Source organism: Lutra lutra, chromosome 7 (genome assembly GCF_902655055.1).
Source record: "Lutra lutra chromosome 7, mLutLut1.2, whole genome shotgun sequence".
NCBI lineage: Eukaryota > Metazoa > Chordata > Mammalia > Carnivora > Mustelidae > Lutra > Lutra lutra.
Genome location: NC_062284.1, coordinates 90,302,748 through 90,879,463, shown reverse-complemented (window position 1 = coordinate 90,879,463; position 576,716 = coordinate 90,302,748). Strand labels below are relative to the sequence as shown.

The window sequence follows — 576,716 nt, the reverse complement described above, 5'->3', positions numbered from 1 at the left end:
TGGGTTGAAAGATACTAGTAAGTTCATATAACATAGTCATGTAATTGATCACGTGCCAAAAAACCAAATTCATATAGGTTAGACATATAGGTTAGTCTGTCTCTTAAACAAAGCTCCTCTAGCAATGGGACAAAGCTCCAGCACTGCAGAATATGCCATTCCAGAGGAGCCCCCCAAAATCACTAATGTCCCAGATAATATTAGGCAGGAAGGTAAAAATGAGAAAATCTCACAATTAGGGTTGGCATTTTTGATAAGTAGGTAGAAAATGGGTGTTTGAAGGATATAAGTTGAGACCTCTTCCATTTCCTTTGAGTAGGGTCTGGCTTTCAATGTCAGAATTCCTGTACCCCATTAATGCTCATTCAGTGAATGCATGAATGGTAAGAGCAGAGCAGAAAGCAGTTCAGAAAGAATTACGGAATTTGGGGACCTAGAAAGTATGATACCATTAATATATTTGAAATCGATAACATTTTCTTATTTCTTGTTTTAGATCTTATCATGTATCATAATTAATTGCATAACACTTATCTTAGCATGTATAAAATGTAAAAGGTAATTAATAAACCTAAGTGTTCTAGTTTTATTACTAAAACTAGGATAAGGCTCAGGGGTTTGTTCCCAAGAAATGAGGCCGTAGTCTAACTACAAACGTGAGAATCATATTTGAAAGCAAATCTGAAGAAATCACTGAGCCCGAAGCCAAGGGCCTCTTTAATTTTGTCTGAATAAGAGAAACATTAATCCCTAAAATTCAGTTGACATTAAGTCTTTAAGAAGGAGGATCTGTTTTGTCCCCAGTGTTCAATAATGAAAAGTGGATGCTAGACAGGGTTATATTTTTTGGTAGCAGAAAAAGAACTGGACTTTGAATAGAACTCCTGGGCTATGATCTATCATTTCCTTGCTGTTTTGCCTAAGAGGGAAAAAGTTATTTGATTGCTGTGAATATCAGTTTATCTATCTGCAAAACGGGGGTTATAATGACTTTAATTTTCATTAAATTGGACAAGAAGTGGTTAACACTTACACCTTGATATGCTACTGCTAAAGAGAAGCTTAATGCCAAGAAAGGAGATGGCACAAAACAAGCAATCTGATTTCAACTCAGATTCCAAACAAGAAATGATGTATCTCCCCAAGGGAGAGTTTGAAATGCCACTCTCATTGCCCGAGCACATGGAACGCTAATTGTAGCAGAGAATGGAATTGGCAGAAGCACACTCATGAGGACAGGAAATATTTAGGTTAGAAGGAGAGAAACCAATTTCCAATGTGATCAAGGAAATCATATTACCAGAAATTAAATTTTTCTTTACTTTTTTTTTTAATGCGTTCTCATGTGAAAGTCACAAAGTATTTAAGGACTTGAATTTTGTCTGTATGTCTTAGAATTAGGCCAAGCCAGCTTTTACCACATGTGCCAAGGCAAAATTACATAAAATTTAAGCATTCCAGCATACACTGGATGGGAACAGAGCCTACAGACAATGTGTATTTTATATCATTTTAACCATTTCCAAATGTAAAGGCTGAGTTCAGTAATCAAGGGCAAGTAGTAAGTGAGCATCCGAGTAGATTGTGTGGATCACAAAAAGGGGTTTAAGCAGCATAGAGAATACTCTATAAATCCCACTGATATAAACATTACCAGTGACTCCTTGAAATGCTGAGGAATGGATACTGAGATCTGAACTCAGTGTGTATCATGTGTACAATATTCAGCATGCATGCGGATGTGAAATGTTCTTATTTCAGAATGGCCTCAAAGATCTGCAGAAAGTATTCTTGCTCTAGTGACATATCTAAAATTCCAACTTATTTGTTTGAAATAAAGCACACAAAATTCTTTGTCCCAGCACATACTAAGCACACAGTAAAGTGAAACTGAGTTATAATATGAACATACATCAGTTTTTTTTTATTTAATGGTATTATCTCAAGTCTGAATTTTATTTAGTAGGCAATGGAAAACTAGTTAAAACATGTATTTAAATGTGCACATGTGTTAATTTTGGAAAAGAGGTAGTGGGAGAAGAGAGTGAGGCTTGACCACTTGGTTATTATCTAAATATAGGTAACGGTATTAGCCATTCTCATCTAAGAGAATCCTATACTATGTCAGCAAAATGAAGTTGCAGATTAATATTTATCTTGAAAATATTTTTGTGATATGCCACTAGAGGTTTAAAGTACTTGGTTACAAACAGTATAGTTTGTCCTTTGGTAAAAATATATGTTAGTGCATGCATGTATACTGTGCATATTACATGCACATACTACATGCAATAATTTTATAATAGATGTCTTATAAGATATAAACAAGTTTAATTTTAGCTTTTCTGTTTTTCATAATTATCATGCTCTTTATGAAACATCTTTTTGAGGGGGGGGAGGGGCAGAGAGGGAGAAAGAATCCCAAGCAGGCTCCACAACTAGCATGGAGCCCATTGTGGGGCTCGATCTCACGACTCAGACCATGACCTGAGCTGAAGTAAAAACTCAGATGCTTACCCAAACTGAGTCACCTAGGTGCCCCAAAACACACTTTCTAAAAGTTATCTGAAGCTGCAAATAAGAACACAATATAAATTGATATTTGCATATTTTAGCGCTTATATCTTTTTCTCAAATGTCTGGAAAGCTTTATTAGAATGAAATATGCAGTATCATTCAAAAGACAACCTGTTTATGTCTCTACTGCAAGAGGATACTAAACTTTGGAAATTTTTCCTGTGTATTTAAGACTGCTTGCACTTGAGAATAAGAAGTAATAATCATATATTCAAGTAAGCAAAAATTAAACATTTTATTGTGTATTATAAATGTTATTTTCTACTTCCTAGTTATATTAAATTTTTCCCTATTTATAAATCTCAAATTATCTATTCATATATATCAAGCAGTATTAGTGACAAGACAAAGCACATTTAATACATTGTAATAGATCATTTAAAAATAATAAAAAAGCCCAAATATATGTTGCTATATATATGTGCATGTGTCTGTATGCATGACATTTCTTGCATGTAAGAAAATACAGGAAAAGTAAATGTAAATATGCCACCATTACAAGAGCATGTTAAAAATCTAAAAGGCTCACAAAATAGAATTTCTTACTCTAATAGAAAATCATTACCTATGTTATCTGAATTACAAAAACCTACTTGGTATAAAACTATATTTCCTTCGTACTACGTTACTTTTAAATTTGTAACAGAAAGGTTTGAAAAATACCAGTAAAAGTTTACAATTTACTTGTTTCAGAGAAGCAGAATTGACTTTTATAGAATAACTTTCCCTTCTATGCTGTATCGCATTGCCCTTTTAGAGTCCTAATCTTTATAAACTTGTCAGAAATAGGTAAACTTTCTATCCTATCTATATTTTCTCTAAGAAAATAAAATCTAACTTGTGAGGAAAATATGATGTTTAACAGAATGCTATCAGAAGATTTTAAATTATAGCACCCTTTTGATACAACTTCAACAAAATTAGAGATTCTATAAAATAAAGTTTTACAAAGCAGCCAATATTATCCATAACTGAATTAGGTTTGCTCCTCATTGATATCAGCTTGAAATCCAAACCCCGTCCCTTAATAAAATACTTAACCAGATGGATTTATTCTCATTCATCTTATACCATTTCTTTTCTTCTTTCTTGATTCTGAAAACTGAGCGCTCATAGTTCAGCACATATCTAGATGCTCTGCTGACATCCAAATCTCTACATGTGCCATTTCCTTAGCCTGGAGCTTGAGGCACACATTAAAACAAACCTCAGTTTTATTTGGCTAACACCTTTCTCTTATTTCTTTTTTTTTTTTTTTTTTTTTAGCCTTTCCCGAAAATTTCATTTATTTATTTGACACAGAGAAAGGGAATACAAGCAGGGGATGTGGGAGAGGGAGAAATACGCTTCCTGCTAAGCAGGGAGCCTGATGCAGGGCTTGATCCCAGGGTCCTGGAATCATGACCCGAGCCAAAGGCAGAGGCTTAACAACTGAGCCACCAAGGCGCCCCTCTCTTCTTATATCTTATGAGTTTGGTTCCACTTAGAGACTGTATTTTCTTTGCAGAATGTGTGTCAACCCACGAACACTAAAGAAGGTATTCTCTCCACCTGTTCTCAGAACACAATCTTTTGGGATTACCTACATTCTTTCTTACTCTCCTTCATAGAGTAACAGATCCTGGCTTGCAGGAACTCTGACCAGCATCCCCAGGGCCTGGTGTAGTACCTTATATTAGGCACTCAATCCATCTTTGATGAATGAATGGTGGATATTAATTCCGGCATATGGCTCAAAAGCATTTACTGCCAATCAAATTGACGAGTTAAACTTTCCATTCATACTCTTGTTATGACAGTTTATCTTTTGATAGCTTAAATTAAACTAAATGGGTTGTTTATAAGTATAAACATATGAAATTATTTATTAAACCAAATGTCTTTCGTGGCAAAGAAAATATGGTGGATTCAGTAAATCTCTTAGTTGATTCTGACACATAGGAAATTAAATTTTCTAGCCTCCCTCGCAGTGGGTAGTAGTAATATACGTTATGCTAGCCTCTAAAACGTTCCTCCTGGTCCTTCACAACCTCTCCACACTTATCTCCATGCCAAATGGAAGCAAAGAGTCTATTAAGAACCAAGTAGAATTCCCGATCACCAACACCAGCTTGCTTCAAATGATTCAACAAGGTGATTCAAATGAGGGGTAAAGAGTTTTACCAGTTACTAGACAGTTACAAACCAGCATAGTTGGTTAGAGGAATTAGTCTGATCTGGCTCAAACAGCAGTTTGCAAAATTTTTTTCTAAAACAATAGGGTGTGCTTACAATACTTGTGGGGAAAACTTGATAATTTTAAGGGGGATGCTATCAAGAGAGTTTAAACTACAAGGCCCCTTTAAATAACAACTTCAACAAAAGTTAGACATGAGGTGAAATTTAAATTTTAGAAAAAGAGTATTTTATTCCAGCTTGCCTCTTTATAATGTTTTGTCTGTGCTGTTTATCAGTGTATACAAAGTAAAAGGTTATATAATGAACCCAGGTACATATTAGCCAGATTTAACAATTATTAACAATTTCATATGTAATTATCCCTTGTTCCTTTAAGGTTGAGTCCTCTCAGCAAATCCAACATAGGAGGCTATTTCACCCATAAACCTGAAGTATGTATCGTGTTGACAATTATTGTATAAACCATACCTTTTTCATATTTAAAAGCTTTTTAGTTAAAATCTCTTAATACCACCTAATATATGGTCTATACCCACATTTCCCTAATTATCACACAATTCTTTTTAGTTGAGTATCCACCCACTCTTTGAGTTATAACTCTAGTTTCTTTTATTCTAGAGCCTTCAATTTTTACTTTCCTGGTCATTAATTTGCTGGAGAAGCAAATACTGGCCTGTGGATGGTCATATGACAAGTTTGTTTCTGTGTACTTATACAATTTGATTTATAACTGAGTTTATTTGGCTGGCTGATACAGTCACCTCTGAGCTAAAACATGATGTTTTAGAGAGTGTTGTGGAAAATTCTAGACTGGAATCAACTGCTGCTGCTAAATACACACACACACACACACACACACACACACACACACACACACACACACACACACATATATATATATATCAGGCCTGGAGAGGTGAAGAGAATTGGTAAGAGAACGTGGTTAGGTAAAGTAAAGGAAGGAAACATGAAAAAGTATCTCTTCCATCTTTTCTGAACTTCCAGCCTCCAGTACATGTCCCGAATGGCATCTCCACTATGCCTATTTATACTCTTGAGTTTTTCTGGTTATAGCCTTCTTCTTCTTTTTTTTTTTTTTTTTTTCACTTTTCATCCCTAGATAGGTTTTATTAAACAACAGACTCATGAATGTTATGCTTTCCAATTTTGGAATGTGTGTGTGTCTACACACACACACACACACACACACACACACTCTCTCTCTCTCTCCATACCTACATCCTTATATAGAATAAAACTTTTCAGGGATGCAGTATAGTTATTTGGAATCTGATCATTTTAAGACTTTGTTTAGAACCCACACTAACAGATTAAAACTATCTGTCCTAGGACTAATTTGGCTTCGCCACTGAGCCAAGCCCATTCTAAGGATTCTACTCAATTTCCTGTGTATACATAAGTCTGTTCACTATAGTTCTTTGAAAAGTTGACTATTCAAGCTTTACATGATCTCTAGAAAATGCCTGACTTACTCCTTTTCAATATTTATTTCCCTGTTTTTCTGGCATATTATTACTCACATATTTGATCAAAGACTTGAGAGACTCCCTGCCAATCCCGCTAGTCTCTAGATCTCTGCACACCCCCCTCTCCAGTGCTCACCCTGGCATCCCTGAAATCAGAACTCTAGATCCTTAATGGGGTGGTATCAAGCAGCTCCGTATATAGCCCTATTGTCTGCCTTACAGCAATGAGAGCAGTCAGAGAGGAGGGAAAATCATAGGATTTACCTCATTTTGTTCCTTTCTGTCAGATTCATTGTCCTACTTTGCCTGTGTTCCAGTGCCTGAAAACTGTTATTTCCTGTATTTGGTCTAGTTTTTATTTCCTATATATATCCTAGTTATTTACAGAAGGACAGGAAGTATATTCCTGTTATTCTATCGTATCTGGGAATGAAAGCCACTTTCAGCTTTTTTTTTTCTTTTTTTTTTTTAAGATTTATTTGAGAAAGAAAGCGTGCACATATGGGTGCTTGAGTGGGGGAAGGGACAGAGGGAGAGAATCTTCAAGCAGTACCTGGTGGATGGCACAGCCCCACATGAGGCTCCATTTCACAATCCAAGAGATTACTGCCTGAGCTGAAACCAAGAGTCAGACATTGAGGCTACTGAGCCAACCAGGCAAACCCCAGGTTTCTTTTAATTAGCATTTACATAAGAATGTAATTTTCATTCTTTTCACCTTATTATTTTCATTATTTCACTTTAATCTGTATCTCTATATTGAAAGCTAATTTCTTTTAAAGAGAATAGGAATTTGCATTTTATTATAGTCTGACAATCTCTAAAATTACCATTTTTGAACCATATATTTAATAAGATTATTGAGGCAGTTCTGCTAAAATATTGCTTCTTGTGCCAATTGTTCTTCCTTTCTCCTTTTAATTTTTTGAGTATAGTTGACACACAAGTTTACATTCATTTCAAGGGTACAAGATAGCGATTCAACTTTTTGATACATTAGGCTATGCTCACCACAAAAAGGTGGAGGTACCATCTGTCACCATACGACACTATTAGAATGTCATTGACCATATTCCTCATGCTGTACCTTTTATCCCTATGACTTATTTGTTCAATAACTGGAAGTCTAAATCCCTCACTGCCCTTTCTCTGTTTTGCCCATCCCTGTTTTCCTTTTTTTTTTTTTAATCTGCATTATTTTGGATTAACAATATAATCTTTTCTATTCTCACTGTTGGTTTATTAGCTACAACTTTTTACTTAATGTGGTGTTTACGGCTCACAATAAGACTTTTCAACAGTATACTTTGTGTTTTTTTAATATTGTCATACTTTTTATTTCCACCTATTTGCTCAACAGCCATTGCTTTCATTATTTTTCATATTTTGAAAAAGATCTGTGTGTCACAATTACATTTATGCTCCTGTGTTTGTCATTTGTGATACTCATTATTTAGGTTGAAAGTTTTTACATTTTCTGTAAAAAGCCAGACAATAAATTGTTTAGGCTTTACTGGTTATATATAGTTTCTGTTCAAAATGCTTTTTCTTTTTTTAAAAAAGTAACACTTTAACAATGTAAAACATTCTGAACTCTCAGGCTGTTCAAGAAAGAGAGACAGATAGACACATCCCAGGTCAAATACAGCTGAATTCTACCAAATCCTCATTTAGATGCAAAATTTTATCAAGTGTCATTTTCATTTTTCACCAGTGCTTCCTTTCATACTTATCACAAAGGTCTGATAACAGCGAAACTTGTAAGCTTTTGTTTGCCTAAAAAGTCTATCCATTTTTGAAGCATATTTTTTGCTTGATATTCAATTCCAGGTTTGCAGTTTTTTTTCTTTCAGCACTTTAATGAGCTTGTTTCTCATTGTCTTCTGGCAAGTTTAACTTATGTCAAATCTACAATCATTCAGCTTTATTCTTCTATGCAGAAGTGTCATTTTTCCCCTGGTTACCATTTAGATATTTTTTCTCAATTACTGGTTCTTAGTTTTTTTTATTAACATATGCTCTGCTTTATTCATTCAGCATGGTTTTCCTAATTTTTTATTTTCCCATAAATTAAATTGACTATTATCTCTTCAAATACTATCTAGGCCCTTCTGTATGCTCTCCAATGTTAGTCTACTCAATATTGTCTCACTAGACATGATAACCAATTTATTTACAGTCTCTTTCTCCAGGATTTTTCCTCTATTTTATTGCTGTATCAAGGTCACAAATCTTTCTCTTCCATGTCTCTTATTACTCCCATTTGGTGTTTTATTTTACTTTTACATTTCAGATATTGAATTTACATCAAGTAGTTTCATCTGAGTCTTTTGTAACCTTAACTACTCTTCCCTTCATGTTCAGGCTTTATTTTAAATCCTTGAACATATTAGATGTGTAATTATTCCTTTAAACTCCTTGTCTACTGATTCTAGCTTTGATTTTTCTGCATTTGTTTTTAATGATGGATCTGTCTCCTGATAATAGTTTCTATTTATCTACTACTTTGCATGCCTAGTAATCTTGACTGTAATTTGCAGTTCTGCAAATCATTTTTTTAATGCTGAATTTTCTTGTATTTTTAAAAGATTATTAAAATTTGTTCTAGTTCACAATTTATCCACATTCCTTCACTTTATTCCTTTTGATGCTTGATTTCAATTTGGACAGGTTCACAGCAGATTTACCTCTGGATTTGTTTAGTCTTATAATTAAGGTGGGACCATCCTGGCCACTGTATGATGCCCTGTGTATTAAGAGGTATTTTTATTTGCGATGATGAGAATGCCAATTCTTCTCAACCCTGTGGGATCTTCATGAATTGTTTTACCTACTGCTTCGCAGCAGTTCCATCCCTGGCCTCCCTGGAAGGTGGGTCAATACTCAACCAAATACTTGAGAGGATCCTTCTGCAGGTCTCCACAGCACACCCTCTTCTCTCCTCCCCTCCTCCCTACAGTTTCCTCTCATATCTACCCACCTACCAATCAACAATCTCCTCTATTTCTGGTATTTTGCCCTTAAAGTTATAGTCACTTTGGTTTTTACAAGTAACAGTCTATCTTTCCAACTCAACTGGGTTATGGCTGGATCCCCCCACACCTCGACATTTTCTATGACATGAATAGAAACTTTCTCTAGGTAATATACTAGGAGTCAAGGGGATCATATTTCCTTTCTCTCATGAGATTTCCTCAAGTGATCCATGATCATAGACCTATGCTGCCTACATTCAATGTCTGAAAACAGTTATTTCTCCAACCACCCCCCAACATTATTATAGTTTACATTTGTAACAGGGTGATTCTTATTGCAATTAACCCTCAAAGGGTGGCCATAAAACTGAAAAAGCACCTTTCAATAATACATAGTTCAATGTACACATTTTTGTGTTAGCCTAAACTAACTACAGCCCCAGTCATGATCATAGCCTTTTATTAGTTCCTCATCTTGATCACAAACAAAACCTGGAATTTGCTTCTAATCAAAAGAATATGGCATAAGTGAAGGATCTGGCAGGCAGTTAAAAACCCTAATGAATTTACTTTAAGTCAATCGAAAGGGAGAGTATTCTGCTGGCTCTAATCTATTCAGGAGAGTCATCTGAAAGATATTCTAGAAGTCAGAGATTTGGAGTAGAGACTATTACTGACCTTAAAAAAACAATTTATTTATTTATTTAAAGATTTTATTCATTTCATTTGACAGACAGAGATCACAAGTAGGCAGAGAGAGAGAGGAGGAAGCAGGCTCCCTGCCAAGCAGAGAGCCCGATGCGGGGCTCAATCCCAGGACCCTGGGATCATGACCTGAGCCTAAAGCAGAGGCTTTAACCCACTGAGCCACCCAGGCGCCCCTTAAAAAAACAATTTAAAAAGCAGCTGAGAAATCTTCACCACAATGACTTGTAATCAGTCAACAACCTGAGAGCAGTTGCCAACTGGATCCTTGCCTATTGAGCCTTCGGATGAGAATGCCGCCAACCAACCATGATTTCAGGCCTGTGAGACGCTAAGCACAGAGCTCAGCTATGCAAGTCTCAGCCTTCTGACTTAACAGAAATGGTTACAGAAAATGATTGCCGTTTTAAGTCATTTAGTTTGTGGTAATTTGTAAGGCAGCATAGGACACTAATTAAACTAAACATAATGAACTATTCAAATGATTCTAACTATTCATTTCACTGCATTAAATGCAGCAGCTACAAATAGAGACATACTATTTACTAAATTGCCACAAGTTAGTACTGTGGTCTAATTTTCCAAGTGGTAACACTCTTTGATCACCACCTCATTTATTCTCAAACCTCTTCTTTAGAGGACCTAGACTCCAGGAATCTCTTGGCCCTAACAGGACTTCTATTTCATTTTATTTTCCCTTGTCACCTTTACATCTTTCCTCTACTCTTACACAACTTAAAATATAAGGCTAATTATTAATGTCATTCCCTCCTAAATATTCTGCTTTCACATGCCTCTTTCCTTGCTTTGCCATACTATAGGAGAAAAACCTCAAAGCTAGAAAAAGCAACTCATCATTCCCAGTTTTTTGTTTCACTCATCAAAAGTGTCTAGCAAAAAAAAACAAAAACAAAAAAACTTTAAAACCAGAATGGCTGCTCCAAGGGTAAAATTATGACAAAATTACCCTGAATTACTATTACATATTTTCTTTTACTCTCTACTTTGCCAGGCTGGCTTAGAGTTTATGACCTTTACTTCTAGTTTGCTGAAAGAAAGCAAAGCTCACAAGAGAACTTCCACATACTTCCATCCCACATAAGAACCCCAACTATTATCTATACCTGACTGTTCCCTATGTATTTTCATAGAAAGTTAAGCAATCCCTCCATTTTTACCCTTGCTTCCATCCTCTCTAGCATGCTTAGGGACATTACTGAAGCAATTTCTTCTGCTTTCTTCTACAACATCAATACATCCCTCTATTGGATTATTCATCTTATTGTCAAACTGTATTATTTCACTCATCTTTTTCCATCAGTTACTGTTTCCTCTTTGTTGACTTCTGAAAACTAATACTCCTCAGAAGAACTGCCTGGAATCTCTGTTGTAGGCTGTGTTGTGTCTGTTCCCCAAACCTCCAGTACCTAACAATGTTACTGTAATTGAAGATAAGGTATTTAGAGTGCTAAAACAGTGAGCAAATTAAAATGAGGAGAAAGAGTCACCACACAGATGGGCATATAAGTTAGAGCCATGACCCTGTAGCCCTAACTAGAACCTGTGGCCCTACCTAAACCCTGTGGCCCTAAATAAAAAAAATAAATTTTAAGGCTTAAAATCATATGAAATTTACCCTGCTCATTTTCAGACTTGCTTGGGACATGTGATCCTTCCCCCTTTCCCCTAATTTCTCCCTTTGGAAATGGTAATGTCTGTCTTATACCTGTGCTACAACTGTATTTTGTAAACAGATAACTTCTCTGGTTTCACAGGTTCACAGCTAATGAACTTTGCTTCAGGATGAATTATACCTTGATTCTCAATCATAGCTGATTTAGAGGACATTTGGGTGAGACAATGAATTTAGAGTTAATGTTGGCATAGGTGGAGACCTTTGGGGCTGCTGGGATAGGGTGAATATATTTTGCACCAAGGCCATGAAGTTTGGGGGACCAGAGGGCAGAGTGCTATGGGCTGAATTATTTCTCACCAGAATTCATGCTGAAGTCCTAATCCCAAATATCTCAAATGTGACTATATTTGAAGGCACAGTCTTCAAAGAGGTAATTAAGTTAAAATGAGTTGAGTACAGTTAGCCCTAACCCAGTATCCCTGGTGTACTTACAAAAGGAAGATATTAGGAAACAGATACAGGGAGGAAAGATCACATGAAAGCCAAGAGAAGAGATAGTCATCTACCAACCAAGGGAAGATGCCTAAGAATGAGGGCAACCCTGCTGACATTTCGATCTTGGGTATATAGCGTCTCAGACTGTGAGGAAATGAATTTCTGTTTTTTAAGTCAACCAGTCTGGGCACTTTGTATGGCAGCCATAGCAAACATTCTCCTTTTTCTCACTTAGCCAAACTCTAACTAGGCTTTTGTCCTCATTTTGTAATTATCATTGTTAACACCATCAATAAACTTCACGTTGTGAAATTCAATTTTCTCTCTCATATTACACATCCCGTTTGACCAAAAATCAACATTCAACACAAATGATCAGTATCACCTCTTTGATAACTCTTTTTTTTTCACCTGGTTTTCAGACCTTTACACACTCTGGGCATACCTGCTATTCCACTGTTTTTCAACCCTACTTTTTAAGGTAAGAGTGCCTCAATCCTCTGTCTCTTTACTATGACTATACAACTAATTCCACATTTTAATTTCTGTCTCTAGTAAGATTCTTTAAAATACACACACCTGTTCGATAACTTCACTTGTCTGTTTAGTAACCTGTCAAATTCAACATGTCCAAAATTGACTCCTGCTTCCTCCAAACCTATTCCCTTTAGTATCTCTATACAGATTTTACCATATATTTGCTGGATTAATTTGGGTTCTCAGGAGAAGCAGAACCAGTAAGTACTGTGAGACAATGAAAAATACTTTTAATCTCAATCCACTAATCCCATCAATTCTTTTTTTTAAGATTTTATTTATTTGACAGATATCACAAGTAGGCAGAGAGGCAGGCAGTAGGGGGAAGCAGGCTTCCTGCCAAGCAGAGAGCCTGATGCGGGGCTCGATCCCAGGACCCTGAGATCATGACCTGAGCCGAAGGCAGAGGCTTAACCCACTGAGCCACCCAAGAGCCCCTAGATTTTTAACTTCTGGATAGCAATAATTATTACTATAATATTTTTTCCTAAAATTAAGTTTTAGAAACTGGAATAATGAAGTCACTAATATTAATGTGTATCAATGGCCTTTTGTACTTGCTGGATATCTTACATACGTGTTTGCTCAATAGATCAAGGTAAGGCTCCCAGAAAAACCTTAAAATATGAATTTCCTTCCTGAAATATATTTCCCTTATGTTCCACTGCAGTCATATTTTTTTTCCTTGTCTTTTGGTGATGCTGTCTCCAATGAGGTTAACTGGATTTTAGAGTATAGCATGCTGCTATCAATCTTACAAGCATTATTTTGAGTGTGCTACAGTGGGATACCATTTACCAGAAGTAACTGAAAAACCTCACTGAGAAGATGGTCCTACAAAGGACAAAATATCAAAATAATGATGTCCAAACAATCACAAATTCACGCTGAAATGCCAGGCAGAACACTTTTGAACCAAGTGACAGAATAAAAGAATAATTTACTAAGGTATTTCTTATCTATTGTACCTCACCCCTAAAAACTCATTGAAGCTATGTTGAAAACTACATTACAAGCTATTGCTGCCCTGAGCTTCAATAACGTGTAAAATGCCAGCAATGCACCTACTATAAACACATTGAAAAAGCATCTTAATACATTACTGCCTCCAGGAGTGGAGACCATGTTTATGGAATTGGGAAGTTATGACCCCATCTGTTATGTATGTCGAACAGCTTACCCACGGTAAAAAGGCTGCCATGCCACTTCACACATATCAGACAGGGACTGTGGCACTTGGCAAGGTGAATAAAACAACTACAACGTTTGTTTCTTAGCTCGTTTCTCTTACCTACTCCAAGATTTGCTAATATATTGCTGTTAAAATAATCTCTCCCACAAAGTATTAACCATGTTACTGTCCTTAGAGAGCTTTCTTAAGCCATGTTCAAAGACAGTATTAAAAATTCACTCAAGGTGCGCCTGGGTGGCTCAGTGGGTTGGGCCACTGCCTTCGGCTCAGGTCATGATCTCAGGGTCCTGGGATCAAGCCCCACATCGGGCTCTCTGCTCAGCCGGGAGCCTGCTTTCCCCTCTCTCTCTGCCTGCCTCTCTGCCTACTTGTGATCTCTCTCTCTGTCACATAAAAAAATAAAATAAAAAAAAATTAAAAATTCACTCAAATGTAAAGCACCAATGAATGGATCACACTAAAAACATAAAGGGGGAAAACTTCCTTTTATGCACTGAAAAGGTCATTCAAATTAGTGCTTCCTACATTTCCCTATGATCAAAACAACTCCGTGTGAATTACATCTTGTCTTCTAATGGGAGAACTCACTGGTCAGCCACTCACAGACAGAACCTGGGAGCTAATTAGAAATTCAGAATCTTGGGCTCCACTCCAGACCTACGGAGTCAGAATCAGCAATTCAACAAGATCCTCAGGCGATCAACAGGCAAATTAAAATTTGAGGAGCACTTGCTAGGATCAAAGCAAATAGAAAAATTAACCTAGAACGAGGTGTTGCAATCTGTGTCTGCAGAAATTTAAGTTAGTATTGCTTCCTTTTTTTTTTTTTTAAGATTTTATTTATTTATTTGACAGAGAGAGATCACAAGTAGGCAGAGAGGCAGGCAGAGAAAGAGAGGGGGAAGCAGGCTCCCCACTGAGCAGAGAGCCTGATGTGGGGCTCGATCTCAGGACCCTGAGATCATGACCTGGGCCAAAGGCAGAGGCTTTAGCAACTGAGCCACCCAGGTGCCCCTAGGTTAGTATTTCTTGAGAGATGTATGTTCAAGTTAGTTTGTGAAATGTTAGACTAAGTGAAATAAGCATCTATCTTTACTGCTAGACTGACAGTTCACAGTCAGTTCATGTGCACTGTCACTCTCCCAGAGAGGTTAATGGTATGCAGGGTCTCTTCCTTAAAGAATGGAGAAACACCCAGCCACTCAAATGGATTACTGCATGCCAAATATATACTAGGCCTGAACTGATAAAAGAATATACTTTCTTTCTTTCTTTCTTTTTGTTTTAAAGGAATGATACAGGGCCACCTGGAGGCACAGAGGGCTGAGCATCCAACTCTAAGTCTCGGCTCAGGTTGTGATCTCGGGTCATGGGATTGAGCCCCACTTGGGGCTCTGCATGCTCAGTGTGGAGTCTGCTTGAGTTTCTCTCTCTCCCTCTCTTTCTCCCCCTCCCTCACTCCCTATCCCCTGCACTCTCTAAAATAAATCTTTTAAAATAAAAAGAAGAAATGATATAGCTTAATGCATTTCTATTATTTCAGTAGTATCTAGATATCCACCTTATTAAAAAGGAACAACAGCTGCCAGTATTCTCGACTTAAGATGGGTTTAAGTAAAAAAATGCAGCTAATACTCAAAGCCTACTGAACATTGTAACTCAGTCTAGCCTACCATAAACATGCTCAGAACATTTACATTAACCTACAGTTGGGCAAATCATCTAATATAAAGCCTGTTCTATAACAGAAGGTTGAATATTTCCTATAATGTATTGAATACTGAACTAAAAGCGGAAAACAAAATAGTTGTATGGATACGGCGTGGTTCCGTGTCAGCTGTCCACCCTGATGACCATGCAGCCAACAGGGAGCTGTGGCGGCCAACACCCAGCATCGCAAGAGAATATTGTACCGCATGGTATTGTACCATCCCAAGAAATGATCAAAATTCAAAATTTCAAGTATTGTCCCTACTGAATGCATATTGCTTTCACAACATTGTAAAGTTAAAAAATTCTAAGTTGAACTCTCCTAAGTCAGGGACTGTAGATATTTATGTTCTCATGTGGAAAGATGTTCATCATATATGAAGTGAGAAAATATAAAAAAGTACACATCATATGTGTCATTTGTTATAAAGCATATACACCATATATTGTATAATATATATGACACCTTTATGGTGCAAACACACACATAAACAAGTATGGGAAGAGAAAACATACGATTCTTTGTTATTCTGTGTGCTCCAATGAGATACTTGGAATAGGAACTCTTCTTTCTTAAAATTTCTTAGCAATAGTTTTAGGATTAATATTTACTCTGTGGAATTCCAAGAATTTTCTAGTAAAAAAAAATGCTTTCTTTGCCCAAATGCCGCTATCTCTATTGTTAAGTAGCTAATTTTACTATTTGTCTCTGACCTTTTTAAGAGGTCTTTTGGCCTTTCTCCTAGGAATCATTTCCATTAGAAAAAGAATAGTAGGCAGAAAACAAATATTTTCTTGATAATGACTCAGACATATTTGGCAGAAGAATATTGTAATAGACAAAATAAAGTTTTAGAACTCTCTGTATAAATAATTTATCCTTCCTTAAATTAAAACTAACACCTGAGACTCTCGTAAAGCTTTGGTTGATCACAAATTGTGCCATTAGGGCCCATCTATTACCCCATCTCCAGGGTTGAGTCATTATTGAGGGGAAAATTAGTTCTTTTTACTTGGGAATCCCTGTGCCGTCACTGTTGCTCTGGCGCCCCCTGGTGGAGAAAAATCCTGCAGCTTAGCAAAATCAAGGAGCAACCCACTAGGAATCTCTTGTCTGGAAGATAAAATGTGTTGCATCTTTCAGGTAACTCCTAAGATTGGAGTACTTTAGGATGAAAGTACATTTCAGTTACATTGATTTAGTGCTATGGCCTTCTGACAAAGGCACTATCAGGCCCTCTGTGGTGCAAGCTTCTCTGTGCTTCCTGTGGGTTTTTAATATTTAGTATATAGCAGCTGTGCACAGTCAAGTTCAATATCCAGAGATGAGCGAGATAAGGTCACAGAGCAAACCCGACTGGCCAAACTCTTAGGATTTAACACATATGTGTGTGTGTTTCCTATCTGAAAATTTGGCCCTGTATTTTGCAGGGTAATCCTACAGTGCCCAGAAGAGGTAGTGAAGGCAGAATTATCGAGTTGCTTGAGGCAGTCTTTGAGGTCAGATAGATATAGGCTGTATTTAACAGTCATATTTACATTGGTGCTCTTATCTATGAAGTACACAGGATTGAATCAACATGTATTTAAGAGAATTATGAGGTTCAAAAGGCAATGCATGTAGAGCATAATACTTAGTACATATTAAGCACTTAAGTCAGTCATACGCAACAGCTTTCTTTGGAATGCAAATAAAAGTAGTTTTTCATTTTCTTTAGTTTTAATACTAGAAAACTGCAGATGTCTCTCTTCCATTATCTGAAAATCAAACTGTACCAATAGTGAAATACATAAATAGAGGTTTTTTGCACAACATATGGTGATCATCCGGCAGACTTCAGTTACCCCCAGTTATTGATGGCCTAGAACATGCTATATATTCTGATAAAACACTGATAATCCCCTTACCATCTCTCAAAAGGGAATGCCTCACACCCCCACTATTTCACTTTGGCCTAACCTGTGGGAGATAGAAATACTCTTCAAATCTCTCTCAGACTGAGAGATCTTTCCTATTGTCATTTCTAGGTGGTCATTCAAATAGGCGAGGGGAGAGAAACTCCCCTCTCCCAGGAGTCAGGCATGTTTGCTGTTGCAAAGGAGTCACAAAAGTACTGATTCAGCCCAAGCGGTAGACAAGGAGTCATGGATGGCCACCTGTTGCAATTATACTGACAGCTGCAACCTCTTCACTGAACAACAACACCTGAAAGGTCAATCCTGAGTGGACCAGCTGCATCAGGTTCCCACAGCCGCATCTTCTGTTTATCCAGGCTTCTCAAGTGCAGTTTTTACTTCCCCGGGGCCACAAGTCAAGGAGCCTTTTACTGTTCAAGCACCCTGGTGAATACTAATACTTTTGGGGTTTTCTCTAAAATTAAATTGGGTGTCTCCCAACTAAAGTTCTGTCATCTGAACTGAAAGCACTGTTATGGGGAAGGCTTTTTCCTCCTCAGCATTTAACCAAAGGCAACCATTTTGCTCACAGCATTCTAAGAATACTAGCCTCACATCATTAAAGCAACTACACACAGCATCTACTTCATATCCCTACCCTTTTGTCATTACACGGATATGCCGAAGCCTCAGCAGCTTTCCGTTACGATGTATATTACACATAATATAGATACATACAATTTTTTAATGTCTGTGTAGTTTCCTTTAAGGTACATTACAACTTAAGAATAGGGACAACTCTTTATATATATTGTCTGCCGACATGCATGTGAAGTATTTGTAGGAGGCAGCTGATACTTCTCAATGCTTATTTCTTTAGGTACATCCCTAAATATTGTACAAAGGCACACACGTATCGTGCTTATAATAAGATACTTCTCTAGCTGCTTCACCAGTATGAACTTTAAAAATTCTCCTGACTCACGGAAATCCCAAAAATGTGTAGGTGTGGGGAAACCTGAGATAAGGGGACAAACTGGACCACCCTACCCTAGGCATGTGGGGTGGGTGTCTTTATGATAATCACCTGTGACCAACAAAAAATAATCAGCCCCTAAAAAGGAAGTAAGCCATTGAATGTGTTACCAGTAGAGATGTTAAAAGCCTTTACGTTCCCGGGTTAGCTTTCTATGAAAGACCAACCCTAAAGGCCCTCACTGAAAACCCTGTCGGGATCCCTCCCGCTGTTGAGAAATTTTTCTATACCTTCACTTAATAAACTTGTATCACTTAAAAAAAAAAAAATTCTCCTGGAAGCCCTACTACATCCTATTGCTGCTATAACCAATTATTATAAACTTAGTGACTTTAACAAATTTATTATCCTAGTTCTGGAGGTCAGAATTCTAAAATGGATCTCACAGAGCTAAAATCAATTTGTCAACAAGACCAGTTTTTTCTGGAGGCTCAAGAGGAGAATCCATTTCCTTGACTTTTCTAGCTTGGAAAACCTGCATTCCTGGTTCATGGCTCAATTCCACTCTCTGCAAAGCCATCAGTGGCTAGTCATACCTTTATCATGCTGCATTACCCCTGCTCTACTTTCATCACATTTCCTAACTCTGAATTCCCATTGCGTTTTTAAGGATTATTTCTCCATCTCAAGATCACATTTGCAAAATCCCATCTCCCGGGGATGTAAACGTGTAAGGCACCATATTGAAGAACATGGACATTTCAACAGGTCATCATTCTGCAACACCTACTAAAATCACCCTCATCTTACACAGGAGGAAACAAACTCAGTTGAGGAATTTTTTTAAAACATTGAGGAATTTGTCCAAGGTCGCACAATTAATTAGTGGCTGAATTTGGATTTGAACACAGGCAAGTTGGCTTTAGTGTCTCAGCCTCTAACAATAACAGTTTAATATTTGTAGATTGAACAAGCAAAGAATGAAGGAAGAAAGGGGCCAGGGATCTATTCTTTATCTGTACAATCCCATACAATGCCAGCTGGCATTTAACGAATTAAACTATTACTTTTAGTGAAATAATTACAGGGAAAAAAACACCATTGAAAAGAGAACTTAAGGACAAAAGAAACAATGCCCTAAAATAGTAACTATGGGTGAGAGACTGATCATGTTTGCTGAACCAACTGCCAGAGGAAGGCTGAAAAATATGAAAACACAAAGAATCACCGTAAAGGATAGATTTATGTTAAAATAACACACAACTTTGAAAAGAAGAAAGTGAGGAGGCTCTGAAGAGGTGATCAAAAAAACCCTAAAACAACAGAAACCATAAAATTAGTATTTTAATTGGTCATCCAGGAATGCATCTAAAATGGGAATCCCTTCACGCACCATTTCTACTCTCAAACTACACAAAATAATCAAAGTCATTCAAAGTATTGCATCTTCTGTGTTGTGTTATAACATGTTGGAACCCCAAGCTGAATGCTAATAAAGGATCCTTAACCAATTCAGAGATGATGAACTGAAACCAGGAAACAGAGAAAAGCAGAACACACTCACTGACACTAATAACTTTGAAATTAACCTCACTGAAGTCAGGATTCAAATTCATGATCTCCAGTTACATGAAGGTTAAGCCATGGTGTATGCCTCCCAACAGGGACTGCATTCTGGGTAACACTGGGTAGATGGTGTGTGTCACAATCTCCGATTACATACTCCTTTTCAGGAAAAACAAGAAAACAAAAACAAACAAACAAAAAACTGTTCTTTTCCCAAATATATTTGCATTTATTCACATTTAGGAACTCTTTTACGGTAAGCATTGTGTTAAGAGGCATAAAGGATGTCAAGTTCTCAGTCACACACATGTGTTTAAGACAACACATGAGAGGACTATTTTAAATATAAACATTTATAACACTGATTTATCTTATTTCCAGAGAAATTTGTATTCACTGGAGACAGCTTAGAAAACATACATAACTAAAAATAATGTTCATCTATTATAGAGTTTCTAAAGTTTAGTCAACTTTTTTTTTAAACAATGTGTTTTGAACAAAATGCTTATGGACATTTTGCCCTATTACATACCGTCTTGTCTAAAGGCTACAAACTATTCTGTTGTACATGCAAACCATAATGCATTTAGCTAAACTGATTTTATTTGCAATTTAGTGAATTTAGTCACGGAACTGTAAATTTCTCTAAAATGTTTGCTACACAATCCCTGCAATAACACTGTTCCAAGATATTTATCGCTACTTTCCGTCCAACTGCATCATAGCATTTCCGGTATCTCGAAATTTCATTGCAACGGATAATATCTTTTCATTAAATATAGAACTCAGGAAGAGTTTTTAAAGCCCTATTTAACATTTTAGGCCTAGAAATATAATCAATAATGGTCACTTCAGAAAAGGTTGCTACGATATGATTTTTCATGGTTCCTTGTTGTATTTGCATGATTTCTCTAAGATTACAGACTATAAAATATTCTACAGCATCTTTCTCTGCACCACCACTGCAGTTTCCTCAAACTAGTGAAAAATACCAGGGGGAAAAAATGCATCTTATTATCAACAAAACAGGTAATTTCCCATGAAAATACTTGTAGAGTACCAAAGAATTATTCTCAGGGGTAGTCAGAAATGGAATAGATCATGTGATAAAAACTAAGCATCACTAACTATTGATACTGTTGTCACTATTTAATGTTGGGTGATATGAGACAATGAAAATCCAGAAAGAGAATCAACAAGTGAAAATATTCTTTTCAAGTGAATTCCTTGTTTGTTACCTTGTTGCCTTATAACCACAAAGCAAATTGGACCCATAAGGAAACACTGCCCTGCCCTTGTCTCATTTACATAGCAAAAATAATGTTCACACAAAAAAGCCCGAGTGTATGGATTTAAGTTTGTGTGGTGAAACCTAATTGGTACACACTAGATTATTTTTTCCTTAAAAAGTACATGCATTTCACATACTTTTTTTAGACGAACATTAATTTTTCAGGAAAATCACACAAGAGCCATAAGTACTCAAATTTAAGACTGGATTCAACAATACAGAGAATCTGATTAAGATTACTCTATTTTCACAGATCATTTATATACATGAGAGTAAAATACATAGTACTATAATCTCTCATGGAAAAATACTTCAACTCTTAAAACTGGTATTTCAGATATCAAAGTACTTCATGGTAAGATACCTCAAAGTCAAATTAAGGTACATAAAAATACCAATGAACTGTGATTTTAAAATATTCCTGATTCAATTACTAATGAAACCTGCAGATGACATTTCACCATTAACGAATGAGGATGATGGAAGGGTACTGGCTATGATTTTCAACCACTTCTACTAGCTCTTTATAGAAGGACAATCCTAGGGTAAGCCCAGGCTACGAATTGGTTTTACGTGAATGGAGAGATGTTTCTCGAGTCCCTGTCTTCTAATAAATGCATACGTCACAAAAGACCAGAAAAGAATTGGTCCCTATTATCTCAGAGGCTTCATGTTTGCAGTTTGGGGTCTTACCCACTCTAAAAATTACTGAGGAGATTTTTCAATTCCTAAAGAAAACCCATTCTTCCCCTAAGAGCAGTGCCTAAACCTTTAGTGAATGATTCCCTGGAGCTGACCGCAGTCCCATTTCACTCAAGCCGGAACTCCATGCTCAAGGATCTCAGCCTCTGAGCCCTTTTTGTAAACAATAGGTCTCCACAGCATAAATGGTGGCCATTATCTAGATTCCCCTCAGTCACTGGAAGATCTACATCACCTACAAATGGTTGGGGGCAGATGTGACCCTTCCACAGTGATAGGTTATAATAAACTTTAAAACCAGGACTTATATGCCTTTTAAAACTAAATTAAGCACACTTCCCAGTACAGAGAAATTTCATCATTATTTGTTTTTTAAGATTTTATTTATTTATTTGACAGACAGAGATCACAAGTAGGCAGAGAGGCAGGCAGAGAGAGAGGAAGAAAAGCAGGCTCCCTTCTGAGCAGAGAGCCCAATGTGGGGCTCGATCCCAGGACCCTGGGATCATGACCTGAGCCAAAGGCAGAGGCTTAACCCACTGACCCACCCAGGTGCCCCTCATTATTTGCTAATACTCCAACCACTTTAAAAAAAAATACACACACACACACACACACACACACACACACACACACATATTTTATATACACATATATGTATATATGTACGTACATCTGTATATATATATATACATATATATATATATACACACACACACACACATATGTGTGCATATATATAAAATTCTGAATATCCTGAGTTTATCTTTCTTTCTAGTATCAGGCAGGCATAGAATGACTTGACTAATGAATTAATTCCAGGATACCAAATAAAATCACTCTGCCAGGACAGCCACCTTTACTGATATCACTAATACTCAGACTATGGTGAATAACCTACATTTTGGGTTACCTCTAATATGACAGATGCTGTGCTCGGCACTTAACACACACATGGCCTTGGATATATCTTGTAACACCAATGAAAATTTTAGGTACATTGAAAATGAAGTCTTATAGCATAGTTGACTCTGACTCTGCCTCTTTCCAAGGCCTACCACTTCCCTAAGATGCATCATCTCTGTCCATTTATACAAACCATGTATTGTGTTCATTTTAAGGAAATGTGCCTGTCCTCTATTTATAAAAATAAATCATCTAGCTTGGGGAAACTGGCTGGATCCTCAAGGCAGGCCCTCAGCTCCAACCATACTGTTCCTTCTATGCATCAGTTACAGTGTAACTCCAGAGTCTGACCTTGCACGCCACTCAGCAAATCCCCCTCAGGCAGCCTTACATCCCAATTTTTCCAACTTCAGCAGTACCTTACCGAAGCTTTCGTTCTAACTATGCGGCTTCATGTTGTAATCATTTATATCCCTCTCTTTATATTAAAAAGCAAAGTGCCTGAAGATATGATCCATGCCTGTAATCCTGGCATTCCCAGTTCTTAATACATTGACTGGGAAAGAAGAGGCATTAAATAAATAATTGTTGAATGAATTACTGTGTCTCAAGAATGATGGTTTACTGTGGAGGGAGGCAAGCTTCCCCCTGGCAGGCCTGGTCTAGAAAGAATGTCTGACACCGCAAATCGTAGCTTGAGCAATCTTACTTCTGTGTAATTGTTTCAGCATTTCCCACTTAATCAAGATCATCTTATATGTATATTACCTCATTCAATCTAGCCATCCCACAATTTACTTCCTCTGATAGAACTCTTTTAAAATACCACATCTACAATTTGGTGCAGAAAGATAGGATTTGATCCTTGTAGATCAGGATCTGTGATGGTCAGAATTAGTTAATAAGAGTCCAAGAGAACAAAAAATGATCAATTATCTAAAGGTTTTACGGTATTTTTTTATGTGCAGTGCTAGGGTATACGTGTGTGTGTGCACGTGTGTGTGGGAGAGTGAGCGAGTGAGCATGGGGATGGGGGGCAGTGCATACACACATAGTAAAGCAGCAATTTGAGTGGTGGAATCAGCCACAAATAGCCCCGAGAATTGAGAAGTCTTATCCTGGTGGGAAGGCAGAAAAGGTAGTCTCCAATAAAGGACAGTATCACGAAAAGATGCGTAATCAAGTTATAAAGTTAAGGCTGAACTAAACTTCTGGAGTGATTAGCAGATCAAAGATGTTTATCTGAATGCAACCGGAATGCAAGGACCTCTCCATTTCCTTTATTATGAAGTATATCAAAATTTCTAAAGATTCTTCTATTTTTAAGACATCTATATGCTTACAGTATAACTAGATGTCCTCAACTGGAAAGGATATAGCAGTGTATTTTTTGTTGTATTAAATAACGCTTAGGGATTTGGGAAGACAGAGAACTAGAACAATCAAGCCGTTCAGTGATGTACAAACATGTCACCTCAACAGCTTTACTGAAACCTCTACTTCTATTCATTTTATCTATTAGAATTCTTGGCGAGCCTTTGGGGAATAAGATACTGTTGTTGCCAAAATGAACGAACAAGCAGCAAATCAGATTGAAAAAGTGAAGGTATCCATGTTCTAACAGAAAAAAATGGGGAGGGAGAGGAGATAAGGAACAAAACTGAGCATTTAAAGCAGAGAGAACAGGTATCATGCCAGCGATGGAAGAACCCGAAGAATCAAACCAGTCTCGGGGAAGCAATGGAGAGCACTGCAGGAAGCCTCCACCACCACGCATGGGCTGCAAGGATGAAATGAAGACACGAGCTACAAAACCCAGAATGGGGTCACCCGACTCTCTCCTATCCATTTTGTGGCCTCACCTTCTCTGCAAATCACATTTTCAGACAGACCATTAAAGCATCTTACAGCTCTGTAAAAAGTTCTTGTGAAGATGCCAATAAATTCAGAAAAGCTCCCCCACTTGTTTTGGAAAAAATAATGTGGCAGAGTGGGACATCCTAAAGATTAATGCTTGGGTCATAGGTCATGTGCTCTCAAGTCTAGGAGGAGATTATGTTAAAGACAGGGATATGGAGTAAACTCAAAAACAAAACAAAACAACAACAACAACAACAACAAAAAAAAAAACCACTAGATCTAAGATTATCATGGAATAGAAGTGGGAGGGCAGTAATTCTTCTCCAAAAGATTTATTGCCACCAGAAATATTCACATGAGCTGCACAAAGCTTAGCTTACCTGAGAGTTATATTCTGTTCATAACACACAAACTTCACTCATTCAAAAAGCATATTAGAAAACACATGAGATACTGAACTAGGGATTACCTTGGGTTTCCCATATATGTAATGTTTGTAAAGGACATTATAAACCTTTGCTATTTAAGTATTACTCTAGCTCTGTGACATTTGTACATGACACATACTTGCATATGGAGACCACAATTGAAACATGATGTTGTACAGAGGCACAGGAGCAACTCCAAGTCTTTTCCCAGCAATATCAGCATAAATCAATGTTTTCATTGCGTGATGAAGTGTCCCGAACTTCATGTGGAGGGAGGACAGGGAGAAGCAGACTCCCTGGCGTATTGCTGGATTCAACAAGCAGCAGCACCAACTGCCAATTCAGAAAAAGGGAAGGAAGATCAAAAAGTCAGAAGGAGGGAGAGTCTTCCCAGGTGTCAGCAGTTCTTCTGAAGGGGCCATTGTAATGGCCTTGGTATAAGACAAGGAAGAAGAATTTCCCTGGATGCATCAAAAGCTGGGTTTTCACCCACATGGGCAGTTATAGTTGTGTGAGAGAGGTTTACAACTCAGGCAACACATACTGTAAAGTATCAGCTGAATTAAAGCTTTAGCTCTGAAAAACATACCCTGTATCCAGTGTTATGAAATTATGGCTTATTCTCCTGCATTGCAGAATTTATATTCAATAATATTAGGATGAAAAACTGAAATCTTCAAAAAGTGATTAGAAATCAACACTACATTACAGGAAAGGGAGCATAAAATTTGCTAACAGCTTTTCATCACCTACATCACACATAAATATCGCAATAATAATACACATGACAGAGTTATCACAGAGTTAGTTATCACAATATTGCAATTCTCAGAATTTTTTATTCCAAATTTCATTTTGAAGTAATATAAAAATGCAGCAGTAAAATTAAATAGCAACAGAAAATAAAGAGAGAAGGAAAAGGCCTTAGTTATATAAGTAGGAAAGAATTCTTTTAAGCAAGATTAGATCTGCAATACATAATAGGTCAAAGAAGCAAACAAAGAAGTTGTATTAAAAGGCAAGATTGCAGTATTATACATAGTGTAATAGGTGGACAGAATGAAATCTACAACCAAAGGGGAGCTAGGAAGAGGAAGTGATTATATCTGAAAGTATAGGCTGATGTGTTCACTATGATCTAAAAAATAAAAGATCTCCAAAAATGAAATCATTATTAGTTACCTACCTATAGTATAAAATGCTTTCAAATTAACATTTCTCTATATTGTCTAAACCATGGCCTGAAGACATTTCACCCAGAATCATGCTGTAAAAAAACAGGACTAAATTTGTAATGGATCATCAGCTTTGAGCTTTCACAGTATACTATTCTCCGACTCTACATCTAAACATTGAAAGACTAAATTCTTAATACTTATTTGAATTGATACTCTTTTCGGAAGTTATTTCAGAGGAAGAGAATTTCTTTCACACTTAGGAAAATAGGTAGCTGATACCAAATTAAAGAGACACTGGTAAATGAAGATCCTTTCTTCATAAAATTTGATACCTGACTTGGAAAATAAAATATAGAGATCCTAGTAAACCATTTTGAATCATATTTGAGTTTGCTCTCTTTACTTAACTGATAATACACTGTAGAAGTAATACAGATCTTTAAGATAAAGGTCCAAATATAATGAACAACGACACCATTCCTGTATGCTTTAAGATACAGTTGTGGGCTTAATTTTATCCTTGACCTTACATTCAAATCCATATTTGTCCCTCTCAGTAATCCTCCACAAGCCAGAATTCAATTTTTGATGAAATAATATAATAGTATTTGCCAATTTCACTGTCACCAGAGTCTCTTCTTTAAGGAAAACACCAACCCAAGTTGGAAAATAACCATGTATTTCTATTTTTTTCCACTTTGAATTTGTTCTTGCACCACTACTATTATAAATGAAGTCCTTAGTCTCCCTGATTAAATGTTTATACTTCAAATTTAATCCCTCAGAATAAAAATTTCCCCCAGACATTTGTCACAGTAAGAAAAAACAAATATAGAAAATAAAATATGCAAAAGTACAAGATATATAAAAGATATAAAAAGATTTACTGTGAAGAGAATTTTAGTAGAACACAGAAGTCTAATATTTACTAAAAAAGTCAAATGCAACAAGATTAAGCTGTTACTAAATAGATTTATGTTCCTCTGATGTGAGATTTTGAGGAATTCCATATAGATAAATAACTTTTCTGATGGTCCACATTTGATATTTCAAGGAATAATGAAACCCGTTCTTAAAAGAGTGAGCTACTAGAAATGACTATTTACCATAAACATATATTCTTAACAAATATATGGATAACACTAAATTCTTTGGGAGAGAATTTAAAAATCTGAATTTCAAAAAAAAAGGATATGTAATTAATAAAATTTATTATTTTGAGATAGAAAGATTGTGCATTGCCCATAGAGCTAATATGTCTTTCTATATCCATATGATTCTGTTAATTTTCAATTGCCAGATACTTAATCTTTAGTGGTCTATAAAAGGCAGATGATGACATTAATCTAAGTCAGAAGAACAGAACAGACACCTGCTGGTATTAGTGATTCTCTAAGCAGTCATTTTAAGAATTATTTAGTGAGGGGTTCCTGGGTGGCTCAGTGGGTTAAGCCACTGCCTTTGGCTCAGGTCATGATCTCAGGGTCCTGGGATCGAGCCCTGCATCGGGCTCTCTGCTCAGCAGGGAGCCTGCTTCCTCCTCTCTCTGCCTGCCTCTCTGCCTGCTTGTGATCTCTCTCTCTGTCAAATAAATAAAATCTTAAAAAAAATTGTTTAGTGAATTGATACAAATAATTTATACAAAACCTATTAATTTCATATAGAGATACTTGTCATGCCAGGTGGATGCTCTCAAAAGTTACAGGTTTGATTTTGTTTTAGTTTATTCAACATCTATGTTGTACTCAGGCATTGCTTTCGGTGTTAGAAATAGAGTAAACAAAATTAGTAAGTATTTGCCATCATGGGGCTATTAGGTGTGTGAATCAGAAAACAGAGTAAACATATAGACAGATAGTGACAGATTATCCAGAAAAAACAATTTTGATAATTGAATGTTGAGTGCCAGAGTGACCAACAGTGACCTATTTAGGTGACCTTTGAAGAAAAGAAGACATGAGAGAGTAAACATACCTTGAGTAAAACCTGATCCACGGTCCTGAAATACTCATTCTCTCATAGAAAAGGCTGCTGTATATTTAGTTGGTTATCTAAGGTAAATGTGGTTAAATGACATGGAAAGGTAAGCTAGCCTCAGAAGAGATATATAGGGTAAAATAATTTTCACCTTGAGGTCTGCAGAATTTTTTTTGGAGAGCATGGCATTGGCAAAATGTACGGTAGAATATGTGGATGTGATCAGAGGAGTTTTAGGTGGAAAAAGCCGTATGATCAGAAATATGGATACAGAAAATAAAATCTAGAGTGTCACCAGTAGTAGCAAGCCTGTATTGTTGAATATTGATTTTATTTTTTAGAGTGATCAATTTGAAGTAAAGCTAGAATTCTAGCTGAGAACTTTAGTCAAAATTAAATGTGGCAAACGTGGAAATGAGATTTCTCACGTAGTCTCTAAATGAATAAAAATACATTCTCTAATCACGCACTTGTTCTTCTTTCCCCTAGAGTAGACATAATAAGAAAAGATGTCACATGGAGAAAGAAAAAAAAGTGGGAACGAGATATTTTTGTGGTAAGACAGTTACAGAAATAACCACAACTATGAGTAAAGATACATCCTTAAGGTTTGCTTTGATGGCAAAAAGCATAATCGTTAAGGGAATAATACTCGAAATCATGTTTACTTACTTCTAATTAAAAATGGATGTATACATCTATACTCATGCTTTCTAAAGACTATGGTCAAAATAAGTGGCAGGAGTCCTAGGACTCTTTCAACTGTACCCATAGTTTTGTTTTGATAAAGCGCTCCTAATTCCAGAGTTCCTCTCCTATGCCCCAGCCCAATGCATGTGCAGACATCTATCTGAACCCATCAGCATCAATCTGTGGGACTTAGGGGGAGGGAAACTGCTGCAGATCAATGATCATTCTACCTTCTGTGCCATGAGGAACAAAGTCCCTAGTCTCTGACCCAGGAATCTTTCATCTTTTGCCAATATATGTGAAATTGTGGCAGGCTAATTTGTTAGCTAGCAAGTAAGGTAAAATATCAGCCCCTTGACATGGGTTAAAAGGATAAGTGAATCAGTTCAAAAGAGTTACCGGATATATCACTCCATACCCCGTGATTGGAATCTCTGGGAGTAAAGCCTGGAGATTTGAATTACTGTCAACCTCCCCCAAAGAATTCCTACTAACACACTCTTTAAGAACCACAATTTTAGTACATTATTCATTCTATCAATGATTCAAACAAGTTAAATGTCTATTTTTGTCCCGAGTGTAGAAAATCAGTGAATGCAGAATGCACAGAGGTTGGCATGCTATGGACAACAGCACAGCAAATGAGGTCTTCTCTGTTCCAGAGTTTAAAAATTAAGTGAGATTTCTCCAACTAAGAATTTTCCCTTAGCCTCTTGTCTGCAGAAGGACCTTTCTTCTGGTTTATATGGGTATAGTTCCTAGATGGATGTTGAAAATGTTCACTTGGCAGTTCTTAGATATGACAAGCTGATTGCTCTCATTTACTTTGACTCAGTGGCCAGATGATATCAATTTCATAGACTCAAAGGTTTTCTGATTTAATTCACTGTTCTTTTTGCCTTATTTCTTTCTCTCTCCATTACTTTCTTTCACATACTCCTGCTTCTCTGGAGTTCAATCACCCTTTATTTTTTTTATTTCCTCTTTCTGCCCTGTCACTATTCAGTACTTTGCACATCAATTTTTATCCATTATGCATATTTTGTTCTTGTTTACACAGAAAATGGGAAACACACATATATGCTAGTCCACATAACCTGTTCATCAAAAGCAGGAATAGGAGTTCCCCTTATCTATCAAACTTATCTGGAGAAGGTACAATTGGTGTTGTGGAACTGTGTGCAAAGTTATTGTTCCCAAAGGAAGACCTAGGAGGGGAATACTGGCTATCGCCTTAATAGAAACCAATCTATTCAGTGCCTTGGATATTCAAATTGCTTATTCTAGCAACCTGGGCTGCCACCCCCAACACTGTTCTCCTATAGCTCTTTTTTGGCTTCAGTGATTTCAAAATTAATAGACTGTTAACAAATACATTCACAGTCTGCAGTGGATAAAAAGGGATAATTTAAACATGCTATTTTAGAGAAGAACACATTTTATCTAATATAGTGTGGTAAAGCAGCACTAATGCTATCTCTCAAGGGTTCTTGCTAATTAAGTTGATAATAAGGGTCACAGTGGTCAATTTTGAGATCTAAGGAATTTTAAAACCATGGAGGGCATTATCCAGTATGATCAACCTTCACAAAAACAGTATCTATGACTAAAAGTGGGGGAAAAAATTCTGGGATAAATATAAAATACATTTAAGACAACTGTTTCTGTACAGTTATGTATTCTGTATAATTATGTGTTTTTTTACCACCTACCATGTTCTGAAGTTCAAGGCCTGATTTTTTATTTTTTTCAGATGAAATGCCTCATGATGAATGAGAGTGTATCATTAAAAGTAACAGACTTTTTGTTATCTTATCTTCTTTATAAAGATTACTAGACCTTCTTTAATCATTCATGAACCATTCTGTATTTTACCTTTTGGTAGAGGTAACAGTATCATTTGAATTTAAAATCAACTTGTTAGAAATAATCTTTAGCCATCTTTACATTCTATCTAGACAGGTGAAATGGTAAAGAACAGCTATCAATTTGTGATATCATATTTATAGCTTTTTAACCTGGTATAGTCTTCAAACAGAATGACGGACCATGGGATATTTTTAATTCATCCTGGAGTTCTTATGATAGCTTAATCATGTATTCTCAACTAGGAAAGTAAGGTAATGGAGTAAGTCTCACCCCAAAGATTTTAGCAAGTTGTGTTTTATTCTTGTTGTGTAGTTGATGTCGTTTTCTCTCATATAAAACAGGTGCCAGAAATACAAATTTATTTCCTCCATCACCATGCAGAAAACATTTTCCATTTACTTTATATGATTCTAACATAGGTCTATCATGTCTTCTAAGAAAGTAATGGTTAGAATACAATCCAATTTTGATTCAATAGCTCTCTTTCATGATTTAATTGCCCACAAATCTCATTATGCTTTTATACATAAGATCCTGTAGAAACTAGAAAGCATTTGAACTGGTATCCACATATCACAACATTGTTAAATCCTGGCTTTTAATCTATTGGCACTTACATAATGAGTCAGCTGATTTTTGGACTTGCTATAACTCAACTGCGTTAAGAAAAAATCAATTTAGGTAATGTGAGATAATTATTTTTAAGAGGCATTCATTAAAAATACATGTCCTCTATTAATATATACTTATTCATTCTAACTTAGTTTTATGAAATCTGCTAATATTTGTGAAATATACTAAATGGAATTAAGAATCTGTGCTGTGATGTCAGAGGTTGTCTGAAACAGCCACTCTAACTAGCAGTTGAGAAACCTCACACACGTCACTTCAACTCTGAGTGTCAGTTCCCTTATTGGTAAAGATCATGTAAGGGGAAAGTGTTTACCTCCAAAAGTTGTTTTAAGAATGGTGCTTGTGTAGGGTACCTGGGTGGTGCAGTCAGTTAAACTTCTTCTGCCTTTGGCTCAGGTCATGATCCCAGAGTCCTGGGATTGAATCCTGCATCAGCCTTCCTGCTCAGCAGTTGAGCCAGCTTCTCCCACTCCCTCCTCTTCCCCCTGTTCTCTCTCTCTTAATTAAACAGAATCTTTAAAATAATAATAATAATTAAAAAAGGTGCCTGTGTTCAGTGGAGGCTGTGAGGGGGTTGACCACAGTACCTACCACTTGCTTAGAGTTAAAACTATCAAGAGTTATTTTTAACCACTTTTTAAGATCTAAGAGTTTTCTGTTCAAGGAGAGGTTTTAAGTTTGTGCTTTATATCCATGAAACTATGAAGTTTAATATAATGCATTTTTAATTTAATAAATGGGATAGAAAATTCTTAATATTTCATTGAAATTGAAACCACAAATAGAACTTAAATTTACAAGATTACCATTTGGTAGGTTGTGAGGATTTTTTTTTTTTTTTTTTTTTAGGACATTTTCTTTGAGCTTAGTGTGGCCAAATTTTGAAATAAAGAATTCTGGAACATGTTGTAAAGACTTTACCTCCTAGGCAAGATTAGTATTCCCTTCCTCTTAGTTTCCATTCTGTGTTCTGCACTGCCTTTATCACATGCTTTAGCACAAGCCTTATCTTAAGTACTGTTTTATGTTTATGGATTTTATCACATTGTGAATAATCTAAGGGAAAAAATCTTTGTATTAACTCACATTTAACACTACCTTCAATATTATAGATATTCAATCAGTTTTGTGGTACCAACTACATAATTTGGACTCATGATATAGAAATTAAAATTTTAAAATTTCAATTCACTTCACCGCTTTATTCTAAGGTCATTATTACTATCATTAGCCAAACACTTTAAGGCATATGGCAGGTTTGTACTTGCTGTCTCTCTGGTGACTGAATCGACCCTTCTAGTGTTAATAAAAAGACATGATACATGTCTCTGCTGAGCATTTAATTGTTAATAGAGGACCTTTCAGAGTTCTCACTTCTTTGTCCTGGCAATCAGCAACATTGTATATGGCTCTTCCTTGTCTGCTTGAGACCCGAAGGACCTGAAATGGAAAGAGCTCTTGCTGACACTGTGTGACCATGCAATAGTTGAGAGAAAAATATTTTTGTATTAAGCTGATATTTTTAGATTTTCCCCCGACTTTTAGACTATCCTGTATTCTGATACAGTGCTCTACACCATGTTAGAAAAAAATTTGAAAAAAAAAAAATCAACAGGACTTAAAATTTTCCCCCAAAATATGGAAGACAAACATGTACAAGTACTCAAACTCCTATTCTATGAAAGTTGTATGTTTTCTTCATTCAAGGAAGCAAGATCTTTCTTAGGATGTGACTTTGATCTTAGTGTCTTTCTTAGGAAGTGATTTTGAGTAATAGTCTAAGCAGATAAAAATACAAATAAATATATGTTGCCAGAGTATGCATTTTCTAAAATAATAATTATATAGAAATAGGTTAAAAATTCACATGTGTGGGCCTATTAGAAGGTAATCTATAAAAATGAAAACAGATGCATTAAGGTAATGATGCTGAGTGATTTATCAACTGTCATAATCTTAGGTGATTTCCTTTAATAATTAAAATAAAAAATTTCAGATCCCTCTTCTCTGGTCCCCTAATGTTTGCAAAAGATCTTTCAGATCTTAGATCTGAAACATTCTACATTCTACATTCAATCCTTAGAAAGGATGAATCTAAGATGGAGAAGGCCCTATTCTTTAACACTGAGTTTTAGCTACATTAAAGAGAACTTAATAGAACCCACATAAATCCATATTTGCTTTAATGAAATGAATTAATGTCCATGCATCCCACATTCAACAATAAGAGATTCGCAAAATACCTGCCAAGCTGCATTCTATTTTATATTCCTTGAAGATATTTTATATCATAATTGTGCTTCTTGGGCATCTTCAATTCAATTAATTGCATTTGGGCTTAACATATAAAGTTATATACAAGAGAAACAGTCCGAAATCATGTATGGTAATATTTTCATATAATGTGGGAAAACCCTTTATTAAAAAGAAATGAATTAAATGTGTTCAGGTAACTACACATTTTTAGTCTATATATCTACTAAAAAGTATACAGTGAAACATTCCCAGTTTCCTATGTATAAAAATGCACTCCAGGGGGCGCCTGGGTGGCTCAGAGGGATAAGCCTCTGCCTTCAGCTCAGGTCATGATCTCCAGGTCTGGGATCAAGACCCGCATGGGGCTCTCTGCTCAGCAGGGAGCCTGCTTCCCCCCCCCCTCTCTCTACCTGCCTCTCTGCCTACTTGTGATCTTTCCCTCTGTCAAATAAATAAAAAAACTTAAAAAAAAAATGCACTCCAAATCAATGGCTTAAAACAACAGCAATCACTTATTTTGTTCATGATTCTGTGGGTTGACTGGGCTCAGAGAGGCCTTCGTCCCTCTGGATGGCTCATGCAGTTGCAATCTGAAGGTGGTTGAAGTTGAGGGCATCTTAAAAATTTTTCCACTCATGTTTCCGGCACTTGACTTGGGAAGATCAAATGGCAGGAGGTACTGCTGGGGCTTCCCAGCAGTTTTATCTCTATTTGATCTTACTCTACAGTCTCTTCATGCAGCTTCACAGTAGCTAAACTTCCTACATGGTGGTGAGGCTCCCAGAGCAAGTGTCCCAAGAGAGATCAGCAGAAACCGCCTAGAAGACCTTCTCTAACCTGCTCTTGGAAGTCACCCAGCATTACTTCCAGTGTATGCCATTTGCTGACACTGTCAAAAAGGCTCCCTTTTTCAAGGGTAAGGGATACGGTTTCTGCCTTGTCAAAGAATTTGCAAACGTGTTTTTAAACTACTTCTGAGATACCAAGCAACATTATAAGATTAGACAGCCCATACAATGAAAATGTGAGTTTTGGAAATCCACAGTCCATACTTTAGGAATTGTCTCATCTGAATCATGTCACTAAAAGCACTGTTCAATTTACTGAAGCAGAATTTTTCCAGTGAGATCAAGAAATGGTTGAATTCCTCAGCATGCAGCAATTTTACTGAGCAAGCAACTTTGTATCACCTGATGCTTCCTCTGCTTCCTCAGCAGCTGAGGCATCAATTGTCTTGAATTTCACTTCCATTCAAAGCAATAATGTGTTATTGACGGTGAGACACGCATGCTTCGCATTTAGAAGTCCTGCAAGGCAGCTGTTTCGTTTCTTCCAAACATTAAAGTGATTACAGAAGATTAAATATAATATTTGTTTGAGACCAAATAACACAGGACTTGGCAGATTGTACAATTATAGTTTCAAAACAAGTGATTAAAAGAATGATATTATCCTTTGTCGAATGGCAACCTGATTTACAAAGTAGATTTTTTATAATTCCACCAACATCTGAGCAAAGCAACTATTGATTTTTTTAAAGTTGGCTGCCATTTAAATGGGGCAATTAGTTAAAGACTGAGAATAAGCAAAATCTTGCAATGCTACTGCTGTTGGTGCCCTGTGACTAATTTAAATCTTTAAAAAGACACAGATACTAGGTCTCTAGAGAAAAAGCTCAGAGGAAATTTTTTCAGGGCTGGTGTGCCTAAAGTTACAGGAGAAAACAAGCTCTCTCCAGATCTGCCTTTTAAGGCTAATAACATTCTAATTATAGAGGATATGGTTGCCACTACCAGCTGAAAGCATTTTGTGGATTTAAAAAGCAGAATGAAGTGAAGAAACACAGCTAATGTAACTGTAGCATCTGTGGTTCTCATAGGTTTACTCAGCCAAAACCAATATATCTGTCAAGGTGACTCAAAGTCTGAGGAGGTTATGTTATCTCAGGTATGTTAATAAATCATTTCACAAATGACTATGAAACATCTACTCTTTGTGTCCTCGATAATATCAAAAACTCTGAATCACTTTAAAGAGTTTTAAAAATACCTTATTACTATCCCTCCCAACAAACTTAAATTTTTAAAGATTTATTTAGAGAGAATACATGTGGGCACAAAGAGAGCACAAGGGGGGAGGAGGAGGGGCAGAGGCAGAAACAGACTGCCTGCTGAGTGGGGAACCAGATGCAGGGCTTGAACCCAGGACCCTGGGATCACAACTTGAGCTGAAGGCAGACGCTTAACCGCTTAACCGACTGGGTCACCCAGGTGCATCCCAACAAACTTAATTTTTTTTTTTTTATAGTACCGCCTCCTTTTCTCCATTTGCTACATTTGACAAGTTGAGGCAATTACTTGACTAGCATATTCATCTCTTAAGCTATGAAATTATTTTTTAAATGGAATTTTTATGACTAGAAACCATGCTGCACTCAAAAGTTCTGCATTTTAAACCTTACTGGGCAGTCTAGGACTAGCACTTGACCTTCTAACCTTTGTTTACCTCATAATCTGTATGGAAAGGATAGTTACAATATTCATGATTGGCTTAAATTTTCATCATTTTGAAATGAAAATAGAAATGAAATAGATTAAATATCGTAAATGCTTCTTCCCTCTAAATGAGAAATTGCAATATGAAGGTCTAGATTATATAGACCAAGAAGAAAGGATTTGGAAGCCAATGAGTAATTTTTCAAAGAAAAATTTACATGTATTGCTTGTGAGAGTTAAAGGGAAACCTCACTGAGTGGAGTCAGGAACACAGAAGAGGAAGCTACACCCCTCAACATCAAACAAGGAATTTTCAGTTAAAGACTCCAACAGACATATAAATTACAGACCCCAACAAACCATCACCAACAGGAAAGAATCAATTACAGCTCCCAAAAGGTTAAGACAACAATGCCATCTCCAAGAAATTGGCTATTCCTGAAAGTCAACCTATGTAAAACCATCATTACCTTGAACTTTTTTCCCCATATCATATGCTTTTATTCTTATTTTTTAGTTTTGGGGTACTTAGAATTATTTTTTATTGTGTTATGTTAGTCATCCTACAGTACTTCATTAGTTTTTGATGTAGTGTTTCATGATTCATTGTTTGCGTATAACAGCCAGTGCTCCATGCAATCTGTGCCCTCCTTAATACCCAGCATCAGGCTCATCCTTCCCCCCGAACCCCCCTCCCTTCTAAAACCGTCTGTTTTCCAGAGTCCTTAGCCTCTCATGGTTTGTCTCTCACCCTGATTTCTCCCCCTTCATTTTTGCCTTCTCCTAATGCCCTCCATGCTATTCCTTGGGTTCCACAAATAAGTGAAACCATATGATAACTTTCTCTGTTGACTCAGTTCACTTAGCATAATCTCCTCCAGTCCCATCCATGTTGATGCAAAAGTTGGGTATTCATCCCTTCTGATGGCTGAGTAATATTCCACTGTGTATATGGACCACATCTTCTTTATCCATTCATCTAACCTCAGTGAACTTTTATTCAAAACAACCCCTCTCCAACTTCCTCCTCCTCCTCCATAAAGTAATTTCCGTCTCCCTTGTTGGACTTGCCTATGGTTTTGCCATCATTTGCACATCCTGAATTACAATCCTGAACCAAAGTCATTTTTACTGGTAAAATAACTTATTTTTAAGGGTCATATAGCTTTTACCTTTTAAAATGAATTTTTTGGGGCTATGAAAAAGAGTGGCACTGACAACAGAAATGAGGACATAGCATCTTTCCTGGGGCAGCTGCAAGGCAACATGGCAGAAAAGATTCTGGTAAAATTCTGACACTTCTGACTTCCTTCTGTTCAGAGTTCAACCCTTCAAGGATAAATAGATTCTTTAGAGATTTTTATCTGACACATTTCAAACTTCTCCACCAAGACAGTATAATTCGATTTTTTTTGAATGATTAGAGAATATATCCAGGTTGTTGAGGGAAATTAAATGTTTTAAAAAATCTTGCAACCCTAAAAACCCCTCCATGATGATAGAAAAGAAAGTGTCGTCACTGAATAAGCCCAGAATGTGGGGCCCATCACAGGCAGTCCACCACAAAGATTGCAAAGAAAGAAAGGAATCTCACCCTTTTATATAGCCACCCAGGTACCACCCATTACATGTATGTTTGCAAGATAAACAACTGGTCCTCCTGTTAGAGCGTTCATAGCACCATTTCTCACATACAGTTCATCCCAAAATCACTTGGTAGTTTAGGTGACCATCTTTTCCCCCCTTTGGTTAAAGCCAGTTAGATAACAAAATTCCCATATCTTTATAACAGGAAGCAGTTATACAACTTAGGGTAAGGTGTCTGCCAAGGTTAGTCTCCTACAGTTCTCTAGAGACTGGGAGATAGAGGCACTATCTTCCTTGATGGTCTCCTTTCTTTAAAAAAAAAAAAAAAAAAAAATTTCCAGGTCCTTAAGGAAGACATTTCTAAATCCTAAAGTCAGGGGCATATTTAGCTTTTAAGAAGATTTGTGTACACTTACAAAGACTGGGAAAGAGCTTACAAGTTTTCAAAAGTAAATGCTCTACAAAGAGAACATTTACTTATTTTAAATGGAGAATTAAGCCTCTTAATTTATATTTGCTCCTACTTGGAAAGTGTACTCTTACAGCAGAGAGAGAAATGACTTGTGTACAGCAGAGAGAGAAATAATTTGTATAGTACAAATTAATCACTGATGGATAAAAGGTCTAAGAACCAGAGTATAAAATGATTTTTTTATGAAGATAGCCCTTGACCCCCACTCCAGTGTGCTTTCCATTCACTATGATTGCCTCTAAAAACAGATTTCTGAACCAAGGAAGAAGGAATACACCTGCAGTGAGCTATGCGCTCTTAATTCATCCCTTTTCTTCCTCCTCTATGACCTTCTTCATACAGGAGCTCCCCAATGTCCAATGCTCACATCTAATGCTCATGGTGACAGTAACCAACAGAGAGACATTTGTAGGCTAGGTCCATTCTTCCATGGGAGACAGCAGTAAGATTTCACATACTTATAACTTTATAGGAGAGCTTTGCAATGTGGGAAAGTAATGAAACAGGAAATCATACAAGATCTTCTAATGTATCTAGACTTATTTTCCCCCAGAAAATTATTTCACACAAATTGTTCAAATCCATCCTACCCAAAGTAGAAAAGTTTGTGTTCTAATTGTGACTGCCTCACAGACAACTGTGAGTTGTCATCTACCTGTACAAATGTTAAAACCTTTACATGTCCTTAACATTTGGTAAATAAGAGGCAGAAGGCATACATTTAGAGAATTACACTCTGACTTTTGAAAGTCCTATTTCATCTTGGCTAAGTATGTTAAAAAGCCGTAATTTTCTTTGGCTTGAAGGGGTTACAGAAACTGTTCTCTCCATCCAGCTACGGGGCTATGTGACATATAATGCCAACAAAGCCACTAATGTGGAACAAATTTACCTTAATTTCTCAAGTGTGTATCAAGTCATTTAAGCCATCTGCCAAAAGAATTATAGCTCAGACAAGGGCCATAAAAATCCACTGATTATATTTAAAGTGAAAAACCATTTCCATTGCCAAATAGTCATAAAAACAAGAGCCAAAAGTAGTATCGGATGACAAACCTCATAGGTAAGAGTTGGAGGGACTGTTACAAAGGGCTATGAGCCAAGGAATACAGGAAATCTCTGGAAACTGGAAAAAGCAAGGGAATGGATTTTCCCCTAGAGCCTCCATAGGAAATGCAGCCCTGTTGACACTTTCATTATTAGACCTGTGAGATCCATCACCTCAGACTTCAGAACTCTAGAACCATAAGATAATAGATTTATTTGTGTTTCAAACCAGTCAATTTGTGGTGACTTGTTACAGCAGCAATAGAAAGCGAAAACAGTAATGTATCCCACATCACTCACTCTTAAATTATCAAGCTAGTTGCCACCATAAGCAACTGGCTGTCGATGCCACTCAGAATTCTAGAACCAAGACAGAACATGTATGTTAGCATTGTGCCACCCAAGTAAGAGTGATAGGTGCTAGGATATTTATCTATCAACTTCTAAAAATCTCTGGTTGAGGGTTGCTCCTGGGCAAGTGGGGAGAGTACGGTAAAGATCCCCTTGTTGACTGACCTGTGATTTACAGACTAAATTCCCAAAGTCAGAAAAAGCTCTGAGATAAAGCAAGGCAAGGGCTGACTTTGGAAGAAGGGCCAATATGTATGAAAATAATGAAGGCACATGTAGCATTTAGAGCCACTCATGCCCAACATTTTATCCTATCCTGTCATTGATTATTCAAGGTAGTGGCTAACCACAATTTCTTTAAAAAAAAAAAAAAGAGCTTTGGACAGTTTATATGACAAACTATACTCCCCCAGTTCTGTGATTGTTACCAAGGTCACAAATGATATCATCTGTCTCCTCCAGTATCAGTTCTAGATTCTCTTTACCCTTGATCAGCACTTCTGCCACTCTAGATTGCTTTTCTAGTGGGGAAACCCAGGTCAACACCCCTCAGGAATCTGAACTTCTGTTCACCCTGCCACTGTCTGGCCATGATTGCTACAATTCTCATTTACAGTTATAACCAGGCATGTAAGCACCCAGAGTATTCCTGGTGAATCCCCTAATTCCCAGATATAGTCATTCTCGATCCCATTAGGGATCAGGTCGGGCCAGTTGTTGAGTCAGCAATTCAATTTTATCTCACAAAAATCAGGGTTATTTATCCAAGGTAGTATAATAACTCCTTTGTCTGCTAATCTACAGTCCTATAGTGTCCAAAATGGCCAGGCAAAAGACATAATTGGGATTAGTGAGAATCTTGCTGTGCTACATGATAGAAGAAACCCTTATTCTGCTTCAGCAACTAGACCTCTGTTCAGCAGAACTGAAATGTAAAGGGATGGGAGACACAATCTCAAGTGAGTGACTAGTGATTTCCAATACAGTCTGGTCCTCCACTGCAAGGGAAGAAAGTTTCTTTATATGTGGTCATTGAGACCACCTGATTTTACACCAGACCCTAAGCTATCAATTCCTTTTATCCATGGATACATCAATGACACTAAACAACAAACGAATTGCTCAGTCTTATACTCACTATTGTCTTCATATCTCTAAAATGCTAGACATATTGCATAAGCCAACACATTTTATTAATAGCCACAAGTGGGAGTCATTTTAATTCTGTTATAACACTGTGCCAGGGCATATCATGCGATCATGTTTTTACAGCCTCTGACCAGCCAGGGAGTGATGTGATCCAATTCCAGAATTCTATCCTGAGACTCTCTTTCCTATGTCCAGTTCCAATAAAAATTATCTTAGTTTGGGTTCTCCAGAAGAAGATTCCATGACAAACATCCAGAGGCAAGTTGTTTATTTGGCAAGTGATCTCTGGAAACACGCAGTGTAAGAGTCAGGAAGTGAGATAGGGAGTGAGATGGGAAAGCGAAAGGAAGACATGAAAGAATGCACTGACACACAAGTTACCTCTGTGGGCAGGAGCTTAATCCAACTGAGAGCCTGTATAGAACATGTAATTCAGGTTATCCCACCCAGGGGCAGCTGCTTGAATGCTGTTTCAGGCATCATTAATTCTCTTGCACTCTGAGCAGACTAAACTTGGGGGAAAAGTTCTAGCATCCGGGCAGGGAGCGGGGGACTTTAAGCAAATAGAAGTTAGTGCTGGAAGTCAGAAGTTGGGTCAGTGTGCAAGAAATTAAATATGAGGGAAGGACACTGACCAGCTTTGCTATAGCCAATAATATTGTTTCTTAAAACCTAACAGTATAACCATTTCCTTCCCTTGGTGATTTTTCTTACTCCAAACAACAGAAGACATGGAAGGGAGGGGAAGAGGGAGAGAAGGAGAGAGAAAGGGAGGGAGGGAAGGAAAGAGGGAGGGATGGAAGGAAGGGAGGGAGAACAGAAGAAAGAAAAAACAATAGGCCATCCTCTCTGCTTATGAACACAGATATATTTATGGCTTTATTTTTCTTGAAATTCCAAACTCCAAACAAACATGTCCTGAGTCCATCTAGAACTAGAGACCACCATTTCCAGCCCATTTCTGTATTAGGTTATCAGGATTGCTATGTAAGTATAGATATGAGAATCACAAATTGCTTGTGTTTGCCCTGGAATCCCAGGTTAAATTGGCACCTGAATTTATCTTTACCAAATTTCTTTGCATTCCTTTGCCAAGAGTTGCAGTCATCTTAAACATTATCCTTCTACTTTCCCAAGAGATTTATGGTTACAGAGTTTATATTGGCTGGGATCTATTCTATATCAAAAGCATAGCTTAAGTAGCTGTTCCTGAGAAGATCCAGATTTTACCACTTTTTTTTTAGTTTAACATTTGGTATAATAGCAGCAGACTTCCTGCAGTGCTATTCATCATGGTGGCCAGTGATTCTAGCCCTTTTTCAAAAGCACAAAAAGATACATTCACTGGTTGTCGAAATTTCTTCTTTTTCAAATATTTTCCCAACCTTCTGAAACCTCAAAGCAAATATCAATAACCTACAAATATAGAGATGACCTTTGGAGAACTCAAAAATTAGATATTTATTCTTCATGAAGGACTCTCAACCCGTTTCCTAAGGCTGTTATTCTGAAAAATGGTATTATCCTTTTAATATGTTCTTTAATGTGGAGGTAAACTGTTCCTCTGTATTTACATTTTAAATATGCTGTCACATACATATGCAAAAGACACTAGAAAAAACACTTAATTCGGAGATGACAAATAACTTTTTTAAAAATAACTTCTGTCTATCTCAACTCAAATCACATTTTGGATTGGGAGAGTAGTCTTTCTTCCTGATAAAATTTTCTTATATACTGAAATATTTAAATACAATAAAATCTATAGGACAATGTAGATTTGTGAAGTTTGTATATGAAAAGATAATTTTTCCAGTTCCGTTAATGTTCAAATAAACATACATGTGTGACAATACTTTTAGGCTAACACGTAATAAACATTTGAAGTACAAATTTTAAAACGTAATTACTAATAGCATATGTAGTAAGTTAAATAATCGCCCTCTAAAATATCAAGGTCCTAATTCCTTGAACCTCTAAATGTCAATTTAAATGGTCAGTAAGGTCTCTGCAAACATGGTTTAATTTAGAATCTGGAGATGTTGAGATTATCCTGTATTACCTAAATGTAATCACAAGTGTCCTTTTAAAAGGGAGGCAGAGGGAGGTTTAATTGCAGAAAAAATGTAATGCAACAAAGGTGCCATGAGCAAAGAAATGCAGGTACTCCCCGAAGTTAGAAGAGGAAACAGATTTCCCTATAACCCTCCAGAAAACCAGCCCTCTGACACCTTTCTTTCAGCACCCTAAGACTCAGTTTGGACTTCTGGCCTCCAGAACTGTAAGATAATAAACATGTGTTCTAAACCATTAAATCTAGTAATGTGTTATAGCAACCATTAAGAAACTAATACAGCACACAAAGACATTCTGAAAGAATAAAAACAAAACCACCACTGGGGTGGGAAGCAGGAAACTGGATTTTAGTTGCCAAAATTTTATTACAAAAGGTAGGAGATGAAATTTCCAGCATTTATATGAGTAAAATGACTAAAACTCTGAGGATACCTTCAGATATAGAAAGCTTTCATATCTACCACATCTCTCTAACGCCTCATGAATGAAACATTAACACCCTAAATGTTAACTAATGCCCTAAAACTGATTTTTGGCAAAATAGTAAAAATTGATTACATATGCCTTCTACAACTTTTAAGGTATCTTCTCTATAAAAGCTATATGGTCTCCATTCACTCTTATTGTCCTCCTGTTCAGAAAGAATGCAATACATTTATTTTCCATAGCATGCAAGTTAATGATGGCTAGCTTTTATTTTAATATAGGTCGTAACGTTCGTGCAGAATGGTAGAATACTTTCCATTTGATTGTAAAGAAGAGGCAAACATCCCTGATTAGAGTGTTTTCCAAGGTCTCTAAAATCACAGTTTTTTTTTAAAGATTTTATTTATCAGAGAAAGAGAGAGCGCGCACAGGAGAACACAAGCAGGTAGAGGCAGAGAGAGAAGCAGGCTCCCCACTGAGCAAGGAGCCCAATGCGGGACTCGATCCCAGGACCCTGGGATCATGACCTGAGCCGAAGGCAGCGGCTTAACCCACTGAGCCACCCAGGCGTCCCTCTAAAATCACATTTAAAAATAAACTGCCAGGGCGCCTGGGTGGCTCAGTGGGTTAAGCCGCTGCCTTCGGCTCAGGTCATGATCCCAGAGTCCTGGGATCGAGTCCCGCATCGGGCTCGCTGCTCAGCAGGAAGCCTGCTTCCCTTCCTCTCTCTCTGCCTGCCTCTCTGCCTACTTGTGATCTCTCTCTGTCAAATAAATAAATAAAATCTTTAAAAAAAAAATAAAAAATAAAAAATAAAAATAAACTGCCAAATATGCATCAATTCAAGACCACCTATGGCCAAGTGACGTAGTATCAGCTCACAGGAACCTGGGTGATTTAGAGTACTAAAGATGTCCTACAGAAACAAAAAGAATAGGGGCGCCTGGGTGGCTCAGTGGGTTAAGCCTCTGCCTTCGGCTCAGGTCATGATCCCAGGGTCCTGGGATCAAGCCCCCCAGTCTTTCCTTTTTCCCAAATATACGACCCAAAGGAATTAATTCTGGACTAGTTTTGATGTCCCAACAGGAAAAGACAACAGGTATATTGCGAAGGATAAGGTTGAGGACAGCTGGTTCCCAGGGTTAAACTACAGATGACACTGTCCCCACCAATGAGGCATAAAAGCATTCCAGATCAAACACAAGTGTTGGGGCGCATAGGTGGCTCAGCCAGTTAAGCTGCCAACTCTTGGTTTCTGCTCAGATCATGAACTCACTTTCTTGGGATCAAGCCCCACTTTGGCCTCCATCCTTAGCAGGGAGTCTGTTTGTGGTTTCTCTCTCCTTCTTTCTCTACCCCTCCCCCTCCTCATGCTCTCTCTCAGAAATAAAACAAACAAAAACAAACAAACAAAAAAAACCCACAAGTGTTTATGATGGACTGCACTAACAGTTTCACTTCCTTCTTAGTACACAGTGAGTTGAACTGAAAAGTAAAAATCGAATTGGAGAATTCAGTATGGGAAGGTCAAGAAAGAGAGTAGATGACAAAATAAATTCTAAGTAGGCTCTACATTTTGTGCCTTTTGTGATAAGAAATAGACCATGAATCAGTGAGTCTATCAGCTTTTACACAGGACTTTAAGTAGAATCATAAGAAAAATAATTATGGAAAATTAACACCAAATATGGAATTTCTAATCAACCTGAGCCTGAGGAAAAGAGATTTATATGACATTTTCTAGGTTCTAAGAGACAAACAAAAAAAGACTCTTAAATATAGACAACTGGTGGTTATCAGACAAGTGGATGAGGGATTGGGTGAAATTGGTGAGGGGGATTAAGAGCACTCCTATGTATACATACAGAATTGTTGGGTCACTATACTGTATACCAGAAACAAATACAACACTGCCATCATACTGGAATTAAAAAATAATATTAAACAAGAATATAAGAAACAAAACACAAAAGATAAATTTAACTTCAGATATATGAATAGGATGAATAAAAATGAGTGGATTGGGGTTACTACAGGTTGAAAGCAGAGTAAGTTGTTTTAAAGGCACGGTTTTGAGCATAGGGATTCAGGAATTTTCTGAAGGCAGTGTTCTAAGAAAAAATGTGCTTTCATTTGGAAAGTGGAAACTAAAGAATTTCAGAAACTATAGACCAGTTAGGGATTTTGTGATCAGGAATCCACATGGATCTTGTATCATATAATCCTGGGTTACACTTCACAGTTTCAGTCTGGTTTGCTAGATTCTTTCCTTTGGTTCCCAGAGATTATTGTCTGGATATGACTAATGGAGAGGTAGAATGGAATAAAAATAAAGGATCAAGTACTAGGAAAAGAACAGTGTCAAGGTGAAGCCTTAGTTCTAAATAAAATGAAAGAACTACTTAGTCACTCATCGATCTCTGCTTGGTAGTGGTTCTCCCTGCAAGAGAGGTTTATTCCCCTTCAGAATCCATGGGGAATTATGAGCTTGAACCAGTAGGTATAGTGATAGATGCCTCCATACACATGAAATATACGCTCAATGCTATCCATTCCCAGCACTGAGACTGTCATTATTTGTTCCCTAGTCATAGATGGGACATTAGAATTTTTAGGAAAGACCGCTGTAAGAAGTTCCAAACAAAAAATAAGTCAAATTATGAAGTGCTATAAATCAGGATGGAGGACAGGAATTAAACCCAAAACAACTAAAGCAAGAGCCTAAAAGCTTAATTGTAATTCAAAGAGTTGAAGGAAGAAGAGCCCTGGATAGAATATTTTCCAAATTTCTACCAACATCTGTATGAAGATACACAGGAAAAAATTTTAAATGATATTAAAACCAAAACCTTTTACTTCCATGCCACCAATGTCTGAACTAACAGAGTTTATGAAAATAACTAGTGTTATAATCGACTTAAAGACATTTAATCTTCCCATTTCTGTTCCCCTCCCCCAACCACTGAATACTACTAAACTTTCTGAAGATCAAATGAATTAGCAGTCATACATGTATTATGTATTAGTTTATTGTGAGGGTACATGCATGTTATTCACACCCCTTGTTCCCTAACTTCCTCCAGAAGTTCCACTTCCAAATGTTCAATTTTCAGAAGCAAAAAGTGGGTTTAAAAAGCTGAAAGGAATGGTTTTATTGCATTTTGGGAATAAAATTATTATGTGTGCATAAGGAGAAAAATCTTTCCATCAATCCTTGCTGAGGATGGTAGATTTCATTAGCAACAGTTGGAATCTCGAACTGGAGCTGTGTATATCAATTCATACTTGAAATATACACAAGTAGCTGCACTTGAACCACGAGAACACACACACACACACACACACAGACTACTGGCAAACATTGCTGTGGGGTAATGTCTTCTCATTAAGAAATAAACAATGTGTTCCATAAACTAGTATGTATAGAGCCAGAGGGGAAAAAAAAATCAGCGTCATACAAAAGAAGCAGGCACAGACTACCTCAAAAGGCCAAACTCTGCTGTATATCTGTAAGATTAAGAAGTGCAAAGGGAATTCTACCAAATCAGCATCCATCCCCCTCGAGCCCAATTCTTCCCAACTCAGTGGTGCACATCAAGTTCCTAAGCATCCAGTAGCGTTGCTCAGGGTAGTTTTGACAATCTAAGAGGGACTATTCTACTTATTCCACGTTTATACCACACAAAGAGAAGATTTAAACGGTCTGGTTCTGCTCATAAAGATCCATATTAAACACAGTTTGACACATTTGTGAAGGACACTAAAGTAGCTTATTTTGGAGTACCCAGATTACTGAGTACCTTAACTCTTAAGAGGTCACCTACTATTTAAATAGTTTCCCCGAGGAGTGAGGAAGAGGGAACACCCACGCAAACGCATGCTCTTTCTTACTAAAATGGCTTTGCCTAAACTCAACCCTACTTTACTGCTGAGTCAATTGTACCCAGAGACTTTAAGGACTCCTTATGCCTAACCTAATTTTGGCCAAATGTCTAAAGCACTATGTACTTTATAGTGGCTGACTTTCCCTGCTTAAGCTAGACCCCCAAATTTTGCTCTACCTATCACTGCAAAAGAAAGTATGCTTGAACAATGCAGGGGGAGGGGCTTAGGCCCACTGACCCTCCACACAGTCAGAAATCCACATATAACTTGACTCTCCAAAAACTTAATACCCTACTGTTCAATAGAAGCCTTGCTGACAACAGCCAATTATCGCATTTTGTTTACATACTGTATTCCATATTCTTACAACAAAGCAAACTAAAGAAAATGTTAAGAAAATCCTAGGAGAGTGGTGCCTGGGTGGCTCAGTGAGTTAAAGCCTCTGCCTTCGGCTCAGGTCATGATCTCAGGGTCCAGGGATCGAGCCCCGCATCAGGCTCTCTGCTCAACAGGGGGCCTGCTTCCCTTCCTCTCTCTCTACCTGCCTCTCTGCCTACTTGTGATCTCTGTCAAATAAATAAAATCTTTAAAAAAAAAAAAAGAAAATCCTAAGAGAAAATACCTTTGTAGAGCTGTACTTTAGTTATCAAAAATCTGCATATAAGTGGACTCACACAGTTCAACTGTAAATCCAAACAAGCAGAGATGACCTATTTGTTCCAGGCATTCTGTAGCCCTTTAGTGTATCGCTTTAGGTCCTGAGGAGAAGCCGGCAGAGAGCATCTTCTTGCAAACAGGGCAGGACTGGCTTTCCTTCAGCTGCCACACCCACATTTGGTCATTACCACTACATTCCCATCTAATCCCCTTATCTTCAAATGAAAGATAGACTTTATTCCTCTAGCTCAATAAACGTTCCTGGATTTTACTAAATCTTTCAGACACAGGCTTGGAAAAGCATAGGAAATTTGAAGTGCAATGGGTAACACACAGGTCAGATTCAATATGGGGTGGTGGTGTGCTCTTTTCGGAGTACAGGATACAAACTGGTGGGGAGAGGACACTCAGCAGAAAAACAGAAATACCACGAACCTCCCTAAGGCTACTTCCTCTGGGCCGTTGTGTCCAGGGGAGACTAATGAGATGAACCATTTACTCCCTCAAGGTATTTTGATAGTATCTTAGAGTTTTCCCCTACCCAGAAACCTTTAAAATGGATTTGAGCAGGATAGTTTTTTCCTTTTAGTTTACCTCAAGGCCACAGCATACAACCAGCTAAGTTGCACACTTTTGTTTTTCATTTCAAATTATATCAGATAAGTAGTACAACAAACTTACAAGGTAGCACAAGGAGCCCTAGACTGCCACACAACTAAAACACTCTACCTGTATGTACCTTGTATCAAGTGTGAAATGCCTCCAATTCAGTAAGATTTTTCTAAAAAACGTTAACAGGAACATTTTCACTCTTTGATTCTCATGTAAATCATTTTCTTGGTGATTTCATCTACTTAATATGCCAAAAATTCTAGAAATTTTATGTCTAAGCTAGACTATCCTACTGAAACTTCCACTCCTATGTCCCACTATCTCCTTGACATCTATACTTAGATGCCTAATAGACCTCTCATATCTTATGTGCCTGTGGCATTTAGCCTCCAAACCTCCAAAATGGCCCTAGTGAATTACACACACATTACTCATGCCTTTGGAGACTGCTGCCACATTGATTCTGGATAGGGTTATGTGATTTGCTTAATCCAATAAATGCTAAGGAAGTAGGTGGTACAAATTCAAGTTCTTATGAAGGCCTACCAAGTTCTGCTTTTGTGCTTTTGGTGCCCTATACCATCATTTAGGCAGTCCAGCTACTGGGCTAGGGAGACCAAGTAGAGATACCGCATGAAAAAGCCCCAGAAAGAGAGAGAAGCCCATCTGGTCTCCATGTCCTAGATTTCCAGCCATCCATATCAAATTGCTAGACATTTGTATAAAGCCATATTGGGCAATTCAGCCAGGTCAGTTTCTGCCTACCTCCCAACGAGACTCCAAACATGACATTGAACATCATTCCTCAGAATTATGAAGGCATAAAATGGCTGCTGTTGTACACCAGCAGCCATTTTACATGATTTGGGGTGTTATTTAAATAGCAATTGATAACCTCATCTGGATGCCTAAGGTACATTCTCATTTGGATGCTTAAGGGACCTCTTACCCTGACATCTTTCTTTTTTTTTAAGATTTTATTTATTTATTTGACAGACAGAGATCACAAGTAGGCAGAGAGGCAGGCAGAGAGAGAAGGAGGGAAGCAGGCTCACTGCTGAGCAGAGAGCCCAATGCGGGGCCTGATCCCAGGACTCTGGGATCATGACCTGAGCCCAAGGCAGAGGCTTAACCCACTGAGCCACCCAGGCGCCCCCTTGACATCTTCTTCCCACATAAACATTCCACCCCCAGGCTTTCTCATTTTCAATTGCTGGCAACTTTGTGTTTTTTCTGTGGCCTTTTATTTCTCATTCTGTACAGTCATCTGTTACATCATTCTTCAGTCTCTATTTTCAATATGTACCCAAATTCCAACCACTTTTTACTACATTCAGACCTAACACTCTTCCCTAACCCATCATCATCGCTACCCGGATTACTCTAATAGCCTTGTAACAAATTGCCCTATTTATCCTTGCCCTGCTACAGTCTATTCACGACACACAGTAGTTAAAGAAAGTACTATCATTACTTTTTTCCCAAATGTCTCATTTCAAAATCCAAAGTGTTCATACATGCTTTAAAGCTCACATAACTTGGGGGCACCTGGGTGGCTCAGTCAGTTAAGCATCTGCCTTCAGCTCAGGTCATGATCCCAGGATCCTGGGATCGAGCCCCGCATCAGGCCCCTTGTTGAGTGGGGAGGCCTGCTTCTCCCTCTCCCTCTAACTCTCCCTGCTTGTTCTGTCAAAAAATAAATAAAATCTTTAAAAAAAAAAAGAAAGAAAAGCTCATATAACCTGTTCTCCTTCTCCAAACTTCCTGATCATTTTTCTTATTTTCCCATGTTCACTACACTGCAGGCCTTCTGACTCCCCTGATGTTCTTCAAACCTGTCTGGCACATTCCCAGCTTGGAGCCTTTTCACCAGTTCTTCCCCAGAATGCTCTGCCCCTACATATCTGCAAGAGTCACTCATTCTTATCCTTCAAGCAATGGTCCAAAAGCCTCCTTCATGAGGCCTATCCTGAACATGCTATTAAAATTCCAACTTTTTTCCCCAAATACTACAGAGTCCTTTACTACCTTTTTCTCCCCCCCACCCCCCCTCCACCCCCATAGCACTCATCCAATACCCTAAGCAATGTACTTGCCACAGTGGTAGTTTTTGAGTATTCCTTGCTGGAATATAAGCCACCTAAGGGCAGGAATGTCTACTGGCTCAATAATATATCCCCTCACACATTCTATGCTACATAGTGGGGAATCAAATATTTGTTCAATTAAGTAGGACTCAATGCCAATGCTTATGAAATTGTTTAAATGAAATCACATGTATTTGAAATCAGAGTAAGATTGGTATATCAGGTCTATTATCACTTCATGACTACCTTTGGCTCTAAATTGTCTTTGTAGGTGTCACTCATACTGTGTTTATAGTTCTAGATTATTATTCCTCATAGCTACATAGTATTTCATTGCATGATTATAGCACAGTCTATTTATTCTACTCCTGACAGGGATCCTGTCATTTTCAGTGTGGGTATTGGGTTAGTTTTGTAGGACTTGTAACAAAATATAGGAAGGTGACTTAAACAACAAATTTGCTTCCTCACCGTTCTGGAGGTTAGAAGTCTAAGATCAAGGTGTCAGCAGGTCTCATTTTTCCTGAGGCCTCTCTCCCTGGTTTGAGGATGGCCATTTTCCAGCTGTGTCTTCACACGGCCTTTTCGTGGCACACACATCCCCTGTGTCTCTACCTTTTCTTATAAGGACACCAGTCATATTGAACTTGGCAGTACCCTTATGACCCCCTTTAACTTTACCTCTTCAAAGGTCCTATTTCCAAATACAGGGAGATTTGGGAGAGAAGACACTTCTGTCCATAACAAGAGGTATATTACATACCATGATACAAATGTATGGTGAGGAATATTCTGTTATGTTTTTTGATAATCCTATATCCTTATGTTTTAGTTATTCCTAAAAAAGAAATGTCTGGATAATATACCAGTTTTCAGATTTAATTGCTCTTCTCTATTTTTTCAAAATATCTGTGGCAATATTCTCTCCCATCAGATGCACTTGAGAGTTCTGATTGTTCCATCTTTAGTCTACACCCTTGCTGTACGTGTGTGTATGTGTAATATTACATATAAAATATTCTTGGGGCACCTGGGTGGCTCAGTTGGTTGAGGAACTGCCTTCAGCTCAGGTCATGATCCCGGAATACTGGGATCAAGTCCCACATTGGGTTCCCAGCTCCATGGAGAGTCTACTTCTCCCTCTGACCTCCCCTGTCATGATCTCTCTCACTCTCTCTCACGCTCTCTCTCTCAAATATTTTTTTAAAAATATTCTCTCCTCAGATTCCCCTCATACTTGTTTTAGGTTTTTTAACTGTATTCCTATGGTAAACAGACTTCTGAGAAGGCCTCATGATTCTTGCTGCCCTTTATCGACATCTATGTAAAATCCTTTCCTTTTGAATGGAAGCAGAAAGACTTCCTTCTAGCCAAAAAACATGTCAAAGGTGAAAGAGTAGTCACTTCCAAAATTATGTGACATAACAGTCTATCTTAGCAGACAAGAGAAACTTCTACTAGCCTTCACAAGTTAAACGTTCAGATTCTGAGTGAGAGGCACACTGGTGAGGGCCATGGGAAGGAATTGCAGAAGATCTTTAAAACCTGAGAGCAATCCCTAGCTAACGTTCAGTAAGAAAATAGAGACTTGGGTTCTTTAGACACAGAATTTTTCCAGTCACTACATGAGCTTGGAAGAGGACCCCAAGCTTCATAAAAGAATACGACTCACAACTTGAACACAACCTTATGAAGAGGACTCAGTGTGATGCTCATGACTCCTGACCAATGACAACCGCAACATAATAAGCACATGTTTTTGTAAGGGCCTGCCCCTCCCAGAGGAACTGGCTTGTGGACCCCAGACGTAGGGGCAGGGCAGGCCGGGTGGAGATGTCCAATCAGTGGGGCGCGCATATATCCACTGGGGTGAATTGGGATTCAATTGGCTGCCTGTGTAGGGGCGGGGCTCAACCACCCCCATAAAGGTTGGTCTGGGAGGCTGTCCAAGGCAGAAGAAGGAGAGCTGTCCCAGGAAGAAGAAGGAAGAAGCAGCAGCAGCAGGAGAAGAGTTGGAGGGAGCAGCAGAGAGAAGAGTCGGCAGGAGCAGAAGAAGAGCTGTAACAGCTCTTGTAAGAGCTATAAGCGCTGCCTGCAGTCCTGCCACCGGTGGCCCTGAGCCGCTGGCGGTCCAGACGCCTGTGGCCCTGAGCTCCCAGTGGTCGAGATACCAGTGGTCACGGCGGTCCCATGCCGCCAGCGGCCCAGATGCCGGCGGCCCAAATGCTAGCAGTCCCAGGCCGCCTGCGGCTCCGAGCCACCAGCAGCTGCGCGCCTCCAGCAGTCCTGCCGCCAGCGGTCCGGCGCCGCCAGTGGCCCCAAACTGCCATTGGTCAAGACGCCTGAGGCCCCGAGCCACCGGCAGTTGCGCTGCCAGCGGCCCCGAGCCACCAGCGGTCCAGATGCCAGTGGTCCAGACGCCAGCGGTCCCGCACCGCCAGCGCCCCGATGCCTGAGGCCCCAAGACACCTGCAGCACTGAGACACCAGCGGCCCCACCCACACAACGCGACCCTGGGCAGCGGTGCCACGGGGAACGGCCTAGACAGCAGCAACCTCGCCGGAATCCTGAGCCTCTGCCTAGCTGGAGCTGTGTCATTCCGGGGAGCGGCTTCATCTGGGAAGAGACCTCCTCAGTGAGCGGCCCTGCGGGAGCAGCATCATCAAGGAAGAGGCTTCCTCCAGAGTGGCCTCGCTGGAGCAGCCTTGTCTGGGGAACGGCCTCGCCAGAGCAGCCTTGTCAGAGTGGCGTCATGGGGAGCAGAGCTGTGTCATCGGTGTTGTCCTCCTTGTCATCATCACTGTCGTCATTGCCTCTTTGTCATTGGGAGCGGCTTCCTCCAGAGTGGCCTCTTCTTGGGAGCGGCCCTGTCCGGGGGGTGACCTCACCAGCAGCGGCCTTCCTGGAAGTGGCCTCTTCTTGGGAGCGGCTCCAACCAGGGAGTGGCCTCATCTGCGGAGCAGCCTCGTCCAGAGCGGCCTTCTTGGGAGTGACCTTGTCGGGATCATCGTCATCTTTTTGTAAGAGACAGCCCTGACGGGTCAGTTTGATTTTTGATGCTTGGCGTGAAATAAAGCTTTGTTTGATTTTCGCTTTATATCAGTCTCGTTCCTCTGATAACAGACCCTAACAATTTTAAGACACTAAGTTTGTGGTAATTTGTTGTACAGAAATAGAATTCTGTGTACCTCTTTTTAAAAAACATTTTCTAATTCACTATTTTATGCTTCATAATATCTAATATCTGTTAATTTTTGAGCTATTTGTATTTAGTTTCTTGGATTAAGGATATATTAATGGGTTATAGCATTTTGACTTGCCATCTATTTTCCTTCAGCACATTATATTAATCTTAGTCTGGTCTCCATGGTTTAAGGTATCAGTCCCATCTTATTTTTGTACCTGCAAAATACATCATTTTGGGGTTTTTTCCTGCTTTTAAGATTTACTGCTATTGGGGCACCTGGGTGGCTCAGTGGGTTAAAGCCTCTGCCTTCGGCTCAGGTCATGATCCCAGGGTTCTGGGATCGAGCCCCACATCAGGTTCTCTGCTCCGTGGGGAGCCTGTTTCCTCCTCTCTCTCTCTCTGCCTGCCTCTCTGCCTACTTGTGATCTCTGTCTGTCAAATAGATAAATAAAATCTTAAAAAGATTTACTGCTATTTGGTTTTCCTAAGTCTTGATACTTAATAGTTTGAAATTTTTTCTTCCCATTTACTCTTTATATTACTTCTATCCTCTTTCTCTTCTCCTTCTAGGTCTCCAAGTGCATATATTAGACTTTTCCACTGCATCCCATATGTCTTTTATACAATTTCCTATGTTTTTTATCCTTTTTCTCTGGATATTTTCTTCTGAAGTCTTATAGTGTACTCACTTGCTTTTTAACTATAGTTAATCTTCTATAACATAACTTATTGAGTTATAAATGCCAATTATTGTAGTTTTAAAGATTTTTTTTTATTTTATTTATTATTTATTTGACAGAGAGAGATCACAAGTAGGCAGGCAGAGAGAGAGAGAGGGAAGCAGGCTCCCTGCTGAGCAGAGAGCCCGATGCGGGGCTCGATCCCAGGACCCTGAGATCATGACCTGAGCTGAAGGCAGCGGCTTAACCCACTGAGCCACCCAGGTGCCCCCAATTATTGTAGTTTTTAGTTCTACACTTTCCATTTGGTTCTTCTCAGTAGATTTCAGTTCTTGACTTAAATTCTCGATTTGCCTTACTTCCTTAACCATCACAAACATTTTTATCCTAAAGTCCACATCTGGATTCACAAGGGTTTTTGGTTTGTTTGCTTTTTTACTGTCTATAGTTTCTCTTGGTTTGCCCACTGAAGTTCATGTTTCTACATATGAAGTTACCATCCCATGTGGGGGCAAGCAGCTAGAGTAGGAGTTTAACGATGATAGAATACATTAAGCCTGGTAGGTAACAAGCCCTGCTCCACTTTGGTGGGCACTGAATTCCAAATTCTTCCCCAGTGCTTGAATCCTCAGATACTAATCAGTCTCTCAACTTCTCATCCATAATTACAGAACTGGAAGAAACCCTGAACTAGAAGTAATTCTAAGTGCCAGAGTTCCTTCCCTCTTTCTTTCACATTGTTTCCAAAGTTTCTCACTGATTTGTTAGCTCTTCCAATACCTTTAAGAAAAATCTTTAAAAATTAATTTCTTCCAACTTCCTTAGCTATTCTCCAGAGGAGAGTTGGTTGCAACCACACTCATTGTCAGGAGAAGAATCTTAATGTAAGTATTTTACTAACTCAGTGGCCAAGTAATTATTCTTAGGAAAAGCAACATGTTCCAGGATAGGTAAAATAATTGACACAGGTAAATAGGTAGCTAAAGCACAGTTCAAAGAAGAGAGAAACAAGTTAAAGCCTTGGGCAAGACCTTCAGGTCTTATAATAAAAATACACTTTTTAAGTAAGAAATTTGAAGCAACAGAATTATCCAGTACAGTTGTATAAAGGAAGAACATTCATCTAGACTACATTTCATCTGTTTGCCTTCCAAAGGTTCTATACATTTAGTCTGGGCTAATTTATAAATGCTTCAAGAAAGAAAGTTCTCCAGTATAGATTCCCCCCCTTTCAAAACACTATTTATGAATAGAGTATTTTATATTGATACTTATATATCCAACAGATTGTTACTAGCATCAGACCTTATCATCATGTGGAAAACACATCCAAACTGATTTTTCTCTCTTAACCTTGTACACATATCAAAGCAACATGATACAAATAGAAAAAGAGGCAAATAAAGTATTGATCATTTTAGGGCTTGAAGGATTCTAAATTCAACATTTGATTGAATAATTCCCTAAGGCATGACAAAAAATAAGTGAAGTGGCTGCAGGATTTAGCTGTGTTCTTTCTTTCTTTGATAAGTGGCCTATTCTTTTGTAACAGTAACACTTTGAACTGTTTCAGAGCAATTTAATAGCTATTAGCTCTTTTTTATCCTCAAGGTAAGAAGAACAAGTGTTATTATCCAGAGAAGTTAGGTGAACTGAGAAGATCACAGAGCAAATTAGTACAGAGCAGAGACAAGAAATTCTTCTGGCTTTGTTTTTTTCCATTATACCACATTTCCCCCTTGTGATGTTATATGATACATGACACAAATGTATATGTATTACGGTGAGAAAATGAACTTCCCCTTTACAAACTGTTAAAACTACTTTAATGCGTGTAAAAAAAAAAATCTTAAGAGATGCAGTCGATTAAAACTGCAATAAGTGTTGTTCTCGACACAAACAGCTGCTCAAACAGTATTCCAAAGGGACAGGCAATATTAAAAAGAGACACTCTAGAGTAACATGAAAGGAGAGATGAGGGAGGCAAATGAGGGAGCCGCTGAAGCATACCAGCAAAGCAGGAAAACTTCAGGAGCCAATAGGAAGGCTGAAAAGTCGATTTCTCAGGTCTGTAACATGCTGAATTCCAAGGATCCCAGCTTTGGCTGTTCAAATTCTCACAATAAAGACCTTTATTGGTATATTCACATTTATCAAGATATTTATCATTCTCTTGAGCCATTCAAAGATACTAGAATGATTTTTTTAAAGGTACCCCTCTTTTTATCAATGTCATTGCTCTAGCATGTGGGACATATAAGCTAATATTTTTCAATATTCTTTTAGAACATCACAAATTGGCCATCATTATGATTTTGTAAAGTCAATATTTGCCTTAGTCACGTAATTGCTAATATTTTGCTATTTTTCCTTGCATCTTATACTTCCAAATGTAATTTATATGAACATTTAAGTTTTTAATCAAATTCCAGTTAGTTAACATACAGTGTAATATGAGTTTCAGGTGTATAAAAGTGTTGAATTGGTATATTGTACAATACCCAAGGCTCACTACAAGTGCATTTTTTTTTTAAGATTTCATTTATTTGACAGAGAGGAGGAGAAGCAGGCAGAGAGAGAGAGGGGAGGAAGCAGGCTCCCCACTGAGAAGAGATCCCAAATGTGAGGCTTGATCCCAGGACCCTGAGATCATGATCTGAACAGAAGGCAGAGGCTTTAACCCACTGAGCCACCCAGGCGCCCCTACAAGCGCATTTTATTTTCCATCATCTATTTGACCCATCTCCCTACCCACCTCCCTTCTGGTAACCATCAGTTTTCTATAGTTACGAGTCTGTTTCTTGGTTTGCCCTCCTTTTTCCTTCCCTTTTGCTCATTTGGTTTTTAAATTCCACATGCAGTATTTATTACATTTAGAAGGGCTTCTATTGAGAATTTGGTTAGCCTAAAAATAGTTTCCATTATAATATTAAAAGTTTCCTCAATACATAGTTTAAATGAGTTTTTTTCTTATATTTGAATGGTGGGTAGGTCTTCCTCCTTCTATGATTGCTACTGAAAAATTAAACATTAGTCTAGTTTTCAGTCTTTATAGGCTGTTTTTAAAATCTTCTCTTTACCTCTGATGCTCTTTAGCTTGATTGGTTATCAATCCATTTGGGTTATTTTCTAATTCTATTTTAGTTGTAGAAATTAGTTCTTTTTCAAATGTTTGACTGTAAGTTGCTACTTACTTCATGTTTAAGCTATTTTATTAATATATGAAATGCATTTATAAGTGAATTCTATACTATGTACATGATAATATACCTACCATTTTTTTATGCCTGATTGTGCAGTTGGTTATTTCTCTGGACTCAGGGTGATTGGTTTTCCCATGTGATTTTTGTCTGGTTTTATTGTGAGCTATCTCCCTTAAACCTTTATCCACGGAGTTCTTTAAAGCCTGAATATGAAATAACTCCACTGAGGATTTGCTTTGCTTTGGTAACTGAAGCCAATTTAAATTTTTGGCAGTGCATTGTTCAGGACACAAAATATAAATTCCAGAGGGTTCTGGTTCAAGATGGTGATATAGGAAGATCCTGAACAGACCTTCACCCACAGACCCACAGAGTCTATAGCTACATATGGAAAACTCCCTTTTGGTTGGGGGGGAGAGTGCAAAGGCTAAGTGACAACTACACGTTGGGCAAATGGAAGAAAACCACCAAGTGGATTGAGAGTCTGAGAAAGAATCTCACCATAACCCCCACTCCTGGTGCAAAGGCCCATAACCTAGGGGGAGCTCAAAACTGGGAACAGCTCCCTGAGGAACCGAGGATTCAAACCCCATGCCCGTCATCTGAACATTTAAGACATATGCTTGAGAGACAAGCTCTAAACACATGTAACTCTGAAAACCAACAAGGCTCGTTGCAAAACCCACAAGACTGTAGCATCAAGAGAACTGCTCTTAAAAGGCTCAGACATTCAAACTCACCCCCCTCTAGAGCCCACTTCAGAGGCAGCTGCTTATGGCCAGACTTAAAGGGAAGGAAGTTTACCTGCTTATATTAAAGCTTTGGCCTGAGGGGCAAGGAACTAATTTAACACACAAATCTAGGAGCCTGCCTTAATATTCTCTGGGGATAGAGAGCAGCAGTCACCATCTTCTCACTCTTCCTTTGCCATGCTCCAGAGGACAAGTATCTTCCAGAAGGGAGCTTTTACACACATCTGGTGCCCTGATTTTTAAGGGTTCTCACTTATGGGATGCTTCTTTATCACCCGGCTCCAAAGACCAGGGGAGTTAGCATCCCTGATCCAGTAGACTTTAGTAACTGGTGTCACTCAGAAAAACTCCCACCTTTGTGTGGGGTCCTGATTTTTGTCACTACTGTCAAGGAACACCTCCACATTGCCTGGTTCTCATGTTCAATAAGACTTATGCTCATGGGCCCCAAAGGACTGTAACCAACACTTCCATCATCACTATAGCATTATTTAGAATAGCCAAGATATGGAAACAACCTAAGTATCCATCAATGGATGAATGGATAAAGAAATTTGGGGGTGTGTGTGTATACAATGGAATATTGTTCAGACATAACAGAATGGCATGCCATTTATGACAACTTAGATGGACCCTCAAGGGCATTATGCCAAGTAAAGTAAGTCAGAAAGACAAATAGCATATGCTCTCTCTTCTATCTAATCTAAAAATTTCAAAAACCCCTCAGATAGGAAGAACAGACCTTTGGTTGCCAATTTCCCTTTTATCTGAAACCAAAGGAGGTGGTCTGTTTCCAGTTCACTCACTGGTATTCTTGCCTTTGTAACTCGCTTTTTTTAATGTGGGGTATTTGATCCAACTTTATTTCTTGGGACCTGGGCTTTGTCTCCTTTTCTCTCATCTCTAGACCTTTTAAAAATCCATATGCTATACTACCAGACAGTAGCAGAATTTTCCAGAATAAGCAATAGCATAGTAGATGGAATTGGGATTTCTTGTCATTTCTGGGATCTGAGTATTACATTACTTTCCTCTAGCTGTGAACTATATTTTACTTTTTTTTAAATCATTTTTTAATTTATTTTCAGCATAACAGTATTCATTGTTTTTGTACCACACCCAGTGCTCCATGCAATCTGTGCCCTCTCTAATACCCACCACCTGGTTCCCCCAACCTCCCACCCCGCCACCTCTTCAAACCCTTCAGATTGTTTTTCAGAGTCCATAGTCTCTCATTGTTCACCTCCCCTTCCAATTTCCCCCAACTCCCTTCTCATAACTCCCCATGTCCTCCATGCTATTTGTTATGCTCCACAAATAAGTGAAACCATATGATAATTGACTCTCTCTGCTTGACTTATTTCACTCAGCATAATCTCTTCCAGTCCCGTCCATGTTGCTACAAAAGTTGGGTACTCATCCTTTCTGATGGAGGCATAATACTCCATAGTGTATATGGACCACATCTTCCTTATCCATTCGTCCGTTGAAGGGCTGACTTTGAATTTTAGCCCAAGTGAGATCTCTGAAAATAGAAATGCCATTTTCATAATTTTATTGTCTCTGTGTCCCCTTCCAGAAAGTCTTGTCCTTTTCAACTTGAAGTAACTCAGGAGTGAGGGAAATTAAGTAATAAAGAAATTGACCAACCACATTTGAAAATATGAATATAGGATAGTCTTTACTCTGCTTCTATTTAAGAACAAGCTATTTCAAAATTAACCCAAGTAGAAGTTCTAAATGATTATTTCTAAATGAAAATCACAAATTGCCTAGAGAATTCATTTGTTTATAATCAGAACAGCTTAGTTTAGACTGGAAATATTTTACCCAAGAAATAAAAGTACAGAACTTTCTTTTGGTTTTTAAATCCTGTATGCTTTGTCCTGTCACAGGGAGTATGTTTATCAATATTACTAAGTTCTGAGAAATGACCACGGGGATACAGGTTTTCCCCACTTTACAGAAATTCACATTATACCACCTTGCTTTTTTTTACCAGAGATCTACATTTCTCATACAAGCCAAAATTCTCATCAGATTTGTTAGTGAAATCAAGTACTAATGTAGGTCTTTCATATGCTAAGTAATTTAATGCAAATTTAATGCAAATTTTCAGAACATTCAGAACAAAGAATGTGGGAAACATTCTTTGCTTTACTCCATTTCAGCTTATGAAAAGTTCCATAGGAACATTCCACTCTCAGATAGTGGGGTGGGGGGAGAGACTTGTACTTATGGAAATATGTGATAAATTCTGGCTCAAATCTCTTAAATCCTGAAAGACAAGGTAGAGTTAGCTTAAGCTGAAAGTTTTCACAAATATAAAGTTATATTTAGAAGTCCAGCATACACATTTTGCACTCTGGAAGTTGATGACAAATCGGAAAGTTCTGGGAAGGCCAGTCTGTGAGTTGAGTCTCAGAATATGATCCTGCTCAAAGCAGATAAACTACAGTATTGCAATGACAGGACTTATTTCAAGACACTTCGGTGAATAAAACCTCACTTGGACCGTAGGATTCCATTTACATTATGAACCAGGGAAAGTAAAGGCAATGTATGCTTAAATAATCTGTATGTTATACTAGATCTTATTCACAGCACACTAATACATGGAATAAATTCTTAATAGGCCATGCCTATGTTCATGCATTCTTCATGGTAGAACAGAGATACTGGTGAAAATGCATGGATGTGAAATATTAACTTATGGTTCTGCTTTATCAGCGTGGTCTATATGACCTATTGGTCTTGTGATACTTATAATCTTATAGTTATCAGTAGGCTGACAGTCTGTTAGGCCTCTCCAAACTCCAAGTGTATATACTGAAATATTTCTTAAAGTGTGTATAGATCCCTAAATTTCATAACAGTAATTTTTTGTTCTGTATTTATAGTTAAGGGGATGAAATTTTAATTTTTTTTAAATTTTTTTAAAGATTTTATTTGAGACAGTGAGAAAATGCCTGTGAACACATGAGGTTGGGTGAGGATGGGGAGGGAGGAAGCAGGCTCCTGCAGTGAACAGGGAGCCCGATGCAGGGCTCGATCCCAGGATTCTGGGATCGTGACCTGAGCCAAAAACAGTCACTTAAACAACTGAGCCACCCAGGTGCCACAAGAGGATGAATTATTCATTCAAAAAATACTTATTGGGCAATAACTCCATCAGACCCTGGAGACCAGGAAAACTCAACAGTTAACAGAGAAGAAAGGTCTGATCCAGAAGAGCTTTCATCCCAGTGAGGTGGCAAGGAAATAGATCTGTAACTCATCAGATGTGCGTAAGTGCTAAGAAAAATCAGTTATAGGCTAGAAGGTGATAGGTTCTATTTTAGACAGATTGTTAGAGATTGCATTCAACATCAAGTGAAAAATAGTAATAGCAAGATGAATTTTCTTTCAACTGTCTTTTAAAGCATTGCAGTTTTTGTGCAGTGATTTGATGCATGTGAACTGTTTTCAAGTAAGTTAACATTTACTTTGTAATAATAGAATTTGAACTTATCCAATTACCTCTATCTTTTGACTCCAATTATAATAAATGACACGTTCAGACCCAAGGTTTTATCTAGGGCAAGAGACATGATTTTTGACATAGGACATAAAACATTTACTTGGCTTATATAAATTAGTTCATTAGCACTATGCTTAACCAATTTGTTTAAAATATACTTTGTAGTTTCACAACAAAATGTAGATGTAGTTCACTATATCTTTCATATAAAAAATGTGTAATCATGATTAAGGTGTTATGTTATGAATGAGTAAACTAAAGCAACATTACGTTGTTTCTAGAGATGACTGGATTATGCTTGTTTTTAACTGGCAACTCAAGAGCCAACAATAAGAACACAGACATCTATTGAGGTGGTATCTTCTGTGGTTATTCCAAAAATGTTTCATTATTAGAGGTCTTAATTTTCTCAAATTATTTTCTTTTACCCAGCTGAGTTAATACACTTACATCTGGGACCTGAGCTGTAAGAGGGATGAGGAATTCTTTATGTAAAATATAATGTAGGTAAGATGACTGTCATCTTGTTGATTGCTATGACTTCATTTCTGCTTTAAAAGACCAACAGAGGTTATGCTTATATACATATTTTTCCGTGTAATCCTTCTGTTGCTTGATTTTTAATAAAATCGTTTCCAGAATAGATAGGTATGTAGTACAACAGAATGAAATTTACTCAAGATTTAAATGAAGTTGTCAGTAATTCAGTTTATATTATCAACTATCCTTTTTCCAGATAAAACCTAAAAGATTTGAAAAAACAAGATGAGTATATCAATAAACACTTATGTAATCCAATATGCTAAATCTTGACTAAATTCCTTCTTGTTCCATTTTGCAAACTCTTTATATAGTAAATAAAATTAGTTTCCCAAAAATTCAAACTACACAGTTTGTACATGTTTTTCATAGAAATCACTGATTTTTAAAATATACCATTGCAAAAATAGCATTTTTAAAAGTTACATTAGGTATAGCTCATGTTTATCAAAATTATGAAAGGTCTATGGACATCTTGAGCTTTCAAAGAATATCTAAAGATTAGAAAATATTTTTGCTTCAATTTTTTATATTATTGTAAGTTGCTATTTGGGAAATATTTTATTGTCACCAGTCTTTTTTAACCCTAATTTTTATCTTTATGTCTTTGTGTCTTTTTTCTAATTAGGAACATAAACAACTTCTGTGAGGAAAGTTGAGAAAATACAGCAAATATACAAGAAATAAGAGTTCCAATAACAAAGATTCATTATCTTCACCTCAGCTGAAAACTGTAAGTGGGGGGATCAAAGCCCTTCTTGTCCAATACTGTATATTCAGTTACTAATAGTGTGCCTAGAACATAGCTGGACTAAGTGTTCACCCAAAGAATCGATTGTAAGTTATATACATTCTTCCTTTTAGTTTCCTGTCTTTATACATACACACACATACACACACAAAACACATGAGTGTTTTCTCTAAATGTTCTATACCATGCTTCTCAATTAAACTCTCTTCTATCCTGTCTACACTGTACCATCACCCCTTCCTTTCTTAACTAAAAATCTTAAGAACGCTCACCTTTCAGCTACTCAACTGATAATCAATAGACAAGTTATCCTTTCTTTTTCCACCCAGCATGAGTTCAGTCAGTCCTTTTCTTTCCTAATGTTTTGGGTTGTTTTTTTTGTTGTTGTTGTTTTTACCTTTTGCTGCATTCAGTCTCAAGACCTCCCCCATTTAATTGGCTCTACTGAGGAGAAACCCCTCTTCTGGAATTTACCATCCTACAAGCTAATAACCTTAAGGTCCAATTTGCTAAAACAAAAACAAAAGATAAACACCCCACTAACTCCATTTCCCTTTCTAGCTACAGCTCTCTTACTTGTTAGGTCACCGTAAAGCTTCTTAGAATTTAATCCCTTCTTTGGTTTTATGTTTCCTCATTTCCTAGTTAATCCTCAATCACTGCAATTTTCTTTCTGTTCTCATATTGCTCTTTCCTGCTTTCAAAAACATCAATAGGTGTCCATTGGCAAATTTACCCTACATTTCTCGCTGTTATGACAATGACAAGTGCATCTTCCTTTAAAATCATCATAAATAACCATGGTTACTCTTCACGTTAAACTTAATTATAACAGTGCTTATTAGAAAAGTCACCATTTATAATTAATCATATTGCTTAGCCTCCATTCCCTTTTTCTGAAGAAACAAGTATTTCCAATTTATGTATTCTTCTAGATCTAGTTTACATATACACACACATATAAAAAAGTAGGTATTTTAGCTCTTAACACAGGACATGAGACTTCTGAAAAACTACTATTGTTTAAGATGATTGTAAACTCATCCTTAACACCAGAAGGATGTCAAATTCCTGAAAATGATTTTATGAAAGAAATATATCAACTATTTGGAAGAAATCTATTTGATGTTTTCAAGAATATGTAAGAGAACATGACATCTATAAAGATAAGCAAGCAGCGATAATGAGAAATGCGTAGGATGGCAGAAATACAAAGCATAGAAAATAAAAATGAAAATCAACCAACTTCTATTAGTGCAATTAATACTGTAAAGAAAGTAAACACTGCCAAAAATTTAATTGCATATACTCTATTGTTCATAGGGGCTTCCAGTATATTGGATGGAGGAGGAGATCGCATTTAGCAGAAATAAAATGTGTTAAGTTTAGAAGAGAGTTCAGAGGTGTGACATTTATAAAGTTAGGTAATAGGATTCTAGGAAACACTTTTTGCATTTCTTTACCCATAGGAGCAAGGGGGATTTGACCCAAGAGTAACGATCTACATTTTGCTCCAGGGGATTCATAATATAGGATCTCACTCCACCTTTGCTGCCCATCTGGTGGAAAGGTTCATAAGGCAGAGATGAGATTACAGGTAATATTTTAATATACAATTCAAATATTTCAATATTTAGAAGGACTAATGCAACTTGCATCCCTAGAAACTCTTCAAATGTAGCAGACCTGCAATAACTCCTGAGTTTCATCACTATCAGTATGAAGAATAAACTGAAAATATGTTGATTCCTGCCTGGTGCCTTATATCAGCATGATGAAGCACTAAATGGTAACTGTATTTAATCATTGATCAGGAGCAAATCTGAAGAATATATAGGAATATCAACGACTAAAAAGCTGTTTTTTTTTAAATTGCACATGTGGAAAGAAGTTTGACAATCACCAGTGAACAAATGAAGGAAAAAGCAATTAGAAATAACTTAAGAGGGCGCCTGGGTGGCTCAGTGGGTTAAGCCGCTGCCTTTGGCTCAGGTCATGATCTCAGGGTCCTGGGATCGAGTCCCACATCGGGCTCTCTGCTCAGCGGGAAGCCTGCTTCCCTCTCTCTCTCTCTCTGCCTGCCTCTCCGTCTACTTGTGATCTCTGTCAAATAAATAAATAAAATCTTTAAAAAAAAAAAAAAAAGAAATAACTTAAGAAAACATTCTATAAGAAACATAGGTTTATAAATCAAGAATCTTTAAATCACAAAGACTAAGTTCTAAAATATATATAGGAAAATGGTCTACATTTAAATATATCCCAGGAAATAAAGAAAAAAGCAACTCAACAATTGGCAGGGAAAAACATGTTATCTCTTCAAGCTGGCCTCAAAATTTTCTTCTTCAAAACCATGGGCTCAGATGCTCTTACCATGTATTTTCACCAGGAGGGATATAAGAAACTTAGCAAAGACTTAAGATCCAACTTATTATAATGGGGAGTCATAAATCTGCTTATTCAAAGATTTCAAATATCATTTTAAAGGAATATATTTTACTTGAGTTTATACAGATATTTTATTTCACAATTTACAGAAGAGAGTGATTTCCTATTGATTGCTTTCTCATTTTCTTTCTGTCTTCCATAGAATATAGCACAGCTTAGCTATAGACTGATGGAATCTGGAACCAAATCATTCTCTATCTGTGAAGACATGAACTTATATAAGACATCTATAAAAGAAGAGATCAGCTGACCCGGTATGAGCCATGAAAACATACACACATAAAGAATCAAGAGACAAATGCATCCAGACAATCACAGCTTATAACTGCTTATTTAGAGAAGCTGAAGCCATAAACTCGAAGAAACACTGAAATAGTAATTTTGAAAAGTTGCTGGAAATGGAGGAGAAACTCATGGGCCTAGAGTCTTAGGAGCTCCCACATGTCCATGCTTCTTAAAATCAGGAAAACCAACATGTTCTAGAAAAAGATTTCATACCAATTCCCTGCTGGCCTATTAGGGCACAGAAAAAGTTTTCATTGTGAAATACACCTGGAGAGTTCTCCATAGCAAATGCCTACTTCACAGGGGGATACTTTGCCAGAGTTTTCTCTCAGCAGATGTAAGGTAATTCCTCTGACTCCATTACCTTCTAGCCTTTTTGTATTACCTTAGAGTATAATAGTTAATGGACAAGAGCTTTGAAGAAACAGACTCGGAAACTGGACAGGGAATGGAGTAAGGACCCAGAAGTAGAGCTATTATACCACTGGACAAATACTTGCAAACGTCATAGCCTCAAGACACAATCTCCCTGAAGTAATGATAATAACTGGAGATTACTGAACATGCCATCTTGCTGGCACCTTACCACCATATTAACAAATATAGGGCTCAATTATAGCAACGGTGGACTATGGCTGAATTAGATAAGAGATACAGAATCTGAGTATTTAGGTATGACAAAAATCAGGAGGGATAAAAATATATATACATAAAATTCAGGGACACTAGAAAAATCTGAAGCCCCTGGCACCTATAGCTTGAGCAGATATTAAGCACAGGTCAATTCCTAATTAGATCACCATAAATTCTAATGCTAAAAGCCTGTTTACCTCAGTTATTTTGCAATACAACTCATCTCTCAGTTAAATTACAGTGCAGGCCAAAATATAAAGAAAATCACAGCCTAAGGGACAAAAAAAATCATCAGAACCAGACTCAAGCAGGACCTGTACTAGAATTACCTGAGAATTTAAATGAACACTACTATATTAAGGGCTCTAATGGGAAAAAAAAAATAGACTATAGGCAATAACAGATGAGTAATTATGAGCAGAGATAAAAATTAAGAATGAAAAAGAAATATTAAAAATAAAAAACCCAACAGAAATTAGGAATTCTTTAATGACATCAGTAGACTAGATATCAGCAAGGAAATGGTCAGTGACACTGAATATAAACAATAAGAACTACCCAAACTGCACTTCAGAAAATTCAAGAACTGTGGGACAATTTTAAGTTGTAATGTACAAATAGAATACCAGAAGGAAAAGATTGACGGACCAGGAATATTTGAATACTGGCCTAGATCTTTCCAAAACTGTCACAAAACCACAGAACTAGAAAGTACACAAAGCAAGTACCAAAACAAGTAAACAAAACCCAACACTGAGGGATCTTCCTTTAACTATAGAAAACCAAAGGCAAAGAAAATCTTGAAAAGAGCCAGAGTAGGATAAACATATTTTACCCATACATGGATTTATTAAAGTTTTTTGTGGCCCAGTATATAATTTTAGTGTGTGTACAGCATTCCAAGGATATAGAAAAAACATTTTAAGATAACATTCTTTATAAATCTCTTAAATTATGCTCGATTATATTACTCAAATATTTTAATTTTGCCCACATGGATTTTTATTATAAAACAATACAATAAAACTTAAATAAACAAGTTACCCTGTTTCTATAATTCTAAATCAATGTTTTACATTTTGCTGCAGTGCTGTGTGCTGTATAAGGATGCAAGCTTCTTTTGTTTATCTCCTATGGATGGTCATAAATTGTTGTATAAGGTCTTATTCTGGTTAGTACATATAGCCTTAACTTTCCTTTGTCCTGATACAAATATAATGAAGTGTTAAATATTAATATTGGTCTCATTAAAAAATTTTAGTGGACTTCTCAAAATCATATAAGAAAAAAGAAAGTAAGTGAATTTTTTTAAATATTAAAAGAGGAAAACTTCCAACTTATTATTCTATACCCAGGGGAATACCCTATACCCAGGGAAATACCCTTTTTCTTTTTTAAGACTTTATTTTTCTATTTGTGCAAGAGAAAGGGGCAGAAAGAGCACAAGAAGTGGGAGGGGCAGAGGGAGACACACACTCCCTGATGAGCAGCAAGTCTAATGTGGGATTCGATTCCAAGACCCTGGGATCGAGACCTGAGCTAAAGGCAGACACTTAACTGACTGAGCCACCCAGGTGCCACCCAGGGAAATATCCTTAAAACAGGAAATTGAAATAAAGATTTTTCTCTTCAACATTCATGATAAAATTTTCCAAAATGGGTATATAGGAAATGAGCATACCACAATATACAAAGACCATATTTACCAAACCCACAGCTGACATCATCCTCAGTGAAAGCTGAGAACTTTTCTCCTAGGATCAGGAACCAGTCAAGGCTGCCCACTTTTGCCCCTTTTATTCAATTCAGTAGAGGAAGTCCTAGCCAGAGCAATCAGGCAAGAAATACTAGTTAAAATCATCCAAATTTTAAAGGAAATAATAAAACTATCACTATCTGTAGATGGTATATTATATATAGAAAAAGCCCAAGACACTACCCAAAAAAGTGTTAACACTAAATATTTTTTTTCAGTGAAGTTACAAGATATAAAATTCAATATATAAAAATGTCTTGCATTTCTATATAGCAATATACTATCAGAGTTATTAAGGAAACTATCCCATTAACAGTTGCATCAGAGGGACACCTGGGTGGCTCAGGCAGTTATGTGGCTGCCTTTGGCTCAGGTCATGATCCCAGGGTCCTGGGATTGAGTCCCACATCAGGCTCCTTGCTCGGCGGGGAGCCTGCTTCTCTCTCTCCCTCTGCCTGCCAATCTGCCTGCTGTGTGCTCGCTCGCTCTCTCGAGCTCTGTGTCAAATAAATATAATCTTAAAAAAAAAAAAAACTGCATCAGAAAGAATAAAATACCAAGGAATAAATTTAACAAAGGAGAGGCCTGTACACTGAAAGCTGTAAGATATTAAAGAAATTGAAGACAACACAAATTGAGAAGATATCCTGTATTCAAAGATTAGAGAAATAATTTTAAGTCCACAGTATCCAGAACAATCTACAGGTTCAAGGCAATCACTATCAAAATTCCAATGGCATTTTCACAGAAAATGAACTACCCTAAAATTTGTATATACCCACAAAAGACCCTAAATAAATCAAAGCAATCCTAAGAAAGAACAAAGCCAGAGGTTTCATGAGCCCTGATTTCAAAATATATTACAAAACTATGGTAATCCAACAGTACAGTGTTCACTTGAGAGCAGACACATAGATCAATGGAATGGAATAGTGTGCCCAAAAATAAAGTCAGGCTTATATAATCAATTACATTATGACAACAGAGCCAAGATACGCAATGGGGGAAAGTCCTTCTCTTCAATATTATGAAAAGGAGTAAGTGCAGAAAATTAAAGGAGTACATTTCTACACTTACATGGACAAGTCTTAACACCTAGATCTGTGGTGATGAAACAGTTCTGTATCTTGACTGCAGTGGTTATATTTATCAAAACATGTGAAAAAATGGCATCTATAAATACAACTATGCACATTACAGCAGTTTTACTAGTGCCAATACTGTAATATATTAATGTAAGCCATAACCACTACTGGATATTGGGTGAAGAGTACAGGAAAACTCTCTGCAAGAAAAATCCCACATAAACAACATAACCTTATACCTGAAGGAGCTAGAAAAAGGATAAAACTCAAAACCAGCAAAAGGAAGGAAATAATAAAGATTAGAATAGAAATAAATGAAATAGAAACTAAAAAAATCAATGGAATAGATTGATGAAACCAAGAGCTGGTTCTTTCAAAAGATCAACAAAATTGATAAACCTTTAGCCTTGAGAGACAGGCAGGTGGAGAGGGTTCAAACAAAATCAGAAATGAAAGGAGAAATAACCAATAACATAACAGAAATAAAGATTATAAGAGAATACTATGAAAAATTATGTGCCCACAAATTGGGCAACCCAGAAGAAATGGATAAATTCCTAGAAAGAGAACTTTCCAAAACTCAATCAGGAAGACATAGAAAATTTGTATAGACCAATTATCAGCAAAGAAATTGAATTGGTGGGCGCCTGGGTGGCTCAGTGGGTTAAGCCGCTGCCTTCAGCTCAGGTCATGATCTCAGGGTCCTGGGATCGAGCCCCGCATCGGGCTCTCTGCTCAGCAGGGAGCCTGCTTCCCTCTCTCTCTCTCTGCCTGCCTGTCTACTTGTGATCTCTGTCAAATAAACAAATAAAAATATTTATAAAAAAAAAAAAAAGAAATTGAATTGGTAATTAAAAAAGGAAAGAAAGAAAAAAAAAACAAAATCACCCAAGAAACAAAAAAGTACAAGAGCAGGTGGGTTCACAGATAATTTCTACCAAACATTTAAAGAACTATACCTATTCTTCTCATACTATTCCCCAACATAGAAGAGGAAGGAAAACTTCCAAATTCATTCTAGGAGGCCAGCATTACCTTAATACCAAAACCAGATAAAGACACCACACATAAAAAAGGAACAGGGCAAGATCTCTGATCAACACAGATGCAAAAACCCTCAACAAAATACTGGCAAACCACCTTCAACAATACCTTAAAAAAAAATCATTCACCACATTCAAGTGGGATTTACTCCCAGGACTCAAGGGTGGTTCAATATTCACAAAAGTGAGTGTTAAATCAACTTGAGAAATGATAAGAACCACGTGATCTTTTCTTTAATTTTATTTTTTTTAAAGATTTTGTTTATTTATTTGACAGAGAGAGAGAGAGAGAGAGAGAGAGATCACAAGTAGGCAGAGAGAGAGAGGAAGGGAAGCAGGCTCCCCGCCTAGCAGAGAGCCTGATGTGGGGCTCGATCCCAGGACCCTGGGATCATGACCTGAGCCGAAGGCAGAGGCTTCAACCCACTGAGCCACCCAGGCGCCCCACGTGATCTTTTCAATAGATGCAGAACAAGCATTTGACAAAGTACAACACCCATGCAAGATAAAAATCCTCAACAAAGTAGTTTTAGAGGGAATATACCTCAACCTAATGAAGTCCTTTATGAAAAACTCACAGCTAACATCATACTCAATGATGAGAACTTAGAGCTTCCCCCCTAAGATCAAGAACAAGACAAGGATATCTACTCTCACCATTTTTATTCAACATACTATTTGAAGTTCAACCACAGCAAGCAGTCAACAAAAGGACATAAAAGGCATCCAAACTGGGAAGGGAGAAATATAACTTTCAGTACTTCAGATGATACTATATATAGAAAACTCTAAACATGCCACCAAAAACTGTTACTGATAAATGAATTCAGTAAGGTCACATAATACAAAGTCACATAATACAGTAAGGTCACATAATACAAAGTCACATAATACAAAGTCAATGTACATAAATCCATTGTCTTTCTATACACTAATAATGAGGCACCAAAAAAAATTTAGACAGCAGTCCCATTAACAATTGCACCAAAAAATAAATACCTAGGAGTAACCTTAAGAGGTGAAAGACCTATTAAAAAAACTACAAAACTATAAAAAAAAAAAAACTACAAAACATTGATGAAAAAAACGGAGGATGACACAAATGGAAAGATATTCCATGCTCATGGATTAGAAAATGAGTATTGTCAAAATGTCCATATTGTCCAAATCACACCATGGATTTAATGCAATCTCTATCAAAATACCAAAAGCATTTTTCACAGAACCAGAACAAACAAACAAACAAACAAAATCCTAAAATTTGTTTGGAACTACAGAACACCCCAAACAAATAAAGCAATATTGAAAAAGAACAAAACTGGAGGTATCACAATCCCAGATTAAGGTATACTACAAAGCTATGGTAATAAAAGACAGTGCGTGCTGCTCAAAAATAACACACAAGGGGCACCTGGGTGGCTCAGTGGGTTAAAGCCTCTGCCTTCGGCTCAGGTCATGATCCCAGGGTCATGGGATCGAGCCCTGCATCAGGCTCTCTGTTCAAGCAGGGGGCCTGCTCCCCCCAACCCGACTACTTGTGATCTCTGTCTGTCAAATAAATAAATAAAATCTTAAAAAAAAATACACACATAAATCAATAGAAGAGAATAGAGAACCCAGAAATAAATCCACAATTATATAAGCAATTAATCTTCAACAAAGCAGGAAAGAATATCCAATGAGAAAAAGTCTCTTCAAAAAATGGTGTTGGGAAAACTGGACAGCTACATGCTAAAGCATAAAAGTGGACCCCTTCTTACACTACACACAAAAAATAAACTCAAAACAGATTGAAGACCTGAAAACATAAAAATCCTTGAAGAGAGCATAAGTAGTGGTTTCTCTGACATCAGCCATGACAACATTTTTCTAGAAAAGTGTCCTGAGACATGGAAAACGAAAGCAAAATAAACTATTGGGATGGCATCAAAATAAAAAGCTTCTGCAGGGTGCATGGGTGGCTCAGTCATTTAGCATTGGCTTTCGGCTCAGGTCATGATCCCAGGGTCATGGGATCGAGCCCTGCATAGGGCTCCCTGCTCAGCAAGAGGTACCTGCTTCTTCCTCAACAGCTCCCCCATGCTTGTGCTCGCTCTCTGTCATAAATAAAATCTTTAAAAAAACAAACAAACAAAAAAACTTCTGTACAGTGAAGGAATCAACCAACAGAAACAAAAGGCAAACTGCATGACAGAAGATAGTTACAAAACTCAACACCCAAAAAACGTATAATCCAATTAAAAAAATGGGAGAAGACAGCAGACATTTTTCCAAAGAAGACATACATAGGGCCAACAGAAACCTGAAAAGATGCCCAACATCACTCATCAGGGAGATGTAAATCAAAACTATAATGAGATATCACCTCATACCTGCAAAATGGGTAAAATCAACAACATAAGAAACAACTATTGGCAAGGATGTGGAGAAAAAGAACTCGCATGCATTGTTGCTATAAATGCAACCTGGTGAAGCCACTGTGGAAAACAATATGAGGACTCTTAAAAAGTTAAAAATAGAACTACTCTAAGATCCAGTAATTGCGATACTGGGTTTTTACCCAAATTAGCAAAAACACTAATTTGAGAAGATATATGCACCCCTATATTTATTGCAATATTATTATTTTTAAAGATCTTATCTATTTATTTGACAGAGAGAGAGATCAAAGTAGACAGAGAGGCAGGCAGAGAGAGGGGGAAGCAGGCTCCCTGCTGAGCAGAGAGCCCAATGCGGGGCTTGATCCCAGGACCCTGAGATCATGATCTAAGTCAAGGACAGAGGCTTAACCACTGAGCCACCCAGGCGCCTCTATTGCAATATTAGTTATAACACCTAAGCTATGGTAGCAGCCCAAGGGTCCATCCATAGATGAATGGATAAAGAAGAGGTGGTGTGTACACACACACACACACACACACACACACACACACACACACACACAATATTATTCTGCCATAAAAAAGAATGAAATCTTGCTATTTGCAACATGGATGGAACTAAAAGGTATACTGCTAAGTGAAGTAAGTCAAAGAAAAATATTATATGATTTTACTCGTGAAATTTAAGAAACAAAACAAATGAAGAAAAAAAAAAAAGACAAACCAAGAAACAGACCCTTAACTATAGAGAAGAGGAGGAGAGGTCAGTGGGGGTCAGAGGAGAGGTCGGTGGTGGAATGAGTAGGGATTAATAGAATATTTATTGTGATGAGCACTGAGGAATGTACAGAATTGTTGAACCACTGTATTGTACACCTGAAACATAACATTGTATGTTAACTCTACTGGAATTAAAACAAAAAAACTTGGGCACCTGAATGTCTCAATTGGTTAAGCCACTGCCTTCGGCTCAGGTCATGATCCCAGAGACCTGAGATTGAGTCCCACACTGGCTCCCAGCTCCATGGGAAGTCTGCTTCTCCCTCTGACCTTCTTCCCTTTCATGCGCTTTCTCTCTCTCTCAAATAAGTAAATAAAATCTTAAAAATAATAAATAAAGAAAGAACAAAACAAAGAACCTTATACTGGATACTAATAGTAAAATGTCATCTTACTATTACTACCCAGACCAAAAGGGGTTGCCATTAGTTGCCTAAGATAGTAAGATTTCAAGTCCTGGATTATTGCAGTAATGGTCATTAAAAACTTATGCAAGGGCATCTGGGTGGCTCAGTGGGTTAAAGTCTCTGCCTTCAGCTTAGGTCATGATCCCAGGGTCCTGGGATAGAGCTCCAATTCTGGCTCTCTGCTCCGCAGGGAGCCTGCTTCCTCCTCTCTCTGCCTGCCTCTCTGCCTACTTGTGATCTCTTGTCTGTCAAATAAATAAATAAAACCTTTAAAAAAAAAAAAAAAAACTTATGTGATAGGAGCGCCTGGATGGCTCAGTCAGCTAAGCCTCTAACTCTTGATCTGAGCTCAGGTCTCCATCTCACAGTTGTGAGTTTAAGCCCCATGCTAGCCTCCCAACAAGGCATGGAACCTCATTAAAAAATAATAATAATAAATAAAAAACAAAACAAAACCTTACGAGATAAATTAGATGTCCAGCAATCAGGAGAAATTGAAGTTGAAGCAGGTGGCAGGAAGGACATTAGAATCAGAGTTGTTATGATGTTCAAAGCTCCTGAAAGGAAGTCAGCCCCTTTGTTAGGTTCATCAGATCAAGCTTTAAGTGTCTAAGCACCCTGAATCATAAGCCACTAGATGGGATAGATTTTTAAATATTTAGTTATCACTACCTTTTGAATATCTTGAAAGCTTCCAACTCAATAATAATAGTATTGATTATAGTAATAAATCACCTTGTGTTCCTCTCAGCAAATAATGTCTCCAAATTAACTATATCAGCCACATCTAAGTTTCAAATTGAGTATCTGTGATAGTAAGTTATGTTATTCTCTCACATAATGGGAACAATAACATAATTCAACTCAAAACCATTATCAAGAATTAAGTTTTAATGTTAAGTGTTAACATTAATGTTAAATGTTACAGGTTTCGGAGTGATCTATACCTTAAACTTGCATAGGACTTACACATTCATATTTTTAAATATACACAAAATATAAAATATGTATTACATTCTATAAACATAAAGCATTTTAAAGTAATTATGTAACATTACCAGGCACTTGGCTATTTATAAAGAAGCACTTTCACTTCTTTTGTCTCATTGGTCAGAACAAACTTTTGAGGGAGGCATAATTAAGCCCATTTTAGAAATGAAAAATGACTGACTCATGAAGCGGCTTGCCCACAGACATAGAGCTAGAAAATGGTAATTCTGACCCAGGGTTGTCATTCTTATGCCTAGAATTCTCACCTTCCTTTTAGTCTACCGAGATATGTAATTTATTGTTAAAAATGAAAATCAGTAAGAACGTAATATAAATGAACTACAGCTTTACCTAATAATTTTTCAATGTTAGTATAAAAATCAAATAAATTTCTTTAATGAAGACAACATGAAAATTTTCAAATTGATCAGAGTAAGTCTGGGTAACAGGGAAAAAAGTGTGCACATCAATGTTGATTTCTGGGGACTCCTGGGTGGCTCAGTTGGTTAAGCGGCTGCCTTCAGCTCAGGTCATGATCCCAGTGTCCTGGGATGGAGTCCCACATCGGGCTCCTTGCTAGGCAGGGAACCTGCTTCTCCCTCTGCCTCTGCCTGCCTCTCTGTCTGCTGTGCTCGCTCGCTCTCTCTCCCTCTGTCCCTGACAAATAAATAAATAAAATAAAAAAAAATGTTGATTTCTGTGTATTAATGAACCACAGGGTCAAAAGTAGTTGAATTCTGCTTTCAAACGGACGAGGATATAAAACCGCAGTGACAGAAAAAAAGAAAAAGAAAAAACAGACTGTGTTACTTAGCCAGTACTTGCCTGCTTAGCAAGCTTGTTTTTTGTTGTTGTTAGCAGGAACTTTAAGTGTTCCTGGTCTGAGACTTAAGAAGAGAAATTAATACTAATGGAGGAAAAAGTAAACACGTAAGAAGGGCCAGTGCACCTTAAGGATCACAAATCTTGAGCTTTTTTAGCTCAAACAAATCACAATATAAAGTATTGGTTTATCTATAGCTGCATGTTTTACACACCTTTTCTTGGTTTGACAATTACAAAAACTTACCTTTATTTTCCTGGTCTTACAACATTGTTCTAAGTCATAGATCTTCCTACCCTAAAACTTGTAATTTACATACTGCATTAAAGAATGGAAGGCACAGTAATACCATGAGAGGAAGGTACAGAGAACAGGGATCCATAGTGATATTTTAAGAAAGGAAGAAAGTGGGTTAAATTCCACTTTCATATTTTACCAGACTGAACACAGACAGAATTAAACTTCATCCTTACTGAATGGGAGATGCTCGCAAACCTAGGATTTCAGCAATTACATGCTCACTGTACAGGGAACATGGCTAAAAGAACAAGATTGGGAACATCAAGAGTTTTAAAATCCGTCGTGATTAGTGATTTCAAGTGATCATCCCCACATTTCTCCTCACCCAGCAAAAGCGATACAGTGTGATGGTAATAAATACAGGAGGATCAAATTACATGGGCTTGGATCATAATTAGAATAGCGAATAGCTAGGTGAAACTTATCTTTAGTTCTGTTTCCACTTTTGTAAATGTCCATTAGTTATACTTATGGAAATAGTGCACTTAGCAGCTGCTGGCCCAAAGGAAGTGCTTGATGACTTCTCTAGCTGTAATTATTATTAGGAATGCATCTTTGTCAAATATGAGAACTTCTGGAAGAGAAAACTAAAAAGCTAAATATAGCTACTCTTGCTATCTAAGAGGGATGCTATAATAGGTTTAATGATAAAAAAAAAATCTGGAGTGCCTGGGTGACTCAGTTGGTTGAGCTACTGCCTTCAGCTCAGGTCATGATCCTGGAGTCCCAGGATGGAGTCCTGCATTGGGTTCCCTGCTCAGCAGGCAGTCTGCTTCTCCCTGTGACCTTCCCCCTCTTGTGCTTTCTCTCTCTCTCTCAAATAAAAATCTTTAAGAAGAAATGACTAAAAAAAAATCTGTTTATTCCTTTTCCCTCAGGCATATTGGTAATGGAAAAATAAATTTTTGTTATTTTGGTCCTGTAGTCCATGATCCATTAACAGTACACTACATTGGTGAGTTCAGGAAAACACAATAGTAAGCAACCATACTGAGTAGGTGTGGAGAGTTACACTGCTATGTAAAATGAAGACTGTGGCGTTTGAGAAATCTTCAAAAAGATCAGGTTCCAGAAAATATGTGAAGGTTGTAGTCACAGGAAGAAAAGAAGTCCAGCAATATACTAATGGATAGGTCTGTAGGTGCCCCAACCTCAGACAATTCTACCCTTACACACACATGCATGTGGAAACGGATACTTTCAAAGGGAAATCAGGGGAAAGATTTGGGTCTTACCTGGAACCATCAGCAGCAGAATGGGTACACACAGGGGGAATCGGATGCTCTCTTCACGGATACAATTTTATAGAGGCAGAGATTTAGAACTGTAAAGAGGCTTAAAATATTTTTCATTGTCCTCCCTACTCTAATCTGCAGGGTGAATGGAAGATATCCAGGCACCAAATAACATGCAACAGGATTCAAGAGGATTTAATCGGACACTGAGGAAAGCTTTCTAACTGGCATCTTAATTTTTGGATTGAACATTTAAAATAGCTCATTCTGTAGTTCTCTAGCAGATCAAACGGTCATCTACACTCCTCTTTGAAAACTCCCAGCCTTGGTGGATGTGGTTGATTTTTTATCTCCATTCTTGTTTTTGTATTTGTCCAATATTTGCTGAGAAATGTTGGAGATTTCTCCCTGTTTCTAGGTCTCATTTATTGGTTTTACAACCTTTTTAAATTGTCATGTCTTACTTTAGTACTATCAGAACATATGCTCTTATCAATATGAATGTTTATTTTCCTTCAACATGAAAAATAAGTTATAAATTGCTATAGTATTCTTTGAATCATTCCTGATTCACACAAGGGAAGGAAGTTTATTTCTGTCTCCCTCTGAATTCATCACCCAACAACCTAATCCCCTTTATTGTTTATACTACCTCTTTAACTTTCCTAACCCGTTGTTCTTACCATTAAGAAAAGAAGTTAACACTTTAATAGCCGCAAGTAATACTGTTAGAACAGGAACCCAAAGTTTTGTTCTTAGCCCAGCCATCCAGAGAGAGAGAGAGAGAGAGAGAGGAATGGAGTGTAGAGTAGCCTAGCCATGGTAAAGGAAGAAAAGCTGGCAAGAGCAGGTAAGTGAAGAGGTTAGCCAGGCAGAAGGAACACCAAATCTAGGCTATCAGGAATCATGGTTGGTATAAGGAAATTATAGAGCAGATCCTCAGCTTTAAGAAACCCAATCTCTAGGGAAACTCATTAATAGTAATATAAAACTGCCTTGGGTTAATATTTCACGAAATATTGTCAAGAAAGATGGAGGTACAGAAGAACCAATATAACTTGATAAGCTTAAGAATGAAGGTACAAATTTTAACATTCATATTTACTCCTTCAAAAGAGGCTAACTGAGCACATAGTATGTGCTAGGAACTGCTGTAGAATCTTAAGTACAGCAGTGAACAAAACTGGTTGGAACAGATAAAGATGCCTTCCTTTATGGGAATTATAGTGCAGGGATATAGGAAAGGTGAGAAGAGTAAAATCCAGAGTATATTAGATGCTGTGAAGTAAAGGGAAAAAAGGAAGAAAGATCAAGAACTCTGGGGGTTCATGCAATGATGTATTGTGATTGAGGGGATTCTCAGACTGAATACTAAGCCGACTCTTAAGTGCAGATGCCTGATTGTTACTCATCTTCCATTAGAACACATAAAATAAAAATGTTTACATGAGGAAATTTATGGTCGCTGTTAGGATTTATAAATAGGAAGCCAAAACAATAAAATTTTTATTTTATAAAAATTTTTAGACTTGCAACATTGAGGATTAGAAAGGGGCCATACTAAAGATGAGGAATGAGCACACAGAAGACAAGTGCAAATGATAACCAACATTTGACAACAGAAATGAAAAATGAAATCCTCAGGACAGAGACAGTAATGGCCAGAGCATTAGAAAAATACCAGCACCAGACAGGTAGGAATCACCCAGGGGAGGAAAGCTTCAAAAATGAGCATTGGAGAGACTCAAACCCTGAAGCATGTTCAAGTAAGAAAATATGGCTATAAAACTAATAGAAATTAATTCATCAAAAAAAAAGTAAATGGAATCATTGGATTCGGCAATGTCTGATTGGAGATCCTAGGGAGAAAATCATCACGCACATTGTGGGACCGAAAGGCAGACTGTTTTTGTGTCAAATAATGAAAGAGAGGCTAAGAGCATAAAGTATCAGTTCACATAACAGATGTATGGCAACAATCTTCACCAGAGGAGTTTTTATAAAATCTCTATATATCATTGAGGTATTGCCTAATGGTACTTATTTAGATTTAACTCACAAAATCGTTGAGCATCTACTACATGCTATATGCAGTTCAGGACACAAACATACAGAAATAAATGAGATATAGCCTCTGCCTCCTGGGTACTAACCATAGAGCTAGCCATTGATGGAAAGATGAGCAACGAACAGTTTATTAGTGTGAAGTATTAGCTGCCCAGAGAACACTCTAAGAGCATTGACAAATGTGCTTAATATTTGTGTGTGGTATGGAAAAGGCCATTTTTAAATTGCACTGTGAAAAATGTGGAAGGTGTTTGCCAGGCTTAGACTAGAACATGTTAAAGGAAAAAAAAAATTTATTTGTACACAAATAAAAATTCATCAAGTGTTTGAAAATGGCAAAGAGTGTAACTAGACCTTCTCTTAAGTATACAAATGGGTGTACATATGTGCACATATGCCTATATGCATGTGTACTAGGGTTAGGGTTAAAAGAAATAAGTAAAAGCAAAATGAAGTCCATTTTTTGAAAGTTCAAGTGACATGGTGAAGTGTCTGATCTTTTAAGAAATGGAAAGCTGTAAGGTCTTTTGTTTTTTTAATCAGGAAAACGACATGATCAGAATTGTGTTGTAGAAAGATCCTTCTGGCAGTGGCTAGGAAGAGGAATTGAAGGAGAGGCAGGAGGTAGAGCTGGACTGGAACAAAGGAAACCAGTTGGGCGGCTATTTTAACATTCCTACAGAAAACCAAGAATATACTGAACCAAAGCAATAGCAGTGGGAGTAGAAAGCAGGGAGCACAGAATTTAAAAGGTATTTAGAGCTTGAATTAAAGTGTCCTGGCAACTGACTGCACGATGGGGTTGAGCAGCAAGAAAGATTAAAAGATACCTGAGGTTTCCCACTTAGTCCCATTAACAGAGGAAAAAATCTAAAAGCATGCTTGCCAAAAAAAAAATCAAAACGAGATTATGAAATTGCTTTTAGATAAGCTTCTGATTATAAAAATAGTTTGTCCAACATTGAATATATACAGTATAAAAGTAAAATAAGAATCATAACCTGATCCAAAAAAGCCACAAGGGTTACCATATTTAATCCACCTCTTCTGTAGTATATAACTTTTTTTTTTAATATTTTAATTATTTGACAGAACAGGGGAGAACACAAGAAGGAAGAGCAGCAGGCAGTGGGAGACTCAGGCTTCCTGAGATCATGATCTGAGCTGAAGGCAGACGCTTAACCGACTGAACCACCCAGGCACCCTGTAGTATATAACTTTTTTAAAATATAAAGTCACATAGCATTATGTATCATGTTCATTTACTCATTTAAGCATTGCCACAATAAGTCTTTGTAACCATGCCTCTTATTTCTACATAATGCAGTTCAATAAACCATGCTCCCATTCTAACATTAACAGTGATGAGAATTTTGCACATAAAGATTTACATTCAAGATTAAGCATCAAGATTAAAGATAAATTCCTAGAAGTCAAACGATCTAGGCAAACAAACACAAATGAAGCTTGTGACATATACAGCTCAGTATTTTTCCTTCAAGTGACTTTCTCTCACATCAACGCAGGAGTTCTTTCTGACCACATTATTTTTTTTTTCCTTTAGAGATTAGAACTTATAAGTCATCAGTTCAGAATGTGGACATACTTGTTTTAATTAATGATTTGATGGTAAACTTATTCACATTTACTCAGTTTTTCCAATTAGCTTTTTGTTTTGTTTTTCTATTTACTTGAATGAGTACTTTGTTATATCACTATATCCTATTTATTCTTTGGCTTTTTATTTTTGTATATTTAGAAGGATAAATTTTGAGGTTAATTCCATTGTGTCTTCCTTTAGTTTTAATAGAATGGGAAGAACAAAATTCTACCTCAAGTTTCAATTTTGGTTTTATCAATTCATATTTCTCCTTGGAGTAGTATATTAATTCACAGAAGTCATGTGTATTAAGATTTTAGTTTTAGCATAACTGAGAAAAGCCTTTTATGTCCATGCATTTTTTATTCAATTTTATAGGAGCATATTTAATATTTTGGGGGATTATGGATTCATTAAGCATAGAATTATAGCTCACATCTGTTTATTTTCATATTAAATATTTAGTATGTATTAGACTCCAGTTAACAGGGAAAGGGGGGAGAGAGATGTAGAAAAAGATTCCTAGTTTATAGTTCTTGAGCAAATTAAAAAATTTTGCTTTCATGCATTTCAATCCATCTACAGATTATAGATATGGATACAGACAATAGATTAAGTCAAATAATACACAGTTCCTGTTTAACTCAAATGAAAGAGGATATAGCATAGGTAGAAAATGTTTTTGGGGGCGCCTGGGTGGCTCAGTATCATGATCCCAGGGTCCTGGGATCGAGTCCCACATGGGGCTCTCTGCTCTGCAGGGAGCCTGCTTCCTCCTCTCTCTCTCTCTCTGCCTGCCTCTCTGCCTACTTGTGATCTCTGTCTGTCAAATAAATAAATAAAATCTTTAAAAAAAATGTTTTTGGAATTCAACAGTTTATCAAATTCTGACTGCTGCTTACTAGCCTCAGGTATTTATATAAATGATTTAAATTTCCATGTCTCCATCATTAAAATGATAATAGCCATCTTAGAGGGTTTTTTTTTTTTTTCTTGAGGATATGAAGCTTATTATGTATGGTAACCTGAGACACAGCAGGTATTCAAAACTTTGCCCTTCTTTATTTCCTCCCTTCTCTTTCCCTGCAACATTTCTGGCAAGGGATGATAAGCATGAATTTAACAGTAAGCGATTATAAGAGGAATGTAAGCTGATCAACAATTGCATAATTTTTTTAACTGTAAATTACTACAGTATTAAGGAATGTGGGCACCTATTTCACGTTTGATTTGGGATTTATCAGTATTCAGAGATATTGAATTTTAAAGTAGAATTTAAACAGATCAATAGTTCAATGAAGAAAAACTAAGCATTGTCTTTTTTTTTTTTTTTTTCCATTCCTTCCTCCCACCCCCTCACAATCCACAGAATGACTGGTTCCTTATCCTATTATCTCAGGAATCCAATGGGTCCTTAAATTCCTTTTTCTGACAGTTGATACTACACACAATTCCTGTTTGATTTACCTTTGCTTGTTTTAAAACCACTGTACACATGACTACAGACAGTCCGTTAATTTTCCTGGAGTCAGTAACTGAAGTCCAGTGGGAACAGTTTTAGGATTTCTTCTGTAGGTGGTAATACATCAACTTTTCAAATGTGGCCATAACACGTTTCATTTATCTGATCCTTTTTCTGCCATATTTTTCCAACTTTACAAAGAGTAGATTTGCCTTAAAAAATAAAAGTGATAGTCCTGCACTGCCTAGTGTTCACTGGTCCATCCCAAAAACCTTTGGTAGAAAATGAAGCAGGCTCAAATCAAAGCCTACTGTAAGCAATGCAGTAAATTTAGTCCCGTATGTGTTTGTTGGCTTTACTTCACCCCTCCCTTTCAGAATGTCTATTAAAGCAACAGTAAGCTAAGTTACATTAGTTTCTTCCTAACAAGAATACCAAGTATTTAACTGCTTTTGGCAGTCCAAAAAGTCAAAGTCAGATTTGGAAGTTGTATGTTCAAATGAAAGAAGCTGAATAATGTGAATGTTATCAGATGAGGTATACCTGACTAGAAGTTCAAGCCAAAAATGATTTATCACCCTGAAAGGGAAATGCAAAACATTTGGAACTTTTCTAGATACGGAAACAACTTCTGAAAACAGCACGTCATTTCTCATTACATGATCTTTCTGAACACAGAATTTATTCAGCTTCCTTTAAGATGGTGCATAAAGGACGAAATATTTCTATGACTAACAATTTATTTGGGTAAATTTGTTTTTATTGTTGATTTTTTATTTTGTTTTCAACTGATTTTTATTTTTTTTTTATTTTTTTTTTTAAAGATTTTATTTATTTATTTGACAGAGAGATCACAAGTAGGCAGAGAGGCAGGCAGAGAGAGAGGAGGAAGCAGGCTCCCCGCCGAGCAGAGAGCCCGATGTGGGGCTCGATCCCAGGACTCTGAGATCATGACCTGAGCCGAAGGCAGCGGCTTAACCCACTGAGCCACCCAGGCGCCCTGTTTCCAACTGATTTTTAATCAAACAAACATACGAAGTATATTTTACATAAAAATTCAGCAATTTTAACGGTCTGTTTTAGTTTGCCAAGTATAGTTGAGTAACCATCACAATAATCACAATACTAAACATTCCCTACAACATCCAAACTTCCTTTCCCCCTCTTCAGTCAATTTTCTCTTGGCTCCCAACAACCAGTGAGGTACTTCCTGTCATTGTAGTTTTGATTCTTCTAGCATTTTGTATCAACCGAATCATACTGAATTCAGTCTTTCACATCTACCTACTTTCATTTAGCATAGCATGCTTTTGTGATCCAGTCACGTGATCAAGTATAGAAATAATCTGTTCCTTTTCATTGAATTGTATTGTATAGCTATACCAAAACTTGTCAATGCACTCATCTACTGATGAGTACTGGGTTGCTTTTAGGCTGTAATGATTATGAAGAAATGTTTGGAGTATTTGAGTACAAGGTGTTGGCTTTCATTTCTGAGGTAAATACCTTAAGAGCAGCATTGTCAGGTCAGGTGGTAGGTTCTATTAAACTTTAAAACTAGTTCATGTGAGCTTACAAAGCATGTATCTTCTCTACACTGAGTGGGGCAGTTTACAGCGTACTATAAATAGCAGATCAAACTTGTGAATTGTGTTGTTCCAAATCTTTACATTTGTTATGATTTAGTACTACTAATCTCTTATCATATGTGTCAATTTTAAATTTGCTTAGTCATTTATGATTTGGCTCAATAGATTCTATTCATAGGCTCAATTTTTTGATGCATAAAACTTTATGATTGTGATTATTTATGGTAGATTTATTTTATCATGTAGTTTTTCTCATGACTAACGGTTTTCCTCTAATTTTACATAAACTTAACAGCAAAAGTCCTGGCCTCATAGAGTTTAAGTATAACTATGTTATGATGAAGACACTAAAAAAAAAAAAAAAAAAAGAAAAAAAAAAGACAGTATATTGGATGCTGGGCAGAATGCTGGATTAAGGAAAAGGTACAATAGGAAAGAAAGGAAGAGAATTCTGGAGGGGTTAATACAATGCAATTTAAACAAGGCTGCTGGGAAAGGCATCACCGAGAATTGGTATTTGAGTAAAGATCTCAGTGAAGGGATGAAAACTTCAAATGAGGGAAAAGCAGTTAAAAGTTCCTATGGTTTGATAAATTAATAGAAGTCCAAGCAAGTGAGGTGAGCCTGGCATAAATGAAGGGACAGAACATAGGAGATAGTGAGTAAAAAGACTCATAAGAGATTCATCAGAAGTGTGAAAGTTGTATGTGGAGCCTTGAGAAGCCTTTGGCTTGAAGTGGGAATAACATGAGAAGTCATTAGAAATATTACAGTAGAGAAATGGGAGGTGATGATTATACCTTTAATAGTTTGGGGGGGCTATTATCTGGAGAATATGCTGAAGCAGGCTACTGTAATAATCCGAGTGAGTACTGCTGATATCTTGGACCAGAGTGTAGGGCTAAACGTGGTTAAAGAGAAGTGACTGGGAGCGCCTGGGTGGCTCAGTGGGTTAAAGCCTCTGCCTTCGGCTCAGGTATGATCCCAGAGTCCTGGGATTGAGCCTCGCATCGGGCTCTCTTCTCAGCAGGGAGCCTGCTTCCTCCTCTCTCTCTGCCTCTCTGTCTCCTTGTGATCTCGGTCTGTCAAATAAATAAATAAAATCTTTAAAAAAAAAAAAAAAAAGGGGAGAGAGAAGTGACTGTAAAGTCTAGCCAGGATCTGCTGATAGATTGTATGTGAGTATGAGAAAAAAATGACCCCAAGTTTTGATTTAATATGAAGTTGCCATTGACTTAGGGTAGATAGTTGGAGGAACAACTTTGGACCAGGGAGAAGATTAGGAGCCTAATAATAGCCCTATCACAGTACATACAAAAAATAAAATACATATTAGGAGCCTAATATTAGCTTATTACAGTACATATCAGACATATAAAAGTTTGGGTTTTGTTTTGCATTCAGTAGAAAAATCATGGTATTGGACATCAAAACAGCCAGACTATCATTAGTTAACACTAATTTCATGACCACAAATGAAACTTAAAACCTCTGGCCCTCATTTAACTGATCTGGCAAAAAGAACCTAATAAAAACATAGGTTTTTGTATATAGTAACAACATTTAGCAATATTTATTCAGCTTTTACAGTGAATCTGCACTAAGTGCTATATGTACACATATGTAGCATATATCTGTATGATAGCCAGATGCAAAAATGATCCCCAATTTCTCCCCTAACATTCACACTCTTCTGTAGTTCCCTCAGACTGCACCAGGATTGGTCTATGTAATCAACTGTATACCACAAAAGTGATGTATGTTCACTTTGGAGATAAGGTTATAAAGACTTTGGTTTTTGTCTTGGCCTCTTGGCCACTTCTTTCTCTATCTCTGTGTTATTTCAACTCAAAAAAAGAGCAAGTGACATCCCAAAATTGAAAAGTAAATACTAAAAAAAATACTAGTTGAAATAACATTTCAAAATGTCACTAAAGAAAGCATGAAGAAAACTCCCAAATGCAATTATTGCTATACATGTTTTTGTTTGGTTTTGCCTTATTTTTTAAAAATATACTCTGATTGTACTTCAAGCTCTTTCACAACGTTGCTGCTCTCACTTAGCCATCTCTATCCTCCCAGCCTGTGCTACTAAGCTGTAGTCAGCACTGTTTCTGGACAAGATTATTGCATAATTTGAGAGTTACTGATGATAGCTCATAATAATTTAAGGTAAGAAGTAAAAATTTCCAACAACAAAAGTCCAGAACCAGAGTTGGCATTCTATGTAATATTTAAAAGTTAATACAAAACTTCTCAAACTTTTCAAATTTTAAAGGTACCATTCATCCCCATGATTTGGTGATCGGGTCCAACTGGTTGACTCTGCTACACCATTGCCTCAGGAAAATGAGGCAAATCAAAAGAGAAAGGCACAGTCCATTTTCACGTCATGTAATTTGAGAAGTTAAAACCATATGTTATGTAATTAAGACATAAAAAGTGAGTCCTATTCTGGTCCATAGATGCCTAAAAATCATCCTTGCCATTTCATTGTGGCTGCTTTTGCTTTATATATTTTATGATGGGATAAGTAAGGAATAAAGTAATGGAAATAAATATTGGAAACATGGGATATCAGAATCTTTAAAACCTTTCAGTTAACACAAATTAAATACTTGTCTTGAGTCACAACCACTTACAATTCATTCCCTAACCTGGATTTTGTTGATAAATGTTAACTTTTTTGATACCATCCCTTAACTATTATGGATCTCTAGGCAATACATATTTCTAAGTTTACTCAACTGCAGAATAACTCATTTCAGCTTTATATAAACATGCATGTCTATAACTACATGTGTTTTGTGCATGCACATACATATATGTATGTTTCATGCATGTTTAAGTATATTTCACACCTTCTAGCTTTAAAATACTAGCTAATATAAAAAAAATAAAGCATGTGATAAAGAGGGAAAATACTGTAACATGTGTAACAAAGTTAGCATTCAGAATTTTTTGAATTTCCACAAGCCAGTAAGAAAGACAGACTACAAGGGAAAAGGCTATGAATAAGTAATCTATAGCAAGTAAATGTGAAGGACTAAAAAAAATAAGGAAAACATATGCAATTTCATTGATTTGGGTGAAATGTTAACAACTGTTATGAGCCCTCACCCAGCCTCATGGAATCTAATACAAGCCTGAATCTACCCTCCCTAAACACTGTTCTCCAAAATATCACAATTGAAAGTAAATGTGGGAGCGCCTGGGTGACTTGGTTAAGTGTCCAACCCTTGACTTTGGCTCAGGTCATGATATCAGAGTCTGCTCACTGGGGAGTCTTGCTTGTATCCCCTTCCTCCTGCTCATACTCTCTCAAAGAAATTAACTAACTAACTAAATAACTAAATAAAGTAAGTGTGCAATATTGAGTTGAAAGGATGGTTTGCTGTGAAATTCTTGGCAAAATTTTCCTCCATATTGGCAGTGGTGAGAGTTGGCAGCACTTACTTGGTTAAGTGCCAAGTATAAAAGATTAATCAGGAATGTAAGGGAACTTCCCACTTCATGTTTTATAGCTAAGGTATCCTGAAATAAGGTAGAAATGCCTTACAACTACACTTGAGATGCTGCAAGATGTCTTGGTGTAACTGGTGTCTGGCTAAGCACTAAATTGCCATTCTGTGTCCTTTGAAGCTAATAAAACTGGTGTGGGTTCATATTGATAGTATTTCTGTATCATAAAACAGAGACAAAATTATACTGAATCAATGGCCATGGAGCAATGAGCTTGGAATCAGAACATACTAAAAAATGGAATAAACTTTTGAGGAAGAAATCTGTCACTTTCAAGTGTTAAGGATTTCAGGGTAACTAAATTCACATATAGTGATGGTACAACCACTTTTAACAGAGAGATCTAATATAGTTAAAAGAAATACTACACAAGTCTATTTCTACACATATGTAAGAATAATAGTTTTATTGCTTTCTATACATTGGAGCTCTTGGGAGTTATAAAGAGATACACAACCATATACACAGGATATACAGGATCTGCCACTTCGGGAAGAATCTGGAGTCCAACCCAGGCAATGAGATTTTTGTTTTGTTTTTTAACTACCCAGGGGATTCTAACATACAGCTACAGTTGAAAAGTTACTTCTCTATAATGATTTTCTCCAAATGACAAAAGAAATGTAGAAGTCTATTCACTAAGTGATATTTGTAATGGCCTCAAAATGAAAAGCAACCCAAAGTCTATTAGTAATTAAAGGGGAGAAAATGTCATTCAAAATATAAAACACAGCAAAACATGGCAAAGTTAATAATCTATTGACACAAATATGGACATATTTGTGGTAATGGTAAAGAATAAAAAGATTAGGGGTGCCTGCATGGCTCAGTGGGTTAAGCCTCTGCCTTCAGCTCAGGTCATGATCTCAGGGTCCTGGGATTAAGCCCTACATCAGGCTGTCTGCTCGGCTGGGAGCCTGCCTCTCCCTCTCTCTCTCTCTGCCTGCCTCTCCCTCTCTCTCTCTCTGCCTGCCTCTCCCTCTCTCTCTCTCTGCCTAGTTGTGATCACTCACTGTGTCAAATAAATAAAATCCTAAAAAAAAAAAAAAATTGTTACAAGATTAAAGAAAAATGTAAAAGTTTGCCTGAAAAAACATATGTGATTCTTTAAGGACTACATGTAGAAATAAAACCATGGAATATTATATGTATGGCCACTTCCTTAAGGTGACAGACTCAAATATAGTAGGGAGGAGAAATTTTGAAAATATAAACATAGGGGAAATTCAACATTATTTTATGGTTTTATATTTTGACAAAAGACAATATAATCATGAAAAATATGTTAATATTCATTATTTGTAATACAGGAATCCTCAGAATGAAATTTGTATTTGAGTTGTTTTAAAAACTGTGTAATCTGTTTTACAAAAGAATTCCAAATAAATGTAGTAGAGGATAATCTAGGCTTTATATCAAAGAACAGAGTAGATGTAAGGAACATTGTTAATACTTTTTAGAGGAGAAACCTGGCAACACATTATCCAAGTGATGAAGCTTAACATCACCAATTACGGTATATGGATACCACGTCCATCTGATATAAATTAAGCAGTAGGGCATTTCAACTCCAATATTATTTCCAAAAATCCGTAACTTTAATTATGAGAAAAACATCACCAGGAGCCCAAGTTAGAGGACATTCCACAAAATATTTGGCCATTACTCTTCAAGCCTACCAAGGTCATGGAAAATAAAGGCAGAGAAACTGTCATAGTGAATCAGATCCTTGAACAGAAAGAGGAACTTGATGAAAACATTGCTAAACTCCAAATAAAGTCTGGAGTTACCTAATGATAGCATACTAGTAGAAGTTTTAATTTTGACAAATGCACCGTGAAGGGTAAAAATGTTAAAAAGAAGTTACAGGAAGGTCAATACCCCCTGTATTACCTTTATAACTTTTCAATAAATCAAAATATATTCTAAAAATGTTAATTCAAAAATATTTGAGAGCGGAATTCTAAAGGAAAAAAAAAATAACCCTAGTTCTTCCCACCAAAGAACAGTTCCTGTTCAGTTTTCCAAAGTGATATAAAGGTTTATGTGTTCTATGTATATTGTTTTTAGAATATAATCATAAACTTCAGTATGGTGACTTCTGCAGGTGGTCTACTATTCCTGATACACTTGTCAGTGACCAGAAGGAACTGCAGACAGAGCCAAGTATGTATCTGATTTCCACCAAACACATTTGGATAATATGTTGCCAGGTTTCTCCACTAAAAAGTATAATAATGTTCTTTAAATAAATTATCTTCATTTCAGTTTAAATCTCGCTATCTAAAATTAATGATTCTTCTTTCAATTTTTTTGCCTAATTTCCTAAATTAACCAGATGTTTATATCCAAATGTTTAAAAAAGATGTTAACATAAGAAGTCTTCCCTGATGTTCTAGGAGTACAGAAGCTTGTCTATTTCCCACTGTTACTGAGGCAAACAAGCTTAGTTATGTGTATAGAATTGGCTTGCATTTATTAGTCTGGAAAATTACTAGTATTGGCCTCTTAATTTCCTTGGATTTTCAGCTCTTTTTCCCCATAAGAGCGATCTCTAAATTTCTCCAGAAAGGATAACAATCCTAAAAAGATGGACTAAAATTATTATTTGTTAAATTATAAAGAGCATAACCATTTTCAAAAACATAACAAATGTGTTGATTAAACCATTGATATTCAGTTACTTATAGACAAACTATTTTGCTATGTCAGCAGATCTGATTCTTCTGTATGGGAACATTCTATACCTTGTGCAATCTTACTCTTGTTGAAATCATGAGACAGTTTTCATGGTTTTTATCTTAAAAGTTTTGGAGAATCTGAGCACTTAATGAAGGCAGTAAAGCTTTGGGATTATTGGGAAGTATTGGTTTTAATTCATCTCTAGCATTTACTTCTTATATGTGCAAAGCATATAAGCATAGAGTTCCCTGTCAACAAATGGATCTCATTATTCAAGTTCTTGTTTCAATAGTGTCAGTCCTATTAAAATTTTCCTTTTGCAAGCATAGCAATCAGTCATCTTTTACCCTTTTAAAGCAAGATTTTGACTTTCTAGGTCCTTAACTCTCAACATGCTAACCAAGTCCTGGGCTTCAAGCACCTTCTATTTCTATTTTCCCATTGTCCTTTCTTCATCTACCATGGTCTATGTGTTAATCTCTTTATGCTTCTCCAAACCATCCTGTGTACCCTGTCACACTAGTTTCCTTATGGTAATTTAAAAGTTCTATTATAGATTTAAGATCAATGATGAAAAAAAACAGTCTAAAGTCCAAGGATCCAAACTGGTGGTAGGAGTCTTATAAGCAAATAATTCTCCATTTTTTTCAAATAATGTCATCGAACAAATCATTTAACCCATTCCCACAATTGTAGAGGGAGAAGGTTGAGCCAGAAAATATGATATCCAAATTTTTTTCCTGCTCTGAAAACCAAAGTAGAACTAAAACAATTTACAGATTTTTTCCCTAACCAGATGTTTCTCACTTTTCATATAAGAGATTAAAGCTCAACTATGAAGTCTGGTTGCACCCTAGGAAAACCTGTGTGTGTGTGTGTGTGTGTGTGAGTGAGAGAGAGAGAGAGAATGTGTGGGTGAGAGTGTGTGGGTGAGAGTGTGTGGGTGAGAGTGTGTGGGTGAGAGTGTGTGGGTGAGAGTGTGTGGGTGAGAGTGTGTGGGTGAGAGTGTGTGGGTGAGAGTGTGTGGGTGAGAGTGTGTGGGTGAGAGTGTGTGGGTGAGAGTGTGTGGGTGTGAGACAGTTGAGCTCAACCTCCCATGTGGCAATTCCTCTTTGCCAAATAAGGTATAAATGCTTACTTTAATTAAGTTCACTAAATATTATATAACTGGATGGTGTTATGATTTATGCATTTTTTTCTTATTGTACAAAAGAACAGACCTCGGATAATTACCAATACTTGTTTAAGCAAGCAATTGCTCCATTGTCTGTACTGAAATCTACTTTCTGGGGGAAGGATTTTTAATAGAACAGAACATAATTTGAATTTTGTACTTTATAAACCATGCATAAATAAGTGAAATCCTATCAGGTTTTGTTTTGTTTTTGGTGTTAAAGGAAAGAGCTAAATAATGTTTAAATGACACAATTATTTAACTAGTCATCTGGAAAATTCAAAGCAGATAACATATCATGGACATGGAGAATGGATAGTAACTGGATACTTTTATGTCTATACATTAATGAAATCCACTGGCAAATTACTCAAATCCAGTGTCTTTTTCTCTGCAAAATTATAGTTTCAATACCTGTTTGGCATAGTAGTAAAAGAAATTGGCCTAATCATTTTGTTTATTTTGACAGAGGACATAATACATTTGCATTACTTTTCAGCTCCCTTTCATTAAACTATTGAACTGATTTTAATTCACCACAGATTTCAGAGTAAAATATGGATCTTTGGAAATCAAATCCTTTAATTACTCAATTTGAATAGGTACACAACTGAGTTATCATTCTATAATTGCTCTTTACTTTGTATTAAATGGAAAATGCATAATGTTGAGGACATAGCAGGTAATACAGAAATAAAGTGGTAAAATAGAAAAAATAAGTGAGGCCTTGCACAGAACCATGAGGATAATGTGCCATGAATAGAATAATTAAGCCAATCCTCTGCACCTGAGGTCCAGTCAAAAACAAAAGGGAAAACAAAAATACTCAGCCAGATGAGGCCTAGGAAATTGAGCTTAGTGTTGCTAGTCTCTACATTACATGGTGTGAGGCAAAATACAACCTACTAGAGAGTACATAGCCCAAAGGCTAATGATGTTGTTCTCGACTTTAAGTGAATATACCATGTATCTACTATACTATCAATTTCACATTTTTTTTTTTTTTTGGATTCTAAGTAAAAGCATGACTTGGTGAGAAACATGAAAAAGTGCAAACATACAAAAAACATAAAACCCAATAAGTCCAATATTTTGACAGTCTTATGTTATTAAAATGCTTAATGCATCTAGATCTTATTTCCAAATACAGGGTTCTGCTTGTTATCTAGCTTATGTAACTTAACAAAATACAAAAAGTGAAAAATTTAAAGCAAATTTCCTGTTCTCTCAATGGGATTGATCAATAAAATTTCTAAAAATATAGACTTTACCAGATCCTATCAGGTAAACACTAAGTTTTCTCTCTGAACCCATCTTTTACTACTTTCCCATCTCTGCACTCAATTTTGCCAAAACTACTTCCTTCCTTTTCGCAAATATTCCAGACAATTGTATTGGTTATTCCCCATGCCAGAATACTGCATGTCTAATTTAACATCTACTTACAATCTCACTCTATCATAGCTCCTTCAATAAGACCTACTCTTCCCTCCATATTCAAAATTTCAAGTTTTCAAAGCTACATTATCCTTCCACAATGATTTTTTCTTTAGTATTCTTCACATTTTTATTTAGCATATGCTTACTTATTCACTGTTTATTGTTAATTATCTGTGTCTTCCTACTAGATTAAAAACTCAAAGACCAGGACCCTTCCATGCTAGTCACAATTCTAAGTTCTAAATTCTTATCAGTATCTGGGATGTCAGTAGACACTTGTTGAATAAAAGATTTAGATTAGCAAGAAACTAAACTGGTTTGAAATATATTCCTAGAAGTTTAATAGATTTTGTTCATGTAAATTTCTTACAAAATTAATCCTTGACAGATATGTATTTTGTTATTTGAAAGCATTAAAGTGTAGATCACTTAAAAGCACTAAGGAAGGGGTGCCTCATTGGCTCAGTCATTAAGCATCGGTCTTCAGCTCAGGTCATGATCCCAGCGTCCTGGGATCAAGCCCCACATCAGGCTCCCTGTTCACCGCGGAGCCTGCTTCTCCCTCTCTCACTCCCCCTGCTTGTGTTCCCTCTTAGTTTCTCTCTGTCAATTAAATAAAATCTTCAAAAAAAAAAGTACTAAGGAAAAAGAATCAAGCATATTAATGTTTAAAATGTTTAAAATACTTTTTCTTTTTCAGCACTTAATATGCTGTAACAGTACACAAATCCATATGATTTATCCTGTTTAAATATTCAATCTGAAATCAGAGATGCTTATTAAACATTATCCCTAATATATAAATGTAGGCATTCATTAATGTCATAATAATTGATTTGCCAGCTTCATTTCTTATCTTCTGAAACATTAGAAAGGACTATCCTACCAATCTTCAACCTGAACACATAGAAGTTGTTATTTCCACAAGATATTCAGGGCCTTTAATGAAGAAATACATCTATTATCATTGTATTGAAGTTTATCACACCTTGCAGAGTAACCAGATCTAAAGCTATGAAAATAGGTATGGGGTAAAAATAAATTACTCAGAAGGGGCAATGTTATGATTGAATTGTATACCGCCAAATTAATAAGCTGAATCACTGTTCCTATGTCTGAAGATGGGGCCTTTAAAGAGGTAACTAAAGTTAAACAAGGTTATGAGGGTAGATCCTGCCAACAGGACTACTGACCCCATAAAAAGAGGCACTAGGAGGGACCCAAACAGAGAAAAGTTCATATGAAGACACAGCAAGATGGTTATCTTCTACAAAGCAAGGAAAGAGGTCTCTGGAGAAACCAACCCTGCAGACACCTTCATCTTGGACTTACATCCTCTAAAGAGTGAAAAAATTATTTTCTGTTCTTTAACTCACCTAGACTGGGGTATTCTGTTAGCTCTAGCAAGCTATATAGGGAGAATGAAAAGGTTATATCATCTGACATTTGTTTTATATAGGACGGTTATCACATTCATACTTTTTTTTTTTTAAACAAAGACTATATTCCTATCCATCCATTATTTAGAAACTACAACAGTTGTTTTGTTTTGTTTTTTTCCCTACACATTCTCAGGAAAATCCATATTATAAGGTCTTAAATTTTGACTATAGGAATAAAATAAGTACCTGCCTTTCTGTGTTCAATACTTTCTGATACTGAATTGTCTAGAATAATGAGCAACAGATTAAAATGTATTATTTAAATCTGGTAATAATTCTAATGATGAGATACTTTAGTTTTAAATATTTAGAGTATTCTCATTGTAATGGCTTTTGATCATCAATTAAGTTAAATGTACAAGGGATTATAGCTTATCAGAAGCAGTGTTTTCAGGTAACTGAGGCAATTCTCATCCTGGATTACTAGGTTATTTTACCTGTTTGTCACAATAGTATCATTCTGCATCAAGTACCTTCTGCAAAGAGATATAGCCAACAACTTATGCATTCACAAGCTTTTCTACTGAACACACACAAGCATACATACCAAATTTATATACCATTATTGATAGAAATGACTTGTACAGTTGGAGCTATGATTCAAGACTGACCTTCTGTGGAACATGGAAAATGGACACCAAGGAAGCAGACTGCTGTGATCTATCAAATTTAGGCAACACACAAAATGCTTTTACTTGGAGAGCTATTACTATTTATTATTAGGAATCTATATATATTACAATAATGTAATTATTATAACAAGTTCGTGAAGGAAAAGACCCAATTAAAAGGAAGGCCAACAGAATCTGATAGACAGTAGTAAATAAAATCCACTGAATAATTATATTAATAAAATAATTATACTGTGCTACCGTGTTGGATTACAGGGAGAACACGGTTGGAAACCAGTCATTTTTCAATTATATGAGTAAAGACATTTTACTGACATTTTCAGAGCAGGGAGATCACCTTTTATTCCGAAAGCAGTACTTGCTAAAGAGTAAATTTTTTCCTTTCTCTGAGGTTTTTTTTTTTTTTTTTAAGATTTTATTTATTTATTTGTCAGAGAGAGAGAGAGGGAGAGAGAGCTAGCACAGGCAGACAGAATGGCAGGCAGAGCAGAGGGAGAAGCAGGTTCCCTGATGAGCAAGGAGCCTGATGTGGGACTCGATCCCAGGACGCTGGGATCATGACCTGAGCCGAAGGCAGCTGCTTAACCAACTGAGCCACCCAGGCATCCCTGAGGTTTTAATTGAATATAAACTTATTTTAGACACAGCCTCATTTTCTTTCACTCAAATAACCACCTGTCTGCTGAGTTATAAGAGTGAATTTTTGTGAAGAGATTTCTCAGATGTTCATAAACTCAGTCATTCTTGTTATTAGTGCACTCACTCATGTAAGCTTGAATGTGGCTATTAGAGTTGCACTAAAGAGATAGAAACCAGAAAAAAAAAAAAAGAGAGAGAGAGAGAGAGAGAAATGAAACCTGTATTCAAGGAACAGCAGAGAAGATAAATGGCTGGCAAGAAAGTAAAACTCAGAACTCAGTTCTTTTCCAAAATATTTTTAGAACTATTACACTAAGATCCCCAAAACACTAATTAAGTTTCTTTTAGTTATTATGTTTCCAGAGAAGATTCTTTCATCTATGTCTGATTTTGTACATGCCAATTCTTCTGGTACTAATATTAAGCTTTCCAGATTCGATGGTATTCATTCAATTTTTCTAGGATCAACTTAATAACTGCGTGAAAACCTCTCAAGGTGAATTATTTGTTTTATGCACTCACATCCATTTGTACATAATTTAAAGTATAGATTATGTATTCAACATTAGATTTCAGCATTTATCTCATGAAACTGCATTCCTTCAAAACAGGGTCGGTATGGGGCACCTGGGTGGCTCAATCAGTTAAGCCTCTATCTCTGGCTCAGGTCATGATCCTGGGGTCTTGGGATCAAGCCCTACATCGGGCTCCCTGCTCAGTGGGGATCCTGCTTCTCCCTCTCCCTGCCAGCCACTCCCCTCTGCTTGTGCTCTCTCAAAGAAATAAAATCTTAAAAAAAAAAAAAAAAGGAAATGAAAAAGAAATGAGAAAAGAATAGGCTCAGTATCTTATACAACAAAAGCATTGTCACATGAATAAGTGTGCTCTTAAGAATCAAATATGAAATATTGTTTGGTAATTCAAATGAAATAATGAGGAAATCCATTCCCAATGAATTCACATATCCTCTTAAACTGCAGATATATACATTAGTTTTAGATTTAACCAGAAGTAACATGGTATATTGAGGAAGAACAAAAAGCTATACTCCTGTCCACCTCCAGAAGGATGGAACCAGAAGTAAACAAAATGAGATTTTAAAAGAATATAGAATCTTATAAAAATTCATTTAGGGAGTTCATTATAATTTTAGGAAAAAGATATACGAATTTTCTGTAGATTAAAAGTTTTGGATTCTGATCAACAGAGGTGGATTGGGGGTGGGGGGTAAGCAAATGATAATAGCTAAGGGAGAAAATAGAAAATTGCCTGCCCTCCAATGATTCTTAAGTTCCCCTCATCCTAAACTTTGGAAACAGAGACCCACCTGGAGATTCTGAATCAAGAATGAAATCATGCAGAGATAAGAATCAATTTAAAACCCATATACTTAATATTGTATTTCCCTCTACTCTCCCAAGCTAGTCACCACATATCTATATCCTGCCTTTCACTTATTAAACTTTAACTGCACTCCTACCAATTGTGGCTTTCTGTAGAGTAGCTTAATATTTTTTATTGCATTTTGGTAGGGGTACTGGTAGACAAAGGAGATAAATATATGGGAATCCAACTATGATTTAACTCTCCAGTATTTGAACCTTCTGTCCTAATTATATCACTTAAGTATGTTCTATTACAGTCGAAACTCATTGTAGGATTTAAATAATATTACAAGTGGACTTAAATATTTTACTTAAACCCCCAATATTAGAAATTTTATACAGTTTCTATCATCTTTTGTTAAATTAGACAGAATTAAATTAGTTGTGGAAGAGGACACTATAAAACTCCAGTGAAGCCATTCCCACTATAGTCTGCATCAATGGCATCCCCTGGAGATTGGTCAGATGAAGAATTCTATGAGACTTTTCAATTTGTGAGATGAACACCAAAATGAAGGATTCTTCTCTAAATAGATAATCAGATATCACAATCATTTACTGAATGTTTTTCTTGCTTAATAGAAATTGGTCTATTTTATATTTAACTTATAGGAAAAAAGTAGGATCTTTCCTAGGTGGGCAAGCAGAGTGATCGCCAAAGATGTCTGAATCCTTCGAACCCAGGAATAGGTTACTTTACGTGGAAAAGGATTTTGCTGATTCAGTTAAAAATCTGGAGATGAGGAGAGCACCAATAGACTGTTCAGGTAGGCCTAGTGTAATCACCAAAGGCCTAATAAGAGAGAGCTCAGTCATAAAGAAAACTATAAATAGGAAGGGTAGGGATTAGAAGAGGTTACACCCCTGGCTTTAGAGGTAGAAGCCATAAGTCCAGGATTACAGGCAGCCTTTAGAAAACAGGAGGCAAGATGAAGATTCTCTCCTAGTTCCTCCAGAAGAAATACAATCCAGCAACCCATTCTAGACTTACCTTCAGAGCTATAAAAAAAAAAAAAAAAAAGTGTTTGTTTTAAGCCACTAAATTGGTGACAACTTGTTACAGCCACAATAGGAAACAAATACAGTATATTACTAATTCTATTAACTGGTACTGCCTAAGGGCTCTGAAAGCACAGTATACTTCTCCCATCACATGCAATTAGTATAACAAATATTCATTTCCATTTGCTTTTCAATGTGTCCAATACCAAGCAAAATGTAAACATTTTTCCTTTGTTTCAATTTTTTATTTAAATTCCAGTTAGTTACCATATAGTATAATATTAGTTTAAGGAATAGGATTTAGTAATTCATCACTTACATGATAACACCCAGTGTTCATCACAAGTGCCCTCCTTAATGCCCATCACTCTTTTAACCCATCTTTCCCCTACGTCTCCCACCATGCCCCCTCCCCCCGACCCCGGCTGCAGCAAGCCTTAGCCTGTTCCCTATAGTTAGGAATCTGTTATGTGGTAATAAGCCTTTTGAAGCAAGATCTTCTCCATTAAATAGTTTATTTTTAGTGTCTAATAAAATATACATTGTAGCAATAACTATTATGTGAATTGATAGAATTTTTTTTTTTAAAGATTTATTTATTTATTTATTTGACAGAGAGAGAGAGCACAAGCAGGCAGAGAGGCAGGCAGAGAGAGAGGAGGAAGCAGGCTCCCTGCTGAGCAGAGAGCCCGATGCAGGGCTCGATCCCAGGACCCTGAGATCATGACCTGAGCCGAAGGCAGCGGCTTAACCCACTGAGCCACCCAGGCGCCCCTTGATAGAATTTTTTATTGATGCTATAAAGTTATAATTTTATTTCAAATTTTTATTATTTTGAAGTATTGAGGGTTTGTACCATTTGAAACCTTTTCTGAAGAAGTGATCACTACAGAAAGTTTATAGGCAAACATTTCAAAGATTTTGTATATACCCTAAGTTTTATCATTAGGGCAAATGAGACCATCATAAAGGTCTGTAATTTATACAGTACATTTGTGGCCTTCCCAATGTTTTCACTGATTTTTGTTTTAAGGGAGGGAGACTAAAAAATGAACTCATGTGAACTTTTCCTGCATGTACTACAGGAACAATCGCTCTTGCTCTTTCATTACTAAGAATATTTTGTTCTCCCTTGGCAGTGTTACTATGTTCTGCTTTGTTGTGTTTTGCTTGGGGTTTTCTCTTGCACAGAAGAAATCTCCAAGTGATCATATTTCCATTTCACTTTACCCACCATGAAAGATTTTACCCATTCTACAACTCAGCCACAGTAACTATGTAGGACCTAATCATTTGTAGGATTACAAATGTAGGATCGCATTTTCCTGAACCTACATTTTACATTAAACTACATATGTTACAGTCAAGGGAAGTCATTTGTTGTCCAAAACAAATTACAAAACAAATTTCAAATTGATTACTGATTAAAAAAAAATCAAAGCTTGTGATATTTACAGTTTGGCTTTTATCTAACTACTTTACCAGAGTCCTTATTTTGATGGATTAACATGTTCTTGATATACCTTTTTACTCACAGAACAGAATCATCTGTCTGAATGTTTTAAATATTTATACACCTTGACGTTTTATTTCACTGTTTTTGAATTTTTGTATTTTTAAACTAATATAATGAAAGCAACGGTATTATTTATAGCAATTATAGATAAACTCCTTTATGGAAATTCTTTCCTACCATAAAATGTTTATAGATTTGGAATTTTCAATTTTAAATGCTGTCCTATTTCAGATATGAGCTCAGAGGAAAAATGACTTTTATTCAACAAACATTTACTGAGCTCAGATCATATACCAATGACTGTCCACAAATTAATCAGATAAAATAACTGTCACTTTCAGGAAATTCACAGGGTACTTGACAATTGCAGTACAGATTGCTGTGATCAAGGTCACTGATAAAGCATCTCAGAATATGGATCTAACCCAGGATCAACAGTAGGGCAAGTTTATAGGAAATGTTTCCTTGAGTCTACCCTGTTCTCATTTGTATCTGTCATCTGTACGCTCTCCAGTAAAAGGGTTAACCGATAGTGATGTTGAATACTTAAAAATCATTCTATTCTTTGTTTTATACAGAATGATGTGCCAGTATCAGTCTTGATATTTTTTAACATGCTCATTTTTTGGAATTAAACCAGAGACAAGAGATCATAGAAGCTTTACAAATGAGGTAATTGTGGAACAGGGAACTGGGATATAATGACCAAGGTTACATAAAAATTAGAGTTATTTATGGACTCTATATTGAACCATTAGCACCATTCTTAGTGCTAGTTTTTTCTCTGCTTTATTTTGTTTACAATTCCCAAATATAGAGCTGTAACTAAGGAGTTATTCCTTGAGGAACAGATATAGGTTACATATCCATCTAACATATTAAATACTGCATATACATGTAATATACTATCGATACACACACACATATTATCGATATAAAGCTCTCTAGTTGAAAATAAGTGTCAAAAACCTGTACAAAACTGAATTCTTCTATTTTCTCCCTCAGATCTGGGTCATCTAGAATCTTTGTTGTCTCAGGCCAAAATTTGTGAGTCAACATTGACATCTATCTCACACCTTGACTTCTTTCTACCAGGAAATCGTGGAGACTATTTTCAAAGTGTATTAATCCAAACACATCTCACAAACCTGGCTCCCCTCACCGCCACTGCCACCACCACCATCGCTTATCCTCAATACCACAGCCTTGGGATCCTAAATAAATAAATAAATCCATTTGGGACTCTCCTCTGCATAGAACCCACCCCAACTCCCTAATTCAGTCAAAATAAAAGTCACTTCAGGCCCTGATATTTCCTCCCACTACCTCTGATAGCATTTCCTACCACTCTTCCAATGGTTCACTGCTGTAGCCATAATGGTTTTTTTGCATTTCCTGGGACTGATCAAACATGCTCCCACCTTGGGTCTTTGTATCCATTCTATCTCTGCTTGTACCCCTCTCTTCACTGATATTTTAGATGCCAATTTCCTTACCTCCTTCAAGTCCTGGCTCAAATATCTTGTTTTAATCTTATGTAACATTTCATTTACTCTCCCATTCTAAGCCCCCATCTTTTTAGCACTTTATTATGTACTATAAAATGTCTAATTTACTTACTGTATTTATTGTATATCTCCTCAAGGAGAATGTAAGCTTCATAAGGGCAAGGATTCTTGTTTGTTCCTTCGACATAGCCCAGCATCCTGATTACACCTGGCATAATTAGGTTTTCTATCAGTATTGGATGAATTTTAAAAGGTGGGATATTGAAATGTTGTAATATATTGGAATCACTTCTGAAATAGTAAACATCTTAATAAAAATAGGATAAAGAATGGTTTTAAGAAAGTTTCACTGGGAAAGTTCATTTGAATCAAGTATAATTTTTTTAATCTTAAATATACCAATTATACTTGTCTGAGGATTCAAAAATTTAACTTTTTATACTCCAATAAGTTCACTTTGCACATATTATAACTGGTTTTCCCACTTTAATAGAAAATTACAATTGTGTCATTTCTAGTTTAGGTCATAAATATATTGTTTTATTTTTCTGTCCTGTGACAGAGTTTCTCCTTTGCAAACTTCAGGATCCAAATACCAGACTGAAAAAAAACCTCACATCCTGCCTCAGAGGGGGGAAAAAAAAGAAAAAACAAAACAAAGATTCCACTTTAGTCCTTTGGATGATATGATCCTTGACCCTGTAGTTTCATGTAGTTTCAATAGCCATGTCTGCCAAACTGAAGATAGAAAACCAATTCTACCTCCTGCTGTTGCTGCTCAGGACTGTATCACTGAGCATTTGAAAAGACACCTTCTCAAACACAGCATGGAGTAAACGGCTTTCTAATATGAGAAAAAAACCTTGACTCTGAACATCACTTGGGGGTGAATCTCAGGCTCTGAGCTCTTGGCTTCATTTTGAAGTTTTTCCAGACAACGCTCTAGATATAATCAAACGCTCTTACTCGCATACATACAAACACACCAAATAATTTTCTGTAACATTGCCTATAACTTTGCATTTTCAATCCAAGTTCATGAGTCTTAAAATTGGGCACAAATCATCTTTCTCCTCCCCCCGCCCCCGCCCATTCTGCAACCTGAAGTAAATGGATTTAAAGACCTTAAATTTATTCATGAATGCAACATCTAATTTACATTTTGAAGTATATATTGGTCCTGATTGCCAGGATAGCTGAAACTCTGACTCTGTACTGGTTTTTGTTGTGGTTGCTTCCTCTCCAAACTCCATCATAATCATGCAGCTATTTGCGTCTTCTACTGTTAACACATACTGCTTTTCATTTGGATCATTTTATAAGGAATTATTTGCCACCATAGAGTTGTCAGAGGACCAGGTTTGTCAAATTTTCAAAGGCAGTGCTGTCCAGTTGTTTTTAGTTTTGAAAAATAATTTTGGTATATTTAGCATCAGTAGAGGATTAAAAGCCATTTGATAAAATTCAACACCCAAAGAAAAATATGTAATATACAAATAAACTAATTCACTAAATTTAACAAAAAGTATCTTAAATGAAAAAACAGCGATAACCTCAACATTAATAAAAAAATTTTAATCAAGTGTCTGCCTTCATGATAAAGTTTAAAAAAAACAAACTTTTTTTTTAAACATTCTAGTCAAAAAAAATACCAAAAATATGGCAATGGAAACTATTCCATTTGTAATAGCAAACACAGTTAAAATATTCAGGTATTAATTTAACAGATATAATCGGAACCTATATGAAGGAAAATAATTAGAGACACAACAGAGTATCTGAATAAATGGAAAGGTACATTGTGTTTTTGGATGGGAAAAAAATCTAAATTTAAGAACATCAGGTTTGTATGCAATGTTAATAAAAATTTCATTTGAATTACAATAGTTTCTTAGAATTAAATAAAGTGTTTGGTGAATTCAAGATTATAACCCAAACAGCTTAAACATTATAGTAAATGTAACAGTGAGAGTAAGTTTGTCAACACAGCATACAGTCACTTTAATCTCTTGATAATGGCAAAAGCATAGTAAATGAAACAATAGGAAAAGGACAATATTTCTTCATGATACTGTTACCCAATAACTACAGGAAAAAAAATGAGTATTTTTATCTTACATCACATAGAAAAATGTATTCCAATCTAATTAACAAAGGAGATGACAAAAATTAAATAAAAATCTTGAACAGCAATTTAAAAGACTAAATTTAATAAAGAAGGATGAATACCTTACTTCAAGAGGACAAGGTTATAAGCCACAAAATGAATATATGTAAATGTTCTTTTTAAATGTTTAGGTGTGGAAAACAAAAATGTGAATATACAACTTCTGCATCAGGAAAATATTTTAATACAGAGAAGAGAAAAAAAAGCTGTGATTTCTATAGCATTTGAGTATAGCAAAAGCCTTCAATAGATTAAAAAAAAAAATACTATGAATAGAAGAACTAAATTCAAATGGCCAAAATGTATGAATACGTTCAACCTAATAGGGACATACAAACTGAAAGTGAATTATCAGTTTATGTCTATCAGACTGGCAAAAATTTTAAATAGCTATGCAACCAGTTGTTTGAAATGCAGATGAATTTTGTACATCACTGATAAAAATATATAAAGTGTCAAAGTCTCTTTAAGACTATCAGAAAATACCTATTAAAATTTAAAATTCTTGGGGCGCCTGGGTGGCTCAGAGGGTTAAAGCCTCTGCCTTCAGCTCAGGTCATGATCCCAGGGTCCTGGGATCGAGCCCCACATCGGGCTCTTTCCTTGGTGGGGAGCCTGCCTCCTCCTCTCTCTCTCTGCCTGCCTCTCTGCCTACTTGTGATCTCTCTCTGTCCAATAAACAAATAAAATCTAAAAAAAAAAAAAAAAAATTTAAAATTCTTAAGCCATAATACCCAGCCATTCCACGTCTGAGTAGTGACAGCACAAGAATAAAGTGTCAATTCCTAAAGACATAGATATAATGTTTATTATGGCACTAATCTTAGAGGACAAGAACAGGAAATAATGACTGGCTGTGTTTTGATCTATCCACTGACTGAACTACTGTATGTTTAAGTAAAAGAATCCATTGAGAAGCTCCTGGATAGCTCAGACTATTAAGCATCTGCCTTTGGCTCAGGTTATAATCCCACTGTCCTGGGACTGAGCCCCACACTGGGCTTCCTGCTGAGCAATGAGCCTGTTTTTCCCTCTGCCCACTGCTCCCCTGCTTGTACTCTCTGTCAAGTAAATAAAATCTTCAGTCAAATAAATAAAATCTTCAGTCAAATAAATAAAATCTTCAGTCAAATAAATATCTATTGAATTTACCAATGTAGTATGTCCAATATTATGTTGATAAAAGATGCACAAATTATGCTTAAATTATGCTTCCTTTACCCCATTTTTTAAAACAATGAGGGAATGTATGCAGTATATCTAAACATAGAATAAGGGAGAGACATACAGAAGTAGGATTTAGTAGACTGTTAAACAAGTCATAATGAATAAAAACATTATGTGGTCCTATGTATGTAACATTAAATTATTATATGTAACATTAAATAAATTATATTACTATACTTTAATATGCATAGTAAGTATAAGTTTATATATAATAAGTATTATAAGTATAAGAAGTCTGACAAATACCACATGATTTCACTCATCTGTGGAATTTAAGAAACAAAACAGATGAACACAGGGGAAGAGGAAAAAAAAAAGAGATGGAGGATAACCATAGAAGGCTCAGAACCAAGGGCTGCTGGAGAGAAGGTAGGTGAGGGATGGGCTAAATGGGGTGATAGGCATTATGGAGGGTACTTGTGATGAGCACTGGGTGTTATATATAAGTGATGAATCACTAAATTCTATTCCTGAGAACAGTATTACACTATATATTAAATAGAATTTAAATAAAATTTAGCAATATAAAAAAAAAAATCTTCTTTAGCTACTCTGGCTTTCTTTTGATGTCCAAGAGGATGGAGATAGCATGATAGGTGGTTCTCCATCCTCTCACTTTCAATCTGCACCTATCTTTAGGTCTAAAAGGAGTCTCTTGTAAGCAGCATATAAATGGGCCTTTCTTTTTTTAATCCATTCAGACACTCTTTTGATTGGAGCACTTAGTCCATTTACATTCAGATTATTGATAGATATGAATTTAGTTGCATTTGTATTACCTGTAAAGTTGGTGTTTTTGGAGATTTTCTCCATTCCTTTCTAGCCTTTGCTGCTTTTGGTCTTTCTTTCACACTCAAAGAGTCCCCTTTAATATTTCCTGCAGGGCTGGTGTAATGGTCACCAACTCCTTTCATTTGTGTTTGCCTGGGAAACTCTTCATAGCTCTTCTGTTTGAATGAAAGCCTTGCTGAATAAAGTATTCTTAGCTACATCTTTTTCCCACTCAGTGTGTTGAATATATTATGAACTCACCTGACTAACCCAGTTGCCTATTGTACTAATGATTAGCTTAAAAAGGCATAGAACTACCAAGGGTCACATTTAAACTCAGCAGCAAGTAACTTAAACTTTAAAGAGGGGACGCCTGGGTGGCTCAGTTGGTTAAGCAGCTGCCTTCGGCTCAGGTCATGATCCCAGCGTCCTGGGATCGAATCCCACATCGGGCTCCTTGCTTGGCAGCGAGCCTGCTTCTCCCTCTGCCTCTGCCTGCCACTCTGTCTGCCTGTGCTCACTCTCGCTTCTCTCTCTATGACAAATAAATAAATAAAAAATCTTAAAAAAAAAAATAAATAAACTTTAAAGAGACTGGAACTCTCCCTCCCCATATTTCTCCTATATTGCAACTAACATAATGTTGACATTGAAAAAACCTAACTTACCCGCTAACACAACTTCAATGACTATCCATTGTGCGTTCCTTTGAGTAAACTACAACCAAATATTCACTGCTATACACAGTACAAGGTGGTGTTGCAAGCTTATCCCCACGGTTAGATTTCATGTATTTGTTATTTACTGGTCACACCCCATTCAACTTTTTCACCTTCATACCTGGAATTACTTAATGGGATTACTACCCTCTGTACCTAACCCTACTTATCTCTGCAGCTGCACCTAATATATAGTTCTTCCAAAAGCTGTGGTCTTTTGCCCCATCGCTACCTAGTGATAAGCCCTACTTTTTATTCCAGTGTTTACTTTTGTCTCTTTTAAAGCATAGCTCATATTCTGTTCTTCTGTCAATATAATTGCATTAGCCCATCCCAACTAGACTCTAAGCTCTAAGACATAAACAAGTTATCATGTCTTACATAGGGTTATCTTTCATCAGACCTAATACAGTGCTCTGCATCTATTCAAAAAGCAGTAAATGTCTGTCAGCCCTAATAGAAGCTTATATTCTAAAGATTTATTTGAGAGAGAGCACGGGTGGGGGGTGGGGAGCAGAGGGAGAGGGAGAGAATCCTCAAGCAGACTCCCCACTAAGTGTGGAGCCAGACATGGGCTCAATCCTAGGACCCTGAGATCGTTACCTGAGCGGAAACCAAGAACTGGCTGCTTAACCAACTGAATCACCCAGGAGCCCCAGAAGTTATATTCTAGAATGCCACCAATTACCTGGTCATGAGCAGATGAATGGAAATTGAATAAGTGTTCTGAGTTCCTTAGTATTAAGTCTTTTTCTCTATTACTAAATTTTGTATACCATTTTATTGTAGACAAAAGAACATTTACATCAACTCCTATAAATTGGTAGATACCGTGTTAGTGTAACTTTGTTAATTTATACAGTCTCCACATAAATGTTTTTCTGCGAATTTAGGTCAAAAACTAAAACAAATTTGAAGTTATTACTGTGCCAAAAGTAAAATAAAAAATAATGCAGGCTAACCAAAATGGTTATTTTCTCAGGCTGTATTCCTCCCTGAACTGACCAGAGTTAACAGAGGAGGACTGAGAACTGAAGCAAACTTAAAATCATTACCAAATTATGCATATATTAAATTTGAATAGGTATGAATATATACAAACTGCGTTATGTAGAACAGGGGTACGGGAAAGAGAGGTGTTAAGTATCATGCCAGATACTAGAATAAGCCTGATTTTGTCTTATAGGATCTCCACAAAAATTCTATGCAATGAGTATTTTCCCTCCTTTTGCATATATGGAAAAAGACAACTATATCCAAGTCACACAACTAATGACTAGCAGAGCCAGGACGAGCTCCCTCATCGAAATCACGTCAAACCTCTTTTGTACAGTTCTTAATATGCCTGGCCTTTTATCTTTCAGACTTTTAAGAAAACTGCCACCTCATCAGAGAGACCCTCTCTGGCCATGCTGTTTAACAGAACACCCTACTACCACACCACTTCATCTCTACCTGTGACCATGATTCCTTTCATAGTATTCATGACATCTTACTCTGTTTGGTCGCTTATAACAAAATACTTCCAACTGAGTACTTTAAAACCAACAGAAATGTATTACTCACAGTTCCGGAGGCTGTAAGTCTGTGAGATCAGCGTGCCAGCGGAGTTAGGTAAAGGCCCTCTTCTGAGTCAGACTTCCCTTACTCTCACCTGGAGGAAGATGTGAGGAACTGCACTCATCTCTCTTTTATAAGGATATTAATCATATGCTCCACCCTGATGACCTTATCACCTTCCAGAAGCCCCCCTACTAATACCATCACATTGGGCGTTTGGACTTACACATGGGAATTTGAGGAAGACATACATATTCAGACTACAGCAATGACCATCAGTATCTTCCTGACTTAGTTATTTGTTGTATCTCCCAAAGTAACATAATATCCACAAGGGTAAACATTCTTTATTGATTACAGCTATACCTGCAATGCCTCGTCCAGTGATTCTTGTGACCAGCAGCATTAGCATCACCTGGAACTTGTTAAAAATGCAAAATCTTGAGCATCACCCTAGCTCTACTAAATCAGAACCTCTAGGGCAGTGACTGAGTAATCAACATGTCCTGTGCCAAGCCTTCTAGGTTATTCTAATGCATGCTGAGATTTAAGAAACACTAGCTTGAAACAATGCCTGTAATAATTATGTATGAACAATAAAAGCATAAGAATGATTTTAAGTAGTAAGGATTTAAAACATATGTAACATAATAATATAAATGAGTTAGGAAGATAATACAGGAAAAAATATAAAACAAAATCAGTTCTATTTAATCAAGATGAATGATAACAACATGGGTTTATTTTGCTTATTTGTTTCTCTCTCTTTTTTGAAAGATTTTATTTATTTATTTAAGAGGGAGAGCGAGAGGGAGATAGAGAGAACTCAAGCAGGTAGGAGTAGCAGAGGGAGAGGGACCAGCAGACTCCATGACGAGTGCGGAGCCTGACACGGGGGCTTGATCCTGAGATCACAACCTGAGCCAAAATCAAGAGTTCGACATTTAATGTACTGAACCACCTGGGTACTCCTGCTTCTCTCTCTTCTGAGAAAAAATATTGTACCCTTACAGGTGATTAGCCCCAACTTGAACTGATAAGATTAAACAATTAGTTTCTGCCTCAAGCTCTTGCTTTTGGTTTTCTTCCAAGAAGTGTGAAAGTTAATGTGCATCAACACTAAGTATGAAGAACTAGCAAAGACCTGTTTACAGCCCTTATCATAAGCTGACGTTTGAGAAGCCATCTTTAGTGAGAATGTTGAAGAAGTGGAAAGGAAGACCTGCATAAGCATTCTGGAAACCTAAATTCTGATTTAGAGGGAAATCAAATATCCAGATTTAACAAGTCTTACATAATTTACGTGGCTCTCCCTAACGCACCAGATTTCCATAATGATAAAATTAGTTGAACCTCAAGTTAATCAAGCAGATCAATTACAAGATTATAGGACCAAGTGATCTGATCCATCCTTGGGAAGTAGAATGAACTTTGCTTTTTGGGTTTTTTTTTTGTGTGTGTGTGTGTTTTTTTTTTTTTTTTTAATTTGACACAGAGATACAGCAAGAGAGGGAACACAGGCTGGGGCAGTGGAAGAGGGAGAAGCAGGCCTCCCACTGAGCACAGAGCCCCATATGTGGGATTCGATCCCAAGACCCTAAGATCATGACCTGACCTGAAGGCAGAGGCTTAACCAGAGCTACCCAGGACAAGGAAAATGATAAAATGTTTCAGTTCTGACACACAGCCCCATGGAGTTTAGTGCTTCTCTTAAACAATATGTCTTCACTAAATGATGTAATAGCATGTAATTAATTTTCTCTTAATGTTAGAATGAACTTACACATCACATATATGGTATAGAATTGTATAAGATAAGATAAAGTTAAGATAGTCCTTGAATATAAAAAAGTTTAAACAAGAATCAATGTGCCAGAATATGAGCCTATGTTTGTTGATCTCTTCGTAACAAGCAGGTCCTGTAAATTGTAAACAAAAGGACAGATCATTGTCATCTTGAGTCTAAAAATAACTATAAATGATAATAACATATAATTAATTTAAAAATATCTTAATGAAACATTTTTATCATTCTTTGCAAAATACTGAAAAAAAATCCAAAACATCCAGTTTAGTTAATAACAGAAATCCGCAGCATCTATGTATTTGAATTTGTAAGGATTTTCCATCCACTTACATCTGCAATAATATTTTGAATGTTTCCCATTTCGCTGTTTTGTGGGCTCTCTATCTGATCCCACCAACCAGCGCTCCTTCAATATGTCACATCTCTAACAAAAAATAACCTCCACATCCCAAAGGCACACACTCCATTTCAGTCAGAGTAACAAGATCTGGAAATATTTGAGAAAATTGTTTTCTTGTGAGTAGCATCACAAGCTTTTCTCCTCTATTTCTAGTGGGAAATATATTTTAAAATGTTTTTATAAAGACTATTTTTACTACCATCTAACATTTATTTCTCACAAATCCCTTTTCTTCTTCACCACACATATAATTTCTGCATGTCCACCCATTCAGTGACCAATTTTCATACTCCCTACACCTTTAGCCAGGAGGAATTGGCTGCTATGGAAGACAAGGAGGCCCTCAGGAAATTGCAGGATAACACAAAGGTACTGATTTTATTTCTTTCCAAAAGGCTTTACTGCCAATTTGGATAGACTGAATATTATAGGGTGCCAGGCCTTGCCAGATTATTTGAAAGTTGATATCTGTCACAGAATGTATTCGTTTTCAGTTTTTCTCATTAAATAAATTTAATTGAACAACTCGCCATCAATTTTAATACTAAGAGAAGTGCAATACAAATCATTTGCCATCTATTCAAGTTTTGAAATGAGTTGTCAACAAAACCTACACACTTATCTTAAATAGATTATATCCATTCCCAAAAGTTAATATAGTCACAGTACTTCTGAAAAATAACAGTAGATATACCAGCTGTGAAATATTTGAACTCACTGGTGGGAGATTACTTCATCTGTCTCAGCACCAACATGGAAAAGTTACACATCTTGTTGCTGCATGGACTACACACACACACACACACACACACACATACACACACAATTAATGTTACACAAATGACCACCCCATACCACCGTAACCCAAAGACAAACTAGATGCATTGTTTTAAGCCACTTGTAGGAAGGATGCTGCCTAAATCAGTTAAATAAATCTCTCCAAATATGGGCTAAAAGTGTGTTTGCTTCCTAAATAATAAGAAAGAATTGACAATAAAATCCAAAATAAAAATATTGTACTTTAAAATTGATTTTTCAAAAAAAGATCTAACTTGTTAGATATAATTTTAAATATAAAAATTTTAAAAATAAATAAATACAAAGAAGTGAGTGAAGGACAAAATGTGTAACATAATTGGCAAGCATCTGACTACGTCAAAAGAGACAATGTTTTTGTAGCTTTTAGCTTTAGCAAACATCTATTTCACACTTCTGTTAAGTGCCTATGCCTGGGGATACCCTGATAATCAAGATTCACAGGTTTCCTGCCTTCATTAATCTTACAGTCTAGTAGGAAAGGGAGAACAACAAAAAAGTTTCCTAAATATCCCTTTAGGAGAAGTAGATGGTGCAACTAAAAGGAAAAGAAAAGGAATTAAAACAAAAAAACCAACCATGTTTATGCAATCTAAAAAAATAAATTTGGCCTGAAGCCATAAAAATGCTAGAAGAAAACATAAGCAGTAAGCTCCTTGCCATCAGTCTTTGCAATGAGATTTTGGATTTGAAACCAAAAGCAAAGATCATAAAAGCAAATAAATAAGTGGGACTACATCAAACTAAAATCTTCTGCATACCAAAGGAAACCTTAACAAAATGAAAAGGCAACCTATTGAATGGAAGAAAATCATATATCTGGTAAGGGGTTAATATCCAAAATAGATAAAGAACTCATACAATTCAATAACAAAAACCAAACAAACAACATTAAACAATGGGAAGAGGATCTGAATAGACATTTTTCCAAAGAAGACATACAGATGGACAACAGGTATATGAAAAGGTACTGAGCATCACTAATCATCAGGCAATGGTAAATCAAAACCACAATGAAGTATCACCTCACACCTCTAAGAATGGCAAGAGCCATTAAATAAGAAATAAGAATTGGTGAGGATGTGGAGAAAAGGGAACTCTCGTGCACTGTTGGTGAGTATGTAAATTGATGCAGCCAATATGGAAAACAATATGGATAGTCCCCAAAAAATTAAAACCAGAACTCCATATGATCCAGCAATTCTATACTGGGCGTCTATCCAAAGAAAACAAAAACATTAATTCAAAAAGATAAGTATATTCTCCTATTCACTATTGACAATATTCAAGGCAGGACACAACCTAAATGTCCACAACATAAATGATGGATGGAAGGATAAAAAAGTGATATATAGGGGGTGCCTAGGTGGCTCAGTGGTTTAAAGCCTCTGCTTTTGGCCCAGGTCATGATCCCAGAGTCCTGGGATAGAGCCCCCCATCAGGCTCTCTGCTCAGCAGGGAGCCTGCTTCCCCGCCCCCAACCCTGCCTGCCTCTCTGCCTACTTGTGATCTCTGTCTGTCAAATAAATAAAATCTTAAAAAAAAGTGATATATATATATATATATATATATATATATATATATATATAGGTAGGTAGATAGATATACATACATACATATATACACATATATGTGAATATTATTCAGCTATAACACAGAAGGAAATCTTGTCATTGAAGATATGGATAAAAAAATTTAAAAATATTTTAAAAAATAAATAAATAAGATATCATGGATGGAACTTGAAAGCATTATGCTAATTATGCTAATTCACACATTTTAATGGGCTTCACTTAAAGAGACCAGAAAACATTGTCCTGAGATTTGCATTAGCCTGAATCCCTCAAACAGTAGTATACAAAACTACTTAAAAGTGTCTGTGTGGGGCACCTGGGTGGCTCAGCCAGTTGAGTGTCTGCCTTCAGTTCAGGTCATGATCCTGACATCTCAGAATCGAGCCCCACAGAGGGCTCCCTGCTTGATGGGGAGTTGCTTCTCCCTCTGCCCCGTATCCCACTCACGTTCCCTCCCCTTCTATCTCTCTCAAATAAATGAATAAAATCTTCAAAAAATAAAAAAATAAAATAAAAATGTCTATGTGTTTTAAGTAGGTTCAGTTTACGATAATGGAGACTATTATTTAAAAGTGCAAAATCCCTATTGGAAATCATTCATATTCACCTCTCTACTCTATCTATTGATTTTATTGATACCTTTAAAGAACCATGTTTGTTTACCCATTTTTTTCACTTTTCCTATTTTTTTCATTTAATTGATTTTTGCCATTTATTGTAAGAGTAACAATTGTAAGTAAGAATTGCTCTTCTTTTCCTACTTTCTTGAGGTGAGAGCTTAGATTATAGATTTGAGATATTTTTTCTTTATAATACATAGATTTAGTGTTATAAATTTTCCTTTTAGCCAACAAAGAAAAAGCAGACAAGATTTACTTCACTTTTTAGGAAGATTTTCAAAAGTAAGTCTTTCAACATATAAACATCCACATTCTAACTCTAAAACTGCTGTTATGGGTCCTGAGATTGAGCCCTGCATCGGGCTCTCTGCTCAGCAGGGAGACTGCTTCCCCTTTTTCTCTGCCTACCTTGTTGCCTACTTGTGTATATCTCTCTCTCTCTCTCTCTCTGTCAATAAATAAATGAAATCTTTCTAAAAAATAAATAAATAATAAATAAAATTAAAAAATAAAAACTGTTATATTTTAGGAATAAAATAGAACTTTAAAATATTTCAGATCCCACAACTGCCATTTAAGCACACTCAATATATCGAAATGTGAAAGAAGGCCTACTATATTCAGAACACTCTTGGATATATAAAAATGAGTAATTGTTTCTGCTTCTAAGAGACTATATTAACTCTTCTTTGTTCACCTCCAAACTACATTCATCCATTTCTCTATTTATCCACTTCTGTATTAACATCACTCACACATAAAAACCTACAATAGCTTTTTACTGGGTTCCACTGCTTCCCTATAGTCCACTGCCCACACAGCAGTGAGAGTGTTCTCAAAAAAAGAGGGTGGGGAGGGGGGCATGCAAATTGGATTATGTCACTTCTCCCGTCTTCATCTTGTCAATGACTTCATGCATTTAAAATAAAAACCAATCTCCATCTTCTGAACAAATAAGGCACCCCTCTCTTAGAATTAATTTCTTAACATCACCCCCTCATTTTTGCTTTTCCCACATCAAAGTCCTTTCATTTTTAAACATCCTTTAAGTCTGCTGTTCACTCTGCATGTGAACATTCTGACCTCTGGTATTTGCTTTCCTGGCAACTTCTTCCATCCAGGGCTCATCTCTCCTCAAATGCTTTCTCTTTAGAGAGGACTTCCATGACCATTTAATCTAATTTGGCCCGTTCAGTCATCTTCTACAACACAAAATATTTTTGTCTGTGTAACAGTTATCAGTATTTTAAATCATTTTGTTCATTTAATGTTTAATTTCTTAAATTCTCTCTCCTCCATTTAGCATTTTTATCTTTCTCAGTGCTGTATTCTCAGCATACAACAGTTCCTTGTGCGAGATTACTATTCAGTAAATATTTAGTAAAAATACTGTGTAATAGAGAGCCTACACAAAATATTATGATGTGAGCCAAAATGATACAAGTAATGTAAATGCAGAAGTATTATAAAGAACAAGTAAGGACTATTGGTTAGGGGTGTGGGCTCTGGAGCCAGACTGCCTGGGTCTAGAATTCTAATGCTATCACTTTTAGCTGTGACCCCGAACAGATTAATGAGCTTTCTGGTGACTTTATTTTCCCTTCTATGAAAGTGGCATATCAATAGCAATTACCTCATAAAGTTTGAGAATTAAGTGCAGTTTTACATATGAAACACACAGGACACTGACTGCAATTAATAAGATCTCCGTAAATATCAGGTATTAACATTAAATTATTCTATTTATTATTATCATCATTAATGTTATAAAATAATAGGGGGATCTTTGGGATTGAGTAAATTGGGAGTTTTACAGACTTTTGGCAATTAAAGATAATCTAAAAGTCTGGTAGGATTGTGATCATAAAAGGAACTATAAATGAATGAATGAATTATATATAACCTGTATATATTTATAAACGTATATTTATAGGCTATATGTATGTATATCTACATGTATCTATTTATCTATCTACCTATCATATGTCACAGAATACAAAATGGTGTACAAAGTAAAACATTTCAATCAATGCAATTCTGCTTAGGTAAATTCTAAGAAAAGAAGATATAAAAAGTAAATTCACAGACTATAATTAGTCCATCTGCTATGCAGGAAGAGGAGGAGGGAATCAGAAGACAGGCAGTCAGTCAATTAAGATCTTTCCTTATTATGGAGATTTAATTGACTCAGGCACTAAGATGCTTAGGTTCATTATTAAAAAAATAAAATAGCACTAACAAGATCACCATATGAGATCACTTTCCATGTAAGACAACGTATAGGTTAAAAAAAAATCTAGTGGATGAATGAGTGATCAAACACACACAGTAGTAGTTTCACAGATGTAAATATATACTAATCTTCCAGTAGCAGATAAAAATTTATAAAATATTTACCCCATTTTATAATGGCTAAAAGATTACCTGTGAAACAAATTGCTACATATTTCTCATATCATTTCCCTACATATTAATATTGCAAAGAGAAAAGGAAACAAAGGAACAAAAGATAGACAAAGGCATAGAGACAGAGACAGAAAGAGAAACAGAAGATCAGAGGAGACATTTCCAGGTATGCTCTTAAGATAGACAGGTAAAGATAACCTGGTGTAAAATAGATGCTCACTAAATACATAGCATTAAAATATGATTTTTTAAATTTTGTCTTCATACTATTAGCAAAACCTGTCCTTTTTTTTTTTTTTGGAAGATTTTATTTATTTATTTGAGAGAGAGGGAGAGAGAGACCACAAGCAGAGGGAGAGGGAAAGGCAGAGGCAGAGGGAGAAGCAGACTCCCCACTGAGCAGGGAGCCTGACACAGAACTTCCTCCCAGGACCCCAGGATCATTACCTGAGCCGAAGGAACGAACTGAGACACCCAGGTGCCCCCTCTCTTGTCTTAGTAAACATTCATAGTTTAAAAAAAGAAAACAAAAATCCACTATTACTATTGTCAGAGTTACTCATTAAAGGACACTTATTTTCTTTTGAATTGTTTAGGGAAATACTACAGATTTGCTTCAAACCATCCATTTTGAAAACAAGCTATAATTGCATGCATTCTACTTTTGAGAGAACAAAAATAATGATAATGTTCTGGTTGAATATCTGTATTTATGTTTTCTATTTCTTTTGTAATCTCTCTTTAACTTTGGAATGATAGCAGTTAATACTGAAAAAAAAAAGCATGTTTAAAGCCAATATATTTTCAACAAAACATTATGTCATAATTTAAAAACTTATGATTTTATCATTGAATAAAGTGAAAATTTATAATCATTCAATGTAAGGGTATGACATTTTTCTGAATTTGTTTTTATTTTCATTAATAGGACTACCAAAAACAAATTCTGTCCTCTGAAGATGGTGTTGTGAGGGAATATGACCAAATTTATTCTGATTATGCTTTGAGTTATGTAAGCAATACTATTTAATAATTTCATACAATTCAAGATCAGTGTCATTTTCTCACTTAAATTTCAATATGATCAAATAAAGAATGGATACCAATATAATAACTTTTCATGGAAATAACTGGATTATTTGGAGAGTTAAAAATCTGATTTGAATTTATATATCTCAAAATGTACTTATATATTTTCAAGGACCACAGACATTCTGTACAACAATAATAATTATTTTTAATTATTCAACAGTCATATAGTACATTGGTAACATACAAAAATAATATTATAACTTTTGTTTTTCTTTTATTGGTTTATATAAACTATATAATTTATTAGCTTGTATCTAGACAGTATTTTTTTTTTTTTTTGAGAGAAAGAGAACACAAGCAGGGTGGAGGAGCACAGGGAGATGGAGAAGCAGGAGAAGCAGACCCCCCTCACTGAGCAGGGAGCCAGAAGTAGGACTGGATCCCAGGACCCGATCCCAGGACCTACGGATCATAACTGGAGCTGAAGGCAGAGGGCTAACCAAATGAATGATCCAGGCGCCCCTCAGCAGTATTTTTTAAATAATGGTAAAAGCAAGCACATTGTTATTTTTAATGGTTATCTTTCTGGCATTATACTATTAACTAATAATCCGTGTCCAGAGGGCATTAAAAGTGAAAAGTATCTTATGCTTCAGAAGGTACACAAAGGAAGTTACCTTCTCCCCATTTCTACCTGCAGTTCAGGGCTTTGTGCTTTTAGACCCAGGGCTCCATGCTAAATTTTACTGACCTACGGAACCATATCGTCATCCGGAAAGGAGTTAGAAGAGAGAGGGTGTGACTCAGTAGAAAATCCCTCAGAACACAGATAAATAATTCCTTTCCATATGTTTCAAATATGACCATTCTATTCCTCAAAACTTCATTTTGTACTTACAGTGCCTGGTAAATTGCTCAGACAAAAACTTCATTTTTAGTACCTTCATGTCCTCATCTAAGTATGCGAGCTTTCTCTGGGGTGATAGGTGTCCGTTTAACCACATCTCTATTCTGTTCAGATTAGTCCTCTTCTCAAATAATTCATTTCTCATTTTAGCAGGTGCCTTCTGGAGACAGTGTTTTTTCCAGAAGAAGGGAATTTAATCAAAACGTTGCTTTTGGTCAATTGGCAAAATGTGGACAATGGTCTCTGAAAGCCAGCCACACAGCTGGCCACCAACGCCACTTACACGAAAGTTCTCAGCTGCAGAAAGGGTAAGTTCTCTAAAAAGAGGCAAGGGTGTATTTACGTATCTTAAACATCCTCGAATCAGGCTCTCAATCCTAACTTTGCTGCTTCTAAAATTGTCATTCTTAGACCAAAGAAAATACTGAATGGATATTACATATATCTTAATATTAAAAAATGAGTTTACAGATTATGAAATTATCTTAAGCGATAAAAGACAATATATATGACACTCTTTTAAAGTCCTAGTTAAGCTGAAAATTTAAAAAAAAAGCAGGTCTGTAAGAACATTTGAATTTTTATTAGCAGTTTATGATATCTAATATTGAATAAATCATAATAAAGAAAAAGGATACAACTGGGGAAAAGGGAAATAATCTATGAAAAATATTTATGTTCAAGGCAATCTATTCCATTCATGCTGCTATTGCAGGTTAACAGAGTGAGTATGAATTCAGATTCTGGTTGTGGCTAAGGATAAATACCTTTTATCCTCCATTTTGATGTGAACTAGGACATTTCTTCTAACTTAATTATAATGATTATGATCTGGTTCTACAGTACCAACAAAACAACCAGCATGCGGATTCTGCATGTTGCTCTATTTGCCAGACTTCACTATAAATCTCCCACTGCAGTCATCTCATTCTGTCATTCCCATATCCTGACTGCAAAACATTAATCTTGTAAATTAGAAATAAACACTTTCAGCTATAAAATACCGAACTGCTTTTGAAGTATATATGCAAAACTGGCATTTTGACACAATTATAATTAACACGTTGTCTTTTTAAACAAGTAATAATGAGTTAGATGATTAAAACAATGCATGGGTTTTAAAAAAACTCACTATAGGGGCGCCTGGGTGGCTCAGTGGGTTAAAGCCTCTGCCTTCAGCTCAGGTCGTGATCTCTGGGTCCTGGAATCGAACCCCGCATCAGGCTCTCTGCTCAGCGGGGAGCCTGCTTTCCTCTCTCTCTCTCCTCCTGCCGCTCTGCCTACTTGTGATCTCTCTGTGTCAAGTAAATGAATAAAATCTTAAATAAATAAATAAATAGATAGATAAATAAATAAATAATTTTTAAAAACTCACTATATAAAAGTGAGTATTTTTTAAAAATTATCTACCTTCAAACCCAAAATTTTGTAAGAGAATTTCATTCCCAGGGTGCCTGTGTGGATTCTTTGGTTAAGCATCTGCCTTCAGCTCAGGTCATAATCCCAGGGTCCTAGGATTGAGTCCCACATAGGGCTCCTTGCTCAGCGGGGAGTCTGCTTCTCCCTCCCATTCTGCCCCTCTCCCTACTTCCTGCTCTCTCTCTCTCCCAAATAGAGAAAGAAAGAAAGAAAGAAAGAAAGAAAGAAAGAAAGAAAGATAGATAGATGGAAGGAAGGAAGGAAGGAAGGAAAAGGAATGAAAAGAAAAGAATAGAAAAGGATCAAAATGTAAAGAAAAAAGAAATTTTCATTCCCTCCTGGAAACTGAATTTTAGTGTTGAAGTAAAAATCACTACACTAATGTGGATCTCCATCCAGCATCATTTTCTGAAAATTATAGCTTCATATGACATGTAGAAATTTAACACAAAGGTGACACATTCTGATATATATTTTAAAAATAAGTGGTAATTATAAAAAGGTATCAGCCTTAGGCACTTACTATATTTCAAGTACTGTTTTAAAAACCTACCTGCATTGCTTTTCAATTTTCCTTAAACAAACAAACAAGCAAAAAAATTGGATGCATGCTACTAACATACTGGTAAGCATGAGGAAATTGAGGAAAACAAATGATTAAATATTAGGTTAAGCCTTATGAGACTGTCATTTTAGAAATTTAAAAATCCAAATATCATCAATTTCATATGGCTCATTCTAACACAGTAATCAAGATCACTTGGGCTGCAAATGGCAGTCAGGATGCAGACCTGGGCAGCCTGGCTCCTGACTAGGGCCAGTCATTCTATCTTGCTTCACATACATTTCCACAAATATTTACTGAATATTGACAAGTTAAAGGAAATTATAGGGAAGTTCATTAGACTTTTGGATCACATTGGTTAAAATTTTGGCTTTGTCATGGGCCTTTGAGAAAATTATAACATAGTTTGATCTTCAACTTCAACAACTATAAATTGAGAATGATAATGTCTATTTTGTAGGACCCTGATAAAAATTAAAATTATTTTATAGAGAAAATAAAAGAGTTAAAGAAACTATGCTCATTTTATGAGACTAGTGTAATCTTAACACTAATACCAAATAAGGACAATGCAAATAAAATTATAGGCCTACTTCACCTTTGAGCTATAAATCAAAAATCCTAAATTAAATTTAAATGAAAACTTAATTGATTAATAAATATTACCCTGAAATTTAAATATTAGCTAACTAAATCTAACAATGTTCTCAAGAAGTATTATGTCAGATTCAAGAAGCTTTACCTTTAAACTGCAAGGATTCCTCCACATCAGAATAGTTGTAATGATAATTTACCATATTAATAAGTTAAAATTTAAAATCATATGACTACCTCAAAAGATGTGGAAAAAGATCAAAAGTCTTAAAAATTTAAAATAGAAAGTATTGTTGTTAACTTGATAGAGTATTTTACTAAACAAAACCAGAAATTATAAGATGCCCATAGTCCTCACTATTGTTTAGCATAGTACCACTTCCCTGATCACCAATATTACAAAATGAAAATATATAAATGTGTAAATATTGAAAAATAAACCATTATATTTACAAATCTCTGAAAATGATTTAGAAATCCATATTCCACAATTTTTTGTTACTGATAAAATAAGTCTACAAAGTTGTGAGAAATAAAATCAATTCACAAATTTTACAGTACCTCTCTATACCATACATAATCAAGTAGAAAACTATTCAGAGTATCAGCTCCAGAGATCTTAAGAAATCTTAAAATTCTAAAAATAACATGATAGCGTGAAAAAAATAATAACACAAAGAGGCTGCTTATTCACCAAATTATGCCTTACAGGTTTGTGCAATGCAATCTCATTCAATATTAAGGTTTGATATTTTTCAAGATTTCAATGCAATTACTATAAAATGTATTCAAAAAATAAAGACCCACAAATAGCTAACTTAACCTTGAAAAAAATGAAAAAAGTAACATGAAGAAGTGCTCTACCAGACATTAAAACACACAACAAAGCCATAACAAAAAAACATCGCATAGCATTGTTGCACAAACAGAAAAATATCTAGTGGAACAAACGGAGGCCTGAAAGAGGGATCCTTAATATAAATGATGTACATGACATACATGATATACATGATAAAATGACCTAGGAATTCTGGTGCATGTACAGACTGCTCAGGACATGGCTTTGAAAAACTGACTCATTACATAAAGACAAAGCTGAATTCCTATCTAATAGGACATCCAAGAGTACACAATTAATAGAGCAAAGACTTAATGTGAAAGAAAAGTATGTTTACAGAAAATGCAAGAAAATATCTAGAGTCTAGAAGATAATTTTTAAACAAATTTTCAATATACAAATTATTAGAAAATAGGTAAATTTGGTTAAATCATAATTATGTATTTCTATTCAATTAAAACACCACTACCAAAATTAGAGAGAGAATGTGATAGAATGATAGAGAATTTACTTTTTATATAACAGAGACACATGAAACACGTTAAGAATAGTTTGCCAGCCAAAAGGAAAAGTCAGTTTATCAGTAGGAGAAATAGGACAAAGTTATAAAGTGCAAAAAAAAGTCTTTTAAAGATAATAATATATGCAAATAAGTTCATAATTAATAGATAAATGAATGTTAAATAGTTAAGCAAAAATGGGATATTCTTTTATGCCTACATTCTGTTAAAGTAAAACCACAGTAATGCCTGGTGTTGGCAGGATAAAAAAAACTACAGGAACCATCATGATCTGCTGCTTAGGGACACTGAGCAGCCATTCTGAAGAGCAAGCTAGATTTACTTGATCAAATTAAATACAAGTATATCATATGGCTCAGCAACTCTGTACCAAGACATATTTATGCTGAAAAAACTCCTACATAGAACCTTAAGAAAACATATTTAAGATTCTTATTATATAGTTACAGCTTGCCTTGCATTGAAATGGGATTTTGTGATTTATTCCAACCATAGAAATCTAGGTTAACGTGCTATATTTTACTTATCGACCTGGCTTCTAAACTTCTCATGAAATTCTATGCTTGCTATTTCTTCCCTCATCTATAGGACAGATGCAGAAGAGTCAGTAAAGGATATGAAGATCTACTAGGGGTTAATAAACCTGATAGAAAGACTTTTAAAACCTGCTAGATGAAATCACCACCACCGGAGGGCAAAGCCACTCACTAACAGTCATTTGGACTACAGTGTGAGTTACCTGAGTCAATAAAAATTTAGATATAGTTACCCCTGTACAGCGTAGCCTACTTGACACACATGGGCAAAGAAGAGAAAACCATGTAGGGAAATAATGTCAGAAGAGCAAGAAAGGCATAAACATTAAATGAAAATACTTTTAGGATGATGAACACACAAAACAGAGAAATTTTGGACTACAAGGACAGAGTAACACTTTAGAAACTTGGTGATAATTGAGTTGTGGCTTAAAGAATGATTAGCCTTCAGAGTTCTTGTCTCTATAGAGGGTTTTAGTTCAAGTTAAAAGCTTTTGTAAAGGATACAAAGTGTGTAGGTTCCTAGTAGAAAGAAGAAATCACAAGTACACTAATATCGGTCTGCACAATTGGGATAAATTCAAGAGAGTAAACATATTGGGCTGGAAATCACAATTTGTCCAGATCGCAGCAAAAATATCAGATTAACTTTTTATAATTCTTTGTCATTGTTTTGATTATCTATTGCTGTGAACAGATTATGCCAAAATTTAATGCAACCATTTTATTTTGTTCACAATTTAATGAATGAGGAATTTGGGAAGGATGTGGTGTGTTTGTTCATATCTGATCAACATGGAGTCCGCTGGAGCAGCTCAGGCTGCAGGATGCATTCCCAAATTCTCTTCTTTGCTCATGTGTCTGGAGACCAGATGGGTTCTTGCTCATGGTATTCCTCCTCCAGGTATTTCGCTTTTCATGTGCCTCAGGCTTCACATACCGCGGTAATGCTTTTTACATAGGAAATTGTTTTCAAGAGTCAAAAAGCATAACATCCAGAGCAGTTAAAGCCTTCACCAGGAGGTAGGAGAACATCAAGTCTACCTTATTCAGTGAGTCAAAGCTGTAATATGTGCCAAATTCAACTGGGTGAAGAAAGAAACTCATTCGTGGTAGAGCGAGCCAACGGCAGTAGCAGAAGAGCACATGTGGGGAGAGATACTGTGGTGTACACATTTCTGAAAAGGGGCCATGGCTGTTAATGGAGAAGGTTTTTCAGGATGTACCAGTATCATACTACTTATGTTTTAAGACTAAAATGTCTGGTTAATTATGATGAAGAGACTAGAGGTAACAGAAACAGGACGAGTGAGAGAAGAAAGAAAGCAGGCAGGCAAATTAAAAGGCTACTACTACATTGTATCCTAGGTAGAATGTGATGAAGATGTAGATCCAGGCAAACCAAAGGAATGAAAAAGTGTGATACAGGATCAACCATGCGGGAAAATAGAATTTTTTAATAAACTCAGCGTAAAGAAGTTGAGAAAGTTAAAGATAAATTATACTTTATAATCTGGATGATTAAAAGGATGGTAGTGCAGTTGATTATTATAGAAACACTTGGGAAAGAACAAGTTTCTTGGATCTGAAGTAACATTTGAACAAAGTATGCTTCTGTCAAATTGTACAACTGGAAATAGATCCAAAGCTCCTACCTAGGGACTCTAAGATGAAAGTCATCTGTAAAGGGGTGACAGTAAAAGTCATGATGCCAGAAAAAAATCTCACATGGGTAGAGTTATGAGAAAAAAGACAAGGCCTAAGGACAAAAATAACAACTAACCTAACTATTTCGACCTCTACTTCTGATGGAAACTTTTAAGTTCTTTAAGTCATACTACTGTTCATTAATTTGGACATCAATCAGTTCTGGGCTACGCAAAGTGTTTTAGTTCTAATATACATGCCAGAGGTATTGTCATGTGAAGTTAAATTTTACATGTGAATGTCAAATAACATTATAAAAATTTACCTTTCAAAGGTTATTATTTCTGAATCCAAGGTCATGATTTACTTTAGAGAAATGTTAATGGAATATCATCATATTGACTTTTTTTTTTAAGATTTTATTTATTTATTTGACAGACAGAGATCACAAGTAGGCAGAGAGGCAGGCAGAGAGAGAGAGAGAGGAGGAGGAAGCAGGCTCCCTGCAGAGCAGAGAGCCCGATGCGGGGCTTGATCCCAGGACCCTGGGATCATGACCTGAGCCAAAGGCAGAGGCTTTAACCCATGGAGCCACCCAGGTGCCCCCATCATATTGACTTTTTAAAAACTAATCATTTCATTTGTATTTGGATTACAACAAGATGAACTGGAAATAAAGCAAATTTAAAAAAAAAAAGCTCATTGACAAAAAAAGAGTTAAGGTCCCAGATTTTGTTTATTATGACTCATGAAAACCCAGAATAATCAATATTTGTCATGAAAGTCATAAGTGATAAGCTTTTGAAGATTTTTTATATGAAAGTCTGTCAAGGTTTTGACTCCATTTCATGAATCAAAAACACTTCATTTACTATCTGCTTGCATTATAGTTTTTGTTTATCTTACTCTTAGAATTGATTTTAAAGAATTACCCCTTTAAATATGTTTTTCCAAGCATGTCTCTAATATCTTTGGAAGTCAGTTCAGAGAAAAATAGATGTGAAAATTAGCCAGCATCATGTGAAGTGAAACTTCAAAGCAGATGCATTAAAGTGTTGAATTCAACTTTTTTCTTTTATTGGCCATGTATGTTTTAATAATTTTGATTATAACTTAGACGAATGGCTGTTTCAAATATAGTATATCAAATATGTTTGCCAATAGAAAGGGAATTGTGAATACAATCTGGGACTAATTTGTATAAATTTCAGAACTTTGAATAAGGAAAAAATGAAGTAAATACATATGTATAGTTAAAATGGTTTCTCAGATTTTCTTAGAGCTGCAGGTTTTAATGTTAAAAATGCACAAGTTGCATTCTTCATCAGGAATTTGGTGATAGTATGGAAAGATGCAAAGGGATTAGTGAAGTCATTAAGGCAGCTATATTGATAAAATGTGATGATATACACTCATTTAAATAATACAGAGAATGCTACTATTTGAAGTAAAAATACTGAACTTAATACTGTTCATGAAAGTTGCCAAGTACTAATTCTGGTTCAAGATGACTAATTAAATATGTTGAATGCTCTTTCCAAAATGAAAACAAAACAAATTTCATAACACTGGAAGCAACACCAATGCCACTAGCAAAAAATGAGGAGATTTTACATCCAGGAAAAAAAAATAAAGATGCTCAAACATACTAAAGAAAAAACACTAGTCTGCCGGTCCCTGCCCTTCTTTTCCTTGCTAAAACACTGGAAGTAGGGACCATATAATCAAAACCTGCACTCGAAGACATTCCCAAGTGAGCTAAGGAAGTACTGTGTTCTCCTTTCCCTATACAATAGTCCCACCTAATCATGGTGGATCCATTCCAAGACCCTCAGAGGAAGCCTGAAATGGCAGATATTACTAAACCCAATATATACTATGTTTTTTTTTCCTATACATGCATACCTATGATAAAGTTTATTTTATACAAGAGGCACAGTAAGAAAGTAAAAACATTAACATACTAAAATAGAACGATTATAATTATACACTGTAATAATACAGGTTATGTGTGAATGTGGTCTCTCTCAAAATAGCTTACTATATTATATTCACCCTATTTCTTTTAGTGATGTGAAATGATAAAATAGCTATTTGATGAGATGGTGTGAAGTATATCACATAGACATTATGACATAGCATTTGACTATTATTGACCATCACCTGGCAGCACATCAGAAAGAGGACCATCTGCTTCTGGGCTGCAGTTAATTATAGGCAACTGAAACCATGGAAAAGGCAGGACTACTGTATTGTTCAAATTACAGATCTAACAAGTCAAAAACTGCAATACATATGATAAAAATCAAACAGCAAGAAGGAAAGGCCATGAACTCCACAAAGTCTTAACTCTCAAAGCAAAAGAATACACCAGAAAACAAGAGAAAATTCTAAAATAATTATAATCAGTGATTAATTTTCTCCAAGACTTTTGAGTGGCTGTCATACCCAGAAATGGAAAAGTCTTTTCAGAAGAAGAAAAACTGCCGTTTTTGGAAACTAAAGATATGATTGTTGAAATTAAGACAGTAACACTACTTTCAAAATGTCCTGAAAATAATAATTAATACAGCTGAACATTAAAAATAGGGGCGCCTGGGTGGCTCAGTGGGTTAAAGCCTCTGCCTTCAGCTCGGGTCATGATCTCAGGGTCCTGGGATCGAGCCCCGCATTGGGTTCTCTGCTCAGCAGGGAGCCTGCTTCCCCCTCTTTCTCTGCCTTCCTCTCTGCCTACTTGTGTTCTCTCTTGTGTCAAATAAATAAATAAAAATCTTTAAAAAAATAAAAAAATAAAAATAAAATGAGTAGGGAAAGTAAAGGTCAAACTAAGGAATTTTCTAAGAATACAGAATAAAAGGGGTGCCTGGGTGGCTCAGTCCTTAAGCGTCTGCCTTTGGCTCAGGTCATGATCCCAAGGCCTGGGATTGAGCCCCACATCGAGCCCTATATCAGGCTCTTGGCTCTGTAGGAAGCCTGCTTCTCCCACTCCCACTCCTCCTGCTTGTGTTCCCTCTTTTGCTGTGTTTCTCTGTGTCAACTAAATAAACAAAATCTTAAAAAAGAAAATACAGAATAAAGAACACGGAAATTGAAGTATGAAATAAGTGTCGATAAACAGACACAGTGGGGCGCCTGGTTGGCTCAGTGGGTTAAGCCGCTGCCTTCGGCTCAGGTCATGATCTCAAGGTCCTGGGATCGAGTCCCATGTCGGGCTCTCTGCTCAGCAGGGAACCTGCTTCCCTTCCTCTCTCTCTCTCTCTCTGCCTGCCTCTCTGTCTACTTGTGATCTCTCTCTCTCTGTCAAATAAATAAATAAAATCTTAAAAAAAAAATTAAAAAAAATAATAAAAAAAAAAAAAAGATAAACAGACACAGAGCCTAAAATTCCAACACAGGTCCTTTAGTAGTTCTTAAAAAAAAGAAAGCACGAGTGATAGAAGATAAAAAAATAAAATAGTAATGTAAGAAGAAAATAATCATGTGCTACAGAAAGACCCATAAACACTATTAAATATCATATATGAATCTTGCTAAAATATCCTCATTTTGGTTCACCCAGGAGAAATTTCTTGGTTGCAAAGATAAAGAGAAAATGCAATGAAGCATGCACCTTCTTTACTAAATATTCATATAGATAAAACTATTCTTATAGAATAAAGGAGTAAAATCATAACCTATGACTAGTGACATTTAAGAGAGTATTGTTTTACATTCTTAATTTATTAAAGTTTCACTTACAATCAAATGTGCCCATTATGAAGTCTTATAACTTGATGAATGTAGCCTATTTAACTTCTACCCTAAAGAAGACTTATATGTCCATCTCATTGAAACATTTCCTCATGTTCCTTTTTAGTTGGACCCTTCCCTATCTCTAATCACAGACAACCCACTGATCTGTTTAATGTCTCTAAAGGTCAGTTATGGGGCGCCTGGGTGGCTCAGTGGGTTAAAGCCTCTGCCTTCAGCTCAGGTCATGATCTCAGGGTCCTGGGATTGAGCCTGGGATTGAGCCCCGCATCGCATCGGGCTCTCTGCTCAGCAGGGAGCCTGCTTCTTCCTCTCTCTGCCTGCCTCTCTGCCTGCTTGTGATCTCTGTCAAATAAATAAGTAAAATCTTTAAAAACAAAACAAAACAAAACAAAAACAACAACAAAAAAATAAAGGTCAGTTTACCTCCTAGAATTCCATATGAATTGATCAAAAACATATACTCTTTTGTGGATGAATTGTTTCAGTCGGTATTGTATTTTTTTAAATACATAATTACAGTAGCATATATCAGTATTCAATTTTTAATTTTTAAAAAAATATTCTATTGAATATACTGCAGTTTGTTTATCCATGTAATGTACCCATTGATGGATATTTGATTTCCTCCCAGTTTCGAGGTTTTATAAATAAATTGATTGGGCTGCTAGAAAAAATCAATATGCAAGACAATTTCTAGACAAATACTTTAATTTGTCTTAGGAATTCATTTCTCTTAAGAGTAGAATTGTTGGGGTGCCTAGGTGGCTCAGTTGTTAAGCGTGTGCTCAGGTCATGAGCCTAACCCTATCCCAGGGTTCTGGGATAGAGTCCCACGTTGGGCTCCCTGCTCAGTGGGGAGCCTGCTTCTCCCTCTCCCACTCCCCCTGCGTGTGTTCCCTCTCTCGCCGTGTCAAATAAATAAAATCTTAAAAAAAAAAAAAAAGAGTAAACTTGGTGAGTCATATGGTAATTTCGTGTTAGGTTAATATAAGTAACTACCAAAATGTTTTGCAAAAAAATGTATGAGTCCCTGTTGCTCCATAGTCTCATCAACATTTGCTATCATCACTGTTTTTTATTTATTTATTTAATTTTTTTAAAGATTTTATTTATTTGTCAGAGAGAGAGAGAGCTAGAGAGCACAGGCAGACAGAATGGCAGGCGGAGGCAGAGGGAGAAGCAGCCTCCCCACCGAGCAAGGAGCAGGATGTGGGACTTGATCCCAGGACGCTGGGATCATGACCTAAGCCGAAGGCAGCCACGTAACCAACTGAGCCACCCAGGGGTCCTTTTTCTTTTTTAAATTTTAGGGCATCTAGTAAGTGTGTAGAAGTATTTTAGAGACAAATTTGCATTTCCCTGAAGACTAATGATGTTAATTATTTTTTATGTTTTTAATGGCTTTTTTAAAATCTTCTATGAGGTTTATGTATAAACCTTTATCCATTTTTAATTGGGTCATGTGTCATTTTCTTATTGAGTTGTATGATTTTTTTCTTATATTTGAGTAAAACATTTAAATATATGGATATGTAATAAAAATAAAGTATAAAATGAATATAAATATAAAATAAATTTTAGTATGATATTGGAAATGTGTAATAAATATTAAATATATAATATATGAAGGTATGAAATATGAAATATACATGCATTTTCATATTAAGAGTATCTTTCAAGCCAAATGTTTCTTAAGTTGGCTCAGCTCAATGTAACATCCTTTTCTATTATGATTAGTTTCTTGGTATCCTCTGTTCATGAAATCTCTGCTTATTGTAAAGTCACATAAATTCTTTCTTATGTGATCTTTATTGTTGGCTTTATGCTTAGGTGCACACTCTATTTTAAGGTAATGTTTGTGTATGATATGAAATATGAGTTGAGGTTTATTTTTTTCATATCAGGATCTAGATATCCCATCACCTTTTTAAAAAATGACTACCTTTCCATATTTAATTCCCTTGTTTATTTTGTCAAAAATTAATTGGGAGTATCGTGGGAACCCTCTTCTGCACTTTTTTTTGGTTCCATTGTTCAATACGTCTATGTTTATAGCACTGTCAAATTGTATTGATAATTGCATTGTTAGAGAAAGCCTTAAAATCATGTAGTTCAGCCCTCTTTGGTCTTTTCCAAACTGTTTTGGTTATCCTTTGCTATTTGTATTGACACCTAAGTTTTAGAATCAGACTGTCAATGTGCATTAAAATAACTGATCTATGGATCAATTTAAGAACTAACACCTTAGCAGCATTTAATCTTGCAATTCATGATCATGGACTATCTCACAATATATTGGTATATTCTTTATTTCCTCTAACAATGTTTTGTATTTTTTTCCAAGAGTTCTTATAAATATTGTGCTAAATTTTTCCCAAATATTTCATGACATTGTAAATATTTTTTTCATTCAACATTTTATTTAAAGTATAATTAGCATACAGTATTATATTAGTTTCAGGTATACAATCTAATGATTCAACAATTCTATACATTACTCAGTGCTCATCAATGTAAGTGTACTCATAATCTCCTTTATCTATTTCCCCCATATCCCTACCCACCTCTCTTCTGGCAACTATCAGTGTGTTCTTCATATTTAAGAGTCTTTTGAGGGGGCACCTGGGTGGCTCAGTCATTGGGCATCTGCCTTTGGCTAAGGTTGTGATCCTGGGGTCCTGGGATCGAGCCCTGCATCTGGCTCCCTGTTTGACAGAAGGCCTGGTTCTCCCTCTCCCACTGCTTGTGTTCCCTCTCTCACTGTCATTCTCTCACTGTCAAATAAAGGGGTAAGTAAATCTTAATAAAAGGGGGGGGTTTCGTCTGTCATTTTTTTCTTTGTTTTTTTTTGTTTCTTAAATTTCACATATGAATGAAATCCTACGGTATTTGTCTTTCTCTGACTGACCTTTCACTTAACAGTATACCCTCTAGGTCCATCCATGTTGCAAATAGTAAGATCTCATTCTTTTTTATGGCTGAGTAACATTCCATTACATATATACCAAATCTTCTTAATCCATTTATCTATGTATGGACACTTGTGTTACTTCCATATCTTGGCTGTTGTAAATAATGCTGTGATAACATGCTATAAATAATATTTTTAAGTTTCATCATTGAATTGTTCATTGTTAGTATTGTAATAAATATATATAAGTAGAAATATATATAGTACAATAATATAAATGGAATTGATTTTTCTGTATTGATATTTATTATGCAACTTTGCTAAATTTACTTACTAGTTCTAAGTAGTTTTTTTGTAGATCCATTAGGATATCTATGCTCAAGATCATGTCCTTTAACTCTTTTACTTTGTTTTCAATATGCATATATTTTATGTAATTGTCTTATTGAACTGTCCAGGGTTTCAAGATTAAATTATAAGGTTGAATAAAAGTGGAAAGAAAGATCATACTGCTTTGCTCCTTATGTTACAGAGAAATCATTTCATTTTTCACCACTAAGTATTTGGTTAACTATAGGTTTTTGTAGATGAACTTTAGTAGATTTTATTTTTAATTTGCTGAGAGATTTTAATCACAAAAGAATACTGACTTTCAGTGTTTCTTCTACATATGTATGAAGATTATTATACATTTTTCTTTATTCTGTTAGTATTGTAATTCATTGATATAATTATGTTCAAGGATTTCTCTTATTCTTTTATTATGTGAAATGTCTATGGTAAAAATCCCTCTCTACATTCCTAATAATATTAATTTTGGTGTTTTCTTTTTTCTTAATTAGCTTAGCTAGAATTTTACAAGTTTTAATGATCTTTTAAAATAAACTCATCTCCTCTATCGTTTGACCATTTCGTCTTCCATTAACTCCTCCTATCAGTTTATTTCCTCCATTGAGTTTGAATTTTACTTTTAGTCTTCTTTATTCTTAAGGAAATAATTTAAGCGGATTTCTCTTATTTAGCATATTTAAGCTGTACATTTTCTTAGTACTACCTTACATCACCTTATCAATGCATTAATTTTGATGGTGGTTGTTTCATTAACATTTAGTTCAAATGTCTGAATAGAAAATTCAAATCAAAGAATACGTTGAGACTTTTGAGCAAACAGAAAAAGACATAGCTGCTTGAAAGAAAAGATAGGAACATAAGACTCAGGTCCTAAAATTCCAATATGAATTCTACTAATTCTAAATGGAATAATAAGTGAAATGGAGGGTAGAAAATAAAGAAGTAATTGTTGCAACATTTAGTGTACAGGTGAATAACTGCATTAAAAAAAAGGAAGGAAGGCAAGCCAGCATCTATCACAATAATATTCCATAGGTGATGAAATGAAATTCTAGATCAGGGCTAGGGCTATGAGGGTATTAAAAAAATTGACAGTGAGTCTTTTGAAAGGATAACAGAATTACGCTCTTGCCTGTTTTATACCTTCAATGTTTATCTTTATTCACTTACACTGTTATCCCTATATTCCTCAGCATTCATTATCAAATGGTAGAAATTTCTTAACATTCTAACATTTCTTAACACGTATTTCTTCTTTGAGTATAACCTCTAAAAGTTATTTTAATATTTTTGTCTGAAAATATATCCTTTAGAACAGTTTCTATTTAAAGTGAGTTCTGAGGACATGGAATCCCTGAGACAATTTCTCAACTGTTTTATGGCATTTTCGTGGATTTCTTCCTATGAAATTATTCACACTGATAGTACAAAACCAATCATGGGGATACCTTGACAAAAATCAAGACATTGTCTCCAAACTGTTCTAGAAGACATTGTATTCTTTACTACAATATACCACAGTAAATATTAAATGCCAGATTCACTTTAAAATGTTTTTGTTAGGGGCGCCTGGGTGGCTCAGTGGTTAAGCATCTGCCTTCAGCTGTGGTCATGGTCCCAGGGTCCTGGGATCAAGCCCCACGTCGGGCTCCCTGCTCAGTGGGGAGCCTGCTTCCCCCTCTCCCTCTGCCCACCTCTCTGCCTACTTGTGTTCTCTGTCTGTCAAATAAATAAATAAAATCTTTAATAAATAAATAAATAAATATATATATAAAATGTTTTTGATGGGGCACCTGGGTGGCTCAGTGGGTTAAATCCTCTGCCTTCGGCTCAGGTCATGATCCCAGGGTCCTGGGAGTGAGCCCCACATCTGGCTCTCTGCTCAGCAGGGAGTCTGCTTCCCTTCCTCTCTGCCCGCCTCTCTGCCTACTTGTGATCTCTGTCTGTCAAATAAGTAAATAAAATCTTAATAAAAAATAAATAAATAAAATGTTTTTGATAAGGCATGAAATTATTAGCCCCAATTTTCTCTTGAAACTACAAAAATTATAACAATATGATTACATAAAGCATTAATCAACAAGTGTAAAGAGAACATAAGAGGATAAAGCAGCAATTAAACTATGAGATTTTAAAAGTAGACTTGTAGAAACTCCTCAGAAAACAATTTTTCAAGCTTTCTTTCTCTTTCATGGCTTTAAGAGTTTCTTAAACTCTTAAGGGATCTTAAACTCTTAAACTGAAGGGACCTACTCAGCATTTCAAAAAATGTTCTTCAATTTTTATTTGTGTGATATTTTCTCATGACTAGAATGGGATTATTTATTTTGAGCAAGATCTCTATAGGCAATGTACTCTTTTCAGTGAGTATATATATGACATTGGTATGTTTTTTCTTTGGTGATGTCAAATTTGATCACTTGGTTAAGGTGGTATCTGTGAGATTTATCTATAATGTTATTTTCCTTCTGTATTTAATAATTATCTTGTGAGAACATTCTTAGATACTATGTAAATATCTTGTTACTCCTCATGCTTTTGCTAACTAGTTTATCGTATAGTGATGGATTTTGCCCACAACAATTATCATTGTGATATTTGCCTAATAATGGTTTTCTATTTTAGTTATTTCTAGATTTATTAATTAGAATTTTATTGTGAAGAAAAGCTGTTCCTATTCCACAATTTAGTTATTGATTGACTCAATTTGTTAATATCAGTGTAAGCTTAGGGTTACTTTATTCTCTAGGTTCCGTTTCAATTCTATCATTATTTATTTTGTTGCTAAAATTGTCCCAGGTTTGGTCATTTGGATTTGGTATCCTTAAACATGCTGCTATCATTTTTTAAATTATTTTTTTATTTTTTATTAAGATTTTATTTATTTATTTGACAGAGATCACAAGTAGGCAGAGAGGCAGGCAGAGAGAGAGGGGAAGAAGCAGGCTTCCCGCTGAGCGGAGAGCCGATGGGGGGTTCAATCACAGGACTCTAGGATCATGACCCGAGTCAAAGGCAGACGCTTTAACCCACTGAGCCACCCAGGCACCCCAAGCTGCTATCATTTTTGTGGAACACAACATTACTTGCTGGCACTGTAAGATAATTTAAATTTTTTTTTTTTTTTTAATTTGACAGACAGAGATCACAAGTAGGCAGAGAGGCAGGCAGAGAGAGAGAGAGGAGGAAGCAGGCCCCCTACAGAGCAGAGAGCCCGATGCAGGGCTCGATCCCAGGATCCTGGGATCATGACCAGAGCCCAAGGCAGAGGCTTTAACCTACTGAGCCACCCAGGCCCCCCGATATTTTAATCTCATCATGTGATTCATTGACTTAGCCCTGGACACAAGACTTTTTCTCCAAAGAATCCTCATTGTTTATTTGAGAATGGCATTAGGCACTGTGTGTATTCATTGCTACTGCCTTTTCTTGCCCCTCAGCGGATAGAACTAGGAAACATATGCATGTATAATACATTAACACATGCATATATAGACATCAACATTAATCTTTCAATCTGTAGATACAGACAGAGATACAGATAGAGCATGAATTTCTATGAATACCTCCAATTATATCCCAAAACCATGAGTTTCATTCTAGCATTCCCCCCTTTCCCTATTTGTTACTTTTTCTGTAACATGACTTTCATTGTCTGCAATAACTTCATCTATTTCTTCAATCCTAATATACACATAAACTAGTTTTAGAATTATTAGCCCATATCCCATGTAAAATATGTTGAATAAGTAGATAATACTTTTATAGTTATTTTTGTCTTTATCCATATAGTTTATATTCAAAATACTACTTGCCAACCTTTCTTAGGCTTATTCTTTTCTTTGCCACTCCCTGTAGTGTGTATGGTATCCATTTGTAGTACATTAGGTCCATTTATTATTGTTTACAGTCCATTTTAGGTTCCTGCCACATCCTGGTTGATTTTAATTATTTATTTGGGGGAGTATGTGAAATATTAACATGTTTCTAAGAAGCAGAGCTATATAAAAAAAGGATAATCAAATAAATCTCTATTCTGATTCCTGATGCACTGCACTCATTCCTTTAGTCTTTCCACTCCATTCCACCTCATGCTGTAGATAACCAATCTCATAATTTGCTGGTTTACCCTTCCTGTATTCTGCTCTTTTATTTCTTAATCCCCTCCCCCATTTTTTGTCACATGAGAAGGACAGCATTACATAGATATCCTTGCTTTTTATGCTGTAATAATACAACCTGGAAATCACTTCACATCAGTTCATAGAGATCTTCTTCATTCCTTACTACAGTTGCATAGTCCATTTTGTGGGCGTGTCATAGTTTATTTTTAAGATTTATTTATTTTAGAGAGAGAAAGAATGGGGGGAGGGAGGGAGAGGGAGACAGAATCTCCAGCAGATTCTGCTGAGTGCAGAACTGACACCAAGTTGTGGGAAGAGGGGCTTGGCCTCACACCCTGAGATCATGACCTAAGCTGAAATCAAGAGTCGGACTTAATCGATTGAGCCACACAGGTACCCTTGTGTCATAGTTTATTAAAACACAGTCCAATATATGAACATTTAAGTTTTTTTTTTAATTATTTGAAATGCCCCCAAAGAATGCTACAGTGAATAACTTTCACTGAGATGCTTATGTTCATACTGTGGGAGATATAACATCATGGCAGATTTGCAGAGGTAGAATTGCTCTGTTAGGAATAAACTCACAAGTAAGCTTCTTATCTATTGCCAAATCCCACTTGAATGGTTTATTCTGCCTTGTATTCTAACAACCAACATATGAAACAGTCTATTACCCCAACAAAATGTGTTGTCATATTTTTAAATTTTTCACTTATTTTGTAGGTAAGAGAGGGTATTTCACTACTTTGATATGCAATTCTCTGAGTGACTTTAAAAATTTTTCATGTTATCACTTATACATCTTTCATTGAAATGTATTTTCATGTGTTTTACTTATTATCATCTGTTTTTTGATCCTTTGTTCTCTAGTTTCTAAGAGTTCTTTATATGTTAATATTATTAGTCCTCTTTCTGTGCCATATGTTGCAAATTTTCTTTCTCAATTTATCAGATGTCTTTTGCCATTATCTGATAGTTTTGCTGTTGTAGTTTTGCCATGCATATTTTTTTTAATTTTATTTTTTTAAACATATATTTTTATCCCCAGGGGTACAGGTCTGTGAATTGCCAGGTTTACACACTTCACAGCACTCACCATAGCACATACCCTCCCCAATGTCCATAACCCCACCTCCCCTCTCCCAACCCCCCTCCCCCCATCAACCCTCAGTTTGTTTTGTGAGATTAAGAGTCACTTATGGTTTGTCTCCCTCCCAATCCCATCTTGTTTCATTTACTCTTCTCCTACCCCCTTAACCCCCCATGTTGCATCTCCTCTCCCTCATATCAGGGATATCATATGATAGTTGTCTTTCTCCGATTGACTTATTTCACTAAGCATGATACCCTCTAGTTCCATCCACGTGCCATGCATATTTTTGTGTCATCACATTTATCGATTATTCTCAAAATCTTTGGATTTGAGTCACACATCAGCATTCACCCATCTTTTCTTCAAATAGTTGTATGGATTCATTTTTTTCACATTTAGTTCCATAATAAATTCATAATTAATTCTTGTGCACGGTGTGAAGCACAAAACTAGTTTCATCTTTTTTTTTTTTTTCCAAATAGCTACCCAGTTGACACAATAACATTTACTACAAAGCCCATTTTGTCTCAGTGATTTGAGTTGTTAACTTCATCATATGCTAAATTTCCATATGTACTGTGAACTATGTTTTTTTTTTCCATACATATACTAGTAACTTTAGTAGGAATACTGTTATATTACTATTATTTTAAAATCACTTATATATGTAATATATAATACATAATATATATATCCATATATTATATAACCTGTATTTCCTTAAAAATGGAAGTAATTTTTGAAAGCCAAGCCAACCAACCAACAGAAGCCAGACAGCAACTGTTTTTCTAAGCTTAGATAAGGATATATTAAAACAGTGTTAAGAATATATTAACAATGAGGACATCTGGGTGGCTCAGTTGGTTAAGCGGCTGCCTTCAGCTTAGGTCAGGATCCCAGGGTTCTGGGACTGAGTCTGGCATAGGGCTTCTGGCTCCGCAGGGAGCCTGCTTCTCCCTCTGCCTGCCTCTTCCCCTGCTTGTGCGAGCTCTATCTCTGACAAATAAATAAAATCTTTTAAAAAAAAATGTGTTAACAATGGACTTCCTTCTGTACTTTTTTTTTCAAATGTCTACCTGTTTCTAATCCGAAAGAGTGATGTGTATTCATTTTTCAAAAGATATTTTCTCTTGTTTACATGATATCATTATTTAGAGCAACAGCAGCTGGTCTTACTGTGCTCACCTGTGCTAAAATTCTGAGCATATGGCAACTTGAACTGCAAGATTTATTTTTTAGACTGGAGCACAATGCACATAAATGGACCTTTTGGAGAATAATAGAGCATAACACTCTCACTTCATTAGATTCAGTGGGACCAAATTATGTTTTTACCACCATCCAACATGAGGGATTAAGGCCATGTCTACACATGCAAACTAAAGGAATTAAGTAAACATCTGGATAATTTAAATAAAAAAGGAATGTTGATTTAAACTAAACAATATTCTAGGAGGGCTTTTGGTAAAATCTACAGGTAACTGTTTTAGTTCTATTTGATTTAATACTTGCAGCCATTAACTCACAGAATACGTTTGTGAAGTTGATTAATTTTATAGGTTAATCTTCAATACTGTTTTATTTATTTTGTTTTTATTATTTTTGGATTTGTTGCTGGTATTTATATGAATTAAAATACACTGTATTTACTGAAATATATTCAGGAGGATAACATTAAAATTTACTTAGGCATTTTATAAATTAAAATTTCTCTGTCATTTCCAAGCTTAAATGAGCTGACAGTAGCAAGTAAAATTTCAAAATCTCCTCAGTCTTTGGAAACATACAACCCAAATAGGTCAGGTAAAAGTTATACACACAAAAAAAAGATTTACAACTATTTTAAAGTCATGCATAATTAAATCCTTTATTCCTAAGAAACAGTATGTGATTAATATCTGATTTTCAGAGAAGTGATATATTTATAAATTAAATACGAATTTATATTTTGGCTTGAAGACATGTTGTATAAATTCAGAAATTAGACTGGAGGTAGTCAAGCTTTAGAAAGTCAAAATTGGGATAGATGTATAAGAATATGAAAATGGTACTGTTCATCCCAGTTATATTACTGCATTTGAAATACAGAAAATATCCCTTTAAAAAGGCAACACTGACCCTTTGAAAATAAAATATGCTCACATATCTCCTGCCAACATAATATATTCTGCCATGTTAAAATTACATTTGTTGTGCAGCTAAATTGCTTTTGATGTTTTTATTGCCATCAGATATGCTCTTCCATCATTATCATTGTATAGTAATCAAGGATATGTATTATTTTATCATACATTATGTTTTGAGCAAAGAATAGATAAAAGGAAAATAGATTGTACTCAGTTTGAGAAGCTTTAGTATTTAAGAGGAGAGCATTTTGCTTATAATGAATAACGTTAGCTTGAAGGGGGAAAAAAAACAATGGCTGACAAAGACACTTTCACTAGCTATTAAAGAGGTTGAAACAGTTGACAAGAAGATCTACTTGCTACTGCTGAAGCAAAGGAAAAGAGAGATACTTGCAGCCTCGCACTTCTGCTGGATTAGAGTCAACTAGTTGAATGCATAGAGAAACAAGCTGATAGTCCAATGGAACCAATGTGTTTCAGTTGAAGTCAAAATCAAAGTCCTCACTGGTTTTAAGATGTACAAGAATGCTCAAAGGCTGTGGTATTAGTTATCAATCGCTACATATAAAAATTACCCCCCCTAATTCGGTACTTAGAACAACAAGTAACCCTTCTCATTACACAGTTAGTTCCTCTGGGACAGGAATTCCATTAGAGCTTAGCTGGGTGGTTCTGGCATAGGTTTTCTCCTGAGGTTGATCAAAAGATAAAATATTTAAAATTTTAAGAGTTTCGTTGAGCAAAAAATCTATTAGAATTGGGCAATACCCAAACTAACAAAAAGGAGGTCTAAGGATCTGTACAAAATGAAAAAGTTACACAGGCAGAAGGGAGCAAGGGTAGGAAGTGATAATAGGCAAACAAGTGGGTTGGTTGTAGCAAGGTTACTTTCCTTTAGGGAATGGCGGAGGGTTATCAGGCAGATGACCTAAGTGACACTGATCAGGGGATTCCTGATTTTCTGGTTTAAGATGTCGTTCCCTGGAAAGCCAAAATTGTGATCAAGTCTGGGTTTGGTGATGTGGGACTTAACATAAGGAACTCCTTTTTTTTTTTTTTTTAAGATTTTATTTATTTATTTGACAGAGAGAGATCACAAGTAGACAGAGAGGCAGGCAGAGAGAGAGAGAGGGAAGCAGGCTCCCTGCTGAGCAGAGACGATCCCAGGACCCTGAGATCATGACCTGAGCCGAAGGCAGCGGCTTAACCCACTGAGCCACCCAGGAGCCCCAGGAACTCCATTTTGATTATGGACCTATTGTCTGGTTTTTAACAGGTTGTTGTCAAGATAGAGAGAGGCCTGGACTACATTCTTTGAAAGCTTGATTGGGGCTGAAGAATCCACTTCCAAAATGGCTTACTAAAATGCCTGGTAAACTGAAGCTGGCTGTCCTGGAGAAACATTAGTTACTGCCATGAGGCCCTTTCTGCTGGGAGTGTTTTCACCATATAACAGCTGAGAGAGTGGTCCACAAGAGAGCAAGGCAGAAGCCACAAGGGCTATTTTGTGCTTGCCTCAGAAATCCACTTTCATTTCTTCAATATTCCATTAGTTACACAGGTGAGAACTATCCAAAGTGGGGAAGACTACACAATGCTGTGAACAGTGGGAGAGAAGGAGCAATGGGGTGTCTTGGAAGTTGCCTGCCTTAGATTGGATCTTTAAGAAATGTCATTATAGGGGTGCCTGGGTGGCTCAGTGGGTTAAGCCTCAGCCTTCGGCTCAGGTCATGATCCCAGGGTCCTGGGATGGAGCCCCTCATCGGGCTCTCTGCTCGGCAGGAAGCCTGCTTTCCCCTACTCTCTCTGCCTGCCTCTCTGCCTACTTATGATCTTTTTCTGTCAAATAAATAAATTAAAAAAAAAAAACTTTACTAAAAAAAAAAGAAAGAAATGTCATTATAAAATCTCTCTATTCATCATGGGAAAAAAAAATCAAAAAACCCAAAACACAAACTTGTCATTATTGTTTTAATTAAAAATAGATAATCACTGAGCACATGCTCTTAATATGGCATGTCTTCTGAAATATTAAGATGGTAACAAACAATAAAAATTAATTTGCAAGAGGGCCTGGGTGGCTCAGTTGGTTAAGTGACTGCCTTCGGCTCAGGTCATGATCCCGAAGTCCTGGGATCAAGTCCCGCATCAGACTCCCAGCTCCATGGGGAGTCTGCTTCTCCCTCTGACCTTCTCCCTTCTCATGCTTTCTCATGCTCTCTCTCACTCTTTCTCTCTCAAATAAATAAATAAAATCTTCAAAAAAATTAATTTGCAAGATTTCTACTTCCATTATTTGTATGTTTAGGAGTTTACAGATTATTAAAATATACAGCTCTATGAATAAAAATACGGCCCACTTAAATACATACACATTGCCTCTATACCATAGCTGCCCTGTTCGATTAGAACTTGTATGAAGGCAAGTTCTTTGTCTTTTTTCAATGCACTGCTAACAGCATCTACGTAGTGCTACATAGGGGGCATGTCATAAATGTTAGTTAAATTATATTAAAATTTTAGGACACAATTCCTCAGAACAAATACATTAACATTCATGCTGGTCTTGCTAAGATGTATTGGTATTTGATAGCATGCCTCCACAGTTATAAACACAAAAATATCTCGATGCCTGGATTCTGTTGTTTCAACACTGATTTGGAGGTAGGTAAGTCTTATTCTAAGCAAATTATGGAGTAGGCAAAATTATTCTTCATTGCACTGATTTTTTTCCAACTCCTGGTTCATTTTTCCTTTCATGGTAATCTCTCTCTTTAGTTGGGCTTAGAATTCATCTAAGGTGAAGGATTGTTTTGCCCAGAGTCTTCCTAATATCAAGCACTGTGTCTTTCATCAAAGTCTGAAAGGATCTGACAGATCTATTTTGTGAGCTTTTGCATTCTCAGGGGGCTCTTTTTTTCTTCCCCAGGGGTGATTTTTCCTCTTCAGATACCCAGTGTTCCCTTTTCTTTAGCTACCTCTTTTGAACAGAGAGAAACACTGTCACTCTATCTGTCATGTTCACTTGTTAATTGATGGATTTTCTTTGAAATAAAATAGTTGCTGCCAATGTATTACCTAAACCAGACAGTGCACTTCAAATGTTTCATCTCTGAACGGTAAGTCTGATAGAATCCTTTTAAGCGTTCCTGACAGCCAGAGGAAGGTATTAAAAAGGGTTCTTCCAAGGTATTTCAAACCAATAGACACACACCAGGAAACAGCTTCGCTTGGGCTTCAGAAAGACCATCCGGCCACCACAGCAGCCAAAAGGCCCCAATTACAACCTCTTTAAATGTGAGGACATTCCCTACCCTGTCTACCTCGCATAGATGTGTCTTGGAAAAGCCACTTCATACAGACTTTCTCATGCTTTTCACAACTTTTTGTTTTGCTAGTTAAGCTGGGGGTACCTTGCATTCCTCCTCTGGACTAAGATCATTCTTTTCCATGATTTTTAAATATTCTTCTACCTCCCTCTAAAGTGCTGATGCATATTTTCCTTCTTTTCTTGATTGCTTCTACTTCTGGTGTTGAAGCTTTGATAATAAAACATGTTGCAGGGATGTGATGTATCTTCTTTATTAATAGATGCCATTGTACCATGTAAATTATGAAAATGAATTATAAATATACAATGCTTGCTAATTAATCAGAAAAATTGTTTAGGACTGGATGTTCTTTTTCCCTATAAAAACAGCAAACAAGGGACACGTGGTTGGCTCAGTCAGTTAAGCATCTGCATTCGGCTCAGGTCCACTACTGGGGTCCTGGGCTCAAGCCCCAAATGGGGGCTTCTCCCTCTCCCTCTCTCCTCCCCTTGCTCATGCTCATTCTCACTCTCTCTCTCAAATAAATAAATCAAATCTTTATAAAATAATAAATATATAAATAATAAACATGATAAAATGGGAATTACTATATTATATAATGAATATAATAATGCAAAAGAGATTAGAAGATAACATTTTATAGCTGGATTTAGATTCAAATGAGGTGTAAGAATTAGACCCAGATACTTGCCTAAGGACACACAGCTAAAAGTTAGAGCGTTAGGACTTGAAATACCACAAGTCACTGCTGATCAGGTCCTCAGCAATTTTCAGAGTATCTAAGATTTCACATGGGAAAGTGGTGAGCGAGAGTTCCTGAACTGAGCATTTACACAAGTAGGGAGAAGGGCCAGAAAGAGAAATGAGCCAGTGGGGCTAGACTTCAGCTATTACTGCCTTAAGAGGCCCAGACATATCCATTGAAAAACACTATGAAGGTATACTACAGGTCAAGCTCTGTGTTAGCGTCCTACCCTCTCAGAGTTTACAGTCTAATAGAAATAGAACCCAGAGACATCATCAGTCATAATACCACCTGACATTATAACACAGGGAAAGAAATAAGAAATAAATAGGTGAAAGAAGAGAAATAAGAAATAAGAAAGAAAAACAACAAAGTATTTTTAGAAGCATTTGAAGAGCAATTTATGTTTATACACACTAAATTATCAAAGCATCAGAAGCAAAGGCATCCAAAAAGGGAAATGTATCAAAAATATCAACGAGTGCTCTGCCATGTTTTAAGATGTATATGATAAAATAACCAATGTCTGTTTTCTACTTCAATATAAAAAAAGTGGCACTCTTACAAGTAATCATTTTCACATATTAAAGTATAAAATCCAGATCAATGGTTTGGTGTAACTGGCAAGGAACTGACTATCTTGACTGCTGCTACACACGTTTGTCTCCTAATTTACATCTATCAGAGTGTTGTAGGCAGTCCCCCAACACCAGGTAGCTCTTAATACCATTTCCAAGGCTGGTATTTCCTTCCTATCATACAGTGCATGCTGTGTGCCTATCATCTGTTTGGATGTTGTTCATCAGGGCAGGGGATAGTGAGAATTTCATATCTGGATTCTTGTTTTTTATTCAGAAGTGAGGACAATTACGAGCTAACACTCTCTTCAATGTCGGGGGAGGGAGCAGAAAGAAGGAAAAATAGAGAAAAGAGCAATATTGCCAAAGTTAACTTGCTGTTCAAACTTTGTGCTGTTCAATGGAGTAGTTACCAACCACATGTAGTTATTGGACACTTAAGATGACTAGTGAGGATAAGAACCTGAATTTTTATTTTATTTAATTTTCATCAATTTGCATTCAAACCCCCAACACAGCTATTATTTACCTTACTGGGCTGTGCAGTCCTAGAGACATTAAATAAATAAAAACAGGGATCCCCTACATGTGGCCTATGGATGTCTAAGGCTTTTTTTTTTTTTTTTTTTTTTTTTTGGTCTAAGTCTTTCTGATAACCTTTTACAGGACCCACAAGATCAAAACTAACTTCTATAAAATTACTAAGAGGTTCTTTGCTTTTTTACTTCCATGCTGTCACAGTGGCATTTTTCAGAGGCTATGAGACATATGGTATTCAACAGACTGAATGCAGTAATAGATTTGAAAATCTAACTGTCCTTTCTTAAGCCAAACATAAAAAAAAAGAAAAAATGAAAAATAAAGCCAGTTTTGTTTTTTTTTGTTTTTGTTGTTGTTGTTGTTTTTAGAGTGAGAAAGAGAACCCATAAACGTGGAAGTGAGGGAGTAAGAGAATCTTAAGCAGGCTCCATGCCCAGCACAGAGGCTGATGCAGGGCTTGATCTCACAACCCTGAGATCATAACTGGAGCCAAAATGAAGAGTCAGACACTTATCCAACTAAGCCACCCAGTGCCCCAATAATGCCAGTTTCTATATTTTTGAAAAGTAAAGTTATATTTTATAAAGCACCTGTTGACATACGCATTCATGTAATGTTAATAAATACATATTTTAAATTATCAGTTTTAATTTCTAATATGGTAAGTATCAATAGATGTTAACTCATGTAAACAAATCTCTTTGGGGTCCACAACAATTTCCAAGAGTATCCTCCAACCCAAAATTTGAGGATTGCTGAAGTAAACAGCCCAGTAATTTCACTGCCTATTTTGAGAGGAAAATTCCTTGCAAGTCTAACAAAGGTTTGAGAATCTTTTGCGTTGGCTGATCCTTTGAGGACGATTGGAAGTAGTCCAAAGCACTTCTAAATGTTTCCCACAGCAATCAATAATCAATATCTCCTCTTGGGTCAGACTCTATCTTTGAGAGGAGCACTTTTCCTACAGCAACCCTGCTACTCTGGAGGATTTCAAGCATAGAGAGAATACAATTATTTTTTAATACCAGAAATAATCCAGCATCAGATATCTAGTTTTAATGAACAAAAATTAATGCATATTAATTTCAGAGATCTATAGACAGATCTGCTTCATATATAGACAGAACACCATGATGCGCAACATTTCACACTGAATAGTTCTAGTACAACTAAAACTGTTTGCTGACCATGTGCCACCACCACAGGCCAGAAAAACCACACCCTATTTAACGACAGCCTCCATTCTCTCCCCAAAGATCCAAAGTCATTATGCAAGGAATATTCTTTGAATCAGCACCAATTGCTTTAACTGCACCTTTATGAGGTTCCAAATTACTTCATAAAATACTCCATTAAATAAATTAAATGTTCTACTCTCCCTGAGAAGAACTGTGCTTAGTCAGAGCTCATATTACCTTCTTAAAGGCCCAATTTTTTGCTTTCCACTCCTGTCTACCACTTTGAATACTCCCACTGAGCTCTATGCTCAGGAGGGGTTTAGGGTTATAAAACACACAAGCTCTTGTTGATATATATTATCCCGTGGAGGGGCCTCTAGACATCAACCTTACCAAAACAACACTGCCCTTAGATGTGCGTGAGACAGGCAGTTATCCTGGGCTTTGTAGTAAAGAAAGTTCCATTTTGGACATCCTGTGACCAATCCTCAACCCCCATTCCCATGGGAAAAAGAGTCGCAAGGTCAAGGGACGTATCTAGCTTGAGAACAAACTCCCCACGTGCAGACCATGTATACCAAGGTCTCAGAATTAATTGCACAGATGATCCGAACCTTGTTTTGGGACCTATTCTGGCCTCTCCCCTGGATCTTTCTTCCCAAAGATGTATGTGTATCCCTAGTTCCAAGTGATTGCCAAAGGATCAGAAGTTTATAAAGTTGGAATACAGAGCTTAGGTGTTTAAGCTCAAGTATCCATAAAAATACACAAGAGGCCCTTCCTGGTATAATATGGAACTAGATGTAGGAGTAGAAGGGGGCAGGGTGCCATTCTAGCACAGAACAAAAAGCATAATTTGTATTTTGCTTGATTGGCAACTTTTAATATTAATACATTATTATTTGGGCCTCTAGTCATACTCCTGCCATGAGCCACAGAAATGTTAGGAGTGGCCTGAGCTTTACCTTTCTTCTTTGGGAGACACTGTGATTCTGTCATTCACAGTAGTTCAGATCTATTCACCAGATAAGGAGTCAGTGATCTGAGAAATGTGGGCAATAGAGTTTCAACATCCATAGATTTCATATATGAATGATGAAAATTTTAGTTCTCTAAAGAGACAACATATTGTTATCCTTAGGATATGGAAATATTGCATGCCAGAGACTTACTATCAATTCACTTAGAAAAGATACCTTACCCTGAAACTAATAGTACATTATATGTTAACTAACTTAAATTTACATAAAAATAAAAAGAAAAAAATAAAAATAAAAAGACCTCATACACATACTTCTTATATGTATTTTTGAAAGGCTTTGAATAAAAACAAAAAAAACTAAAGTTTGCAGATAGGTCAATAAACAATTCTCCTGTCAATCAACAAATGGAAATGTTTTATTTTTTCCTAAATTCTTAGATAAAGTTCCTCTTCTAAGCCTTCTGATTTGGCACATCAGAGTGTATAAGCTTCTGGCTGGCTGGCAGCTATATACAAATGCATGTTGATTCATCTAATGTCTCTTCATTCTCTTAACTCTCCCAGGTGCAGAGAATGAAGATAGAGAAGTTGTGTGCTTTTATGTTTATATAATTGGGAAATTATATATATATATAATTTGGGAAATAATTGGGATATAATTGGGAAATAATTATTTTCACATATTTCAGAGGAAGATAGTCAACTATAGTACATTAAGTGTCAGTTTCATTCCTGCCTTCTCTAGATGACCAGAACCCTAATGTGGTTTTTCTTTCTCTCCTTCAACGTCCCTACTTCCTTCCAAACAAAATTATATTATTTAAATACACCAGCACCTCCAAAAAAAATCTCAAATTTACCTCTCCTAGTTTTCATTCATTCAGTATTTATTGACTGCTGTCAGTTACACAATGTCATGGGAATTCGAGCTACAACAACAAACAAAACAATGCCTCTTCTATCATGAAGCTTAGATTCTAGTTTGTTCACAATATGTGGAAAGGGCAGGGAGAGTTATGGCAGTAAATATACAATATGCCAATGAGTATTAAGTGTTTCAGAAATAGGAGAGCAGATTAAGAAGGAAACAGAAGAGCAAGTGTTACTGCTTTGTTTTATAAAGTGTTGTCAGGAAAGAATTACCGATAAAGCAATACTTGAACACACATAAAGGAAGTGAGAGAGAAAGTCAAGTGTATAATTGGGATAAGAGTGTTCTAGGCAGAAGTGGCAAAAAAAAGGGGGGGAGGCGTGAATGTGCCTACCATGTTCTAAGAAGAGCAAGTCACAAATGTGTGACTACAGTAGATAGAATGAAATGGAATGTCAAAATAAGGTCAGAAATTTAGATGGAAGAAAGTTCATATTAGAACTTTTACTCTGAGCCACTGGAGAGGTTTATGAAGAGGAGCGAATGACATGCTTTAAAATGATCGTTCTAGATTCTGCTTTGTGGGTAGAATTTGGGTTTGTAGCAACTAAGATAGACTAAGTTATGGTACCCTAAAATAAATACCATAAAAGCAAATGATTTGCAACCATAAAAGTAATTCTTATTTGTTCTATATCTACATCATTGGTCAGAAAGAGGACTATGTTTACTGGAGTTACTCAGAAACCCAAACCAATGGACTTGTTTTCATAACCAAGGTATAACAACAAAGGCATGACAAACCATATATGGTCCTTCAAGACTCTGCTACTGAGTGCTACTACCACTTCTGCTCATATTTCACTGGACCATGCAAATCTTATAACCCTGACTGCTTGAATTTGGTAAAGAATTTCAACAAAAATTTGTCCAAAGCAGAACAGACATTTTTTAACATCCTGACCAACCAACATGCTTCCTTTATGGTCACAAGTATTTAGTTTGCTCCCTTCCCCATATGCCAAATATCTTCAAACCCTCCCCAAGAGAGTTCAAGAATTCTGTCCAATAATATCATCAGACTTAAAAGCACAAGATCCAGTAAGTATATTTATGAAAGTCTGAATGTGCCACTTCTTGTTGTAAAGACCTAGAAATTAAAAAAATAATAATAATAACCTACACAAAAAAGCTCTCTGATCTACCTCTCTATCCTACTCCATTGGATTCACAGAAGAGGAATGGAATGACTGAAATAAATATTCCTGGTAAGAAATGGGAACAATGGACATGGGGAGGAAGCACCTATAAGTCACTGAACCATAGAAATTCTTCATTCCCACTGAGGGGCCACTGAGAGGGTTATGTACCTGAGAGAAGTTCTCAAAAAGGTCCTGGACTCTGACCTCAATACCTTTTCCTCACTGCATAGATATGTAGATGATATAAGAAAATGTAGTCCACTCAAACCTGAACAGCTTGCTAAGCCTTCTTTACTACCAAAAGATTTGGGGGCCAGGGACTATTTTAAGCCTTACTTGTCATGGTTTCACAGGCTGGTAGGGTTTTTGACAGTACAATTATGGCAAAGCTATAGTCCTCTTGTTGCTAATGTTTTCAGTCATCTTCATGTGCGAGTAATCTTACTTACAATTCTTTTGGAGAAGTGACCTGCTCTCTGGTCTTTATTGTGGGTATAAACTTAACAAATATCCTGTGACAGGTCCAACCCTGATAATCTTTCTCTAGACCTTCTGGTTCAACAATAAGATTTACAAGATGAAGAATAAATTCATTCGGAGACTTTTACGTGTATCTGATGGCCATTCTTTCGTTTTGGCCCTTACTGCTGCTAGGCTGAATTTTAGTCTTTGTTTTTTAAGGGCCTTAACAGTTTTATTTTTACTATATAGAACTGGAAGTCAGTTGTATCTTTATTCTGCCAAGCCCCACATTTCTGAACTCTCTTTCATCTCTCATTGTTTCTTGCAAACCAACCGATTCTTTTATCTTTTTTCCTGTCGTAACATGTCAAAATGAAGTTAAAAGTAAGAAACTAGTTGTTGTTTGCTTATTCTCTTGTGTAAAGCTACAAGTCCAGTGGATACAATATTTGCTTTCAATGTGACCATAGGTTAGAATTTTACCACTATATAACATGAATCACCACCCATCTGGCCTCCAATAATATTTCCGTGACAACTACCATCCATTGCCATAACCAATGATAAATATTTTTGGGTTTTGTTCTTGTTCTGGCATCCTCTGGAATGCTTTATCAGTAAGGACAGGCGAAATTAAACTGGTTGCCAACCTGAAAGTCTCAGTGACTTAAAGCAACAAAATTGATTTTTTTCTTATCCTATGTATCTACCCATAGTCTGCAAGGTTGTAGGGCTTGTAATGGGAACTCTAATGAATGGATTATGTCCGTTCCATCAATCACACTGGCTCTTAATGCTACTGCCCAGAAAGGATACATATAAATTCTTATACATTACATTGGCCAATCAAGTCACATGACCGAAACAGGAGTTTAAGTAGGGGAGAAAAGTAGATTTCTACTATATGGCCACTGTGAGAAAAATGACATTAGCAAAAGGTTCTAATGAATACCACTGTGGATAGGACAAGGGAGACCATGTAGAAAGGTACTAGAATAACTCAGGCATAAGATGGATCGGGCAAATGTTGTAGTAAGAAGTCATCCAAGTTTCAGTGCATGTTGAAGAAAGATCTAATAGTTTATTATTAATTAATATTATTAATGGAATGAGGTATAAGAGAAAACTAAGGAGTCAAGAATCAATCTAAAGTTTTGACCAGAACAAATACAACAGAGGTGTCACATATATGAAGAAGATATAGAAGGAGCCATTTTGGAAGGTAATATGAAAACTTCAGTTTTGTGCATGTTAATTTTGAGAACCATACTCTGCATTTGGCTCTACACAGGTAACGGTTTCCGAAGAGAGTTGCCTTCTTCTATGATGGCTATCTGGTTACATCTACTCTTTTTTTTTTCACTTAATAAATATGAATTTATTAATATATATGAGTCATTACTGGTGATTTTCTCCCTTTTCACATTTCATTATGTCCAAAATTTTCTACTTTGAACATAACAATACTTTACAATAAGAAAAAAAAGATTAACATATATTATTTTTTTCTTTTTTTTCTTTTTTTGGTATTTTTTTTTTCAGCATAAGAGTATTCCTTGTTTTTGCACCACACCCAGTGCTCCATGCAATCCGTGCCCTCTACAATACCCACCACCTGGTTACACCTACTCTTTAAATCTGAAACTGAAATCATTCATGCTGCAGGCAGTCTCCCGCACCTTGGGCTTGTAATGATGCAGCGATCACTCTCAGTCTGTGTTTTCAGTGTTCTTTTACCCACATATATTCTAATTTTACAAGATTTATTATGTATTCCTACATTCAGTGACCCATAATACCTGCCAGACTAGAAGCTAATGGCATTAATTAAAAGTTCTTTATTATGCTCTCTTCAGAAAAATTGATCTTGGATAAGGCAATCATTCTACAGCACTCCCAAAAGTTCTGGGTTATTTTTACTCTATTAAGCACTATTTCTTTTTTAAGCAGATCATGCATGTATCACTTATAAAGATAGAAAAATACTCCTATCTTGCAACTACCCGTTAAAAAAACAGAGGCTCAGGAATTATTAAAGTCAAATCTGCTTTAAATGTCTCAGAAACTGGGTCCAGTGCTTCCTGATGCTTTTCACAGGACTCTTTTAGCAAGTATGTAATAACATTACCCATCCTTTCAGCAGCAATAGGATGCAACTTGAAAAACAAATTTTATTTGACTTCAAATAGAACATTTACTCAATTCATGCCTTTCAATTCTGGACACACCTTTGCAGAAGTAGCAATATTAGGTAGCCTCCAGTCTCTTTGGCAAAAACCCAATTTCAGGACACAGTCTCCCAGGTTATTGGAATCTGTTTGCGGTCAGTATAAAGGACTATAACTTTGTGAATTATGGCCCAAGTCATAGATCAAGCTCCACTCCAATGGCTAATAGTGGTGTTAACTTGTTATTCACTATCCAGTAGCACTTGGCATTAATTACCCATAATTCTTGTTCAAGCATCTTTACTGAGACTTCACCAGCCTTAAGAATTCCTGAAACTTCTCACACAGCTCAGACTCAGTGTTTGGCCTCATTTCCTGGACTTCTACTTGCTTTAGTCTGTAGACTTTATCAATTTCCCAATACTATAGCTCTGTTGATATTCATATTTTTTTTTCTTTTTTTTACAATAAGAAGGCATTTCTTGGTTGGGTGGATTCCAGAGTACTCATTCATTCTATTTATACTAGAAGAAAATGGTCAACACTGGTGGTAACTTCCTGAGTCCTACACCCAACTCCACTCCAATTTGAAACTCATAATTTTCTGATACCTACTGTCTTTATACCAAGACTGCAATTACTTCACAGCATCTCTTAATGTCTAACTCTCTCCTATGCATGAAGATGCAAATGTGGGTCACAGACCTCACCACAGCCATACAATCTTATCCTTTTGTTTTATTTTGTGCCATTTTGTTTTCCTTCTCCTACACTTCAATTTGAGTAAGATTAGGCCTTTTATGTGTTGAAGTTGGTCCTGGACTGCTTCTGTAATCACAATGTTTGATCTTTGATTTTGTATCATGTATTTCCAGTACAGACCACAATTCTGTCCCTCCACCAAAAAACAAAGCAAAACAAAACAAAAAAACCCAAAAAAACTAATCTCATAAAACTTTTCTTTTCTCCTTTCTCTGCTGGGTGTGGAAAAAGTTATGCTTCCATAGAAATTTCTGCCCTGCAGAAAACTTGTTCTAAATTCAGCAACCGGTCAAACACAGACGCAAAAGCCTTCCTAACTTTCACCCCATGCCCCTACTTCAAGAATCTATATCTGCATTATCCAGCTGTGTATCTCAATCTCTAAGGCATTTGATTCTTTTCATCTTACCCCAAGAGTACTCAGTGTGTAGTCCGAATTTTTCCTTCCCAGGCACACATCTTAACCACCTGAAAAATGTCTGAACTTTTTGTCACATTGTAATCTACCACTCAGAGATCTTTCTTTCCCCAGGAAACAACAACTAACAAAACAAAACAAATGAGCATTCATTTTACATTTCATGTTAGATAAAGGAGTACATGAATCACCTTCCAGATGCACTATTTCTTCAAAATTCCTGCATATTAGCTCATTTCTGACACTATGAATGTAAGTTCCTGCACTATGCTTGAAACATGCATGTTTGACATTACAGACTCAAATGGGCCCACCAGAGATGACTGCCATCTTCCATAGAAAGGGATGTCCACTGCAATTGCTACTTGTTCTGTCTGACCCCCTCCCCTGAGCCCTACTCACTGACAGTTTAGAAGCTCTCCCTGATTGACACTAAAAGTAAACAGTAATTCTAGCAAGGCAGAAAATACCACAGTTCAGGAAGCAAAGACAGTAAATCCTTGCCAGTGTCCTTGCCAGTTCTATCCTAAAAGCTTATAGGATAGATCTATACACAACTTACTACTAAGCAACTGTCAACATGTGAACTCCAAAGGATGCTTTAATAATAATAATAGATAACATATATGGTGACGTTGTGTGACAGAACTACCGAAGTATTTTATATTTCTGAGCTCATTTAATCTTAGTAACATCTTATGAGTTCAATACTATTATCTATGTAGGTGTAGAGTAGGAAACTGGAGGAAAAAAGAGGTTTGGTCATTTGCCCAATATCATACAGCTGAGAAGCAATAAAGACAAGATTCCAAAAAGACACATGTATTTTCTACGAAGTTTTTATATAATTCAGATGAGCCTCCCCCCTCCCAGAGTCCTCAAACAGCATCAGGGAAATCAGTCTACTCACATCCCCTCCCTCCTATGCCATTCTACTGCTTAACCTACTCCAAATTCCAGAGTTCCTGCTTGCAGGCAATTTATTTCATCTAGTTTTTGTTTGATGTTTGCTTCTTTGATGGAGGTATAAAGTTTGACTTCAATCAAATTTGAACATCATTTTTTTGCTATTATTTACAACTTCTTTTCACTATCTTATTAAAATCCACTGAACACAGGAAGTGGCAGGTGTGGGTTGAAGTAACCCCTAACTGACCCAAAAAACTTTTCATTATTTGTATGTATTTATGTGTATCAAGCAGTCAGTCCAAAGTCACATGGAAAACAAGTGGTGAAGTGAAGCTTTGACTTCGGGTGGCATGACCTCCCCTCTGTGCAGTTAACTCTGGTAGTTACTACTTCTCACATCATCACCATTTTATGAAAATATAATTTACGGTATGGTGGCCACTATGAACATGGTTCCTAGAAAACTACCATATAGTACTCAATAAATTTTTGTTATTATAATGTTAAGGGTGAGATTATTTTTGGTTGGCTTAAAAACATTTCCTATTGGGTGGCTGGGTGATGGACATTGGGAAGGGCATGTGCTATGGTGAGTGCTGTGAATTGTGTAAGACTGATGACTCACAGAACTGTACCCCTGAAACAAATAATACATTACATGTTAATTTTAAAAAAATACTGTACCTATTTATCTGGGTTTTTTTGTTGTTGTTGTTTTGTTTGTTTGTTTGTTTTTTGCATGTCTTCTGCCGCCCTCCAAGTTTCCTTCATCCTAACAAGTAAATCTGATTTTTAAAGGAAATTCTATCATGCATTATCCAACTTATTTGATCAATTTTTAATGGTTACCCTGTGTCCTAAAGATAAATTCCAAGCTTCTTAATACCCGGCTTCCCCCAGCTTCTTCAACTTCATTTATCACCAGTCTCCTTAACCCAGAACGCTGAGCCATGTCCCACCTCCCTTACCCCTTACTCCTCAAAGCTGACTCCTACTTTCCTTCCTTGAACTATGCTCAAATGGCATGACCTCTGGCCCTGCCTCCCATGTAGCCAAGACTGAGTGAAGACCCTTATTCTGTGCACTCTGCAATGTATGGGGAAGGCGCTTAATATTTCCCTTGCAGCATGTACAGTACTGTACAATAATCCACTTATTTGTTGAGATTTCCACAAGCTTATGTTTTTCTCTGAGGCCAGGTGTATGTCCACTCTGTTTAGTATCAATAAAAGGCCTGACACATGTTAATGACCCAAAATATTTTTGTAGAATAAATCAATATATAAAAAAACAATTTAATGAATAACATTAAAATCAGGTCTATGGAAAAAGAATAATGCTAATTTTGGAACCACAACCTCTTTTTTTTTTTTTTTTTTTTGTCATTTGCCAAGCTAGATAGTCAATTACTCATATGTAGCACTGAAGTACAAGGAGGGAGGGTATTGCAACTCAGGAGACAAATTCACAATTACCACCTGTGGTAAGTAAGCAGAGTAGACAGGATGCTGACAGGCAAGGCTAAGAGAAGAGCAATTTATCCTGGAACCAAAAGTTTTAAGACAGATTGTCTATGATAGAGACAGAAATAGAAAGGTGAGTATGGCGGGGGCAGGACAGAAGGAAAGGAAATGAGGGGGAGGAAAGGAAAAAGGAAAAGAAGGAATGATGAGAAGAAAGCAGAAGGGGAGGGCAGGAAGGGAAGAGGGACAGAGAAATTAAAAAGGAAGCTCTATAGATACAATGGAAGGCAGATACATGTATCTGGTAAGATAAGGTAATGTATTAGCCTGAAAGAAATAATAACTAGGATGATCATTTTAGAAAAGAAGTTGTTCTACAACAGAACCTAGTCAATCTATATATTTCTTCTCTTGTTAGGGTCTCTGAGGCTGAACAAAAATTAACACTAAAATGTTTCACCCCTTTTCTCAAAAACAGTGCAAGTGATTAATTGAACCCACAAAATACTTTATATGTTCCATGCATGAAACAGTGAACAAGAAGGATACAGTCTCTTCCTCAACTGTATTTATAGTTCAGCCAGGGAGTGGGAGATATGAATTATTTATAATGCTCCAGGCATTGTGCTATGTACTATGCATGCTTTTTTTTTTTTTTCATTTAATTCTTAAAATAACCCTATAATGATGGGGCTATTATTACACCCATTTTAAAGATGAGGAAAATGAGGCTTAGAGGTGACATTCTCAGCCCTTACTATCCATTAGGATCACTAAAGGAGCTCTGTGAGACAAGAACCCAAAACCTAAGGTTATGATTTATTTGACCCATAATATGTGCTAGTGATGAATATAACTGACCCTTGAACAACCAAGGGTTAGGAGCACCAACCCCCTGTGTAGTCAAAAATCCACATGTAACTTTTGATTCCCCCCAAACTTTACTAATAGCTGACTATTGACTGGAACCTTTCCCAATAACATAAAGTCAATTAACAGACATTTTGAATGCTATGTATATTATACACTGTATTCTTACAGCAAAGTAAGCTGGAGAAATGTTATAATTTTAAAGAAGAGAAAAATACATTTATAGCACCATACTGTATTTACTGAAATAAATCTGCATATAAGTGGACCTACGCAGTTCAAACTTGTTGTTCAAGGGTCAACTGTACATATTTTTAAACTTCCAGTAATTCCAGTATACACACAATTTTGAAAACTTTTGGCTCTGGCTAAGTTTACCCATTTTTTTTTTACTCCTAAGTGGTAATCTGGGACTTAAGACCCAAGTCTTTCTGATACCACAGCTGGAACCCTCAAACCCTTGCTATGTACTTATGTTAATATCAAAAGATATCAAGAATAGTGCACTGTAGGTTGTTCATTGAAACGCATGCCTCCTAATAGTCTAAAGATCCATGATGACTAGAAAAAAATATGCATCCAGAGAATGGTATTCAAAAAAAGATATGTTAGATATAAAGATGATATATTTCTTCTGGTTTCTATGAAGAGGCTTGAAACAAATTTAGGCTCACATTGTCCCACAGTAACCCCTCCTTTATGGTGAAAAAGTCCCTGACACGAGAGACACTTAATGGTCTCTACCCCATTCTCATCCAACTGGAGATCATAACTGAATACACTCAATGCTCCCCTTCATTCCTGGATATTAAGTGAAAATTTCCATAAGATAAATTTCTAAGTGGTTTTCAAGAAATCCATGACTGGAATATATTACAGCAATCTAATGGTAATACAATAAATGTTCCAAAGTAATATTTAAGTAATTCCAATCTCTTTAGAGGAACATATTTTAAAATTTCAAGAAACAAGGCTATTTCTGTTACATAAAATAAAAGAATAAAGTGGAGCTTAATGACACCTTACAGAAGCAAACCAGCAAAAGAGAATAGCATCCATTTTAAACAATGTCATTTCTCTTATTTTCTTCCATGTTTAAATTTGGCAAAGGTTTTGGTTGAACCTCATTTTCTCATTAACCATGATATCAATAAATCTTTAGTAACTAACAGAAATTAGCGAGTCAAGTTAGTCAGCTGGAAGACTTGCAGGGCTGACCAGATAAATATTTGTTGGAGAAGAAGAATGACTAAGGAGAAAAGACCTCCAGCTATTGGCAAACTTTACTACAAATGCTAAGAGTCTAATTCTTTCTTTCATACTTCACTCTTATATATGAACAGATATCTAAAAATCAGCAGCGAATTGAGAAAGCTTATTACATGAAAGAAAGAGAAAAAAACACAAAGCAAAATATAAAAATGAATCCAGAGAAAAAAAAGAATTCAGAGAAAAGACAAAGACATCCTCATGCAAAGAAACTATAATGAATAACTATGAAAGCTGTAATATTGCATAAAGTAAGAACATGATAATGTAACAATGAATATTCAGCAAAACTAATGAGTTCTTACAAATTAAAATATTATAACTGGAATGATCAATTCAATAAAAGCATGGAAAATAAATGTGGAAAAAATAAGAAGTTAAAATAGAATGATGAAACAATGAAACGTAGGGGGAAAAGATTAAAAAAATAAGAGGAATATTTCAACAAATCCAACAACTGACATATAGCATAATTAACAGAGAAGGAGGAAATGAGAGAGAAGAACATTTCAAAGGTATAATACAAACAAATTTTTCCACAACTAAAGCTCATGTGTATAAACACAAAGGCTTATTAAGTAGTAAAAGAAAAAAGATTCAAAGTCAAATTTTAGGAGACCAGTTAACTAATATCATTGCTTTAAATAGTGGGGTTTTCAGAGTCTGTAATATTAAAAGTCTATCAGACAGCACAACAAACCCACAAACAAGTGAAGGGAACACTCTAAGTAAAGACAAAGTAGTAACAAAACTGAAAAGTCAATGAATATCCGTGACTAAATGTATAACACATGTGCACTAGAATACAGAATTTATGGAAGGGTAGAAGAAAAACAATACTAAAGATAGCAACTGAAATTATATACACTACAGTTTTCAAGGAACAGTCACATCTGTTATTTTGCTATTGAAAATGCAATAAAAAATGTAAAGAGAAAAATAAGCTAATAATGTAACAATTGTTAAGTGAACAGAGCCAAAGGCAGCCAACATTCTCCTTTTGTTTCAATTATCTGGGTGTTTCAAAACAAAGGACTTCTATAGGTTAGATTATTTGGATTATGTCTTCATATGTACAAAGTTATCAAGAGAATATATAGTCATATAGTCCCTTTACCAACTTAAATGGCAAAGAAAAGGAAAATTAATTCAAAAGACATGAAAGCCCTCTAATGTTTTGCTAAATTACTTACCTTCTTTTTAATATGAATCCTAAATCATTAATCTCCTCCAGTCTACGAAGGTCTTCAACATAATCTCCAGCCATTTCAACAGTATTTTGTGGTTTTCCCCCTCAAATACGGTATAAAACTGCTTCACTCTGTCACAGCAGTTGGGAAAGTCTTTGCCATATGATTTCTGTCATCCTCTATAGGCTTCATTTGCATGAATTAAACTGAATAAGACATTTCATATTTTTAAAAGTGAATTTAAACCAAATAAGCAGAGTGGAAAGAAATTCTTCTTTCTCTTCAATTTCCCATTTCATTCTCAGCTATGAAAAATCAGGTGGCCTGTTATGCACTTTGCTGTGTTCCAATTGAGGACATCAAGCTGTTCAGCAACATGTAAATGAAACTCCCCTTAGGATTGTGTTTTCCTGCTTTTGGTTCAAGAAGGATGACAATGAAAGTTTAATGTAAAGCCTTGTCACTGAAATGTCAGGAAATTCCTATTTTCCTTCTTCACAAACTTCTGGATATGTTCGAAACCAGAATAAATTTCACTTATAAGAAAATTATTAAAAATTCCAGTTGCAAAACTGAAGACAGAGAAAAATCCTGATGCCATTCAAAAATCAAGAAAAATGAATTCAACTTCTTTTGTTTTAAAATTTATCAAAATCATATTCTTAAAGTCCTCCTCATTAGTCACCTACCACCAGAATCAAGGAAATAATGAAACCGGAGCTTAAACTTCTAGTAATAGAACGCACTTTCTATTTTTTTTTTTTTAAGTTTTATTTATTTATTTATTTGACAGAGAGAGAGGTCACAAGTAGGCAAAGAGGCAGGCAGAGAGAGAGAGGGAAGCAGGCTCCCTGCTGAGCAGAGAGCCCGATGTGATCCTTGATCACCGGACCCTGAGATCATGACCAGAACCACCCAGGCACCCCTCACTTTCTATTAATAGCACCTGAAAACAACGTTTACTTTGTGGTTTCTCATTTCAAAAGCCTTGTTCAAGGCTATAGACAGGAAAGACAGGGGCGACAGAATGCCTAACCAGAATTCCTCCTTTCCTACCATAACTGTGCCAGCTAAATTCTAAAAGTGAAGGATGGGCAAGAATAGAAAGCACCAGGGAACTTATCTACAACTGTATATCCTAATGGCCATTTAAGTCCCTCGGAGGTCTCTGGACAATAACATTATGAAGATTGGCAAGTGGTGTCTAGCCAGATCTGCTTTGTACAGTTTCAGAGCATTTCTCTGGCCACCCAAAAATAGCAGAAGCAAGATGGACAATCAAGATCATGGAGGGGTTTCACAAATGTAACAGCCCACCACATGCAAAGTAGCACAGGTCATAGAACAGAAGACTAACATGAATAGTACAGTGTCTTGAAATGAATTGTTCATTTCATTTGTCAACTTCTAGAGCACTAACTTTGCCATAAACAGACATGGTTATATCAATATTCATAAGGTAGAATCAAGTATAATAAAATATTATTTTTACCATTTTACTAGTCACTGAAACATTTACATTAGGAATGTAAAGCTGATGATACATATGCATGATATAAAAAGATGAGCAGTGTTTAAAAATTACTGTGCAATTATCCTTTTATTTTTTAACTTATATTGGGTAGATAATGGAGGCTATAACATGCCAGAAAACCACGCCCATCACACACAAAAAAGTAAACATAGAGCAATATCACACATAGTAGTTCATGCTCAAACCACAGTATTTACTATCAGGAAAAAACAAAATAAAAATATATTGAAGTAGAACAAACTGTGTATACACATACATACACAAACTCCAAACTCTTCAGAAGATATAAACATTGAGAACTCATGAAACAGGTATTAAACAAGTTCTTTTCTAAAAGGTATTGAGATGGATTGCTTAAATTCATTAATCAGTTAATGTCAAATACTATTCCACTCATAAAGAAGGAGCACTGAGTTTTTGAAAAAGCATGCAGACCTGTCTTGATGTAATATCTTGGGAGAAATCTCATGAATCTCTTTTCTTTAATATTCTACTATATCCTATTATGGTATCACTCGTTCTAATTCAGGGCTGCTACAGCTGTGATGTAGAGAATGAATGCTGCTACTTGTTTTTGTTTTTGTTTTTTGTTTGAATTCCAGCATTGTTAACATACAGTGCTATATTAGTTTCAGGTGTACAATATAGTGATTCAACACTTCTATACTGAATGCTACTACTTGTAATTGCAGGCAAATCATTTAATTTATCTTAATCACTGATAAATGGGAATAGAGTAACTCCCAGTTATACATCATCTTTCTAAGGATGGAATGAAATATAAAAGGTGAAAACACGTTACAAAAAACCCTCCAACTAGGAAGGTAATGGAGGAAAAAAAAAAAAAACAACCACTGAGATTAAACCTGTTGTACCTTCCTGTGATATTCAAAAGTAAAATAGGAAGGTATCATTTGCAAGTCTAACAATAGACTAGGAATACGGAGGTAATCAACAAGACAGGTAGTCTCTACTATAATGTTTATCTTATTTTTAAAAGACTTGATCACTGCCTTCCATTAATGAGGAACAGGAAATATTCATGCTTGGAAAATTAATGGAAATTAATAGATAATAAATAGTACTTAAAAAGTATATATACTATAGAAACTCAGAGAAAAAACTTCAGTTCAAGTTCAAATAATCAAAGTAACCTTCACAAAGATATGCTAGTCCAGTACAATAGCTATCAACCTCAGCACATTTTATATCCTGAATGTGGCTTCCATTACTAACCAGAGTTACCCAAACTGGAATCCAATTTTTGGGGGGAGTGGGGGTAAGATTTATTTATTTATTTTTGAAAGCGGGGGGAGGTGATGGGGAAGAGTGGGAGAGGGAGAGAGTCTTCAGCAGACTCAGTGCCTAGAGCAGAACCTAACACTGGACTCTATCTCAGGACCATGAGATCACGACCTCAGTTGAAACCAAGAGTAAGGCACTTAACTGACCATGCCACCCAGGTGCCCCTAAAGCCTTGAATATAAAAAAAGAAAAAGAAAAACTATTCCATACAGATCTTTTATATCTGAGTCTATAAAACTGGTAGCTACTGAGTGGTTCTATGTAACTACATGGGATGTGTCTCAAAACTTTTTAATGAGTTTCTCATTTTATGTTACTTCACAAATGAAACCAAATAGAAACCAAAGCCGAATATGGGCAGATGGTATGAGTGCTGAGAAGCTAAGCAGCAGAGAAAACATTTCTTGAATTAATCAAGTTCTGTCAGAAGAAGGGGAAATGTTTCATTTACTGCCAACTATGAGTTCATCCTTTGAGGTACTGACTCGGAAGTGTAACCTTTTGGCCAACAGTTATCTTCAATTTGCCTTTTGTCTGCCTTCAAATATATTATTAGTTATTATTCTTTTCCAGATAAGATATAATTAAGATGGGAGTCATATCATATTTGAAAGTATAGACTGTTATTAATACGTCTTCATGATATATATTACTATTAATGGTCACCAAACTTCAATGTGCACAATTTCGTGTTCACTGAAAGGAATAAATAAAGCTCTACTTTTACACAAAATCTGAATCTATTGACACTTAGCATAACCAAAAAAATGTATTCTATAAAAATGTTATTGTTATAATTTGTGCAGATATTTTCAGGAGTCAGTATATTATAAATCTTGATTCAGGAACATAAAATGACTCCCTTTTCTATCAATTTCCAGGTAAAATAGTGCATGAATATAAAAGAAAACTTTTGATCTACATTTGAAATCAGATATGCTAAATACATATTCCTCAGAATATGAAAAGTTTCTATGCAGTCAGGAAAGATAAAGAAGATGTGGTGGTGACCTCCACATTTTTCCAGTTCCGTGTTTCTAGCTGTGCAAGGGAGATCTCTTGATTGCTAACCTGTGCAGTCCCCATTATTACAGAAGATCCCTCTGTGAAATTACATGAAAAGTCAAACTCTACATAAAGTCCTTCTTTTACACAAAGATCTGTCTCCACTTGCTCTCAAGATCCTGTAGCTATCTGCTGGAAAGGAAGCTTGTCCTGGAAATATCTTTGAACAAAAGGTCCACCTAGTCAATTAAACTTTAGCCATATCTTATATCCCTATCCAGAGAAATCTAATCTTAAAAGCTACCATAGGGGGATGCCTGGGTGGCTCAGTCAGTTAAGCGGCTGCCTTAGGCTCAGGTCATGATCCCAGGGTCCTGGGATGGAGTTCTACATCAGGCTCCTTGCTTGGCAGGGAGCCTGCTTCTGTCTCCCTCTGCCTGCCACTCTGCCTGCTTGTGTGCTCTCTTACTCTCCCTCTCTCTGTCAAGTAAGTAAATAAAATCCTTAAAACAAAACAAACCAAAAAATCTACCATAGGGGGGCACCTGGCTGATGCATTCAGTTAAGCATCCAACTCGGTTTCTGCCCAGGTCATGATCTCAGGGTCCCAGGATCAAGCCCTTGTCAGGCTTTGCGTTCAGTGTGGAGTCTGCATTAGATTCTCTCTCCCTCTCCCTCTGCCCCACCCACTCGTGCTCTCTTTCCCTCTAAAATAAACAGGTAAATCTTAAAAAAAAAAAAAAAAAAAAAGCTACCTTAGGAGAGTTTAGAAGCCTCTGGTTCTGAAATCATACCAAACTAGGTATGGTAGAATTCCCAATTGACCTTGCATTGACTGTGTTACATAATCACTGTGTGTGTCCTTCCTCCATGTTCTTATCCCAAAGATAAGTACAATCATAAAATCCACCCAATAATATTATTACAATTGAGAAAATTCATGTAAAGTGGTTAATGTAAGATATTTCTCAGGGTAGGGGCAACTGGGTGGCTCAGTGGGTTAAGCCTCTGCCTTTGGATCAAGTCATAATCTCAGGGTCCTGGGACAGAGCCCGCATCAGGCTCTCTGCTCAGCAGGAAGCTGCTTCCCGCAACCCCCGCCCCCAACTGCCCTGCCTGCCTCTCTGCCTACTTGTGATCTCTCCCTTTCTGTCAAAGAAATAAATAAAAAGCTTGGGGAAAAAATGAAGAAAGGATAATCTTATGTTCTAAAAGAAGACTGTTTACTAAAAGTTACAATATGCCTGCAATATGGCAATTCCTAAAAAAGAATACTGAATACTTTACCAAATATATATAGTTACATATATTCACCACTTTAAAGTTTGATCAAATAGTAATTATTTTAAGTAACATTTAAAAAGTAACACGGAGGTACCTAGATTACTCAGCTGGTTAAGCATCTGACTCTTGATTTTGACTAAGGTCATGATCTCAGGGTCCTGAGACTGAGCCCTGTGTTGGGCTCCATGCTTGGTATGGACCCTTCTTAAGAATCTCTCTTTTGGGGTGGCAGTTGGTTAGGTTGTTATCTCAGAGTTGTGGGATCAAGCAGGCATTGAGCCCTGTATAGGCTCTGGGCTCAGAGGGGAGTCTCCTTAAAAGACTTTCTCCCTCTCTATCTACCCCTCTCCCTCCCCATGCTTATTCCTTCACTCTCCTTCTCAAATAAATAAATACATCCTTTTTAAGCATTCTCTCTCTCCTTTTCCTCTATCCCCCACTAGCTTGTTCTAAGAAAAAAAATAAATTAATTAAAAAAATAAACAAATGACATGTATCATAAAATACATAAAATAGTGTACTAATGTAAATTAAAGATGAAGATGACCGGGGCACCTGGGTGGCTCAGTGGGTTAAGCCGCTGCCTTCGGCTCAGGTCATGATCTCAGGGTCCTGGGATCGAGTCCCGCATCGGGCTCTCTGCTCAGCAGGGAGCCTGCTTCCTCCTCTCTCTCTCTGCCTGCCTCTCTGTCTACTTGTGATCTCTCTCTGTCAAATAAATAAATAAAATCTTAAAAAAAATAAATCTTAAAAATAAATAAATAAATAAATAAAAATAAAAAATAAATAAATAAAAAATAAATAAATCTTAAAAAAAAAAAGATGAAGATGACCAATATATAATTCCATCACATTTTACTACTTAATGTTACAGACTAATATATACATACTAATATATATTACATATACTTATATATGTGTACATATATATACACACACAACAATGCATACATATTAAAATAGTAGCAGTCTTGCCTGGTGGTGGGTATTATGGAGGGCACGTATTGCATGGAGCACTGGGTGTGGTGCATAAACAACGAATTTTGGAACACTGAAAAGAAATAAAATAAAATAAAATAGAAAAAAATAGTAGCAGTCTTTCCAATTTCATCAATACTACCATGTGACAAAAAAAGAAGAAACACTGAAATTAGAGTATCATATGTACTTCAGTATGCAGCTGTTGTATATTTTTATTATTGTTTGCCTATACTCTTGGGGAATTTCTCATGGTCTATCTTTTAATTATTTTTATTAACATATAATGTATTATGGTCTATCATTTTAAAGTGAGCAAATACTAATGATTAAGAGTAGAGAATCTGGTAATCTATTTGCTAACAGTGTAATTTCAGATACATCATTTGAATACTCTGGTCTTCATTTGTAAAGGAAGGAAAAAAAATAATGACTTTTTCTTTAAGTGAGATAAAGTGCTTGGTACACTGTTTAACACATGACAATGGTTATTGTCACCATCATCATCAACATCACCAGAAGTTCTGTGAAGGTGGAGATGGTGTTTCTTTAGCCTCTATAATTCACTAAAGGACCATTAGTGAGATTTTCTTGAAGATATCTGTAGTTAGCTATTTATTAAATATTACTGTTTTTGTTTTTGTTGTTGTTGTTGTTTTGTCAGAGACAGTGAGCACAGGCAGAGAGAGTGACAGGCAGAGGCAGAGGGAGAAGCAGGCTTACTGCTGAGCAAGGAGCCCGATGTGGGACTTGATCCCAGGACACTGGGATCATGACCTGAGCCGAAGGCAGCCGCTTAACCAACTGAGCCACTCAGGCGTCCCAATATTACTGTTTTATTCTGCTTCGGTTCCCACAGATTCTGCTCCTTTTGACCTCACATTTTAGGAAGTTTTAGTATACTAATGACACAGTTTTATTGAAAGACTTGCTACCAAAGTAATTTAGTTCATTTGAGAGGTTTCTCCTAATGCTTATAATATATTATAGAAACATTTATAGAATATATTATAGAAACACCATAAGTTTATAATTGGTGCATTCGTTAGAGCAACCATAACAGAATGTCACAAAAGTGGCTTAATCAACAGAAATTTATTTTCTCACAGTTCTGGAGGACGTAAGTCTAAAATCAAGTTGTTAAATGGGTTGTTTTTTTTCTGAGACCTCTCTCCTTGAATTGTACATGGCTATCGTCTACTTGTGTCCTCACATGATCTTCTAACTCTCTGTCACTGTCTGTCTTAATTTCCTCTTTTTATAAGGACATCGGTCATACTGGAATAGGGCCCACCCCAGTGACCTCATTTTTAACTTACTACCTCTTTAAAGACACTATACCCAAATACTACAAATAGTCTACAGTACTAGGGATTAGAACTTCAATATATAAATTTGGAAGGGATACTATTTAGTCCATAATAGTTATTTAATTCATGAAAAACCACAGTTTAATTCCTTATAGTTAGATTTCATTCTATATTGTATGCTTTTCTCTCCTTTCTTAGGACTCAGTCCTTGCTTTAATCTTTTATAGCATCCACAGGATGACATTTTTTTATCAATCATTACCAATTATTCTAAGACTAGCCATTCCTTTATGGAAATCTCTTTAATAGAAGTAAACTTGACTTTTCATTTTTTTCTAGTAGAAATACACTTAATTTAATCATAAGCCAGTTTTTCTTCCTAAATGAAATCCATTGCAACTTTCAAAAAAAATATTTTTTCAGAAAGTGATAAACATCCTTAGACATCTTTAAGTTTCAAAATGATTGGCAAAGGTTGACATTTCCTTGTCCCTAGGTTATTTTCTATCTCATTAGATATGTTATTTATGACCAGAATTATTTGTATCCCAATCATAAGCTTAGATGCCTAGTTTTTAATTTTATATATATACTTCGTAAGAGCAAGTTCAAGAAGAGTATGTACGGAGGTATATCCTATTTTTTTTTTTTTTGAAAACCAACAGAGACTGGAAATGCATAATAAATATATTGGATTTATATTAAATTGGGTAAATGCAGTATTATTTAAGTTCTATTTTCATTGTTATAAAGAGACATAAAGTATACTAAGTAATGGGCAGGACCGACCAAAAGGAGAATGAACATGCAAACTGCTTATGCTAAGTCTCCAATTCTCTGAGTGGGACTGTATACACAACCCTTCAATTTGTGTTTGTTATGTTTTATTTCTATTACGTAAACACTCACAATGTTATGGTAATTTAATATATTTTAAATATGTCAAGCACCTCAAAATGTGGAAATCATCCAAAATTCTCCTTATTCCTGTAATTACTCACTTGAGGGGTATGTGTGTTGCTAAGTGTATAAGAGGAGCAGAAAGTCCAGTAAAAGACTCAGAACATCACCCTAGGTTCCAGCGCATGGGTTTCCACTAACATTCCAAGAATAGAATGTTAGCCAGCTTCAGGAGGAATGAAAGCAATGCATTTATTTCAAGAATTATTTCACACAAGCAATAGAAAATCTTGGTCTAGAATTATCATTACCCCTTTTTTGAATATTGTAAGCCTTAAAATATTTAAAAATCTATGATGAAATAGTAATTTAAAATAATTTTAAAATTATTCTTTTTTAAAAAAGAAAAAAATGGTTTAAGAGTTGCAGACTGTAGAACTGGCAAAAAGCAGCATATTTAAACATTCATTTTTATCAGCCTCATTGCATGGATAAAGCTGCTGAAGCACATTCATTCAAACAACATGTAGTGTACCTGAGCTATTAAATACCACCTCATTTCTAAGCATGTGTGGGTTTGGTTCCCACTTCTGCTTGGAGCCTACACTCTCCCTCCTTACTGATCCCAGCCAACCCCATCTTCAATTGTTAGGCTACAACCTATTTAAGATTCAGTTTGACACCACCTGGTATATTGTCTTATGAGGTAAAGTAACAAATTAACAAGATTAATGGCTAAAAAAAGAAAAAAACAAACTTAACCATGCATAGTGGACTGCATGCTTCACAGCTTCATATAAAATGGAATAATCAGGGCGTTCTTTATCATCAAAATTTAGCTTGATTTAATTAATTAATTAATTTCACAGTAAATGTTCTTTATCACCTACTATTGTTATATGTCATACACCATGTTAGAAGTTGAGGAAATATTTTTGTTTATAATAAGAATAAAGGGCAACTAGAGCAAATAATAATTTGGTTCAAAATAAACTAGCAATTCAATACAAGGCACACTTTTTACTTATTAATATTGTATTAAAAGCTTATTATTCAATCAACCCCTCCTCAATTTTTCTTCATGTGGATTTAAGAAACTTTGACATCAAAAGACTTAGCATGATTGATTATACCAGCAAGAAATGACTGCTCTATGTAATGATCTATTGCTGGGCCATTAAAATTTCTGGGCCATTAAAAGTCTTTTATTGTAATATTGAACATTTATAAGAGAAGGATGTTGTATAATTTAAAGGTTAAATAAGAACAGCTCCAGTAGGGGCGCCTGGGTGGCTCAGTGGGTTAAGCCGCTGCCTTCGGCTCAGGTCATGATCTCAGGGTCCTGGGATCGAGTCCCGCATTGGGCTCTCTGCTCAGCAGGGAGCCTGCTTCCCCCTCTCTCTCTCTCTCTCTGCCTGCCTTTCTGTCTACTTGTGATCTCTCTCTGTCAAATAAATAAATAAAATCTTTAAAAAAAAAAAAAAAAGAACAGCTCCAGTAATTATAGCAATAATAAGATGACATCAATATTTACCAAGTGCTTACTTAGAACAAAAAATGAGCTAATAAAAATATATGAATTGTCTCACTTGATAATAACCTAGCTTCTCTTTTCATATTTAGAAATTAGTTAATTAATTAATTTTACAGTTGCACACACACATATACAGAAAAACCATGTTCATTTTGCTTTCTGTTTACCATACCACCATTTTTTCCTTATATACACTTTTCTCATAAAAGAAAAAAATAACATTTTTAAGCAGCTTAAATATTACATTTTCTAAATAAAATAAATATATTTTCTCTGTCTTACAATTACTCATTAATAACTTAGGATGCATAGAGGAATCTAATGGCATTCAATAAAATCATACATCTCACTGAAAGCTTGAACTTTTAATTTTGATGGTAGATGAAAACAGCTAAGGGAAAAAATTCAGCAAAAAGTCTCCAAACTTAGATTTTCACTGCTAATGGCATTACTGGAAAGAACAACAGTACAGTAACTTTATTATTACATAATGATTACAAAAATATATCCAGGTACAGGTTATAAGAAAATGCTATAATTTGTATATTTGCTATTATTTGCATTAATTTATTTTTATTTTTTTATTTTTTAAAGATTTTACTTTTTTATTTGACAGAGAGAGAGCACAAGTAGGCAGAGTGTTAGGCAGAGGGAGATGGAGAAGCAGGCTCCCCGCTGAGCAGGGACCCTCCCCCCCACACACACACACCATGTGGGGGGTTGATGGATCCCAGGACCCTGGGGGGTCAGTACCTGAGCTGAAGGCAGATGCTTACCCCCTTGAGCCACCCAGGCACCCAATTTGCATTACTTTAAAAAGAACAATCATTTAAGCACTAAATAAAATTAAAACATCAATTCTATTTAAGAGAGAAGGAAAGAAGACCCAAGTGTTTGTGAGAATGTGTACTATTTTTTTTCCCCTTCTGGAAAATTTTGCTCTATGTTAGTCAATGTAGAAATGCTCATGAACGCATCTTGTGCATTCATTAAGTTTGTTCATTTAACAAGTTTTTATTGGGCAGGAAATATTTGCCAGATCCATGGCAAGAGATACATACTTTGGTGAACAAAATAGAACTGTCCCTATTCAAACAGCTTATTGTCTAGTAAGACTGGCTAGGCATGAATCAAGTGCCAAAATAAACACAAAATTATAAATATGACTGGTGTTCTCAATGGGAGATACATGACGCAATGGAAAATATAAAATAGGGGAATGTTATCTGGTCTGCATAGTTAGGCAAGGTTTCCTTAAGGAAGTGGTTTTTTAATTTCAATTTGCCGGCTGTGTTTTCCAGGCAAAAAGAATGGTTACAGTTTTTCTCCCAAGAATAACTGGAATATGAAAAAGTTTATGACTCCAGGAACCTGATTATTAAAAAGAACACAAGAAAGTCCACTATGTCTTAAGCAGAACAAAAAAAGAAGGGATGACTAGATAAGCCAGAAGAGAAGAGAAGAGGAAAGAGTCACATATTAAGACCATGTAAGCTACATTAAATTTAGATTTAGAGTATTAAAAACAAAGGGAGGGGCACCCGGGTGGCTCAGTGGGTTAAAGCCTCTGCCTCCAGCTCAGGTCATGATCCCAGGGTCCTGGGATGGAGCCCTGAGCCCCACATCCAGCTCTCTGCTCGCTTCCCCCTCTCACTCTGTCTACCTCTCTGCCTACTTGTGATCTCTGTCAAATAAATAAATAAAATCTTTAAAATAAATAAAAAATAAAAACAAAGGGAAACAATGGAAGTGCTTTATGAACATAATCAGATTTCCGATTTCATAAAAATACTCAAAGGGAAACAAGACTGATGACTAGTTGGAAGATAGGAAGCTAGATGGTGGGAATAAATTTCCTGGGTCTTCTGGCCACTGAACTCAGGGTGGTTTTCTGGCATGCAAGAGGATGGGGGAGAGGGGATGGAAAATACTAAATGTGTGTACAACTAATGACAGAGCTTCAAAATATATAAAATCAAAATTTAACTAAAAGGAGAAATAGATCTACAATGATATGAAAAGTAGAGAATTTAACACTGTTTTGAACAACTTTGTAAATATTTGAACAAGTAGGCAAAAACTCATTAAGGCTATCAATTCTGGGACAGAAGGTAATCCCTGAAGATAAGGAGAGCATTTCTGGTGTAGCAATCTTGGCAAAAATCAGTCCATGGCTTCTTTAAATAATTTAGCGATATGTGCCCTAATCTTCTGCTATTTTGCTACATTTAAGATAGAAGACAACTTTGAAAATTCCTGGAACTACAAGATAACACTAGTTACCCTAGGAGACTGGGACACACACAAAAAAATGAACTAGCCTCAAAGTCAAACTCAAAGAAATCACCCAAAAAGGTTAAAAAGAAAGTATCACCTTACCAAGTTAAAATAGCTGTACAAGAATTTCTTCAGTGAGCTAATATGTTCAAAAGGATCTGAACAAAACATGGAATGAATGATTTTAGTATGATAATGATGTTTCAACTAAGCAATGGAAAAATACCATGGGTAACACAGAAAAGTTGGATGAAGAGGAACTCCCTAGCCCACCAAATAGCAATTTAGCCTTGTTACCAATATAAGTACATCTAAAGGAGGAAAAAGGGCACTATAAGAAAGGACAATCATTCTTTTTTTTGTTGTTCCTTTGAATGCATATTTATTTTTTTATTTTATTTTATTTCTTTTCAGTGTTCCAAAATTCATTGTTTATGCACCACACCCAGTGCTTCATGCAATATGTGCCCTCCTTAAGCATACCCACCACCAGGCTCACCCAACTCCCTACCCTCCTCCCCTCTGAAACCCTCAGTTTGTTTCTCAGAGTCCACAGTGTCTCATGTTTGTCTCCCCCTCTGATTTCCCCCATCTCACGTCATCATTCTTTTTTTTTTTTTTTAAGATTTTATTTGTCTATTTGACAGAGAGAGATCACAAGTAGGCAGAAAGGCAGAGAGAGGGGGAAGCAGGCTCCCCACTGAGCAGAGAGACCGATGCAGGGCTCGATCCCAGGACCCTGAGATCATGACCTGAGCCGAAGGCAGAGGTCTAACCCACTGAGCCACCCAGGCGCCCCTCACATCATCATTCTTAATAAGAAATAAAAAACCTGGCAGTCCATGAGGTAGAACAAGTAGATTATACCAAGAATTGAGCAGACACACAGAAACACCAACCTAAGAAACCAAAAATGTCTAGTTGGGTATTCTCTTAAAAGGTGAAAAGGATTAATTAAGCTTCACCATGAGTTAGGACAAGTATCCTTCAATGCTGTCAGTTCATCTCTTTTTTGATTCAAATCAATGCCCTCCCTAGTCTTTTACTTACTCACCTTCTCCAGTATCATAATGGTAGGACAGCAGATGCTGTGTATACTGAACAACTGGGTCATTAAAAAGGATCATCTAGGGGTACCTGGGTGGCTCAATTTGGTTAAGCATCTGACTCTTGATTTTAGCTCAGGTCATGATCTTGGGGTGATGGGATTGAGCTCTATGTCAGGCTCTGAGCTCAGTGCAGAGTCTTCTTGTCCCTCTCCCTCCGGCTCCTCCCCCTGCTCTCCCTCTCTCTCTCTCTCAAATAAATAAATCAACAAATAAATAAATAAAGGATCATGTATCTGCCCTGGACATTTAACAAATTGGCATTCTTAAGAGCTAGTCTCACATACATTATGCCGACAGTGATCTTTCTCACATATTAGCATCCCCATTAACTTTATGGTATATACAAATGAGTGTAAGACCCTGACCCCTAAAAAATTCAACAATAGAAGCTAACCCAAGAAATATCCTAGTAGTTAGGCTTCTTGATGACATCCTGATGATTTAACACACCCCTCGCTTAAAATGTCTATAGGCAAATATCTAAGGACAAATAGAAGATGAACAGCACAAATCCTCTCAAGAAACATTCAAAAATACGAATCTACTGGTGGCCAAAATTAACCTAGATTTTCAAAGAAACAAAGTACATATGGACAACGAGTGGAAAAGAAATGCAATCACTATTTTTATGTTGTCTTTCCTGAGAAAATTGTTCTTCAATGTATAAGAAATATGTCAGAAAAGAAATGATAAAGGCATATGTAAGACAGTGTCTAAGTTCTTAATAAAGAACTACAACTTTGGGGGGTTTAATGAATTGTATCACAGCGTACAGAGGAAACTCTCAAATAATATCTCTGAAATGCTACTAGTAATTTTTAAAAATCATAAATAACATCAAAAGAAATAAGACCTCATTAAACAAAACCTCATTAAAATGGTGGGATACCAAGAAATATGTAATAGTAAGCATGGAATTAAATTGGGGAAAGAAATTTGTTGAAGAAGAAACTTGTAGATATATAAAGAAAATTAGTGAATATCAACCATAATAAAATGGCTAAATCAAATATAAAAAAATATGTTGCTTCTTGTGCATTGTTACTAAACTTGAATATAAAGAAAATATGGTACATTTATCTTATATAGATATTAGCAAGATGCTCAACAAATTCTATTTTTGACAACTCACATCTCTTTGTTAATATTCCAAGCCCACTGAACAATTGTCTGATTATAATTTAGATTGCTGAGTAGCCTGATTTATTGAAATAAAATATATGGATCAGAATTTTCAGGTCTTTGGGTATTTTTTATATAATTCTTACTGTCGATTTTTATACACATTAGTTTTGTGAGTCTGGTTAGTGAGAGTTCATCCTTGGCAAACAATCCTAATCTCGTTTATGTTTAAAATGGAAAAAAAAAAATTGAGCCTATAATGCTGAGTACCAAAGTTAAAATAAAGATGAATTTCCCAGGGATCCCTAGGTGGCTCAGTTGGTTAAGTTGTCTGCCTTCAGGTCAGGTCATGATCCCAGGGTCCTGGGAGTCCTGCATCAGGCTCCATACTCAGTGGAGAGCCTGCTTCTCTCTCTGCCCCTCACCCCGCTTGTGCTCTCTCTCTCTCTCTCCCAAATAAATAAATAAAAGTTTTTTTAAAAAGATGAATTCCCCAAACCCAGCAAAAGAAAAGAAATAATACACATTAGAGCAGAAATAAATGACATAGAAACTAAAAAAAAAGGGGGGCGCCTGGTTGGCTCAGTGGGTTAAAGCCTCTGCCTTTGGCTCAGGTCATGATCCCAGGGTCCTGGGACTGAGCCCCGCATCAGACTCTCTGCTCAGTGGGGAGCCTGCTTCCCCATCTCTCTCTCTGCCTGCCTCTCTGCCTACTTGTGATCTCTGTCAAATAAATAAATAAATCTTAAAAAAAAAAAAGAAACTAAAAAAAAAAGTAATAGAACAGCTCAATGATACCTGGAGCTGGGTCTTTGAAAAGATAACAAAAATTGATAAACTTCTAGGAAGACTCATTTAAAAAAAAGGACTCAAATAAACAAAATTACTAATAGAAGAGAAATAACAACCAACACCACAGAAACATGAAGAACTGTAAAGAATGTTACGAAAACCTATATGCCAACCAATTGGACAGCTTAGAAGAAACGGATAAATTTCTAGAAACAGAACCTACCTAAACTGAAGCACCACTTTCGTTCAACATACTATTGAAAGTCCTAGCCACAGCAATATGACAAGAAGAGGGAATAAAAGTCATCAAAAATGGTTAAAAAAAATAGTAATATTCTCACTATATGCAGATGACATATTAAATACAGAAAATCCTAAAGACCCCATATTTAGAAAACCCTAAAGACCTCACCAAAAAACTACCAGAACTGATAAATCAATTCAGTAGAGTCACAGGATACAAAATCAATGTACAGAAATCTGTTTCATTCCTATATACTAATAATGAAGAAGCAGAAAGTGAAATCAAGAAAACAATACCATTTGCAATTGCACCCCAAAAATAATAAAATACCTAGGAATAAACTTAACCAAAGAGGTGAAAGACTTATACTCTGAAAATTTGAAAATACTGATGAAAGAAATTCAAGATGATGCAAGGAAATGTAAAGACATTCTATGCTTCTGAGCTGGAAGAACAAACATTGTTAAAATGTCCATACTACCCAAGGTAATCTACACATTTAATGCAATCCCTGTCAAAATATGAACAGCAATTTTTCACAGAACTAGAACAACAATCCTAAGATTTCTACAGAATTACAAAAGACCTCGAACAACCAAAACATCTTGAAAAAGAAAACAAAAACAAAACTGGAGGTACCACAATTCCAGATTCCAAGTTATATTACAAAGCAGTAGTCATAAGGGGTACCTGGGTGGGTGGTCAGTCAGTTAAACATAAGTTCTTGGTTTCAGCTCAGGTCACGATCTCAGAGTGGTGAGACTGAGCCCTGCTTCTGGTCCCATGCTCAGCGGGGAGTCCGCCTGAGATTCTGTTCCTCTGCTCTTCCCCCAACTCATCCACACACACACTTTCTCTCTCTCAAAAAAATAAATCCTTTTAAAAAAATAATGAAAGCTTGCCATTTGCACAAGATGGATAAAGCTAGAGAGTATAATGCTAAGTGAAATAAGTCAGAGAAAGATAAATACCATATGATCTCACTCATACATGGAATAAAAAAAAAATGGATGAGCAAAAGAAAAAAAGAAAAGAGAGACAAATCAATAAACAGACTCTTAACTGTAGAGAACAAACTGATGGTTACCAGAGAAGACATTGGTGGGGGGATGAGGCAAATAGGGGATGGAGATTAAAAAGCACACTTATCGGGATGCCTGGGTGGCTCAGTTGGTTAAGCGGCTGCCTTCGGCTCAGGTCATGATTCCAGCATCCTGGGATCGAGTCCCACATCAGGCTCCTTGCTTGGCAGGGAGCCTGCTTCTCCCTCTGCCTCTGCCTCTGCCTGTACTCTCTCACTCTCTCTGACAAATAAATAAAATATTTAAATTTTTAAAAAGCACACTTATCATGATGAAAAAAATAAAATGGGAAAAGAAAGATATATAGATATATAGATACACACACACACACACATATACACACACATATGTGAACTGAGAAATGTGTTCCTTAACTAGACAGTAGGAATTCTTTCACAACATACACATAAGTTCACCACAAGGTATACTTGAAATATCTTACAATTTTATTTTACATTATACCTCAATAAATCCGGAAGAAAAGATGAATTCCTAAGACAGACAGTATTTTATGTGCTCTATGGGCAGTCACTCATCTCACTTTTCCTGTCTGCCTGATCAAGATTAACTTCTGTTGCACAGCATCAAAAATTTATACTCATAAGATTATTGACTAGTCCTTCTTTAAATCAAGGTCTTCAAAAATCAGATGTGACTTCTTATTAGATGGGTAGAGGGAAAAAGTTAGGAGTGGATCCAATTCTTCTTTTTTTTTTTTTAATTTAAATTTTTATTTTTTTTCAGCATAACAATATTCATTATTTTTTGCACCACACCCAGTGCTCCATGCAATCCGTGCCCTCTACAATACCCACGATCTGGTGCCCCCAAACTCCCACCCCCCGCCCCTTCAAAATTCTCAGATCGTTTTTCAGAGTCCATAGTCTCTCATGGTTCACCTCCCCTTCGAATTTCCCTCAACTCCCTTCTCCTCTCCATCTCCCCTTGTCCTCCATGCTATTTGTTATGCTCCACAAATAAGTGAAACCATATGATAATTGACTCTCTCTGCTTGACTTATTTCACTCAGCATAATCTCTTCCAGTCCCGTCCATGTTGCTACAAAACTTGGGTATTCATCCTTTCTTTTTTTCTTTCTTTAATTTTTTTTTTTTTTTTACAGCTTTATAAACATATATTTTTATCCCCAGGGGTACAGGTCTGCGAATCGCCAGGTTTACACACTTCACAACATTCACCATAGCACATACCCTCCCCAATATCCATAACCCCACCCCCTCTCCCAAACCCCTCCCCCCATCAACCCTCAGTTTGTTTTGTGAGATTAAGAGTCACTTATGGTTTGTCTCCCTCCCAATCCCATCTTGTTTCATTTACTCTTCTCCTACCCCCTCAACCCCCCATGTTGCATCTCCTCTCCCTCATATCAGGGAGATCATATGATAGTTGTCTTTCTCCGATTGACTTATTTCGCTAAGCATGATACCCTCTAGTTCCATCCACGTCGTCGCAAATGGCAAGATTTCATTTCTTTTGATGGCTGCGTAGAATTCCAATGTGTATATATACCACATCTTCTTTATCCATTCGTCTATAGATGGACATCTAGGTTCTTTCCATAGTTTGGCTATTGTAGACATTGCTGCTATAAACATTCGGGTGCACGTGCCCCTTCGGATCACTACGTTTGTATCTTTAGGGTAAATACCCAGTAGTGCAATTGCTGGGTCATAGGGTAGTTCTATTTTCAACATTTTGAGGAACCTCCATGCTGTTTTCCAGAGTGGTTGCACCAGCTTGCATTCCCACCAACAGTGTAGGAGGGTTCCCCTTTCTCCGCATCCTCGCCAGCATCTGTCATTTCCTGACTTGTTCATTTTAGCCATTCTGACTGGTGTGAGGTGATATCTCATTGTGGTTTTGATTTGTATTTCCCTGATGCCGAGTGATATGGAGCACTTTTTCATGTGTCTGTTGGCCATCTGGATGTCTTCTTTGCAGAAATGTCTGTTCATGTCCTCTGCCCATTTCTTGATTGGATTATTTGTTTTTGGGTGTTGAGTTTGCTAAGTTCTTTATAGATTTTGGACACTAGCCCTTTATCTGATATGTCATTTGCAAATATCTTCTCCCATTCTGTCAGTTGTCTTTTGGTTTTGTTAATTGTTTCCTTTGCTGTGCAAAAGCTTTTGATCTTGATAAAATCCCAAAAGTTCATTTTTGCCCTTGCTTCCCTTGCCTTTGGTGATGTTCCCAGGAAGATGTTGCTGCGGCTGACGTCGAAGAGGTTGCTGCCTGTGTTCTCCTCGAGGATTTTGATGGATTCCTTTCTCACATTGAGATCCTTCAACAATTTTGGGTCTATTTTCGTGTGTGGTGTAAGGAAATGATCCAATTTCATTTTTCTGCATGTGGCTGTCCAATTTTCCCAACACCATTTATTGAAGAGGCTGTCTTTTTTCCATTCCATTCTTTCCTGCTTTGTCGAAGATGAGTTGACCATAGAGTTGAGGGTCCATTTCTGGGCTCTCTATTCTGTTCCATTGATCTATGTGTCTGTTTTTGTGCCAGTACCATGCTGTCTTGATGATGACAGCTTTGTAATAGAGCTTGAAGTCCGGAATTGTGATGCCACCAACTTTGGCTTTCTTTTTCAATATTCCTTTGGCTATTCGAGTTCTTTTCTGGTTCCATATAAATTTTAGGATTATTTGTTCCATTTCTTAGAAAAAAAATGGATGGTACTTTGATAGGAATTGCATTAAATGTGTAGATTGCTTTAGGTAGCATAGACATTTTCACAATATTTATTCTTCCAATCCAGGAGCATGGAACATTTTTCCATTTCTTTGTGTCTTCCTCAATTTCTTTCATGAGTACTTTATAGTTTTCTGTGAATAGATTCTTAGTCTCTTTGGTTAGGTTTATTCCTAGGTATCTTATAGTATTGGGTGCAATTGTAAATGGGATGGACTCCTTAATTTCTCTTTCTTCTGTCTTGTTGTTGGTGTAGAGAAATGCAACTGATTTCTGTGCATTGATTTTATATCCTGACACTTTACTGAATTCCTGGACAAGTTCTAGCAGTTTTGGAGTGGAGTCTTTTGGGTTTTCCACATAGAGTATCATATCATCTGCGAAGAGTGATAGTTTGACTTCTTCTTTGCCGATTTGGATGCCTTTAATTTCCTTTTGTTGTCTGATTGCTGAGGCTAGGACTTCTAGTACTATGTTGAATAGCAGTGGTGATAACGGACATCCCTGCCGTGTTCCTGACCTTAGCGGAAAAGCTTTCAGTTTTTCTCCATTGAGAATGATATTTGCGGTGGGTTTTTCATAGATGGCTTTGATAATATTGAGGTATGTGCCGTCTATCCCTACACTTTGAAGAGTTTTGATCAGGAAGGGATGCTGTACTTTGTCAAATGCTTTTTCAGCATCTATGGAGAGTATCATATGGTTCTTGTTCTTTCTTTTATTAATGTGTTGTATCACATTGATTGATTTGCGGATGTTGAACCAACCTTGCAGCCCTGGAATAAATCCCACTTGGTCGTGGTGAATAATCCTTTTAATGTACTGTTGAATCCTATTGGCTAGTATTTTGGCGAGAATTTTTGCATCTGTGTTCATCAAGGATATTGGTCTGTAGTTCTCTTTTTTGATGGGATCCTTGTCTGGTTTTGGGATCAAGGTGATGCTGGCCTCATAAAATGAGTTTGGAAGTTTTCCTTCTATTGCTATTTTTTGGAACAGTTTCAGGAGAATAGGAATTAGTTCTTCTTGAAATGTTTGGTAGAATTCCCCCGGGAAGCCATCTGGCCCTGGGCTTTTATTTGTTTGGAGATTTTTGATGACTGTTTCAATCTCCTTACTGGTTATGGGTCTGTTCAGGCTTTCTATTTCTTCCTGGTTCAGTTGTGGTAGTTTATATGTCTCTAGGAATGCATCCATTTCTTCCAGATTGTCAAATTTGTTGGCGTAGAGTTGCTCATAGTATGTTCTTATAATTGTCTGTATTTCTTTGGTGTTCATTGTGATCTCTCCTCTTTCATTCATGATTTTATTTATTTGGGTCCTTTCTCTTTTCTTTTTGATAAGTCTGGCCAGGGGTTTATCAATCTTATTAATTCTTTCAAAGAACCAGCTCCTAGTTTCGTTGATTTGTTCTATTGTTTTTTTGGTTTCTATTTCATTGATTTCTGCTCTGATCTTTATGATTTCTCTTCTCCTGCTGGGTTTAGGGTTTCTTTCTTGTTCTTTCTCCAGCTCCTTTAGGTGTAGGGTTAGGTTGTGTACCTGAGACCTTTCTTGTTTCTTGAGAAAGGCTTGTACCGCTATATATTTTCCTCTCAGGACTGTCTTTGTTGTGTCCCACAGATTCTGAACCGTTGTGTTTTCATTATCATTTGTTTCCATAAATTTTTTCAATTCTTCTTTAATTTCCTGGTTGACCCATTCATTCTTTAGAAGGATGCTGTTTAGTCTCCATGTATTTGGGTTCTTTCCAAATTTCCTCTTGTTATTGAGTTCTAGCTTTAGAGCATTGTGGTCTGAAAATATGCAGGGAATGATCCCAATCTTTTGATACTGGTTGAGACTTGATTTAGGACCAAGAATGTGATCTATTCTGGAGAATGTTCCATGTGCACTAGAGAAGAAAGTGTATTCTGTTGCTTTGGGATGAAATGTTCTGAATATATCTGTGATGTCCATCTGGTCCAGTGTGTCATTTAAGGCCTTGATTTCCTTGTTGATCTTTTGCTTGGATGATCTGTCCATTTCAGTGAGGGGAGTGTTAAAATCCCCTACGATTATTGTATTCTTGTCGATGTGTTTCTTTGATTTTGTTATTAATTGGTTTATATAGTTGGCTGCTCCCACGTTAGGGGCATAGATATTTAAAATTGTTAGATCTTCTTGTTGGACAGTTCCTTTGAGTATGATATAGTGTTCTTCCTCATCTCTTATTATAGTCTTTGGCTTAAAATCTAATTGATTTGATAGAAGGATTGCCACTCCTGCTTTCTTCTGATGTCCATTAGCATGGTAAATTCTTTTCCACCCCCTCACTTTAAACCTGGAGGTGTCTTCAGGTTTAAGATGAGTTTCTTGTAGGCAACATATAGATGGGTTTTGTTTTTTTATCCATTCTGATACCCTGTGTCTTTTGATTGGGGCATTTAGCCCATTAACATTCAGGGTAAGTATTGAGAGATATGAATTTAGTGCCATTGTATTGCCTGTAAGGTGACTGTTATTGTATATTGTCTCTGTTTCTTTCTGATCTACTACTTTGAGGGTCTCTCTTTGCTTAGAGGACCCCTTTCAATATTTCCTGTAGAGCTGGTTTGGTATTTGCAAATTCTTTCAGTTTTTGTTTGTCCTGGAAGCTTTTAATCTCTCCTTCTATTTTCAATGATAGCCTAGCTGGATATAGTATTCTTGGCTGCATGTTTTTCTCATTTAGTACTCTGAATATATCATGCCAGCTTTTTCTGGCCTGCCAGGTCTCTGTGGATAAGTCTGCTGCCAATCTAATATTTTTACCATTGTATGTTACAGACTTCTTTTCCCGGGCTGCCTTCAGGATCTTTTCTTTGTCACTAAGACTTGTCAATTTTACTATTAGGTGATGGGGTGTGGACCTATTCTTATTGATTTTGAGGGGGGTTCTCTGAACCTCCTGAATTTTGATGCTTGTTCCCTTTGCCATATTGGGGAAATTCTCTCCAATAATTCTCTCCAATATACCTTCTGCTCCCCTCTCTGTTTCCTCTTCTTCTGGAATCCCAATTATTCTAATGTTGTTTCGTCTTATGGTGTCACTTATCTCTCGAATTCTCCCCTCGTGGTCCAGTAGCTGTTTGTCCCTCTTTTGCTCAGCTTCTTTATTCTCTGTCATTTGGTCTTCTATATCGCTAATTCTTTCTTCTGCCTCATTTATCCTAGCAGTGAGAGCCTCCATTTTTGATTGCACCTCATTAATAGCTTTTTTGATTTCAACTTGGTTAGATTTTAGTTCTTTTATTTCTCCAGAAAGGGCTTTTATATCTCCTGAGAGGGTTTCTCTAATATCTTCCATGCCTTTTTCAAGCCCGGCTAGAACCTTGAGAATCGTCATTCTGAACTCTAGATCTGACATATTACCAATGTCTGTATTGATTAGGTCCCTAGCCTTTGGTACTGCCTCTTGTTCTTTTTTTTGTTGTGAATTTTTCCGCCTTGTCATTTTGTCCAGATAAGAATTTATGAAGGAGCAAGTAAAATACTAAAAGGGTGGCAACAACCCCAGGAAAATATGCTTTAGCCAAATCAGAAGAGATCCCGAATTGTGAGGGGGGAGAAAGGGGATAAAAAGGGGTTCAGAAAGAAAGAAAAAAAAAAAAAAGAAACTATTAAAAAAAAGAAAGCCGATAAAAAAAAATATAAAAAGAGGAAAAAATATATATATATTAGATAAACTATTTAAAATACGTTAAAAAAAGAAAACGGTAAAAGTTAAAAAAAAATTAGCAGAAGAAGAGAAAAAGAAAAAAAAATTGAAAAAGAAAAAAAAAATTAAATTAACTGCAAGGCTAAAAAATCATGGGGAGAAAGTCATGAGTTCCGTGCTTTGCTTTCTTCTCCTCTGGAATTCCGCCGCTCTCCTTGGTAGGTAAACTTGGTCCTGGCTGGGTTTCCCGTTGATCTTCTGGGGGAGGGGCCTGTTGTAGTGATTCTCAAGCGTCTTTGCCCCAGGCGGAGTTGCACCGCCCTTACCGGGGGCCGCGCTGAATAATCCGCTCGGGTTTGCTGGGTTTGCTTTCGGGAGCTTTTGTTCCCTGAGCGCTTTCTGTAGAGTTCCGGAGGGCGGGAATAAAGATGGCGGCCTCCCGGTCTCCGGCCCGGAGGAGCCAAGATCCCGGGGCCCCACTCCTCAGTGCGCCCTCAGAGAACAGCACCCAATGACTCCCGTCACCCTGGCCTCCGGCCGCGCTCCGAGCTGACCGCGCCTGCGACCGGTTCAAGGCAACCCCGAGCTGAGAGTCACTCCTTGGCTCCGTCTCTGCAGCCGGCTTCCCCGTTCTAATACCGGTAAGCTCTGCGACACTCAGACAACCCCGATCCTTCTGTGACCCTGTGGGACCTGAGGCCGCGCTGACCCCGCCTGGGCTTCACCCCAGTTAAGCCTCTGGAGCGATGTCCCTCAGCGGAACAGACTTTTAAAAGTCCTGATTTTGCTCCGTTGCTCCGCCGCTCGCTGGGAGCCGGCCTCTCCCCCCGCGGTCTATCTTCCCGTCGCTTTGGATTCACTTTTCCGCCAGTCCTACCTTGCAGAAAGTGGTTGATTTTCTGTTTCTGGAATTGCTGTTCTTCTTCTCTTCAATCTCCCATTGGATTTGTAGGTGTTTGCAATCTTTAGATAAGCTATTTAGCTGATCTCCCGCTACCCGAAGTAGTCTCAGCCTGCTACTTCTCCGCCATCTTGACTCCTCCAAAAACTGCCAGTTATTACACCAGCAAAAGATGGATTTATTCCAGAATAACAGAGAATTGCAGGAAGGAGGTAGAAAGTTGGGAAGGTCATTATAAACCGGATCCAATTCTTCTAATACCATATTCTTGGTATTTGGGGAGAAAATTCATTGCTCTGGGTTTGCTTTGCTAATGAATCAACATGTCTAACCCCTCCTTTGTTATGGGACACCATTAGTTATTGCCTCTCTCCTTTCCAAGAGAAAGTTGGAGGATTAGAGCCCGATGAAGTCTCCATCTACTGAGGAGGGCTTTAAGCAGATAACAACAGTTTAAAGATTGAGGGGACTCAGAGATTTTTTTTTTTTTTTTTAGATTTTATTTATTTATTTGAGAGAGAGAGAGAGCAGGGAGATGCGGGGCTTTATCCCAGGACCCTGGCATCATGACCTGAGCCAAAGGCAGACACTTAAACCACTGAGCCACCCAGGGGTCCCCAGGACTCAGAAATTTATCGTGACTGTCCCAAATTTTTCTGTCATATCAGAACTGATTTCTTACTAGTCCCTCTTCACCAAGGCAGTTGCTTCTGTAGTGTGTGAGTGTGTGTGTATGTGTGTAAGAGAAAGAGAGAAACCAGTGTACGGCACAGAAGTGTGGAAGTAGTTCAGAAGAAAGAGCTTCTCTGAATTGGCTTATTTCCTCTTAAAGGCAAGGCTGTAATATAGAAGTTTAAAAAAAAAAGAAAGAAAGATTTTATTTATCTATTTGTCAGAGAGAGAGAGAGAGGGAGAGCACAAGCAGGGGGAGTGGCAGCGAGAAGGAGAAGCAGGCTCCCCACGGAGCAGAGAGCCCTATGTGGTACTCAACCCCAGGACCCTGGAATCATGACCCTCCACTTATATACATGGAAGAAACATCTAATACAAAGCACTGTACCATTTTCCCAAATCCCAGTATTAAATAAGCACAAGAAAATTTTTAAGTCTCTTCATTTCTAATTTCAATTGACACTTGTAACATTGGGTGAATTGACGGCTTAAGTGGCCACACTTAAATGTTGATATGGAATCACTGCCCACTTTGATGATGTGGAAAGTCACAGAGCCTTATCTTCTATCTCATTAATGAGCTGCATTAAAATATTCAAGGCAAGTTCAGAAAATGTGTGAATTATATGAATTTGGTAGGCATGATGATCATGCTCCAAGATCTTGGCAGGTTCAAGTTATGGGCCAAATTTAACAAGACGGATTTAATCAAAATAATTATAAGGTTACACAAGGGATGTCTTATGTCCAAAAACCTAATTGCACAAAAATGACTGGAAAGAAATGTGGCTTACCAGCAAAAAGTATGGTAGAAAGATGTAAAGCAGCTTAGGAGTTTCGATCAATATTCTCTCACTCTTAATTGTCAGTGTCACAAGATGAATTTTGTAAAAGCAAGTTTCCCCTTCTTTTCAATTTGATTACAAATAGATATCTACAACTTGATACTTATTATAGTCAAGCCATACCTGGATTGTTTTCTTTAGTTATACAACCTGCCTTTTAAAAAAATATTAAAGGGGCGCCTGGGTGGCTCAGCGGGTTAAGCCGCTGCCTTCCGCTCAGGTCATGATCTCAGAGTCCTGGGATCGAGCCCCGCATCGGGCTCTCTGCTCAGCAGGGAGCCTGCTTCCTTCTCTCTCTCTGCCTGCCTCTCTGCCTGCTGTGATCTCTCTGTCAAATAAATAAATAAAATCTTAAAAAAATATATTAAAGATAGAGCAGTGCCTGAGTGGCTCAATCGGTTAAGCATCCAACTCTTGATTTCAGGTCAGGTCATGATCTCAGGGTCCTGGGGTCAAGCCCTGCATGGGCCTTTGTGCTCAGTAGGGAGTCTACTTGGATTCTCTCTCTTCCTCTTCTCCTACCCCTGATCATGCACACACTCTCTCTCTCTCAAATAAATAAATCTTTTAAAAAAATATTAAAGATAGAAACACATCCAGAGAAGCAAGGTCAGTTCATAAGATTATAAGTCTTGAAAAATGTCATAAAAATAGTTGAAAGTCTCTAAATCTTTATCTTAAATGAAGGAATTTATGCAAATAAGGTACTAATATTATACAATCTTAAGGTAATACTGGATGAAAGCTGAAAATAAACTGATTTTAACTTCTTACAAAGTAAAAAAAGGTCATGAGTAAATATTTCTAGAATGTTTACTAGGTACCAGGTGCTATGTAATTGAATCTCAAGATAGTTGCTACATTGCCTATTGGATACAGAAAGTGAGTGCCCCATTGAGTTTTCAACTACAGATTTGACTATATCCAAAGTCTTTGATAATTCCAATTAACCTTTTTCTTATTACCAAAAGTTTTCCTAATTCTCAGATAGGCCCACAGGTGAAATGAGCCATCTGAAGAGGCAATATGTTTTCAAGCATTGGAAATATTCAATCATGGTATGAAACACCATTTGCTATTTAATGAATTCTACTAAAAATACATTTCTCCTAATTTATCATCTTTACAAATGTAGTGTTTCCTTTAGTAAATGTGTTCAAAGCATTTCCATAAGCCATGATTCTTTGAAGATTATATGAATCTGTCATAACTAGACAAAGAATCCTATTCAACCAGAGTCAAGTGCTACACTAATGTTAATTCATTACTAACTGAAAATAAAAATTAAGAAAGCACAGATGATGTAAGCTCACAGACTTCAGAACTTTGGTCTGAGAAACTCTGTAGTCCATGTTTATACACACACACACATATCACACATATGTATATGTATTCACTAGGATTCCTTAATGGTTGTGAATTACAGATGATAATAATGATAGAGCTTATAGAATATCTAGTATGTGCCTGGGACTATAATTCTACTCATAATAAGATATTTAATCCTCACAACAAATTCACAGGGCGGATTTTACAGATGAAGTGACCAAATTATAGAAATATTGAATGACTTGCTCAAGGCCACACAAATAGAAAATGCTGAAACACTATTCAAACTCAGAAGTCTGACTGCTAAGTACAGGCTATTAACTACTAAGGATGCTAACTCATAATTATCTGCCACAGTAATCAAAATAACAAGTAACTTAAATACAAATGTCTTACATTTTGAATTTTAGTTTTCATTAGGTGATCATGTAAAAAATCTAAATAGGTAATATATGAAATTTTTAATAGTATAATTTATTTTGAGGGTTCCTGGGTGGCTCAGTTTGGTTAAGCACCTGACTCTTGATTTTGGCTCAGGTCATGATCTCAGGGTTGTGAGATCAAGCCCTGCCTCATGCTCCATGCCCAATGCAGAGTCTGCTTCTCTCCCTCTTCCTCCCTCTCTGCCCTTTCCCCTGTTCATGTTCTCTCTCCAAAATACATAAATCTAAATATACATATAATTTATTTGAGGTGAGTGCCAACTATTTTGTTTTATATTTTTAGCTTATCTCCTAATGCCTCTATTTATTTAGCCATATAATATAGAGCCCTCATTTGTATAATGGGTGTGATTTCTACTAACCTATCTTAGAAAAATCTAATGAGATCAGCTATGCTTAACTAAAATATACAAGCCCTTACAATAGTCAGGCACTGCATTATATGCTAAAGAATTTTCAACAAGAATATTATAAGGTCTCTGCATATAAGAAACCATACTATTTGGGTAGATAAAAGTTGAAAAATATTGCAAATCAATGTTATATATGCTATAATTATATAAAAGCTCAGAAATAGAACAGACGGTTTTGGGAAGGGCATGCCAGGCACTGCACTGGGAAATGGTCCAGTGAAACCTCAGCAGTATGTCAGCCGAGTAAGCCTTTGATAAATGGATATGCGTTTAGCAACCAACAGAGACTTCATGCACAACAGGAGGGAGGGACTGTGTTTACAAAACATTAAGGAATAAAACAGCTGAGTGAGCAACAGAAACTATATATCGTTCAGTATGGGAGTAAAGAATGAGGGTCAGAGTGATATGGGTTTCGAGCCTGCAGACAATTGGGGAACATGTGAAGAGGTACTGGTATGCTTCCTGTAAGCCAGCAAGGATCCATGCAGTGTCCCAAATAGGAAAATGATACATGAATTATTCCAGTGGCGGTGGGGAGTATGAACTGCAAGTTGGGCCAGAGAGAACAGCTCACAGTAGTAACAGTTAGAAGGCTATGCTACCATAGTCCATGTAGGGTTTTGAGGACCTGAACTTAAATATGTAGAAAAGATGGAGGGAATGGGAGTTGAAGAAATTTTAAAAGGTCTAGAAGACCTGGCTTGAGTAATTAAAGAAATGATTGTAATACAAAAAAGATGCCTGGGTTGGATAATTGGAAGGATAGTGGTACAACTAAACCAAATTCTAAATACAAAGCAAATAACTGTTTTGGTGAGAAAAAAAAAAGAAAACATATTCAGTCTTGAGTTTGAGGGACCTTGTGTCATTCATGAGAAATCTGAATATATGAATCCGGCACTCAGACCATAGATTAAACTAGTATTTTTGAATTTGTGCTTAGCAGTTTAAAACTATGCAAGTCTTTGCAATCACACATAGAAATTAAGTGAAAAAAAATGAAAAGCCCCTAAACAGATATGAACTTATATACAATTGTACAAAGTTGACAATATTATTATTAAATGCTTGCACACTGGGATTGATAAGAGAAGAGGCACTAATCTCTGGTTTCTTTGGCAGAGACAATACTGTTGTAATTATGATAATAAGGTGCAAGTCTTCAAGTTACAGATTAAAACAGATGACAAGACAGGTAATTTGTTTTGCCCAGATTCAGGCGTACCCTAGGGTTACTGTGGAAGAAACTGGCACTAAATTACTATCAGATTTGGGTCAAAGCAATATCATGAGCTTTCTTAGGTCAGAAATTCAATGAATTTTTGTGGACAGCCTACAGAATCTTTTTTCTTTTTCATTTTACAGATCAGGCATGAGAAGAGCAGATACTTTTCTATTAGAACTAATTTATCTTGAAGCTTTCCCCTATCAACTTAATACTTCAGAAACCTTTATTTTCCATCTACAATGATTAATTAGAAAGTGTCCAACTGCTATAGAATAGGACTGAGACTGAGCAAGCAGACAACACAGCAGGGAGCCCAGCCATTAATATCTCATGGAATAAAGATGTTCATTTAAAAAAATAATAACTGGGGCGCCTCGGTGGCTCAGTGGGTTAAAGCCTCTGCCTTCGGCCCAGGTCATGATCCCAGGCTCCTGGGATCAAGCCCCACATCGGGCTGTCTGCTCCGCAGGGAGCCTGCTTCATCTTCTCTCTCTCTCTCTGCCTGCCTCTCTGCCTACTTGTGATCTCTGTCTGTCAAATAAATAAATAAAATCTTTAGAAATAAATAAATAAATAATAAAAAAAAATAAAAAAATAATAACTTCTGAACTGCTTCGAGAATCCTTAACCACATTTCTCTCAGGTTCTCTTATGTAGAGCAAACATGATCTTTACAGAAATGCCTTTAGTCCTTTCTACATTTGTGTTGGCAAGAGCTCCCACTATCTGAGTTACACAACATCATTTCTATAGCAGAACGTTCTCTGCCAGTCAACGGGCAAAGTAGCTGTGCTTCATACTTTGTCTTTGGTACTGTTTTATCTGTTTTAGCAACTACAGAACACACAATGCAAGCTTAGGTGCGAAATGTCTAAAATTCCGTGGAAAAAGTAAGTTTGTATATAAATGCAGATGAGAGGCAGGTAAAATCAATTCCATGAAATTGGCTCAGTGGGTTAAGCCTCTGCCTTCAGCTCGGGTCATGATCCCGGGGTTCTGGGATCGAGCCCCACATCGGACTCCCTGCTCCGTGGGGAGCCTGCTTCCTCCTCTCTCTGCCTGCATCTCTGCCTACTTGTGAGCTCTGTCTGTCAAATAAATAAATAAAATCTTTAAAGAAAAAACGAACTTTAAAAGACAACTGGAATAGCCAGAAAAAGCTTTCTGGTAGAGATCAACATCGGGAAAGGCTTATATGTTGTAAAAAGAAAAGAAAAGAAGAAAAAATATCTCAGGTAAGGAGTTGACCAAAGGCTGTTCAGGTTATCAGATTATGGTTAGTTTTGAAAGCTAGCCCAAGGAATGTATAGTTGATAAAGTGAAATATTCACATTTCTAAATTTAATTTTTTTAAGATTTTATTTATTTTACAGAGACATAGAGAGCACAAGTAGAGCAGCAGGCAGAGGGAGAGGGAGAAGCAGGCTCTCCACTGAGCAGGGAGCCTGATGCGGGACTCATTTCCAGGACCCTGGGATCATGACCTGAGCCAAGGCAGCCACTTAATGTAGTGAGCCATCCAGGTGCCCTCTCGGTTTAATATTTTGAAGACTTTTTAACATCCACAAAGAATGTTATTTGATTACCTCAGAAGAGAGAGCAATCTCCACTCCATGGCACACAAATTCAACTAAAACATAAATTTTGTTTATCTCTAAACCATCATCATACACACTCTGAAATAGTCTATGAATAAGTTATTCATAATTTCATTTACCACAATGAGCTCTAACAATCTTTAAGAATTTGAGCAAAATGGGAGTGCCTGGGTGGCTCAGTGGGTTAAAGCCTCTGCCTTTGGCTCAGTTCATGATCCCAGGCTTCTGGGATGGAGTCCCACATTGGGCTCCACGCTGGGCAGGGAGCCTGCTTCCCCCTTTCTCTCTGCCTGCCTCTCTGCCTACTTGTGATGTCTGTCTGTCAAAAAAATAAATAAATAAAATCTTTGAAAAAAAAAAAGAATTTTCCCAAAATTTTCACTCTGTATGGAATATTTTCTTGAGTTGTCCAATCTATGAAAATTGTACTTTCTGTGAAGTTTCAGTTATAATGCTACCTATGTTATAAAAATTCCCTTTCCTATAAATTATAATTACTTTCTTTGATCTAAGATAGATCTATATATATTCACTTATCTATTGTGTGTATGTGTATACACTCACATATACAACTAATATAATACTTGTTCATTCAGCTCAGCAATTCAGCTGAGGGTTTATATATTAATGTCTTCTCCTATATTGTAAATTTAAAGTCTCACAATATTTTTAAATTATTTTCTGTAGCCCATATGCTTAACACAATTTTTTCCATGAGAAACATCTAAAAATATGTTTTAAACACATACAAACATGTACATATATACACACATTCAGAGCAGAATTTAATTCACAGTCCATGTTTTTCGTAACACATGTTAAAACAAATCTATATGGACTTTACCAATGGGACTGATTATGATAAGAACAGATTCAAACAAGTCAACAGTGTTTCAGATAGCTAGGAGACTCCACATTTTGCGTTCCCCTTCTCAGTAAAGAGTTAGTGCTAGGAAGTAGTTTCCCAGCCTTTCGACATTTAGGTCTGGTGTTTTTACTGATTCTTGCCAAAAGTATACAAATAGAACTGGTATGTGTTAATCTCTCATTTTATAAAGAGGCAGGTAGGTGTTCCTGCTCTATGATTTCTCTCTCTCTCTTTTTTTTTCCCCTTCCACAGGCTGAAAACTGAGGTCAACAAAGCCTTGTGGGTAGCAGAGCGGGATCCAGAGAATCTTCACATAGAATAAGTTTAAGGCTTACTCACTCCTGCAGGGAAACTTTAGAGTGTACATTAAACTTCACTGTGCAATGCTGGCCTTTTCTACTCTCCAATCAGTCCACCAGTCAATCAGTGGCTAAGGGTACCCATTGGTTATATAACTCCCACAGGCACTTCTGACTCTCTCTGCCTATATGCAAAGTGGTTGAAGTAGCTCTTGGAAATTTCCTGGAAGTGTCACAAGCATAGCTGTTAGAAGCAAAAGAACACAGAAACCAGAGGAGGCAGGCATAGAAATAGTGAAAGAGACCTGAAGGCATCTGAGCAGAGTACCGATAGCATCCGCTACATGCACTATGTAGCCAAAAATCATTTGGCCGTAATGGGTATGAGTAGAGCCCCAGTAGTACCTGATATAACTCCCTACCTAGGAGGAGATCCTAACCAGATATCAATGGCCTTCCTAACCAGATATCAATGGCCTTCTTTTATACTATTCTCAGAAATCTCAGGAGAAAAATAACTATCAGAAATAATAACTGAGGGACGCCTGGGTGGCTCAGTTGGTTAAGCAGCTGCCTTTGGCTCAGGTCATGATCCCAGCATCCTGGGATCGAGTCCCACGTCGGGCTCCTTGCTCATCAGGGAGCCTGCTTCTCCCTCTGCCTCTGCCTGCCAGTCTGTCTGCCTGTGCTTGCTCTCTCCCCCTCTCTCTCTTTGACAAATAAATAAAATCTTAAAAAAAAAAAAAAGAAATAATAACTGAAAATGAAAACTTACAGCTTTTAATACTCACAAGCATTCATTTAGATACACATAGGAAGAGGTCATGTGACTCTACCCTAAGAGTAGCACAAGTGGAACTCATTATTCAGAGATTACCTCTAGCAATGGGATCTGTCCTAAGTCAGAGACCTGGAAAGAAGAGTGCTACCACTGAAGCCTCAGTTATGTCAGGTAATGATTTCAGATGGTTGAATTTCCATAAGAACTAAAATCTAACTTGAATATCACAGGCATGTGATATTCCTGATATCACAGGCATATCCAAATTTAAAGGGTTAGATGGTTTAAAATTAGTTATAAAATAGGATGATTGGAAAAGATCTCCTTTATTTGCCCAAAACTGGACAAAACTCTCGCCTTCACTAACAATGACTCCATCAAAGACTGACTGCAACAGTGTGAAGGAAAGCCACGGTGAGTGAATACCCCCAGGAGTCACGGCAGAGATAACATCGACAACAGCAGGAGAATTAAAGACTAGTGACTCTCCCCTCATAGTAGAGACTTGGACATCGCCTTAACTCCAGGCAGATGAGTGATGACACCAAGCCAATAATACCAAAGACAACCTCAGAGGCTGAGGAAGGAGCAATAAGCATCTAGAGGCCAATTTCAAGATCCACGTTGGTTAGAATCCCAGTCACATATACATGGATATTCAGATACTTCTGGAATGATGATGAGACCTCTAAAAATATCACTGACAAAACCTCTTCATCAACTTTAAGAGTCTTGGGGTAGAGACAAAAAGCTGATTCCCATGTGGTTATGTACTGACTGAAATGTAGCAAGGCAACAGTATAACAGAAGGCAAAGAAGGATAAGAGCATCATGACAGTGCTGATGAAAATGGAATTAAACAACCAAAAAGGTTGTTTCATAAGGCTGGCCAGAAGGGAAAGATATGTAGGACAAATAATATTATTCCAGTAATAAATAGAACTGCCTCACTTTCAACTAAAGAGGATGCTCAGATCACAAGGGCACCGTTAGATTTTCTTTCAAGTCACTAAATATGAGGCTCTATATAAAGGATTAATGAGAACCAAGAACATATATAAATCCCAAGAAAATACACAAGCCTGTGGAGCAAATTATAGCTATATTAGCCAGTTATTGAAACAAGCTACGTGAGGGGTGCCTGGGTGGCTCAGTGGGTTAAGCCTCTGCCTTCGGCTCAGGTTGTGATCTCAGGGTCCTGGGTTCAAGCTCCACATCGGGCTCTCTGCTCAGTGGGGAGCCTGCTTCCTCCTCTCTCTCTCTCTGCTTGCCTCTCTGTCCACTTGTGGTCTCTCTCTCTCTCTGTCAAATAAATGAATAAAATCTTAAAAAAAAAAAACAAGCTAGGTGAAAATCTTTGTTTTCTAACTTTCAAAATACTGCTCTTTCATGTGTATGATATCATCCATCATTTCACCACCCATTGTTTTCCTTGATTTGGATCCTGAGAAAATGTTTTGCTTAAAGGAAGTGAAAGAAAATATAGACTGGTAAAATTCAGTGGGGGAAACTTATGCAAAAAATTTAACCCCACAGGCTTGCCTTCTTTTTTCATATTAAATTTCTAGATGGGAAAGCTAGAATAAAGTATTTTTGTTTTTAAAAAAAGTATGCATGTATGGTGATACAATATACAATGTAACATTTTTGGCAAAGAGACATCTAATTGCACTTTCTTAAACTGAATGTTTCAGTTTGCAGTAATATATCAATAATAAGTATTATTTTTACTGTTCCTATTAAAACCACCTTGGAGGATAGAATCATATATATAAGCAGTTATTTTGCCATTAAAATTCTTAGGACTTAATTCTCCATATTTTTTGTATTTCTTAGAATTTCCTTCTCATTATAATTTTTCCTTATGTTAATTATAATTACATATGTTGACCCAATACTTTTAGGTTCTATTTATGTATCTTTATTGTTATATATATATATATATATATATATATATTTAAGATTTTAATTTGTTTGAGAGAGAGAGCCAGAGAGATCACAGAGGAAGATGGGGAGAGAGAAGCAGACTCACCACTGAGCAGAAAGCCCAATGCAGGGCTCTACCCCAAGACCCTGAGATCATGACCTAAGCCAAAGGCAGATTCTTAACCCACTGAGCCACACAGGTGCCCCTATTGTTGTATATCCTAATAGCATTATGCATTCACGGATTCTCTGAGACCTTATTTTCCTACTCTATCTAGAAATACTATAATTTTCTACTCAGTGGTTAGAGTTAACATCTTCATGAGCAAAGCACTTACAAACTTAGAGAAGTATTTTTCAAAACTAAGGGTCACTTGAATTTTTTAACTAAATGCAATGACCAAGTAGATTAATCTTAAATACAAATATTTTCTTTTATTAGTTTGCTGAAATTATACATATTTATATAATGTATATATAGTTATATATTACAATAATTACAGCATACCTATATGATATTTATATATCACTATCACTCTTTAGCATAAAATATTACTATATACATAGAAAAATTGAAATGATAGAAATTTGATTAACCTCGACAGGAGTGATCTACAATCAGATAGTGATTGGATTTCTGTCTTACATCTATGTTCATATGAGACATAGCTGTAATTTGACTAGTGTTTCTATTTTTAGGATTCCCTTTTAGTATTCTTAGAAATAAATCATAATACATTTATGGTCACAATCAATTCATCCTATCAAGGCCGATCATATTTCATCTAAATCCGCACTTATTTATGTTCCTTCTTAACCAAGGCCATTTGCTCCAGAATACAAAATTAGGTAATGAAGAGTTATCTCCAAGAGCTTGCAACTAACTGTTAAAATTCTACTTTAAATCAAATCAGGAGGAAGTGAAATAAATGAATTAAAGATCAAAAGAAAATGCTATTACACACCTGTGAGTGTACTGGAAAAGCTCATTTCATTAAAATTGTTTCATGAGACATCTACCCTGAAATTTTCAATGACCTTGAGTTACATATCGGCTCACCTACTCCAAGCATGATAGACTGAATTGAGCATGAGATTGGTTGTTTAGAGACTTCATTTATTTTTTTGAACTTAAGATACCTTAGGCAAATCAGTTCACCTTTTTCTAATATGAATTTCCCCAACTACTGCCCTTAATTTTATATATTCAAAAATTTGTTTAAGAAACTTTCACATCATGAAGTAGAATATGCCACCAGCATTTTATTTTATTTTTTTTTTATTTTTTTTTTTTTATTTGACAGAGAGATCACAAGCAGGCAGAGAGGCAGGCAGAGAGAGAGGAGGAAGCAGGCTCCCCGAGAGAGCAGAGAGCCCGATGCGGGGCTCGATCCCAGGACTCCGAGATCATGACCTGAGCCGAAGGCAGCGGCTTAACCCACTGAGCCACCCAGGAGCCCCACCACCAGCATTTTAAATTCTGCATTATTGCCTTTTGTTTTGAGAGCTTCCAGGCTACCGTTTTTACATATCCTGGCATTTTTGTGATGTTTGGTAAGCACCTGAATTTTTAAGAGAATTCAGGTTTAATTACACATATTAGATACCCTAAAAATTCTATCTGGAAGAATTCACATTTTTACCTCAAACAGATTAAGGATACATGCTTTATCGTCATCTCCATAGCCATGTTGAAAGTATGATTCCGGAGCTGAGTGTCAAGTCCAGACTGGAGATTTGTTTCTCAGATGTGGTACTCCAATAGGGTACAAAGGAAGGGAAAGAAAGGAGAGGTCATTATAAAAACTATTCAGTTCACAAATTCACAAATATTTGTCTTGAGATTGTAACATTTCTGCCGTTTTGTATTCTATTTGCACATGTGGTTAAGGTATAGTTGGAATGAAAATGAGGACATGGGATAGATATCAGTAAAGTTTACATATACTAGAGCCCAAAAATGTTTGTGAATTCCTCACTGTCTAAATCATGTTTGGACCAAGCCATTATAACTCTCATGTCATAGATTAACACTAAATGGCTAAATGAACCTATGAGGATTCTGCCAGTCAAATCTTCTTTGTCATAATTTATCTGAAAGCAGGACATGGCACACTTTCTTTATAGAAGTTAAAATATATAAATATTCTATAAAAGTGCTTTAGTTGAGTAGAATGTTGTAGATGTCCAAGTGACTTGACTGGCTTGTCATGTTTCTTGATCTTGCATTCTCCTTTCCCGTGGAGGATGTGAGGGCGATCTGGCTGCGACATCTGTCACCCCATTGATCGCCAGGGTTGATTCGGCTGATCTGGCTGGCTAGGCGGGTGTCCCCTTCCTCCCTCACCGCTCCATGTGCGTCCCTCCCGAAGCTGCGCGCTCGGTCGAAGAGGACGACCTTCCCCGATAGAGGAGAGGACCGTTCTTCGGTCAAGGGTATACGAGTAGCTGCGCTCCCCTGCTAGAACCTCCAAACAAGCTCTCCTTTCCCGTGGAGCCTCTGTCCCAGAGAAGAAAATTGAAATGGGAATGTGAGATGAAATGCTATCATGGGGATTCCAGATACAAGTCATAACTTATTTTTAATTCTGACTACAAAATGTCTTCTTTCAATATTTACCCTTTACAAAGGTTTATGAGGGTTGCTGTAAAATATTATGAAATTGAATACACACAATTAATCTTTTACCAGAGTCACAGAAAATGCTCTTTTTTTTTTAAGCTTTTATTTATTTGTTTGAGAGAGTGTTTGTGAACTAGGACAGAGAGAAAGAATGTAAAGCAGACTCTGAGCTGCACACAGAGCCCAATATGGGGCTCAACCCCATGACCACGAGATCATGACCTAAGCCAAAACCAAGAGTCAGCTGCTTAACTGACTGAGTAACCCAGGCACCCCCTGCTTCTTATTCCTAAGAAAAATGTTTTTTGTCTTAGTTTATCATTACTTCAAGTGACTTGCCAAAAGTATATGTGTATGTACATACACATGTATCAACAGAGATCACAATAAAGTTTAACAAACATTCATAGAGGTGGAAAAAACCCTCTAGTTGTCATTTTTCATGCTATTCATCAAGAAAATTAAAATTAAAGCACACTACTCTTAACTACAGGGAACAAACTGAAGGTTGCTGGAGGGAAAGTGGGTGGGGAGATGGGGTAATTGGGTGAAGGGCATTAAGGAGGGCATTTGATGTAATGAACACTGGGTGTTAAATTCAAATGATGAATCATTAAATTCTACCCTGAAGATAATAATACACATGTGTTGACTAACTTGAATTAAAAAAAAAAAAATTACAGTATGTTTGGCTTCTTTTAGCATCTTGTTTTATAGCTCCATAGAGGAAAGTTTTCCTTGAATACCTTTCAATTGTTTGAAAAGTGATACTCAGGGCATCTGGGTGGCTCAGTGGGTTAAGCTTCTGCCTTTGGCTCAGGTCATGATCTCTCGGTCCTGGGATCGTGCCCCACATCAGGCTCCCTGCTCAGCGGGGAGCCTGCTTCCCCTTGTCTCTCTCTGCCTGCCTCTCCACCTACTTGTGATCTCTGTATGTCAAATAAATGAATAAAATCTTTTTTAAAAAAAGTGATACTCAAAACATTTTGCTTAGGTTTCAAATACTTTTTTCCCAAAATTAATTGTTTTCCTTTATGTAATCATATATATGACCTTTATAACAAATTCAACATTTTATGTATTTATTAAACTGTACTATTTCCAAAGCACATTATATTTAAACATTCAATTCAAAGATGATGTTACATATTAATATCTGTTCTTGTGCAAAGACATAAATGTATTTAATATCAGTCTTCAATGTTATTGTCCTTACAAACCTATTTCATGATCTTCTACTCAATTCTATTTCTTCATCCTTCATTAAAGCACCATAAACTCCAACTGTGCAGTAATAAGCTAAGATAATGCCTACTTACTACACTATTGGCAATTAAACTGATTTTTCTTCATTTTGCTAACCTTATATGCATTGATATCTCTATCCTTCATTTGATCAGGTACAGACTAAAAATATGATTATCAGTCAGAAGAATATTTCATAGTTCAAATTAAACTGATATCATAGGCTAAAAGGGGAACATAGGCAAAGATACAGATAAAAGAAAGCTCTTAGTGGAGGCACATGGGTTTGCTCAGTCAATTAAATAACTGAATCTTGATTTTGGTTCAGGCCATGAACTCAGGGTTGTGGGATTGAGTCCCATGTATGGCCCCACACTCAGCACAAAACCTCTTGTCCCTCTCCCTTTGCTCCTGCTCTCTCCCAAATAAATAAATAAAATCTTGAAAGAAAATGAGAGGAGGGGACAGAAGGGGAGGGGAGGAGAGAAGAGGGGAAGGGAGTAGAGAGGATAAGATTAAGATAATTATGTGAATTTATATAATTTTAAATATGATCAAGTAACCATTTCAGCAAAAAAAATGCACTAGGAATATTTTGTTGCATAATAAATTCAGTAAAATTTTATTCATCTAGACTTCTAAGAGGAAAAGAGAGAAAAGAAAAGAAAGGCTCATAGTGGTTCAGGACATTGGTGCACTAATAAGTGATTATAGGTTAAGGGGCAGAGGTACATGCACATAGGTTAGATCAGTGGATTCTAAGAATTAAAAATTTTTAAATTCATGATAGTTTATTTGAATTTAACTATACAGATAAAGAAAACTTTCACTTTTTTTTCTTTTTGAGAAATAAAATTACACACCAGCTATAAAAATTATGGGCTAGAGATGTAATAGAGGATCCTTTAAGAAACTCTTATTTTTGGGGGGTAGGAAAAGAATAAATGAAACAAGATGGGATCAGGAGGGAGACAAACCATAAGAGACTCTTAATCTCACAAAACAAACTGAGGGTTGCTGGGGGAAAGCGGGTAGGGAGAGGGTGGTTGGGTTATAGACACTGGGGAGGGTATGTGCTATGGTGAGTGCTGTGAAGGTGTGTAACCTGGCAATTCACAGACCTGTACCCCTGGGGCTAATAATACATTATATGCTAATTAAAAATTTTTTTTTTAAAGAAACCCTTATTTTTGCACCAATAGGCAAAATTTTAAAAAGGCAAATCTTCTGTCTGGGTCTGAGATTAAATTGACATAAGAGAGATTAACCGGAGAGAAGCATCCAAATTCATTTAATGTATATTTTCAGTGACACAGGAGACTTCACAGGAAATGAATTTTCCAAAGAAGTGGTAAAACCTAAATGCTTTTATATTAGGCTTAACAAAGGGAGGCAGTTGTGGAAAAGTTACTAAAATATATGAAAAGCTAAAGGAAGAGAAGAGTTATTTTAATGAGATTTGTTTGTACAGAATTCTCTCATTCTCTATTCCTGTCTCTGGTGATAAGAATGTTCTTTCATCCTTGTATAAGGAGAACATCTTTCACATGGGAGTTTTATCTCCTGCTTTCAGAAGAAAGGAGGAGGTCAGAACACTCTTCTTATACCTGCTGTTGTTGGAAGTACCTTTAGCTCAAAATAATCCTTATGCCAAAAGGGCATATTTTGAGGTGGTATATTTTGCCACCTTCACTTTAATAGGACACTTTAAAGAAGTTAAAATCAGAAAAAGTGGGGGTCTGGCTTAGAACAGCAGCAGCAAGTAAGAGAAGAGACATATGACACAGGTTGCAATTGTAGATGTGGTTTTTGCTTAAAATATGAGGGTAACTGACAGATGAATAAATTATTACAGTGGTTCTAATCTAAGTAAGGGAAGTTGGTTACTATATTACTAAAGATTCAGAACAGAGAAGAGGGGCGCCTGGGTGGCTCAGTGGGTTAGGTCCTCTGCCTTCGGCTCAGGTCATGATCAGGGTCCTGGGATCGAGCCCCGCATCGGGCTCTCTGCCCAGCGGGGAGCCTGCTTCCCTCTCTCTCTCTCTGCCTGCCTCTCTGCTCACTTGTGATCTCTGTCTGTTAAATAAATAAATAAAAGTCTTAAAAAAATAAAAATAAAAATAAAAAAAAGATTAGAGAAGAGAGAACTACGTAGAAAGATGGGTTCTGCCTATAATCCCATCACTAAGATAAGAATAATTATGTGGATTATACAATATAATTATATGGAAAATACTATCAGTAACCATTTCAGTTAAAAAGAGGTACGAGGAATATTTTTATTGCATAATAAATTAAGTAAATTTTATTCATCTAGACTTCTAAGCATCAAAATCAACCTATATCACAATGTCATGTCCACTAGTATCTAACAAAATAAGTGGCTCAATAAACAACAGCAAAAATTTCAAGGGCAGAAGTCAAACAATAAAACTGATAAAAATCTTCTTTCAAAACCTTCATAAAGCAGCTGCAAAAGAAACACAGAGAAGGTCCTAATGAAAATGAGACTCAGTGTTGCTCTAAACCCTACCTGCAACCTTCAGAAGTCTCTAGAATTTGATAACCTCTAGAACTTCCAACCTCTAGAACTTGGAAAGAAACACACTGAAGAGTAAACTGTCCTTTCCACCTTCTATCTCAGACAAAGGCTGGAATAGTGCTGAGTTAAGACTGGGGAATTGTAGGAAAGGAAAATGTATATTGTAATTTCTAAGTCAACCACTAAAAGGAAGCATAATTTATACACTAAAAAAGATGACAAAATGAAATAATATAAAATGCTCAATTAAAATCAGAGAAAGCAGAAAAGAGGAAGAAATAATAAAAATGCATGAAATGAATTTAAAAACATAAAACTTTTACAAACAGTGCATAGTAATCCAATGATACCAACAATCAATTTACACATGAGTATAATCATATTTAAAGCATATAAATATGAGATTCTAAATACCAGTTCAAGCACAGAGACTCACTGAGTAAATTAAAAAGAAAACCCAACTATATATTGTCTAAAAGAAACCCATTTTACATATAAACTATCAGGGTGGTAAAAAATAAACCATGCTAACATAATATAGAGAAAGCTGTAGTAACTACATTAATCTCAGGCAAAGAAGTTTTCAAAACAAGGAACACTGTGACAGAGAAGCACTACAAAATAATAAAGTCAATTCTTTAAAAAGAAATATAATACTAAATATGCCCTAACATAACCTAACTACAAAAATGTCAAAATGCGATCCCAGGGTCCTGGGATCGAGCCCCAGCATCGGGCTCTCTGCTCAGCAGGGAGCCTGCTTCCTCCTCTCTCCTTTCTCTCTGCCTGCCTCTCTGCCTACTTGTGACTTGTGATCTCTGTCTGTCAAACAAACAAATAAATAAATAAAAATGTCAAAATGCATGATACAGAAACTGACAAAACACAAAGGAGAATTAAAAAAATTTACCTTTAAAGTCGAAGAATTCAACACCCATCTTTCATTAATTGGTAGGTTAAGCAGACAAAGAATCAGTAAGAATATAGATGACCTAAGTAACAGTATCAATCAACTTGATCTAATTGACATTTATAGAATACTCCATTCAACAACAGCACAATACACATTATTTTCAAGCTCACATGGAACATTCACCAAGATAACCAATATTCTTGGCCATAAAACACATACTAACAATTCAAAAGACAGACATCATTTAAGTATATCCTCAGATGACAACAGAATTAAACTAAAATTCAGTAATAGAATAATAGTTGGAAATTTCCAAAACACATTCCATCATTTTATGAGACCAGCAATACCCTAGCAGCAAAAGCAGATGAAAAATTTTAAGAAAACTATGACACTATCCCTCACGAACACAGACACAAGAATCATTAAATATTAGCAAATCAAGATCCAATAATAAATAAAATATGTCAATAATCCAAGTAAATGTAAATATACTAATCTTTTCAATTAAAAGCATAAATTTTCATTTTAAAAATACCAACCAAATAGTAGGTATAAGCCTATTGAAATCACACTATTATCACTTCTATTCAATATAGTATCAGAAGTTCTAGCCAGCACAATTTGACAAATTCAAAAAAGGGTAAAAATTATAATGGAAAAACAAATTTGTTATCATTTGTAGATAGTAATATTATCTATTTGGAAAGCTTCAAATAACACAAAAATTATTGGAATCAATAGATATGATGAGTGTTATTATCTGTAAGGTCAAAAAATGAAATACATCCTATTTATACCAGGATATACCAAATATATCCTATTCTATATTATAGAAAATGTAATTTCTAGGGTTTAAAATAGTATTATGTATGATCATTTAAAAGAGCAACAAAGAGGGCGCCTGGGTGGCTCAGTGGGTTAAAGCCTCTGCTTTCGGCTCAGGTCATGAACCCAGGGTCCTGGGATCGAGCCCCACATCAGGTTCCCCGCTCAGTGGGGAGCCTGCTTCCCCCTCTCTCTCTCTGCCTGCTTCTCTGCCTACTTGTGATCTCTGTCAAATAAATAAATAAAATCTTTAAAAAAAAAAAAAGAGCAACAAAGAACATAAATACTTCTATAGTAATAAATATGCAAAAGAAAGAAGAAAATTATAAAACTTTTAATTCAAAGATATTAAGAAAGTATATAAAACAGTATTTTTACAGATATTGTACCAATTTTAAAGATGTCAATGGTTCCCAAACTAAATGAAGAGTCATTGTAATTTCAACCAACATCCCAACAAAATTTTCATTAACTTGACATGTTCAACTAAAATTTACATGGAATTCAAAAGGCCAAAGAATATTCAATACATTTAGGACCAAAAAAAAAAAAAAAAAAAAATAGTGGTGAGTAGATATTTGACTTAGCAGAAATAAAGATCTTACAAAAGGAAGACATTAAGATAGTAAGTGGTAAGATACTGACATGGTGATGGAGAAATAAATAAATGGCACAGGACAGGACGCTAAGACCAATACCTACACATGTGTAGAGCTTAATATATGACAGAGGAATCATTACAGGTCTTCATAGAAAAGATGGGTTATTTAATAAATAGTGATGGGGCAAATGAATATTGATATAAAAAAGCTAAAAACCTATGAAATGTCATTTATAAAATTTTATACCAATATGTAAATTCATTAATTAGAAAGGAAAATTTTTTTAAAGTACAGATTTTCATATTCAATTTGGGGAATAGAGGGGTATCTATCACATAAAGTGTGAGCACTGAAACAAAGTGAATATTTTGACACAAATTAAGAGCTCCTCTCAATAGATACCACAAAGAAAATGAAAACACAAGCCTCTAACTGGAAAAAAAAAATTTTAACAATTATAATAAAAAATAAATAAATGTAAAATCTCTACTTAGAATAAAAGCAATTTCCTAACTATCCTCTCCTGAGCAGTAAATATTCTCTAGCATAGAAGAGGAATGTTATTTTACATTTTATCCAAGGTAAAAACTATGGGAATTAATTCTACCAAATCCAGCAGGGACAGAGAAAGATGCAAATATTCTGGGAGTCAAAAGCAATCTAATAACATAGGCCAGATATTAGTAGTTTATTGACTGCAATTCTTATTCAATGCAAAAATCTGTATTCTGTTAGTATACAGCATATGGATTGCATATTCTACTTTACGGACAGGATTGCAAAGCATTTCCTCCTTAGTAACACAGAAGTTAGCTGTGTATATAATTTGATATCTTTAGATCGTATAGCAACACATTTCCCAAGCACTTCTGATGTGAAATTTAACTTCAAAGTTGCATTTGTATGCTCCAGCTCAAGAACTTGACACTGTTCTGACTACCACCACCGGCAAGTTATTCTCCATGTGGTATGGAATTTTGGAATTTAATTAGAGATGTTACATGATTTCAGCTACTTGTGAATTGTTGAAATGGAGATATGATAATCCTCAGGAAAATTTTGTTCTGACAGAGAAAAAGAATAGATATGCAGTTGATTTGCATTTTAGTGTTTGATGTTAAGGGTGACTGCTTTAGAGAAAACTGCAAAATCGTCTATCATTTATCATTTGCTCATAGGGTCTGTGTCTGGTGTGACATTCCTCCCATGACTATACAATTGATCAGGAAGTTACAGGACAAGGGATTTTGATGTTAATGGTAATTAAGGGTTAAGGCAATGCCAATACCTCTGGGAGACAAGAAACTGAACTTTTTAATTAAAAAAAAAAAAGGCACTCATACAAATCATGGCATGTATGACACCAAATTATATGTGATTCTGTATCTAAAACCACTCTACCAACAAGGACTATCAAACCTAACTCAGTGCATGGAAGGCACTCAATAAATATTTGCTGAATGCAAAACTGAATGACTAGATGAAATGATCTTTTTCTCCTTGGGGAATAGACTGTATGGAAACAAAGGTTAACCGGGTTAAATACAAAGATTATTTTTTCAGTGTTCTGTCGTAAATACTCTATATTCTAGCAAATTTGCATTCTTAGAGAACCATCAAAACACACTGCCAGGGGCGCTGAGTGGCTCAGTCAAGCTCTGCCTTAGGCTCAGGTCATGATCCCAGGGTCCTGGGATCAAGCCCCATATCAGACTCCCTGCTCAGCAGGGAGCTTGCATCTCCCTCTCCCTCTGGCTGCAGCTCTCCTTGCTTGTGCTCTCTCGCTCTTGGTCAAATGAATAAATAAAATCTTAAAAAAAAAAAAAAACAAAAACAAAACTCTGCCAACAATGCTGTGGGAGAGGAGGAGAAGGCAGTTAGGATTAGAATTAATTTTAAAATAATGCAATTTCAAAATGTTCTAAGAATAAATGCTACAAGAAAAGGGAGTTATTATTAATTATGGTACTTTCAGGCATCTCTTTACACTATTGTTTAAATGAAGCCAGGTGGGTGCAACTTAATTATATAAATTTTACAAAGTGCTCTTTAAACATTAGTGTTTTCACTTATAAATCACATTATAAAATGTGTTCATATAAAGCAGAGCCTCATAAATTTGATATTTCCCAAAGACACATGGTATAATGATATTACAAACCAACCAATAGTATATATTCTAAAGCCACTTAAAAAAGGGTAACTTAGTGCAAACTTCTGCAAAAAATGTAACAGTAAAAATAGACTCTAGATCTTAAACAAAGCACATAATATCTTTTACAATGCACCTAAAATAAAAATTATATATTCAGACATTAAACAATTGTCTTCATTTACATAGTCTTTTGCTTTCTTTTTATTTATTTATTTAACAGAGAGAGCACAAGTAGGCAGAGCCATAGACAGAGGGAGAGGGAGAGGGAGAAGCAGGCTCCCCGCTGAGGAGGAATTCAGTCCCAGGACCCTGGGATCATGACCTGAGCCAAAAGCAGATACTTAACCGACTGAGCCACCCAGGCACCCATATATGTTAAACATTTAGCCTAAAATAACATTAAGTATTTAGGAAGTAATTGCTATGATTTAACATTTAAATTTCACAATGTTTTACAGAATGTTCTAGATTACCAAAAAATGATGTTGAAATAAATTTGTTTAGAATTATCTTCTAAGAAATAAACTATTAATCAGAAGCATTCAAAATATTTCCACAAATTTCCTAGTCACTCCCAAAACAGTACAATGCTCACTGTGTATTTTTTCTGTTATTGGTAGTAGTGATAATGATGACAAGCTTTTAAAAGTCTGAAGAATAATCAAATCTGTCTTCTCTTAATCTTTCCTACCAATCTATTTTATTCCAGTCTTAACATATGATGGATATCAGAACTTAAGTGTTCACTGGAAAAACATAAAAGGGATGCTGTTATAAATTTATCTGAAACTTTTAAGATTCTAAACCTCTTTAAGTGATATGTTAAAATTGCATAAACATCCCAACAACATATGCTCAATTGTCATTGTGTCTTCGCTCAGAGAATGGATTAAGGTAGCTAGGGTATGGACATTAATTAGGTAATGCTCAAAAGTAGAGTAGGAAAATAAACTTCCTACATTTGCTGGTAAGATTTATACTGATGAGTTCAAGAAAGGCATATTAACTGAATAAAACAGCTAACATTTGTAAAGTCTTTATTATATGCCAGACACTTATATGTGATTGACATTAACCCCACATCAACTGAGTGAAGTTAGTACTATTATTCACTCCATTTCACAGACGAGAAAACTGAGGTACAGAGAAATTAAGCAACTTGAGCTGACGTTCAGACCTAAGCAATCTGGTCTGAACCCAGGTTTTTATTTTTTTTTTTTTAAAGGGAAATTTTTTTTTAAAGATTTTATTTATTTATTTGACAGAGAGAGATCACAAGTAGACAGAGAGGCAGGCAGAGAGAGAGAGAGAGGGAAGCAGGCTCCCTGCTGAGCAGAGAGCCCAATGCGGGACTCGATCCCAGGACCCTGAGATCATGACCTGAGCCGAAGGCAGCGGCTTAACCCACTGAGCCACCCAGGCGCCCTGAACCCAGGTTTTTAATAACTAGGCATAATGCCCTGCATGGATTTGAATTGAAACAATTTGCGGGGGGGGCGGGGCAGTCATTGGTGCTATCCTGTGAAGGAAGCAAAGACAAATAACACAAAGCAGCTTTCAATCTCATAGCTGTTCATAAATACTGAACACTTAGAAATGTATTCACAGATTTTTGGCATGCCAAATTGTCTTTTCATATGATGTGTGATATCACACTTCTACAAGTTTTCATCTCCCTTCTCTGAATTACTTGGTATTAAGTGGCCTGGATTGCTTATTTTAGCATCTAATTATATACTTTTTCCTGTTGTGTACAGAGTCGCTCAATTGGACAACTCATTGAAAGTCTATATTGTCTGAGGAACTATAGTAACATAATTTTTGTCCTAATACAAGCAGATGTCTTCAACCCAGGTCTTAGGTTATATAAAGACTTCAGTGGAATACTCTTATAGGTTTTCCTTAAAATTTATCTGAGAATAAATCGAAAGTCACATAGTATGTTCCCACTTCATACAATTACAGGTACACCCCTTTATTATACCCCTAATTTTAAGAAGGTAGATTAACCTAAGGCTTAAAGACTCTAGGATGCTAAACAAAGGGATACATTTAAATACTGATTATAGGAAATTTTCCTTTAATCATTATTCAAAGCTGTCTTAAACCTTAAACCTTTCTTCTTTTTATACAGACATACACAGAGGCATACAGTATCAATGCAAATGCATATGTACAGAGTTTTATATTAGAAATGGATATTCTGACCTATGTCTAAAGACTGCACTCAGAATAACCAAAGTATAAGTTGTTGATGCACCTTCTTTAAAATGTTAGTATTTTGTATTTTCTGCAGGAGTATTAAATCCTGCAAGTTTTATTAGACAAAATATTTTGTGGTTTTTTTGAGGTGTTTTATTCAAATATATAAACTAATTTTATAAATATATGAAATATTTATTACTATTTTAATGAATTTTCAGGGTTTTCTTCACACTTAAAATGAAACATATTATCTATCTCTTAATATTAAGAAATATAGGGGCATATGGGTGGTTCAGTCAGTTAAGCATCCAATCCTTTTTTTTTTTTTTTTAATTTTATTTATTTATTTGTCAGAGAGAGAGAGAGAGAGCAAGAGTGAGCACAGGCAGATAGAGTGGCAGGCAGAGGCAAAGGGAGAAGCAGGCTCCCTGCTGAGCAAGGAGCCCGATGTGGGACTTGATCCCAGGACTCTGGGATCATGACCTGAGCTGAAAGCAGCCGCTTAACCAACTGAGCCACCCAGGCATCCCTTAAGCATCCAATTCTTGATCTCATTTCAGGTCTTGATCTCAGGATTGTGGATTCAAGCCCCGTGCTGGGTTCCATGTTGAGCATGAAGCCCAGTTAAAAAAATCTGTGTGTTTGTGTGTGTGTGTGTGTGTGTGTGTGTAAAGAAATCTACTTATTTCACTTTAGGATTAAAAAAAAAACCTCATATGTGATCTTAAAATATGAAAGCACATACATAGTTTTCCCCAATTATTTCATAAGTAGTAAAAAATTTGAAGAGAAAAAATTGGAGAGAGCCTAGAGAAAGCTATTACTATTTAAGCTCTTAAAGAACAGAGCTCCTATGAATCTACAGTAAAATTTTATAAGTGAGTCTCCACTTTTTAAGCTGGACATAAATGTTAAAAGACATGAAATATTAGAAGTTTAAAAAAAAACAGTCCAATACTCCATCGTAAACATTCCATAGTAATTAGTTTTGCTGGGAGTGAAATAATATCTATTTGTATGTCAATGATTAATACAAATCTTTCTCTACAGTACTGATAGACTATTTTTTGCCACTGCAATTACCTGTAACATACAGAACATTATAAGCTTACATGGTAAAAGTCACAGTTACCAGAAGTAGTAAAACATTGTAATCAAGACCAATTTTGCCATCGAGCAAATGGCAGATGTATACATACTGGATCACATTGTTTTTCCTTATTTTCCTTATCATTTTTATAGAACACTGAAACCTCAGTTTGCCTAGATATTAGCTTGGAAACATTTTTAACAGATTTTAGTTAAAGTGACAATATCCTCAATATTCTTATCTAGAAAAAAAAAAAAAAACTTCACTTTATACAGAATCAGAATTTCCAAACTATAAATTTTAATATACAGGATAATTAAAACAGGGACTATTTTGTTTAGAAAAGAGGTAAAGGAGACACTTCACAATGTCATAGGGCCTACAGTTAATTTGGTTAGTCTTCCTGTTTTTTTATATTTGCTGTATTTAAGACCTTCCTATTACATATGGATTTTTGTCTCTACTTATCTATTAATATAATGATTATGCAATACAGCTATAATAGAAGAATTATGGATCAATAATCAGAAGATGAAAATGAGTTAATTTTAATACTTAATCTAAGTCTTCATCTCTCTAATTGAATTTCTTAAAGTGAATGATCTTTCATTTTATCTTCTCTGCCCTCAGATATATGAATTGGTATAGCACATTAGCAGTGTAAGGGACAACAAATTTTCTGACTAAATGGTGATGTTAAAAGAAAATTATGTTTGTGAGGAAAATCCAGAATGAGAAGAGAATAATTTCACTGTTTAGCAAAAAGAACAGAAATATTAAATTACTACTTTCCATCTATGGGAAGGAATCTTTATATGATATCAGTTGAGAAATGTCAACAAGAGAAATGGTGTATTCACATGGGGCTTCAATTACAAATCTACTAGTGGCCTGATTAGAGTCAGGAGGAGATCTGGCCTTTGTCTATGCAAATATTTATTTAAAGTGATCTTAAGAAAAATTGGCATTAATCTTGAAGCTCTATTATTTCATGGAATAGGCTATTGAGAAATAACCCAGTCCTGATGATAATAGTGACAATGTATTTTTGCTCCAGTAAATCAATAACTGATGAAAGCAACAAGCTCATGACGGAGAATCATCTTCCATTTCCCCCAGAAAATACACCCTTTTCTAGCCTCGATGTCCAGTTTTAAATTCCATTAATGTAGCACCATTCTGTGAACACACATTTGATGACTTCTACATGAAAAGCAATGGACTAGACATTCAGGATAAAAAAGGGGGGCTAGAAGTAACCAACGGCCTCCCCTTAAAGTTGCTTATAAATTATTAAGAGAAATAAGACATACATGCAGAATACTAAAGACAAATGTCTATTCTTTATAAAAAAAGAAATAGATAAAGTGGTCTAGAGCTTCAGAAGAAGGGCAACAGTACCACACTAAAGTAAAGCCATTTCTGGTTACCTCAGAAAATAAGGAACATAGTTCAGTCAGATAAGCAACAAGTACTTTGAAGTTTCCTCTCTGGCCCTAGTAATGTGCTAGCAACTGTGATAGAAAACAAAATAAAATAAAAAGACAAGCACAGTGACTGCCCTTTTGATTTGTCTCTAGCTACCTAAGACTTGATGAAGTACACAATGTAAGTACATTTGGAGCCAACAAAAAAAGAGATCAGTGGAACTTGGCAGGAAATGTTTCAGGAAGAAATGAAACCCAAAGTGAGATGGGAAGACAATGTCTGAGGCAAGGCCATGAGCAGAGACGGAGAGTCTCTAATGAGCACCTGGGTTCCAGGAAGAGTAAGCAGATACATTCATTTTTATAAATGTCTCTTTGGAGGAACTAACAATGAAATAAAAGTTTATTATAATAAACCAAAGGGCAGACAAAAGGAGAAAATGGAATTTAAATAGTAACATTTGATTTAAAATGCAGTCAGGAGAACTTGTAGTTTTATAAACGAGTCAAGATTTGTTTGGCAGCTAAACGCAGGATGGATTGGAAGAGGCAGAGGGAGGAGAAACAGATGTCAGGAAAATTTCAAATTCTTTTACCAGTATAAAACTATATTCCATTCATCACTCCCCCTTGAGGAATGAAGGATTTGTTTCCCCATCTGCTATGAGTACTGCCGGCAGACAACTTTAAATTGTCAGCCCCCTTTGGGGATTCCTGCAGCAAAAGGGAAGGACCCTGCCAAACATCACACCCTTCCGAGAGTGGTCTGAAACCAGTATTCTTGCCTCAGCTGGGGAGACCTCGGAAAGGTCATGCCATCTTCAGAAGTTAATAAGCTTAACTTCCTCCTCAGTCCAGCCCTGCTTCCTTTCTTTTCCTTTCCTTTCCTTCCCCAGGACATCTCAAAAGAGCTCTCCTCAGAAGACCACCATCTTAGAGTCTGTTTCACAAGCAACCCAAGTTGTGAACATTCTCTTTTGCTTCTCTTTACAGAACTGTAAAACTGTTCTTTGAGGCACAAAACACTGCCAGAATAGATATGGTACCAGTGCTTTGGCAGCTGTGTTCTGTTCCTGTCTCTGTTCGTGCCTTAAGGAACTATACTGTTACACTGACATCTATACTAAGTACTTCCACGGGGCAAGAAGCACTAAAAAAAAAACAAAAACAACAAAAAAACAAACAAACAAACAAAAAACAATGGCAATAGCTATAGAAATGTTAAGAAAAATAGAGTTCCTTTTTCAGTTCTGAACAGTCAAGAGTAACTATATCTTAAAATTTTTCCCTCACTCCATTTACCCTTGAGCCATCTTTTCTTGTCAAGAGACATTATTTCAGAGAAATTTAAACAACATATTGTTGATTCCCTCCTCTCTCCAAGATACCTCTCCGCTATCACCATCACCTCACCTCCATTCTGGGCATTCTTATGTGCTGAATTATTCACTTTATGACCCAACTCTACCTTCACCATTTATGATAGATTAGACCCATAAGAATTGTGTGAAAAGAAGACAGGTTTATTTGTTGGTAAGTTGGTTTTCTTTTACAAAAGGTGGAGAGGGCTCACCACTTCTTTTGGAGACTTTTACTGATAGCAAGCTCTAACAAGTAGAACTAAACAAATTAAGATGCGCTTTTTAGGGGCGCCTGGGTGGCTCAGTGGGTTGGGCCGCTGCCTTCGGCTCAGGTCGTGATCTCGGGGTCCTGGGATCGAGTCCCGCGTCGGGTTCTCTGCTCAGTGGAGATCCTGCTTCCCTCTCTCTCTCTCTGCCTGCCTCTCCGTCTACTTGTGATCTCTCTCTGTCAAATAAATAAATAAAATCTTTAAAAAAAAAAAAAAAAAAAAAAAAAGATGCGCTTTTTATCTACCCATGTTCACTCTTTATTTTACTTTTTTTAAGATTTTATTTATTTATTTGACAGAGAGAGAGATCACAAATAGGCAGAGAGGCAGGCAGAAAGAGAGGAGGAAGCAGGCTCCCTGCTGAGCAGAGAGCCAGATGCGAAGCTAGATCCCAGGACCCTGGGATCATGACCTGAGCCAAAGGCAGAGGCTTAACCCACTGAGCCATCCAGGCACTCCCCATGTTCACTTTTTAAAACAAAAATTGTTTTTATGTGTTCAGAAGCCTGTTTTAAAATGTTTAAAATGCTGTAGTTTGCAAAATTTAACTATATTAAATTTTAAAATCATTTGACCATCAGAAAATACTATGGATTTTAATTAAGTTATTGGAAAGACCAAAGTGATATTTAAAGTGAAAGATAAAGTGGGGCACCTGAGATGAGCCCAGCCTCTAGCTGGTGCTCAGCTGGGAGTTTGCCTAGGATTCTCTCTCTCTCTATCTGCCCTTCCCCCACTCTCTCAAATAAATTCTATCTTTAAAATAAAATAAAATGAAAGATAAAGCAAGCATACCAGGTACTACTGGTTCTCTTCCTATTCAAGGTGCAGAGCTTTTAAGGAGCTGAAAGGAAAAAAAAAGGGGTGCCTGGGTGGCTCAGTGGGTTAAAGCTTCTGCCTTCGGCTCAGGTCATGATCTCAGGGTCCTGGGATGGAGCCCCGCATCTGGCTCTCTGCTTAGCGGGGAGCCTGCTTCCCTTCCTCTCTGCCTGCCTCTCTGCCTACTTGTGATCTCTGTCTGTCAAACGAATAAATAAAATCTTAAACAAACAAACAAACAAAAAACACCATTACTCCTCTCCAAAATTGTTTACTCACTGACTCATAACAAGAAAGAAATCCACATTTTTTGATAGTGCAAATTCACAAGCAAAGGTAAAAGGTCACAACTACTATCATTTAATTCATTTGAAGGAGAATGCTCCAATTAAAATAAGAATGGTTCAAACTGTTTTCGGACTGGGAAACCATTAGTCTGCGGTCCGGTCTTCTGGAGAAGCTAATAGTTTACTCTAGAGTCTTTGGACATAGGCATCGGAGGCCAAAGGGTGAACAGTAAGGAGGTGAGGGTGAGGTGGGGTTTCTGGAGGAATGAGAGCCCTCGGGCGTCTATCCGAGGGAGCTTTGTTTCTCCTGGATAATTAAGGCTGACCGAAGGGCCTGCAGGTGTGTACCCTGTTCGCCCTGCCGCTCGCTCTGCAGCCCAGCAATCAAGGCCCCTGCTCCCTGTCTTTGCCCCTGCGCGGCGGTGGGCGTCTATCATCCGGGTTTCCAGGACTGCGAGTAGGGGCTGGTCCTGAATGTCCAACCCGGCGACCAAAGCTCTCGGAACCCGAACCCCGACGGAGCAGGGCTCTTTCCCCCCTGGCCAAAACTGACAGGCAGAAACAGACCCCAGCGCTCCGGAGCTGGGTCTCCACCTGGGATGGGGCCTGCATCCTCCCAGGGCCGGCCACCTTAGAGCTCCCAAGAGCCTGGACCCCTCTGTCTCTGGGCACAGTCAGAGTGGAGGGCAGTGACCTGAATGAGCAGATACGGCCCTGAGTCTTGCTCAGGCGAGAGAGAGGAGAAATGCTACTTTGTTTCAGCCCCTCTGTCCAGGTGTCCCCTGTTTCGCAGCTTCTCGCACAGTAGGGGAGTGAAGACGGAGATTTCATCAGCCCTGAGTCTACCCGGCCCATGAACACACCCTCCCCTAACCCCCAGGTTGCATTTTCTGGTTCTATTTTTTCACTTTGGAGGGAATTAGGTCCTAACTAATGAGGAAGAAGGAAGGGAGGGAGGAAGGAAGGAAAGAATGAAGGGAGGAAGGGAGGGAGGAAGGAAAAGGGAAGGAAGAAGGAAAGAAGAAAAAAGATTTTCTTTCCTCAAGAAAAGAAAACATCATTTTGCTAAGATTAGATTGTGCACCTAAGCAGCATGTCTGGACGTTCCATTAAATCCTTGTAAGTCTTGTAAAACTGAATCTCTTGCATTTGTGGGGAAACTTCGTTTTAACTCCCTCATCTTATTTGCATCTATAGTACACCCACCCTCCCCCCATCCATGGGGGATGCTTCTGAGACCAGGAGTAGATGTCTTAACAGCAAATAGTACCAAACGCTATATATGTTTTTTTTCTCATAGATACCTACCTATGATAAAGTTTAACTTATAAACTACGCACAGTAAGAGATTAGCATAAAATAGAATAATTTTAATAATATAGAAGTTATGTGAATGTGTACTCTCAAGCATTCAAAATAACTTATTGTACTGTACTCATCTTTCTTGTGATGATGTGAGTAGAAGTGAGGAGAAGGAGGTAGGCATTGTGACTTAGTATTAGGCTACTAAAGACCTCAGGAGAGGCAAGGATCTTTTACTTCCTGATTGTGGTTGACCCTGGATAACTGATGACAGGGAAAACGGAAAACTTGGATAAAGGGTAATTACTGTATTATCTGTAGTCGCTAGGGCTCTCCACCACTACAAAAATGCAAATGAAGTAAATTTCACATAAATCCTGCAGGCAGGCAGGCAGGAAGAAAGAGAAGGAAGGAAGAAGAACGAGAAGGAAGGAAAAAAAAAAAAAAGAAAGAGAAGAAAAAAGGCAAAAAGAAAGGAAAAAGACATTAGCCTTTAGCCCAAGACCCAATCGTCAGATTAATTGTAGGGAGCAAAATCAACCAATTAAGTACTCATTTCCAGGGAAGCACCCAGCTGAAGTTAAAAAGGGAGCAAGGGTTATTCAACAGATTTCCCTTCTCGGATATTATAAATTGATTTAATTTTTCTGGGTTTATGCCTGGAGACTTAAAAAGGAATGTTTTTGCTACATAGATTTTAAGCTACACTACACTGTTAATTTTGTGTGTAAAGAAATCTAAATGTAAGTGAGTCTCTCTTATTTATACAGAAATTTGGGTAAATAGTATGTATTTGTTAAGTAAAAAGTTCTATTATATTTATTTTCATCTCAAATGTTACAATACTGAGTTCCTCACACAGTATTGAGCAAAACCGTCAGCCTTAAAGATAAAGGCTAAAAATTAAATAAACAAAATAAATAAGAATAAAGGCCAATCAGCAAAAAGCACTTTAGTATTCTCTGGTAACCAATTACTGAAAACCGCTCTTCGACTGGGAAAAGAACCAGGTAAGCTTTTACAATCTTATACCTGTATTGATATTAAATAAAGAAGACTCACCTTTGAACACGATATTTATATCCCTTCAAAAAGGGCAAAATGTCTCCTTTGTCTCCGCTCCAGCAGGAAAAGGAGGCCACTAAGTCAGGCGGCCTCTCTAGGCCACAAACGTGAAGAAGGGCGCAAGCACGTGGCTGGGATTGGGGTTGGAGCCTCCTCCAGGACCTCAGACCACGCCTGGATCGCAAGCTGGAGCCACAGCTGCAGGCAAAAACCGAACTTGGGTCGGAGTGGGTGCCAGCTGGTGGCCAGGTGGCCCGGGCTCAGGTCCCTGCTGCTGCAGAAGCTTAGCTTCCCCTGGGGCAGGAGGACGTGGTGGGGCTGCGGCGGATCGTGGGCAATTTACCTGTGCTCCCATGAGGAGAATATCTACAAATCGATGTCATCAGGTTCAAGATTCGAGACACGGATTCAGGCACTGAAACCAAACTCAACCTCAGAGCGGTTTCCATCAGTCCACAGGACCTGGACCCCAATGCTGGGTGCTTTGTCCAACTGTATGTAGTTTTCAATAAATTCTCCTTCTTTTCTGTTTAAATAAATAAATAAATAATAAAATTTTTAAAAAGCGAACTGTTGGAAAAATAGGGGTCTGAACAGTAAATAATTTAAATGTGGCAATTTTTAACATATTATCTTGTTTACTAATATCTTCATTCCCTTAAGTGATCTGGCTCACATTTATATGGATTTTATTCTCAAAATAGCTTCTTCTATTCATAGTTATTCAGCACTTCTGTCTATTATTTAGCATATCAAATTTACTACAACTTGTAACTATAGCCTGCTAAAATTGTCAAATAGTGTATTTAGATAATAAAAACATACTCATAAAGTAAGAGCATATATTTCCTATTTTCTGTGTAGAAGAATTTTCCAAAAAGAACAACACAAACTTAAAGGATTAATTACAAGAGGATTTGTTTAATAATCTCAGAATAGTTCAAGAAACATCAGAAAAGTTAGAGAAGATTTAAGTTAAAAATGACTTCTAATTTCAAATATATAAAACCATAAGCATTTTTTTTACTAAAACATATCCATTTTTATATCTGCTTTCCTCCCCTCTTCCTAGTGTTTACCCCTAAAAATAGACATTGCTTTGTTAAATGGTGTTTCTAGTAGATATTGGTTGTTACTTTCTTTCCTTTTGATCTTGATTGTTTCTTAGTAAAAGATCAATACATATCCTTTGACAATGATAAGGTCTACTCAGTGTCTTGAAGTACTTGAGTTTTGATACCCATTTCTCTGGATACATGTTGGGTATAATACGGCTTTGCAAAGATCAGATGACTCTGGATAGGTTCACACTCAATCTCCTGGATCCCTGGAGCAGCAGAAGGCCTAATAGCAGAAAGAGTAAGGCACAAGAAAGCCAGAAAGCCACCTGGGGAGCAATGTGGTTTGTTAGGCCTATGTAGTTACAGCCTGAGTAATTGCAGGGTGCTTGCTATGGGAGCAATTTCGTTTTCTAGGTCTCTGGAGCCTTGCAACAAGTAATAGATCAGACTAGCCACCAAGGAAAGAGCTCATGTTACACAGCCCTACATATGGCAAGGAAGGCAAAACAACAAAGGGTAGGAATCAATCTTTTTTATGACCTCCATTGGAAAACCCAGGTAACATCATATGGTACAAGTCTAAGTGACCCACCTTGGAAGGATGCAATTGTACCAATTCTTTGAAGCATGAAAAGAGCTATATGGATCTTTTGTTGAATGATACATGGCTCCTAAGTATACTGTTGGGAGAAAAGTGTCTCATCCAAGAGTGAAATATTTTGCACCATTATTTTCTAGGTTGGGTTGTAGAAACAAGGCTGTTCTAGTTTATTCTCTCTGTTGTGGGTTTAAAAATAATATATGCTGATTTCCTAATCTTTTTTTTTTTTTTAAAGATTTTATTTATCTGACAGAGAGAGATCACAAGTGGGCAGACAGGCAAGCAGAGAGAGAGAGAGAGGAGGAAGCAGGCTCCCTGCAGAGCAGAGAGCCCGATGTGGGACTCGATCCCAGGACCCTGAGATCATGACCCAAGCTGAAGGCAGAGGCTTAACCACAGAGCCACCCAGGTGCCCCTGATTTCCTAATCTTTGATATTCAGTTGGTAATGGGTCTATATTCTTTCCAAAAGACACTGTCTTCATTTAAGAAATTCCATTTTTTAAAGACTTTATTTATTAGAGAGAGAGAGCATAAGCAGGGGGAAGAGGCAGAGGGAGAGGGAGAAGCAGGCTCCTCACTGAGCAGGGAGCCTGAGGCAGGACTCCATCCCAGGACCCTGGGATAATGACCTGAGTTAAAGGCAGATGCTTAACCAACTGAGCCACCCAGGTGCCCAAGAAATTACATTTTTATAAAGGGACTGAGTCCATCTAACACTTAGCATTGAATTAGCTTAGCTGAGGAATCATTTATCTAGAATTCATCTTCTTATAGAAAATGACAGTGTTTCAAATGCACAGTTATTAAGCAGTCAGGTATCCAATTAAGAAATCAAACAAGTGAAAAACGGGTAAGATGAAAATGAATTTTATCTGAAATTGGTCCCAATTATTACATTTTGGATTTCATAACCACATTCTTCTTAAAAAGAATAAACTCTCCTGTAATTGCATTAAAATCATCACAGCATGAAAATATATGCGGGAACCTGAAGGCCCAATAAAAACAGCAGAGAAATGATTTATCTCTCTTCCACTCAAAGCCATCCATGATTGAGGCCAAAAAGAATCTTTAGCAATTGCCCCATCCACTGAGATAGAGAGCTTTATATAGAATTCCAAGGAAGGAAGGGGCCAAGGCTCTTGGATAAGCAAAGTGAACTCCAATGACTTAAAACAAAGCTTAGGACAGTGAATGGAGATAGAAACGATAGGAATGATGATAGACATCATTTTGAGAGTAGTAGAAATGTCTTCTGTGCAATCATCTCTGGTGTTAAGGTCAAAGGAACACAGTATTATTTTCTCAATTGTAACACTTAGAATCAGGTTGTAAGGACAAAGTGAACAACCATTAGGAAAAAATGAATCACAAAAGTAAAGTAACTTGTTTCCATGCAGGGAGGGTACTTTCACCTTGTTGATAAAGAGAGAAGTCAAAGGAAGGGCTAATTTTACATATGTTCTTCAAGTATTTTTCAAAAACTTGGAGCAGCTTGATCTTTGAGAATTATATAGCCATTGCCACCAGATTTTTTGGCTTTGGGGACAGATTGACTCAAGGAAGCTGACTTAGTAAAATTGTCTCTTGATTATGGCTCTGGTAAAATTCCAGAGGGAATCCCAAACCCAATACCATTCTTTTTTTCTGAGCTTTACAGCCAGACTTTTATATTATACCCATTTAAATTATTCAAAAATAAGCAATATAATTCCAGTGAGGCAGCAAGTAGGTACTATTTACCTCCGTTAAATGCTAGAACATTAGGGGCGCCTCCGTGGCTCAGTGGGTTAAAGCCTCTGCCTTCAGCTCAGGTCAGATCCCATTGTCCTGGGATGGAGCCCCATAACGGGCTCTCGCTCAGCAGGGAGCCTGCTTCCTCCTTTCTCTCTCTCTCTCTCTCTCTCTCTGCCTAATTGTAATCTCTGTCAAATTAAAAATAAAATCTTAAAAAAAAATGCTAGAACATTAGACATCAGGTTAGTCTATGTGGTTTCAAAATAATGGAGTTGTCTATTCCTGGTAACAATCCAATCAAAGATAACCTTAGTGTGCATAAAACTAAGAAGGTTTATACATCCTCTCTATCCATAGTCACAAGAAATATATAGATAATTTATAATTTAGTCTTATGTACAAAATATATAACCTATGTATGTATATGTTATAAAATGTTATAAACTGTTATAAATGTTATAAAACCAAGACGGTTTATACATCCTCTCCATCCATAGTCACAAGAAATATATAATTTATAATTTAGTCTTATGTATAAAATATGTAACATATGTTATACATATATACATGTTATATATGTTATGTGTAACATATGTAACATATGTTACATATACATATGCTATAGAATATATACACACATGTGTGTGTATGTGTGTGTATAATGAAAGAGGACTTCCACTGCCTCCATTTCAACCTCAAACTTTCTAGTTCAGTGAAAGCTAGTGTCTTGGCTCAGTTATAAGACCCTGAGGTCAAAGCATCTGGTGTTAGAAAAAGAAACTAATTCCTCAAGCAATAAGGACTACCTGAGCCAAAACACCCCATCCATGAGTGACTCCAAGGCAATGATCTCTTTAACTTTCATTACCTACCTGCATATACCATCCCACCTTTGTCCCACATTTTCCTTGTTTAAACCTGGAAGAATTTTCGGCACTTTGGAGGGGATAGTATTTGAGACACTAGTTCCCCGTCTTCCCCGTGTCAGTCTCACTGAAATAAATTCCTTTCTGGTTAAACACTTATTTCTCTGCCCTTGAATTTTATTGACAGCAAGTGGTTGAACCTGGTCTGAGACACCCAGAGCCAGGAACTCTTATACTCCTATGCCCTGCCTATAGTAAGAGGCTTGCATAGAAATATTTCAAATCATTTTGAGGCATTGGAATCAGAAAAAAACATGCATGAGCTTAACTGTATTGTTATTAGTTTCACAGCTAGCATTTTGGTATCAACCTGGAATTGACCAGTAACAAAAATTAGGTCAGAAGTATCAATTATAGGGGCGCCTGGGTGGCTCAGTGGGTTAAAGCCTCTGCCTTCTGCTCAGGTCATGATCCCAGGGTGCTGGGATCAAGCCCCACATCAGGCTCTCTGCTCAGGGGGGAGCTTGCTTCCCCTCCTCTCTCTCTGCCTGCTTGTGATCTCTGTCTGTCAAATAAATAAATAAAAATCTTTAGGGGTGCCTGGGTGGCTCGGTGGGTGGAAGCCTCTGCCTTTGGCTCGGGTCGTGGTCCCAGGGTCCTGGGATCGAGTCCCACATCTGGCTCTCTGCTCGGCGGGGAGCCTGCTTCCCCCTCTCTCTGTCTCTGCCTGCCTCTCTGCCTACTTGTGATATCTGTCAAATAAATAAATAGAATCTTAAAAAAAAAGAAAACTTTAAAAAAATTTTTAAAAATTAAAAAATTTTAAAAAGAAGTATCAATTATAATATCATTGAAGTACTTAAAAGACTAAACTTTCAGTATCACAAGGGAACTAAACCCCTTAGTACACATCTTCTCTGGATGGCAGTAGGAGAATGAGGAGCAGCAGGGGAGAGATAAGTAATGGTATAACATTGATATAATAATTATTAACATTTATTTATTACTTATAATAATCCAGGCACTATTTTAACATCACATGCATTAACTCATTTTTTTTTTATTTTTTAAAGTTTTATTTATTTGAGAGAGAGAGAGAGAGCATGAGCAGGAGGAGGGGCAGAGCAAGAAGGAGAAGCAAATTCACCTTGAGCAGGAAACTAGATGTGGGGCTTGATCTCAGGACCCTGATATCATGACCTGAGCCAAAGGCAGATACTAAACTGACTGAGCCACCCAGGTACCCCTATATCAACTCATCTAATTCTCTATCTGGACTGTAGGAACTACTGTTAGATTTTCCAAATAAGAAAACTTGGGCAGTGAGAATAAGTAACTTGCTCAATATGACAGAGTCACGTAGCATCAGAGTTGGGATCTGAACTCAAGCATTCTGATACAAATGCTTATATGAAAATGAATAATCTAAGATGTGTCTAGATGAGCATCGAATAAGGATTTCAAAGGAAAAAGGGAGATCCCAAGATTTTGTGTAACTGGATGGTAACCCAAAGTTATTAATGACAGTAAAGATGAATTAATGAATTAATAGTTAACAGTAAATTCTTCTGTAGTGTTAGTTGTCAAGTACTTAATGTTATCACAAGTAAGATATCTATTTCTATATCCTATAAACAGTAGGTAGTTCACCCTTTGCTTAATTAAATCATGTTGTTCCCTCCATAACATTTAAAAACTAAAGAACCACATCAGACAAGAGGTAAGATGATGTACCTGAATATTTTGGTTTAAACCACATCTGTAATTTCTATATTTTATTTATCTGACAGAGAGATCACAAGTACACAGAGAGGCAGGCAGAGAGAGAAGGGGAAGCAGGCTCCCGGCCAAGCAGAGAGCCCGATGCAGGGCTTGATCCCAGGATCCTGAGATCATGACCTGAGCCAAAGGCAGAGGCTTAACCCACTGAGCCAGCCAGGTGCCCCTGTAATTTCTATTTTTATATTCAAAATGAGAAGTCAGAAAAGACATACCTTTACACAATGACTTTGCCTGTGACTTCTTCTTGGTACAATTTGTATCTGCCTACGGTTGTATTTGTTTACTATTCATTGCCACCATCTGCTGAACTTTTGAGCTTAAAAAAAAAAAAAACAACCAAAACTAAAAGTGTACCAGATGTGATGTCACATGATGCTTTCATTTGCACTATCACAAAAAGCTTACTGCATCTCCTTAAAATATACTTTGTAAAGTATACTTTTAAATCATATTCTGAAAGTTCATCAGTTTAAATTTCATTGTCATTAATGGAAATGGCCCTGCTGAAACCCCACACGATGGCCGCATAATGTGCACTACAGTCTCTGGTGACCAGTATGGCCTGTAACGTATTGATCTACTCAGAAGCAACTAATGCACTATTTTCCCTAGTTTTATTATTATTCTCCTTCAAAATAAAAATATTTCTTCTATTAAAATTAGAACTTGCCACTTAAGAACTACAAATAAAAGCAGTTGTATTCCAACTCGTGTTAAAAAACCAATATTGAATTTTTAAAAAGTAAATTATGATTTTGCTTATCAATTATATCTCAGTAAGTCTGGGAAAAATTTTTTGAGATAGATAAGGAAAAAATTGTAATAGTTATAGATGACCATCTGAGGTAATTCTTCAAGATCTAGAGAACTCTGGTCTGGCTTATGAGATGTCTTGTGCAGTAATCCTCAAACAACTTCTAGATAAAAAGACATCATATCCTGTTTGACACAGAACAGTCCAGGCTATGCCAGATGGCCCACCATAATCATTAGTAGTAGTCCTTACCTTCTCAAAAGTGTCCCTGTATGGACTAAAATTATGTGGTTACTCAAAAATAACCTTTCTGTTCATCAAGTTAGCCAATATTGAATTTGATCTTATTGAACAAAATCTTACTGCATCAAGTTGGAGGACAAGTAGCCACAATTCCATGGCCATAGAGTAAATATTATACTACTGCAGAATAGAATTCTGAAATATAAAGCTACTGACTTGAAATGTTTTTGGTTTTTTTGTGTTTTTTTTGACAGACAGAGATCACAAGTAGGCAGAGAGACAGGCAGAGAGAGAGGAGGAAGCAGGCTCCCTGCTGAGCAGAAAGCCCAATGAGGGGCTCAATCTCAGGACCCTGGGATCATGACCTGAGCTGAAGGCAGAGGCTCAACCCACTGAGCCACCCAGGTGCCCCTGAAATGTTTTTTTTTTTTTTTTCAAGTGAACAGATCTAAGAAGCATCTCCAAGTAATTCTACCTTGCTTAGTACCCGCTCAGATTTCTGTATTTTTTTTCTGTTCTTAGTACTTATAAAATTTTGTTCATTATAACATAAAATGACTTGCAGTATGTGAACAGTAATTCGAGAAATCTCTTTTACTGTATTTTCTAGCCTATTCCCCTTTTTAAAGGTGAGGTAATTAATTTTCTCTGAGGGATTTTAAATAAAATCTAAATGTATATAAAATCCTTAAGAAACTAGGGCTGCCAGTCAGTAACACAAACAGCTGTGTAGGTTAAATTTCTTAGTTGAGAGAATTAAATGGGTTCTAGAAAGTTGGTTTTGGCATTTCATTAAATATAGTTCTAGAGAGAAATTTTAATGTTAAATACAATCTATATGAACCTTCTAGGAATTCTGCGAATGTCAAGAGCACTCAATATCTCATGAGAAGAGATGAGTGGAAGATGGAAAAATAGATGGAGTTTAAACTGAGATGGATTCAGAATGCCAAATTTAAAAATATTATTTTGTAATTTTCAATAGTAAATCCACTTTCTTGATAGTTGCCCATTGTATTGTTTTCAGAAGTCCTTTTATGTGTATCTACATTAACCAAAAGATTCTTAGCTGTACCCTAAAAAGAGGGAGACCCAGTTTTCTAGTGTTTTGGTCCTGGGATCATGCTGTTAAAAATGTATAGTCTTATTCAATGAGAGGTTTCAATCCTAAGGTAGCCCAGCTGTAGCTCTGAAATAATTGGCTGAAACTGACACCTTGTTCTCCTAATTGGATGTGACTTGGATTTGTACATAATACAAGGAAGAAGGTAAAGGCGAAAATAACATCTAGCACAGTTCTTCTGTGGAGAATCATAACTCCATAAGATTTGTGAACTCCTCCCATGTTTCTGGGAACTACTGTCAGTCTCAAGGGGAAGAAAAAAAAAAAAGTATCTTCTCTTTGGAACACAAAGTGTTATGTACAAATCCAAATCACATCCAATTAGGAGAACGAGGTGTCAGCTTCTACCAATTATTTCACTGTTTATTCTTCAGGTTAACAAACCCGATCCCTGAATCTCTCCTTCTTTCTAACTCTATTTGTATGAATCTTTAGTGGCATCTCTATGATCATTGGTTTAATCTCATTAAATTATTTTCTCATATATAGTAGAGCAATAATTACTTTTAAGTAAAAGAAAACAAATGCTATGGATAGATATATCAACGTGCTGCTCAAAATTAATTTCTTAATCTTTAGGCTCTAAACTGTATCATCTGAGAGCAATACCATCACATTTGGCTCCCAGCAAGGATCGATTTAATCATTTTACGATAACTATTTGAAGATATTTGGTACATAGTAAATGATTTTAGTAAAATAAGAACGATGCCGTAGAGTACTCAGCCAAGTTGTGGTGTATGTGTGTAACCAGAGGGAAGATTGAGAGGGGTTGGGAAATGGGTAACTCCTGATAAGGCAAAGTTGCCTTAACTTTAATATTGTTAGGTCATATATATATGTTCCCTTGGTCATAGGCAATGCTTATCTTCCTTAACAGTGTTTTGCAAACATTTAACTTGGAGGAAGAAAAGGAGAGATTATCAGAAGGTAGAAGGAAACACGTACTAAGTAACTTGGTGTGTCATGCTGTATATACATGAAACTGAAATATACAATGAAATAAACTGAAATATACAATGCACTGTCATTTTAATCCGGTGACCCAGTGAGGCAAATACAACTCACAATTGAAATTCTGATTTCTAGAAACTTTTCTCTGCGGTCCTATACCCCTTTGCAAACCTCTCCCACTTAGAGGTCAAATCCCCCATTTTTCTGTTCAACCTTGAAAAAAAAATTAGAGTGACATTTCTGAGTTTTCAACATGAAAGTTTCAAATGAAAGACATTTTATAATCCTAATGTGACTGATCTAAGACTGAATGAAGCTGATTTTCCTGTGTGCATCATGGACGTTCTTTTGTTACATAGTAGCCACGCTTGATAGTCTCCACATTTATTAATGATCTTTCTCTCATACCTAAGAAATCATGTATTTTCTAGCATATGTTTTTGGGATACCCTTTTAATTAAAAAAATAAATAAATTAGAGTACTGTCTCCACCTTTATAGTTTCTTTGCTTAAAATCTTCTAAACCTCATGGTTGATGTTATTGTTTATCAGGTTTGAAAGGGAAGGTGCAAAAGCAATGAATACTGTTATGCTGAAAATAAATTAAAAGAAAATTAAAAAAAGAAAAAAGAAAAGGAAGGATATTTTATCCAGTCCCCAAATCAAGCGTTTGCATCCTCTTCTCAGTAGCCTCCAGGGCACATCACTGTGTGAGCAGGAGCTACGCAAGCTGGGGGCTTCCTTCTGTGAGTTATAATCAGGAACAAACAAGCTGCTCTGCACTGATATAACGGGGGTTTGATGAAGCTTCCAGCTTTCTCATAGAGAACTTAAGAGAGGTGAGATTCTGTGGTGATAACCATAAAAGCTAGAGAACAAAATAAAGGAAAAGAATGTGTCTCTTTGTTGTCATAGTTATGTTTTCTAAGTAGGAAACAAATGGCAGTAAAAAAAAAAAAAATGTAAGACATTCAATAGCAGCTTTATTCTGAAATAAAATTTTTGACCACGATACTTGGCTTTCGTATTACACAGTGCCACTATCACTCAAGAATCTCCTGGAGTTTACCTTTTCCATCACAGAATTCATGTCCAGGTTCATGCAACAATCATACTCTACTACTCTTTATGACCTTCCTGAGAATCACCACCAAGATCCCTTACATTTGCATCTATTTAAATCATTGCATCAGGTAAATACTCAACAATACTCTCAGAATATGTGAGAATACAAAAAAGTACAGAAAAGGATGCACAGACTGATTTTAAAAGCATTTAATTTCATCAGCAACACCTCAAAATAATTTCCTTTTGAGGAGTCATAATTTACATCCAAAAATACAAATTACCTATGGTTTTAAATACTACTTATAGTATGTGTTCTATTTGTGGGTGGTATTGTTATATTTATTATTAGGCTTGGAGTAGTAGTAACAAAAATAATATACTTCCCAGGGCACCTGGGTAGCTCAATAGGTTAAACATCTAACTCTTGGTTTTGGCGCAAGTCATGATCTCATGGGTCATGAGGTAGAGCCTGGTGCCAGCTGATGAGAAGGGGAGGGGAGTCTGGACTCAGCAGGGAGTCCGTCTGAAGATTCTCTTCCTCAGCCCTCTCCATATTCAGTCTCTCTAAATAAATAAATAAATCTTTAAAAAATATGCTTCTCTTTCTGATGATGAAGAAGGAATACTTGTGAAAAGATATAATCTGTACATAGCATCTTCAGCTTCTCATTTTGAATTACTAAAATAATTGATTTTGTCATAATAAACAAGGAAGATTGTTCAGCAAAATGGAAAAAAAAAACTTAAAATGTGCTACTTACATACATGAGGATGTATAGAGGTTTCTTAGATACATGTATATTCACATGGATAAATGCAGATAGAAAGTTTCACAGAAAGAAAATATTTGTCTGAAAGACTGAAAGGCAATAATCATGGAATTTCTATCATTATCACAGAATGGAGCTGTAGGCAAGATATGATTATCATAAGAAGTTACATTTCTGCATTTCTTGACTATAATGGTTTGCCAATCTCCATCTGCCACACTGTAGAAAACCTCATCCCCTGTTGCCTTCCGCAGTAAATCATGCCTGATTGCTCAGCACCAAGCTTTATAATTTGAATCTCTGGGCCAAAACATTTACTAATGATCACCATTCCAAACAGGAATAATCAATACAGTCTACAATTGCAGCACTGGTCTTTCTGGTTTTAAAAAACAAACAGTGTTTCTGCAGCTAATTATGTTCCATTTTAAGCAAATACAACATTTGACTTTAAAAATTAATTTGTGTCCCTAATAGGCAGTCACAAGTAATTTATTAAAAAAAAATGCTCCTGAAAGATACAAAGTGAATTGAAATCCCATAAGCAAGATGCTAATATTAAATAAAAAGCTTAAAAGTAAAATCTTGACTACCACAAAAAGACAGGAAACTCTAGACTTTTCTTTGTGTATTGTTTTCATTCAATTAAATAATTTTCTTCTTTTCATATTTTTCCATTTTTGTGTTATTTTCTTTTATAAATTTTATCATGTTTCATCAATAAAAAAATCACCTTTCTTGTGTATATAACATAACACCATCTTAAAGACTCTAGATATATCTATATTGAAGATTCTATACTATTTTTTACATTTTTTAAAAATTTAAATCAATTATTAACATATAGTGTATTATTAGTTTCAGAGGTAGAGTTTAGAGATTCATCAATTGCATAGAATACCCAGTGCTCATTACATCACATGTCATTCCTAATGCCCATCACCAAGTTACCCCATTCCCCTGCTCACCTCCCCTCCAGTAACCCTCAGTTTGTTTCCTACAGTTAAGGGTCTCTTATATTTTGTCTCCTTTGAAAAGATCAAAGTAGTTAATGTCCTTCCTTTTTGTTTCCTGACTGCACCAATGCTGACATTAAATGTGCCTGTTGATTAGAGCCTTGTCATTATAGGGACAATATACTAATCAGCTGATTGTTAATGGACATCACTTAATAATTCACTGCCACATTTAACAGGAAAATTCTATTCTCATAATTTCCTTTCGAAACTTACTTAATGCACCTCTATTTTTATGTGCTTCATAGACTGAAAATTGTCATACAAATACTAATTTGCTCACTTATGCCAATTTTATTTCGATAAGAAATTTCAAAGGCATGAAGAGAGCAGTTAATGCGTTAGGCAACATTTTGAGAAGCAAACTGTTTTACCAGGATACCACTTAAAATTAAGTAAACCGATTTCAAACCACAACATGTTTCCATCTTCCAAAATATCTGGAGTGAAGATACAAAACCATGAAAATTCCTTTTTCTCAACATTCCAGGTGATTTCTGGTTGTTTTCAAATTGTAATTTGTGATGTAATTCATGAGAAGAACTATATTATAACAATTAAAAGACATTTTATGCCATCAGTTTTTTTCTCTAACCATCTATTTCCATCACAGTTTCCTATTTTGATCTCAAACCATTTCTACAGTAATACTGTAGATCACTCACAGTGAGACATGAAAATACAAATGAGTTATTGCATACACAACATCATTTATACATATGAGATTCTTATATTTGAGTTGTTTAAAAGTTAGAACTGGCAAAAGGTTTATTTATTTTTTTTCTTTTCTTTTTAGAATGGGAAAGAGAGAGAGAACATGAAGGGATGAATGGCAATGGTGGGGCAGAAGGACAGGGAGAGAATCTCAAGCAGACTCCCTGCCGAGCAGAGTCTCACGTGGGGCTCGATTTCGTGACCTGGAGATCATGACGACCTCAGCTGAAAGGTAGCTGCTTAATCTACAGAGCCAATCAGGCATCACTGGAAGGTTTATTTTATTTTATTTTATTTTTAAGATTTTATTTATTTCTCTGACAGACAGAGGTCACAAGTAGGCAGAGAGGCCAAGAGAGAGGAGGAAGCAGGCTTCCCACTGAGCAGAGAGCCCGATGCAGGGCTTGATCCCAGGACCCTGAGATCATGACCTGAGCCGAAGGCAGAGGCTTAACCCACTGAGCCACCCAGGTGCTCCTGGAAGGTTTATTTTTTAATAAGAGATTATCTCTCCCAACTTTTACCTCGGTTTGTCTAATTTTTTGTGTGTGAATGTAATAAGAATCATGCTTGAAAACTAAGAAATTACAACTAGGAAGTAAAATAAAAGGAATAGACATACTATTTTACTTCCTTCTGAATGTTTCTCTCAATCACTACTTTGGGAATCAAGTAATAAATAGTTTGAAGTTCTTACAACCATTCCTCCCACTTCAAAAATACACAATAGCCTCATACATTATTTTAGTTAATCCATATAATAATCTTTGAAAGTAGTCATTATTATTCACAGTTTACTATAATACAAATAGGACTCAGAGTTTAAATTACTTGTCAAAAGACACAGAATCAAAATACCAAATACTTGTCTTAGGGATTGAACTCCGTGCTCTCCGTAGTCCAGTATCTGGTCATTTCCAGGCCAGGCCACATTCCCAATGGGAACCGTCAGACTGCATGGTATATGAAGTGGGTACCAGTTATAACAGCAAAGAGCAACTCAGTGAGAGTAGACCATGGCACTACATAAGCCCATTTCCACCAATCAACACCTTCACCTCAGACCAGCTCAGCAGACCCACAGGTACTGAGGTTAGTTTAATCAGTTCAGTGAGGCAGAGAAAAGTGCTTTGCTTTCTTCCTCAATGATAGAACTTTCTGCAAGAACTGCTGTGGAACTGCCTGCCACTCTTCCTGCGGATCGCAGTTGACTAGGGCTGTCTTGAAAATATCAAAATTCAGAGACGATTTTATATTTTGGTGTTCATGTCGATAAGTACTTGTATCTGTAGCCAAAAAGACAAAGACTGTTTAGAATCTCCTAGAATAGAGGTGTTTGGTAAGGATTTTATATGCGAAATAATGAAATTAAGATTTGTTTTTACCAGATTATCAGAGTCTCTCATATGGGAAACAATGAACATCAAATTGACCTGGCCAGAAAAATCCATATACAGATTTTTAGCTTTTATTGCTGATATAAAAGTGTAAATATTAATATAAACCTATATAGAAGGGAGACAATATTTTTCCCTAACCTAAATATGTTATATTTTGTAACTTGTACATATGTTACAATCTTATTTCTGAGGTAATGTTTTTCATTTTAATGATTGATTACTGATATGATGCATTTCTTTTATAGCTTTGTTGGGTCTATGGATATAGTTAGATGAGATATTTTATAAGACTGATGTGCTACCTACTGCGCTAACAAGGTACCTAGATGAGATATTTTAAATAATATTCACATATCTATTTTGCTGTCTGCCCATTTTACTGGGAAAATGAAGTCAAAGTAGCTTTCAAATCAAACGGAGAGACTTTTTAAAAAATGATATAAGCAAAGAGACATATTCAAAGAGGAACTTTAAGATGATTTCATTGTAGCCATAAATATGTAAACTTAATGTGGAAGAAAATACACTCTAAGACTGTGAAACTAATGAGATTTCATTAAAAACAATGTGCCTATAGTTAATACTACTCTTCTGTAGATAAGAAGATAAATTTTGTTATGTGTTTTTTTTACCACATTAAAGAAACTGGTGAGATTTTAATGTTTCAAATTCATTTTAAGGATAGAAAGATTATGAAAATTTAAGATTAACCCAATTAAGAAATAAATTTTAGCTCAGGATTATTATTGGCATGCCTAATAAACAAAATTATGACATTATCATGGAAAAATTCATAAGTGTAAATATATTTTATAGAGAATCAATAAAAAATGTTGCCAGTTTTCATGATTTACTTAAAAAATATACACTCTAGTTTGAGTTTTATTTTTTATGACATTAAACCTGGAATATTTTGTTTGAAAAATGAGAGCATTACAATCTAAACAGAACTACCAATGTGAAAAATAATAATACAAAAACATAAAGAAAGATATTTATCTATTTCTTTCTTTCTTTCTAAGATTTTATTTATTTATTTGGCAGAGAGAGAGCGAAAGAGGTAACACAAGCAGGGGGAGTGGGAGAGGGAGAAGCAGGCCTCCGGCTGAGCAGGGAGCCCCATGCTGGGCTGGGCTCAGTCCCTGGATCCTGGGATCATGACCTGAGCCCAAGGCAGACGCCACCCAGGTGCCCCAAGAAAGGTATTTAAATAAATCATCTTTTATTTAAAGATTAAAGAAACACTACAGAATCCTTTCTTGGGATTTTTATAACACCAAGACTCAAATAGTGACAGTATGGATTGTACCATTTGAATGTATTTGATCATTTGCTTTGTGCTATTGTTTTGTGAGTGTGTGTGTGTGTGTGTGTGTGTGTGTGTGTGTGTTTAGATTTTATTTATTGATTTGACAGAGAGAGAGATCACAAATAGGCAGAGAGACAGGCAGAGAGAAGGGGGAAGCAGGCTCCCCATAAAGCAGACAGCCCAGGGCTCAATCCCAGGACCCTGAGATCATGACCTGAGCCAAAGGCAGAGGCTTAACCCACTGAGCCACCCAGGCACCCCTGTGGTATTGTTCTTATAAGCAACAGACTTCCTGAATATTATTATTAGTAGAAACAATATGCCTACAGAACATGCTGAGTTTTCTAAATGGACATGTCCATTCATAACAAAGTGTTGTTTTTGTCCCTTTATTTTCCTTGACTTGGTGCTACTGACTGTAATTTCTAGCACATTGTTTATTACAAAAGGCAGGGGTGGGTATCTGTGTGTTTGCATGTGAGGTTATAATTTAGGGATGATGTCTGTTTAGGTTTTTGTGATCTCAGTATTCATAGTGGAAATTGGCCTATAGTTTTCTTTTTGTATAGTTTTATTTTCCTTGTCTTTGTTATTAATATTATCCTTAACATAAAACGAGTGAATGAATTCCTTCTTGTCCTATCATTTAGAACAATTTGTATTGTATAGATTATCTGTTCCTGAAGTTTGGTAGCATTCTCTTAAAAAATCACATGCAGTTCATGTGTGTGAGTACTTACTTATTGGTCTGTTTTGTTTTTCTTTTGTTACCAAATCAATTTAAATGATTGCATCTTTCTGTAATAGTTGTCTTTCTTTTAGGATTTTAATTGTTTTTTAAGTGAAATATAACATTATTATGTAACTAACATATAACTTACTATCATACAATTGGTTTAAAATCACTTCATATTTTAAATTTCTGATATCCTATATACTATTTGTAACTTCCTTTATCTTTCTTAGTCAATCATCCTAGATGAGATTTTTCTATTTAATTCCATTTATGAAGAAACAGTTTTGGTTTTCTTGTCACCTATATTTTCTTTTATTTTTACTCTAAGTTCAACAATCACATGTATTAATTTCCCTCCATATCTATCAATTTGTCATCTCATTCTTTTGTAGCTTTTTGAGTTGCTATGCATTAATATTCAATCTTTCTCCCTTTCGAATATATGAATCTATATTTTTAAATTACCTTCTAAATGCCATTTTAGTTATATCCTAGAGGTACTATAATGCTATGTGCATGTAACCATGTGTCTAAATTTTCACATGAAATTTTTTCTTCAATAAATTATTTTGCAGTATATTTTTAAATTCCTGAAAGTTAGACATTAATTCCTATCTCTTCATTATTGACTTCTAATAATCCATTGAGAAAGAGATCCTATTTGGTGTAAACTCAGTCATTTAACCTGTGCTGAGATTCTTTTACAGCCCAATACTTGGTCACTGTTTATAAATATTTCATGCATGGTTAAAGGAAAGTGTTTACTTAATTTTTTAAACCAAAATTCTATATATGTTCTTTAGATTAAATTTGTTAATTACATTATTAAAATATTGTGTATCTGGGCGCTTGGGTGGTTCAGTTGGTTACACATCCGACTCTTGATATTGGCTCAGGTCATGATCTCAGAGTAATGAGATTGTGCCCCACATCTGGCTCCATACTCAGTGGGGAGTCAGCTCTGCCCCTCTCTGACTCTGCTCCTTCCCCTGCTCTCTCTCTCTCTCTCTAAAAAATAAATAAATAAATAAATAAATAAATATTTTAAATAAGTATTTTGTATCATTGCCCAATTTTGTCAACTTTATCTATCTGTTGTAGATAGATAGATAGATAGATTGATTGATTTTTAAGTAAACTCCATGCCCAGCATGGAGCCCAATGCAGGGCTTGAACTCCCAACCCTGAGATCAAGACCTGAGCTGAGATCAAGAGTCAGATGCTTAACAGACTGAGCCAACCAGGCACCCCATAGGTAGTTTCTAATAAAATCTTCAAATCTGACTTTCAATTTCCATTTGTCAATACTGAAATGTTTACTTTATGGCATCAACCTTTTACTTAAGGAATACATAGTTTCAGCACAGTTTTATCTTTCTGTGAAATTATAGAAATAATCTAAGTAGTTCTTCCTTCTGTCACCAATTTGTACACACATATAAATATATACTGGTTTGTATACATACACACAGATTCACACACATGCATATAATTTTATGCATTTCATATTTTTATTCTCAGTTCTATCCTTTATTTCTAAATATAATGAGTAATATATACCTCTATATATTATGAATATATAAATAGCATGTATTACTATATATACTAACCTGCCTGCTATTTAATTTATTATGTTTGCTTCATTTTTTGTTATTTCCTTTCCTGCATTGACAATTAAATTTTGTATATTTATATTTGTAAAAATATATTTACACTTTCACAATTATTTTTGGCTTTGGAAATTTCATAATTTAATCATTGTCTCTTCTAGCCTCCTTCTGAATAATGTAGAGTTTGAATGCTTTAATTTCAATCAAGCCAATCCTATCTTATTTATCATATTTATTTACTCCCAAATAGGTAATTATTATCATTACTGTTTTCCACAGTTTGTGTTTGCTCAGATTTACTCATAGACTTAGCAATTTATTTGTGCAATATTGCTTCAAACATTTCTCTTAATCATCTGGATTCAATTCACTTTTTTATGGATGTACAATCAACAAGTTTTTTCCTAAAAAAAAGGTTTTTACTCTTATATTGAGCTTATGATGCTAACTCAATGAGATATAGAAATATAAGTGGACATTATTTTTAAAGACTTTTTATTTTATTGGTATTTGGTTCAGCAAATTTAGGTCTTTTTAGCTGAAAATTTATAAATGTTCTTAGTCCACTATTTTTCCAGAATCAGGAATGAATATTTTATTATCAATTTTTATGAATAAAATAATAAATGCCAGTTCATTTACTTCAAAGTTTAGTTGTTTGTGTTACTATTCAAAATGCTCTTTTTTTCAATAAAATAAGATCTATGAAGATAAAATAAAACATTGGTTTTACAAAATTGATGCATTACCAAGAACTTGTGTAATTTGCATTAAAAAATAGCATAGAAATATAATAGTAAGAAAGTAATTATAATACTGATGAACAAACTTTTCTCACTGTACTAAAATAATTGTCACTAGAGTTTGAACTCCTTCAGCTCTCATAGATCCTGCTTCCAGAATCAAATGATGTTCTTGCTTGTTTTGACAGGAGTAATACACTTCTAGATAGTTCATTGTATTTGATGTCTAGATGACTCAGTTAATTAATTTGACTAAACACATTGACTATATCACAGCTCCTTTTCTTCATCATACTAACTTACTAATCATATAAATAGTCTCATTATATTTTAGTAGTAAGATACAAGGCTACAAATAATAGCTAATATCTTACACTTGAGCACCTAAACAAAATGAAAATTTATAATTGAGCACTTCCAATTGGTTAGCACTGTTCTAAGTATTCTAGTGTTATTAACTTATTTATATTTTATAAGAAACCTAAAGAAATTTTTCTGTTAATAACTCTATGTGATAGATAGAAAACAGAGGTAAAAGAACTTAAATATTTTGTTCAAGGTCACACATTTATGAATGCTGAGATGTGTTTACAAATATGCTGGATTCCTGAGATATCTGAAAAGCTCTGTGATATTACTCCACCAATCAGTGCCATGCAACTGAAAGGGACACTTGCAGAAATTACCTTGCAATTCAAGTATCAGATAATTCAGAAAAAATAACAAAAATAATATCATTTCACTTTTGAAGTGTATTCAAATTCACTAAGAAATGTACAAAATCACAGGAAAAAATTAAAAATCTTAACTCTAAGACAAAAGAGAAGACTTCAAGATATCACATTATATTCCTGGTTTGGAAGGTTCAAAAGTATAGAAATGTTATTTCTCCCTTAATTCTTCTATTTATTCATTAAGAAGAATACAAGACACTTTTGGCAAATAAATGCATAAAATAAGGAGTTTTAAAAAACCTTGCATTTAAACATGTAGTATAAAGTTAAATAATGTGCCCCCAAAATAGGAAAATTGGCATGACAGTCAAGTCAATACAACAGAATCGAATGTGTAAAAACTGACTGTGTGTATGTCAGTGTGTCTATTTAGTATTTGGTTTCTGAAAAATAATGGAAAAAAAGCATTAAATGATAGAGGAATTAACAAATGTTACAAATGAGAAAATTTTAAAATTTGAAAAATCAAAGATACGCTCATCTAGCATATACCATAGGACAAATATAGATTTCAGAACAGAAAGATAAAAGGAAATTTCTAAATAATACAGCAATTTAGAGGAAATATTGGTGAATATTTATTATCAAGATAGTGAAGAACTAAGCATAAAAACAAAGAACTACACAGAAATTAATTTCCTTGCATAAATTTGCAAATTATCACATGAAAGTATGAGTCAAATAACAAGCTCAACAAGTAGGTCAATATACATGACAATGAGTTATTGATACTATGTTTAAAGTCCCTAAAGTCAATCCAAAAAAATTACTGTCCCCATTAAACTATGGCAATGTATATAGGCAAATAAACATGTAAAAATGACCAAAATCATTATTACTTGAGTATTTACGCACACATTTACAATATTTTTTCAAGGCTAGAATATGATCAAAGACTTTCTTTTCTTTAATGATATTTCCCTATTTTAATGAGAGTTTGGTAAGAAATGTAATTCTAGGCACTATTGGTGGATTGATAACTCAGTCCAACCCTTCTCAATGTCATTTTTTCATATGCATCAAGAATCTTTAAACTGACAATAACCACTGACTGCTAGAAGTACTTGTAGGAATTTCTCACAGTTGTGTTTATACTATACATAAAAAAATTTTAAAAAAACTAAATTCAATAGGTAAAGTGTATAGTGTGATTGATAATGATCCCTTTATTTTTTAAAAACCTGTTCCACATTGTTTTATATCATATTTTCAAATAGTACTGTAACAGAGAAACAGAGAAATATTCATGGGTCACTGATCTATGAAGTGAAGTGAACAAAGTGTTACATTGTGTACAATAAAAGAAAAATAGGCTTTGTTGATATGTACTATTATTAATACATATAACATACATATATATTATAGATACAAGTTTATGAAGGTGATAGATAAAACATTTATTCTCTGCTTCTCACAGCTCCAAGAAAGGAGAGATAAAACTGAAGAGAGGGCTGACTGAGGCCAAGACGGTAGAGGAGTAGCAGACTGAAATGACATCAAGTCCCAGGAGTTCAGCTAGATAGTTTTTAAACCATTCTGAACACCTAAAAACTCAACAGGAGATAGAAGAGAAGAAGAGCAGCAACTCCAGGAACAGAAATTTGACCACTTTCTGGAAGGTAGGACATGCAGAGAAGTGAATCTGAAGTGATGGGAAGATAAACCATGGGGAGAGGAGCTGGATCCTGGCAAGCAGAGGAGCACAAAATCAGAACTTTTAGAAGTCTGCTCCAGTAGGGACATTGCTCCACAGGCTAAGCAGCGGTGGAGGCCTTGTGGGGACAGTGTGGTCTCAGGTCCCACGGGGTCACAGAAAGATCGAGGGTGTCTGAGTGTGGCAGAGCTGCCAGGTATCAGAGCAGGGAAGACAACTACAGAGACAGAGCCAAGGAGTGAGCTTCCAGATCGAGGTTACCTTAAACCATGATCCAAGGCACAGTGGGACCACTGCTCTTTGAACAGGGACCCCACAAGTGGCAGATCCAGAGAGACCCCCTTCTTCTTCCTCCAGGAGGAATGGCACAGGAATGTGCGGCAGGAATTAGCTGGGTTTGGAGACTCCAAATGGGACTGTGCGCCACAGACAGAAATGCTCAGTCACAGGTCGGATAGCACAGAGCACGGCCGGACACCAGGGAAAAGGGAATGATTGACTCCTTTTCTCTGGGGCACACTGAAGAGTGGGGCCCAAGCTCTCGGCTCCTCTGGGTCAGAGATTGGGAAGTTGTCATTTTCAATCCCATCCTCCAGAGCTCTACAGAAAGCGTTCAGGGAGCAAAAGCTACCAGAGCGAACCAAGCAGATTACTTAGCCTGGTCCCTGGCAAGGGCAGTGCAAATCCACCTTGTGCAAAGACATTTGATACTCACTGCAACAGGCCCCTCCCCCAGAAAATCAGCAAGAGCATCCAGCTGAGACCAAGCTCACCAGTTAAGGAGAACAGTGGAAATCTAGAGCTAGGGGAAAGTAACGCATAGAATTCATGGCTTTTTCTCCATAATCCTTTAGTCTTGCAAAGGTAAATTTTTTTAATTTTATTTTTTCTTATTCTATTTTTTAACTTTTCCTCTTTCCTCTATTGTTTTTTAACTACTTTATCTTAATAATATCTTTCTAAGAAAATCTTTTTAAACCTTCATTATTATAATCATATTTTATCCCATCATTGCATTTTACCTTATTTTTGTATACATAAAGGTTTTTTTCTTTAAAATTTTGAGAGACAATCTCTTCTAATAGGTCAAAATATACCCTAAATCTAGCACATGTCTTTGATATAATCTCCAGCCTGAGCACATTCTCTCCTCTTTTTTTTTCCTGTTTCCAACCAACTTATCTTATCAATTCCTTTTTTAGATTTTTTAAAAATGTTCATCTATACAGTCATATTCCATCCCTTCGTTGTGTTTATCCTTATTTTTGTATTTATATAGGTTTTCCTTTCTTTAAAATTTTGGGATGTAGTTTCTTCTAAGAGACCAGAATACACCCAAAATTAATTGAGTGGCTCTGTTCTATTCACCAGTCTATCATTCATATATATGTGTGTGTGTGTGTGTGTGTGTGTGTGTGTGTGTGTGTGTGTATGTGTATATATATATCCATATTTTTTTTCCTTTTTTCCCCCTTTCTTCTCCCCCTGGATTCGAGTCTCTTCTGATTTGGTTAGTGTACATTTTTCTGGGATCTTTGCCACCCTTTTAGTATTTATTCTCTTGTTCATATATCCTTATCTAGATAAAATGACAAGGCAGAAAAACTCACCACAAAAAAAAAAAAAAAAAAAAAAAAAAAAAAAAGAACAAGAGGCAGTACCAATGGCTGGAGACCTAATCAATAAGAACATTGGTAATTTGTCAGAACTAGAGTTCAGAATGACAATTCTCAAGGTGCTACCTGGGCTCAAAAAAGGCATGGAAGAGAATAAATAAACACTTTCTGGAGAAATAAAACCTCTTTTTGAAGAAATAAAAGAACTAAAATCTAACCAATTTGAAATTTTAAAAAAGCTATTAATTATAAATAAAATCTTTTTTAAAAAGCTATTAATGAGGCGCAATAAAAAGTGGAGGCTATTACTGCAAGGATAAATGAGGCAGAAGAGAGAATTATTGATATAGAAGACCAAATGATGGAGAATAATGAAGCTGAGCAAAGAGAAATGAACAACTACTGGACCATGAGGGGGAAATTTAAGAGATAAGTGATACCATAAGACGAAATAATATTAGAATAATTGGGATTCCAGAAGAAGAAGAAAGAGAGAAAAGAGCAGAAGGTATATTGGATCAAATTATAGTAGAGAATTTCCCTAATATGGAAAAGGGAACAAGCATCAAAATCCAGGAGAAACAGAGAACCCCTCTCAAAATCAATAAAATGGGTCCACACCCTGTCATCTGATAGTAAAACTTACAAGTCTTAGTGACAAAGAGAAAATCCTGAAAGCAGCTCAGGACAAGAAGTCTGTAAAACACAATGGTAGAAATATTAGATTGGCAGCACACTTATCCACAGAGACCTGGTGGGCCAGAAAGAACTGGCATGATATATTCAGAGCACTAAATGAGAAAAATATGCAGCCAAGAATATTCTATCCAGTTAGGCTATCATTGAATATAGACAGAGAGATAAAAACTTCCAGGACAAACAAAAATTAAAAGAATTTGCAAACACCAAACCAGCCCTACAGGAAATATTGAAAGGGGTCCGCTAAGCAAAGAGATAGCCTAAAAGTAGTGGACCAGAAAAGCACAGGGACAATATACGGTAACAGTCACCTTACAGGCAATACAATGGCACTACATTCATATCTTTCAATAGTTATCCTGAATGTAAATGGGCTAAATGCCCCAATCAAAAGACAAAGGTATCAGAATGGATTAAAAAAAAAAAAAAAAAAAAGAACAACAACAAAAAACCAACAAAGACCCATCAATATGCTCTCTACAAGAGACTCATCTTACACCTAAAGATGCCTCCAGATTTAAAGTGAGGGGGTGGAAAACAATTTACCATACTAATGGACATCAAAATAAAGCTGGGGTGGCAATCCTTCTATCAGATAAATTAGATTTTAAGCCAAAGACTAACAAGAGATGAGGAAATGCACTATATCATACTTAAAAGTTCTGCCCAATAAGAAGACCTAACAATTTTAAATATCTATGCCCCTAACATGGGAGCAGCCAACTATATAAACCAATTAATAACAAAATCAAAGAAACACATCAACAATAATACAGTAATAGCAGGGGACTTTAACACCCCCCTTATTGAAATGGACAGATCTTCCAAGCAAAAGATCAACAAGGAAATAAAGGCCTTAAATGACACACTGGACCAGATGGACATCACAGATATATTTGGAACATTCCATCCCAAAACAACATAATACACATTCTTCTCTAGTGCACATGGAACATTCTCCAGAATAGATTACATCCTGGGTCACAAATCAAGTCTAACTGGTGTGAAAAGATTGGGATCATTCCCTGCATATTTTCAGACCACAATGTTCTGAAGCTAGAACTCAATCACAAGAGAAAAATTGGAAAGAATTCACATACATGGAGGCTAAAGAGCATCTTACTAAAGAATGAATGGGTCAATCAGGAAATTAAAGAAGAATTTAAAAAATTCATGGAAACAAATGAAAATGAAAACACAACAGTTCAAAATGTGTGGGACACAGCAAAGGCAGTCCTGAGAGTTAAGTATATAGTGATACAAGACTTTCTCAAGAATTAAGAAAAGTCTTGGGGTGCCTGGGTGGCTCAGTGGGTTAAGCCTCTGCCTTCAGCTCAGGTCATGATCTCAGGTCCTGGGATTGAGCCCTGCATCAAGCTCTCTGCTCAGCAGGGAGCCTGCTTCTCCCTCTCTCTCTCTCTGCCTGCCTCTCTGCCTACTTGTGATCTCTCTCTGTGTCAAATAAATACAGAAAATCTTTAAAGATAATTTTAAAAAAAGAAATAAGAAAGGTCTCAAATACACAACCTAACCCTACACCTAAAGGAGCTGGAGAAAGAACAGCAAAGAAAGCCTAAACCCCACAAGGAAAGAGAAATAGTAAAGATGAGAGCAGAAATCAATAAAATAGAAACCCAAAGAACAGTAGAACAGATCAATGAAACTAGGAGCTGGTTCTTTGAAAGAACTAATAAGATTGATAAAACCCTGGCCAGACTTATCAAAAAGAAAAGAGAAAGGACCCAAATTAATAAAATCATGAATGACAGAGGAGAGATCACAACCAACACTAAAGAAATACAAACAATTATAAGAACATATTATGAGCAACTATATACCAGCAAATTTGACAATCTGGAAGAAATGGATGCATTCTTAGAGACATATAAACTACCACAACTGAACCAGGAAGAAACAGAAAACCTGAACAGACCCATAACCAGTAAGGAGATTGAAGCAGTCATTAAAAATCCCCCAACAAACAAGAGCCCAGGGCCAGAGGGCTTCCCAGGGGAATTCTAGCAAACATTTAAAGAAGAAATAATACATATTCTCCTGAAACTGTTCCAAAAAATAGAAATGGAAGGGAAACTTCCAAACTCATTTTATGAGGCCAGCATTACCTTGATCCCAAAACCAGGCGAGATTCCCATCTAAAAGGAGAATTACAGACCAATATCCTTGATGAACACAGATGTAAAAATTCTCCCCAAAATACTAGCCAATAGCATCCAACAGTATATTAAAAGGACCATTCACCATGATCAAGTGGGATTTATTCCTGCTCTGTAAGTTTGGTTCAACATCCACAAATCAACCAATGTGATACAATAGATTAATAAAAGAAAAAACAAGAACCATATGATACTCTCAATAGAGCTGAAAAAGCATTTGACAAAGTACAGCATCCTTTCTTGACAAAACTCTTTAAAGTGTAGGGATAGAGGGTACATACCTCAATATCATCAAAGCCTTCTATGAAAAAACCACAATGAATATCATTCTCAAGGGGAAAAACTGAGAGTTTTCCCCTAAGGTCAAGAACACGGCAGGGATGTCTATTATCACCACTGCTATTCAACATAGTAGTAGAAGTCCTAGCCTCAGCAATCAGACAACACAAAGAAATTAAAGGCATCTGAATCAGCAGAGAAGTCAAACTCTCACTCTTTGCAGATGATATGATACTTTATGTGGAAACCCCAAAAGACTCCACTCCAAAACTACTAGAGCTCTTAACAGGAATTCAGTAAAGTTTCAGGATATAAAATCAATGCACAGAACTCAATTGCATTTCTAAACACCAATGGCAAGAGAGAAGAAAGAGAAAATAAGGTGTCAATCCCATTTACAATTGCACCCCAAACCATAAGATACCTAGGAATAAACAACCTAACCAAAAAGGCAAAGAATCTGTACTCAGAAAACTATAAAGTACTCATGGAAGTAATTGAAGAAGACATAAAGAAATGAAAAAATGTTCCATGTTCACGGAAGGGAAGACCAAATATTATGAAAATGTCTATGCTACCTAGAGCAACCAACACATTTAATGCAATCTCTATCAAAATACCATCAATTTTTTTCAAAGAATGGAACAAATAATCCTAAAATTTTATGGAACCAGAAAAGACCCCAAATAGCCAGAGGAATGTTGAAAAAGAAAGTCAGAGTTGGTGGCATCACAAATCCAGACTTCAAGCTCTATTACAAAGCTGTCATCATTAAGACAGTTTGGTATTGGCACAAGAACAGACACATAGATCAATGGAACAGACTAGAGAGCCCAGAAATAGACCCTCAATTCTATGGTCAGCTAATCTTCGACAAAGCAGGAAGGAATGTCCAGTGGAAAAAAGACAGCCTCTTCAACAAATGGTGTTTGGATAATTGGACAGCCACAGGCAGATGAATGAAACTGGACCATTTCCTTATACTATACACAAAAATAGGCTCAAAATGGATGAAAGACCTCAATGTGAGACAGGAATCCATTAAAATCCTTGAGGAGAACACAGGCAGCAACCTCTTCAAACTCAGCAGTAGCAACTTCTTCCTAGAAACCTCACGAAAGATGAGGGAATTAAGGGCAAAAATGAACTATTGGGACTTTGTCAAGATCAAAAGCTTTTGCACAGCAAAGGAAACAGTCAACAAAACCAAAAGACAACTGACAGAATAGGAGAAGATAATCACAAATGACATATCAAATAAAGGGCTAGTATCCAAAATCTATAGAGAGCTTATCAAACTCAACACCCAAAGAACAAATAATCCAATCAAGAAATGGGCAGAGGACATGAACAAACCTTTCTGCAAAGAAGACATCCAGATGGCCAACAGACACATGAAAAGTGCTCAACATCAGTTGGCATCATGGAAATGCATATCAAAGCCACAATGAGATACCACCTCACAACAGTCAGAATGGCTAAAATTAACAAGTCAGGAAACAACAGATGTTGGAGTAGATGCAAAGAACGGGAACCCTCCTACACTGTTGGTGGGAATGCAAGCTGGTGCAGCCACTCTGGAAAACAGCATGGATGTTCCTCAAAAAGTTGAAAATATAGCTTCCCTATGACCCAGCCATCACACTCCTGGATGTATACCCTAAAGTTACAAATGTAGTGATCCAAGGGGGCATGTCCACCCAAATCTTCATAGCAGCAATGTCCACAATAGCCAAACTATGGAAAGAACCTAGATGTCCATCAACAGATGAATGGATAAAGAAGTGGTATACATCTATATATACAATGGAACACTATGCAGCCATCAAAAGAAATGAAATCTTGCCATTTGCAAAGACATGGATGGAAATAAAGGGTATTATGCTGAGCAAATAAGTCAATCAGAGAAAGATAATTATCATATTGTCTCCCTGATATGAGGAATCTGAGAGGCAGGGTGGGGGTGTTGGGGGTTAGGGAAGGAAAAAAATCCAACAAGATGGGATCAGGAGGCAGACAAACCATAAGAGACTTTTTTTTTTTTTAAGATTTTATTTATTTATTTGACAGAGAGAGATCACAAGTAGACGGAGAGGCAGGCAGAGAGAGAGAGAGAGAGAGGGAAGCAGGCTCCCTGCTGAGCAGAGAGCCCGATGCGGGACTCGATCCCAGGACCCTGAGATCATGACCTGAGCTGAAGGCAGCAGCTTAACCCACTGAGCCACCCAGGCGCCCCCATAAGAGACTCTTAATCTCACCAAACAAACTGAGATTTGCTGGGGAGAGTGGGGATATTGAGAGGGTTGTTGGGTTATGGATATTGGGGAGGGCATGTGATATGGTGAGGGCTGTGAAATGTGTAAGCCTGATGATACATAGACCTGTACCCCTGGGGCAATAATACATTATATGTTAATAAAAATAATTAATTAAAAAAAAATAAAATCCCATTAAAAAAAAAAAAAAAAACTGAAGAGAGGGCCTGGTTTGGAACTATGGAAGCTACCATGGTCTTCTTTCCAGTGGTGGGGAGGGGACTAGGCTGGTACTTAGGCCAGCACCCTTGAAGTCCTGAAGGGTGAACATGGCTCTCAGGTACAACTGGTTAGCAAAGCCCCAGAGGGAAACAGGTATGGTAGGATGCCTCCTTCATCCAGAAATATTAGTACTGTCTGGTTTGGACAAAACAATGTTTGTCTTTGGATATCTTTCTTTCCCTGTTATAGTTTACTTTACATTTTTTAGAGTAATTCTGTTTTACTGATTTAGAATAGTGTTATTGTATTTTTTTAAAGATTTTATTTATTTATTGACAGAGGGAAACAGCAAGAGAGGGAACACAAACAGTGGGAGAGGGAGATGCAGGTTCCTTGCAGTAAGCCCAATGCAGGACTGGATCCCAGGACTCTGGGGACATGACCAACTGAAGGCAGACGCTCAACCAATTGAGCCACCCAGGTGCCCCTAGAATAGTGTTAATATAAGAATCCAACTGCAGGAAAAAGCAGGATGGTGCTTTGAAACAGACTTTGTACATTCTTCTATTCACGCCCGATTTCAATATAGTTATGTGAAATTATAACCAAGTGTATGGGTCTATATTTATAAATAGCATGATGAAGACTTTCTTTGCATAGCTTAACTAATAATTACCACTAAGAATCTGATCAATTTCTTTAAATAAAATCAGATTATCCTATTATGTCATGTAAATTAGAACAAGCATCCTAATAGTCATTTTCTTTTAATGTTCTTTATGTTAAACCCAATTAAGGTAATTTAAGTATTTAGGGAGAAAACTTATTTTAAAGGTAAAACAAAACAAACAAACCTGCAAACAAATTATATTATTTCCATACAATTTTGATGGCTTACTTTAGGATGTTTGAAAAATATTTTTCTTCACATTAATTTTATTCATTCAACAAATATTTGTTGACTTTCTACTTTGTGTCATGCACATTTCTATGGATTATCACTCACATTTAATTTAGTAAATTATCTGCCCTCTTTTGGAAATGTAGTGGTCACAAGCCCTCCAAATGGGAGAAAAAAAATTTTTTAAAGCATAAAATAATGAATTAAGATTTTCTCTTCCTCTTAGCTTTTAAGTTCGAAACTTTGTACTTTCAAACACTTTCAGATACTTTTGTAGTCTGACTTTTGGCTTGGATTTTTTATTTGAAGTTTATTCAATCTGGAATACATAGTCTAAGAGGGTCCAGAAAGAGTCCTGTACATGCAGGTCTACTCACCTCCATGCATTCTGTCTGTGGCTAATTGTAAGTTATTTAATACTTTTAGATTTATGTAACAGTTGTTTGCCTGAGCTGATTGCTTAATATTTGGTGACTTATAAGTTCAGTTCCGCCTACCACTAGGATCTAATCTATATACAAGTGGTGTTCGATCTTATTAAAAGCAGTTTCTATAATGCCATGGAAGTTTACCTTTTACTGAATTTCCCCAGGATTTTCATATCCCAAAGACTAACTTCTTACTTGTTGGTGCAGGACTCTCCTATTTCTTGAGTGGATTTAGTCTTCTGAACAAATAGTAGTGGCAACAAAAGATGGCTTGATCTCCACTGGATCTATCCATCCCCATTCTTGCAGACAGACAACTAAAATAGTCTCAATGTCGTGTCTGATATAAAAAACACAGCCTCAATCTGTGCAGTTTCAAATATATGCTTTAAATCTACTGTGGCCATTGTATGTCCTCACATAAAGAATTTTCTTTTTTTTTCACATAAATAACTTCTTGAGCTGCCATGAAGTACTGGCAAGAACCCTACAGATAAGCCATCTAGTCACACTTGAGGGATTATCCAAAGGTGATGAAATGACATTTAAAATACACTTGCTTGCTCAACATTACTATCAAGACTGTACCAATGAGAATAAAGCTCAATACACTGTACCAGTAAGTATATAAACATATTATTGTACCACCTGAGGCAAATAAAATATTAAATAATTATATTAGGGTTGGAGAACTTTAAATAACTGTCCTCTAAAATATGTCAGCTTCCACATGCTAAATAAAATTTTACAACCAAACTAGGAAAAATAATGCTGTGTCAACTTTTCATGGTGAACCCAGGTTTCCATCTCCCATACAATGAAAAATTCTATTTTTGGAGACAAAAGTTTCAACTGTAATTTGCTATTGAATACATTTATAAGTTATGCTTAAATAATTTAAGCTAAGTGAATTAGACCACACTTACAACTAAAATCAATTTATATTTGTTGGATGAAGTAGCTGCCTCTCTAATATACATGTCTCCTGGCTCTAAACCCCAAATACTAGACTATGGTTTTTAAAACTTTATAAATTATTTATGGTGCCATAAAAAGGTCATCAGCATGTGCTTTAGTGGTTGCATTCAAGAGTCAGAAGTCTTGAGTTATATTCTCACTATGTAAATGATTTTCTTAATACTCTAGAAAGATCAATCAAATAACCAATAGCCAAATATAATTAGGTTTGAATAGAGCCTGATGATAATACACTGGGGCTTCTAAATTAGGGTATTTGATTCAGCCTAACTTCATGTTCCTCATTCCAGGGTACCAGGCTTTGGCAGTTTAAGAAAGGAAATGTGGGTAAGATTAAACAAAATTTACAAGTGAAAATATCTATTGTTATCTGTCTAAGCATAACAAAAAACTCTAGAAGACACAGAGGCACGTGTAAAGTTCATTGCTATTTCAATTTAGCTTATTGTCTCCACGTCACAGTATCCTATACTATTATGTTGTTCCTCTTTGGAAATTAAACCTATTTATATTCTTTCATACCTGGTTTAGTCTCTAGACAATTCAAAATTGACTATCCTAGATACTCATCCATTGTCGGTAGCAATATAGTCACTGTGGAAAACAATATGGAGGTTCCTCGAAAATTCGAAGATGGAACTAGCTTATGATCCAGCAATTACACTACTGCGTATTTACCCAAAATTGTAATAACATTAATTCAAAGGGATACAAGCATCCCTATGTTTTTAACAGAATTATTTACAATTGCCAAGATATGGAAGCAGCCTAAGTGTCCATCGATTGATGAATGGATAAAGATGTGGCATATATATGTTACAATGGAATATTACTCAACCATAAAAAGGCATGAAAACTTTCCATTTGCAACAAAATGGATGGAGCTAGAGAGTATAGTGCTAAGCAAAGTAAGCCAGAGAAAAACAAATACCATATGATTTCACTTATATGTGGAATTTAAAAGCAAAACAAACAAGCAAAGAGAAAAGAGAGAGAGAGACAAATCATTGGACCAATTATGGAGAACAAACTGATGGTTGCCAGAGGGGAGGGGATGTGGTGATAGATTGAATGGGTGATGGGGATTAAGAGTGCACTTGGGGGGCACCTGGGTGGCTCAGTGTGTTAAGCCGCTGCCTTTGGCTCAGGTCATGATCTCAGGGTCCTGGGATCGAGTCCCGCATCGGGTTCTCTGCTCGGCAGAGATCCTGCTTCCCTCTCTCTCTCTCTGCCTGCCTCTCCATCTACTTGTGATCTCTCTCTGTCAAATAAATAAATAAAATCTTAAAAAAAAAAAAAAAGAGTACACTTGGGATGACTACAGGGTGATGTATGGAGATGCTGAGTCACGTGTTGTACACCAGAAGTTAATGTAGCACTATATGCTAACTAACAGAGATTGAAGTAAAAACATGAAAAAAAATTTAAAAAGAAACAAAAAATTGACTATCTTATCAAAACTTAAATGTTATGTGTCTCATTTACTGATTATGCCTTGAGTCTAGAAGAACCTCCCATAAATTCATTATCATACTCTTTTCCTTATTCACTAATTTCCCCATTAAGTACTTTTGAAAATTTTCTACTCTAATCTGCCCTCAGATTCCATATAAAGTTTGCAAATCCATCCTATAGATCTGGTCTTCTATTATTTTCTTTAATATACCTCTTCCTCTTGCCCATATTCACTCTCTTCATCTCTATATTTATATACTGTACTTAAATTTATGGATCCAGTTCCCTACCTGTTTTCCTCAGTTAGAGCTTCTCTTCTAAGCCAATAAATAAGAAATTCCATTTTCATTTACTATTTCTACATGACCTTTGCATACTTTGTAAGTGGCATTTTCTCATCTACTATATTAGTACATTTAACCTTTCTCTTATGCATATCTTTTTGTTTATTGTTAAATTGAATTATTATTACCAATAGTAAAATAATTCATTTTAAGGACTATAACAATAATAGAGTTACAGTCAAAACCAAGAAAGAAATATGTAGCCAACTAAGAGAAGAAATAAAGAATCATGTAATTAAATCATTGTTAAATATTTTGAAGTAAAAATATAAGAATATCGTTGGACATGTAAATTATAATTCACAGAGTAAATAGTACAATTTAAAGATAATTTTATAGACCTTAGTTTAAAAACTCAAACTGTGGAATATCACATTAAAATCTATACCATAGAACAGAAGAAGAATATAAGTAAAAAAAATGAAAAAAAATTAGTGATGGTAGAAATAAGATATTAATGTAAATAATCAGAACTCAGGAGAAAGAGAAAAATTTATCTTATTTACTTACCTAAAACAACTGGACATTGATTAATTATCCAATATTTTATCTTGACTCTAACTTCAAAGTCTGTCTGGAAAGAACTCTCCTGTGTAAATTTCCCTGGATGCTAATTAAAAATATAAATACAGTGTACTTGATGCATTAAAGAGTTGATTGACTTAACATCTAGATGTTTCTTGTCAAATACAACCATTTGAGGCAGCTTTATGGTTGAAAAATACAGAGCATTAAATGTTACATAATAAATAGAATTACCATTGACATAGAGACACATACATCTTCACTGATTTAAAAGAAATTGAGAATAATTTGACCATTTTAATGAAGTAAATGTCATTACAGTCATTGGAATATTTTCTGAATTACTAATGTTGATTTGTTCTCTTCCTTTGTGTCAAAGACTTATATTAATCACCATTTTGGCCACGTTTTTAGATCTGAGGAAATTTGAAATTCTAGGGAATGCAATAATAGTGACTAATTTGATATTTTTTCCTTTGGAAAATTTTAATGCTACCTACTTCCATATTCCTCTCTTGTTAGCTAATGCTCAAAATAATGGTGAAGCCATTGTAATAAGCATCTTCAGATACAAAATAATTTAATATTTTTTGGCATTTGGAGTTTGTTTAATGTATTAGAATATTACCTTTATATAATTAAAAATCACAACCAATTTTTCAGTTAAGTGTGATTTAAGTGATGGATAGCAGATGCAAACTATTGATATAGTCTGCTCCCCAGTCCCCACAGATTTCCTAAAGCAGGAATGAATAGCCAAAATAGATTTATTTCTGAGATATTTCTCATATCCACTAAAGCTTGAGAAATGTTGTAGAGAGCAGTGTCATTTAACAAAATGTTGAAAATACTCTTTTGAAAACAGGGTTTGTTTACACTGTGTTATTCATTCTTGAATAAAAGAGAGTATGGAATGTAATAGGGCAATTGGACCATAGAACTGGAATTTAGAATGATAAATTTGTACTGTTTCAAATAATCTGCCCAAAGCAACATCAGGGTGCTGGTATCTAGTTATTATGGATTTCATTTATCACATAAACCAGTAAAATGGTTTTTGGGTCACAATATTAGAGATATAAAGTGATAGTTTATTTGCATCCAAAGAAGAATCACTGCAAATTTTAATTTTCCATATTGTTGGAAATTGTATTTTAAAAATAAAAATAAAATTATCATTCTAATTCTTGACTGCTATTTATCCAAGCATTTGTCAGTGAGTTGATAGAAAAAAAAAAAAACAGCGGAGTACTGAAAGGACACCTGCATGAAATTATTGGCAAAAACTCCTATTTTTGAGGCATTTAAAGTAACATGAGCTTAGATTTATTTACCTTTTATAATGGCCATTTATTTATTTCCTTGTTTAATGAAATAAAACACAAATTAGTACTAACAAAAACAATAAGTAAAAAACTTGATGAAAAACCCTACAAAACATTGAAATATATAGAAAACATATATACCCAATTTTAGCTATTCACAACTGCCAAGGATGTATGGTTTAATTCACTTGGCTCAAACCAGTCAGAGTAGCTACCATAGATAAGGGAGTATTATGCAATTTTTGAAAGGAGAATCTAGAAAATAATTTGAATAAATTAATCATAGAGAGGATAACAGAAATATTGTGTGAAGACTGCAGTGGCTTTTGGAGAGAAAAGTTTCTTTTCCTAGAGAAGAGCAAAAGAAGGGTACTTAAGCACCCCAGAATGGTGGTTTAAATTTTCTTTTATATCATATATAGTCACATACATATCCCCAGTATCAGAACCTCAAATTTGTATTGCTATTATTACCAATCAAAAGTTTACATGTTAAAATAGATTCTGGTTACCAGTTCCAGTGGGGGGAGGTTTCCTATACCAACAAGCAATTTTTGAACATTTACTGGGTGTCTTAACAATTCTACTCAATCTTGACCCTCTCTACCTGAAGATAGCATCAGATTTCACAGGTTACAAGTTCAGTTCTATAAGACTGCTTCTCCCTGTAGACACCACTCACAATCCCAGAATGTCACCTGTGCTCTGACCTCCCAGCTACAAATTGGAGGTTCCAATAATTCCCTCAAACTCAGAATACCAATCACAAGCCCAGGTTATTATCTGTACTTCTGACCAACCTGCTGTAGATCAGGGGTTCCCATGACCCCTTCTTGGGTTTGTTTAATTTGCTAGAGGAGCTAACAGAACTAAGGAAATCATTTCACTCATTAGACTACTGGTTTACTATAAAAGTATGTAACTCAAGAACAGCCAGATGGAAGAGATGCATAGGGCAAGACATGGGGAAAGGACAGAATTTCATGACTTACTCAGCATACTATTCTCCCCAAATCTTCATGTGTTCATCAACTTGGAAGCTCTCTGAACCCAAATCTTTTGGGTTTTTATGAAGGCTTTATTCCAGAGGCATGATTGATTAAGTCATTAATCATTGGCAATTGATTAAACCTTCAGCTCCTTTTTGCTGCCCGGATGTTGGGGAGCAAGTGGTGTGATGGGTGGGTGAGATTGAAAATCCTAACCCTCTAATCACATGGCTTGTTCTCCTGGTAATCAGCCTCCTTCCTCAGCTATGGGACAAAAGTCACCTCATTAACATGACAAAAATACCTTGATCACTCTCATCACGTAGGAAATTCCAAAAACTTTAGGAAATGTGTGCCAGAATTAAAACAAAACAAATATATTTTTCTTATTATAAATCACAATATATGCATGTTAAGAAAGTGGAAAAAACTTTATATCACTCATCTTTTCCATCACTCTCAGTGTTAATCATACTTTGGGGTACCAAACTCAGAAACACATAATCATTTGTAATCATTTATTCTCTTTGTTTCTCCCAGTGTGTCTCTTGTGCTTATAGCGCATATACTATGGCTTGTTTTAGAACTTGCTGTTGCTGAGTCTATCTAATATGAAAATGAGCTGTCTTAGCTCAAGAACAACATTTTCTATGATACTTATTAAATTGATCTTATACAAACACATAGATATTTATGTCTACTCGATCACTAAAAGATTAAGAAGCCTAAAATTTTAATAAATATGTATTAAATAAAAATAAATATGCTTATCTAATAAATAAATGCAGGTTCTATTGGTACTTTTATATCTTATTTAAAATTCTCTTTGCTAGGTATTACCCTAATCTCATTACTGACTTTTCCCTGTCATCATAGCTGACTCCAAATTTGCCATTTCTCAGTTCTCTCTAGCTACTATTACAGTATTTTTATACAGAAAACATGTATGACTTGACTTATATATCCAAAGCACTATTCTGAGCATCATAGAAGATCCAAAATTGAATAGGACATAATACCTGATCTCGAAAGGCTTTCAAGTCTAAAGTGGTACATATTTCTAATAAATAGCACAAAAGGACATAAAGTTCAAGGCTTGGTGAAGGTGGTTTGAGTTGATGTTGCAAAGTACTGAGGGTAGTTTCAAAATAGGATCATAAAGTCTTGTGGTTCCATAAATGGAATTATGATTTTGGGACATTATTCAATCTTTTTTTTTTTTTTACATTATTCAATCTTACTCATTTTAGTGGTCATGAGTTCTTTAGTTTTTGTTTATCTGGTAAATTCTTTATCTCTCTTTCTATTCTAAATGATAACCTTGCTGGATAGAGTATTCTTGGCTGCAGATTTTTTTTCCCATTCAGCACTTTGAATATATCATGACACTCTCTCCTGGCCTGCAAAGTTTCTGTTGAGAATAATTTTACTAATTTAAGTAGCACCATTGGGATAAGATTTTTTTTTTTAATCTCTCTTGTTCAGGTAGTCATTGGCTTGGTTTGTACTGTGCTTCCACACAGCTGTGGTTCTAAATCCCTAACAATGTCACTTCTTACTTAAACATTATGTGTGCTGTGGTCTTAAACTTTGTGTTTCTCCCCACACCCAATTAATACATCGCAATCTTAATACCAAGATAAGGGTATTAGGAATTGGTGGGCCTTTGGGTAGTTCTTAGGTCATGAGAGTAGAGCCCTCTTGAATCAGATTAGTGCCTATAAAAGAAGGTCTGGAGAGATCCCTAACCCCTTCTACCATATGAGGGCGGAGTGATAAGGCATCATCTATGAATCAAGAATTAACCTGAATGCAACTGTATTCAGCACTTTAAGCAACAAATTTCTGCTTTGTATAAGTTACCGGGTTTATGGTATTTTGTTAGAGCAGCTTTAACAGACTAACACAAGATGTCTACACATTTACCTACCACCTAAATATGAACATTTGTGTCATTTATTTCTTTACCCCAATGGACAGTACCAGGCCAAGTACAAATTAAATGTTTAACAAATGGTTGCACAATTGAACAAGTTTGATAAAGGTGGTTGGAGATTTTTAAATCTTCCCTTAGAAATAAAAGAGTCTTTCTAGGGATTAGAGATTCACTGTGAAAATCCTCTAAGTGACTCTCCTCAGAAATTTGTTCAAATAAAGTATCCAATCACAGTAATTAAATATTCATATCTAAATTGTTAAATATGATAATATATGAATCTTAATTTACCAATTTAATTTGTCCAATTCAAGTTGGAGAGTTGGACCCACTTTATTTTTTTGTTCTAGACATTTGCACATCTCATATTTCCTGGGGGTCATGCAATATCTTATGCCATATCTCAATAGGCACCCTTGATGTTACTTTGCGTTATAAAGGCAGAACAACAAAAAGATAGCTTAAAACAACTCTTTCAAAAAGATTTCATGACCTTCAATTGACTGGCATTTATGCTACAATAATATAATTAGACTACTTATTGTTGGCCTTTATAGGTATTCACAATGTTATGCTACTAAAGATTGTGAATGATTTATGTACATAAATAAATTATGCATTCTTTTGGAAAGCATTATAGTTTTTGTGGTCTCTTTTAATTTTTATATTGGTATTCAAATCATAAGAGCAAATAAAATTGTTTATGACCCAGTCTACTAACCTATATAGAGAAAAAAAATCTCTGCTGGTGATTTGATGAGGTGGCATTTGAGAATGCTGGTTTGCGGGAGCAGTCTCCAAGAGGTTGGTATATGTCATTGACAAAGAAACTAGCATATTGGTTAGTTGATAAGACTCAAGTGGGTGATGAGAATTAAGTCTTAAAACTGGATTTCATTTAGGAGGACAGAAATGAAAGACTAGGTCACTTTATGATGTAAGAAAGAAACCAATGATAGTTTGGGTTGTAAACCAGTGAAATAGATGTGACAATGAACATAGTGAACTCAAAATAAACTCATTCAATTAACAATTAGGGTAATCAAATTTGTGAGATTGAAAAACATTCTAAAACCAATCATATCATGAGAGTATAACAGTTGTAACTTATATATACTAGCAAGCAGTGTCCTAAAATATATGAAGCAATGCTGGACAGAATTGAAAAGATAGACATTACTACAGTAACACTTAGAGACTTCAATAAGCCACTTTAAAAAAAAATGGGTAAAAGTGACCTTACATAAACAAAAAGAATTATAGGAGAATACTAGGAACAACTGTACATCAACAAATTAGATAGCCTAGATGAAGGTGCCGAGCTCCTAGAAACACATAAATTACCTAACCTGACTCAAGAGTAAAGAGAAAATCTCAACAGACCCATAACAATAAAAAAATCAAATAAATAACCCACAACCTCCTAACAAAGATATTCAAGGCAGATGACTTCCCTAGCAAATTCTATTAAACACTGAATGACTTCACACCAATTTTTCTCAAACTCTTCCAAAAAAATAGAAGGAATATTTAGAAGGAAAATAGAAGGAAACACTTTCCAACTTATTCTGAAGGGCCAGCATTACCTGATACCAACATCAGATAAAGACATTACAAGGAAATAAAACTACACACAATATCCATAGTATAAAGAGATGCAAAAATCCTTAACAAAATACTAGCAAAACATATACAACAGCAAATTAAAAGGTTTATACACCATGACCATGTAGAGTTTATCTTAGAGATGCTAAGGTTATTAAAAATAAGAAAATCAATATAATATAACACATTAATAGAATGAAGTTAATAAAACAAGACACATGATAATCTCAATGATACCAAAAATCATTTGAAGAAAATTTAACACACTTTCATGATAAAAACACCAGAGATAGGAACAGAGGGAAAGTTCTGAAGACAATAAAACCCAGTTTTAAAAAATCCACAGTCTACATCTTACTCATCTTGAATGACTGAAAGCTCTCCTTTAAGATAAAAAAATAAGACAAGAATATCTATTTCCACCACTGCCCTTCAATATTGTGATGGATTTCTAGCAGGAGCCATTAGACATAAAATAAAAAGCACCCAAAAGAGGAAAGGAAGAAGTAAACTATCTTTATTCCCATATGGTATGATTCTATATACAGACATCCAAAAGATTTTGTAAGAAAGTTACTAGAGCTAATAAACAAATTCAACCAAGTTGCAGGGTACAAGAAATTATTTGTTTTTTAATACCTGCAATGAAGAATCCACAAAGGAAATTAGGAAAGCAGTTCCATTTACAAGAGCATCAAAAGAATAAAGCACCTAGGAATAAATTTATTTAAGAAGGTGAAAGAGTTGTGTAGCAGACACTATAAAACATTTTTGAGAGAAATTCAAAAAGACACAAGTAAATGGAAAGACATCCCATAGTCATGGATTGAAAGACTTAATATTGTTATAATGTCAATACTACCCAAATGATCTACAGGTTCACTCAATTCTTATCAAAATTCCAACTGCTATTTTGCAGAAATGGAAAAGCCAATCCCACAGTTCATTTGAAATTTCAAGGAGCCCAGAGAAGCCAAATCATCTTGGGCAAAACAAAACAAAACAAAACAAAAAAACAAAGTTGGAGAACTCATATTTCTGGTTTCAAAACTTACAAAATTACAGTGATCAAAATATTGTAGGCGGGCCCCTGGGTGGCTCAGTGGTAAGCCTCTGCCTTTGGCTCAGGTCATGATCTCAGGATCCTGGGACTGAGCCCTGCATTACGCTCTCTGCTCAGAGGAGAGCCTGCTTCCCCGTCTCTCTGCCTGCCTCTCTGTCTACTTGTAATCTCTTGCTCTGTCAAATAAGTAAATAAAATCTTAAAAAAACAAACAAAGGTAGTGACGTAAAGACATACATAAGATCAATGAAATAAAAATAAACACATCTGTGGTCAGCTTTTGATAAGCCTGTCAAATACATTTGATAAGGAAAATATAGTTTTTCTACAGATGGTGCAGGGACAACTGGATTTTCACATCTGTAGAAATAAAGTTGGAGTTTTACCTCAAAATGTATACAAAAATTTACTCAAAATGTATCAATCACCTAAATGTAAGAGGTGAAAGCATGAACTCTTAGAGAAATACATAGAGATAAATTCTGGTGACCTTGGATTGGGCAATGAATTCTTATATATGACACACCAAAAGCACAAATGCAAAAAAAAAAAATGCATAATAGGACTTAATAAAAATTAAACATTTTTGTTCATCAAAGGATATAATACCAAGAAAGAGAAAAGCCCTGCAGAATGGAAAACAATAATTGCAAATAATATATCTGAGAAGGGTTAATATCCAGAGGATATAAAGAATGCTTTCAACTCAATAACAACAGATAATCCAGTTTAAAAATGGGCAAAGAAGGGGCACCTGGGGTGGCTCAGTAAGTTAAGCATCTGACTCTTGACTTCAGCTCAGGTCATGATCTCAGGGTTCTGGGATCAAGTTCTGCAATGGGTTCCATGCTCCTCGGTGAGTCCGCTTAAGGATTCTTTTTCCCTCTCTCCCTCTGACCCACCCCCTGCTCTCTCTCTCTCTCTCTTTCAGATAAGGAAAAGTGGGCAAAGAACTCGATTTGACATTTCTCCAAATAAGATATGCAAATGGCTGATAAACACATGAAACGCTCAATATTTTTAGTGATTAGGGAAATGCAAATCATTATCACAATGAGATAATCCATACCTACTAGAATGACTGTTAAGAAAAATTGAGAATTATAAATGTGGAGAAATTGAAACACTTACACACTTGTGCATTACTGGAATGAGTATAAAATGGTATAGCCACAGTAGGAAACAGTCTGGCAGTTCTTCAAAAGATTCAACATAAAATTACCCTATGACCCAGCAATTCCACTCCAGAGCATATAGTTAAAAGTACTGAAAACTGAAACTCAAATATATACTTGAATAACAATGTTCATTGTAGAATTATTCACAGTGTCCAAAAGGTGGAAACAACACAAGTGTCCACCAAAAGGTGAATTGAGAAACAAAATGTGCTGCATATATTCCTGGAATATTATTCAGCCATAAAATGTTCGATATAAGTGTCAACATGGATGAAACTTGGAAACATTACAGTAAATGGAATAAGCCAAACACTAAAGGACAAACATTGTATGATTCTCCCTGGTATGAAATATCCAGAATAGTCAAATTCATAGAGAATATGATTAGAGTTCACCAAGGACTGCGAGAAGGGGAATGGGTGTTATTGCTTAATGGCTACAGATTCTATGTATGGGGTGATAAGAATGTTTTTAAAATAGTGGCGTTGATTGCAATTTACACTAAAAGTGGTTAAAATGTCAAATTTTATGTCATATATATTTTCCACAATAAAAAGATAGTTTTATAAAAAATCTGATGTGGCTAGTTTCCTTATATATTATAATTATTTATCAAATAAAACAATCCTGTGCTAGGGCCTTTTACTTTGGTTGTACATAATATATTCTTCATCACTTGAATTTTTAGGCACATGTACACACACACACATACACACACATACACACACACACAAACACACCATTTGATAAGTAGATTTATGATATATCAATATAAGTACATTTTGGAATTAAAAAAGGAATAATTTCCTAACATATGGAAAGCAGAGTAAAAGTAGAAATAATCTGAATATATTTTGGGCAAAATGAACCAAGAATTTGTTAGAAAATATTCTATAAATATGAAAGGGGTGTTATATCATTGAGCAAACAACAAAAATTTGTATAACTAATCTTAGAGCTACTAAGTTACAAAGAGGAAAATTTAAATTATTTGAGTTTTCATTTCCAGGTGTAAGTTATTCCTTTCAATACTAACAATAGTGCTTTATTATTAATCTTTGGTTCTATAGACCATGGGTTTCAAAAATCATGACTGTAGATTTTCAAAATACAAACTATAGTTTTCAGGCCATTTTCATGTGTCACAAACTGTACCTTCCCTGCATTAAAAATATTTTTGATTTTCTTGTGTGTTTGATGTAATTTATATTATGTGTAAGGTATGTCACAAGTTGAACTGTAAATATTCATACTATTATATGTTTTTAGCAGCTGGGTTACTTCCAATATTACTCAGGATTATAGAATAACAGGAAAATGGAAGTGGTTTCCAATGTATATTCAATAGTTTTACAGTTGAGACTTTTTACTATCCATTAGATCACCCTATGATGCTAAAACCTCAGCTAAAGAAATCGTTTCTGCTTATCCTCAAAATATGTCATCACTTTTTGGGCAAAACTTATTTTATGATCATTATTTCTATTTAGTTATGGGTGTACACAGGTGTTTTCTTAATTTCATAGTATAAGAAATAAATACCTGGGGCACCTGGGTGGCTCAATTGGTTAAGCAGCTGCGTTCAGCTCAGGTCATAATCCCACTGGGACTGAGCCCTGCGTCGGGCTCCCTGCTTGATGGAGCCTGCTTCTCCCTCTCTACCTGCTGCTCTGCCTACTTGTGCTCTCACTCTATCTCTCTGTCAAACAAATCAATAAAATCTTAAAAGAAAAAAAAGAAGCAAATATCTGTCCTTAAACAATGGAATAGTGTACATTTACAAAATCAGAGACTGTGTCTTAGTCTTCATTAAAAATGGCATTTCAGAAAGAGAAACTAGGTGCACTAGGAGGGCCTCATTACTGTTGTTTGAATGTGTGCATAAGGGGAAGTTTTAAATTTAGGTGTGGAGGATACAGGGCGAAGATTTGAAATGATTGTCATTTTAGTCCTAACACACTTGAATTACGTGAAAAATCATGTTCCTTGTAACACAACAGTGTGAGCATCCTAGAGAGGTGAGGAGGTCAGGCTTCATTATCATCAAGAAAAATTTCAGAATAGACAAGAATCAGGCCCAAAGGAAAAGGAGAGATACAAATAGGAGAATGCCCCTAAGGAAAAGTTAGCAGGTTTTCCCGAGACCTTATAAAGTTAAGCTCTGCACAGAGATCCAGGAAAGCCATTTGTGTTCCTGACACTTCATATTTGAGGAGAAAAGTTGTAGACAACAGGAATAGATCAGCGGATGGATTGCTCAAGTTGTGTCTTTTTTGTCACCTTTGTCACCAAAAACATTTATCCATGCATACATAAATGTACACACACATAAACAGGATTGCTCCAGGGCATGAGAGTTGCCAGGAAACAGAGAGAATGAAGCCATTGGCTCATAGTCACAAATTAACTACATTTCAACTCAAACTTGTTGCTTCTATTTCAAGCATGGCATTGTGTGTCTCTGCAAGCAAGTGGGTGAACCACTTTAAATGGTTTTAGTTAGGCTCTGAGCACAGATTCCAAGTGCCATCTAAAGGCTAACATTCTATAACTTCTCTTTGGATGGTTGGATATTTGTAAGTCTAAGAGACAAGGAACAGATAAGCTAAATTTCTTGAAAGACCGTTTCCTGGCTCCTTAAAAGCTTTAAACAACATATTGCTTTTAATGATCAATAACTAACAGAACTGTAAAGGAACAGAAATAAAATCTCTAATGTTTGAGAGATTCTGAATTCAGTTGCTAGTGGCAATGCTAATACTATTATTAAACTAAACTTATTGTTTGCACCAAGTACAGTGATAAGTCTACATACATTTTCAAATTCTACAATATTTCTCCTGTAAGAATATGGAAGAGTGGGTAACTGACCAAATTTGCTCAGATCTAGAATTCAAACACAGGTCTGCTTGATAACTAGACCAGCCCTTAAATGCTAGGCTTGGATACTGCCTACATTTGACTGTATTAACATTTGCTAGACACTGAAGATGTCTTACTCCTATTTTTGCTGGTGTTAAATCAGATGTTTGTTCTTTTTTATTTACCCTGGAATTATGCAAAATGGGTTAAATGGGCACTTACAATGAAATATAAGGCTTAAAACTATTAAGTTTTAAACCTCTTTGTCCCAGCTCTCCAGAAGCTCAATGAATCAGTTTGGATTAATTACTGTATGTGCCTACTTTGAAGCTTTCTGAAGTTCTACTAGGAGAAGAGATCCCTCATCACTTTCTGTCTTACACTAAAGCATCAGATTGCTGTAAAACTTTTAAAATAGCTGCACTGATCTCCCACAGACGTGGGTGTACTCTACTCATGGCAGAAATAGGTCCAATATTATAAAGCAAATTTGATTCCTTAAGGTTTTGCATTACATAAATGTAAAATAGTATTATTAGTTCTTACAGTCATCATTGCACCATTCATACTTGAAGCAATTGATACTTCCACAAATCAGGCACTGTACAAATTCTGTCATAGTAAAACATTTATTTGTTAAAGTGATATAGATTATTCAAGATTCTACAGTCTTAAATCATGGATGGCAATGTAACATGGACTGATACAGAACTCGATGCCAATGTAGGCTTTTCTGTTTCCTTCTTTAAAAAAAAAAAATACTTGTAGGCCAGAAGAAAACAAAACTTTTGGCTTTTAAAGGGGATGAACCATGGTCTGATCGAGCCCGTTGCGCCAGCATCAGAGACTTCTGCTTCGGCTCCTGTGGACAATGTCTTCTAGGGCACCAGTTCAACAATTAGCCTTTGTGAATTGAAACGCTTTAATTTTATCCAGTAAAAATATCAGTGGCAACTTTTTTCAGGAGAGAAAGAAGTAGTGCTCTTCAGATTAACTCCAGCCTCTGAAAAGGAAAGAAAAAAAAAGAAAGAAAGAAAAAAAGAAAAGGAAAAAAAGGAAAGAAAGAAAAAGAAACAAAGAAACAAAGAGAAAATACATAGGTAATAAGGCCATTGTGCTAGTAATTCAGAAGTTACTAAACTATAAGCACCCTGGCAGGAGTTTATTGCTATACAATACAAGATACACCCTTAAAAACTATCTAGACATGCACAACAGCTCTTAAAATGTTGCTTGGTAACTTCAAATTCTGAATATGTAGAAGAATCTCATTTTAAAAAGGAATCTAAATGCATTCAGCCTAAATAGTTAAGTAATTCAAAGTCAAATTGTGGAACAGCATTTTCCCTTTGTTTTTCACATTTATATTCTCAAGGAAAAAAAAATAATGATTTTGTTTATTAATGCATGCCATTTAAATTTTAACAAATAATCATGCTGGTTTTAAAACTATGAACATATTAGACCAATTTGCTCATCACATATAAAATCTAAGTGATTTCTACTTTTTAAATAGTTTGTTGGGGGTTTTGTATCATATTGAAATTTTATAAAATTTAATTATACATTAAATGTAAAGTGAAGACTATTACTTCTCTTCATAAATTAGTTCCTCACTCACAGAAGAAACAAATTTGTAAACTGACAATGACTTAAAAGAAAGGCATTCCATAGTTAATGTGATTTTGAATAAAATAATATAAAACCATTTAAAATATTTAAATATCAAGCTGTATAAATATTCTTCCTCAATGTGGGTTCTCAGCATCATAGATTTAAGATATGTCTATAAATTTCATCTTGAATAGAGATGAAAAATGATTTTTGATAAATACAGAATTTCATAAATATGAAGTAGAAGTAATTTTTGTCCCTTCCCATTTCAAAAAGAATTATGTTTACAAGTTGGGGGTTATAAAATGCATGGCCCAGATGAATCATGAAATATGGAAGAATATTCTATATCAAAATACTGATGTAGAACATATTTGGTGTAGAAAAAACTTCATGTGATAAAGGTAGGAAAAATATTGTAGAGATGTTTCATTCAAGAAAACATTTCATCTGGGGGTACCTGGCTGTCACAGTTGGTAGAGTGTGTGACATTTGATCTCAGGTTGTAGGCTTGAGCCCTACGTTGAGTGTAGAGATTACTTAAAAATAAAGTCTTTTAAAAAAGGAGGGGTGGAGAAAATATTTCATCTGAATAGCTGAATAGCTGAAGTTATTTTTGGCACAAACAATAGTCCTTGAAAATTATTGAACAAAGGATTTACACAATGTTTGGAAACTTAATAGACATTAGATGTGTAAAGTATTTATAAAAAATAATTACCTTGGAAATGACTGAAATATAGATCTCACCATCATTCTTTACCTGAAATGTTCTAAGAAAAACATCGCAACATCACTTTAAATTAAAATGGGATTCTATCTAAATTCCTATCTATTGGGTTCATAGCAGAGCTTATTTCGGCGAAATTGCCTTACAATGAGTTTATTTCTGTTTGTATTTCCAAATATATGCTTCTTTTGATAGAAAAAGGATGTAGTTGTACTATACCAAAGTTCAACTTTCAGGAAGCTGTAATATAGAAAAGACTAAATGCAAAAAGAAGAAAAATACAGTGGACAATATAACTAGTTTGACCTTAGAAATAATAAATTCTTCCAGAATAAAAAATTATTTTAATATCAAGTTAATGAGGGGCACCTGGGTTGCTCTGTCATTAAGCATGTGGCTTTGGCTCAGGTTATGATCCCAAGATCCTGGGATCAGCCCCAGCTGGTACTCCCTGATAAGCAGGGAGTCTGTCTCTTCCTCAGTCCCTCCCACCTTTGAGCTCTCTCTAGCTCTCTCTCGCTCTCTCTCAAAAAAAAAAAAAAAAAAAAGTCAAGTTACTGATTATTTAAGTTTACATATTTTAAGGAGATTCATTTCCACGTTACATGAAAAAAACCTATTTTTTAAAAGATTTTATTTATTTGACAGACAGAGATCACAAGTAGGCAGAGAGGCAGGCAGAGAGAGAGGGGGAGGCAAGCTCCCCGCTGAGCAGAGAGCCCAATGCAGCCAGATCCCAGGATCCTGGGATCATGAGCTGAGCCGAAGGCAGAGGCTTTAACCCACTGAGCCACCCAGGCACCCCTACATAAAAAAAACAAAAAAAAAACAAAAAAAACAAACCACTATTAACAAACTATGGAATTATGGCTTTTATAAAAGCAATTAATTTCAAAGACTAGACAATTAGCAATCAGTTTTGGAAACTGCGGTATGAATTCGCCTGCCCTGAACCTATGACCATGATTGAAATGATGACATAATGTGAAGCTGAATAAGAAGCTGTATATGATATTCAAAATAACACTTTTTACTTCACTTATCAATAGACAACTCTCACAATGTTCATAAAGATCTAAATATGAACACAAATTACAAGAGAATCACAAAGAAAAAAAACAGACTATAACAATTATCTAAAATGTTACAAAAACTAAAGATAATGAATTTGAGATAGGCTCAGGATGTTTTGATAACGGTCCTTATTTAACAGTGAAAGGTATGCAAATATTGGGGACAAATAGTTTTATTAACAGTACTACAAAGAAAAAAGGAAATTAAACTATCCAATATTAAAAGGAAAAATGTCCTGGGTGCCTGGGTGGCTCAGTGGTTTAAGCCTCTGCCTTGGCTCAGGTCATGATCCCGGGGTCCTGGGATCGAGTCCCGCATCATCAGGCTCTCTGCTCAGTGGGGAGCCTGCTTCTCCCCCTCTCTCTCTGTCTGTCTCTCTGCCTGCTTGTGATCTCTCTCTCTGTCAAATAAATAAATAAAATCTTAAAAAAAAAAAAAAGGAAAAATGTCCTGATGTTGAATGAACTGTGAGAAAATGCTGTTACTGTCTTTACTCTGAATGCAGTTAAGAACTCTAAACGATTCTAATATTATTTAAGATATCTAAAAAAAGAAGGAAATGATTTCTAAAAGTCATTCCTAATACCAGGGTTCTAGGTTTTACTGATTTACTGTAATGTTCAAGCAAATGTCAAAAATGGGTTTAATTATTATAAAAATAGTTAAAAGTTATCTACATATGTGTATATGTGCCTATTCTATTACTCTTATTTTTTAAAATTTCACTTAAAGGGAATATCATAGCAAAAACAAAGCTACAGAACCAAATACTTTATAGTATTTTTTTTTTACTGGGAAATAACATTGGAAATATATCTGGATCATATATACACATTTGCTTTGCTGTTTAGCTCTTATTTCATATTTTTTCTAATCCTATGTTAAATGTTGCTCTTTCTTTATAATCAGCATTACTTTTTATTCATTTATACTTTAATAGTTTCTCTAAAAAAAGTGTCTCTTTTCATAGTTATTGCACCTGTACCAGGGGTTTTATGACAAATTTTAAATTTGTTAAATACTTAATTGATACTATGTGGAATAATCGAAAGTCAAATCCATTAGAATCAGGAAGCTGTTTTCTTAAAGGCTAGTGCAAGCAATTGTAGATTAAGGGGTATTTCTTGTGCATACTTATACACACACACACACACACACAGAGTACACATATTTTGTTGTCTGAATGTAACAAATACTTTTCAGGAAAGTTTACTTAAGAAATTTTCAGTGTAAATGCAACTAGGTAGGGGAAGCTGGGTTAACTGTGTTAAGTCAGTTAAGAGTGGGACTCTTGATTTCAGATCAGATCATGATTGAGTCCCCCAATGGACCCTGCACTCAGCGGGGAGTCTGCTTGAGATTCTCTCCCCCTCTTCCTCTGCCACCCCCCATTTTTCTGAGTAAATAAAAAAATGCAGCTAGTCAGTTCCTATTTTTAACGTCTAAACATGGCATATGGATTGTTTTGCAGATTCAACAATCTTTTCAAACATATGGAAGTGCCAGTTTACACGTAATTACCACCAGTTATTATTATCAGTTTCTTCTTTGTTCTCAATTCATCTGAGTGTGATTAGATTTTATGATTTTATTATAAAAGGATCATGTGCGATATATTAAATATATTAAGTTCATTCTATTTCTATACACATGCAGGAAAGGTCCTAAGGAAAAAAATTGGCATAGGACATATTCTGGCTAATGGAAATGAAATAAATGTATTAATTCTTCACCCTTAGGGGGAAAAATGATCTTAGCAGATTATCACAGTATGAGGAATACCTACACCACTAACTGGATGAAACCTTTCTGTCTTCTGGGTACCTTCTTACTAGAATTTGATGCTATGTGAGGGACTGTGGTATAATTAATTTAGTAAGGTTGCCATGGAAATATTTTGTTATATTAAAAACAAAAATGTGTTGTAAGGTGTTTTTTGTTTGTTTTTTGCTTACTTTTGAAAGAATATTTTATTTATTTATTTGAGAGAGAAAGAGGGAGAGAAGGAGTGAGCAGGGGGAAAGCCAGAGGGGGAGGGAGAGAGACAAACAGATTCCCCACTGAGTGCAGATCCCAAGACAGGGCTCAATCTAAGGACCCAGAGATCATGACCTGAGCCAAAACCAAGAGCTGGATGCTTAGCTGACCGAGCTATCTCAGCACCCCAGGTTTTTTGCTTACTTTTATTGTATATATACACAGGTAGCATTTTAATTTAAATTTAATGCAATGGGCAGCATCCAAAATTTTGGAAAACATATTTTTTTTAAAAGATTTTATTTATTTATTTGACAGAGAGAGATTACAAGTAGGCAGAGAGGCAGGCAGAGAAAGAGAGAGGAGGAAGCAGGCTCCCCGCTGAGCAGAGAGCCAGATGTGGGGCTCGATCCCAGGACCCTGGGATCATGACCTGAGCTGAAGGCAGAGGCTTTAACCCACTGAGCCACCCAGGCGCCCCTGGAAAACATATTTGCCTTTGAGTAGGAAACCACATTTGTTACCAACCTCCAGAAATAAAAACTTCAAATAAAAATTTATATCCCTTCGTCCCCCCTAAGAAGGAGCTGGGTAGCTGTGAGCACAAGCTCCACCTCACTCCCCTCACACCCGGTGAAGCACTGCTGACCATGGGAACAGCACAAGAAGACAAGCATGCTGGTCAGTCTCTTCCAAGGGGCTTCCCTGGTTGTATTGAGAGGGGTAGAAATAATAGGTCTGCTAAGGCAGAAATCATTTGCCAAATACCAAGAAGAGTCACACTGAGGTTTCATGATACTTGAATTGATAGTTGAAAAATGACTTAGATTGACTTTCCTGCTTCCAAATCTTGATAAAACATTTAGCACCATTCTGGACAGTGCCTCTGATAGATCAATCATTTACTTTCTAAGCCCTTTCTAAAGATACTCTCTTTCAGAACAGCTAGATGTCCAAAGTTACAGGATAAATGAATTTTCAGAAATCAAAGGCAAAGAGAGAGGCCAGGAGAGAAAGAGAGGTTCAGAGCGAGAAAGGGACACACTGGGTGATGATGAAACAATGCACCTTCACACAGGTCAGTTTGGTACACAAAAACAGAACACAAAGTGTGTGCCAGACACTGGACTACTGATTGTTTCTAGTGAGCCATCTGTTCATTTTTTGCAACATGGGATTGGGATCCTGAACTCAGAGACATGATGCATGAAAACTATGGCGTTTAATTTGGGAGTGGAATTCATTAGGGGAAACCCTGAATGATTGTCCAAGTTATTATCTTTTAAATACAAAATGTTTTTTAAAAAAAGACCCTACTTTTACCCCTAAAAAATTAAATCAGTAGCCTTTTTTAGAACTTTTAAAAGCAGAATATTTTTTCTGTGCCAAACCTTGCAAATGGCTGATGCTTCCAGCTGTTTGAACAGATTGCTAAAGTGCTATTCTGCTCTGGAAACACACTTTCTGATCCAATTAAAATGCAGGAATCAAATACTCATTTGAAACTTCCAAAAAGGAAAAAAAAAAAAGAAAAAAAAGGAGAAGAGTAATCAGTTGCTGACAAAAGGAATACCATGAATATTTCATATGTAGTCTTTTGCTCCATTTTATAGTGGCTTCATTCATTTTGGATAATAGTGAAACACTTCTGTTCATCCACTTTCAGGGAGGCATAATGTATCATTTCAGCTCCTATTAGGATGTAGAGGTCAAGGATAGGAATGAATACATTCTTATCAAGCTACTGTCTTCACACTGGGAAATATTTGTAAAAAACGCACATTATGTCATGCATGAATGTAAGACTGACTTCAAAGTCACATTAGTATTCCCTGTATTCTTACAGTATGGATCAGAAATGTTCACTTAACCAGAAATATGTCTAAATTTAGCAACTGGAAATTCATTTAACCAAACTGAACTTTAGTTTGTACCATTGAACACTGAGTAAGTTTTAAAGGGAAGTTTCAACAAGTTACATAAGCTTGCAAGAAAATTTAAAAAATTATTTTTAAAAGAACATACCCACTTAATGTGTATTATGAGACAGGTAACAAAAATCTCACCTGTGTTTCCTGGACAATCTGGTCAACATTAGTCAGCAAAGCATCTGGGAATAAAATTTTCAGTGTCATAAACAAATACACAAATTTCGTTTTTAAGAAATAGACCCTAAAACACTTCTCACTGAAATCTTGATAAGATTTCTCTTAACAGAGATTTGTCTAGACTTTTTTTTTTTTTTTTAACTTACCTGTTCTTGGGCAAATTGCAACTGACTTTTGTAAATACTCTGTAGTTGTCTATGGCTACTTCCTGATACATAATACTATAAAAGTAGAATTTTAAAAATATTGTTCTAGTTGCTGAAGTGAGTAATTACTACAGAATGTACTCTTCTTCAAAGAGTTCAAGAAGTGAATCAGGCTTCTACTCATCTTTCCCTACTCAAAGTTAACATTTCAACAACAGAGCTGTATATGATTAATACGGAAAGATACACCAAGGAAAAGAGAAACCAAAAGAGGAAACATGGCTTCACTATGTTCAACACACAGAGTATTAAATAATCATTTACAAAAATCATTATTCAATATATAATATCAAGTTTTATGAAGTACCCAGTATCCTCACATAAAACACTAATGTTCTATATGCAACCATTCTGCCTTTTAAATGTCCATATATATGTTCCAGTTGGCTATGAATGTTTAATACCATTACCTAGCCCTGCATAGCACACATTCTATTTCTTTCCAATATGTCCTCTTTTCAAGCAAATACGCCTAGTCATTAAGAAGTGACACAATGATAAGAAAAAATGTTGGGAAAAAATTATTCTCAGGGTTCACAGGTAAGTGTGATGAGAAGAGAACAAAATACTATTTTATAGAGCTTCCAGGACAAATATTCATAGAAACTTCTAATGGCCTCTGGAGATTAGGTTTTACATGAAAGCAATAATAAGACATATTCACAATATACAGAAAAAAATGTTTAGGAAATTACATTATGGTAGAGCCAACATAGGATATTTCATAAGCCCTTCATGCTACTTGAATAATTTATTGGACATACTCTGAGCAGAATCACAATATCTATCTAGTTCCTGTTTCAGGCAAGATCAAATGTACATCCACTTCCAAACACAAAATGAAAGGGACTTTATGACTTTCCCGGAATGTATTTGAAAAAAAATTATTATTTTTTTTCCAATGCTTTCACCCCATGGCACTTTTATTGTAAAAAACAGAATGCCAGCAGTTTAGTTAGTAGAAAAACTATTCAGTCTCCTGAGAGGAATGACTCTCAAAGTCTATATATATGGATTTGTCACCTAATTTTATGTCAATTTTGCTTTCTCAGGTAAAATGGCATAAACATTGATACTTCTACAAGCCTAGTAAAAAATTTTAATTTTTTTAAAATTCATGGGCATAATAGTCCTCTATTTGAAAAGAGTGGATGAAATTAGACAAGGTGTAGAGATCATTATCATTAGGAAGTTCAGAAAAATAAATTTCTTCTAGAGAGTTTATTTCCTGTTGTAATCTTATACAACTAAGAGGTATAGCTTGTACAGTTATTCTGGGAGAAGTTCTCTGGTTGCTAGCCCATATAAATATAGCTTGGCTCTATCAATTACAATCTATGTTGCAGGACACAAAATTCTGATTTTAACTGATTAATCTGATAAGCTTACTTATTAGTTTATCTATATATTGCATATATAGATACATAAGTATGTACCATGTATATATTTTACCAATGGTAACTTTCTATCTTAAATTTTGACTTTGAGAAATAGCTGACAAAATCAGAAGACAATGGTACACTATTTATTATACTGACTGCTTATAATATTTGATAAAATTGCAAATACATTATCCTTATTTAACAAGGAAATTTCATACTTAAATAGATTCCCAGGTAGAAAATACTACCTTCTGTGTCTCACACTTCAGACAATACCACATTTTTAGGAAGACTCAGTCACAGTAATACTTTTACAGTTCTTTCTATATTAAGTGATCCTCTGTACTGCTATAAGAATGATTAATTTGTTTCAGAAAGAAAACAAACAAACAAAACCCCCCAAATCTGAAAAAAGTAAGTGTATGTGTAGTCCCAGCATACATTTATCTAGTGTGGGAGGAAAAGGACTCAACAATCTGAAAAGACTGAGCTCTGAAACTATTACAAAATCCCAGTCATTTCTTTTGGTTACTTTCTCTTTTTTCTATGAAATTTTGAAAATAAGATATTTCTTATCCTTAAATTTGGCTCCCCCAAAATGCTTCACTCACAACCATTATAATGTAAATAATAATAATGACTATATGAGGGTGATGATTATCATCATCAACTATGGAGGATAAGAAAAATATCCTTTTCTTATCCAGCCCACCTGTGTGCTGAAGTCCTTTCCCCAAACACCACAAACACTTACAGACAGAAGCATCCACATTCACTATTAAAGAAGAAAGTCTGGACACATTGTGAAACACGAGGGATGACTGAGCAAGAAAAAAAGGATAGTCTTCATTCTGTATAATATCAAAGAACATTGTTTTCTTAGCATCATAAGATAGAAATGGAATTTTGTCATACCAATAAGAAAGTGGGTTCAGATCTGCAGTCCTTGAAAAATGCCCCCATTTGCCTTTGTAATTCTATGTAGAATGAGATGCTTTATGCTTTCTGTATTTTTTTATTTTTAATAAACTATTGGCATTTAAATGATTGTTGTTAAGCTTCTCGTTGTGAATAACAGGGGAAAAAATAGGGAAAATTCAGAACTAAGAGGCAATTGTTGTGGATCTTGTGATAACTGCTCTAGTTTTTTACCTTTCTAAATGAAATATTTAGTTTCCTTTCAGTAATGTGAGCAAATAAAATAGAATTTAGTTTGGAAGTAAGTACTTTGTGAATACTTTAAAATGAAGGAGAAAGTACTTCTCAAGAAAAGATAAAAAGAGATTTCTGTAGATAAATGGAATACACTTTTCTTTTAATTTCTCAACTTCTTATGGGAAAGTATGTATCATTCAAAAGACTTGTTATGTCTGTAAGTGGTTTACAATAGTTCTACAACTTCTATTCTAAAAACTTTTTAGTAAAATATATCTACAGCTAAAGTCAACTGTCTGAAAGCTAAATTAGCTTATTGTGGCCTCAACCTAATTAACTACATTTAATGGTCCTAAAAAAAATTTAGGAAATAAATTGGTCTTAGTGAGGGTATTACATAGTTAATTTATTTATTTAATATACTGCTGTTTTGGTCTATTTGTAGCATAAAAATAAACAGTATCCATCAAACCAAACTTTGTTTCCTCTTAGGATTCTAAGGCAGCATTGGATGCTTCATCAACACTTTACGATGCTCAAATATTACATATATTAAAAAAAAAAAAGACCTACTTTAATAATAGTTGGACATTTTCAAATTGGGGGAATTTATCCAAAAGAAACAAAAACAACACAGGAAGACATATAATTAAAAAAAATGTTTGGAGCAAATATCTGTAAGTATATTGCTTGTTAGTTGTCATATTGAACAACCTGAAACCATCGTGTAGAATGGCTAAAAATAAAAGAAAAATAATTTAGGACATGGAAATAAAAAGCAATATATATACCTTTTACATAATCAGCAACAGCAAACCACATGCTTTGGATCACATACACACAGTTGGTTAAATGAGAGGTGTAAGAAATAACAGAAAGAAAAACAATGAGACACAGAATTTCTTGCTTATAGTAATAAAATAGCTAGATCACAAATCAACATTGTGCATATAATCAAAGTTCTTATTACTGCACCTTCCTCACTGGCCCCATGCATTTATTTATTTATCTATCCATTCACTCATTCATTCGAATAACTACTGTGTTTCGGAAAGTATATCAGGTATGCTTAATAACCCCCAACTCTCCCATGGATTTATTTTTCAGTCACTTCACACTGAAACTGCCCTGAGCAAAAAGTTTTTCATATACTTGTAAACAAAAACAAAAACATCTGACCCTCTTGATAGGCCAACTTTTGTTGATCTCTCAAAATATAAACTTTTTAGAAAGACAGACACATGAGCCTTCTTATCATTTCTAAAAACAAGTGTTCATGCATTTGGTTAATATACCCTGAAAACAGTATTGTAAAACTAATAAAAATTTAAATGGTTTCAATGACTTTAGTCAAACAATAAATTTCACATGGTAAGATATTATAGAGTTCTAAATGTTTATAAGAAATAAAAGATATTGAATTAAAGTTTCATTTGAAACATAAGCAGAAAATTGATTTTTAAAAATACAGGCAACTGGAAAATATAAAATAAGCTAATCAGTAGCGTGGAACAGATATGCTAAACTGTGGCCTTAATGTATGATTTCAGAGCCTCCTTGTCCACAGTCTTCATAATGCCAGAGATTTCTTCCTTGGAGATTCACTTGCTTAAGTATCAAAAAAAAAAAAGTCTCTATATATAGATACACACACACACACACACACACACATATATACATATACATGATTATACATGTATATGTATATATGTGTGTGTGTGTGTGTGTGTGTGTGTGTGTGTGTGTGTATTTGGGACTTTTTAATACCATATATGTAAAAACTAGGAAAGGGAGAACCAATATGCTTTCGTCAAGCAGCACCTTTTGAAGAATTAAGTAATGATGTTAATTAGAAATGTTAAATTGGGATTAGAACATTATTACAGAAATAGTGTTGAAGATACACTTCACTCTGTGTAATGCTTTCGATTTTACAAAACATGACCACACATGTAATCTCATTTATTCCTCAAAAGAACTATACACTTGACCCACAAAAGCAGATTAGATTTTCAAAATGTGAAAGGAAATCTTTAGACAGGGAACGGGGACAGAGGAGGTGTTTATGAAACACCTACTATAATACTAGCCCATTAGATAATTTTTTTTCAAATTTGGCATGAAAAAATAATCTCTGACTGCTTTAATTTTACCTGTTTCTGAATGTCATCATGATAAATCATGTATAAGATGTGCCTGTGTCAAGCTAAAATTGACTGAAATTTTTACATATGCCTCTAGTAGAAGAAAATTACACTAATGACTACTATTCCTTATCTGTGATTTAATATTTCCAAGAGATCTGTAAAAGATAATAAACTTACTCTGTGTTTCACTTACTCCCATGGAGAATGTTGTATAAATAAAATACAAATCTTCTTATATTATGGCTAAATTTTTTTGTGCAAGATTCTCATGTGAGCCTTATTTTCAACCTCTCACTCCAAACATCAAAGAATGCCTGAAGGTTAACCTCATTTACCAATCTTAAGTAAAACACCATCAAGTTGCAATATAATGTAAGATTTTCAATGAGTAGATAGGAACATTTATCTATAGACCTTGATTTTAATGAATATCCAGGAATGCCATATATCAAGGAGAAATATCATTGTCTGATTAAATTTAAGAATTTTTTTAATGATAGATTCCCCCTAAGCTGAATGATTTCTAATTAAATTTCATCACAGGGTTTGGTTAAAAATAAATGCATTTACTCTGAGAAAGAAACATTCCAACTGAGAATTACAGGCAGAAGGGAAAAACGAAACCAATATCTGGTTAATGAGCAATGACTTTATATTGCTTATAAATGTATTAAGAATTCCATTAGAAGTATTTTTTTAATCTCACTTAGTGATAAAAATAAACATTCCTTTGATAACGGGAGCCTTGTATTTTTGTCTCCCTTTTTAACTTGCTTAAAGAAAAATATAAAACTCATTCATTCTGCAAATGTGTACCGAATGAATGAAAACACATTCCTGTGCCCAGGGTAGCAGCGTATAGAATCTGGCCTGTGACTTAAAACTGAACTGGATTTTCTTGATAAAAGCAAAATCCCTTGAATTTCCTTTTGCTCCCCACCAAAAAAGCTTTGTCATGGATGAGAAATACCATAAATCCATTAAGACACCTGAACCAAGAATGTTGTTTAGAAGGGTACCTATTTTAACACTGCCTGGGTATACTTACTGAATATTTTATTTTAAACACCATAACAACACAGAGTCATTCTTTTTAATATCTGCCTAAAAACAAATGCCACCATCCTTGAAAGAATATATACAATCTACTCACTGAAAAATACTAATCAGCCTGGGTGGTCCTTTGTAAGACTGGAGGAAATATCACTATTTAGGAAGACTTCCTTGTCCGGTGACAACCTTTATTTTGTGTTCTGCTATTGTAGAACCCGGAAGCCAGTCCTAGGGCAGGGGAAGGCACTGCTCTGTCATGCTTTTATCCCTAAACCATCCTGTCTATGTTACCTTCATATATCAAACTGTATCTAGGAGGTTTATACACCTTGGCTCTATGAGGCTTGTATCAGAGAAACAAAACTGGAATTTCAAATTCCAACTTCCTATATGAGTTTTCAAAATAATTTCTTCATTAAAAAGAAAAAATAGGTTACACAGTGCTTTCCAATATCCACTCAGCATCTGAGAGAGTTGATTTTCCACTATGCCCGTCAGAACCATTGGACTGAATTAACATCCCATTCATAGACATGCTTCTTTTAGAAAACAGTCCACACGTGTTCAGTGAGTTACTAAAACAATAGTATTCCTTTAATTCTCCATTCAGGGAGTACCTGTGTCTCGCTCTGGATCTCTCAGCAGGCAAAGTGAGAAACTTACTTGGCTTTGAATGTGCTCTTTTAGATGAGGGCCCCTCTGTGACAGAATCAGGAGGTCGACTAGCTAACTGCAATGCAGTTGAGTTGTTCCTGTTAGTGTTTTGGGACTCAACATTTGTGACAGCTTCATTCTGTGGTTCGGCACTTGGCTTTGTGCCAGTCTTTCTTTTCTGCTTTTGGGACACAGAAGCGCCTGAAGTCCAGGTAGGAGGCAAAGCAGAGGTAGTGGTAGAGGAGTCCTGACTTGAACGAGTTTCTGAAGACTGTATCACATTGTCACTGGCAACTTTACAACACTGGGCATTCTCTTCATGTCCCACAGCTTGTTTGGACATGGACTGGGGCAGCGTGACACTGCAGCCTTGTATCTGAGCCCCATTAGTTTGAGAGTAGACATTGCTGACCTTGGTGACCTTGTGTTGCCCGTTATTGTTACAAACCTTATACCGGATCATGAGGATGATGATGAAAACCAGCACGGATGCTACAATTATTCCACCAATAATAATAATCATGGTGCCTCCCAAAAACTGGGACTGCATGAAATGGCATCGCACGTAATCCTGTTCCGTCGTAAACTGGATGCAACCCACAACTCTTGTGGCAGTGAGGGAAGTGATGCCATCATCATATATTGCCAAGACACACAAGTCATACATAGTTCCAGCAGCCAGGTTATTGACAAGAAAAGTTTTGCTCGTAGGAGGTATCATTCTGAGGGACAATGGAATTTGTGTTAATATTAAAAACAAAACATATAGACACACAGAGCCATTATGACTTCAGTCCTGTTTCATTTTAGTACTCATTAAGATAAGCACATTTATAACAGACATGAAATATGGGAAAAATGATCTAATCTTATATTTACCTAGGTAAAACAGTTCAAAGTCATTGTTGTATTCTGCATTGTATTAATGGTGCCTGCACATGCCTTGACAAGCTTACTAATTACATTGCTTGGCAAAGCAGAACTCCTAATAAAAGCCCCTGCTAAAAATCGTTTATGACAAATTGCTTTTGAAAGGTGTGACTGTGACATTATCTGACTACTAAACAAATCCATTTAGCACTTACAACACCTCTGTGACTAAAACCCAATTTGAAGGAAAGGAAAACACTGACAATCACATTAGAAACCAGAATGGAAATGCATCAGAGTATTTATTTTCCAAATCAGTTATAAGATGCTCTGGAATGGTACCCAGTAAACATATCTTTTGTAACTATGATAATTACTAAGATTAAAGTACTTTATTTACAGATCTTAGTCTACTCTTAATGCCGTCAACACTTGGTTCCTAGCATGTTTTTATCTAAAAATGAGATTGATGGGAATGTATGAGAGATATTATCCTAAAAGCATGAACAGGGCAAGGCTGTTGACCAGAGCCTAAATCCCTCATCCCACCCATTATGGGCTGATGAAATTATCTTTAGAACAGTTGCTAAAGTTTGATAAAAGTTTACAGATACCTCTGAATCCATTGTATCACAAAACTCTTCTGTGGGTGCTTTCTTCCACTACCTTGTTTTACATAGCAACCAAATATGACCTAAACTAAGATTTCATGTAGAAAAAAAGGCTTGAAACTGTATTTTCCTTGAAAGGAATTTATTAGGACATTTTAAAACTTGGCAATGCTAATCTATTCTACAACCTAAACAATGTGTTCTAAATGAACTAGGAAACTTTTAGGTCAGAGTATGTATTTGTGATTAAAATCACTATCATTTAGTGAGTGTATGATAAGTACCAGGCATTACTAAGCACTTTATATACACTGTAATTTTTTTTTTCTGGAACACTATAATTTTTATCCTTACAATGACTATATGAGGGTGGCATTACTATTTTATTCATGACAAACACTGAAGTCAGGAAATTTAAGCAATTTTCTGAAGGTCACATAGAATTTTCTTGTCATGGAAGGATTAGGATTTTAGAATTTGGAATGTAGAAACTGGCCTATGGCTATATATATACACATATATATACACACACACAATGTTAGAAGCTACAGGAAGGTGAGAGGTAGGGGTTCCACTCTTCTTTGACAATGGGTTAAATACTGGGTAACCCAGGTAAAGAGCTGAGTATGAGAAGGACAAACTACTTTATGTTAATATGCATGCTTCAGAGTCTATATGATCATACATTTAGTGATGAGAGGGATATTAGAAACCATTTACTTTAATCTCTTGCTTTTAAAGATGAGGAAATTAAAACTCAGCCATGTAGAACTTTGCCCAGGATCGATCATATGGCTAGCTAGGCCAGTTTTGTTTTTTTCTACCAGCCCATGCTCATTTTAAAAAAGTTCTCTCATCTCCATACATGAATGAAGATCAAATTATCTTCAAGAATTCATCTGGGTATATAAGAATTGAGTTTATCTTATTTCAGAAAAGCTTCAAGACAAAAAATATATATATATATATATATATATGTATATTTCAAAACCACAATTTTAATCATTTCCTAGGACTAATAATAGTCTATCATGAGTAAAATTATATGGAGAGGTAAAAATGTATATTTCCAACTGAAAATTGGACAAGATGTGACTATAAATCAATGAGGCTGAACTTTAGAAAAACATACCAGAAAACCTATAGTCAGACACAAATTCTCCATCGGATACTTATGAGGAGATTACGTACTTAACTCCAGTGATACTTTCACTGCTCAAAATATTTGTAACTTTCTCTTTGGAACTGTCTTAAGAACCAGTGTATATGAAACAATACACATGCACATAACTCAATTACTCAAAAAAAAAATCAGTCTCATTATTTTATAGTTACATCCTATTTTTTGACCAAAAATGGCAATACCCATCTTGATCACCCACCTTATTCACAAGACTTGGCTCCAAATGGCTTTTGCTTGTTTCCAAAATTCAAATTCACCCTCAAAAGACGAAGATTTGCCACCACTGAGGATATTCAAAATAGTATGACGAAGGTTCTAAAGATAATTCCAAAAGTGCTTTGAGCAATGCCAGCATCATTGGGATAATGGAATAGCCTCCCAACGTGACTTCCTTGAAGGAAAGAACACTCATGTGGATGTGTAAGTTCTGGTATGTTTTTGAATTTTTAAAATAAATCAATCTTGTTCTCTGATAGTCACATCTCTTAGATGAGGGGAAAAAAGTAAGTAAGCATAATATTAAATATAAATTTGAACTCTCTAAGAATAACACCATTCAAAGTATTTCCCCACAGGTAATCTCCTTTCACAAACCTTACATTACACACTTTAAAAAAATGGAGTGCTATAATTACAACACAGAGTAGCACTGTCAATTAAAACAAAACAAAACAAGTCAGTAGTACGTTAACAAGCCCTACAGTAAGATGCATGGTAAGTATAAAAATTTGGTTAATTTTTCTTACCTGTAAACAAGGGTATCATCATAAGTACCATTGTACTGGATTTGGAACATACGTATTCCGGGAATATTCCTTTGAAAATTAAATTTAAGTAGTGCGGTAGATGATGTCGCTTCTGCTACTACAATTTTATCTTGACTCATTTTAGTATCACCATTACTACTGCTTGCATTAGAACCTGACTTAGTAGAAGTTGAGATATCTGAAGAACCCGGATCAGGCTCATGGATATGATTTGTACTGTTTAGTAGGTGAGGGAGCTTAATTATATGAAGGTCCACTGTTTGTGTTGCTTCCCCAGCAGGATTGGAAGCAATGCAGGTAAAAGCACCTGTATCCTTTACAGTTGTTATAAGAATATCAAGTGTTCCATTATCATACACCAGAGATCTTGTTGCATTTGAAATCAGCTTCCCTTCAGGAGAAATCCAGTGAATTGCAGGTTCAGGGTCCCCCCTGGCTTTGCACCTCAAGGTTGCTCTTTGACCTTCCAGGACTCTCATCTCATGTGTATGACGAGTAATGAGAGGAGGCTCACATAAAAACTCTTCCTCAGGAATTGACCAAAAATAGCGACCAGTTAAAAGTGCTGGAGAAGCACAAGTCTCTAGGTCATCTTCTCTGGACAGACGCCGCAACCACAACAATTCACAATTGCAATGCAAAGGGTTTCCACCAAAACTTAATGCAAAAGTTGACGGGCTGATTATTCCTGAGGTTGCTAGTACCTGAGCTCGCTGAAAGAGAGGGTCAGGTGGTAGCTTCTGCAATTTATTTGATGTTACATCTAGCCGAGTCATCTTGTGCAAGTGGGAGAAAGTCCCCTTAGGAATGTTATCAATCATATTGTGATCCAAACTAAGGGTGTGCAAGCTAACCATCTTCTCAACAGCATCCCAAGGAATTGTTTCTAAATTATTGTAGGACAGATCCAGCTCCTCAAGGGCAAAGACATCGTCAAATGCTGTAGAAGAAATTAAAGTCAGTTGATTGTTGTTCAGTATCAAATGATGGAGATTGGAAAGCCCACTGAACATATCATTTGTAATTTTAGTCAATCTGTTGCTATTCAAATGCAATGCCCTCAAATTTCGTAAGTCGGCAAAAGCATGAGGTGTAATAAAACTTATTGTATTCCTGGATAGAGTCAGGTCCACCAAGCTGGTCATATTGGCAAAATCTTTCCTTTTAATATTTGTAACAAAATTGTCTGCCAACCGCAGTTCCACAGTTCTTCTGTCAATGTTTGGTGGAACAAATAAAAGCCCTTTCTTGGCACAAAGGGTTGCGAGATTAGGAGACAAAATCTGACAGACACAACGCTTTGGACAGATCTGAGCTCTCACTGCTATGCCAATGAAAAACAGATAAAAAAGAAATTTTTCCATTGTAGATCTGATTTAAGAGCCTGTAAGAAAAGATACAAAATGCAGTGTTAGCATCCAATCATTTCACTAATGTTCATATTCCTACTGGAATAATCCTTTTTATGCAAACTGCAATACAGAAACAATTTGCTCATTTGTTTACTTAACAAACAAGTAGAAAATATCTACTCTGTATTGCAGGCTATAATTGACACTAGGATGAAAAATATACCATTCCTGGCCTCATGGTATTTAAAATCAAATGGGGGAAGACAAATAAACCACCAGATTATTATAATTCTGTAAATTATGTGCTATTTTTGAGATATGTCCCCGGTACTCAATGAATGCACAAAAAATGTGACCTTCAGCTGAGATTGGAGGGAAGGAGTTAAGAAACTTGCCCATAACCTTGAAATACATCTCATACATTCAAAAGATTAAAGATATATTTGAGGATTTGCAAGTACTTCAATTTACTGAGTAGAAACAATAAAAGACAATATTTGTTACTGTTAACTTTGTGGCATGATATTTGAAAGTAATTAATTGTCAATTAAATTTTACTCATCTTTACAAACGATCTTGAACATAGTACAACTTTCACAACTTAACTGCAAATAAATACTCTTATTCTCAAAAATAAAAAGGCTAAAAGTTTACCACAAATGCTCTGAGCTCCTAAAATATTAGAATATTTTATTTGACATAAAATTGGATTTTAAAAGGTAATTTGTGAAAAGTAATCATCAAAATTCTTGACAGTGAGTCTCAAAAGATGCTATAATTCCGTCTTTTCTTTTAAAATCTTAATGCATTTAAATTTAATCCAAATATAATTTTAAAAAATCTTGATAGTTTCATTTTCCAGTTTGATCTGAAGTATTTGTTCTTGAAATTAATCATCAAAAATTAATATACTAATACATATGCAATCAAAAGTTCTCATAAATTACGTGGTTTTAAATGCCAAGAAAAATAGCTAGAGAAAATAATTTTTTAAAAGACGAAAATATAAAATATGGAATTATTCTAGAAATAAAGTACCTAGTTTTCTAAATAAAACATATTCTTATAGTTTTAATTTATTTTATGCCTATTTTATATCATATTCAATGTGGTTGTAATGAATAAGAACGGTCATGCTCAACAAATGAAATAGTCTTACTCTCCTGTTTATGATGGAATAACTGGTACTAAACTAGCCTTTCTACAATAAGCAGCAACAAAAAGTAAAAAATATGTATATAACTATAGTTTTCACACATTGGAAAAGAAAGAAGCACAGAATTGTGATCCTTGAGAAAAGTGAAAAAAAAAAAAAAAAAAAAAAAAAAGAATGAATCCTATCATTGCTCCTGGAGACATTTTCAAAGCATAGCACAAGGAGGGAAAACAAGGTGACACATGAACAGTTGAAGAGGATGGAGTGGATTGCAGAGAGTCTCCAGTGGCTTGAATTTATGAGGAAGAATACCAGAAAGAAGAGAGTTAGCCAAAGAAAGAACTTCAATAGTCCTACAGGTAGAAACAGGGCAATAGATACTAACCATATCGAAACACTGTGGAGAGAGGGGAAGAAGGAGGAGAAAGTAAACAAAAACTCAATGACCTGTGGAAAAATATTAAGTAGTCAAAAATAGTACAAAGCACATAATTGGGGTATCAGAAGAAGGCTATAAAGTAGACATAAAAGCAGACACTTTTCACATTTGTAATAAAAAGCAACCCATAAATCCAAGCTCAAAACAAGGAAAACTATACCAAGACACATCATAATCAAATTACAGATAACCAAAGGAAAAAATAATAATCTTAAAAGGAGTGCAGAAATAAGACACATTACAAGAAGATAAAGTGAGCAAAATAAAAAATAATGGCTGACTCCTCACTGATTTCACGTTGGAAATAAAGCAAAATGGAAGGCAATGAAAAATATACGTCGAGAATTTCAAGAAAACAAAGTCTGTCAACCTGAATGGGGACTTATATATTCATAAAAAAAGAAGGTAAAATAAAAACATTTTGAGACAGACAAACTGAAAAGTTTTATTACCATAAGAACTGCACTATAAGAAAATATAAAGAATATTCTATTCAGGTTGATGGAAAATTGTACCAGATGGAATCTTGAATCTTTACAGAAATGATACATCTGTGGGTAGATATAAAAAATTTTGCTGTGTTTAATCTGTTTATAAATAGTACTTGTGGTAGGGATATTAAAAGTTACAAAACAAACAAACAAATAAAAACCAACCCCACATTATTTGTACTCTAGCAATCAAGTAAGCTGGATAAGCTGGACATCAATTAAAAAAAAAAAAAATCAAAATGCTGAGGGTATAAATTTACAGTAACTATATTCCAGAAAATAATAAGTCTCTGATGGAATGAAGAGTTCCATAGATGTCCCCTGACTTCCCACCCAAGAGAAAAATAAATAAGAGGATCTATCTGTCATAAACTGGGTTAGGGTGAAAGCAGCCTACCTTTCAAAAATTTAACAAACTTCTTTTTTTTTTTAAGATCTTAAATTTATTGGGGCACCTGGGTGGCTCAGTGGGTTAAGCCTCTGCCTTCAGCTCAGGTCATGATCTCAGGGTCCTGGGATCGAGGCCTGCATCGGGCTCTCTGCTCAGCAGTGAGCCTGCTTCCTCCTCTCTCTGCCTGCCTCTCTGCCTACTTGTGATCTCTCTCTCTCTGTCAAATAAATAAAATAAAATAAAATAAAAAAAGATCTTAAATTTATTTATTTGAAAGAGAGTGATAGGGAGCCAGAGAGTGAATGTACAGGAGCAGGTGGGGGAGGGGGGGACAGAAGGAGAGGGAAAAGCAGATTTCCTGTGGAGCAGGAAGCCCAACATAGCCCAGGACCCTGAGATCATGACCTGAATCAAAGGCAGTCAAAGGCAGAACCTGAGCCACCCGGGTTCCCCTTAACAAATTTCTTTTTAATGCTTTCTTTCGTTTATTTTTAAAAGATTGTATTTATTTATTTGACACAGAGAGAGAGACAGAGATCACAAGTAGGCAGAGAGGCAAGCAGAGAGAGAGAGGGAGAAGCAGGCTCCCTGCTAAACAGGGAGCCTAATGCAGGACTTGATCCCAGGACTCTGAGATCATGACCTAAGCTGAGCCACCAGGCACCCCTAATGCTTTATTTCTTAGTTTAGTTTTAGGTTTACAACAAAAATGAAAGGGAAGTACAGAGATTTCCTATATACCAATTGCTCCCACAACAGGCTTCTCTGTTATCACCATTCCAGACAGAGTGGGATATTTGCTGCAATCAGTGCATCTACTTTGACACATAATAATTACCCAAAGTTTGTAGTTTACATCAGGGTACACTCCTGGTTTTGTACTTTCTACGGATCTGGACAAATGTACAATAGCAAATATCCACCACTGCAGTATATACAGATTACTTTCACTGTCCTAAAAGTCCTCTGCACTCTGCCTGTTCATTTCCTCCTGGTTCATCCCTGACAAACACTAACTTTTTTTTCCTTTTTACTGTCTCCCTAATTCTGCCTTTTCTTGAATATCATATAGTTGGAATCATATAGAATGGAGCTCTTTCTGGTTGACTTCTTTCACTTAAAAATATGCCTTAATATATGTTCCTCCATGTCTTTTCATGGCTTAATAGTTATTTCCTTTTAGCATTGAATAATACCCCATTTTCTGTAGGTACCAAAGTCCATTTATCCATCTACATAGTAAAGGATGGCTGGTTGGTTCCAACTGCTTGGTGCCAACTGCTTGGCAATTCTGAATAAAGCTGCTCTACACATATGTGTATAGACTCTTGTATAGACATAAGTTTTCAGCTCCTTTGGGTAAATATCATGGAGTGTGGTTGCTGGACTGTATGGTAAGAATATATTTAGCTTCATAAGAAAGTGCCAAACTGTGTTCCAAAGTGGCTTCACCATAATTCCCAGCAGCAACGTGAGGCTTTCTGTTGCGCCATGGCCTTGTCAGCACATGATGTCAGTATTTCAGGTTTTGGTCATTCTTTGTATTTTTATTATTATTTTTTATTTTGGTCATTCTAATAGGCATATACTGGCATCTCACTGTTTTAATTTGCATTTCTTTGATGACTTATGATGTGGGATATCTTTTCATATTTTATTTGCCATCTGTATATCTTCTTTGTTGAGGTATCTATCAAGGTCTTTGGCTCATTTTTAAAGTATGGGGTTTTAAAATTATTGTGTTTTAAGAATATTTTGTATATTTTGGATAACAGTCTTGTATCAGATGTGTCTTGTGCAAATATTTTTCCCTTGTTCCTGGCTTGTCTTCACATTTTCTTGACATTGACATTGTCCTTGGTCTTCACATTCTCTTGACATCCTTGGTGGGGCTCAAGTTTTTAATGTTAATGATATCCAGCTTATCAATTATTTCTTTCACAGATCATGTCTTAGGTGTTTTACATAAAAAAGCATCACCATACCTGAGGTCATTTAGCTTTTCTCCTATGTTATCTTTTGGGAGTTTTATAGTCTTTCATTCTATGCTGTGCAGTTATCTCAGTCTGTCTTTTGTTACAGTATTATCATTATTCAGTTCATTGCAGTTTCTTGAACTGTGTTTGAAAATTTGCTATTTGAGAAGACATGGCATGTTAGCACTAGGATGGTTTTGAAAATGTGTCTGTTTTGGAAATGAGCTATCTGATTTTTTAAATATTTGGAGACCTCAGCCAACTTTATATCTCTGCTTCCAGCTTTTTTTGGTAGCCAAGGAGAGCTCTTTGATCTTTCATCTCATCCTTGCATTTCCTTGCTTTTGGCTGTGAATGAGCTACCCTAGAGTCTATGAAGGTAGAGGTTTCCTCTAAGAAGTTTCTTGTATCTCACCAATGCCACCACCCCAGACATTCTGCGGTTGAATGTCAGACATACTTGTGTGGGAAGAAAAGAACTGTGCTCTCCATTCCCTCTCTCAAGTCTTTTTATAGCTTAAAGCCCTGAGTGATTGATTTTTTCCTTGTGCTCTTCTACTTCTTACCTATCATTCTTCCAAAGCTGAAAGTCTGAGTTGCCTGGAGGATGCATTCCAACTTTCCCTTCCTCCCCCAATTCTTCTTTCATTTTTTCTTATCTGAAAATATAGAGTACCTAGGGAAATTGTCTCAAAGAAACAGAAAATAAAATGGTAGTTACCAGGGGCTGAGTGGGGGTTGAGGAACTGGGGATGTCGAATGAGGGTACAAACTTACAACTCATAGATAAATGAGTCCTGGAAATCTAGTGCACAGTGTAGTAATCATAGATAACAATATTGCATTATAAATATCAAAGTTGCTAAGAGACTACATCTTTTTTTTTAAAGATTTTATTTATTTGACAGAGAGAGATCACAAGTAGGCAGAGAGGCAGGCAGAGAGAGGGGGAAGCAGGCTCCCAAGCAGGGAGCCTGATGCGGGGCTTGATCCCAGGACTCTGGGACCATGACCTGAGCCGAAGGCAGAAGCTTTAACCCAATGAGCCACCCAGGCGCCCCTCTAAGAGCCTACATCTTAAATGTTCCCGCCACAAAAGAAGAAATAAGCATATGACATGATAGTGGTGTTAGTTAATGCCATATTAACAATCTTATTGCAATATATGTGTATCAAATCGAAATTGTTTTAAACCTTGAATTTAAACAATGTTATATGCCAATTATATCTTGAAAAAGCTGAAGTGTTAATTTCCAGTGCACCTGAATGTCAGTATATTTGGAAATAGGATCTTTGCAGATTATCAAGTTAATGTGAGGTGATTAGTGGAAACCCTAATCCAATATGATTATGCCTTATAATCAAAGGAAATCTAGACACAAAGACAGATATGCACAAAGGGAACACAGTGTGGAAGTACAATGAGAACATCATCTATAAGCCAAGGAATGCCTAAGGCTACCAGAATCTAGGGGAGACGAATAGAGCAGATTCTCTTTCACAGCTTTCAAAAGGAATCAAATATGCCAGACACCTTGATTTTGGACTTCTGGCTTCCAGAACTGTGGGCCAATAAATTACTGTGCAAGCCACCCTGTTTGTGGTACTTTGTTATGATAATCCTATCAAATTAATTAAAGTTTAAAAAAACCCATTTCTGAACAGAAGAATTTCAGAAATAAAACAATACGTGTTGTATGCTTCCAAGTATATGTGCATTTAGAAAAGGCAAAACTAATCTACAGTGAATGAAATCACACCAGTGGTTGCCTGTTGGGGGATGGTTGAGTGGGAAAGAATACAGAGAAATTTAGGGGGTGGAGTGGTCATGGAAATAGCCTGTATCTTATTTGAAATAGTGATATCCAAGTGTATGCATTCATCACAATTCACTGACTATGCACTTAATATCAGTGCATTTTATATCAAGTATACTTCAATATAGTTGATTAAGTTTTAGAAAGAAAATCTGGGTTTCCATTATGTTTCCAAATACCAGTTCCAAAGGAAGAAGAATTTATAAAGTGACACATTATTGGTGGCTACTCAGAATTTAGTCATATTTTAGAAAGAGGTATTTTCTTAGTTCTGCCATATCTCTTCAAAGATGTGATTCCATTCCAACTCAAATCATGCATCCTATTTCATAAGCTGATTTACTTCATCAACATACATACTGCCTGATATGACTTCACTGCCCATATGGTGATTTAGAAAGTAAGATTGAGTTTAGAATAAAATGTGGGCCACTTTCTTAATTCTATGTTTATTTTTTGCTTAAGTGAGACCTGTAAGTAATGAAAGAATCCTATGAATTGTGATTAATGATGTTCCCCACATTATCTTAGGACAGAGTGGAGATTTCAAAATTTGTAGAAGACAGAAGATAAGGAATCATGTAAAGAAATAGCTTTCATTTCCTATAAGTTCACAAAATAATCATTGACATATTTATTAAAATAATGTATTACCACTTGAGGAAAATGAGTGTGAATGGAAGAGCAGAGTGGTTGTCATGTTTTGTTGGAATTCATGATTTAAAAATTTATGAAAGTAAACTTTAAAAATTTATTCTTATCTAGTTAAGTTAAACTCTTTTAAAACTTCTGTCTATTGCCTTCTCTAACTGGTTAAACGCAAACAACACTGATCTGTTTTTTAATAATATTTGAGTGGGGATATAACTCAGTAAACAGTCATACAGCTGTAGCTGTCTAGATAATATTTACACATCTCTTCATTATATGTTCTTTTGAGCTAATTCTTTTCAGACACAAGTGACACATTTATAAACAAAGAAGAGTCTATCACACAAAACTGGAAAATGATTTTCCAGTACTGCATCCTTCTTTCAGCCCATGGCCATTACACAACATATGCTCAAGAGAATCAGTATTTATTTGGCAACTAGAACAGGATATATAAGTGAATTTAGATTTTACAACCAACTGAGAGTATAATCTATTCTCTGCAGAAACCAATATGGTACCAATTTACATGTTGAGTTAAAGGAAAGCTATTGGACTCCTCATGAGCTGCCTTGCCATCATTCAACAGAGCTCTACCGATTCAATTAGTGTCCCTTTGCCCAGGCTAATGCCTGGGAACAGATGCTGATGCCTATTGACACTGATGTGTTGTTTTAAGATGTGTGAAAATGGCTACAGTGCTGCAAAGGACATTTTATAATACAGTTTAGATAATGGAACACATTTGATATTCATTTCTAATATTTTAGGTTTTCTGCTTATTTTTTCCAAGGAATATAAATGAACAACATTATCACTCTTTTCTCTCCTAAAACCTATGTAGAGGTCATTACTATTGAACCTGCTAAATTTGAACCTCAAAACAAGACAGCTATACCTTGAAAAATTATCCTTTGATCCTTGATTTTAATAGTCTCTAGCAAAATTCCTAAGTATGTTGAAAATTAAGTCTTAAAAAATTCACTCATGCATCTAGTCAATCATTCTTTTCCTAGTTTCTTCAGCAAGAATTATTTAGTGTCTGCACGACAGGAAAGGTGCTTTGCTAGAATCTTCCAAATTTAGAAGGCTGGGATCTGACCAGGACAAGCACATTCACAATTACAATAGAGGGCAGACTGTGAAAAGTTTTAAGTCAACATACATTTTAATATTTAAATTTACACAAATAAAATGGGTTTTTGAGGATTGTGTAATTTTTGCTCTCCGTGTTTTTATACATGTATTAATTTTTTACTCAACAAGGCCCATGTATACAAAAACCCATACTATTTACACTAAAGGAGTACAGATAAGAGTCCAGTTTCTAAAACGACTATTTAAAAAAAAATAGTTACCATTCAATGAACATAGGTAACATGAAAGAAGTAGTGGTCTCTTTATTTTAAAGATGAGGAAATGGGATCAAGATACTGATAACATAATTTAATCAGCTTACTAAATGGAATATTTGCCATGTTCTATCTAACCCGTAGATGTGTACATAGTTTTAGTACTTCTTTGTTTTTTAGAATTAAGGTGAAAGCTACAAAGAGAGATGCCATTTCTTTCGAAAATGTTTTTAATATTGATTTTGTTAGCTTACATCGGAAACCTAAGATCGACTTGTTATACAATGTATTTATTATACCAAATCCTATTTCATTTTTGTACAACTCCATATAAAATGGTTATTTTTTTCCTCATTTTATATGAAGAAATAATATTCAAGAAATCTTAAGGAATCCCCCAAGGCCATACAGAAAGAAAAAATAAGGCAGGTTACAGATGGAGATCTATTTCCAAAACCCATGTTTTTCCTAGGATAAGATGATGCTTTATATGTATTCTTTATATTGTATTTTTCTGATTATGCAGCACTTGGACAAAGTTTTGTTGATTTTAACAATAATGACTCCTTAAGTTCATCAGGTGTTTCCTCATTTATGTTCCTGGTCTCTGTTCATAATCCAATTACATTTAATAGGTGCTAGCAGATTACTACAGTGCAGACTTAAGAGCATCTTGATAGAGACTTAACGACAACCCAAACAACACTTTTCACCATCATCATTGGTTTCTTTTTGGCATGTCAAGACATGAATGAAGTTACCCAAATACTGAAGTCCCTAATACTAATTATTCTTTTAAGAATATAAATTCTAGGGGCGCCTGGGAGGCTCAATGAGTTAAAGCCTCTGCCTTCGGTCTATGGCCATGCCACCCTGAACGCGCCCGATCTCGTCTGATCTTGGAAGCTAAGCAGGGTCGGGCCTGGTTAGTACTTGGATGGGAGAAGCCTCTGCCTTTGGCTCAGGTCATGATCCCAGGGTCCTGGGATGGAGCCCCGCATCGGGCTCTCTGCTCAGTGGGGGAGCCTGCCTCCCCCTCTCTCTGCCTGCCTCTCTGCCTACTTGTGATCTGTCTGTCGAATAAATAAAATCTTAAAAAAAAAAAAGAATATAAATTCTACTTTATAGAAAGGAGATTGATTTCTGTGTATAAAGAGGTCTCAGTATTTTCCCACTGATAAGGATTGAGCTGTCCCTTTTTTGGCCCACTTGGAAGTCTGCCTGCCGAGACTCTGTAATGCCATTGAGCCCCCATGGATTCTGAGAGTTAATACTACTAAGATCTCTGAAAGAGAATGTATTCTCTCTTGCAGAAAATAGCTTGGGGAGAGAAAGCAGCCTAAAACAGCCTAGTGCTAAGAGGCTGTGAAGATTCCCAACAGTGAGAACAGCAGTAGTTTGAAGTTGGGTCAGCTGGCACAGGTGGCAAGTGGTTTGCTAAAATGAATTTCTGTTGATTGTAAGCACTCCTTATGGATGTTCAGATACAAGTGGGAAATATGTGGGAAGCGGGAGGGGTGATGTGTGTATCAAAGTGTAAGATAATTTATATTTAGAACTTCAACTAATTAAGGCAGTAGTGCCTCGAAGGAATAGGTATAATTTATCTGGGGAGTAGATGGTTATTTCTTTAGCAAAATAATTTGAGAATCTGTTTTGTATGTGAATGGTGAGTAGCCCGAGGCACGGATTTTAAAGAGGGCAATGAAACAAGAGCTAGCCAAATTCCGACTTGATAAATTAAACAGAAGTTCACTGTGTGGAAAGGGAGGAGAGAGGATTGAGCAAAGTACACACAGAGAGAAGATTCTGTGTAAAGTGTGTAAGGGACTGAGGCCTTCAAACAGACAGTAGCAGAGAAGGAAACTCTGAGATACAGAGATATTTGCCAAGATATGACACTGTTGTTTCCCATCAACTTCACACCTTAAGTGTGTACTCCCCCCCCCACCGCCAACCCAATGTCAAGTCTGTGGAAAACATCAGGGTAAAAAGAGCTTGCATGCCATGCCTGGGTTGGCATTGATGATGATGAAACGGAATCTCAGTTAAAGTCAGAAGACATTATTAGTCATCTAAGATTCCCACCTGGGTATCATACCCCCATTTCTCTTTCTGTCGCAACTCATCGCAGAATTAGCAGGTTTCAGTGGACATAGGGGACAAGAAAGGTCCAGGATAGGGAACATTATCACAGATGTGAAATGCAATGAAATCATTATCCTGCCATTGCAAAGTAGCAGTTGACCCCCGTTTTCTCCTAATTTCCAAGAATACAGCAGCTCCCTCCTCAGAATGTCACCTTGACTTTATGACAATTTGAAAGGGCATAAAATGGGTTATAACACAAATGTAAATGTCACTAATCAGTGTTTCAAATCTAGTAAACGATTTAACCTTTTTTTTTTTTTTTGAATTCTGAAAGGTGAATCTCTGAGCCTTTAAGATGTCATGCTATCCATTATGTTTCTGTTTCCTAATGGTGTTTAACATTTCATGTAAGGAGTCTCAAGTCTTGGTGGTTATATTGGCTCTATTGCGCTGTTGCCATAGCAATTAAAGAGGCACCGTTGTAGAGCAATGCAGACAGGATGATCAGCACAGAGATGCTATTTGACACAATTCAGGCAGCTAGAAATCTGGATACTTCTTCAGAAAAAAAAATGTGGTTTACACGTTCTCTTGATATTATTGTGGGCATTGAGGCAGCCAAGTTATCACCAATGAAAACTCTAATTGAAAATCCCCCCCAAAAATATTTGGAGAGAAAAAAAGATATACACATATACAGAGGAAGTAGTGAATTTACTGAAGGTTTAAATACTAAATATGTGCGGGTGGAAAGTTCCGGCAGTTCTCCTACAGAGATGTTTTGACAAACTGAGACCATATGGAACCTTTTACATCACTGAATGCAATGTGTGTTTTTTTCTTTCTCCTCTCTCTCTCTTCCTGTCCCTGTCTTTTCTCCTCTTCCTTTCCCCCCCCCCCCGCTCTCTCCTTCGCTCCCATCTCTCTCAAACACACTTACGCTCCCAGTCTTACTAGATTCTCCTACTTTTTGTGTTAACATTGCTTTGCTTTTTATAACATATGATCATTTCAATTTGGCATTATGCATATTTCAAAAAGTAACATGATAGTATTATTACATAAAAAGCCCATGCCCAATTATATAAAAACTTACAAATTTAAGAGATAACTGAATAAAGGATACAGACAGATGTTTCTTAGACCATTCTCTTTCTGTATTAAACTGCTACTTATCCATTCCCATTTGATTCCTAATATTCTCAAAATTAACATGTCTCCAACTGAGCTCTTAATTTTCTCTCTCAAATCTGCTTTACTCCTACGATAGTAATTCTCTATAATTATTTAAAACCTACTTCTTTATTTTATTTTACCTTCTTTAAGTAATCACACCCAACATGGAGCTTGAACTCATGATCCCCAAATCAAGAGTCACATGCTCCACCAACTGAGCCAGCCAGGTGCCCCTAAAACCTAGTGCTTTACAAAGTCCAGACCCACAACATTGGAATTATTCATTACTTCTCTCTTTTTGTCATATACCATCCAGTTCAGTAATAATGCTGTACACTATACAGAAAGAATATATACACGATGGGATCATGTCTACTGCTATGACTTTTTACCATCTTTCCCTTGGAAGATAAAAACAGCTTCCACACTAGTTAACTGCTTCAGCGATTATCCCCCTTCAATCTGTTTTCCACAAACTAGTCAGACTGATCTTGTTAAAACTTAAAGCAGATCAGAAACTTTGTACTGGCTTCTCATCTCACTTATCTTTTTTCACCACTGCATCCTCAACACTTAGAGGAAGGAATGGCACAAAATAAGTTCTAAGTATATATCTGTTGAATGAGTGAAGATCGAAATCCAACTATTTAGCAACTGTCTAAGAATGTGTTCGAGTAATTAAAATGTAAATAAAAATACTATTTTTGTAAAACAATTTTAAAATTATAATGTCAGTGCTGGTGACAATACAATGAAGAGATACTCTTACACATTTCTAGAGTTTGTAGACATTTAGAATTTTATGCCCTCTAAAATTTAAAAAAAAAGAGTACTTGAGGCTGGAGAAAAGGATATAGTATAGAATGAAGGAATAAAAGGGAAAAAAGGGAGAGGGAAGCAAAACGTGAGAATCTTAACTATAGATAAACAAACTGAGGATTGATGGAGGGAGGTGTGTGGGGGATGGGTTATATGCATGATAGGTATTAAGGAGGGCACTTAACTGGGATAAGCACTGGGTGTTGTATGTAAGTGATGAATCACTAATTCTACTCCTGAAATCAATATTGTATGTTAACTAACTAGAATTCAAATAAAAACTTAAAACAAAGGAAAGAGAGAGAGAGAGAGAGAGAGAAAAGCCCAATATTGGCAGGCTCTTGACAAGGGAGAGAATTGATTGATTCCACTGCCTTGAGCTGTGAAAAAATGAGGAATTAGGAGCATTATAGGATATTTCATTGTATCTTGGGGAGTGCAATTTCCTCTTATACTCCCTAAGAAAATCTTGAGAAAAATCTGCATAATTTGTAAATGGCTCTGGATTTGGAGTTTGTGTTAACTTCAGTGAAGCACTACGCTAGCCCATGCCTGCAGATAGGTATAAAACAAAGTGACCAGTTCATGATAAATGCTCTAAGTACTAGTTGTCTTTTCAATTTTCCATTCTTCCCTTCTTTAGTAACAGAAACCCAATTTCTACCTGTTATACTGTTTCCCAGAATGAAGAGTTTATTTTCTAACTTCTTCTGCAGGGAGTTAGAATCATGTGAATCATTTTCTTCCAATGTGGTGTAACTGAAAACAGTGACAAAAACTTCAGAGGCAGCTACTTAAAGGGAGGTGACTGAAATGGGATGTACCTTTCCTGTCTTTTTGTCCAACTACCTTCTTCTCAACTATAATTTGGACATGATGTCTGGAACTCCAGCAGCCAACTTGTACATTGAAGTAACCTTGAAGATGGGGGTCATGAGTCAGGATGATGGAGGAGGCATTCCATCTCATTCCATGGAGCTGCTCTATCAGTCCTGGATTACTTTCCATCATGTTTAAACTATGGTTCAGAAATGTCTCTGCTACTCATGGCCAAACTAGTCTCAGCTGGTTCCAGTATGATTTTAAAAACATTAAAGCAACAAATAAGAATGTAATAAAAATGACTAGGATGAAATATATCATGCATTCAACTATATGATTATAGATATTTCAGATATTTTAAAAACATTAGATATAGTGAGCACATATTTTCTGTAAAATAAAAAAAAGTTAAAACTTGGATTCCTTTAATACTAATTTATATATGTTAGCAGTGAGTTATATGACTATAAAAATTGTCTACTAATTGACAGATTTTTGGCAAACCCCACAACACTGCTAAAAACAAGTATTTTATGATGACCTAAATGAGTAAACACATTTAGCATACATCTATCATATATCATTAGTCAATCCCTGGGGCATTTCTTGATAGTATGTTGGTTTAAAAAGTTCCTTGGGGCTTCTGGGTGGTTCAGTGGGTTAAGCCTTTGCCTTCAGCTCAGGTCATGATCCCAGGGTTCTGGGATGGAGCCCTGTGTGCTTCCCCCTTTCTCTCTGCTTGCCTCTCTGCCTACTTATGACCTCTGTCAAATAAATTTTAAAAATCTTTAAAAAAAAATTTCCTTAATTATTTCAAGCTAACCAAGGAAAATTTTTATAACACTCAGGATTGGGTGAACCACAAATATTCTCTGATTATGTGAATGAAATGTAAAAATATCTTTTTTATGGAAAGATAGTAACTTCAGATACAACTTAAGATGGTACTACTAATCTAAAGGATCTAAAGATGCAATAGAACATCTATAAATATTCCAGCTGCTTTTTTTCCCCCAGAAACTAATATACTGCTCCTAAAACTCATATGGAAATGCAAGGGACCCAGAATAATCAGAGCAGTGTTGATAAAAACAAAAAGTTGTGGGACACACATTCCTGAATCCAAATTTGCTCCAAAGATACATCATTAAGATGTGATATTAAATATAGGTTAGTGGAATACAGCCAGTAGCTCAAAATAAACTTATACGTATAAACAACTGATTTTCAGCAAGTATGCCAAGACCATTCAATGTTTTGTTTGTTTTTAAATTAACATATAATGTATTATTTGTTTCAGGGGTACAGGTCTGTGATTCATCAGTCTTATATAAAACTTAGTGTTCATTACAACACATACATTCCCCAATGTCCATCACCCAGTTACCCCATCCCCCCACTTGTAAAAATATTTCTGACTTAGTTATTGATTGTATGTGTAGGTAAGTGCAAGTGTTGGCTTACTTCCTCAACTTTGGCTTGGGTGGATCAGGTTACATTGACTAAAATATAGAGCTTATCTAGGAGAGAAAAAGTTTGGAGCATATATAGGAAGGAAAATAAATTTGGATGTGATGAGAGATAATGAGTTTGGTTTGAGATAATCTATTTTTTGAAGCTGGATAAACTTTGAAATAAACAAGACACTGGTATTAAAATCTATAAGCATGCCATCCCTGAAGGGCAAGATGGATATGGTTGGTTTGCAGACAATGGAAATGCATTATTTTAAATTTCTTGATAGCACTCTCTTGTCTAAATTTAGGGACATTTTTCATTGTTATTTATTTGTTTACAAAATAATAATTTTTTTTGATTTATGATTATTTTTCCAGTGTCAGCTGTCAAAGCTCATGGCACAAACATTTATTAAATAAGATCAATCTAGTATCTAGTATTTGCCTTTAGGATTTTGAAAACAGAGGTAGCTAGATATCAAGTAGTATTTTTTATAATGCAGCTACTCCTCATTTTTTCCAGTTTTTAAGGATCACTGATCTATAGCTGAGAAAACTGACACCCAAATATATTTCAGATATGATTAGAGTTTTCCAAACCTTAAAAACTAGGCATAATAGAGACATACAGATGGTCAACAGACACATGAAAAGATGCTTAACATTACTCATTATCAGGGAAATGCAAATCAAAACCACACTGAGATATCACCTCATACCTGTCTGAATGGCTAATATCAAAAAGGCCAAAAATTACAAGTGTTGGTGAGGGTGTGGTGAAAAAGGAACCCTCATTCACTTTTCAGTGATCATGGATACTGGTGCAGCCACTGTGGAAAAGAGATTCTCAAAAAATTAAAAATAGAATTATAATATGATCTAGTAATTCCACCATTGAGTATTTATCCCAAGAAAATGAAAAAATTAATTCAAAAAGATATATACACCCTTATGTTTACTGCAGCATTACTTATGATAGCCCAGATATGGAAGCAACTCAGACATCCCTTTATAGATCAACAGATAAAGAAAATGTGGTATATATAGAGAGTAGAATATTATTCAGCCATAAAAGGCAAGATTGTGTCCTTTGTGACAACATGGATAGAGCTGGAGAGTATTATGCTAAGTGAAATAAATCAGAGAAAGACAAATACCATGTGATTTCACTTAAATGTGGAATGTGAAAAACAAAATGAACACAAACAAACAAAAAGCAGAATCAGACCTATAAATACCAAGAATAGACTGATGGTTGCTGGAGGGGAGGAGAGTTGGTGAACCAGATGCTTTATCTGTCCTTTGGAGACCATATCCAACCCCTCCATGACCCACAAATAAACAGAATCCAGATTTTTATGTTAATCACTTACTTGCTTTTTTTTTTTTTTTTTTACTTGCTTTTTTTAATGGTTGTATCACTCTTTGAATATGTCCCTAGTTTTTCAAATTTATATAAAGAGCCCATTGTGTTTATTCACATGTCTTATGTCCTTTATAAAAAGATCTGTTTTCCTCTCAATCAGATATCCCAAGCAGCAGAGAAGCAATTTTTTTTTACCAACAACTTGAGGAAGTTTGGAAGTGGTTCTTCTCTAGATAAGCGTTCAGATGAAAACTCAAAATAGCCAAAGGTTTTTTTAATACCCTTATGAGATCTTGAATATAAGAATCAGCTAAGATACACCCAGATTAATCCATGAAAACTCTGAGATCATAAATGTGTATTTTTTAAGCCTGACATTTATTGTAATACCACAGCAATAGAAAATTAATACAATATATTTAGATGAAAAAGCAGGCTGTAAACTTTGATGTGTACTATAATCACAATTTAAAAATAAAAAACTAAACTAAAACTATAATACTTGATAGAATTTATTCCTATAATGCAGGACTAAATACTATGGTTCCCTTCACTAACTATAACTATAAAAACTGAATGAAATATTAATGTAAAACTTAAAAAAAAAACTCCATAAATTTAACAAGGCAGTGAAGCATACTAGATTAAATTTTAGGAAAAGTACAATCCCACAGAAATAAACCTACTTCTCAAAAACAATTCTACCCTGAGGGCTTTTTCTGAACATGAAAACAGAGACTTCCTCAAGGACCTGTGGTGTTGCATGTTTGCTCAGAAGATATGCAGGGAAATGTTTTTACTAGTATTATTTGTAATAACCCCAAACTGGAAACAACTCATTTGTCCATCCATAGTAAAATGGAAATATACATTGGAGTATATTTAAACAAAGGAATACTATAAATCAATGAATATGACTGATTCCTGCTACAGAGAGAAGCATATTATTTACAAACATAATGACAGAAAAAAAAAAGACATGTGAATAAACACAATGGACTCCTTATTTATATAAATTTGAAAAACTAGGGACATATTCAAAAAGTGATACAACCATAAAGAAAAGCAAGTAAGTGATTAATATAAAAATCCAGATTATATATTTGTGGGGCATGGAGGGGTTGGATATGGTCTCCATGTTACAGATAAGGCATCACGGGGACTGGGAGGTTCAATTTCTTAACTGACCAGGAGGCACTATGGACACTCATTTTACAATTACTTATTATACTATACAAGTATGTTTTACGCACTTTTCAGTATGAATGATATATTTCACAAAAAAATGTTTAAAAGTGCTTAGGATATTAAAAAGCAGTCAAAGTGTCCTATGATTAATAATAGTCTTTATCAAAGTAATTTTTCTCTTTTAGGCTAAGAGGGTACCACTAAGGCAATAGAAGTATTATAGGAGTGGGGTGGGATGTGCTCCAAAGATACAATCCATGCCCAGAATATTTCATTCATACCATGCTTCATTAGTTAGTGAGCTCCTAGAGAGCAGAGCTCACTGTCTGTGACCTTTGGAGAAGTCAGAGGGTTAAGAATTTATTCAGGTTTTGTTACATGAGTGAATGACTACTACCACTATTAACACTGCTAAATTTAGAACTATTAATACTATAGCTACCATTTTCTCCTTGCATTCTTTATGCCAGGAACAGTGCTAAGCCTGAGGAAGCATGAAAGTTTAAAATACTAGCCAATGAGGTTTTTTTCCTTTTCTTTTCTTTTCTTTCTTTCTTTTTGTAGTGGCGATGTTTGTTATTTTGTCTTGCAATGGTTTAATACCTTTGTACATTCCATTGTTCATTCTTTCCCCTGGTTACTTATTTGGAACCCTGTCATTCACTAATGAAGGGGAAGCAGAAAATAAAGAAAATACAAAGAAAAATAAGGACAAGTTAAATCTTACCTTATGATTTCAAGGGCCTATGTTTTGGAAAAAAAAAAAAATATATATATATGTATTTTATAATGTACCCTAGCATATACTTTGTATCCTAGCATATACTTAGTTTGGTGTTGTCTTTTTTTTTTTTTAACTCATAGTGTAAGATTTTTTTACAAGATTAATTTATTTATTTTAAAAGGAGGGGGAGAGAGAGAGAGCATAAGCAGGAGGAGGGGGAGGGATAGGGAGGAAGAGAATCCTCATTGGGTGCAGAGCCTGAGACAGGGCTTGATCCCAGGAGCCTAGGATCAAGACCTGGGCCAAAATCCAGAGTCATCTGGGGCACCTGGGTGGCTCAGTGGGTTAAGCCTCTGCCTCTGGCTCGGGTCATGATCTCAGGGTCCTGGGATCGAGTCCCACATCAGGGCTCTCTGCTCTGCAGGGAGGCTGCTTCCTCCTCTCTCTCTCTCTGCTTGCCTCTCTGCCCACTTGTGATCTCTCTCTGTCAAATAAATAAAATCTTTAAAAAAAATCCAGAGTCATCTGCTTAACCAACTGAGCCACCTAGGTACTCTTATAGAGGAATAGTTTGAAAATACTCTGGCCTAGAGAAAGAGTACAAAAGCAAATGTATATACAGGGACAGCATCTCCAAGGTGAATATAAAGAGAAAATTGTAGTTAAAACATTCACACTGTCTCACATTTACTGTTTGGATCCCTGGAAGATATCATGGCATGAGATGTATAAAAAGGCTATGTATCAAAGACAAAGGAGAAAGGAGACATCAAGTAATATACCCAAATAGCATAAAAGAGCACCACCAAGAACTTGGGATGGTGGGGTGGATGGGAGGAGAAAGGGAGGGAAAGAGGCAGGAAAGGTGAGGAATGGTAAGTGTAAAGAATGTGTATGAGAGGATTCATCAGTCAGTTCATCGTCAAACAAAATGGCAAAGATAAAACATCTGAACAAAGGTTAATATAGAGGTTTGCTGTTATCTGAAAATAGCTTGGATGATGTACGCAGTAAGCACCAATGCCAGTGTAGATTCATGTTACAGACGTAACCCCCATCCTGATAAAATTTAGTTGGCACTCTGGAAAAAAAGAGTTGCAAAGGAATGAAAAATAAGATGGAATTAGGTTAAGAATGGGCTGAAATATAGAGATTTTGATTTATATAAATTATAAATTAACTTTTTAAAAAGACAGGGTACCTAGAATAAAACATTTTTCCAATATGCACATAAACACAGGTTTTTTCATGTGTGTAATATATCAAATCTCATTCACAATTACACTATGCTATAGGTATTACTATCTTTTTTTTTTTTTTTTTAGATTTTATTTATTTGTTTGACACAGAGAACAGAGAGAGAGAGAGTACAAGCAGGGGGAGCAGCAGGGAGAGGGAGAAGAAGGCTCCCACAGAGCAGGAAGCCTAATGTGGGGCTTGATCCCAGGAATCCAGGATCATGACCCCTGCTGAAGGCAGACGCTTAACCAACTGAGCCACTCAGGCGCCCCTTACTATCACTTTGAAATTAAAAAAACAAAAGGCTTAAGTAAATTATCAAGAGTCATAGTTCTATTAAAAAGTATAGCTCTGGGGCACCTGGGTGGCTCAGTGGGTTAAAGCCTCTATCTTCGGCTCAGGTCATGATCCCAGGGTCCTGGGATCGAGCCCCGCATCAGACTCTCTGCTCAGTGGGGATCCTGCTTCCCTTCCTCTCTCTCTGCCTGCCTCTCTGCCTGCTTGTGATCTCTGTCTGTCAAATAAATAAATAAAATTAAAAAAAAAAAGTATAGCTCCAATTCTACCTACAGTTGCAACAACATACTAAAGGCACTTGGCTCATACAATAACATGATCTAGGTCCTATTCTGGATTTATTAATTGTGATTGCTCATTGATCTTTTGAGAGACAACATGGATAGTTGTCTCTGTTATTGTTCTTAGAGTTTAAATATTAAAATCAGATACATTCACACTTCATCACTTAAATGCAACCTTTTAATGATGGGATAATTTTAAATTATGTGATATGCTCCACAAGGAAGATATTCTGTCTCATATAGGTTTTTTCCATATAATTTATAACATCATGATAGAGATAGCAAGAAAATGCAAGGCTTTTTTTATCTTTTCTTATATAATAATAAGAAACCCTGCATGGGGTTATCAGGGTGGGTTGAAGAGAGGCAGCCACACAATAAGAACAGGTATCAAGGGGGTCTGATCAATATGCTCATGTAGTATTAGTATCTTCTGAAATTCTTAGGCTGTGTTCAGATACCCCATGACTTGGGTGAAGTGTTCTTCCTACCAGAGAACAAAGAGTAGAGTATTTAATAGTGGCAGTGACTACAACCTTTATAATGATAACCTTAACTTGGTCCTCATGCATATCTCCTCTGAGCCTGCAAAAGACAAGGACCTCCTTCAAAGCTGTTATCCTTCTGGTCGGCTAGAGCGTGAGGAAGCCTGTTAGCACAATCTGTAATCACCAGACTTCCCAGGGAGAGAGAAAGATAAAAGACGGAGAATGAATCCACTTCCTTACACATCCACAAAAATGAACTCACTGACCTAAATGTAAGCCCTAAAACTATCAAACTGAAAACATGGCAGTAAATTTTTGTGACCTTCAATTAAGAAGAACACTTTAGATGGGTAAATTGTTTGACATGTGAATCTCAATAAAAATGTTTCAAGGGGCACCTGGGTGGCTCAGTGCCTCTGTCTTTGGCTCAGGTCAGATCTCAGGGTTCTGGGATAGAGTCCCACATAGGACTTTCTGCTCAGTGGGGAATCTGCTTCCCCCTCCCTGTTTGTCTGCCTCTCTGCCTACTTGTGCTCCTTCCCTCTCTCTGTCAAATAAATAAATAAAATCTTAAAAAAAAAGAAATTTTAAAAAACTGTTTCAAAGTTATGCTAAATTGTAGTACTGACATTATGTCAAAACAAAGACAATAATTTCTAAATGTTGGGTGGTTTGTTGCTTGAAAAGCGGCAAAATAACTGATATAGTTTTCTTACAATAAATTAAGAATATATGCTATACAACAAAATAAAATAGTATAAAAGTTAATAGAGAAGAAAAAATAAATTTAAATATTCAGCATATTTAATCATAAATCATATAAATATCAATCTAATAACATAATGTATAATTTAATTATATAAAATCATATAAATATTTAGTATATTTAAGCCAAAATCTATCAGTTCATACATTACATGAAGTTTTAAATGGGGTAGATGTTTTGTTATGCACTGAATTGTGTTCCCTTATAATTCATATGTTAAAATCCTAATCCCATATCTCAGAATGTGATTTTATTTGGAAATAGGGTTAATGCAGATATAGTCAAATTGAGGTCATGCTGGAGTAGGATGGACTCCTAACCCAATATGACCGGCAATCACATAAAAAGGGGGAAATTTGGAAACAGACACATAGAGAGACCACCAAGTGAAGATGAAGACGGAGCTCAGGGTGATGTTTCTATAAGCCATGGAACATCGAAGGTTGCCAGTAAACCACTAGAAGGTAAGCAAGAAGCATAGTATGGATTCTCTCTTAGAGCCCTCAGAAAGAAGCAACCCTGCTTACACCTTGATCTCAGACTCATAGTCTTCAGAACAGAACTTCAGAACTTCAGAATTTATGAGACCATAAATTTATCTTATTTAAACTATGCAGCTTGTGGTACATTTTGGTGGCAGAAGCCTTAGCAAACTAAAGCATACTCTAATTAAAAGAAAAAGTTTGTCTTACTGAATTTAAACTTCATACTGCTGAAGGAGATACATATACAATGTGAAAATATATAAATGCTGGGGTACCTGGATGGCTCAGTTGGTTAAGCATCAGACTCTTGATTTTAGCTCAGTTCATGTACTCAAGGACATGGGATGGAGCCCTGGTTTGGGCTTCACACCCAGCTCAGAGTATGCTTGTCCCTCTCCCTCTACTTCTTCCTCCCTCCTCTAAAATGAATAAATAAATACAATCTTTAAAAAATATATAAATGCTGAAAAGATGAAAAAAAATCCTTTAATTTGAAAAAGCTAAAAGAATAAAGTATAGCTATAGTACTATCAGAAAATGTAAACTTTTAGTTAAAAAACACTACTGGGGAAAAGGTACACTTCAATAGAAAAATATACAAATGATAAAATTAGATGGTTTTTTAACAATATTACTTCAAAATGTATGAAGCAACATAAAGTCATAATCATCAGGCATCAGTTAATACTCCACCATCTTTTGTATGACAGAACAAAGAGAAAATAATCTGTAAGGATATAGAATAGATGAAAACAGTTAGCTAGTTTCTCTAATACACATTTCAATACACACACACACGCATATTACACTCATGCATCAACTGAAAAATACACATTGCTTAAACACAAAATATTTTTTTATTTATTTTTATTTTATTTTTTATAAACATATAATATATTTTTATCCCCAGGGGTACAGGTCTGTGAATCGCCAGGTTTACACACTTCACAGCACTCACCATAGCACATACCCTCCCCAATGTCCATAACCCCACCCCCCCTCTCCCAACCCCCCTACTCCCATCAACCTTCAGTTTGTTTTGTGAGAATAAGAGTCACTTATGGTTTGTCTCCCTCCCAATCCCATCTTGTTTCATTTACTCTTCTCCTACCCCCTTAATCCCCCATGTTGCATCTCCTCTCCCTCATATCAGGGAGATCATATGATAGTTGTCTTTTTCCGATTGACTTATTTCGCTAAGCATGATACCCTCTAGTTCCATCCATGTCGTCGCAAATGGCAAGATTTCATTTCTTTTGATGGCTGCATAGTATTCCATTGTGTACATATACCACATCTTCTTTATCCATTCAGCTGTGGATGGACATCTAGGTTCTTTCCATAGTTTGGCTATTGTGGACATTGCTGCTATAAACATTTGGGTGCACGTGCCCCTTCGGATCACTACGTTTGTATCTTTAGGGTAAATACCCAGCAGTGCAATTGCTGGGTCATAGGGTAGTTCTATTTTCAACATTTTGAGGAACCTCCATGCTGTTTTCCAGAGTGGTTGAACCAGCTTGCATTCCCACCAACAGTGTAGGAGGGTTCCCCTTTCTCCGCATCCTCGCCAGCATCTGTCATTTCCTGACTTGTTAATTTTAGCCATTCTGACTGGTGTGAGGTGATATCTCATTGTGGTTTTGATTTGCATTTCCCTGATGCCGAGTGATATGGAGCACTTTTTCATGTGTCTGTTGGCCATCTGAATGTCTTCTTTGCAGAAAGGTTTGTTCATGTCCTCTGCCCATTTCTTGATTGGATTATTTGTTCTTTGGGTGTTGAGTTTGCAAAGTTCTTTATAGATTTTGGACACTAGCCCTTTATTTGATATGTCATTTGCAAATATCTTCTCCCATTCTGTCAGTTGTCTTTCGGTTTTGTTAACTATTTCCTTTGCTGTGCAAAAGCTTTTGATCTAGATAAAATCCCAATATTTCATTTTTGCTCTTGCTTCCCCTGCCTTTGGCAATGTTCCTAGGAAGATGTTGCTGCGGCTGAGGTCGAAGAGGTTGCTGCCTGTGTTCTCCTCAAGGATTTTGATGGATTCCTTTCTCACATTGAGGTCCTTCATCCATTTGGAGTCTATTTTCATGTGTGGTGTAAGGAAATGATCCACTTTCATTTTTCTGCATGTGGCTGTCCAATTTTCCCAACACCATTTATTGAAGAGGCTGTCTTTTTTCCATTGGACATTCTTTCCTGCTTTGTTGAAGATTAGTTGGCCATAGAGTTGAGGGTCTATTTCTGGGCTCCCTATTCTGTTCCATTGATCTATGTGTCTGTTTTTGTGCCAGTATCATGCTGTCTTGATAATGACAGCTTTGTAATAGAGCTTGAAGTAAGGAATTGTGATGCCACCAACTTTGGCTTTCTTTTTCAATATTCCTTTGGCTATTCAAGGTCTCTTCTGGTTCCATAAACACAAAATATTTTTTAAAAACAAATTTTTTTGAGTTAAAACAAGCACACAAAAATTTCAAAGGACTAGAATTATTGAGAATAATTTTTTAGGCCACAGAGCAGTTAAGAAAAACTAGTAAGAAATTAATAAGAAAAACATCTATAACATACACACGTATGGAAATGGACCTACACATTCTAAATAACCTATGGGTCAAAAGAGAACTAAAAGTACAAATCAGAAAATATTTTGAATTAAATGATAATGAAAACTCTACAGATTGAATCTTGAGGGATATGTCTAAATTTATAAAGAGGTAAATGTATATCCTTAAAGACATACTTGGAAGAGAAGACTGAAAAGCAATGACTAATCATCATTCTTAAGATGTTTTAGAAGAAACCACACATTAAGCCCAAGGAAAGTAAAAGAAAGAAAATAGTGAAGACAAAGGCAGAAATTATTGAAATTGAAAATATGCATATAATTATATATATATAATATATAATTATATAAGTATAATGCATATAATAAATATCACTAAGTCAATGATATTTAAAATAACTATTAAAAGTGATTATTTCCTATCAAGACTGATTAGGGCAAGGAAAGGGGACTTCACTGGAGATAATAAAGTTATTAAAGTTTAAATATTTTATTTATTTATTTATTTATGAGACAGAAAGAGAGCAAGTGGGGGTTGGAGCAGAGGGTGAGTGACAAGCAAACTCTGTGCTGAGCACGGAGCCTGACATGGGGCTCGATATCATGACCCTGAGATCATGACCTGCACCAAAACCAAGAGTCAGACCCTTAATTGATTGAACCCCCAAGTGCCCCAATAAACTTATTTTAAAAATATATGAAGCTATTAGAACAACTGGGGCCATATATCTGAACATTTACATGAAATGGACAAATTTTTATAAAAATATAATTACCAAGTTTGGCATGAGAAAAATAATAAAATTTGAATATTCCTGTAACTATTAATGAAGTAGAATCCATAATTAAAGTCCTCCTACCCAGAAACCTTTAGGCACAGATGGTATCACTGATAATACTTCCAAACAAGTATAGAAAAAATAACAGCAATTTTATGCTTCCTTTCAGAGAATAAAAACAAATAAAACACTCAATTTATAACATGAATTCATAGCATTAATTCTAAATACTGATGTGGATGTTGTTAGGAGAAAATTATGAAGTGATCTCACTAAGGAACATAGGCACAAACACTTTTTTTTTTCCTTAAGATTTTATTTATTTATTTGACAAAGAGAGATCACAAGTAGGCAGAGAAGCGGGCAGAGAAAGAGAGGAGGGAGCAGGCTCCCTGCTGAGCAGAGAGCCCGATGCGGGGCTCTATCCCAGGACCCTGGGATCATGACCCTAGCAGAAGGCAGAGGCTTTAACCCACTGAGCCACCCAGGCACCCCAGGCACAAACACTCTTAACATGTTATTATTATTTTTTTTAAGATTTTTTAATTTATTTATTGGACAGAGAGAGCGATCACAAGGAGGCAGAGAGGCAGGCAGAGAGAGAGGAGGAAGCAGGCTCTCCGCTGAGCAGAGAGCCCGATGCGGGGCTCGATCCCAGAACCCTGGGATCATGACCTGAGCCGAAGGCAAAGGCTTAACCCACTGAACCACCCAGGCACCCCTTAACACGTTATTTTAAAGTAAGTACAGTAATGATACATAATGATGAATTTGGATTGAAAATGAAAATATGTAATATGTAATATGTAATGTAATATGTAAAAATGTAATATGTAATGAAAATGTAATATGTAAAAATGTAATATGCAATGAAAATGAAAATATGTAATGAGTTTGAGTTTCAACTGACCTCAGGATTTTTTTTTTAGTATTTCAAAGTTAGTCTAATTCTTCAATGCAGTAAAAGAGAAAAACATGGTGATTTCAATAGATAACATAACAGATTTTTTTTAATAAAGATTTTTTTTTAACTTATTTGACAGAGATCACAAGTAGGCAGAGAGGCAGGCAGAGAGAGAGAGGGTAAAGCAGGCTCCCCGCTGAGCAGAGAGTCCAATGCAGAGCTCGATCCCAGGACCCTGAGATCATGATATGAGTCAAAGGCAGAGGCTTAGCCCACTGAGCCACCCAGGCACCCGATAACATAAAAGATTTTAATAAAATTCAACATCCAATTTGATTAAAAAAAAAAAAAACCTTTCTAGACTAGGAATATATAAAAGTACTTAACCTGATAAATGGTTTCCTAAAAAATGTTATTCTTCATGATGAACTATTGAATGACTTGTGTTTGAGAAAGTAACAGGATGACAGTGTGTCCACTATCACTACTTTTGTTTAACAATGTACTAATTTTGTTAACAATTTAACATCTAGATATTCTAGATGGTAAGACAAACAAGAACACAAATAAAAGCTATAAATAATAGAAACAAAGAAATAAAACTATTATTATTTGAAAACTGATAACAGAAAGAAAAGCTAAAGCTGCAAATAAATATGCAATAACAGAAAAAAAGTCAAATAGTTAAGATTACGTTTAGTGAGAATAATGTAGTCAAAACACAAACATAAATAAAATATTGAATTAAAAGTAAGTTAATAAAAACACTAGAGGATTCAATATTCCAAAAAGTGCCATTGATTTAAACTCCAACCACCATAACAAGATGTGTGGATTCGTCCTATCACACAGAATGGCTTATTATAAAGCTCTGGTACTTAAAATAGTATTACACTGGGCCCCATAGAAACAAGCAACTATCTAGAAGATATTTACTACACATATAATAATAAAGAATTCATATTCAAATTATGTAAATAATCCCTATAAAGCTCTATAAGAAAAATAAAACTAACAAAAAATAAGTAAAGAGATGTGAATAAGCACTTTACTAAAAGTAGCTCCTTAAAGGTCAATATACATATGAACAGGTATTATACCAGATTAGCCATCAAGGAAATGCAGAATAAAACTGCAATGGGTCATGACTACACATCCACAAATTGACCACCACCAACAAAAAAGTAACACTAATTCTAAGCATGGTAAGAATATGGAGCAATAGGCACTCTGGTATCCTGTAGGCAAATTGCATTAACATGACCTGGCATTTTCTACTTAATGTGGAACATAAATATATATATTATGACCCAGCCATTTCACACATGACATATATCCAACACCATTGTATGCTCATATGTACTAAGAGGCATGTATTAGAGTTCTTATGAGTATTATAAACAATAGTGAAAAAAAAAAAAAAACAGAAGGAATTCACAGGTCCGTAGGTCATGGATATTCACATAGTTCAACATTATACAAGAGATACAATGAATTGGATCACTTCTAACATGCAAAAATGTGGATGAATCTCACAAGCATAATATTGGGCAAAAAAAGATTACACATAGAAAGTAGTAGATGATTCTTCTATGTAGACTACAAGACCAGGAAAAAATAATTCATGGTGTAGAAGTCAAGATACTAGATATTTTTGAAGAGGAAGGATGGATTACTGACTGGGCAGGGCAGGAGGTGAGTTTCTGGAGTGTTGGCAACAATCTTTTTCTGGACAAAGTAGTGTTTACAGAGATTTCCATTTTGTAATAATTAATTGAGCTGTGTATTTACTTTTTGCACTCTTCTCGTTTTACTTCAGTAAACATTTAAAATAAAAGTAATTCACATGACAGCTGTTGCAGCCCTTTTTCTATCCATTCAACAAGTGTTTATTGACCACTACTACAATCCAAGTTTTCTGTCAGACACAGGAATTAGAGATGAATGAAACAAGGTCCCTCTCCTCAGGAATCTTTAATAAAGATAAAACAAAACATTCATTAAAAGGGCAGTGCAGTATTTCTTAATTGGCTAGGACCCTGCTGCTCAAAATATGTTTGAATATCAAACTACACGATAGCAATAGATTATAGTCAATTGAATAAAATGGGAATCCAAGAGTCAATGCTGATAACACTAACAGAAATGAATAAAGATATAATGAAGTGGGGAAGAAGAAAATTACATTTTTTTAATAAATTTTTTTTTAAGATTTTATTTACTCGACAGAGATCACAAGTAGACAGAGAGGCAGGCAGAGAGAGGAGGAAGCAGGCTCCCCACCAAGCAGAGGGCCCGATGCGGGGCTCGATCCCAGGACCCTGAGAACATGACCTGAGCCGAAGGCAGAGTCTTTAACCCACTGAGCCACCCAGAAGCCCTGGAAATTACATTTTTTAAGATAGTAAAATGTCAACTGATAAATGTAGAAAAAATAATAGAGCTAGAAAAATCATCATTAGGCAAATGTCATGGTAATAATTGAGTCAGGCATAATCACTAACAGAAGTTAAAATAGTCAATGAAAATTTGATGAAAAATAGGAAAAATAGCCTAAAAGAGACTGGAGACCTGAAAACTCCATGCAGTGTGGATTGGACCATGGAATAGAATTCTTTTTTTTTTTTTTTTTTCTATAAAGGGCAATATTGGGATACATGGCTTTAAAACACTCTTTAACAGTGTATTATTTGTCTTTAATTATATTTCAAAAAGTATTAGCAGAGATTTCACTTCGTAGTAGATATCTGTTGCTTTTCTTTGTCAAGCTTTCCTCCCTCCATATCTATAAGGAACTGCTGTCTCCTGGAGAACCACCAATGCCAGGTGGTCCTGGGGAAATGACTTAGTCACAGAACTCGGCCTGCCTGCCCCAGACACAGGGTGGGCATGTGAGCCAAAAGAAGCAAATTTGGGTCACTGCTTTAATTATCTAAAGTTGGATGGAAATGGAAACTTTCCCTTTCCTCATTTAATTCTCACATAGCAGTTCCTGCAAAGGAGTTAAATATAACATGGAAAAGGTATCTATGAACAGTTGAGTAAAAAATGTTGTCAGTCTTGGTGTATCCTAAAGAAAAATCTCCACAATAAAATGTTAATGAAAAATGATTAGTTTTAAAATAATCTCCTTTGCTGAATCCATTTATATTAAAAATGTTCTCTATGTGGGTGTATTTGTATTTGTATAGAAACAGATCTAAAAAAAATAAGTAGAAAGCAAAACTGCTAAGATTGGAAAAGAAAGAAAATCATATTTTTCCTTCTAAAGCCCTTGTAGTGTTTGAAATGTTCATAATTATTTTGTAAATAAGGCAAATGCAATAAAAGCAAGTTTTTTGTTGGTGTCATTACCGTACGAAATGTACAAAAATTTTTTTTAAGCTAGGTGTCTTATTATGCCTTTAAATATCCTGCTTTGTTTTCTGGGCTGTAGTAGAGATTCTAGGCTTTATTCTTTTTAGACAGCTGGCATTATGCAAAGGTGATGCTAGCAGTAAGAGCTATTGGGACCTGTAGTCCTGGAGTCAGCTCTGGACCACTTGGACAAGATTGAAGCAGAAGAATGTCTGATGATTACAGATCCCCATGTACAACCCATGTATCTTTCTGTGTCTAGGAGCCACAGTAGCTGGCTTCAAGACCCATTGTGGAAGGTACAGTAGAGTGAATGATGTGATAACTATTTAGTTATAATGTAAAAGAGACCTAGCATAAGAGGAGAGAAGAAATCAAGATTTGGGCACTTACCTGACTGAGCCAGCCAGGTGCCCCAACAAGTACTTTTTATAAACATATAATGCATTATTAGCCCCAGGGGTACAGGTCTGTGAATCGCCAGGTTTACACACTTCACAGCACTCACCATAGCACATACCCTCCCCAATGTCCATAACCCTACCCCCCCTCTCCCCACCCCACTCCCCCCAGCAACCCTCAGTTTGTTTTGTGAGACTAAGAGTCTTCTTGTGGTTTTTCTCCCTCCCGATCCCATCTTGTTTCATTTATTCTTTTCCTACCCCCCAAACCCCCGATGTTGCATCTCCACTTCCTCATATCAGGGAGATGATATGGTAGTTGTCTTTCTCCTATTGACTTACTTCGCTAAGCATAATACCTTCTAGTTCCATCCACGTTGTTGTAAATGGCAAGATTTCATTTCTTTTCAAAAACAAGTACTTTTAATATGGTAAAAATCAGAAAGGCAGTGTTAAAGTGTAACAATAATAAAAGTAAAATGTTGTAATATTTGTTAAAATATTATTGGAGATAAACTCAAACAGAAATATCAAAACTACCACTTTTTCCCTAAGTACTTCCTGCCAGGATGGTCTTGAATTTCTTTTCTTTTCTTTCTTTTTTTTTTTTTTAAGATTTTATTTATTTATTTGACAGACAGAGATCACAAGTAGGCAGAGAGGCAGGCAGAGAGAGGGAGAGGCAGGCTCCCTGCTGAGCAGAGAGCCTGATGCAGGACTCGATCCCAGGACCCTGGGATCATGACCTGAGCAGAGACTTAAATCCACTGAGCCACCCAGGCACCCCTGGTCTTGAATTTCTATCCAATCTCCTACTCTAATTGTGTTCTAGATAGAGATGGCCCTCACTGATTTGTGAGAGACACTTGTTAAATTTTCAGGAATTTTGTGAGCTAATTCACCTCACAGTGTAACTTGAAATTGGCCTTGGAAAGAATAATCACATTATATAAATTCACAAATGCTACTAATCAGGATTTCTCCCCCAGTTGCTGGCCAGCAAATTTATTATACATTTGCCAAACCACTATTTTTAAAAGCCTGTCAGTTAAATAGTCTTTGTCTTAATTTATAACATCATTAAGACCACATGGACCATGATTCTAGGACAGAATTTGTATAGGAAATAAATGTAGAACAAAAAGTAGGAAAAACAGTGTCAGTGAAGAGAGAGCAGCAGGAAGCATTAAAAGGAATAAACAGTGTGAAATGTCTAGAAAGCTGAAATAAGACTGTGATTGAGGGGTACCTGGGTGGCTCAGAGGGTTAAACCCCTGCCTTCAGCTCAGGTCATGATCTCAGGGTCCTGGGATCAAGCCCCACATCAGGCTCTCTGCTCCACAGGGAGCCTGCTTCCTCCTTTCTCTGCCTGTGATCTGCCTACTTGTGTTCTCTCTGTCAAATAAATAAATAAAAAATTTTAAAAAAGACTGTGATTGAGATATATCCACTGAAGTTTACAGTTAACAGTTCATTAATTTTTGTGTACTAGGGAAGAGAAGAAAAGTTTTCCGTGAACAGAGGAGAACGTGGCAGGACAGGAAGTATAAAAGTGAGTTTCCTTGGAATACTGAAAAGTTTGGCTTTGAAGAGAATGCTGAAAGAACAAGGCTTAGAGAAGCATGTAGATCAAAAGGATTTTTACTTTGTTGTTTTGTTTCATTTTGTTTTTGGCATAGTCCAAGCCCATACTAGGCTGAGGAAATGAGCCAAAAGAGACAGAACAAATCTATGACAGAAAAAGCACTTGTTAGAGCAAGGCTGCTGTGAGGCCAAGAGGTGATTAAGTCAAGAACAAAATCTGATCAGGAGACAGGAAATAAAGAATGAGCTGTCCTCAGAATCAGGTAAAGTTTGTTTGGAAACAGGAAGTTGATAGAGTGTGTCTGTAAGGCTTCTTTTCTCAGAGAGGAAGAGGTGACATATTCTGCTGATTCTGTCCGCAGGTGGCGTGGACTGGGTGATGATCAGAGAGAGAGGAAAAGGTTTAGAATAGGCCTTGAGGTTGGTGAGCAAGGACACTGCCTAGGGAACAGCTAAAGTGAGGAGAAGATAGTCTTCCTGCTCTCGTATTCACTTCTGGTTGTTTCTCCTCGGTTTATCCTTAAGTGGGCTCAAGGAAGTGAAGTTTGAAATGGAAAACTCATACTGGGGGCGCCTGGGTGGCTCAGTGGGTTAAGCCGCTGCCTTCGGCTCAGGTCATGATCTCAGGGTCCTGGGATCGAGTCCTGCATCGGGCTCTCTGCTCAGTGGGGAGCCTGCTTCCCTCTCTCTCTCTCTCTCTCTCTCTCTCTCTCTGCCTGCCTCTCTGTCTACTTGTGATCTCTCTCTGTCAAATAAATAAATAAAATCTTAAAAAAAAAAAAAAGAAAACTCATACTGTCATCCCTCGACATAAAAATATTTGCAAATACTATATAATATATAGACTTACAAGATAAAGCTATTAACTTTCTTCAGTGATGGTTCTAACCTGTTTTTGCTGCTCTCTTCCAACATCACACCCCCACCCCTGCCAAATCCCAACTATTTGCTCTAAACACCCTGGCCAATTTGTTCTTGGACCACTCATCTGGCTTTTTCATCTCATTTCCAAAGGAAATGCCCCTTTTCCTTTCTTGTCTAGTGTAATTAATTCTCAACCTTCAAGTTCCAGCTTAAATATTCTCATCTCCACAAGATACTTACTGACACTCCTGCTGAGCATAAATTGCTATCTCTTTTATCTTCTAATAACATTTTTTATAAGACTTCTTGTCAAGAACTCACAAGACTGCATTATTATTTGTTTCTATATTTGTGTTTCCTTCCTAATTATGAGCTGAACAGGTGTGTATAGGACATGTGTTTTATGCTTCTTTTTTATCATAGTACGAGTATAGAATCTACAATGCTGTTTACTACATGGGATGTACAAAAGAAGCACATTTAATAAATTTAAGGTTGAATGAATGAATGAAAAGATTTGTTCTACCAAATAGTAGAAGAATCAGAATTATAAATAGCAGTGCCACCAATTAAAATAACATGTTATCTGATGGTGGAAAAATGAATAGCATATATACTGCAAAATCAGAATCTGTAGAAAGATAGTTTCTAGGAGTTTCATAATTCCACCTACCTATTTCCTGTGTTTTACTGCATAGGTAACAGAATTAATTGTTTTCTACTTGAGGGTAACAGTATAGTTAAAATTGTGGGCTAAATTTATTGGGCTCTATCAAAACATGGCTCTGTAATGAACACCTAAGGGGCTTTGAGTATGTCACTAAAACCTTTGGTATTTTGGATTTTATCAATAAAATGAGAATAATAATGATATTATTTAATTAATTGTGAAAATAAAATACATAGATGAAGTACTTAGATATAGGTTTTTTCAGAGACGGTCATTAAATGTAAACTATTATTATTGGCTATTAATAAATAAGAAAGTATTCAAGTATACCTAGAATATTCATTAACAGAGGTGGACAATTCAGTGCCACACATACACACACGAGTGTGTGTGTGTGTGTGTGTGTGTGTGTGTGTGTGTGTTCAGTAAATGGCTCAGAAAACATAAGTTTGAAATGCTGGCATTCCAGGGGAGCATACTTTCCAAGATTCTTTCTCCTATTATTGCCCCCACTGGGCATTAGCTCCTTGAGGAAAAGTGCTATGTATTACTGAAAATCCTATTTCCAGCATCAAGTACAATACCTAATACATAATATGTAATCGAGGACTACCTGTGAAATACATGAATTGACAGGTTAAAATCATACATTCAGTATCTAAATTTTGGTCATGTGTTTACAGAAAATGATTCTGCTTGTTGACTGGACCTGTAACTATGGTCAGTAGTTTCACAAAGACAGCCTTTTCACTCTGTTGTTAAAAAAACAAGATAGCAGAGTACATTAGTGGATGCATGCTACATTCCTTTCCTGAAAAAGACTACTAAGATTTGACTTTGCATTGGTGATACATAAAAATTTAACTTCCTGTGTTAATATAACAATCTCAAATACATTCATGGAGGGCAACTCCTCTTATGGTACAAAATTAATTGCTTACAGATGCCTGAATATCAGTATAGTGAAAGGGGAGACAAAAGGGTTACCTGCTGGTTTCTGAAGAACTTCAAAAAGAAATGATTATTGAGGATTTTCTAAGTTGTATTATGAGGTTTCTAAATATGAAGGAAAAAACTACAATGACACATAATTTCATAAAATAAATTTTTATTTGATTATATCCTAAGAGGAAGAACAGTTTTTTGGTGAAAATACCTGATTTACTAAACTCTTTTGGGTTGTTATAGGTAAATCAAAAATTTATTTTAGCCAGTAGGTCTAATTAAACATTTATAGAAATGTATATTCAGGGGCGCCTGGGTGGCTCAGTGGGTTAAGCCGCTGCCTTCGGCTCAGGTCATGATCCCAGGTCCTGGGTTCGAGCCCCACATCGGGCTTTCTGCTCAGCAGGGAGCCTGCTTCCTCCTCTCTCTCTGCCTGCCTCTCTGCTTACTTGTGATTTCTCTCTGTCAAATAAATAAATAAAATCTTTAAAAAAAAAAAAAAAAGAAATGTATATTCAGCTTGCTAACAGTAATCATCAAGAATTTTCTTAGTGCACAAGGGTCCCTTTGGAATTACATTTCTCAAAATGAAAATTTGCCTGGGATGCTAAGTGGTTAAAATATTTAGCTTTAACAGACAAAAAAGTACACGGATATCTAGGGTATCTTTGACAGCTGTACAAAATAGCACTGTCCTCAGGTGTTGCCCTAAGCTTAGAATAGAAAGGTAAATAAAAGGAAAATTACACCAACCTAAAGTGTAGCTAGATAAGTTCAGTGGTATTAAAATATCATACATTCCAAATTACCAAATAGTAAAGCTCATTATCTACTTCCAAATATATTTTCTAATCACTCTACTGTTCAAAAGCCTCCTAAGTTTTTTGGTTTATTACAAAATAAATCTATATTCAGCATGATATTCAAGGCCCTTCACAATCTGTCCTTAATATTGTATGTGAATTATAACCTACTATGAAACTTTAAACTTTATTCATCCTACATTTAAGCCACATCAGCTTTATTATTTCTGATCATGCCTTTGCTCACCCTCCCATCTCCATCTGGAATACCCTTTCCTCAAAATTTTACCCATCAAAAACCCATTCATTCTAAGAGTGTCAGCAGAAATGTGTTTTTCTCTGTGAACCTTTCAAGATCATTGTGCTTAAATGCACCCTTTTTTGAGCTTTGATAGAATTTTATCTTTCACTTAGAGCATTTAATTAATTCATGTCTCAAGTCAAGGATCCCTGGAGACAGAAATTCATGCCACAGATATTTGATGAGTATATACTATTTGTGAAACACTGTTTTACTGAATGGAGATGTGAAGATTCTCAGAGCAGTGAATACAAAAAATCTACATGAGGCTCAGTCTCCCATCCACAAACCTATCCTCTTTGATTATTTTCAATAAAACAACAAAAAGAAACAATCAAAAGAGAATTAACTTCCCATATAAAAACTATATACCAACAATGTAGTCATATTGTACATTTATTCATTGTTTCTTCCCTCCAATTATACTGATATCTTCAAAGACTATCCTCTTCTCTTGAGTTTCTACCTTCTCAAGGACATGATTTAAATAGCTACATCTTGGGGCACCTGGGTGGCTCAGTGTGTTAAGCCTCTGCCTTCAGCTCAGGTCATGATCTCAGGGTCCTAGGATCGAGCCCCACATGGAGCCCCGCATTGGGCTCTCTGCTCAGCAGGAAGCCTACTTCCCTCTCTGTCTCTGCCTGCCTCTCTGCCTGATTGTGATCTCTCTCTGCGTCAAATAAATAAATAAAATCTTAAAAAATATATAGTTACATCTTTTTCTTACAATAGCAATTTTCCTGTCTACTAGGTCAGAGCACACAATGTGTTCCAGTGTCTCCTTATTAAAAAATGAACAAACAAGATCTCACTTCATGCTGGAAAAGTCAATTTACTCCTCTGTGCCTTAACTGTCCCTCATGCAAAATAAAGATAAGAGTGCACACATTTGGTTGCCATGAGGATTAAATAGGTGTTCTAGAATAGTGTAAAATGCTTAGGATACTGATTGGCTCAGAATAAGGACACAGTAAATCATAGGTGTTACTGTTACTCTTGTCACTACTACAATGCTATTCTGTCTCCTATCCATCTGATATCTAACATTAATGTTTTGCCAGGGTTCTGAAGTTTCTTTGAGCTTCTATTCTTTATCTACGTTCTTACCTTAAGTAATTTCATCATTCCCAATTGTTTTAAATAATTTCTGTAAGGTTATTTTTCCCTCCCAATATATGTCTAGTTCTGACTTCCATTCTGAGTTTCTGACACTTATGTCTAACTGCTTTTTGACATCCACATTTAAATGAAGAAGTAGCTCACATATATCACATCCAAATGGAAGACTGATTTAATTCAATAAACCTACTCCCCACAGCGTCATTTTCCCCAGCTCAGGTACTAAAAAGTTCATATAAAGTTATTGTACTATTATCTTTCCCATGTCCCAACATCCAAGTCATTAGTACATCTTAACAATATATAACCAAATATAGCCTGAAGCCATATGCTTATCTTTACTGTCATTTTCCTAGATCAAGATACCATTACTTCTTGCTTAAAATGATGTTTTCTAACTCGTCTTTTTCCTATCTAAATTGGTACTCCACTCATTGTATCTAGATCTGAGCACAACCAGCTCTAAAGTACTACCAGTGACATGAACAATGAATAAAAGCATGCTTTCCTCCCTTACTCATAAAAGGTAATTTATTTGAAAACTTTATATTGACTCTAATTTTAAAAAACTATTTACTTGAAATCCTCTCCATTCTCAAATTGAGAGCGTGAATTAAAAAATGCTGTGACACAGGCTTTAAAGATAAATCAGCAGGGTCCCTGGGTGGCTCAGTCTGTTAAGCCTCTGTCTTGGGCTCAGGTCAAGATCTCAGGGTTCTGGGATTAAACTTTGCCTTGAACCGCACATTGGGCTCTCTGCTGAGCAGAGAGCCCGCTTCTCTCTCTTCCTTTGCCTGCTACTCCCCCTGCTTGTGCACTTTCTTTCTCTCTCTGTCAAATACATAAATAAAATCTTAAAAAAGAAATAAATCCACGTTAACTCTAGATCCTTTTTCTAAGATTAATGTTTTGTTTTGTTTTGCATTGAAGTACTTGCTACGGAGATATATTAATATTCCTTAATTATCCCATAAGGTGTAGCCTGGCAAAAAGAAAATGCAATAATGATTTCAGTAGCAAAAAATAAAAATAAACAAACAATTCCCCTTTGAAGCATCTTGCTAGAAGATGACCAGAGAACAAGAAAAGACAGAATCATGGCACTTATCCCAATATGATAATTTACTGGAGACCGTAAAAACATGCAGATAGTTTCAAGATGTGATCATCCAGTACTGTCAAAGAAGAAATAATTTCTAAAAGAATGTTAGCATAGAGGTTTTTTGAAACCTGTTGAGTTTAGGAGAGTAACATTTTGGCAAGGGGCTTGGAACTTAATAGGGAAAGTTAGTGCTAAAGCAAAACCTAGTTTTCAAAAAGGACAAAGTATTAACTATTCAATTCAGGTAAAAGTATATCAAAAGGAAGAGAGGTAGGGGAAATGAGAGAAACAAATTTTTACATCACCGTGTAGCATCTAAAAGCCTGGGTTCCTTTCACCATTCACCAACTTTTAAGTTGTTTGGGTTAAGGTAAGGAAAGAAATTTAATTGTGAACTATCTAGGAACTAATGAAAAGAAACAAATATATTATAGAAAAATTTACATGACATACTGAAAATTCATTTGTCATAGATTATTAAAATTTTGTATTAATGTTCACGGCAATAATGGATTAGAATGTTGTCTTCCTTTAAATATGTATCTTTGATTTTGAATGTAAAAACATTGAAGAATAGATTCATTTGATTATGTTATCATTTGACAGTTTCTGGGAGTGAGCTAACGTAATTTCATCTTACTGATAGAGATACTCTCAAATAGGATGGTATTAGCAATAATAAATAAGAAGGTTGAAAATTATGTATTAATCATTATGATTCATAGTAAATGGCAATTTAGGGAGTTTAGATGTAGCCACAACTAGCATTAGAAAAGAGAATGTAATGTGAAGCAGAAAAGAAATGATGTCATGGTTTTCAGGTTCTCCTCCTTTCCCTGCATTAGGTTACAGTGATGCTGACAAGAATTACTGTTGCCAGAGAAGGGAGATCAAGCTGGGCATTGGTTTTTATGTTAGAACTGAATCATTAATAAAACATCCCCATTTCTAACTTTTCTCAAGTGCACCAGACCCATCAATTTTGGTTTATTAAGTATGTGGAAAGAACTGAAACTGTCAAATGCTTGGACTTAAATTTGCAATTCTAATACACTGCCCATGTAATGTAAATTGATGTTTTTTTAATCAGCTTTGCTATGTCATTTGGTACTTTAAGCCACCCAATCTGTTTAGGAAAATTGAACTAAAAATTACATTTATAGTATTTTTATTCAATAACCCTTGTTGTGAACAGCTTCAAAAAATGAAACAACTGCCATAAGTTTCCATGTTAAACAGATGTACCTATTTAATTTAAATTCATTTATGTAAAAAAGTACCTTTATACATATTTTTAATTTTTCACAAAATTATGCTTCCATATTGGGGAATCTTTGCATAAGTGTTTTATGCAAAAATTTAAACACCATATGTATCAAAATAAAAAACCCAGCTTTTTACTCTTTGGCTCTTATATTTCAAGAAAGATTTGGCTTTAAAATCAGGATATTTATGATATATCTATAATCATATTTAAAATTCTTTCCATATAAACTGGAGAATGCATTTTCCAGACTATAACTCATATGTTAGAATTCTAAACCCACTTTGAAAAGTCTCTGATAAGAAATGTTCTCTAGTTTTGCTATTTTGTGCAATTTATATTGCAGTATATTCAGGTGACGTTTTCACAGTATAATTAGAAGCAGTGGATGCACTCTGAAACTCTTCTGAATACATTTCTTAGTTCTAACAGTTTTTAGTGGTGTCTTTAGGGTTTTCTATATATAGTATCATGTCATCTGCAAATAGTTTGAATTCTTCTTTTCCAATCTACAAAGCTTTGATTTCTTTTTCTTGCCTAATTGCTCTGGCTATGATTTCCAATACTCTGTTGACTAAAAGTAGGGAGAGTGGGAATCTTTGCCTTGTTCCTAACCCTAGAGGACAAGCTTTCAGCTTTTACTGTTGAGTATGATGTTAGCTGTGGACTTATCATATACAGCTATTATTATATTGGCATATGTTCCTCTATACCCATTTTGTTGAGTTTTTTTTTTTTAAGATTTTATTTATTTATTTGACAGACAGAGATCACAAGTAGGCAGAGAGGCAGGATCCCTGCTGAGCAGAGAGCCCGATTCAGGGCTCAATCCCAAGACCCTGGGGTCATGACCTGAGCTGAAGGCAGAGGCTTTAACCCACTGAGCCACCCAGGCACCCCTGTTGAGGTTTTTTTAAAAATCATAAATAGATACTGAATTCTGTCAAATGTCTTTTCTGCATCTTTTGAGATGACCATGATTTTTAATTTTCCTTTTGTTAATATGGAGCATCATGATGATTGATTTGCAAATGCTAAACCATCCTTGGATCCCTGGAGTAAATCCTACTTGATCATGGTGTATGGTTTTCTTAATGTATTGCTGAATTTAGCCTGCCAAAATTTTGCTGAGGATTTCACTTCTATGTTCATTGTGAAATTGGTCTGTAATTTTCTTCTTTTGTGGTGTCCTTGTCTGGTTTTGGTATCTAAGTAATGCTTACCTCATAAAATGAGTTTGAAAATTTTCTCTTTTATTTGTTTTTGGAAGTGTTTGAGAAAGTTAGGTATTAAATCCTTGAACATTTGGTAGAACTCAACAGTGAAGCCATCTGGTCCTGGACTTTAGTTTGCTGGAAAGGTTTTGATAGATTCACTCTCTTAGTAAGAACAAGTACTTAGTTTATTTCCTATTTCTTCATGATTCAGTCTTGCAAGATTGTAAATTTTGAGGAATTTATCCATTTCTCCTAGGTTGTCCAAATTGTTGGTATATGATTGCTCACAGTAGTCTCTTTGACCCTTTGTAATTCTGTGTTATCAGCTGTAATGTCTCCTCTTTCATTTCTGATTTTATTTATTTGAGCCCCCCCCCCTTTATTTCTTGGTAAATTTAGATAAAGGATTATTACTTTTGTTTATTTTTTCAAAGTACCAACTCTTAGTTTCTTTTCTTTTTTTCCTTTGTAAGATTTTATTTATTTGTCAGAGAGAGAGCAAGTACAAGCAGGGAGAAAGGGAGGCAGAGGGAGAAGCAGGCTCCCTGCTGAGCAAGGAGCCTAATTGTGAGCCTAAGGCAAACACTTAATCAACTGAGCCACTCAGGAGTCCCCTCAACTCTTAGTTTCATTGGTCTTATCTATTGCCTTTTTGGGCTCTGTTCCATTTATTTCCACTCTGGTCTTTATTATTTCCTTCCTTCTGGTAACGTTTGGCTTCATTGTTTCCTTTTCTAGTTCCTTTAGATGTGAAGATAAATTATTTGAGATTCCATTTGTTTCTTGTAGGCCTGTATAACTATAAATTTCCCTAAGAACACTTTTGCTGCATCACCTAAATCTTGGAGTGTTAGGTTTCTGTTCATTTGTCTCTAGGTATTTATCAACTTCTTTGATTTCTTCTACAACCCAATAGTTGTTTGATAACATGATGTTTAATGCCCATGAGTTTTTTAAGTTTTTTTTTTCTTCAGTTTTCTTCTTGCAACCAATTTCTAGTTTCATACCATTGTGTTCAGAAAAAGATGCTTAATATTATTCCAGTCTTATAATTTATTAAGATTTGTTTTGTGGCCTAACATGTGACCTATCCTGGAGAATGTTCCATATGTACTTGAGAAGGAGATGTATTCTGCTGTTTTTGGATGGAATATTCTGCATACATCTCTTAAGCCCATCTGGTCTGTCAGTTAAGACCAATGTTTTCTTATTGATCTATCTCTTGATGTCAGTGGGATACTAAAGCCCACTACTATTATTGTATTGCTATCAATTTCTCCATTTAGGTTTGTTAACATTTTCTTTATATATTTTGGAGCTCCTATATTGGGTACATATATATTTATAAAGGTATATAAATTTATATTTACATATTTTACCATAAAAATATATATAAATTTATATCTTCTTTAAAAAAAAAAGATTTATTTATTTATTTGACACAGAGAGAGAGAGAGAGAGAGAGACGGAAAGCATAAGTAGGAAGAGAGGCAGGCAGAGGGAGAGGGGGAAGCAGGCTCCCAGCTGTGCAGACAGCCTGGGATCGATCTGGGGCTCGATCCCAGAACTCTAAGATCCCAGAACCTGAGCCGAAGGCAGAGGCTTAACCCACTGAGCCACCCAGGTGCCCCAAGGTTTTATCTTCTTGAAGGACTGACTCTTTTGTCATTATGTAGTGCCCCTCTTTGTCTTTTGGTACAGTTTTTGTTTTAAAGTCTACTTTGATATATGTAAATAGATATTCCAGCTTTCTTTTTGTTTCCATCTGCATGGAACATCTTTTTCCATCCCTTCATTTTCAGTCCATGTGTGTTCTTACTTCTGAAGTGAGTTTCTTGAGTTTCTTATATATGTGTCCTGTATTTTTATCCAATCAGCCACTCCATGTCTTTTGATTAGAGAATCTACTCTACACTTTAATTATTGATAGATATGTACTTATTGTCATCTTGTTAGTTGTCTTACCAATTGTTATTGGCTACTTTTACACTTCCTCTCTGTTTCTTTTTCTCTCTCTCTTTGTGGTTTGATGTCTTCCTTTAGTGTTATGTTTAGATTTCTTTCTCCCCGTCTTCTATAATATTTACTATAAATTATTGCTTTGTGATTACCATGAGGTTCACATATATCATCCTAAGTATATGACCATCTATTTTGAGTTGAAAGCAACTTGAAATTTGAACACATCCTGAAACCACATTTTTACTCCACCCCTCAAGTTTTATATTTTTGATGTCACATTTTACATCTTTTTATTTTATGTATCCTTTAATTAATTAATGTAGTTTTAGTTGATTTTACTACTTTTGTCTTTTAACCTTCTTAGTATCTTCTTAAGTGGCCAATCCACTTTCTGTATCATATATTTACTTTTTACAGTAAGATTTCTACTTTTGTATGTTTTCTTGTTATTAGTTAGTCCCATTTCTTTTTACCTTAAACAAGTCCCTTTAATATTTCTTATAAGGCTGGATTAGTAGCAATGCATTCCTTTAACTTAAACTTCTCTGGAAAACTCTGTCCTCAAATATGAATGATAACCTTACCAGGTAGTTATTCTTGGTTGGAATTTTTTGTCCTTTCAGCACATTGAATATGTTATGTCACTCCTATCTGGCTTGCAAAGTTTCTGCTGAGGAATCTGCTGATAGCCTCATGGGCTTTCTCTTGCACGTAGCAAGTTTTCTCTTAGGTATTTTAAGATTCTCTCTTTATCTTTAATTTTTTACATTTTAATTATATTGTGTCTTGGTGGGGCTCTCTTTGGGTTCATTTTACTTGAAAATCTCTTGGCTTCCTGGATTGTTTCTTGGCTTCCTGTTTGTTTTTTTTCCCTAGGTTAGGGAAGCTTTTAGCTATTATTTCTTCAAATAAATTTTCTGTCCCTTTCTCCTCCTCTGGGACCTTTATAATGTGAATGTTATTCTATTTGATGTTGTTTCAGAGGTCCTTTTTTTTTTTCCCCAAGTTTGCTAATTCATACCTCTACTTCATCCAGCCTGCTGTTGAACACTTCTAGTGCATTTTTCTGTTCAGTTATTGTATTCTTCAGCTTTGTGACTTGTTTAATACTTCATGTTTTCTGTTTGTTGAAGTTCTCACTGTGTTTATCCATTCATCTCCTGAGTTCAGTTGAGAATCTTTATGACCATTACTTTGAATTCTTTACCAGGTACACTATTTATCACTTTATCATTAAGGTCTTTTTCTGAGGTTTTTGTCTTGCTTGGAACATAGTTCTCCTTCCTCATTTTACTTGACTCTGTTTCTATATATGAGGTAAAACAGCTACCCCTCTGTCTTAAGGTGCTCTGATTTGGTGCTGTTCCCTCTTGTTCAACTTTACCCTCACTCTTGGTTGACTCTTGAACCTTTGTGATGGTCTAAACTACCTGTTATTCTTGATATGCTCCTGTTGTTGAGGGTATGCCAAGACCTGTCAGTGACCCAAGGGGAAAAATTTCATTTAGTACACAGTTTCAGGGTGATAGGAAGTCAGAATCTCAGACAGCAGTTTTTGAAAGTACACAAATGAACACAGTACTGTCAGTTTGCAATTGTAATACCTCCTGGCCTCCAAATCAGGATATTTGGAGGTGCCCTCTGGGCAACAGTTGCAATAATTACAGCTCCAGGTGAATGTATAAGCTCCTTTCTGGAAAGGCTTGTTGATTTGTAGTGAAGCCTTAGAAATGCACAAGGATTGTGTTTTCCTGCTTACATTTCCTGGGATTATCTCCTTAGCCTCCAGATGTGTGGGAAACCTGAAGCCTGTCCCTTAGGCTGAATCCCTAGTGTAAAATAAATAGAGTTTTTTCACAGGAACACTGGGGTTGTATTTCAGTCTGTGGTCTGTGCAGTGCTCTGGAGGTGGTCACCTGCCAAGGACTATCATTTTGATTGTTAACATCCCATGGTACTACAGAACCACCAGATCTCCTGGCCACCAGGACCAGGTGATCAAGAGGTGTCCCCGGAGTGGGTTAAACATACCTGCTAGCTTAAAGCAAGGCAACTGGAGAATGTAGTGTGTGGTGTGCTTGCCAGCTTCAGAATGCAGGGGTGGGAGAATGCATTGACTGTTCACACTTGCACACTTGGGCTATGCAGCTGGAGAACTCCATGACCTTTCACACTCAGGCACCCCAGCCAGGGAGCAGAGGAGTGCTGCTACCACCTGTGCTTTACAGGCTCAGCAAGAACTGCCACCACCTCACCCCATCTGTCTCAGCAAGGCAGTGTGAAGGTGCCACATCTGAGCTCACCTGCCTGTGCTAGCTAGTAGGTTATGTGGAGAGTGGAACAATGTTGTCCACCAGCATCTCCATCCCAAGAAGCATCTAAACTGCTACCTCCCTCCAGCCAATGTCCCCAAATCAGCAAATGAATCTCCATCATATATAATCTAGGTACTTTTCATATATATATATATATTTATGTATATACATACATATATATATTCATTTCACATATATTTCATATATATATATATTTTTTGTTGGGTCTCAGGGTGAACAATATCATACATGTGACCTCCAAGAGAGGTAGCTCTGTTTCTTATAGCACTTTGGAACCCCCAGACATTAGCTCCATTGGTTTTCTGAGTCAGGTGATCTGGGGACTCATATTTCTAGTACTGATCCCAGGGGCCAGGGTGCTCAGTGTGGGGCACCAACCCCTGGCTTCTCCAAGACAAGTACTTGTCTAGTGAGGTCCCTCCCTATTATGTGTTGGCATGGTGAGGATAGAGTTATTTGTGACAGTCTCTACCTCTTCTATCCGTCTGAATATGGTCCTTTTACCCTTTGTTGTGGAAACAGTTCATCTAGTTTTCAGATCATTTTCAGAGGAGAATGATGTGTACATAGCTATAACTTGGTGCATCCATATTAAGGATTTTGCTCTGCCACCATCTTGGACACCCCTCTCCAATGACCACATATTATTTATAGGACATAAAGGTATATGAAAGATTGAGAGCTAAAGATAAAAATATAAGTTAAGCCATTGTTTCTGCCCTCACCCTTGAGAAACTTGCCATCTAATTTGGGGAAGTGGTAGAGGTATCAGTTATATAACAAGTAAATGCAAATCTAGTTTGAGAAATGAAGTATCACTTTTTATACAGTCTTCTTTTCACAAAGTTGACTCTACCAAAAAGAGAAATAAACATCTCAAATCTCTTAATTAAGTAACAGATTATGGTATTTACTTATCAATGAAAAATAAAAAAGTAATTTAGAAGTTAGGAAGAGAGGATGGATGCAGAACTGTTTTATAATTTATCAAAGTATATATACTACCCCCCTTTGAGCGAACACACAAAGAAACAAAATAAATTCACATCAGCAAACACAACTAAACAACTGGGGTGAGAGCACATAACTCTATCAAGGGGAGAGAGGGACAACTTCATAGAGATGATGACATCTGAGGTGGTTCTGGAAAAATGAATAGAAGTTTATTGGAATAGAGAGTGGAAGAACATGAAGGAAAGAGGGAAGTGTGAAGAAGCAGGTGCATAAACCAATGATCATAAGGTAGTTATAGTACAGCATCTGTAGAGGCTTAACACAGGCCTTCTTTACCACACTACACACATCTGATATTATCTTCTAGGGTTATAAGGACTTGGTGGAAATGTTTAAAGCAAAAGAGTCAAATCAGTATTTTAGAAGGAAACTTCCATCCTAAAACAGAAGATTGTATGGGGAAAGGTAAGAAATGGAGACCAGGAGATGTGTTAAGATACACTGGAATTAGCTTTGGGAATTTGGGAATATTACTTGACCTTGGTTTTCTCATCTGTGAAAGGGGGTTAATAATTCTGCAGAAATAGCACATGTAGAACAATTTAAATAGAGTAAAAGTGCAACTGATATTTTTAATAAAGCAAGAAAAAGTGGGACAGTAACAGTGGTGATATAAGGAAAAATAATTTCAGAGATATTGAAGAGTCATGTTCAATACCAAGATCAAGGAAAATCATTTTTTATGAATGATGTTAATAGTTTCACAGGGTATTTTTTTTATGTTTCATGTTCAAGTATATTTGGGGAACAATGGGTTAACACAACTAAGGAAATTTCTTTACTGCAGAATATCTCAGAACCTTTCTATATTAATGCATATTATGACTCCCCATGAGGAAAGATAGCAGTCAGGGTTTCCTGGGCTTAATTAAACATTTTTAAAAGAAGTACTAGATTCATTTTTTTTTTTTTTAAGATTTTATTTACTTATTTGACAGATAGAGATCGCAAGTAGGCAGAGAGGCAGGCAGAGAGAGAGGAGGAAGCAGGCGCCCTGCTGAGCAGAGAGCCCAATGTGGGGCTTGATCCCAGAACCCTGGGATCATGACCTGAGCTGAAGGCAGAGGCTTTAACCCACTGAGCCACCCAGGCGCCCCCTAGGTTCACTTTTAACATAAAATCTGGTATGATCTCAAGTAGCTCATGAATCTGGGGGAGTTTGAGGGCAAATGGTATAGGCCCTTTGGAAGACTCTAGCTCTAAGGAAGAATAATTATTCTTGAATTACTCTTGTCAGGATATGGTTTTAGAAATATTTTTGTGAAAGGTTTTAATTTGAAATTTAATATTGTGGTGGGCAGACTAATGACAGCCACAATGATGTCTAAGCCCTAGGTCCTGGAACACAAGACTGTTACCTTACATGCCAGAAAGCACTTTGCAGATTGAAGTTATAGACCTTAAAATGGATAGATTATTCTTAATTATCTGGGTGACTGTAATAAAACCTGGGCCCTTAAAAGCAGAAGAGAGGGACGCCCCGGTGGCTCCATTGTTATGCATCTGCCTTTGGCTCAGGTTATGATCCCAGGGTCCTCGGATTTAGTTCTGATTCCAGCTCCCTGATCAACAGGGAGTCTGGTTCTCCCTCTCCTTCTATTCCTCCTCATTGCTCGTGCTCTTTCTCTCTCATGCTTTCTCTCTCTCAAAAAAATAAAATCTTAAAAAAAAATAAAAGAAGGTTGTTAATATAAAGAACAAACTGAGGGTTCATTGATAGAGAGAAATGGACATAGGCGAAATGGGTGATGGGTATTAATGAGACCAAATGTTATGATGAGTACTGTTATTTGTAAGTGATGAATCACTAAATTCTGAGCTTGAAACCAATATTACCATACTATTAACTAGAATTTAAATAAACACCTGAAATTAAAAAAATAAAAATAAAAGATTAATTTTATTTTTTGTGTAACAATTTACTATTTAAAAATAAAAGTAAAAGGGGCACCTGGATGGCTCAGTTGGTTAAGCGTCTGCCTTTGGCTCAGGTCATGTTCTCAGGGTCCTGAGATCAAGCCCCCCATCAGGCTCCCTGCTCAGCAAAGAGTCTGCTTTTCCCTCTCTCTCTCTCTGATGCTCCTCCCTGCTTGTTCATCCTCCCTCCCTCCCTCCAAAAAAACAAAACGACAAAAAAGTTACATGCATTGGAATCCTTGTGTTGGCTTGTATTAGTTTGTAATAGACAACTGTGAAATTTTGTGAATGGATTGCTAATCTATTAGTGGCTTAAAATCAGTCATGGTAAAACCTACATCAAAAATACTGGCAAATGTTACAAATCAGAGGTTTACTTTTTTCAGAGCTAATTATCAGCATATCATGATTATGTATAACCCCTGGCAGGGTAGTTTAAGCAGTAAGAATGTGACATTGGTATTCCTAAATTGTCTTTAAAATGTTGGTAATGATTTTTAATTAATCAGGAACTTAAAAGAATGCCCATTCGATCACAAATCAAAACCATTGTAAATCAGGTCTGTGTATCTAATGTGTAACATGGTGACAACAGTTGACAATACTATATTGCATAATTGAAATTTGTTAAAAGAGTAAAACTTGAACATTCTCACCCTCCCCCCAAGAAAAGGAAATAGGAGAGCTGATAATTGTGTTAGTTAACTCATTTGGGTGGGGGTCCCCTCCCTATGTATATACATATATCAAATCATCACATTGTACACTTTAAATATCTTATAATGTATTTGTCCATTATACTTCAATAAAGCTTTAAAAATAATGTATATAAGCACTTAGCACCATTCTTAATAAATCATCATGATGATGACAACACAAAATTCTCCTCTACATGGCAAAGGAAGCAAAATGAAAATACTCTGAGTTAATACATCCATATGAATTCCACTGTATCATCAGTGGAAAGAAGAACAAAAAAATCATTGTGAAAAATATTGTGAAACTATTCATTAATTTGAGAGCTGAATTGTAACACTGTAACAGTTTGCATATTTCTCTAATTATTGGTGCAGCCAAAACTTCTCATGAGTTTGTCATGTATTTTCCCTCTATTATGTATGAGTTATCTGTTCATCTCCTTTGCTTTTTTATCTGTTGGCCTTTTCATGTTTTTTGATATTTTACATAAACTATTTGTGCAACAAAGGCTATTAAGAATTCGTCTTCATTTAACCACTTGTTGTCTCCACATCTGATTTTCTAAGTTGTTAATTAATTTTAATGAGATATCATTGAATATAACATGATATTAGTTTTAGGTGTAAAACATAGTAATTTGACACATGTAAATATTGTAAACTGATTACCACAAGAAGTTTAGTTAACATTAATCACCACAGTTAGAAAATGTTTTATTTGTGTGAAGAACTTTCAAGATCTATTCTTTGGCACCTTTCAAATACACAATTCAGTGTTGTTAACTAAAGTTATCATGCTGTACATTACATCCCTAGGACTCACAAATGAAAGTTTTTTAAAAAGATTTTATTTATTTGAGAGACAGAGAGAGAGAGATAGAACAAGCTGGGGGAATGAGGAGGGAGAGGGACAAGCAGACTCCCCACTCAGCAGGTAGCCTGACAAGGGGCTCAATCCCAGAACCTTGGGATCATGACCTGGTTGAAGCAGAAGCTTAACTGACTGAGCCACCAGGTGCCCCACATCTGAAAATTTTTTTTATCATTTGTCCGCTTTCATTCATTTCACTCACTCTCAACCCCAACGTCTGGCAACCACCAATCTGTTCTCTGTATCTGAGTTTGGTTTTTGTCATTGTTATATTTATATTTTACATATAAGTGAAATCATACAGTATTTCTTTTTCTCTGACTTCTTTCACTTAGCATAATGCCCTTGAGTTCCATCCATGTAGTTGTACATGGCAAGATTTCCTTCTATTTTTGTGGCTGAATATTCCTCTTTGTGTGTGTGTGTGTGTGTGTGTGTGTTTGATCTTCCTTATCCATTCACCCATTGGTAAACACTTAGGTTGTCTTCCATGTCAAGGAACATAGCGGTGCAAATATATTTCTGAGATACTGATTTTTTTCTTTTTTCAGATAAATATCCAGAGGTGGAATTGCTGGGTTGTACGGTAATTCTATTTTTAGTTTTTCGTAGAACCTTCATAATGTTTTCTACAGTGGTTGCACCAACTTATATTCCCACCAACAGAGCACAAAGGCTCCCTTTTCTCCCCACCCTCGCCACCATTTGCTCTTTGTCTTTTGAGCAATAGCCATTCTAACAGGCATGAGGTGATTTTTCATTGAGCTTTTTATTTACATTTATGTGATGATTAATGATGTTGGGTAACTTCTCATGTATCTGTTGGCCATTTGCTTATTTTCTTTGGATAATATCTATTCAGATCCTCTACTTGTTTTATAATTATAACTTATAATCTACTTGTTTATAATTTTTTATTGCATTGCTTGGGCTTTTGTATATATTGGATATTAACACCTTATCAAACACATGATTAAAAAATATTTTCTCTCATTCTGTATGTTGTCTTTTGATATTATTAATGGTTTCTTTGCTATATAGAAGCTTTTTTAGTTTGATGTAGTCCCACTTGTTTATTTTTGGCTTTCTTATTTAGCAGTTCATTTCCAATAAACTATTTTCTTAAGTTGTGTGTTAAATGTTTAACAAATAGCTCTCTGAAAAGTAAATATATGCATATAAGTATATACATAAAATTTTTATAAATTTTACTGATGTAAATGTGTAATGCTCAATGTGCAAATCAAACTAAATATACAATTCTATCTATTGTAAATTTTCTATAACCAATTTATCTAACAGAAGGATTTTTTTGTATCTGTAGCTAGCCTACTGTCATAACTGATGAACAGGAGTAGCTTTGACTTAAATATTTATTGGTATTTGTGTTTTCATTAACCTGCAAGACATAAGTGAAACGACAAAAATGTATGTCGCTGTTTTTTCAATGATATGTACAACTTACATGCTAACTCAAATAATAGTTTCTAAATACCAGAAGAACATTTCTTCAAGTTTTTGTGATATATTCACAATGTAATGTCTAGATGTGAGACATCTTTTTTTTTTAACTAAATAATTTATTTTGGGGGGGAGGGACAGAAGGAGAGGGAGAGATTCCAGAGCAGACTCTGCATTCACTGCAGCGCCTGACATGGGGCATGATCCCACGGCCCCAAGATCATGACCTGAGCTGAAATCAAGGGTTAGACCCTTAAATGACCGAGCTCTATATGTGAGATGTCTTTAAAATTTAATCTGCATGAGGGGTGCCTGTGTGGCTCGGTCAGCTGAGCATCTGACTCTCACTTTTGCCTCAGGTCATGACCTCAGGCTCAAGAGATGGAGCCCCTTGTCAAGCCCCACCTTAGTGGGAAGTCAACTTCTCTCCTTCTCCCTCTCCTTTTGCCCCTCCCCTTGCTTATGCTCTCTTTAGTATCTATCATTTAGAGAATCAATTGATTCTCTAGAATCAATCATTTAAAAAGTAACTAAAATAAAATTTAATCTGCATGAGTAACATTTTCTCCATAAGTTTCCTAAGTCTAGACCAGCAGGAAAAACAAACAAACAAACAAAAGGAAACAAAACAAAAAATCCAGTCCTGATTTGTAATAGTTACTAAATTTGTGGTCTAAATATTCCCACCAGATCTAATTTCATATTCATTGTGATGTCACCTAATGCAGAGTTGAAGAAAGATGTACAATAGGCACTTTAATATATAGCATTTCTGCCATGTAGGTATAAAAGACATAAATAAACTCAATAGTGTAGATAACATCATGAGAGACTATGGACTATGGGAAACAAACTGAAGGTTTCAGAGGGGAGAGAGATGGGGGGATAGATGAGCCCAGTGATGGGTCTTAAGGAGGGCACATATTGCATGGAGCACTGGGTGGTATAGCAAACAATGAATCATGGAACACTACATCAAAACTAATGATATACTATATGGTGACTAACATTACATAATAAAATAAAATTAAATTAAAAAATATATACAGTAATTAGAGTGTGGGGAGAAGCAGACTCTCAGCTGAGCAGAGAGCCCGATGTGGGGCTCAGTCCTAGGACCGCAGGATCATGACCTGAGCCCAAGCAGATGCTTAACCCATTGAGCCACCCAGGCGTCCCACGAGTTTGAGAATTTATTCACTTTGTTTTCAATATAATTTAAGTGTAAATTAATCTGATTTCATTTTTAATAATATCTGTATGTAACAATCAGTTCTCTGTAAAATAAATGTTGTGCATATAAGTACATACATATTTTACAAGCACCACTGAATTGAACAAGCAGCACTCATGAGCCAGTATAAGGTTGTACCAGCATACCTGTATAACCCATGATCAGAAACTTAATATTTAAGTAGATCAGAAACTTAATACATATGTGCGTATGTCTACAAAAAGATCTGTACAAGAATGTTCAAAAAAGCCTATTCATAATAGCCCCAAAGTGGGAAAAAAAGTCATAGAACCATGAGAAAAGTATTCACCAAGAAATTGTGATATAGGGGCGCCTAGGGGACTCAATCGGTTAAGTGTCTGTGTCCACTCAGGTCATGATCTCAGGGTCCTGGGATGGAGCCCCCATGTAGGGCTCCCTGTTCAGCCCAGAGTCTGCTTCTCTCTCCTTCTGCCCCCCCCTTGTGCTCTCTCTCTCTCGCTCACTCAAATAAAATCTTTAAAAAAAGGCAAACTGTGATATGTTCATACAATAGAATAATACGCAGCTATACAAAAATAATTACTGATAGATGAAAACCATGAATGAATCCTAAGATATTCCACCAAGTATAAGAAATCAAACACAAAATAATGCAAAACACCTGATGCCATAAGTGGATATGCATGCATGCAGCATTCCTCTTTTCCCTCCCAACACACACATATACATATGGATGTACATAAAACAGTGAGATTAATGAACCCTTTAGAAGAGAAAAATAAGGCAATGTACCTCCAAAGCCCTAACTTTAGAACTGGCTGTCCCTATCCAGTACAGCTATTTTTCTCCTTTGTTATAAAATATGCTTCCAGGAATTCCCTTTTCATACTCAGATTTTCCAAGTAGGACAATAAGAGATAACACCCTTATTATTATTATTTTCTATTCTGACTTATAAAAAATATCTAAATATCACAAAGGAATTACTGATTTAACATTAGTTCCTATATTTAGTTATCTAGTTATATACTTAGAATTTATCTACATAGCTACACACTGCGACTGTGGAGGGAAAAATTTTCATTTTTATATTGCTACATGTATATGCTATTATTGATTGGAGTTCCTGGAATATATACAGTTCTCTTGAATACTAACATTTTTGGAATAAAATTTAAATTCTAACTACTAAAGTAAGTAACCTACACATTGATACTGTGTATTTGTATTACAAAAAATTAAAATGAAATGCTTATCAACATTGAGTAGATTCTTATTATAATTTAAAAAATAATTCTATCTCAGGCTTTGTACACTAAATGAACCACACATTATTAAAACATTAATATCAACAAGAGGTAATTATGTAAAATTAAGTAACAATGTTATTCACTTAGGATTATTTTAGTTGCCTTCCAACCCTTTGAAGGCGATGGTGATGTGTTTGGCTTTCTCAGCTAGCCTATAAGATAATACAATGGCAGGGTTACAACTTTCCCTACTTAAGGGATGAAGGGATAGAAGGGCATTCATTATTGATGCATACAAAAGAAACTGCCTCAGAGTGCTATACCAGAGTTCTGTAAAGGCTATTTAAAATTGCACTTCAGCACCAATAAAAGATTTTACATTCTGCATCTGTAATTCTGATGTTTTCTGCATATTATTATACTGAAATATTTAATAAGTAAAATTAAATAATAACAGAGTTATTTCACAGCACCACTGCCTGACTGTCTTTCTGGAATAGTTAGTCTGAAAATGATCAAAAAAGAAACTTCACTAATAGTATTACTATTAACTTGTCTTATAAGAGATATTTAGAAATGTTCAGTCATTAACCTACATATATGTTGCTTAAATTCCTTAGTGGCAGAAGTACTTTTACACTGGTAAGAAAAGATTCATATAAATATTTTGTAACTTCCTTAAGGCTATGCACTCAGCCAACCACATTGATCCATTTTTGTCTGTGTCTTTCAGGGCATCATGGATCATTTAATAGGGTATTGGATATTTCTCTCTAGCAAGAGTGATCTTTTATAATTAATGCACATTTCAGAGTTGCCTTCGAAGGTTAATGCACATGCCCAAATTGCCTTCCCAAATATTCTTGAAATTAAAATTACAGATTGGGATTATATGGATGAATGAAAGAGAGAAAGAATTAAGAAGAAAGAGAATGCCTAGGATAGGGTGACAATATATTAATAGCCAGAACAGCATGCAGATCTAGATTTGGTGATTCTTTTCTTGTTCCCCTCTATATTATCAAAGCTGAGAATATGTGCACACAGCATGCTTTAGCAATACCTGCTGGTTAGGAACTGAATTAGCTGAAGCCAGGAGAGTTCAATCGAAAGACCTCAGCAAGGGTATAGAAATAGGTTAACAATGCATTCAGATCAGGAAGAAAAAAGTGAACATTGTTAATGTCCCTCCGTGGAAATAGGAAAACATGAACCATCTTTTTCCCACAAATTTGACAGCTATTGTTATTATAAAGTAAATTATTTGGTTAATATTTAGCATGTACTAGTAGTTTTCCCAGGATGCATGTGCCTTGAGAAAATGGTTTGACCTTGCTGAAATCTGTAACATGGTATAGCATCACCAGAGAAAAAGCAAGATGGTTGCCACCTGGCTTGCAAGAGCTTGTTATAGATATAATGGATTAATGTAAAAAGAGAGAGAGATTATATAGATAACATAGCCATTCTACTGAAATTATTGTTAATAAATTATCTTAAGAATTATACATTGCTTATATAAAAAAATCTTTGAAAATATTTTACTTTTCATGAAGAAGCCCCTTCTTTTAAAAAAAATCTATTCTTAAAGTCAAAAGAAACTGAGCTAGAACATCACATCTACTCAAATATTCATTTGTTTTTCTTTCTAATCTGAAAATTATTTAATTTATATATAAAAGAGCGGGGAGGGGCGCCTGGGTGGCTCAGTGGGTTGAAGCCTCCACCTTCAGCTCAGGTCATGATCCCAGGGTCCTGGAATCGAGCCCCGCATCGGGCTCTCTGCTCAGCAGGGAGCCTGCTTCTCCCTCTCTCTCTGCCTGTCTCTCTGCCTGCTTGTGATCTCTGTCTGTCAAATAAATAAATAAAATCTTAAAAAAAAAAAGAGGGGGGAAAGTTGTTAATAGAAAGGTTTGAGAAAATGGAAATCATGAAAATATGACTTTCTGACTGATTTATGAAACTGCAACTTTGTTTTGTATACTACACAACAGACTATTTGGAACCACCGAAGATGTTTAGAGGAGACTGACAGAATTCAATATGGAAACCTGAAGTTACAGAAAATAGATATAAAATTAAAAGCAACAAATTAGATTCTCTAATAGCCTGACTCCCTGAAGGGAAAAAAAATAAAAGGACAATACTTTGAAAACTGCTCTCCTTTTACTCTCTTTAACAAAGAAAGGGGTTTCCAGTCATATGTTTAGTGGTAATAAGCCAAAACAAAACAAAAGAAAACCCCATACATTCATGGTCACCAATATTTTCAACATTACATTTTAGAAATCAACATTTCTCACATCAGTCTAACACAGCTAATTTTACTTTCTTTACAAACATATTAAATATTCATTCATTTGGGGGGCACCTGGGTGGCTCAGTGGGTTAAAGCCCCTGCCTTCAGCTCAGGTCATGATCCCAGGGTCCTGGGATCGAGCCCCACATCGGGCTCTCTGCTCAGTGGGGAGCCTGCTTCCTCCTCTTTCTCTCTGCCTGCCTCTCTGCCTACTTGTGATCTGTCTGTCAAATAAATAAATAAAAATCTTTAAAAAAATATTCATTCATTTGTAAAGCACTCATTACTTAATGACTTTTTCATAAACAGAGCCATGTTATGCCTAGAAATAATTTGGTTTAATCTTATTTTCTTATCTTTATGTATTTACCTCCTCTACCCTACCCATCTTAGTTTCTTTCAAAACCCTAAAGAAGAGAACACAGAAAGATACAGGATGTATCTGCCAGAAAAAGGATAAACATTATTGGTCTGAGTCTTCTTAGTTAGCTTACATTGTTTTATTTTAAATTTCTTTGAACATACTTTAATTCTTTATTTTAGCTTTGTTTATAGCTGTAAATGCAGAAATTATGAGCAGATTCACAAATCTACATAGTGCTGGCAGGTATTATAATAGGGTTCTGGAGGAAAGAACAGAAGAAGAGCCTTCCTCCTTGCATTTATAGCTCTCATACAACATGGTGCCATTCCATCCCAGTCCTACTTCACTGAAGTCTCTCTCTTGGGTGGGTGGCACCAGGTATTACCTGTACAATAATCTATATTTTCCAAAATGAAATGCATAACATTTAAGTCACAGTAGTTGACGTATTATCTGAGGGATCATCAAAGGAGAGAAAAGGAATACCAGTGTTAAGTTTTCCTTTGATTTGGTCTTAGTAATAAATAACATAACATAGAATGACATAGTTTGTATTAGTGTTTGATGGAATTTTACAAAGGCATTAGTACATTTAAAGTGCACTAATGGTGCACTTGGGTGGCTCAGTCAGTTAAGTGTCTGCCTTCAGCTCAGGTCACAATCCCAGGGTCCTGGGATCAAGTCTCGCAGTGGGCAGGGAGCCTACTTCTCCCTCTGCCCTCTGCCTCTCTCTCTCATGAATAAATAAAATCTTTAATTAAAAAAATGAAACAAAGTACACTAATGATAAGCATGCATCCACCTATTTCCCTTTTTCAATACTTTGGTGTACTTTATGATGTAAAAAACTCATCTACCGGGTCAGATGATACATGATTTCCCCCCCAAATATTAGATACAGTTTCCTGTACATCCATGTCTACATTTTCAGCATTGAGTATATTTGTGAAAAATTGGTCTGCAAGGCAGAATTAAATTAAAATTATACCAGCATTTAGTTTTCATTGGTCTGCATTACAAACTTCAATGCTGAATATCATTTTTTAAACTCCCAGATAGATTATTTGCACTATTTTAAAGTAGCAACTCTTTAAACCCAGTAATTTATCTGTATGGCTGAGAGGTTGGACATGCAGGAAATAAATCTTTAAAACATGCCTCTGGTATAATTATTGTAAAAAAAAGTCCCTATTTTCTTTTTCAGACCTATCCCCTCCATCTTTACTCAGCAAATAGCTTTCACTGTTTCCCATTACATTTAAATGTATCTATAAAGTGGGTTGTTACTTTGGCCAGATTCTATAACTTTCAGGTTGCTTTCAGTGAATAAAACTAACTCAGTGGGGATGCCTGGGTGGCTCAGTGGGTTGAGCCGCTGCCTTCGGCTCAGGTCATGATCCCAGCGTCCTGGGATCGAGTCCCACGTCGGGCTCCTTGCTCAGCAGGGAGCCTGCTTCTCCCTCTGCCTCTGCCTGCCACTCTATCTGCTTGTGCTCACTCTCGCGATCTCTCTCTCTCTCTGACAAATAAATAAATAAAATCTTAAAAAAAAAAAAAAAAAACTAACTCAGTGATTCTAGTGTAATACTCCAAACAAATTTCTGATCCAGAGCTCTCCCTTTCACCATCTCAGGAGGGCAAGGTGACTAAAATTCAGATGGGAATAGATTCTGTCTTTGCCTGTCTTTCCACTCTGTCCCCTTCTAAGCCATAGCATTTCACCCCTGGGCAGGCTAGTGGGCTGGGGAAAAGTTCAGATTTATCTTAACTCCAAGCTGTGGATGCTTCTCTAACATTAACTTGACTTTTTAATTTTTTTTAAGATTTTATTTATTTATTTGATAGACAGAGATCACAAGTAGGCAGAGAGGCAGTCAGAGATAGAGGAAGAGAAGCAGGCTCCCTGCTGAGCAGAAAGCCCAACGTGGGGCTTGATCCCAGGACCCTGGGATCATGACCTGAGCGGAAGGCAGAGGCTTAACCCACTGAGTCATTCAGGTGCCCTTTAACTTGACTTTTGAGACCACTGAGGCAACCAAAACAATTTCCCCCCAAATGCTGGTCCTGTTGTGGAATGCATTTCAGAATCCTTCAAAGTCCCTTGAGGGCCTCCCCACTTCCCAGCTCCCTGATTTGGAGAGCCAACTGGAATTAACCACTTTCACCTTTCAACTCCCCATAGTGGCCTGCTTTGGTTTCCTTTCTTCTGAACAATCTACTTGCATGGGGAACTGGAGAATCACTCAGGCCTAGCTAGCTTCCCAAATGACCACTAGTCTCAAAGAAAATTTGCCCATCCTAACCCTGTCAATTAGGGAGCTACACATTGCTCCCTTGTCATTCCCACTCTGTGCTTTGCTGTCCCATCTTCCTCCTTCCTTAGGAAGGCACAGGCTTAACAGAAAAACAAAACAAAACAAAACAAAACAAAACAAAAAACCTCATTATTCAGATATCCAGTAAGGAGGGAAAGGAGTGTTAAAAAGAAGGGAAGAGATGCAATCATATTGAAATATATAAATGTATCAAATCAACATGCCGTATACTTTAAACTTACACAATGTTACATATCAGTGATATCACTACAAAAAAGAGGGGAAAGGAATATCCTTTTTGGAGACATTCCAATCTCTATGAGTAAGCCTGTTTAAGGTGCTGTATTTGCCTCATACAAGGACAAATAACAGCCTCACAGAAAAAGCATTACAAATCCCTCATGGCCAAAGAGTCTTTCTTTTAGTAAACCGAGAAAGATATGATCTATCACTTCAGGATGAATATAATTAGTTTCTCTTTTTCTTCAGCTTTGGGCCCCACTCCCCAATTGAGAGGTGACTAAAAGATTCCTTTTAATATCCTATAACAAATATGCACATGCATATACATAGACACATAAGTATATGCAAATATTATATCAAATATATATACACAAATGCATAGAAACATACATACAGATACCTATGTACTTCCTCTTACTTTAGGTATTCAAAATGTATTTGCTTTCTTGGTGGCTATATATAGCCTTTACTTACTGAGATCTGCAAAGGGAAAATGGTCTCTTTGCTGAAAGCATACATTAGAAAACTCTGTCGGTCAATACTACCCCACTTGTAGTAACAAAGGAAGCACAATTCACACTTAGAGTGCAAAGCTGAAGCTAAAGTTTGAGTTCACAGAAATTTATACTTGTCCCTTTTCCCCTACTCCAGGTAAACAGGTTTCATTTATAGGGAGCTTTTATATCTCTGGTGATTCTTTTTTTTTTTTTTTTACGATGGAAGGTCATATAATTTCTGAGCTTGAGATTTATATCTTATACAGAGTGGTAAGTGCCATTATTATATTTGTAATACAGTGAAGTCAAAGAACAACCAAAAGCCACATTTTCAAAGGTTAAAAAAAAAAAGAAAAAGCTTTTTTAACCAGGATTAAAATTATTTTTTGATTGCCTGCTATTTATGGATGAACCATTACTTTCATCTAGAATCATTATTTTAATATGAACTCGAAAGATTTCCATCTACATTTCCAAAATCTTTTTCTCTCCACCTCATTTATTCACCCATTAGTTTTTAATACTCCCTTGACTACTTTTACCTCTATTTAAAGTCAGGAGGTCTATTTGATTTCAAAGTACTTGACAGGTGTTCTATTTCCAAACAAGAGCATCTGCTTAAATTATTCAGACCAGAGGCTCATTTGAACTCCTTGTTCATTGCCCAAATTCTTGTCCTAGATGGAAGAGGCAGTACTCCATATTTTAGCCTCGAGGCACAGCACCACAAACCCGTGGAATGCAGCAATGGGCTTTTACTGACAGCCGCCACCTCTCTCAGCATGTTTAACAATCCTGGCTTCCAACCACTCTTTCTTCTCCACAGGGCATTTGCAGACTGAAACTGCCATGTAGGTTCCCTCTAAAATCTTCATTTTGTCTCAATTTTTTAAAGCACAGATATTCAAGAAATTACCGGAAATAATGATGAAATAATTGGCTTCTGTGCCCCAAGTTTCTGATTTTCTCCCATTTAAGACTTCATTTCAAATTCCTTCTTTTGAAATATATCAGAGACCTACATTCAGAAATCAGTCCCTTTTTAGTATTTAATATGACTGTCAAGTAATTACATGAAGATAGACTGTGATTATTAAATGTTAGGGTGAAATAAAGATGTAAAGCAATGGGTTGTGTGATTAACATGCAGAAGATCTCAGAAGACTTGAAGGACAGACTGAGTTAACAAAATTAAATGTCCTAACTTTAGTTGGGTTCGAAAAGTAAACAGGATCTCATTCAATATGGTGACTTGAGACCCTTGATTTAACTTCTTCAGCTCTGAAATACCCAATGAAATGACAAATAGAATGCAAATCAAAACATAAATAATTTCACAATCAAACCAACAAATAGAAGTAAAAAGAAAATGAAATTAAAAAATAACAGGAAACTTTGGGAATGGTATTTAAAATTTTTGGCTACCAAACTGAGGCCTAACTATACTGAGGTCCCATAAAAGCAAAATAACTTTTAGGGATAAAGCAGAGCATCCCTCCATCGGAATCCCACTGACATCTTTAGCTCACAGTGTGGATCTGGTAAGTACACAGCATGCTGTGACATAAATATAAATGTCTTCTTGAGCTCCTCTCTGCTTTCCCTGGACAGCAGGACACTACTGTAGTAAAGTAACATACAAACATATAAACACACACAAAGCACCCCCTTGCATAATATCTAGGGTATAGTTTGTTGAATAAGAATCTACCTCAGCTTTCAGATTCCCAATAATCATAAATACTGACACAACTTTACCTTGTTACGGCTACTCAGAGTTTGGAATTCAAAAGAAGGAATCCAAGCAATTCTCTCTCCGAAGAGATTTATGCCAAGGAAAAGGAGAAACTAGGAAATAGTTATCATATGAAAAACAACTTGACAAAGTTAAGAAAGTAGCACAAGTGAATGGTAAATTGGATATTGCCCAAAAGCCAGTAATTGACTATACATGGTTAAGAAGTACATCAGAGTTTCTTTACTCTTGATTGAAAATCACAGATATGGACAGCAACAGCTCTAACATTAAAATACCACTCAAGGTGACCTTGAAGGACAATGGTGAAGGACATTTTCTCAGTGGGCAAGACTGAGTAGTGTACCTGATTGCAAGTTTGTCTGGAAATAGAGATGGACAGAAGTGTGGATTTTCTCTAACTCATGGGTAGTATCTAATATTTTTGGCTGGGCAATTAAGGATTTGGAAAAAAAATATGATTGAAAATTTGGTAACAAGAGATTCTGTGGAAGCGGCTTATGGAGAGACCTCTCTGGGTCCAGAGAACAAAGAAATCTGTGTCCTTTGTGAATGCTCAGCACACAGCACCTCAGCAGGATATCTTAATAATCAGGTGGATATGATAACTTTTTCTGTGGATCTCAGCCTCTTTCTCTAGCTCCTTCCCTCCTTGTGAAAAAAAAGTTGTCATAGTAGCTATAATGTTATAATGCATGAGCCTATCAAAGTGAATTTCTTACTTATCAAGGATTGTCTAGTTGTAGGAACTACTAAATGATCAAAGTTTCAGTAGCAGAGATCAATAATGGGCCCTCTAATATGGCATGGTCCCCTGAGATGAGACATCAAACTGACTGTAACAGGTTGATTATACTGGACCACTTCTAAAACAAAAGAGACAGCATGCTGTTCCCAGAGGAATAGGTATTTATTCTGGATAGAGATTTGCCTTCCCTCCTTACAATGTTTCTGTTAAAGCCAATATTTCATTTTATAGGGAAGAATGTGGTACTGGTCTTACATTCTTAGAGTTCACAGATATGACCCTATCTACCATCACCCTAAAATAGCAGACTTGGTAGAAAATGGAATGACACTTTGAAGACTTGGTTACAGTGCTCCCTGTGTGAAAACACATTGCTGGGCAATACTCTGAATAAGTAGGATATGGGATATGCTTTGAATAAGTGACCCATATATGGTGCTGTTTTTCCCAGATCTGGGATTAACAAGTCCAGGAGTCATGTTGTGCAAATGTAAATAGCTCCTTTCACTATTGCTGCTAATGATCCTCTAGTGAAAATTTTGTAGCTCATCACTGCAACTCTGAGCTCTGCTAATTTAAGAATCTCAGTTCTGAAGGGAAGAATATTTCTCTCTAGGGTCACAACAATGGTTCCATTGAACTGGAAAATGAAAATGCCACCTGGTCACTTTGGGCTCCTCATGCCAGTGAATCAACATTCATGGAAGAGGCTGATTATCCTGGTCACTACTGTAAAACTGGATTGATACTGTACAGAAGGAGGTAAAATGGGGCAAGTGTGGATGGAGCAAACACTCTCAGGGACTTTAAAAAAAAAAAGCTTGTACATCCTGTGATAAGTCAATGGAAAACTGCAATAATCCAATATAGGCAAGACTGTTAATACCATAGACCATTCAGGAATAAAAGTTTAAAGTCTGGGTCATCTAACAAGATGAGAATCTATTACTGGCTGATCATTACTTGATGAGGGCTGCTATGGATTTAATTGTGTCCCCCTGGAATTCAGATGTTACAGACCTAATCCCCAGTTTGATGGTTTCAGAGATGGGCACTAGAGGAAGTAATTAGAGTCGCCTGAGGTCATGAGAGTGGGGCCCTCATGATGGATCAGTGGTTTTATAAGAAGAGGAAGACAGAGAGACTGCCGTCTCTTTTTCTCCACATTTAAGAAAGCAGTGGTCTGCAAGCCAGGAAGAGGGCCACACCAGGAACCAAACTGGCCAGCACTTTGATCTTGAACTTTGCAGCCTTCAGAGAATAAACGTCTGTTGTTTAAGCCACCCTGGCTATGGTGTTTTATTATGGCAGCTTGAACTGACTAAGACAAGGGCAAAGGAAAAATAAAATCTGTACAGTTGGAAGGAAGATGCAAACGTCACCATGGACCATATGTCCAGGTGCAGGAGCAACAGACTGTTGCAGTTATATTACATGAAATGTGGGAAAATATATGTATATACATTGCATACATTGTACATTCATATATTGTAGGTGTGTATATGTATATGTATACTGTATGGATTATATGTGTGTATTTGCATGTATTTAGGTACATACATATACGCAATAGTTTTCCTTCATTCATTCCTCCATTCATAAAACATGTTAATAGTGGTTAGCTTATTTTTCAGTATTTACATTACAAGATATCAAAGGGTGAGTGTGACTCAGCTGGAAAAGAAATACACGTTACTCAGAATTAGATAAAATGACTTGCATCCTCTTTGGGAGAGGTTAGGATGTTCTCGGTTTATGTGGGATAGTTGGATGGTTTTTTTAATCACTTTACTCAGAAAGAATAAGATTTAAAAAGTGAAATTTAAATGCCACATTTTTAAAGGTAGACAACAGTGGCGTTAAAATGTATATATACTTCTATAAGCTGGAGCAACATTTCCCAGAATTCCCGTTATAGATCAACAGTAGAAGTTGTCTAAAGAGAAATTTGTGTGAGAAGTGGAAGGAGGAAGTGGAGTAGCAGTGATTTTTCTCTGCAGATGACCATGGTGAGATCAGGGGAAAGACAAGCAGAGGTGCTGGCGGGTTCCTTCTTTGTTCTGCCACTCCACAGCTAGCTCTTCTTTCCAACTGCTGACACTGTTGACCAACGGGCCCACAGCAGAAGGAACATCAAGAGCCTTTCTCTGGCCTTCCCTCACGGCCCCTCTCTGGCAGCCTGGCCTGCCCAGCTTCCCTGCAGCTCAGATTTAGCCACCTCTGCCAGTGCTCCAGGAGTGCTCATTGGAGACCATTCTCTGACTTCCCAACTGCCACTTCTGGATTTTACCTCCCGGAATACACTCAATATCCAAAGTACTGACAGTAGTTCTGTTTCTCTGACCAGATACCTACTGATACAGAAGGTTACATATACAGGGTATAATAAAGACAAAACTTTTACAACATCCTATATAGCAAGTAACGTATTGAAAAAAAAAATAGAAAGCTGATGAGAAACATAAAAAAATTTTTTTTTTAAATCCTAAGATTCTTTAACATTGTTAGTTTTGATTTTTCAGGAACACGTTTATTCAAACCAGATTAGAAATTAGGGATGGAGTGGTGGGGTGATGGACATTGGGGAGGATATGTGCTATGGTGAGTGCAGCGACTTGTGTGAGACTGATGATTCACAGACTTGTTCCCCTGAAACAAATAATACATTAAATGTTAATTTAAAAAAATCAATGAAAAAAAAAGAGAAATATCAAAACTTTCCAAAAAGAAGTCAAAGCTAAATCATTACCAGAACTGTAGCCCCACAAAATAAAGAGATTAACAACTTGGGGAAAAATAATGAAGTGTATGGATATCATACATATTGATCATAGAATAGGCCTGAAAGAAAAATTTTGCCAAAACAAAACAAAAACTGTGTGGGCCACATAACTCCACTGCAATTCAAAGGAGACAGGTATAAATACCCAAAATACAAACCAAACATTTGGAAGTTAATAACAATAATAATAATAACTGATCTAAAATGAAGTAAAATATCTTTTTATAAAATATTTACCAGATAAATATAATAGGGTCATTAATTAAAAGCTAATTTATATAGTCAGAGACATTATTAGCAATAAATCCATAACTTAACAAGGTCATAAATAATAATGGATAAAATACAGAAGAAGTAAGCATTGAACTAAACACATTTTTAAATTAGCCACAGAAAATAATTTCTGAAAGAATTTCTTTATGATAGAGGAGATTCCTGACTCCCCTGCTTGTGCTCATTCTTTCTCTCTCCATCAAATAAATAAATAAATAAATAAATATCTTGGGGAAAAAAACAAATAAAGAGGAGAAATTTAAGAAATTATTACCAAAAAAGTAGAATCAGAAAATTCAAGAAATACTTGTTCAAGGAAAAAAAAAAAAGAAAAGAATACCTCTCAAGCCCTAGTCTAATCAATAAAAAAATAAACCCACATACATACACAAATGCATAACATTTTAAATGAACAAAGGAATATAATCACTTAAAGGGAATTTTTAAAAAATGATATGCTTGAAATTGTTAATGGAATATATTTTTCCTTAGGAAGGTAGTAATTTTCGTATCAATTCAGAAAAATGTAGGAAAAAATGAACAGGTAAATGAACATTGATAGAACTGGAAAAATTGTTAACAATTTACTTCTTATTAAGATAATTGGCATTTTAAAAATAATTTACATACTTTAACTTCTAAAAGGCAAAAATTTTAATGCCATTTAAGTTGTTCTATAGAACACAAAATAAAATATTCTGCAAAAGCCTGGTTTTTATTTACCATGGACAAGTGTACTTAGTCAAGAAAAGAATCCCTGAGGAAGTTACTTCTATATAACCAATGAACTTAAGGAAACTGTATGTGAGTAGTTCCCATTTGGCAAAAGAGAAATTGAAGACTTTGAGGCAGACAGTGTTAATTAGGGATTTGGAGTTTAACCTAAATGAAATGGCAATTAACTAAAAGAAATCTAAACAGAATATAATCACAATTGCCTTTGAAAAAGATCACTCTAATTGCTGTATAAAGATTTATTTATTTATTTATTTATTTATTTATTTATTTGACAGACAGAGGTCACAAGTAGGCAGAGACAGAGGGGGAAGCAGGGTCCCGGCTGAGCAGAGAGCCAGAGAGCCTGATGCAGAGAGCCTGATGTGGGGCTCGATCCCAGGACCTTGGGATCATGACCTGAGCCAAAAGCAGAGGCTTTAACCCACTGAGCACCTGGCACCCCCAATTATAGAAAATGGACTGGAGGAGTTTAGAGCAGATGAGAAAAGATCAGTAAGGAAGGTATTGCAATCATTTATCAGAAAGATCAAAATGGCAACAGATGGAGAAAAAACACTGTACTGGATAAATAGTTTTTAGTAAGAATAACAGGATATGGTGGTATATTTGGTGTTATGGTGAGGAAGAAAGGTGTCAAGGTTGACCTGATTTTTTATTTATAAAAATAGATGGGAGAAGATGTGATGGACATCTCTGAGATGAAACAGAAATAATTCACTGAAATAGAACACCACTGGAGGACCTCATTTGGTAGTCTGATGTTATAAAAGGAATGAAGGCACCATTTGGCAGAGAGGGAAGGATGGTGAATGACTTCAATATTGGATATGAATTGGAAATGACTATGAAATAGTCAAATGAAAATATAAAGCAAGCAACTACCAAAATGAGACTGAAACTCAGTAAATTCTGAGCCAGAGAAAATTATTCTTTTTTTTTTAAGATTTTATTTATTTATTTGACAGAAAGAGAGAGATGACAAGTAGGCAGAGAGGCAGGCAGAGGGTGGGGGGAGCAGGCCCCCTGCTAAGCAGAGAGCCCGATGCGGGGCTCGATCCCAGGACCCTGGGATCATGACCTGAGCTGAAGGCAGAGGCTTAACCCACTTAGCCACCCACGTGCCCCAAGAAAATTATTCTTGAAATAACTGTTATATAGAAAATAATTAAAATCTTAGATATAGGGCAGACTACCTGAGGGAAATGCATAGAATGAGTTTGAAAGCTAAGACCTTTACTCAGAAGGATTTCAATACCTAAAGTCTTATGATCTAAAAAGATGGGAAAGGTACACACAGCGGGGGAACCAAGAGTACCTGGCACCATGAACAACAAGGTGGGAAATTGCTTTCAGAAGGAAGGGACACACAACAATACCAAATGTTAAAGGGAGGTTGAGAAATAGGAGAACCAAAGTAGGTTTATTATAGAACTTCTCACAGAATTGCAGTTTTAGTAAAGTGATTGGAACACAAGCCAAATTTATTTTAGTGAAAACTGAAGAAATTAAGACAACATTTTCTAGAATCTGAGCTATGAAAGGACAGGATAATCTGTAGGGGATGAAGTATGAAGGGAATTTTTTTTTCCTACAGTTATTTTTAAGTACAATATTTGGCTAGGAAAGTGCACATTTCACAAGCGTGTGTATCTTTAAAATTTTTTAACTAAATTCTACACCCAACTCAAGGCTGGAACTCACAACCCTGAGATCAAGTGTCACATGCCCTACTGACTGAGCCAACCAGGGGCCCCTCATAAATGTATATCTTGATGAGTATCTATCCGTCTAGTGAAACTAGACACATAGCCAGGACCTACATAAAGAAACAAGACATTAATGGCATCTCAGATGCCTCCTTCTCAACTTCTCTTAAATTTTATTTTTTTCAACTTCTCTTAAATTTTAAAAGCATATTTAGATCAATTTTGCTTGTTTTTGTACTTTACAGAAATGGAAATAAATATTAAGTATTTTTTTGGTTAGTGTTGTGAAGAAACTTTTATTAAAAAAAAAAAGCAGGAAATATTTAATGGTTTAGAAATCACAGTGTTGAAGCAATTCTTTTGAAAAGAAGTTTGGTACACAAGAAGCAGAAGGGAAAATCAATCAAATTATAAGCAAAAGGACTGGCCCCACAAAGGTGAAGTATCTCTCCTCAACTTCAAAAGGGGAAGGAAAAAAAAAATCTATGCATATGTAGGCAGATTTTTACTCCTAAAAGTAGGAAGCTGAGGGAGTTCTCTTCTGGTGCTCTTTCTTTCTTTCTTTCTTACTTTTTCTGTGAAGGAGAGAATATCTGCTAGATTTGGGGCAAGTGCAGTGGTGCTTTTGCTCTTCCAAAGTTCAGAGAGAAAAGAGGAGGTTTGAAATGATTATAGATCTGTAGGCCATGTTGACAAATTGTCTGAAATTGGTAATCATGAATTTTACATAAAGAAAACTGTAGGATTTTCATGAAATACATTCTAAAAATAATTCAATGGGAAAGTATGATCTCTTCATGGAAATAAATATTCATGATCTCAGTGGCCCTTTTGGTAATATTGAAATTTAATACAATTCTCTTTAAAAATTTATTTGTGGATTTTGTTTTTATATTATCTTAAAGAGACTATATATATATAAAAGATGAGTCTATGTTCACAGAATTAGTCTTTGTCTTCATGTGGTGTATAGTGGAGGTTGAGGTGACGAGGAGTAAACGTAATTATGAAAATGACTAATATAAAGAAACTTGCAGATGATGTTAGGATTATAAAGCTGGGAATGACTATATTATCAGAGAAGTGAGAAACTTCTCTGAGGAAGTGAAACATAAGCTAAATTTTGGTAAATGAGTAATGGTTAAGTCATAAAACATAGAAGAGAGATGAGTGAGGAGAAGGAAAGAATATGACAATAAAAGAGATGTGTAAGGCCCTGTATCAAAAAATACAGAGTTGTCATACAACTGAGAAGAGTCATGAATCCAGTGATTGTTGTAAGGAAATTGCATGAAATAAGGTTAGATAGTTATAAAGAGGTATGGATATGGAAAAGTCATAAAATGAAGTCCACGGTAAATATTTTCAACTTTAAGAAAAATGTTCCAGTAGTAAATTTGGGATTAGAGAAAGACAGTGATATAATACTCAGGGTGAGACATGGTAGTGTTCTTGAATATCACAGTGTTGACAGTGAAGCTTGACATAAAGTAGACAGATGTGGGAACTAATGAAGATGGAGAATCAATAGGACTTATTGAGGAGCACCAGGGTGGCTCAATCAGTTGAGCATCTATCTGCCTTAGGTTCAGGTTGTGATCACAGGGTCCTAGGACAGAGGCCTACATGGGGCTCCCTGCTCAGTGGGGGCGGGGGCTGCTTCTCCCTCTCTGTCTGTTGCTCTCCCTGTTTCTGCTCTCTTGCTTATTCTCTCTCTCAAATAAATAAAATCTTTACAAAAATAGGAATGGGTAAGGAAATGGAAGGTTGCCATGGATGACGTCTAGGTTTCCAAGCTGAGAAACTGAATGAATATATTGAGAAAAGTGAGGGGAAGAGTAGGTTTCAGATAAAATGGTCATGAATTCAACATTGGACACTTGATTTTTGGGTGTCCATGTTATTAAATAATTATTGGTTATGGAAAAAGAGGCTATATATATATATATATATACATATATCTCACCTGGAGAAGAGAAGTAGAATAGAGGATTTTTTTTTTCCTCACTCTTTTACCGTTCAGATAAGTTTTGGTGAACATCACTTATGCCAAGCTCAAAAAAGAAATAACATCATGATGAAAAGACTCAAACATATGTCCTGAAGTATCATCATCTAGAGAAGAAAAGGCAAAAGGAGGATACGAGGGCTGAAGTAAAGGAACATTTTGCTTTATTTGGCAAAAGATGACCTATACATCCATGGCTCTAAATATAATGTATCTTCATCCACTACCTGGTTGGTTTGCTTTTGGTTAGAGACTGTGGAGACTGTAACTGGATTCTGTCAACACTATGGACTCTCAAGCTAATTTGATACCTAAGAAATAGATGATCCATTCAATTTTCAAGATATGAACTATTATAACTATGAATTAATTATTATTATAGAACAGGAAAAAATGAAGCAGAAGTTTTGTATTTAGGAAAAATAATGGAAGAAAGCATACTAAGTCTGAAATATTTTCTCCATATCTAAAATCTAAAATGTATAGTCTGTTCTACTCACATAAAATTTATGACTAGAGAAAGTGAAATATTTCTCTTTCACTTACTTCAGTTTCAGAGTAAAACAATTTTTCACTTATTTTTGTTGTGAACAGATACAGTCCTCTTTTGACATGAACCAAACACTCAACATTAAGTATAACCTTGAGGCAAGTGCAAGTTTGACGGCAATAGTTGAAATTTTTGAGGGAAAAAAGCACAAAGCACATAATAAAACTAGCAGTGAAGAGTATGTCTGTTATGTTTTCTTTTATTATGAAAGTAAAGTATAAGAGAAACAAACTAGAATTAGCTCCGAAACTTAGAAACACATAAGCAATAAAACTTGTTGATACTTCAGAAAATAATTATATACAAATAAAGCATTGTCAAAACTAAGGTTCTAAATTTTAAGTTTTAGAATGATATCAAGATCTTAATCATAATTAGTGAAGATTTTTTCTTAAAGATTTTATTTATTTATTTGACAGAGATCACAAGTAGGCAGAGAGGTAGGCAGAGAGGGGGCAGGGAAGCAGGCTCCCCACCTTCCCAAGCAGAGAGCCTGATGCAGGGCTTGATCCCAGAATCCTGGGATCACAACCTGAGCTGAAGGCAAAGGCTTAACCCACTCAGCCACCCAGGTGCCCTATAATTAGTGAAGTTTTAATTTGTAAAACAAACAGTTGACCTGTGGATTTGTTGTCATAATTCTAGAAAGTTTAAATTTTTTAAATTTCTGAAGTAAAATTTAAAATAACATGGTGCTTATATTATCAGGGAATGACTAATAAATGAATATGTCATTCATATTTGCATTTCTATTTCATTTTCCTCCAGTACATCTTGCTCCTATTATTTTACAGTGTATCTGGCTTGACGTTTCTCTGGGTCATGCAAATATATGCTTTTCACACTTGATTTTAGCCAAAAGGCTGAGTAGCGATAATACATGCTTTTCAAATATATATATGTTTCCAAGTAACATAAGCAGTAATTTTTAAGATGTTTCTATATTTTTATGCACTTACATTCATTTTCTAGTATTGCCTACAATTTACTTCTTCATGAAAATAAGAAATAAATGCACAGATCTATTTTTGTGCAGCTGAGAAATTCAATTGCCATCATGAGCTTATCTTAAAAGCTCTGCTTTTATTTGCTATGCAAAATGCTAGCATGCTAACATAAAAGAGAAAGCTTTAAAATGACACTAAGTTTCACAAATGTGAGAGGAAACAGCCTACATATAATTCAAAATTAAAAACTTGATATTGATCTTAATTAATTTCTACCTAGTAAGTAGGGGTAATTTTGCTCAGATTATATGTGTTTTAATTTCAAATTATGAATTAGGCAAAGCTAATTCATATTTCTGGAACTACTTATGAGATCATAGTAAATTACCTTTGCTAAGTTGATCTGTTTAACTCAGTGTTAATCAGAACTAAATTTTTCAACCAACAATTACATAGCACTTGCAACATGTCAAACATATGCACCTAATGTGTATTAGCTCATTTTTACAAACCCTAAGAGTTATGTAGTATTATTTCCCCCATTTTACAGAAGAGGAAATCAATGCACTTAAACTACATGCCCAAAAGCATATAGATAGGCACTAGAACAACCAAAATTTAAACCCAAGCAGTCTGGCTCCCAATTTTATGTTTTTAATCATTATTCTATACTGCTTTGTAATTTATATAACAACAAATCTACTGAAATGCCATATCGAGTCAATATCAGAACATGTCGTTCTTATCATTTGGTATGTATTTCACAAATGACAAGACTGGGTATCTTCTATATTGTTAGGGTTGCATGGTAAATCAAACAGATGGGGCACTTACTGTGATAAGTAAAAAAAAAAAAGAAAGAAAATACTTCTTAGATTGAAGGACACTTAAATTTGGTATGGCGGAAGGAAAAGTGCATTCCTGGTCAAAAGAGAGCAGAAGAACACAACAGACTAAAGGAACAGCATGCACAAATGTCCCAAATGGAAAAGGCCTGAGTGGCATTTGAAGGACTAAAGGAAGTCAGCCAAGATTAGAACTTCATTGTAAGGGAAGTATGGTACAACATTGTTTTAAAAGGTATGAGTGGCCTTTGAGGTATCTGCTCAGTATTTACAGTGCAATAAGAAACTTTTTAATAAGATTTTATTTCTTTATTTGAGAGAGAGAGAGAGTGCACAAGAGTGGAGGAGGGGCAGAGGGACAAGAAAAAGCAGACTCCTGTTGGGCACAAAGCCCAACACAGGGCCCTAAACCAGGACCCTGGGATCAAGGCAGACGTTTAACTGACTGAGCCACCCAAGTACCCTAAAACATTTTTTAAAAGATTTTATTTACTTATCTGAGAAAGAGAAAAGAGAGGGTCAAGCAGACTTCAAACTGAGTGCAAAGCCCCACAGGGCTCAATCCCACAATCATGACCTGAGCCAAAGTCAAGAGTTGGAGACTTACCTGACCAAGCCACCCAGGTGCCCCTGCAATAAAAAAATTTCTTAGGGTTGGAAACCATGAGTTGGTTATAGTTATCTTCAAAACAATTTCTTATATGCATACCACCACCTCACAAAACCCTTTGAAGATGATTGTAAAGTGATGAAATAAGAAATTAATGCAAGAAAACAAAGATAACTGAAGGAGCAACAATAGAAGTCAATATACTTTAACACATTGGTGATGGTTGAAAACAAAAGAAAGAGCCACAACAGACTTGAAAAATCAAAATGACATGTCTAATTTGCACACACAAAACAAAACATCTATTTAAAACTTGATGGCAAATTGCACTTGAAAGGAAGGGATGGGAGGTTAAAGAACCAAAACAAAAGTTTTAGACAATAGTTTCCATATAAAATAGTAAGATTTCCTGATTCTTTACCCAAAGCCAACATAATGAAGTGATGACATTTCCTCCACCTCTTAAAAAAAATGACAGCTTTGTTCTTTGTTTAAATTGATTCATAATGGGCTCTTGGATGGCTCAGTTGGTTAAGCAACTGCCTTCAGCTCAGGTCATGATCCTGGAGTCCCAACACTGAGTCCCACATCGGGCTCCCAGCTCTGCGGGGAGTCTGCTTCTCCCTCTGACCTCTCCCTTCTCATGCGCACTCTCTTTCTCTCTCTCTCAAATAAGTAAATAAATCTTTAACTTGATTCATAAGTCAGTATTTGAAATCTATATAAAAAAGAAACTGGGGGTACCTGGGTGACTCAGGCAGTTGAGTACCCAACTCTTGATTTGGCTCAGGTCATGATCTCGTTGGTCATGGGACTGGCACAATGTGGGGCTCCCTGCTCAGTGGGAGTCTTCTTGAGGATTCTTTCACTCTACCCCTTCTCCTGCTTGCGTGCTCTCTCTTACTAAGGTAAATAAATCTTAAAAAAAAGGTAAACTAGACAAAAAAAAAACAATTCCATTATAAGTTAAAATTAAGACAAACGAAATTGAAAGTTAAAAAAAAAAGAGTTGGGGGCGCCTGGGTGGCTCAGTGGGTTAAGCCGCTGCCTTCGGCTCAGGTCATGATCTCAGAGTCCTGGGATCGAGTCCCGCATCGGGCTCTCTGCTCAGTAGGGAGCCTGCTTCCTCCTGTCTCTCTGCCTGCCTCTCTGCCTGCTTGTGATCTCTCTCTGTCAAATAAATAAATAAAATCTTAAAAAAAAAAAAAAAAAAGAGTTGAAGATACAATTGAGTACTGCATCCAGGAATTAAAATGAAATGTCATTAAGTATTAAATAGAAAGAGAAAGATAAATATGCTTTTGTGAAGTAAAGAATAATGGAAACAGAGGGGAAGAGATAATTATATTCATAGCAATAAAAGATTCCCAGAACTAAAGAAAATAAACCAAGTTTAAGTGAAGATTCCCAAATGTACAGAGAACTATCAAGTCATACCAAAATGCTTTAAGATCAAAATGGCATTGGATATCATAATATCAAAACTGGAAGCTAAAAAACAATGAAGCAATAAATTAAAAAACTTATATGAAGTATATTTTAACCTAGAAAAAATTTCCTACCCAGCAAAACTAGCCATCAAAAGTGAAAGAAAAACAAGACATTTTTAGACATGCTAGTAGGAAGCTAGCTAATAGATGCTGTGACTCAAAAAATTATGGGAATAAAACAAGGGAATAAAAGATATATTATCCAGGAAAAATTGGTCCAACATAGGAAAACTACAAAAAGAAGTTCTAGCATCAAAACAAATGGAAGCCAAAATTAGTAATAACATATTTAAAAACCAAAGAAATGAAGGCATGGAAAGTAGTAACTCTCATTCATAAATTAGTTAATTAGTTTACTAAAACAAAATAATTACCAGAACATAGTGAAATCATTGGTGGACATATGCATGTTGTATATGTGTTGGATCTTTTGGAAAAAATAAAGGTGGATTCAAAGAAAACCAGGCAAAAGAAAAAAGTAAATATATTACTACATCCAGGAAAAATACAGGATTATAAAGATAAGGAAGTATGGTCTCAGTGAATATGCTTACTTTTATAACCAAAAGAATATTAATGATTATTACAGATTTAATAGTGATATTAATATTTAATAAAAATTAGGACTAGAGGAAGAGGAAGTGAGGAAAAAAATGTGGAAGAGCCAACCCACAATAAACTATGATGAGAAGTTAACTTAAAAAGGTAAATTTGGTGGGGCACCTGGGTGGCTCAGTCAGCTAAGCAGCTGCCTTTGGCTCAGGTCATGATCCCAGGTTCTGGGATCGAGCCCCATATCAGGCTCCCTGCTCAGCGGGAAGCCTGCTTCTCCCTCTACCTCTGCTCCTCCTCTAGCTTGTACACTCTCTCTCTCTCGCTCACTCTGTCTCTCAAATAAATAAAAAAATCTTAAAAAAAAGAAACATTTAAAAAAATAGGTACATTTGAAATATAAAGAGTTATAATGTAAAAATATTATTTACAAATGTGGAGAAAAGTAACAGGTAGAACAGCACTGCCTGTAGAGCAGGACTATGGCTTGGGAATAGTAAACCAGGGAAATGTTATATTCCTTTTCTGTAACAATCTGCATTTTGAACCACTATCTGTATTACTTTAATAAAATTTAAATATTGACATTATTACTCTGATTTCAATGGGAAGAATTAATAGAGAAAAAATAGTTATGATAACATTTATTGGGTGCTTACTATATATACATGAACAGAGTTTTGTGTGTATTGACTCATGTGATTCTCATAAAATACTGTTAATACCAGAAAGATTAATGAGAAGGTTATTACAATTATCTATGTGACAGATAACAGATGCCTGAATTAATTAGTAGAAGTGAAGAGGGAGATTAATTTTTGACACCTAGATATATTTTGGAGACATTAATTTATAATACTTGGTGACAGATTAAACAGTAATATAAAAGAAGACAACATAAAATATACCTCATAGTTTAAAGGTTTGACCAGCAACTCAAACATCATGCTGCAATTGCAATTGGTTAGTCTAGGTTTTCAGATTCTCTGTAATCTGCTTCTGCTCTGTAACTTGAAAATATCACTTGAAAAACTTTAGTGTTTTCAAACTGATCCCCTACTAAATATAAGCATAAACATTCCTTCTCTTGCCAAGCTCTGAGAAGTTCTGCTACCAGGAGCAACACTTGTAAACTCAGACTTAGGAGGAAAATAAATTTTCTCTTAACATAACAAGGCCTGGGCTAATACCCAAGGAACAGGTACAACTTTACATTAGCATTAATGTTTCCTTTTTAAAGTACAACTAGACTACGTAGTTTTAAGAAGGAAATTAACTCTCCATGGCAAGAAATTAGAGAAAACTGGGTAACAGCAATCTTTGTCGATAAGGTAGACTGGAGTCAAAGCACCTGCCATATTCCTGCCCAACCTAGAGGACCAGAACGCACCATTCCATACACCAGAACTGAGGAACTGTATTCGATGGCTAAGAGTTAAGAGTTAGAATCTAGTGATAAGAAACAAGAAGTATTGCATAATGATAAAGAGTTCTGTATCATTTTCTCATTTATAAAATGAGATGATAATAATAAAACTCCCCTTTTAGGCCTGCTATAAAGACCAAAAGAATAAATCAGTAGTGTTTTACTTATTTCCCTCAAGCTCACCTAAGGCAACAGCCTTTGCAAGACACAAGGAACCTGGTGTCAAGTGACCTGTTCTCTGCATTCAGGAGTGAGATGAATATCAGAGGGACCCTCCTGTGAGAGTCCTGGAAAGAGCACAGCAGAGGTTGAGGAGATTAAACTTAGGTCTTCTAACTCTGTGCTGTCCAGTTATGTCTTTATTAAAAGAACTGTTTGATCTACTATTACAATTTAATGTGACATTATATTTAGGGCTGAGGCAGTCCAGCTTCTAATCTGGAGACGGAAGGCAAGATTTTGTCCTTTCTTCTGGATTCTTCGGCAGAATAAATTACAGGCTAGGTAAAATAAAGAAATAAAAAACAAAAAGAACACCATCCCCAAACTTAGGAGACCATAGCACTGATTTCCTCTCTGGTCAGACAGAAAGGTCTAGGATTCAGATATCATCTTCAGGTTGTCTTAATGCCCTCTTTGCTGTTTTCTTTCTGCTAAAATCTCATTCCTATTGTACATGCTAGATAAAAAGCAAAAGCAAAAACAAACAAAAATACTATCACCTTCAAAGAGTTTTTGAGTTATGAAGAGTCTTAAAACATAGGTAATGTAGGGGGGCTTGGAATTTAGAGTAAAAAAGTCTAGACTTTGGTTTTTCTGTTGCATACTATTTGAGTAATACTGATAGAGCTAATGACTTTGTCAATTTCATCATCTGAGAAAAAGAAAAAAAATGAGTAATTAGGATTCTGAAATTGCTGAGGGATTTCATTTTGTGATGCAGACAAACATGAAGTTCAGTTCCTGGTTCATGGCAGAATTGTATTTCCTGATCAATTTGGATCTCTACAGATTTATTTTCCTACTGCTGACTTTAACACTTTTCATCTGCACACAAAATTTTCCACTTATTCATTTATTTTTTAAAGATTTTATTTATTTATTTATTTGAGAGGGAGAGAGGGAGCACAACAAGAGAGAGGGAAGGGAAGAGGGAGAAGCAGACTCTCCACTAACTAGGGATTGGATCCTAAGATGCTGGGATCATGACATGAGCTGAAGGCAGACATTTAACCAACTGAGCCACCCAGGAGCCCTAACAAATTTCCCATTCATATGGGTTCTATAGTTATCTGTCTGAGGGTTCCCTATGTGCTTTTATTATATCCCCAATTTCATTATAATCTATTTTTGGGCAAGGACTATGTTCTCCACCTTGTTGACCATTCTATTTAATTCAAAACTTGCTACTGTTAAATTGACACTAACTGTCAGTTAAAAAAATTATAGATAGATAGATAGATTTATTTATTTATATATATAAAGGGTAGTCCCTTATAGACCAGACTAATGAGATCATAATTAGAAAGCATTAGAAGACATGCTCTAAAGCATTGGCTCTCTGAATTATGTTCACAGAGGGAGGGAATTGTTAGAATGGTTATGAATTGTTGTAAATAGTTGTTTCTGTCATAAATTAGAAACAGATCTGGGTGAACTACATGACCAATTTAAACTAGTATCCAGAATCTTGCTTGAAATCTTACCTGCATAAGTGACCAGCATTATGAATACAGTCATTTCTAAGGAAGAGAAACAACTTTCCTATCTTACTTCTCATCACTTGAACACACACCCCTCTTCAGTTAACCCCCTCCTCTTGGTTTCCTCAGTTCGCACATATCTGGGTATGTCTTTCTTCTAGTCTGCAGGGCGGTTCCTCTGTTTCTTCAACTCTTCACCCCTTTCTAGATTTAGGTCAATACAACTGCCTTCATGAAACTTTTCATCAAGATGTCAACTTACACATTTGCTTTTGAAAGTATACTGATCTAGTTCAGGAATTGTGTTATCAGGTTCTGATGATCCAGAAGTGAACATACAAGATGAAGTTCTTATTCGCAGGGAGTACACAACCTGCTATAAAATGTCATTCTTCGCTACATGATAAGTGGAATACTGTTCAGATGGTAATAAAGATACAATCATTTAAAATACAGTTGTACAGAACATATAAGTCTTTCTTTTTCTTTTTTTTCACATTTTTATTTAAATTCTAGTTAGTTAACATAGAGTAATATTGGGTTTCGTAGAATTTAGTGATTCATCACTTATATACAACACTCAGTGCTCATCATAACCAGTGCCCTTCTTAATACCCACCACCTGTCTAGCCCATCCCCCACCTACCTCCCATCCAACAACCCTCAGTTTGATCTCTATAGAGTATTTTATGGTTTTCTTCCTCAGAGAAGCCTTTCTTAAGAGTGAGATAACTGCCATAATTACAGTGTAAATGACAATTACAAAATGCGATAAATGCACTTGATAAAATGAGTACACTCACAGTGATGTTGAATAAGAGTAGGTGAGACAGAGTATTATGCCTTCAAAGACAGTAAATTGAGAAAATAGGGAAGGTAATTAGAAAAGGAAAAGGCCACCACATCAGGCATGATAATACATGGTTTATTGAGAAACAAAGGGGAGGAACCAGTTTATCATCCTACTGGTTCCCTCATTAATGAGTTAAATAAATCTTTGATACATGTTCACCTTAAAAAATTATACTCTGATAGTTCCAGAGGTCTTTCCAAAAAGTTCAAGAAGACCTAGTCTCAGGGACCAATTAAACTGTGTAGCTTGAGTTTGCCTCATCGGTTCTTTAAGCCCAGGCAGGTGAATAGTCCTGGTTCTTGAAATGAATCCTAATGGCAACAGAAATTTCTTTACTGATTCTTTTCTTCCCCTCTCACCCTCCTCTTATTTTGTGTTTTTAAACTTTGTTTCTTGTTCTTAGCTAATTCTGCTGGTCCCATCTGTATCCTGCTTAACTTCTGGGTTAGGCTATTTGTCATGCCATAAACAGGTTCAAGAATAAATGTGTCCGGTACCTACAAGACCAGTTTGCCAATGAGCAGTCTTTGCTTACTTTGAGTCTAATTTGTACACATATGAAACATTATTCTGCATTGGTAATGGCATTCTCTGGGTTATCCTTGAATCTGTCCCCTTGGTTATCTCCTTCAGTATGTTCAGATATATTCTCTGTTGAGTGAGAGAAGACAGAGAACGCAGTTTGATGTTCTTTTGGTTGATCTTTTTGAGAGCACAAATCATTAAAAATATACCTAGTACCTCCTAGGGAACAGATCTTTTTGGATTTTGTCTAGCTAATTTGTAGACGTATTTATGTCTACTTTTGGCATGCAGCTGAAGATACAGACATAAAATTGCAAGTTTTCTATGTGCCTATATATATGTAATTGGGAACAATCAGGATATCATTATCTGAAAATGAAATATTTTCCCTACCTCCAGAGGTTATTAAGAAATTAAAAGTAAATGTCTTGAAATATAAGACATCTATTTCAATTCGCTTTTAGAAACTAATTATTCTTATAATTCCCAGGAAATAGAGAAATTAAAATTGTAAAACTTTTAATGTGCTAGTCTTTTCAGGAAAAAAAAAATCTTCCTACAGAAATTCCTAGTTAAAAAACATTATATAATTATATAATAATCCAAATTCCTGTAATAAAAGTCATTCACAGATGACGCTGTTTTGATAATTTAGTTTTAAATCAGTTATATATTCTTTTGCTCATACCATTGGGGAATTTAATACAAGTGCACATATCTTTGTATAAATAAAATTTTGATTTTTATCTGTTAAATGACAAATGGGTTTGGAATATTTAATTAGCTTATAATAAGGTTACTCTTTGTGTAATCTGTCCCAGAGAGTAGATATTCCAGATTTATAAAATAATTTTTTGTGTCCTCCCTCTCTCTGTCTTTCCATCACTCTGTCTCTCTCTTCCTTTTGACTTCTTAACATTTTGAGGCTTCTTAAAATTTTGATAATTATAAAGCTTAAAAATACAGACTTTGTATTAAGAGCTTACTTACAGAGAAGACCCACATTTTCAGGGATAGTTGAATCTCTACTAAAATGTCAGTTGGAAGAGTAAAACGGGTCCATTTACGACATTTTATCATAGATTAGAATGTAGAGAGACCAGAAAACAGAGTTTTGTGGCACTGCACAGCTTCTCCAATGTGACGCTGCTATGTAGAATCTTTAGACATTACATATTGCTCTCAACATTATTTTTACCCTTCCAATTTCTAATTGCCCAAAGTTCCTCACCACAGGAGGTCAATGATAATCTGTAAACTTGGCTTGAACCCTCTCTTCCACTTAAGCTTCCCAAACACTGGATGTTGAGTTTTTGCTCCTTACATTCCCACATCCATGAGCCATGGGAGTAGTGGGAGGGTGTTCATGCTAATTTCTACCTTTCTTCAAAGCAAGGCATTCAAACCCTTATTAACCTACTCCTGCTTTTATGGTTTTCTTATCACATGCTGCTCCTATGTTCCTGCATGAACCTCAAAATACATCAAGAGACACTTCACAATCCCCTCAGCTGATAAACTGGTCTGTGCCTCCTCATTTTTACACTTAGTGCTCAGGATCTCCTTGAAGCAGAATTTAGTTCTTATTTACTCCAGTTTTAGTACCTAACACATTCTATAAACTCAGTAAGTGTTTGTTGAACTGAGTTTCATCAGATTTTCCATATTCTTAAGATAGTCTAGACCAATCTTCTACTTACAAAAAGAAAATCGATGCTTAAATATGGATGCTGAATTCTGATAACATATCATCAGTAGTTATTTTTTGCCTAACATTAGACTACATGTTTAGAACAAAGTGATTTCTATTATTTAATAGATGTATACAAAGTCACAGTGCTGTTTTGAGCCAAAAAAGTTGTTTAACTGAATGCAAATCTAGTCAGGTCATATATATTCAATAGACATAAGATCAAGTCTATATACATGTTTTCATTTCTAGATTCTGCCTAAAATATCAGATTATTCTCAACGTCTGTATCACTCGTTCTTCTTATATGACATATCTTATTTCTTTTTCTCATGTTGATTCTATTAGATGGTATAAATTCATTCAATTTAGATGTTGAATCTTTTCTAGTCAGTGCTGGAGGAGCAAGTAGTGAAAGGTAGGGGAGCAGTTGTTCCTCTAGAGTAGCAAACTGCTTATCAGGCTTGGACCAGCCGTTTTAATGGTTTATGAATAGGGTTTCAGAAAAGCTCTAGATTCTCAAGCTTTTGCAATTGTGACTATCAAGAGACTCTCCATGAAAAAATGGCTCAGGCTAGTAGTTCTGACAGTTGGGACTGCTTCATCAATGAGATTAGTGGACTTCTCCAGGTCTGTGTAGAGCAAACAGACAAGGGTACTTTGGCTTCATATACAAAGGGCATCTGCTTAGCTTAAGCAGACCTTGGTGGTCAAAGCTCAGTCTTTTAACTCGGGCTTCTCCAGACATTAGATTTCCTAGAAATCAGTTTTGTATACATCGATATTCTTGAATTATCCTCAGAATTCAGTTCATCTTAAATGAATCCTATCTTAATCCACAGCTAAGTCTCAATCATACTGTGCCCCAATTCCATTTACTACCAAGTATCTGGGTTTACTTTACAGTATAAAGGATGTGGCTTTGGTCCTGGTTTATTACTTAAAGATATCTAGAATATTGTTCATTACCACATATAATCACTGTAAAGCCTTCAGTTGCTAAAAGTCCATCTTAAGTGCTTTACTTCTAGGAATATCTCTATTTACTCTAGTGGTAATAGTGCAATAAAAAAGCAATTGACTACCTGGCATATTTTTCCATGTCATATATTTGTGTTTTCCCTAAGTAAAAAGTAGTAAACTCTGGCTAGACAGGTGGAACATATGTCTATATTCCCTGAATACTGAATGCAACAAAAACAGTCCAATCCAGAGGTGTTCAAGATACCTACATTGAGCTGGGTATATACCTATCTAACTGTGCGATGTCTCTGCAGAAGGTTATCTTACAGCTCAACTGGGGTATCACTATGCTTACCTCTGGGGCTCCTGGACATCTAGTCTTGAACTTTGGTCACCGTAAGGCCAACATAAGCTGACTAGTGCTTTGTTATGTGCTGTTTAAAGTTTGATACTCTCAACTTGGCAGGATTAGCTTGTCTCCATCACTTAGGGATATATAGACAACTAGTTTTACACTTGGTTTAACTGGCTTTACAGTCTGGTCTGGCTACAAGAATAATGCTCTATCCAAGACCCCACTGCACTTTCATCTGTACTCCCTGAAGCCAAAATTCCTCATACATATCTTGATGGCTCATAAACTGAAGAACAAGTCATGCTGTGCAACAAATAAAGAAGCCTGAGGAACTGCACCAGAAAGCAACTCAGCCCCTATTGAGGGCCTGAATTTTCGTCCCTGGTCTGCTATACCCTACCTATCCTTGGATAAAGTCTGATATGAGCATGTCCTGAGGAGACTCATGAGAATTTTCTATGACTGGCACCTGTGTAACTGGTGCAGTTTCCCTTCTATATCTTATTCTCTGCATATAATATATAAGAATTAAAATTTAATCTAATATTCCTGATCTATTTTCCACTTACATGATTATCAATCTGGCCAACATTTCTTCCCATATAAAAGGCTCAGATGTTTGTTGACATCCAAAGTCTTGCTTCAGGGACAAAGCAGGCACAGAATTGTGCTGTAATCCAATTTTTATTTAAATTGAAAATACAGATGCTATTTATTGCTTTTCTTCTGTAGCTAATCTTAGTAACGTTATTCTCCATCTGTTTCTTGATTCATATTGATCTCTCTCTCTCTCCCTTCATCTGCAATAAAACCATTAGCACCACTAACAACCTAAAGATATTTTTAATACAAGAAATAGCTAATACAATGATTATTTCTAGAATTAATGAACTGACATTTCAAAAAAGGAAATGTACATCTCTATTCCAAATGTTTATTAGTTTTAGAGGTAATGTCCATTTCTGTTCAGAACATTATAAGGCAATTAAAAATTAGAAAAGAAATTAAGAGAACAAATCACTCATTCATTTAACAAATATGTTTTGAGAACTTGTCATGTTCCAGGCACTGTTCTAAGCATATCATTTTACAAATGATATTATAAAACAACACCATGATTAAAATGTATGCATACAAATCCCCTGCTCAATGAGTTAAATTAGCTTTTGTAACCTGATTACATTAAATATATATCTTCATTAGCGATCACAAAAATCAATGAAAAACACCAATCACAAAAATCAATGAAAAATACTGAAGATACCTGTTCTGATAATTATTCATATAAACTATAATTTATTAGTTAAATAGACTGATTTTTACATACAAAGAATGTGATGCTATTTGGAAACTGCTAATTGCTTTCTCAGTACTATTTTTGTGTTAGTTCATTTGTTTGGTTCTATTACTAGGGGAGAGTGTATAACTTAAAAGTTTCACTTTGTCCTGATACCTCTACTAAGGCATACATATTAAGTAGGACATGAAATACTCTTTATTTCTTAAATTTTAATTTTATTTATTTTTTAAGTAGGCTCCATGCCCAACATGGAAATTGAACTTAAGACCCTGAGACCAAGAATCTCATGCTCCACTGACTGAACCAGCCAGGCACCTAAGGACATGAAATAGTCTTATAAAATTTATTTTCTATACCTGGAATACAAATAAGAAAGGATGATGTCCTCCCCTCCAAAATTAAGTAGTGTTAAAATTTGTCTTTAATAATATCTAATTCCCTCTCCTTTTATTTTCTGTTCCCATCTTAATGCCAAATAATTCCTGACCCTTCTCAGATACTGTCTTTCCACTGTATACACTTGATTAAGCAACTTAAACACTGATATATCAAAAAATGTTATGTTTCAGAGCCTAAGGTTACAGGCAAGGAAAGAAAACAAAAAAAAAAAAACAAAAAATAAAAACATTGCTCCCTTCGCATAGCATCTTCACTGTGACTTTAGCCTAAAATTTTCTTACATAGAAGCAATGACTCTCATTTTGCAGGATCTGAAAGCTCAAGGCTAAGAAAATGTCGTCCTAGAGTATTAAATTTTACCATGGTTAAGGCTGACTATTAGCAGTCTCCCTATTCTAGGAATTAGAGCCCATTCTCATTCTGCTTCTTCACCCTGGGTGAGGTTCCTGGTTCTCCATCGTTTCAAGGTAAACATTACCATATCCAAGTGGAGATATCAATGACCTCACAGGTAAGGTACTTCTCCTTCCCTCTCTGTGGCAAATAGTGCTTTTCTCCCAAAGGTTTTAGAGCTTTCTCTCATTCTTTCTCATTGATTGATGCAGTCACTACCAGTCACTCAAAGTTGGCATGGTGAGATAAAACCTATTTATCATCTCAAACACGCTCCGTAGGGTGTTTCAAGTGCCCCGACATCCAGGATGATGAGCACATACTGTGAGCATTAGGCTCCTCAAGGACCCATCAAAAAGAGGAGAAAATGGGTTTGGGAGAAAACTGGAAAAATGAGGGACACTGATGGAGCACAGAAAACCTTAACTCTGAAGTGACTGTCAATAGTAAGAGAAAAGAACATTTTGAGTGTAAGAACAAGTGTTCTTGTCTTTTAAGATGTGTACAGGTGGGTGTGATGACTCAAGTTCAATATTATTAATAAATATTAATTTCAGAATGAAGGACGAAGAAAAAGACATGAATGTCTTTGCAAGATTTTAACCGTCACTAATTGCATCCCTATCATTACTCGGCACTCTATTAAATGCTTTACAAACATGCATGTACTTAATCCTCACAATGATTTTTTTAAGGGATTACTCTTGCATTTTTCACATGTAGATATTGAGTGATTGAAGACTTTTGTTCAGCCTTTACAGCTAATGCCAGAGATCATATTGGTATTAGGTTTCAAAATCATTTTTTTCCTGCTCCTTACCAATCTTCCCACATGTATTATTTCATATTGATATCTGATATTGTTAGCTAGAGTGAGATAATGTCATGATATATCAATATAAAGTGCAATATTAACTTTGATGTAGTTTATTGAAAAGTTTATTTCCAGACCTTACGTTTACTCAGAAGTCAAGAAGTGCTTGAATTTTATGACTTTTTCTTTTGAGTCTTACTATTGAGAACGAATATTTTTTAAAGTCTCCCCCTTTTTTATACTACTTTGTCAGTACTACTGTTTTTTTCCACAATTTTCTCTAAATTGACTTTGTAGTCTTTCCTCAGGGGACATTTATGAATTAAGAAGGACATAGACTCTAAATTTTTATTCTACTTTTATAATATATGTTTCCTCTTTCACATATACTTAGAAATTAAAAAAAAATGTTACTCCACTTATTAGTGAATTACTGACTCATGTTTGCATCTCATTTATATAGTATACGCTTAAATTTGTACTAAATAAGGATATTGTATTATTTGTTTTGCCTGGATCTCTAGTTGTCTTCTGTACTGGGCATACATAAGTTGCTTGTACATTTTTCATTTTTTTTTTAAAGATTTTATTTATTTATTTGAGAGAGAGACAGTGAGAGAGAGCATGAGCGAGGAGAAGGTCAGAGAGAGAAGCAGACTCCCCGTGGAGCTGGGAGCCCGATGCGGGACTTGATCCTGGGACTCCAGGATCATGACCTGAGCCGAAGGCAGTCGTCCAACCAACTGAGCCACCCAGGCGCCCCGCATTTTTCATTTTTTAACATATTCATTCAATTATTACAAATTATTTACATTGAGAAGTCATGATCAGAACATACCATTTCTTTACAAAAAAAAGGATAAACTGGGGCGCCTGGGTGGCTCAGTGGGTTAAAGCCTCTGCCTTCAGCTCAGGTCATGATCCCAGGGTCCTGGGATGGAGCCCCACATCGGGCTCTCTGCTCAGTGGGGAGCCTGCTTCCTCCTCCTCTCTGCCTGCCTCTCTACCTACTTGTGATCTCTGTCTGTCAAATAAATAAATAAAATCTTAAAAAAAAATGATAAACTAGTAATATATACATAGTGGCAAACTCCTCAATTCTACTAATCTTGGGTTATTTAAACTTGAGGAAGTCCAGCATTGTGGGGCTAAAATACTAAATTATTAACTACTTTTTATTTAGGGACAGTTGCTGAGAATTTTTTGTTGTTGTTAGCTATGCTCAGTATTTTAAGAAACAACAATATTAACTGCACATAAATCCCGCCCTTTAGGATATCCAATTTGGTGGCAGCTGGTTGGGAAAAGATGGAAGGATGCAGGAAAATAATTATTGGATGTAATATGACTTCAAATTCTAAGTGAACCACATGGCACACCAGTAAGGTATCAGATTTTGGAAATGCCTTTTAGAAATTGTAGCTGGTTACAATAATACATGATCACAGGATTGCTATTAGTTAAATGAAATACTTTGTCCAGTATCTAACAAATAACTGAAAATGAACAAATGTTTCATTTCTTTCCTTTCCTTTCCACTGATTCTAATTCATAGATAGAAGTTCTTATTTCCTTCAGTTATGCTTTTTATTAAAAAAAAAAAAAGATTTGTAGGCCACAAACACCATCCATCACTTAAAAATTGTAAAACAACAAAAAAGGGCAGCAAAAGCCACACTTTCCCAACATACAAATCCAGAAAGAGACTAACACTAACCACATGCATTTACCTCATGTGCCCAGTCATAAAATTGACAGTAAGTCAATTTTAAAAGAATGTATCCACATGGATGAGGAAAACAGGTTTGAAGATCCACTCCAAGGGAAGTTACACCTGGAAATGCTAAGTACAATGGAAAATGAAATCTAGAGTAGAAAACAAAGGGATGAATTATGAGTTTTTACTTGGTTCGGTAATGTGCTCCTCCTACCCAAGCAAAGAGACAAATACAAACACATACACACACACACCCACACACACCCACACACCCACACACACTGCTGAGCCTGGCAGCAATCCACTCTGCACTTCCCCAGGCAAAAAATTACGAGTTTTCCCACAACAAAGATAATAAACAGTACAAGGATTAGAATAATTTTTTGGTTACTCATACTTTACAGCAAAAATCTCCATGTTCTGATTTTTAGTGGTCTCTTGACCCATTGCGGCAGCCAGCAATCTATCTTCTTACCCTCAACCTAAGTTCACTAGTCAGTATGATTGGATCATGCACAATGCTCCCAATTTGATTTATACTTCATTTTAAAATTTGAACATACAACTAAGTTTTTCAGGTCATCCAAGGAAAATCAGTAAGCTAAAATAAATGGCAGGAAAAAAAGATAACTATAATGAAAAAAAACCACACCTTACAAGAAATCCTCAATTTGTAGCCCTCAAAAGATTAAAATAAATTTACATGGATAAAAATTAGTATAACACTATGATAAGTGAATAGTAAGAGACAAGAATGAATGTATACAATATGTTCGAATGAGAGAAAATCCATAAGATTATGTGATAAAATCAATAAAGTGACCCAAATGTTTGAAGGAAAAAAAAAGTAGAAAATTTGACAGTAGACGCAAGAGTCATAAAAAATTAATAGAGAAGTTTAACCTCTAACAAGACAAAGTTTCAGTAAAAAAAAAAAAGTGAATTAAATCATTAAAAATTTATATAAGAGAATTCCTATTGCTTGAGGGTAAAACATTTCTAATTGAAGGGGCCTGCTGAATGCTAAACACATGCTTATAAAAAGATTTATTCCTAGAACTGTTCATTAGGAAATTGCTTGTCTTTTTTTCCTAGCTCTGGTAAACTATGTGAGAACAGGAATTTTGTCTACTTTGTTCAATGTCCTGTCTTGAGTACACAAAATGAAACATAGCACATAGTCACTATTTGTTGACTGGATGAATAAATTAAACAGTTCTTAAAGTTTCTAGAGAGGAAGAAATGAAAACATGCCACATGGGCATTGGACCCTAGTCAGCAACACTGGGGCAGGTAAGAAGTGGAACAATGTCTTAAAGCCTACCTACAAATTAAGAAGATTTCCAGATACGGAAGATCTCACCAAGATTTCTTCCCCAAAACTTTCCTAGGATGTATTTGAAAACTGCTGCAATAAAGTGAGTAAGCCAAGAAAGAATAAAACCTATGGCCCAAGAAACAAATTGATTCACTGTTCCAACCAGAAGAGCTTAAAGGGAGGTTCCAGTATAACCATTTATAGCAGGCCTAGAAAGCAAGCAGTAAGCCCAGAATGACACAGAAATAGAGAAGTCCAAAAGGAAGTCATTTGTGAAAAAATGTTGATTATCAGAAATAAAGATGTGAAAACCTAAAAAAGGAAAGAAAAACTGAGTAACAAGAAGATCAGGAAAAGCAAGAGTCTTTTTTTTTTTTTCCTTTAAGATTTTATTTACTCATTTGAGACAGAGAGAGGGAGATAGCATAAGCAGGGGGAGGGACAGAAAGAGCAGCAGAATCCCCGCTCACTGTGTGGGGCATGATTCCAGGACCCTGAGATCACGAACTGAGCTGAAGTCAGCCACTTAACCAAATGAGCCACCCAGGCACCCCAAACAAGAGTCTTAGAAAATGTAAACACGGTAAATTTTAAAACTGACATGTAATATGTGGATGATAGATACATCAGGTGAAGTATAGATTTCTTATAAGAAATAATTATAATATAAAATGAAGGAATAGTTGGAGTGGGACAAATGAATATCTGGGATGTCAATTTTCTCAAAGATGACAGATAATTTGCATAATTTACATATTATCATTTACATTTGTAAAATCCAAAACTTTCCTTTGAAGGGAAATTTAACAAATTCTAAATAGAGAAGTATAGAATCCCATTTAGATAAGAAACTTAAAAAAAAAAAAGAATGAGAAAGCACTTTTCCAATAAGATATTGAAAAATATTAGCAAGTTATACTAACTTAAAATAGAACAATACTATCAAAAGCATCAATAAGTTAATAGATAAAAATGCATTCCAAAGACCGAAACTAAAATATAAATTTTTTCAATCATCACAAAATGAGAGGTGTTATATTCACTAATGAATGGCACTGGAAAATCTGTTAAATACTGAGAAAATAATCCAGCTGGGTATCATATTTCATGGTACTCAGCAAAATTAACTTCAAAATGGCAAAAGAGACAAACAGTATTAAAAACTATAAAAATCTATAAGGAAACATGGTTGACTAGTCAATTTCATGATGAACAAGAAATTTCTATGCATAAAGGATCAAAGCTAAGCAAAATATTTGATACATTTGATTTAACATATAAGATTCAGTAGATTAAAAACCACTAGAAAAAATATTGGTAACCAAATAGGAAAATGTTTGCAACAAATACATAAGATAAGGCTCTCAGTAATCAATTTAAACAAAATTAATTTTTTTAAAATAAGGATGTAAATGGAAAAGACAAAAAATAATAAGAAATATTACAGTTATACTAAAATCTTTTAATGATTAAGACATAGAAAAATACTAAGAAATTATTATCTTATACCCAATTGAACTGAATACCCAATTATCTATAACCAATTGAAAATATTTGGAAGTGTCTGTTTAGTGAACCTGCTTGAAGTAAGAAATAGGACAGTCCAATGGGCATACATGTTTCAATGCTTATGAGGTTGTAAACTAGGGCAATATAGCCAGAGAGGGTCATGTGGAAATCTATCTAATGAAGTAGAGATACAAACAAATATTTGTGTGATATATTAAAATATTCATAATATAAAATATAACAAAGGTTAAATAGGCTAAGATTTGCACAAATAAAATATTACCTAGCTTTTTAAAAAGACTTTTTCTTTAAAGATTTTATTTATTTGACAGAGAGAGAGAGAGAGCACAAGTAGGCAGAGTGGCAGGCAGAGTGGCAGGCAGAAGGAGAGGGAGAAGCAGGCTCTCCGCTGAGCAGGGAGCCAAATGTGGGATTCGATCCCAGGACGCTGGGATCATGACCTGAGCCAAAGGCAGATGCTTAACCGACTGAGCCACCAGGTGCCCTTTAAAAAACTTATTTTTGAAGAACATGAAATAACGCAGAATGCTGATGATTACGATAAAATTCTGAAACTCTATATAAAATACATTTTCAATGAATTTACTTATTTATCTACCCGTATATATTCACACACAAACTTCTAAAGATACAGAATATTGGATAGTCTTGTGGCAACATTTTAATTGTTGTAATATCTGAGTAATGTTTATGAATTACTTATTATTTCTTATTTTGTGAATTTTCTATAATAATCACACTTGACTATTATAATCAGACAAAATTATATTCTTAGAAAATTACAACATCAGTCTTCTATTGAAATATCATATGATAGGCAAGGATTATGAACACCCTAGTATTATTAAATAAAGCAAATACAGATGAAAGAGAAATGGTCAAAGGTAGAACATGAAGTACAGCATTATGAGAAAATTGCAGATCCTGGGATACAGTTTGAAATTTCCTGAAATCTCTAGGAAGTGATTATATTCTTTTCATGTGGGTCATGACTTAAATTGTCACATTAAAAATGTGATGTGATTAAAAATGTAATGAGGTTACAGAAGTAGACCACAGACAATAATACCATTGTGGAGGGGGCCATATTTATAAACATGAGGCGTGATATGACAGAGTCAAAGCAATAGAAATGAGAATGATAAGGATGAGTAAAATCAATAAAGTTGGTGACAGATTACTAGTAGATTACAAGAGGAGGCCATAATAACTCTCCTGTTTTTGGCTGTGGCGAAGGAATACAAAGGCAACAGATTTCCAAAGGTACATTCAGTTCCAGTTATAATGTACTTGAGGAACATTTGGGACATTCAAGTATATATTATCAAAAAATAAATAAACATTTGACAGCAAAAATCTCTGGCTAGAAATTGATGAGTTAGCAATCTTCTTTGTGCTTAATCCACATTTCTCATTGGCAGGATGATCAATGGTATTAATCTTTTCTTTAGAAGTAGAGTGATTGTATAATATGGTTATGTTTGGATAAGTTCCAGTTGATGCTCATTGCCTCAGAATACTGACTGGATTCACATTTGCCCAGCTGAAAGTGTCCCAGTTTGGTCAATAAAATTTAATGTTACCCTGCCAGAAGCCAGTGTTCCTGTGTCTAAAGCAATAGGTCCTCTGAATTAATATTAAAGCATTAGAGATAACAAAAAATTTGCCATTATGTTGGCAAATAAAAAAGTCTTTTCTAGTAAAATTATATTACAAAATTTTTAATATTATGAAATTTTCTTCTTTTTAATGGTATGAAATTTTCTAAGAAAGCTAGTTCAAGAATGAAATATATATTTATTATAAGCATGGGATTTTTGTATATCATTTTGTAGAGAGAAAAGTCTGACTCATATCAAACTTGTGTGATTGCTATGTTTTACAAATGATTTTGTAATGTATTTGCATTTATCACATTTGTTGTAAACACAATTTGTTGTTCTACCATATTGGATAACCAAAGTTAAGGAACTGTATTCCTTTTTACAATGTCTTAAATTTCTAGGTATGGCAGTAATCAATCCTTAGTAACTAAATGATATTCAGAAGGCTTATCCAGCATAAATTTTCAGGATAGCCTCACCTTTAAATAAAGAATGTCCCACTCCATCCTCTAATAAAGGATGAATATCTCATCTACTTCAGCAATATAACCTGAAAATTGAGATGAAATAAGCCTCTTAATGTAAACACGGCACTGCCAAAGGCACTTTTATCAGTAACAAACCAAGACAGATATTCAGTGACACCATTAATAGGAAATAATTTTAAAATGAAATGATTGTGGCAAAAACTACCAATCAAAGTTTTAATTAGTCTTGAAACATTTACTTCCCATATCAGAACTGAGTAAACATTCAGGGAAAAATTAAGTGAAACAAATGTTAATCTAAAATGACAATACACCATACGCAAAAAGTTTAATCATTTTTACCTATTATAACATATTGATTTCACTTTGTTATTAAGGATGACTGGTCAGTCTTTACAGGCAAGTAAATCCATTATGCACATGAGACAGGTAGATAACCACGTCTGAACTCTTCTCCTGATATTGATTAATCATCTACCTTTCTAGAGAAAATGATCAAGACAGATCTGTTATCATCATTATCTTCAAATTTTTCTTGAGGTATTTTATAAGCAGTGGTCTACTGAAATTCTAAACTATAATTTCAATAAAGTTAGAATGATTTCTAAAAGACATTTTAAAAAATAGGTAATCAAATGATTACCTTAAGGCAAAAGCATCATACAGATAATAAATTGGCTCATAAAGCTAAGAATTTCAATTTACCTGGAGGCCAATACACTTTAAATCTATTTTCACCAAATAGCATCGTCTCAAAATACAGAGAGCAAACCTTTTGCCATTTTGTGAAGAAATAAGTAAATCCAAGACAACACCTGGGGATTTTAACATATCCTTCTCTATTATTGACAGAATATAAAGGAAAATGCAAAATGTATATAGATTTAATCACACAGTGAACAGGTGACTCCAGTGAGTATATAATGTACATAATACCCAACAATCATAAGATAGTTATGTCATGCACTTATAGATAATTTAAATATTTGACTATATATGAGTCCATAAGACAACATCTTAACATATTTAAACAGAAAGACTATGGTTCCTGACTAAAATGAATGAAGTTTTAAATCAACCATAACTCCTACAAAATAAGAAACATTCCTAAATAATCAATTTACAAAAGAAAATGTAAAAAAGAAAATGTATTGATATAGTGATGTGTGTCAGCTAATTCTCAATAAAACTGGAAAACAAACCCCCAAAAAGGAAAAATTATATTGAATGTTGATGAAAATGCTATACATGAATAGAAAGTATTGCAACTAAATCAGTACTTAAAACAAAAAAATGGTTAGCCTTATGTTTATATATTACTTAAGAATTAGGGTTGAAAATTAATTAGCAAAAATAAAATAAAATAATCCAACTCCAGGAGTGCTGGGGTGGCTCAGTTGGTTATGCATCTGCCTTCAGCTCAGGTCATGACCCTAGGATCCTGGGATTAAGTCCTGCATCAGGCTCCGTGTTCAGTGGGGAGTCAGTTTCTCCTTCTCCCTCTACCCCTCACTCATGCTCATGCCCTCTCTCTCAAATAAATAAAAAAAAAAAAATCTTAAAAAAAAATGCAACTCCAGTAGTTAGAAAAAATACATCAAAATAATTCATGGGAGTAACAGGAAGGGAATAATAACAAAGTAAGCTGAAATTAATTGAATAGAAAACAAATATATCAGAGAAAATATCAACAATACCAACAGTTACACCTTTAAAAGACAAAATACACGAACAGTTCACAGGTAACTACTAAAATTAAAAAAGAAAAAGGAAGCACAAGTAACCAAGATTGGAGATGAAAAAGGAAATAATAGTACTGAAGATACAGACATTAAAATAATAAAAGTATATTTAGCTTAAAGGCATTAGCTCCTAGAAAACAAATACATCTTTCAAAACTAACTTAAATGGAACTGAAAAACCTGAATAGTCTTATAATCACTAAAGAAGTGAAATCCATAATCTCAAATCTTTGTACAGTGAGAATTCCAGGCTTAGACATTGTCTTTGTTAAATTCTACAAAGCTTTCAAAAAAGAAATAACTTCAACCCTACATCAACACTTTTAGAAAATATAAAAGGACACGATATTCCCCCAAAGATTTTATTTTATTTTATTTTATATTATTTACTTTATTTTATTTATTTTTCTCCCAAAGCATTTTCTTAAGCAGTGTTACCATTAAGTATATGAAAAAAGATGATTATAGGAAAATCTAATTCATAAACACATAAGTATATATCTTAAGAAAAATATTAGCAAATCAGATTCAATAAAACATAAAAAGGATCATATATCATGACCAACAGAAGTTTAATCTAGGAATGTAAAGCTACTTAGACATTGTGAAATCATACACTGATCTTAGCAGATGTGGAAAAAAAAAGATGGATGATAATATCCTAGTCATTAACGTTAAAAATTGATTACTGGCCAATCAAGATTAGAGAAGAAAGCACACATAATATTTATAGTGAAACGTTTGCTGAATTTCTTTTTTAAGATAAAGAATAATGATGCTTTCCATTACAAATTCTATTCAAAATTCTACTGAATGTTTATCTATCAGAGTAGGGCAAGAAAAAAAATAATTAAATAAGAATTGTAGAGGACAGGGCACATGGGTGGCTCAGTGGGTTAAGCCTCTGCCTTGGGCTCAGGTCATGATCTCAGGGTCCTGGGATCAAACCCCACATCAGGCTCTCTGCTCAGTGGTGAGCCTGCTTCCCCCTCTCTCTCTGCCTACTTGTGATCTCTCTGTCAAAAAAATAAATAAAATCTTAAAAAAAAAAAAGGAATTGTAGAGGACAAAACAAAGCTCTTATTGTCCATAAATTCTAATATAATTGGCAGTAGAAAGTACATAAAATCTACAGATATATTATTAAAATAAAGAGGAAATTTCACTGAATTTGTTAGATACAAAATCTAAAGATAAAACTCTATTATGACTTCTCGTTTTGACAATGATTAGTTTGATATGAACCAACCCTCCAGAAAAAAGTGGGTGTGTCTCTGTGTCTGTCTGTTTAAGGTCACTAAGGTAGTGAAAGTTTGTGGCAAGATCCAGAAGAAAAGGAAAGTTCTCTACTGTGACCCCAAAGTGATTCAGACATTTGGTCACTATAAACCTAAAGGCAACTTCTCATTCTGCAGTGAAATAGAAGACAATGACAGGCAAAGATGCTAAACACAGCTTTTGAGAGTTCCAGGGTTTGAAGCCAAACAAATAAACAAACAAACAAACAAAAGAAGGAGCTTTCTAAATAGGCTTTCTAAACAGGAATGGCCTTAGTAAACAGACAAGAATTTTACACTGGATGAAGAAGAGCTTCATCTACAAACAAGTGTTAGGCTTCATCTAAGAACAAGTGCGAACTACAAATAGATTGGTCTTCAGAAGGACTAAAATCAAGTCTTAATTGGATTGAAGTGAACATCCCTCACCTTACTTGCATTTTCTTAGCAAAAGTACACCCTGGATGTGATTTTGTCTACTGAAATATCATCTATATACTCACACTATTTTCATAATTTTTCATATCCAAAATTTGGAACAAAATTTAAAAAATAAGCAGCCACATAGAAAGGCAATATTTGACCGCATAGAAAAAAGTAAAAGATACAATTATAAAAGATACAAGATGTTGAACTTTTTGATTTGTTGGTTGCCAGACACAAACCTTAAAATAAATTTAATATGAACTACAAGTTAAATGACAAAATTTAGAATATGTAAGGAAAGTAGAACTTATGAAAACTTCAAACATAAATTCTAGAACAAAAATTCAGAACTCAATAGATGGATTTAGTAGGAGAGTAGACATTTTTAAAGAAAAACTAGAAATTTGGAAAACCATATTGGAAGACAATATCTAGATTAAGCATTAAGAGGAATGATGATTGGGAATCCAGAAAAGAAAACTAAGAGCTACATGGAACATCGTGAACAGATACACCATACATGTAACTGGAGTCCCAGAAGACTTGACTTCCAGACAAGGGGGAAGAAGTAATATTCAAAGATACAATGAACAATATTCCTCATAGCTGATAAAAGATATCAAGAAATTCAAGAAAACCTATAAACTCTGGCATAATAAATAAAAAAGTATATCTCACTGTCTTAGTCTGCACAGGCTGCCATTATAAGACACCAAAGACCAGGTGACTTAAACAGTGGAAGTTTATTTTCTCATAGGTCTGGAGGTTGAAAGTCTGAGGTGAGTGTGCCTGTGTGGTGTGATGAGAGTTCTCTTGCCTTGCAGATGGCCAGTTTCAGAAGGCACAAACGTTGTGTTTGGCATCTCTTCATAAAGTCACTCAACCCGTTCCATCATTCGGGCCCCACTCTCATGACCTCATCTAACCCTAGTTACTTTCCAAAGACCTCATCTCCAAATACCATCACACTGGTGGTTAGGAATTTAACATATAAATTTGGGGGAGAACACAAATATTCAGTCTATAACACTCACTTTGTTGCAGCATAAAAAAAATCCTGACATAAACACAAGGAGAACATCTAAACACCAGTAAGAGAAAACATATTTCTTCAAAATCCTTCAAAGAAAAATAAAACTAAAGGACCAATGAAAACTAGAAAGCAATGAAATGAAACAAAATATCCACAAACTTAAAATACCATGCCCGAGAAAATTTTTCTTCAAAAATTAAGTAAAAATAGAGATTTCTGCTTCCAGCTATAATGACGTAAATGGGACTGATATACACTCTCACCTTCTAAACAACTAGAAAAAGTATACAAAATGTGATATATTTTACAACATATTGTAAAATATGTTATAGTTTTTATATATCATAGTTTTTGTAATTGACAACAGATAGCCCAGAAATATAATTCCTGATAGAAAAATAGCAATGAGATTATCCTAAAATTGTATCCATTTCCAGCCTGAAGGCAATTTCCATGTTGTAACAAGGGGAGGAGTAGCCCAAACTGAAACCAGCAATCTTCCCTGATTATGTGGATAGTGATCAGAGTTCACAGAGGTCAAGGGTCTAGAATATATATGCAGATATCAGAGAAAAGGAAGCTACAGGGAGACTTCAGAGATCTGCATAGGGATCTCTTTGAAACCAGCAAACAACAATATAAACTTTATTGTGACTGGTATCCAAGTTAAAAAATACCAGGAATGAGGGTGTCGGGTGGCTCAGTGGGTTAAGCCTCTGCCTTCGGCTCAGGTCATGATCTCAGGGTCCTGGGATTGAGCCCGCATCAGGCTCTCTGCTCAACTGGGAGCCTGCTTCCCTCTCTCTCTCTCTCTCTCTCTGCCTGCCTCTCTGTCTACTTGTGATCTGTCAAATAAATAAATAAAATCTTTAAAAAAAAAGAAAAGAAGAATAAAAAAGAAATGTTAAAATAATTGAGATAAAAGGAAATTGTTTCTAGATAGAATTAAGTTATGTAAATGGTAAATATGTGGGTAATATGAAGTATTTTTCTCATTGTTTATCTCTCCAAAATAGTTTTAAAATAATAGTTGTAGATTTTATTTTACTTTACACATGTTGAGTATGTTACATATTTTACTTCTACATAGGTAGAGTTCTACAATATTATTGTTCTACATTCTACAGCCTAAAACAATGACAAAAGAGCAGGAATATGGGCATAGTCCATTGTATATGTGATACGGTATATGGATAATATGGTATAATATAATTTAAAAGTAAACTGATACATTAAAGATGCATATTATTAACCCTAGAACAAACTCTGAAAAAATAAAACAAAGAGTTGAAACTATATAATCTATAAGTAAAATTTAAATGGAATAATAAAAATACTCAATTATTCTAAAAGAAAGCAGAAAAAGAGGAAAAAATTGAACCAAGTATACATAAGACAAATAGAAAACAAGTAGCAAAATGAAAAATTAAAGCCCAACCATATCTCTAATTACATGAAATATAAGTGGTATGAACATTACAATTAAAAGGCAGGAATTATCAAATCACATATGAAAACAAGACCCAACAATACGTCCTCTAAAAGAAATCCATTTTAAAGATTTTATTTATTTATTTGAGAGAGAGAGCACACAAAAGCATAGGGCAGAGGCAGAAAATCCCTAGCAGACTCCCTGCTGAGTGCAGGGCTTAACACGGAGCTCATTCTCACTGCCCTAAGTTTGTGACCTGAGTTGAAACCAACACTTGGTCATTCAACTGACTATACCACCCAGGTGCCCTAAAAGAAAGCCATTTTCAATTTGAAAATGCAAACAGATAATAGCAAAAAGGTGGAAAATAGATCATGTAAATACTAATCAACGAAGCTAGTTGTCTATATTAATATCATTTGAAACAGACTTCAGAATAACAGAAATTGAGATGTCAATTTCTTTCAGAGTACATGATAGTAAATGTGCATTCAAATATTAAAAGATTTTTATAAATGAAGAAAAATGAAGACATTATCAGGTAAACAAAAAAAGAAGATATATTAGCAGCCTACCCACAATAATGGAAATGCCAATGAGAATCCTTTAGGGAAAGAAAATAAAAAATAGGATAAGAAAAAATGGAGATAGGGCTTCTTTCAGTCTGTTTAGCAGTTGCTTTGGGGTCAGGTCACGATCCCAGGGTCCTGAGATCCAGCCCTGGGTGAGGTTTCCTGCTCAGTGGGGAGCCTGCTTCTCCCTCTACCTCTACATCTCCGCCTGCTTGTGCTCTCTCTCTCTCTCTCTCTCTCTCTGTCAAATAAATAAATAAATAAAGTCTTTTAAAAAATGGAGATAAAGGAAAGAATAAACAATAAAGTAAATTTAAATTACTACTATGGTTGCAATAAAACCTGCTATGAAAAGCCAGGACTATTATGAAATACAACAATGTTGGAGTATACCAGATAAACAAAACTTATACTGGGGTGCCTGGGTGGCTCAGTGGGTTAAGCTCTGCCTTTGGCTCAGGTCATGATCTCAGGGTCCTGGGATCGAGCCCCACATCGGGCTCTCTGCTCAGCAGGGATCCTGCTTCTCCCTCTCTCTCTTCCTGCCTCTCTGCCTGCTAGTGATCTCACTCTCTCTGTCAAATAAATTAAAGAAAAAAAAAAAACTTATACTAAAGCTACACTAATTATGGTAGTATGGTATAGGTATAGATAGAACCAAATAAAGTAAGGAATGTAATAAAGTATCCAAAACACTACTGTCATTTCATTATTGAACTCTGTCATATTTGCCATACATTAAGTGTTCATGTTGATCATGTATACATAATTTTTAAGAAAGTGGCAGAATACAGCAGAGGAGTAAAGAAAAATGTATTAATAAGTCATATAAGTCCTAATATAAGAAAAAAATAAATCTTCATCCTACCTTACACTATATGGAAAAACCAATGCCAAATAGATTGTGTATGTAAATGTGAAAGGCAGAATAATTAAGCTTCTAGAAAATAGCATAGGACAGTACTATTCATGGTTCAGAGACTATAGAAGTTTCCAAAAATCAGTAAGTAAAAGCTAAGAAAACACTGATAAATTGTACTGCATTAAAAGTAAATATAAGGGTTTCTTCTTATTAAAATCTACCATTATAAAATTAAAAGGGCAAAAACTCAGAGTGAGACATGATATTTGTAACACATATTTGATAAAGGACACATTGAGAATACATAAAGTCCTTCTACAAGTCACTGAGAAAAGGACAGACTACTTAGAAAAAAAAAAAAACAGGCAAAGTCTTAAACAGCAATGCATTTAAAAGAATATCTAAAAGGACAAGAAACATACAAAAAGTTGGCTAAAGTTTATTAGTCATCAGCCAAAATTAAACTAGTCATTAACAAATTAAATCCTCTGAGTGGCTACTTTTCCCAAAAGACTGAAAGAGAAAGACAAATACTGTATAAACTATGAGCTCACTAACATGTAGATCCTAAAAATACCAAATTCATAGAGACAGAATGGTGGTTGCCAGGAACTAAGGGGTGAGGGAAATGGGGAGATTTGGGTCAAAGTGTACAAACTTTCAGTTATAAGATAAATAAGTTCTGGGGAGCTAATATAAATACATGGTGATGATAGTTAACAATTCTGTAGTGCAAACTTGAAAACTGCTATGAGAGTAGACCTTTAATGTTCTCCTCATAACAACAACAGAAACAAAACGGCAATAATGTGAGGTGAAGAATATATTAATTAACCATATTGTAGTAAATATTTCACAATACATATGTGTATCAAATCCTCACCTCCCAACCTTAAATTTACACAATATGTCAATTATATCTCAGTAAAGCTAGGAAAGAACAAAAAGACTGAAAAGCTTTCTTCTCCAACATGTAAAGGATTTGGAAGTTGTCATTCTAGTCTTTGTACCATAAAAAAAGCTGAACAAACAAAATATCAGTGACTTTTCTTGGGCCAATTGGAGAACTGAAGTCACAAGAAAAACTGCCACTATGAAATCTGGAAAACCAGATGCATCCAGAGAAACATCTGGAGCAGAAGCTGCTAGAATCATAAACTGTTAAGAATAATTTAATAGTAATTTTGCTAAATTGCTGAAAGATGAAAGTAAAAGTGAAGCCAAGTCTTAAGATCCCCCACATTGATGGCTTTTACCTGCATAAACCCAGATGGACTCACAGGGAAAAGAGAAAAATAATCTTGTGTTTCTAGCAGAGGGAAGGGGAAACTAAGCATGTTTAAATAGATTCAGATCATTCTCCATAACAAAGCATACTATTCAAAGAAAAATGTTTTACCAGAGCCTTGTTCTGCCTCTAGGCCTCCGGAAAAAGATTCCCAACCACCAAAGTCACATTTAGCCTTTTTGACTCACCTAATAAGAGGAAAAAGCTATGAATCCATAGAAAAACTTTGGAAAATCAAACAAGAGTCACGCCTCACCTGAAGACAGACTAAATCCCAAGATTATAGCAGATTTCCCTTTTTCCACTTGTTACCTAGAAAACAGAGCTCCAATATACTCAGAGTGGATTAGCTACAAGGCAAAGACTTTTTCCAAGGAGAAGTACTAAGAGAAGCACAAAGTTATGAGGGAAGACAAAAACAAAGACACTAGAAGAATTTGAGACTCCGGCACTTACACACAATAAACACTCAAGAAAGCCCATCTCTAGCCAGATGAATAGAAATCTTCAGTGAAGTGCTATTTGCTTCAATTCCTTTTATCCAGTACAACATGTCTGATGTTTAATTTTTAAAAAATTACAAGGTATGACAAAAGCAAGAAAAACACAGACAAACCAAGCATCAGAACAAGACTTGAATATGACTCAGATATTGTAGTTACCAGAGACAAAATTTAAAATAACTATGATTAATTCATTAAGAGCTAGCTATAAAAGAAAGAGAAGACAACATGGAAGAATAGATAAATAATGTAAGCAGAGAAATGGCAACTCTAAGAAAATTTAAATGAAATGGTAGAAATTAAAAATACACTAACAGAAATAAAGAATACCTTTAATGTATTCATTAGTAGACTAGGAAAAAATGAATAAGCTTAAAGATATGTCAATAGAAACTTTCCAGACTAAAATACAAGTTGGGGGGGGTACATCCAAGAACTGTGGAAGAACTTCGAAGGGTGAAACACAAGCAACTGGAATATCAAAGGGAAAAGATACAGATAATGGAGAAGAAATATTTGAAGTAATAATGGCAAAATTTTTCTAATATTAAAAACAAACAGCAGGGAAGGTAAGCTAGGGAAGCTAAGACAACATCACACAGAAAAAAATATTTTAAAAAATCTACACTCAGGCATATTATATTCAAACTGCAGAAAACCAAAGATAAAGGCATAATGTTGCAAGATACCAGAAAGAGAAAATCTCCTTACTTATTGAAGAATAAGGGTGAGAACTGTATTGGGGTTCTCATCAGAAATCATATAACAAGAAAGTCAATTAAAACACAGGAAGTACTTAAAAAATAAACCAATGTGTCCAGCAACACTTTTCTTCTAAAGTAAAGGAAAAATGAAGATTTAATCAGATAAAATAAAACCTGATGTAATTCATCACAAAAAGACAGGCTCTGCAATAAATGTTAAGAGAAATTCTTTAGGGAGGAAAAAATAAGTCAGGAATTTGGATTAACATAAAGAAAAGAAAAACATCAGAAAAGGAAAAAATGAAAGTAAAATACTTGTCTTATTCTTAATTGATTTAAAAGATAGCTATTTCAAAAGCATAATCATAACAATGTTTTACATGAATATAACATCTGGCTATGTAAAATGAATGACAACAATACTACAAGGGATAGGAAGAAGAAATTGGGAATGCTCTGTTACATGCATACTTGTGAACTAGTATAGCGTTATTTAAAAGTGGACTTAATTAGAAGTAAATGTGTTTTTCTTTTTTCTTTTTAAATATTTTTTATTTATATATATTTGCAGAGAGAGAGAGAGACAGTGAGAGAGGGAACACAAGCAGGTGGCGTAGGAGAAGGAGAAGCAGGCTTCCTGCTGAGCAGGGAGCCTGATGCAGGGCTCCATCTCAGGGTCCTGGGATCATGACCTGAGCCTAAGGCAGAAGCTTGACAAGTGAGCCACCCAGGTGCCCTGTAAATGTATTTTTCAAAATCTAGGGCAACCACTTAAAAAAATCTTCTAAACAAAAGTATAATTAATATGCTAAGAGGAGAGAGAAAATGAAATCATATAAAATGTTCAATTAAAATCAGAAGAGTCAGAAAATGGAAGCAGTTAAAAAATTAAAAAGAACAAGTACAATGAAGAGAAAAAGTTAAAACACTGCAAAAACTAATCCAGCTATTTCAACAATATTTTAAATAGAAATGGTATAAATTTTCCAAGTAAAAGAAAGAGATTATCTGGTTCAAATTTTAAAAATGCTTAACTATATGTTTTCTACAAGAACCTTATTTTACATATAAAGAAACATTGATTAAAAAGGATGAAGAGGGGCGCCTGAGTGGCTCAGTAGGTTAAAGCCTCTGCCTTCGGCTCAGGTCATGGTCCCAGGGTCCTGGGATCGAGCCCTGCATCAGGCTCTCTGCTCAGCAGGGAGCCTGCTTTCTCCTCTCTCTCTGCCTGCCTCTCTGTCTACTTGTGATCTCTGTCTGTCAAATAAATAAATATAAAATTTTAAAAAATATATCAAAAAAATAAATAAAAAGGATGAAGACAGATCATACTAATACTAATCAGAAAACAAAAAACGAGTTGACATAACTCAATTTTAGACAAAGCTGACTTCAGAACAGATTATCATGAATAAAGAAGAATATTACATAACGACAAGAGTCAATTGTTCAAGATGACATAACAGTCCTTAACATGCATGTACCTTACAGCAGAGCATCGAAAGACATGAGGAAAAAACTGACAGAACTGCAAAGAGAAACAGATGATCCCTCTATTGTAGCTGGAGACTTCAATACCCCTCTTTTAGTAACTGAAAGATCCAGCTGGCAGAAAATTAGAACTAAACTGAACCACCAATTAGCTTGAAATAATTGACACTTATAGAAATACTTCATCCAACAGCAGAACACCCATTCTTCTCAAGCTCATATGGAACATTCACCAAGACAGAGCACAATCCGAGCCATAAAACATACCTTAACAAATATAAAAGAATAGAAAACATATAGAATATATTCTTAGTTGACTATGAAAAGTAATGTTATTAAACCAATAACAAAGATAGCTCAAAATATAAAAATAATTGGATATGAAGAAACACACTTCTAAATAACTAATAGCTCGGAAGTCTCAAGGGAATTTAGAAATATTCTGAACTAAATGGAAAAAAATACTAATGATCAAAACAGCAAAATACAGCAAAAGCAGGGCTTATAGGGAAATTTATAGCATGAAATCCATATATTAGAAAAAAGAAGATACAAAATTAATAACCTAAGCTTCCACCCTTGGAGCATAGAGAAAGATGAACAATATTAAACTAAAGTAAATAGAAGAAAACAAATGATAAAAAAAATTAGAGAAGAAAACAATTAAATAAAAAACAGAAAAATAATAGAAAATAATCAAAATAACCTAAATCTGGGTGTTAGAAAAGATTGAGAGGGGTGCCGGGGTGGCTCAGTGGGTTAAGCCTCTGCCTTCGGCTCAGGTCATGATCCCAGGGTCCTGGGATCGAGCCCCACATCAGGCTCTCTGCTCAGCAGGGAGCCTGTTTCCCTTCCTTTCTCTCTAACTGCCTCTCTGTCTACCTGTGATCTTTGTCAAATAAATAAATAAAATCTTAAAAAAAAAAAGGAAAAGATTGATAAAATTGATAAATTTCTCAACAGGCTAATCAAAACAAATACAAAAACAAAAAAATAAAAACAGATGATACAGATTACTAATATCAGAAATAAGTGTCATCTACACTGACTGAATGGACATTAAAAGCATAATAAGGGAATAGGCTCTGTTTCTTAATGATATTGAATCAACAATTAACAATTTTCTAAAAATCAAAGCACCTACTTAAACTGACTCACTGGTGAATTCTATCAAACATTTAATGTGAAATGATATTGATTCTATACAAATTCTTCCATTAAAAAAAAAGGCAGAAGTAGCACTCCTTAACTCATTCTATGTGGCAGGCATTAGCCTAATACTAAAACCAGATAAAGAGATTGCAAGAACAGAAAACTCAGTCCAAGAGTTCTCTTTAACATAAATGTCAGAATCCTTAAAACATTAACAAATTGAATCCAATGATAAATATTAGACAAATGAGTTATTCTGGGCATACAAGGGTATTTCAAAAACTGAAAATCAATGTTTCATATTATCAACAAACTAATGAAGAATTAAGGTATATATAAAATTGATATAGAAAAAACATTTCACAAAATTTAATAGCCTTTCATGATAAAAATTCTGAGCCAACTAGTAATAAAAGAGAACTACCTCAATCTGGTAATAAAATATTCAAAATGCCTACAGCTAATATCATACTTAATGATGTGAAACTAGATGTTTTCCTTTTAAGACTGGAAACAATGCAAGAATGCTCCCTTTCATCACCCTCCTATACAACAGCATACTGGGAGTCCTAGCTAACACAATAAGACATGAAAAGGAAATAAAAGTTACATAGACTGGGAAGGAAGAAAAAAATTCTTTGCAAATGATATAATCCTTTAGAAAACTCCAGAGAACTGACCAAAAAAACTGGACTTAATAAGTGAGTGGAAATCTAACAAAGTAAATATAGGATATCTGGTGAAAAATCTATGTGTATGTGCAAAATTGTTTTTTATTTGCATACCTTTACACTTGAGATAAACTAAACATCCATCAAAAAGAGGTTAATAAATTTTAGTATATTAATACACAACTATAAAGTGATGAATATTTACAATTTGCATCTATATATAACAACTGAAATATATTCCAAAATATTAAAGGCAGAATTATAAGCAAAACAGACAAGCTACAAATGGTAAGTACAATATTAATCCACTCCTATAAAGTTCAAAATCTGACAAAAGTAAAAATATTGGTTAAAGAAGTATATATAGGAAGTGAAACTCTAAAAGAAAACAAAGAAATTATTATTACATAGGTTAGATTATTTTATAACATTTCAGATAAGAAGCAGAGAAGGACGATGACAATGTTCTATTTCTTGAACTAAGTGGTAGTTTCAGTTACCCACAATGTAGTTGTTCATTAAAATGTACATATGTTTTATGAACCTTTCTATAAGTGTTAAATGTTCCAATAAAATAAGAAGAAATTTTTAAGTAAAACATTAAGCCATAATCATGATAGTAATCATAACAACAATGACCACTGGCCAATGGAAGTAAACAGAGGTATATAGAGAGAGGATGATTAAAGAAATAAATTGGAACATGGAAAGCCAAGAGATTTTATCCATAAAACAGGCCCAAAAAGAACTATAAAATTTTAAAGTTATATCCTAGAAGAACATAAGCCAGTTTCTTCCATTAATTGTCTGTGGAAGCTCAAATGAAAAATCTTTTCATAGTCCCTAATCTTTCAACTATAAATAAAGTCAAGCTCTTTTAAAATTCTATTCAATTATGTGATTATCTACTCACTTGCTTTTTTATTTAAAAAATGTATTTCCTACTTACTTCTAGAGTCAGACTAGAAATTAGATTGATCATTCTATTTCCAGTTATCATAAAGATTTTGTATTTAAATATGCCAAAATCAAGATTTATGAAAGTAGAGGACATTATTCTGGAGGTGGAAGAAATTCTAAAAAAATGAATATTATTTCATTTTGAGGGTTTCAAAGCATAATCCTGCCCTTCCCCAACACAAATAAAAAAAAAAAAAAGCCATGAGTTTACATAATGGTATTTTAATGCAGACTACAATGTAAATTGGGGAAAAAAGAACACATTAAAGACAGTCAGACACTGGGTTAGGTTTTGATGAGTTCCATCATCATGATCCATTAAAAACTTAAACTGATTATTGCAATAGAAACTCCATATAATGTTCACTACAAAGAAAATGGTATAAAGTACAATTGTGCTTCTATAGTTTTAAAAAGTGTATATATCCCAAATTAGTACTTACCATAAAAAGATCTAAAACAAACATCATCCACTATGGCAAAACATGAGAAACAGTTCCCTTAAAGTCCAGAAAAATGTAAGAATGGCCACATTCACCATTTGCATTGATCACTGTTTAAGAGATCTCCTAACCTGTTCAATTAAATAATAGAAATATAATACAAAGGAAATTGTAATAATGCTACTTGTATAAATATATAAAATTATATAATTATAAGAACCACTGCAAATAACTAAAACTAATATGAGTTTATCAAGGTTGCTCAGAAAACATAAGGATAAAATACATTACTTTACAGACACAATCTTTTAAAAAAATATAACATTTTAAAAGCTCGTTCATAAAAACACAAAAGTTTGTGAAGAAATAGAAAAAAATGCAAGACTTATAAGGAAAAAGAAATCCTTTATTATAGGACCTGAATAAGTTCATTGATAGCTAAATTTAATATTAATTTTTTTAAAAAACTATGTTTTCCCAAACCAAAATAAAAATTACTACAGCAAATGTAACTCCAGTAAAATTTAACACATGATTTTTTTCACCCATTCCCAAAATTGAAACAGAGGAATAAAAAATAAAAAGCCAACATTATTAGCCAATGAAATCTTGAAGGAGAAACAAAGGCAGTAGATTCATTTATTTTACAATCAAAACTTGTAAGTAGAATAATTAAATTACAGCATGGTACTTGTGCAGGTATGATGAGGAGAACAATAAGACAGAAAAACCAAGAAATATGTCTGTGCATATGTGAAAGCTCTGGTTATGGCAGCATTAGAATTTCAATTCAAGGGAGAATGAATGGTATTTTCAATAACCAGCATTAGAACAATTGGTTTTCAGTATGGAAAAAAAGAAAATAGAACTGAACTTTACTCCAAATCCATGTTAATTTCCACACTATATAAAAAATGTGAAGAGACTTTTAAAATATTAAAAAAAAGAAAATATCTTTATTTCTTCAATAACAGAGAATAGCTTAAACAATGCAAAAAAAAAACAAAAAAAAAAGGAAAAAGAAAGAAAGAAAGAAAGAAAGAAAGAAAGAAAGAAAGAAAGAAAGAAAGAAAGAAACTCTACATTCCCCAAACCAAAAGAAACAGTTGATAAATTTGCCAAATTAAAATGAAAATATTTTATCTGGACAAGGACTTGCTGGGGACATTCCCTTTCTTGGAGCTTGGGATCCTTCATTCAAATTCCTCTTTGTAAAAATTATTTACTTTCTCACTGTACTGTCCCTTAAAATTAAGATCTGTAATTATTAGATATTTTTAAAAATCTGATGAAAACTTAATGACAATAAAATACAGTGAATTCAGAGATCCATCCTATGTATGAAATGTTAAATGTGGTGGCAGCTTTATATTTAAAAATTATCTCTGGATTACTAGGTAAGCCCCAGATTGCTCACAGACCTACACTAAGTACGATGTAGGAAAACTCTCAGTTGACACCATAAAAGAGGGTATTTAATGGCCATCTCCTCAGTACAGTTTGAGGCAACATAATCTCATCCACATCACCACTACTGTACCTGCAGACTCTCTGAGGGAGGTGCTGCTTCCCCTATCTGGATGGGAAAGGGTCAAGTTTCCTTGGGGACCAGCCAGCTGTAGCAACAATTCTATAATCCCTACTCTACTTTTACTTTAGTGTATATAAACAACTCTTGAGTGGGTAAAAAATATAAGCTAAATATTATTCCCCACTTATGCCCTTTTGAGCGTCAAGGGTCTGGTGCAGGCATTATAACAAAGCTGTGTATTACCCATTATCTTATGAGTTTGTGTCTCATTTAGGAAGAAAAAAACGTAATTCCTACCTCAACTCCTGAACTTAACTAGTCCTTGATGAATACAGTAAAACATCATTAAAGTGAAAACACTAGCCATAGATTAGGGGCAATTTTATATAACTCAAGAAATCCACAAAAGACTAGAATGCAAAATACATTTTTAAAAAACTACTATAATCTAATAAGAAAAACACGACCTAATATAAAAATTAACAATGGACTTTACCAAAAAGGAAATCTGAAAGACCAATAAACTCATGCAAAGATTCTCAATTTTATTAATAAACCAAGTAAATACAAGTTAATATGAGAATGAGAAACCATTTCATATCAAATATGGGCATTACATATGTAGTAATATCTCATAATATATAAGGAATTTATTTAAAACTGAAACATAGAAGAAAGTTCAACAATGAAACTGTGGATACATTTATATGCCCCCCCCCCTTTTTTTAAGACTTTATTTTTTCAGAGCAGTTTAAGATTCATAGCAAAATTGAGGGGAAGGCGAAGAAATTACTCATCTACTCCCTGGCTCACACTCTTCTGTTATTAATAATCTCCACTATGATGGGATATTTGCTAAAAATAATGAATGGAAACTTGATATACCATAATCACCGAAAAACCCATACATAGTCTATATTTTCATTCACTCTTGGTGTTCCACATTCTATGGGTTTGGACAAATATATAATGACAGATATCCATCATTAAGGCGTCACACAGAGTATTTTCACTGCCCTAAATCCTCTATGCTTTATTTACCCCTATACCCCTAAACACTTGGCAACCACCGAACTTTTTTGTTGTTTTGGTAATTTTTCCTTTCCCAGAGTGTTATGTAGTTGGAATCATACAGGATGTAACCTTTTCAAACTGGCTTCATTCACTACCTAATAGGCATTTAAGTTTCTTCCATGTCTTTCCATGGCTTGATAGCTCCTTTCTTTTTAGTCCTGCATAATTTCATTGTCTGGATGTACAGTTTCTTTATCCTCTCACCTACTGAAGGGCATCTTGGTTGCTTCCAAGTTTTGGCAATTATGAGTAAAGATGCTATACAAATCTGTGTCCATATTTTTGTATGGACATATGTTTTTAAGCCTTTTGAGCAAATATCAAGAAGGATGATTGCTGGATCTTATGGAAGAGTATGTTTCATTTTGTAAGGAACAGGCAAACTGTCTTCCAAAGTGCTGTACTATTTTGCATTCCCACCAGCAGTGTATGAGTTCCAGTTGCTCTACATCCTCAGCAACACTTGCGTTGTCAGTGGTCCAGGTTTTGGCCATTCTAAAAGGTGTGAAATAGCAGCTCGTTGTTGTTTTACTTTGCATTTCCCTGATGACACATGATGTGGAGCATATTTCATATGATTTTTTTTTGGACCATCTGTAGACATCCTTTGGTGAGGGCTCTGATCCATTTTGAGTTAAGTTTTGTGAAGTTTTTAAGATCTGTGTCTAGATTCATTTTTTACACGTGTATGTTAAGTTGTTCCTAAACTGTTTGTTGAAGAGACTCTCTGCTCCACTGTTCTGCTTTTGTTCCTCTGTCAGAGATGAGCTGACTATATTTATGGGGATCCGTTTCTGGGCTCTCTACTCTGTTCCACTGATCTATTTGACTATTCTTTCACTAATCCCACACCTTTTTTATTACTGAAGCTTTATAGTAAGTAGCTTTATAGTTAAGTTTTAAAGTTGGGTAGCATCAGTCCCCTAACGTTTTATTCTTCCATATTATGTTGGCTATTCTGTGTCTTGTGCCCCCCCATATGAACTTTGGAGTCAGTTTGTTGATATTCATGAAATAACATCCTAGTATTTCGATTGAGATTGAATTGAATCTACATATCAAATTGGGAATTAATGACATCTTGACTATATTGACTTCTCTCTGTGAACATGGAATAGTTCTCAATTTTTTGTATGTACATTTATGCTATTTTAATGTTTTACTTGCATGAGATCCTTCTATAAATTCCAGAATTCACAATTTGGAGATCATATTATATTACCTATTTGGGTTTGTGATACAAGATAATTTGTATAATTTTGATGAGAATTACTTTCAGCTTTATTCTTATTTTCTTTTTTTTTTTAAGATTTTATTTACTTATTTGACAGAGATCACAAGTAGGCAGAGAGAGAGAGGAAGAAGCAGGCTGCCTGCTGAGCAGAGAGCCTGCGGGGCTTGATCCCAGGACCCTGAGATCATGACCTGAGCCGAAGGCAGAGGCTTTAACCCACTGAGCCACCCAGGCACCCCAACATGTGTAATTTTAAAGTAAATCCCTGAGATCGGCTGTTTCACATGAGTATTTTGCATAAAAGCGCATTGCAAAATGTATAAATAAATGGTCTTTGGGCTTATTTGGAGTAGACTAATTAGACTTTTTCATATCATGGTATGTCTTATAGACTGAAGTTTCTATTTTATTAATGTCTGCACTTATTTTTGAAGGTAGCTCAAGAAATATCCTGAGAAACAAAAGCATTTAAAAAAACCCATTTCAACAAAATACTTGCCTAGGTGTAGAGGAAAGACTTGATAATTTCTGAGGTCTAATTACTTGTTCATGTGGGTATCATGTGACAAAAATAACTATAAAGATAATACTAAGACTGGAGAAAGATGAGCTGGACTTAGACTTGATGATTGCTAGATTCTTATTAGATATTTTCTTCAATATCTTACTTATTTATCATTATGATCCATAGTGAGATATTATAGATCCCTATACACGAATACCCTTGCACAAGAAGTCATATATATGGATTTTGTCTTCAAATGAAATCAGGTAAACCACTGAGAAATTGCCCACAAACCATAGTAAAGCATTACCAAAGGATTTTAAAGAATGTCTCTATACCTTTAATAAAAGTTGCTTACATATTAAGATGAATAGAGAACAAACCCAAGAAATGATTCAGATGTTGGATTTCTGCTGGACTCACTATTATGTGACTCATTCTTGGATACCAGTTTCCAGACTGGAGACATTTGAATATAACTACATCAACAAAATCCATGATTGCCATAGGTCTATCTCATCATTATTATAGTTATTAAACAGAATCATTCTTTAACTAACCCTGACCTAAAATTTTAAGTTTCACCATTTCATTTCAGGATACATATAAGAAATATTGAAAAATGTTCCAAAATATAACCTTAAGTGAAAATATTACATTAAAATTATATACAATTACATATAATTTTTGTCAGTACTTCCTTTTCAGTCATCTCTTTTAAGTAGAGAATTCTCCTTATAAAAAGTTTACTCTCTTTTTCTGTCTCCTTATAAATAATGAATGTATGTTTTCAACTGTGGATTATTTCTGCATTGAAGTCATTACTGTGGTAGGTATTGAAATAATCTAAAAGGCCCTCATTTTGCTGTAATGGAACTCTATCTTCAAGACATAAATAAGTAAGCAGGTATTAAAAGGTTATTTGTTTTTCAGATATTAAACAGTATGTTAAAACTTAAGGCTTTAGAACATTAGTCCATATTTGCATGCAAGTGATCAAAAAGAGAGCCAAATTCTTATTATGGATTTAGAATTAATTGCCTAACACTAAGACGAACAGTCACCTTAAAAAGTTGCTTTCACCTCAGCAACAAAACTTTTACCTCAGTTGCCAAATCTTATGCTCCTGATATTTTGTATAAATATAGGGGGAAAATGCTTTTGTATGTCAAGTAAATTACACCTTCAATATTCCTAAAGACTGAAGGTTTAAGATTAATTAGACAAATGAAACTAAGCTACTACCTGCCAATTCACAGTCATCATTCAGGTTTACCTATATAATAAGGATGATGGAAAAGGTAATCATTTGAGACTAACCTATCTATCTCCTCCTACTTGTCCACATTCCCAACTGGTGTGTTTTATTTATCACTTCTGGGTGATAAAATATCTTCAGGGTTCTCCAACATTCTAGATATTAAATACTTCTGTGTCAAAACCATATAATCTAAGGTAACTGTCTTAGATCTCTAAATTAACACTTTTCAAAATCAAATCCCTAGGTTTTCCTAAACTATTAATGTTTCCAGCTGGTATTGATATGTCTACAAAGTCCCTAACTTTTTTTTCACACATCTTTCTATGTAGTTCTATAATTTCATTGTGCATTCCCCTTCATAAGTCATTAGTAATATTAAGTTAGTGTTTATAATCAGTGTGGGCTACACAGATTCTTCTAGTCTGTGAGTTTCTTGCTGTAGTAAATCATAGATTTTTCTCTAAATGAAGTCTTTGTACCCCCAATTGTTTTCCTTGCTATAAAGTCTCCTACACTCCGAGATGTAAACTGACATGTCTCAGTTTACCCAGAGAATTCTAAATCTGACATATGTTAAAATACCCCCAGTGCAACCTACAGTGATACAAGGGAAGTTAACTAGACATGAAACAGGGTGGTCATCACAATAACTGGGATAATAACTTGGGTTAAGTCTGTACAAATTGTTTTTTTTTTTTCCTATGAGTTTCATAGCCAATGCTTTTCAATTAAGATTGTTGCCATACTTTTAATGTCAGTTGCCAGGAATACTCTCCACATGACATCAATCTCTCCTGGTCCTAAATGTAAAGTAATCACCACCTCCTAAAGCAAAACATTTATTCCGACTTCATCCCAGGGCACTTCACAGTAAGAACTATGGTATAGTATATTGTATAGTATAGTATCACAGTAAGAACTATTAGCAACCCACAGAGCTGACACTAACAGTAGACAGAGAGAGCAGTGGCCTTTCTACATCAAGTATTGCCAGCTAAGACATTTTTAGTTTTGGTGTCAGTACTTAAGGGCTTTTGGGAGAACTGTGCATTATCTCTCTAGCTTCTGGAATTTTTACCTAAGTGAGACAATACATCAGCACATTAACAATATTCCAATGTTGAAACCTATCTCTAAGGCTAAAATTCTACTTATACTAAGTAGCATATTTGCATAATCTCAGATGGAAAAACTTCTTTTTCCACTGAGCTCACAAGACTATTTGTAGCTTTCCATCATTAGTTATCTTATGGTAGTTATTTTTGCATTGTACTACCTTTATCTTGCCTACTGATCTATAGTTACTTTTAAACAAAAATTCCAATTGGATTCATTTCTACCTGCTTCATAACAATAAGGGCAGGGTCTTGATCCATTATCTATCAGAAACTAAGACCTTGAGGAATGTAGCCAAGACTAAGAAGGGGAGAAGGTAGCAGTATAAAGGCACTGGAAAAGTAAATACCAACTGAGAATGGCAAGCTTGCAATAAAACTGGGTCAAACTTTGACATCAAGAAAACCCAAAACGAAGAGATTTCATCATTGATGCTTAAAAATTTTATTACATTTGATGTCCTTGAAATCCCCACAGTGGGGCGGTGCTGGGGAGAAGGAGGAGAGGGGCTCTAGGCCTATGTTTATAGTGCCTAAAAAATAAAAAGAGGTTTCCATGATAAGCAAAATGGACATGGATCACGGCCTTATAGTGCTTATATTCTGAAAGGGAGGTCAACATTAGATAACTGCACGAAGAGACATAAACCTGCAATGAATTTCAGTTATACAGTGCTGTGAAACCATATGGTAACAGGACATGATCGGGTCAGGCAGAACAAGAAAGGCTACCTTCAGGAAGAGACTACTGTGTTAAGATACCAGGCAAAAAGGAGTTGGGAATGGTGATCTGTTGAGGAAGAAATAACCACATGCAAAGACTTTGGGGGTAGGTCACATGATGTGGAAGAAGGACTGAGTGACCTCTATACCTGGAATGCAGGAAAGGTGAGTAGCACCGTGTGAAATAAATTGGGGACAATTAGAAAGTGCTAAACCACTGGAGCATAGTAAGCCATAATGAGGAATTCTGTCTATATTCTAAGAGTAATAGTCTCTAAAAAGGTAGGACATGTCAGTTTGTACTTTGTATTACACTCTCCGCCTGCCTATGGAGAATAGGCAGAATTGGTGCATCGAAGTGTGTGAGCAGATAATTTAGGAAGCCTCTGGACTAGCCCCATGGAGAGATTAATATGTAGTTGGGACCAGGGTACTAATGGCCCCAAATGGAGAAATGGATAAATTCAAGAAAATTTTTCCAAGTAAATTTGACTATATTAGGTGATAGAATCTGTAGAATGAAGGGGAAAGAAGATGATTCCTATTTTCTCTGGTATACAGTGATATTTTTGGAGCTCAAGAATATCAAAAAGAGGGGTGCCTAGGTGGCTCGGTGAGTTAAAACCTCTGCCTTCAGCTCAGGTCATGATCTCAGGGTCCTGGGATAGAGCCCAGCATTGGGCTTTCTGCTCAGCAAGGAGCCTGCTTCCCTCGCTCCCTCTGTCTGCCTCTCTGCCTACTTGTGATCACTCTCTGTCAAATAAGTAAATAAAATCTAAAAAAAAAAAAAAAGAGTATTTGGCAAGATGACCAAGAGGTTAGTTAGCAACATGTTAAATTGTTAAATTTAAGGCACTTAGGTAATTAGATATAATTAATTTGGAATTGACTGGCACTGAATGCATGTATTTGTGAGAGTCATTTCAAAGTCTGCCTTTTTTTTTTCTTTTTAGAATTTCCTTTGAGAATTTTACTCTCTCTTCTTTTTTAAAATGAGCACTGCATGATAACATATTTCCTCTTTGCTCTACCTTTCAGGGCTATTGAACATAATACATTAACCATTTTAGCATTCATAGTTAACATATTACTTTTTTTCCTACCCAATATCTCTAATTTTCCTTCTGTTTTCTTTCTCTTTTTTTCCCTAACTAGGCTCCACACAGAGCATGCAGCCCAGTATGGAGCTTAAACTCATGACCCTGAGATCAAGAGTCAGACACTTAACTGACTGAGCCACCCAGGGGCCCCTTCCATCTGTGTTTTTATGGCTCAAGCATCTAAGATAATTTCACGTATATAAATATATACCCAAAGGTATTAAATGTAAATATATATATATATATATATATATATATATATATATATATATGGTTGAGAGCCTATTTGTTAAACTACCTCATAGAGATAATATAAGAATCAAAGAAGTTAATATATATTCAAAAGTACTGGAAAGTATCAAATGATAATATATTGATTATTATGATAAGTGGTTAAGTCACTGTCATTAATGTTATCAGAGTTGATAATTTACAAGTCTTAAACATAGGGAAATTTGTTCCAGAAAAATAAAAATATTATATATTATATATTTAATATCAGTAAGAATACTTAATATTTAGAAGGCATATTAGCTTTCTAGAGAGATTATCATTACTGCTATGTATATAGTAAATTATATACATATGTATATATTTAGACAGACATTCACATTTCCTGTTCGGATATTATTTATTATTTAATTTTATCACAGTGCTTTAGTTAAACAAGAAGGAACAGTAGAAACAGACAAAAGTACTATTTTACTGGCCAAGACTAATTGAAAATGCCACAGTGAGAAAAATAAGCATCATAACAACCACCACTACCTCAACTGTCCTATACTAGTAACGAATAGCTGTTCCATTGCCTCATTATTTTACTTCTTCTCCATGCTTTATTTCTTCTAAGAAAGTTCCTAGTATTCCATTTATTTTTAAAGGGATTTTAATGGATGTGCTATGAATTTTCAATGAGCTATTTGAAATTTGAGGAACCTAATTAGGAATGTATTTACTTTCTCTTATTTCAGGGTGATTAATTCCATGCAAGACTTTCAGGCTAATGTTACTCCAAAGAAAAAATAGAAAGGGAAAAGGAGGTTCTACTTCTACAGACTAATGGACTGGTAATTTAAAAATTGAATTAAGCATTAACTCAGAAGAGTCCTTCTCAATATATAAATTATTTCTGTTTAGCCTTCTATTGCCAGGTTAATTAAGTAAATCCTTTGGCCTTGATTATAGTCATTAGTAAATGAAAATGTATTTGAATTCACTAGTCTTGTGATTTACACTAGAGAATCTATGTGAGTAAATATATTTCCTATGTTAACAGCTTTCATAAAGTCAAACGTGTTACTTAGAAAGGTCGCTTTATCTGTGGAAAACAAAAATTTATTAAGTATCTAATTTATTGTTCAGGCATATAAAATCTCTGTAGGCTTTTGTGGGGATGCCTTTAAGAAACAAACCTTATATATCTCTGTATCTTCAAAATGTGTGAAATCAACTCAAGCTTAGTCGGGGTCCTCCACTTCTTTAAAAAAAGCAAAACCTGGAAAAATCTGAAATGTCTCCCTCAAGTTGCTTTACTCAATAAAAAGCACAAGAACAAAAACAGTGAAAGGAATTTTTAAAAGAAATGAATAAATGATGTAAAAAAAGCATGCAAGGTAATAAAATATGCACAGAAAAAAACCTACAGTAAAATAATGATTTGTAATCTATCTTCTGCATAGTCAGACTCATTATTTGATGCTACAGTTATAGTTGTAATGAATTAACTTCAATATAAATTAATATATCCTATTTGTTTATGTCTTAAAAGTAGTCCTACATTACTTTGAGTACATTAGCAACAACATACTGAATCCCTGTTTTAAGTATGCAATAGATAGCACCACAATTCAGAAATAAATTCTTTTTTTTTTTAAGATTTTATTTATTTATTTGAAACAGAGAGAGAGAGATCAGAAGTATGCAGAGAGGCAGGCATAGAGAGAGAGGAGAAAGCAGGCTACCCTATGAGCAGAGAGCCCGATGCGGGCCTCTATCCCAGGACCCTGAGATCATGACCTGAGCCGAAGGCAGAGGCTTAACCCACTGAGCCACCCAGGTGCCCCAGAAATAAATTCCTAACAACAGTCTCTCTGTTCCCTTAAGGACATAGACCTAACTGTTGATGGCATATTGAAGCTGTAATATGTTGTAAAAGAAAACTAAGATTATTAAGTGTGTTCTACCCATTCTCTTCAAGGAAATTTTAATTGCCAAGCACCTAATTAAAATAAATTATCTAGGATAAATCAAACTTTTACTGTCTATAAAAATGCATTCATAATCATTTTGTATGGTGACATTTTGACACAAATATATTCTAAGAGAAGCAAGGGATGCCTATACAAGTATTTGGGAGAAGGGAAAAGAGAAATACATCAAATTTGAATGAAATAAACTAGAAAAATGGCAAAATAGTAGGATTATAAGTATGAACTAGGAAAGTCTGAACATTCCCCAAAATACTGTTTTTACTTTTCAAATCCTATAAATATAAACAATCAGATGATTATTGTATTTGCCTGATATATCTAGTAATTAAAAAGCCCAAAGATAAATATGCAGCTGGGAACTGGTCTGGGGGTGGTATATAATATTACATTATGCATCTGGTATAATCCCTTCATGTCCCAATTTCAATCCACGTCCCTACCTGTGATTTCTCTTTTATTTTTTAGTACGCATATTTATAATTTGCCATAAACTCTCCTTCAAGGACACAGAGAACACATCACTCCGTAAGCCAACGAATCAAGAGAAATGTCATTTCCTGCACCAGTCCCTTACCCTCCATATACTATTGGAGATGACAGTCATAGAAAGGGAACTCGATATTTAAGAATCAAAAGACCAGAGACTTGATCCCATCTTCTTAATTCATTAGATAAGCAACTTTAATAAAATATTTGGTCATGCTGAATGCATTTGCTCATGTGCAAACATTATTATTTTAATCTCCCCCCTCTCTATGTCTCAAAGCTATAAATATGAATCATGATAATCATGTGAAGCAATCCTGAAAAAAATCTCAGAAAACCCCACAAAGATATAGGTTATCAACATAAAAAGTAGTAACTATGTCTCCAGAAAGATAAAAGTCAAAAAAGTGAAATAGTCAGTGATGAATAATCCTGGTTTTAATTTGTACATTAATTTGCAAGATTTCCAGTTAACCTCCTCTAACTATTTTTTAAAAGCACTGGCAACAATCAAACTGAATGTAGTCAACTTACTTCTAGAGCCAGAAGAGTTCCTCACTGCTGTGAAGGAGTCAGCACTCTGCCTGGCTGCTGAAGAAGACGGACAGGGTAAAAGCATCTCCAAAGCTGATTCTGAGGATAGTGTCAGAAGGACGCTCAGCTACTACATATCTTCCCAACACCTGGCTGAATGGTTACAGGGACTCTTCAAAGGAGACAAGCACAAAAAAAGTGTATCAAAATATGTTTACAAAGTATCTTTGAAAAATAGAGTTGCTGTGAACTGTGTGATCAATCTCAAAATATACCAGGAATATCACTAAATAGAATTTAAACAGATTTACATAAGAAGGCTCTCTAGTGGCCTGATTCCAACAGATATGTCAGCATTCTGTCTTCCATCTATAGACGTTTTCTTATCTCCTAATTGAAGATAGTTAAAACAACAGAAAGATCTATAATTCAATTTTCTTTACATTTCAATTAACTCAACTTGCAGACTAATGTTAAAAAATTACAAAAGTCAAGAAATGTTTAACCATCATCTACTATGTACCAGCACATGATGCCGGCCAGTCAGCAGTGACTGAAGCTCATAAATCCTGCCCTTACAGCAGCAAATTGTTTTATGTTGCAATGCCTGTATTTCCTTCAAGAAAAAAATCTACTTATTTAAACACATCTCTGTCTATGGAGGAAATACTCAGATGTGTGACTTGTATTTTAACTTTAGGTCAGAAGATTGTTGATTTCTACCTATTTCTGAGAGTCCTGTTAAACTAAGTAATAACTGACCTACCTTTATGGGACACATTATTTAACTTTCTTCCCCCTAACATCTATATAATAATGCCAACTAATATTCAACTACTACCACTTTTAATGCAGAAATAGGCTGCATTTTAAAAATGTTTTTGAAATGAACAAAGGCATTGTAATTTTACTTAAGCCATGACTTATTTTATCTGCAGAAGCAAAAGTGAGGAATAATATAATTCCAAAGGGTATTATTAAGAACCATATAAGATGATACAAAGACAATTTGGGTTTAGTTTATTGTTTCTGCTGTCTCTATTTGTAAAAATGTGGGAATAATCTTATAAAGTTAAAATTTAAGAAGGTGATTATATTGTCCTGAGATGGCTGATATTTAGGGCTTAAAAAAAAAAAAAGTAAAGCTACTGCTTAAAGTTTATATTGAAATTACACAAAAATGCTAAAAACCAGTGCACAGATTAATAGTAAAGTGGAATAAAGTTAATTTCAAATTACCTCTATGAATCTGCCAACTGATTCCATCTCTTTAAAAATTTTATTTATTACAAAAGAAATATACATCTTAGAGAATTAGAGAATAACTCTGATATACCACATACACACACACATGAATATAAGTCAATCATATGCCAACCATCCTGAGACAGCTATTGTTTGCCTTGTTATTTATTTCTTTCCACGAATATTTTAAGCTAATTTTTACATTTTATATGCATGATAAAAATACAAAGAATACAAAAGCAAATCTCCCTTCAAAGCAAGACATGTACCCCTTAGAAGAAACCAATTTCAAATTTCAGAACATCCTCTCAGAAACACTTTATGCATGTATGAATGTGAGTCTGTGTATGGATTTTTATACATCTCCCTATTTTGCTCTATTCCTTTTATTTCATAACCATGAAGATCACTCCTGTTTTCTATCATCAACCCTATTCATTTCTATCTGTGAATATCTATCATATGCATACAATATAATCTGCTCATAATGTGTCCCAGTTGAAAATTAGCAAATGCCCAGGATTTTATTATAAGATGATATAACCAATGTCTGTATACATTTATATACACATATCAGTGAACATATTTATAATAAATTCTTAGAAGTAAAATATTTAGGTCTAGAATCCTGTTATTGAAACTCTGATTATGTTCTCTCTCTATTGTAAAGAGGTAGTATAAAGCAAAAGCAAAGTATTATTAATGTCTCCAATTTTTATACTAACAATAAAAATGGGTTGATGATCAACAGTATTTCCATGCCTTCATTTTAGCATGGGAAGCATAGTAACTGCTACAATCCTTTCTAAATTCTAATAACCCAAAGTTCTTTTTATATATGGTCACATCATTTATTAATAACATTTTACCTTTTCTTATAATACCTTTTATTAAGTACTTATTATCTGCCAGCTTCCAAAAAGCATCTATTATCTAAACCAATTCTCCCAAGAATCAAATGAAATAAATGCATATTCTTATACACTGCTATGAAAAGTAGGGATAGAGATAAGTCAGCTAACCCTGGGCAAGGTCATATAGCTAGCACCAGGCAAGGCTGAGATTCTTTTTGTTTTGTTTTGTTTTGTTTTTGTTTTTTGTTTTTCCCTAAGGACTTAATGTCAAACCATAGATTTATTTCACAAGGGCTGAGATTCTTAATCTAAGGCTAGCTCACTCCAAATCAATGCTCTTATATCTGATATTGTTTTTTTTTTTTTAAAGATTTTATTTATTTGAGAGAGAGAGAGACAGAGTGAGAGAGCATGAGAGGAGAGGTCAGAGGGAAAAGCGGACTGCCCATGGAGCTGGGAGCCGGATGTGGGACTCGATCCTGGAACTCCAGGATCATGACCTGAGCCGAAGGCAGTTGCTTAACCAACTGAGCCACCCAGGCGCCCTCTTATATCTGATATTGTAAGTGAAGATTTCAGAAAACCATCATAAGATTCTATAGTAAAGAAACACAAAGAAGGTGCTGAGTTTTTTGAGTTTTTTTTGTTTTGTTTTTCAATCTATATATTTCGGTCAGCACAATGCCAAAAATCGTAGGTTTTAGATTGGTATTCTAATACTGTAATTTTGTGGTGTGATTTTACAAAGATGTCCTTTTCTACTTGATAATATCTTGAAATAAAACATTTTATAAGAAATTCTGATCCGTCCCTTAGTTCCAAGTAGTTGCTATGTTGGCCTTCTGCCACAGTCTTAGAAAATTTGGCAATCGTTACTGTTTATGTACATGTATTCCCAAGAAATATGGTTCTTCCTCCAACAATTATCTTGAATGTCAACATTAAATTCTGAAAGAACTCAGGAAACATAGGCAAAACTCAGAAAGTTATTAGGGAATTTTTTTTCAAAATGGAGAATCATGATCCCTTCTAGATCCTAGTGGTATTTTCTTCCCCTGAAGGTCTTTGCTAAGTGCTCATCAGTTGTCTGAACATATACTTTGATTCAAGTCTCACTATTGATAAAGGCAGGACTTTAAAAGTCTTACGAGCCTGGATTGGAATCACAGCAATGACCATATTACTCAATTTTTTCTCTTAAAATGAAAAAGAGTATTACAAAAAGTTGTCATTATTTCAAGGTATTATATATCTGAAAGTACCAACCTGGAGTAAAATTCATTATAGGCATGTGATAATTTTGTTTCCCTCAGCAAGTTCTTGCCCTAAGTTTTACCACACTAACCACTAAAGAAACCCTTGAAATATTTGAAGGGTAGCAGTAACATAATCTTAAGTATTCCTTCATATTTAAAGATCCCACTTGATGGGAGCCTGAGTGGCTCAGTGGGTTAAAGCCTCTGCCTTCGGCTCAGGTCATGGTCCCAGAGTCCTGGGATCGAGCCCCGCATCGGGCTCTCTGCTCAGCAGGGAGCCTGCTTCCTCCTCTCTCTCTGCCTCTCTGCCTACTTGTGATCTCTATCTGTCAAATGAATAAATAAAATCTTAAAAAAAAAATAAATAAAGATCCTGCTTGAGCAATTATGAACCCGCCAAAAAGCATCATTACTTATCTTTCTCCATCTTACCTCTAATGGTACAAATAAATACCATGAAGGAGGTGATCTCATTAGTTTTTAATTATATTTACCTTGTGTTGAAAATAATTAAAAATTAAACATTTAGTCATCTGGATGTTTGATCTACATGATGCAAAAAGCCAGTTGTTTTAAAATATATGATGAATAAATGAATTAGATGGTTTCACTGTAATTTAGTCAATCACTTATTTGATAATAATATATTGTTTGGCATAATATAGCCATGATATTAGTGGACTACTCCAAAAATAAGGGTATAATATAAGAAATGCTATTTTATGAAGACAAATAACTTGAAAAAAATTTGGACCAGAAATATAGAATAAAATCAGAAATTATTTTTTGATAATGGGTTTTTGAAACACATAGATATTCGGGAGATCCAAAAAATGTTATGATTAAACATGCTTGCCTCATCACCAGTACTGTTAAACCTAATTTAAAAATTAGATACCCTGATTGAATATGGAAATCTATTTGTGTTATTGAATAAAAGTGTACCATACACCCAGCTATAGGAAAATGCTTACACATTACTATACACACCCAGGATCATATGATAAATAAAGTAATGCACCGCTAGAGCATTTGTTGCTTAATGTAAATGTCACTTTGTAAATGAGAACTACTAATCATTCCTTTCCTCTAATAGCAAGAGTTCAGCAGTTAAATAAAACATGAATCTTGGTGACCTAAAAATTTTATTACTGCATTTGTAATTTCCTGTTAACAACTCAAGAAAATAATTTTAAGTGATGCTGTATTTCAGTAAGATACAACCCAAGGCGGAGGCTTTACTTGGGAGGGGCGGGGGTAAGTATAGATGGTTAACAGGAGGAATTGTGGTAATAGAACTGTTCCGTATTTTGACTGTGTACATATATACCTACATATGTGATAAAATTTAGGAAACAAAATGTAAATATCCACATGTATAAGTAAAACTGACAACCTGAATAAGATAAGTAGATTTTCTCAATGTCAGTTCCCTGGTTGCAATATTAGATATTGTACTACAGTTCTATAAAAGGTTATCATTAGGAATGAAACTCTGCATAGGGTATATGGGATCGCTCTGAATTACTTATCTCAACTGCATGTGAATCTATGTAATGCTATATCATTACATAGATTAGAGTGACATTAGAGTGACACTTAATGACCAACAACTTCAGGCTGCAGTCTCAGCATTCATTAATAGAAAAGGATTATTTAGAACATCAAGTTTAACACTGTAATGAATTATTTCATCCTGGGCGCCTGGGTGGCTCAGTGGGTTAAAGCCTCTGCCTTCTGCTCAGGTCATGATCCCAGGGTCCTGGGATCAAGCCCCACATCAGGCTCTCTGCTCAGCAGGAAGCCAGCTTCCTCCTCTCTCTCTGCCTGCCTCTCTACCTACTTATGATCTCTGTCTATCAAATAAATGGATAAAATCTTAAAAATAATAATTATTTGGTCCTAATCAAATCACAACTGGGTTACAGTGTGTTTCACAGGAAAGACTGGGAAAAAACTTAAATTTAGTAGTGAATGAAAAGGATTGAATTGCTCCTTGCTTTAGGTACTAGAGTGCATCAGCGGCATTATTGTCAGGATAGGGGTTAGATTTTATACCAGGAATGTGGTACAGTAACTTATCTAACTGCTGAGTACCCTACTGGGTGAGGTTGAGTAGAGTCTCAACCTGCTCTTAACTGATATTTTCCTTTTTTAGTTAATAATCAAAGAAAATGTAGATTTGTGGTGTTTGGTAAATGTGAGGTGGTTTAAGAGTGGAAGAAAATGCTTAGTAGTGTGGACAGGGATTCTGTGCTTTGCTGGTGGTAGTTGTTTCTTCATTTTTAATCAATTTTAAGCTCTGATCAAAATGCTTAACAAATTATATTAAAAATACATATATATATCATAGAAATATCTATATAATATATATATATTAGAAATATATACTTTAAGCATATATGAATAAAGTATTTTGATTATGCATACCCATGTAAGTGTGTATTAGCATACTATATCATATACATAGGTGGGATATTTTAATGTACATAGATACAGGTGGATCAAGAGATAGAAAGAGTAAGAGAGTGAGAGAGAGAACATGCTTTATAATAAAAACCCTAGAGCATATATATTTGACTAAAGTGAGTGAGTTGAACATGAGTCTGTAAGTCCTGAGTAACTACTGAGAAACTGTGAAGCAGATTCACAGTGGGCTTAAAAGATTTTGGAGCAATCTTAGACAATCCAAGGACCACATGAAGACTGGGAGCTGAAAACACTGCAAATATGCTGAAAAGCAATATGAGTATAGAAAGTATCTAAAAGCACAAGGAATACTTCTTTGTGGGGATAAGGGCTGGCTTAAAACCATACTTAACGACTACAGAGAAGAACTAAGAGAATGGAAGTGAGAGAAGCACACTTATAATTCACAACTAATGGCACCTTGTGTACCCCAAATTTCCTATTGGCCTATAAACTCTTTGAGTCCCTAGAATATCATGTGGATAATTGTGTGCCCCACAGCATCAACCGTGCTCACCTCCATACAAGACATTTGAGAAATACAAATTAAGGAATTTTAACCTCAAACAAAGGAAAATCATATACTAAAAACCCCAGGGAATTAACACTTGGGGAGAAAGTTTCTAAGAGAAAAGAGGACTTAGAAAGTTCTAAAAGCAAAATCTGTATCATACAATTAGAAATGATTTCTGATGGTAAAGAGGTTATTGGAAGGAGAGTTAAACTATGAAGACTGCAGAGGAGAAATTCTCCAGAAGGTTGGATTATAAAGAGACAAGTATAAAACAGAAGGAAGGACACAAAACCAAAGATGAATATAAAACAGTGTTTGCAAATCGCTTTCAGATACATTATTTCATTAGACAGTAACCCTGTTGTCCTTGATCTTTTCTTGTTCAGCATTTTAATATTGACTTGCAAGAGGACATAAGAAACAGTGCTTATTAAATCTGTGAATCTGTGACTGACACAAAACTGGGACTTTAAAATGTCTCCATAGGTTTAATGGATGGGCCAAGACTGTCAAAATGAAATATAATGATGCCAAAGGTAAGGATGTTTAGATTAAAAAACTAAACGATTATAGTGTAGGGTGAAGAATATGTCTTTAAAGGGAGTTTATATGAAATACACTTAGGGTATTAATTGTCCCCATAGTCCTAAGGGTCAATAGTTTCAGAGCTGCAATTTCAGCATTCATTAATAGAGAAGAAATACCTAGAACAACAAGTTTAATAGCCACAGTGAATTATTTAGTCCTTGTCAAACCACACCTGAAATACTGTTTGTCTTATTCTGAATTCTTACAAAACATACCTAGGGACAGACTCCCAAAGAAGGCGTGGCCAATCCCAATCACTACAATGAAAAATGGTTGAAAACTAAAACTGGAAATACTATCTTGGAAAATGATAAGAAACAGGACCAATATCTTCAAAAACCTTTTGTAAGAGGAGGGAGGTGGTGGTGTTAAAGTCAGAGACGTGGACTGAAGGATAAGAACTTCATGGAGATTTTGTACATTAAGGAGCACGCTATCTTCATAGCACTGCATTAGTATGGTCTGCCTGAGAGTTCACTGTTTGCCAACAGGTTCATTCTATATAACTATCAAAGGTGATGTTCCTGTGTAGGGCTTAAGGTTGGAAGAGATGGCCATGAGAATACCTTCTAATGTTAACATTTTATGAGACAACTCTAATGAGCCAGCCAGGTTTAGGCTGGTCCTTCTTCAAAGGCAAACTGACTTTCCTGCACCCTGAGAGTGTGGCTCTGTGGAGTGGCCTCTTCCAAAGTGATGAGGAAAATAGATACATGTATATTTCATCACTGAATTTATAATATGATATTTAAGATTATAAATGAGAAAATTTACCTCAAATCTTAAGACATATCTATAGGCAATACATTCCTACTCCAACACATATGTGTGTGGGTGAGGGGTTTAGTGTTAATTATTTTTTCAATACGTTCTAGTCTATGATTTTGATGTTTGACCAAGGGAACTGTAACTTCCTTTATAACTAAAAATGTGTGCATTTAAATTTAATCTAAGTGCTATTAGCTCTGTGAACTTTAAGTCTCTAAGAGTACAATTTAATTTTCTTCTTTAGGTTGATTATATGCATTAGCTAAATGATTCTGCATTGGCGTAACTAACCTCAGAATAAAATAAAAGCTAACTTTAAAATTTTATGTGTGTTCTTTGCCATTTTCAAAGCTTTTTCACACATATCATTTAGTATGGTCTTCAAAATAGTCTTACAAGGCAGGTAGCACTGTTATTTGATCTCATTTCAAAGGCTCAAATATAAAAAAGCATTTGCACAAAGCCATACTGTTATTTGGTAGGAGGTAAAAGAACAGATTATAGAATCTCTGATTCTTGTAAGTATCTTTCCATTCAATTCCATTTTAAGCAATTTTAGAAAAAGTTATTCATGCACAGGAAACTTCAACCAAGTCATGTCAAGAAAGAAGAGAATTGGTAGCACTATAAGGGATGTGAGCGATAAGAAATAAAATGGAAATTTAACTCACAGAAGCCAAATTGGTAAATCATTTATGCACACTTCTAATTTATTTTAGAGCTAAGGGCAATATATGTTGAAATTTATCTCAATATATCAAAAATGAATAAACAGAAGAGAAATGTATTTTAATACAGAAATGAAAGACAGTTTCAAAATGTGCATGCATGCCTAGTGATGTTTGCTTTAAGTTACCATTTTTGAGATTACATTATTAAAATATGTGGTTTTCTAACCTGCATCAGTAACTCTACTTCTTAATTAATGAAATACTTAGACAGTAATGACACCTAAAATTAGGATAAAATTTCTTCATCTAATCAATGAAGTTCTCTTCATTCAATGTCCTTAATATCCTAGATATGTTTGCACCTGTTCCTCACTACCATTATCATAATTCACTATTTCACTATATTTTACATACATTAATACAACAGCTTCATAAATGGAATTTTTGTTCCCTCTTATCACAAGACAACATGTCCTCTATATTTTCATTTTGCCACCATAATTATCTCTATAAAATGCATATCAAATTATGTGCCATATATAAAATTCTAGTATGGCATACAAAGCCCATAAGAATCTTGTTTTAAACATTCTTCATCCCCTAAGCTTGAAGCATACTAACCCATATCTCTTCAAAGACAAATTTGAAAATCTCACACTATACTTGAAAATCCTCAAAACAACTAGCCTTTTGGATATGTGAGGACTCTGCATTGGCTGTTCCTTCAGTATTCTTTTTTTTTTTTTAAGATTTTATTTATTTATTTATTTGACAGAGAGAGAGAGACAGCACACAAGCAGCCAGAGAGGCAGGCAGAAGCAGAGAGAGAAGCAGGCTTCCCACTGAGCAAGGATCCCGATGCGGGACTCGATCCCAGGATCCTAGGATCATGACCTGAGCTGAAGGCAGCGGCTTAACCGAATGAGCCACCAAGGCGCCCCTCCTTCAGTATTCTTTTCCCTCTTCTTTGCCTAGCTACCTCCTTATCGTCCAAAATTAGCCCCAGTGTTGAAGTGAGTTAGAGAGGGGGAAAAAACCCACATAAATAAAAAAGTCAAGAATGGGTCACATGATTAAATTTATATTAGCAAATAATTATCCTGGCTAATGCTGGCCAATGGGGAAGAGAAACAAGTTAGGAAATGATTTCCATATCCCAGGACTCAGATAAAATTTTTAGAGTAGGATGGTAGCAGGAGCACAAATGTAACTTGGTACATATCTGTCTGCTGTTGAGCCAGTGCAAACATCGTGCTACAAAGAACACACCTAAAACTGTGACTCTATCACTGACTAGCTATATGTTTATGAGAAAGCCCTTTTACCTAAGCACCAATGACCTCATCTAACATATTTTATGTAAAAATTAAATGAACTCATGTAAGTGAAGAATTAACACAAAAGCTTGGAATATAGCTGCTAGTCAAAGGGGGGTTACCTTTTTAAAAGTATCAAATAAGTTAAGTTTGAGACAAATGTAAAAAGTAGAGGAGCATTGCAAACACCAGATAGTTGCATACTTAGAGGAAAATGACCCCCCAAATTAACAAGATCTAAAAATATAATGTTAAAACAACAATAACAACAATAAACCAACCAAAAAAACAAAAGGTTTAGATAATTTCAACCATAAGCAAAAGGAAAACAGTAGAATGACAAGGACTTGCAGTCTGTGCGTGCTCTGACCTTAGACCTAGACTCAACACTCAAGTTGGGCAAGTTAATTAATTTCTTGCATTATCAAATATTTTAGTTACAAAGTAAGCCACTTGGACTATATAAATACAAAATTTCTTTTCACTTTTGAAACTGAACCTCTAGATACCAAATGCACATTTTTGTGCAAGGCACTTTACTGGGCACTACCCATGAAATAATCTCACAAGGGCCTTTTACTCAATTTCAAACCAGAGTACAAAAATACAGGAAAAAAAAACTTTCAATTTAAAAAAAAAAAAAATTACCTCAGGGATACTAGGTGGTTCAGTTGTTAAGCTTTTGCCTTCAGCTCAGGTCATGGTCCCAGAGTCCTGGGATTGAGCCCCTCATTGTGCTCCCTGCTCAGAAGGGAGTCTTCTTCTCCTTCTCCCACTCGCCCTGCTTGTATTCCCTCTCTGTCTCTCTCTCTAATAAATAAAATCTTAAAAAAAAAAATCAGTTTCTTCCAGATGGTAGCTACACTTGTGGTAAACATAGCATAACATATAGATTTACCAAATCACTGTGCTGTATACATGAAATTAATGTAACATCATGTGTCAATATACTTCAATTTTAAAAAAGCATCTCTTCCATAAAAGTACTGAAAATATCAAGAGCCATCCAAGCATTATTTAACAAAGGTAAGAAATTACTGAAATTACAAAAGTACTTTCATTCACACTAATAATCTCTCTGTACTTAAAAGGGATTAATGTAAAATAAATAAAGATAGGGAATATAGTTTTTGATAACCTGATTACATGATAAATTGCAAAAAAGTGTGTTTATTTGGAAACTTTCACTTTGGATTTCTAACTGCAATTCAGATTCATTTTTTAAAAGATGTCATATGTAAAGAAATAGTTAATTCTTGTGTTGAGTTGAAGGGGAGTTTTTAAGTCAAAACGGATGGGTCTTTAGCATTATCAGTAAGTTCATTTTTCTTAAAAGGCCTCACAAAAACAACATACTTGATCAATTTTTGATGGAGTCATTAAAATTAAAGTTGCCATTTTTGTCAAAGTGATAAAAATGTCTCCCATCTAAAATGCTCAGATATTCAACTGAGTTAAGAACATTAGAACCAAGAGACTCATAAAATGTTTTGGCTTCAAGATAAAAGACAGCTATAAAATTTGGAAACGTTCCCAATCTTATGCAGTAGACTTGATGGATTCTCTTAATGATGAAGAATTAAGAAAGTTAGAAGTCTAGAAAAAGACCATAACTCTTATTTGCAAAGGAAATCTGAGAGTTAATTAAAGGACTAGAAACATGTACAAGGATCATGCAATGTCTTACATTCTTGTCTTATTAAAACATAGATAGGGATATAGATTTCAGTTTATTTTTATAGTTAAGATTTTTTGGCCAATTTTTGAAAGAGGTGTGTTTTTCCTTTATTGAGAATCTTTGAGTTCATTAAGATGATCTATCTCTATGAGGTTCAACAAACTGTCAGACTTTTTTGCTGAGTGATTCTATCCAGTCTTTCATTTTCCTCTCAATTACAGATTTTTTTTAAAAAATGTTACTCTGAACTCTCACCCAGGTAGTTACTAACAGCCATGTTATTTGTGTTTTCTTCAGAAAGAAGCAACACCAGCTAATTTTGTCCGCATGTATTTTAGTGATTGCTGACCCTGCAAGTTTATCCAATAAATGTGACTGATGGCAGATTGCCCAACATGAGGTATAGCCCCTTAGATTTTGTAAAAGCCACACACAGAGGAGAAATATTGCCAACATCACCACCAGCATCTTCCCACTAAATGAGGACTGATCTGAGAATAAGGACAGGCCATGTTACTGCAGTGTCATGAAAATAAAGCAGATACTACCTGAAATGAAAAAATAAAAGCTCCTTAAGGATGTCCTGATGTAATCTGTGTGTGATTAAAGCTAGAAGAGATTCCTAAAGAAGAATTTAAGGAGAAAGAAAGGTGATTTTCTTAGGACACAGGTCATGAACAAAATTACTTTAAGTGAAAATGAATTTAGGACCATTCAGATGGTTTTCTTCCAATAGACTTGTCATAGTCTGAATTAATATTAAATACTACAAGAAGCTTCTGCCAAAAAAAAAAAAACCAAAAAAAAAAAACACAACTCTGAAAAAAGGTCTAGATGTTTTAACATGGAGTTCCTGAAAAGTAAAACTTCTTTTGATACTTCAAAAAAGCACTTAATAATCAACCCATAAGCAAAGATGAAAGTAGGATGAATTTGTTTTTTTTTAATCTTTCTCTTTTGGCCATATGGCTTTTTTTAGTAAGATATTCTTGATATCATAAAACCATAAATATCTCCATACTATGCTGGAATATCAAATTCACTCCTATCTGCAACTGGCCTTTCTGGAGTGAGAGACAGTAATTGCATTTGAGATTATTGGCTACCCCCATACTTTCTGCCCCCATACTTTCTGCCCCCCAAATTTTCCAAAACCAACATAACTTTCATGGTTGAAATATTTTAGTCATACAGACAGTAAAAGGACTCTGGCTCAGAGTTGTATATGCAGCCAAAGGTATTGCCAGTATGAAGATCCATACTTTTTAGACTTCAAATCCGAATATTTTGAATTTTTTTGTTGTTGATAGTTTGTTTTTATTCTTGTTTTTTTCATTTTTACTTTTTTTTTTTTAAGATTTTATTTATTTATTAGACAGAGAGAAATCACAAGTAGGCAGAGAGGCAGGCAGAGAGAGAGGAGGAAGCAGGCTCCCTGCTGAGCAGAAAGCCCGATGTGGGGCTTGAACCCAGGACCTGGGATCATGACCTGAGCCGAAGGCAGCGGCTTAACCCACTGAGCCACCCAGGCGCCCCTCATTTTTACTTTTTACTTATTTATTTTTTACCATACCATGATGCTTGACTTTTCCTACTTCACCTCAATTGCTGATTTGAAATTTATAGAGCACTTACCCCAATATTAAATGTTATTAAGGTAAAACAGTACCAATTAACAGCTCACTCATTTTAATTTAAAAATGGCTTTTAAGTTCATTTCCAGTATTAAGATTATATTCCTCCAGCCATGTATAAAGTCATTAGCCTCAAATAAATGATTGATTGATAAGAAGTTTTTCACTGTGAAATGCTAATGGATGTTCCATTTTCAATTGGAAGTGCCTTACTGTGTACAGGTATTCACATATTGCAAAGGTTTCATAAAATGCTACAGTATTATAACCCTGTCCTAAAACAACATTCAAACTAAGAGCAAGATATGGAAAAACCACTAGTAAACAGTCTGAAAGCCAAATAAATAATTTTATATAAAAATGTTACATACAATTACAATAGTTTATTTATTCATGTTAATTCCATATGCATATATTGCTCTGGCAAATATTATGTTGATTTAGTCTTTTGACTGAAAACTTATCAACTATTAAACTAGTACTCATATTAGTATTTGGTACATATTTATACAGTTTAACTATAATATGCTTTATAACTTTGAACCTCATGAAAGGAGGAAGGTTAATAATAGAATAATCTAACAGAGGAGAAGATGCTGCATCAAAAGCTATACAGCCTTTTATTTGTTTGTTTGTTTGTTTTACTGTGTTATGTTAGTCACCATATAGTACATCATTTCTTTTTGATGTCGTGTTCCATGATTCATTGTTTGCATATAACACCCAGTACTCCATGTAATACATGCCCTCCTTAATACCCATCACTGGGCTAACCCATCTCCCAATGCCCCTCCCTTTTAAAACCCTCAGTTTGATCCCCAGAGTCCATAGTCTCTCATGGTTCATCTCCCCTTCTGATTTCCCCCTCTTCATTTTTCCATGTGTTCTCCATGTTATTCCTTATGTTCCACATATAAGTGAAACCATATAATTGACTTTCTCTGCTTGACTTATTTCATTTAGCATAATCTCCTCCAGTTCCATCCATGTTGATGCAAAAATTGGGTATTCATGGGACACCTGGGTGGCTCAGGCCTTAAGTGTCTGCCTTCAGTTCAGGTCATGATTGAAAGGTCCTGGGATCAAGCCCCCTATCAGGCTCCCTGCTCAGCGGGAAGCCTGCTTCTTCCTCTCCCACTCCCCCTTCTTGTGTTCCCTCTCTTGCTGTCTCTCTCTGTCAAATAAATCTTAAAAAAAACAACTGGGTATCCATCCTTTTAGATGGCTGAGTAATATTCCATTGTACATAAGGACCACATCTTTATCCATTCATCTGTTGAAGGACATCTCAGCTCTTTCCACAGTTTGGCTATTGTGGCCATTGCTGCTACGAATATTGGGGTGCATGTGGCCCTTCTTTTCACTACATCTGTATCTTTGGGGTAAATACCCAGTAGTGCAATTGCTGGGTCATAGGGTAGCTCTATTTTTTAACTTTTTGAGGAACCTCCACACTGTTTTCCAAAGGGGCTGTACCACCTTGCATTCCCACAAACAGTGTAAGAGGGTTCCCCTTTCTCCACAACCTCTCCAACATTTGTTGTTTCTTGCCTTGTCAATTTTTGCCATTCTCACTGGTGTAAAGTGTTATCTCAATGTAGTTTTGATTTAAATTTCTCTGATGGCTAATGATGATGAACGTTTTTCATGTGTCTGTTAGCCATTTGTATGTCTTCTTTGGAGAAGTGTCTGTTCATGTCTTCTGCCCATTTTTTTTACTTGAGTATTTGTTTTTCGGGTGTTGAGTTTGACAAGTTCTTTATAAATCTTGGATAGCAGCCCTTTATCTGTAGTGTCATTTGCAAATATCTTCTCCCATTCTGTGGGATGCTTCTTAGTTTTGCTGACTGTTTCCTTTGCTGTGCAGAAGCTTTTTATCTTGATGAAGTCCCAAAAGTTCATTTTCACTTTTGTTTCCCTTGCCTTTGGAGACGTATCTTGAAAGAAGTTGCTGTGTCCAATGTTGAAGAGGTTATTGCCTATGTTCTCCTCTAGGACTTCTAAAGAGCCTTTGAAAAGTAATGACTGATTCTCATGATTGTTGTTAAAAAGTCAAAGAGTAGGAAAAAACATATAAACCCTTATTTAGATTATAGAAAGTATCACTAAGCTCGTATAGATATGTGTGTGTGTGTGTATATGATTTTATTTATTTATTTGAGAAACAGAGAGCACGAGGTGGAGGTTGTGGGGGGAAGGGTAGGGAGACAGGGTGGGGGAGAGAAAGGAGAAGCAGACCGGTTCAGTGGGGAGTCTGATGTGGGGCTCAATCCCAGGACTGCAAGCAAGGTCATGACCTGAGCCAAAGTCAGGCAGTTAATCAACTGAGCCACTCAGGTGCTCTGAATTTCTGATGTGTTTACAGGGGCACATCAGGCTTCAATTTCAACATTCTAATGTCCTTATGGAAATTCATGCATGATAGATATTCTTCTACTTATTATTTCTAGAATGTTCCTGAAAGGATGTATGTGTGTTATTTGCTTTAATGCTCCTTAACAAGAATTATATTTCGCATAGTATATTGCTTATTTAACAAAGATTGAGTTCCACTGAACTATGACTTAAGAAAGAGGAGCTCTATGGAGGACAAGAGGAGATGGAGAGGAGAAGGGAGTTGAGGGAAATTGGAAGGGGAGGTGAACCATGAGAGACTATGGACTCTGAAAAACGATCTGAGAATTTTGAAGGGGTGGGGGGTGGGAGGTTGGGGGCACCAGGTGGTGGGTATTGTAGAGGGCACGGATTGCATGGAGCACTGGGTGTGGTGCAAAAATAATGAATATTGTTATGCTGAAAAAATAAAAAAATTAAAAAAAAAAAAGAAAGAGGAGCTTTGACTGATAGGAATTGGGAAGGAAAAAATGAGATACTTTATAGAAAAGGCAAGCAATAATGAAAGTACTATTGATTCCTTTGAATAATAAGGAACACAGATGTTGAAAATAATAAATGAGAGAAGCAAAGATTGTATTCTACTCTTGAGCTCCAAATAGGCATAGTCCTATAGCATATAACAAGCCAAACTGTTTAAGTAATGTGTTCCCATTTTGTCTAATTAATCTATTATGATCATTAATCATAATATGCTTGGGTCTGTAAGATTAAGCTTTAAAAAAATAACTAGATAAAACCATTATCAAATAACTTACAAGAAATCTCATAATTTTCTATTCAGGAGAGAAGAGGTTAACAATTTGAACAATACTTTTTCCAGCATTTTTCCAGCCTAACATGAGAGAAAGCAAAAAATACACAAAATTGCGCGGTTAGGAGTAAACAGAGATTATTTCAGAGAAGAAGAGAATATGTCTTCAGTATATGGGGACCTAGAGGTCCTATGAAATAGTTCTATAGTTCCTGGACAATTTTCAAAGATTTTAAAAAGTAAAGCGATATGCTTCAGTGGAGACTGAGAAATATCATTTGGCCAGAAACTCTGAAATAATTACATAGATATGACAATTTATAGTAATCTCAGCAAATTTTTTTTGAAGATTTTATTTATTTGACAGAGAGAGAGATCACAATTAGGCAGAGAGGCAGGCAGGGTAGGGGGAAGCAGGCTTCCCGCTGAACAGAGAGCCCGATGCGGGGCTAGATCCCAGGACCCTGAGACCATGACCTGAGCCGAAGGCAGAGGCTTAACCCACTGAGCCACCCAGGCACCCCAGTAATCCTAGAAAATATTAAGCAACACCTGACAGATAGATTGGATTGAGGGTAAGAAAGGTATAAATATAATTTTTTTTTCCTCTCCAAAGGATGGCACAGCAACTGAGGAATTAAGGAGGACTTCTGGGTTTCCATTTTGAGCCAGCTGACATGTTTCCATGTGTGAGGCAGTGGAAAATATCTGGTAAGAGTTAGAAGAAACAGGAAGATACCTTGCTAGGCCTGACCTAACTGCCGTATGATATATAGGAATGAAATTTGTGAAGCAAGATGTAGTCAAATGTCAACTGTTTCCCAACAACAGATGCAAGCCATGCAACCAAATGGGAAGCAGAAAGCACAAGGTAAAACCTTGGATTCAAAATTAGATAAGCCCTGGATTGTTATGGTGACTCTACTTCTTAATAACTACCACCTGGGGATGATGTGAATGTCTTTAAGCCTCCGGTTTTCTATCCCTAAAACGTGAATGCTGGGATGCCTGAGTGGCTCAGTTAAGCATCTGCCTTTGCTTGAGTCGTAATCCTAGGGTCCTAGGATGAGGCCCCCGGGCTGGATCCCTGCTCAGTGGAGAGCCTGCTTCTTCCTCTCCCTTTGCCCCTTCCCACCCTGCTCATACTCCCATGCTTTCTTCTCTCAAATAAATAAAATATTAAATACATAACAGAAATTTTTTTCTCTTATCAGAAATTATCATTAGATTTTCTTTTTTTTTTTTTTAAACTTATTGTATTGTGGTAAGAACACTCAACTGATATCTACCCTCTCCACAGATTTTTAAGTTACAATAGAGCATTGTATCTAGAGGGACTATGTTGTACTTCATCTTGATTAACTGAAATTTTATCCTCATTTCCTCCTACCCCTCAACCCCTGGCAACCACCATTCTATTCTTTGCTGCTATGAGTCTGACTATTTTAGTTAACTCATATAAGTGAAATCACACAGTATTTCTTCTTCTGTGACTGGTTTACTTCCCTCAGTATAATGTCTCCAAGCACAATCTGTCATTTCTTAGGTTGAAGTTTACTAAAAACTTTTAGCAAACATTTTTGTTTACTTTTTTGGGGGGGTTCTCTTCTGTTTGGTGTCTCTTTTGTCTTCTCCCTCAATCTAATATACATATATTTTATACACACACACACACACACACATATTCTCTTCCAACATTTTATATATATAGTAAAATCTTAAAGGATGAAAAGAAAAAAATTATTTAAACAATATGTGGTTTGTCAGAAACAAAAGGTGTGATCCAAGAGAATGTAGGAGAATATAATGAAGTCGTATTAGAGACAAACTGAAGGTTACAGATTATTGAGTTTTATGGTACCATGATAAAAACAGTGGTGATGATAAAGCCTATATGTGGGTGACCTGAAATAATAGCTCTTAGTAAGATAATTTTAGCAGTGACTTCTTAAAATATACATATGCATAATGAATATAAAAATACCATGTGATATGACTACAAGCCTTGTAGTCTTGGGCTGTTTTCATATTTTAAAAACTCATACATTTTAAAAGCTATCTGCTTAAAAATAATAAAATCCTCACTCAAAACATAAATTTTGCTGAAATGGAAAGGCTTATCTAGAACAAACAAGAAGATGATGTATTTCAATAAATATGTACATAAGCCCCTTTTATATGATTTGAGTGCCCACGTCAGGATACGAGTGAGACAACCAAAAGAACCCAATCCGACAGAAGGAGCTCTTTTTGCTTTTCATGATGATGACTAAAGACAAAAGATTCTACTGGTTCATAGTTCTGGAAGGCCAGAGGAAAAGCCCCTCAGAAAAGTCACTGAGGACCCTGCAGCTTTCTAGTCTGACACTCTGCGGTCCAGCATTTCAGCTTCATCCTGAGTCTACTCCCCTTTGCAATTGTAGGAGGACTTCTGGTAGTCCTTGCTTCTTCAATTTCACCTGCCACAAGGGAAGTGGCAAAAACCTCTCTCTCTAATCCTGAAACATACCCTTCTACCAATTTTAATGGCTCAAGAGAGGTCACGTGTCCACTCATAAAGTCGTTGTGGAATGGCAATCACTCACATTCTTAGAGCTGGGTTTCTGAAACCAAATGTTACCAAAACAGGTCAGATTATGATGACTGTCTTAGATTAATCAAGCCTAAACTGTGGAGCTTTGCCTCATCACCTAAATGGCTATGCAATTAGGGAGGAGTAGAATGGCTTTGAGGAAATCAAACATAATGTCTATTGCACCTGATAAGGCTATCCTTTAGACACAGACGTGTCATGATAAACAACTAATATAAACAACTGTAATTCTAGAAAGAAAGCGTTTTACGTTATGATTTTTTAAATGTGAAATATAGGTAAGTATGTGTAAAATATAAGCTTAAGAATGGTTACAATAACTCGTATTTTTGCCCGTTTTTAGCAAAAGACAGACTTCTCTGCCCTTTCTAATCCTTGTCAAACAAATCAAAGGACAGGTACATAACTTGACATTTAATAATATGGTTGGCTAATTCAATAAGCTCAGTGGTCACTTGTACTAGTGATACTTCAAACTGCAAGACAGAAAAGTACATATTCTAGAATTACATCCCATAACTATCTTATTGTAAACCTATATGTCAGCACTTAGCTTTAATAAAGTAGATATGCTATTTCCTTCTGACAGATGAGGAAGTGGAAGTATGAAATGGCTAAGTAACTTCTCCAAGGTCTCTGAGTTAATAACAGATCCAATACCATAGTCGGTTCTCTTAATATAAGACCAGTTATCTTCCAGTATATGCACTGAAAGGTGTTTACATTGTTATCTATGCCTAACAAGATGTTAAAAGTAGATATGTTCTCTCTTAGTTTTGGGAGAAGTCACAAAAGCTAAGTGCATAAAAGTGACAAGAACGCTTGTATTTCACAGTGAATGCATTTTCTCTAGGTCGCCATGTGTGATTCTTGTTTCAACCATCAGACATTTGTCTATTACCCACATTTGGGTAAACTAATATAAATCCAGTCTTGTTTGCTAAAAGAGTTTCACATCTGATCAGTTGGAAATAGGTACTGCTGTACCTATCAGTGACTCATCACTGATGGAAGTATAACCTTCTTTACTTTCTATTTCCCTAGTCAGAATGGCAGCCATATAGCCCAGATCATGAGTGCAGGATCTAAAACCCATTTAGTGACTTTTGACTCATAATACTCTCATAAGGTAAGTAAGAGGTTTGTGGCTAAAGAAATGAGCAGTAAGACTTCTCAGAGGAATTTGTAGGAATCTTGTGGCATTTTCCTTTTTACAGCTCATACAAGAAAGGAAGTATGCAATTCCCTCTCTCTTCAGTTCAATAAGGAACATTAGAGGGACTGTTCCTAGAGATTGACTAGTGCCTATTAAAGGTCACAGAGGAAGCGGAGACTGATATGAGACCACAGTTTGGAAAATACTAAAGGTAAGGAGGTTATATGGCTGGCACTCTGGCTGGGGTTGTAGAAAGTAAAGAGACATGGACACTTTAAAACGCTAATCTATAAGCTCATGAAATACTATCACAGGAATGTGCAAAATGATCACTGATAGGAGACTGCGTGAGTGTGTGCGTGTGTTTCCAAAGCAGTAAGTAAAAACAAAGACGCTATGATTCAGGAAATAAATTGGTTTAACAAAAACCAAAGGTTGAAAAAATGAGGGAGAAACTAGAACTCAGAAAAACAACTTCATTAGAACGAAGATTCCAGGGCGCCTGGGTGGCTCAGCAGGTTAAGCCTCTGCCTTTGGCTCAGTTCATGATCTCAGGGGACTGGGATCGAGGTCCGCATCAGGCATCGGACTCTCTGCTTGGCAGGGAGCCTGCTTCCCCCATCTCTGCCTGCCTCTCTGCCTACTTGTGATCTCTCTCTCTCTCTCTAATAAATATTAAAAAACAAAGATTCCATTGAGAACTAGGACTTGAAGAAGTCAGGAAGAAAGCCAAATAGTAACCAGGAAGAATTATAAACTCATTTGTTTCTGAAAGAATAGTCTCTACTTGCAGATTAAGACCAGATGTAATATATGATTTGAGGTCCTTCTGTTAAAGGAGGAGGTGAATAAAAACCAAGGACATGGAGTGCCTGGGTGGCTCAGTGGTCAAGCCTCTGCCTTTGGTTCAGGTCATGATCTCGGGGTTCTGGGATCGAGCCCCACATCAGGCTCTCTGCATAGGAGGGAGCGTGCTTCCCCCGTTCCCCCTGTCTGCCTATCTGCTTACTTGTGATCTCTTTCTCTCTGTCAAACAAATAAATAAAATCTTAAAAAAAAAAAAAAAGACCAAGAGTTGGAATTCAAACCTGTGATATGGAGCCATAGAAAGCCATTCTGATTCCTACATTATAAAGCTATTTTAAAACCCAAGATAAAGTCAATTAAACATTCCATATGACTGGATCAGAGGATAGAATGTTCTGATGACTCAATACAGAGGAAGAAGACAAGAAGAAAAAATTTTTTAAATGTCAAAGATCTGGTCCTATGAGAATTCCTCTTTGATTTTTAAGCAAACCATTTCAGAATAGTAATGAGGAGCAATTTATTTGAGGAAGCAGTATATGTGGGGGATGTTTTCATTCTCATTTATTTTTCATTCTTTCCATTTCATTATATTATTTTCTTTAAAATATATAATTTCCTTCTATTCATGAGTATGAGGATCCTGGACATCTGTCTGCCTCTATATATCTTTCCCCACTAATATTTCATATAACCCCATTAATAGTCCTTATTCTGGGAAGTTTGAAGAATATATGAGAATAGCACGTTGGGATGAGAAGTTCTAGAAAATCATGATGATCTAATATATTTGACCCAAAAATCTATAATACCACTGTCCTCTGCATCTTAAAAAATAAGAAACATCTGTCTTTAAATTCCTATTAGGGTAGGTAAGTTCACCAATGGTTCACTATGGAAGGGGAGAAATTTAATTGGAAACTGTTAAACAAAAATAGTTTCTAAATAATGAAGACTATTCAGCAACCATTTTTGTATGGTAATTATGTGTCAAGTATTATATACTTGGCTTTGTAGGTAAACCAACACATTAATGTTGTCCTGGTAAACCTCATGATTTAATGCAAACCTTTAAGGAGATGCATGACCAAATATGTATGGGTCGTCAAAAAGAAAAAGAAGCAAGTACATGTACATGTTCATACTATCTCAAGATAGTAAGATAAACCCAGTTTATAGATAAGAAAGCTGTCTTGATATATATTAGATTCTCCAAACTATCTTTCATGTCTATTAATATCTCTTGCATATCCCACATTTTTACTTCCACTGTTTTTTTTGCGTATGTAATTTCTTCACTTCTCCCTTCAGTTCATGAATTCCTCCTTTTATCATGTCCCATCTGCTATTCACTAGATTACTAATTTTATTTTATTTTTTTTTAAGATTTTTGTTTATTTATTTGACAGAGATCACAAGTAGACAGAGAGGCAGGCAGAGAGAGAGAGAGGAGGAAGCAGGCTCCCCGCTGAGCAGAGAGCCCCATGTGGGGCTCGATCCCAGGACTCTGGGATCATGACCCGAGCCAAAGGCAGAGGCTTTAACCCACTGAGCCACCCAGGCGCCCCACTAGATTACTAATTTTAACATTATTTTTTCATTTGGCTCTTTTTATAGTCTCCTATTCCTTTCTATGTATCTATTACACACACACACACACACACACACAGGTTTTATAATTTGACATCCTTCTAAAATCTGAAAACACTGAGTCTGATTTCTGATTTTGTTTTCTATGACTTCTGCTTGGTCATATTGTCTCATTCATAATGCCCCCCATGTATTTTCTGATGTGTTGTTGTGGATTTATGTTAATAAAATCTTATCTATGAAATTATTTGGATCCCATATTTAAGGAGGGTTTCTTTTAGGAAGAAACTTACTGCATCTGCCAGTTGTCTGGAACCACTATCAACCAGGAACTAATCTGAAAACAATTTTCATCTTAAGAATGCCTGGAACCAGAAATATAACAAATTGACACCACAAGTCTATTCCATATATAATAGTCATTTTGAGGCTTTGAGTTCTCAAGGGACAATTTACACACCTCCCATAGCCACAGTGCTAAATTCAAGGCAGTAAAGTTTGTTTGTTTTTCTTCCCCCTCTATGTAAAGCATTACTTCTCATTCACTAAGCATGTCACTCCCCAGGACTTAGGCTTTAGAGAGGCTTCTCTTGTGTGTTATCTCAACTGATACATGTCCTGGCTTTTGTCTCCTATCCCCAGTATCATAGGTACCGATCCAAAAATGTGGAAGTCCAAAACCTTCCTGAGAGCAACTAACAAATTTGTAAGTTGCTTACCTCTCTAGGTTTCTATTTTATACTTCATTTGTGTGCTTCAGTCAGTATCCATGTATTTCTTACAAGGGGTGTGTGTGTGTGTGTGAGAGAGAGAGAGAGAGAGAGAGAAAGAGACAGAGACAGAGAGATTTAACCAACATTTTTTTCTTATTGACACTAAGATATTTGTTCAGAATGTCTGGTCCTGCCTTCTGACAGAGAAACTCAAAACAAAATTTTAAATATTTATTTCCAAATGTTATTTTTTGAGTAATTTTTAGAATTAAGTCATTAAATTATAGATTAAATATGATAAATTTAAAAATGCATCCTATGTTATACTATTTTCTTGATAGTTAAATCAAAATGATTACTATTACCTTCATTTTAAATGAAGCTTGATATTGTTAGTGTAAACACATTTGCACTAATAGGAAACCCTCTATTGAGTACATATTTTGGCAGAATATAATCACATTAGCTATTTCAAAAAAGACTAAGAAAATTTATGCTAATGCTTTCTAAAATTTTGCGCTGAGGAATTTTCATAACCCATGATACAGGAATACATCATAATGAAATTTGATTAATCTTAGAATCTTAGGTTTTTTTCAAAATGACTGTGAACTAAGGCAGGCCCTGGTCAGGGTCTAGAATTACTTCATACCAATGTCAATACTAATATATTGATATTTCCATCTCCTTTCAAATTGGGGTGCAGAAATAACTGATCTACTGAGTTTATATCATTACTTTAAAAATGTTTTGCCCCCAAGCAATCCTAATCTATATTCTTTAAAAGCTGTAAATTATGCAATGTATTATTTTTAATAACTATGTACTCTCTCATTATATTTGAGTTTAGAATAGACAATAATTTATACATAACACTTCAGTTAATCTGTCCCTGGAGAGAGAAATCTGACCTCAGAACCTGGATTTCAGTATTATACTTTGTTTCATCTTGCTTTTTGTTTCTTAGGTTGTTTTGTGTTTCTTTAGGCATCCTTACATCCAATGATAAGGTCACTTGGGCCAGAATATGCCATATTTTTTTCCACATCTTTATATTAGATCTATCTTAACATTTTTACATTTAAGTAAAATTGAGAAGAATCTACTTAATATTTCTAAAATAAGCATATATTTTCCTTTAATTTACACACGATATTATTTGGATTTTATGGATAAATATTCCTAAAATAGTTACACAAGTAGAGACTAAATAAAGAGGGATGGTATACAGTGACGTTTCCACATACAAAAGTAAATCCCAACACCACAGTTAATGCTATCTGAAGACTGGAAGGCAAGATTTTTAATAGGCATAAAGCATTTCTTTCACCTATTTTGGGAACTATTCAAAGCAAAACATGGTAAATGGAATCCATAAATGGGAAAATGAATATATGAGTGTCACCCTATCAATATGTTTATGAAACAGTGTAAAAAATGAAAAATGACTTCAAGTTCTAGTCCTCAGAAACCCAATAGGATTCCAGATCTGGGTTCAAAAACATACAAGAAGAGTCTGTTGTCATCTAACATATAAGTAAGGAAGATTACTGAGGTCTACTAATGATGTACTGTATGGTGACTAATATAACATACTTTTTTAAAAAAAGTACTTAGGAAGTGACAAAAGGGGTTTATTAGCCAAATTTGGGGTAATTTAAACAGTGCTACTGAACATGCATTCCATCCAACCAATTTAAAAACATACAGATTATGTTTATTTATATTTTTTAAAGATTTTATTTATTTGACAGACAGAGATCACAAGTAGGCAGAGAGGCAGGCAGAGAGAGAGAGAGGAGGAAGCAGGCTCCCTGCTGAGCAGAGATCCCGATGCGGGGCTAGATCCCAGGACCCTGAGATCATGACCTGAGCCAAAGGCAGAGGCTTAACCACCGAGCCACCCAGGCACCCATACAGATTATGTTTATTTTTTTTAATTTAAAGATTTTATTTATTTATTTGACAGAGAGAGATCACAAGTAGGCAGAGAGGCAGGCAGAGAGAGAGGAAGGGAAGCAGGCTTCCTGCTGAGCAGTGAGCCCGATGCAGGACTCGATCCCAGGACTCTGGGATCATGACCTGAGCCGAAGGCAGCGGCTTAACCCACTGAGCCACCCAGGCGCCCCCATACAGATTATATTTAGAGGACGTCAGGAAACCAAAAATTTGAAACCATGTAAATAATGTAAAAGAATCAAGCATCTATTCTGCTCTTCCTCTACGTGAACTGTATATACCTAAGTGTAACCATTGATGAGAGTTAAGTTTTACTTCCTAGATTGTTAGCTAATGGATGAAGAAAGAATGATAAGCCTAGAACCTAGTGAAATAATGAATCTCAACAGTTGATCACAAATCACTAGTGAACAGCTAATGGATAACCGTGTAACAGATATATCAAGTTCATGATGCTTGAGAGCTCATACTTAAGAGAAACCCAGACATCATTATCTCCTGATGAAAAACAACTGGAAGTATACAGCACAATCAATAAGAATACCAGTCCAAAAAAAAAAAAAAATGGATTTAAGTCTTATCTAGCCTCTATATCTAACTACCAATCTACGGGAAATACAGTCAAGAGAAAATATGTAAAAATGTAGCAGTCAGCAAATCCACAAGATAGGGATCTATAAAATACAAAGCAGCCTAGTGTCGTCTATTAATTCATTTTAAGGAGGGGAAAAAATGAGAATTCATAGATTAGAAGATACCTAAGAAAAATCAACTAATTGCACTTTTGGGAACACCTCTGAATCTTGATTATAAGAAATCAATCATGAAAATAATGTTATAAAGAAAATATGGGGGTGTGTCTGGGTGGCTCAGTTGGTTAAGTGATGGCCTTTGGCTCACATGATCCTGGAGTCCTGGTATCGAGTCCCACAACGGGCTCCCTGCTCTGCTGGGAGTCTGCTTCTCCCTCTGACCTTTCCCCTTCTCATGCTCTCTCTCTCTCTCTCTCTCCCCCTTTCTCAAATAAATAAATAAAATCTTAAAAAAAAAAAGGAAAAGAAAATATGGAAATTTGAATATTGATGGACTATTTGATTGTATAAAGAAGTAATGGTATTTTTTTTAGGTGAGATTAGCTAGGTGAGTGAAATAAGGTGGACTATTTGGTGATAATTACTGAAGGTCGGTAAGGTGTACTTGGGGGTCATTACATTGTTCCATTTTTTTAAAACGTAAACTTGAAATTTCCTATAATAAAAATAATAAAATTATTTAAAATGAAATGTACTACAATGCTTTTTAGAGGTCATTATCTCCAAAACAACTTCATTAATAGTGAAAAACAAATACTAATATGAAATGTCTTACTATCTATTCTCTGAATGGTCTTTTTTAATGTCAAAAATTTGTTTTGATAATTTAATTGTATAATTTGTATGAGTGTGTATGTATGTCATCTTATTCATTGCTCAAAACAGCTAACACATGATAATTAAACATCAATAGATGTTTAGTTTCTGAATACCTGTAAATTTGGTGAAGAGCCACCCAATTAGCCATTCAGGAGCAGCAAACTTCTGAAAAGGGACAAATGAATTTTAGGTTTTGTGGCAATATGATCTCTGTTACAACTATTCAATTCTTTTTTTTTTTAAGATTTTATTTATTTATTTGACAGACAGAGATCACAAGTAGGTAGAGAGGCAGGTGGCAGGGGGGGACGGGGTAGGGGGAGTAGGTTCATTGCTGAGCAGAGAGCCCGATGCGGGGCTCGATCCCAGAAGCCTGAGATCATGACCTGAGCAGAAGGCAGAGGCTTAACCCAATGAGCCACCCAGATGCCCCCTGTTCAATTCTAATGTAGCACAAAAGCAGCCATGGATACACAAATGAATGGCATGATCATGTTCCAATAAAACTTGATTTACAAAAACAAGCATTGAGGTGGATTTGGCCCATGAAATGCAGACTGTAGTTTCCAACCTCTGAAAAGTATGTATGGTATTCACTATACCTCAAATCAGTATAGTGTTGATAAAAGAATAGGAAAAAGACAAGAAGAGGAAGCCTAAAAGTAGATTTCAATATATGTAAAAACAGAATAAATGGCAAGGTTGGTATTTTAGTTCAGTAAGAAAAAGACTATAAATTTCATCATTTTCATATGGTAACAAATTTACCATTACCATTTATTACCATTTTCAATGGTAACAAATTTAATATCCATTTTAAAAAAAAGACGATTTAGGTTATTAGCCACATTATTTATGAAAGTATCAGTCCAGACTGAATTAAATATTTAATATTCAAACATGCAGAATAAATCAACAGTCTTAGAAAAACTTTATATAATCATGCACATTCAATGATTTGGAAAGTATTTCAGAAAACTTTGAAGGAAAGGACATACCTGACTATATGAAAATTAAAGCTTTTATGCAATAAAATATATCATAAACAAAGTTAATATACAAATAATATACTATGGTTAATATTTGCAATGTAGCTAACAGGGAACCACCTAAAATTTAATGGGAAAGACAATACAGAGCAATACAGAAAAGAATAGAGTTGGTAGAATATGTCGATGGCTTCCCAATGTATATGCTTGCCTTCCTATTAACAGAAACCTGCTTTTAAGCCATGTATTCTGCCAAAACTGTAAAATGTTATATTTTACAAACTATATTGTAACTATGTACAGCAATATCTACCTTCTAGCCAAAGTGATATAGGCAGGAAAAGCAAATATGTACATTTAAGGAAGATTTATTTTAAAGAAAGGGAGCAAGCACTGACTCCTCTTCTTGCTTCCAAGTATCTGGAACTTAACAGCTAAGGTACCAGCATATAATAATGGACAAACTGGAATATGCCAAGCAGGATAGAGCACAGAGTAGACCCAGAACTCACGTCACAACAGAAAGCCACCAACACCTGTATTGCCTACTTGGAGCTCTCTTATGTTCAAGGTACTACTATTTTGAATGTTTCATTTAATGTAGCTGAATCTAGATCTAACTAATAATAGGAACACAATTCATATGAAAGAAACATGAACAGCCAATAAACACACGAGAAGATGCTCAAACTCAAATGAATAGTGAGATATTAGATAATATCTATCAGTCTGACAAATTTAAACAATAACAACAACAGATGGCCTGGATATGGGGGGTATACCACATATTGCTAGAAGACTGTGAATTTTGATAGCCTTTTAAAGAAATTAAATGGATAATATTAACAGAATTTTTGACCAAAAAATTCTTCTCCTGGAAATCCACCTCATTCAAGGGAAGGAAAAAAAAATAAAAAGAATTTAAAGATCTATGGATAAAGTTCCTGTACTTTATGTTGCATGGTTATAGTGGTAAAAATCAACAGAAACAATGTAAGTGGTATCAATGAGAATATGGATGAACTATTACCAGATTTATTATGAAGGAATGAAAATAAATAAAGTTAATGTGGCAGAATTTCCATGACGTATGCTTAAATAATGAATGTGCATTACATGAGACCAGGCTTATAAAAGCTAACAGCGGTAACACACATGTATTAAGTGTGGAGTTTGAGTATGTTTGAATCAAAAAACATTTGTATTGCAGAATACAGAAAGAAGATACATGCATAAACTGTGTGAAGGTCGTTTACTATAAATACGTAAATGCTATACACATATATGTATGATATGCAAGCATAATAAGACATAAAATTGTAGGTTTACCACCAGGGATTACCTGGGGTAGGGACAGACTCTGATGCGGATAAAAAGGAGGCGTTGGTGGTATAGTGGTGAGCATAGCTGCCTTCCGGATAAAAAGGAGTAGACCTAAGGAAAGATAAAAAACAAAACAAAACAAAACAAAAACAAAAAACTTTCTCTAACTTGAAAAGGGTCTATACAATGATTTATATAATACTGTTGTCGGGGTGTGTGTGTGTATGAGAAGGAGAGACAGAGAGAGAGAGGATGATGTAGGAATAATCACCAGAACACTAATGGCCACTTTAGAATGATTACTAAAGATATTTTATAATTCAAAATAATATGTATTATCTTTGCATAAAGTCTTTAACCTCAAATTGTATCACTTCATTTGTAAATAATTAAGAAAATACCTTGGTTACCTCAAGACTTTTCACAGTCTAGAAGAAAATACTTTGAGCACTGAAAGCTATGATGACATCAGTATTGACACATATTCATATTTTTGCAGTCTCCAGGAGAGCAACTGAGGCCACAACTGCTGCTTAGAGTAGTGTGTTATACTGGTTTGTTTTGGGATTTTTATTTATTTATTTTTACATTTCAACTGAACAGATTTTGAAGCTCATTTGCAATTATGTTAGTAAATTTATAAGAAAAATTGTTACTTTCTCCTTTTGAAAAATGATACATTTTAGTACTTTAAAACATTTCTAGAAACAAACAAGTGAACTAGTCAAGACACATAATAATTTATCCTTAGAATTAATGGATGATGCATACAGCTGGCTGCCCTGCATACATCATTTCATACATCACATAATATAACAAAATATAGCTTATATTTCTCCTTCATTAAGAGCATTTAAATCATGAGCAGATAGAAGCCAGAAACCTAATTACTTCCAATAAGCTTATTCCTCCAGAGATATGTCAAATATTCCAGCTAACATAATAAGTATCTTCTTTATTTCCTCTCCTAAAATATTTTTAGACATTTATTCCCTGTTGAGTGCAAACCAAGGAACTAATAGGAAAGTGACATTATCCTTCGTACTTGACGGTGGCTACTAGATTTGAAAATCAGCTAAGGAAGTGAGTTGTTAGAAGGAAATCTGTCTTAAATATTGGCAATAGATAAAGGTGAAAAGGCTATTTGCAAACCCAGGAAATAAGCTTACAAACTAATAATTTGTTTAAAATAAAAGTGCAAAAGATACAAAGTGCCCTAGCAACTGATATAATAGGTGACAACACATTTTGGACATAAGAATAAGGAAAATGATGTCAAGTAAATAATAAATCTAGAAAACGGAGGTGAAATTCTCATTGGAGGCTAAGTACAAGCAATATAGTACCTGTTATAAAGTACTGAGAAGATGATGTGAGGGAAAAGGGGAGAAAGAATAATCATACGGCTACTCTGGAAGTTAGAAATAATTCCCCAAACTATAGCTATGGCTGCTACCATCTAAAGATGGCTTCTGACATTAGGAGAAGGAAGGGAAAAATGAAGAGGGGGAAATCGGTGGAGGGAAATGAACCATGAGAGACTATAGACCCCAAGAAACTGAGGGTTTGGGGGGGCGGTGGGCCTAGTAATGGGTATTAAGGAGGACACGTATTGCATGAAGCACTGGGTGTCATACGTGAACAACGAATCATGGAACACTACATCAAAAACTAACGATGTACTGTATGGTGACTAACATAATAAAAAAAAATAAAAATAAAGATGGCCTCTATATAGAGAATAAGAGAACATTCTAATTAAAAAAATATATATATCCAAAAGCCATTTGAAAATGTCTATTTTGGCCACTGCTAGCCCACAGATTTTTAAAAATACACCATCCTTCATCCACTTCTTGTGGAGCTATTATCTCCTTGAATCTAGAATATAGAGGTCATATTCTCAGTGTAGAACATTTTGAGATAAATAATGGAGCTACCTAGATTGGAATGATAAGGAAATGAGACACAGATTTTTGAGAACCTCTCCATCCTTAGTGCTCTGCTTCATATTATTACCATGAGCGTTAAGTCCCATTAAAAGAAAAATTTCCTCAAAAAAATCCCACTACAAAAATAAAAAGTTAAGTGATCTCCCCCAGTAAAATCTGTACAATAGGGATTTTAGGAAACACTTCAACCTTAAAATAAGACTGGGTCCATAACAGATAGCACCAGCTAGGGGACACTATTTGCAAGGCTGGGACAAGTTTCTCCAGGAAGCTGTATGTGCTCTGAATCAGTATCCAATTGGTCCAGGAATCAAGGGGTGGAAATGGAAGTGGCCCTACTCACTGTTGCCCCTCATGACTCACTAGCAAAATTACTGCTTCCTGTTTCCATGACTTTATGCTCTGCTAGCCTAGAGATCTTAGTTTCAGAGAGAGCAGTGCTTCCACGAGGAGACACAACAATGATTCCATTAAACTGGAAATTAAGACATTGCCTGTCCATTTTGAGCTCCTCATGCTTCTGGATCAACAAGCAAGGGAGGAAATTATAGTACTGGCTGGGGTGATTGGTCCTGAAGCATGTGAATGTGGACGACTACTCTACAACAGGGATAAAGAAGAGTGTCTGGAATATAGGAAATGCCTTGGGTATATCTTAGTATTACCATGAGCTGTGATAAAGGTCAATGAAAAACTGTAACAACCCCATCTGGATAGTACTACAGATGGCCCAGATCCTTCAATAATGAATCACCCCACCAGTGAAGTACCATGACCATCTGAAGTACTTGCTGAAGGCAAAGGGAATACAGAAAGAGTAGTATAAGAAAGCAGTTACAAAAACAAGCTTACAACCATGGGACTTGTTACAAAAATAGGCATTGCAATTGTCATTAGTATTTTCCCCTTATTTTGTTATGAATGTTTATGTGTATATATACATATATTAAGCAAATAACTTTTTCTTTCCTGTTTTTTTTCTTCCTTTCTTATTCCCTTATCGTCTGACAAAAGTTGTATTGACTTTATATCAATATTAAAGTATTGTTAATTTTCAATCATAGCATTTGAGTTACAAGATATCATGAGAAGAGTAGACCTTCAAGGACTTCACAACCTCATCTGGAGAAGGGACTCGTGTTTTCATTCATATGCAATATAGTTGTATCCTATTAGGTGAAATTATGACCTTATAATTGTCTTTACTTGGAGATTAAGTATGGTTTAAGGAGATGTGCATAGGTGTCAAGTTGACAAGGGGTGGACTTGCAATGGTTAATTTGGTGTTGACTAAGCTAAGGAATGCCCAGATAGCTGAGAAAGCATTATTTCTGAATATGTGTGTAAGGCTGTTTCTAGAAGATGTTAGCATTTGAATTGGTAAACCAGGTAAAGCAAATGGCCCTCTTCACTGTGATTAGACATCGTCCAATCCACTGAGAATACAAATAGAACAAAAATGTAGAATAAAGGCAAATTCCAATCCTCTGCTTGAACAAAGACATTCATCTTTTTCTTCTGCCCTCAGACATTGGTGTTCCTGATTCTTATTTGGGCATTTAGACTGCAATCGGGACTCATGTTATCAGCCCCTTAATTCTCAGGTCTTTGGGTTCACACTGAGTTATACCAGCAGATTTCCAGGCTCTACAGCTTGCAGTCAGCAGAGTGTGGGATTTCTTGGGTTCCTTCGCCACATGAACCAATATCTATAATAAATCTCCTCTTATACATATTTCTCTCTCTCTTTATATCCTATTGGTTATTTTTCTCAACTGGACCTTAAAATAATTGGCCCCATGACAGTTCAAAATTCAGAACCTTAAAGGCTTAATGTACTATGACATAGAGCAAATTGGAAATTGTTTCTAATCATGAACAAGTAAGTACTTCTGAAGACTAATTTAAGAAACACAAAAATTACCTCGGATTTAAACAGAATCTCCACATGGCTATCTAAAATATGTGGAGGCTGGCTTCCAGAAAGAATCTCCTAATACGAAAAGGTGCTAGACCTTCCATATGCCTCGACTGGAAAGGTAGAGGATTAAAAATAAATTACTCTCCATGAAGAGGAATCTTTTCATTCATAGCATGAAGGTAAAAAGCAAGCCTCCTCTGGCTCAGGTGATACTAAACTAGCTCTGAAGACCAGATTTCTGATTACAGTCTCCACCAGAAATGTACTACCTTGTAGGCCAACTTGCTGCCAAAATGCCATCTAAACTCTCAATTTTCAATGTGATGAATGCACCTCAGAACCTTGTGCTACAGAATCATTTATGTGTTATGCAGCTTTAGAGCTGAACATGTCTGATGTTCCATTTCCCCACATCCATCTGAGTCATCTCCTGCCATAATTATGGGCTCCACTTAGTTACAGGAAAAAGGGGGGAATTAAATATTAAGTCTGGTTCCCAGGAGAGTCAGATTTACAAATACTGCACTTCCCACATACAATGAAAGATAGAAAAAGATATTTAATCCTTTACAACTCCAAAGAATGAAGCAATACCATCATCAACATTTAGGCTAATTCTAAGCACAGGCAATGAGGGGAATAAAAATGAAAGTTTGTCTCTAGGAGGGTCAAATTTGGAAATGCCACCAATTCTCATATATTAAAATATTATAAAGATGTGCATTCCTTTCTGACCTCAGAGAATGGAACAGCATCAATCATCCACAGTTAAGTCATTCAGGGATAGGCAATAGGAAGGTATATTCTTAATTCAGGTGTTTTCCTTTTTTTCCTACTTCAGAGAAAAGACTTAGAACTGAGCAGAGGAGAAAGCACTTTGATATGAAGGACACTCCATATTGATACACGGAGTTTTAGTTCAGGTAAAAGTTGAGTATTCTGGAAAGTTAAAGAGGGACTTACGTATTGTTTGAAGTGTTTTTTGCAAGGTAGTGAATATATTCCTCCTATTTTATTTAAGAAACCAAAATACATGAAGGTCAAAGTCCTCCAAAGGGAAAAAAAAAAAAACACCCTATACTATTACCATGTGATACAAAAACAAAAACAAAAAAGCAGACATAATGATGCTGATAAAACCCTTGGACATCTCATGTACCACCTGGCAGTACCATCTTAGAGAAGGAAATGTGCTGATTTCCTAGGGCTTTTACAATGAAATGATCATCAAATCTGGGGCATTTACTCTGGGAAATGTGCACAGTATTCTAGACAACTATTTATAAATAGTCATTCTCCTAAAGGAAAGATGACAAGGAGCAAAAACTGAAGCCCTTTTAAAAAAGCAAACACTTTAGCTGAGAGAGAACACTGTCTTGCTGTCATCACTCTGAAGGCCAATTCTGTTTAATGGGGAAAAAAAATGTACTCAGAAAGATAACTGAGAAAACTGGTCAAATAGACTGTAATTAATGCCATTTTTTAAAAGCAGAATATGTTTTTATTTCATGGACCTGGAAAATAATTTGACTTTTTCAAGGGGAAAAGAAAGGCAAAAATCCAATGCTAGTTTGTAGAAAAGTTTCTTCTAAGGAACCACTTTTGAAACAACATTCATTAAATTAAATTTCTCATCAGAAGATAATCAGATGGTGCATAAGCCAGACTCATCATCATCAAATATCACTACCCCTCATCTGTATTAAAAAGATTGGAAGAAATTAAATTAAGCAATTAAAATAATTGAATTATTTAATTGCTAATTAAATAACTATATTCCATTTGTGGATAAATACAGACATCATCATCAGCTTTTGAATGGCTATGCTGGAGTCTTAAAATATTTCTAATTTTTAAATTTGTTTCATTTCTTTCTTCTTGAAGTCTTACTAGAAGATCTAACAGGCTATTCCAATAATTAAGTCAGACACTGGAATTTGACAGTGGTATAAGAGCACCATGCTTTGAAGAGCTATCCGGCTTACTCAGATTCTATAAAAATACTCTCTATACTATTTCAGCTTGAAAGAAGGGGGCTGTTTCACCAAATTCTTTCTATGCCTCAATTGAGAGAGAGGAAACTTATACATTTAAATAGTATTGTATATACCCTGGTCTCCAGGGATTACAGTGGGAATTAATGTGATTAAGTTTATAAAACATACTGAGCCCTTAGACAGAAGCTGGCCTTTTCATAATCAGGATTTTAGTTAACAATTGTGCCAGTGTGTCCACATTGACTATATTTAGAAGTGTAGGCTGTCTACAAGATGTTGGATTTAGTGTTTAATCATTCTCCTGCCAGCTCCCCAAACCAACTCTATCTTCATCCTTATAAGTCACTTTGCCACCTTCACTTCTGGGGCCTCCAATATCTTCTCTGATTTTTTGCAATCATTCTTGTGAATGACACCCGCAACTCCTACCTTGTAACTCTCATTTGAATCAACTTAGTTTCTTTGGGTGACATTTCAAATCAACAGAGTCCTTTTACTACCCAGTTTTCATCTTCTCCACTTTTTTGCTTTAGGAGAAACTTGGCATTTCCTACACATGAACAGCCATCTTGCCCAAGTGCTCATTACGAAAAGGCCATATTGTCTCTCCTGGCTCCTGATATTGTGTGAAAATGTAGGGAGGGCATGATTCTTGCTAGTCAGGTCACTTCTCATTTAAAATACTGGCAGTAGAGGAAAAAGAACAGACTCTGTATCACCTTGAGGAAGTTAACTTCTCTGAGCTGTGCTGTCTTTATCTGTAAAGTAGACAAAACCTCAATTTTACTAGGCTTCACTGACTTGTATTTACAAATTGAGTCATGTTAATAATCATTACCAAGATCTCATTCATATTCTCCTTCATCTGCTCCCATAACATCTTTACCCATCTACCAAATCTGTAGAGAATCTTCATATGTCTTACATCTTCCTGGCAAGACTGCTCTCCCTGACATTGTCATTGCTCTGCTTGGTTCCATTTCAATGAATTGCTTGACCAAGGATCACTTCCTTTAAGGTGGGAAGCTTGTTAACATGCAGTTTCCAAATCCACTGATCTGGGGTAGAGCTTGATGTGCTGCTTTTCTAAAATGTTCCCATATGATGGTGATACAGCTGATACAGTGGCTCAGTCTAAGACGTCACAGACTTTCAGACTAGTGTACTAAACTCAACTTTTCCTTCTGGTGTCTATGATGCTATTACCATTGCCCTGAACCTTCTCACTAGTGAGTGGTCTGTGTTGAAGGAGTTTCTCTCTCCATCACACTACTCATTTTCCTAAGTATTACACCAATTATTACAGCAGCCTTTCTTCCTGCCAGTAGAGCACACATGGTAACATACAGCTAAACTGGGGTAAAGATTCCATCTACTACATCAGAAACTCCCATTTGAAAACTAATTTTTTTTTTTTTTAAGATTTTATTTATTTATTTGACAGAGAGAAATCACAAGTAGGCAGAGAGGCAGGTAGAGAGAGGGGGAAGCGTCCTCCCTGCTGAGCAGAGAGCCCGATTCAGGGCTTGATCCCAGAACCCTGAGATCATGCCCTGAGCCGAAGGCAGAGACTTAACCCACTGAGCCACCCAGGTGCCCCACTAATGGTTTTTTGATAAACCCATTTTGGTCTGGTATCTTCTGTTTTAGGAGACATTCTTTCCCAAGAAAATCCTTAATCCTCCTTATAAATTATCTTCAATGTGTTTTGCCTGATGAGTTCACCATATATTACTGGCCTGAACTTTAGTAGTAGGAAATAGCTCAAATACATTAGGTCTCCCACATTATAATTATTACTTTCAAGAGTTGTTATGTAATAAAAAAAATGCACATCATATGGTTCATAATGTTTGTTCAAAAGTGTTATCCATTGCTCCTGTCCATCAATACTTAATAGGCACTTGAAGTGATTAGCGTTCAGTAAACATTTCCCTTAACAGTCATAGTTCCACAGTAGCAGCTAGCTGATTAGCAGATCCTAAATTTAAAAATATGTTTTTAGACATAGATCCAGCAGATATACATGGAATACCAAATATCTATTCGGGATACACCAGGAAATAAACCAGATAAAAATCACTTCTCTCATGGAGAGAATATTATGGAGGGGGAATTAGAATCAAAAGGTCACTCTAGTTTTTTGTTTGCATTAGTTCCCATCTAATCTAATGGGAACTTTGGGAGCAAAGTTCCCATCTACAGTAAGTCCTTGGTATGTATACCTAAGCCCCTATTGTCTAAAGTGCAGCCATCATCTTCACCAGTACAAAGAACAAGAGAGGTCAATCATCTTATATCCTAATCCCAACTCTTTTATAAGAGATTCATGTTTTTGGACAAGTAATTTAATTTCTTGATTATGAGCATCCTCATCTATAAATTATAAGCATTTGGACTGTATTAGCTCTAAATTTCTCCTCAACCATATTGATCTATTATATTATTATATTCTCCACAGCAGTTCAAAAGTGGGATCCATTTTCTCCCTCCTTGACAAGTTCAAGAACTGGCCTGTATGATTTCTTTCCATCCCATATTTGCAGACATCTGTACTCATTTTAATAATCACATTGTGGAGCTCATACCATAATCGTTTTAAAGAAACTTCTCTCCCTCAAGTCACTCATGATAATATTCACCCTGTATCAGTCATCTATGCCTTGTGTAACCATGTTTTATAATTTATCATCTCATACCATATCCGAATCCCAAGGTTTCAAATATCTTTTCACCCCCAGATCTAGCAAAGTAACACATTTCCCTCTTTATAATCACTTAGACAAAAGTGCCTTCTAACTCACTCAACTCACTGGTTCATCTCTAGCTACTTTTATTTCCCCTGAAATATATGGCCAGCTATCCCCATGCAATCCTTACTCCGCTCCACAGTTAGGTTCTGTGATACTGTCAACAGTAGTCACCAGTCCCTACACACCTTCAGCTGCTTCTCCAGAGCTTCCCCTGGGCTGCAGAACATAGATGGAGAAAGCATCAACACCAGGCATCTATTCTGCCAAAAATGTATGTGTCTCCTAGAAAAGTACACTCTTAATGTTGCTTTAAAAGTGCTTTAGTCCTGTCTTGCTGATTTTTTCCCTGATCTATAAATCTCCTTTCTTCACTCTTGACAGATATTCTTTCCTTCTATTCCCCTAATGTGAACAGCCCATGAATATGCTTTCCCTCGTCAGTTTGTTTTTTTATTGTTTAAACAGAAAAAAATGGGTCTTTTTTTCTTTCCATGGTTACTACTCTCAACTCTGATGTTCTTACTTTATTTCTTTCATTGCCTTGGTAATATTCCTCCTTTCAGTTTTACTATTGACCATATCTCCATATAAAGTTCATGTCAGGGTACCTGAGTGGTTCATTGGCTAAATGTCCAACTCTTGATCCCAGCTCAAGTCTGGATCTCATGATTGTGAGTTTAAGCCTTCAAGGCCCGTGTTGGGCTCTAGGCTGGGCTTCAAGCCCTTTTTTATATAAATAAATAAATAAGTAAATAAATAAAGTGCAGATCATTTTCTGATTAGTCTTTGGTGTTAACTCAATAACCCTGTTTTCTATAAGGCCCTCATCCTCACAATATTAATGTCACATAAACAGGTAAGGACACGCACTCCTGAAGTATGTGAATTTTTACACTATAACCAAAGTCAGTTGGAAATAAAACAGCCCAGCTGTACTCGAGAAGTTCCAAATTTCAGAAGTTATGTTTATACTTTTAAAGATGAACCAAGTTCTGGGGTACTTAAGTGGTTCAGTCAGTTAAGCCTCAGACTCAGTTCCGGCTCAGGACATGATCTCAGAGTCATGGGATGGAGCCCCTCATAGGGCTCCATGCTCAACACAGGGTTTGCTGGAGATTCTCTCCCTCTCTCTCTGTCTTTCTGCTCCTCTCCCCTCTCATGCTCTCTCTCTCAAACAAATAAATACAATCTTTAAATAATAATATAAAACAAGTTCTTCCTGAAATCACCTTACCTGTGTAAACTGCAGAAATTCTTTCTCCAAACTCCCCCTTCATATTATTTTGACATGTTGCTCTATCTCTCACTGGAGTTTGTAACATTTTCACATGTATTTCTTTTTTTTTTTTAATAATTTTGATTTTTTTTTATTCATTTATTTGACAGAGAGAGATCACAAGCAGGCAGAGAGGCAGGCAGAGAGAGAGGAGGAAGCAGGCTCCCTGCCAAGCAGAGAGCCCGATGCGGGGCTCGATCCCAGGACCCTGAGACCACGACCCGAGCCGAAGGCAGCGGCTTAACCCACTGAGCCACCCAGGCACCCCTGATGAAATGTTTTAAAACCTTTTGATATTATTGGCCAATTTCCCCCAAATCTAATTGTAAATGAAATCTTTCTGACCTGGAACCAATTCATTCTGCAGTGCATAAAGGAATAGGAAGTTAATTTAGCAAGTGAAAGGGTATTAAAGGAATGAAACTAACTTGTGTGCACTGTTTTTGGGATGGGTACCATTATTTCATATCATATTCTTGAAGGCAGACGAAGTCTTTCTTTTTTAGGAAATCCACTATAATAAGCTACAACGTATCTTACTAAGGGGCACCTGGGTGGCTTAGTCAGTTGAATGCCCAACTCTTGATTTTGGCTCAGATCATGATCTCAGGGTGATAAAACTGAGTCCCCTATCGGGCTCCACGCTCAATGAGGAATCTGCTCCTCCCTCTCCCTCCACTCCTTGCAAGCAGCCTCTCTCTTTAAAATAAATAAACGAATAAAATCCTTAAAAAAATGAAAATAAAAACAAGTTATCTTACTAAATGTCCCTCATAAGTTCTAGAGATACATCAATTTTAAGATGCCCTATTTCAAATTAATCTACTATGTGTTGCCAAATCAGAATTGTAGGCCCTACCCCTGAGACTTACTAGGTCAGGATCTTCATTTTCACAAAAACTCCTTGGTGATGCCTGTGTATGTTAATGTTTGAAATGCACTGATTTAATTCTCACTACTCTGGTGGGTGGTAAAAATGGGGAAAAAATCTGCAAGTCTGTCATCTACTTTTTCCCAGTTTTGTATTTTCTCAAACTTTCTTCAACTTATACTCTAATAAATCCATTGGCTTAGACAGTTTCATTTCTACAAACTAACTTTGATTACTTTTCTGTTTTTGATACAATAGATGCTTCTTATCAGTACTACATACTCAATTCCTTGAACAGTTACAACCAGCAACCTTTATTTTACCACCCACTCACCAGTGACCCTATATAGAGGCTTATTGCCATTGCTTATTTATTTGTCAGAGAGAGAGAGAGAGCGCGTACACAAGCAGCGAGAATGGCAGGCAGAGGGGGAGAGAGAAGCAGACTCCCCGCTGAGCAAGGAGCCTGAGGAGGGACTTGATCCCAGAACCCTGGAATCATGACCTCACAGCCTCCCAGGCATCCCAGTTACTGCCAATCTACTATGTGTTGCCAATTATCTCCAAATTTATAAATCATAGACAGTAAAATCAGATGATTTAGGAATTGGAAGGGGTTTGGAGATCATTAATCTAACTCCTTTCATGGTGTCTGGCACAAAACATGCCCTTAATAAATGTTTGCCGAATACCAAAAAAAAAAAAAAAAAAAAAAGAGAGAGAGAGAGAAAACTGATTTCACAGAGAATAAATAATTATCTATCAATAGCAGAACAAAGACTAGAATCCAGCCTCTGACATCCTCCCCAGTTCTCCTTGCTCTCAATTACCCAGTTCAGTCCTTGCTTCCTTCTGTGTCCCCATAGCACTGAATCTCAGCCTTGGCTGCAAAAGTGAACCACCTGAGGAGATTTAAACACACAAATTCCATTCACAAATACAAGTGAAAGGATTCTTGTATCCAAGGAAGCTCCAATGAGTATCATGTAAAAATAGAAAGACATGTGGATTGCCAATATGATGAAAGGACTGAAGGTTATCACTTTTTCCAAGTAGAGTCCATAAGATATATACATAACATGTAAGAAATTTGTTACTTTATTGATTCTGTCTCTTTGTAAAAGAAGTCTGAGCATCCAGGCATTAGATGGAATCAAATAATTAAAACATGATCTTTATTCCTGAGAAGTATCTGATTAAGAGGTAAGTGAAAGTTGCAGTCTGATGCTATTCAGTGTCTGGTTGAAGTGCATGGAGGTATCTGTATCAGAAAGAAGTCATTTAAACTGTGATCTGAAGGAAGGATAGAATTTGAATAACTTGAGATGAGGAGGAATAGAATCTTACACGGGAGACACAGACGTGCCTAAGAGAAGTCAAATACAACCCTGACTCTTCCAGGAAGGAAGGGGATAAAAAGAGCTAAAAAGGGAAGAGGGATTGCTATATGCCAAACACTTTCTAAAGCATGTTACATGTGTCAAACTCACTTAATCCTAACAGTATCTAGTAATGATAAGTATACTTTTTCATCCCAGTTTCACAAATAAGGAAACTGTAGCGTCTAGAGAAAGAGTATTTTGCCCTTGCTTACCTACTAAAGCTAGAACTTGAAAATGAATTAAGCCTCTGGCTTTCAGAAAGACTAGTATTAGGAATACAGGAAATACGTCCCCGTAGACCTTGCAACATGGCCAGATGCTGAATAAATAGATTTTTTTTTTTTAGATTTTTATTTTATTTATTTGACAGAGATCACAAGTAGACAGAGAGGCAGGCAGAGAGAGAGGAAGGGAAGCAGGCTCCCTGCTTCACAGAGAGCCCGATGTGGGGCTCGATCCCAGGACCCTGGGATCATGACCTGAGCCGAAGGCAGAGGCTTTAACCCACTGAGCCACCCAGGTGCCCCTGAATAAATAGATTTTGAATCAAGATTTGACTCTGAGGTATTTTATCCCTCCTGAACATACTGTGAGATATTGAAGCTTCTTTGGCTTGGAAATGATCTGAGACAAGGTGATGCTTTAGAAAGATTTATTTAACAATCTTGTTTGAAGAGAGGTGGATTGTTGAAAGAGGTACTGGAGTCAAAGAAACAGGATTAATTGCCCTAAGTGAGGCGAGGGAGAACAAATACAGATGACGAGTTAAAGCATCTGGTACCTAAGATTTAAGAGAAGGAAGCAAGATGTTAGAAGTGGGGGGAAAATACTTTAAAGAGGAAAATGCTATTTAGTTGCCCTTCATTTTTAGGATAAAATAATTATTAGTTTCCCATTAAGATAATTTTTAGACTTTAGGAAAGATAGTCCAAATTCTCATCATACGCTATTATCATATTAAGAATTTGATTTCTTTTTAAATTATAAATTTTCTTGATAAGAGAAATATCTTTAAATAACTTTGTCAAATATTCTAGACATATTTTCAAAGTATTGCCATATTAGAAAATGAATTCCCTTTGTAGCCAAGGATGACCTTTACAGACTATTAATAAATTAAAAGAAAAATAGATATTAGTATTTTTAGTTCCAAATTCTCATGTTCCATTTTGCTAACATTTTGTCCTTGCAGAGGCAGTTCAAGGTTTTTATGAAATAATAAAATAGAAGCTTTTAAAGCTAAAATAGAACATATAAGAAATGATAGCACAATGTAATAGAATTCATCATCATTGAAGGAATATTGGCTGGAAGTTAGAAAAAAGAAAATTGAGTCCATTTCTCCCACTACCATGCTTTCTGACATTATGTAAATGTAATCTTCCTGGGTCTTTATTTTGCTATAGGCTGAAATAAAAATGATTCAAATTTCAGGACTATTCCAGTGAGGAATTAGGACTTTATAACTTAACAAAATATAACCAAAGATGAAATTTAAAACAATGAACTTCAGAGGCCCAAAGATCCACTGTGCCAAAATAATGAATGAAATTAATATTGTTACAGATGGCTTGAAACATAAATTATAGAAATATAATTTATTTTGAGTTTCTCAAAGGGATACTTTCCCTAATTAACATTTTTTATTCAATTTATATATATTTTTGAATAGGTAATGTGTCTTTGCTATTCATAAATCAAAAACATACACAAAATAATATAGGAAAAAGTTTCCTTCTAATCCCTGTGTTCATACATCCAGTTCCCACATGATACCTTCAATAATACACATTCTCCCAGAGTTTCATATATATATGAATACAGATATACATATTTTTATTGGACTGTATTTTTGCTTTATGCTATTTACTTCACATACCATACAGCAACAACTTCTTCCTCCTCCTCCTCCTCCTCCTCCTCTTCTTCTTCTTCTTCTTTTCTGTTAAACAAGCTCTGGCTAGTTTTATTAAAGAAAAATTTTCCATGATTTACTCTTCACCAGTCAGTTCTGGCATGGCTTCTAATGATATCATTATCACCTGGATCAATGATAGTCAGTGTGCATACTTTGTAGTATTTCCCACATGCTGTGCCCAATTCAATATTATTGCCACTGTAGTGACACTAGTTTGGGCCAATAGTACTCCATTTCAGATCTCCATGAGGCTGAGCAGTTGTTGGTGAGGATGACAAGTTTCCCTTTACTATGTCTGGTCATTTGTAGAGTCTGCTTGTACTCCACCGTCTATTTTCCACTTTTCATGTTGAATTGAAACCTAGTGTTGATTGACTTCAGCGACTTTTTCATCTTCTTTGCAGCCACCATCTTCCTGCTTTAGGTATGGGATGGCCCCAACCAAGAGCAGCCACCAAAATAGCCACGACAGAGAAAGGAAAGAGCTCCCACAATGCCTTGATTCTCTGCCAGTATAGCTTGGTTGCCTGTATAGAAAATTTCCTTATTCATTTTGTTTTTGTTTTTTTTAATTATTAGAGTTCGAGAGCTTTCCGTCATATGGGCATACCTTAATTCACTTAACAATCAAACAGTATGAAAGCTTAAGCTGTTTCTGCTACTATAATAATACTATAGTATAATTTTTTTTGACACTTGTGTGTGTGTGTGTGTTTATGTGTGTGCACATGTGTTTTAAATAAACTCTACCCCCAAAGTGGGGCTTGAATTCATGACTCCATCAAGAGTTGCATACTCTGGGGCGCCTGGGTGGCTCAATGGGTTAAGCTGCTGCCTTCGGCTCAGGTCATGATCCCAGGTCCTGGGTTCGAGCCCCACATGGGGCTTTCTGCTCAGCAGGGAGCCTGCTTCCTCCTCTCTCTCTGCCTGCCTCTCTGCTTACTTGTGATTTCTCTCTGTCAAATAAAAAATAAAATCTTTAAAAAAAAAAAAAGAGTTGCATACTCTACCAAATGAGCCAGCCAGGCACGCAACAGTATAAAGTTTTATATAAATTTTATTTCATGAATATGTAACTATACAACTAGTAATAAACTTCTGGAAGAAGAAATGCCTGGGTTAACAAGGTGCATAGAGTTTTAATATTTATAGATCTTCTAAAACTGTCCAACATGTGAGATGTACTGTTTATACCCTCACAAGCAGCACATATTATTTTGTTACTAACAATTATACCAGTAGTGAGGGTTTAAGAATCTTACAAATACTAATCAATTCAAGAGATTAAATTCTATCAGTGTTGCTTTAATTTGAATTTCTAGTAGGATTCTGATGAACATTAGGGTTAGGATTAGGACTTCATTCCCTAACTGTAGGAACCACTATATCATCTTATTTTTATTTGAATTTTGTATCTTTGCAATACAGATTTTATTCTAATGTAACTGATTTTTATAATGTAATGTTTTTCCTTCTATGGTTTCCAGATTAAGAATTATGGCTATGAAGCTCTGTTCCATTGTAAGATTATATATTTCCTCAGGAAATATATAATCTTGTATTATTTCTTCTTGTATTATTAAGAGTTCATACACATATAAATGTTTTATCTATTCCTCTTGGAATATGGTTTTTGTTGTTTTGTTTTGTTTGTCTTGTTTTTTGTTAGTTAGCTAATCATTTCTCACAACACTACTTAAGTAGTCATTTGTCTCAGTAAACAAAATTACATATTTCTACTACATATTTGCCAAGATTATTCATCTTGATTTTCCACTTTCTTCTTCTCTTCTACAGGGCACAAGTGCTTGAAAAAAAATAAGCAATTACCAACATATACATGCATATGTACATATATATTTATATATACATTGAATGTTTAGAAGAATAGAAGCCAGAGTTAAAGTAAACAGATAAAGTCAGTGGTACTCAATGAAGATAAGTACACAGTGTCCTTGGCTTGGTTATTCTTCAGGAAATCAGATTTCCATATAAACTCTGCCTGATATCTGGTATAAAGATACCAATTATTAAAAAAAAATCTCAAACTAAAGAGACACTAATTGTAGTAAATAATTCTAGTTATATGAAAAAAAAAAATAATTCTCAGGGCACCTAGGTGGTGGAATTGGTTAAGCATCTAACTCTTGGTTTCAGCTCAGGTTGTGATCTCGGGGTCATGCGATGGGAGTCCTGTGTCAGACTCCGCACTCAGTGCAGAGTCTGTTTGAGATTCTCTCTCCCTCTCCCTCTGCCCCTCCCCCTCATGATCTCTCTCTCTCTCTCTTCCTCTCTCTCACTCTATAAATAGATAAATAAATAAATAAATAAATAAATAAATAAATAAATTCATCCTTTTACAAGTTATTTGAAAAGCTATCTTGCACTTGGGAACACTATTCTGCAAGGAAACATTCTAAAGCTTTGTGGGATAGTGGTAAAACCCAAAAGGGCATATGTAATTAATAACTGACATTTTTAAAACTACCTTCTGAGAATTTCTAGTGGTTATTAAGTTAGGCAATAATGGGAGACAGGAAAGAAAAAGAAAACGCACATTCATTTAATGGCTCAAGGTCACAGATTAGAAAACTCTGGATGAAAATTGAGTGTTGAATGCAAATTTCAAATTCTTGAAGTTGAATATGTAATATAGTCTCCTTCTTAAGATTCCCCTACAAAATTTTCAATCTAAATTACAAAAAAAATTTAAAAGAATCTATTTTTGTAATATTTTGACGTGTAAATAAAAATGAAGTTATATGAAAATACTTTCAATCATAGCATCTTAAGTAAACTACTGAAATACCATTACTAATGGTGATTTATACAACAAGCATTTTATCCAAGCACCATTCAAAGTCCCTCTCATATTAATTCATTTATTCCTCAAGTAACCAAATGAGCTAGGTACAAGTATTATCTCCATTTTAGTTCCGATTTTAGTATATGTGCTGCTGAAGCGAGCACTTACCTCCATCTTAGGACTAAAGAAGCTAGAGCAAAATGATAAGAACCCACGGTTCTATAGCCAGTATGATCTAGCTGTGCAGGAACAAAATGAAAAATGACAGTTTCATCACCAGATCTGGCATGCAGGGATCTAGGACAGCTGCTGAAACTAGCTATAGAGCCCCAGTGACGACAGCCAAGACGTCCACCACAAACTACAGAAAAGGACTTATATGAGCAAGAATTGAAAATCACCTACTGTGAACAGCTGTAACCGTCTGCCAGTCATGCTCAGTATTGTCAGTGTAAATCAAAACTGGAAGGAATAGGACCCAGTCCTAACTAGAAAAGACCCAGAGAAAGCAAACAGGCCACCTATGGTCCAAAGCTAGAGGATGACTAGGAGATGTTGACAAACCAAAGACTTTTACAGATAGAAATCTAGCTCTTCAAGATGGGCCCACGTAAGGCAAAAAGGATTGTTCAAGTTTGTAAATGAGGTAGGGGTCAAGGAGCCCTAGCAAGGAGCTAGCACCCCATATATTCAGGAAAGATCAGGAGCTTGGACATCAAGCAGCCACTCTTGAGTTCCAGAGCTACACACATCACTGTCCTGTGTGGTAGTCACTAGCCACACAGGGCTATTAAAATTTAAATTAACTAAAATTAAACAGAATTGAAAATTCAGTTCCTCCATCACATTAGCCATATTTCCAGTGTTAAATAGTACAAATGGCTACAACTATCATATTAAACAGCAGTGCTACAGGATAACAACTTTACCAAATATCCCCTTTGCTAAATAAGGGTGATTTTGTTCTTTGCTATTATTTTACATCAAATTTTAGGATGAACTGACTCCAATCTTAGTGGGGACAATTTTTATACACAACCATGAAATTTAGGAACGTAGGGTCAGAAGAAAACAAAGCAAGGAGTGAGTGACAGCCTATATTGCATATTGAAGCCACCATTCTTGTCTAAACTAACACTCCATCATGTTTTGTTTCCCTCAATCCGTACTACTCAAACCCCAGGAGTAATGGCTAAGGAGCCTTTCCAAAGAAACTCCTACCCCACGGAAAGGTATTACTACCATGAGTTAGAATTTTTCCTGGCTTCTGTGTTTCCCTTAGATGAACAATTGCTAAGCCACAAAATAGAAACTTTGGGAGAATGAAATCCAACTATAAAAATAACACTTTCATCAGCTGAAAATTAATTCCTTTAGATTGCATTTCACCCCCTTACAAACCTGCACGCTCTTTACTTAAAAAGAGCCTTGAGAAACTACAGGGGGATAAAATGCAAAATATATTGCATGATTTATTTTTCCATTCAGCAGAAGTAGTGATAATAATTTGAAATATTCTTTAAGGAAACTACTAAAATAGATTATCTTTGTTGATTAATGTGGCCCAGCATGGGATACTTTAAACAACACTCTACACATCAGTTTCCATTTCTGAAAAATGGGGATACAACTAATATCTTTCCCTACACTTAGGATTTTGAAATTTCTTAAAAATATAGAATTCTTATAAAAAATATATATAGAACTCTTCTAAATGAACTCCAGTGTCTTTTAACTGCAATTACTACTCAGGGCTTCAACAAAGGAGAAAAAGAATTAGCACAGATTAAATGTATTACTGGTCAATTTTCTTTTATAAGCATCTAGAAACATCCAGATAAGATAATTTTAAAACTCTTGGAATATGTAACTTCTGTGACTTCTTACCACTTTTCAATTACTGTTAGGAATACGAATTTTCCTTGTGTGAGCAAAACAGAATTCTGGTTAAATTTGGAGAAATGGTCTCTGAAAAAAATCTTCCTGATTAAAAGCAATATCCACGAACTAATATACACCCAGACATATTTAATACTGACACAAAATATGCCTTGATAACAAAGTTGGTAACTGCAATTTTAGAAAATATTCAGTCACAATGGAATATGAGAGAAGTAAAAATAAATTTAACATGGCATTATAATTGGATTTACATTTCTAACTAGAAATGGACATATGCATTATAAAAGAAATGTATTTTGTAATTTAAGTGGATAGTAGGTATTAGTTCTAGCTATTAAAACTGCAGTGGAAATTTTTTTTTTTTAAATTGCTCTTCTCTTCTATGAAGGGAGCTTCAGCTCCATCTCATTCCTGGTTTCTAAATATAGAAATTGCATGTTTATACTAAAAATTTCAGAGCTAAAAGAAGTAAGAAACTAAGGCAGGATCATATGATAGTAAAGTTTAGTTGCCCATGGACTGAAAATACTAAATTATCTTCCTTGTGTGATGCTTTTCTTGTACTCTGATGTTTATCATCTCTTACCTATGTAAAATGTGTTTCACTGACTGATAATTAACACCATTAAACCACGATATGAGTAGGTGGTGGGAAAAATGCCCTGGTAGGTTTCCTGCACTGGATGGAGGATAGATTAGAGACTTCTACGTCCCACCCAATTACATGGTTTTCCTGATGGTACCTCTTACCCCTCCTTTGTTAGCCCCTTATAGAAATTCCTAACATAATTTGCTGCTCTACTTCCCTTGGTTTTCTTTAGCTTGGTACACAAAAAAATGTCCGTATAAGAGGACATTTCAGTAGCAACAGTAGCATATCATTCTCTTATATCTGGCCACAAACACCTTCTTGCATAAAACAATACTGGAAACCAGATAGAATGAGGATTCTGAGACCAGCCATTCTCTAAAAAGTCAGAAAAGGAAGTCAAATTTAAAAATGTGCATTTTTAAGCCTTCTTATCATAATATACAATGTGTATATATATAAATATATGTATATTTATATAGATCACTTATATAATATTGATATAGTAAGCAAAATATATATTTTGAGGAAAATAAGTATGATTTTGTAAGCCAAAGAAAACAAAATGGCTTCACGACAAATTATCATGTGCTGACCAGCCAGTTGAAATACAATCACTGGTACCCAGACATTTGGCAGTTACCCTGCAGATAGAATTACTGTCATCACACACAACTTGTCTTCTCATGTATTGATTTCTGTGGACCATATCTCAATTCAATCAATACCAACATGTTAGGAGAAAGTCTTATAAAAATTCTTTCTGACTGGATTCTAGCTCATGGTAGAAAAAACATTTCTTCTGTGAGTGAATGTACATTATATAATTACTCCTAAGTATTTGTTGTTGTTGTTTGTTTTTTGTTTAGTGTCATTGGACTAAAGAAGAAATTCTAGAATGTTTGAGTATTACTGTTTGAGACACCCCAAGTAAATTAAGAACTTATTTACTTAGTTCTCAAGCTACTGAAAATCAAACTCATTAATCTTAGTAGTAAATACCACGAAGAAAAATTACCACTAGGTAAAAGATACAAAATGTTGGCACAAACAACTGAATATTATTTTAATCAATGTTCTGGAATGCTGTTATCTTTTACAGTTAGAGAAATAGTATGCATTTTTGCATTTTTAAATATAGTTTATTAGCTATTTTTTATACCATTTTTATATTAAGCTAAAGGTATAACATATAAACTCGCCCCACTGCTATGCTGTACACCTGAAACTAATGTAACATTGTGTGTCAACAACACTTCAATAAAAATAAATAAATAAAAGCTAAAGGTATAACAGCACTCCTATAAAATTTAGCAACCACCTGTGGGAGAGAATCTAACTGTAATTTTATTTCCCCATGTCTCCCCTACAAATGATTTGCAAACACTTGTAAGGAGAGCTTAATTTTGCAGTTATGTTTCTGGGAATGATGGAAGGTGAGATGAATGAGGATATTTTCCCAGTGTTTATAACACTCAGGACTACTATGTGAGAAAAAAAGGGGAGGGAGAAAGAAATGGAAAACATTTTATTATGATTGCTACTGTGATCACATTAACAATTCCAATCCAAACTAAACCTATTTTTGGTGCTTAATGTGTATTGATCAAGTTGTATTCCTCCCATGAGATATCTTCTCATTTTCAAAGAATAACGTATTTTATTTTTATGTAAGCTCATCTTAATATTTAAATACACCCCTGTATAAACTAGACTGGACAGGGATTATTTACCATCCTCCACACCCCCAGAAACTAGTAACTCTTCCCATGTCTTGAACTCTAAGTAAATGACTCCATGTGCTGCTTTGTGTACATGCAGACCAGCTTACAGAACACATAAGAACAAATTCTCTGCTAGAGTCTCACTAGACTATCAACACACAACTAAGATAGACAGCCAGGTTATGCTAGAAAATGAAGAATGGAGTAATTCTATAAGCAGTTGCTTTACACGGGAGTAATGTTTTAAAAAAAAAAAAAAGTTAGACTCCATTCAATTGATCCTTTCTTATTCTTATTTTTTTCTGATAGCTAGATCCCTCTAGGCACTCTTCCCTGTCTATCTCTACACCAAGCATTCAAAGTGGATTAAGAACCCTATCAACACCAATGCAAACAATTTACCTCCTAATAGCTCTTTCTATCCTATGAGGCTCTGCACTGTGTCTCCCAGTTCTCTTTGCCTTGGAGATCTATGAGCCTTCTGGTTGGCCCTTCTGTCAACCTCTGACCTATTTACATCAAGGGTTGTGATAGAATTTTTTTTTTAAATAGACCTTATAATTTTGGCAAATTACTTAACATCCATTAACCTTAGCTCTCTCATTTGTTAGAAGAGAATGATAAGGTAACTTCCCTGTCACACTTCTAAGAAGATAAAATTAGATTAAACTGTATGTAAACAATTTCCACAGTTCTTGCAGATCATAGTCAATAAATGCTGCCTCTTTACAAGAGTAAGAGAAGGAAGAACGGGAGCAAAGTGGTAGACTACCTTCTGATTTACATGGCATCCCTTGTGTTCTTATCAAGGCAAAACTTCCTAACACACATGGAACCACTATAACTCCCAAACACAAAGTAAAGAAGAACACTGGCAATATAAGTTATCGTGTTTTGGCAACGTGTTTGAGCTGGGAACTGTATTTCCCTAAATTCCCTCCTTTGAATTGCCCAGATCAAAGTTAGCCAAAAGTTTAATTTCCACAAGATTTATTTTTTTTTTTTTTAAGACTTATTTATTCATTTTGGAGAGAGAGGAAGAGAGCACGCAAGGGGGGTGAGGGCTAGAGGGAGAAAATCCTCAAGCAGACTTCCTGCTGAGCTCAGTGCAGGCCTCCATCCCAAGAACCATAAGATCATGACCTGAGCAGAAACCAAGAGCTGGTCACTCAACTGACTGAACCACTCAGGCACCCTGAATTTCCACAAGATTTAGAAAGCAGAAGTGAAACAACTATCCTATCTTTCTGACAGTCTTTTTGCAAACAGCTGTGGTGACAAACAGATATAAAGCTGCCCTGTGGGTTCCATGCAGTTCCCACTCCTCCTCTGCTCTGAGTACAAGTCTTTCCTAATTGACCTTGTAACCAAACACAGATCCAGACCCACAACAGATACTTTTCTATGAACTCATAGAGAGGGGAAGCTACACAGAGTTCTCCCTATGAACTCACCTTTTTGGTCACACTTGGGCAGCTGAATGTGGTTATCTTCTTGGATTTGCTGGTTAGTGACTTCTCTAACTTTCCTTCCAGAATTTTACTCCTCAGCTCCTCCACCATAGTGTAAGGTAAAGTCTCATTTCTATAGTTCCATTATCCCATAATACTCTTAGTATTAAGTGTGACTTGTGGGCCAGAACATCTCACTGTTAAAATTACTTCTCCCTACATGTCTATGGTTGCTATCCTTGTCATTCTTTGGTATTTAGCATAGAAGACAGTTAAAAAGTTTAATATTATCGGGCATAAAAATTATGCTAGTATTATAAATATAAAGCATGGGATAAAAGCTTAAGATGATATATTAACGGACTCTTGGCTGGCTCAGTCAGAAGAGCATGCTATTCTTCATCTCAGGATTGTGAGTCCAACCCCCGCATTGGGTAGAGAGATTATTTAAACAAATGAACAAACAAGAAGGAAGAAGGAAGAAGACGAAGGGGAGGAAGTGGGGGAGGGGGGGAGGAAGAAAGAAAGTCAGGGAGGGAGGGAAGGAAGGAAAGAAGGAAGGAGGAGAGAGGAAGGAAGGAAAGAAGGAAGAAAAAAAGAATGATATGTTAAACTACCTTTCAATGAGAACCTAAATGCTTTTTATTGAAATGAATCATCAGACACAGTTTAAAATAGAAATGTGTCCCTATCACATCCCAGCTCTGTGCTCTTCAACAAACCACATAGCCACTTTGAGATCATTTTTCTTCATCTCTCTTTTTTAAAAAAGATTTTATTTATTTATTTGAGAGAGAGAAAGTGAGAGAGAGACATCACAAGCATCGGGGGAAGAGTAGAGGGAGAAGCAGGCTCCCCGCTGAACAGTGAGCCTGAAGTAGGACTCAACCCCAGGACCATCAGACCATTACCTGAGTCGAAGGCAGCCACTTAACTGACTGAACCATGTGGGCACCCTTTTTGTCTGTTACTTAGAGATATTACTCATCTTCAATAACACTTGCTTGTAAAAAGTACATGGTTCATAGAAAGTACCAAGTTAGTATCATGTCAATAATATCCTAGACTTTAATGAAGTAAGTTTTACTCCTAAATAAACAATACAAAAGTCTTTTTTTCTAAGCCCTTTTAGGGGGGAATGTGCTTCAAATATTGAAGATTCCTAAATACATAAATTAGATCACTATATCAACAAGTTAATACAAAACTACAGCCTCAGAACTCAAATAAAAGTTATTTGGTAACTAAGCATAAGATCCAGAGTATCCTCTGAACTTTCTAATCAGAATATAACATATTTAAGTACCCCCATGTTTCCTATTAGTTCAAACAAAATTTAAAAACAAAATCCTTCCTTGACCTAATTATCTTCTCATTTCCTGTCTTGCTTTCATAACGAATCTTGTCTACATTTGCTTTCTCTCCACTTCCTCTCCTCTGCATACTGGTTAAAGCTGTGCAGTAGGTTGTGCCCCTATCACATACTGAAATATATTTCTCTAGCTCACTGGGTCCCAAACTCCAGTGTGCAAAATAATCAATCTCCTGGATATTTTTTTAATCAAGATCCTTAAGCCACATACCCACAGAGGTTCTAATTTGGTAGTCCCAAGTTGGAAGGCAGGGATCTGAATATTTGTCAGCATTCCTAAATGGTTCTGATGTAGGTGGTTAGGAATAATGGCATGAATAGTTAACAACCAGATCCTGTTTGTGATTCCTTGGCTCACATTTGACCTTTCTGCAATATTTGATACTCTTTATGATATCTCCTTGAAATTTCATCTTCCCAGATGCTCAAAGGCCCAAGTCCTGGAAAACTGCTGGCTCTCGCATAAATAATTTATCAGTGAGTTAGTAAGAATGAGTTACAGACAATATCATCCACCCTAAGTATTTGCTTAGTACTTGACCATAAAGCTTCAGTTGCCCCAGGCCTTCCCAGATGTCTTTTATGGGATTCTCTTTCCCATTTCTTAGTCCTAGTCCACTGTTAAATACAAACAATGACAAGTATTTCCTGAATGTTTACGATGGGTGTTAAGCACACACTTACTTTCTGTAATAATCCTATGCCTCATGCTTTCCCTCATTACAGATTTTTGTTGTTTACTCTCCTCCCCTATCCAAGCTACATGCCTTGCCTGACAGCCCCCAGGCCATATTCTACTCCCCACACTGGGATCACTTTCTGTGTGTCTTTTTCCTGTGCCTTACTGAGACCCCTTTCCCTGTGCTCCATATCACAGGATATGCTGGAAGTGGTTCATTTGTCTAATTGCCACCACCACCTCAAAGCAGTGGGCTTCTTGAATGGTAAGGACTATATCTATTAGCCCAGGGCCTATTGTAGAAACTGACTGAATAGCTTTTTTTCTTAACTAATTAAAGCTGGTTATCAGGCCTTATTTATTTAACTCTTCAATCCTTCTAGCAGGATATTATACTTCACATAATGTGATCCTTGGACCACCTATACTAAATCACCCTGGATGATGATTAAAAAAATAGTTTCCGGGGCGCCTGGGTGGCTCAGTGGGTTAAGCCGCTGCCTTCAGCTCAGGTCATGATCTCAGGGTCCTGGGATCAAGTCCCGCATCGGGCTCTCTGCTCAGCAGGGAGCCTGCTTCTCTCTCTCTCTCTCTCTCTCTCTCTCTCTCTCTCTGCCTGCCTCTCTGTCTACTTGTGATCTCTCTCTGTCAAATAAACAAATAAAATCTTTAAAAAAAAAAAAAAAAGATAGTTTCCTATGCTCCCTGCTTCCCATAGCAAGATTTCTGAGGCTGAGTCCTGGAATATTCATTTTGATAGGTACTTTAGATGATTCTCATAAATAATAAAATTTTCAAAATATTACTTCAGTGGGAAGAGTTCCTACTGAGACTGAAGAGACCCATCTTCTACTAGTGGCAATACCAAGAACAAGCTTATGTTTAATTTAGAAAACCTTTAAAAAGACTACATTTTATGTCATTTAGAAACAGGAGATTAGAATAAATTATCTACAATGTATCTTCTGTCTCTGAAACCTTTCAGTTTTAATAAATTGGAAGAGCTAGAGATATAGATATACTTGCAAGTAAAATTTCTTCTAGCTATCTGAAATTGAAGTCTATCTTTTGTACCTCATAGAAATGAGTGAGTAAAAATTTCACACAAGGATGCAAGAGATAGAAGTGCAATGAACCTAAGACTGGCTCTAGAGCTATTCTTGTTGCAATTAGGTAGGAAGGAGTATTGGATGATTAGTCTTGGGCAAAATACCCTAACTTTTTTAGTTTCATATCCTAAGTAGTTCACAGTTGGAGAAATACTTTTTTTTTTTTTTTTTTAAGAGTATCAACCTCGGACCACATGCACCAGAATCACTTAGATATTTGCTTAATACTGCAGTTTCCCAGGTAATACCCACTCCCTACTGAACCAGAATGTTCAACCAACAATAAATATCTCTGCAAGCATTCCAGGTGACTTACCTACCATTTGAGTACCGCTGATATACATAATGTAAGTAGTTGCACTGAGGTGTACATGAGAAACGAACAAATTGTTCCAATCTCTAGAACAAAAGGATAAATAAATCCTCTGAGGTCTTATGCAAGCCAGTCTTCTGAACATGTACAAAAAATACTTGCACAGTCATGTGGACTAAAACAGCATGTTTTCTGACTTTAGTAGGAGTGGGAGAATCAAGGCTGTGGGCCAGGATACAATTATAATCTAGCATATAACTAGTGCCTTGCAAATGTTCAAACATTTTGATCCAGCATAGTTCTGGGTAGCAACAGAGGCAATGAACAGGATTTAAGAGATGACCAGTGTCACCTGGGTGGCACAGCTGGTTAAGCAACCAACTCTTGGTTTCTACTCAGATCATGATCTCATGGGATGGAGCCCTGCGTCTGGCTTGGCATTCAGCGTGGATTCTGCTTGAGATTCTCTCTTTCCCTCTGCCCCTCCTGCTAGACACAGCTTTCTCTCTCTTTCTCTCAAATAAATAAATCTTAAAAAAAAAAAAAAAAGATAAAGAAAGATGACCAAAGAGTGGAAGGCGGCTCTGGGGACTCAGAAAATAAGAAACAATCATCATATACAGAGAGGTAGGAGAAGAGAACAGTTAAGTAAGTGCAATCAGTTTTGCTGAATTAGATAAACTGGTGTTGACCCTAAAATCTGTGATTAGGAATTATCTGATTGAACAAAAATTACATGTATTAAAATGTAGTGACCACTGATATATCATTTCCAAGGACATAGGTATATTAAACTAATAGTAAATAAAGATCTTCCTTCTTTTCTAAAAGAAAAATAATCAATGAGAAAAATTCTACAAGGCATTAAGTATCTGGGAAAATTAAGCTAAAATTTCAAAACTGTATATGTAATTCAATCTTTTAATAGGATAAATACATGTCATTGGCTACATATGCAAAAGTTATGAAGTTCTGTAAGTTACTCACATTTATATATGAGAAAACTCTATATAGTAAGAAATGAATTCCATGACACACATGGAAACAAAAATGGTTTGAAAGATACAAGATTTTACAGTTTACTTTTAGAGAGTAAAAAGCAATAAGTATATCAACAATGATTATTCACCACTTTTCATGAACAAAGTTGTATGTATTAAGTCATGATTAAAGGAAGATGGTACAAGTGTCAATCACACATTTATCAGAAGTATATTAAGTTAAATTATAGGTTCTTCTTCCCCCTTTTTAATTCTATGAATAAAAACACCTGTCTGTTCATTGGAAAATTAGTCTGGTATTTTCTCAAGGTCAAACTTCTCTGACAAACATGTTTCCAGTATCTTGTTCAAATATAAAATATGAACAGCTATTGTCTGCATTGGATATAAAATGATTTACAGATCCCTATAAGATTACTTACTCTTTAAGCACAGGACCCCCCAAAATAATGATTTTTTTTTTAAGATAAAAGATTTAAGAAAAACTTTCCTTGTTCCTTTAATTAATGCTTAAGTAGTGTTAAATTGTTGATTTAAAATTTTGTAAATAGACTGTAGATGAATTTGATAATTAAGGCCTGAAGGAGCGCAGCGTGGCCATCCCATCTTCCAGGGTCAGCATGGAAAGCCCCTTGGCACTGCAGCTGAGCTGGAGGCTGGCATGGAGAGGATCAAGGTCTCCCAGGCAGCTGGAGAGTTCCAACAGTACTGCATGCAGAGACCCTGCAAGGATGCCCAGCTGGTAGGTGGTCCAGCTGGAAGGAACCCCTTCCTGGAGCCCAGATCCTGTGCTATTTTCTAAAAACTGTAGGGAAGAAGTTCACTAAGGAATGCTTTTAAGCACAAAGTGATGAATGACTGCCTCCAAGTCTCAAGAAAACACTTTTCTCCAGCCAAATGACTTTTAGATATTTCAGACCTTTCCTGGGACCCAGTCCTATAGCCAAGATTCTACAGAAATTAATGAGTTTCTACTCAGATAAGGAAACTGGGTGAAGGAGGAGACTTTAAATAATAAAGGCCTGATTCTTTTGGTAAAGTGCTTTTATATTCAAGACAAAAATGTTAGCACCAAATATACCAAAATACACCTCTTTCGTAAGTGATGTCTTAATTTTCCTAAATGAGACTGTTTATTTGTAACACTATACATGGGAGCTGTGTCACAGCAAACTTGTTTGGGAAGACTCATGTTGTGTTGTGTATTAGATCGCCCCATCCTGTGTATGCAAATTTGGTCTTTGTCTTCTTAAGTTCCTCGACTTTATAGTTATGGTTGTACTTCAAACAAACAACACAAACTACATGATTTCATGTCTTTAAAAAATGTTTAAATGTGATATTCAGAACACTGCAAATGATTAAAAACAAAATAGTGATAAAATACTACAACCTAAATGAATTCTTATGGTCACCAGTGTTTTACTTTGATGAAGTATCTTTGATTTAATATAGGACACTTAAAAGATACTTTATTTGTGTTTGTAACAATCTTTGATGAGCTTAGCAATAAAATTTCTGCTTAATTTATTTAAAAAAAGGCTTGAGGGCACCTGGGTGGCTCAGTGGGTTAAGCCTCTGCCTTCAGCTCAGGTCATGATCTCAGGATCCTGGGATCAAGCCCGGCATGGGGCTCTCTGCTCAGCAGGGAGCCTGCTTCCCCCTCTCTGCCTGCCTCTCCACCTACTTGTGATCGCTCTCTCTCTCTCTCTCTCTCTAATAAATAAATAAAATCTTAAAAAAATAAAAATAATAATAAAACATTTTTTAAAAGGCTTGAAAAAATGTAGATACAGTTTTGTTTTGTTTTTTAATCAAATCTAGTTTTCAAAAGCCTCTTTCACCTTTCCAAACAATTCCTATTCCTATTTGATATGGGGAACAAAGGCAAAAGAAATGTAGATAAAATTAAATTTCCTTATAGCTTGCAGCCCATTGACAAATACTTGAGGCAGGCAGAGTAGGACATCCCTCCAGAAACTCCCAACTGCCTTAATGTTAATGCTTGCTAATGCTTCGCTAGAGGGAAAAACAAACTTAGCTTGACAAAAACTAGCCCTCCAGGATCCTGTGAGTCTTTTTTTTAGCATATGAAAATCCTAAAAAAAAAAATCCTTCTGTAAACTTACCCTGTCCTTACCTCCCCCAACTCCATTTTATATAATCAGTTGCTCACAATCCCAGGACAGCCTTTTCTGCTCACTGGTCCTGTCCCCGTCCCCTTGCTGTGATTACACCACCTTATTCCACCAAAGACATCTCAAGAACTCTTTCTTGACCAGTGGCTCTGAACACCAACATTTCCACATCACTATTCTCTATGTGAAAGAAAGCAAGAATATTCCTGATGACAAACAGATTTAAGATTCATCAATTTCACAGGATGCCTTTGACAAAAAGAAATGAGGGGCTGGGCTTTTTAAATTATTTCATACCTATTTCAAGCCCTTTATAACAAAGCTTTCAAAATGACTATGGGTATATATGTAAATTTGGCTTCATGATGTGATCACAACATTGCCTAACAAGTTATAAGTACTTAAATATTCTAAATGGCTTTAAAGCCTTCTCCCATATTTTAAAAGTGCTTAAAAATATCAAAGGATTTTTTTTTAAGATTTTTTATTTATTTATTTGACAGACAGAGATCACAAGTAGGCAGAGAGGCAGGCAGAGAGAGTGGGGAAAGCAGGCTCCATGTCCAGCAGAGAGCCCGATGCAGGGCTCTATCCCAGAACCTGGGATCATGACCTGAGCTGAATGCAGAGGCTTTAACCCACTGAGCCACCCAGGAGCCCCCAAAATATCAAAGGATTTTAAAAGCCATTTGTATCTTAGTTACAAAGGAATTTTTCAAGTTACCTTATAAGCTTCCTACCAAATGCTGTAACTACTTTTACAGATTATTTTATAATATTAACTCTACAATGCTGCATTTCTGATATCCTCCTGAGATGGGTCAGACAAGAGAACTAATTCCAGTGAATCAGTCAACTGTAGGAATCTTCCACTTGCTCTGACATCATTTAGGGTAAAAGTGAAATGGATAACACACATGCTTTCTTAACAGGTTACACAGGTATCCCCAAACCTTTAATGAAAACAGGATTGTGAAATTATTTTCTATCTGTCTTGTACTTTGTTAGGGTCCGTTATCAAAGGAACGAGACTGATAGAAAGCGAAGGTCAAGCAAAGCTTTATTTCTCGCCAGCACCAAAAATCAAACCGACTGGTCGGGGCTACCTCTAACAGAGAGAATGACCCCTCCCAGCCTTACAGACTAACTTATGTAGAGCAAAGGCCATGTGGTTGAGCCTGGCCACACACAGGTGGCCAATGAGATTGTAACACACAGAGAAAGCTGCATAGTCATGCTAGGTCACACACGGGTGGCCAATTGAATTACAATTCACCCTATAGTAGCTATTTGAACTAGCCTATCACCTTGCTCAGAATTGGCACCCAAAAGGCGGGGCCCACATTCTTTGGTAGTTAGGGAGATAGTATGTGCGCTTTACTGATTGGATGTCTCCACCTGGCCTGACTCGTCCTTGTATTCTGGGCTCTGTTATCAGGGACTGGTCGACCATATTTTACTGGTTTCCCAGACTTGCTTTTAAGTAAATTCCCCTGCAGGGAGGGCCAGGGTCAGTTTAAGTTTTACTGCATAAGCAACAAAATCACTGTTTAACCAAATCACTGGAATTACTCTGGCTAAGTAGGCCCTTACATACTTAAACTATAAACTTACTTCTTCTCCATAAAACTTTTATAAAGAAATGCAAAAACATGGGGTGCCTGGGTGGCTCAGTGGGTTAAGCCTCTGCTTTCAGCTAAGGTCATGATCTCAGCATCCCTGGGATCAAGCCCCACATCAGGCTCTCTGCTCTGCAGGGAGCCTGCTTCCCCCTCTCTCTGCCTGTCTCTCTGCCTACTTGTGATCTCTGTCAAATAAATAAATAAATAGATAAATAAATAAATAAATAAATAAATAAAGTAAGTAAGTAAGTAAGTAAATAAATAAATGCAAAAGCTCAAAAACCACACTTTTTCTGCCAATTAAGAGAGTTCCAGTATCTAAATGACCAAGATTTCAAACTGCAATTGTAGGTCCAATATGTAATTGGGAGATACAAATAAGGCACTGGAAAGCAAGTGTTTCTTGGTAAGCAAATGACCCCATGATTTGGTTTATCATGGCTTAAATTCCCTTTTCTACTAATAAGGAATAATTATATTAGCCTAAGAAGTATAACTCAATGGGTGAGAGAATGAGGCTTTTTAGTTTAAAATTAAGTCCACATGAAGAAATATCTGTGATCAGCAAACTAATATAAAACAATGAACAATGGTGGTGCTATGTATTCCTACCTGGCTTGGGAAAAATATACAAGGTTTTTTTCCTCCAACTTCAGTCTCAGTAAGAACCTAAAAACGGTAATAAGGAGAACAAAAGCCACACTCAATCCCTTGGTGTTCTTTCCTTAATTTTTGCATAAGTAATCAAGGCTTTACAACTTCCTCTCCTCCAAAGAAATGCCGTTGAAGTTCCAGTAATTATTGCACACTAGATTTGCTGAGCATTAAAGATCGTAACAGTTGTGTTCCATGGCTGTACCCTGGCAGTATGTAACACACACTGAGGTATGGAGCCCTTTTAAACTGAATGACTTAGACATATGTTCTAAACTGCCTTCTGCCTCATTCCCTTCCTGGGTCCAATATTCATCCTGAGTGAAAGATTTGGGTTCATTAAATCTTTTTAAAAGTGGTTCAACAGAGCTGCTCAGGTCTCAATAAATCCCAAACTGCAAAATATAAAAAACAAATCTCACCAATAAAAACATTCAAATATTACCAAACAAGAATAAAACTCAGTGTGAATGACTAATGCATTCACATTCATTTCTTTCATGCCTTTAAGTGCCTAGGATTAGCATAAAGAGCCTTCTCAGAGTGTAGGCAACAATAAAAACTGCAATCACTCATACTTTGTAGTGACTTTCATTTTTGAATCTGGATATTCTTTAATTTTCATAATAGCCTTGGGAGGTAAATATCATTATCCTCATTTCACAGGAGATGAAATTAGAGATTAGTAATTTGCCCATAGCTACACAGTAAGTGAACTATATGCTGATTTCAGTCCTAGGCACTGGCATAAGATTACTACATTACTAAAATTTATATAGCTAGATGGTTAGCACTTGAGAGAAAGAGTGTTAAGTTGATAGCCAAGTAAAAATCCAAAAGTCAAAAACATGAAAACAAACAATGGCATAAAGGATAGGGTGGAAAATAACTGATAGGCATTAAAAATAATAAAAAGCTACTATTTACTGATTATTACATTCTAGGTACTTTTAAAAAATATTTTATATGAATTAGCCATGTAATCCTTATCATAGTCCTAAAAATCAATGGACAAAATGTGAAGCCATCCTTGATTTCTTTCATTCTCCCACATTTTACATCTAACCTTCAATAAATCCTGTGGTCTTTAGCTTCAAAATAGATCTAGAATCTGACCACTTCCCATGATCTGTCCCACCCAATCCACAGGATAATGTAGGATCACTGCTATAGCCTTCTAACTACTCTTTTTTTTCCTAATCAAGCCCTCTTCAGTCTGTTCTCTTAATCTGATGGTGTCATTATTCTTCTCAAGACTTTCTAATGGTTCCTCAAACCCTTGGCAGAATATGTCTCTATAGAGTTGTTTTGTTTTTTTTTTTTTTAAGATTTTATTTATTTATTTGACAGACAGAAATCACAAGGAGGCAGAGAGGCAGGCAGAGAGAGGAGGAAGCAGGCTCGCTGCTGAGCAGAGAGCCTGATGCGGGGGCTCAATCCCAGGACACTGAGATCATGACCTGAGCCAAAGGCAGAGGCTTTAACCCACTGAGCCACCCAGGCACCCCCTCTATAGAGTTCTAAAGGCCCTCCATGTTCTGGCCTCCTCCCTGCCACTCAACTTTGCCTCCCATTCCTCCAGGCCCACTAACATGGTTGCTTGTCCTAGATCATGCTAGATATTCTCACCTTTTTGAGGGGTGTGTGCTTGCAGTTTTAGCCTGAAAAACTCTCCTAGGTATTAGCATGATTTAGTCCTCAACTTTCTTTAAGTCTCTGTTCAAATATTAGCAGTAATCACTTCTCTAAGCAGTCTGTATAAAAATAGGCTTCCCCAAAGCCACCCACCCTTAGCCAGCTTCATTTTTCTTTGGAACCTATCAGTATATACACACATACATATATATTTTTGTCTGTTTGTTTTGGAGGAGAGGGGAGTCTATCTCCCACATGGCAATGAAAGATTCAGAGACAGATTTTGTCTGTCTTGTATACAGCTGAGTACCTGTCTCATATTAAATGCTCAATAAAAATATGGTAAATAAAAGAAGTAACAATTCAGTGAGGTAGGTTCCATATGATATCCCCTTTAGAGACGAAGAGGCAAAGGCACAGAGAGATAAAGTAGTAAGTCATAAAGGTGGATCCAGCTTGCAAAAAAATACCCACGTAATGTGGGGGCAGAGCGCATGCTTTCAGCCACTGAACACACTGCTCTCTAGACAAATTCTGGTGACCCAAAAATACCTATGTTACCTACTACAGTAGCAGTACTGTCCAAATGCCCTGCCTCCACTTATTTTCTCCTGTTGTTATAAGGCTGCTTTTTAAAAAGACATCATTAAAACCTACTACCCAGAACTTGTTTTTTGGGGTTTTTTTTTTGTTTTGTTTTGTTTTGTTTTGTTTTTTTTTTTTTTTGATAGACAAATCACAAGGAGGCAGAGAGGCAGGCAGAGAGAGGAGGAAGCAGGCTCCCCGCTGAGCAGAGAGCCCGACTCGGGGCTCGATCCCAGGACCCTGGGATCATGACCCGAGCTGAAGGCAGAGGCTTTAACCCACTGAGCCACTCAGGCGCCCCCAGAACTTGGTTTTAAAACACAGAAGAACTAGAGCTCCTGGAGACATAGCTGATACCAAGAATGGTAGGAAGAGGATAAAGAAAACTTCTTGTGCCAGAATATAAGGAAATACTGGACCACTGATAAGCTGTGTCAAAGGCTATATATAGATTGATCGATCGATCTATCCATCCACTTAGTAACTACCATGTGCAGGGCATCATTCTCCCCAAATCAACTCTGCATATAGGATTCACTGCTGCCTGGCACGCAGCCGTGTATCTCATATAGGCAACAATGTATCAAATGCAGTAGTTTCTGTCATGCAGTCTTTGCCTAATTGAATTATGGAAAGAGAAATTGAGAACATGGTAGGTAGAAAGCACTGAATTCATTAGTCTGCAGTGAAAATCACAGAAGGAAAGGAAAGAAGGAAGCAGAAGAAGGAAGGGATAAAGGTAGGGAAGAAACAAGACAGACAGTAGTGTGTATGAAAGGAATGACATAGTAACCATTGAAATAGAATGATTTCACTTTGCCACAAGTTTTTAATGTTAACTTCTATGTTCATCAACAGGATGTAAAGTTATTGGAAAATGGGATTTTCACACATCTTAAAGTACCACCTCTCTGATTACTAGTTAATGACAAAGGGAAAGGGTAGCTTTCCAATGGAGAAATAAGTCCAGCACTACTGTTAACTACAAAGACACTCTATCACCAATAATGGGGGAAACTACTATCACAAGTGTCCTAATAGAATACCCTATGATAAATGTTCACCTTAGATCTAATCATAAGGAAATGATCAGACAAATCAAAGCTCAGAAATATTCTGCAAACCCCCAGCTTGGACTCCTCAAAAATATTAATGTAATTAAAATATTATCTTTAAAGTCAGAGAAAGTAATTCCAACAACTAAATGCAATGCATGATCCCTGTTTGCATCCCAGATTAGGTTAAAAACTAGCTATGAATTGCACTGCTACACAACTGGAGAACTTTGAGTGTGCTATATTGTGTTACATTTCTAGCACTGCACACTCTATTATTTTTAAATAGGAGAATGTCTTTGTTCTTCAAGGAGGGACGTGCTCAAGTATTTAGAGGTCTTGCATCATGATGCCTTCAACAGTTCATCTAGGTCAGCAAAAAAACTTATACCTATAGCTAGCTAGATATCTATTTATCTGAGAAATAGGAAGAGGAGGCTAATGTGACAAAATATTAACAATTACTAATCTAGGTAAAAATTTATTGGGAACTTACTGCATTTTTTCAGCATTTCTGTCAAAAACTTTTTATCACAAGTAGTTGTAGAAAGGGCTTTTTCTTAGGTTCCTAGACCCAGTTCCAATATGTGTGTGGGATGCGTCCCCACACCAATCGGCAATTCTCAAACACTCGCTGGGTATATCCCCTGCCCTCTCCCACTTTCGATGCCAGTCACAAGCTCAGGTTGTTACCATTGTTTCTGACTGACGGGCTATAAACCAGAGGTTTCTATGACCTCCTCCTTGGGTTCAATTAGTTTATTAGAGCAGTTCTACAGAGCTCAGAGAAACATTTTACTTACTAGATTGCTGGTTTATGGTAAGGATATAACCCAGGAACAGCCAAATGGAAGAGATACTTAGGGTGGGAAAGAGCAAGGCGCTTGCACACTATCTCCATGTACACCGCTCCCCAATATACACCACCCCGGAAGCTCCCTGAACCCAGGCCTTTTTAAGGCAGCTTCATTACTTAGTCATGATTGATTAAATCATTAGCCACTGGCAACTGAGTCAACCTCCAATCTCTCCTTCCCAGAGCTCAGGGGCGGGACTTTAATCACGGGGTTGGTTCTCCTGACAACCAGCGGCCATCCTCAGGTGAGGCCCAACAGCCACCTCATCAACATAACAAGAGACACCTTTGTGGCTCTCTTCTGGGAATTCCAAGGGCTTTTAGGAACTCAGTGCCAAAAAACGGGAATGAAGACCAAATATATATTTTTTTCTTATAAATCACACCATCACAGGCTGCTTTCTAAAAACATTAGAAATATTGAAACCTTTTTAAAACTTTAAAAGGTAAAAACGATTTGTTGTTCAGGTCCATTTGTGTTACTATGTGAGTATTTTGGCACTCAGCAATTCTTTTCTTTTTTTTAAGATTTTATTTATTATTTGACACAGTGAGAGACAAGTCCGAGAGCAGCAGGCAGAGGGAGAGGGAGAAGCAGGCTCCTCGCCGAGGAGGGAAGCTCGTGGGGCTCGATGTGGGGCTTGATCCCAGCACCCCTGGATCATGACCTGAGCAGAAGGCAGCCGTTTAATCTTAACCACTTAACGCTAAACGGACTGGGCCATTCAGGTGCCTCAAGCGCCCTGAAATTCTTCCATAACAATTCAATTTCTGCAGCTTTTCTCCATTGTTTACATTGATTTTCACATATTAGAACTGTAATACTAAAAATATCAGTAACAATGGTTAAATTTGAAGATTACACAATAACTGAAAGTAGAATTCATGTCAAATTCACTTTTTTTTCCTACTATTGGGATTCTCTTAAATATTTCCAGTTTGTAAATGGGGTCACAGGTTAAATTCTAGAAGATTACTTCCATATAACACTAGCATTAGCTCCCAGAGCACATCATACCTAGTGTTCACTTTAATCTCTGACCCAAATTTAAAGGATTAGATTTTCTAGTGCTATATGAAAATATCTATTTAAGCCCAGCATTCCCTCAAAGGTACTAAAGTTAATTATAGTAACAGCTCATTTTGCAGTCATACTGCTCTCTAAGTCAGCTTTTTAGGAGGCTAGTTATCTCTCAAAAATGCAAGTGTGTCTGTTCCTGCTGCTGTGGCAGAGACAACTAGCTACTAAACTAGTAAATGTCTCCCTCTTTTGCAGAGTACACAGTTGAGTTGTTGCTGGGAAGCAGCCCCCCATCAAGGATTATTCCAAATGCCTCTCCTCCCATTCCACCTATGTATCCCCACAGGTCTTTATGACTGCTTTCTATGGGATATAAGCAACACTTTTCAGGCTGAAATTACTAAGTATCAGATACACAAACTTCCTCAGATTGGTTCAGTTCTTTGGGCAGCTGAATGCTGTCGATTCAGCGGGGGAATCTGAGGAGACCCTAGAGAATCAAGGAGCAAAGCGAGTAAAGGACCCCTGGGTCCACACTGAGAGGAAAACCACCCAATAAACCTCCATATGACTTTACATGAAGAAGAAATAATTTTTTATTACGTGAAGCCTTTAAGATTTACATTTGTTACCACATGTTAAGTCCAATATTATATGTAGAAGTCAGTCAACAGCAAACTTCCCTAAGAACAATCACCCACACTAGCTTCAGTTTGTCTACTGAATTTGCTTCCTAAAACCAAGCCTTGCCTGTTCATAATGATGTGGGGAACAAAGGCAAAAGAAAAAAAAAAAAATAAATTTCCTTGCAACTTACAGCCCACTGACAAGTCTTTGAGACGGGCAGAGTGAACTTCCTCTAGGAACTCAACTGCCTCGATGTTAATATTTTACTAAGGGCAAAAGGCAATCTTAGCTTAACATTATCCTGACTTCCAGGATCCTGTAAAGTCTCCTTTAACATATAAAAATTCTTTTGGAAACCACCCCCACAGACACCAAGATATATTTTAGCAACCATCCTCCAAGCAAATGGCCCATTAATACACATCTGAAGGGTCTCATGACTAAGGTTTTATTAGACAGTAATAAATAACGTCTTCCAAACAATAGCTAGACACCTCAAGGTCCTGGAAACCTTGATTCCAAAATTGGTAAGAGACTTAACCTATCCTGAACCCCCTCCCAACTTGAAAGTATATACTGGGCTACCCTCAGAGCCCCAGTCCAGCTCTTTCTGCCCACAAGTTCTATCCCTATGCTTTAATAAAACCACTTTTTGCTTTGAAGACATCTCAAGAATTCTTTCTCAACCATTTGCTCCAAACCTCAATACTTCCACATCAATAATACTCATCATATTTAATTATAGGTTTTGTTAGCATCCACCTCTATAGCAGACTGTAAGCTTCCTGCAGTCAAAGATCCTGTCCGTTTATTCCTTATCATCTGGATTCCCAACACCTAGCTTAGTGCCGGACATATGTACACATATCATAAATATCTCAGAAATTAATGAGTGACTGTTGTTTCAAATAACATTCCTGTCTATTTGAGAACAGAAAGGTGAATAGGAGAGGGATGCCTGGGTGGCTCAGTTGGAAAAGTATCTGCCTTTGGCTCAGGTCATGATCCTGGAGTCCCAGGATCAAGCCCTGCATCTGCTTCTCCCTCTGACCCTCCCCTTCTTGTGCTCTCTCTCACTCTTTCTCTCAAATAAATGAATAAAATAGTTTTAAAAAGAAAAAAAAGGGATGCCTCGGTGGCCCAGTTCATTAATCATCTGCCTTCGGCTCAGGTCATGATGCCAGGGCTCCTTGCTCAGTGGGGAGCCTGTTTCTCCCTCTGCCTCTGCCTGCTGTTCCTCCTGCTTGTGCTCTCTCTCTCTCTCTCTAACAAGTGAAAGAAAGAGAAAGGAAGAAAAAAGAAAAAAGAATTTTTTTAAAACAATAATCAATAGTATGCTGGTGAGGGTAATTTCTGATTCTAGGAAAACAATATCATTTTAAGAGTCACTTTATAGTTTTCCTAAGCTACCCGGCAGTATTTTAGATACTTCTACATACACGTGAGCACACACACACACACACACACACACAGAGACAGACACACACTACATATCAGCTCAAGATTATCTCTCCCCGAATTATCCAATGAGGCTCATCTTACAAAAATAATATCCATTAGCTCTTATAATTGATTTACTTATTTCTTAAAAAAAAAAAAAAGAGGGGCGCCTGGGTGGCTCAGTGGGTTGGGGCCTCTGCCTTCGGCTCAGGTCATGGTCCCAGGGTCCTGGGATCGAGCCCCGCATCGGGCTCTCTGCTCGGTGGGGAGCCTGCTTCCTCCTCTCTCTCTCTGCCTGCCTCTCTTCCTACTTGTGATCTGTCTGTCAAATAAATAAAAATCTTTAAAAAAAAAAATAGAGAGACAAAATTTGATGATCATAGTTTATACTTTTTAACTGCCCAAACCCATATATTACTAGATTGTGTGTCTAACCTCAGATGAATCATCTACATTGGGAGCGGTAGTTTTAGGAAAGGAAAGTATCCATCCTAGTAGTATAAGCAAAGGTCATTTATTATAGGATATAAAATGGCTTCAAAAATCATGAAAGAGGGGCGCCTGGCTGGCTCAGTCAGTAGAGCATGCAACTCTTGATTTCAGGGTTGTGAGTTCAAGCCCCAGGTTGGTTGTAGAGATTTTTTTTTTTTTTTTTTTTAATCACTGAGAGGGCCCAGATTCTAGGCTAGCCTTTCAAAAATAATACCTCTTCCTTGGGTACCAAAGGAGCTGGTACTCCTTCCACTATCATAAAACCGATGTTTGGGCTGGGAATTGCCAACCCTAGAAACATTTTATCTCTGTCACCACCTGTACCAGCAGAATGGTGACGGCCTTATTCCATGTGCCTTCCTCCCCTTAACTCAATTCCAAATTCAAGTCTCACCCAAACCCTCTTGATTGATGGGACCTAAAACACATACAGAAACTCTGTTGAAATTTGCCTACATAATGTGGCCATTAGTCTTCCAACCTTTGTTGTACTGGAAGGTCCACTAGATTGTGGTTGGTATAGACACTGATTTAAGCAATTCAGGATATGACAGATATCTTTTTTTTAATTAACATATAATGTATTATTTGTTTCAGGGGCACAGGTCTGTGATTCATCAGTCTTACACAACTCACCATAGCACATACCCTCCCCAATGTCCCTCACTTAGCCACCCTATCCCACCACACTCCCCTCCAGCAACCCTCAGTTTGTTTCCTGAGATTAAGAGTCTCTTATGTTTTGTCTCCCTCCCAGTCCCATCTTGTTTCATTTTTCCTTCCCTCCCCCACCATGACCACCACCCTGCCTCTCAAATTCCTTATATCAAAGAGACCATATAAAAATTGAGGATATGACAGATATCTTGACTGACCAATACCCTACAATGATTTAAAAATACTTCCAGCCACAGGGAAATCCAGAGCCCTCCTCCTCCCAGCTTCTCCTCCCAGAATCCAGCCCTTCCTCAATCACCTCCTTTTCCATGTATACATTCTCTCAAGACTACAACCAACTTCCCTGAATGGTCTTTGCAAGTTTTCCTTCCTTGACAAAATTTCACAAGTCCCAAGTGTTAGCTTCCCTGATATCTTAAATATCGTCCAGCCCTAAAGACCAGAGATGTATGCCATGGTGCATTACAACTATTCCTCATTCATCCACCATGAAAACACTAATTTTTGTAATTGTTGTATTCAAGAACCCTCCCCCACAAGACTTACTACTATTCCCTTTAAAACGTGCTCTCTGGTACTAAAAGTTTTCTCTGAAACTCACTTCAATTTGTTACTCTGATACTTAGCTCTTCTGGAAGACATGCTTCTTTTTCCCCTTCTCAAGAAGAGGCTTCTCCCCTCCCTCCCCCAATATGCAAAAATAGAGGAAGCAATTAAGAAGAGTAAGAAAGGCATGGAACCAAAGTGAATGTCCTCTTTGCTCCTCTTTGATATTTTTTAACTGTTTCCTCCCTTTTTCAAAACTCAATTCCTTTGAAATGCATGTCATCAGACTTTTCCCATCCATATCCTTCCCAGTTGTCCTCACCTTCTAATGTTCTCTTTATCATATTCCTCATTCAATGATGATTTTTAGTTCCTAGTTTACTGTTTCCCTATCCACAAATGATACTCTCACCATTCTTAGCTACATTAAAAGTCAGGATACGATCCATCTACCACAATGGCCTTTTATTTCTTTGCATCCTTTGTCTCAATGATCTTCTCTTCCACTTTACCTCAGTCACCTGAGCACATGGTTGTACAAAAGACTTCTCAGAACTAATAACAGCACCTCCTATCTGACTTTCACATCTAATCCTTCCAGGTCACTTATTCTTAATTTATCATTTCAACAATCTTCTGATCTCACTGAGGCCTCCTCTCTACCATATCATTTTAACAATTTATCACCTTCTTTGTATCTTCATATCCTTCTTGCTCAGACAACATTCATTTCATTTTCTTTCAGTCTGTTCACTGCACAGCAAAGGAAACGATCAACAAATGAAAAGGCAAGTTACAGAATGGGAGAAAACACACGCAAGCCATATATCTGATAAAGGTTAATTTCCAAAATACATAAAGAACTAATACAATTCAATAGCAAATCAAACAGCATGATTTAAAAATGGTCAGAGGATCTGAATGGACATTTTCCCAAAGACAACATACAAATGGCCAACAGGTACATGAAAATGTGTTTGATCACTAATCATCAGGGAAATGCCAATTGAAACCACAATGAGATATCACCTCACATCTGTCAGAATGGCTAGTATCAAAAAGATAAAAAACAGGGGTGCCTGGGTGGCTCAGTGGGTTAAAGCCTCTGCCTTCAGCACAGGTCATGATCCCAGGGTCCTGTGATGGAGCCCCGCATTGGGCTCTCTGCTCAGCAGGGAGCCTGCTTCCTCCTCTCTCTCTGCCTGCCTATCTGCCTACTTGTGGTCTCTGTCAAATAAATAAATTTAAAAAAAAAAAGATAAAAAAACAAGTGTTGGCAAGGATGTAAAGAAGAGGGAACTTTGTGCACTTTTGGTGGAAATATAAATTGGTGCAGCCACTGTGAAAAACAGTATCAAGATTAGTAAAAAAAAATTACAAACAGAATTACTACCATGTGATTCAGCAATTCTAATTCTCGGTATTTATCAGAAGGAAACAGAATCAGTATCTCAGAAAGACTATCTGGATGCCCATGTTCATTGCAGCATTTTTTACAATAGCTAAACTGTGGAAGCAACATAAATGTTCAAACAATGAATGGAAAAAGAAAATGTGTTGTATGCATACAATGGGATATTATTCAGCCATAAAAAAGGAAAAACCTTGCCATTGGCAACAACACAATAAACCCTGATGACATCATGCCAAGTGAAATAAGTCAGATAGGGCGCCTAGGTGGCACAGTGGGTTAAGCAACTGCCTTCGGCTCAGGTCATGATCTCAGGGTCTTGGGATTGAGCCCCACATCGGGCTCTCTGCCCAGCATGGAGCCTGCTTCACCCTCTCCCTCTGCCTGCCTCTCCACCTACTTATGATCTCTCTCTCTGTCAAATAAATAAATAAATAAAATCTTTAAAAAAAAAAAGAAATAAGTCAGATAGAAACAGATAAATATTGCATGACTTCACTTATATATAGAATCTAAAATAAAAATTAAAAAAAAAATAAAAAGAAAGCAAAAGACCAAGTTCATAGATAAAGATAACAGACGGGTGGTTATTACCTTAGCCAGAGATCAACAAGGAGGTAGGTGAAATGAGTGACGGGGGTCAAAAGGTACAAATTTCCAGCTGTAAAATGATTAAGCCATGGGAGAGTAACATACAGTATCCTGACTATTGTTAATAATACTGTATTGGATATTAGAAAGTAGGAGGAAAATGGATCTTGAAAGTTTTCATCCTAAGGAAAAAAAAATTATATTATGTATGTGATGGATGTTAAGACATTGTGATGATCATTTTACATTACATACAAATATTGAATCATTATGTTTTACATCTGAAATTAATATAATGTTATGTCAACTGTAGCTCAATCAAAAAAAACACAAACAAACAAACAAACAAAAAAAACTCAACCCAGTAGTTGAACAATTCTGGTTCACTCAACAGAACCTGTCAGCTGTATTTCCAAAATATATCCCAAATTTGGTGACTTCTCTCCATTTCCACTACTCCAGTCCTTCTGGAGTCCACTTTTATCTCTTTCCTATACCAGTGCAGCAGCAACTCTTTTAATCATCCTCCTTCCCTTCTGAGCAAGAGTGATTTTTCTTAAGTGTTGAGAGGGTCAGGTCACTCTCCTGCCCCAAATCTTACAAGTGTATATAAGTGTATTCCATTTATACTTAAAACCTAAACTTTTTAGTGCAACTCCCAAATTTCTCCATAATCTGAAGGCCCTCCACTTTCTTTTATCACATCATTTAAGGCACAATCACCTTATTTCTGCCCTTTAAATACTTGAAGATCATTCCATTCGAAGGGTATTTTTTATATTGTTATATTTCTATTTATATCTTGGATACATTAAACTTTTGCCTCTCATCTACACTGCACATGTCTTTTACCAATATATTATTTGTTTATTAACTTTGTTTTTATTTCTTTTTATCAAAAAGAAAAATGTAAAGCTTACATAATGAAATCTCAGTATTTCTTAATGACTCTTGCCTTCAAGCAAGGCAAAAGGACAATGTATTTGCCTCATTTTATCCTAGTAGTTGATAGCTACATATTTAATATTTGGGTATTTATTTTGATCTATGATGATAAGTAAATATCTGACCTTAAGTATTTTCTAAATTGGAAAATAATCTCAACATTATTTGCTAGAGCTGAGTGATGCTGCATTATTAGAGCATAACTTGAACATTCATTAAAAGTTTCCATTAAAGAAGCTCAAATTGACTGTGGATGTTGAGGATTGATGAGAGTGCTGATAGCAAACAATATGCAGAATTTACTTCCTTTCCATGAGCTGAATGCTGAACATATTTGCTGTTTTCATGTCTAAATAAATGAGACAATACTTATAAATAATCTTATCTTTCCAACCACAAATTAATATAAGCTTATTTTATATACAGTATATGCTTAACGACTGAGCCACCCAGGCGCCCCAAAATCTTTTCTCCTTAATAATTCTTGTTTTTAACCACTACAAAACTAAAATTTATTTTCAGTATTTGAATAGTTAGATATTTAATACTTGGGTGTTTATTTTGATCTATCATAAGTAAATATCCTACCTAAGTATTTTTCCAAATTTAAAATTAACTCAATATTATTTACTGTTATTAATATTTTAATAATAATTATTTACTATCAATAATACCACTCAATATTATTTGCTAAATAATCTATTTTTTTCTTAAGACTGTAAAAATTCTATGGAGCACCTGGGTGGCTTAGATGTTGTTTCTGCCTGCAGCTGAGGTCATAATCCCAGGATCCTAGGATCAAGTACCACATCAGTCTCCCTGCTCAGTGGGGAGCCTGCTTCTCCCTCTCCCTCTGCCTGACACTCTCCCTGCTTGTGCTCTCTCTCTCATTCTGTGAAATACATGCATACATACATACATAAATGAAATTTTTTTTAAAAAGATTGTAAAATTTCTAGCCTCAAAAGTAGATTGCCATATTTACTTGGGCTTGTTTCCCTAATAGCTTTTTAGTTTCGTTGAATTCCTTGTCAGTTTTTTTCATCAATATTTTAATTATATGTTAGAAGTTGACATGTTAACAGAGCAAGTTTTATATTATTATTATTCTTTACCATAATTCTCCCAATTTATTCTTTCAATGGACAGGTGTATTCTTTAAATGAAATTGGGAATTATTTGGTCATGTTCCAAAAAAAGGTGTCATTTCGTAGGGAGTGGGTGATAGGGGGATTCTAATAAGCACATAAAAATACTTTGGGAGAAATAACATCTTTACAATACTAAGACATCTCATCCAAGGGAGTTAATGTCATTTATTTACATCTTGTCAAGCTTCCCTCATGAACTCTTACAGTTTTACTTAATAAAGTACTTGTACATGTCTGGTTGAGCTTATTCTTGGGTATATTATGCTTCTGTTATTATTTTGACAACACAAGCATTTTATTTCCATCTGGTTATTGCTGATTTTTTTTTTTTAAGATTTCATTTATTTGTCATAGAGAGAGAGCACAAGCAGGGGGAGGGACAGAGGGTACACTAACATTTAAAAAAAAAGAAATGAAATCTTGCCATTTGCGACGACGTGGATGGAACTAGAGGGTATCATGCTTAGTGAAATAAGTCAATCGGAGAAAGACAACTATCATATGATCTCCCTGATATGAGGGAGAGGAGATGCAACATGGGGGGTTGAGGGGGTAGGAGAAGAGTAAATGAAACAAGATGGGATTGGGAGGGAGACAAACCATAAGTGACTCTTAATCTCACAAAACAAACTGAGGGTTGATGGGGGGAGGGGGTTGGGAGAGGGGGTGGGGGGGAGAGGGGGTGGGGTTATGGATATTGGGGAGGGTATGTGCTATGGTGAGTGTTGTGAAGTGTGTAAACCTGGCGATTCGCAGACCTGTACCCCTGGGGATAAAAATATATGTTTATAAAGCTGTAAAAAAAAAAAAAAAAGAAAGAAAGGATGAATCCCCAAGTTTTGTAGCAACATGGACGGGACTGGAAGAGATTATGCTGAGTGAAATAATTCAAGCAGAGAGAGTCAATTATCATATGGTTTCACTTATTTGTGGAGCATAACAAATAGCATGGAGGACAAGGGGAGATGAAGAGGAGAAGGGAGTTGAGGGAAATTGGAAGGGGAGGTGAACCATGAGAGACTATGGACTCTGAAAAACGATCTGAGAATTTTGAAGGGGTGGGGAGTGGGAGGTTGGGGGCACCAGGTGGTGGGTATTGTAGAGGGCACGGATTGCATGGAGCACTGGGTGTGGTGCAAAAATAATGAATACTGTTATGCTGAAAAAAAAATAAAAAAATTAAAAATAAAAATTAAAAAAAAAATAAAAATAAAAATAAAAATAAAAAAATAAAAAATAAAATAAAAAAAAAATTAGCCCAAGTAAACTGATGCTGGAAGCTCATCAGGGCATGATTAGTAGGCAGATTTCTCATATTATCTTACATGGCCAAATAAGTATTTTGGGGGTTAGTTACAGGGGCAAGTGAGCCTAGGAAATGGGAAACAGGAAGTTTGTGTCCTTGAGATTTCTACCTTGAGATTTTGAGTGAGCACTATTTCTCCTTCCCCTTGGAATATCCTCACCAGGAAACTCACACAATCCTTGCTATCGTCCAGCAACAGATGAGACGGTCTCAGGGGCTTAAATCATTTTCATAGGCATAAAGGGAAATTTCTTCACTAGGACTTAAGAATATCAATTAAAACTCAGATAAATATACATGATGAAGGAAACATGGCAACAGCATCCAATCATAGGGACAGAGAATAAAAATCATTTTGGATTTTTAGTTGACTACAAACTTGGTTTCAGTGATGTTGCTGAAAATGCATGTGTCACTGCCTCAACATAATGGAGAACTTAACCTGTTCAAAATGAAATACGCAACTGCCATCACATGCAATAGCACCATTGGCGACAGAAGCCAAGGACATGGGAAAGGGGTGGAGATGATTCTGCTTGACTCCTGTCTAATCCGTTAAGAATATTGCATTGAGTTTCTAAAGAAACACTAACACATGCTCAAGACCCAGAGAAGAATAGTCCTGATGTGAAATCATGATAAATGAAGAGATCAAATAACTTAGAATTTTTAGATTCAAAAAGACTTAGAGAATTGTTACCTGTACTTAAATGTTTAAATGGTTCTCATTTGAAAGAGACAGTCCTTTTGAAAAACTTCCAAAAGTCATAAACTCTTCTAACTTGTAAAAGTAGCATGCCTGTTGTTTGGGACTTAAAATGTGGGGGAAAAAATTTTTTTTAATGAGCTCTCCAACAATATAATCATATGAAAACAACTGCTAATAGGCATTGAGCGTTTTCTTCCAGGCACTATGCTGTACTTTAACTGCATCATCTCTTTTAATCTCCTTCACTGCTCTGAAGTATTATTACAAACTCTGTATTACCAAGAAACTGAAGCTTAAAAAGGTTAAGCTCTCCGAACTAGCAAAGGTAGAAGAGATAGACCAAGGTGGACCCATCCACACCAATAGCTGTTAACCATTACACGAGTTACTTCGCTGTGGTTGTTCTAAAGGACAAGACAGCTGCTTGTAGGAGACTATAAAAAAGAAGTCGTGCTTTAAAATGGAATGGTAAAGATGATCCTTGAAATTTCTCCTCATCTCATTTTTTAAAATTTTCTGCTCTTGTGTTCTTTAGGAAAGAGAAACCCATGTCTTTAGCCAATATTCTCCCAGGATTCCAGCTTCCATCTGTTCTGGTCCTCAGTGCCTGGAAAGTCAACTATCAATTAACAGAATGCCTGAGAGTTGGAGGAAACAGGGGAGGGACATAAAACACATGGTGAAAGAAACATCCATTTTGCTTCGGATGATCATTCCCCCTTTCACCACAGGGTTCAAAAAATATCCTCAACTTTAACCTCTAACACATAAACACAACATACCCTTTGTCTCTTTCTGCCTACCCCAACCTGCCATCGTATGTGCTATATCTATATGGCTCATGATATGTAATGAAACTGATGGGATACTGTGTATAGAATACGTATTATTTTACAGATAATGCATTATATATAGTTATCTATTATAAAACATAATTTATATTTTATACTCATTATGTTAGAGAAGCATTAAAAAGCAGAGTCAAAGAAACTATATTTCTGGTTACATGACAGTATTAAACAGTTATAGAAAGCAACATAAATGGTTTTCATGCTTTCTATATGCTCTCAGATAAAGCTATGTTATTTTTTAAAAAGATCTTATTTATTTATTTGAGAGAAAGAGCAAAAGGGAGTGAGAGAAACAGACTTCCCACTGACACAGGGCTTGATTCCAGGACGCTGAGATCATGACCTGAGCCCAAGGCAGAGACTTAAGCGACTGAGCCACCCAGGTGTCCTAAAGCTATGTTATTTAAAAAAGATTCAATGATCAACACATAATACTTGGAATCTGCCTGCATGTACGTTGTAAATACACATGGTTTTAAGTTTGCTGGAAAATCTGAAATTCACACATGAAGTATATGAAGTATCAAAACTGGTTATAATCATTTTATAGGACTTTCAGGATCTTAGAGTATCTGTTAATCCTAAGGCTCTCAGAGGTCTGCAAAAATAAAGCAATGAGTAGTATCAAAAACGAAACACTACTTTCATTTTCAACAGTGACTTCAAGCAGGAAAAATATCCTAATTACTTCTAATTTCAATTTTCTACATTAGCATTTTTATATCACCACCTGTTATATGGGGCAATTTGCCAAAACGTGCATTGGCTATAGTGGTTCTGAGAATGAAAAGATTAGTTTTGGAATAGTGAAGAATTCACTTTGAGACTTTGACAGGTACAGATTAGAAGGGAAGTGTTCCATGCCCAGGAAAAATCTGAACACAGGCACAGAGAGGGAAATAATTGTTTTCTGTGCATGAAAAAATGAAAACACTAGAACATCTAAAGCAGAGGGTTAAAGAATATATGGAATTAATAGTAAATAAGCTTAAGCAGGAAGTATGTGTATGGGTGTGTGTCCCAGTGGAGAGGGAGAGTGTGCCCAGGGAAGATAATTTATAGAGAAACGTAAAACAACATTACTAAATTTACCTTTATTTTTTATTTTTTAAAGATTTTCAAATTTTATTTATTTATTTGACAGATAGAGATCACAAGGAGGCAGAGAGGCAGGCAGAGAGAAGAGGAGCCGGCTCCCTGTGGAGTAGAGAGACCGATGCAGTGTTGGGGGGGGGGGGGTTCGATCCCAGAACCCTGGGATCATGACCTGAGCTGAAGGCAGAGGCTTTAACCCACTGACCCAACCAGGTGCCCCAAATTTACCTTTATTTTTTAATGCATCCTGGGAGGCTACTGAAGTTAGAACCAGGATCTGGAATCAACTCAATCATGCAAAAGCAGTAGATTTTCAAATATACCAGAACATTTAGAAACTAATATGCATAATTTGTCAGTGGGTTTGGGGAGGTATTTTAGTTTCAAAAATATGAAAGGAAATATCTTCTAAAATATTTTTTCACCTCAGTGTTTTCTAAGGATATTGCATAAATCAAAATATACATTGGTTTCAATTGTTTAGTTTCTGTTCGATTATTTACCTCGTGTTGTGAAAAATGTGATAAAATTAAGAATGCTTTTAAATTCAGATTGGCGTATTTTACTCTTGCTTTATTTTATGAAGGAATTACACAATTCATACCTTTGTAACCCTAAATTAGTTTACCAATAAAACATCTAGAGAGTCAAAAGTACATAGGATTTTCCCAAGCAGTGGATTTTGCTCCTCAATTATAAATCAGTTAAAATGTAATTTTAATACTAGATTTATTGTAACTGTTCCATACTAATTGTATAAGGCTTTTAATCTACTTTTATTACTTTTTGCTAAAATATATGGCATAAACTGTGACAAAGAAATATGACATAACAAATTATCTGTTGGTGATTTAAGCCACCTAATTATGTTTCTCTAATCTTTACCTAGCATTCAAAACACTTATGTCATATTATTTACAATTTTGTATTTTTCCCCAGCCTTTCACTTCGGAGTACAAGATGTTAGGAAAAAAAAAAAAAGGAAAAACAGAAGACAGTTAATAAGTTGCAAGGGGGGTGGGGAGTCTATGAATCATGATGCAAATTGTCTATCAATTCATATTGGCAGTGACCATTTAATCCAAGCCATCAGGAATGGAGAAATGTGAAACAGGGCTAGAATCCTGGATTCTATTCCAGTTCTTCATGATACTCCATGTCTCTTGGCAGACAGTCTGCTTTGACCTTACAATGGGAGAAACTAAATATCAATGAAGAAGCACCTGCCTTAGCCAGTAGCTTTGGCCTCTGCACTACCTCAATCTGCACTGCAACTTTCTTTCAAAGCTCTGTGAACTATTCACATATGCTGTCTCATCTATTTCTGTAACATCCATTGAGCTAGATGAAGACTAATGTTATCACTATTTTCCAAATGGAAAATGTGAAGTACAAAGTGAGGATACGGGGAAATCAGAAAAACTAGTATTCAGGTTCTAACACAAACAGCCTTTTGGTCTAGAATCTATCTTCTCTGTATATTTACTAGACAGGTGTACTTTGTAGTAACACAGATGACTCACTACACATACATATTTCAACACCTTGTTGGAGGACAAAAGTGTTATAAGAGTTTTGACGGATAATCTGTTAACTCTTATAATGAGTATAATGCTTGTGATGTTTACCACATGCTACAAAAAATTCAAACAGTAAGATAGATCTTACATGGGTTTTTTGCAATGGAAGTTATTTTTGCATCTCTACTAAGGCATAAAAAATAAATATCAACCCATGAAAAGAATCTATTGTCAGAAATAAAACATGGTTTAGGGTCAATTTCAATAACTTCAAGGTATTACAGAAATGCACTTAGAGTGATCAATATACATTTTTCTTGCTCAAGAGGTTTTTATGCTGATGCACTCATTTTCAACAAGGGAAAATATGTTGTACTATGAAAACAAAGGGAAATTGGTTGATTTATGTGACTACAGTAGTGTTTCACATGTTCAATTCTGATGTTTCGGGGAATTAGAATTACCCTTCACCTTTCAGAATCTTTTAAATGTAAATCATAAAGCCATTATCAAACCACAAAGAACCACATGAATATCTGATACAGGCCACTACAGATCTGATAATTACCACTCTGGCAGCATATTTGTCGAGTTTAAGGAGCAATTTGGTGTTAAATTTTGTGTTATCTTCCCAAGAAAATGAAAAATATCCATATAAAAAACACACAGAAAAACTAACGCCATGCTAAGAGTACTGATATAAACATGAAATGAGAAAAAAAAACAGTAATCTTATTACTATAGCATGGTGTTTTGGAACACCAAGAAACATTATCATAAAACAGCTAAAATTTGCAATTTACAATTTACATTAACCAAAATATTACTCTTTCCAACCTATAAGCATGTAATAAAAAAATGGTACAGGTCATATTTTCTTAATGATGGTGAAAGACAGATATTAATTTATTTCCTTCATCCTTTCTCTTTTTGAAATTCACAATCAAGTGCATTCCCATTTTTCTGGAGTTCTCTAATATAATACTTGAATGTATATCTAATATTTCATAGGACCCAACCAGTGTCCTTTTCAGTCCTTCAGAATAACATTTTCAAATGCCCACCAAGGAGATCATCCTGTCTCCAGGCATGATCAAATATGTCTCAAGTTACTGTACTGTGGTTTCACATTAGCAGAGGAATATCGGCTGCCAGTTTATATAATTTGCACTCGAGAGAGAGTGAATTTTTTTTTCTTGTCCTCAGCCATCCTATATCTTTGAAAAACATAAAGTTATTTGTGCCATTTCTTCAAATACTCCTCCTTGAAATTCTAACCCAGGGGACTTAGATAGAGTTCTAATGTAATGCCCTGTGTATTCTATTTAGACCTGAGATCTTTCATCTTTCGCTGATAGAAGCTACCAGAGATAAAAAATAGGTCATTTAGGGAGAGAACTCTAGAAGTATGCAAGACAAAGGTGCAAAATCATGAAATATAAGACAAAGGGCAAAGAAATTTGAGGAAGAAACTCTTTGGATAATCTTTTAACTTGATATTATCTGTTACACATGGTAGATGCTTTACAATAATGAAAGTTCAGACTTATCTAATTATAATACCCAAATACAGGTTAATCAGTGACTATGATACACAAAATTAATAAAGAATGAAATGACCTACTTCTGTGTGTGTTGAGGGCATTTAATTTTTCATGAGTGCTCCACATGACTCTGTCTTCACAGTGTCTTAGTCTTTCCTATCTGTTGCTCCTTCAAAGATATAAATGCAAGTAAAATGTAATAAAGGTCATGATGGAAACAATTAGGGTGTGGAAATATATCTTCAATTTGCTTATTTAAAAGCAGTTTTCCTTTAGTAAAGAACTGCATTACAATATAGAGCTTTGATGACTTAAAATGATGGAATTATTATAGGTTTCTAACAATAATGTATTCCCACTTGCTTTGGCATTAAAAAAAAAAAAGTATGTTTCTATATTAACAGCCCAAGGCAAAGGAAAAATGGCACTCTAATCTACCTCAACCTGTAAGACTATATGGACAAAGTTTATTTGGAATGCCATGAACTTCAGACTGAGATTAAATATATTTTCACTTCTGACATTTTCGTTACTTAAGTTTGCTTTCACCTCTGATCCCAGTGGATATGCGACCCAATTAAAGAATGTGCTAGATATTGTCAGTGTGGCAGTTTTTACCATAACCCTAGTGATCTGTTAGTGATTTCTCAACACAGTGACCAGAATTACACATTATGACTCCGTATTTGTCTAGTCCTCTCACATTTTTCATTTTCAATTTTACCTATAAAGTATTTTCCTCACACCAACCCTGTGAAGTGAGTGGGCCAAGTTTTATTTTTTAAATGAAAAAAAAAAAAGGACTGAGAAGTTTAAATAATATTCTTAAAGTTGTGCAAATTAGTATCAGGCAAAGACAAAATCCAGTTGCCCATTTCCTGGGAGAGTTCCCTTTCTACAAAGGCTATCCACTCAACCCAACAGAAAAATTTTCTCTTGGCTCAATTAGTAATGTTGTAGGAAAAAAAGATAATACTGCATCATGTTGTTGGCTAAAGGAACAAGAGACAAATTATTCCTCGTGTCTGTGATTTGCAGATTAGACTATGACATGCTCTACAAAAAATGTATTTATCAGACCACCCATCCTTTGAGGGCCAAGGTAGTCTTATTTACTTTGCATTCCCAGGGCCTAGCAAAATGCTAATCATAAAAGGAACAGAATGGATACCTGCTATTGATGAACAGTTCACGAGCTCTGTCTTTGGGGTTTTAGTGTTTCAGTAAAGGCCACAGAATACTAGGAGTCAGAAGAATACTAAGGCACTAGAATATTAAGAGTCCATTTCTGTCACTTTTCAAGCATGTTTTACTGAACAGATTTCCTATCTGTACTGTAAAGACAATGGCACCAACCTTTTCTACCTCACAGCATTTCCATAAGGATTAAAAAATATAACATGAGAAAAATGTTTTCTAAGAGATGCAGAGAGATATACAAATATAAATTAACATCATTTCCATCTCTATTTGAAACACCACATCTAATGTATTTCCAGAAGCATAATTTAAAGGCACTGATAAAAATATTTAATACATATTAACATAGTTATTAATACTTTTAAGCTTTATAAAATTTAAATTTGCTTATATATTGTATAATTTAGCTTATGTTATAAAAACTACATCTTATATAATCAGGTTATATTAGTTTTAAAACTGACTTGCAAAACTTAACATTGCTTGGAATTTTTTTTTTTTTTTTTGAGAACTAGGATCTTTCTCTCAAAGAATATAAACTTTACTAAGGACCGATATACAACACTAGCAGAACCGTAAACTAGAAGTTGGTAAGTCAGATTTTATTTATTTATTTATTTATTTATTTATTTATTTGACAGAGAGAGATCACAAGTAGGCCTAGAGGCAGGCAGAGAGAGAGGAAGGCAGAGAGAGAGGAAGGGAAGCAGGCTCCCTGCTGAGCAGACAGCCCGACTGGGGACCCTGGGATCATGACCTGAGCCGAAGGCAGAGGCTTAGCCCACTGAGCCACCCAGGCACCCCGTCAGATTTTTTTTTAAAGATTTTATTTATTTACCTGACAGACAGAGATCACAAGTAGGCAGAGAGGCAGGCAGAGAGAGAGGAGGAAGCAGGCTCCCTGCTGAGCAGAGAGTCCGACTTGGGGCTCGATCCCAGGACCCTGAGATCATGACCTGAGCTTAAGGCAGAGGCTTAACCCACTGAGCCACCCAGGTGCCCCAAGTCAGATGTTTTTTAATGTCTTTTTTTATTTAACAAAAGAAAGCAATTATAATATTATATGAAATGTTGTTCAAAGTTTATTTTTTCTTTACTAAATGGGTCTCATCATTCAAACCATGAAAAATATATTTAAGCAAGAATGTAGAGGGCAGCCTTACAGTAATTTCTGAGGACAGCAGCTCCTGACAATGTAGGGCTGACTATTAACACTACACAGATACCCCCAACTGCATTCTAAAGAAAATACAACAGCTTTTGGTAGAAACATCTTGGTTCCTAACACCCTGCCATTTTCATTAAGAAAAATAATTTATCTGATATCTAGTATAACATGAACAAATATTAGCATCTACAAAGTCCTCACTAAGTTACTACAGCAGAAATCCCAGAGGCCCAGAGTCCTCAGGATGCATCACTCCTATGAGCTGGGTAAAGAAATAGGGGTCTCATTACCCATGTGGATAAACTGATCTCATATTATAGCTTCTATTTAGGATGTCAGAACTCCTAGCAGTTGGAGCCCATTCAGTCACAAAGGGCCCCAGCAGAGTGGGTTTGGTGTTGAGTTGATAGGCATAAATGAACCTGGGAATAAGGGAAGGTCTTAATCTTAAATCCAAGGGAGTAAATAGGAAATGGAAACTGATTTTGAAGCAAAACCTGGAAAGATTCCATAAGGAAAGTTTAGGCTTGAGAAAGAAACCTTATACCCACAGTAAAGCCCAAGGGCATAGAACTGGTCAAGGTGCTGAACTGACTTGAAAACCTGTTCCTGCCACAAAGGTCCTAAAGACTCCCTTGAAATTGTGGTCATACCTCTGGGTCTTCAATAAAAAAAGCAAATCCAGTAGCTCTTGCACTTTTGATTCTGCTGTTAGATACAGGCTGCAATTTTCACTTATCCCTAAGCAATCCTATGTATATGTAAAAACTCTAAATGGAGTGAAAAAAGCTCAGAGCAATCAATCAATCAATCAATCAATCAATTTATTTTAAAAATGGAGTTATCCATGCAGCTCTGGCACTTGACTGAAATAAACCCCAAACTTAGGTAAAAAGAATAATCCCAGTCCTGAATATTGTGCTGGGATAGCAGGTTGATAGTCGTCTGTGCAAATTCAGAATGGAGTTCTTTAAGAATTAGAGACAGAGGGGTGCCTGGGTGGCTCAGTGGGTTGAGCTGCTGCCTTCGGCTCAGGTCATGATCCCAGGTCCTGGGTTCGAGCCCCGCGTCGGGCTTTCTGCTCGGCAGGGAGCCTGCTTCCTCCTCTCTCTCTGCCTGCCTCTCTGCCTACTTGTGATTTCTCTCTGTCAAATAAATAAATAAAATCTTAAAAAAAAAAAAAAAGAATTAGAGACAGATTATCAGATTCTAGATCTAATCAGAACACCTTGGTTTATACCTAGGAAGGAAGAAAGAAGATTCAGGAAAAGAAATAAAAATCCTATCCTCTTCCTTACCTTAACACTGGTAGTTTTAAACTGTCATATGATTAAATGAAAACAAAAACATTATATCTGAACATGACATACTGAAAACCATGTAATTCTACCATCATAAAATGATAGTCATACATGAAGAGAAAGCAACTCTCCCTAATTACAGTCATTGACTTAAGGATCCTGACTAGTGAGGGGCACCTCATACTGGAGACCCTAACCTGAGCACCTTTTACCTATTTTGCCTTAACAACGAAACTGGTACAGAGGGACCCGAAGGTCATAGCAAATGCCCACAGTCAGGAAGAGTGTGGGAGATCCATGAAATATACACTTTTCAGACTGAGAACTCGAGATGAAAAGAGAGTTTATTATTAACTCCTGTGACGTCAAAAAAGACAATGTATTAAAACACAATTCCTAAATTCTAATGATAATAACTGGAATTCCCTGAGGTTGCTGAGCCAGATGCTTATTTCCATTTTTAATACAAACTCTACAACACAAGTCCTTACTGCTTCCCTGCCAGAATGCTTGTACTGTCTTTTAACCTGTTTCTTTGCTTCCAATATTTCTCTAACTCATCAGATAAACCATTTTCTGATTATACTCACAAAGGATGCTCCAACTGTGTAATTCCTTGACTCATTAAACTTCAATGGCTCCCAATTTCCATCAAAATTTCATATGAATTCCCTACCTCTAAAATATTTTCAGGTATTTTCTTCCATTACTAACCTATTTATACCTAAACTCCAGCAATATTTAGACTTGTCATTCCTAAATATGATTTGTTCAGACTCCTTTTGTCATTTTCTTCAAATAGTCCTTATTCTAAAATGCCTACTCTTGGGGCATCTGCATGGTTCAGTCAGTAGACTTGATCTCAGAGTTGTGAGCGAAGTGCTATGTTGGATGTAGAGATTACTTAAAAATAAAATCTTTCAAAAAGAAAAAAAGAAAAAAAATGCCTACTCTCTTATTTTAAACCACTCAATCCTACCAGCTTTTCAAGGACCATCTCAGGCACATCCTTCTTTCTGATATTTTTCTGGACTCCTAATTAGACCTTATCTTTCTTTCATTTAACCTCATAACCCAGTGGTCTCACATTGCACCATTCAAACCTGCTTTGATAGATTCATCTGTGATGTTGCCATAGTTCCCCAAAATAACTATTTTTAAAAACAAAAATTATGACTTATCTTTTTTTTAAAGACTTTATTTTTTTATTTAAAAATTTTATTTATTTATTTCACAGAGAGAGATCACAAGTAGGCAGAGAGGCAGGCAGAGAGAGAAGTAGAGGAGGAAAAAGGCTCTCCACTGAGCAGAGAGCCCAATGCGGGACTCCATCCCAGGACCCTGAGATCATGACATGAGCCGAAGGCAGAGGCTTAACCCACTGAGCCACCCAGGTGCCCCCAAAATTATGACTTATCTTTTAATCACTCACATTAAAGTACCTAGTACATTATGATAGTTGGGAAATGGGGCACCTGGGTGGCTCAGTCAATTAAGAGTCTGCCTTCAGCTAAGGTCATGATCCTGGAGTCCCAGGATTGAACCCTGAGTCAGGCTCCCTGCTCAGTGGGGACTCTGCTTCTCCCTCTCCCTCTGGCTCCTCCCCTACTCATGCTCTCGCTCTCTCTCAAAATAAAATAAAATAAATTTAAAAAAAAAATGATACTTGGGAAAATTTCTATTAAATCATTAAACTTACTTAAAGAGTTAGACATTTCAACTTAACTTTCTATGGCATGTGTTAACTTTTAAAACTGGACTCAAAAATCTTGACATCGGAGTATTTGGATTTTTTGACTTACAAAGTTTTAGATATATTATATATTCCAGCCAATACAGAGTCCTGTGAACATGCAAGTTTTGTGTTTGTCCTTTAAAATAATTTATAACAATTAAGATACTTTAAGGAAATATCATGGTACATCTAAATGTTCTTGCTTTTGAAGATATATCTGAGTCATGTTCAGAAGCCAGTATAGTTTACTGACTTTAACAAAATACAATTACTAGAAAGTAATGGGTTCCAGTTTCATCACAAAATAAAAATAATGCTTCTACGAGTCTTTAAATCATAAAAATATTAACGTGTTGCCCTTTTATACTTGTCATTTTGGAGCAATTTATAACTGTTGATGAACTGTTTCCTAGAGGGACTATAGGAATGCAATTCCTAAATTATATGCCATATTAAGAATAACCCAAAGAAGTCTTAATCCAATATATGTAGAAAAGTGAAAGAACAGATCTCACTTTCAACATGTCAAAATAGAATCAAAACTGAAAATGACAAAAATAAAAATGGACAAAAAAAAGAGAAATAAAAAATAAAAATGGACCCAAATCTCACAGCTTGAAAGATACCAGATCACTGTGGTATAACTTATGCAATAGGTCTTTAATTACATACTGTGACATACAGTTCTTAGATTCACACCACAAAATATATTATACTTAATCATGCCCTAGAAGGAGTTCCATATTTCAACATCTCAGGAATTTTATCTATTTAGTTAGTGTTTCATGAAGGACTATAAAATTCTCCTGTGGCTCCCAAATTATATTATTATACTATTTTATTTCCCCTGTTAGAGTATAGAAGATCTCAAGCCTGATCAACAGCACTGTGTGTCCTTTCTCTGTATTAAGCTATTTGCCTTTATGGCCTCTTGAACACCAGAAGACTCCATGGGAAGAAAGTTCATTAGACAAAGGAATTCATCTCTGGATGAGCCCATCACTGGAAGAACATCCCAATATAGAGACACTTTTTGGTACTATTCAAAGATGAGCAGAACCTCTAATCTAGAAGAAATGTTAAAACATTTAATTTCAGAGAAGTTAGCATTACTGGTGAATCATACAGGTCTACCACCGAGTAAATGTAACGAAGTTCATTACAGTGAATGTCCTTCACACACTGAATCCAATTTTCCTTAGTTTTATTGAAAGCCATTACATGGTAATCCTGAGTTTATTTTTAACAATATTGTAATGTTAAAAAATCTAGTAACATTTAAGAAAGAAGAGTGAAAACCAATGGAAATAATTGAACTTCGAGGCAAGGCAAACCAAGATAATGTAAATCATACAACAATAATTTAGTGGGACTGATAATTTTAAAATAAGATTGCAGAAGTAGTTTTTATTTCTTCATTCTTATCTCTAGGAAAAAAATGTAATTCAGTCACATTAAACAATATCTAACAGGTGTTCATTTGGATTGCTAGGTATAAGACGTGGAAAAAATTAGACACACACATATATTAGAAGAATAGGGTCATAGGGCTCCTGGGTGGCTCAGTGAGTTAAGCACCTGCTTTCTGCTGGGGTGGTGATCTCACAGTCTTGGGAGAGACCCCTGTGTCAGGCTCCCTCCTCAGTGAGGGGCCTGCTTTTCTTTCACCCTCTGCATCTCCCTCCTACTTGTGTTCTTTCTCTCTCTCAAATAAATAGATAAAATCCTAAATAGAAAAATGGGGTCCATGTCATCATTTTAGGGATGCACTTACTTAATTCATCTAAATATTTTTCACCTTATGATTTTTAAAAATTTCTTAACTATAGAGGGCAACATTTACAAAAATTGCAGAGAACATTTTGCCTGCTGTTTTTAAACATCTATGTGTATAAAGGGATATCTTAACTTACACTAATGACATTACACACATAATGCCATAATTGCAATGTTTTTATGGAATTGGACCCGATCCTAAAACCTGGATGAATAGTGAACTAACATTGACGTCAAGTGTGTTTGTAACAAACGTCAGCAATGGCCTGAACTAAACAAGTGCCTAAAAATGGTTCTTGATTATTTATAATTATCCAAATCTGTTTAAAAGAACTCACTAAAGCATTTTGTTTACTCATTAAGCATTTTAAAATAAAGAGAATCAATCTATGTTATTTTTAAAAATGTGAAGAGAATATAAATTCCATCCTCCAAAGTAGCATGAGAGCCTATAATTAAGGCATGACATTGGGATATTAAAAAAATTGTAAAATTAATCAAAGTTCTTAGTTGAAATTCGTTTTCATAGCAATTAGATATAGACTTCAGCTCTATTATTTTATATATATATTACGGTACTGCAGCCTTTGTCTTATTCATTAAGTAATTAAATCCAAAAACCTACATAATATGAACATAATAATAGTGACCATTTTGCTGTACTCTGTTGTTTCAGGCATTGTGCCTAACCCAGTTATTTTGTTAGTCACTTGCATGGCTAGTGCAAGCCTGAAACCTTGGAATTATTAGCTTCAGTGTACAGATAAGACATGCAAGTTCAAAAAGGTTATGTTTTTTGCTCAAGGTCATAGAATTTGAAATCAAGTCTAAGTGTAAATCCCACACTTTGTCATTTATAAAATTTAGAAATCTGGTAAATTGAGTTAAAAATCATGATTTTCACATTTAACCTTTATTAGATTATGAAAGCAATAGCCTTATATATCCAAGTACAGGAATTTTAAAATAAGGAAAACCAATACCTATTCTTAAAAGGGATACAGATAAATATAAATCAAAGAAAAATTATCTGCTTTTCTACCACTATTAACAATGTGATGTATTTATTCCTAGCCATTTTTTGCCTTCCCTAAGAATACAGGAAGATAGACATATATAATGTTTTCTTATAATTCAACTTCTCTATTTCCCAAGTACCTCATCTATAAAAATGTAACAATAATTAATACCTACAGTTTGTAGAGTTGTTGTGAGGTCTAAATATGAACCATGTAAATAAATAGTTTAGTTAAAAAAAAAACAACCCTGCACAAGATATTACTGCTGAAAATAAAAAGAAATGGTAGCTCTGAGGATGAAGAGAGTCTATAAGACAATGCTGATTGTTGTGTATGTGATTTCTTACCTCCTTTTAAACATCATCCCTTATTTCACAAAACTAACCCTTATCTAGTCACTTCCTACACCAAAATCCAGGTTCAATCCACCATCAAATCTTGATGGACCTGGCCTTTTATGCTCCTTTGTCCTTCCGTCTGTGACCTTGCAGTTTATTCAAAGGCAGCGAGCAGAGTGATCCTTTATAATAATAAACCAGTTCATGACAAGTCTCTGCTCAAAACCCTCCTTGGATTACTATCTTTCATGCAGAAAGTCAAAATCCGTGGGCTGGCTCACATGGCTTACTTCTCTCTAATGTCTTTGCTCACTCATTCCTACTTAGTCACCAGAGTCTGAGGGCTATTTTGTAAACAGAGTCAGTTTGCGGCTGTCCAAGCCATCACGAGCTCTCGCATTCTTCAGTCTCAGGTCCTCTGTATATCTCCATGACCTAGTCCCCTACTCATGTCAGTCTCTCTGAAACTGCCCCCTCATTAAGAGAACATATGCTGATCACCCTTAATAATATATCAGCCCATCACATCTGATTACACACTCCTATGGCACTTAATATTTTGTAATTTTATGTGTTTATTTATTTATTATCTAACACCTTGGCCTAATAAATACACTCATTATAATAAGGACTTTAACTCTTTCCTTCATTGTACCCTTTACTAATATATTGAATACATTAATATGTATTGAATAAACAAATCAGGAGAAACATCTTAAAGACAGATTTCTAAAATACTTTCTGAGGGATAATCAGTTGAATCTGAGCATTCTGAAATGATACAAACAAGTGTTCCCGAAAGAAGCCCAAGTAAATATAAGGAGTGGGAAAAAAGATAGTAGAGTCTGTACAAATCAAATAATTCAGTTTTATTGCTGTATGTAATGTGAACAGAGGAGTAGTCATAGTTGAGACTAGAAGCTGAATCTTATTGGGGTTTGGAGGATCATGAATGTCAGAGAACAAGTTTGAATTTAATTTAATAAGCAATGGGAACCTCTGGAGGTTTTTGGGCAGGGAAATTACATGACTGAAGCACTGTAGGAAGATTTATCTTGCAGACACATAAATATAGATTAAAAGAGGGAAGAGGGAAGAGTATAAGTAGAGAGTCCAGAACTTTACAGAAACCATTTCAACCTGATTCACCCTAACATTTAGTAAGTCAGGAGAAACAGTCAGATTTTAATTTGTTCTTCCATTTAAGGTCAATGAGTTGAAAATAAAGAGAATCCAGAGACACATGGCATCTTTACAAATTAAAAGATGGAAACAAAATGGTAAAGAACACAGATATCAAAGGAAAAATACCAAGAAAATAAAATGTATCCACTTGATATAAAGGACTTTTTTTAAATGACCAAAGAAAACCTGAGGACACAAATGTATGTCCAATGATTAAATCATAGATTTTATATGACTAAGACACTCTACCTAAAAAAAATATATTTTCCACTTATTTCCTCTCAAAGGGATATGATACAAAATAGTAATGCTGTCAAAGAAATGAGAACCTTCCCGCTATTTTATTACTGCTCATCTGAATTAGGAGAAAGTAAATGACAACTATACTATACTATATCTACTATACTGTAGTGTGTATTATTATACACTATACATGTAGTGTATATATACTATACTAGTATACTAGTATATATACTATAGTGTATGTACACCATATATTACTGTTAGTATATATACTAGTATATATATACTAGTATACTATATATATACTATATATATATTACTATTAGTATATATACCAGTACATAGCGAGTGTACATTATTATGCACATATTATACTGTACTATAATGTGTAACATGGAATTAGAATTTCTGGGTTCTGAGGAAATAATATGGACTCAAACAAATGGGGAGAATGTAATCCAAGAAACAGATCTGTTCTAAAGTCATGTATTTCTCAAAAGCAGCCTTCAGAAATCCCTGAAAATGGTCAATAATTCAAATTATAACTTTGAAATGACAAACATGTATAGTATTTGCTAAATTTACATGATCTAACAGCCAATTCAGAACGATAATTATATACCTGAAAGAAGTCATTGCTTTAAACTGATTCAACTCAGAGAAAATTTTTTCTTTAATTTTACTTGGAATCTGTATATAGGTCCTTCCTGGTTTTCCCCAGTATTTCTTTATTTAGTATAAGTCTTCAAGTATTACTGTATAGCAAATATTTAGCTTGATATCAACACACTAGGGGAAAATTTTTGAGAAAACTGTTACCCGTGTTTTGTGTCACCATTACCTCCTTACCCATATATATGAATGATTCATTTCAATAATTCAACTGAATAATTTCAAACACTATTCTAGACATTTGAGTAAAAAGTAAACTTTAAACATGTTAAATATATCATGCTGTCAAAGATATCAGAGTCTGCCTAGTATATGTGGGGAGAAAGATAAGGAAATGATTTAAACAGATTGTGTAAGTGCTGTGATTTAAAAAATAAATAAAAATGCTGTGATGATGAATTGCCATTCACTGCATTGGCATGGGAATACTGAGAACCACCTGAAGGCTCTCTGGGATATAGGCTATGAGGGTAGTACAGAAACAAAGATGTGTTACAACAGCCTCAACTTCGAGGCATCAGAGAAGCCTTCCCCAAAAGGATATTTTGGAAATTTTGTTGAATAAATAATTTGAGGATAATGAGAAAAATAATATTTTAGTAAAAAGAAAGAGTAGAATCAAAGACTGAAATATGAAATAGCTAAGAATATTTAGAGCTTCAAATATTTTAGTGATACTTGGACAAGATTTTGTACCAGCTATACTGACCACCCAATTAGAAAATTCCATCCAGAGAAATAAAATGGTATTTTTCTGACCTAAATAATGCACAGGAAACTTTGAAAATGTAATTACGTTCAGGAGAACGAGCTGAAGTAAAACAATGGAATTATTTTACAAATAAGTAATAGGGAAATCTTTCAAGGCCATAAAATAGCTTGGCAGTGTAACCCACAAATAAGTGAGCCCAAAGTTGATTGAAGAGTAAATTTCAGGCTCCAGTTGTTGGATAATTTATCTGATGGTGTAAACGAAGAAATAACCATAGGGCAATACATTTTTGATTAACAGGAAATACTCTTCAAACAAATTTTTAAGCCAGCATTTGAGTCACAGCAGTCTATATTATCTAAAACAGAAAGAAATGCAGAAAAATCCTCATACTTCATAAATAACTAGAGAAAGTACTTTTTGCAAATACAGAGACACATGGCATCATATACACACATGCACACATGCATATATAATCTTGTAATACCATTTTTTTTTAAAAAACAGCTGGTGATGAATCTAGCGTAGCATTTGAATTTTAAAACTTTATAGATTAAATGAGAATTTACAGGAGAGAGAACAGCAGCCCATATAGAATAAGTTATCCATCCACATGGAACATGGGCTGACAGGAGACCCAGAAGAAAGTGAGCCTGACAGAAGGGATCCCGCCTTGCATGTCCTTAGAGAACACTGGACTTCCTGTGTCATAACAATCTCCACACATGCAAACCAACTCTATTTCTTTAATGCCAACACCAGTATGAGACCCATAATACCTAAGTGGTGCTCAACAAATTGAATCCATGAATTTTAAAGTATCTTTCTCCTTGCTACTCTGTACATTCAACCAGGACAACAATCATGTCTCTCTTGTCTCCTCTTGGATCTTCAGATCTTACCGCTATTTCAGGTATGTGTAGAATGTTATCTATAAATATTTATTGATAAACAAATCAGTAAGTTAAAGATACAAAACCTAACCACAGAAAAAGAGGACCAGTTTAAAATTGTTTCATCTTACCTACTCTGATAAATAGTTCTACTGATATCTTAGTGAGAAAGAAGTAAATGTTCTTAAGGAGAAATGAGAGATAAAAGGAACTTAAAGTTAGAGTCAAGATTCAAGAACTCCGAACTGAGAGACCAGATGAGCTGCACTCTTGACAGAACAGTCTCTTCACAGGGCTTGAACCTGCTGTGCAACAAAATATTAACTCAGCAATGTTGAAATAAGGTATCAGTCCAATGTCACTAAAACCTAGAATGGTAAATGCTGAGAACATAATAGTTTCCTTATCTGCAATAAATAAAATCAGCTCCTAATATACAGCATGTGCAATCATCAATTGCATAAATGGACACTTCAAGTATATTTCATTGTTTCTCCTTCTAGAACGGGAAAATATATACATTTTCAACTGATACACAAGGGCTTTTTTTTTTAAGATCTTTTTTTTTTTTAAGATTTTTTATTTATTTGACAGAGATCACAAGTAGAGAGAGAGAGAGAGAGAGGAGGAAGCAGGCTCACTGCCTAGCAGAGAGCCCGATGTGGGACTCGATCCCAGGACCCTGAGATCATGACCTGAGCTGAAGGCAGAGGCTTAACCCACTGAGCCACCCAGGCAGCCCTACACAAGGGCTTTTAACCTAGTATTCTTTACTCCAGTCACTGAAATTACAAGATTGTTATATCAACAAAAAAGTATCTCTCTAAGACAAGATTCACTGATGAACCATTCACTTATAGAATTAACCCCACTGAAATTATTCTTTCCACTTTACACTAGTATAGATAGATGGTCAGATAGATCAATATAGCCAGAGCTACATCTTTAACCATGTTGTCAACTTCTTTATCACTACTTTCTCATTACAAACACGTGGCATATCTATAGTAAACTGCAATTTCATTTATAAAAATTAGGATTTCATGAATTCTATAAATGGTGTGAAATAACTACTAGAATCAAATGTGTAGACAAAAGAGAATCTTACAGAATAAATCTTGATAAATGAAAAAAATACCTACAAGAATGCTTCAAAAGAACAAAAATTTAAAAAGTTCCTCGGGAAAATTATTTTTTTAAAAAACCCTAGTTTGTTTTTAATGTACTTTTTTTCCTTTTACTTTTTTTTCTGCCCACTCCCTCCACCCTCCCTTCCCACCACCCCTTGCCAAAAACAAAAACAAAAACAAAAAAACCCCTTAACCTCCTGGGAGGGGGAAATAGGCAATGGTTGCTAATAGATACAGAGTTTCTTTAGGGAGAGATAAAAAATTTCTGGAATTAGATAGTGGTGATGGTTGCACAACCTTATGATTATAATAAAAACCACTAAATTGGGGCGCCTGGGTGGCTCAGTGGGTTAGGCTGCTGCCTTCGGCTCAGGTCGTGGTCTCAGGGTCCTGGGATCGAGCCCCGCATCGGACTCTCTGCTCGGCGGGGAGCCTGCTTCCTCCTCTCTCTCTGCCTGCCTCTCTGCCTGCTTGTGATCTCTGTCTGTCAAATAAATAAATAAAATCTTTTTTTAAAATATTTTATTTATTTATTTGAGAGAGAGACAGTGAGAGAGAGTATGAGCGAGGAGAAGGTCAGAGAGAGAAACAGACTCCCCGTAGGGCTGGGAGCCCGATTCAGGACTCGATCCCAGGACTCCAGGATCATGACCTGAGCTGAAAGCAGTCGCTTAACCAACTGAGCCACCCAGGCGCCCCATAAATAAATAAAATCTTAAAAAAAAAAAAAAAACCCACTAAATTATATACTTCAAAAGGGTGACATGCAGTGTTTGAACTATATCTCAAAAAAAAAAAGTGGAAAATAAATTTTAAGAAATTAATTTTCTTAGAATTATGCTGTGAAAGTTAAATGTGAAATAAAAACTATCCTTTTATGCTGTTGATAACTATTATTTGAAAATGTACCTAGGAATGATAAGATTTGAGTGTTTTTCTTATTCTAGGAATGTGCATAGTTGCAATTACGTAATTATTTTTTTGTTAAATAGAAGATAAATAGCCTTCAAAAGTGTAGCTTCTAAATAAAATCTTAAAAAAAAAAAAAAGGCCGGGAGGAGGGCACCTGGGTGGCTCAGTCAGTTAATCATCAGCCTTCAGCCCAGGTCATGATCCCAGGGTCCCAGGATTAAGGCCCCTTAAAAAAAAAAAGTTTACCTTCATACTTTTTTAAAAAAGATTTTATTTATTCATTTGACAGAGAGAGAGATCACAAATAGGCAGAGAGGCAGGCAGAAGCAGGCTCCCTGCTGAGCAGAAGCCCGATGTAGGGCTCGATCTCAGGACCCTGAGATCATGACCTGAGCCGAATGCAGAGGCTTAACCCACTGAGCCACCCAGGGGCCCTAGCTTCACACTTCCGTACAAAATTCAAATAATACTTTAATTTTTGTTAATGTGGAATTTAGTGGTATTTTCTTTCCTCATTATCAATCTTCTAGACAAGTCTCCTATATACTTCTGTTTGGTTTTGTTTTATTTAGTTTAATAAATTGGAGTAAATTAGAAAACATAATTTTATCTTCAAGTTACATTAAGATTCTAGAAAAAAGTTAATTCTTTCTCTATTTAACAATCCAATCTTTCATCCATATGGCAAACATTGTGCTGGGGTCTGAGGCTAACACAAAATGCTCAAAATTCCAATTTTCAGAAACATAAAGATGTGAACTTAACTAAAACCCAGAATGAAACATCTTTTATCATGGAAGTCAAATTTTCCTATTTCTTTAGATTAAATTAAATACTTGAGTTGTATAGTTTCCTTTAAAAAAGTTGATATGTAAGGCAGAGCAAAAACTCTGAAGCAGTTGAGCATTGTTTGATATTTCATATGGTTAAGGAAATTTCCTTTAAGAGGCATTTAGTTTGTTTAAAAGAGTGCAAACAGGGGCGCCTGGGTGGCTCAGTGGGTTAAAGCCTGCCTTCGGCTCAGGTCATGATCTCAGAGTCCTGGGATCGAGCCCCACATCGGGCTCTCTTCTCAGCAGGGAGCCTGCTTCCTCCTCTCTCTCTGCCTACCTCTCTGCCTACTTGTGATCTCTGTCTGTAAAATAAATAAATAAAATCTTAAAAAAAAATAAATAAATAAAATAAAATAAAAGAGTGCAAACAATATTCTAGATAAGCTTGGTTGCTAAATTTCTACAATTTGTTTATAAAAAGCAAATCTGGGGGCACCTGGGTGGCTCAGCGGGTTAAAGCCTCTGCCTTCGGCTCAGGTCATGATCCCAGGGTCCTGGGATCGAGCCCCGCATCGGCTCTCTGCTTGGCGGGGAGCCTGCTTCCTCCTCTCTCTGCCTGCCTCTCTGCCTACTCATTACCTCTATCAAATAAATAAATAAAATCTTAAAACAAAACAAAACCAAATCTGTAAATATCATTGATATTTTTGTTGACTTATTTAATAGTATAACATATAGCATATAGTTTCATTATTTAGAATATTCATTTTTAATTTTATTTGATCTATAACAGTAATGGTTATTTAAACCTTATATTTAAGCTTCTTATTATTATGAATTGTTACATGTACAAAGTAAAAAAGTGTCAAACTCTATAAAAGGATAAAATTGAAAAATCACTTGACCCTCCTACCTGGAGGAAAATACCATCTACTTTTTTGTGTGTATGTATACTTCCAAAGAATGTTAATTCATAAATATGTACTTATGTGTATCTGTATACATGTAGGTATATTTTTTTATGCAAAGAGAGTAACATTATAGCTCCCATAACTTCTATTCTTATGTAACCATATACATTGGACAGGTTCCTTTATCAACAAATATAGATCTATTTTGGTTATTTATTTATAAAGATTTTATTTATTTATTTGTCAGAGAGAGAGAGAGAGCACGAGCAGGGGGAGCTGTAGGCAGAGAGAGAAGCAGGCTCCCAGCTAATCAAGGAGCCCAATGCAGAACTTGATCCAGGACCCTGGGACCATGACCCGAGCCAAAGGCAGCTGCTAAACTGACTGAGCCACCAGGCATCTCTAATTCAGTTATTTAAAGAGCAGCACAATATTCCATTAAGAAACCTGCCCATTAATGACAAATACTTAGGTTATACAGTTTTATAAATATGTTTTTATAAATATGTTTTTGCTATTATAAATCACACTGCAATAAACTTTCTTGTAATGTACATTTGATTTGCGCATAGCTGTGTCTGTGAAATAAATTTCAAAGCCATACTTTGATCCTATCCTTTAACAATGCTGAAGTACTCTGTAATGAAAAGCACTCTGCAATTGTACTCTCCTCTTTGATTCATTAATGTATCTCTAAATATCCATCACTTAATCACGATCAGGATAATACAGCAATCTATATCTTAGGAAAATGTGAATGCAAATACTAGCAAAGAGTATATCCTTAGAGTTGCTTCATTAAAAATTAAACTGGCAACTGATTATACTGTAATTAAGATCTTTTATCTCGAATTAGTCAATTTTGAGAACTAGACAAAGAAAAAAGGAAAAAAGAATCAGGAGGACATTCTTTATTGACTCAAACAAAAGAACAAAAGAATGGAATGAAGAAAATTATAAGTCTTTGTGTATGTGTGAACTGTGAGAGAACCGATATAAAAAGGTACCATGATTCCGTTATTTGTTCCTTTGTTTTTGCTTTGTTGTTGTACCTTTAGTTAGACTCTATACTCCAATTAAGGTTGCCAGCAGTGATGTAGAGTAACAGTATTTCATAATTCAACCACTGTTTAATCAAAATGTCACTTTGGTCTGTCACTGGTTATACTTCAAAAAGCTCAGGGTTACCTCAATTAAAAGTGAATCTCACAGCACTTTGCAGATTGCATGCAGCATCATACAATGAGTGCTCTGCTCAGACTGAAAAAGACAGGGGAGAGAGTGCTATTTTTATATCTCTTGCTATATTCTATTTTTGCTAATAACCTTCCAGCTCAACATTTTTCCCTCTGTAGAATCACCTGAAGAGGTTGCAAATGATATGATATTACATTACATCCACCTTGTTCACAATTATGAAGAATCTAGTATTGATTTTAGTTAAATAATAGCAATGATACTTCCACAAAAGGACTAATTGCAGGAAAACAAACGAGTCATTCAAATTTCAGTTCGCACTGACTGATTAAAAGCACAATGTCTTGGCCTATACATAAAAGATTTAAAAAATATGCTTTTTTTTTTTTTTTTTTTGAGGTGTCCTCAAAATATGCCACTTCAACATGTGGACTATTTTGAGCTGAACGCAGACCCGGAAGGTTTATGAGAAAATTTTGTCCCTCCTTTAACTACACAAAGGAATCTAAATGGGAGGTCTTTCCCAGAATAGAGGGTATTACCAAAGATAATTTTTATCTGAGCGACCCAACTATATGGCAGGGAAAACATCTGATTACCAAAGATCGGCTCCTCTTATTAGTGCAATTCTGCATTCCTTCCCTCTGGGGTTCCACATCCCTCCCCCTTCACACCAGTTCAGAATGACATATATACCTAATTTTGCCTGGCTGTCTTTGGAATTTCCATGTCTGTGTGCATTCCTGGTCCATACAACATTAAATTTGATTTTCTCCTTTTAACCTGTCTCACATCAATTTGATTCTCAGTCCAGCTGGAAGGACCTAGAAGAGGACAGGAAATTCTTCCTCCCCAATGAAATTATTTCAAACCTTGGATAGATGAAGCTAGAGATATTTGATATTAAAATATCTTACATATAGTAGCCAGGAACCATTTCCTTTTTGGTAATTTAGGAACCTCTTGCTGCCTACGTAATTGATTAAACTAGTCACATTCCACTAGAGGAAACAGGAACATTGGCTAACCACACTGCATTATTTTCTTCACAGGCTGCCACCAACTTCTTCTCAATGAAGAACGCAGAGTTGTGATTTCACTATAATTAGTTAGTAAATTTTAGGGTATATGCTAGCCAAACTGACTACCAAAGGGATGTTTCTATCTCCACTATGTTGAAATAAACTAAAATGAAGGCAAATATCAAACTCTTAAAGAATGGATGATACCTTAAGAAGCCTGGCCAGCGCAATGAAAATATAATAGAAATAGGAGTACATATTGGGGGCCCCTGCCTGGCTGAGTAGGTGGAGCATGTGATTCTTGATTTCAGGGTTGTGAGTTTGAGCCTCATGTTTGGTGTAGAGATTATTTAAAAATCAAATCTTAAAAAAAAAAAATATGAGTACATAATTGCATACAGTTACCAATTAAAGCTAGAGAGTGAGAGCTACAATTTGTTCATGAATTTTATAACAAAGACCCTGAAGATTGATTATTAAAACCATTTAATAGAAGGCCCCTATACGCGTTAACTACATTATGTTGGGAGTTCCCTAAAAATCACAAATTTGTTTGATTACTTCTCTGAGGTACCACTTAATAGAAACCCAAACACACAGACATTTTTTTCAAAATCCCCACAGGTATTAGTTTTAGCCATTTTATTTGTCAAATGGAAGTTTCTTTATTTAATGACCATAGGAACACTGCAGTCCTGAGGGAACAGCAATGAGCCTTTAATGAGATGGAAGGCTGAGTCTGAACAGCTGAGCTGACCCTACGTTGAAGCAGTGGCCCTCAAACTGACCTTGCTCACCCCAAGCCAGGGATTTATTACTTCCTTCTTCCAACTGAAAGCCTACCAGGGAATCAGTACAAAATGATGGCCTGTCCCAGTTAAAACTCAGTTCATTATTACTGCCTATGACATTTAAATTAAATTATAGTAGAAAGGTTAGAAAGGAAAATGATCAGAAAATATGGACTTAGTCCTATCGAAAAAAGTGCATGATTTTAAGAAATGCATAAGTCATAATGCAGAATGCCACACTTCAGAATGCTGAAAAACAGACCATGAAAATAAATGCAAAGCTACAATTATTCAGGATCTGTGTGATTTCTGTTTTACAAAGAGAAAAGAAAAAGAAGCTACCTGACACTTTCAAAATTTATATTTAAATTCAGTCATTGTCATTTTCTTTCTTATAAATTTTGACAGTGAATAAAACATGATTGTTTTCCAGAAGGATTTATTCACAATCTTCTTTTTAAGTGTGATAACTGCTAGCAGTACAATATATAATGTGCATATTAATGATTTAGTATTTTATAAAAATAAACAAGATGTGTGTATTTGTGGATGAATAATCTCTTACTATTTTATTATAGTAAAATAAAGCCTACCTTACATATATATTACAGGTGTTATTTAACATCCCTATGATTAATAGATACAATTTTCTTTAGCTAAATTTTATTAGAACCATTCATTTGATTTTTTTTACTTTTTATTTATTTATTTATTTATTTACAAGATTTTATTCTTTTTTTTAAATTTTTTTAAAGATTTTTATTTATTTATTTGACAGAGAGAGATCACAAGCAGGCAGAGAGGCTGGCAGAGAGAGAGGAGGAAGCAGGCTCCCTGCTGAGCAGAGAGTCCGACTTGGGGCTCGATCCCAGGACCCTGAGACCACGACCCGAGCTGAAGGCAGCGGCTTAACCCACTGAGCCACCCAGGCGCCCCTACAAGATTTTATTCTTAAGTAATCTCTGCACCCAACTTGGGGCTGGAACCCACAACCCTGAGGATCAGGTATTGCATGCTCCATGACTGAGCCAGCTGGGTGCCTCTATCATTTTAAATATTTTACAGTCAGACTATGGTTTGACCATTTCAATTTGTTACCCCAAAATAACAAAACTTGCCAAGAAATCTTAAAGCAGGGAAGGGAAGAATTTGCCACCCCACAATATGCCTCTGGCATAAAGATTAATTTAGGTTAATTATTTTTTAGAAATAGCAGACAAAGGAAAGCCTCTAAAAACCAAGTAGAAGTTACCCTTTTGTAGCAGACATTCACATTTATAAGAGAAGTCTCCATTTGTAAGGGTGTCTTCCTTTCTGTACCAGGGAGAGGAGGATTAACTAAATCTCTGAAAATTCTTATGGATAGTGGAAGAGGTACAATCTACATAACAGCCATACCCATAACAACCATTACTGTGTTTGTCTGGTAATCGCCCCCAACAAGCTTCCCCTCCTCTCCAATACCCCCCCCCCCCCCCCGCCAATAACAGGAGATGGTATTTAAGGTAATGGCTTGGGCCATTTAGAGGAGTTATTCAGTTTTCCTGGGAATCTTCTATGTATACAGGAGGTATACATGTTGTTAAATTTCTGTTTTTCTCCCGTTAATCTGTATTTTTATTATACCGGATGTGGGGGGTAGGGGAAGTAGGGGGTGGTTTTACCTGAGAACACTGAAGGGTAGAGGGAAAATTATTTTTCCTCTCCTACAAGTTTGGTGACCAGCGAGGGGACATGCTGAGACACTATACTCACTCTGGAGTCTGCAGATGGAATCCTGGAAATTGATACACATCATGTTAAGAAAGTAAATTTTTATGTACATTGCAACATGCATCAGATAGAATATGTATTGTTATTTTAGAATTCTCTAGTAGAAATTTCAAATGATTACTACAACATACTTTACCTACCTTACATTAAACTTTTACCTTACATTAAACTTTAAAATCACAGAAATGTATAGCAATAAGAAAATGTAAATAAAATAGTTCATATTTGATATATTCCAGGAAGATGTTCAAATCCACTGGGGAACACCTCCATAGAAAATATTTAGGTGAATGTGACTTGCATTCCCATGCATCCCTTCACAAATGTATCTCTTTTACTAAAAGTAAAAACAATGAATTTGACTGCATTCATTTTGTAACTATGTATTTTTCACAAATAAATAATAATCAGAAAGTTATGAAGCAATTATAATTATACTGCCCCATGGTCTACACCCTGCACCTTATTATACTTGTAACAGTATGTCAAATGCCTGTAGAATAATTTGGTACATAAATGAGAACATCATTAAATAAAATGAGGGTGTATGAAGTCCCAGAATAAAGTAATTGTGCAATCTAGATTCAATTTACAAAAGAAATGGATAGCAAATATGAGTCACTGAAACATAATTAGAAGGTAAAATAAAATCTTGGAGAAATGACAAAATGTCATTCTGAACCAAACCAAGCCCAAAATGCAACTTGGAGAAACAAAGATAAATTTTCCCTTGGGCTTTAGGTGGATGGCGTGATCTCTAGCATAAGAGGACAGCCCTTTCAGAGAAGCTTCTCTAATGCAGGGATAAGTAGGTACAGTCGTACATAGGCAAATCACAATTAATTCCCGTGTACATTCAGCCATGTTAGTAAACACCTTAGGAAAAGGAAATTTGAAGAAATCTGAGGCATTTGAGGAACCAGCAAATACTTCCAAAAGTTTACGAAAGGAATGTATTCTTCTTCAAAAGTATTCTTCTTCAAAAGTCCATGAGTCCATGGATGGGGGCAGCATGCCTAGATCTTGTGGATCTTTAACAAATATTTGTTGACAGTATAAAAAAGGGAGTGAGGAGGGGCACCTAGGTCGTTCAGTCAGTTAAGCACCTGACTCTTGATTTTGGCTCAGGTCATGATCTCAGGGTCTTGAGAATGGAGTCCCACCTTGGCCTCCATGCTCAGCCCCCCACTCATGAGCATGCACACACTCTCTTTCTCTCAAATAAATAAACAGATATTTTTTAAAGAAAGGAGAAAAGGGCTGGCTATATCCCATTACCCAAAAGAGTGTCTTAGTTATCTACTCCTGCCCCATAATTTAGGGGCTTAAAGTAACAAGCATTTTATTTGTTCGTGATTTGTAGATTATGAGTTCGGGCTAGTTCTTCTGTTGGTCTCATTTGTGGTCATTCTTGCGACTATAATTACCTGGAAGCTCAATTGTATCTGGATGATGTAAGGAGGCCTCATTTGCATGTCTTGCCACTGGTTCTGGCTGTCAGCTGGACCACTTGTTTCCAGCAGGGGACCCGGGACTTCTTCACATGATGGTAACATTTTTTTCCAGAAGGCAAGGGTGATGGCTGTACGATCTCTGGGATTCAGCTTGGAAATGGTACCACATTACTTCTGCCACACCTATTGCTCAAAGCAAACTGCAAGGCCAGTCCAGATTCAAGGGGAAGGCAAACAGACATCTACTCTTGATGGGAATATCTGTAATGAATTTGTGGCCATACTGAATTCACCAGAGGAAGTAAGAAAGTAAATCACAGGTGGGAACACACCACAGGGCTTAATCTAGAAAAGGTCTGTTCTGCCAACAAATGTATCTATACTTAACCATGAGATTTTGGCTGACTGCCAGACCCCTCTGTCATCAAAATAACAGCATAGAAATCTGGATTCAAGATGACAAAATGAGTTTGTTATTTGACTTTTTTTCTGGCCCTGTCTCAAAGGAAGGAGGTAACTGGGGGGTAAAGATTGAAGCGCTCATTAATGACTGTCACAGCAGCATAAATAACATAGTAACAGGGATAAGAGGTAAGTGGAATGCAGAGCACAATTAGACAAATGCAAACATTTCAGTGATAAATGATCACTAATGATCTCCAAGTTCCATTTGATCCTAACATTTACAGAATTCTCTGATTCTTCTGTACTGGGAAAAGTGTTACAGGGAACAATTATTCATTAGTTATTTAAGAAATACCAGTTAGTTTATGCTGGCTTGCAATTCCCTTTTGCAGATGGAAATTGGAAATTAGAAGAGTAAATCACCCAAAATCTCACAGTCTAGTTTAGCAAAAAAAAGTTTAGGATATACTTCTACCCCAGGCCCAAGATCAAATATTTCTCCACACAAATAACTATCAAATCCCCTAATAGGTATCTGTAAAGCCTTTCATAGACTTCCAGACATAAAATATGGTAATACATAAAGTACCATAAAGAAAAAGAAATTAAGAATAAGGTGCATATCCAAAAGATGGCCCTACTCCTTGAAGGAGGTTAAAAACACATTTTGTAACTATCAACAGAAAACAGCTTTAAGAGGCAGATGAGAATAAAAATCTCCTAGATATAGCAGATACAGCACCCTCTTTAGAATCAGAAATAGTTAAATTTGAATTTTAGCCCTATCATCTATTAGTCATATACTCATGGATAAGTGAGTTAACTATCCTCAGCCTCAACTTGTTCCTCCAAAGAAAGGAATATAATCCTACCTAAGTTGTAGGTTCATTGCATGGATTAGAAGAAGGTAAAAACCAACAGCACCTGGCACAGAGAATATACTCAGAAAATGTACTTATGATGATCATCATCTATTATATTTATTATCCAAGGTATATTAGAATTTTCCAGTACTTTCCATATAAAATACATGAAGGAAAACTCATGTGCTTTCCTTAGCAGGTGAGATCTTGGAATGTTATTCATCATTAGGCTCTTAGTTCACAAAGACATCTAACAAACTTGTCATTTTGTTAATAAGTTCCCATCACTGAATTAAAAAAGAAAACACATCCACTGAAAGTTTGTTATAGGAGAGCAAAGGGAAAAAAAAAATCAACGAAAAATCGTACACAGACAGGAAAGAAAAGTTGGGGGAAACTTTCCTATCAGTACAAACTGCCTTAAACATCCCATGAATTGGTCCCTAAGGGCTTTCTGCAATCACTAACATATACAACAAAGGCCGGAAGGAAGTCTTTAAGAAAAGGTTAACTATTTAGAATTGTGTGTCAATTTTAATAACTATTAGTATTCGCATTAAAAGTAAAACTTTTAAAAGAAACATTTTTAAACATGGTGCCTAAAAAGAATAATATTCAAGGTTATGGAGAATGTTGGTAACCAAGACTCATCCTGCAAGGACAGGAGATCAAGGGAGTTTTACTGTCATTTCCTTCTGTATTCAGATTATTTTCCCCTTATTAGGAATCAGGTGACCTCATATGGAGGCTGGAGAAACTGCTGGGAGCCTTCATATAAGGTAATTCTATTCAGTTATGGGGGAGGTAACACAACTGACTTAGTAACTATTCTAGAAATCAGTATCATCTAGGTTTAAGGGTAGATTAAGAGGCAAAGACGTAAGAGTATCATCAAGACTGACTCAGGACTAGGGTTGTGCCTCTGAGAGAACATTTGGTTCTCACTCTAGATCACAGCTTCCCCAGAGTGGCTTCTATGCCATTTGGCTTTTATGTCTCAAAGGAGAAATAGTTACTTAGCCGAATAGGGAAGCATGCATTAAATGACGAATAAATGCTTTTAAAAGAATCAAAGAATGAGTCTTGAGTCATTCTTTCCTAGATCAGAGAACCCAAGATGCAGCCAGATCCTTCCATCACCTTAGGATAAGATGAAAATCCACTCTTTGTCTTGTTCCATTTCATTGTTTCTCATATACATTATGAATACCACTATAATATTTGTAATTTACTTTTTCTCTCAGTACTTAGTGGGGAAGAATTAAGTAATTTTACCATTATGAGCAAATCATACAATGTGAATGTTTATAAACTGAGAAATATGATGTGAAAGTAAACTCAGACTTTTTTAAAAAGTTTTTTTTTATTCATTTGAAAGAGAGAGACAGAGACAGAGAGAGCACAAGCAGAAGAGGCAGAGGGATAGGGAGAAGCAGACACCTGCTAAGCTTGGAGCTGAGACATGGGGCTCCATCCCAGGACCTGGAGATCATGATCTGAGACAAAGGCATACGCTCAACCATTTGAGGCACTCAGGTGCCCCAATCTCAGATATCTTCACTAGTGTCTCGACTCAGAATGGCAAAGAAGGAAAATAATTTTAATCTCGTTACTGAACTTGGATTGATGAGTTGTCGCATCTTAAAGGTATGTGTAAAGAACTCCAATGCCTTGTTTGGGCTCAAAAGGAGAGAAGGCATTGAGCAAATAGTAAGTGTGACATGACTGCTGGATGGACAATTACAGCATAGCATGTACCTGCTTTTTCTGTTCCAAAAGCAAGGAAATGGTTCTGCTCGATGCTATGCTAGTCAACCCGTGTGGTTTGCTGGAGCTGCTATCACACTTTCATGTAACGTGAGACAAACAAACTGGAGGTGGTGATAAAGATGTATGATAGATAACATTTTTTGAGTATAAAACGTAAAGGGCTTGAAATCATGACACATAGAAAACCATCCCAAATCAGTTTAGGTCTAGTTATGTTTATTTATGTATTTATTTATTTTTGGTTAAAGATTTTATTTATTTATTTGAGAGAGAGAGAGAAAGGATGGGAGTACGGAGGGTGAGAGGGAGAAGCAGACTCCCAACTAAGCAAGGAGCCCAACATAGAGTTAGATCCCAGGATTCCAGTCTTGACCTGAGCCAAAGGCAGACACTTAACCGACTAAACCAACCAGGCACCCAAGTCTAGTTATGTTTAATCATAAGCAAACAATCATGGTTTGGGCATCTCAAGTAACTCAGTTTAAATATTTGAGGTACTGTCATTGGGAATTAGACTTATTGTGTATCCCTCCTCCCATATTAAAAGTAATTAGAAGCCAAGGATGTCAGATGCTTGGCTCAACTCCAAAAATAAATTTGATAATTAGCCTATATAAAATGGAATAATCCAGTTTAGGTGGAGTGATTTTAGAATCACTGAGGGTACTCAAGTTCAGTCAAGATGACCACTTGGCAGGGATGCTTTAGATAAAATTTAAATTTGAACAGATGTCAGAATAACCCAGATGTTTTATGATGCTAGACCCATCACGGGGTAAAATGAATTTAAATTTGAATGTCTTGGATAAATCATGCACTCACCAGTGTAGCAGAGATCTTTCAACCTATAATTTCTTAAGCCCAGCCAGATTTCCTGGGTTTAAGATTAACATCTGCTTGGCCTCTGAAGACAGTGGACTGTGTGGTCCTTGGTTTGGGTGAGCTTTAGCATTCCCTGGAGCCCTGAGGGTCTAGGACCCCAAGAATAGGCTTTGACATCATCCAATTACTACCCCTTTAGTCTTCTCCTTTACCCTCAGGATAGCTAACGATGAAATGACAATGATGATGGCAATGATGAGGGTAACAATAGCAGTTAAATGTCTTCTATTATTAGGTTCATCTTAAAGGTGAGGACACTGAGGCTCAGAGAGGTAACAAGACTTGCTCAAAGTTACAAAGCCTAAGACATAGGTTTGTGAAATCCCAAAGTTCATGCTTCTAACTACTGCACAATATCAACGTCCATAAAACACAGTAACAATTTCCAAATGTCTTCTCTCTTACTACAAAGCAAAAAAAAAACCAAAATAAAATTTAAAAAATCAGTTACTTTCAAGCTAATGTATCTGTTTACATCCTTCCTGTTGCTAAGAAAATAAGTTCCCTGAGGTCAGGATTCAATGTCTAGTTATAAATTGTTAAAGTGCCTGACATTTGAACAGTCAATACATGGCAAATATCCTACATAATTCCCATAAATAACCCCTAAATTTCAATGTAAAGGTAGGCACATTTCTATTAAATGAGGCACTTTAAAGTATCTGTGAATAGAACGGCTATAACAGTATCCACGTTAAAAAAAAAAAAAAGCAGATGTACTACTCTGTGCAGTGTTCAATATTGCCATGTAAATCATATGCATTTTAATGTTGTTATACAAATCCACATAAATCATTTGATAACCTAATTTTAATACCATTGAAAAAATAACAAAAAGAGGGATAATGACTAAGAAAATACCACAGCCTATATTTCCAAAGAAGTGAAAATTTTCATAACAGAGTTGATATGTTCCCACTAATAAATCACTTTATTGCAAATATCCTATAACTTTGAAAGCAATACCACTAAGATTCATGGAAAACCTACTTCAAGACAGGAAATGATAAGTCAACATGGGGAATGAAATGCAGAGAGCTACTGAAATGCACCTTTAGGTCTCTTTAGTATTTCCTCAAAAGAGCTGCAGGGTAAAGTAAAAATAGAGTAATACAAACAACTCTGCTTTGGCTACTATCTCTGATTAAATGCACTAGTACTGATTGAGTATATATTGAATTAATCAGTGTTTTCTTTTTGCCTTTTTCCAAGAATTCAGATACTGCTTCCAGAGTTGGGAAAAAAAGATCCTACAACTTTATATGTTTGTCTTACTACTTCTTTTCTAGACCCTTTTTGCTATAAAATCTAAAATAGATTCAATATCCAATGGTGATTCTGCAATTGTTCTTCATAACATCAAATTCAATTTGGAAGGGTTTTTTTTTTAAAGCAATGAATTTCATATATGCTCCCCACAAAGAAAAGAAATAACATGAGGTTTAGGGTTAGAAAGATTTCTTTTATAAAAAAAATATATATTATCTAGGAGGACACAAATTAATCAATTCATAATTTCTTTCCAATGTGACCAAATCTGTAACTTAATAAACATAGGCCATCAAAGCCAATTTCTGAGAAACCTTACTGATATAGCTTGCAGTTTAATCATAAAGCCTTTTCATGTGGTTTACTTGGTATCAGCAAGATGATAGAGCATTTATGTAACCATGTAATTCCATTATAATTTTCTATCACTTGTTAACCATCTTCATAATTAGTATTCAATTATGTCATAGTTCAGTAAAAAGCGTTCTGTCAGAACAGTATCTATCAGAATACTATGATGAAAAGCTTTAAAATGACATTAGCTCTCTTTGAATTAAATTCTTATATTTCTATCTCTTGTTATACTTATATGAAACTGGAGTTTTCATAATAACATACAATTTATGTGGATAGGGCATAATAAAAATTGTTCACTTCTAACCAGAATAGCTTCAATATTGATAAACGTAATTCTTCTTAATTTCACCATGCACACACCATGTAATGGACAAATTATTACTGCCTTAGGTTTTAAATAGTCCTCACTGATTGAAGGATGCTATGTGAATAAAAATGTGGGCTGTAGAAATATAACAACCGGCCTCCCTTTCAAGGTTTATTAACAAGGCAGAGCTATGCACATGTGTGTCCGTGGAATGATGTAGCAAAATTACCTGTTAGTCTTATAGCCTATTTATTAAAAGGCCTATATTCATACATTTATTCTACAAAAAAATATGAAAGTTAGAACTGATTGCCCTATACACAAAACTCTGAAAGTAATGCCAGTATGTTACTTTTCTAAGTAAATGAAAAATAATAATTACTGGGATGAGTTAATAGATTAGCCAGTTAAGCCACTAGAAAGTTTTAAGTCATCTTCCTCCAACCTCAAAATTGGCACATATTTATTAACAATCTCATTCATTGTAATTTTCTCTTAAAATAACTGAATAGATTTGATAGAGATCTTATTACATGGTAGTTTTATATAGTGGCAGGGACATTGTTAGGGATCTGCAATCATCTCACTCCCAACCACAAAACAACACAGCAATAGTACCAGCAGAAAGCAAGGTCCTAATTTCACCAGCTAGAAAACTCAGCAAAACTACCAAGCCTAAAGTGCTTCAAGCAGCAAGAGGAAGCAGAACACTGGTTTAAATGAACAAAAGGGAACTGATGGTCATTAAGGAAAAGATGAAAAGCAGATATAACCTATGATGGTCACTTAAACACCAATGCCATAACCAGATGCCACTTTAACTCCAAGAATGCATTTAATGACAGAGGAGAGAAAAATTATGGAAGAGGGCATAAAGGTAGGACAATTTTCCTTCAGGTGACCACAGCTTTTGCTATCCCCTTGGGAGAAAAAAGGGGGAAAAAAAAACAACCTCTGGCTGGTATTAGCCACAGGTATATCTTAATGAACCCCTCCCAAATCACTCAAACACAAGAGTCTCAGATTTCAAAACTGAAGCAGCGAGGCGTGTGTGTGTATTTGTGTATACATCACATTTTGAAAAGGAAAAGAGGTGTGTGAAGCAGAGAGGACTGGTGTTGTTCAAGGTCATTCTCCTCTTGAATAGAGAAAAGGAAAAAGTGACTACAGAAATGGTGTGGGGGACAGAAGTCAAGTGGCAAGTTCTTTCCACCTGCCTAAAGCCTTACATCAGTTCCCATGGGTGTCCTGACGGCCCTTGTTGTTCTACCCCTCTTGTTGATAAGCACAAGAGAGCCTAAAAGGAAAGAACATTTTGCTGGGAAATTTCCTATTAACACCTGACAGTCTTAACCCATTAGTGAGACAAGCCAGCTCCATCTAAGTACAAGGTCAGTGGACTCAGATCTTCAGACAATCTGTTGTGTACCTCTGTCACTCCAACAAGGAAGAGGGAAAGGGAGGCAGAAATCTCCATTTTTAAGTAACTTCTGTATATGAAACTCTGTGCAAGGAGGCCTATTTGGTTTTGACCTGCACAAATGAATGGCATTTTAAAAGATGAACCACACAATGATCTACCTTTAGGCTTCTAAGCACTTAGCAAACAGTTAATGCATTTGTTTTGCCTTCCCCCAGGATGAGGACACAAAGACAAGACTTAACCTACAGAATAGAGAAAAGGCCAGAGAGAAGTGAAATGACGAGGGAGATGGAGAAAACCCATAATTTTTCTAGGTACTTATATCTGCACCAGTATTCCTTCTTTCTTGGGTTACCCTCTAAAGAGGTATGCCTTATTTGCTGACAAATATTATGAGTATGATATAGTTTCTGTTGTAATAATATTCTAGAAAAATTTGGGGGACAAAGAAATGTCTTTGTGAGATTGTTACTACATACCAATCAGTTTTGTACCAGGATTTGCTGAGTGATGGGGAAAATACAAATACATTAACTTAAAAAGAAGATAAAAGAAAGGAAAAACCCTCACCTAATTCCTCCCAAATTCCCACTTATTTTTAGTTTTCATTCAGGCAGTACCTTTTTCTTTCTGAGTCTACAGAGAGCAGAGTGTCGATCTGCTTTACTGTTAAAGTCAAATTACCCTCTGTACCCTTTATTGGTTCTCCCTAGAGCTGGAACTTACAGAGCAAACCTATCTGAAGAGTGGCCCTCACTGCCTTCAGGTTTATTGGGCACAGGGGTGGGGGAAGGAGTTGTCTTTTCAGTGGTATTCCAACTGGAGATAAAACAAGAGTATGAATGACCTAATTAAATCCAGGAGAGCAAGAAGGGAGGAAAGAGAGAGGAAAACATGGAAATCTAGGAAAAACACACTTAGTTTCAGGTTTTGAATCCTGAGAAATCATGCAATATTTGAGTACCAAGGCGTTTTTGCAGCCAGCTTTCCTTCTGTGTTCTTGAATATTCATTTACAAGGGGGTGGAGGATTGCAGGCGCAGGAAGTCAGGCAGGACCTCACTGCCCTCCACGCGTCTCTCTCCACCTCCTTCCTCTCAGATCCAGGCCGCCACCTCAGCCATGATGCGCCTACTGTCTGCCAGGGGGTCTGCTGAGCTCTCCCGCCCCTCCCCAAAAAGTGTCAAGGAGGCCCTGGCAGCTGCAATGCCGGAGCCCAGCCCCCAAACCCGCTGCATATACGGCCTTGTAGCACCACCAGCCTGCGAGGGCTGCAGCAGCAGCCGAGCCCATACTCCGGAGGAGTCAAGGCCATCAACGCGCAGGGACAGCAAGAGCAGCTAGCTAGTGGCCAGCTTGTAGTCTGCAAATGCCATCATATGGATATCTATAGAATCGCAGCAAGCAGAGAAAAAGAGGCAGCGCCCCGACACTTTCTAAGCCTCTTTAGCAAAGAGAAACCTCAGGCGCATCTCCAGTCGCTGCCTCTAAGAGCAGGGCGCTTTGCACTCGGCCGGGCCACATCCTCCGCTGGGTGCACCCAGCACGCAGCTACCGAAGGCAGGACACAAACGAGCACTCCTTAGCTGAATTATTCAGACCGCCTTCACTATGGAATAAAACATTGATGAGACTACTTTGCAAGTGCTTTATCTTCTTAATCCGAATGCTCTGGAGAAAGGAGTGAAATTTCTGCAGGGGGACGCAGAGGTGACAGAAAAGGGAAATAAGAGAATTAAGGTGCAAGGGTAAGGGGCTTTGGAAGTTCCTTAAATTTGTTCTGACTCTGCCAGCCATGGGAATCTCCGTTTTAACGTATCAGACCCAATATGTTAATTAGGCAGTCGCAAATCCACCCTATTCCTTGTAAATCAATGCACTGGCAAGAATTTTCAAAATACATATTATACAGAAACAAGCAAACCAAAACCAATGAAACAAACCACGCGCACACAAGCTCCACAACAGAGACAATATAGCTGGAGATGGTATTGGGATGGTGGTTGTGATTTTAGCCTTGCTCCTACAGATAGAAAAATGACTTCTTTCATGGATCTATTTTGCCATATCTAAGCAAATGCTCACAGTTAAATACCATATCTCAGCACACACGCCCGTGACAATGAATTCCTTTTCATGCAAAGCAAGTTCCAAGAAAACTCCATTTCAGATTAAAGTCTCCAGATGCGTAATTTACAACTACTAAAGGATCTGGCAAGCTCCTCCACAATAAGGAAAGGAAAACAACCTGGCACCAGAGGCAGAGAAGGGTCAAAATGATCCTTGCCTGAAATGATGGGTGGAAACCAAATACCCTCTTGCACTCCACAGTCTGGGGAGTGTGGGATACCAAATGGTCCGTGGCAACCATAACCTGAAGAAAACATGGAATTTTAATCTCTGGCATCTTCAGACAGGTTCAACATGCTTAGCTTTCCAATATCATCACTTAGGGTGGAGCGTATCCATATTCCCTTAGCTTTCACTGCTAGATTAAGTGCTCAGGTATAGATTTATATCCCACCTACTAGAAATTTTATTACAACATCACAGAGCACCCTTGGATATCCAGCCCTTCCTAATGATTTTCGAAACATTAATAAGTAAAGTAGCCTGCAATGCAGATAAGACACTAGAAACAAGATCAGAAGGAAACTGGGTGAGGCGGGTAGTCATTTGCTTGTTACCTGGTGCCTCTAGAGGAAAAGACGGTCGTAGGAGGACTTTCTGCCCGCAGGTACAATCCCGGCAAGGTGGCTCCAGGTGGCTTTCACAGTCGTACGCGGGTCTCGCTCATCACTTTGCTGCCCTTTGCCATAGCTCAGCACCCGCATCCTAGGGAGTCCGAAAGGCGGCTCCTGCCACTGCCGCCGCTGCCCGCAGGTCGCGCTGGGTGGGGGATCCGCGGCGATCCCCCCATGAAACCCGCGTTTCTGCGCCCGGGGAGCGGGCAGAGGCAGGGCGGCCGCGCACGCACACACAGACACACTCAAACACACATACACTCACACACTCGCACACAGGCGCGCGCGCACTCGCATTCACTCTTGCACACGCACATCCAGCACAGCACGGGGAGGGAGAAACAAGGAGGGGACCGGTCCTTCTCACGATCGGCTTTGATGCCCACCGGACCACAGGCAGAAAAGAGAGTGGTTTGGCATCGCCTTTTGATCACGTTTCCTTCAAGTTCTCCTCCAACCCAAATCCACGCAATTCAAGAGCTGGTGACATTTTGGTGAGGAGGAGAGAGCCGGGAAAGGGCTGAGGAAGAGTCGGGATTTTGTTAAGCAGTTTGAAAAGCAATCCTTGTTACCTTGTTTGTACAGAAACCAGCTCGAAGGGCTGAACTTTTGGCTTCAGATGATGTGGATTGGAACATAAATATCCTTCTGGCCAAAACAGTAAGGTCTAGATGCACGGAGACAAGACGGCTACAAGACCCTCTGGTGACCTTGTGATGTACCTGGAAGCAAGTTAACACTGGAGCTTTCCAAGCCTCTGGGTAAAGCGATGCACACACACGGGTCCACAGCCAGGCAGCGGTTCCGAATCCAGCCAGGAAAATGGGTCTGGGCGTCCTTCCTGCTCTTCGAGATCCTGGGCATCGAGGGGGCACCGACGAGTTAACATTTGCTTCTGGGCAGTTGGATAAAAGACAGTCAAATGCATCAGAGAGGCGCGCGCGCACACACACACACACATACACACACACACATAGCTAGCTGGAGAGCGGCTTACAAAAAAAAAAAAAAAAAAAAAAAAAGCCAAGATGACTTCAAAAGGTAGAAAAGATCCAGAATCTTTTCGGAAAACAGAAGGGCCAGCGGGAAGGTTATGAAAATTTCTTCAGGTCTTTCATTCTTCCTCTCTTGTGAATGTGTGTTTGTATTTCCAGAAGGTTTCCTTGGTCGGCCCCACCCCCGTCCAGTTGCGCTTTTTTCTCTTGATATAAACCGACCGTGCAAAATGGATTATATGGGTGGGTTGTGCTCACAGCCCAGAGCTCCACAGTCAAAAATCCTAAGGGAGCAACCAGCTGCAAAGCCATTCACATCCTCTAGGGAAAAGGAAAAACACGCGCAAACACACGCACACCCACACGCGCGCGCACACACACACACACACACACACACACACAGTCCTCAGTTCGGGCCGTTTTGCACACTGGCCGACTCCTTGCGCGCTGCCGCACACAGCGCCCCGCCCGCTGCCCGCTGCGCCGGGGCTAGTCTGCAGCTCAGGCGTGCAGCTTCAAGCCCAGGTCCCAGGCTGAGCCCCGGGCGGGCCCCGGTCCCTGGCTCCCCGCGGCAGCCTGTTCCGGCAACGGCAGCCGCCCCGCCGGGAAGGACTGCGTCCGGCGCTGCAGCATGGAGGCGGCCGCGGCGGCGGTGGCGGCAGGCGCGCCACCGTGCGCCCAGCCCTCGCCGCAATGACGGGAGCTACCTCGCCTCCTAGACTCAGAGTCAGGCGAGACCCCCTCTGGGGCCACCGTGCCTCTCTCTACCTTCGCGCCTCCGAGCCGGACATGCTCGAGATTGATTAACCCCGGGCTAGAGGAGAGGGTCCACGAGGTGCCTGGAAATTTCCAGGCAGGGGAAGCGCGGGGGCGTTGCAGGGAGGGGGAGGGGAGAAGGCGGAAAATCTGGAAATTAAAGGCTAACTTCTAGAGGCGTCCCCAGCGTCTTGTAAAAGGGAAATTTGCGGACCACCCACAGCTTCCACGGTTACGGGATAATGCAGTGTCACGGGGTCAAGCTGCGACTGCTGACAGCGGTGGGAAAAGTCATTAGCTATGTAACCTCCAGGAAAATTTGAGACGGAGGGCTGCTGACTTGAGGTCTCTGTCACCTGCGATGGCCTCAGCCGGGGTCCCCTTAGTAGTAGTAAGTAGTGTTTCTCTTACTAATCAGATAGGAAAAGAATCTGAAAAGCACAAATATTTGAGAAACAATTCAGCTCAGCCTTAGGCATTCCAAGTCTCATTTTAGTATGTCAAGGGCAGACAGCAAGCCCAGTAGTTGACATCAGCCAGGCCTGACCACTAAAGTCAGTGGGAAAGAGATCATATCTGACGTAGCAAAGAGAAGGGTGGTGAGGAGAACGCTAGGCCGGGCCCTGGCGGAGAGGGGTCGAGGGTCCAGCATTTCTCCCGACTCTGCCACAACTTCTGGAGCGTCCCTCCTAGACCCTGCCCTCACTCCCTCCAGTCTGGAAAAGGCTTCCTTCCGGGACCCCCCAGTGAAATTGCGCTGAGCCTTTCTACTGGAGCCTTTCACTTCTTTTTGGAGGGTTCTCCAGCACTCGGTCTTCAGCCCCAGGAGGCCCCCTCCTCGTTTAGCTCCGATCTCGGCTGGCCCAGACACCCATCAGAACCCAAAGAGAAAGATAGAGTTGCGGGTTGCAGAGGAGGAAGCTGGTTAGTAAGGACTTCTTCCTGGGCTACCTGGCAAAGCCCCGTGTCAGTGGCCCCCTCGAATGAGTGCTATAGAATTTTGCTACCCATATTGCTCTCCTAGGCTTTAGCGTTGCCCTGCGAATGCACAAACGCACTCGCACTGGAGCGCACCCACTGAGCTCACCCAAGCGCGTACACGTGCACCCACGCATAGGGAGGACCACACAGCCGCCTCTTTGGGGAAAGAAGCCGAGGGTGGAGTGAGTGAGGTGGAAACTGCTCTCGTCTCCTTCCTCTGCTCTGCTCTCCCTTTACATCCCCTGGGCTCCAAGTCCGATCCGGGGTTTAAGAATCCGCGCAACCCTTGCCGCTCCTTTGTTCCGAAGGAGCGCAGCTTCGGGGCTGCAGTTCCTGCTGTGCCTCTTTCTCCTAGATCCTTTGGCGGCGCCGGGTCCCGGGCTCTGGGTGGGGGGAGGAGTACCGCGGAGTCCGCGCGGGGCCGCACGGTCCGAGTTCCAGAGCTGGAGCGTCAAACACACAGCACAGGGCTGTGCGACGAAACCTCACAAAATAAACCAAAGGGACACCGCTACAGTCCAGGCGAGTCTCCACTAAAACCGCCACTGCTTCCCCTCCGGCTTTTTGTCCTCCGAAGTATAAGAATTGAGTTTCCGAAAAGTCTACGGCAAGAACCTGCGGCGAACCGAGTCCAGGGACTCCCCGAGGACAGGGAGAGAGTGTGCTCCCATCTCCGTTTCACTTTAAACTTGGCCACTTCGGGGACTTCACTGGAGGGCGGCGGAGTTGCACCGGTACCACCGTGAAGCAGCTGCGAGTGAGCACTTCCAAATACTTTAGGACGCGGGGGTGACTCCTTTTTCCCTCAGGATTGTCTCACTTGACACGCTTCCCTGCTGAGCTGATAGGAACCGCTAAAGTCCGGGAAGTAAAGGTTTGCAGTCGTCCTGGGGACGAAAGCATAGGGAGATGTTGAATGAGAAATCCAAAGACCTTGCATAGCTGGACTAAATAACTTTTCTTTTTCGTTTTCTTTCTTTCTTTCCCTTCCTTCTTTCCTTCCTTCTTTCCTTCCTTCCTTCCTTCCTTCCTTTTCTTTCTTTCTTCCTTTCCCTCCCTCCCTCCCTCCCTCCCTTCCTTCCTTCCTTCCTTTCTCTCTCTTTCTTTCTTTTTCTAGAGTCCACATAGAGGCGAGGAGGGGGTATACTTAACCAGCTGTAAGAAGTCTAGAATTGAGAACAGGGCAAAGTTCAAATATATGACTGAGTGCTTTTAAGAAAAGCTGTGCGTATATGGAGAGGAGATCAACGTTTCCTTAATGTGGAAGAGTAATAATGTATAACTTATCATTACTCTCTTATGTTGCAAGCCCTATCAAGCTCATAAAAACATCCTCTCTTCTTTTAGTTTAGCCTTTCTGCACCATTATGCATTATATTTGAAAGTGCTTTCCTTTACTTTCCCAGTTTTATCTCATTTCAAGAAAGCACTCACTGGTAAAGTATTGTAACTCTCACTCTCCACACACAGTGTTTTTGTTCCTTTCCTTCTTATGGAAGCTGATTAGAGTTTGCCAACAGAGAAGAAAGCTTTGTTTTACTGGGTTGTCAGTAGAAGGTGGCTAGACTTTCAAGGAGAGGATAGGATACTTTTTCCCAAAGGATCTCAAAGTTAACAAAGGGTAATTTTTATTTTTATTTTCTTCAGAGGAAAGAGGGCCTCTGAAGGGAAGAGAGAGAGCAATTTCTGGTTTGCCTATATGGTTGTTGTTGCCACTAACCAGCTATGTAAACTTTTAAGAATCCAAACAAATTCTTCATAGAACAGAGTCCATTTATACATTAGTATCTAAAAAGAACCAAAATGTATTTCAATAAATAAATAAATAATTTAATTCAATAATGAGTAAATAATTTAAATAAATAAATAATTTAATTTTAACTTTTCTCAATATACCTGGCTGACTTTGTTAATTTATCCCCAAATCCAATGTTTATGCCAAATCATTTTTAAAATTATGTCAAGTTTCTCTCTCCCAGATTATTTTTCTGATGAACATGGTCATAAATGTTGGACTGTTTTCCCAGAATAATCCAGCATCTGAAAAACTTGTGTTTTGCGAATTTCAGACAGCAAATAGAAGTGTGAATGTTTTTTCAGTTAAAATAATAATAGTACAAGGTAACCTAAGTTTCTGGTTCTATCATTATTTGGCAGTTGAGTTTCTTCTAAGACAGTGAGAGAGGCATGATCTACTCTAAATTTGTTAATAGTTTGTGTACTTCGTGAATTTTCTTCCTTCTGCAGATTGACATGAATGATAAATTATCTTTTCAGTTCATTTTTTGTCGATGTACACTTTTAAAATCTTATTTACGGTGAAATTATTTCCACATTGTCTGGGTGATAAATCACTACTATGAAGATCTTTTGGTTCTTTTTACTGATATAAAGTTCTCTGTTAATTAAAGACTAGAAAATGATATGAAGAAAGAATAGGGAAAGACAAGTTTCTGAAATGAAGTAATAACATTAAAAATTAGTTTAAATAAGTGAAATCCAAACATCAAGATTTTAAAAAAATAACTGTCACAGTTGTGCCCTACATAGTTTTGAAGTGTAAAAAGAGGTTTCATTATCTTAGAAATATATTTCTGATGTTGTACCTGCCTATAAAGTTCCAAGGTACAGATTCTGGTGGCAATTAGATGTTACCAAACAAACAAACAAACAAACAAAAAAACAACTGAACTCTAAACAGAGTTGAAGACCTAGTATATCTCTTTTATAAGTGAACAGATTTCTCATGTATTTTGGATCTTCCAAAAAAATCAAATTTATTTACTATTTAACATTCTAACTAAATACAGAAGATATTTTCCCTTTATTTTTAAATACAAATTCTTTATTGGTTTGTGATATTTTTACTTGTGTAAAGCATACATTTACTTTTTTCTTCCTGTTTATTTGTTGTCTTTTTTAATGTTGATGGATGATGATCATGGTATATTATGGGATAAAGGGCTACCGCCTGAAAGCTGGAACTTGCATTAAGACCCCAATAAATTATTAGATGAAAGTGGCCATTTTTTTTTTTTTACTAAGGAAATTCTTTACTGAAACTTACTTATTAAAACACAGGTGTAATGATTTCTAAAGATTGTATTATAGGCAAGAACATTTTTTTTAAAAAGATTTTATTTATTTATTTGATAGAGACAGACATAGCGCGAGAGGGAACACAAGCAGGGTGAGTAGGAGAGGGAGAAGTAGGCTTCCCACCGAGCAGGGAGACCGATTCTTCGGGGCCCCATTCCTGGACCCTGGGATCATGACCTGAGCCCAAGGCAGATGCTTAATGACTGAGCCACCCAGGGACCCCCATGGCAAGAACTTTTTAAGAGAATTCAAAGAGAAGGGGTTATTTCAGAGATGAGCATTGCTGGAGAGACAAGGCAATTCTTAGGCATTATTGCAAGCAAGATTTAGATATTGTCTTTAATATCCATCCATCTCTTTTTCTTCCATTATTTGGTTATGTCCTGGTATCAAGTCCTTGTTGTCTGGTGCTTCCGTTTAGTTACCCAGAAGCTCCAAAGCACAACATCCTGCCTAGAAATAGCTAATCCAGAGAATAATTGTACAATGTTGTGAATTATTTTCCTCTTCTTGTCAAAACCTCTATTTAGTCATATTATTAGATGGGTCTAATTAAATTCTTAAGAAAACAATCAAATCATGCTAATTCAAACTACAGTGTCAGTGACTAGTTGTTTACCCACTTCAGAAATATGAAGCCAACTTGATTTCTAAAAAGTAGAATTTCTGCAAAGTGTGTTACATATCCAGGATGCAAAGGCACTACTCATTCTTAAATTTGCATACAGAATTTAATGTTAAGTATGGTATTATTTTTTCTATTTTACTTTTTACATATTTTTGAAAACGCTGTGAACCTGGTTTTTAACCTTGGCAGAAACATTTTGGAAGTTTTATATTTATATACCCAGAAATAGTTCCACTTGATTTTCTTTTCTTTTTTTAAGTAAATTCTGTGCCCACTGTAAGACTTGAACTCATGACCCTTGACATCAAGAATTGCATGTTCTACCCACTGAGCCAGTCAGGGGCCCTTCCACTTTATATTGATCTTGACACACTACTGTAAAATGGGCCCAGTCATTACATAATTATCTGAAAAACAAATTATCTTAAAAGGTTGCATTGTTATTCTTATGACCTGATTTGTGAGTACCCATAGACTCCAAGTCATATTAAATGGAGATGATAGCTGTCGAAATTCTGTGGACTTAACTTCTTCAAACTGTATATATTACTCTCAGTTCTAAAAAACATGATAATAAACTATATTTTAAAAGCTTGCTTTTATGCTTTAGTTTTTTACAGTGTATTTTCTAATGTTTATTTTTCTCCAAAATCTGCCCCTGAATTTCAATCAGGTGGCCACAAGTCGGCAGTAATGTGACACAATCATTTGGTTGAAACCCCAGGGTTTGGTTTTCTTACAAACGGCCACAGATTGAGAATTAAGAACTATTTTCTAAAAGTTGTATTTTCATTAAGATAAATAATGTTGGATAAGTTTTATCTACATGAAAATAGATACATTTTTTAGAACAATTATTTGTTGACATAAAATCCTAAAGCATGATTAGGTAATTTCCTCCTAATCTCTTCACCACTTTGCTTCTCCTTTAATTATGGTCTCTTGAGGAAACTGAGTTACTTCTCATTACTCTACTCATGTTTTACCTCCTAGTCTTTCAGGTCCTTTCACTGACTCCACACTTTTCTTAGCTAGGTTGTGGTAAATTTCACTTGGATTTATTTCTCAGCTACAGCGCCAGTGATTTCTGTAATGAAAGCAAATCCTTTTGTGATTGTTTACCATCAAACTTTGTTTCCATATAATGGCCTTTCTCTGCTTGCCCTGCTATTCATTTCATTGTTTTAGCCAGTGTCTAGCACTATGCACTGGGGAGAGAAGAATAACCATAATTCTCTTGGTTTCTGTCCCCACAATAGTGCTTACCATCTAATGCAGCTTATAGACCAACAAGAGGTCATTACAACATGACCTTGCTTTATTTCATAACTATAATTTGCTATTAGGCCCAAATCTTCTTTGGTTAGACTTCTGGAAGCCACCTCCATCAATTCCAATAATAGTTTCTTTACTACTGTTACTTTCTTAAAATTATGTAATGAATCACTAATTTTACTGAAATATTATAAATGATCTAGTTTCTCAAAATAATCTTTTTTTGATCAATTTTTTTTTCATAAAAGTGAGATAAAAACCTTCAGAAAGATGCCTAAAACATTCTACTGGTATTTTTATTTTCCTTCATATTAAATATTCTGTAATTTTCGAGACATACTGTTGTGCAAAATCTTGAATATTCAAGTTGCTATCTTCAGACAGTATTCATCCTCAAAATGTATTTTAAAAGTTTAGAACTATTTCCTTAAATACCTTCTCCTTTATGAGAGGTACTTTTGCTAGAATGTAATCAAAGAAGCTTCAAACTTATGTGGCTTAACCCTGGCTCTCAGATTGTTTACTGTATATATGTATGTGTGTATATGTATATATATACATACACACATGGCCTACATATGTATAGTCTTTTGGCCATTACTCAGGTTGTTATAAAAATTAAGAAATATGTTGAGAACATGGAAAGTTGGGCAATAGGAAAATAAAAATAAAAACGTTTCATACAGGGTGCCTGGGTGGCTCAGTGGGTTAAGCCTCTGCCTTGGGCTCAGGTCCTGATCTCAGGGTCCTAGGATCAAGCCCCACATCTGGCTCTCTGCTCAGCAGGGAGCCTGCTTCCCCAATTCTCTCTCTGACTGCTCCTCTGCCTACTCGTGGTCTCTCTCTGTCAAATAAATAAATAAAATCTTTAAAAACATATGTAAATTATTTGGCCTGATTTATTAAAATCCTTAATATTTATATTTGTAGAAAATATAATTTTTTTAAAGATTTTATTTATTTATTTGTCAGAAAGAGAGAGAGAGAAAGCACACAAGCAGGCAGAGAGGCAGGCAGAGGCGGAGAGAGAGGCAGGCTCCCTGCTGAGCAAGGATCCCGATGCGGGACTCGATCCCAGGACCCTGGGATCATGACCTGAGCCGAAGGCAGCGGCTTAACCCACTGAGCCACCCAGGCGTCCTGAAAATATAATTATTTTTAAACACTTTATCTTTTTATTGTGTTATGTTGCTATGTGATAATATTTTCCCAATTTATCTGAAATGAATTTGTATATGGGCAATGTTAATTTAACTATTATCGATCTGTTGTATCTTTTGTTGCTACTTGGATATGCCAAAAATATAAAATATTCTTATTTTGTGTTAGATTGACATGTTTTAACCCTTTGATAATATAAAATTAGAAACTTTTTAAACCAAAAAAATACATTATTGAATAATTAACCTAACTTACTGATTGTAAGGTATATTAAATACTTTAAGTTGTTTCATTAGCAATAGAATTTAGGAACTAAGAAAGAGGTAGGACATCATTGTGAACAGTTATATGAGGTTGCAACCTTTCTATATGGCTTTCAAATATGTGATCAGCACTATAGTTAGCTTTTACAGTTTTACAAATGATGACTTGTTACATTTCATGGTAGAAGTTGTTTAAGACTCTTGATTTCTCTAGTACTGATAAATGTAACCAAAAGGATAAAAACATTGGTTGGCATTGAATTAATTAATTAATTAATTCACTCATTTTCATACTTTATCCTTGAAGAATAGGTCCTTCCTACTTTTTAAAAATATTTATTTATTTGTTTATTTATTTATTTTAGAGAGAGAGAAAGAGAATGGGGTGGGGGAAGGAGCAGAGGGAGAGGGACAAGCCAACTCCATGCTGGGCACCAGGCCAGACGCTGATACCAGGACCTGAGCTGAAATCAAGAGTCTGAGGTTTAACCAACTGAGCTACCCAGGCACCCCATGGTCCTTCCTGTTCTTGACCGATTTACTAAGAGATGTTATTGCTCTCTAGTTTCCATTAATACTAAAAGGGACAATATGTCTTTTTAAAAAAATGGGAAGCAAAGAATGTGAGCAAATTATAAAGTCAATAATCTCTTAGAACTATAAAAACAATTCCTTATATATTGTCTAGGAATGCTTTTTTCCCCCACGTCAAACATTAATTCTTTATTATCAAAAGTATTTTCATACTGTTCCACTGAGGTGTTTGTTTTATACGCTTTTAATAAGATGGAGATAAATGGAAGATTTATCAGAGATAAAAGATCTACAGATGAAAGATCTGCATAATCTGTTAAAGGTTTTATTTTTCACTTTGGTGACTAGTAGAAAGTTTGAAATGTAGTTTTAAACCTGAACTTTGTCTTAAATGTGAAAATGCTCATAATGCAAAAAGTAAAATACATTTTTAAATTAATTTTTAAAGATGGACACTTGTTTGATGCACTGAACTAGAATAAGACTGTTTCTTTTTCTAGTGACTTCATCTTGGTAATCTTCATTGGATTCACTAGTACTACACTTACTCGTTCATTTAGAAAATTGCCAGTGAGGTATGAGATGGATTCCTTGACCTGAACTCATTTCTACTTATTGTGTTCTGTCTTTACACTATGCAACTAGCTTCTCTTTCCCACTTTTGTTATTTAATCACTTCTGGTTTCTCCTTGACAGGAGAATACCATTTTATACGTGAAATGCATGCCTGTTTTCCAACACCAAGCAACATGCGAATTATTCTCTTGGGATAAGAAGAGAATTAGAATAGTTCTTTGAATTATTATGAAAGAGCTTTCTGGAAAATTTTGCAGAAAATGCCTCAACTGGAACTTACAAGTGAAACAAAGTTGAAGAAAAACAGTATGTGTAAAGCAGCTATTTTTAGATTTCTTTCTATAAATGTTAAAATATTTTTCTTTTTTTTTTTTTTTAAGATTTTGTTTACTTATTTGACAGAGAGACAGTGAGAGAGGGAACACAAGGAGGGTGGGTAGGAGAGGGGCCTGGGATCATGACCTGAGCTCAAGGCAGATGCTTAACAATTGAGCCACCCAGGCGCCCCTAAAACATTTTTCTATATAAAATATGCAAGGTAATTTTACCCTTATACAGCAAATGTCCAGATCAAGTGGCAACTGTGCTTGGAAAGCTAACTTTACTTTCCTTGAAACACTTTTTTTTTTTTTTCCTGTTTTATGAAATGTATAAACACACAGTTAACTTTCTGGGTTGTGTTTTGCTTTGACTCTTCCTTATGAAATCTCTCCCACTGTGGTTCATTTGCTATTTGTTACTTGAATACAATGTATGTGTGCCCTAAGAAGCAAATGCTGAAACGGTAAGGCAAGAGTAATGAGTAGCCCAAGAGAGTAAACCGTGAATTTGAACAAAGTTGTTGAATTTTGAAAGAGAAAGTGAGCATCATCCACAATATACCCAAGTGTGTGTGTGGTTCCTGCTATGATCCAGTCAGCAAATTTAGTGTTTCACATGCTCTGTAGATCACATTTACACAAGGTGATAACTATTTTTAAAATGTAATGAATGTGAAGACTTAATTTTTGTTTTTCATATTTTCAAATTTAATATTTATTCTTATATCTCATAAATGTTACAGTAAGGTAATAGGAATATGCATAAGATAATGTGCCAGGCTTTTTTCTTAACCATTTATTGTGATTTCAAACAGCTCAGTTTCTCCTTTGTTACTTTAATCTTAGAAAGAATCATAGATATAAAACACACATGGCACAGGTTGCTCAATATAAATATAACATTTATTTTTTAAATGTATTTTGTTTTATTTTTTTCTAAGCTAGCAACTGGGTCATGGATAAAACAGAATACCTGACTTTAAGAAACTGCAGTCTGTGAAAATAAGAAGTTGTTCTTATATTTAGCAGTTACCTTGAAAAAGCAATTGACACTTTGTTTCATTTTCTGTTTCTGGTAGTTCTTGTGTTTCAGGTGTTAACAGCATGAACTGATAATGAAACATTCTTGGAACACAATCTATTAGTAGTTACCTCCAAATAAATAAGTACTTGTTCTAACTAATCTGAAAGTTTATTGCATTATATCTTTGATTTACGCAATTAAAAAAATTATTTATTTATTTGAGAGAGAGAGCTAGCAAGAGTGCAAAAGCAGTGTGGGGAGGGGGTGAAGGAGTGGCAGGGGGAGAAGGAGAAGCAGACTTCCACTGAGCAGGGAGTCTGACACAGAGATCTATCCTAGGACTCTGAGAACTTGCAAAGTCAATGATTTACTCAAAATTAAAATCAGATCACTAACATTTACATTAATTCCATATATTACCCCTATACTTTTATATGTATGTTACTGTAATCAAAATGTTTTATTGTATTTGCACCTAGGGAATTCACCTAGGGAGAAATTTCACCTAGGGAGAAATTCGTTAATATAATTTAATTTTACTTACACAAGCGGTAAATATATTTTTAAGTAAATATATATGCTGATGACTAGTGATTACTTTCCAAATTATTCTGTTTATTAATAAAATGTCTTGATTTTTCAAGAACAGAAGTGTATTTAGAGGGGAATTTATAGACTTTAAAAATTATTTATTCTATTTATGGCTGACACATAATGTTATATTAGTTTCTAGTGTACAACATAGTAATTGAATGTCCCTATATAATATGCTATGCTCACTACAAGTGTAGCTACCATCTGGAGACTGGCTATTTCAACCACTAATTTTATGTTTAAACACTGACATGCAGAGACCCTAAGCTAAATTTTCCATGCTTCATGGAGAGAAGTAACTAGTTGATTAGAATCAACTAAATCACACTGCCTACTTTTCCCACACTCCAGTCCTATTAGTAAGTCTCCTATTGTAAAGAAGGGAGAATCACCTGGGCTACATTTGGATAAAAGAAGTTGGTTTAAAAAATACTTGTAGAATTGGAGTTAAAAAAAGGTAAATTGTGGTTCCTTGCGGTTCCAAGGAATCATAGCAATATGTGGCATAATTGGAAGTGCCACGAAGAGAACCATTAACTTAAATAAGACTAGGGATTTATGAGTTTAAAGTAATTAAACAAGGAGCCATCAGCCTAACATGACTCTAATGCCTTGGCAAAACAAACCCTAAAACAGAATAAATGCACTGGAATCAGAGAAAATGGAACTTAAGAATAACCAATCATAAATAGCCAACTAGGCTCTCCCAAATAAGGCAACTGGTTAAGCTATAGCCGATCAAATAATTCCCTTGCTTTGCCTCCACATCTTCTCTATAAAAATCTCTCCTCTAGCTCCTGTTGGTAGAGTTCTTCTAATCACCTTTGGTTAGGTGCTGCCCAATTCAAATCAACCTGTGTTCAAATAAACTCTTAAAATTTTTAATATGCCTCAGTTTATCTTTTAACATGAGTTCCCTGACATTTAAAAGAGGTGCAGTATGAACTATAACAATTAAAAAAAATTTTTTTTAAATTTATTTAACAGAGAGAGAGAGAGGTCACAAGTAGGCAGAGAGGCAGGCAGAGAGAGAGGAGGAAGGGAAGCAGACTCCCTGCTGAGCAGAGAGCCCCATGCGGGGCTTGATCCCAGGACCCTAAGATCATGACCTGAGCCAAAGGCTTAACCCACTTAGCCACCCAGGCAACCCTGAACTATAATACTTTTAAAGTTATCCTTCTTCTTAGAGAGAAAGTGAAATAGATTATGAATTAACACACATACCAGTGGTTAATCAGGATCTAGGAAGTCTAGATCTACTTTAGATTATACTGATTACTTACTGGGTTTGTTCATATTATAATAAAGAAACAAATGTTATGTAAATAATGGAACACTGTTTTCTATCAACAACGAGCTCATATTCTGGAAGGAAGAAAAAGCATTTAAATAAAAGAAATAGAATAGGTAAATGTGTACGTGTGTGTATTCCAAAGAAGGGAATGATTAACTCTATTTGGTAGGTAAGGGACGATTTGCAAATGTAAACACTTTAAGTAGGAATGGTCCAGGCAGTAAGGTAGAGAAGGGTATTCCAGCAAGCAAGAATGACATGAGCCAAATGAAAAGGTACACAAGACAGTAAGCCTTCAGGATAGTGCAAGGTTATCTAGGTTCTGGACATGCAGTGGCTTTCATGCTCTGCTTAAAGGGATTTGACTTCATTTGATAGTCAGCAGAAAGCCATTCAATGGCTTTATGCAGAATAATAAATATGGATTCCTATTCTAGGAAGTTTGGTCTTGTAGGAGTGTGAAAGATGGAGGAATTGAAAAAAATAAAAACAAAACCAAAATCATTCTCAAAGAGAATTACAGTAGTTAAGGTAAGAAATAAGGTTTGGTGATGGACTGGAGAAAGAGGATTGGATGCAAATACAAGTTGGTATATCCATATGGCCTAACTGCTAATTTAATCACTGTAAAAGAGTAAATTACGTTGATACCCCTCCCCCTCCCAGCTATTACAATCAGAGTTTACTGGATCTATACAGGGATATTTCTTATCTTCAAGAAAAAGACGTATAGGGATGCCTGGGTGGCTCAGTTGGTTAAGCAGCTGCCTTCGGCTTAGGTCATGATCCCAGCGTCCTGGGATCGAGTCCCACATCGGGCTCCTTGCTTGGCGGGGAGCCTGCTTCTCCCTCTGCCTCTGCCTGCCATTCTGTCTGGCTGTGCTCGCTCTCTCTCCTCTCTCTCTGACAAATAAATAAAATCTTAAAAAAAAAAAAAAAGACGTATAGAAGAACTTAGGAGTTGTGAGGAAACAGGGGAGCTACTCTATTTTTCACACTTACTAGGGTAACATAGTTTTTCATTTCTACTGCTCTCTTCACATGGGTTTTTTAATGAAACTTTCTTTTCAGACCAACTTTCATTTCAGGTTGTTAACTAGAGAACATAGCCCAGATATGGTCGTCTCAATCACAAATAATACCACGTTCTGTCTGTGTCTCAATTTCAGCCTCCAGGAGAGATGAGACTATACCAGCTGTATTCAGGGGGTGGGATAACATGGCCTGCTACCTGCTTAGCAAACAGCTATGGGAACCAGACTTGAAGAAGAGGTTCAGGTAAGTTTTATGAGAAGTGGGTTTAGAGACAGGAAAAAATATATTAGATTCTCTAGTCTACCAATATACAGATGTAGAAAGCAAGCCAGGTTAGATGAGAACTCACTCAGTTTTATATGTGAATAGAAGAGGGCTGGAAGAAAGATCCTCCAGAGGTATCTGGATATACAAATTGAGCTCAGACAAGCAATCTGAGATGGAGTCATTAATTTATAGGTGACAAAAATCATGGGATTAAATGAGAGTGTATGGATGAGAACATCTGACTAAAGACGGATCCTAGAAGTTTAGAATAGCCAAGGAATTGATGAAAAAAGAGATGGCAATAAGTTGAAAAAGGATATATCTTAATAGATGGAGAGAATTATATCCAGAAAAGCAAAGACAAAAACAATTTCAGAAATGGGTTGGAGAACAGTATCAACTTGTGCAGAGAGATTAGTATTAGAAAGAGTGAAATGAGGGGAGAAGATTTTTTTTTAAAGTTTTTAATTAACATATAATGTATTATTAGCCCCAGGGGTACAGGTCTGTGAATCGCCAGGTTTATACACTTCACAGCACTCACCATAGCACATACCCCTCCCCAATGTCCATAACCCCACCACCCTCTCCTTGCCCCCCTCCCCCCAGCAACCCTCAGTTTGTTTTGTGAGATTAAGAGTCTCTTATGCTTTTTCTCCCTCCCGATCCCATCTTGTTTCATTTATTCTTTTCCTGCCCCCCAAACCCCCCACTTTGCATTTCCACTTCCTCATATCAGGGAGATCATATGATAGTTGTCTTTCTCCGATTGACTTATTTTGCTAAGCATAATGCCCTCTAGTTCCATCCACATCGTCACAAATGGCAAGATTTCATTTCTTTTGATGGCTGCATAGTATTCCATTGTATGTGTATACCAAATCTTCTTTATCCATTCATCTGTTGATGGACATCTAAGTTCTTTCTATAGTTTGGTTATTGTGGACATTGCTCCTTTAAACATTCGGGTGCACATGCCCCTTTGGATCATTATGTTTGTATCTTTAGGGTAAATACCCAGTAGTGCAATTGCTGGGTCATAGGGTAGCTCTATTTTCAACATTTTGAGGAACCTCCATGCTGTTTTCCAGAGTGGTTGCACCAGCTTGCATTTCCACCAACAGTGTAGGAGGGTTCCCCTTTCTCCACATCCTTGCCAGCATCTGTCATTTCCTGACTTGTTAGTTTTAGCCATTCTGACTGGTGTGAGGTGGTATCTCATTGTGGTTTTGATTTTTATTTCTCTGATGCAGAGTGATGTGGAGCATTTTTTCATGTGTCTGTCGGCCATCTGGATGTCTTCTTTGCAGAAATGTCTGTTCATGTGCTCTGCCCATTTCTTGACTGGATTATTTGTTCTTTGAGTGTTGAGTTTGCTAAGCTCTTTATGGATTTTGGACACTAGTCCTTTATCTGATCTGTTGTTTGCAAATATCTTCTCGAGGGGAGAAGATTTAATGGGTATCAGTAGTGATGTTAGTGAAACCAGTTTCAGTGGAATAATATTAGAGGATAGCCCCTCTTGCCATGTGGGTCAAGGAGAAAATGCCAGATGAGAAATCTAAAACAGGTATGGATCATTCATTCAAATGAAAAAATGTAAGTGCAGATAGAGGGTGTTGAAGGATCTATCAGGTCAGATCCCATTAAGAAATAAGGCACAAAATATGAAAAAGAATAAATAAATTGCTGGAGCACAGCATACAAAGAATTAGTAGACGATCAGCTCCAGGCAGAAGAGAGTCCTTTCTAGAAGCATGACAAAGCTATTATATATTGTTTAAACTCCATAATTATTTACTTTTATTTTATATTTTTAATTATAGTGAGGATATTTTCCTACTGATATTTTAAATTAAATTGAGGATGATGGTATATAGTAAAAAATATATAAATATCTGTGTTTTGAGGTAAAAAGTTTCTGTGATAGATGTATTAAGAAAAAGTTGTGCAAACAAATTAGTAGCTGACTAATATGTTTAAAAAACTGAATAATCAATGACAAAATAAAACATGTAATGCAAAACTAATTAAAAAACAAAGATGACAAAACAGTTTAAAGACACACTGGTTTTTCTGTCACCAATTATCACAAATTTTACTAGAATTCACATAGGTACAAGTATTTCTTCTAACATCGCACACAAAAACTTTGATTTTCTAAGGATAAATACTTTATAAATAAGAAAACAGAGGCTCCTGGGTGGCTCAGTGGGTTAAAGCCTCTGCCTTCGGCTCAGGTCATGATCCCACGGTCCTGGAATCGCCCCTGAATCAGGCTCTCTGCTCAGCGGGGAGCCTGCCTCCTCCTCTCTCTCTCTCTGCCTGCCTCTTTGCCCACTTGTCTGTCAAATAAATAAATAAAATCTTTAAAAAAATGAATAAATAGGGGCGCCTGGGTGGCTCAGTGGGTTGAGCTGCTGCCTTCGGCTCAGGTCATGATCCCAGGTCCTGGGTTCGAGCCCCGAGTCGGGCTTACTGCTCAGCAGGGAGCCTGTTTCCTCCTCTCTCTCTGCCTGCCTCTCTGCTTACTTGTGATTTCTCTCTGTCAAATAAATAAATAAAATCTTAAAAAAACGAAAAAAGAAAAAAAATGAATAAATAGAATCTTTTTTTAAAAAGAAAACAATGGTATAATGGGAGAATTGCTTTATAATATAGGAAATGATAAATTCAGAATGAATGTTTGAGTTACTGAATTTCAGAAAATATGTGATTGGTTTTTTTTAGAAAATCTAAGCTATTTGTTTTTGTTTTTTCATCATGGGGCCAACTAGTTATGGATACATTAGAGGAGGTCATCAAGTGGCTATGACCACTGATTGACCCACCAGCTGGACCCGGGCATTTAGAGGCTCCTCAATTACCCCCCTAACCTTGGAATGTCTGTTTTGCCCACTGTCCCTACACTTCAAGCCATTTTCAAGGGAACAGCCTTGAAAGAGCAATGTGTGTTAAGACCATTTAGAGAATATATGTTACTGAAACCAGTTAAGGGCTCTATACAAATAGAAGTAGGTGAATGTGGAGATGGACTTGTCTTGCAGCCACCTAAGATAAGACTCATACATAAGTTTTGTTTTGTTTTGTTTTTTGTTTTTTTTTTGCTTATTAAACTTACCACCTGCCAATCTGAAGTTGTTTGCCTCTTTCTTTGGATTTTACTTGCTCTACATGTACAGGGGACAGTTTGTGAACCAAAAGGATTTGGTTTTTCTCTGTACTTCTAAAAGCAGAGGTGCTGAGGTTTATTAATTAGGCACCAGCTCAACTCATGTTTCCAAGTGTTGAGTAATTTGTCAGTGTGAGGATGGTTAGCCTTGATAAAGTCAGTATCAAAAAGACCTGTACCTTTAAAGCAGTACTATCATAGTGTGGTACCTGACCATTTTCTTGTTAGTAACGCACAGTTCTGTAACAATGTGGACATTGTGAGTATAAAAACATAGAAGTGAAAAAAAAATAGAAGTTCTAGATTTCTGTACCTGAACATGTATCATAGAGCCAGAGAACTGGTAGGAGAAATCTCAGCAGTTTGGACAATGTTGCCCAGAGTGCATAGCCAACGAGGAAATTTGATGCTGGAAGGTATTTTCTAGGTTTGAAATTGCTACTGGCTGTAGTACACTGGTAAATGTTTAACAACCAGCTTGGCAGGAGGGGATAAGATAGGAAAGGTTTTGATATATAACCTTTGCCAATCTCCACGGTTTAAATGATCCAACCTTGGGCGATTTTAATCTTCTATATGAGGTCAGTGAACCAGATTTGGGAAGAGATACACATAATTGGCTGCATCTAGCCAACAAGCTGGTCCCAGACCATAACTGGCTACAGGGTTCTAAGTGTCCTTGCATGGCTCTGTTATTAAACATTAAATAGCTTTGACCAATATATACTCTGCCAAATGTTTTCAATTCTGGATGGTGGTGTATACGGGGAGGTGGTGATGTTTCCCAAATGGAATCATATCTTTGATGTAATATTAAAAGATAATTAAAAAAATCTGCCTTACATTTAGTAGGCTACTGAATACCTACTTTATAAAATGAAAAATATCAGTAATTCTCATTTCTTCTATTCATCAGTATTTTTTTTATGAGATGGGCATTTCCTTCTCCTGGCTATCATACAATTTGTATTTGTTTCATACTGCTAATTATAGAAAAACTCTACAGTATATAGGGCTTGATGAAACCTTAAATATTGACAAATTTTAATTCATATCTTACATAAAATAATTTCAGAAATATTAATTTTAATATATTCACATGCAATTTTTCAGGAATTTTCAGAAAAAGAAATTCTTTCATCTCAGTTTTCTTAAGTGATTTTTAAGGTTTTTATTTTTTTTAATTTTTACTTATTTCTCTATTTTTTAACGATATTATTTATTTGAGAGAGAGAGCAAATGCTTGCCTAAGCAGGGAGAAGGGCAGAGGGAGAAAGAGAAGCAGACTCCCCATTAAGCAGGAAGCCCAACACAGGACATGATCCCAGACCCCAGGATCATGACCTGAGTGGAAGGCAAATACTTAACCTACTGAGCCACCCAGGTGCCCCAACTTGTGCAATCACTATTAAGAAGATGTGAGGTAATTTGCTTAGTATTTCTTTAGCTATTTTGCAAGACTGAAAATGCTTACTATTTAAGTATTGTCAACCTAATAATTATTGAATACTGGTAAGTAATCAGAATATAAGGGGGAAAAAGACCGTGAATAAGAATATCATTTTTATTTTTCAAGATATTAATTATTTATTTATTTGAGAGAGAGAGAGGGAGGGCCATCGTGAGTGGAGGTGGAGGTCAAAGGAGAGGAGATAGAGATCCCAAGCAGACTCTGTGCTGAGCACAGAGCCCAAAAGGGACTCATCTCATCCCCCTGAGATCATGACATGAGCTGAAATCAAGAGTTGGTCATTTAACTGACTGAGCCCCCCAGAGGAACCAAGAATATGATTTTTAAAGCATACAGCAAATAAATGAAAATTTCATTTTCTCAGAACATGTTAAAAAGCATGGGATATCCATGGCATTTATTTATCTTTACAAGAAAATTTTTAAATACCCTAGTCATTGAGATACTTGCAATTTCCTATAGGGTTTTATGTTCTGAGAAGATCATGTAGAAATAATGGATATTTTGGGGACAAGTACATCAATAATAAGGTTTCTCTTCTTTGCAAGAGTTAAGGAAGGAAAATTGGATGAAAAATAAAATACAGATGCTGTTAATATTATATATCAAAAGAATTCTAGTTTATATTCTTCAGTCTGTAAGATGGGGGAGCTATTGCATTACACAAAATACTGGCCACTTCTGTTCCTCTAAGCATTTTTCTTTGATTAAAACCATTTGTAGTAAATGATGACCCAAGCCTTTGGTTACATTTTAATGGAGTTATGGTCTAATGAAATTGTGTCTTTAAAGGGGTTTCAATTATCTGAGCTATAAAAAAATTAGCTTACTGGTAATATATTTAAAGTGAAGTATCAATTCTTTCTGTAACACCAGTACATACTGGTTATTACCCCATTTTTGGACTAACACTTTTTAGGGTTTACATGGCAGAGTTTGTCTTTCTGAATAGCATGAAACTAATTTTCCTTAAAAATAAATACTCTGCTATTGTTTATTTATGCTTCTTCTTAAAACCCTGATAGGTCTGGCAAGTCTCTTAATCCCTGTTAAGAGTAAGAAGGAGAACAGCAATGCATTACAGACTTAACCTTGAATGAATCCAAGTCTGAGAATCAGAAGTAGAAGGTCTTAATATTTTAATCCTACAATATACATGTTGAGAGAAAGAAAAATATGTACACTGAATAAATTATAGCTTAAAGTCTGTCTAAACTAGGTTGAGAATGTGTTCATGAGCAGCCAATAACATTTAACATTTATATAATAGAATTCTTGTTACAGAAAGAATTTCTGTGATGCTCCAGGAACTTAACATTAGCTTATGTTGTTCACATGGGAAAACAGAGACAAGGAAAAGCTGTTTGCAGTATGCACTTTTTTTTCTCCTGTCTTATCTTGGTATTTTAATGGAAAGACTTGAAGTAAGAAAGGTGTATATTACTAGGTGTATATTACTACTGTTCTGTAGGTTAAAAAATTTAGGTGCAGAAGTATTATTATTTTCTTAAAGAAAAAAAAGATAGTAAATGATCAGCAATCACAGTGTTCTAAGAATATCAATCTTTTCACCTTTATTCAAAAATATGGAGAAAAAAATCCCGCCTATATAACTTAAGGTTCTTGAATATAAAGTTTATAAAAATAACTTGTAGTTATGAAATGTTATAAAAATGTTAGTTCTTGGTCTCTCATAGCCATGATAAATGGCTGATCATCACATATATCTTTATGTGTAAATTAATGTTTTTAAGAGTTCCAACACAAACCTAAATACACAGGAAAAAGAAAGTTCAATAGGCACTTGAATGTAGCGTCATTTTCTTTCCTTGATGTCCAATCTGAAATGCTTAATGATTACCTATTTGAATTAGTGCGTGGTGAAAGATGAAAACATATATTCGTTTCAGATTCACAAGCTTTTAATTCAAAATTACATTTATCCGGGACGCCTGGGTGGCTCAGTTGGTTAAGCAGCTGCCTTTGGCTCAGGTCATGATCCCAGCGTCCTGGGATCGAGTCCCACATCGGGCTCCTTGCTCAGCAGGGAGCCTGCTTCTCCCTCTGCCTCTGCCTGCCATTCTGTCTGCCTGTGCTCGCTCTCTCTCCCTCTCTCTCTCTGACAAATAAATAAATAAAATCTTTAAAAAAAAATTACATTTATCCAACTCTGTTTGAAAAGGAATAAATGCTTCTTGATTATTAACCATGACTTTAAAACATCATTACCAATTGATGCAAAGAAAACGACTGAAAATAACTTTAGAAATAAAAAAATCATTTTTAAATTTTTTTTCCATTTTTAAATTTTTTAAAGATTTTATTTATTTTTTTGACAGAGAGAGAGAGAGAGAGCAAAACAATGGCAGGCAGAAGGAGCGGGAGAAACGGGCTCCCTGCTGAGCAGAAAGTCCCATCGATTTATGGCAGGGCTCTATCCCAGGATCATGACTTTAGCCAAGGGATCATTACCTGAGCCCAAGGCAGACGCTCAACTGACTGAGCTACCCAGGCACCCTACAAATAAAAAATCTTAACACTCAAAATATGTATGTTGATTCTAGGAGTATAACTAAATAAGTAAGTAATTCAATCTTACTTGTAGGACCACTGCTTCTACAAGTTATTCATATAACTTTTCCATTAACCATATAAAATCAGCCTTCTAATAGTGCCCCTGGATGATTTGAACTGTCAATAAAATGTGAGATCTGTTTAGAGTTCTGGATTTATTTTGTGTGTGTATATGAGAGAGAGGAAGAATGATAACTGATGACTATTCTAAAAGCCCAAATATACAATATAGGATAACGGATATGATAAGAAATTTAGGAACCAGATCTTAAGTTTTGTTCCTGTGTCTGCCACATTTTAGCTGTGCTTGCCACATCAGGCAAGCTGTTTAACCTCTCTGAGTTTCTTCATCTATAAAATGTAGAGGACAGGGGCACCTCGGTGGCTTAGTGGGTTAAGTGTCTGCCTTTGGCTCGAGTTATGTTCCCAGGATCCTGGGATCAAGTCCCGCCTTGGGTTTCCTGATAAACCCTGCCCAACCCTCTCACCACCCCACCCTAGACCTGGCTCATTTTCTCTCTCTCTCATGTGTGCACATGCACAAAAATAAATAAAATCTTAAAAAAATGTAGATGACTATAGCCATTGCACACATTTGTAGAAAGATGAAATGAAGTAGTATTTGTGGAACACATAGAAGAGTGCCTAGCATAAAATAAGTACATAATGTAAAATTATGTTAAAAATTAGTATTAAGATGGCCTCAAATGATTTTGTTTCTTTTGTTTTCATTCAAACAGACTTTAGGAAGATTATAAATTTATCCTAAATCCATAAATTAATATTTAGAAAGGTCTCTGACTCAAACACAACTATTAACTTAATACATAACTGAGAGAACAATTTTCATTCTCTCATAAAAATATAAAAATCAATACTACTAGCCCACTTTCAAGGAATTTAAAAGTATTACTTTTTGTTTGTTTAAGATTACCTTGCATTAAATAAATCAGCAAGAAAATACTTTTACAAATTCAGATTTGATATCTGGCATCCAGTTTTAGACAAACCAGCCTCCAGAATATGTTTGGCAAATTTCTACTTCCAAATCTTGCTTCAACTTACTCTTTTATGGTGAATAGAGTTTTAATCATTGGAGGAACTCTGACATCCACTAAATTTTATTATTCTAAGCAAATGTCTATATCCTTACTCTTATTTATAATACCACATATCTGTCTATCTTTTGTCCACTAGAAAACATTATCTATTTTTGATATTAAATGCAATTCTTCCATTGATAACCATAGTTAACAACAGATAGAAGTTAAAATCGCAGGGTCCACCACAATGTTACTTGTAGTAAAACCCTGGGGCACAATTTTTTTTTTTAAGATTTTATTTATTTATTTGACAGAGATCACAAGTAGGCAGAGCTGCAGCCAGAGAGAGAGGGTGGAAGCAGCCTCACTGCTGAGCAGAGAGCTGGATGAGGGGCTCGATCCCAGGACCCTGAGATCATGACCTGAGCCAAGGGCAAAGGCTTAACCCACTGAGCCACCCAGGTGCCCCCTGGGGCACATGTTTTAACCAGTCCCTTATCTCAGTGTTTTCTACTCTAAAATGCAGTAATAACTATCTACTAGACTATTATGAATATTAAAGTAATTGACACATGCCAAGGGCCTAGAATCGTGTCTGTTCTTAGTAAGTGTTCCTTAAGACTAGCTATTATTTTTGTGTAAGAAAATAACACATAAGAAGTCACTTGGATACAGATATTTCAAAAGAAAGTATTTGTCTTAGTCATCAGCTATAGTGGGTATGAACATATCCATGTTGTATTTTCATATCATTAAAATTAATTATGTAAATTCCTTAACAAGTTTTTTTTTTTAACTCAAAGTGGGTTTTTTTTTGTTGTTTTTTTTTGTTTTGTTTTTTTGTTTTTTTATCTGAAATGGGCTTTCTTCTCTTCTTATGGTATAATCAGGGCAATAGATAACAAATGTACAAGGCTATATTATTGCTTTCTGGAGATAATACAGTTTTTCTCAGAGGCAGAATTGAAATGAGGACATGTCATTTCCGGGATCAGATCATTAAGCACGACCTCTTAAAAGTTGAAAAAATATCAGAAAAAAAATCGGTCACATGCATTATTAATTCCTTAATGTGCTAAAACTAAAATCAGACTTCAGAGAGTAAGGAAAGAAGAGATATAGAAAGAAACCTTTTTCAAAGGGAGGAAGTAAATTAAACAAGTTTTTCCCATAAGCTATTAAATTTACCTTGAAAATAGATAAAGGGGGAAAAAACAAGAAAACAGAGATTTGAAGAGCAATTAGCCCAAAGCCACAAGGAAAAAAAGCACTTTTTGTTTGTTTGTTTTCAAAGCAATCAAATCTGGTTCTGAAATAGCTTTTCCATTTTCTCCTTCTTAGTGAAAACAAACATCAGGCAAATCCACATGTGAAGGGAATGCTGAGAGAGTGACTTCTCCAAGCAAATTTGCATGTGCCCACAGACCAAAAGCACTTGATTGGACACTTAATTTATTTTAAATTATATCAGCTTTTGCTTATTAATTCACTTTACAAGACTTTGTTGTTAAAGAATTCTTTAAATTGCTTTCAGATTAATAAAAATCACTAGGAAAAAGATACATTTTATCATATATATTGTTGGTAGCACTTTATATATCATGTCAGTGCAAATAGACCTTTGGATTTGATTTCAACTTTCAGTTCTTGATTATGAAATAACTGCAATTACTTAAAAATGTTTCATATGTTTAACATAAATGGACACATCAGGAATCAATTTTATTACATTTTAATCATATGTAACAAATAAAATGCCTGTTTACATGTGTATGTAGAGATTCTATAATATATGGAAAACGTATTTTAAAATTTCCCACCACACATTTCAAATCCAAACCTAAGACCAAAAAAGGTTTACAATATCATGTTAAATTAAAACACATTTATGTTTACAAATACATATGGACCTTTTTTAAGATTAAAAAAGTAAACACCAACATAGTAAAGTGATTATTTTAGGATGTTGTTAATTATGGTTGATTTTCAAATTCAGAATTTACTGATCTGATTGTTTAAATTGTCTCATTTTCATATTTTATATTTTAAACCTGTAGCTGTTTCTTTAACCATATAATTTTGAGTTATTTTCTTAGTGGTTGCCCTGGGATTACAATTTACATCTTAATTTAAGACAATTTAAATCAGATTAATATCAAGCTAATTTCAATGGCATATTAAAAAATTGTTTCAATATAGCTCCATCTCTCCTCTTTCTTTGTACAATGTTTTCCACGCAAATTACACCTTTGTCCATTATAACCCCATCAATGCAGTTTTTAAAATATTGCTTTATGCAGTTGTATTTTAAATAAGAGAGTAGAATAAAAGAGTTACAAATGGAGGGTATGTGCTATGGTGAGAAAATAAATAATAAGAAAAGTTGAAAAAATATTTAAAAAAAGGAAAAAAGAAAAATTGTTCTTCTAGAGATGGACTAGTTCCCCAACTGGCTACCCCCCTCCCTGGATCTCAGATTAAATATCACTTCTGGAAATCCTCCCACTTCCCCAGAAATCTGGTTTAAATGTTCTCCCCATACCCCATTATCCCTCTGTACTTCTCATGGCACCCACTGAACTCCATTTTCTGTTTCTTCATTTGACTAGGAAGTCTGTGAGGACAGAGAATAAACATATGCACAAAAATAAACATCCAGGATATAGAAAGACATTTTATAATTCAAAAAGAAAAAAAAAATGACCCAGTGGGGGAGGGGGAGGAAGGTGGTAAGGATATGAAAAACAATTAAAAATCAAGAAACCTGACCCAGCAATTGCACTGCTGGGTATTTACCCTAAAGATACAAACGTAGTGATCCGAAGGGGCACGTGCACCCGAATGTTTATAGCAGCAATGTCTACAATAGCCAAACTATGGAAAGAACCTAGATGTCCATCAACAGACGAATGGATAAAGAAGATGTGGTATATATACACAATGGAATACTATGCAGCCATCAAAAGAAATGAAATCTTGCCATTTGCGACGACGTGGATGGAACTAGAGGGTATCATGCTTAGCGAAATAAGTCAATCGGGGAAAGATAACTATCATATATGATCTCCCTGATATGAGGGAGAGGAGATGCAACATGGGGGGTTAAGGGGGTAGGAGAAGAGTAAATGAAACAAGATGGGATTGGGAGGGAGACAAACCATAAGTGACTCTTAATTTCACAAAACAAACTGATGGTTGATGGGGGGAGGGGGGTTGAGAGAGGGGGGGTGGGATTATGGATATTGGAGAGGGTATGTGCTATGGTGAGTGCTGTGAAGTGTGTAAACCTGGCGATTCACAGACCTGTACCCCTGGGGATAAAAATATATGTTTATAAAAAATTAAAAAAAAATTAAAAAAAAATCAAGAAACCTAAAGGGCCAATAATCATATAAAAAGATGCTCTACTTCAATAACAATAAGAGAAATACAGTTTAGAAACAGTATGAAGTTAAAAAGTTAAAAATAGAACTACTCTACAACCCAGCATTTACACCACTAAGTATTTATTCAAAGGATGCAAACATAGTGATTTGAAAGGGGCACGTGCATCCCAATGTGTAGAGCAGCAATATCCACAATAGCCAAAATATGGAAAGAGTCCAAACGTCCATCAACAGATAAGTGAATAAGGAAGATGTGGTATATATCCTGGTATGAAATATTACTCAGCCATCAAAAAGAATGAAATTTTGCCATTTGCAATGACATGGATGGAAGTAAAGAATATTATACTAAGCAAAATAAGTCAATCAGAGAAAGACAAATGCCATATGATTTCACCACTCATGTGTGGAATTTAAGAAACAAAACAGATGAACATAGGGGAAGGGAAGGAAAAATAAAATAAGATGAAAACTGAGAGGGAGACAAACTGTAAGAGATGAGGAACTATAGGAAACAAACAGGATTGCTGGAGGGGAGGTGGGTGGGGAGATGAGGTGACTGGGTGATGGGCATTGAGGAGGGCACTGGGTGTTATATGCAACTGATGAATCAGTAAATTCTACGCCTGAAACTAAAAAACAAAAACAAAACAAAACAAAACAAATTTCTTAAAAAAAAAAGAGAGCGAGCTACATTTACACCCTTTCTTATGTTTTTCTATGTAATTACTTTTACAAGTGCACTTAATTTTTTTATATGGATTCAAGATAATATCTAGTTTCCTTTCTTTTAAAAAAATATTTTATTTGTTTATTTAAGAGCATGAGTAGTGGAGTGGTGGTGGTGGGGTTGGGAGGAGAGGGAGAGGGAGAAGCAGATTCTCCGCTGAGCAGGGAGCCTGATGTGGGGGCTCAATCCAGAAATCCATTCAGGACTTGATCCCAGGACTCTGGGATCACGACCTGAGCCATGCAGATGCCCCACATTTCCTTTCATTATAGCCTGAAGAATTTCCTTCCAGGGCATTTCTGCTAGCAATAAATTCTCAATTTTTATCTCCGAATTCTTCATTTCTCCTTAATTTGTAAAATATAGTTTTTCAGAATGTAGGATTCTTGTGCTGTCAATACCTTTTCTTTCAGCACTTCAAGTACATCATTACACTGCCTTCTATGCTTTATGGTTTCTGAAAAATCAGTTGTCAATATTATTGAAGATTCTTTGTATGTGATGAGACTTTCAAAGTCTTCTCTTTGCACTTGTCTGGCAAATGTTTGATTATGATATGTTTACATGTGAATATCTTTGAGTTTATCTGACTTGGAATTGTGCAGATTCATGTTTTTCATTAAATTTGGGAAGTTTTCAGCCAGTATTCCTTCAAATTTTCCCTCTCTCTCTTCTTCTCTTCAAGATCTTCCAGTATATGCTTATTGGTATACTTAATGCTGTCCCACAGGTCTCTGAGGCTCTGTTCATTTTTCTCCATTCTTGTTCCCCAGTTCATAAGTGGAATAATCAGTGGACCTCTTTCCAAATTGATTTATGCTTCATGCTCACATCTGCTGTTCTGATGCTAGTGACTTTTTTAATTTCAGTTATTGTACTTTCAACTCCAGAATTTCTACTTGATTTTTTAAATAATTTCTATCTTTTTTTTTTTTTTTTTTTTTTTGAAGATGGGAGGAACAGCTTGAAAGTGCTTATTAGATGGATTTTTTTTTTTAAAGATTTTATTTACCTATTTGTCAGAAAGAGAGTGAGAGAAAGCAACACAAGCAGGCAGAGAGGCAGGCAGAGGCGGAGAGAGAGGCAGGCTCCCCGCTGAGCAAGGAGCCCGATGCAGGACTCGATCCCAGGAATCCGGGATCATGACCTGAGCCAAAGGCAGCGGCTCAACCCACTGAGCCACCCAGGCGTCCCGATAATTTCTATCTTTTTATTGATATCTTCTATTGGAAAGACATTTTTTCATATGTCCCTTCTGTTCTTCAGACAAGATTCCTTTAGTTCCTTGACCATATTTAAAATGGCTGATTTAATGTCTTTGTTTAATGAGCACAGATTCTAGGATTTCTTAGGGTCATTATCTATTGACTGCTATTGTTCCTATGCATGGTTCATATTTTCCTGATTCTTTTCTTAGCACATGTCATATGTTTTGTTGTTGGAAAAGTGGACATGTTAAACAGTACAATCTTCCAATTCTGGAAATCATATTGTCCTCTCTTCCCTATGGTTTGTTATTGTTGCTGTTTATTTGGTTACTTTGCAGGATATAGTCTGAAGAGTGTGTATTCTTTGCCATATGTGCTACTGAAACCTCTGCTTGCTTCAGTTAGTGGTAGCTAGTGATTAAAAAGAGATTCCCTTCAATGCCTGGATCAGTAAATCTCCCAGACATTGCTGAGGAGTGCCATATTTGTACTGAGGTATTCCTTAAATGCTCTGGGAAGAAGTTGACAAGTCTGCCTTAGTATTCACTTTTTGCTTGTGCATACCCTTTAGATCAATGAGTGGTCAGAGATTAGGACCTTTTCAGGTCTTTCCTTGGTATGTTCACCACCCAGCACATGAATGTGACTTTCTAGATTCCCAGGAATATGTTGGCATTTTTAAGTCCCTATGGACAGGTCATTTCCCAATTTCTACGTATGATTTATTTATTTATTTGAGAGAGACAGAGCAAGCTCAAGCAGGGGGAGAGGCAGAGGGAGAAGGAGAGAGAGAAACCTCTAGCAGACTCTCTGTTGAGCACAGAGTCCAATGTGAGACTCAATTCCAGGACCCTGAGATCATGACCTGAGCTGAAATCAAGAGCTGACCGCTTAACCTACTGAGCCACTCAGGCACCCCATCCTTTAATGTTTTTTTTTGATTAGTCTCTTATTAGCACTAATTGGTAATGCTACCCAGGCAGCTATGATGACAAACAAGTACTACTAATAGTTTTTGGTAATTGTCCTAAGGATAGAGTGGTTTTCACAGAGCACGCCCTAAATCAGATCAAATAAATTCATCCCTTGAGAATGGAGCTTTTAAGTAGCTGCCAGACAGGTCAGATCACATAGTGACAATTCTCTGGGATTTAGGGGGAGGTACAACCCCATTTTGTCTTACCCAGTAGCTTCCAAATGTTCGGTTTTTCATAGCACTTGTAGATCAAACAAGAGCATTTGTTCATGTTGAGATTCAGCCATTTTTCATGAATAAACACACTTTGGATTGTCATAGGTCTTTAGTTGATTTCCAAAGTTTTGAAAAGGTTGGTTTTAAAATTTGTTGATTTTGAAATGTTTTCCATTGCTCACATTGCTTTTATGGAGGAGTGGACTTTGGGAAGTTATTATTCAACCATTCTTAGAACTAGCCCTCTAAGGAATTAAAACTATAACCTAGATTTCCTGGCTCTTAACTTAGAGAGAACAAACTGATGGTTACCAGAGAGGGAGGTGGTGGAGATGGGTGAAACAGGTGATAGGGATTACGGAGTGCACTAGTGGTGATGAGCACAAGGTCATTTATGGAACTGTTGGATGACCATATTGTACATCTGTAACTAACATAGCATTGTATGTCAATTATATGAGATTAAAACAAAATAAAATGGATTTCCTGAATTTAAATGCATGCATTGTCTGGAAATACCATTTACTTCTACCACATGGTGTTTACTGACCTTCTTAGCTACATATATTTGATATCCTAAATGTTTTTATTCTTTAGCAATTTCCTTTTTTTCCCTTATCTTATTTCTCCACTACTCTATTTGTGAAGGTTTACCTTATAATCTATATAGCAATATCTATAATTCTACATAAAATTCACTACACCATTATTTTTACTAAATCGAGAAATTTAGTAAATTTTCCAAGAGTTGTCTATTCCTTTAGGCACAGAGGGCACAGAGTATTGATATTTTAATTTTACTTAACCTTTTGTTGCCTAAATGTCAGTAAAGTGATAATCGTCTACCACAAATTTATTATTGAAAAATTTGTTATATCTAAGGTAAAAATGGTTAATTAGACTTTAAAAAGTGTTCCCAGGGGCGCCTGGATGGCTCAGTGTGTTAAGCCTCTGCCTTTGGCTCAGGTCATGATCTCTGGGTCCTGGGTTTGAGCCCCGCATCAGGCTCTCTGCTCAGCAGGCAGCCTGCTTCCCCACCTCTCTCTCTGCCTGCCTCTCTGCCTACTTGTGATCTCTGTCAAATAAATAATAATAAAATAAATAAAATCTTTAAAAAAAAAAGTGTTCCCAACATAATGATTGTGTGTGCGAGAGAGAGAAAGAGAGAGAGAGAGAGGAAGGGAAAGAGTAATATGGGGGTTACTATTGCATATTTGCAGTATTAGTCATTTTTAACATATGTTTGCTGACATTTGAAGTTAAGAATTCTTCTCTATCATAATTAGTGGTATAAAATTCCAGTGAGGATTTTCAGATATTAAAATTCAAATGATGTACTGAAAATTATTGCTAGTCACATGGTCTGCAATTTGTTTTTTGAAGTTTGAATATTATACCAGCAGAATTTTTTCCAACTGTTCTATATGTAAACAAGTTAAAGTTTTCAGCAGAATATAGTTAAATATAACTAGAAAATTTTCAAACTTATCTTACTGACAAATATGCATCATTATATTATTTAATGCCATTCTCTTCTCCTCCATTTCCTCCTGATATTCACTTTTTATATATTTATTAACTATTAAAACTTCTACCATGATGTTTGTAGAAAAATATATTGGAGATACTGGTTTTCTTTGAAATAAAAGGTCAAGGTATAAATTAGTAGAAAATTTGAATTTTGGGGGCACCTGGGTGGCTCAGTGAGTTAAAGCCTCTGCCTTCGGCTCAGGTCATGATCTCAGGGTCCTAGGATAGAGCCCAGCATTGGGCTCTCTGCTCAGCAGGGAGCCTGTTTCCTCCTCTCTCTCTGCCTGCCTCTCTGCCTACTTGTGATCTCTGTCTGTCAAATAAACAAATAAAAAAAATCTTAAAAAAGAAAAGAAATATTAATGTGTACTTTAGGATATCCCACTGAAAAGAATCTTTCTAAATCAAATATATTTTAATGTACATAGTAATGTAATGATTTAAATGATAACTAATAACTTTTGATCATTAAAAACTATACAAATGGGATATAAAATTAATATTTATTAATCTGTTTCATGTCTATACACTAGAAATGAAGCAGCAGAAAAACAAATTGAGAAAACATCTTATTTACAATTGTTCCAAAAAGAATAAAGTACCTAAGAATAAACTTAGCCAAAGAGATGAAAGACCTATAGTCCAAAAACTATACAACACTGATGAAAGAAATTGAAGATGGCGCAAACACATGGAGAGATACTCTATGCTCATGGATTGGGAAAACCAGTATTGCTAAAATGTCTATGCTATTGAAAGCGATCTACAGATTTAATGCAATTCCTATCAGAACATCAACAACATTTTTCATAGAACTAGAACAAATAGTACTAAAATTTATATGAAACACAAAACACTCCAAATAGCCAAAACAATCTTGTCTTTGGAAAGAAGGACAAAGCTGGAGGTATGACAATCCCAGATTTCCAGGTATACCACAAAGCTCTTTTTTATTTTTATTTTTTAACTACAAAGGGTATTGGTACAAAAATAGACACATAGATTAATGAAACAGAATATAGAGTCCCGAATTAAACCCACACTTATATGATCAGTTAATCTATGGCAAAGAGGGCAAAATATACAATGGAAAAAAGACCAAATGATATTAAGAGAAATGGACAGCCACATACAAAAGAATGAAACTGGATCACTTTCTTACATCATATACAAAAATAAACTCCCAATTGATTAAAGGTAAATGTGAGACCTGAAACCATAAAACTCCTTTCTTTGACATTTTTTTTGTCATCAAAAAATTTCTTTGAGGGGCGCCTGGGTGGCTCAGTGGGTTAAGCCACTGCCTTCGGCTCAGGTCATGATCCCAGGTCCTGGGTTCAAGCCCCACATCGGGCTTTCTGCTCGGCAGGGAGCCTGCTTCCTCCTCTCTCTCTGCCTGCCTCTCTGCCTACTTGTGATTTCTCCCTGTCAAATAAATAAATAAAATCTTTAAAAAAAAAATTTCTTTGACGTTGGCCACAGAAACATTTTTCTAGATATGTCTCCTCAGGCAAAGGAAACATATGCAGAAATAACCTACTGAATGGGAGAAGATATTTGCAAATTATATATCTGATAAAGAGATAATATCAAAAATATATAAGCAAGTTATATGACTAAAGACCCCAAAACAAATAATCTGAGTAAAAGTGGGCAGAGTGCCCAAATAGATCTTTTTTCAAAGAAGACATACAAATGGCCAACAGACACATGTTCAAAATCAGGGAAATACAAATCAAAACTGCAATGAGATTTCACCTCACACCTCACACAAGAAATAAGAAGTATTGATAAGGATATAGAGAAAAAGGAATTCTTGTACATTGTTGATAGGAATGCAAATTAGTGAAGCCACTGTAGAAAACAGCATGAAGGTTCCTCAAAAAATTAAAAATAGTTACCAGGGGCGCCTGGGTGGCTCAGTGGGTTAAGCCGCTGCCTTCGGCTCAGGTCATGATCTCAGAGTCCTGGGATCAAGCCCCGCATTGGGCTCTCTGCTTAGCAGGGAGCCTGCTTCCTCCTCTCTCTCTGCCTGCCTCTCTGCCTGCTTGTGATCTCTCTCTGTCAAATAAATAAATAAAATCTAAAAAAAAAAATAATAAAAAAAATAAAAATAAAAATAGTTACCAGAGAAAGACAAATACCGCATGATTTCACTCATATGTGGACTTTAAGGAACAAAGCAAATGCCTATCCCCATTCACGAGATTGTTGTTGTACAGACAACAAACTTCTGTCTTCTGTAAAAGACAAAAAAAGAAAAAAGAGAGAGAGAGATTCTTAAATACACGAATTCTTAAATGAAAGTTACCAAAGATTTCCAATTAAGATTTCTATAAAATTTACACAAGTTCATCAGGTTACATAAGGACTTTTTTTATACAGTCCAAAATATAACTAGATTATAGGTATGAAAAGTCTATTCATTGTCATATCTATACCTATATCTATATTTATATCTATCTATCTCTCTCTCTATATATCTGATGCATACAGAAATTCTATATAAGGACATTAATTTTAAGTGCAGATTTTCATACATAGCCAGTCTTCAGAATGTGCAGAAAATGCAGCTACATACCAGGCATATTGGCGAGATAATGCATGAACCGACCCTGTCATAGTGTCTGACATTTTCACACTACTCACTGTCTCAGTCTCAGCCTGAGAAGAGAGAGATTTTAACATATGAAAACTTATTTCAAAATTCCGTTTCAGATTGTACAATTATGCACCAATAGTGAACCCGGCACGTTATGAAGGGAAAGAGGCGGAATAAAATCAGGAGTAAATGTGCTCGTTAGAAGGGCAAACAAGGGTAGGATAGTGAGTTAGAAAACCCTGGTCTAGATAACAGAAGTCGGTGCGTGGAACTGAAGAGAACAACTGATAATTTGGGAGCAGTTACCATGTAGTGAGTATTATTAAGCCTACATGAATTATTCTCAGATCGAAGTGGGAGAGCTGATATAATGACTAGCATTCCTTAGGGACTTAGTAATTTAATTAAAAAACTCGTGTTTATATTCACTTGTTATGCACACACATTCGAATGACACATACACATTAAGAACTTACCATTTGGCACCTGCAAGCGGAGGTGTCAATCTCGTGAATGGGGATAGGCAAAGTCCTATTGCTTTTTGGCAGCTTCGTCTTATCAAGCAGTACCATTTTTTTCTTTTCTTCCTTGGTAAATTTATGCCTCCCCTAGGATTTATATTACCTTGAGAGATTTCATACCCGTACCTTTCTGTGTTTGAAGAACATGTGCTTGTATGTTCTAAGATAGTAATGTCCTTAACTAGTGCCCCTAAATGGCAATTTGAAAAGTATTGAAAAACTAACTCTTCAGGGATTCTGTGGTTTGATTTCATTTTTTCCTTTTAGTTATTAAAAAATAAAACAGACTTCAGTGACTAAAATAAGAAGCATTTTATTGCACTTATCTAAAAAGATATAATTATATGCTGTTAACAACAATCTAAATTTTTCTGGTCAGCAATTACAAATTTACAGGTGTGTTTCTTATCTGGCACTGCTCTAAAATCTTCTAAGTACTCAGATTTTCTGAATTTTGGAACACAGCCTGATAAGGATCATAGATTGAAGTAGGGGAAACTAGAAAAATTCATGTAGTAAGCTAATATTTATTGAGCATGAGGTGTATGTCAAAGTTGTAGCTTAATTGTGGAATCCTAGTAGCTACTCTCAAAGGCATAGGAGGAATGTCCAAGAGGCTAGGAAGTTGTGTGGATACAGGATGGCATGAAATAGTCTTGGACTAAGATCTTTCTTTACTACTTCTCAAATAAATTTAGCTTATTAAAAAATTCAAGTAGGGACACCTGGGTGGCTCAGTTGGTTAAGCAACTGCCTTCGGCTCAGGTCATGGTCCTGGAGTCCCGGGATCGAGTTCCATATCGGGCTCCCTGCTCGGTGGGGAGTCTGCTTCTCCCTCTGACCCTCCCACTTCTCATGCTCATTCTCTCTCTCACACTCTCTCTCTCAAATAAATAAATAAAAATCTTTATAAAAAATCAAATATAATATGCATGCATCTAAACAATGTATTTGTTGGGGTAAAGCAATGGAGGGAAGGGGGATTCTTTAAGCCTGAAACCAAACACAATTATTATATTATTATAACACACTTTTTAAAAGTTTATTTATTTTTAAAAGTAATCTCTACACCCAACATGAGGCTCCAAGTCACAACCCCAAAATCTAGTGTTGCTCAGTCTTCCAATTTAGCCACCCAGGCACCCAATACTACAGCACTTCTGTGACTCATCATCACTTTATCGCTCTTGGAAAATAATATTTCCTGTCTTTATGCTATCAACCTAGTTTCTAAGCACTATGTTTATTTTAACAAAGAATTATGTCATTTTATAGACATCATCATATCATCCAAAATCTGTATACTAACACTAAAATAACCAAGATAACATGATTTAATAAATGTCTTTAAATACCTTAATGGCCAAAGAAATTCAGATATCTATTACAGGTTTCCCGAAAGTCATATTTTTCTTTTCCTATGCATCTATTAACTTACTAAAAAGAATTCTATAAATAGGCCCACCTTTTTTTTGAGCCGCCTTTTTTTAAGCCAAGGAAAAAAGTACAGTGATATATAAATTTAAGATTAACCTTTGTCCTTCAACAAATCACAAATTTTTACCAATATCTTTACATGTATTTCATTACTCACAATTTCATTACTTTAACACAACTGAGGATTATACTTTGATCTGTCAATAGCTGTAACTCATTTTCAAATGCTGGAGACATCTATTTTTTTTTTTTTTAATTTATTTGACAGACAGAGATCACAAGTAGGCAGAGGGGCAGGCAGAGAGAGAGGAAGGGAAGCAGGCTCCCTGCTGAGCAGACAGCCTGATGTGGGGCTTGATCCCAGGACTCTGGGATCATGACCTGAGCTGAAGGCAGAGGCTTTAACCCACTGAGCCACCCAGGCACCCTGGAGACATCTATATTTAATGGCAAAATCTCCATATATGTATTATAATTATTAGATAGAAGGAAATAATGGAAATATTCACATTTAACTGTATATTTTAGGGTGAACTCCATGTCAATAATTGTTTAAAGATTTTATTTCCATTCTTGGTAAAAAGATGCAATTCCACCATGAGAATATTCTGAATCCTGTGCCCAAGTGCCTTGCAAGTGTCACATTTTGTTTCCAAAATCCAGTCTGGATTCTGTGTTGACCCTGGCAGGCAGCTTTAATGAAAATCATCTCCCAAGCAGCTGCAACTTCCACTTCAGTTTTAGTCTCAGCAGCTCTCCTGATTAGCCCCGGCAGGAGCCGCCACAAAACTTCACCTAAATCTGCTCTCCAGAATCACAGACATGCATAACGCAAGGTCACGAGTTACCAAAATTCATAAGCACAACATGATAACCTTTCTGTTTGGCTTAATCATTTTGTATGCTCAGAATAGCCATAGATGTTCAAGCCATATGCATTGTCTAAGAACCTTATGCATAAGGCTAGTAATTTGTTATTATGTGATTTTTGCCCACTAATCATATATGATGTAGAAGAGCATGGAGAGTTAAAAGAACAGCAGAATCCATAGCCACCTAAGGTTTTATTCTAATCTTTTGTACTTAATCACATGCACTTGCACTCTTGGTTTCCTGCCGATTTTCTGTATAACTCAACAGGTGCAGGATCTACATAGTTCTCTCCAATTCTTATGTAGAAATGGCACAGCATGGAGGTGAGGTTTTATTTAGAATAAATTCTACCACCAAAGAGTCTAATTGAACCGTCCTTGAGCTGGCAGAATTTTTTATGAACATGCAAGGTTTTTTATAATGCCATTGTAAATTTGTGCTTTGTTTGGTCTTCTGGTTTAACTTGCTATAAGGCCTTAGATTCTGACTAATTATTCTGCACTTAAGGAAAATTTTTCATTCATGGGGTTGTGAGCATGAATATGTATATATGAGCTTGTGTGCACTTAGCTCATAAAATAGACAGGGTCTTTAAGGTGCACCTGATTAAATTGGGGGCACAGGCATACCAAAAAGTGTCAATCAGGCAAGGGACTACATGGGTGGAACATTTTTAAGAGACCAAAGGAAAACAATATTATGCCTTGCACTGGATAGGGAAATTATATGAAAGAGGTAAGCTCTGTGTATTGAACAGAAAATCAAAGTTGGAAGGCAAAGATGGGCACAAAAAGACCAGGAAAGGGGTGCTTGGGTGGCTCAGTCAGTTACATGTCTGACTCTTGGTCATGGTCATGGTCTCAGGTCATGATCTCAAGATTGTGAGATCGAGCCCCACCTCTGGTTCCACACAGGGCAGTGATCCTGCTTGAGATTCTCTCTCTCTTCCTCTCCTTCTGTCCTTCTTTGCCCCCATCTCCTCATGCACACGCATTCTCTCTCTGTCTCTCTAAAGAAGAAAAAAAGACCCAAAAAGCTGTGGTAGGAATTTACATGGCATCCCCACATGCCAGGAAATAGTTTCAGACATTGTGTCAACTTTCCACTCCCACCACACACACATTGTGGTAAAAGATGAAGAAATGACTTGAGCTAGTGTACAAAGTACAGGAAATTGATGTCAGAGAAAAATCTTAGATCCTGGGTCTTCCCAGGTTTTGGAATGGGTAGAAGTAAAATCATAATAGAAGTTGGTATTACTGAATGACATTACTGGGTCAGATACTGTTTTAAGAGCAAGCAGAGAAGAAAGTAAAATTTGAAGTAATTTGTGGTATGAAAAATGAAGAGAAGCTGAATACCAACCAAGGAGGAGAACGGGTAAAGCGACACTTAGGCTAGATATGTGAGTGATGAAGGGGACTGAAGAAAGTCAGAAGAGGGAAAAGGGTATCAGAAGAATGGAAGAAAGGGAGAGAGAGGGAGGAGGTAGGTATGGTTCCCAGCAAAACTGAGGCTGAAATCCCCATCATCTGTGCACACTGCTATGTGTAGTAGCTCACAAAGTTTGAGCAGGAGTATGTGGGGCACCCGGCTGGTTCATTTGGTTGAGCTTGTGACTCTTGATCTCGAGGGTCATAAATTCAAGCCCCGTGTTGTGCATAGAGCTTACTTTAAAAAGAGAGAGAGAGAGAGAGAAAATAGGCACTCCTGTCTGGTCTGGGATGCTAGTGGGGATGGGGGTGAGGAAGTGGGGAGGCTTTAAGAGAAGGGTAGTAAGTTAACATTTGAAAAAAAAAGGAGTCAGTGTTCAGCCCCCTGCACTAGACAGTGACCACAGGCAGAGATATGATCACTGTATAAAATAACAATGTTATACACAATAACAACATAGAGATCAGATTAGACATAAGGTGGTTGGTAACGAATGCAGTTTGCACTGAGAGCAGTATTTCAGGATCCAAACCACGTAAGCAGGGGAGCAAATCGCAGGAAAGTGGCCACCTGCCCTCCATCCTGATTTAAGCAGTTCTTTTATCATAGCTGATTAATGTTACAGATGCTCCAGTGAGGCTGAGCCGTTTGTGAGGAGTGTAGATGGCAGTGCACGGAAAAGGGAGCTCTCAGAAAGCAGGTATAGATTCAAGCATGAGCAGGGTTTTACAAATCTGGGAGAAGCTTTAAGAGAATGAGATAGATGAGTAATGTGAAGTAAGTTTTAAAATTATGGAAGATGAGGAAACTATTTATATAGAGACTAAGAGTTTGTCATAATTTATGTATAGCTTCAGCAGTATTAAAAAGAAGAAAGACACGAAGCAGTAAAGGGGTGAAGAGGAAATTGATTCAGGAAGTATAAATCCGTCAACATGATCCTTGCTAAGGGAAGAAAAAACAACACTAGTGTGTTTTATAGGAAAAGCTGAGTCAAGATAACATGACGGTGGGAAAAGAGATCTAGATGATAGTGTAGTAAATCTTAAAGTCAGATGAGTTGAACTACATAGCCTTGGAAAATCCTACTGAAATGAATAATGAAGCTTGGCAGACTTTTGGGCAGTAATGGGAGGAAGTCTGAACAAACAAGAGAAATGCTAAAAAAAAAGAAAAAAGTTCCACATGCAATTTATTGAGCATCTATTAGCACCAAGTTTTATTCTAGATGTTGAGATAACAAAGGCAAGTCAAAATCCTGTAATTCTGTAGGGTTAAGGAAGGGCTATTAAAGAATATGCAATAGGCACAAAGTGAGGTGGGGGTCCATTGGGGGACATCTAAGCCAGCCTGCAGTTGGGCAGGGAGGTCAGGGTAGTTAGTATATAATATCTACGTAAGTGAAAAATCTAGGTTTTCTTAAAAGAACTTCCAATGTCCCAAGGTTACCAGGGGAATTATCTATGTGAGGCATGGTGAACCTTCTACCCTTACTTTTACTTTGAAAGATAAACTTTTCCTTGGAGCCCTCTCACTGATTTGCTTTGTCTACCACATTGAGTGTAGGGCTTATGGTACTCCCCTTAACATCCAAATATGAATTTATAAGATCCTTCCATCACAGGCTGATAGTACACCAGAGGCCAAACTAAAATTTCTACATAGGAATTGACTAAGAAATTAGTTATAGTAAAAGGGAAATAAAGTCAGAGTAGCAGAGTAGCAGTAGCAAATAAGGCAGTTCTTTTTAAAAGTATAGCTTTCTTATCTTCAGCTTGGGGTTCTTACCTTCATATGGGAATAGCTATCTTTTAAATACTTCTTCCTGGGACTTTCCCCCTGTAAATCTAGGTCGAAAGGCCGAGACAGATGCCATTTGTTTCTCTGTTAAGTTACACTCTCTACAAGGAATAACACCAGTACTAATATAAAAGGACATTAGGAATGACTTCATCTTTTTCCCAAGTTCTGGACCAGATATATATACACAGGAAGTAACAAGGGGTTTGTTTACCTTTCTAAAATAATCTGTATTTTTTAAAAGATTTTTTAAAAAATTTTAAGTAATCTCTACACCCATTGTGGGTCTTGAACTTACAAGCCCGAGATTTAGAGTCATATGCTCTACCAACTAAGCCAGCCAGGTGCGCCTAACATAGTCTTTAAACAAAGAGTGGGAATCAATATGCGGATTTAGCAACATAGCCTCTAGGAAGATGGATTAAACAAGGTAGCACCACCTCCACAATGAAGATATTGAACTGTTACAAAACAAATCAGAGCCAAGACTCAGTTACTGCAACTGTAGGATAACGTGAACTTGATCATAAAGAATGACAAAAATGCCATACAAGAAGTGAGTTTAAAACCATCACAGGGAGGGAATTCTGGAATGATGGATTAAGACCTGTAGAATTCTGCTCTTCCATAAAACCAAAGAGAACAATAGCAAAAGTAGTCAGTCAGCTCTTTTTAAAACTCTGAAAATTTAGGGTTGCCTGGGTGGCTCAGTGGGTTAAGCTTCTGCCTTCAGCTCAGGTCATGATCTCAGGGTCCTGGGATCGAGTCCCGCATCGGGCTCTCTGCTAGGCAGGGAGCTTCCTCCTCTCTTTCTCGATCTCTCTCTCTGCTTGCCTCTCTGCCTACTTAAGTGTGATCACCCTCTGTCAAATAAATAAAATCTTTGAAAAAAAAAAAACCCTCTGAAAATTTATCAAAGGCTTACAACAATTCAAAAAGAATGACTGAACCTCAGCAATCAGGTCCAAATGGTATAGGATATTAGACTTGAGCCAGAACAATTTTATTTTATTTTATTTACTCTTTTTTATTTACTCTTCTAGATCAAAACTTGGCCAGCGCATTCTTAAACTAGGTGAGTTAACATACATAAAGTATCAGCACCGGTAAGTAATACTGCCCTTTTTCCTAAAAGCAGACTTTCCCCTAATACCTAGTACAAGGCTGGGCATACAATTAACTTCTGCAGAACAACAACAATAACACAAATAAATGCATGCATGAATGAATGAGTGAATGATGGCCTGCTCTACTCTTACATGAATATGATCTGGTTGACTTATTATTCATGGAAACCTCAGTAAAATATGTCTAACACATACCATCTTGGGGCAGTTACCTAAAACCTCTGAATCTTAGCTTCTTTGTGTATAAATTGGAGTTGATAACAGTACACAGTACTGTCAGCTTTGCACAGTAGTGGTATCCTACCCAATGAGGATTATCCAAGGCATGACTATTGCTAGTTGATTAAAAATAGTATTACTGGATGCCTGGGTGGCTCAGTGGGTTAATGCCTCTGCCTTCAGCTCACGTCATGATCTCAGGGTCCTGGGATCGAGCCCCACATCGGGGGGGGGGTCTCTGCTCAGCGGGGAGCCAGCTTCCCCCTGTCTCTCTGTCTGCCTCTCTGCCTACTTGTGATCTCTATCTGATAAATAAATAAAATCTTAAAAAATAGTATTGCTAATAGGTAGATAATATTATTGGGAAGGCAATGTGAGACTGCCTAGCACAATACCTTGCATGGAATAGATTTCAGTAAATGTTTGTTAAATGAATATATGACAAGTGAAAGAACAGATCAATTCATGAGATTCTTTTGTGGTGAAGGATAGCTCATGAGTACTGGGCCACCTTCTTGCCAATCCAAGGTTGTACTGGCTGTTTTATTTACATTCTTTGCATTCCCTTACTAGGTATACAATTCCTCCAAGGAGTGAAGAAATGCCCTTCACGCACTTTGGAGCCAAAAGTCAGATTGGAAAACAATTACAAAGAGAGATGAATAAGAATTGAGACTGTGGGGCACCTGGGTGACTCAGTTGGGTAAGTGTCTGCCTTTGGCTCAGGCCATAATCTTGGGGTCTGGGACTGAGCCCAACGATGGGCTCTGCTCAGTGGGGGTGGGCTCTCTGTCCAGTGGGGAGTCTGATTCTCCCTCTTCCTCTGTGCTTTCTTTCACAAATGAATAAATAAAATCTTAAAAAAAAAAAGGAGACAAATGAGATTGCATAAGGGGATGAGTGTGAGATATTCTCTCTGAAAAGGGGAAGAATTTAAAACAAGATAGTGGGCACTAAAGTAGAAAAATTTTAAAAATATAAACATTAGAAATTCTGAGGCTTATCACAGCAACAAGATAACACAGCAGAATTATCAACTGACTCATGTAAAGTCATTTGAACTTATTTCAAAATAAGGTGATCCTGCAGTTGTCCAGCCCTCAATAAGCTACAAGTGGTAGGATTAATAACAAACCAGACTTGGGACATCCTAACTGTCATTACACGGTATTCCTTTCTCTTTACCTCTTTACCATTGTTTATATATCTTAAGTATATCATAAAAACTCAAGGAAGAAAAATGTACCCCTAGTCTTATTTAGAGGTGGATACATACATTAAAGTTTAATAATAAAATGACAATAATGATCAAAGATTAGGTATGGGGTTCACGGTGTACAAAGCTGTGTTGGAAGGTTTTAGACATTTTTAATCTTATACTCCTCACAACAACCCAGTAAGATACTACTAGTATCCTCATTTTGCAGTTAAGGAAACTGAGTCATGGAGAGATTAAATAACTTGCCCACATTTACTCAGGCTAAGGCTAAAACTTGAAGTTAGGCAGTTGAATGTCAGAATTTTTTCACAAAATTTACTATCTTGACTTAGAAAAATTGCATTATGTTTTGTTATTATGTAATAGGATTTATCTTTTTATAGTGCTTTATGAAAATAGAGGACATGGGAAGTTGTGATTGACACTGGGAAAAAATAGTCTTAAACATGAGGCCCAGAAGTGAGACTTTTACTACAAAATGTCCTCTGCAGCCAACTATGCCTCTGCCCTCATGTTCATGGTAACCTAAGAATCATAAGCAACTGCTTACATAATTGTGTATACATCTACTTTTGTATTTGATGGGGTTTGGCTTCTTTTCTACCTCAGCTCCAGGCATTCTGCTCAACAGACACCTTATGAAGAGAAATAGGTAAAGTGATAGGAGAGAAAGGCTGTCAGGAGATATAACTGTTCCTGAATCGGTTCGTATTGGCTGTGTAATATGGGACCATTCCTTAAACTTGATTTACCTTTGCTTCTTTGTCTCAAAGAAGATTTAGATCTATGATACAAGACTGTATTATATACTTCAAAGTTACCAAGGGACTAGATCTGCAATGTTCTAACCGTGCAAAGTAAATGATGATTATGTGATGTAATAAAGGTATGAACTACACTATGGTAATGATCATAAGGCTATATATGTATGTATGTATGTATATATATATCTCAATATGTATCAACTGCCATGTTATTCAAGATGTTGTGTGACACCTTAAACTTAAGTGATGTCATATGTCAATTAAAAAATTTTAAAAGTGCTTTGAAAGGAAAAAAATTGAATGCATCAGACTGTGCCATAGTATGGATTCCCCTCAACCATAATGTATCACAGGTAAGAGGAACACCCATCCTGTCCCAAATAGGTCCTTCTTTAGCTTAGTTCCCTATATTTACTTACCTCTTTGTGACTTGTGCTGTTGCATCCTTCTTAGCTGGACTGTGTTATAGCTTATTGGTCACTGCTTTTCTACAGGGTCATGTGATAACTGAAAATAATTCACAGTTTCTGTTAGAAGGCCTCAACGCTCAGGCTTAACATAGAGCCTTCTACAAGATTCTGTAAATCTTGTAACAAGATTTTCTAGGAATTTCTCTTTACGTTTCTTTCTTTTCAAATTTGTTACAAATACTTGGACTTTAAGAAATTCTATCTCCTTAACACTATATGAAACTCACTGAAAATATGTTTGCTATATTTCTTATTATAAAGTCTTTCCTCTGGGGTAAAGTGGAACTATGATTTTGTTTTGTGTGTGTGTGTTTGTGTGGATTAGAAAAAAATACAGTAAGAACATAAGATTTCACATTTTATCTTTAACAAAATATATGGTTGAAGAAAGATGGACTTAATAAAATACATTAGATTAATTAATGTAATGTTCATATAATTCTATCATTAAATGAAATAGTCCAAAATTATATCAGTTCAACATAATGGTAGGTAGAGAAATTTTGGTCTGAAAAGGAAACTTCTAAGTGAAAAAAATTGTGACTTGAAGTGAATAAAGTCTACCTTTTTTTGAGTGCCCATAACTGCAGCCCTAATTTTAAATGTCTCTAGACTTAAAAGACACGACTAACTCATACTTTGATTTTTTAAATGTAAGCTTTTATATTGAGAATGCAAATTTATGTGTTTTAATTCTTATCTTATTTTAGCATAGAACAAATTTAGTGGAGAATTCTTTCATCTTGGCAAAAAATAAAGGGCATTTATCTTCCTTAGTATCTAATTCTTTTGAGGCAGAAAGTGCAGTGTGAAAGAATAGTTACATGATAAAATTATGAACAAATGCTGATGTTAGTCTGAAAAGAAACGATAAAATATAACAGATTTGTTGTTATTTGCAAGTTTTTTTTTTCTGTTGGAAACCTTTATGAGGTCAGAACTATGTCATTATAACTATTAGTTATCCAGCCATTTCTTTTGTACATTTTTGGTACACTCCTCTTACTATATCAAAACAATGATTATTTTCAGGTTTATCATGGCCAATGGGGGAAACCAGAAATAGACTAGTAAAAGTAGAACATTATCCTTATACAAGTCGTTCTTCAAGTCATTCGTTAATTGAATATGTAATTTTTAACACTCTTGTTAGCACTGGTATTTGTTTTTTTAAGGGGGTTAGGGTCAGAGGGAGAGGGAGAGAGAGAATCTTAAGCAAGCTCCATGCTTAGCATGGAGCCTGACTCAGGGCTTGATCTCACAACACTGAGATCATGACTTGAGCCAAAATTGAGAGTTCAACTCTTAACTGACTGAGCCATGCAGATGCCCCAGAAGTTATTTCTTTAAGGCTGATGGATAGAGTCATGGGTAGACAATAAGGCAGGAAGAGTGTACAAAATGAAAATAGTAAGGTGACGAACATTTAAGTCCATGTTTAAAAATTATGTAAATTATTTCATGCTTCTAGAGTTTTTAAATATTCTTATCTAAATAAGCACAATTGCTAGTATGGGATTAGAATTTTCAGAATGGCAAAGCACACTTGCTACACTTTCCTGGTAGAAATACACTAGGCATATATGTAAGGTGACTATATGGTAATTATCACACAGATGACTCTCAGTTATTCAGAAAGAAGCCAATTGGCAGTGCTTAGAAATTAGGACATTCGGGTTAAGCTAAACTGTACATTCATATTTATCTAAATAGTGTATTGATATAATTTCTTAATATGAGTTTCCTTTTTAAAAATTAAATACTGCTATAAATATTAGGGGGCATATATCACTTTGAATCAGTATTTTTGTATCCTTTAGGTAAATACTTAGTAGTGCAGTTGCTGGGTCATAGGGTAGTTCTATTTTTCACTTTTTGAGGAACCACCACAGTGCTTCCCAGAGTGGCTGCACCAGCTTGCATTCCCACCAAGAGTGTAAGAGGATTACTCTTTATCCACATCCTCACCAACATCTGTTGTTTCTTGTGTTGCTGATATGAGCCGTTCTGGCAGGTGTGAGGTGATATCTCATAGTTTTGACTTGTATTCTCCTGATAATCAATGATGTTGACCATCTTTTCATGTGTCTATTGCCCATTTGTGTGTCTTCTTTGGAAAAATGCCTATTCATGTCTCCTGCCTATTTTTAAATTGAAATTTTTTTTTGGGGGGGGGGTGTTGAGTTTGAGAAGTTCTTTATAGATTTTGATACTAACCCTTTATCAGGTATGTCATTTGCAAATATCTTCTCCCATTCCATAGGATGCCTTTTAGTTTTGTCAATTATTTCCTTTGCTGTGCACACTTTTTATTTTGATGTAGTCCCAATAGTTTACTGTTTTGTTGTTGTTGTTCCCTTTCCTCAGGAGGCACATCTAGAAAGAAGTTGCTAGAGCCAATGTCAAAGAGGTATTCTCCTCTAGGATTTTTATAGTTTCATATAGCAGCATTATCTACAATACCCAAATCATGGAAATAGCCCAAATGTTATTGGTTGACTGATGAATAAAGATGTGTGAAGAATGAAATATTACTCAGCCACGAAAAAGAAAGAAATCTTGCCATTTGCAACTACATGGATGAAGCTAGAGAGTATTATGCTAAGTGAAATAAGTCAGAGAAAAATAAATACCATATGATTTCACTCATCTGTGGAATTTCAGAAACAAAACAAATGAGCAAAAGGTAAAAAGAGAGAGAGAGAGAGAAGCAAACCAAGAAACAGAGAATTATAGAGAACAAACTGATAGTTATCAGAGGGGAAGTGGGTGGGAGGATGAGTTAAATAGGTGATGGGAATTAAGAAGTGCACTTTTTGGGATAAGTGCCGGGTGTTGTATGGAAATGCTGAATCACTATATTGTATGCCTGAAACTAATATTACACTGTATGTTAACTAACTGGAAATTAAATAAGAACTTAAAAAAAATAAACTTTCATGTAGAAGTAAAACAAAAGCCAATAGCATGCTTTAAAATGTCACTGCATGATTATTTACTTAAAATATTATGACCCTGGAGGCATCTGGTTGGCGCAGTTGGTTGAAAGTCTGACGATTGGGTTCAACTGGGTAGTGATCTCAGGGTTGTGAGATCAAGGCCCAGGTCTGCCTCTGTGCTCCATGCCCAGTCAGCTTGCAGTTCTCTCTCCCTCTCCTTTTGCCCCTCCTGCTCGTGCTCTCTATCTCTCAAGTAAATAAATAAATCATAAAAAAATGTTATAATGTTATGACACTGATGTAAATACATGTGGGCCTACATAATTTATTATTCATATAAATCCTCGACTAAATTTTTACTTGTTCGTCTACAATGCCTTTTTTCTAAGAAGCATAATAAATTTTCTATCTCATTGAAAAAAATAAAAGAAAAAAGAAGAAGAATCAAAAACAGATCTTAAAATTATGATGGGCAGATGACCTAATTCAATGTGGCACCTGCTTCTTGAAAATACATAATATGTTATATTTTCTAAATATTGTCTCATACACTGTAACCAATAGGCTATCACCACAACCCCATGAAACAGGTAGGGCACACAGTGTTTCTATTTTGCAGAACAGAAACTTAAGTATTGAGAGGTTAACTGATTTGCCCAAGATCACCCCTTTAATGAATGACTTAAATGTAGGAATCCTAACTCAAAGTCCTCTGTTTTCTAAAAAACTGCTCTGGACCCCTTTGTTTTTTTAACTAGGAGATAGAGTAAAAATATTTATAGTTAGCCATTATTAAGCACAGTTAATGTCATTCTAAAGTTCTGATATACTATAGTAGCATATGCATGTATCCTAGTTGATTTTATAAAAATAATGAGTTAATATGAGTGCTAATTTCTGTATTGAATATTTTCATTTGAGACTGCAGATCTGTTCTCTTACCTTCTCTGTCCTGCATTTTTCCCCAGAAGACTATATGACCTATACAGATAACTCACTGGGTCCCCATGCCCTCTGACTTCCAGTAGGCTTAGGCCATTCTGAGACTGAAAGAAGATGGAAAGGCAGGAGGATAGAATTATAGGGTTAGCAGTTCTCTTGTTATCATTTTCTGCAATTACCTTAGGTTGGTATGTCTAGTCAGAGTAGGCTACTGCTTACTCAGAGTGGCCTTTTCTACACAATTCTCTGTCCTTCCCAATTCCAGCAACCTCTCTCTTCCCTCACACACATATGACTTGGGGTGGTGACGGCTTCAGATTTATATTCTAGTCCTTGTGATCCCCCCCGACACTTTCCTATGCCTCTGCAATTACTTGCTTTACAAATAAACCTACCTCGGATAAGACTAATTTAAGTGTGCCATCTGTTTGCTATTAGTGCCATGGATAATATAATCTCTAAATTAAGAATTGCTTCTAAAATCATTAATTTCATTTCTGAAAGAAGATACATTCTAGAAATCACTATTAACTGAGGAAGTACTGAAGACTCCTTAAATAATTACTTGGTACAATAGAGAAATGTATGAACAAATAAAATATGCATTTTTGATTATTTAAATGAGTATCTAAGTAGATCCACTTTAAAAAATCTCAAATACTGAATACTCATTTCCAAAACAAAACTTTCCAAATATATGGCAGTATCACCTTCTTAGGCTATTGCCTTTCTTAGTCTTTCATGTTTTCCAAGAATCATTTAGATTAGGATGAGGAAAACAATGACTGCTATAAAGTGGTCCAGTCTGTGTCCGAGATTCACCTATATACAAGCAGAATCATATAGCAAAAGTTAAAATGAATAAAGTTTTACTCTGCAAATAATATCAAAATAATGGGCAATTTGATTACAAGAATGTTTCAGGGACAATGAATTATCACAGAAAATGAGCTGAGTCAAACAGACCTGGCCTAGAACACTAGTTCCAATACCTGGTGAACTCAGACAAGTCATTTAACCTGTTCCATTGTTTATAAAAATGTAGGTAACAAGACTTATCTCACAGTGTTGTTGGGATGATCAAATAAGAATGAAATGAGTTGCAGTGTCATGCATTAGAAAGAACAGAGACTTGGAGTCAAAACAATATATACTACTTACTAGTGGTGTTCCCTTGGGTAACTTATTTAACGTAATTTCCCTAAGCCTCAATTCATATCTGTTAAAAAATATGGGAAATACCTGGTTCGTAGACCCATTACAAGCACTAAATTAACACATCTACATAATTATGTATGTTTCTCTTTATATTCTTCTCAGTTGGAAGAAAGATGATATTGAAGAAAGATGGCATTCTTGGGAACCAAGAATTCACTTGAATATATGGTAAAATAGGGTTTGAACTCAGTCTGTAGGACTCTAGAATACATGGGACCTATGTATTCAAGGACTTTATTTCCCAAGAAGGCTGAATCTCATATTGGCTAAACATGTAGACTCTGATGTCAACCCATCTGATATGAGACCTGACTCCAACATTTACTGTGTATGTGACATGTTCTTAAGCAAATTACATAATTTCAATTTCCCTGCTTGAAAATGACTACAGAAATGGGACTTATCTCTTAGGATTATTGTGAAAATTAAATAACAGAATGTCTCTAAAGCATTTGCTGTAGTGCTTGGCATATTGAGTTAGTGCTCCGTGTAATATATGTATAATGAGGAAAGATGAAATTCAGAAAATTAATAAAGAGGAACACATATCTGTTTTGACTCTTAAGAATGTTATCTTTCTTTAATATCATCTTTCTTCCAACTAAGAAGAATACAGAAAGAAGCATATATAATTATGTAAAATTAACTATGAACTTCAGGTTAGTAGAAATATTTTAGTAAACAACGTATTTGGGACAATATAAAAAGACCAAAACCAATAATCATTTCAGATCTAACACTGCGTACCTACACACATACATGCAAACACAATTAAATTTAGATTTGTTCAGATTTAGATTCCATAAAGAAGAAAGGATTTTTCAATTCCCAGTTGAAAATTTCTATTTATCCTTGAGAGTCCCTCTGGAAACATTATCATTCTCCACAGCTCTTGTGGGAGACACAAATTGGTGATAAACCTGATGTCTCTGAAGCCAGGTTCTGACTCAATGTGAGATGACTTTCATTGCAGAATAAAGATAATTCAGTTCTGAAATTCCATTTCTGGATATATATTTTATAACATTTCTTTTAAAAGTGATGTTTTGAGAAGTTTGAAAATGGCTAATTGTGAAATAAATCTATCTCTATGAGTTCTAAAATTCAGAGACTTCATTTAGGTAGTGTTTATACTTAAATCAAAATGAAATGCAGAATGATATCTTTCCTTCTTAAGCTTTCTTTCAATTACAGTTTACCCCCTTCCCTTTATTGCTCTGTGAGTAGCTGCTCTTTAGCAATCTGAGTTATCAATCTTTAGTAGACATCTTTTACAATTTTGGTCAACCTGCTTTCATTTCCTGTGGCTTCTTTGGTGTAGGGTTCTACGTCTTTGTACTTGAGTTATTTCCTACCAAATCTATTACTATTCTTCTAGAATTTTTTAAAAAGTCTCCCCCTTACATTTGTTAAAAGATATGGTTTTGATCCTTGCTGACTGTGTTTCTAGGTCATGATTCTGGTTTTAACTACTGCTTCATGATTTATGGGAGTGTAGATCTTGCTATGTTCTACACACACCTTCTCCAGGGACTAATAAATGTCAAGTCTCTAGGGCAGCTGAGTGTTGTAAAAGCCTGATTACCAGAACTGGAATTGGTTGTACTATCAAGAGAAATCAGGTTACAGTTTAATGGGAAAGATAAATGATTGAATATTTTAAAAAATTGATGTTTGATTATAAAGGCTTTGGAGAGCGAACCCTTGACAAGAAGAGCACCTGTGCTCTATCATTTTTAATTTGAGATTTTCAAATACACGTTTTAGCTGACCTAGTCTCCTAAGAATCCTGAATGACACTACATATTGCCATCTACAAAATAAACAATACCTTGTATATTTTGATTAACAAAACAATATATTTTCTATTAAAAAAAAGGTTAAGAACAGTTGCAGAGATACTTATCCAGAGACCAACCCACTCCTAAGTATTTAACTAGGTGTCCTATCAAGTTAAAAATGTCTGGCAATCTTCGAGCTAGTTTAATTGTGTCAAGCACAATTTGGCTTTAATACTAAAAAGTTTTGGAACACTGAAAAGAAATAAAATAAAATAAAATGGAAAAAAACATGGAAAATGTTATGTAGATTACTTGGCTTTTATGAATATTGTCTCCAACATTAAATTTATAGGTATTGATCTTTTATAGATCAGGAAAGGGCTGCAGATGGATGGCAGCAGTGATTAAATAGTGTTTTAACATTTGAAAGCCATAGACTATGGCTCCAATTCTCTCACCTTCTTTTAAATTAGCTAGATAGCAGTGGGTAGCTGGTCACTACACACATTCTGCAAGTGCCTTTCTGTATGAAACTTTACAGAACCTTGCAAAAGGAAAATTCAGTCATAGTCAAATTGCATAAAACACTAAAGAGTGAATAACTTTGCTAAACGTATCTTATCACAGGCTTCTAATCAAAATTCAATCAAGGATATTTACCAGGACGTTTATAATATTGTGAAGCTAATATTGAAATATTGACATGCTATAACCTAGAAGTACACATATAAATATTAAATCCTATCCCTGGTGATGCCTATCATTCTCCTTGTAAGATCTGAGGCACTCTGATACTCTCTAGACTCGTCTAAATGTGGAATAAACTATGAGTTTCTTGAGCAGAAAAAAATCTTTCTCTATTTAGAAAAACTAACAATAACAGCTGATCTTTATGTAGCACCTGCTGTGTTCTAGACACTATTCTAGGTGCCTTGCATATGTTGACTCGAAATACTCATAAAGCTTTGAAGGAATTTTTATTACTATTAGCATCAGCTCATGTTTTACTGATGGGGGAATTGAAGCACTGATGAAGGAAGTGAATTCCAAGGAATTTGCTAAAGACACACTGCTGATTAAGTGCCAGAATCCAGCTGGGATAACCCTGGCATCTGTGTGTTTAACCACTGCAAAATCCAGGGCCTGCTTCTCAGGAGTTCACTTAATTTTGGTTGAATTAAAATAAGTAATTTAGTGTTTTGTGATTATAGTTTACAGAAATCTTGCTTCTGAATCCAGAGGAATAATTTCAAAGCTACAATGTGGAGATACTTCTCTTTCCTTCTGTTTATTTTATAGGACAAGAAGGCATTACTTTCTTCTCTCAAGTTTATACATTTTCCTCTACCAGCTTTGAAAATCCTATTCTTTTTTTTTTTAAGATTTTATTTATTTGACAGAGAGAGAGAGATCACAAGTAGGCAGAGAGGCAGGCCGAGAGAGAGAGAGAGAGAGAGAGAGAGAGAGAGGGAAGCAGGCTCCCTGCTGAGCAGAGAGCCCAATGCAGGGCTTGATCCCAGGACCCTGAGATTATGACCTGAGCCGAAGGCAGAGGCTTTAACCCACTGAGCCACCCAGGCGCCCCTGAAAATCCTATTCTTGAATGATAATTTCTAGAATTGGTTTGCTGTATGAAGATCATTATATTTTACCATTACTTGCTTTCAAATGCTTCATTGTTCAACTGTGCTAACTTCTTGTGTGCCTGAAAAAGTGTTCAAAATATATTAGAGAGCACATTTCTTTAAAGGGATTATTTTTTTATTTAAAGGAATTTTATTTGATATGATAAACATGATAAAATTATTCATAAAACAAGAATGTCTGGCATCATATTATGAACTGTGTTGTACAACTGGATTGTCACATGTTATATTCCATTAAAATCAGATATAATTACATCACTGATGGACTATGTTAAGCCATAAGCCATGTTTTTATGTGCACAGTGGTATAAAATGCATTCTCCCATTGTAATAGACCAGCTATGATGGATAACATAATCCATCTTCCTCTCCTCTGTTAACAGAATTCAGCCATACTTGAAATTATTAATTGTTGTACACTCCATTAACTAAAATGCATATCTAACATATAGTGAAGCTCTTGAAGCACAATAATTTAGAACTTGGTTTGAATAGGTAATTTTATAGAAAATTCTATAATTGTTCAGGATTTTACATACATTAAGAAAAATCTATTTATGATTTGGTAGCTTTAGTTTGATCTGATTTAATATTCTCAACAAGGCAGCATTTAAAGTTCCTAACTCTTTATGGGTTTCATAATAGTTAATTATTTTCATGTTTTTACTTATTATTATTTAATATGGGAATTTTAGAAATTATAAAGTTTCCAGTGAGTTAATGAAACTTATTCAAAACCTGTGATGCAGACAATGCATCACAGAACACTACATAAAAAACTAATGATGTACTGTATGGTAACAAACATAACAATAAATAAAGACCTCTAACATAACTTGTTATTAAATATGCATATCTTTTTAAATAATAAACATTTTAATGAATGTTTATTTAGTACCTTTAATATGATGGATATTGCTTGGGAACTCTTTCATTATATTATTGTTCCACTTATATAGTGTTTTTATAATGCCAATTTTTCTCCAGATCTCAGAATAGCACTTTCAAAGACTTCCCTATATTCAATGTCTGTGACTATTTGTGTTTTCACAGTCGCTTGACCTCCACGTGCAGGGCCAGTTCCCTGGAATTGCAGAACAATTCACTCTTGCAACCAGACTGAGAAGAATCTCCCCAGGTTTTGATACCTGGGTCTCTGTCTTTTTTCCAGTGCTTGTATCCTAGTCGTGGTAACTTTTTGAGATAGAACATTAGGCCATCTAGTAGAGACTACCTGGATTTTGACTTTTCCTTTTGGAGGCAGTGTAGTTTAATACCAAAGAGGGCAGGTTCTGGTTGGTCAGTCTGTTCAAAATCTGCTGCACCACAAAGCCATCAGATGACAGGAGCAAGTCCCTTAGCCTCAGGGCTGCTATATAGTTATGTGTTTTGGTTTGAATGACAGCCTCATCTCCCAATATGAATGCATGCACTTGAATAATTTTGTTCTCTTGTAAATTTAATTAAGTTCAGTTCTCTAAAACATGGGGATGATGTTTGTTAACTTAAAATCTTGTTTACAGGAAAAAATATGATTACACATTAGGTACATGATATAAGCCAAACAAATGTTAGTTTCCTGTCTCTTTCCCATTTATTCTTTAATATTAATTGTTATATATTTCTGTGCATGACAATGTTCATAGTCATTGACTCATTCATCTTTTCTCCTTCCTTAAAAATCTTTCATTATCCTGCAGATATACTCACAAGAGTGCCCAAAGATGGTATATACATGAATGTTTATTATGGTTTTATAAATAATAGCAAACAACTGAAAATAATTTAATATTTATCAGTATGAAGTGGATTTAATAAAATATTATAAATTTATTTTGTAGAATACTACTTAACTGTTGGAAAAAAGCATATCAATAATATGAGGAGATGTCCAGGATATAGTAACTAAAACAGGTGGAGCACATAGGATTTTTAGGGTAGTGGAAATACTTCGTATGGTACTATTGTGGTGGGTACATGTCATTATACATTTGTCCAGGTCCATAGAATGTACAGCACCGAGAGTTAACCCTAATGTAAACTATGGACTCTGAGTGGTAATGATGTGTCAATGTATTTTCTTCAACAAATGTACCACTTCAGTGGGGAACGTGGATAGTGGAGGAAACAATGCTTGTGTGAAGCAAAAGATATATATGAAATCTCTGTATCTTCCTCTCAATTTTGTTGTGAAGCTAAAATTGCTCTAAAAATAAAGTCTATTTTATTTTATCTTATTTTACTATTTTTTTCTTTTTTGGAGGGTAGGAAGGGACAGAGAGAGAGGAAGGAGAGAATCTTAGCAGGCTCCATGTCCACTGCAGAGCTAGACATGGGGTTTGATCCCACAACCCTGACAATATGACCTGAGCCAAAATGAAGAGTTGGATGCTTAACCAGCTAAGCCACCCACGTTACTCCAAATGAAGTCTATTTTTAAAAGAGGAAAGCAAATGGGAGAACACTATATGTCACATGAGGAGTGTCAAAACTATTAACAGAAATTAACTCTAAGACTCAGTTCAGGACATTTACTTTTCACTTCATGTCTCCCCATCTTTTTTTAAAACCAAGTCAGTTAACTAGTTCTAACAAAAAAGCAGAATCTTTATTTCAGTCACATGTTCTTACAAATGATACTTTTCTTATTACAGATTTGGACGACTAAAATTTTAGATAAAAGAAAATTAAGTTTTGGCAAGGAATGTTGGCATTTCATTCCTTCCTAGTGAGCTATAAAGTTGATTCATTTTTAGAAAAGAATTTGGCAATATTTTTTATAGTTTAAAATATATATACAACATTTGACCCATCAAGACTATACCTAGGAATCTTGGAATAAATCCTTATGAAACTGTACAAACATATGTATGGATTTATACACATGTTTTCAGAAACACAGAGTTTGCTTTTATCAGTTATGAAAATGAAAAATTGAAAACAAGCTAAAGGCCCATTAATAGAAGTCAGGTTAATAATTTATGGAACATGAGAAACTATGGTGCATAATAAACTGTAATGCAAGACAACAGCTACAAAATTGGTAGATTTGTACATGCTACCCTGGAAAAATGTCCATAATAAATAATTGTGTGAAGAAAGCAAATGGAACCCAAGTTATTAGAAACAATTAATGAATAAGTACATATCAAAAATCTTACAGAATTTTATTGCATTTAAGGCCTTCTGAATAACAATAAAAAACACCTATTCTATTTTATATAAACCAAGCTCCAATTTAAATTATAGACAATTAAAATTATGATTTCCTGTTTTTTATGACTTCTCAAGTGGATGGTAAGCTTCTGGGGAAGATTTTCAATTTCCTATTTGTCTTGATCCTCCTAACATGGTGAAAACACATTATGGATTTCAAAGGATGATTCCCATGCTCACTATTCTTTTTCCTAAGTGTATGGGTTCTAGAATCAGAATGCCCATCTCTTAAAGCCCACTCCAAAACTTCCTAGTGAAGTGGCCTTACATAAGTTACTTAACTTCTTTGTGCTAGAGTTTCCTTATCTATAAAACAGGAAAAAAGTAATAACTATTTCATAGGTTGTTATATGGATTAAAGGTATTCAGAACATTACCTGTCATATTGTAAGTACTCGGTAGTTGTTAGATATCATACTAATGAGCTTTTAGAATATTGTAACTGAATTTGAAAAAAGAATAATATGACATTCCCTGCCTACCAGATGATGCATGAAGTTGGTGTCTTTGTGTTCTATTTAAAACAAAAACCACTCTATTGTGCAAGACGAGCAAATTGTTTCTAACACTGAAAAATCTGTTTTCTTTTGGAGGTTATGGATATGCTCCTTGTCTCCTATCTTTCACTTATCCCATAATATCACAATAATCACATAATATGATAAACCCTAATATGATCATTACTGTTATTATTGGGGTTTGATCACAGATCTAACCTTCTGGGTCCTCTAGATGCTTATTCAGTCTTCAGAAATCCACCTGGTCATTTATCCACTTGAAAACTGGTCCTTGACCTTGTTTCCTTTTTGTTGACACTCCATCACTAGGCCACTTGAACTTCATTTGGTTCACCTACTCACTCCCCCTGCCCATTTCCTGACCATGATTACCACATGTTTCATTCTGATATACTTTGTATGAAGAAAAAAATATATATATCAGGGTAGAGGATAGGTAAACAACGAAGGCTGACAATGATAATGCCAACTACTTAGCAGAAACATGGAGGGACTAACAATGCTGCTCTAGTCCCCCATTGATTAAAAAATAAATAAACCAAAATAAAAATTAAAAAAAATTAAAAACATCTAAAAACACAAAGACAAACAAAAAGGACATTTAGCAAAAGCAATTCTATTTTTTAAGCCTGTTCTATTTTTGAGTATCTCTAAAGTTTTCCTGTTTACCCTAAACAGTCCTTTCAGAGAAATTATTTCCCACTGGAAGCAAATCTACATAACTTTTCTCCAAAGGTTTATTTTATAACTTCTTATTAGCAGAAATAGCAAGAGAATGAGGGTTTAGTAAAATTTTCCTTTAGGGTATCCATTGTCTGATGAAAAGAAAAAGATATTCTCCAAATATTTCCACCAAAATATTATATAACCAACTTATTCTAAATAGAATGTCTAACCAAGAGAACCTAGAGATTAATATTGGTATTTCACATTTAAATTGTCTTTAATCATCTACATTTTTTGTATGTGGCCTTATTTTTTCATGTAGCCTTATCTATTTTTAATAGCAATCTATTAAGATCAGAAGTCTAGGTTTACTATTCCCATTTACAGATGGGATAATTGAGACTGCTAGATTTCCAACAATTAACATGGTACAAGATAGAATAAATATTCAGTGAATACACAGAGGTTTCAAGTTCAGAAGGCTTTTGATTAAATAAGGGAGGAAACTCATATATTTATATTTTACCCCTTCCTCTAGAGATCCATTAGGCTGCATCTCTTATTTTAGAGATTATTCTTTTTCTTAAAATAATTTTTTCCCTGAAATGGTCAGAATTGTGAATACAGGTAGACTCTCAAAAATGTTCAGTACTAAAAAGCATGAACTTGAACAATGTTAATCACTTTAAATTTCACAGAGCTCATTGCTAAATGCTTTCTTTATTTTTATACTGATGATCGTGATGAGAATAATAATGAAGAATTCCTCTTCACAAACATCTGAATTGCCTCCAATATATTTGAAAAACCTTCTATTAAGAGTCCTCTCAAAAATATGTTTTTTTATCATTTTTTAAAATTTATTTTCAGCATAACAGTATTCATTGTTTTTGTATCACACCCATTGCTCCATGTAATCCGTGCCCTCTCTAATACCCACCACCTGGTTCCCCCAACCTCCCACCCCCCCACCTCTTCAAACCCTTCAGATTGTTTTTCAGAGTCCATAGTCTCTCATTGTTCACCTCCCCTTCCAATTTCCCCCAACTCCTTTCTCCTAACTCCCCATGTCCTCCTTGCTATTTATTATGCTCCACAAATAAGTGAAACCATATGATAATTGACTCTCTCTGCTTGACTTATTTCACTCAGCATAATCTCTTCCAGTCCCGTCCATGTTGCTACAAAAGTTGGGTATTCATCCTTTCTGATGGAGACATGATAATCCATAGTGTATATGGACCACATCTTCCTTATCCATTCGTCCGTTGAAGGGCATCTTGGTTCTTTCCACAATTTGGCAATCGTAGCCATTGCTGCTATAAACATTGGGGTACAGATGGCCCTTATTTTCACTACATCTGTATCTTTGGGGTAAATACCCAGTAGTGCAATTGCAGGGTCATAGGGAAGTTCTATTTTTAATTTCTTGAGGAGTCTCCACACTGTTCTCCAAAGTGGCTGCACCAACTTGCATATCCACCAACAGTGTAAGAGGGTTCCCCTTTCTCCACATCCCCTCCAACACATGTTGTTTCCTGTCTTGCTAATTTTGGCCATTCTAACTGGTGTAAGGTGGTATCTCAATGTGGTTTTAATTTGAATCTCCCTGATGGCTAGTGATGATGAACATTTTTTCATGTGTCTGATAGCCATTTGTATGTCTTCATTGGAGAAGTGTCTGTTCATATCTTCTACCCATTTTTTGATATGATTATCTGTTTTGTGTGTGTTGACTTTGAGGTGTTCTTTATAGATCCTGGATATCAATCTTTTGTCTGTACTGTCATTTGCAAATATCTTCTCCCATTCCGTGGGTTGCCTCTTTGTTTTCTTGACTGTTTCCTTTGCTATCCAGAAGCTTTTGATTTTGATGAAGTCCTAAAAGTTTATTTTGGCTTTTGTTTCCTTTGCCATTCCATGCTCTTGGATCAGAAGAATAAACATTGTTAAAATGTCTATACTGCCTAGAGCAATCTATACTTTTAATGCATTCCAATCAAAATTCCACCAGTATTCTTCAAAGGGCTGGAGCAAATAATCCAAAAATTTGTATGGAACCAGAAGAGACCCCAAATCGCTAAGGAAATGTTGAAAAACAAAAATAAAACTGGGGGCATCACGTTACGTGATTTCAAGCTTTACTACAAAGCTGTGATCACCAAGACAGCATGGTACTGGCATAAAAACAGACACATAGACCAGTGGAACAGAGTAAAGAGCCCAGATATGGACCCTCAACTCTATGGTCAGTTAATCTTCGACAAAACAGGAAAAACATACAGTGGAAAAAAGACAGTCTCTTCAATAAATGGTGCTGGGAAAACTGGGCAGCTATATGTAGAAGAATGAAACTCGATCATTCTCTTACACCGTACACAAAAATAAAACTCAAAATGGATAAAAGACCTCAACGTGAGACAGGAATCCATCAGAATCCTAGAGGAGAACATAGGCAGTAATCTCTTCGATATCAGCCACAGCAACTTCTTTCAGATATGTCTCCAAAGGCAAAGGAAACAAAAGCCAAAAAAAAAAAAAAAAAAAAAAAAGGAATAAAAAATATGTTTTTAAAAGCAAGTTCTGCTCTTTTTCTCAGACATTATTGTTCCAAATGAGAAGAGTTTCTGCCAGGTTCCTATCATGCACACATTACCGTAAATGAACTAGTCAAAAACTTCACAAAATTGCTTTTTTACCAGTCAATGAGAACCAATTGTGAAAAAATCCATTTTTATTTATTTTTGTTTGTTTTCTTTTTCAGGATTAGTCTTATATTCAAGATTAGTCTTATATTGTCTTCAGTCCATTTTGCCAACAAAGCTATTAGCAGGAAACACAATATTTAAAAACTGAACAATGACTATGTCACCATAGAAAGAGAAAGTGTGTTTTTTCATCATTCTCAAGGGAAAAGAAAGGACTTACTTCCACTAGAGGGAACTGTAGTTCTCAAATGTGAAGCTATGAGGCTTGCTTTGGAGCTGCAGTTATGGTGATGACTGACCAGGGTTGAGGCACCCTTTATTTTTCTATCATAGATAAACAAATTACAGTGCTTGCATGTGGGTGAGAAGAAGAGGGCTGAGTAGAGAAAGAAAGGCAGAGGGGTTTAATATTTGACCTGTGCTGAAAGTACAATAAATTGAGTATCAGTGTCTGGAAGGAGATAAGCTGATCCTTAAACAACATGGGTCTGAACGATGTGGGTCCACTTGTACATGGATTTTTAATTTTTTTTCATTACGGTACTGTACATGTATCTTCTTTTTCTTATGATTTTCTTATGAACATTTTCTTTTCTCGCATTTACTTTATTGTAAGAATGTAATATATGGTATAGATAACATACACAATATGTGTTAATAGATGGTTTCTGCTACAGGTAAATTTTCTGGTCAACAGTAACCTATTAGTGTTTTAGTTTTTGGGAAATCAAGTTGTACATGGATTTTCAACTGCATGGTGGACTGGCATTCCCAACTTGTGTTGTTCAAGGGTCAACTGTATATTTTAAATATGATTGAGATTGTGTAGCCAAAAAAAGAGCAGTTAATTTAATTCACTGTTTTTAAGATTAAGTAGATAATCTTAAGGGTGCCTGGGTGGCTCAGTCAGTAAGCATCTGCCTTCGGCTCAGGCCCTGATCCCGGGGTCCTGGGATCTAGCCCCTCATCAGGATCCCTGCTCCGCTGGAAGCCTGCTTCTCCTTCTCCCACGCCCCCCAGCTTTCCCTCTCTCGCTGTGTCTCCCTCTGTCAAATAAATAAATAAATAAATAAATAAATAAATGCTTTAAAAAAAAAGATTAAGTAGATAAATACGATCATGTTTTTTTACATGCATGTGCATGTGGATGAGTATTTTTTCAGTGTGAAGTTATTATTGTGTGCATGTACATCACATAGCATATATTGTGTACTTGTGACAAATCCTCACTCTCAATCCCGGCTGTACCAGCTCTCTACCTTCTCCATGTTCACACCAGGTAGCTCAACATGGTTGGGGAAAAAGACAAAACTGTGTCCACTGATGTCACTTTAAATTAATGAGCACAATCTTAAGTGAGCCCCAGGCACTCTTTAGCAAGTTGAATACATTTCCTGGTATGTTCATACTCCCACTCTGAGACCACTATTGTTGCCTCCTTTCTCCTCTCTTTAGTCCTCTAACACCCCCGCCTCCTCCTTACTCCCTGTATATGATCTTATCTGTTTCACTGAAAAAAAATGAAAGAAATGAAATGATTTATATACATTACTAATCTACCCATATTCTTTCTCTGCCTTCCCTTCTGTTTGGGTGAGTTGCTCATTCACATCTCAGACCAGCCCTTCTTTTGGTCATACTGGCTTTCATCCTTTCAAGTACAACACTTTAGCAATGCGTTCCTGCTCTATTTGGAATCATCCAGTTTTCCACTCTGCTGACTCATTCTCATGATCATACAAATATGATGTAATATTATTCTTTTTAAAACAAATGGGCAAAAATCTTGAGCATACATATACCCCCAGGCACTACTCAATCTATCTGTCTGCTTTCAAGCAAAATTTATTAAAATATTTGTCTACATTTGCTATTTATAATTCCTCTCCCCTTAGTCTTTTTAAAAATATTTTATTTATTTATTTGAGAGAGAAAGAGAAAGAGAGAGCACAAGCAGGGGGAAGGGTAGAGGGAGAAGGAGACACTCCATTGAGCAAGGAGCCTAAAACGGGGCTCAAACCCAAGACTCTGGGATCATGACCTGAGCGGAAAGCAGACCCTTAAGTGAATGAGCCACCCAGGTGCCCCTCTTTTCTGGTTATTCAACTGAACCTTCCCTAATTAGGCTTTTGTTTCCGCCAGTTTTGCCAATCTGCAAAACAGATTTTGTCAAAATCACCATTGACTATCTTGTCAATTTTCAGTATTTATTTGATCTATTAGTTCTCATTTTAGTGATGTATTGGCTTCATCACTTTCTCCTTCTTGATGCATGACCCTACAGGACTTTCTCTTCATTCTCTTCCCACTTCACTGGCATTCCTTCTTGGTCTCATTTACGAATTCACTATCTTCTGAATATTGGCATGTCCCAGAGTTCAGTTGTCAACACTTCCTTTATACCCTCAATCTTTTGGTGATCTCTCCACATAGTTTTAAATACCATTTATTCCAAGAGCTCCTAGATTTAGACCTCTAACCTGAACTTCAGCATCACATTTCCAGTTGTCCATTCAACCTCACACAGGTGTCTAATTACTCATTTCAATCTCAACATATTCCTAAACAGACTCCTTATTCCATAACTCTTCCCCATCTTCTCTTCCCACAGCCTTCATCTCAGTAAACAGAACTCTCACAGATTCCTTGAAACATTCTTACACATATTTAGGGACAACTTTGGGGCCTCCTTGACTCTTCTTTTTTTTTTAATCATACTCATGAATCTATTAACAAATCCTACAATCAACATCTTTGAAGCACACATAGAATCTGACCATTTCTACAACACCTTCTGTGACTATCTTGGTCTAAAATGCTATCATTTCTCTTCCTACTCCTGCCCATTTCTGTCCTTGCTTCTGCCCTAAAACACTATCATTTCTCTCCTTGCTTCTGTCCTATCTTTAAAAGCACACCAGAGGATCCTATTAAAACATATGTCAGATAATGTCGCTTCCATTTTCCAAATCTTCAAATGACTTTTCCTATTTCTCTCAGACCAAGAGTCATAGTTTTTTTTTTTTTTATTTTTTTTTATTTTATTATTATTTTTTTTTTTGTATGTATGTTTGTTTGTTTGTTTTTTGGTTGGGTTTGGCTTTAGAATAGCTTATGAGTCCTTTCTGGAACTTCTCTTCTCATATTCTACGATATATTCCACACTCTCTGAGCTCTAGAGTGCTGGACTGATTCAACAAATATTTAGTGAGCCCCTATAATGAGGTCAGCATATTTGAAATGCTGTGGGAAAAGTAGTAAACCACTTCTGGTGGCTTCCTTGCATTACTGTTAGGTTTGCTCCTGTTAGTTCTGACTAAAATACTCTTTCACCATGTTTACCTGGATGGTTCCTTTCCCTCCTCAAGTCTGTGCTGGCTCATCTTGTTTCTTTCTTCCCTTCCCACAGTAGTCTGCCCTACAATCTTAACCCTCCTTTCTTTTTCTTCATACCATTTATTACTAATTGGTGTGCTCTACATTTAATTGTTTATTTGGTTATTTTATATTTCCACAAGTGTGAACATATCAAAAGGTGTGTGGCAACAAAAGACAGCAGAAGAGAGAAAAGAAAAATAAATATAGCTTATTTTTAAAATCAAGGATATAAATAATATAGATGAAAAACATCAAGGCTATATTTATTGAAGCCTTTTTCATTTAAGTATTTACAGTTGATCCTTGAACAGTTGGGGACTAGGGATTCTGACTCCTTGTGCAATTGAAAATCTGCAAGGAACTTGTAACTTCCCCAAAACTTAACTACTAATAGCCTATTGTTGACTGGAAGCCTTACCAATAACATAAACAGTCAATTAACATATATTTTCTGTTTTATGTGTATTATACACTGTACTCATAATAAAATAAGCTAGGGAAAAGAAAAATCATAAGGAAGAGAAAATTCATATACAGTTGTACTATAAAAAATCTGTGTATAATTAGACCCAAACAGTTCAAACCCATTTTGTTCAAGGGCCAACTGTGCATTCCCTGTTCATATGCCAATATTAAGAAAAGAGAATACTGTGTGTGTGGCTTTTTTGGGCTCACTTATGAATAATAATTCTTCATTAACAAAGATGTTCTACTTGGCTTTTAAAAGACTGATAACAGAGTAGTGCTGAATAAAATTTTTCTGATTGTTTGATTATCAAAATATTATCCAAATTCAAGCAAAGAGTGCACAGGCAAAATATTATCTATGCTAATTAAGAATTGGAGTCCTTGCTGGGAGGATCCAAGTGGCTCTCCACTCTCTTCATGGCCAAAAGCCAACCCTAATCTAGCTATTGGCTGTGTTCATCACCCCAAAATATTTGTAGATCGTCTAATGCAATCAGAGTCTTTATTTCAATGTATATTTAGATTTCGGTTTACTTGTTACAACATGTGATAAATACCTCTTAAATAATTTTCAGCATTTGTTGTTTAAAGTGGTTGTCTTTTCATTAGCAAAACAGAAAAGTAGAAACCATGTTTTTGAAATAGATTGTTTTTAAGGCTAACATTCATGAAGCTATTCATTTCATTGGAGTTGTATACCTGTAATTTGATAACCATCACTAACCTGTGATATGGCCCTGAAGTTTCAAAACCTAGGCTTCCTTCTAGTGTTACTAGCACAAGTAATAGTAAACTATTGTTTCATAATATTTTTTAAAAATATTTTAAAATAAAGTTTAAAAATTACATTTATGACACAACGATTGTGCCAGTAGGCTCTAACATATTAATTAGTCCTTTAGGGCTCAGGTGAAAAAAGCAGCCAATTTCTCATCATAGCAATGATGATCTTTCAAAACAAGCACTCAATGTTTCTTTCTGGCTTCCTAACCCATCACTTTCTCTAGACTCTGTGCAGCCAAGGCAAACACAAACACCACATATTCTAAACTGGACCTGCAGAATACTTACTGATTTTGCTTCCTACTTCCTTCTTTTCAGAATTAGTTTACTGTATTTTCTCATAAAATTATATCAAAATTTCTCTCCTTAATACTAATCACAACCTGCTTTTAATTAGGTGAACTAGAATAAAGGTTTAGCAAATCTTTCTTTCCTATAAGACAGTATGATCCTTGAGGGGAAGAGTGAATTCTTATTCATTTATCTACTAGAATCTAGCAAAGTGGTTCTCAGCCAGAGAGGATTTTTATCCCCCAGGGGACTTCTCACAACCCTTGGGGTCATTTTCATTTACCATGACTTGGGGGGGAGATGAAACTGGCACCTAGTGAATAGAGGCCTATAATGTTGCTAAACATTCTACAATGCACAGGACAGCTACCACAACTAATGATTATCTGGCCCAAACAGTTAATAGTGTCAAGGTTACCAAATCTTGCTTTGACATTTGTCCATACGTGGTTTCTCCCTCTATGAAATAAGTTTATCAGGTTTGGGATATCTGAATAGTGTTGCTAAATACCAACATTTGCTTTGATTTTTTTATGTTATAAATTTCATCTTTGTAAGATTTATTTACTTATTTGAGAGAGAGAGAGTGTGTATGAGCAGGAGGAAGAGCAGAGGGAGAGGGAGAGAGAATCTCCAGCAGTCTCTCTGCTAAGCACGAAGCCTGATGTGGGCCTTGATCTCACAACTCTGAGAGCATGACCTGAGTTGAGATCAAGAGTCAATTGTTCAACTGACAGTCAGACAGGCACCCCTGTTATACATTTTAAATTATTATCATTTTCTTTTTATCTCAGTTTTTTATTTTTAAAAAGATTTTATTTATTTATTTGAGAGAGAGAGAACATGAGCAGGGTGAGCGGCAGAGGGAGTAGCAGACTCCCCACTGAGCAGGGATCCCAATGCAGGGCTCAATCCTAGGACTAAAGTATCAGTATGACCTGAGCCAAAAGCAGACACCCAACCAACTAAGCTACCCATGTGTCCCTTCCATCATTTTCATCCTAATAGGACTTATCAAGACTTATGACTCTAAGGTCCCAGTTTTTCTTTTGCTCCCCACTTTCTCACCAGCTTGAGTAGAAAAGAAAGAAGAAATTAAGGAAAGATCACACAGTTTTATATTATACTGAGCTAGTTAAAAAAAAAAAAAAAGCACGATGGTGTTTTTTGCAATCTGTTGAGATTTAGGTCTCATCTTGTTTCCATCATGGGATATAACCTCCAGTCTCACTTGTTCGTTTCAGATTGATAATTTCATCTATTTCAGTTCCTTAAAGATTTACCAGACTGCCAGATTAAAAACTTTTTGAATAAGACATAAAAAGATTTTGAACTAAAAATACAAACTGTTTTAATAAGACTACTCTAGATGAAGAAACTCTGGAACAAGATTACAGCAAGAACATTGTGAAAGGAGACTTCGGATTTCTGATCTCAGGAAGAAAGGAGAAAGGAGGCAGGAGATGGCACTAATTATTGCTCTCAATTATGCTCTTCTTCTCCCCAAACACTTTGCCCACATTTATCACATTACATCATTTTAAAAATTCCATGTTCTAAGAATTTGTTTCCCTAATTTACTCTATTTCTCCTCTGCACCTTGGTGCATGCTGTTATTTTTGCTGGAATATCCTTTTTTAAAAAAAATATTTTATTTATTTATTTGATAGAGATTGGTAGGCAGAAAGGCAGGCGGAGAGGGATGGAGAAGCATTCTCCTTGCTTGTGGAGCAGAGAACCCGATGCGGGGCTTGATCCCAGGACCCTGAGATCATGACCTGAGCCGAAGGCAGAGGTAACCCACTGAGCCACCCAGGCGCCTCTCCTTTTAACCTTTGTTTATTTGCCAGCTCCTACTGATCCTTCAGGATTATGCTCAGTTTATCTCTAAGAAGACTTTCCTGATAATCCACACCTCCCAAAGGAGACATAGGTATCCTTCTTAGGCACTCTCTTAGCCCTTTGTTTTGTTTCCTAACAGAGCACTAAACACACTGAATTACAATTATTTACTTGTTGATCTCCTCCATGGGGAGAGGGACTGTGTCTTCTCTTCAGTGTCTAAGTAATTACTTTCTGAACAGATTGATAAAAGAAACAATAAAGAATAAATGAATAAAATCAAAGAGTTGTTGCAGTCTTTGGAGGTAATGGAAATTGAATTTGGGAGATACCTAACAGCAACTTTTTTTTTTTTCTTTGACCCAACCTTTTAAACCTGCATGAGAATTGAACATGCAAACGCATGGAAAACGCAATCATTGTGTAAATTTTATTTTACATGGGACAAAACTTTCTTGTTTGTTCTTCTACTAAATTGTTATTTAGATAAAGTATGGTAAGAATTTCTGTTACTCATATCCCAGTATCTCTGTGAAAGGAGTGAGCAACAAGTGGCATATTCTACCTATGACACTGATTATTTAGCAAATTTATGCAAAATGTAAGTTATAAGAAAATCACATAAAATTTGAGATTATGAGCAGATTCCCCTAAGTACATTCTCACAAAGACATTTGTATTAATTATGAAATCTAATCTCAAAGGGAACTTAGGTATCATCTAGACCTTCCTTTTTATCCCAAAAGCAATATCCACAAACACTTGCATGGAAAACAAGACATATTGAATGATTAGAAACACTTACCGGAAGAGGAAGTATCTGAATAATTCTAAACATAGGAACTGTTCTTTTTTTTTTTTTTAATAAAGATTTTGTTTATTTATTTATTCGACAGACAGAGATTACAAGTAGGCAGAGAGGCAGGCTGAGAGAGAGGAGGAAGCAGGCTCCTTGCTGAACAGAGAGCCCGATGCGGGGCTCCATCCCAGGACCCGGGATCATGACCTGAGTGGAAGGCAGAGGCTTTAACCCACTGAGCCACGCAGGCGCCCCATGGGAACTGTTCTTAAGAGAATATGCAGCAACCATGGGGTAGCTCAGTATCAGGCACAGCAAATGTATTTGATTTCTTATTCTAATAGTAAACAACATCTGAGACTTACACCAAGGAAACATAGTATAGTAGAATATGGATTGTCCTGATGGTCTGAACAGAATAGTTTAGGACCTTAGAAAAACTTGTTCCTCCTGAGTGTGGATGAGAAAAGGGGCCCAAGTGAGAGGCTGATCCCTTCCACTGACCTGTTCTTAAGCACCTAGTATAGGAGTTGTTTGTCCCAAGCACAGCAGTGATGAGCTAAGATTAAAATATGGAAAAGCCTAAAGTGAGCGTGTGGTAAAACCAAGTGTTGTTTTTGTAAGTAATCATGCCTCCTGGAAACTCAGTCCACAACATCTCTGTACAGAGACTAGGAGACTTCATGTGGGAAGCCTGGCCCTAACAGCAACAGTACTTTCTAAAATCTCTGAGAGTGATGTAAGCTTTTCAAGGGAAGTCATCCGTCAAGGGGAATCACAAAAGTTATATAAAATGAAAAGAAGATACCAGCTGAAGAAAACAATCCCATTTTGAAGTGGAAGAAAGAAAGGCAGTTGGGAAGACTGAAACACATAATAAATTGTTTTTTTTTTTTTATTTTTAGTTTTCACATTGAACTAGGTTTTTAGGTGGAAAAATATAATGATACCCAAATGGTGATAACTATAACTTCATTTCATGATGTTACTGCTTTAGGTAGTCAAAGAACATTTCTAATAAGATATTGCCTTAGCTTGGTTAATTTTGAAATAGGCAAAGAAAGTAAGGATCATGATATTGGCTATTGGCTATATGGTCTGATTCAGAGAATATCAGTGGTTGATGCAAGTAAATTTTGATGTCAGCAGAGCAGAACATATTATCACCTAGGACTTGGCCACATAAGGGAAGAAATCTAGGAAATAGAGTTTATATGAAATTTGTTTTCCCTTATGGGAAAAGTATATATTCCTTCATAAAACAAATGTTCTTTTTACTGGCATAAAAGGCAATATAAACATTTAGACACATTGGGTAAAGTGAAGTCTATAATGCTATCTTAAAATTGATGGTATTTTTCCAGACATTTTCTAAACTGTAATAGGAAATATTACAGGATTTTTCTATTAAAAAAGTGTTCTGAAGTTGAACTTATCGAAATAAGAACAAAATTTTCAATAGCAGTATGAAAGTTGCAGCTTTTTGTGTAACTGAAAGAGGAATGAGACTTACAGTTTCAATTCCAACATGTCATTATTCCAATCCTTTCTAACAGAAAATAAAAAAAAAAAACTTTTCTTGGGCATGTTAGAGAATTCAGGTTTCAGGATAAACTATTGTCCTAAATCTGGACACACAAGTGAGTATGGAGAGTCACAGTTAATATATACTTGCCTGGAGAAACAAACAAAGAAGCCAGTAGGAAAACTTAAATGGCGTAACCTTGGCATATTTCTGGAGGCTAAGTATGCACTAGCATCATAGTTAGAAACTCTGGGGACCACAGTTTTATAAGGTCTTTCATATTTTCATGGGCTTTCCTTTCAGAAACCCTATAATATTCTTATGGTGAGGATCTGACAAAGATAACTTCTTAGCTCTGGCAGGGGTAAGGAAAGAGTAATCATGAAGAATCAGAAGAAAATATGTTCTATATAATGTGTTATATGTTATATAATGTGTTCTATGTAGTAAAGGTCTACTCTTCAGAGGGAAAACAGTTTGCCAGAGCTCTAGCTCACCTGGGGAAGAGAATTCCCACCCACTTCAGCCTCCTCTAAGCTTCCTAACTCACCTAAGGAGAAATATATCTATACCACCACAAAAAATCAAAGCCAAAAGACACAGGCCCACTGAAAGACTGAGATTTTATCATAAAGCTATAGAATGCTTCTCCTGTCCACACTGTAACACTACATCAACATGGTATCAGTGTAAGAGTGGATTATAGAGCAAAGAATGGAAAGGCACAGACTTTCTCTGAGGAGGAGTACACTGGAAGCACAAATTCAAGAATGGGGACCAAAGTAAGAATACTATGAACATTTAAAGCTTCTGGTTCCAAACATCAAACATCAAACATTAAACACAGCTCAGCTCCTATCTAGTAAATATACATTTTTACACTGACAGTCTATTTATTTCACTTCCCATATTTAATCCATATCTTTATTTCAACAACAACAGAATTATAAGGCATCCCCAACAAAGGCATTGCAAGGCATCACAAAGAATACACAGAGTCTGAGAGACAAAGCAAACATCAAAATTAGACAAATATGATACAGATGTTGGAATTACCAGACAGGGAACTTAAAATAATAATGATTAATATGTTAATGACTATAATGTAAAAAGCAGGCAATATGAAAGAAACAAAGAGGAAATACAGTTAATAGAAAACACAAATGTGTTAGATCTTAATCTGATTCTGTTAATAAACATCCAAATATGAACGACCTAAATATACCAATTAAATGACAGAGATTGTCAGCCTATAACCATACAAGACTCAACTATATGGTGTATACAAAAAACTTCTTTAAATAAAGACTTTTTTTTTAAAGATTTTATTTATTTATTTGACAGAGAGAGAGATCACAAGTAGGCAGAGAGGCAGGGGGAAGCAGGCTCCCCGCTGAGCAGAGAGCTGGACGCGGGGCTCCATCCCAGAACCCTGAGATCACGACCCAAGCTGAAGGCAGTGGCTTAACCCACTGAGCCACTCAGGTGCCCCAAGACTTTTTTTTTTTTTTTAAAGATTTTATTTATTTATTTGACAGACCAAGATCACAAGTAGGCAGAAAGGCAGGCAGAGAGAAGAAGGGAAGCAGGCTCCCCGCTGAGCAGAGAGACCAACTTGGGGCTCCATCCCAGGACCCCAGGATCATGACCTGAGCTGAAGGCAGAGACTTTAACCCACTAAGTCACCCAGGGAGCCCTAAATAAAGACTTTAAGATAAACTTCTAGCTGAGTTTTCAACCAAATACCAACTCACATCCAAGTCAATAAACTGGAGATCAATCTGAAGACTGGTGGAACAAATTCCACAACTAAATATAGAGAAGAAGCTGTATCTGAAAGTTTAGAAAGGTCAGAAAAGTGGAGAGAGGCTGCCCATAGGAAGCAAGGAGATGTACATGTAGAGAGGACAGAGAAACAGGCCCTGTACAGGAAACTTACACAGGGAAAAATGAATCCCCATAATGTTTGGCTTTAAAAATCAGAGGGCCTGAATTCCATTTTTTTTTTTTTTTAAGACCAGTGGGACTTGGGGCCCAGAGCTTTAACAGTCAGCTGACTGAACACTGGGCAAGTCAGGAGGGTGAATGATAGCTGAGTTGCCACCCTTAAGGAGACAACATGCTGCACAAAGAGGCAACATATAAAGGGCAGTTTATACAATGGCAGGGGCAAACAGGAGACAGATCTGTTCATACTGATTTTGGAGCATATTGTGGGATTTCTCTAAAAATAAGGGAGCTTCCAAGTGCCATTTTCCTTCCCTGCCCCCAGAGTAAACACAGAGCAACCTGTGGGAGGTAGTACTGCACAGACATTTGCTACCTAATCTGCTAGCAGTGTGCCTTGCCCACAAGTTCTCCTGAGTACTTGCCCACTCCAAGCCTTCTAGCTTTGGCCCTTCACTCAGGGAAAATTCTGTCTTAGCCTTATGCACACCATGCCCTGCTGCTGGGTGCATGGTTGCCATGTGCCACACCCAGCTGTATCACCACACTCAGCTGTGCACCCATAGCTACAGTAACATGATAGACCCAACTTGGCTAACCTCAAACCCTTGGCTGCCCTAGCACACAGATCTTAGCCCCCACAATTCTTCAGGGGATCGAGCATAGGACTAGTGACTCAGTGAAAATTTTACTAACACTACTAACCCACACCCAAATTCCTCGGTGGACACACCCACTCAGAGCTGGCCTGCCTGGGTCCCACTAACACCACAGGGAACAAGCACAGCCCCCAACATGCAAAGTCAGTGCAGATGACTGCACTGAAAGGAAAAGTGACCAGACACAATAACAAGGCCTAAGCAACACACAGGAGACTCTCCTGAAGTGCTAGATTTTGATGAACAGAGAACACTGCACTGCAGGGCACTCCAGAACCTGTTCTTCATAAAGTCACTACTTCCAGGAGCAGAAGACATTGCCAACTTTCTTAACACACAGCAACAGACACAGAGAGGCACATAAAAGGAGGGGAGGGAGAAATTTATCCCAAATGAAACAACAGGACAAGACTTTGGTCACAGATCTAAGCAAAACAGGTATAAGTAACATGCCTGACAGAAAATGTAAAGCAATGATCTTAAGGATTACTCTTTTGAACAAAAGAGAGGAAAAAGAATTATGCAAAAAGAGAATAGACTTAGAAAACTCGGTGACCCCATCAAATGTAATAATATTCATATTGTAGGAATCCCAGAAGAAGAAAAAGAAGAGACAGGAAAGGGGACAGAAAATTTATTTGAAGAAATAATAGCTGAAAACTTTCCTAATCTGGGGAAGGAAACAGATATCCAGATCCGGAAGGCACAGAGAACTCCCATTAAAATCAGCAAAAGCAGACCCAAGCCAACACATATGGTAGTTAAATTGGCAAAATATAGTGATAAAGAAATTTTTTAAGAGCAGCAAGACAAAAGAAGTCAGTAACTTACAAGGGAAAACTCATTAAGGCAGAAGACTTTTCAGCAGAAATTTTGCGAGCCAGAAAGAGTGGCATGATATATTCAAAGTGCTAATAGGAAAAATCTATAGCCAAGAACACTCCGTCCATCAAGGCAATCATTCAGAATGGAAGAAAAGAATTTCCCAAATAAGCCAGAATTAAGGAGTTTGTGAACAGTTAACCAGCCCTGCAAGAAATATTAAAAAGAACTCTTTGAATGGAAATGAGACCCAAAATGAGAGTCTTAGAGATGTGAAACACAAAAGCAGTAAAAATGAATATTTCTGTTAAAAAATCAGTCAAGAAATTCACAAAAAATATATAAAATATAATAACATATACCTAAAACATGTGGAGGAAAGGGAAAAAAAAATGGGTTCAAGCTACATGTAGAAGAGGTTAGATAAAAACCTAATGGTAACATATATCAAATCCATTAAGAAATACGCAAGGAATAAAGAGAAAGAAATGTATCCCATTTCAAAGGGATACATATACCCCTATGTTTATAGTAGCATTATTTATAATAGCTAAGATATGGAAGCAGCTTAAGCATCCATCAATTGAAGAATGGATAAAGTAGTGGTATACAATTCAGTATTACTCAGACATAAAAAAAAATGAAATCTTGCCATTTACAATGATGCGGATGGAGCTAAAGAGTATTATGCTAAGCAAAATGAGTCAGTCAAAGAAAGAAACTACCATAATGATTTCAGTCGTCTTATGTGGCATTTAAGAAACAAAACAAATGAACAAAGGGAAAAAAAGAGAGAAAACTACAAACCAAGAAACAGACTCTTAACTATAGAGAACAAACTGATGGTTTACAGAGAGGATGGGTAGAGGGATGGGTGAAATAGGTGATGAGATTAAGGAGTGCACGTGTCATGATGAGCACCAGGTGATATATGGAATTGTTGAATCATCATATTGTATACCTGAAACTAACATAACATGGTATGTTAACTGACTGGATTTAAAATAAAAATTAAAGAAATGTAAATGTAAAGACTTTGATAGATGAAAAGTAAATGAAGTAGCAATATTATGTTTTGGAGAAAGCAGAATTGAGAACAAGGAAATTTATTTGTAATAAAGAGAGGCAGTACATACTAATGAAGGGTTCGGTTTTCCAAGAAGACAAAAACAATACTAAACATGTATGTTTCTAACAAGAAGTTGTCAAAATATATGAAACAAAACCTGATAAAACTGAGAGGAGAAACAGGAAAACTACTATTATAGCTGGATGCTTCAATAATCCTCTTTCAGAAATTATTAGATCAAGCAATCAAAAAATTAGCAGGGATATAATTGACTTAATCAATACTATCAACCAACTTGATCTAATTGGTAGTCATAGAATACTCCATCCCACAACAGCAGATTACACATTCTTCTCAGACTAGAAGGAATATTCATCAAGATAGACAACATCCTAGGTATTAATAGATACATTAACAAATTTAAAATAATAGAAATCACAGAAAGTATAGTTACAGACCATAATGAAATTAAACTGGGTATCAATAACAGGGAAATATATAGCAGGAAATGCAATTCATGAGAAAAGATCTAAAAACAATAACCTAAGCTGCCTGTTTAGGAAACCAGAGAAAGAAAAGCAATTTAGGCATAAAGCAAGCAGAAGGAAAGAAATAATGAATATTAGAGTAGAAAGCAATAAGGTTTATAGCAGAAAAGCTGCAGAAACAAAAACTGTTGTTCATTGCCTATAAGAATGCAAAGTAGTACAGCCAATTTAGTAGTCAGTTTGGCAAATTCTTACAAAACTAAACATACTCTTACCATATGATCCAACAACTGTGATCCTCAGTATTTACCAAAGGAGTTGAAAACTCATGGCCACATGAGTTTATAGTAACTTAATTTATAACTGCCAAAACTTTGAAACAATCAAGACATCTTTAGTAGGTAAATAGATAAATAAACTATGGTACATCCAAACAAATATTATTCAGTGCTAAAAACAGATGAGCTATGAAGACGTGAAATAAGGAAAGAGGACATACATTACTAATATTAGCAAAGAAAGAGTAGTTATCACTACTCATGCCATGTACATTAAAAGCTAAAAAATAATAAATGAACAACTCTGTTCTCATAAATTTGATACCTTTGATTAAATGGACTAATTTACTGAAAGAAAAAGACCAACAAAATTTATACAAGAAGAGATAAATCATCTGAATAGGCTCATATCTATTAAAATAATTGAATTAATAATAACTTTCCCAAACCAAATGCACTAGGCCCATTTGAATATTCTAGTGAATTCTACCAAACAATTAAGGAAGAAAATATACCAATTCTTTAAATGTCTTCCAAAAAAAAAAAAATTGAAACAGAGATAGTACTTCCTAACTCATTTTATGAGGTCATTATTATTAT

General features: G+C 36.0%; 1 protein-coding gene and 1 pseudogene across 5 annotated transcripts; both read right to left on the bottom strand.

The window, feature by feature from the left end:
- Nucleotides 1-255,691: 255,691 nt before the first annotated feature.
- On the bottom strand, nt 255,692-504,180 carry LRFN5 (leucine rich repeat and fibronectin type III domain containing 5). 5 transcript variants are annotated; one of them, XR_007128953.1, is made up of 7 exons: nt 502,503-504,180; nt 390,165-390,336; nt 272,583-273,987; nt 269,182-269,894; nt 262,534-262,577; nt 262,041-262,159; nt 255,692-256,075 (listed from the first exon to the last, which is right to left on the bottom strand). XR_007128953.1 is itself a non-coding variant. In XM_047739214.1 (7 exons), exons 3-6 carry the CDS (start codon nt 273,965-273,967, stop codon nt 257,439-257,441), a joined length of 2,163 nt encoding a protein of 720 aa, XP_047595170.1. In that variant the 5' UTR covers nt 273,968-273,987; nt 390,165-390,336; nt 502,503-504,180; the 3' UTR covers nt 255,692-256,075; nt 257,408-257,438. The 5 variants fall into 5 exon arrangements, 3 of the variants coding, with proteins under 3 accessions (XP_047595170.1, XP_047595171.1, XP_047595172.1); XM_047739214.1 differs by lacking the exon at nt 262,041-262,159 and adding an exon at nt 257,408-257,459; XR_007128954.1 differs by lacking the exon at nt 255,692-256,075 and adding an exon at nt 257,524-257,656.
- On the bottom strand, nt 432,991-433,328 carry LOC125105603 (60S ribosomal protein L30-like; annotated as a pseudogene).
- Nucleotides 504,181-576,716: the final 72,536 nt, after the last annotated feature.

Excerpts from the sequence above, each read along its gene's own strand:
- LRFN5 (XM_047739214.1), bottom strand. The coding sequence starts at position 273,967 with ATGGAAAAATTTCTTTTTTATCTGTTTTTCATTGGCATAGCAGTGAGA. Across the intron at positions 269,895-272,582 it reads GATGATACCCTTGTTTACAG|AATGATACCTCCTACGAGCA; the intron begins GTAAGAAAAATT and ends ATTGTCCCTCAG. Across the intron at positions 262,578-269,181 it reads AAGAGCACATTCAAAGCCAA|ATGCTTTGCTGACTAATGTT; the intron begins GTAAGTTTCTCA and ends TTTTATTCCCAG.